Source organism: Cololabis saira, chromosome 16 (assembly GCF_033807715.1).
Source record: "Cololabis saira isolate AMF1-May2022 chromosome 16, fColSai1.1, whole genome shotgun sequence".
NCBI lineage: Eukaryota > Metazoa > Chordata > Actinopteri > Beloniformes > Belonidae > Cololabis > Cololabis saira.
This window is the reverse complement of record NC_084602.1, coordinates 13,092,315-13,669,030: the sequence shown is the minus strand read 5'-3', so window position 1 is coordinate 13,669,030 and position 576,716 is coordinate 13,092,315. Positions and strand designations below refer to the sequence as shown.

The following is a 576,716-nucleotide window of genomic DNA, read 5'->3' as shown; positions in this document are numbered from 1 at the left end:
TGGCACACCACAACTGAGCTAAGCCACTGAGGAGTTTCATTCGAGAGATACAGTATAAACAAAGGATTCTAGGCAGAAGTCTTAATCCCAACCCGGGACTCAAAAGAATGGAGAAAGATGTTGTGATCAACAGCATCAAAAGCAGGACTAAAGAGAATCAAAATCCGACATTCTCCTCTATCTGCACTTGGTGATTAGGCACCTCAACAAGGGAAGCCTCTGTGTTATAGGGTCCTCTAATAGCAGACGAAAGCAGTTGAAAATACACCTTTCCTTCATAAACAATATCAGCTGTGCAGAAATCACTTTCTCCAAAACCTTTGATGAAAATGAAAGTTCTCGTCTGTAGGTAATTAAAATTGTGAGGTCCAAATTTTTTTTTGTTTTTTTGCACAACTGCATGCTTAAAACTGTCTGGAAAAGATCCAGAGGGTGGAGAAAAGTTAAATATCTTTTTGATAATTAGGCTTTCTGTAGAAAATTCTTCTTTAAACAGCAGAGTGGGAACAATATTTATTTCATGCGATAACACTAATTCTGAAACGGAGATTTGTTGAATTTCTGAAAATGGCAGAAATAACATGGAGATAAGTCTTTTTACAAGAATCAGCCTGGATTTGATGGTACAATGGCTTACAACATATGGCATGTTTCATCTTAGCTATGGTACTGGGTCCATGCAGAAACATAAACTGCTCACACAGCTCTAGTGTGGCAATGCTTTAGTGGTGGATTTTTCTGATGTTCTTTTTTGATATCAATCAACTCTAAATTTTCTTTCTGCTTACACAAATAAAAAACAAGTACTTTGGTATAATCACAGACTAAAATGCCAGTGGCGAGCAACAGCTGTGTAGCTGCACTTTGATTGGCTAATGATTGTATTGTCACCTGAAAAGTTAAACAAAGCAACATCACTCCATTCAAAGTCCGTGGAGAGTAGTGCTATTGACGCTTGGGACTCACATGTGAATGGGATTCTGAAAGCTTTACTTTGGCATTGATGAAGAAATCAGCTCATCAATCGATGTATGGTGCGTTTAAGTGGATCCAAAGGTCCATGTGTTGATGTGTGACATTTAGTAATCTTTGTCCCTCTCTCTGGTGTTTTTGTGTACCTTTTGCTTCTTGTTCATTTGCATCTCTATTTCTAGCTGGTTCTGTCTTTGTGAAATCATGATTTGTCTCCTTGCTCTCTTTTGTGTTTTCACAGCTTTGTGTATCTCATCACAACTGGTCCCTTTGCTCCTTTATTTGTGAAATGTCTGCATCTGCTATTTTTCTTGTATTCTTTATATCAAACCGAAACAACCATATAAAGATCAGATCAGAAAATGGGGACAAAAATGCCTCAAATTACCTCAACGGCAAAATTAAAGCAACAATCGTCTAAGTTACGTAAAGGTAACAACCTGCTTCTCTTTTTTCCACTTCTTCCTTTCACCAAACCCACTCTATGTTTTCATGGTGTGGCCATATGAATCTTAATCTAAAATTATATGACCTTAAAACCAAAAATAAATTGGGTGTTAAATTGTAACCTTAAATACTTAATGTATTTTTAATTATGTTTTAAAAAAAAATCATGAAAGACGAGGTTTTATATTGATAAAGGGAGGATGAATTGTGACGTGACTTCACTTTTTTGTGTGTGTGTGTGGTCACTTCATAATTACAAAAGGTGTCCTTCCTGTTCCTTCTCATCATCTTCATTGGCTAATGACCTTTATCTCTGACAGACAGACAGATGACTGCATTTTACCCCCTCTGTGCAGATGTCAGGGGGATGATAAAAGAGAAAAAGGAAGGACGCAGTGAAGAGATGAGGAGCTTAAACAGAAAGTGACGCAACACTGCCAGGGAGGCAAGAGGAGGAAAGATGGATGAAAGAGCAAAAAATTGTGAGGAAGGACAGAAATGTTTGACTAAATGAGATGCCCTGTCATATTCCATCTTTAAAGGAGACATCATTCTTTATTCAAAAGATAGTACAATTTCCTGAAATCTTAATGAAACGTCTGTGATTTGCTTTGGTCAAAATACCACAAGGATTCAGTACAAGAGTGCCCGCGTCAACTACGGTTTTGCAGCTATGTTAGCAGCTGGTTTAATGGGCGGAGTCAGACCCCTCCCACCCCTTTCATAAGAAGCATTTACAACAGTTTGGTTTTGGTAATAATCTTACCCAACCTATGTTCTTCTACAGGTGTAAAGGTGTGAAAATTCAACAACGTAATTACAGGGTGTGGCAGGGTGGAGAGGTTGATGGGACACGCGCACCTGTGTCCCATCAACCTGAGTGGCTGCCGCGCCTCCACCCTGCCTGCCTTATAAGGCAGAGCTGGACAGCAGAAGAGGGATGTCGGAGGAGCTGAGAGGCCGGGAGGCAGAAGATGCGGGCCGCCAAGCGACGGCTCCCAAGGCGGCGGGACCCGCGGAGCCACACACCCCCAACGCCCGACTCAGGCCGGGGACCGTCCGGCCTAGCCCCTCCCCTCGGAGCGGGAGAGGAAGTCAGGGACCGCCATCTGAGCCCCCGGCCTGTGAACCAATTAAAGGGCTGTAAAGCCAAATACCAACGTGTGATCCGCCCATTGGTATCTTTCATGCGATGGAGCCACTGGAGGGGAGCATGATCCGACCAGAGGGTGAATGGGCGCCCCAGCAGGTAGTAGCGCAGGGACCCGACCGCCCACCGAATGGCGAGGCACTCCTTCTCCACCGTGCTATACCGCCCCTCCCTCTCCGACAGCTTGCGGCTGATGCCCGCCCTGGTCAGGTCCGCCATGACCTGGGCGAGCGCGTCCAGGGCCCGCTCCATGCCTCTCTCCTCCATCCTTCGCGCCCCACGTTGGGCGCCAGATGTAGCAGGGCGAGTGCTACCAGGGCCGACCGAAGGATGGAGAGACACTGAGTTTCGTGCAGACCCGTTTATTTCAGTTTCACCAACACCAGAAACCCTCACACAGTGCAGAAGCACAGCATTAGACAGGTCCTCCGACATTCCCTTCTGCTGTCCAGCTCTGCCTTATAAGGCAGGCAGGGTGGAGGCGCGGCAGCCACTCAGGTTGATGGGACACAGGTGCGCGTGTCCCATCAACCTCTCCACCCTGCCACACAGGGAAAGAATATACAGGTATCAGAAATATCTGAATAATCAAGTTGTTTTTATAAAGTTGTTTAAAAAAATTCATTGATGCAGGAATCAAACTGTTTTTACCTAGTTTTTTACACTCAGCGAAACAAGCGAAGGCAGATGTTTGTTTCGTTTCACCTTCATAATTTATAGCTCCCAGCTCTGAAACTGGGTGAGCAAAGTTTTTCCTGTTTTTCCGAACAGCATTGTATTCTGAAAAGCGCACACACAAACGGGGCTCACCCACAGCCCTCCGTATCTACTTTTACATCTGAATATATGGAACGACCCCGAGCACGACTTGAATAAATGAAACTGACTCGTGAGGAGACTGTGATTTTAATAAAAGATAAACAGGTGGCATAAATCAGGAGGAGACAGCTGCTCAATTTAAAATGTGTTGATTGGATGACTTTATGGTGTAATGTGTAATTAGATGTTAAAGTGTGGGATTTGTAAAGATCTACATGGGTGCACATCAACTCAGTGTGTGACGAAATTACTTTATTTTCCAAAGCTTTTATTTCTAAGGGGGGGAAAAGGATTAGACCTATGACAGAAATCATTAGACAAATATAAACTTCAACAAGATCAAACCCATGCTGAGCTGACTGCAACGCTGATAATGTCTCTTGTGGATCAGTATCATCCATAACAACGGTTAGGCTTCCACTAAAAATAGAGAAAATATAATGCACAAACCCATATTTTGAAATATTAATTAAAGGGAATTAGTTTTGCATTCAGCAGCTCTGATATTCGGCTCAAACCACGGCTGGCTAGTTTGAGAGTTTCTGAAATATCTCTGGCACGTTTTGTCGCAAGCTGCTCATTACTGCTCGGACACACTAACGCTTCAAGGGCTCATGTTGCGTCTCAGTTGTCCAGCCAGCGTAGTGAAGCTGGGGTGTCCGGAGCGCGGCAGGATACTGTAAGATGGATGCAAGCAGAAAGGACTTTGAATCCGACGATAAGGGATGGGCTCTCATTCATCACAGCAGTTGCGTAACTGAGGAGGAATCTGCTGGAGCTGGATGACTCTTGATGGCACTGAAAAATGAATGTGCCAGACGGCCGCGCCCCACTGGGTGCAACGAGGGAAAAAATATATAGAGATGTAATTTCCCTTTGGGGATTAATAAAGTATTATTGAACTGAAGTCCGCAAACAAGTAATGCATCCAGCAGAGTAAGCTTTTTTTTTCTTTTTTCACAAGCAGATCAGGGTTTACAAGCTGTGAGCAAGTTAGACTAATTCTGACTCTTCACATCATTCAGATACCCCCACCTGAGCTAAAATGTGCTGCAGTTTTCAATTTAGAGTAAAACATTGGTTTATTGTAAGCTTCAGCTCTAAATTAATTAAATTTGGATCAAGAGTAAGCTACAATAACGGGGCATCTTCATCTTCATAATGCTCACCTTTCCCTTGATCAATAGTTGCTCCCAGTAGTTTCACTAAAAAGCAGCTTTAGCTAATCGACATCAAGGAATCCACTCGTTATAACCTGAAGCCCCCGGTCCAGCGGGCAAATGTCGTATAAGACCTTAAACCTGAGTTTAGTCAGGGCATAAGAGGAGTATCACCATCCAAGCACTTCAAACTGTATATGATGGTGACAGAAGGAAACATTAACCGGATTGTGTAAAATGTTCATGTAATAACATAAAATCATAAAGGTAGACATCATTTTAACAGATCTGGGATCTCAAGGTTGAAGAAAATCATGAAAAGTCAGTTGAATAAACGGAATGGAAATCATTGAGTAATACTTTATTGATCCCCATATTGTTGCAGTGTAAAAATGACTTAGGAAAAGACGGTAGTGGCTGAAATCCCCTCAGGTCACAAAAGTGACACGTGAGGTCTCTCTGTGGAAACTAACAGCCAGTAGTTCAATATCTGCGGCGCAGAGGTGCTCCTATAGATTGACGTGTCCAGGATTACCCTATCATGTTATCAACGAGCACTGCAAGCACTTTTGCCCCACATCTGTCAGTCTATCTGTCAGTCTATCTGAAGTCTGTTGTCCTCTTGTATTATCTGAAATCCATGCAGAGAGATGCTGGCTCCTCTATCAAACTCCTCATGATGATCCTCATGAGGATCAAGGAGAAAACATTGTATTTTTGTTCTATCTACTTCTTCTTATAAAACAGCTTCCGTTGTCATGGATACTTTTCATAACAAATGTTAAAAAGTGCATTTACTAATAGAAATCCTCCAAGCAGAACAGGATAAAAAAAAGACTAGTTTGAACTGAAAGGACACAAAAAAAATATTCAAAATATAATGATTATTCCCAATAGAATATGAAGAAAGACGCAAGCCAACAGAACAAGGACAGCAAGCTGCTGTATAGTCAATTCAAAATTACTTTTTAAAATGTTTTTTAAAAACCACTTTTGAGAACTGTTGACCTTTGATTTACAAAGAAATCTGATTGTAGTTGCGTAAACATCGGCCGTGCAATATCCCCAACCTCTGCATAGTCTTTCATCTGCAACTAAAATCTCTGGCTTATAGTCTTTATGTGTGAGAGGATGTCAGTTATCCTTTTAAAAACCTTGAGGTTTTGCAGAGGTGAGCATCACAAAAATAAATGCTGAAAAATGTCCTGACATTTCCTTCTGATTGGATCAAACAATGTACCTGAATAGATGAGAGCAATGAATCTTGATATTTCACCGTTGTGAGAATTTATGCTTCTGCATCAGAGCTACGCCGTAGCTACAGCATAGGTATGAACCCGACAGCGAAGGCTATGGCGTAGCCCGATGGCACCTCTACAAATGTAACTACGCATCATATCAATCCACAAGATAATGTGATTGGTAGCATGTGTTTCCCGTTACTTTCTCATTGCTGCTATTTTCAAAAAGGACGGCAAGAAAGATGGAGTAGATTGATGAGCTACTTATTAAAGAAGTCTGAACATTCATATTCATTTGTACCATACATCCTCTCGTACATCCTACAGTTATCCAGATCTCAATTCAACTCTCTGTTGCTGTCATTAAAATTAACTTCCCCACTGTAGCTATTTTTGACGAATGGAAAAAATGCAGGTACTTTAAATAACTAAACAAAACAAAAGGCTTTTACTCCACAAAAGAATCTGCGCTGCCCACAAGTGGTTGGTGGCATAACTACAGAGCGACGCAGGCGGCAACACTGAAATATAGACTCCAATGACGGCATAGGGGGTGGCGCGTAACATACATGCGTAGCTGCTACGCAGGAGCATAAATCAGGCACTTTGGATGTGTTTGCTAACAGAAATGCAATAGTATTTCTCTGTAGCAACTCATACGGCCAGTCGTTTGCCTGTTACAGATTAACTGCAATATACAGAAACATTTTCAGTTATCAGGATAGAAGAATGCTCATTCAGTCTGCTTATGACGAGCAATCCCATCAAATGGCTGTTTGCCGGTCATGTCCCACCATAAATATATAGCCAACATTTTTTTAAATCTCCTGATCATCTACTGGACTTCTGATATCGCTCAAATATTTCTTAATTGTAAAGTTACTGTAAACAAATACAACTTTTTTTTAATGTCTAACGACTGGTGATGATGATTACCAGAAATATGTACCGAGTCCCACAATTTTCTGTTCAGATCTCTTTCTTTGGGGGGCTAAATGAGAACATCATCCAGGTTATTTGCAGTCTAAAACGTGACGCAGTAGTTTCTACACAGACCGCTGGTTCTTCCAAATTTCCTCCAGTAGCTTTGCAACATCTGTTTTCAGCTTACTTACCAAGGGGTTTTGTAAGTTCGGAGGCCCTTTCAGCACGAACTTCTCTATGAATTACGAATGCAGTCGATCATAGTTAAATCATGATGACTGCTATGTGGATCAGTGTTAATGCTTCCTGGTTTCAGGAGGGTTCAGGTGTGACTGTGGACGGGAGCAACACCATGGTAAATGTTGCTTTAAGAATGAGGTTTACTGTTTCCATATAAAAGACAAGCATTTGCAGGTGACATCACTGGTCTGGCTCCGTTTGGGCATTCAGGTACGATCCCACTGTAAAATTTCCATAATATTCACACCGGAGTTAGCAGATGTAAACAGGGTTATTGTACGGGTGTCACTTCGGTTAATGTAAAATGAAAGGTGCCCTCTATTCGTGATTGTGGAATCGATATCAACATCTCATTTTCAGGTTTTCCCATTTCCCAAGATCCCCAGACCTTATAGGAGCGAGAATAACTTAATCAGCAGTTTAAGGAAAACACTTTTGCTCCTCTGGCTGACAATGAAGGACAATGAAGACGGCGGTTGTCTGTTTTAAGTGTGCGACCGCAGCCCAGTGTGAGTCCGTATTTACATTTCAGTCAATAGAGTATTCACTCATCTGTTTGAATGACCTTGTAAAGTCAGTAATCCCTGCTTCACAATGAATAAATACATAAACAATGAAATTTCAGTTGCTCACAGTCACTCATTTTTGAAAGAAAGTGAGACAAGGAAGGCAGATGGGGGAGGGGGGTCGAGGGGGGGGGCGACCGAGATTCACATAATTCACACACTGTTGAGTAAATGCACTCGCACACAGAGTGCAGAGACTGCTGCTTAAGCACGTTGACTGCAGTAATGGCCCGATCCATATTTTACCTGTGCCACAAATAGCATGGCAATCAATGTGTCTGACCAATTATTGTGCAGCCTTTTGTTGGAAGTGGTATCTGTTACATCTTAACTGAGAAGATAATGCAATTTGTGTGTATTTTTTTCCCAAATTAGTATTAGTTTCAACACAAGCGTGCAAATTATTTCAAAGCAAAATATGAAGTTTTTAAAATAAATTAAAAAAAGCCATATAAGTGCTTGCAGTCTGGTTTGTCTGCCACCTGATGTTTTATTCAGAGATGAGTTCAGTTTACTTCACTATAGTGATTTATATAGGGCCTGCTTGAACAAATGAGTATTTTTTTCCCCTTTCTTTTTTTTTTGGCTCAAGACAAAGACAGAAGTAGGAGAAAGCTATTTGCAATTTGGCACACCAATAAAAATGCAAATAGTGGGAAATCATTTCTCAGCTTTGACAATCGAGGTTCAGTCATTGCAGCGTGAGACTCAGAAGACCCACCACAACCCACAACCCCGTTTTCTTCATCTTTAAACTGAAGCCCCTCAGACATGGAGAGGAAAGAGGAGAGTATTTTTTGTGTAAGTGATTTCTTTTATATATGCACTCAGTGTCAGCCACTAGTGTTGAACGAGAAAAGATCTTTAGCTGACCTTATTAAGGGATGCATCAGTGCTGACCATCCACAGGACGCACTGATATCCTTGAACAAAAAATAATCATTCTTGACTCACATTTCAAACTGAAAAGAAAATCAAATAATTTATCCATTTTGCAAGAGCAAAACATCAACGCTACAGTATGTGTAGAGTTCTCATTTGCACAATAGCATCCTTTTTACATTATAAACAACTGGAAACATTTCCTTGAAGTTCATGAAAACTACAGGAGCTCAAGGAGACAACACGATGCAGTTGACAGTGTCCAACCGGGCTACGAGGGCCCCCCTTTGTTGTTTAATCAAGGACTCATTGTTTAAGTAATGTCTTGAAATGCAAATTGTGCGTCTGCAAAGCTGCAAATATACATGCATAGTGGAGAACAGTGTGCCTGTAGCATTTGCAGTTCAGATCATGGCCTCACCATATGTTGAGGGCTCTTCAAAAAAAGGGAGTGAAGCCCAAGTTGTCCCCAGAGGCAGCAGCATGGTTAGCTACACCGTGCATGGCAGCTGTGTGAATGAAAAGCACACTGAAACGCAGTTTATGGACCCGGCAAAGGTTCAGAAGTGCAACATAAGTTTAGACTCATTAGCATAATTAGCAACTTAGAAATATGTTAGGCCTGCCTTAAAGCATACACATTTTATCTATGTTTATTGGGGCCATTGGTTTTACAAAATCAAAATTATGTTGTATTGATAAACACTTCCAGGAGCAATGTGTAATGGGAAGCCAAAAACTAAGTTCATATTCCACGCTCCAGTCAAAATGGGGCAGTGTAGCTGTGCGAAGGGTGTTGGTCTACCCACGCGTAAGAAACGAGTAAAACACCTCCTCGTCAATTCTATGGCGTCAATTCAACAATCAATAAAAACCCAAGATTTGATGGTCAAAACCCCAATTCTGAGACTCAAAACATAGAATCTGTGAACAAGAAATCAAAATGTCTAACTGGGAGTGAAATAATTTTTCGCAGTTACACTTTTTTTGTCTCACCATCTTTTCTAAAACCATCTCCGTTACAAGGCCGCGTTTCTCAGTTGGGATTTATCTTTTTGTGGTTGCAATTCTGAACCAAGTGTCAATTCAGCGCCGTGCCAAACTACTGTGGGCAGGCAGGACATAGTCGAGATTGAATTAACTTGATTTACTCTACCATCAAAACATTTGTAAAACAAAAATCAGAGCCGTTGCAAGTTCTACATCAAGCTTGATGTCTTTGCTCCCCAGGAGCCTCTCTGGTTTTAGCCCGGTTTCTATCTGCCCTTTTTTTCAGTTCTGAACAAAGCTTTTCCCGGTACCGGTCGGCTGTTTCGGTGGCAAAGTTCTCTTCCAAGAGCTTCAGCTATCCTTGCTGTTTCTGTTCACTTATCCTAAAAAGGTAACTTGGGGGCAGTACCTACATGACTGACAACAAGTTCAAGTCATACACTGTATAAAACACTAGGTTACGTGACCCCAGCTTTGGCTCCCAGCTCCTTCAGCCATTGATTGGTTAATACAAACGGCTATTTGCTTCCATAAGCGCGTTAGCAAGACAATTATGGATGAGGAAGTGATAACAGCTAGCCATTGGCTGAGCCAGCTGTAAATCAATCATATTATAAATAAAGTTGTAAAGGACCATATTGAGTCATAATTTACTTCATTGATATTTTTTTTCTTTATGATGAGGTGGGATTTGTTGTGAGTATAATGTCGGCTGGTTGTTCTTTAGATGTATCTTAAAATTATGATTTCTTTTGTACATGTTGTATTTTGTATGCATTTAATGGGATTTGTGGGTAAATTGACCGGAAATCCGCCCACATTATTGAAAAGGTCCAGTGGGTGGCCCCGGCGGTTTTGATGATCAGCTGGCTTCATGGCAGCCGGGTAAACCTTAGAACTTCCCTGGGCCTTTCATACATGATTGGGTCTTTTTGTCATCTGTGGCTCTGTCCCGGTCAGTCCATAAATTTTTTGTGGTGTTGATGGTGACGAACGGACATTCACCTTTTGATGGTCTGCTCTGTTTGTGTGAGAGGAAGGGAGTTCCTTTGTTTTGCATTCCTTGGAGAGTGCAGCGAGGTATGATGTTTGTTTGTTTTCTTGTTGTTTTCTTGACTATTCGATATAATTGTGTATGTTTTTAGCATTGTATAATTAAACTAAGATCTGTTTCATTCATGAGTTGTTCGTACGCGCTCTGGAAACTAGTTTTACGAATTGTTTGTGTCCTTTTTTATATAGTTTTCACGGTGTCGTAAGGACTCAATGAAAGAATGTCGGCATGATTCCGGATGCAACCTCAATAAAGAAACCTTACGCATCAGTCGAGACTCTCTACTTTTCTTCAATCCAAGGTCTGCAACAAAAGTTAATGCTTTATATAAACCCTTCTGGTGTGGTACAAAAAGATCCACCCCCTCAGAGTTGTCATGAATGTGAACTCAAATGATTGAGATCAAAACTGTTTTTTGATCCAGGCTGTAAATATGTTTATTTCTGTTCTAAAGTTGAACTTTTTAACATGGGGGTCATCAGAAACTCGCCTTTAGAGCCAGCCTCTGGCAACCAGTCATAGAACTACAACAAATCTTTGTTCCTCATGAGTCTGAACCTGGAAGTTAGATGGTTGGCGCTGGGTTCAAGTACCCCCACGAACCATGCGATTTCTTCGTGTCCTTTTGTTGTACTGAGCTATGTTGCTCGTTACCGCCACACATGGCAAAAATGGCACGAGACCGGATGGACCAAAGCTAGTTATTTAGCACACTAACTCAGTCAATATCTCAGCAGCCAAGTCATCATTTTTGTGACATGACTGCAGTTATTTCGTCTTGATTTTCGAAGTTATCTTGGGATATTTTAACCTTCAGACTTAAACAATTTCCCCCTGCTGTCCATTCAAGAGAATGCAGCATAAAGGCGCTTACGTAAAAAAACCTTTTCTTCTCTGATCTAGTAGTTACATCCATCTTTGATGTACAGTTTTTATACAGTTTTGGCTGTTTTAGCAAACAACCAGCCTCACCACTGTGCGGGGGAGCGATGGGATTTGTGGTAAATTCAATCAATATCATGAAAAAACACAACTGACCAGTTGCCATGAAAATTTTAATGTGTTTGTATTTATTCTGCAGTATGTCATAAATGAAACATTCAAACACAGCACTGTTCTGATGAGTGTTTGGCAATATTATAATAATATAACATACGCATTCAGAATTACCTATCGAAAACAATCTCATAGTGATCTACAAAATGAAAAAGTTATTTGAGAAAGGCCACCAAAATCCCAACAATTCGGTTCAGAAAAATACGTAACTTTGGAAATGAAAATGCGTGGTATCCCTGCAGGCCAGAGTGAGAGCTCAGATGAACAATTGTGGCTCCTATGGTGAAATAGAAAGCTATAAATTGTCAATGCGGACACCACACCAGCAGCTTGAGTGCAGCAGGACCTTGAGGTGGAGGCATTAAAGGCATGTGAAGTTAAAAGGAGCTTTTCTTCCCCCTGACCTGGTGTGTTTCAGTGCTCGCCCATTCTCCCTCAGAGTGGAGTAAGTGCACAGGTAAGCTTCCTGCTTATTGGCCGGGACTGAGATGGAAGAAATTCTTGATCGGCTGTGACGCAAAGCCCAATGATTTTTTTTTTTCTTCACTACTAGCAGAGCGACTTTGCAAACAGAAAAGCAAAAACAGTTGTTTGGTTGGTGGAACGTGCGCGCTGACACACAATCAGACGTTTAATGACAAATAGTATTCCCCCAGGAGGTGCACAAGTTCTCCGCTTATCTTGGTTTTATAAACCCTCGTCACGAAGTTTTAAATACTTCTCTGAAAATAATATTCCTAAGCAGCTTACCGGATATTAACAACAAACAAAATCAGGGCGGAAAGTTCATGACGTTCCATGCATGTATTCCTACGTGTATTGGCTCACTGTTGACCCCCAAGGGAGTTGAAGGATTTAATAATCTCTTTCATTTCCCGCCACCTCTGTGTCATTTTACTAAAATTCCCATGAATTCCTTCCTCCTCTCTTCACTCTTGGTTCTGTCATCTCCGTAAACACACTTGTTTATGGACATGTATGTACAGTACAAACGTGTGTGTGTGTGTGTTCTCACTGCACGGCACTAATGCAGGAGGGTTTAGGCAGAGTGAATGATCACTCTGTTTATAAGGTTTTGATTGCAACTCAGAAACCAGGCCACATTCTCCGTCTGTCAGCTGCCAGCGAGTTGCCTGGCGTCAACATTTTATTCCCTAAAACTCCCTCTCCTTTCTCACTCCTGCCCCCCCTCTTCTTCCCTGGTTTCTCTTCCCACCACCCATCGCCTCTGTTGCTGTTGCTCGTTACTGTATACGCACTGATTTCCCAGGGAACTCAGCAGCGGTTAACTTCTGCCTCCTTCCCTTCAAAATTAGGCTCCATCACAGTCGCTTGAACGCACATCTGTTGTATATATACTCACAAACACGTGCACATTTACGTGTTAATTCTGCGTGGACTGCCAGGGAATGACAGCTTTTGGATATCATAATTTAAATATTTGTTTACTCTGAATCTAAACCCTCCAATTTGAGGGAAACATAATTGTATGAAACCAAATTAATTATATGTACAGATCCCACAGGACTCTAAAAAACACACAACACATCACAAATTTGTAGAGAAGATTAAAACGCTTGTCCCGTATGACTTGAAGCTATGTTTTCTTCTTTGTAGCTGCAAGTGTGCATCAGTGGCATGGCATGTGTGTGTATCAGATTGAGTTTTATTTTTCTTCCTTTCTCTCTCTCTTGAAGAAAATCCGCACTTTTGCTGTGTTTTTGTCTCCAGGCATGATTTTTTTCTCACTTTCTCACTTTTTTTAAGCTTAGTTTATTCACAAAAAAACTACAGTTCATTGATAATAAAATCCAAAGATACTCAAATGTAATCAGCAGCAAGGCGTGTGAGGCTTGACGGGGTTATAGAGCACCGATTGTATAATCTTGTGCTGCTTCATTTCCAGTTTGAGAACGTTTGTCACAATTCATTCCCCATCTCTCTAGCCCCTTGTCTCCTAATTTCTCTCCAGACTGACTCCTTGGAGACAAAAGGCCGTATAAAGTAGGGCTGAAAATCATAAAAGGAACATCTGTTAAAAAATTAATCACCTCGTATACAGATAATACTGTAAATTGAATTTACTCGCAATTTCCAGTTTCCTCTGAAGGATATTGGGGCACTCACCGGACAAGCAGGACCATAGCAATCTTCTGCTACATAAAAGATTCATTTGGAGGACATTGCAAAGTGTAATACATACATACATACATATACATATACATATATATATATATATATATATATATATATATATATATATATATATATATATATATATATATATATATATATATACACCGTATTTTCTGGACTATAAGCCGCACCTGCATATAAGCCGCACCCGCTCTATTTTTTAAAAAATTATTAAAAAAAGATATACAAGCCACAGCCGCTCTATTTAAAAAAAAAAAAAGATATGCAAGCCGCAGATATTTCTGTAGTTAGATTAGATATTTACTACATGTACATAAGGAATTTGAACTGTAAATGATGTACATGTTTGTACCTAAATAGATCCTTTCCTAACAGTGTCTTTTAACACGGCAGCAACTTTGCTGATTAAAACGGGACAGAACCAAGAGAAAATAACGGTATTTATTATCTATGTATCTGTTTGAAATCTGCTTCTACCTACTTCCATCTGCTAAAGAAGAAGTAGCGTATTCTTCTTTGCATTTATTTTGTCTTAGTTTTGATTCTAATTCCAGTTAGAGCGCCTTGAGCGGTGGAAGAAAAATCCACAGAATAGCCGCACCTTTGTATAAGCCGCATGGTTCAAAACCTATGAAAAAAGTAGCGGCTTATAGTCCAGAAAATACGGTATACAACCTGTTGTTGGGTTGCTTAACTTGTCTCTTCTTTAATATAAGTCAGAATGAACCGAACTAACAAACTGCCAGCGAAGGGGATTGAATTGTAAAATAATTTAATTGAAGTGTAATGTCTTTTATTGGACTGTATTGGCCTTGTCTCCCGTGACTTTTATTAACTTATCCACGGTTCCAAATGAATTGAACATTTTACAGTCTGTAACAGAGAGTAGTAGTGTTTCACCCACAAGTAGGTGTAGCATCTCCCCACCTCACAGTCCTGGGGAAGAGATGTCCTCTTGATTGTTTAAGCGGGTTAAAGAGGGATTTACATTGATGTTACTCCGATAGTCTCCAGCTCTTTATTTTGGTATTTATTTCAATGAACATCATCAACTACATCAACTCATCTTATCCCCTTAAGCCTCTTAATCTACCATCCTTTTTTCCTGCTTCCTCGCTGATTCCTGCAGTACCTCTTCCATCCAGTTAGTTCTGTGGAATGGGCTCGGTGGGTTTCCCACCCTTTTGTTTTGTATGTTTGTATGTTCTCTCTCCTTTGTGATCGTAGCACTGCATGAGCATTTTTAAAACCCTAATATGTCTACATTTCGTAGACCTAACCAACTAAATTAGGGCCTAATCCTAAACAGGCTCAAATTAAGGAAACCAGTAAAGAAAAGATAATCAATACTGATGGTCTGTCCAGCCAAGCCTCTTGGATTTGCTGTTTAGTATCAGGGCAGGTCTTAAATCAGGGCTGCATGATGCTGTGAGTAGATATTTACAGCGAGTTAAAGTCAACTCTGCATCTAACCCTGTAATGTTATAAATAGACCTACTTCAAAGCTTTAGCCTCAAACCAACTGGGCCACGTAGCTGTAGTCTGACAACCTGCTAGCTTACTGTTCTGTCTCTGAATGTGAACAACTTGTGCAGTTTAGATACATTTCGACGGGATGATGGAATGAGTAAGAACTCTGCTTTTAGTGAAGAACAAAGTTGAAACAAAGCAGCAGAAATGCTGCAGGACCAATCAGGTTGGTGCTTGATGCGGTCACAGAAGACAAAGTTCTGTGACGGGGCTATTAATGCAGAAAACATGCCTTTGGTGGCATTGTAACTCAGTCAAAGTAAATGTAAGAATCACTGTATTTCCTTTCTCTTATCATTTCCCATATGGTTCCAATATTTGCTTTTCTGATTGTATTTGCTCGGTTTGTTGTCGTTTCTTCGTCTTCGTCTCTGCTCAAGATCCGTCATGTGATTAAATACAAGAGATGTAAATCTGAAGACAGCAGTTCCCGCAGAGTTGGCGAAACAAACACCTCCACCAGGTCCATCTCCCAGCAGCGATCCTCCACTCCTACTGAGCCAGAAATAGACGTGCATCCCGTCTCCACCGTCTCAACACAGCATTGATATACGAGTTAGCTGTGATATGTGAGGTTAAGTAGAAAGACGGTTGATGCCGTGGGCGGCTCATGGTGGGCGAGGGGGTGCCCAGCGGACGGGTAGGTAAAGAAGGAGAGGTTAGAGGAGTGGGTGTCCTGAATGATTCATAGAGGCTATTCCCAGAACTGCTTCCACCTCAGCAGTGGGACAAGATAGCGCATATATATTGATGGAAAGAGTCTTTCACTGCTCCCAAGCTGGAAAGTTCAAAGTTATCGATTTGGCCAAAGAGCTCCTTCGGAGTAGGTGTTCCACACACCTGACCAACCAGCTGATTTTATTTTTATGCAACGGAGCAGGACCGTCAGTCTGTCCGTACCGCGGGATATCACAAGAGAAAACCTTTGTTTTTTATATAGCAGCACTTCCAACCTCAGGTGTCCTTTTCTTGGGTTTGTTCACCCACTCCCTGCTGCCGAAGCCAAGTACAGTGTGAGATAACGAATAGCAGAGTGGGGTACAAGGGGTGGGGGGGGATAAGCTGGCAGCATCACTGTTTATGGATGTTTGAGCCCAGTCACTGAGAAAGGTAATTTCACGCTTGGCAGTGCTGATTCCAGGTCCTACGTTGTCACTGTGATTAATTAGGCTTTTTAAACAACCAAACCAGGAGCCAGGTGAAGATGTTAATTATCCCACCGTTGCGTAGATAGAATATAGTCACCGGCCTGCTGTAATAGTTAGCATGTACATACCAATAATCACGCACAAAGGTGGATTTCACAATTGCATGCTCACGCACAAATCCTCTTGTAAAACAGAAAATGTGATGTTGAGGCGAACAAAGAGAGAAATAACCTTGGCTTCAATACCAGCATCAGTGCTTTAGCATCTAAACAAACTGGTTTCACCTTTTCACTCCTCACAAGCATTATGTTGGATCATTAGGGGAGAGAAAACAGAAACATCGCTCCGTCTTCAACATCAGTCATGATCCAAACACACACGAGCATCTCTGAGCCATCCAGAGGCACAAACAAGTGCATAAGCATCCTGTTGTAAGAGACACATAAACCTGAATCATCCTCTCACAGCCATACTTGTTATATAAGAACCATAAGAGGTACTTTGCATCTACACCTGGAACACATGGACCTTTCATGTGCTGTGTTAATCTGTTAGCTTCTTTATACTTGTTTGTTGAACTTCTTCAGCTTTTGTCTGGGACTGACATACAACATACACGTACTGCAGTAGTGCAATACAGTACAGAACATTTCCAGCTCCATTGCCTGACTGTTTTGACGGGAGATTTGAGCCACAAATGTACAGTAACAGTATTAGAAACCAAACTAAAACACAACGGTTATTTCCTGTAACATGTTAGCTGTGGCTTTGGGTTTTGAACACCGGACCCCAGTGGTAAATAAAAAAATACGTTTAAAAACCGAGGTGCACAAGGTGGTGTTTTCTTTTTTTTTTTTTTTTTAATTTATATGTGGTGGTACTTCATGACTTCAACTATCATTAGGCGGGCGTGGCCCGCAGGTTCCACCACAAATGGGCTGTAAGTCCCTGAGAAGGAGCACTTTTTTGTTGTTTTTTTTTAATATATTTTGTGGCTCATGTGATCTTTATTGAAAATGGTTAACCAGGAAACGGACGACAGGACCACAACAAAGGGCCAGGAATCGAAGCTGGGCCTCTACACTGGCTCCCTGTTAAACAAAGAGTAGATTTTAAAGTACTTCTTATTGTCTTTAAATCTATGAATGGCTTAACTCCCTCCTACATGGTTAACATGCTGACTGAATACATACCGGACAGATCGCTTAGATCATCAAATAAGAGTCTCCTCATCATACCTAGAATTCACACTAGATCTGCTCACGGTGGTTTCAGTCACTACGGTCCCTCTCTGCAGGAACTAAGGTCTGCTCCAACAGCCCTCTTTCAAAAGCAGACTAAAAACTTACCTTTTTGCACAGGCGTTTGACTAAACTCTACATGGTTGGCTGAGTGATAGCATTTTTATTATAATGGAATTATTGTTGTTATTGTTGTTTTTCTCTTGACATACTTTTTTCTGTTTCTGTTATTGTAACCCTGTAATTTTGTTTGTTTGTTTGTCTATGTATTTGAGCACATTGAGTCCATGCTCGTCGTGTGCAATGTGCTTTATAAATACATTTGCCTCTACATAGAGCAACAAGGGTGCTCAGCAGTATGAGCTATGCAGTACCTCTGTGTCTTGGAAGAAATACTGTATGTATTTGGGTTCACATGTGCTCTTTCATGTCATGTAATTAATGTTTATTTTGTATTCCTGTCCGTGCAGTGACGCTCAGGATTAGCGGTTGCGGTTCCTCCATCTGTCAACTACTCTGGATCCAATTCTGGTGCTTTAGCACGTGAGTGATCTTTCAAAGTTTTGATTATGGTAGCATCGTGTGTAACTCCGTGGTCCTGACCAGTGTTATGCTAAGACTATTTCCACCAGCAATGGGAGTTTGGGAGTGGGACATGAGGCCCCTCGACCAATTACAGAAAGGCTGCTGAAATTTGACCAATCAGAAGACATTTAAGAGGGAAATTCTCATTTTCAAGGAAGTATTGTTACTTTTGATTTTTATCTTGATTATGATGTCGAACCTAACGCAATGTAGTGATGTAAAATTTAATAACTTACTTATCTGCATTTTTGAAAATTGCTACAAGCTCATAAAAGACTAATTTATCGGAAAAAAAATAAAATTCATATTTGTTGTTGGGAATGTATCTATTTAGTCGATATCATCACATGAGAACAAAAAGTAAATCAATTAAGCAACACATATGTAGGAAAAAGGCATGTGAACATCTATTATTCACTTATTTTTAGCAGCCTAAAGTTTTCTAAGCCATGTTGTGCTGATGAAGAAAGAAGGAAACTCCTTTTTAAGTCTGCATAATCAACAAACAACACATTAATGCAGTCATGAACGTGACCTTTCCAGGAGAGTCCAGCTGGCAGCGGTGTGCTGTTAAACTATGACTCTGTATTTCTCGGCGTGAACTACCAGCAGGCGGACATCACACAGCCTATTAAAGACTCAATTAGATGTTCTGCATATTGGATTCCTGTGGTTATCCGTCCTATTGAAATACCATAAAGGAGAGGCAGAGGAAAGGGAAAAGAGATAAAGACCAGAAGATACGGAAAAACACATATATGCAAAGAGAGAAGGAGACGGGAAGAGAGATGAATAAATAGAGGAGGATGACTGAAAAGCCTCTGGGATCAAAGAATGACAAGGACTCGGCCGACATAATGTGATCTCTCACACACACACGAGTTATGGCCTCGGCTTTCCTCATGTCATGGTACAAAAGCTGACTTTACAGATAGTCACCGTAGCCACCGATCCACTAATGTTCCTTATGACTAATACCGCAGTTCAGTGCAGTCACTGCCGCGCCAGTATGTTATGTTGACTAATAACTGAAAACTGTATGAAACAACAAGAGCAGCACAAAGAACCGAAGCTAAAAAAATCCTCTTTTTGATATTAGAAATATTCATTTTGGAAGATGCCATTTTAAAAATTCAATTGTCTGCCTCTCTCTCATCACCTTTCTCCCACTCACTTTGTTTCTATTTAATACTCTATTTTTGTTTCTTTCAAATTCTGTCTGTGAACTTCAACTAACACTCCCCTAAGGGTTATTTTTATTCTTTTTTTTAGCGAAACAGAAGAGCTGCAGATGCTATTAAGGGCTTATTTTTTTATCTCTGTAGCTACAAGGCCGCTGGAAAATATTTGTTTTGGATTACATTATTTAAAATGTTTTAAATAAGAGAATTAATGAATAATGAAGAGATCAGTCAATCATTAAATCGATTAAGGAACAAATGCCTGTGCTGTATTGTATTTGCAGTAAATTCTGTCAGGGGGGTGTTTGGATGGCCGAATTTGAGGATATAAGAATAAAAGTCGCAAAAAAGTAACCATTAAATCAGTTAGTTCAATACCAACATGAAGACAGAACAGTCATAAGCACATGTATAAGGTCACAGTCGTGGGAGAATAATATGACAAATTGGAAATGTTTAAAGCGGTCAGCATTTTAATAAGCAGCAACTACAGGTGGACTGGACACACTGAAGGCCCCGGCACAGTCACCTGTCTGTCTCTGGTTTGAGATGCATTTCCATATCCAAACATTCAGTAGCATTAAAGCATTAATTTCACTAAAGCTTACAGAAGAAGAAGGAAGGTCAGGGTAAAGCATCGACTTGACCCCGTCGTATGTTTGACTAATGTTGCAAGGAATAACAGGTTAATGGCGGTCAAGGTTTTGGGGAGTTTGTTGGTGTCATCCATGCGTGAAAGAATAATTACTGCTGTAGCTCAAATCTAACAGACAGCACATTGATAGCAGGTAGCTATTAACGCTAACCTATTTGTGTTTACTGTATGTATTAACATTTCAATGTCAGGACTTCCTCACGTTCTGCATGCATTTGAAAGCACTTTGTCTATGCACAAAACAAAAAAGAACGTCCTTAGTGATGAAGGCCAGGGAGAGGGTCATAAAAAAAACACAGAACCCCAGATATGGTAACGAAGGCAGAGGAGTGGAAGATGAAAAAACATTCTGGAACGAACCAACTCATCCGCCAGACTCCTGTTATATTAGCAGATTTCTCCTCTGCATTCAACACACTGCAGCATCACGTCCCGGGCACCAAACTTTCCTCCCACTTTCATCCAGTTGTTCCTTTGGATCTTGGACTTTCTGACCAAAAGAAAGTACTGGTCGGCAACACCTTTCCAGGCCTCCGCTACACCTCAACTGGCTCCCCCCAAGCCTGTGTGCTGTCTCCTCTGCTCGTCATCCTCTACACAGACGACTGCAGATCTGCACAGCCCAGCTGTCAACCGGTGAAGTACGCTGATGGCACCGTTCTCCCGGCTCTGATGTCTGGATGCACACACAGCCGCAGACAAGCTTTGAAGGAGTGTGTGGACGGGTATGACAGCTCACATCTAGAACTGAACATCAGCAACACTAAGGAGATGGTTGTGATCTTCTCCTGCTACAGTCACCACCGTCGTACACAGGGAGCCAGTGGAGCGTGTCCAGGAGTACGCATACCTGCGCATTATCTGACCACCTGCTAAGGAGATTCTGAGAAAGTGTCAACGGCGGCAATATCTCCTCAGGAAGCTCAATTCCTTTGGAGTCAGGAATGACATTTGACTGACTTTTTATTATGCATTCACTGAGAGCGTGATCTCATTCTCACCGGCTGGCTCCACTCAATCACCCTGCGGCACAAGAACCGCCCTCAGAATGTTGTCAAGGTGTGCTCTAAAATCAATGGACTGCCCATTAGGACTATATCACTTGTGTATGACCAGTAGGCACGCAGGTTGAACCTTAAAATGACTAAAGAGTCCTCACACCCACTCCATCCCCTCCAAACGCTGGCTCAGACGCCCTGGCTGCAGGACTTTTGATTACAAAGGTGTCCTACTTTTAAACTCTTAAAGTCCAGTCCACACACACAAACACGAACATTCTCACATTCTCACATTCTCACTTCATGTAAATAATAGTAATTTAAGTGCTCTGTTTTTATCTACTGCCTCTATCGTTATTATTAATGATTTTATATTATCATTATTCTTTTGTCATGACTGTAATATTTCCTTGCTGCTTTGCTGCTCCGCTGCTGCTTCACTGTGTTTATAAATTGCCCCTTGTGGACAAATAAAAGTTTCTTAATTTAAACTGAATTGAATTGAGTAGAAAATAAATGTAAAGTTGGTAAGGAATTTTAATTACTGTACATGTATTGTTTGAACACAGTGTGACTGATGGAATATAAACACACCTTTCGAAAAAAGAGAGTGGGTGCAAGGATGTTGGACAAATATAAATACATATTCTACTAAATGTGGCCTGTTGAAAGTGCCTCTCCTCCTAGATCTGCCTCTGCAACACACCGAATGCATTAACAGGCTCCCCTCATGCTGCCTCCTTGCTTTAAATGATTGCAGTTCACTCATGACGTTGACAGATCGTTAATTCAAGAATCTTTTTTAAAACACCTGCTCCTTCCAGATGGTTCTGTGCAATAAACAATGTTGAGCATCAGGTAAGCAACTACAGCTCCAGCACCAACCGCTGCGGTAGCACTTCGCACCAAGCAGGGGACCAAGTGCAGCAGCAGAAAATATCTTTCCTTTCTCGTTGCACAGTGGGGCGTGGCTCAGTAGATCATTTTAGGGCAACTTGCATTTTCTATGGAAAGTAAAGCAAATGTGTTGGCTTCGATGGCAAAAAAAAGGAACCTGAGAGCAAGGATGTACTCTAAGAACCTCTGAAACGCCTCTTTCTCATCTGTCTATTGTCAGATAATCTTCTTTAATTGCTCTCAGTAGTGGTTAATTTGTAACCTGCTGCTCCAAATCAGAAAATTAAAACTTTTGCTTGCCGTCGAGGTCTAAGAGACATGATATCATCATGCTGCATACATTAATAATTAGCAAATAGCAAAAAAAAACATAAAATAGCAAATAACCAAAACAATATGCTTGCATAGAGTTAGATAAGACACTTCCAAGGCTTTCCAGTCAAATGTGTTAAATCCACACAAATGCAAAAGATTATTCATCTCATCAGGGTTAAATGCAGACTGAATTCTTGGCAGACAGCGATGATTTCCTGGAGTATTTTCATACCCAGGAGGTTGAAACGATAAACACTCCGGTATCCAAATATGTGGTTAAACAAACATTAATTATAAGTTAATCCAGTGCAGCAGCAGTCTTGCAACCTTAAAAAAAACACAAAAACGGGACACCTCTGCCGGGGTCAGATCCCGAGTGATTGCTCAGTCTGTGTTTGTTGACATTTAGTGATTTGTCTGTAAGAGCATGCACGCTGGGTTTTATGAATCCTAGCGAAGTTGTGGAGCATGTGCAAAAAAGAGATGCCTGAAACTTTGGAGCGGTTCCAGAAAATTGTTAATTTGAGTGTCAGATGTGCTGGAAAATGTGCCCTGGAACTACTTAGAAACTGTTCTTTGGTCATCAACGCGGATGCACCGGTACGGCAACACATTCAGACAAATAACGGGGCTGCTTCAAGCTTTCAGGTCAACTTAAAATACCAACTATACATAAAACGTTGAGAGGATTTGGAAAATTAATTTTAAAAAATGGCAGGAAAAGAGATTATTTACTTCACAGTGAACCAAGTAAACCAGTGGCATCCTTCAGTGGTGGAGAAGCTAAACCTTTGTTTGCATGAACACGTGCAGCCCACCCAAATCATGAACACGAAGAACTTTACACGAGCAAATACAAGAACTGCAGGTGGAGAGGCTGCACACTCTCGTTAAAACATTATAACTCTTCTTCACATGAACTTCTTAGACCTTTGCAATACCCACAGAATCAAAAATTGGGGGGAAAAATGTTTTATGCAATACGAAACAATGAATAAATACATATATACATACATACATATCCAATGTATTTATAAGGATACAAAAAAGATGTAGCTGTTGCTCAAAAAAAGATTCTTGACTTTATAGAAAAAATTCTTGACTATAATTTTTTCAAAATTATAAAGTCTAAAAAGAATTATAGTCTTAAAGTACAAGACTAGAATTTAAACTAGAATTTTCTGCGTATTATTATGTTGCAGTTGGCCGCCCTCCCTGAGCCTGGTTCTCCCAGAGGTTTCTTCCTGTTAAACGGGTGTTGTTCTTTCCCACCATCGCCTGGTGCTTGCTCAGGGTGGGGGGTAGTGTCAAAGAAAAGTTTTTATGACATCTGTTGGCTTTTCTTAGCTAGGCAATTATGATTATTATCATTAGGGCCCGAGCACTTACAGTGCGAAGGCCCTATTGTATCTGTAGGAGTTCTCGTTTTTATTTTTCTTCCGACGAAATAAGGGCTTTTTTTGCCCCCCTAAACGTGCCCCAAAAGTCACCAAATTTTGCACGCAAGCCAGGCCTGGCTAAAATTGGATATTTGATGGTTTGCATAAATGGGCGTGGCCTAATGGCTCAACAGCGCCCCCTAGAAAACTTTGTGCCTCATGCCCCACAATACGGTTTGACGTACATGCACGGAAATCGGTACACACCTGTATAGAGTCTCCATGGCCGAAACCGAACAAGAAGTCGGCCATTTTGAATTAATCGTGTAATTTTGGCGCAATTTATGCCATTTCTTCGGCCATTAATGCGGCCCGAACCGTAACGTGCACCCAGGTGTGTTATACATCAAAATGTGCGTCTCGATCCTGCGATTATGGGCATTATGGGCATTACTCAAAATTCTCAGTCAAAAGCGTTACCGTGGTGATGATAGACGCCAAAAAGCACACCCCCCTTCATCTGATTGGTCCATATTTGATAGTTCCTACTTTCTGCCATAACTTTTGAATGGTTTGATATAGAGAGTCGTGGGTGGTGTCATCCGCTAAATGTCCAGGCCTGAAGAATCTACATGCAAGTCATACAAGCGCTTCCACTGCAGCCCGTTCATCGCTGCTTGCAGCTTTAATTATTATTGGCTTTATAGTAATTAGACTAGTATAGTAATTTAGTGATTCATTCTATTATTTAAGTGTCTTTAAAGCTGAATTGAATAGAATAGAGGGGGTTTGCAGACCTTGGCATTTCTGGTCTCGGTCTTGAAGTGAAGAAGAGGTGAAGAGCAGTTTATCAATCGACACGGCTTTCAGACAGTCAAGGAGAGAGTCAGAGGACATTATACGGAACATCAACCCGTGGCATCTGACTGAGATTTTTTGTGAACCGTACATCCTTTCCCTTGAGATCTCTTGTCTTCCTGCAGACTTTCCTCGTGACTCAGTGGTCAGATTGACTTGAAGTGAATTCTAATCTGTTGTGTCAAGACCTTTATAACACGGTTTAGAAAAGTGCTGTATAAATGTAGATAATTATTATAATCATTATTATTAAAGAACAGCAGCTGTTTCTGTACTGTGATGTAATTGTATAAAGAACTAAACGGTTGGAGGTTACCTGACTCAGGTGTCCTCATCTTAAACTTATGTATAACAATTTTAGTCAATGTTTCGCTACAGATTTATTTTTAAAGGTTTTTGTGGCACAGAGACAGAAAATGGGGGGAGACATTGCAGTATAGAGCGACAGGCCGGGACTCAAACCTGGGCTGCCCGCACGAGGACTATAGCCTCTACAAATAGCGGCCGCTCAACCCACTGAGCTATCCAGGGCTGCTGTGCTTCACATTTCTAATAAATACAATATAACGTTTGTCAAACGAGAGGCAGACAATGCATCTTTAGACATTTATGTCCTGTTTAAATAATAGGACCCTATTTGGTGTATGCAGCATATCTTTGTTTTCACTTTGACATTCAATTTTGTTTTCTGTTATCAGTTTGAATTTACATTTGCAGCAACTCACCGCCGTGGAGCGATGGAGTGCAGAAGAGGGAAGGCATGCAAAACTTCTCTGCTTCACAGTCCTTCAAGTCTTTTAACCTTCCCACATTCTAGCGTCGCTCCGCTCCCCTCCTGCCCCCTGCTTCAACACATTAGGGCTCCCTTGTTCCTATAGCAACCCGTCCTCATCTCTCTATTTGGGTGTGTATACATAGCCACTCTCCAGGGTATTCTTTCTCCAGCTCAGCAGAGATATTAGCAATTATGTGCTTGTTAGAAGCGGCCAGGAGATAAGAAAGATGTGTCTCGTGTCTGATTACTTTTGCTCGGTGTTCCTGGGAGAGGCCCGGGAGTCCTCAGGGGAGAGTGTCAAACCCCCTTTGCTAAACTAGTCAGAGCCCTGGTGGAAATATTGCACTTTTGCCTGTATTGGATTATTCATGCATGAAGCTTTGAGTAAATTGGGACGTGGGAGAGCTTTTATGAGGGGTAATAGTTTTGAACATTAGGCAAGCCCATCCCTCTTAGTGTTTTTCTTCTTTTTTTCCTCTCCCCCACCTTGGACAGGCGTTGATACATCACCTGCTTTATTGTGTTGCAATGACACGGATCTGTTTGGTGTAAATCATTACATGATATCGCTAATGGGTTTTGGAAAAGGGTAAAATAAATAAATAATAGCTTGATTGAGTGAGTGCACCTGTTCATGGACACACACGTTCACGTAAACCACCTCAGCTTCCGTTGTGAGTTGAAGCAACAGCATCATGAGGGCTGCATGTGCATCACAAATGTAATTCCAGCTCACCAGATGGCCTGTTTTTTTTGTGTTGTTTTTTTTTCCCCCCTGTCTTCTGTCACCTTCTCCCTCATTCTTCCACCTCCTGCTCTTCACCTTTTTTCCTTTTTATTGCTCTGCCCGTTCCTCCAAGCGCGCACCCATCCTTTCACTTCCCCTGCCTTGTGATCTTAAGCAGGAACTCATTATCATCAATCAGCGGCCGGAGTTCTTTACGCAGCAGCTCCGCGCTGCTGCTCCGCTCGCTCACACACTCACACACTCACACACACACTGTTGTCTCCGTGACCGTTTGATAAGTCTGATAGAGTATGCGTCAGGCATCAGATTTACATGTTCCCCTTTATGTCCTGGGCTCCTCTCCAGAGGAACGGCGTTCAGAAAAGCCCATTTGATTGAAGGGATGGTGCAGGCTGTGAGTGATGGCCGGGCTGATTATAATGCTGTGGGATACAGTGCAGCCTCCCTGCCCTTGTGCAGCAGCAGCAGCATCACTGCCCATCATGGGACAGCCAGTCAGGAGAATTAACTGTTTTCTTTTCCGCGAGCTCGTCATCAAGAAGGACTATTAGGGTTGTTGCGTGAAGGGTACATTGAAGGAGGGTTTTTTCTTTTCTTTTTGTTTCTTTTTGGACCGCAGCCATGCAGCAGAGTATTCGGGGGAGCTGGGGATTTGAATTGCATTTCATTAAAAAGCACAGCAAGGCAGGCAATAAACCCAGGTTTCGCCTCTTTCTGTTGTGCCTCATTTTCTGTGTTTGAACATTACGGCTTCACAATGTGTTTTGGCATCATTAAACTAAAGAAGAGTTACCAAAAAAAAAAAAAAAAGAAAAGAAGAGAAAAAAGGAGATTCCATTTTTTTTAATTAGCTCCAAACTGACTGCGGCGCTGTCACATTTTGTTTTGAACTCAAGCTTTTTTTCATTTTTTTACTGAACTATCACCAAACAATATAATTAATAAATGTGTTATCCATCTAAAAAAAATACCTTCAGTATAAAAGTAAGAATTCAGATGTCAAATCTTTTTCTTTCTATTTTTTATCTCTTCTGAAATACTTCAGCACCGTCAGATGGAGCTAGAAGGATTTTTCTCTAACTGGCCAATCATCAGTCAGACTTAGCTCTTGTTGTTTTTACTTTATCATCTCCCTTGACTGCTTCATTATCTGCTTTCTTTAGAAACACAAAACCCTTAAAAACCCATTCAGTTTATAAATTAAAATCCTTTGGATCATGATACTTCTTCCTCGCCTCCTCTCATTCTCATTTGTTGCTTTTGTTCATCTCCAATTTCTTCTGATCTGAGCTAATTTCATACACTGTGCTCAACTGTTAAGCACTCAATACACATTATTGACAAAGTTTTCACTGCGGTGTATCTCGGTCTACTACAAAGTATGTTTATGTACTAATGATTTCCTTTGAGATGCAGCTAGAAGGGGGAGAAAAGCACAAAAAAAAAAAAAAACTCAAGCCTGCCTGGGTTGGAACAACGTCTTGGCAGGAAACTGATTTCCTGGAAACTTTTCATACCCATGAGGTTGAGAGAACAAAGACTCCACAATGCACGAATTTGGTTGAACAAACACAGATTATTACATAAAATATAACATAACAGCACTCTTTCAACATTATAAACCACATAAACTGGAAGGCTCATGTAGCGTTTTATTAACCTAATTCATCTGCCAGGGGCATGGGCAAAAGAAAAACCCATTACATTTTATAGTGGATATAGAAAATAGTTAATTAGTTTATGGGCCTTGGTGGAAAATGTGCTCCCCGAGTGTCCTACTGGTTAGAAATATACTTTGATCATCAAGGTAACATCAGTGCTGTAAAAGAAAAAAAAAACATTACAAACCCAATATAATTCTTGTATTTTCTTCAGCATGTATGTCTGCACAGGCAATAAGAGCACACGTTATGTTTTTTTCAGCTGAATTTTATTTATCAACATACATTCATTTGTATATGAACATTCCTGTAAAAGGTTGGAATGATTGGGATGAAGTTATTCTGCGATATGATCTGATCGTCATCTTAGGCATCAACAAACAAATGCAGTGTGCTTAAGATGATAACGAGTAAACAACTATGACTTCTGGTGTTTTCGAACACACATATGGAGGAAACATGTAAGTAAACCCTTGAAGTTAATAGTCTGTTGAATCCTTTTTGGCAGCAATGACTTCAATCAAGGGCTCCCTGTAGCTCTGGGTCAGAACTGCAGCGATTCTGGGGGATTGTGGACTCAGTCGCACTTGTAGGAAGCCGGGGAGGTCCTTCCCCAGCAACTCTCTGGCAGTCAGTCTGTGATGGAGCTCTTGCTGGTTAGGTTAGGTTGCCTGTTGCCAGAGGTGTCAAGTAACAAAGTACAAATACTTCGTTATCTTACTTAAGTAGAAATTTTGGTTATCTATACTTCACTGGAGTAATTCTTTTTCAGACGACTTTTTACTTTTACTCCTTACATTTTCACGCAATTATCTGTATTTTTTACTCCTTACATTTTAAAAACAGCCTCGTTACTCTATTTCATTTCGGCCTTAAAAAAAAACTATCCAGTTAAATTGCTCCATCCGGATAGAGTGAATTTGGTTGTGGTTGTTTCAGATGTTCTTGTCCAGTTTTGTTCTTACATCCGTTGCCTCAGATTCCTGCAACTAAACTTGGATGTAAATTCCAATAAAGGTTAGGATAAATTATAACATGCCTCTGAAGTTTGACTTTTTGCACCATTACAATACTTATAGGCAACTAGTCATCATATCTCCTGCTCTCTGAAACACATGTTAATGCTCAATAGTACACATATATGGTTCTTTAATATATTTGCATTATACTAAGATGCATTCATTTTCAATGGCTTTTGTCCTTAATGGCTTTTTTCCCCCATACATTACTTTTACTTTTATACTTTAAGTAGTTTTGAAACCAGTACTTTTATACTTTTACTTGAGTAAAAAACTTGAGTTGATACTTTAACTTCTACAGGAGTATTTTTAAACTCTAGTATTTATACTTCTACCTGAGTAATGAATGTGAATACTTTTGACACCTCTGCCTGTTGCATCATCCACTATTTATTAAGCTTCATTAAAAGCCATTTCTAAAGTATTTTGAGAAATATTTCAGCAAGGGGAAGTCCAGGCCATGAGGCAATCAAGGAAGCCCAAATCACGATGCTCCCGCCTCCATATGTTGCATCTTACACATTGTTCACTCTGAACTGTTCAACTTTTCTTTCTTCAGTCCACAAAATGCTTCCTTGTACCGTTGCCCCGTGCCCCCGTGCACGTATTTTGGGATAATAGCGGCTTCCTCAGTAGAGTCCTGCTGTGGACACGTATCCTGTTGAATGATTTATGTATTGTGGATGAGGATGTTGATGATGTTTTCCAGTTCCTAGCTGTTACTCAGGGGTTCTTCTTAACCCCATTGAGGATTCTGCATTGTGCCTTTGGAGTTATCTTGGCTGAGTCTCCACTAATAAGAGTTGACTCATTACTCACCTGGTTCTGCTTCACCAACACAGTTTTTCTAACCTACATACATTAAGGTGACTGTGTCGCTTTCCAGCCTCATCGAAACCAGCCACTGTTGATCGTATGTCCTCAGAAATCTTCTTTTTGGAAGCCACGATGCTTCTCATGAACAGCACATTTAAAATGTTTGAGTGTCTTTTATAATTCAATGTAGCTACAAATAAAATTGCCTGAATTCATTTTATTAACTGGACTCCAGGTGTGCAAACATCTGATTCTAATAAGCTTTCGCTGAAGTAATGAGACTTTGGGATTAGCTATCATTTCCTCTGGCACTGCAATTGTTAATGGGTGTGTAAATGAAAAGATGAGATATTATAATTGTTGTCAGATTAAGAACATTATGTTTGTCTATAAATGTGACTTGTACGAAGATAAGATAACATTTTACCAAATTTCCCAGGGTTCTCATAGGTTTTCTTGCGACTCCACTCACCCTGCCATGAGTGGAAATTATTGAGCTGCAGGCAGCCCTGCGTATCCTGCAAATACGTTTGGATATTTGCATGTTTCAGAAGACAACAGCTCTGTCCTAAAAGACGTAGAAGAAGCATAAATCAAGGCGAGATCTGCGCACATGCATCAACATATGCATCACCTGTGAACAGACATACCCAGTGGAGCCTGTCATAGCTGACAGTGAAGTAGAGAGTCAGCCACGGCTCTCCTTGAGGCCAGATGAAAATATATGAGATGAACACTGAGCTCACTCTGAAATCCTCTTCTCTCACTGTCACTCCGTATGACTCATCTCATCTCTCTTTTTCTCAGACGCCTTTCTATGGAAAGGATATTCACACACACACACAAATACACACACTTTTACCTGGGTTTTTATGAGCAGCCACAGAGCAATCCATCGTATATTTGTACGTCTTTCCTACTGTACCCGGAGACGCTCCAGGATGCCCTAAATTATCTAAGAAAGCCCTCGGTAACACTGAGGGTTTCCATGACACCATAATGCTTTTCACAAAATTAGCAGCAACCACATAAAACCCATTTGAGACGTTAAATCTACTGCTTTTCCTGTAAATTACAGACTTTCCCCTTGTATTTAACAAAAAATAAAGGAAGTAGCTAATTTGTCTTCAGGATGTAAAAGTGACGTGTGCGTGGCTCCCACCAGGTCAAAGCAGGTTGTTATGTCTCTTGCACGTGTCGCCTCTGCTACTGCCGTTGTTCATCTCATATAAAGGGATAATTGTGTCAGTGACCCTGACTGCACAGAGCCCTCAGGTGATAATGAAGATGAAACACAGCGATTAACATAATTCTGTTGACGTGTCATCTTGTGTGTGTGAGAAAGTGAATGCCGCGTGTGCCGTGGCATACCCGTATTTGCTTCTCAGCCATGTGTGACCTTGCGCTAAGGAGTTATCACCATTTTCCTGCGTAAATCAACTTACCTGGAAGAAAAATAACAGGTCTTTTGGAGCTGGGAATGCAAGCAGCAGAGAGTAACCTCTTTCCCCCTTAACTTTTGCTCTCTTCCCCCCTTTGTTTCCGTTTGTGGGTCTTGTCCCTCGTGGAGCGTGTGAGAATTAGCGAGGCTGTTTTTCAGAGCAGCATAGTTTCAGGCTATTATAGAAGCAATACCACCCAGGGGACGGAGGCATTATGAGTGTTGGAACAGCAAAGAGCCAAGGAACAGATGAGTTCTCTCCTGGCAGTGTCTCTATCCCGGCTACAGGCTGCTCCTGTGGGCATTCAGCCTCCATAAATATACATGCTGCGTAAGGCTATTCTGAGATTGGCTCCAACCGTCCCTCCGCCCCACCCTGCACCTCCAAGAATAATGCTGTTTAATAAATTCAGTAGCGAGACAGTACATGTGTGTGGACTTTTAATGGAGACTGGGACTGAAAGTGTTTACACCTTGTTTCAGTTAAATGCATTTTTCAGCCGGCTCAATCTGGGAAGTCCACAAGTCCCATCGTGAAGGTGCAACATAATCTTTTCAGGCCAAATTCCACCATCCTGTTTTAGTGCATCTTCCTTTTCTTTCTACTGGTAATTTAAAGAGACATGCTACACAGGTGTATCTTGAGGCAAGGTGAGTTTTTTTGTTTGTTTGGGGTTTTTTTCTTTCTTTTTTTTCCCAAACAAATCCTGGATGATAACTGGTTTGAAAGCAACTAGTCATTGAATCAACTGACCCTTTTGTAAGAGCCCACAATTCAAAATGCAGGAAATGTTTCTCAGATGTTCTGTAAATGATAAGTCTTGCTGAAGCCTTGACTTCTTAAAACGGTACATAAAGCCAGATAAATAAAGCAAATTCTTTTCTTTTTTCCTTTTTTCTTCTTGTCCATTTGTGTGATGAAGTTCTCAGAAGGCATGCAGATATTTGTCCTCAAAGCTGCGTCATCTAAGAAACATCTCTAAGGCAAAAGTCCAAAGAAGAGAGTCTCAACAAACACTTTATTTTACATGTGTGTTGTTGAAAATATTAGGTTTTAGCAGCAGGAGTGACATTTGTCAGGTATAACCAATCAGAGCATCCGTTTTAAGAGAATCCACTGTGTTTTCCTAACCCTAAACAACATAACCCTAACCCTAACACATACGCTCTAAAGCAGGGGTGTCAAATGTGCGGCCCGCGGGCCGCATGCGGCCCGAGAGAGATTTTCATGCGGCCCGCGAGAAGTTTCCAACGCAAAAAACGAAATGTTAATTTACTAAAAAGGAAGGCATAAATAATTGCCATGATTCGCAGCATATCCCATAATATATTTTCTTCTATATTTTCTTCTTCTAGTCTTCTTCTTCTTCTTCTTCTTCTATGATAGAAGATATTTATTCAGAGAATTTCAGTTTTGAATACGAGGATAGTGACAAAGTAAAACAGTTAAAAAATAAGTGCTGACTTTTTTGGCACACTGGCGTAAATATCTGCGCCAATTTTTAAAAATAAATACACTTAATTGTACTGGAAAAATCTCTAAATCACAAAGAAACACTCGGATGTAATAAGAAAGATTTTGCTTTTAATTAAATTTCCTATAAAAAAGCGAAATATAAAAAAAACATACTTGTTTCTGTTTATCTTTGTAAAATGATATTAAAAGTATCTTACATAATTTGAAAAAAAAGAGAAATTTCAAGAAAAGATCCTGAAGAAATATATTTTACATAATTAGAGTGTAAACAAAGTGCATATTTCCTTTAAAATTAACTAAACTGATATTGGATTAGATAACAATAGTAAAAAAAAAAAAAAAGAATTGGAAAAAAAAAATTTTGCACCGTTTTTGTTATTTTGAGCGTGCGGCCCGCGAGAAAAAAATTGATCAAATCCGGCCCGCCAAGCAAAATGAGTTTGACACCCCTGCTCTAAAGCTTAACCCTCACTAGTAAAATAATGACTCCCAAACCTAATCATGCAGTCGCTGATGCCTAAACGGACTGATTTTTAAAAGCTAAACTTAACCAAATATCAAAATAAAGCACAAACAAAGTCAGTTCAGAAAGTAGCGGCTTGAGTTTGTTATAGTTAAGTGTCTAGCTTCTCAACAAACCCGCTGTTGCAGACGTTTTAACCTCTTAGATTAGCCTTTATAGTAGAAGTTAGCAGACTGCCGTGCAACAGCATTCCCCTAAGGAACTATTTCCATGCCCACATGCACACAACACAACAAAACCCAGGACATGTTTCAGTGGGTAAAGATGTGTGACATAATGAACTGTTGTCTTGAGGAGACAGTGTGTCATTATGTAATTATTGTGTGCTCACCCTTTTAACTAGACTGCAATTGTTGGCATTTTTTTATTCAGTGTTTGATTCACTGAAAAACTGCAGGAACAAATCCAACTGTCAGATCAACCAGCCGACGAAATTATCCAGTTTACCACCCACAGCTGCAAATACCATGCAAAAGTAAACACATAATGCACAAACGCCCCCTCATCTCACCATTTTTTGTCATGTTTCATTTGGTAGTTCTGAGCACCAAATACAAATGACAGCAGCTGTAAACAACTGGCCTTTCCTCTCTTTCCCACCTACTCTCCGTCTTCCTCTCTCGCCCTCCAATCTCTGCAGGCTATGAACTGGAGAGGCTATAATTTATCATGAACATGACAAATTACTCTTGGTGGTGTTGAGGAGTGGATTGGTCGGCCGTGTGTGTAGGGCGATGTGTGTGTTTGTATAGAGTGCGAAGTGGCACCGGGCCAATAAAACGATATGCATAATCGCCGTTCGGCAAGGTGGAAGGTGGGAAGAGAGAAGATTAGCTGCTTTGTTTTTTAAGTGCAGTGCGTTAAAAGCATCTCCGTCCACATGTTGCTTCCACAAATCACAAGTAAAGCCACGATGAATTCATACTGGCATTTATAGTCTGTGGTATACATCTTGTGTGTGTCATGGCTGCATGCGTCTGTGTGGGATAAAAATACGAGCCCGGTCTCGCCTACGACGTGAGTGACAACAGCGTGACAAAGGAGTCAAACTCTAAAAGTGAAGTTCCACTTCTAATCATCCCGCCGCCCCTTTTTCTTTCCCTTTTTGCAGAAATTTCCACTTATGAAAAATGAATTTTCTTCCCCCTGACTTCAAATATTATTACTGCTGATATACAATGGCACTGATTCCCTTGTGCATTTATCACAACTTACTTTCACACATGAACACCTGGGATTTTCTGAAAAATGTGCACACAATTTGTTCCAGATTTCCTCTGCTGTCACTGTTTACACACGGACTTCCCAGTAGGAGCTGTCTGCTGGAGAAGCACTCTCGCTGCTGGAAACACCACCAAAGGCCGCCTGGTTGGAGGTTCACAGGAAATGATGGAAGAAGTAAATCTGCACTGTGGAAATCACCGTGTTTTGTTTACAGCACAAAGCGGATGGTGATTTTCTGAGAAACACATTTCACATGCACGTGGGCACAGCCACACCGTTGGGTCACGCAGAGCGCTGGTTTGATCCCAGCTGCAGCAGCTGCATCCCAGTGTGCTTTGTCGCAATGGCGTACTCAGTGTTGCTCACTTATTCGTCCTTTTGGGTCCAAAATAATTTGTTAAAGGAAGATTTGTAACATAATCTCATAATCTACAACAGATATGTCAGTAAACGGATTAAAGACCACGGACTCTTAAAGGCAAGTTCATTCTTTGTAAATGTTCTGGAGAATTTCCCCACGAGATGATCTTACGCATTTCTTACTAGGCAGCGGGGCGGCTAATTGGTGCCAGGAGTGCCAAGCCGAGCCAAGGCTGCAGACGTTTACGTTCTCACACGCCACCCATCCAGAACATCTACTGTATGAACATGTTCAGAGCTGCAGTGGATGTAAAAGTACCTGCTGCTACACTGCAAAAAATCTGTTTCAAAAAAACCTTGTTTCGAGAAAATTAGAAGACTATTTTGGACTATTTTGCTAGTTATGAATTCTAGCCAATAATTTTTTCTTACACCACGTTGGCAAAGATATTTTGCTTTAATTAAACAACTTTTGACTTGATTTATAGAATACTGGCCTTTTTTTTGCAGTGTACGAACTCTTTTGTAATTTTTATACTGCCTCTCCAGCGGGAGAATTTTTAAAAACAGATCAGATATGTTCGGAATGTAAAAAGGATGATCATAATATAATTTCCAACCATCAAACTGATTCAGCAAAATCTGTGAAACAATCGTTATTTTGCCTGTCCAAAGCTGTTTGCACTACAAACAACTTACTCACAGTTTTTGGCATGAGTCTTGCTCGAGTAAAATCCCCGTAGAATTCAAAATGTATAACGGAAAAATCCGTTTTAGGGCTAAATAATCCAGCTACAACATAGCTGTTCTCGCTTACTCAAACTGTGGCATTTGGGAGAGACGCCATTTCAAAGGACAATTACAAACTGTGCGCGTGATCAAATGTGCCCAGTGTTGTTTTCCTTTTCACACCTGTTCTTATCACCCTTCCCACTTATCATCTGTTAGACTTCCTCCTCATCTGTGTGTTTTGTTTTGCAGAGGTTTCTTTCCATGCGGGGGCTTTTATCCCAGAACAATCGGGAGTTCATCAGAGACAAGCCACAGGAGTGCCAAAGTAAGCAGTTCTGACCAGATATGAACGTCACACCGGCCGATAATGAAGCCGTTGTAATCATAAAAACACAAAACAGACCGGCCACAAAATCGGAGTGATGAATGTATAGAGGCAGCTTTCTTTTAAGATAACAGACATGTGCACATTAAACAAATAAAATGGATGTGGTTGAGAAGTTAAAGAAGTGCGAGTGAGCCGGGTGGTTCTCTCTTCTACTCCTGTAGACCTCGGAGGACGTTATCCAGCGGAAGAAGAATGAATCATAGAAAAATGATTTTCCAACAAATTATAGGTGAGGTATCCTTGGTTCACTAACCCAAAGAGTTAAAAAGCATATACCTAAAAAAAAAAAAAAAGACACAGCTAACTGCTGTTCTCACTTTCTTCTTCTATTCTCCTCAGGATGAACCAGGCCCCTTAAACGAGCTGTAGTCTATCCTCAGCTAAAATGATCCCAGCCAGCCTACACTGGCGCAAAAAACTACAAGAGATGTAAGCAAACACAACAGATTCATGCAATTACCAAATATATTGTAAACACAAATAATAACTGAATGAAACAACCCTTTGTGACACAGCCAACACTTAATATATGCAACTCCTCACACTCCTCACATAACCGTGCTGTCAACCGATTGAAAAAATTGAGCAATTCATTAATTATGATCTGTAATTAATTAATCGAATTAATCGCTTTTTGAATCTCACCTAAAAACTGCGGAGAAAAGCCCTCAACTTGAAGTGTTTTCCTTTAAGTTCATTACATTATAGTAGCAGATCCAAAGATTGATATATAACAACAACAAAAAGAGGCTTTATAAAGTCTGTTTTTTTCATACTTGAACAGATGCTGTCCTAGCCATTTACAGTATATATAGGCGTAATTACATATACAAACACCCCCCCCCCGAGGATCATTCCCAGCACCGTACCATGAGGGATATTTTGAAATAATGCTTGTCAGTGCTTCTGCATGAAGCGTCTAAATGAGGGGTGAGACCAAGGACATGGAAACGCTGCAGGTTTGAATAAAGCCGGAGTAAATGAGACTTGGCACCTCACTACATGTCTTGGATATGTTATATGTTTCATCTAAACACAATTGAGATATAGAGAGAATGATATTTATGAAAGTGTCAACACCCCTAAAGTAGATTTCTTTTTCTTTTTTTACTCATCTGTTAGGCACTGTTAGTGTCCAAATGTCCAAATGTCTGCCCCTGGCCCGATGGGCTCATGAATTGGATAGACGAATATTCACCGTCTCACAAGGAGTATTGGTTAATGATGGAGGAGCTGCTCTTTTGTCCGGTTCATTTATGGCTTGTTTGGCACTGATTCTGCAGACAGATGTGAGATTTGAATAGACGATGGACCATAAAAGAAAAAGAGTGACCAGAGAGGAAAGATATTTCCTACTCCGTATTAACTTTTATTTTCCTGCATTTTCTGTAAAAAGGTTATTGAAATATATAAAATATATATAGCTATACTGTTTCTCGTCCAAAATAAAAGCTGAAGTAATAAAAATACTCCGCCCTTTTCTGTTACAACCCTTTTGATGTTGACAGACGTTGCTTTACAAATCTCTTAAAATGTAAAAGATGTCCAGTATTTTACACTGAACCAGCCTCATAAATAATTGTGGTTACTGAGGAAGAGTTGGGAATGCTGGCGCAGCATCTGAGTTGTGATACACCACAAGCTGGCTGAAGCTCTCTCGCTCCCTTGTTCTCTCTTAATAATAATAACAACAATAATAATAATGATTTTTTAAGGAGCATGAGGCTCCTTTTAAGAAATGAGACTCATTAGCGCCACCCTTCGCCACGACGGCCGTCGGGGGTACTGCAGCCAACAGTGAAGCCGGCACGGGAGAACGGGGGGAGAACGTGCATGCAGCGTCATTTGACGTCACATCCGCAGGACAGCGCGGGAAATTCGGCCCCAGCACTGCAGCACATTTTGCAGCACACAGCCTGTTCAAGGCAACGGAGAGATACACTAGAGGACTCATTCTTTTTGGTTTGGAACGCTTCATCTGACATTATTACTAGAAAACTTAAAACGTTTACGAATTTTTTTCATAAATCCTGCCTCAATCCTGCCTCAAGCTCCTTTAAAATATGGAAAAAAGGCACATGTTGGAGAAACAGATTAATCCTTCACCAAAAAAACAGGTAACGATCTGAACACACCCAAATGGAGACAAGTCCAAGAGGAAAGACTAAGGATGTGAAGCAGGAGGAGAACAGAGAACAAGGAGGAAGCGGTGTGGACCGTTCTTTCATCTCGATCATCATGGGCAGCATCACATCCCCAGTGCTGACAGGGAGAGAGCAGGAATACTTTCCACAGGCTCTTCACGTGGACTTGGGATGATGCAAGACTTTAAAAAGAGCAACAGAAGTGGGGCAGAAGATGGTGTAATCCTGGACATGATGCCACTGTGAAGGTTCACCTCAGGATGAGAGATGTTGAACTGCTGGCCGTGAGTTTCCATCCATGCTGTTCGCTGAGAGTTCTGCCGCGGTACGACAGGTACTGCGGCTGATGTTGCCAGGCAGCAAACACAACACCGCGGTGCCCTGATGATGATCTCTGGAGGGCTCAACCAAGCCTCTCTCGGCCTCGTATCCCTCTCTTTAATAGTTTGTCTAATGATGTTTATCTAATTCAGACTTTCTTGGACGTATTTTGGACATCATTTACACTGCAGTAACATATGTTCCCTTAGAGGATTAATGAGCTATAATTCAATTCAAATCAAAAGTTTAGAAAAGGAGCATTTAACTGGAAAAAAAGCACAAAACAAATGTGGGAAATAACTGCCTGCAGATTGCAGATAAACAGGAAATGCCACGTTACTGTTGAAGCATATTGAACATCCTCACCTCAATCAAAGCAGGATGTTATTTCCTCTCACTGAGTCCAATTCTCATCTATTTTCTTAACATTATCTGTAATTCATGGATGAAAATAAATTATTATTTTCTTAGTCGCCCACTGGTCTTATCACGCGCAACATGAAGACTCAGCTTTAGTTTCTCTTCTTGCAAAGGCGTCATTATTCTCGGAAAGTGTTGAAGTTACATCCCTCTCTTTAATTTATATTTTTTTCTTCAATAGCCTTGATGCCCTTTTGAAACAATCCGAAAGAGCCAGAAAGTTGACATCCGCATGTATGAGACTTTGCTCCATTATGTCATTTTGATTTATACCACTGTGTTCCCAAACTTTTTTCCTCCTCGCCTTCCTTTGAAGGAAGGAAATTCTTCAGGCACCCCACCCCAACAAAACTGTACTGGACATGTTAAGTCTAACGAAAAACGGGAAGTGGGAGTGATACAAAATAAATATAATTTAAGTAAAGGATTGGATCGGTCCTTTCCAGTTTTCTCTGAATGATTTGTTTGCATCACTGAAATAATTTACTTTACAGTTTTCATGACGTTGTCGCTTGATTATTCCACTAGACTACTTTTTCAAACAAATACATTTGCACCTGCATTCAATTCGTTTGCAAAGACAGTTCACAAGGTTAAAAGTTCGTAATCTGGGAACTAATTTCCTGTTAAAAAATAAAGGAAACATGAATATTTTGGTCCTGCCTTGACAAAAGTCATTATTTCTTGCAGCGTAAGTAAAGGTTTGTAGTTTGCATAGACTTTATACACAATATATCAAACAGAAACATAACAATTGAGAATAAAATATGATTATAAAGTTGAAAAAAACCCCAATAAAAACAACTTCAGTTTGTCGGCAGGTCTTGGCATGCAGGGGACTGGGGTTACTGTCACACTACACTTTCACTATCCCTGCTAAAGCAATAAAACACTAAAAACACACCCAAAATCAAAAGAAAAGCACCCAAAAGCAAAGTCTGCGAAATATCTCTAGGTTGGTGTTATCTGGTTCCTATACCGAGTGTGCAACTGAGCTAGGAAGCAGATGAGAGCGACGGCCGGTGGGCATACAGGCCCATTCGTATCCCGGGACGAGGATCGTATGCTGAAGCTTATCTTTGCTCGGACAGCGGGTCGTAACTGAGAACATAGAAACTGCAATAACTTCATTTGTCCATGAGTCTGTGCTTTTGTTCAAAACAGATCAAATTAACATAAAATGTTGAATCATTTCTTTCAATCTGTGCAAAAACAAGTCTTCTTGTCTTCTTGTATGGCGGACCACTTGAGGGAAGCCGAAATCTTATTATTGTATTAATGCTAAAACTGCTTCGCATTGTTTCCAAATCAGCACTGACTTTTTTTCTTTTACCTATACATGTGAATGATTTGCAGGGGTGTCAAGTAACGAAGTACAAATACTTCGTTACCTTACTTAAGTAGAAATGTTGGTTATCTATACTTCACTGGAGTAATTCTTTTTCAGATGACTTTTTACTTTTACTCCTTACATTTTCACGCAATTATCTGTACTTTTTACTCCTTACATTTTAAAAACAGCCTTGTTACTCTATTGCATTTCGGCCTTTAAAAAAAGAACTATCCAGTTAAATCACTCTATCCGGATGGATAGAGTGATAGAATTTGGTTGTGGTTGTTTCAGATGTTCTTGTCCAGTTTTGTTCTTACATCCGTTCCCTCAGATTCCTGCAACTAAACTTGGATGTACATTCCAATAAAGGTTAGGATAAATGATAACATGCCTCTGAAGTTTGACTTTTTGCACCATTACAATACTTATAGGCAACTAGTCATCATATCTTCTGCTCTCTGAAACACATGTTAATGCTCAATAGTACACATATATGGTTCTTTAATATATTTGCATTATACTAAGATGCATTCATTTTCAATGGCTTTTGTCCTTAATGCCTTTTTTCCCCCTTACATTACTTTTACTTTTATACTTTAAGTAGTTTTGAAACCAGTACTTTTATACTTTTACTTGAGTAAAAAACTTGAGTTGATACTTCAACTTCTACAGGAGTATTTTTAAACTCTAGTATCTATACTTCTACCTGAGTAATGAATGTGAATACCTTTGACACCTCTAATGATTTGATTTGTGCTTTTTTTGTCTTTTCCTCTTAGTCTTGTATGTTTTACATCGCCCAAGGCATGCACAAGTTAGCATGCAACAAGAGAGTACCCCTATGAGAAAAATGCGGGTCTGGTACTGTAAGTAAGGCACTTTTCACTTTGGCTCTGTAATATTACCGGTCCGGGCCACAGTGGAGATATAGTACCGCGTCAGGTGGGGGTTGGAAAAGTCCCAACCTGCACATTAATACACAGGACTGCCACGTTTCTCACATTTCAGAGCGAGATTATGGATCCTGGGTGCAGAGTTATAGCACCAGCAGCCCTGCCCAAGTAGAAGTACTTTTCCAACTTAATAAAAAAGAAAGTTAAACTGATCCTAGGTTCGTTTTGTCTACACAGTTCGCTGCATCACTGCTGTCACACAGATAAAACGCATTTATTTGGTTGTACTCTGCTCTTTTCAGAAGTTGGGATTCATTGGGGGAAGCGCATCCTACGCAGCACCGGATTTAGCAACTTGATGCTACATTAAAGGGGACCTATTATGGCATCTAATTCCTATTTTAAACAGGCCTTGAATGTCTTAAAAACAAGCTTTTGATTTTTTTTGCTAAATAATTTAGAAATTCAGCCTCTAAACCATGTCTTTATCGTCCTATTCTCTAACCTCATTATCTATGCAGGATTCTGAGTGGGCGGGGAGGCTATGATAATGAGGCTCTGTGCTGATTGGCTGCCTGAATGGCGCGTAGAAAATGACGGAAGCTCCGGCCGGCGGAGTTGTTCCGGCCAGAGTTAGTTGTGGGCGTGGTTTCACGGATCGCTTCAGAATCTGAAGCAGAATCTGAACGGCTCATAGAAGCCACATCACACTGGACGGCTCATCCGGGCGGCTGTACAGACACTGCAGAATTTGGTTGCTTTCCTCCTTCTCTGAGTTGGCAGGCTGAGGGGAGACCACTTTATATATGTTAAAGCAAGAGAAAACCTGTTTTTCATAATAGGTCCCCTGTAATTCTCGGTAGAGATAATAAGGAGGGTGATGCCATACTCTTGAAATGTTCTTTTTGCCAACAATAGTTGTCAACTAAATTAGTTGGCGACTATTTTTTTTTTACCAATTGTTGCACCCCTAGTTCCACACAGATAAAAATTGGCCTATTCCGATTACCAGCTGATTATTTGATATACCTTTTCAATTTTAAAATGTATATTTTATTGAACTATTTTAGTTTATGGGATTAGTTTAACTGTAATATTGTATTCATTTCCATATCTTGCAGTTATAAAGAATTATAATGTTTGTACTTTTTTGTTTAAAGAGATGGTGTGCATTTGAAAAAAACAAAAAACATTTGATCAAAAAGACAACCAAGCTATTTCTCAATACTGTCAATGATCACGTGATGAACGTGTTTTTCATAATAGGTGCCCTTTAAGTTTACGGTTGGCGATACCCACTGTCGTGAGACCGTGGGAACAGAGTGGACTGCATGATTCGAACAGGGAATGTGTGGGACTTGGCCGCTCTGGATGCATTTCTCACATCGTTTCAAGTCAGGACTGCAGGCTCGTCATCATCACTCTCAATTCACGCTCAGTATTCAGTTCAGATTTTTGTTTTAGTTTTCAGAGAAGGATGCAAAAAGCTGATTTCACAAAAGGTTGAAAGTACGTTGCAGAAGTAAAAACCTCATATTCCATCATAGTCCAGGTCCAGCTCTGCCTGTCTCTCCCTGTCTAATCACGGCAGGAGAACCATTTGTTTTATGTAACCTGAAAACGAATCTGTGTTGCACAATGAGCAGGCATTAGTTCTGCATGCTGCATTTTAACAAAGAAAATGAAAAAAAACCAGAGCAGCAGCTTTCTGATTTATACCATGTACACCTACGAATGTTGTTTGTTGTTCTGAATGCACAACATGAGTGGAGAATGCAGGAGGAGTGGAGGCCGCGAGAGCAGCGTTAACTGGAACGTTAGCGCACATACAACTTGCACTCACACAATAAACCGTACAAAGAGGTACGTATGGAGCAGAAATCTCCCAGCACCAGTTCACCAGTTCCTTTATCACACAGGCAGGAGGGGGTGGGGGGGGATCCTGCAGGAAGACGGGGAGAGAGGAAAGGATCGATATTCCAATACTCTCCTGTCTGCTTCGCTGGCCCCCAGCGTTATCCCACATCATTGCAGTGGACACAAAGAAGACAAATGACTCCTGTGTAGGGAACATGGGACTGGCGGAGGGGTGGGTGGCGGAGACGGTGTGCTGAGAGGTAGGTTGGGGTTCGGATGGGACACAAGATGTACTGTAACCTCCCTCACATCCGCACTGACAGTGACAAAGTCTTTGGACACTTGACAGCGGAGGAGTGCCACGAAAATCAAAGTGACAGAAAGCACCTGAGTCTGCTGGAATAACGCTGCGCTGTCAGCTGTAACTACAGCAAATAGGAAATATAAAACACGCTGAACATTTTTATGAGCACCAACATACATGGCTGCACAAATAGCGACACGAGTTCTCAGGGCGCACAAATATGATTCTGGTATTAAAACACGCGGCAGTGTATTTGTGTCCTGTTTCAAACCTTAGAAAGAGGCTGTACCTTACTTTAATTTTCATATATATATGTAGTGTAAAGAATGAGGCAGTTGGCAGCAGGCCGGGGACCTGTTTGTGACATGTCCCGGCTCACAGTGACAGCCAGGTTGCAAAGAAAAGGTGCAGAAACAAGCAAAGATGGATGAAGGGGAGACCGTTCCCTTTGTACCACAAAGAGTCCTGTGCTGTTTTTGATCTGCTCTGACTTCAAAGTGCAAAAATCTGTTTTTATTCCCGGCAGAGCTCCCTCTGTTGCCTTATCACACATCTCATGCGTGGGGCTCCAGACAAACAGGCAGCAGCGCAGGGTTGAGGGCCCTGCTACGTCGAGGTTTGACAAATTAGATTTTTCAGTGATTGATGCTGAATCAACAGCCGAAACAAAGTTGAAACAGAGGTGTAGGTTGAAGCAGAGAAGGATGAGTAGACATATAAAAAAAGTACGGGAGGAAAGCAGGGAGTGCAGAAATAGGAACAAGAAAGCCCAAAAGACTGACAAAAACTGGATCAAAGAAAATGTCTCACAGTGTTAATTTGCATCTTTCATTTCTCAGAAATTCAGTCAAGCACCCGCATTTATTGGTATTGCCAGATTGCTGTTGTAATTTGTGAGCGAGGAGTCAGGGACGTTGTAAGTGGGGCTTGCAATTAGACCTATTATAGAGGTTTGCATGAGCGTTTATGTGCATATAATTAGAAGTTATTGAAATGCAGGATCCCTGTAGCTCTATCTGTATGCCTCAAAAATACAGAGAAGGAGTGATGCATAAAAACGCCAAGAAATAGAGAAATGAAAAGAAATAAAGGAAGAAATAGACAACATTATGTACAGGAGAAGACAGAATCCCCAACAAAGTTATCAATTTCAGAGGATTTTTACATGATTTGGACCATTTGCTGAAAGCAAACCCTTAAAAACTGAGAACAAAAAATAGCACATTCAGGTCAGTCTATTCCATCCAAGTCTGCGAATCTCCAAGGGTCCTGTCTGAAGAACAACCACATTTAAAACTTTTACATTTACATTTCTTGCTCACCTTCCATAAGACCTGGGGGTTTTATGCCGTTGTAATCTGGAGGAGTTGCAGACCTCGATGCAGGAGTCCGTGAAGTAAAAAAAAGGAAAAATATACAAAACCTTTTCATTTTTTAAGCAAACCTCTCCTGCACCACAGAATATAAAAATATAATATAACATGAAACAAGTTAGACAGATAAATTACACATTGGAGACCAGTTTGGGGGGGGGGACTGAGATATTTTTACAGGACTTCTTGTGCATGTGTCTCCATTATCTAGGAACGGCTCGTCATGGGCCTGAAACATGTCCACCTGAAGCACTAGCCCCTTTTACAATGTCATGTTCCCCTTTTACACCGAGCAACACAGGGTGGTGTGTGTCGAGCTGCCCCGCAAATAACTAGAACAGAACTAATGCAGGGCGGCGGGTCGTGGGAGGGGTACGTAGATCACGTAATCTGAGTACAATCCGCCTGGGAAGTTTTTATTTATTTATTATTATTTGATCAAATAAGGAAACAGCTGATGAGAGTAACAAAAGCAGCAGGGCGTCACAGGTAGGGCCTTGATTTGCAAGATGAGTAATTGGGCAGACGAGGAGATCCGCGAGCTGCTCAGCCTCGGAGCCGAGGACGCCATAAACAGCCGTATGTCCAGAACCACAAAGGATGGTCTGTTGTTTGAACGACTGGACACAAAGATGAGTAACCGGAGGTTTGCAAGAAGCAGAACCCGGCCAAAAACATTCATCTCGATGTTCATTTATCCTCGTTTTTGAAAACTACACCTTATAAATCCTGCTGATGTGGGGACATACGTCATTCTACATGCTCACACAGATTATGTTTTGTTTCGGCCTCCCGACTCGCCTTCAGGCCCGGGGTGACAAATAACACGCCTTGCGTTTATATTGCCAACGCGCGTTAAACACGTGTTCATCATCCAGCGATAATAGCAGGATCTGATCTAAAAAACGCATGGTGACGGGGGGGTGGGGGGGTGAGGTGAGCTGTGGGTAACTGACGGGTATGCTGTCGAGAGCAGATGATGATGCTCAGCTGTTTCAGGGTCCTCTCTGTGTTGTCGCTCCTCATTCATCACTATTATTGCAGCGAAGGCAAAGAGAAATGCAGGAACCTCTTCCCCTCCTTCAAAGCTGATGTCATCCTTCCAGTTTGTTTTTCTTCTTCTTTTATTTATTGGTGGCTGGCTAACTGAGACACAACTGCTGAAAAGGCCGAGCAGGTGGTCGGCCCTATTACAACTCCTATGTCTCACCCATGGATGTATTATTTAACCTGGATACCGGACCGGAAAATGGCTGCCGTTCATTTCAATGGAAGTTGCTCGCCTGTCGCATACGCCGAAAAAAGATCCTGACTTCCGGGTTTACTTCCGCGTTATGGGGCCCCATAGAGCATGCGCAGTTGAGTCACCTCCCATGATGCTCTGGGGCCTCCCATCATGCCGCGGGGCAATGAGAACGAGTATTAATATAATATGTATTAATATAATATATTAATTAATGTATATTATTACATAGATTATTAATGTATTAATATAATTATATAATATGTATTAATATAATACATCCGTGGAGTGCACGGACACAGCCGTGACGTCACGCCCAGAAAGAGACTTTTCTTTGACTTTTCTGGCCGTTAGAAAACATTTTTGACGGATATAAAGTCCATGACTTAAAAATATAGAATACAAAGATTAGTAATTGCCGGGGATTACAGCTGGAGGTGTCCTGTGAACAGTTTTAGAGGCTTCTCTTTTACTATTGCGGTCTATGGGAAAAAAGCTTTTTGAGCCTTTTTTGTTGCAGTACTGCGGCTGGCCACTGGGAAAAATTGGCGTGCCTTCTGAGTGCGAGACCGGGGGCCTGGTCTCACCATCCATGGTCTCACCCCAGATCCGTGCTCATGCTAACCTGGTCACCTGATCAGGACCGTTTACACTCAGGGGTTCAACAAAACAGGCCTCTGCTGCTTTTGCATCGATCCTTCTGACTTTTGCTGCTACAATTCCTGACTGCAACTACCATGTTGTGCAGATGCAGGTTATTACCTGACAGCTGGACTGAATTGCCCCCATCATGATCAGGAACGGGTTAAACACTCATTTTGGGTATTAGCAGCAGTTCACTTGTGCTGCACTTCGGCGTTCTGTCTCTCCTTATGTTAGTGACTTCTTCTTACTTCCAGTTTTTCTCCAGGGGGCATGTCTGTGACAGCCTGTGGTGTTAATTTCATAGACAAGCATCTCCAGGATCACTGCTGCTGTGGTCTGCACCGGCTTATTGCTCTCTCTTTTGGTTCCAGTAGATATAATATGCACACCTTTCATCAGACTTTTTGAAGGCACTTTGTCATTTCTGAAGGAGGTAACAGTGGTTCAGGGTATCCAGCTGCATTATGATCAGTACTCGAGGTGAGGGGGTATGAGGGGGGATGGCATCCCCCCCTGAAATAAAAACGGTCAAAATCATCCCCCCTGTAAAACTGCCATCCCCTTTTCCTTGCCATTTCATCAATGAATGTGGTTTTACTGCTATTTCAACATTTAGAGTCATCACCAGAAAAATAACTTATTTGACAATTTTCACCTGTTTCAAGTAAATTTTCACTTGAAATAAGTAGAAAAATCTGCCAGTGGGACAAGATTTATCTTCTCATTACAAGCAAAATAATCTTGTTCCACTGGCAGATTTTTCTACTTATTTCAAGTGAAAATCTACTTGAAACAGGTGAAAATTGTTGTTTTTTCCAGTGATGAGTCTTGTTTTAAGTGTAATAAGATTGTTTTACTAAAATGAGACATTTTAACTAGAAATGAGACAAATATTCTTGTTAAGATTTTGAGTTTTTGCAGTGATCTATTTTACTTATCCTGTGAAGGACAGAGTCATATTGATAAGTTCAGAAAACTGTTTTTTATTTTTGTGTTTTGATGTATTTGATGTAAGCCCAGTGGATATTTAAAGCTTACAGAAGGCTGCATTTAACTGCTGCTATGTCATTCCTGCAGTATTTCTGCAGGTGTTTTGGTCAGTGCTATTTGTAATATATTATATTATTTGTAATCAGCACAAATTATCTGTCCCCATATGATAAAATCCACCATCCCCCCTGATTTCTTTTTACAACTCGAGTACTGATTATGATCCACAATCTGAGGTCAGCTGCATACTTGAAGCCATTGGGGCTTGTTATTAGGGCTTGGGACTCATGGGATGATTATGTATCACCACCTCCTGACCTGTCATACAGAGTTGCATTTTTTTGTACCTCAAAGTTGGAATAAACTCCACCTGAGGATATTCCAACACTGAATTAGCAGGCATTTCTGTGTTTCTATGGGCTCCACATTTTCTGCACATGGCCCCTGCTAATGGGGTTGCTAATAGAGTGGCGGTCCAGCACTCGGACATTCACCTCTTCATTCAGTAGCCCACTTCTCATCAGAACAATCTGGCCTCCCAACATCTGTCATGGACTTCGCTAATCTGGGCAACATCTGAGTCGGCATGGCTTCATTTATATGTCCCTCACTCATGTTTTTAGAAGGTGAGGCTTGCTCTGGCCTGGGGCCAGGCCTCTGGTGTAACACGGCGGGAGGGCTTGTTCATATTTCAGCATGTGTCCACATCTTCAAGGTTCCACCTCTGTACCTTTTTCTGCATGCAGCCCAGAACTTGTCTCCATGCTGAATGACTGCATGAGTCACCTGTTGTGAGACCCCTTTAGTGGTCATAGAGGGAAAATATACATTATTATTTGAATTATTTTGCATGCTCATTTAAATTATTGCATTCAAATGTTATTGGTCATTAGCTTTCACATTTCCTTCCATTTGTGTGGACAAAAAAAACCTATAAGTGAAGTAAAGTTTTAGTTTTAACATGGATGATGTGCATTCAAAGACTTCATGTTTGCCCCGACCCACCAGAACAAAACCCTCTCTGTGTTTCAGGACCTCATGGTCTGCATGTTAAGTCAACCAGAATGGAAATACAGACAGCCGATCAAAGCAGTGCACGAATACGAATAGTAAAGTAACCAAGATGTAAAAGGAAAAAAAGAGTGCATGTTGCTGCTCTGCAATGCTGCACCCTCATCTCATTATACGACCAGAGCTCCCCTAGCAACACTTTTGACATGAATTCATGCTGAGTATAGGACATATAACTTCCTGATACTCAGAAAAATCCACTAATCATGCTTTCAGGAGCGCTCATGTCTCAATGAGAAGGTCCCGAGCCTCGAGTGTACAACTGTGAGGTCTGGGTGAAATGCCAGTATGATGTGCTGACTCTGTCTTCACTTTAATTAATTCTATTTGATGAGGAAAATTAAATGGGTTAAGCATTTTTTGGTCTTACACATCTACTCTTGCACCTGCCTCCCTTTCTCCCCGTCCCCTCTTCTTCTCTGCTTTTCTATCAGCAAATACCCCATCATTTGTTTACTCGTGTGTGTTGCATCGGTGACAGGCCAAGCATTGCAGCCTGCTTTACAGGACAGCAGACGGAGTATTTGCCAAGGTCATGCTGACAGAATGCATTACAGCAAAGTAATTCATGAGTTTACAATGGAGTGCATTCACACACTCACTGAATTCCGCAGGACGAGAATGACTCAGACATATCGACACGATGGCTTTACGTCACTGCTGCTTTTTCGTCAAAGTATTAGAACGCCTACTGTGGTGTCTGCGTGGCGTATGCACGCACACTTGAGGATGCTTTGACATTCGCAGCAGTGTCTGATTAATTATCCTATTTAGCCGGCAAACACTGCGACAGGTGTTTGCGATTTCTTTGGGATTAAGAAGGTGAGAGGAAAAACGGGAAAGGCGAAAGAGAGAAAGACTGGAGAGGCGGTATGAGACACAAGGATTCAGAAGAACATGTTGAAGAATGTGACATGAAAAATGAACTTGACATGTATGAATATTTGCGTGTGGTGGTGAGACTTCACCCCCCTCCCATGTTGGGATTAATTATCTCTCTATTACAATTACTGTTAACGTCGGAGTATCGTCTGTAAACACCCGCATAGAGGTTTTATTAATGAGAGCATCACACAAACACAGATGAACACACACAAACGAGGTTCATGTCTGCTGACAGTTTGGAGCATTTCTGGCTTTTCATCCTTAAGCTACGTTGCGTTTGGCAGCAGAGGAAGACGAGTTAATGAGAATTAAAGCAACCTCTTAGATTCTTTCTACTTTTAACAGCATGACAGTTTTATGAGTCGGTGGTGTCATTACCGTGTTGAGTTATATGAACTGAAATCTTGGTTTCACTGTTTTCTGCATTAGTAGTGCCGACCAACAACATTTAACAGTGTTAAACCAAGGTTGTTTTATTTCCTGAAAATGTGTTTTTATAATTGATTAATCAGCCAAATGTTTATATGTACGTCACTGGATAAGAAATAGTTGGGATTAAGTAGAAAAAAGGCAAGTCATGACAACTAAAATAGAATTCAGTCTCACGTTTGTGTGTTTTAAAAGTTGGTATAATACAATTATAACCAATTACTTCTTATGTGGAGATGCACAAATTGCTTTTTTGTGCCAATTCTAATTCCAGATTTACTTAAAGGCCTGTTTTGGCCAATTTCGACCTTCTTAAAGCTATAATCAAATGTATATATTAACTTAATCAGAAAAGAAGGATAGCTGAGACTCCACTGGCTTTGTTTTAAGCCACTTAACCTATTGTTGGCTCCGTGACACTGAGCATGCTCAGTAGCAGGATGCTGTTTATAGTGTTGGATTATGACTGTCGGTCATTGTTACTCAGAGGGTTTTCATTTACTTTACAAGGTGTACAAATTACGTTCTTTGCTATTATGTAGTCAGAGTGAAAAACTTTCACAACATGATGCATGATGAGGTGTTTACCAATGCAAAAGTAAAAAAATCTAATTAACGTAATATATTTGCAACCCATTCTTTTCACCAAAATAAGTAAAAAAAATCTAAACATAAATTGTCAAAATTGAGCATTTACTGAATGAAAAAATGCCAGCTACTACTTTTTATCATTAAAATTGACCAATTCTGATCACCAGTCAATCACCACTAGACTATTGATTACTCGATAGGGGTGATTTTCAAATAAGTGTAATTCTCATAACTCTACAGTCTTACGCTTCGGAACAACTGCAAAATATTTTCCTTTTCTTTTTGCTTTTTCCAGTCAAAACCTTTTTCTGATTGTGAGTTGTAGTTGCATCTGGTAGAGTAAGTAATTATGGGAACAATATTTGCCAAATAAAAGTTGGTTTACCAGTGTAAAACAAATAAATAAAACATAACACAAGTGCTTGGCCTTCATTTTCCAAACCGTACAAAAGTCTGGTCATGCCTGACTCTTTATTTCCTGATAGAATCCAAAGTTTACCCAAACGTGCCCAAACACCTGCCTAAAGTCAGTGTTTCCTGCCAAAGGTGAAACCATTTAAATACCAGTTTCAGAAACACTTTCTGAACAGTTTGGCAAACTTTAGCATCAACTAACAAACCTCATGGTGCTTAGGATACCATAATAATGGAATCCCAAAGGGATCAAAGGGATGAAAAATGGGAAACAAGTTATTTAAATAAGTGTAACTTCTAGGAAGTTCTTATTGATAACGGAAGGCATTCCATTATTTTCAATAACTGACCTCTCAAATCACGTTTCCTAAGGTTCCATAACTGAATTAAATTAAATTGCTATCGTTGTGGCTGGTTCGCGGACATCATTAGGTAAGGCCAAATGACGTAAATGTCAAAACCTTCTGCATTTCCCTGACTCGTCAAACTTTGTTCCTGACACAGGCATCCACTCGTTCTGTAAGAAGCAACACAGAACTTTGACATTTTAAAATATTTAATGCTCAAATAAGAGGATAAATTAACTGTATAAGAAGACAGTAAAGCTTTTCGGCTGCCTTAGACTGTTCCTGACAACATAGTTAAGAACTGTCAATTGACAGAAGTATTGGATCTCAAGGTGAAAAGAGGAGCATTGATAAAATGTATCCATTAAATTGCTTGTAGGATTGCCAGAAAGCTAATTCAAAACTATGTTTGACTGCAAGAGACCTTCAGAAAAATGTTCACAGCTCTACTGGACTATTTATACAAATATCTTTGTGAGACTAAACTAGCACCATGCTTGTTGGAAGGAGGTTCTGTGGACAGATGGGGGTAACATTTTGGGGGTTTTGGGAGCCTTGAACTGCAGTCGATGGTATGGAGCAGGGAAAAATTAGCTGGAGACAAAAATAAGACTGGCTGTAAACTCGATGTAGATGAAGGATGTGTGAGTCCTAAAGTGGTTGAATTAAGGCTTTCACATGGCCGCAGTTCCCCAATATTAGAAACATATAGATATATTTTACACATATCAAAAATGTGTGTAAAAACATCACAAGAGCAATGTCATCTAGAAAACTCAAGGATGTCACCAATATAAAAGTCTTTTGCTAGAGTTGTAATTGAAATGTTCTTATAAAAGACAGGTATAGAAGATGGATGGATGGATGGATGGATGGATGGATGGATGGATGGATGGATGGATGGATGGATGGATGGATGGATGGATGGATGGATGGATGGATGGATGGATGGATGGATGGATGGATGGATGGATGGATGGATGGATGGATGGATGGATGGATGGATGGATGGAAGTAATATTACCTAAAAAAAAAAACTTGGTAAATGTTGAATTCTTTATCAGTGTTTCCCAACTCCAATCAAGGGGCTACATCTGGCTTGCTAATCTGTCACCGTCGCCAAACTGTTGCCAAAATGTGCAATTCCTCAAATGACACTAGAGTCTGGTTTTAACTATGGAAGCATATGAGGACCTATATTCAAATTAAAATGCATTTGCGGAAATGCTTTTTCATTTTTAGAATGTGGCTGCATTATTTGAGTCAAAAATCAAATTAATATTATATAATCTGATTTTGTATTTTAATTTCCTTTTTCAAGACTGCTCATTCTTGTACTTAATTCAAATTAAAAAGAAAAAGACGTTTAAGATTTAATTTTCAGATCATGCCTCAGATTCTCTGATTTGAAAATTAAATCTCAAACGTCTTTTTCTTTTTAATTTGAATTAAGTACAAGAATGAGCAGTCTTGAAAAAGGAAATTAAAATACAAATCGGAATATATATTATTAATTTGATTTTTGACTCAAATAATGCAGCCACATTCTTAAAATGAACAAGCATTTCTGCAAATTAATTTTAATTTTCAAATTTTAGATTTAAAATTGAATATTGGGAACTATTTGCTGAGGCATGATTTGAAAATTAAATCTTAAACGTCTTTTTCTTTTTAATTTGAATTAAGTACAAGAATGAGCAGTCTTGAAAAAGGAAATTAAAATACAAATCGGATTATATAATATTAATTTGATTTTTGACTCAAATAATGCAGCCACATTCTTAAAATGAAAAAGCATTTCCGCAAATGCATTTTACGGTAATTTGAATATAGGCCCTCATATGCTTCCATATTTAACAGGAAGTTGAAGCAACCGGCCAGGTAGCTCGGCTGCAGTTATGGGATCACTGTGGGAGTGAGGTTTTCACTAACCCCCCCATGTTAAAATGTTCATCTTTACAGCAGAATTGAATATATTTACAACCTAATACAAAAGAAAATAAACAGTTCTTCACATCCATGACACATCGCTGTTAAAATATGCAGCGTGTTTCGAGGGACCCAGTATTCATACTAGAGTGAGTCAACACAGCTATGGGCTCACCTGGGAGGTGTTGTGTAAAGGGCGGCGATCTGATGCAACAAGTCATCAAACGTGGTAGAGATCATACAGATATACCGTTTGTGGTTTTTGTCTTTAATCTCCTTCATGGGAAAAACAAAGTCTCACTATCCTGACAGCACTGATTAAGAATCTGATGGCCTAACATACCGTCTCTGATGACGCCAGCGCTTTTATGTTCTGCTGGGACCACAACAAAAGGAAAACAATAACTTCGAAGTGTCGTATGTGGGTTTTTTTTCCCCTCAACAAGCATACAGTTAGCTTGTGATAATTGTGGTGGGATAGATGTTTTTCCAACTAAAGATCAGGCTTGTGAGTTCTGCCCATTTGCCCATTTTTGCTTTAACTGCGGTCAGGAACTCCAGCTAAGATGGCGTCCGCCGTTGGTTGGAAAATGTCCAACCAAGCGGCTCAAATTAACGGGTCGTTAAAAGACATGTGTAGCTATAGGCGTTACTTCCACTTTTTAAAATCCTGATCCTTCAAGTTGGTTAATATATTTGTAACCACAGGTTATAGACTAATCGCAGGCAAGATACAGGACAGAGCAGGACAGACTACCTGCGTGGACGGCATTGTGCGCATTCGTTCTAATAAATCAGTTGTAATGTCTGCCGCCACTCTCTCAGTCTCTGTAAATACTGCTGTGAAGTTAGTTTTATGTTGGATATTGGACAGACATTCACTACTTATCAGCCACAGTTTCATTTAGGGGTCGTTAATAAGCTACCAACTGCTGAGACGCAGCAGATTTTTCTTTTCAACGGCCTCCAAACCACCTGACCAAGTCTGAAACAAAGCCGAACTGCTGCACTAAAGAAGTCAAATAAAAAACATTTACTGTATTGTATTTGAGGACTGTTTTCCTTTTTTTTAATAAATAACTTTATAAGGAGGAATTATTGATTTTTCCCTCTTTTCGTATCAAATTTATGCTGAATTGCAGGACTCAAATAAGACACATCTCTCTGTATGTGTCTTATATTCATTTCCACATTGAAAAATAAGTGTTGCGTTGATTATCCGGGGCTTTTCTGTCCTGGTAGGTGGAAACGAAGGTGAGGCAGCAGCAGATCTGCAGTAGCGAGATGATGTGGTTTGTTGACAGTGAAAGTAAGAAGTTTGCATTGAAAAGTGAACACAGGATTGATGAAAATATAAAGGTTGAATCAAAGAAAAAAAATAGGCCTAGTGAGGTTGTAGTGATATTGTAGATTTTGTGTGACTTTAGTCCCCACCCCCCCCTCTTCAAACCAAAGTTACGGCCATGTGTGGAGCCCTTGATGTCAAGTGGACGAGATGATTCATTCATTTCAATCAGGTGTGTTGGAGCAGGGAGGCGTTTCAAACATGCAGGCCAGTGGTTTCTGAGGATTTTAAATTACGTTGCACATGCCAACATGAAGGTCAGAGAATCTGTTTATCTTCGCCTTATGAGTTGGTGTCTTTGACTTTTGAGGTTTGCGCTCTTATAAATAACATACACTGGGTTTTTTTTCAATCTTTTTGATATTGATCTGTGGCAGCCTAACAGAATAATCAGCCTAATCTTCACAGGATGCTGTGATAGCTACATTGGACCACCGCCAAAGGTTTAAGTCTTAATATATAGATTAAAAGATCATACAATTGCTGTATTCTAATTACTCAGTACCACAGTGAGAACCCATATACACTATGTGATGATGGAGCCGTTTCCCATAATGTTTGGTAATATCCATCATAAAGTGGACATTCATCCTCTCCCTACATGATGATGTACACGTTCCACACCGGTGATCTGACTGCAAATGCTTTGAAAGAGGGAGAAGGGGTTCCCGGAGGTCTGAGCCTCCCAACTCCCCAAGTTTGACAAATATATGTGGCTGTGATTTACATATTTGGCTGTCTAGGGTTTACATTTCCCCATTTATAAGTTGACCTTTGATGTTCATATTGATAGACTCCTAAAAAAGCTCAGACCAAAGTTAGGTTTTTATTTTCGTGCAAAAAAATGTTTTCCTTTTGCTGCTAGAAAAAGATTGGTACAAAGTACCTTTTTGTCACTAATAGACTATGGTGATGTAATTTACATGCATGCATCTTCATTTCTTTTGAAAAAACTGGATGTAGTCTATCATGCTGCCTTGCGGTTTGTCACTGGTTCAAGTGCACGTACACATCATTGTAATTTGTATCAAATGGTTGAATGGACTTCACTGAGTCTAAGGAGAAAATCACATATGTTAATATTTATTGCAAAAGCATTACTGGGTAAACTACCTCTGTACATATCCAATTTATTAAAATATTACTCTAGTAGCTATAACACTAGGTCATCAGAGAAAATTCTCCTCATGGTCCCAAGCACTGGAACAGAGTTGGGTAAATCGGCCTTTTCCTTTTATGCACCGCAAGCTTGGAATGAGCTACAACACATACTCAACTTGAAATATTTACCTTCTCTTAACATGTTCAAACATATGTTAAAATTAGTTTTCACAGAACAATGTCATTGTTTTTAATCAAGTGTCATTATTTGTCATGAATTCTTTTTAGCTTTCTGATCCTTGTATGTTTTATGTTTGTTTGTTTCTTGTTTTTATATGTTTTTATTTTTTTGTAAAGTTACTTGTCCTTGTATGTATTTTCTTTTATATGAAACTGAATTTATTTTTCTGCTGCCATCTTGACCTGGACTCCCTGGCAGAAGAGATATTGTATCTTGTATCTGGGACTTTCCTGGATAAATAAAGGATAAATAAACTGTATGTTGCATGGATACCTTGATCCCACAATTTCTGACCATAGATTGTGTCACTATTCCTTTTGGACGTGTTGATGAATGTACCGTGTTAGGCATGTTTACAGTAACGACAACGTCTGATTGGCACGCATACAAATTCATGCCGTAGAAGCAGAAGCAGAAGCAGGATGGTGCTCTGCAGTAAATTGGATTCCTGCATCAGCGGCTGATGATGGGAAGCCATCATCACTTTGGACAAGGATCAGTTTGATGACGCATGTTTCACCTGTTTAGAATTCAGTGTTATCGGCTGGTGAACCGCCCACCACCAACCTTCTCCTCTTCTCCTTCCATCCTTCTCTGCTCCCTCCTCTCTATCTTTAGTCATGCCTACTGTTTCATGCTCTGTCTCTCCAGTGACGCCTCAGAAAACCTTTCTCTCTCTTTCTCTCTTTCTCTCCGTCTCCTCTCCTGCAGACAGATATGCCTGGCTCTACCCATCACGTTTTTCCGGATAGAAACCTGTTTTTGTCACATTTTCCCTCAAAATATACATCCACAGTAAATCCATGCCTTCCAATCCGTCATCTCTCTAAAAGCCTAACACTTTTATTTTAGGTGTTTAGAGTGTTTTAGCACATTCGCAGGTGTCGCAGGTTAAATTGTAAGTGAGTTTGGGATGAAAACTTTATGCTGTTTTTGCTCTTGCTGGCATGTATTCCATCAATTTGATGACAGTGAAGTCTTTTCATTTTGATGTAACTGAGGCTGAGTGCAAATACGTTTGTGGGACTGACTTTGCATCGTGATGAGCGGGAAAAGCCTCAGCCAGAGTGTTGATTGCAAACGGCTCCGTAGGCATAAGGGTCCCCACATTAAAATAGGACTCGTTTTTCACTCTTTCAACGGAGAACTTTCCTGACTAATTATCTAATTTCTCTCTGCAGGTGGCCAAGCAAGAGTGCGTAAGGGTGAGAGCAAGTGCAGATTAGTATGTGTGCAGTTTTTCTGCCTGTGTGTGCATGTGTTTGGGCAGATCAAGAGCGTGTAATACTATTTGATACTGCGGAGCTGAGAGAAACTCATTTGGGCTGCAGTGTCAGTTCAGAGGAGGCCCGAGGCGGCGGCTCCACCAGGCTGGCGCCCAGGAAGGCTCACATTTGTAGCCCGTTATCAGAGCCCCTCTCTGGGCTGCGGCTGGCTGCAGCGCTGGCTGCGTAGCCGTTCCTCCGGGCAAGACAGATAGCAACCAATCACTGGCGCCAAAGATAGGGTTTGTGTGTGCTCATCAAAATGCAATAGAGCTGCTTAGTGTGCAGTGTGTGGGCTTAGCTGGAGCTTAATTCCTGGTCAAACTGTAGTGTTTGATCATATTTTGTTTACTTTTGTATCCCTTTATCATCTTAAAACTCCCCACACACGCACACACTGCCTTTACACACACACCAACTGACAACGCTTAATCACAGTAGCTCATGTCGACTGTATTCACTCCAGCTTCTATTCTATCTCATAGCACATGATTTATGTGGAAATAATTTGCTGCCACAAACACTCACACCACAATATACACAGACTAACTCACACAGTCCCTCATCTCATTTATGACAGGAGGACCGCGCTTTGCCAAGGGGATATTGGACTTTCTCTTCAGTTATCAATGTTTCGGTTTTGATTGATGACCTTTATTGTAATTATTTATTGAAAAGCAGGAACGGGATAATTAGAAAAGGTCTGGAGGGGAGGAAAGTGCTGATCCAGTGGGAATTCGGAGGAGGAAACCAGAACGCTGAAGGTGATAAAGTTCACGGATCTCCTCAGAATTCCGTGTCAGCGAGCGGGGAAGGAAGGGAGGGGACCTGCAGGAGGGATCAATGATCAGAGCTAATGGCATACTAATGATGTAACTACTCATCTATAAACAGAAAGAAGGAAAGAAAGAAAGACAGATGGAATAGTCAGAAAGATGCTGAGATAAACAGTCGGGGGAAAGGGTCATAAACTGGCCACTAATCAAAACAAAGTCGCCCACACAGTGAACCAAAGATCATGCTGAGCGCAGAAAAACTGAAGAAATTATAAATTTGCTCCCTTCATTCTTTTCCCAAGAAAAAAAAAAGGTTCTGATACAAATATGTGTTAATGTTGTTTGGCTGTACCAGTGGTGCATTTCGTCTTTTATGCTGGGCATTCAGAGGAAACGTAAAATCAAAGTAAAGTAGAAAGCAGTCGCTTCTTCCCTCTGAGAAGTCAGTGGTAGAAGCTATATTTACGTTGTGTGTTTTCTTTCTCCCCTCTTTTTTCTGTGGTGAATCATAAACGCCCCCTGCAAAAGGCTGTACAAGTAGGGCTCCCGCGCCACATCCTGCCTCTGTGTGACTGGCCTTTCTACTGTTCAGTCTCTGAAGAAGAAAAGGTAAAGATCTAACCTTAATGTTGAGAACAAACTAAGAGCGCCAATTATCGGACTGCATCGCATTTTGAAAAGATGTGCAGTGAAAAAATAGGTTAATCGCAGCGACAAATAATGACAAGACTCACGTTAAATAGTCACGTTTCTAGTTCAAATACATGCATTGTTTCGTTGCACCGATTAAATTGTATCTGTTATTCTTTTGAGGTATGCTGCTTGTTTTTCTGAGCCCCACAGGTTGAGTGTGTTGCTACTGTTTTGAAACAATGTGCAGTGGGAAATTGGCTCATTGCAGCCTCCAACGCTGGGATCCAGTCAGCTGAGCTGCAAAAACTGAAGATGCTTGAACTCTTGCACTTTTTCCTTGAAACAGTTTCACCTTTGCCGTCATTATTTTATTAAGATGTGTGGTGAGAAACAGACTCATTGTTTCCATTGATTGTTTCTGCAGGAAGTCTAGAATGATGAAGCAGCCTCATTTACTGTTATTGTTCTTGCAAAGTGCAAGTCTGTTTGGTTATTCTTTATTTTTGAAAAAGTCATCTAGTGGAAAAAACAAATGAAAACAGGTTAGAAAGTTGATTTTTTTCCCACTTTCTTTTTGTCTTCTTTTTGAACCTCACATATTTTGTTAGTTTTGTTGGATAGGGGGATCCTGGACATTTGTCTTCCTCCAAAAACCTTCACGGCTGGAAAAGTTTAACAAGCTACTAGACTCAAGGGCATAATTTGCTTTCGTCATTGTTGGGGACATGTATGTGTCCCCGGCAACAGGGGAGTCCAAAGTCAGTCCGCGAGGGCTCCTGTTCTGCATGATTCAGATGATTCTGATTAATGGATCATCATCACTTGTCATCAAAGTCTGCACAAGTCTGTTAATGACACAGTCATTAGTATCAGGATGTGTTGAAGTAATGTTCAATAAAAATGATGACTGACGAATTAGTAAGACATTAACACGTCAATGCCAACAGAATGAAACTTTCCTGTTGGTCACCAAAATTCTTTGCATATCAATATAACAGGCTCTTGCACAAGATGGCAGTTTTAACATAATTTACTCTCTGAGGGACTTTAGAAGAACGTACAGGGATCATAGTTACACTTTTACAGTGGGCTCTCTTTCTACAGTGAGTTTAAAGACCACGTTCTTCAAAGCCACAACCTATTTTAGACTGCGCCAAAGCAGCTTGAAAACTAGCATTATGGACTCAGTCACATTGGCCATATATGGTTGGGATGGGGGGATTGAAGAATCAAGCAGAGAATGTGATTTTACATTTCTGCGTACCTCTAGATCAGGGGTCGGTAACCCACGGCTCTAGAGCCGCATGCGGCTCTTTAGCGCCGCCCTAGTGGCTCCTTGGAGCTTTTTCAAAGATTTTTGGCCCTTTTTTCCTTTTTTTCTCCTTTTTTTCCCTTTTATTCCTTTTTTCTTCTTTTTTCTTTTTTTCTTCCTTTTTCCTTTCCTTTTTAATCTCGATATTTCGACTTTTTTCTCAACATTTCGACTTTTTTCACGAAATTTTGACTATTTCCTCGACATTTCGACTTTTTCTCAACATTTTGACTTTTTTCTCGAAATTTAGATTTTTTTCTCGTCATTTCGACTTTTTCTAACATTTCGACTTTTTTCTCGAAAATTTGACTTTTTTCTCGGCATTTCGAATTTTTTCTCGACGTTTCGACTTTTTCTTGAGATTGTACTTCAACATTAATCTCGACATTTCGACTTTTTTCCTCGACATTTCGACTTTTTTCTCAACATTTCGACTTTTTTCTTGAAGTGCATAATGAAAAAAAGAATCTTCCCCCAGTTATAACTACACATACATGCAGCATGTGTTGTCTTCATTCTGAGGCTTATACAAGACTTTTCATTTTCTGCGGCTCCAGACATATTTGTTTTTTGCGTTTTTGGTCCAATATGGCTCTTTCAACGTTTTGGGTTGCCGACCCCTGGTATAGATTGACTGGAAGTTGTCACAAGCACTTTTTTTTGTTTTGGTTTGTTTGTGTTGGGCGTGTCCCCATTGTCCATGCTAATTCTACACCCTTGACTGGAGTGACCTAACGCAGATGTTTTTGCTGCTAAGATGTAAATCAGCTCATATGAATTTTCTTTTCCGTATACCGGTACATCAGGACACCAGTGTTTTTCAGCTGCTGTGGATCTTCCAGCTGAAGTTCCCGAGCTGAAATGACTGAATCAGTATTCTCCACACAGAACTCACGCAGGGCAACAGAAGCAGCAAAACGTTCAATGATGACTTTCACTCTTTGTTCAGCCTTACCTAAGTGGGTATTTCAAGGCCGAACTGACCTCGGGGCACTAATTTTATCTTGAGAAGCAATGTCACTGTAAATAACATCTGGCTTTACGTGGAGCTCACCCGGTGTCAGACTTAGAGTTCACCACTGTTTCTTACCCCCCAAGCCTTTTGAACTGGTAGCAGAGTAAGACGACTTAAAGTTCAGCTTCTGTTGATTTATTATTAGAAGTCAATTTTTGCTTCTATTATTTTGGATACAGCTACAAGAAAAAGCATTTCCTTTCATCTGTCTTCATAGCCGCCAGTGTGATACCTCACCCTGTTTATCCTTGTTTTGGCTCACACCTGCATTTGAATAAAAAGCTTATTAAAAACCCAGTGAGATATTTCTTTTCACCACGCTCATGTCTACTATTTTAATGAAGTTTAATTTTCTCTGACAGGTTTGTAATATAAACATTGTTGACCAGCTTGAATTTTCTCTCTGGCACCACAGCAACAACCTGGAGGTAATTAGTACTTTTAACTTGCAGCGAAACCCAAAAGTATGATATTTATTTCAATGCTGGTAAAAGTGTCTTTGGCACAACTGGATGTACAGAGCAAACTCTCGCTGCAGAGCCCGCCCAGATATCCTCTCACTGCATCCACCCATCCATATTCTCTACCTGCCAATCCATCATCGGGCTGCATAGAGACACACATGACCGGCAACCGTACACGCTCACCTGACACGGGCTCTGCTGGACCGTGTGAGGAGGTCAGAGTATACCTGGACAACACCCACGGTAGCACAGTGAAAGCATCCAACCCCCACACAGAAATGCCCCACCGGAGATTTGAACCAGAGAATATAATCTCCGAAACCGTCCAAATTAACTGGGATCAGCCTCACAGAATGATCGAATGTGCTTGTTTTCATCTCGTTATTCAGCGTTACGCTGCTGTTTGATTTGCATTGACAGGGAAAGAGTTAATTATGTTTCTTTAGTAAACAATGAACAATGAGGAGCGTGATCCATCTATAACGGTGAGATTTGTCAGGGTTTTTCTCTCTTAAATCTCTTCCAGAGTATAAAAGTGAAGAAAGAGCTCATGCATGATTCATGACATGCCATGAGGATACGGTTTACGGATGACTTTAAGTGGCTAGCAGTGGACTCGTGCAGCCAGAAACGTCACCGGTGCAGTTATTGAGACCAAAACTGCACATGTGTGAAGAAGATAAAGAATGGGTTTTTAATTTAAAACTAGACACCAAAAGAACATCTGCAGGCTGCCAGGTGAACCATCCTGGCCCGTGGAGGGGGGGTGGCAGAAATGGATGAGTGAACTCGGTGTGATGTGTCTTCCTGTGGTTTCTGTGGAGTGTGGGGCCAGAGCTGGGACTCTAGAAATCTTGTGATTACCATGAAAATCAATAATTAAACTGCACTGATTTTTGTTTTGTTTTTTTTTCTTCAGATGTACAACCAAGCCTGTGAAGGATCATGCAATATATTTTTAATGTTGACAGAATCGAGCGCACGTTTTATCAACTTGTTCGCGCGATTTAATAAAACGTGAGCAGATTTAATTAACTCGTGTGCACGTTTTATCAACTTGTGTGCATGTTCTCTTAACTCGTGTGCACGTTTAATTAAATTGTGCGCACAAGTTAATATAACGTGCTCACGAGTTTAAATCATGAACACGATTTAATCAATTTAATGTGTGGGTAGAGAGCAGGTAGGGGCGGGGTAAGCACGGGAGTTATGAGTGTGCGCATGCGTGTGGCGGTTGGTCGGAGCTCGTTGGGAGGAGCGTCAGTTGAGTGGCTTCCTGGGCCTTGGAGTTGGCCCAAAATAAAATCAATGATGAGACGTAGATCATCATAATTCCGACGGCGGAGATTACTTGCTCTAAGCATTCTTTTTAAAGTGGCTAGACTGATCACTATACCATGTTGTGTGGCTAGAGTTGCCAGGATTTCTTTTTGCGCCATGCCTAACCCATGGTAAATTCTTAGGAGATCCATGTTTAAAGGATCTTAATGCCCTTATGGCTGATAAGGGACGCATTACAGCACGATTGAATATAACGTGCGCACGTTTATTAAATTTTGATCAAGGGTAAGTAAATCGTACTCATGATTTTATGATATATTGTGCGTACAATTTTCCAAAATGTGCGCACGCTTTGTTAATCATACCCACGCTTTGATAAATTGTGCTCACGATGACACATAACGTGCTCTCGATTAACTTTAACGTGGCCACGAAGTTACTTTTTTTTCTTCACTTGAGCTCTTACAGGCTCCGTAAGATGTGGATGTACTGTATGTGCAAATATAGAAATAAGTTACCATGCACTGTATATCGGTTGGTTGCACAACTCTATATAAAATATGTAGGAAACAAGTAATTCATTTTGTGTTTTTCATCCTGAGCCTAATCTAGTCTAAACAAAGTTGCACCGAAGAGGTCCATTACTCCATCGACTGGGACACCATCATGTAATGGTTTCTGTATTACTTTCAGGATGAAAAAGTTAAGATTCTTGCTGTGCTACAAACTAGGAGGCATCATTGCCGCATGTAATATGATGATTGCATACAATCTTGGCACTAAACTGTTAGAAAACACCAAATTAATGCAACATTTGATCACCATCCTTTAATGTTAGTCATTCAAATTAAGCATGGATAAATAATTGGACACTAATCTCCTTGTGAAGTGGGAAGTGACAAAAGAAACCCACAGTGAAGATGTCCTGTACACACGCCGCATAGACACAACCCCGCAGCAGACTTTCCTCAAAGACTCCCTGTGAATCCTCACACCTTTGCATTTATATTTTTCTCATCTGTTTTACTTTTTCCCAGCTTTTATCTGGCTGGCTGTTTGGGGAGGGAGCATGTGGCTGCCTCAGTAAGTGACATTTTGACAAATTCACTTGATGCACCAGCAGGACTCTGCCCCCACTGTGCGTGAATCGTCTGCAAATGTCTGAGAGTACAGCTCTGTGGGTGTGTTTGAGCTGCTTTTTTTTTCTCTCTTTCTAATATATGCATATGCATTTGCTTGAAATTGGGTTGACAGTGTGGCTGACTGTGAGAGGTACAGAGTCTGCTTTAGGTGCGTACACCTGCTGTTTTGGCATTTGGCTGACAGGCTGCAGCCCTTTTGATGTTTGTGTTCTTTGTGATGGTGTTGAAACGGAGCGTTTTCTCTTTCAGAATCTACGGGACCTAACTATGCTCCCGCATCCATTATCTCTTTGCAGTAACATCATTGTGTTGTTGTTTTTTTTGCTTGCTTTATGTCTGCATGTCTTTCATCTCACTCCTTTCTGCCATCCCACAGCTCCAGCAGCAAATACATCAGACGCTGGACCTTTTCGCAGTTATAAAATAAAAGTCAATTTGACTTTAGTTTCTGGATTGCTTTTTTTTTTTTTTATGATCAGAATCTGTAAGCAGATGAAGAAATGCACCGAATGAATATGAACATGAATAAAAATCCACAATGTACTGTTTAAGAGAGAGTAAATGAGATCAAATAGAAAATGTATTCATGTATATTGAATCTTGAAGGAAATGATGCAATGAAATTAGGATAGAAATATCTAAAAAGGGCATATCAAGCTCACTTATAGGTGAGATGGAAACTTGAGGGAAACCAGCACAAAAAAAAGGGGCGTGTAAAAAGGCAAGAGTGTGAGAGGCAGTCAAATGTGCAAAATCAGAGTGCTCGCACCTCAATCAGTGAGAGTTCATCTGGAGGGTGATAGAGTGTCGCAGAGGGGATGAGGAGGAAAGAGGTTTAGAAAAAAAAAACGGGGAAGAAAATGAATCAATGGAGGCGACTCTGAGGTGATTTTTTTATCTTTTAGGGTCAGTTGTCTTTCATTTCCAGTGGATTGTTTGTCCTTAATTGCATAGTTTTCGAATCATAGCAAATCAGACAAAGAAGGGGGGGGACAAAAAAAAAAAATCCCGGAGGAGAATTCAATTCCTCAATCTCTAATTTGATTTAGTGTGGCCTACTCGAGGCCAGAAACAGACCTCTGAATCCGGCTTGAATATGGCTCCTGCTGTGTGCTGTCAAACAGACGGGATTTCAGATCAGCGCAGAGTTATGACCTGACCACGCTAAGATGATAAGATGATTAAATATCTAATTCACTTTAGATCATTAACTTTAATCTGCTTATACTTGGGAGGCAGAGGAGGCAGCAGGGGAGACGGGGAGGGAGGACAGGGAAGGGGGGAGGAGCTCTGCACTCTGGCTTCCATAGTTCTAAAATCCATCATGGGATCAGTTTTATCTCCCTTTCCAACTGATACAATAGAGTTTTTTAAAAAAATCACAAAAAAATACGTCAGGGGTAAATGAGTGCAGTTCAAGAGACATCTGCTGCAGCATTTTGTGTGCGATTGGGGTCGATGTTGAGAGAAGGCTTCGTCATTGTAGACTTGTCTCAAAGGAGCAAACAGTTTCTGTATGTTTTAAACTGCTCCCAAACATTTCCTCAGTCATCCAGGTGTGTTATATATGTTATATATATATATATATATATATATATATATATATATATATATATATATATATATATATATATATATATATATATGATAAGATAAGATAATCCTTTAATAGTCCCACAGAGGGGAAATTTGCAGTTTACAGCAGCAAAGGGGATAGTGCAAAAACAAGACGCATCAATAGAAAAGTAATAACACAGTAATATTAAGACACTATAAACAGTAAACTGGTATATACAATAATAATAATAACTAGAAAATTTCTGGAAATTTTGATATGGGCATGCCCTACCGCCCATTCGAGCCCTCTCGCTGCTCTGGTTTGGGGCTGCAGTGTTTGTGTTCGGGGCGGTTTTATGTCAGTTTGAGGTGTTTACGGTTGTATTTCATTCATTCCTGTGCTCCCAATAGCTATTAATGGGGCGCGCTTTTTGCCGTCTAGCGTCCCCACGGTAACGCTTTTGACTGAGAAAAGCAATGCCCATCGAGGCACGATGGAGACGCATCCAACGATGTATGCCATGCATGGGTGCACGTTCCGGTTCAGGCTACGTTAACGGATAGGGTTTTTTTCCACCATGGTTTTAAAAAACCCATCCGAATGAATGGGGCCATTTGGCATGGATTTTACATTAAACTTTCCTTAAATCACAGCTTCATGAAATTTTAATACGTTGAAGGTCACAGCGTGCCGAGTCAGGGAACATTTGTATGATGTCTCTACGATAATCTGTTGCCTAGCAACAAGCGTCCAAAGTCAAACGGAAATTAAAAAAAAAATGAAAGGTCAATATCACAAAAACTTAAAAAAATGGCATAATGAGGTTCTAGGCTCCGTTAGTGCCAATCGGGCCGAGTGTTTGAAAGTTTGAACTATGTCTCTACGATAAAGTCCGGACGAGCAATAAAGGTGCGGGTATGGTTCTGCGTCACACACACGCAGAGCACACGGCGCACCCGTGAGGCCGTCACGAATCGTTCAGAGTTCTCCGTCTCTCCATTTGGTCGCGGTGCAGTACCCCCCGCGGCCACTAGTTAGCGATCTTTTTCTGAATGGTTTATCCGACTTTTTCCGGTCACAGTAAATCAAAGAAATAAGGACAACTATTGTGCAAAAAACAAAAACAAAAAAAATCCCATATAAACGAAGAAAAAAGCCCTGGAAGTTCACTACTGATTCAAACCGGAAACCGGAAATGCTTCGCTTTCAAACGAACCAATCACAGCCCTCTCTGTCTGCGTGTGGTCTGCGTCTCCTCGACGCGTAGTTACAATTTTCGGGAGGTGCACGTCACTGACGGCGCATGTGACGGCGTGTCCTCTGCGTGTACAAAAACCACACGCCGTAGACACGGCGTCGTTTTGACGCAGAAGCATAATTCAGGCTTAAGCGTCTGAATTTTCGCCTTTTTTTTGGCTTTTTGGCATCTAGCGTTGCCACGGTAGCACTTTTGACTGAAAAAAGTAATGCCCATCGAGGCACGATGGAGACGCATCCAACGATATATGCCATGCATGGGTGTACATTGCGGTCCGAGCAGCATTAACTGATTGTTTATTCACATGCTCCCCCATACAAATGCATAGGTTTTTGTTGCCATGGTAACAAGCCCCATAGGATAGAATGGGACAATTTGGCTTTAATATCTCAAAAGCTGTAAACGACAGCGTAATGAGACCTCAGTATGTTGTCCACATCAACCTGAGTCTTTTAACGTTGGAACAAAGTCTCTGCGATACCGCGTTGCCGCGCAACAAGCATCCGAAGTTCCGTTAGCATCAAAATGAACAATGTGGAATATCTCAAAAACCGTAATAGCAAGCATGACGAGACTAAAATATGTTGCAGTACAAAGCGTCCCGGGTTTGTCAATGTTGTAATGATGTCTGTACGATAAACCGTTGCCTAGCAACAAGCGTCCAAAATAAAATAGATTTTTTTTTTAAATTGAAAGTTAAATATCGCAAAAACCGTAATAAGTAGCATGATGAAGTTTTATGGTCCGTTAGTGACTATCGGGCCGAGTGTTTGAAAGTTTGAACGATGTCTCTACGATAAAGTTCGGCCGAGCAATAAGCGTGGGAATTTTCGCCTTTTATTTTGCTTTTTGGCGTCTAGCGTTGCCACGGTAACACTTTTTACTGAGAAAAGTAATGCCCATCGAGGAACGATGGAGACGCATCCAACGATGTATGCCATGTATGGGTGCATGTTCCGGTTCAGGCTACGTTAACGGATAGGTTTTTTTTTTCACCATAGTACAAAACCCCATCCGAATGAATGGGGCCATGTGGCCTGGATTTTGACATAAAATTTCCTTAAATCCCAGCTTCATGAAATTTGAATATGTTGAAGTCCACAGCGTGCCGAGTCGGGAATCATTTGTACGATGTCTCTACGATAACCTGTTGCCTAGAAACAAGCGTCCAAATTCAAACGGAAAAAAAAAAAAAAAAGAAAGGTCAATATCACAAAAACTGTAATACTTGGCATAATAAGGTTGTACGGTCGGTTAGGGACAATCGGGCTGAGTGTTTGAAAGTTTGAACGATGTCTCTACGATAAAGTTCGGCCGAGCAATAAGCGTCTGAATTTTCGCCTTTTTTTTTGCTTTTTGGCAACTAGCGTTGCCACGGTAACCCCTATTACGGAGAAAAGTAATGCCCATCGAGGCATGATGGAGACGCATCCAACGATGTATGCCATGTATGGGTGCACGTTCCGGTTCGGGCCGCATTAACGGACGAAAAAAAGTGCGGAATAATAAGAAAAGGGAAACCTTTTCTAGATACTAATATATCGCCTTCATTTTCATGTTTTTCCTCGTTTTTCCGGCCGTGTTTTAGTTTTTGGGGATTTTTTTTTTCCACATCCGAGCGGGGTCATGCTGTACACCCGCTGGTGCGCAGTGGGACTTTTGCGACTTTAGCTTGTTAGCAAAATGCTAGCAACATTGCCCTTTGGGCCATTCTGGACGATTGCAATATGGTCATGCCACTACTTGGCATGCCCATAATAAGAAAAATAAATAATAAGAAATACTAGTATATAAAAAAATAACATACGGATATTTACATAATTGCACATTGCAGTGAATGAAAGATATTGCACATTATTTCCCTTTATGTACATTTATTGTAGGTTTTTATGTGTATATATATATATATATATATATATATATATATATATATATATATATGTGTGTGTGTGTGTGTGTGTGCAGATCTGATTTTATTAGTGATACAACACAGACAATATTCAGGGAGCCTCCACACAAACACAGATCAACATGAAAAGTTGCCTCCCCACAGACAATCGTGTATGCAGAAAATATTTTATGGAAGAAAAAAAAACATACCACCACAACAAAGGTGAAGTTTAAAAGATAGTTCATGAGCCACAGTGGGACATTTTGCCTCTCTTTCTCTCTATTATAGTCTTTAAAATTCTTCCAGACTTCCCCTTACATTCACTGAGTTCTGAAAGTGAACCCGACTGGAGAAGATTATTGGTGGAAATATAACAAAGGTTGTGCTTTTCTAAAATGTCATATACTTTTTATTTCTTTGCAAACAGATTTTTTTATTTTTTTTGCACATAACACATCTGAAAAGTGTGGCATTGCATATACGCAGCATGCTTTTTTAGGGCATACTTTAGTTGTCATTTACATGTATTTTAGGCTTTAAACGACACTGCATATGATCAGAGTGAGGTTACTTGGGAAGGTGTTATTCTTCACAGTGCATGACACGCTGTGACATACAAAAACTAAAAATGGCCAGTAATGAGATGCATAATGGTTGTCGCGCACTAAAGGACGGAGGCAAAATCACAAAGCCTCAAGTCCACACGTAAGAACATTCTCTCCCAGCGTAAAGACTTCTCTTGTCTTTAACAGCAGGTTCCTTGCTATTTTTGACCAATCAGCTGAACAATCAGAGTGGACTGATTTTTCCCAGCAAGGCTGGGGGAGTGATGGGGTTTAAAGACATGAGCAAAAATAAAGTGTTCACGAGAAGGCCTGTACCAGCACAATGCCTGTGATTTTTGAACTACTGCGTCTAGAATCACATGTAGAAGTCACTCTGTAAAAATGTAACAAAAATCATCTGATTAAAGTTCATCTTTGTTCAAGGCAAATAGAACTTCAGGCAAACAACAACATATAAGGTCAGGCCAGAGATAAATAATAATGATAATGATAAATATCTGTGGGTAATACTAAGTATCCCTTTCTTGTTAAGACGGGAAGTTGTAGCTACACGTTGCTAATCATCAGCCCTTGATGAACTGTTAATTGGCAGGTCTCTATAAAGCCAGATGTTTTGGCAGTCTGCTGGTCTCGTAGAGTCAGATGAGATTTAACACAATGCCAAGAGGGAAAGAGAAAAAAGGGAAAGAAAAAATCTCGTGCTTCTCATGCCATCATGCACTCATGTTGCATGATAATTGGTTCTAAAGCACCACCTTGCAAGTAGTGCAGATTGAAGAGCAGTTCCTTTATTTATGTATCCTTGACCTTTCTGAGATGGTAGGTGATACTTTGCATGTTCAAAATAATAATCCTGCTAATTCTAGTCATGGCATGTCTTCCAATGCTTAATAAAAATACTCTACATACCAAAAGCTGGAAACTTATTGGGGGGGAACTTCAACTCCAACTTCAAGAACGAATATTTGAATCGCCTCTTCCTCTAAACCCAGCTTGAATATATCTGGAACCCCCTCAAAATAAGGCGCTCCATCTCGTCAGTAGTCACAAATGACCCTAATCAACTGTAACTGCACCGAAATGGCAGTGCCGCTCGTATTTGTTTTCGTACCTTGGCAAGTTCACCGCACGATTGAAAATAAGCTTCAGTTACTATCTCCAATCTGCTCGTGGCAGAGAGACGATAAACTGAAGCCAGACTCTGCTGCTATCTTTGGAGCAATACTTGCTTCTGCCAATTAGTCATGCCAATAACGTCTAACTGAAGGGAAGCGGAAGTGGAGTTACGGGGTGGGAGATGGGGTGAAATTCAGACTAAACACACGAGAAGGGGAAACTTTGGTGAAGTTGAAACCTCCTCCAGCACCTCTGCACTGGTTTTGATTTTCTTCTTTGTGAGAACCTGATCCCAGGTGGTTCACAGTGACTGGAAGGATGGACGCGGTGACAGGACAAATGGTGAAAGAGAATTTTTAAAAAAAGGTAGCAGAAGAAAAAAGACTGAAAGAATGAGGTGAGTGGGGACAAAAGTGAGTGAGACCGTGTGGGGTTACGCTGCGTCCATTAGCCGTCTGTTGTCTTCCAAGAATTGGCGCAGCGGCTGGATCAAATTGCACCCCCACTCAAACAAAGAGCTTTAGTTATTTGAGTCCTTTTGCCATTTTACCAGCTAAATTTCTCAAGGCAAATGTTGACAGAGAAAATGGATATTGATTTCAATATTATTCTTTACCAATCACAGGACAATTCCCTCACAAAGGAAGTGTCCTTAATGTCTGCACTTTCTGCCCTGGGATGGAAGATTGGAAACCTTTTTCATGCAAAAGTGCAAACTTACGCATCGCTGTTAATTCATATTAGTTTTTGCATTGATTTCTCTGATAGATTTGTGTTTTAGTATCGCCTGTAAGCCATAGGTTATCATGCCAAAGTTATCTCCATAAATCAATACAGTGGCCATTAAGCAGAGGACGGTGGTTATGCTGACTGTGGTAAATAACCCCCTAATGAATAACAACTATCTTGTCTCACAAAAACATAAGACTATTCTTTTCTCTATGGACACATGTGGACTTCAATCCCTCGTGTCTGTGAGAGAGAATGAAGCTTTCAACCTGCCACACCCACTGGAAACATATATCCTCTGGAGGAGTTCAGGGGTCAACCTGTCACTGGAAAATAACAACTCTGGCGAGGGAAAAGTACACTCGGCGCGAGCACAGGCATTCAAAAATGTAAACACAGTGGAATGCTTGAGCACAGTCAGACGAAAGACACGGGGGGAGATTAAGGCCTGGGCATGTTTAAACGGCAAAAGTTTTCAAAACTTTTCAAAGGAAGATCAAAAATCTTTACAACTCCTACTGCCACACCTACTCACATCAGCATTAGCTTTCTTTGTCGGACTGACAGGTTAAGGCGGGTTAAGACGGTTTTTGGTGACTAATAGAAACTTTTGGGTCTTTGGGTGCAGTCGAGTAGTCTTTCTGAATTAGGATGGCTCCAAACTAAGGGAAATGATCCATAAATATTATAATGACGGGGATTATGAGATACAAGGAAACTTTAAATAGTCTAGAGTCTATAGTCTTTATTCATCTCCTTGATCCTAGGAAGGACTCCATCATCCTTTTAGAAAGAAAAGAAGATAATCCTGACTCCTAGCTATGCTCACAGAGTAAACTACAGTAGTCAACATTTGAAGTTAATCAAAACATTTCATCAAAGTTTTTTGTAAATGACTAGCAACTTCTTTGACCTTTATTAGAAGTAGATGGACAGGGAATGGATGGGGAGAGAGGGGAAGGACATGCAGCAAAGAGCAACAGCTCTCGACTGGAACCTGCGCTGCCTGCGCGAGGGCAATAACCTCTGGAGGTGGTGCCTGCTCAGCCCAGTGAGTTATTGAAGGCCCAGAGTGTCTATCGTTCTCAGTCGTCTCAGTGAGCAGCTGGTGCTGCTGTGGGCCCCTCCCCCGGACCAAGAGCTCTCAGGCGACCCAGGCAGGCACAGCAGGAGAGAGTTACTTGTTCCCATCATTCACACCACAAATGAATTTGCACATCTGCAAAGCCCCCTCTGGATGATCCTGCTCTGGCCCAGAGTCGTTGAATAATACTTGATGATTATTAATATCTACTTTGAAGTATCTGGCCTCATTCGAACACAATATGCATTTCCTTATAAGTATATAGAATGTACCACAACTTGTAACCTACACCTTTCAGTCCTGCTCTTGTGCTTATATGGTACTGTATAATTGCCGGGTTTAGCCTGGCCTCTGTAGAAGCATGCTGAAGACTAAGTTCAAGGATTTTTTTCCACCACTGGCTTAGGAAGAGCCCAGATGCTGCAGATCTTTATTATGCTTGCGTTTATCGTAATAAACCTTTTTATGCATTTAAAAGTTGGTGACCGAGCAATTCTTTAATCCTAATCCCAATCTAGGCATATCAACTTCTTATTAATTTATTTATAATAATAATTATTCAGTTTACAGGCCATTCAGGATAACGGAGGAGGGTTGGAATTAAAAAGAATTGACAAAAGAAAGTCATTTCTCCTATTACTTTGTTCCTCTCACCTACAACATCCATTAGAAGTACACACAAATGGTAAATTATGCAAGTTAGTAACTTCTGACAACTTTTAGGAGAGCCATAAGCTGCTTGTTTTACCATGATACCGACAGTGATACTGGGTAAAATGCTGTTTCCCTGAAGAATCCACTCCACCTGATCAACAAGAGAATATTTATGCTATGAAAAGCCGACTGGATTTTCCTGTTTCCTGTTTAGATGTGTTGCCGGGGGGAGTGCAGATGGGTGTTGGGCAGTTATGAATGAAATGTGATGCGCATTGTCTCCCAAGAGTATTAAGCTTCCTTCTAGGCAGATAATATTTACTTTGAGTGCTTAGTCGTCAGTATACTGAATTAATGATAGTAATTTAGAGCATGTGTCGGCTAAACTTGATTTTATTTTACATAAATTGTGTCAAATTAGTATCTTAGTCACAGCAGAGGGTTTAACAACAGTTGGATGCATAAAGGGACAAGAGATAGAATCTGTCTCTGTAATTGTCTTTGAAAACAAATGTTGACTTACAGGTAAAAGTTAAAGTAAAATGCACCAAATTGCAGGAAATGGTTTCTACTTCATTCAAAATTGTCTGGGGGGGCCAGGACCACACCAGTTGTTCACTACTGTAGTTAGAGTTCATACTTCAGTCATTCAGTCACACTTTCTTGGCTTTCCTACGTTCACTCACTAACAATAATGAAATAATGGTTTAATAATAGGGGAACACTAGGAAAAATACTGTGTGTGTATTGTATTTGTACTGGCAAATCAACTTCTCGCGCTCGCACCTCGTTTGTACTTGCCCTCATTTAATCCGGATGAAATGTAGAGCGTGAGATTACGGAGGTTCCCATAGGAATTAAATGGATTAATGGACACGAGTGCACAGAAACAAGGTGTTAGCGTATGTGAAATTGGATACTTTTTTGCAGCATAGTCATCTTTTCCCATGTTTCCCATCATGGGTCAGAGAAAGTGTTGAAATGAGAAAAAAAAAATAAGAGTTATTTTTTTCTCCCTTTTTCTTCTTTTTTCATTTAGTGAATTAATACAAGCCTGAAGGTGAACACCTTCAAGCTAACTCTGCAGCCCTGTTAGATTAGGGTAATACACAATTAATTTGCAAAAGGAAATGGCTCGTGATAGACTGTAATGGAGGCTAAATTTACGGCTTTAGCCATGCCACTGAATCAGCTGCATGAATTACCAGATCTGTGTGTGGTCCAGAAGATGGGTAAAACAACAAATGAAGGTGTTGCATAAAATTGACATCTCTCACAAGAACCTGTCATGCTGCCCAAGGAGAGTATATCCATCCATCCCTCCGCCCGTCCGCCCATCCGTCTGTCCATCCGTCCGTCTTTCTTCCATAGCCTGTATCCTCGCTGCCATCCCAGTCCATCCCACGGCCTTTGTGTATTTCAAACAATTAAATATTAAAAGTTCATGAGCAGAGTTATTAAGTCACTCAGGCACATTTCTAATTCAAAATTTAACTTGGTTAATAATACATTTGTGTTTTAAAAAAAATCATTATGGGGAGGTGTTGAGATGAAAGCGAGGTCATTGAAAAGAGCTAATCTCACAGGAGGGTCATGCTGTATATCTTGATTAATCATAGTACGGCCAAGACTGAGCTTCACACAGATTTATAATCACAACTGAAAATGCTTTTTCAAATTATCTTTCTTGCGACCTTTAACATCTTTAAATTCTATAACATACGTGTTGATAATGTAAACTCATCAACCAACACAACCTTGGGCAGATTACTGAACGGGAAGACAAAGTGACATACAACTGATATCACATTGTAATTCCAAGGAAACTGTCATGAAAAATGGAGAGAACTAAACCACGAAAAATGATATAGCACAATTATAAAAAAGAGAAGACTGAACACACACAAAGAACCAACCAATAGGTCTGAATGACCTGGCTGAAATAAATATATTTTCATTCATTCATTCATTCAATAGCAAAGTAACTGTTGCCTCACAGCAAGAGGGTTGCTGGTTTGAAATCTGGCAGATGTCTTTCTGTGCACAGTTCGCATGTTCTTGCTGTGATTGCATGGGGTTTTTCTGTGTACTTTTTCACCACCATCAAATGGTTAAGTGATGATTCCATGTAAACTGCCCACAGGAATGAGCGTGAGGTTGTGCGGTTGTCCATCTATAAGTGGACTGGCGACCTGTCCAGGGTTTACACCCTGTCTTTTTTTGCCTGCAGAGAGCTGCAACAGGCTCCGGTAGATCTCCATGACCTGGAGTAGGAATAACAAGTATAGATAACGGATAGATGGATGGGAGAAAGAAAACAACCAGAACTGACACAAAAGAAGCAACGAAATGAGTGTGATGCAACAGACGACTGTTGTGATACATTACATCAACACAGTTTTATATCAAGCCTGGTACACGTTCCAAAAGAGGCTTTGATCACCTTGTAATGTTGCTACTCTTCTCACACTTTAAAAAATGCTTTTGACATTGAGTTAGAGAAGCTTTTTTGGGCATTATTTCAACCCGTTCTTTCCAGACACAGATCCAAGGTGTGCAATGGCGTAGGGTTGTTTTTGTTACCTGAGCCATTTTCCTCTTCCTCATGCATGCCTTCGTAATGTGCACAGAATGTGGCTTTGCATATGTTTTCTTGTTGAAAAATGCATGTTTGTCCTCAGAAAAAGGTTTGTTTTCAACACGGCATTTGTTGTTCTAAAAGACTTTTCTCCTTAGTTAACCATCACGAGGACGGTTATAGAACCACCGTCGCAGATCCTTAGACTCGTTGCTGATGACAGTGAAGAGAGTGATCTGGAATACCGATTCACGTGACCACAGTACACGTGTGCTAATGAACCCCAAATGTCTGAGAGTCCATAGATAAAGCCTCCTCTGGAAAAGGTTTACAAAGGGCTTCTGTTTTGAATAGTCAGGTATCCGTCATTTAGCTGCTATTCCTGAGTATGTCCCTGCCTTTTAGTGCTTGACAGATGTTTCCCAAGTTGACCTACCGCCCGTGTGTTTATGCCAACTATGGTGAGCAATTTAGGTGTCAAGTAAAATGATTTTCAAAAATGAACCCCAAGTTTCCATTTTCCAGCCTTGTTAGCCAAACACGTTCAATATTCCGAAATGCAGTCATTCGAAATGGGTCTGGAGCCGCTCCCATGTCCACCAGCAGTGATCGTACACAAGTAATGACATCAGTGTAAGGCCTGGTTGTAAGCGGTAAATTTTACTGGAGCGTCCAAAAAACCCCTATTTAAAACAACCAAGATGGCTTCTGTCACATGTTTTTTTCTTCTCTCTCTCTGATTGGTCGACCCAGTGTCATCTCTCTGGAAATCAAAGTCGAATCCAGCACAACCAGATGAATTCTTTGCATCGGAGAGGAAAACAGTTAAAACGGCTGGCCAGGCTTTCCATTTCAGGGTTACATTTCTGTATTTTCTTACTGGGATGCATGATTTACAAACACTTTGCTATTTTATGCACCATACTCATACTCAGCAGCTGCCACCGGTGTGTGCATACTCGCTGTCACAAATGCATACTCTCTTGTGTGCACAGGCAAAATAGGTAATGTAAAAAAACAAACAAAAAATGCACACCTGTACATATGTGACTACACACCCGGAGAAATACAAACCAAAGCAGATGTGGAATGACTCACACGACAGCACCCTTTAAACTTCCTCTGGATTTCCGTAAAGAAAAGAAAAGCCTCAGAGACTGGAATGTTGGAAGTGCTCGCCGCCTAGTTTTGCTTTCTTTCTACAGCATGCACTTCCCCTAAGGCACTTCCAAAGAAAATATTTGTGTCTAAAGGATCAGAGAATAATTCATTTCGGGGCCTTGTGATGAATAAAGATGCCTCATTTTTCCCACTTAATTTCTGCCTGTTGTCTTCATAAGGAAAAAAGAACAAATCCGTAGTCAGATTCATGAAGAAAATGTGAGTGGCGCATGTATATGTGAGCGTTTTGGATCTGGGGGGGTCCAATACCGCCCTACTCTTGTTTTTGCATTTTTTGCACTCAGTGGTGTTTTGTCCTGGTTGCTGGCTGAATGCAAAATAAAGTACAAACAGAAGGAGCATGTCTGAACACGATCTCTATATATGTGTGTGTGTGTGAGTGTGTGTGTGTGTGTGTTTGTGTGTGTGTGTGCGTGTGTTTGTGGGGCAGATGTTGGTGCCTCTGAGTGGATTCCTACAAATCAAGGCAATGTTGGAAGAAAAAAAAGAAAAACTTATGCACTACAACTGACCCCAGTTTCAGCTGTGTCAACATTCGAGCCAGGTTCAATCCATTCACAAACTGTCTATTCATGAATACACCAAAACAAAATAATTGGGAGCATTTAAAGCCTCTCCTAGATGTATAAAATGTAATCGCGCGTGGGCGGGTCCATTTACTTGTCTCCCATGACACTTCAACACTTGTTCAATTGTCACAACGCAAACATCAGAGCTGGAATTTGCTCAACATTTTACATCTCAAGCTAAATAGAAACAGAAATGCAATGTTAACCTGAGAAACACAGAGGCAAGACTACCCAACTGAAAGCCTCTGGAAACACGAGGAAAACATCCGTCTAAAGAGGATCATTATACAAAAGCAACAATAAACTGGCTCTGATGATAAACAGACTGTCATATCTCTACACTGGAGCCAGAGGCTATCACTCTCTCTGACATCCATCTTCTTTAAGTAACGCTGCTCATAAATGCACCACGCATGGTGTGAGGAAAACACACACAGGACGGCATACAATCACACACAGACAAATGTAAACACGCGCATCACACACACACACACACAAACACACAGACATGGCATTAATATTCCAAGTTGCAAACACTCACATAACCACCAAAAATCTCCCAGTATTTAGTACAACAGGGTAAAGCCAGAGGCAAGGCACAAGTCATAATCGTGAGAGTGTTTAACAGCAGCGTGACAGGCGGATGCAGCTTCAGTGTAAGTAAAGCACATGTAAATAAGGAGGCTGAATTATTCAAGAGGTTGGCTCGCACATGCCGGCTGCCCTCCCTCGCTCACTGCCGATCACGCTGGGATAATCGCAGGAAAAACTGCTTTCTGTCAAGGTGCAATTGGTCCAAGCCACGACTGAGCCAGGCGTGCGTTTTATTGTGAGGGAAATGTTTAACCTGCATGACACAATTCAGAAAATTTGTTAAATTGGAGAAATTGAGCCACACGTTGTGCTCGGGAATGCAGCTTTTGTGCTGGGTGTGCCTGGGCTCTCACAGGATGTATTTTGTCAGTATGATCAAATCTCAGGGTGAATCATGTTAAAAGCAAGTAGTGAATAGTATTTCAATCAAACAAGAACTGCAGCATGACACTGAATTAAAAAATATAGTGTTCAGTAGGAGCTTTCTTTAGATTGAGCCTTATTTTCCTAAACCTAACCAACCGATGTTAAGGTTGTGGAAGCTTGGGTTTTGTTTCTCACCACAGAACCATACCTACCGTATTTTCCATACTATAGGGCGCACCTAAAAGCCTTTAATTTTCTCAAAAAGCGGCAGTGCGCCTTATAATGCAGTGCGTCTTATATATGATCTTTACGGTAATTTCTGTTACTGTAGTCAGGGGGATTGTAGTAGTTGGTGTCGCCAAAGTATTGGCGCTAAAAACGTCAGGAATCGTCACAAACGTTCAAGACGACAGCAGTGACGCTGACTTGCATAATGGCAACTTTGACGAGATGGTTTTTATTTTGTTAATAAAGTTTGACATACGGTACTTTTCTTCTTGTTTTTTTTTTTGCATTTGCTGTAGCATTTTGTAGCATTTCCTGTAGCGCAGCTCCATCAGGTAGATATGTAACTCAACCCCAGCCACTATAGTACAGTATTTTACCATATATTTAGTGCGCCTTATAATGTGGTGCGCCCTATATATGGAAAATTTTTAAAATATGTCATTCATTGAATGTGCGTCATATTTCTTACATATCTTAACATAACTAAGTACTGAAACTGAAAGCGTAGTACCAGCATTTAAAAATTGTTGGTCCAAGTGAGAAATGAATTGAGATCTCCTGGAGAGCATATTTAGTTGTCAGACCAGTTTCCCCTATCTGCTTCTCCTTCTGTTTTGAAAACAAAATAGTCCCGCAAAGAATGTCCCTGTACAGTACTCCGTGGTTTGACATTTGCAATGGATGCTCCCGTGTACGCACACGGATGAAAAATGCCTGACGTTATTTGACAAACTGAAAATAAAACGAGGTGAGACGTCGCTCTGGTCGCCAAGCTCCCTCCGGATACGATTAACGGCATTAGGAACGGGGAAAAACAACACTAAACATTCTGAAGTTTGAGTTTCTGTGCGTCTGAGATCGTTTTTAAAAGAGATATGAACACAGAGGCTTTAATTAGTTATGTTCAGCTTGAGTAAATCTACACTTCACAATATCACAAATTACACGAGCTGCACAACATTTAAAAATGACCCATAAAAATTCCATTAAATTTTAATCACAATTTCCCCTTAAAAAGATGAACAAATGGCAAACGATGCAAAGTGTATGTTTTAGAAGGAATCTGTAATTCGTTTTGCTTCGGTCCCTTTGACATGCAGCACTGAACCTTTGGAGTTTTGAGAAATTACACGTCTAAAGCATATATTTAGGCAATATTTAGAGTATAAAAAAGTTGAGGGTGTATAAAATCAAGCACCTCGCCATGCAGTCTCCATTTGCAAACATTTCTGATGCAAAATGGAATGCGACCTTTCATCCCGGCCGGATTTTCCACAGTAAGCTGTAAGTGAAGTAAAGAGTGTGTTTAAAATCACGGGTCGGGTCGGTGAGTGCTGTGGTGCACACAAGCGGCTACGGTTCTGCTGATCATATACCAGAAGGGTTTCTAACGTCCACTGGTGTCAGTGTAAAAGACAACAGCTGTGCGGTAGAGGCTTCGTGGCCGAGCGGCTATGTGCAAGCCTCGCATCACCAAGTCCAGCGAGAGCAATGCTCCAAGCAGTATGACAGACAGGGAGCGACTGATCAACACAACTTTCTAGTAAAAGTTTCTTCGTAAGAGTGGTGGGCGCGGTGAGGGGAAGAAGAAGCTGCTCTGAAATAATGAAACAAAAATTTGAAGGTCTGAATTCAGAAATAATGTCCTTTTGGTGCTTTGAAGTATTGGCTATGATTAAAAGGCGTGTAAACCATGCATGCTCAACCCAGTCTCACTAGAGAAAGTGTTGCAGCTACATTGGTCCACAGTGCAAAACAATGCACTCATAGTTTCTAACCCATGGTTAAATGCAGAGGTGGACAGAGTACTCGACCCCAGTACTTGAGTAAGAGTACAAATACTACTGGTCAAAATTTACTCCGTTACAAGTAAAAGTAGCTCAGTCAAAATATTACTCGAGTAACAGTAGAAAAGTACTTGCTTTTAAAGGTACTTAAGTATCCAAAAGTAAATGCTTTTAAATTTACTTTAAGTAAAAGTAAGAGTAAGAATAAGAGTAAATTTCTTATTTTCCACATCAGTAAATTACTATATTTTTTCTAAATTAATTTAAGGATCTTTTAACTCTTGTTTCTGAGAATTCGATGTTAAGTTGTTGAAAGCAGAGAGGTAGTTCTGCTTCGGCAGACACAATAAACAATTAGAAAATAAATGTCTGTGGTTTGTCTGTGCCCTCGTTTTTTACTCGGTCGAACTCAAACATTGAGTTAAGATACGGCCAAGGATTTTGTGAAAGTCCCTGCTCCGAGTCCGGCTCATGATCAGACTCAGACGACTCAGCGGATTGTCTTTCTTCTCCTGACGCAGGCGTAGCCATTGTTGTGGCTCTGTCTTGACTTGTTGCGGCTTTGTCTTGACAAACGCAGGCTACTTTGGCGGTATCGTTTTGAGGAGGCTTGACGTATTTCCGCTTTACGTACATCCCAGTGGAGAGCGTGCACTGTGTTAGGTCTCCTCCTTTGACAAAAACAGCTTGTGTCCAATAGGATTTTAGGGAAGAAGAAAAAAGAGCAGACCTGAAAGTAACAAGTACTTTTCAGCCTTCCTAGAAATTTACTCGAGTAAAAGTAAAAATATTTGTCTTGGAAATGTATTCAAGTAAGAGTAATAAGTACCAAAGAAATCTAATACTCAAGTAAAGTACAAATCCTCTGGATATGTACTTAAGTACAGTACTCAAGTAAATTTACTCCGTTACTGTCCACCACTGGTTAAATGTTACGCTTGTTGAATGCTGTGGAATAGCTGCGTGGTGGTTTGTTTTAATAACCCATCTTTATTGTGGATCGAACATAAACCAGCAACACAGGGTTTCTAATTACCTTGCTAAAAGGGTGGCCCACATCCCAAGCACCAACCATCTAACTTCCGGGTTGAAGCTCATGTGTTGCAGTTCCTCAAGTGACCACTAGAGGCTGGCTGCAAAAGCGAGTCAATCTCCACTGACTCGTGTTAAAATGTCCAACCTTAGAGCAGAAATAAAGATATTTATAACTATTTTGGTCTCAGTAGTTGGATTTCACACCCATGAAAACTCTGAAAGGAGAATGTATTTGACACAATAAATATATTTCTAATATGATTGATTGACAGTCAGCTCAGCCAATGGCTAGGCGTTATGACTTCCTCATCCGTAATTGTCATGCTGCCACGCTTAGTGAAGCAACTACCCGTTTGTATCAAACCAATGTCGGCTAAACGTGACTGTCATTTTTTATTTCGCCGCCGACAACATGTTAAACGGCACATCGTGGCAGGGATCCGCAGAAGCAGCTGGTAGCCAAAGCTAACTTTGATTGACACACGGTGGGGATGTTCCCATCAGCGAGCAACATGGCTGCACCCTGTACGAAAAAAAATAGGCTTCAAAGCCGCCCTTCAGAAACCAATGACCTAATGATCTACAGTCCACGCGTTATCCTTCTGTCCACGCTCACGTAAGCCCATGTATGACAAATGGTACGTGTGTACGAATAGAAACCAGGCCAAGTTGAGTCGAGCCGAGCTGAGATGAGTAGAGCCGAGTAGGTACTAGTGGAAACGTGCCATTTTTATTGCCTGACGTTGGGAAATATAAAGATTTAAGTTTTGAAACGGCCTAGTCAAATAACATAGCATTCAAAGGGGAGGTACGATTGCATGACCATAGAGGAAGATGTTTGAAGTTAATCATGCCGTGATTACAAAACACATGTGGCCGGGGATGGAGCTTCATCCCTGGAGAACCACATTCAGGAAATTCAGTATCATGTGTTCTGCTGTTATGCAAGCCTTGGACCAAACTACTGAGCAAGTTGTGAAATTTGATAGAGTGGTGGAAGGGCAAAAAGAGGAATTCAATCCATTTTGGTGCAAATCTGAGTCATGTTGTTTGAAAAGGCTAAACGGGCCACTCCCCTATTCAGAGTTGGTGCAACTAACCCCTCTCTCACGGTGGCTCTGGAGAATACCCAGACAAATCTCCGCTGGCTGTTTATCGTCCAACTGCAGACTTGCGTTTACAAACCTTTGATTGATAAGGAAGGAGCTTTACGAGACCAATTGCCTTCTTCAATCACCTACAGAGAGAATGTGGATCAAAATATGTGCAATAATTAAACTACATACCAGCTTATTACTAACGATGAAAGCTATGAGTTTTTAATAGTTAATTAGCAATGTTTGAAACAGTTAATTGTACATTAATGGTGCAATCACATGGATAGAGATCTAAATAGTAAATTAATAAAGCTGTGGATTAAAAGTTAGTTATGCTGCAGAGGAGGTAACCTATAGGAGTACTATTCACAAATACTTTTCTGCATTGTTTAATGTTTTTTTGTCAAAATTTGCCTTTTTGGAGGGCTGGAAAGGAGAGAAAATAATTAGTTATTTATATGTTATACCTGACCAAACTGAAATCTGCCTTTCATAAATTATACAATGACGGGCTTTCAAAGATCAACATCCAACAGGGAAATCATGGAAGCGAGAACTGTGAACAAGCACACAGGCAACTGCAGCCTGAATAAACACACATATCACATGATCCTCCACACAGAGACCACACAAAGTGGAAATATACCCTCATCTCTTTAATAATCTGCCCTGAGCCTCAACTAACTGAAGTTTGTTTTGGCTTTTTTACACGTTCAAGAGTGCTGATTGAGTTGATTTACTGATTTGACCCTTATGTGTGAAACATGGGAATCAAGTCTTGTAGCCAAGCAATATTGGATGCAAAGAGCCTTTTATCACAGGAAGAAATCTCCAAAAACAAATGCAGTAAGAGTAATCCTCTGAGATCACAAAATCACCTTTGGTGGTTCCAGCCTCATCTGAACTGCAGACGGCAGATTAACCATGTTTCTCTCTACTGTTCATAAGCATTTATCAGGCGGAACAACTTTAACAGGAACCTCCCTGGAATACCTATTCAAATGCAAGAGGGGTTGGTCTGCAGATAGCAGAAAGAGAAGAGGAGCAGTCCAACTCTTTCCTGCCCACCAGCGGGAGCAGCACCAGAAGCAAGTGAGCACAGGGCGAGGTTGATCTCATGGTTGTCGGGCGACACAACTTTCTTTTTCAACCAATTGATCTGAACCTGCTTGCTTACAAAGCAGTGGAAACTTTCTGTTTATCTGAGTAGCATGTGTTGGGAAACCGAAGCTGATCTGAAACAAGGAAGCATAAATTAGAAAAAAAGTCAGTGATTTCACAACTACGACAATGAATCACCATTTACTTTTTCTATTCTTCTTTTCTAAACCAACAAGAGTGAATATCCACTCATTTTGTTTAGAGAAAGAAAACCTCTGTGTACTTTAAAGTAATTAACTATTTCACAATTTGAAAACATTTCATGATGATAATATACTTTTGCGGTTGTATGATTTATGGCAATTGAATAAAATGAGAGCGCTCCCTGTAGACCTGGAGGTTTAAAGTTGTGATTGCTATATGAGCATTTGTTGTCACGTTTGGGTCAGTTTTAATGGTTATGTTGTGCTGAATCATGTTACTTTGATGGCATTATCTGGTTGCTGAACAAATACACCCACAGTTATAAATAAAGGGAGCTGAAAATGAACCTAATTTGTAGCCTCTCCTTGTTCACATGGAAAGTAAAGCGACAACTGCACAGAATAAACTGATGCATTTTTAAGTTTTAAACTCATCGCATGCACTTTCAAGAGATTTCATGATCTTCCTTTTGACTGTTGATGCAGGAAGCTCTAATGTTTTAGTGCGTTTAGATTTGACTTGACACAGTCAACCATTTAATTCTTTGTTGAAGTCCTATTTAACTGCTCAGTTAATTTTCTTCTCTCTGACGGGTTTCTCAACTGTCCATTTTGGGCCCATCATGTTTTCTGTATGCTACCATTGGGGTACTTTTTTTTTTTTTTAAGAAATACAATATGTCAAAAAAGAAAGAACATTGTTGTGTTTGGTCACTTAGATCAGATGGATCCCTCCGCTCTTGGCCCTTTGGGGGTCGTTTACTCATTCATTCGTTTCAAGCGTGGGTGTGATTTTGTCAAAACTAGCTTACTCCAGTTACAGCTGTTGGCCAAAGTGAAGCCACACTTATCTTATAATGATTTTGAAAAAGCCATACATGCTTTTATAGACACGCCACTGAGTTATTCTAATTCCTTGTATATTTAGAGAAGTCACCTCTTTGTCAACTTCAGTTAGTGCAGAATGCCGTCGTTCAGCTCTTAACGGGGACAAAAACGAAAAATACAAGCTTTCTGTCCATATTAGAATAGATTTCAAGATTTTTTTGTTTGCTTTAAAGGTTTTAAATAGTTGTGCTGTGTGCTTTTTTACCAAAACTCTACCCTAAAGTCATTTAGTTTTACTTGAAAGGGAACTATGATTTACCAAATGAGCATTGTGCAATGTCAAGGAAGACTTGACGCTACTGCTAAAAAAAGAAATCTGATCAAATGCTTGCAAAGAAATGCAGACTTTTTCAGTAGTTTTTCATTGATTACAGCCATCTGCAACGCATGCATGAGACACAAACCTTTCCGAACGTTGGACTAGCCCTTGGTATTTAGCACATGCAGACTACATGGCAACACATCTACTGATTTAAAGTAAAAAAGTACACTGTGGATGTTTGACTTATTGAGAAATAAACAGAACTGTTAAAAACAGAATTTCCTGGATCTCGGAAATTCTGAAAACCAAGAATAAATAAGTGCATCTTACCAACAAGTCCTCCAGACGTTTCAGCTTTTCAGAGGCAACAAATCTGAGACTAAGTTCATGAGTTTAGAAAAATGGGCTTTCCTTATTTCCATTTATTATCTATATTCACTTATCCCTGTTCAGGGTCACAAGGATCAGCTGGAGCCTATCCCGGGGCTGTGTGAGTGAAAGGTAGAACGACACCCTGGAGAGGTTGCTACATATAGGCAAAACAGCCATACATGCTCGCACTCATTCCTAAGAGCAATTCAGAATCATCAATTAACCAAACACACATGTTTTGGGACTGCAGGAGGAAGCCAGAGTACCTGGAGAAAACCCACACAGGCCCAGGGAGAACATACAAACTCCACACAGAAAGAAGCCTGCCAGGAGTTGAACAAGGGACCCTCTTTCTGTGAAGCAACGCGTTTTCCTAATTAACACAGCAACAACAAAAATTCACTTTTCCATTTAAAATACAGTTTCTGGTTCAATAAATGGCCCATACCAGTATATTTCTCCAGCAAAAATCCTGTTTTGTGCATTTTAGACTAGATGACGGCTTGTAAATGAGTAATATTATTATTATTCCTAGGTAAAGCAAAACCTGAGTTTGACATGACAAGCAAGTAAACAGAAATAACATGAGACAATCCTGACTCCCTAAATTTCCTTTGGGGATTAATAAAGTATCCATCTATCTATCTATCTTATCACCGTGTAGGTAGACTCAGATTCACATTCAGATTCAATTCAATTCAATTTTAATTCAATTTTATTTATATAGTGTCTAATACAACAAAAGTTGTCTCTAGACGTTTTCCAGAGACCCAGAACATGAACCCCCGAGCAATTATTACATAAACAATGGCAGGTAAAAACTCCCCTAGTGGGAGAAAAACCTTAAGCCAAACAGATGGTTATTCAGACGACTTTATTAATCCCTTTGGGGGATTCCCTCGGGGAAATTGACATCTCCATCTCACACACACAACACTGTCATTTACAAATCAAACACCCCAAAAGCCAAACACCCATATAAAGATAAAAAGATAAGAAAATTAAAAATAAAAGTAAAAGGTAAAAACAAAAATAAAAATAGAAAGTGCAGTGCCATAAAAAGAATTATAAGGATAGAAAAAGTGTTGTGTACCAAGTTATTGCACTGTCCTGGTTATTGCACAGTCCGGTTTGTTGTTGGTCACTGACCCGCCACAGTCCCTGTTCTTCAGGTCTTCTTTGCCCCTTCTTTTGGTTGTTGTTTTTTTTTAAGATAAATAAATGATAGACAAAATGAGGCATTTAAAGCAAAAATAAATGAAAAAAATGTATTGAGCTGGGTGCATCTTTTCATTTGTAGACAGCAAAAAAAAAAAAATACACAGAGCAATACTTCTACTAACGCGAGTAGGGTTGCCAACTCCCTGTAAAATAAATAAGGGACACCTCGTCGGCAGGGCCGGTCAATCCGATTGCCTTCACCCTTCCTGCCCTTTTTTTTGTGGGTGAAACGATTTTTTAAATATTTGACTCGAACCTGAATTGAATTAGATGCATGTTTTTGAATGCCATGAACACATAACAAACTAATTATTATCCCACTTTAATAAAAAAACTTGAATAAAATAAGTATCTTTCTTAAACAGAAACCTGTCCGGCTTAACTTAAAATTATATGAATTAATATAATAGAATAGAAATAAAGCAGAACATCCATTCTGTAATAAAAGTGCACATTTTTAGTGCAATAACAAAAGAGCAAACAGAAAGCCTGTAAAAAAAAATATGGCCTTTGAGGCACATATTTGAGCCTCAAAGGCCATGACTGTAGGCTACAGTTGTAGTAAAACAGAAAAAAAATAACTTATGAACTCAACAGCTCAATGCCATTTTCCATTGGCATTTTATGACTATTTTTGGACTCTCACAGTAATACGGGACAAAGTGCGTCCCTTTTCAGCTCAATACGGGACGACTCTGTTTTCAAGGGACGGTTGGCAACCCTAAATGTGAGCGTACTTTTTTTTAACTTTATGTAAAAGAATATACAGGAACAGTATACACATAGAACACATGTGCCAGGGGTGATGTTCGTTATTCAAGAAGATTATACATATTATACAAGTCTACGGTTTTAATAGCCTTTTCATTTGTTGATTTAGTGATTAGTTTTAAGTAAAGTTCCATTTCTTTCTGGAAAACATAAAAGCAAGGGGTTTTCTTTGAAAATGTACTCTTATGAATATGAAATTTGGCAAGAAATAAAAACAGATTTATCAAAAATTAACATTTTCCTTCTTTCTTAGAGAAACAATGGAAACAAAAAATAACATTTTCCCAATGTAAATTAAAATCTATAGCGAAAGGGTCAATAATAAATTTGCTAATATCTGCCCATAGTTTTTTCGAATGAGAGCAAAGCCAGAATAAATGAACAACTGTTTCTGGATGTAAATTACAGAAGGAACAGTTCGTATTAATGTCCTTTTTAAATTTCTGCATGTAATGGCTAGCAGGATAATATTTATGTATGATTTTGTAAGAGACATCCTTAACCTTATTTGTGATTAAAAACTTGTTAGGAAGCATCCAAGTTTTTTTCCAATCAATATGATCTGTGAAACGATTCCAATAAACAGTAATATTAGGGGTAGCAACAATATCTTTTTGAAATAAGGCACGTACCCTTTTATTATTATTCTTTTGGGTCAGTGAAAAACATATTTTACCTCAGAGTCAGTTGAGAATGGGACAGACACATTTCTAGACGAGAAAGTACAACTGTTTTTAAAAAGCATTAAGGTGCCTGATGGAATAGCATTAGCGACAACTGAAAATTCTTCAGGAGTTACACGAAGTTACAAATCAGTAACATCAGCACAAGCAGTTTCCTATTATCTAAAGTCTGATTTATGGTTCCGCGTTACACCAACGCAGAGCCTACGGCGTAGGGTACGCTGTAACCCCACGGCGTAGGCTCTGCGTCGATTTAACACAGAACCATAATCCAGCCTTTAACCCTTGTGTTGTCTTTGGGTCAAGGGAGGGTGAAGGGAGAAAAGATGGAATGAAGGAAAGAAGGAAGTAAGGAAGAAAGGAGAAAAGAAGGAAATAAGGAAGGAAGTAGGAAAGGGAGTAAGGAAGGGAGAAAAGATGGAAGGAAGGGAGAAAGGAGAAAAGTAGGAAAGAAGGAAGTAAGGAGAAAAGTAGGAAAGAAGGAAGAAAGGAAGAAAGGAGAAAAGAAGGAAATAAGGAAGGAAGTAGGAAAGGGAGTAAGGAAGGGAGAAAAGATGGAAGGAAGGGAGAAAGGAGAAAAGTAGGAAAGAAGGAAGTAAGGAGAAAAGTAGGAAAGAAGGAAGAAAGGAAAAAAAGAAGGAAGGAAGTAGGAAAGGGAGTAAGGAAGGGAGAATAGATGGAAGGGAGAAAAAAAAGGAGAAAAGGTGGAAGGAAGGAAGTAAGGAGAAAAGTAGGAAAGAAGGAGGTAAGGAAGAACGGAGAAAAGAAGGAAATAAGGAAGGAAGTAGGGAAGGGAGTAAGGAAGGGAGAAAAGATGGAAGGGGGGAAAGAAAGGAGAAAAGATGGAAGGAAGGGAGAAAGGAGAAAAGTAGGAAAGAAGGAAGTAAGGAAGAAAGGAGAAAAGAAGGAAATGAAGGAAGTAGGAAAGGGATTAAGGAAGGGAGGAAAGAAAGGAGAAAAGATGGAAGGAAGGGAGAAAGGAGAAAAGTAGGAAAGAAGAAAGTAAGGAGAAAAGTAGGAAAGAAGGAAGTAAGGAAGATAGGAGAAAAGAAGGAAATAAGGAAGGAAGTAGGAAAGGGATTAAGGAAGGGAGGAAAGAAAGGAGAAAAGATGGAAGAAAGGGAGAAAGGAGAAAAGTAGGAAAGAAGGAAAGAAGGAAGTAAGGAGAAAAGTTGGAAAGAAGGAAGTAAGGAAGAAAGGAGAAAAGAAGGAAGGAAGTAGGAAAGGGAGTAAGGAAGGGGGAAAAGATGGAAGGGAGGAATGAAGGAAGTAAGGAAGAAAGGAGAAAAGAAGGAAGGGACCCTATTGGTCAAACCGGCGGTGACGCGTCCGTGACGTGTCGACCAATAAATTAAAGTGAGTTTCCCTTTACTCGGGCTTTCAGACGGGGAGCGAGCTGAGCCGTAATGAGCGCTGCTGCGGTGTGTTGACTGGGGGAACCAGCGGAAAGTAAACCGGGGGAGGGTCTGCTGCAGCAGGGCTGGGGTAGGAGGAAGAGACCCCCCTTTTCAACGGTGTCGGAGAGCCATGGTCCCCGCTGGCCGCGGGAGGAGCCGCCGCTGAGCCCCGGGCAGCAGCAGCGGGAGCAGCGGGAGGAGCGGCAGCAGCACCGCCGGCATGCAGCTCCCCGCCGCCGGCCCGAGCGGGGCATGGTAGCGCGCTGCGGCCGCCGCTGCAGCCGGACACGACCATGGTCGAGAGGAGCAGCAAGTTCTTGTTGATCGTCGTGGGCTCCGTGTGTTTCATGCTGATCCTGTACCAGTACGTGGCCCCCGGGGTGATCAGTTTCGGCTCCCCGCACGGGTACTTGTTCGCGGAGGAGGACGAGGGGGACATCTTCCCCACGCCGGACCCGCACTACGTGAAGAAGTACTACTTCCCCGTGCGGGACCTGGAGAGGACGGTCGACTTCCAGATCAAGGGGGAGGACGTGATCGTGTTTCTGCACATCCAGAAGACGGGGGGGACCACCTTCGGCCGACACCTGGTGCAGAACGTCCGCCTGGAGGTGCCGTGCGACTGCAGACCGGGCCAGAAGAAGTGTACCTGCTACCGGCCCAACCGCAAGGAGACCTGGCTCTTCTCGCGCTTCTCCACCGGCTGGAGCTGCGGCTTGCACGCCGACTGGACCGAGCTCACCAACTGCGTGCCGGGGGTCCTCAACAAGAAGGAGAGCAAGCAGAAAACACAGCGGTAAAGGCGCCTTAATTCTCCCTGCAGAGCCGTGACAAATGCATGTGTACTGAGCCCCAAAAACTCGTGCATGCACTGCAACTTTGGGTTAAAGGCTGGATTATTTATGGTTCTGCGTTAAATCGACGCAGAGCCTACGCCGTAGTGTTACGGCGTCGCCGCGTTCTCTACGCCGTAGCTTCTGCGTCCGTGTAACGCGGAACCATAAATCAGCCTTTTTTTGCAGCAGTGAAACCTTTAAACCAGGTGATGAAGCGATAAAGTTAGTGTAAACTCAATCAGATTAATAATTTTTTTTAAAAAGCCACAATTTTTAACCCAATCCCACTTCTGAAAGATCTTGACCTGACAGAGCCTTTCCATCTGCTTGAGGCCAGTAAAAAAAATTATCCTGATTTGTCCCCAAAAGATATCATCTGGTGTGTTATTTCATGGTGTAATAGCCCTTTAATTTGTCCCTCTTCTCATGGATGCAGCTGGTCTCTTATCTTGAAACAAAAGGTCTTCTCTTCTCCGGTCGGGATGGAGGTCTCGGATAAATGCATCCTCCTGAAATAGACGGTTGATAATGGAGACAAGCAGACAAATGCTGATTGACATTTCTACACTGCGCTGTCACAAATCCCACGGGAGCTCAACAGTGCCCCTGACATTTGTTGATGGGTGCCGGTATCAGGGTGCCCACCCTCCCGAATCGCACACTGAGATCTGGCTAAATTAACTTGGAAGAGTGTGTGGTACGCCCAGGCAACATTCCCACTCCATAATAATCCTTTGTTTTGACTGAAAGGCACCCAGACATGAGATTTCCATTAAGGTGTAACCCATTTTTTCCCCCCCCCTACGCCTCCCCATTGTTGCAGCCCACGTATTGCATCCCTCACACCGAAATATTGACGGCCGTGTCAACTTCCATTTCACTGCACCCCTTGCGGTTGAAGGGTACGCTTGTAGAATGGGATATGTGCCTTTTGTGTTGCCCGAGCTTGGTCAATACTTTTATTTTTGCTACAAATGATCAATAGGACAAAGAGGGTTAAAAAAAAAAAACAACAACAACAAAAAAAACCTGGGAATATGTCTGTCTGTCTGTCTGGGAGCCAGACTCGACGGGGATGTGAGGCCGGCTGCTCTGCTTCCCAGGGCAGCTCAAACTGGGGGGATCAGCGCTGCAGGCTGGGCAGGGCAGGGCTGGGCCGGGGTGGAGGGGGAGAGACAGAGGGAGGGAGAGAGGAGGAAGAGGAGGGGGGGGGCCCTGCAGGGGTTTGGCTCCGCTCTAATCCGGGTGATTATTACCGCTGGGACACACACACATACACACACACTGGCTGTGGTATTTGCTGCTGGCGTCAGTCCTGACTCCTGTGGTTTCTCCCGGTCAGAGGTGATAACGCGTTCGTCCATTCTGCGTGGCCAGCCGAGATATCACAGTGGATGCAGGATAAACGGCCTTTCATCACTTTTGTGAGCACTGTTTCAAAGCCCAAACTTGTTTGGGGTGTGGGGTTGTGTGCGGCGTCCTGTGATTTGTTTGCACCTGAAGAGGCCGAGCCAACGGAAAGACGGGGCTCGGGGTAGAAAGGCCTGTGTGGTTTTTTTTTTTACGGGAGTGTGAGCCCAGCAGAGGAACAATCCCCTCTCTTAAGTTTAATCAACTATCCGATCAGTCCTGACAAGACGGTGGGGGGGAAGGAACTAAAATCTTAATAACACCCTGGGGACAAACAGTTCACACTCATACATACAACAGATGCTGGAAACGCATTCTCGCATGCGTTCCTCTTGCTGTCACGTCCATGTTGGTTTCTTTTTTCTGTCTCATTGCCTCTTTTTCTCTTAATATGCTTTTGTCTGCCGCACTCTTTGTTCTGTCGTGTCATTGAGTTAATGAAAGGAGCATTTGTCTGCAGGGCAGCGGCATGCGCGTCAAAAGAGGGACACAAAAGTGCAGAAAAGATTATCTCAGTTTCCAGGATGGACTTTAGGTGGAGCAGTGCGCACGAGCTTTCAGAGCCGACGTGCACGTTGTGAATGTGTTGGAAATGTATGGCGCGTGACTGCAGTTCACGCGAACGCGTCTGCTCGATTTTTGGGAGGAAGTGGTTCAGAGATAAATATGTTCTTATGAGAAGAGAAAGGCGCTCATCCAGAAGTGTTCGACCACATAGCGGCGGCGGCGGCGGCGGTCCTTGAGCTCAGATCCATCATCTCTCTCTGCAGCTTGTGTTCTCAGCCAGCTGTCAAGTGAATTTTACACAAACGTTCAAATGCTGCTGGGAAAAAAATAATATTCAAGTGTGAACGGGAAGAGCTCCATGGAGTGGATCGAGGCACATAAACATGCCTCCTGACTGTCAAAAAGATGCCACAGACAAAACCAGCAGAAAACATTTCAATTTTAGTCATTTGCTTTGACATGTATTGTCTTTTTTCTTTTTTTCTTTTTGTTACTTGATGGTTAGGATAAAGAAATATGGCAATGGTCAGGTTGTTTCAATTAAGAATTGGAAAAACAACTAAAGATAATAAGTTCATTATGTAACAAAATCACATTTGATCACTTTTATAGTAAAAAACAAATGTTAACACAACAAAATTATCAAAATTTATCGTCACATTTGATAATCAACCAATCAGAGGGGAATTATGACAGTTGTGATTATGTTTTTAATCTAAAATATGGTTTAATTCTTGTGTTAACCAACCAGCTGCACAATAAATGCAGAAGAAACTTTTCTTTTTTTTTTTTTTTTGGATGCAGAATAAAAAGCAGCTTTCTCCAAGCTCAGCTGTTATGGCTGGATTATTATTGATTCCACGGATGCATCTGTTGCTCAGTTTCTTCAAAATGCTTTTCTTTCAACGGAGCGGAACAACATTGATCGAGAGGCTGAGGAAATCAGGCTGAATGAGGAGCTTTTGGAAATTCGGTACATCCTAAATTGCAAGGGAGAATCCTGCTAGGACGGATCAGCCCTGGGCACGGTGATGAATGTGTCAGCTTTAGGGGAAGGTGCAGTAAGAGGGAGCCGGCGAGCGGCGAGATGAGGACTGCGTAATAGGAGAGACAGGTCTGCCTTTGATCGGTGATTAGATGAGATTGAGATGAACGGTGGCGTTGTGGGAGAAAGGAACTCACGCACTCAGCCGAGCGCCGCTCGGAGTGAATTTGTCATCTTCAACATCCTATATTAGATTTAATGTTCTTCGCCGGTCCCGTGGGACGCACTAATTCAACCACGCACACACTAATGAGTGTGTGACACAAACAGACCCTAATGCAAGCTCTAAGATATGCGACTTGTAATTGGTTAAGGAGGTTCCTATCACTTTACTCAAATTAGAGCTCCACTTTCTGATGGTGGATGCCATCTGTCCTGTGTAAGTGCATACATTTCATAACTATGTGTGTGTGTGTGTGTGATTAATCCATGTGTGTCATAGGGGTCTTAGTAAGCAAAGTGATGGAGCTAATTTTACAGCCTCTATCTCAGTCCTCACTCCCTGATATATATTTTTTTTCTCCCTTCATCTCGTCCTCTCCCGCCTCCTCTTCATCCCCTCTGTTTGCCTCCAAAACACTCTCCCTCCCTCTCCTTCCCTCCGTCCTTCCATCCAACGATGGTGTCACTCTATAATCAAACAGCAGGCTTGCTTTCCGCTTGGTGGCTTTATGGCTGGGGGCTCTCGCTCCGTCTCCCTGCTTCACTTTTCCCACTCTCCTCCTCTTCTCTCTTGTCCTCCCTCCACTTCTGCCCCTCTCGCCTTTTTTTTTTTCTCTTCTTCTTCCCCTCCTCTGCCATCTTTCTCTCCCTCTCCCTCCAAGCGTGACTACAGCATTAGAGGAAATGTCTTTTCATGGAAGATTTGCTGCAATTTCCAAAATGGCTGCTTTGCCTAATGGACAACTGCCTTGGTTCTAATGAATGATTACATGTATGAGTATTTGAGGGGGGGTGGGTGAAGAGCAATACGAGGAAGAGGATGGGATGACTGTGGGACAAGAGGGTGACTGTCAGGGAGTGATGGAAAACATAAAAGATGCAGCAGTGAAAACATTTAGTTTCATTAGTGGGGAGGGGGCCAGTCAATTAGCACGGTTGTCAGGAACGGGGCATTCCTCCTCTTTCAGCGGGTCTGTTTCAGATTCACAGCACAAATCAGTGCACTCTCAGATGTCTGTGCATGAATGCGTGTGCGTGCGCGTCCGGGAGAGGCTGCGTGTGTTAGCGGCCGGCCGGCGGGATGCCTTCAGCCGACCAGCACAAGCCCGAAATCCCGATGCCACTTCAGGAAGCCGCAGAGGCAGCTCCGGCTGATTGGCACGTAGCACGAATGTGAAGTGCGCGTACGTTCACACTCGTGCGTTGCCGTGCAGGTCGTTGCTAATCCAATCAGATTAACCAAGTTTAAGCGCTGGCGGCCATGCACTCCAAAGCGGGTTACGTGCGCTCATCCTGCAGCTACGCTCCAGCGTTTCCAGCAGAACAGTCGCACAACTCACCAGCCAATTGTCCCTTTCATGTCCACCGAGCTCCCAGCAGCCTCTGTGAAGGGACCAGGCTGCTGTTATGATGAAAACCAGGCTCCAACAGCGTTTCAACATCGTGTCCGTGCCGATTTATAGGAATTCTTTAGGAAAATCTTGCAACATATGGGTTATACCAATCTCATGACACAATGTATTATGGGTAAAATGGTCCACAGCATTACAGTTTCACAAAAAATGTTCAAAAACTGTTCCATGACAACTAATTTTCTCTTGTAAATATAGGAACTAGGCATATGTTTTGGTGACTACGTCAGCTTGGTGAAATGTCTGCTCAGCATTTCTCCATACGACATGGTACATGTCGGACACTGATGTGGACACTTGTAGGGAGGAAGAGGGTAGGGGGTGCCATTCTTTACAGACTTTCATGCTCAAGGCCATGGGATTGACACCCATCCAACAAGTTTTCCATTTTTCATGCTCCTTTCACTTTTCCACCTCACTCCCACTGTGCACTTGCATGTCTAAATATTGGTGGATCTAGAAATTAGTAGATTATAGGATACTGTAATCTTGGATGCTGCCGAACACACAACCTACTCAACCAAATTTCCACCAAGGTCGCATTGGGCGTGCCCCCCCCCGAGTATTTTGTGACCTGATGCATTGCTGAATTTTGTTTTGTTTGCTGAAAACATCGTCAGTCTAATGGATCTTTCACCAGACGCAGTATCATATTTGTCAGCCCATTCTGTCATCGGTTCGGTTTGTATATATTTGAAAGCTCGAATGAACATAAACAGGAAATAAAGTGAGAGAGAGACACAGAGAGAGAGCGAAGCAACAACACGCAATAAAAGTCCAATCTGAAAGCATGTGTGCTGATGTGCCGTGAACCCTGACCCCCGAGCTATATCAGCGTTAATAAGTAATGGGAGTCTTTCATCTCGGCTTTTGTCGCGTCTGATGATAATCACCTGCGTGCGTCTGTTAGTCCACCCACCGACAGTCGTTCCATCGGTAGAATTGGTGGCAATTCCCCGAGCACCGAAATATAAAGGCATAACATAAATCAACATCCGCACAATATATTCTTTTTTTAAAAATATTTAATACATTATAGATTTAAAATCTAAGATTAAGTATAGTTGTTGGGGGAAGCCACACGTTTTATACAAAGTTCCTTTAGGAACTGGTGGAATTGGCCCTTTTTTGCGACCAATGGAAGATCAGTGAAATCCTTTTATGTGCAATTTAGCGGATAACAAGTGTTGATTCCAAGTTTTAACCAATCACAAGCCCATTAAGCTGTTACTTTTACACTCGAACGATACCTCAAATTTAACTGAGTCTCAAATTCAACTTGATCGTCTTGTTGATGATACCGCACAGCAAGCGGCCCGTCAAGTTTTACGCCCTGCCAATCACGGTGTAGTGAAAGGACGGTTGACTCGCACGCATCGTCACACATAAAAGGGGTGAGCTATGTCCCCGACATGTTTTCTTCTTTTCAGTAGCTAGAGCTGAGTGTTGACAGGTCTTTTTCAGCAACGCCACTGCTGCCTCTTAACTACGGGAGTTCAGCACGAGTTCATTCCCAGGTCAGCCCAACATATACCCCAGCGCCACAATGCAAAGTTTGGACTTTAGCTCCAGAAAGTATGTGGTTACCTCTGTTGGGCCCCTCGCTTCGCATGCGAGGCTTCGGTTTGCCTCTGCAGACATTCTGCAGCAGACAACGGTTTGGTTCTGTTTGATTAAGGATGCTAAATGGCCTGATTAAAGCTAAACTGTTGATGTTGGGTTTTGTAAATAGGAGCATTGCAGTCACCGTAGAAGGAGCATTAATCTGAAACTCGCCAGAGCACAAGCCAGTACGGTCAAGTTGAGTTAAGGCTATTGTAGACATTGATTTGCGCCAGCTGTTTTCCCCTCAGTGAATTTTAAAGAGAGAGGAAGACGACTGTCTCCGTTGGTGGTCTGCGAACGGTCAGCTCTGTCTGTCAGGGATTTATCATTAATTGATAAAACTTGACTGACACTGACATAGAACAGTGCCCCCCCCACTGATCTGGGTGTAGGCTCGTCATAGTGGACGGATCGAGAGACGGAAAAGAAAGAGAGTGATGTGTTTCTTAATCGCTGCACAGTCTTTGTGACTCTCTGTGCCGCTCTTTCTGTTCCCATCCTCTACAACTGACTGTCAAATGTCAACCCGCCACCGCCACCACTGAGTCGACTCAGCGGCCCTGTGGACAAATAACCGTGCGCTGAATGATTAGCAGACATTTCTATGGTTGGTAATTAGGGCCGCTACGCAGCAGCAGTTCCGCCAACAGGATTACAGCCTATTGATTATCCTAACCTAGCGTTAGCTGTGCTAGCTAAAAGGGGCTGAGTGATTAGTGGGCATTTCTACAGCAGTTAATGAGTGGTGCTGAAGAATGCTATGGTATGCTATCCATGAGAATGGGATTACAGTCTATTAATCAGACAAGAGGGCTCACAGAAGTAATTATCCGGCCTTGCAGGAAAGTCGCTGCGTCCGTGGCAGATTCTCCTGCCCGATTTCTAAATTTGGTTCAGCCTCGTCTCAGTTGTCTGGTCCCTTCGCTGCACATCGACCCCTGGTGTCTGTCATACTTTGAGAACCCTCACCCTTACGATGCCTTATTCCTTGACTGCCCTCCTCATCTTTCCTCCCTTTCATGTACTCCTCCCGTCTGCAGAGACGGAGAAGGATGGAGAGAGAGACATCCTCAGGGACTGCTCTGTGCATCCATTAACGGGGCAGCGTCTTTTCATCTCCCTGGATATGACAAGCCCAGACAGGATGTAGTCCCCCCCCACCCTGAGCCTTTCCTCTTCTCTCAATCTGAACTTGTCTCATTTATTTGTAAAGCAGAAAAGAAATGCATTAAAAACATTTTTTTTTTACCTTTTTTGAATAAAAGCTCATGAAGTTAATTTGCGAGTGAGTGATGGCCGAAGGAGGTGTGCGAATGGTGAGAAGACGCTGACAAGCATGTTAATTGAATTGTGGGAAAAATGCAAAGCCTGTTCTGCCTCTTTGAATAAAGGGGAGGAGTTTCAACTCATGGGGACAGTCGCCTTTTCTTTTTTTTGGACACACACACAAACACAGTGGGCTAACTTTTACCAAATCCCAGGAAGAAACAACGTCAGCGTTGTCCCTGTCCATTCCTTCACAATGTCTTTTTTCCATAATGCGACCCCAGGATTGTGGTGTCTATTGTCCACGTGCATGTGTGTGCATCTGTGCATGGAGTCTCATAACGAGATCTGGAGTGCTGATGGCGTTAATGGCTTTAATCAAAAGGCAGAATTCCCCGTTGGGCTATACTTGGTTTGTATATTATGTGTTTTGAATGTGTGGCCAGTGTGATCTGTGTTCACAAGACTGTACGTTTATTAGATTTGTGTGACACTTATGTGTGTGCTTGGTAGTCAGCAGATAAGATGTACTTTTTTTTTTTTAACAACATAGCATCCTGCAGTCATGAAAGCAAGATATCTGAGATTAAATGATTACTGTGCTGCGTTCTCTTTCACAATGATGCTTTCCCTTTTGCCTTGTGTGATAGATTTAATGCATTAAAGTCCAGACCTATCCACAATTCAGTTCATTTTGAGACAAGATAATGGAAGGATGGGATGTAAAAGTTGTAACAAAGGCCTCTGTGAATGAAGCTCTTGTTGAGGAGCATCAGTGCCCTCCACTTTGCCTCCAGGTTGCAGCGGGCCTGTCAACCAAACCTCTTTAGATGTCTTGTAGTGAAGGTGTGATTTCTGGTGGCTGGCCGTCTGATGATTTTGCTATGCAAGTGGATTCTGAGTTGGCCAGAGGCCCATAAGTCTCCTACTAGCAGGAAACACACCCTTGGTGAGGACTTTGGTCGGCAGGGACTAGGAATGGGCGATATTTTACCGTTCACGATATACTGTCAAAAAAATCCTCACGATAAGAATTTGTCATGTCGCGGTAAAAACGATAAATTCCCGTTGATGATGTTTTTGTGTAAAGCTGATTTTTGGAAGGAAGGAAGGAAGGAAGGAAGGAAGGAAGGAAGGAAGGAAGGAAGGAAGGAAGGAAGGAAGGAAGGAAGGAAGGAAGGAAGGAAGGAAGGAAGGAAGGAAGGAAGGAAGGAAGGAAGGAAGGAAGGAAGGAAGGAAGGAAGGAAGGAAGGAAGGAAGGAAGGAAGGAAGGAAGGAAGGAAGGAAGGAAGGAAGGATTCATTCCCGTTGATGACTAACATGGTGGATCTGAGAGCGAGATAGATTCATAGTTAAAAAGGTGGAGTTGAATTGGTATTTTTTTTATCGTCATTTTTATCGTTATCGGGATAAATGCCAGAAATAATCGTGATACATTTTTTAGTCCATACCGCCCATCCCTAGCAGGGACTCATAGTTGCCCCTGCGGTTCAGGTTACAGTCTAAAATAATGTCTACCCTGAGCTTTGTTCTCAGTGAAGACCCTTGCTGCTACCATTAGTCCTTTTTTTTATTGTTATTATTTTTCTTGCTGATTTGATAGGATTGTGACCTGAGTATTCACCCAAACAATTGTTAGAATTATTTCTGTCATTAATTTGCCTTTTTTAAGAGTTACAAATGAGGACAAACCTCTCCTGTAACAGCAGTAAGAGAACAATCGAGACAGTGAGTGAGCGCCGCCCTGCTGAATAAAGGTCAGCGTTAAAGCTAATCCAGTTATACTATTCTTAGTGTCTCTTCACCTCCTTGCCTCTTCTTCCTCCTCCTCCTCACTCTGCTTGTTTCTCTGGACCTGTGCCACGGATATAAAGGCTTCACCTTTCTCACAGCCCATGTGCTGTGTTTTCGCCCCTGTTTACCCTTCCTCTTCCTTTCTCTCAGTTCAGTCCTCTCTTCTGCTCTGTCAAAAGTGTTACTTCTTCATTTTCCTCTCCCTGCACACTGTCATTTTTTTTCTGTCCCCAGTGCATGTCAGCTTCCTCCAAAGAGAGGAAGCCATGTGTCAGGATGTGCCTTTATCTGCCAGTGATCTGATTTGATGTGAGATTGAGATAAACATGTGGAGAGGACAGCTCTTTCTCTGGGGAGCTGTATGATGGAGAAACCTTTATTTATTTCTGTTTTTGGTTATTTTTTTTCCACTTTGTGTGAATGCATTTTGATATCTGGTGTGAGAAATGTAGCATTTCTGCTGTCTGTCAAAAATGTCCATGAGAAACAACCCTAACTTCAACTCCCCTCAGCTTTAGACTTTTTATCTGACTGTTAAATCAGTGCAGAAAAATACATTAAAGCTCATAAAAGGAAGGCTAATGCATGCAGAGTGCATTATTTTGCGGCACTCACAAGGCTAATACATGAAAAAGATACAAAATATATCGATATTTCGGATTTTGCCTGGGGTTGTCCTAACAAGCACATTGATTGGCTGCTTAGAGTTTAATAGAAAGGGAAAACCCCGGCCCACTGAGGCGAGGCAATTTTCAGAGGTCGGTGTAGTGTCTCAAATTTAAAAAACCCTCTGAGTGTGCAGATACATGGAGCAGCAAGCTAATTCACATTAATCAGCCACTTATCATTTCAAGGCGAATAGTTTTTAGACGGTTCACCTACTTTGTCTAAACATCTATGTTGAAGCTTATTCTCGAGCGATATAAAAGAGGCCACCGCTGAAATCCTCTAAAGGAAACCCCACCAGCCTCAGTCTGAGCCCTGAATATGAGCCGCTATCATGGCTATCCTCTGTATTTGTAAAGTTGTAATGCCCACTGTAAAGAAAAACATAAAAGACAAACTACAAACAAGAGCATTTACATGATGTTGGCACTATATTTGAACTCAGGGGATCACCAAAGCTTCCTAAGAGAATGCTTCGGATAACATTATAAGCCCTTCAACAGACATGTCATTTTGAGGCGCTAATCTCCATAGTGATGTCAATCTGTTTAATAATCCACTAATCCATTAACAGAAACATGCAGGCAGATTTAGGGTGGCCTCCGCGTCCATGCATGTGCCAGGTAAAGGAAACGTACCACCGGCCTCAAACCTCATGACTCAACAGTATCCGTGCCGTATATGGAACTGGACACCATCAAACCAAGCCAAACAACAGGTTTTCCTCAAACGTTGAAATCGCGATCTTAGAATTCACCACAAAGGCTGATATAAGACATGTTAACATTAAAACCACCTTCGTTTCCACAGTCACGTTGTGGTCTCACAGATATTTTATTTTTTTGATATCTTGGATTGTTTTTTTGCATGTTCAAAACCAAAACCACAGTGAATAACTAGTGTATAAGCAGAGCCGCCTGGGATTTGCGAGGCCCTGTGCGAAATGGCTGGGGGGCCCTCGCGCGTGAGTGTAGCGAGCGTGCACGAAATTTTTTGGGTTTTTCGGGTCAGATCGGGTGTCTATATGTGCAATTTTAACTCTCCAATTAGCAAAATACTGGATACCTTCCCCTGCCTCATCATTTGGCTTGCCTCGACGCGGGGCCCCACGGCTGCTTGAGACCCGGTCGGATCGGTGATTTTTGTAACAAATTTATCAAACGAGCCTTTCAGAGAGGCATTAAACTATTCCATTTAGTTTTTTTCTTTTTTCGTCCCCTGATGGAAATTTCCTGAATCTGTCTCGTTCTCTCGACATTGTGTGACAGTTTGTTCCAACTCCACCCGTCTGGATCAGAGCAGCTTGTGTCTGCGCTTGGTCTGATCAGTTGTATTGAACAACAGACACGCGCATCATTGCACATATATTTATTGATATGTACAGACTAGTACACATTTAGGTCTATAATGGAACGTGACTGTTGATATTTATAAGGGAAAAAACGAGAAAAAAAACGAAAAAAAAAAACGGCCCATAGCGCGAGGCCCCGTGCGGTCGCACGGTTCGCACACCCCTTGCGGCGGCCCTGTGTACAAGGTAGTAACTGTGCAATGTCCCAATTAGCACCCTGTGGATCCAGCTGACCCTCAGACCCCAGTGGACACAGTAAGTTTGATGGGAAACCTAAAAAGACAGGCAGTAGTGGTAAACACTCACCTAATTTATGTAAATAACTCCTGACACTGAGCAAAGCAACAGCATTATTTATAGTGAGCAAAGATGAACACGTTCTCCTGGCCGCATACTCACACAGGAGCACTTGGCCTGGCTGGATAGTGGTTGTTTCTGAGGTGTCTTTGTCATACTAATAAACAACCAAATTTCTTCCTGTTGGCTTCACAAGCATGCCTCGTGGTTTGACACGCGCCCACCCCTATGTGCGATTTAATTGGCTTGTATAGATTAAATTTAATTGGATGTCGGTTGCTTGAAAACTTTCTTGTTTCTGACTCGAGCAATACTGCCACAGTGACTCTAAATTCAGTTTGATAACGCTTGATGTCACCCCAATCAAAAGGATTTGATCAGGGTTAAGAGGCTGATTTATAGACTTGTTTGACCATCTGACCACAAGTCTATTTTTGTTTTATCCTGAATTAAACGGATGAACATTTTGGTCATTTTCACATCTAATTGTTGGGTGGACTCTGGACTGGGACTCGATTGCGGTTGCAACATTTAGTTGATCCAAGTTTGTTTCCACACCGGTTTTGTCAAACGAACCAAACCCTTTGAATAACGTGTTCCCCTCCTCACCTGTGGTGGCGCTGCAACAAGAATTATTGAAGGAGATGACGAGACAAAGAGGGAAGAAGAAAATGTGCTCATGTATTGGTTAATGCAGTGGTACTTTCCTGCTAGTTAGTTTGCCAATTTCATTATTCTGAGCCCTTTCCAGCAATTGGGATACATTTTCATCTGGCCATACTTCTTTTATAGGTTTTACGTGGTCTTCACTTCCCACTCCATGTACATTTGTTTATGTTTTAGTCCACTTCCTGCATTTGGTTTGCTCAAAGCAGAGCGAGAGCTACATTTCTACGTGGACCGGAGTGAGATTCTTTGACCTGTATCAGAGTTCGATTGTGCATTCACACTTGCCCAAGCAAACGAGACTTTCCATGCAAACGAAGTCTGGTCCGTTTAAAGCAGACCAAGCGGGGCTGGTGTGAATGCACCCCGGGTGCTTCACGCTCACATCATAAAGGATCCTCTCCATCCATATTACACCACCAAAAAGTCATACACCACAGCCATCCATGCTCAGTGTACATGTGCGCACGAGTGAAAACAGGCTGAAAATTGCACTGGAAATAACTTCTGTTGCAGGTGGCACTAATGGTATTCCCCTTGAACATGTAGGCGGTTGCAGTTTTATTAAATGTGGACTGGTTGTATAACAGCTGATGCCAGAGACAATAAAGTCGGCACACTTGTTGCTCTGTGTCTTTGTTGTTCACACGTCGCTAAGGTGCAACCGTGAGTTATCCTTGGATGATGGTAATTATTAGCCAATTAGTGCAACTCCATTGTTGTCTATATACGTGTGTGGTTTTTGCTCATCCTCTTTAGATTGCAACAGTTGTGTTGAGGCATTGAAATGATTCATAGTTTTTTGCCAAAATGGCATGGATGCCAGACATGACTGCATCAAGATGTTTGTTTTGAATTGTAAAAGCATTATTGTAAATGTAGAGAGGTCTGGAGCGTGCCATAATACGTTAATGGGACGGTGACGTTATCCAGTAACATGCAGTAACTTTTTTAGGCTTAAGTTACATTCATTGAAAATAGTTGGAAACGCAGCGCAAGACTAACATTTTTCTTTTTTCTCTTTTTTTTTAAGTTTCATTAGTGCCAAGTGAAGTTGTTCAAGAGTATTGTTCTAAAATCTCGCCTGTAAGCAGTTTTTCAGCAAGTGTCCATAGCAGTGAAGGAAAGAGAGCAGAGATTCTGAATTTGAGGCTGACGACCCAAACAGCCCTGAGAAAGATGTCACTGTATCATGACATGACTTCGTTATAACTAACTTGCGTGATGCTGGCCTTTTGCGTTTCAAGCGAGACAATGCAAACACTCAGGCGCACTCATGCGAAAAGACCCCGCTCTTTCGCACACTTTCCCCGCTGTACACATTCTCAGTTCATCCTTTACAGACTTTTATGGATTTTCACTGTTTGACATTTTTGTCTCGTTGAATATACCCCCAACCTGCATGATTTTTGTTGGGGTTTTTTTCTTCTTTTTCCCTCTCTCCCTCCCCTCCTCCTTTTTCTGCCTTCGCTCTTGGCCATCTTTTGTCCTCCATCTCTTCATGCTTGACCAGCCTTGCTGTGACTCTTGACTTCAAAGAGCTACTTCATTCATCAGTCACTCATCAGAGAGGGGGCCATTCAGCACTGCCCTAAAAGAGAGGGAGGGGACCAAGAGTGAGTGTATAAAAAAGAAGAGGGAAAACGAGTGCATGAAAAGGGAGCATGAGAGAGAAAAAGGATCCGCTCTTGACCGCGGGGGACCTTAGGAGTCACAAAAGCAAGAAGGAAAAAAAAAGGGGGCCACATTCGCACATCTACACACCCATATTGAGTCACTGTTGAGACTTAGCGCACACTATCTCAGACTCTTTTTGTTTTAGGGGCCTATTGGGAGTGTGCACATGCCTTACACATGATCCACTTCACCCATTTTCAGCCCATCTGTTGATTTTTTTGTCTTGTCTTTCCCTCCTTGTTTTCACTGCTGATATACAGTGGTGTGTTGGGGCCTGTTCCTTCCTGCAGTCCCTCTTTCAATACTGTGGTTTACTGTATCAACACACAGGGGAGAGGGGGGGGGGGGCATCTGGTCTTTATCCAGCTCTAAAAATTAAGTAAATTCAACCTCAGATGAGCAACAATGCATGATATGCATTTCATGTGTTTCAAGATTCCTCGTGTATTTAAATGTCACCCACAATTTTCGCTTTTGCTTTGTGACATTCTCCACATGACCCCCCCCCCCTTTCCCATGTATTTGGAGGTGACTGGCTGGCCTGTTTTCAGGTCAGTGGGAATTGCCATGGCCTACCCTTTCAGCTGGAGTCTGGCTCACACTCAACTGCACACAAACACACTCTGACACACAGATATGCACACTCATTGTTCATCCCGCTCTCTTTGTGGGAGCAGTTTATCTGCTCATGTAGTTGTGTGGTCTTGTATGCACGCTTATTTAACTCGGTAAAGATGCTTTCCTCACAGATGTGCCAGCTTTATTTTCATCCCTCTTTTGTTTCGCTCCATCTTTTAATTTGTACTTGTACTACCCCCAAGTAACATGTCATAACCGAAAGCCTGTCACGCTCCGTGTGCTGCTTGCCTCAACCTGTTTTATTTTTTTTTGTTATTTTTATTCTTTTGTGGTTGCTCACGTTCAGTATTAAACTTGCTTTTTATTGCTTAACTTAATTATGTGAGGGAACATATGCAACTACCCTCTTAGCCAAGAAACAGCTCTGATTTCTGTTGCATGAAGCGATGCAGCAGGTGAGTGTCGTCTGTGCGTTCTGTGCACCTACAGTCACGTAATACTTAGCCACCGGTGGTGTCATAGCCACGGACTTAATCATGCACATCGCAATTGCCACATATTTCTTTGGCTTTTTACAACCTATGGGCTCATGCATGTAATTAAAAAAAACAAAGCCCCAAGGAAAGGACTGGAAAATTCCTACCATGGCCTTCTAATGCTGAAAAGTGCTTCACTGTTTCTGCAAACGGCAAACTCCCACCGATAACAGACAACCTGTTGAGGGTGCACCCCTGCCTTTCACCCAGAGAAAGCTCGGAAAGGTTCCAGCAGCTCCATGTGACCCTGAACAGGAAGAAGTGGGAAAAGATGTGGATGGTTGACGATAGATTTCATTATCGAGTTGCCTTCTGTGCACATAAATTAAACGAGAAGTAAAAAGACAGCTAATACAGTTGCTAGACATACACCACAACAACCTAAAGTAATTATGGCATCTGTATGGACCTTTTCTTGGTAGATTTGTGTTCACCAAGGAAGTACTAATGGAGTTGTCAAGATATTTGAGTTGTATTGACACGTTAGACTACAGAAACTCCTGAAAATAAGCAATAGCCTGAAATAAATTTCCTAGATGAGACCAGTGGTCTTCAATTCTCGTCCTCGTGGACCAGTGTCCTGCACGTTTTAGATGTTTCCCTGCCTCAGCTGTGTCATAATCAGACTCGTACAGACTTTGATAATATGCTGATGCTCACTAATAATTAGAATCAGGTGTGTTTTAAAGCAGAGAAACATCTAAAACGTGCAGCACACCGGCCCTCGAGGACCAGAATTGAAGACCACTGGTCACAAGGATTTTTTTTAGGAGGGCATTTGGATCTCCATGTCCATGTGCTTAATCATTAGAGGACGGAGCTTCACTGTCACAGGCACATGCGACACGAGGTGTGGATGAACCCAAGTCACAGGTCTTAATAAAGCCGCGGAGGTGCGGAAGAGTTAATGAAACACCTAGTTAATTTCTCATTTGTGTTATTCCGATCGCGAGGAAGAGGAACCGTGTGCAGCTGTTTTTAGTCGCTGAGCATGGAAATAAATAAATAAATTAGTCTAATAAATATTCATCATTACAAACCAAGCCCTGCAATTTTGCGAAGCAAGTTGTTGGAAGCCTGCATGCAGCGTAACCGACCCGTCCTGTCAAAACAAATGCACGCACACGGGCACGCACGCCCGTGTTAACACAGCTGGGTACAAAATAAAATGCAAAGGCAGACAGGTTTGGAAAGAGTGCTCAGAAAAGTGCTGCAGTGGAAGAAGCTGGAAGGATGCCGCAGTCGCCTTCAGCTGGGCGCGCAGAGAGCAAAGACAGACGGAGGGGGGAAGTCGTAAAAGAGGGGCGGGGGGGACAACGGACAAGGTGCAGAAGAGTATCTCTGTCTCTCCCTTCTCCTCTAATGGAATGTTAATTGCCACAGAAAGGTCTGCCCTTTCGGCATTTCAGAGTGTGCGTGTCTGCGTATGCGTGTGTGCGATGGGGTGAAAAGGTCAGTCGTGGTGTTCTGGCCTCTCCGAGCCTTTTTGAAGCGGCCAACTGCACACAGAGGTCCATTATAATGTCCGCTGCAGCTGTTTTTACAAGACGCTCCAAGCCACAAAGTGTAGATTAACAGTTCCTCGATTCATCACGTTATCATGAAAATGCAAAACTGCATGACATTTATTATCAAGACATCAAACTGTTTGAGTTTTACAGAGAAATTTATTATTAATTTCCTTTTTTTTTCTTTCTTTTTTTTTTTTTTTTTTACAACAAAAAAGCTCTGTTCCTTCTGTCACCCTTTTTATAAGTGCAGCTGTCAGACTTAACAAGTGTGGATTTTATGAATTCATACCCAAACTCTCATCAGTCATACCTGTCTGCTCTCTTTCTTTCTTCTTCTCCGCTCGTCTCTGAGAGGGAGATGTTGCCGGTTGTTGGCTTTGGCAGTTGGACAGAAGGTTGTCTCAGCGAGCAGCGAAAACATTTAAACGTGTCTTCCATGGCGAAAATGTAAAACATGCAGTGCATTTCATATTTTCATTGAACAAGTCAGCTTGGGATGATCTCAGGGCAGCATTGGCCTCGGGGTGAAAGAGAAGACTCCAGCAGTGCTGACTCCTCTGAACTGCACTCTATTTCTGTGTAGGTTTTGGGTTTTTTTTTACACTAAATGAAAACTTGAGCATTTTGAAGTGCTGAATGACTGTGTGTATAATTATAAGTGAAGCTGTCAATCAATCAAGATTTTCTTGGCATAGATTTTCTCCGGGATGCGTCTCTGTTGGTCGGAGTGTTTGGCATCATAGAAACAAGTTTCAGAAAGCATTTGTCTTCGTCTTTGAAAGCATCTGCACCAAACTGCCTTTCCTTGTAAGTTGTATGCACCCTCTTGTAAAAAAGACTTCAAGGTTTCCAACACTGAAAAAACTGAATCTGTCTTGGTCAGGTTGTGTTGCTTTTGCAGGACATCGCTTGCAGATCTAATCTCCTATTTAAAATCTATAATCAACCACATGCAGTAAGTTGGCAGCCATGTGCTGTCACTTTACCTTTAAACGGTTAGGGTAAGTCAGAGTTCAGGATCATCTTTGTTGTCCCAAATGTGTTGCTGGTAGTTCTTCTCTTATATATTTGGGTATTCTGTACTCCAGAGGAGAAAGCTTCCACATCAGGACAGCCACCTTTTTGGAGAGGGTTGGGGTGTAAACTTCCCAGAAGTCCCCGCTGACACTTTTTACTGATTCCTACCAGCCCCCACCTATCTGATTAGAGTCGTTCATCATCGCTTGATCAAACAGTGTGAATGTGAGGTCTTAATGGGTTAAAGCAACAATAATCAATGATGCCGATCAACCTCAGGGAAACAACACTGATACCATGCATTCGGCAAATAGAAGCAAAGTAGTTGCACAACTATCTTACATTCCTGCAATAATGGAGAGGTGGTAGCGAACTGAAGTGCTAATCTTTGTTTCATCAGGTGAATCACCAGCTTCTTTTGTATATTTCACACCAGAATCTGTATTTGTGGGACCACTTGTCTGCGGTAGAAAGTCTGTTTCTTTATAGTCAAATCAAAACAAAGGAGTATTTTTCATCATATTGGGCCGTATAAGGTGTGTAGTTCCACTTGGGGCCGAAACAATCGAACCTTGTTGAAGGAACATGAAGTGAGAGTTGTTTGTAGAACGGTCCAGATCTCTCTATGCCTCTAAACTGTCTTTCACAGACTATTTATGATGGTTCATTGCTTGACCAATCTATTCTGTAAACCAGAGGGATTCTTTGGTCTCGTGTCATAAATAGCATTATGGCGATCCATTAGTGTACATTAGTCTCACACCGTGTTACATTTTGAAAGGAAACTGTTGAGAAGCGTCTGGATCCACAACAAATGCTGACATTTCATGTTTGTTTATCTGTTCAGGAAGTCTTTCCCAGCTATATCACTAACAAACAAGGGCGAGACATGTCAAAGCGGTGACTTCAATGATCCTCTTGAGCTATCAGAAGGTTGATTTATTGTTACCTTTATCTTTACACGTTGAAACAGAAATAGCATATTATCAGTTTTACAATAAGACTGATTCATTGTTCTCTAATGTGCTGCATAAGAATTCTGAGTTTTTGCTGCACTTTTGCTTTTGTTTATCACTGCTGTATTAAGGAGTTCTTGTTGTGCTATAATATATAGCTTATTTTTATTTGGCTGCAAACTACTTTACAAAGGGAATTATTTTCTCTGAAAAATCTGCCCCTGAAATATTTAAAACGCCATCTTTGCAGTTCAAAGTCTGTTTCTTTTTAAATGATGCAAGTATGAAACAAATGTACATAAAGATCGTGCCTTGTGACTAGTTTAGTATGCCACAAACAATAAAAGTATTTTTTTTTTTTTTTTTTTTTTGTAGATTTAAAAAAAAGGTTTTGTAGGATTTTGGACCAGTTTTCAGGCCAATCGTAACCACAGATAACGTTATGATGTCACCCACATGTTTGTGATAAGTGGATTTGAAGTCTGTTTGTTTTATTTATTGTGTGTGTTGTTTTGGAGACGGGAACTACAGGGGATACCATCTTGACAGGAGCTACGCCTACCCAACACTACCCAAGCCTGGTTGCAGTCAGTCAGAGCTTCCCCATCCTTACCTCAGTCACCCCGAGTTACCTCACAGTTCACGTGTACAATTCACCAACTATGCTGAGCACCAAGCAGCTAAACACCACAGATATAACTGTCACTCCAAACACCATGCCCCTCATTATGCATAAATGTGTGGCTTTATATATTTTTACCCTAATGAGATACATAGATCCCTCCCTGTAATAGTCTAATAGATGTGAAATCCATCGGTGGATACCAAGGCAGTCAGACTGTAACATGACATCCCAGAAGGGGATGCTAACCGGCCTCTGGTGCTCATTCAAGGAGCCGCCGGCCATATCCACTCTTGTTAGGTGGCAGTTTATCAAATCAGATGTAGCCCCTTTGGACTGTTGTTTTTCAATCATACAGAGTCGTCTCATTGAGACTTATTTTTAAGAGAGACGTACAAAGGCAGAAATTAAACTCTTTTTTTAAAATGTTCTAAATTATATAATTTAATAGATGAAATTACTTTTTTTTTTTTACGAAAAAGTGCGTCCCTCCCAATATAATGCCCCTGGCAAAGATGGAAACGTAATATTTTTAGCACCTTTTTCTAATCAGTTTAAGGAAGGTCATGCCGTCTTAAATATGTTGTTGCATTTGATTAAACAATCGTCAGTGACGTAATTATTCTAACTTATCCTCTCATTATCCTGGGTCAGTTTGATTAATTCAGAACCTATTTCCATCCACTAAGTGCTTTTAAGTGTGTTTATGCATGTATGTCACAAGAAAAGCAGAAAAAAGTTTTTATCCAGTTAAATTAAGATGTTTTTTTTATTTAATACAGTGCAGTAAGTGCATAGTAAATGCTTGTCAAATTAGAAATTAGTTTTTCTTGTTGTTTTGTTGGGTTTTTTTTTTTTTAGCATTTTTGTGTGACAGGAAGTAGAATGAACTTCCTGGCACATGAGTCTTTCTCTGAAAGAGACGGAAAAGGTTAAAATCTTCCAAGTCCAGAAGGTTTAAAATAAATACAGGATGGTCTTACATCACTTGGATCCAATGGAAATTCCCACAGGAACAGTTTTTAGGAAAAAAACAGTTGTGTTCCTCTACAGAAATACACCATTACTGGTAAAAGTTTGCACCACGAGCATGAAGGACATAAAACTGCTCAGGGTGCATCATAACGGTTTAAAATCAAAAAGTGTTTTGCATTGAGTCCATATAAAATCTTGCTTGTTTTAAACTGTAGCAGTTGATGAGCCAATACTGAAATGAGAGATAACGTTTTTTTTTTTAGTCAACAAAAAATCAGAGCAAAAATATGTTGAGGAGAAGAGATTTCTATCTCGCTGCTTCAAACCCAACTCAAGTCGTCTTTAACTCCTGCTGTTACAACATGTCGCTTGCGTCCGACTCGTGCTCCCATCGATCTTGGTGCATGAGTCTGATAGTAACTTTGCATTTTAATGCGTCGATGCATATGTATGACCATGCGTGCATGAGGTGTCAGGTTCGCCTTTCCCTCCTTTTTGATTTATTTCACTTTAAGGTGAGAGCGACTCTGAGAACACAAGCGTTCACACACGCGCACGCCGGCATATGGTGTTTGACAGCGTTGCTGTGAACGCGTGCGACGGGATGTGGTACCTGTGGTATAAACGCTGCCATCTCACCTCTAACTGTCTCTTACCTGCGGTGGTTCTCGCCGTCCTTTTCGTACTCCATTTCTTACCTGTGCTCACTCTGTCATCTCTGCATTGCTCCCGCTCTTCTCTGACTTTCCATCAGATAGAAGCTGACAGCTGCCAACGGGTTTATTTCAGGCACTGACAGACACACACACACACGCACACACACACACACATACCCACGAGCACTATCTTCCCATTTCACACCTTCACTCCCTTTTGCCACCATCCCTCATAATTTCCCCGTTCCTTCTGTCTGAGTCTTTTTGAGCGTATACCTGCCTGGCTGTGAATCCGCGTCCAAGTTGGATCTCCATCTGAAAGCTTTGGCCCTCGCCAGCACAAGACCTGGAGGAGGACCAAAAGCAAGCTGAGATTCACTTCTTTTCTCGTTCTTCTTCTCCTCCACCTGTCCATCTGGTTTCCAGCTCCAGGGAGGCGTGTCTCTGTGCTCCAGTCGCTCCCCTGGGCGCCGGCTTCTTTGAGCGTGTGTGGCTCATTCATTTATAATGAGGTGTCAAGCCTCCTCTGTCCCTGTGGCCGCGCAAATTTCCTGCTTCTGGCGCGCCGTTTCTGTCACTTCCAACACGTCTCTTTGTCTCCTTGTCCATCTTTTCCCTTTTTTTTTCCAATCTGAAACATCTTTCTTCCCATCTTCTTGCTGTCCTGCTTGTCACTCCTTGGTAAAAATAGACTGTCCACTTAACAGTTTACCTCTCTGACAGGCCCTCGTTTCTGCCCGTCTGTGTAAGCCCACCTGTCTCATTTAATAGTCTTGTCAAATTAATGCTCCTGTGTCCCTTAACTAAGCCATGAAATGCCATTTTTGAGCTATTGATCTTGGATCATGTGACTGCTTTGAGATTTTACGTGGCGGTATCATGTTTGCACAGCCCAAAGTCCCCGTAAATCCTTATTTATCTTCTCTGTTTTCTCTCTCTGTTGTCTTTTTCATGGCATCCCCTTCGTCCTCTCCATCGTGGCCTCCCGCGGAGCAGGTAAGACCTTTTGTACCTTTTTTTTTATACCCGACCTCTCCCGCGTGTTTGTATGAAATCAGTGCGGCTGTTACAGAATCAGAAGTTGTGTCGCGCGGGTTTGTTCATCAAACACTTTACAGTGCTCTTGTGGCGTTCAGCACACAAGGACAGTCTCATGTCCCAGAGAGACGTGCACACACACTCGGTCTGTTTGTCTCACGTGCACTTAACAATCAAAGGTCTCACACACACACTCCATGTGTGTTGATTTACTAAACTAGTTAAATGTTAACTTGACTTTGAAGTCCTGAAGGTCTTTGTGTTTGTGTTTGTTCTCCTTCGCAGTGTGGATGTGTGTGTGTGTGAGTGAGTCTTTTCTCTATTGGGACTCTTTAGTTCTCACATGGGATCGGCCTCTTCCTTCCTCTCATCCGAGCAGCCTGTGGGAGCAGCTCGTATTTATGTGATTTCTTCATAAGTGTGAATGCTGCGTATAGTCCGTGAGCGAGTCCCGTCACCTGCAGGATGTTGTTTTCTCTAAGCTGTCTCTTTAGATCCCTCCCGCCGCTGAAACACTGCTCTAATTTCCCATCAATTCTGCATTCTCTCCATCCCCTCTTGTTTCCGCTTTCGCGGGGGCATCCTCTTTCTCCGGTCCTTTATCTCGTCTTTGCAGCAGAGCCAAGAACTGAAGCGGCACCTGTGCAGGAAGGGATGCGTGTTCACGTGCATCGTTTTGTGGAAAGGAAAGGTGTTCCTCCACGTTCCACTGCGCACTCATCTGCTTAGTCCAATTCAGTTTGGTTTTTTTCCTCTACATGCTTCTCTGCTTCAGCTCACCTCCCATCTGTCCCTTGGTCTTCAGTTTTACAATCTGTTGAGAAATCTGCGTTTCCAGTCGAGCACCCTGCGCCCTGCTGCACATCTAACTGGGTGTATATCTTTACCTGCACATCCCTCCCCGGGTCATCGGTGCATCTGGCGTGACTGCAGCGTATTTTAGTTCAGTCCACTAATGTTGACTTGATTCCACCAGGCTGAGCCTTTCCACTTCTCCTTTACTGTTTTTCTGGCTCGGCTGGAACCGCTGGCAGCGTGTTTTTTATGGCTCTGTGACCCCCGTCTCATGAACGCAACATCTTGGGGATTCATAGAAGAAATTTCTTTATTCAAGTCCAAACACAAACTTTAACAGGCGGGGGGTGTCCGGGGTTTTTATCGCACCTCGGGATAGTTGCATGTCAATTATCTGTCATGGTTACAGCTTTTTTTATTTGAATAAGCTGTATTTACTGAGGGAGGAAGTGAGGGAACACAGACAAGGCACTTCAATCTTTTTTTCTGTTTCTCATGCAAGTTAATAAAGGATAGATGTGGGATGTATCATAGTTGATGCATGACTTTCTGTACCACTCCCATAACCGATAAGAAAAAGAAAAAGGGTTTAAACAATTGGGGGAGAAAATAAAACAACAAAAAAACGCATACAATTACCCAAGTATTCTTAAGGATTCAAAAAATGTATAGTTGAGGATCTCTTAAATACGAGTATTAGGGCCAAACAAAAAAAAAAAAAAATGGAAATTACGAGAATAAAGTCATAATAATATGAGAATAAAGTCGTAAAATTACGAGAATAAAGACACAATATAAAGTCATAATAAAGTCATAATAATATGAGAATAAAGTCGTAATATTTTGAGAATAAAGTCGTAATATTTTGAGAATAAAGTCGTAACATTACGAGAATAAAGTCGTAACATTACGAGAATAAAGTCGTAATATTAAATATATTCTAAATATATAAATATAACTTCACAAGATGCTCAATATTCCTCATTTTAACATAGGGAGAAGACTGCTCTTCCTGTTAGAGGTCTCATAAATTACGACTTTATTCTCGTAATGGTACGACATTATTCTCATAATATTACGACTTTATTCTCGCAACATTATGACTTTATTCTCGTAATTTTACTACTTTATTCTCATTATATTATGACTTTATTCTCGTAATTTCCTATATATATTTTTTTGTCTTAGTTTGGCCCTAATACTCCGTCGTACTTAAAGACAAAATTGGGGGTGTTTTTAATTTCAATATATGATCAAAACTTGAGAAATTAGTTTTAATTGTTAACACCAGACAGTGTTTGGTATTCAGTCATGAGATTTGAATGGATTTGTATATCTCTGGATCAAAGGTCTTCTGTATAGACTTTCAGCTCAAATATAACAATCGATGTCAGAATCTGCTTTTTCATGTCCATTTTCTAAATGACCAACTTCCATCATGAGAGCATTTGGTTAAAAGCTTGACTTCCCCCTCCCTCGCTGTCGTATTATTTTTCCCTGTTTTCCCTGTTCAGTACCTACTGTATACCGGCAGGGAAATAGAAGAAAGGATGACCCAGATAGAGGGAAAGAGGATGATTGAGGAGGCAAAGAGGAGGTGTCAAAGCAATAAAGAAGGAAAAAAAGTGAGATAGAGAGAAAGGAAGAACGAGGAGTAGGAAGGGGGGGGTGGCAGTTGAGAAATTTACTGGTGACACCTGCTTGATGTCAGCGACCCAAAACACATTCTTTCCTCTCCCCTGTTCCTCTTCTCAATCTGTTTTTTCCTTCCACATTCTCTTTCTTTCCCACCGACCGTATGGACGAGGGAATTGGAGGGCACGCAGAAAAGAAAGAGAGTGTGTGTGTGTGTGTGTGTGTGTGTGCGCGTGCGTGTGTGTGTGTGTGTGTGTGTGTGTGTGTGTGTGTGTGTGTTTGCAAGCAGCCACTTGTCTATCTGAGAGCATGTGTAAGTGTTTGAAGAGGTATTCTCAAACAGCATTATTAACTCTTCTGGGTTTTAGATGGGTCGCCTCCCTTTCTCTGAGGGTACACACACACACACACACACACACACACACACGCAGTCACAAAATGTAGTTCTGTACGTCTTGACAGCTCCCCAGGCTCCTATCCTGGAAAGGCGAGACAGGAGAGCAGTGGAGCATGCTGGGATAGTAGAGGACCCAGACGTTCATCTCTGAGCCCCCCAGCTCAGTTAATACTTAATGTTGTCCCGGTGTGCGCGCGCATACACACACACACACACACACACATTGCAGTAGTACAGCGTGCTGCAGAGTCATAAACACACGTGTGTGTGCACCTCCACACAAAGCGATGCGGACATGCTCCAACACAAAGTCACGCTGAATAAAATATTCATGCAACCATGAAATAATGATGAACATTGATGGAATGAGACTTGCTAATTTAACCGGGACCCTCTCCTTTCCTATTGTGAGGGAGTGACGACACAACGTCGCTCGAGACTCGGATGCACTCGCACAACACTGTTACAAAATTTACCGCAGCACAGAAACTGAATTGACGGCTTACGAGCGCCGGTGGAGCGGTTTCCGAACTGAGGCGTGCAGGTTTTTCAGTCTATTCTTTCCTCCGTGTCTGTTCCATCAGACTCAAAAGCATCGCCGTGCCTTCTTATCACACTGAGAGCATTTTGAATTGTACATTTTGATAGTAAGCACTCACAAATGCAGTATATGGAGTGTGTAAGTAGGGCAGCTGTCCCGTGTCATTCAGTGCAACAGCTTCAGCACTAAGTGGGAAGTGCAGCGCTATTGCCATAAATATTAATAATGCTGGCTGCCATTTGTAACATTGAGATAGAAGTTTGGTAATCAGTTAATTAAATCAGCTAATTAAATCAGTGTTTGGAGGCGTACGTGTTTTCCACATTTTGCTTTTCTGAATGGGTGCAAACAGTGAGAAGGAAAGGGGGGGGGGCATAAGGAGCTAACAGAGACGTAGAGAGGGAAATATGAGGGCCTGTTGAAAGATGGGTGTCTTAGATGATAAGGGCACGGGGCACAACGAGACTCTGTTCGCACACGTGCGTCTGCACACGTGTCTTTTTTCCAAGTCTGTGTGTGGCCACGGGTGTTGGGGTTCTGCTCATGTGCATCATTTCAACCAGCGTTATTATCTCATCTGGATTTTGGTCCACGTTGGGTGTTTAAGTTAAGAGTTTCCAACAATAACAACCTCACGTCCCCCAAAAGGCACATTTCGAATGTGTGCATTGCACATTTTCCACTGATGTCAGCATCTAGACGCGGTATCGCCTCATAGTGAAAAGTTGCTGCAGCGAAATGCCTTCCCCTGTAACGACCAGCATAAACGCGGGCTTATTGCATATTAATTGCACTCTTTGGCGTGTTAAGCTGTCAAATAGCAGCAGAGGTGAAATAAAATATTTTTCCTTGTTTTCACGATTGCAGGTTTAGAAACTTAAATTACATCAGACTTCAGATTTGTTGCGAGCTTTCACTTCTTTTAACGGCTTCACAAAACAGCTGGACGTAAAGAAAGATATTAAAGACTAATAGATGAAACTGCTCGACGTGAATTAAAAGCTTGACTGCAGTAAATTAATATGCAAGAACACAGCTGGAATCAAACCAAAACTGCAAGCTTGCCTGTGAAAGTAGGTTTTAACAAGTGAATCCAGAACTAATTTTCTCAGCTTAAGCTCCTCGGGCACTGTGCTGAAAAGCCTCTGAGCCCAGACACCACGTATTGGCCCCAAGGCTTATTACTCAGCGCTGCGCCTTCGAACTACAGCACATTAAAGCTAAGAGAGCAGAGTCTGTGTGAGCATTACTAGATGATTCTGTTTGTCCTGACTTGGGGCTGTTTGGAGAGGTAACAGGCTTGGAAGTTGCACAGAGGAACAGTTGGAATTAAAGGCAACAGTGAGGCTTTTGTGCGAGCTTGTGCATGTTTTGTGAATACAGGACTTTTTCTGTGTGTGTGAACTCGGCGCTCGTGATAGCAATCACGCCTCATCCGTCAGTGCTCTAAAAAAAGTGGAAACCCCTACTACTTGCCAGATTTTTGCACTCTAGATCTCTGTTTGTATCACCCTTTAATCCCCCCCCCCCCACATCTCGTTATAAGCCCTCCCCGTGCCGACCTGCGCTGACAGGTGGAGGTTGGACTGGGCTGCCCTTGACCTGCGCTGCACGGTGGGTTTGCGTAGGACTGGATCAGACCAGCTCAGACCTGACTCACTGTGCCTGCGTGAGAGCTGAAGTAGCTACAGGTATCCAAAAAAAACAACCCTGAAAAGTCTTTTTATTTTTCAAACACTGAGTGAAATAACTCGTCCACTAGAGATGGGCGGTATGGACTAAAAAATGTATCACGATGATTTCTGGCATTTATCCCGATAACGATAAAAATGACGATAAAAAAAATACCAATTCAACTCCACCTTTGTAACTATAAATCTATTTCTTTCTTTCTTTCTTTCTTTCTTTCTTTCTTTCTTTCTTTCTTTCTTTCTTTCTTTCTTTCTTTCTTTCTTTCTTTCTTTCTTTCTTTCTTTCTTTCTTTCTTTCTTTCTTTCTTTCTTTCTTTCTTTCTTTCTTTCTTTCTTTCTTTCTTTCTTTCTTTCTTTCTTTCTTTCTTTCTTTCTTTCTTTCTTTCTTTCTTTCTTTTTTTCTTTTTCTTTCCTTCTTTCTTTTTTTCTTTTTCTTTCTTTCTTTTTTTCCTTCTTTCTTTCCTTCCTTCTTTTTTTCCTTTCTTTCTTTTTTTCCTTCTTTCTTTCTTTCTTTCTTTCGTTTTTTCCTTCTTTCTTTCTTTTTTCCTTTTTTCCTTCTTTCTTTCTTTCCTTCTTTTTTTCCTTCTTTTTTTCTTTCTTTCTTTTTTTCCTTCTTTCTTCCTTCCTTTCTTCTTTCCTCCTGCTCTCTCCTTCCTTCTTCCCTTCCTCTTTTCTCCCTTCCTCCTTTCCTTGTTTTCTTCCTTCCTTCCTTCCTTCCTTCACGTACGTTTGCGTAGCTTTACACAAAAACATCCTCCACAGAAATGTATCGTTTTTACCGCGAGATGACAAATTCTTATCGTGAGAAATTTTTTTGACGGTATATCGTGAACGGTAAAATATCGCCCATTCCTATCGTCCACCCACCTTTTTTTGGTGTCTAAACATTTTGAGACACACAGAACTAAATTTCTCACTCTTTCTGACATCCTGCAGTTGTCTTTGTTTTCTCTCTGGCTAACATGCAGTCCTAATAACAAAAGACAGATTTGATGGCCTTAGAGATCTCTATCGTGTTTTTTTTTTTTTTATGTGCCAGACTCCTCTGTCCTTGCAGAGACGTCCGTCTTCCGGTTTTTTATCAGCCAGTAGATGGTAAGCGGAGTAACATAATGCAGCAGTCGTCTGGATAAAACCGAGCCCAGGCGCAGTGAAATGACAATAACGCAGCAGCGGCCGCTAAATCAAATTAACTTATATGTAGTCTCACAGACCGTATCGCTGAGACAAGTCCGTGGGAACTGTTTCTCATACTTTTGGAAAATGAATGGCAGCTAATGGCTTCTCCTGAAGGTAGGGAAATGAGCCCAGACCTTTTTAATTTACACTGACTGTGTTTAGATGCCTGCAGAGTCATTTAAAGAGAGGGGGGGGGGGGGGATTATGATTGTGATTGGTTAAACATCAGCATATCCTTTTGTTTAGTCCCCTTCAGGTTAGAACAGATAAATCATTTAGTCTGTTTTTATTCACGAAGCAAGAGTTTTATTTAGTGGATCTTTTTCGTTGATGAAGAGCAGACCGTAGAGAACAATAGTTTCTACAGACTCTGACAAGACCAATGTTTTTCTGATGTCTTATCCAACATGAAATCTGACTAACTTTTCCTGCCTTGGAAAGGAAGCCCTGGATTTGTTTTATACACAAGGGGCACTGTTGCTTCAGGGTGGGACACAGCAGAAATAATAAACACCACAGGATTACACAATCGCGGGTTTATCTGTCAGTTAAATCAAACAAAAGTTGGCCACCCCATCACCCCCTCGGCCCTCCGCTGATTATTTACTTAAGCTGCAAGTTCAGCGTAAAAAATAGGGTGAAAGGGACACAACAGTGTCCATGGGAACAAAATACACGACCGTCCAAGAAGCGTGGATGCAGGATGGTACAGACGGAGTGAAGCTGCTACTGGAATGTGACGTGAGACACATGCCACTGTCAAGCTGATGCCTTTCCCCAGGACGTCTGCCCTTATCTCTGCAGGACAATGCCGGGCCTCCTCCTGCACAGCGGCACGGCTTTATAGACGCCGGGTGTGCGCTTGATCTGCCCGACTCTATTAAAAATGTATGGTGCATCCAGAAGAGGAGAATTAGACAATAACTATGGTCTGTTGGGCACCTGAAATATTGGATGCAGCAAGAATGGACGCAGATGCCTCTTGTAAAACTGCAGCATTTGTTATCCTTAGCCGCCAAACTGTTAAACAGTATAGTTTTTAAATGATGCAATACGATGGTAAATGTGCCTGTCCCCAGACTTTTTGTGTTTTTTTTAAGTGCGTCGTTGCCATCAAATGCTTGACTGATTCTCATTTTCTAAATAGAGCAAAGTTAAGTCGAGGAAAGTTTGTATCACATTTCAGAAACCCTCAAAATGTTTGTGGAAACTGGTTTTTGTAGCGACTGTCTGTTGACAATCACGAGGAGTGTCCACATCTTTTGAAACGCTTTTCGACCAATTTTTTTCCCCCTAACACAGACGGGATGAACGTCTTTAACAGCTGCGTGCTTGGAGTGAGACATGCAGAGTGTGTAATCCAGGGACCACATAAGAGGGGTGCTTTGTATTGGACGGACAAGTAATGATAAGATGAACAGTTTCAACTTTAGCGTGTCGGGTCGTACTGTAGATGATTTGCTTTTAGCAACAAATCTGCATGTTTCTCACTTCCTTTCGTTTCCATGCACTAAAAGTAAATGATCACAAAATAAGAGGATTAATCAATCCAGCTGTGTCAAATACAAAAAGGGTAGCTAGTAAATTATAAAAAAAAAAAAAAAAACTGTTACCCAAAGCAAGCAATTAAATGTGACTGCGTTTGTCCTTGTTTGGAGCGCTTTCAGACCCTCCAGATAGCAGCAGGTGCTGAACACATCACAGATTTCCGTCTCAAGGCCTTGGGCTACACCTGGCAGCCTTGGAGACAGGTCCGTTGTTACCCCTGAGACTCCTGAAGACCCTGATAATCACATAATGGCCAGCGGTGGCTCAAAGACTTCAGTCTGCATGATGCTTTAGAGCTTTTTAAATGTGTCCTGCAGGGAGGATTAGTAATGTGGTCATCCAGCATAGACAAGTGGGTCTGAATTCTTAGACTAAATGTCTGCTGCTATAGCCGAGGTGTCCTTGCAGCTTAGTGATCGATCGAGACTTAAATTATGTTGCCCTCCTCCATCACCTAACTAAGGCCTTCCTCATCTCATCAGCTGTGAGCACTAACGATGCAAGAATTTCTTATAAATCTTCAAGCATCTTAAAGTCCTCTTCGGAAGAAGTCTTCCTTGAGGAGTTTATTTAGTTTTTACTCCAATTAGGCAGGTTTTATTTCATTTCTAATGTTCGTTCTTGAGCATGCGTTGTTTTTATTTGGGCTGGGGTGAAGAATCTGGGCTTCAGTCGCCTGACATAAACTGGGGCACTCTTATCTGTTATGGCCTGCGTGTCTTAGTCTTGTTGTTTATTATGTCTCGCCTGTGAATTTCGTAGTCTCAGTACTTTGCACGTGTCCACATTTTTCACATTTATCCCACTTTTAATTTCTTTTCCCCTCAACATTGTGAAAACAATAGTCTGAACTTTGCCATGAAGCTGAATTTAGGACTTCTGTCTGCGTTGCCACAGTATGCAGGAATGGCTGTGAAATCCATTATGGTCATCATCACTGAAGGCCCCCAAGAGCCTAAAAGATGCTTTCCATTCCAGTCTTTTTTCTTTTTTTTTTCCAGCTGGCCCTTTTCCCCACAGACTCGTTCCAGTCTGACGACTATGGATCTGTACTCAATAGCATCCTGCAGTTTTGTATCTGTGGTCACTTCTTTTCCAGCCCTGCGGTGAAAACGTCCACCATGTAGACCTCTTTGCTATTACACAAAATGTTTGGAAGACTAATCAGTTCCCTCACTGGGAGATTTTTCTCTGGATGTGTAGAAAAGTGGACGCAAGAACCACAATTATGAACTATAATCTGAATTCTGAAGCTCCGTCTGCATTTCAGTGTCTTTTATTTTTAAAGCCCAAGATTGATATTTAGCTGAATTACAGTTTGACAGATGGGTATTATAATGATGGCTTAGCCAGCTCTGAACCATTATTGCCCAGATACTCATTCACTTAAGCCTTTCATTAAGTATAATATTTCTTTTCCAGGTATACTGCTGGATGATATCTTAGATTTGGTATGTGACAACAGCTCTCGGTTAAGGCAGCTCTGTGTCAGAGTATAAATTTGGTCGCTGTTCTGCAGTTTTTAATCAAATCACTTAATGCATTTTATGTCCTGTTTATTTTTTGCAACATTAAATGAATTTCCACCTTTTACGTTATGAAGATAAATTTGACTCTATTTGAACTGCATCACATGAACTTCATATGCAGGCAGAGTGGGTTTTTTCTCTCCATCTCTGGAGTTTATCAGCTTGAAAATGTACCGTTTTTTTCTGCACTATAAGGCAGATTTTTAATTTTTTCTCAAAAATTGGCAGTGCTCCTTATAATCCAGGGCGTCTTATGTATGAATTTTGTTGTGCTTACTGACCTCGAACCAGTTTAATGTGGTACACTCCGCTCAAAAATCTGTCAAAATGTTTTAGTACGACTTTGGTAGCGACGAAGCCGCTCCGCTTGATCGATGGTCAGCTGACACAATAAAGTCGGTCCTTGGTTGGATACGGGTTGCAACGTCAGACAACAGTAACTAATTATGTGGCGCTGGCAAGCAACCATCATCCAACTACTAGTCCATGTTATTTTACTATGGTTAGCTTTTTAGCGTAAACCTAATTTTAAAATCTATGTCATAATCCAATCATAGTCAAATGTTGGAATACAATGTTGTTCCAACCTCACACTGACTTCAGGTGTCCGCTATGGCAACGATGAACCAATCAGAACAGGACATAGTACGACACTTAACTCCTCCACTTTTTATTTGTGGAAGACGAATAATTTAAAATGTGAGTATTTTTCTTTATTTGTTACAACTGACTGATATTCTGAGTTATTGTGAAAGAGAGAATAAATAAAAAAAATAAAAGAGAATAAAGTCCAACTTACCAGACCGTTTGTTTTCCTTCATATATGTTTTATCATGCGCCTTATATCCCAGTTATATATTATATACCCCCTTATGTATGATAATACACCCGTTCATTGATATTGTGCCTTATAATGCGGTGCGCCTATTGGTCCGCAAAATATGGTAGGTGATGTCCGTCTTGGAGAAAAGTAAAAAGCAACACTGTACATCAGTCAAAACACGAGAAAAAAAAGATTACACTAGAAAACAATCCACAGTGCACCTTTGGGCGACCTTGTTTTGCCAGCAGCTGTTTTCTCAATCTAAAATGTCAGCTACAGAAACTTAATACAGCTTTCCTGAAAGTGTCATTCAGACCTGAATGAGAAAACACACACACACACCCACACACACGCTTTGTGCTACGATGTTGAATGGTTAGATATTTGATCCAACTTGCTTTGTGTGAACACCAATGTAGTTCTGATATGTCTGTCTTTAACTTCTTCGGTGAACCCCTTTTCTTTTTTCTTTCTTTACTCTGATGCCAAGTGCTGATCGAAGATGGGAGGAGACTTCTGCAGTAGAATTGTACTTGTCTTCATCAGCCGTACAGTACAGTCAGAGTAATGTGAAAAAGATTAAAGTAAGAATGAATGCACAAGAGGAGGCAGAGGCCTGGAGATTACAATGAGAGTTTTGTTTTGTCAACCACCGAGCTGATGTTTCTGCAAAGACCCATTATTCTTGCTTTGAAGCTGCCGTCTCAGTCTCAATGAAACGCAGTTGGCGGCGATGCATTGTTTCCACAGCAAAAAGGAGATATCACTGCAGTGCTATTCAGCATAATTTAGCCACCTACCCCCCTTCCATCCAGCCCACACCCCTAACTCACTCCCTGCCTGCTTGGTAGTGGCGCTGTGCAATTACCTGCAGTGCTAAATCAGAGTTTGACAGCACTGGCTAAATATGGAGCTTGGTGCCTCCCGTCACCTTATCAAACTTTCAGTGGTTTGCCAAGCAGAAGCCACTCCAGAAGGGATGGAAATCCCTGATAAATGCTCTGGTTACCCGGGACGACGGATGTCGAGGGCACCGTTTGTCAGTTATATGGGCCGATTGTCGACAAGCAGACTGCCAGAGACCAAAGAAGTCGGGAACAATAAGAAGACGGGGGATTTACGGCGCGCAAATGAAAATGAATAACACAAACTAAAATTACCACGGCCCTCAGCTGTGTGTGCTTCACACGCAGTCTGACGCATTGAGATGCTAAAGTTTGACAGATATTCCAGGATCTGCGTTTCCAACATAATTCCCCGTTGCGTCTCTCAGCACAGATGTTCGCCTGTGTACGCCCCAATTGTTCACCCCGCCACACACATAATGTGCAGCACTCTGCATGCATCCAACCTCCAGCTGCTCCAGCAGTTACTGCGACATGGTGGATACCTCTATTAGAGAGCTGCAAATCCCTTCAGAGGCAGAGAGGAGAGATGAAGTAAGCGATGGATAAGGAATGAACAATGACCCCGGCGCTCCGGGGAGGGCAGGAGGGATCGTGCTCCGTCTCTGGAAAGACTCACTGCATACATTCTGGCCATTTCTGGATCCAGCCTCAGAGGTTTTAGTGGAAGCCGAGGAGGAGAGGTGCACGCAGTAAGGGCACATGGGAGGGTGGGGGTTTGACGAGAGGTCTCGGACCTGGTGATGAATGTCCCTGGAATTCTCCTGGAATGCTGGACGGGGATTTTTAGAGGCGGCCTGTTCAGTGAGGGCAGATGTGGCCTCTGGGGAAATCACAGGATCATCATTCCACCACTGCTTACCTTTTTTTTTTTTTCTTTCCCCCTCCTCTTTAAAACACTAAGTCGACATCCGTGAGAGAGTTCCAGAGGAACATTTTTCAGCATTGCGACCATCAAGAGAGGAAGTTTAAAAGGGGGAGGGGGGATCTGTTGAGGGTAGTTACCCCCGACCTTTACAGATGGTTTTATTTACGTTTTTATGAGGATTAATGTTTCTAAGTTCAAAACTCCTTCCAGCTGTTGGTAGCGTGCACGCTGGAGGTTAAGCGCTACCAAATAAAGCACATCGCTGGTATAAATCCCCAGGTTCCTGCAGCATCTTTGTTGCGTGTCCTTGCTGACAAACTGTCTTCTGCAGAAGTCTAGATTTCACTCGCTGTTTCTTCTCTTGCTCCTTTTATGATGTCATCACTCCGTTGGGGTCTGGTTAAAAAAATCACAACTTCACCGTCCAAGGCGTGGCGTAGGTAGACGGGTATGGAGCCAAATCAAGGCCAAAAGTTTTGCTAATTTGAAAATAAAATTCGAACCTGAAAATTGTTTTTTACAGTTTCAATTTTATTTTTTTCAGTATCAGATCTTTTTTTCAGTTTCAAATCTTTTTTTCAGTTTCACGTCTTTTTTTTTCAGTTTCACATCTTTTTTTTTTCAGTTTCACATCTTTTTTTTTCAGTTTCAAACCGTATTTGGCACCAATCGCAGTATAAAAGCAATAAACTATGCCAGACTGTACAGTTCAACAGCCACACTTTAAAGTTTGACATTTCCCACTTCCACATACTACCAAGTACGGTCTAAAACAGCTTTTTAAACAGAAATGTGTCACTAATATCAGTTTTTTCCACTGCCAATCACGTGAATATGGTGTATATACATATGGAGCCAAATCAGGGCCAAAAGTTTTGCTAATTTGAAAATAAAATTTGAACCTGAAATTTTTTTTTTACAGTTTCAGTTTTATTTTTTTCAGTATCAGATCTTTTTTTCAGTTTCAAATCTTTTTATTTCAGTTTCAAATCTTTTTTTCAGTTTCAAATCTTTTTTTTTCAGTTTCACTTCTTTTTTTTTCAGTTTCACTTCTTTTTTTTCAGTTACAAATTTTTTTTTCAGGTTCAGACTTTCGTTCCTCACTCATGTTGCCTTCAGGAAACGTAGGTTGCAGAAGTTATCAGTAGAAGAATGAATCAACACTGTATATACACCGTATTCACGTGATTTGCAGTGGAAAAAACGGATACTAGTGACACATTTCTGTTTAAAAAGCTGTTTTAGACCGTACTTGGTAGTATGTAGAAGTGGGAAATGTCAAACTTTAAAGTGTGGCTGTTGAACTGTACAGTCTGGCATAGTTTATTGCTTTTATACTGCGATTGGTGCCAAGTACGGTCTAAACAGCCTTTCAAACAGAAATGTGTCACTAATATCAGTTTTTTCCACTGCCAATCACGTGAATACGGTGTATATACAGTGTTGATTCATACTTCTACTGATAACTTCTGCAACCTACGTTTCCTGAAGGCAACATGAGTGAGGAACGTCCCCAACCTTCTCTGTTCTGCTGTCACTCATGATGCCACGCCCCTCTCAGTTGATGCCACGCCCCCCACGCCAGATCCGGGCCAAAAGTCTGAACCTGAAAAAAAAATTTGTAACTGAAAAAAAAAGATGTGAAACTGAAAAAAAAAGATGTGAAACTGAAAAAAAAAGACGTGAAACTGAAAAAAAAAGATTTGAAACTGAAAAAAAGATTTGAAACTGAAATAAAAAGATTTGAAACTGAAAAAAAGATCTGATACTGAAAAAAATAAAACTGAAACTGTAAAAAAAAAATTTCAGGTTCAAATTTTATTTTCAAATTAGCAAAACTTTTGGCCCTGATTTGGCTCCATATATACAGTGTTGAATCATACTTCTACTGATAACTTCGGCAACCTACGTTTCCTGAAGGCAACATGACTGAGGAACGTCCCCCGCCTTCTCTGTTCTGCTGTCACTCATGATGCCACGCCCCTCTCAGTTGATGCCACGCCCCCCACGCCAGATCGGGGCCAAAAGTCTGAACCTGAAAAAAAAATTTGAAACTGAAAAAAAAAGATTTGAAACTGAAAAAAAGATTTGAAACTGAAAAAAAAAAGATTTGAAACTGAAAAAAAGATCTGATACTGAAAAAAATAAAATTAAAACTGTAAAAAAGAATTTTCAGGTTCAAATTTTATTTTCAAATTAGCAAAACTCTGGCCTTGATTTGGCTCCATAGACTGGCCCTGCTGTCGGGCGAGACGGCATGAGAGGGAGCGGGAGAGAGAGATTTGTCCTGCAGGCCTTTGGAGCAACCATTTTTCCCTTTGGTTGATCTTTTTTCAGCACTTAGTAATGTTTCTTGTTACACAGAGATGAACCAGTGTGGGTGGACTTACAGATAATAGACAGTGTAAATGCATTGGGAGAAGGCACAGTGAGCTTTCAGCACGGTGACCCAGTGTGGGAGGTGTGCAGGCATACTCTGATAAGAGCCGGGCCGCTAACTGCTTCCTCCAGATTCCTCTGAATTCTAATCAAAAGTAGCAGAAGACAAGATTGGCCGGTCTCTCTTATTTTCTGCACCGAGCGTCTGCCGCTTCTCCCCCTCTATCCATCTCGTCCTTTTTCTCTCTGATTCGGTTCTCCTTTCTTCTCTTCCCCTTTTTCTTCCTTGCAGGCCGAACTAGAGGTAGCTGTTACAAGGCTTTAGCGCTTTAGCATGAAAATGAGGGAAAGCACTTGGCTTCTCGCTGTAGACATGTTTCTGTGTGTGCTGAGCACTCTGACTCACCATATGGAGGAGCCTCATTTGCATGGTACATTGTTCCCTTGGCACATGGTCTCTTGTGCATTTATCCCTAACAAACTCTCAGAACCAGCAAACGAACATATGACCTCTTAACTGTGAATCCGGTGTACAGGCTTGCTTCCTCCTAGTCGCACCACCTTCCTCACCTCTGATCCAAGGATTTGTTTTTAGGTTATCCTCGGATTCACCGATTCACCCCTTTTTATCATCGCGCTTGTGCGCTCGCCCGTGCGCGGCTCTTCTGGCTCTGCACATGAATATAATTACATATCCCCTTCCACCCACGCAGTCTTTGATATCTTCCAAGGAGACTAAATCTTGTGTTTTTTACTTTTTGGAGACAGTAGAATGGGCTCCCACACATTCACACTCTCTGATACTACCGTTACTCTCGTGGAGATATTCCTATTGACAAAAATCCATGGTAAATCAAGAGATTCCCTCGCTACGGTGTAATTCCCAAACCTAAGTGATATACAGTCTGGGGAATGACGTGTTGTTGTGAGTGGGAATCACAGCCACACTCTCCGTACCAGAAATGTGTCAGTTTTGGATGAAGTTTCCAACAATATTTTGTCATCTTTGTGGTTTGTTTCAGACCTTACTTTTTTCTCTCGCTCTATTATTCACAGTCCTGAATCTCACACTGTACAATGATGACTAAGATGTTGTTGACATTACCAGAACGAATGAGGACTTGATGAAAACTGGAACCAGGGCCCCTGTTTTTAAACTATAATCACCCTTTTTGTAATTTTTCAATTGCCGAAGTGTTTTTGCGGCTTCGTTGTATCAAACTAATCCTCTATTCGATCTTTCATCTGCCTCAAAAACAAATTGCTTTGCTGATGACTTGGCTGCTACAGCCATTAACGTGAGTGTTCATCTACTTTCTTGCTTTGACCCGTTGGTTTATGTTTACTCTGGTCTTAATCGGCCGAGTAAACCAGTCGGAGTGACGTATACATCTCTCAACCAGCCTCTCGCTCGGTGTTTTTCCATTTCATCCATCTTCCCCTGCAAGAAAATCCCACCGTTTAGTCCAAGTTTATATTGGAAGGAAAAGCCTCCGCATGGCATTTTAGGTTTTTAAGGCAAATGAGAAGAGCGCTCGCCAAATCCAACCAGGTGGTGCAAATTGTGAAAGACTCTGGAGATACCGGAACGAGCTGCCAGGCTCCAGATTGAATTAGCAGTGCCTTATTGGTGCAAAAGGGTTCATGTTATGTTCCCCAGAATGACTATCAGATGAGGGAAGTAAAATAAATCACCAAGCATTAAGGAGTGGAGGAAATGGACTATAAGCACAATTAAAATGAATTGGTGAAGCAAAGTCCAGAACCGAGACGACCGCTCGATAAACAAAATTCCATTTTTAGTCAAATTAAAAGGAATGAAGTCGTAGTTGTTTCCAGCAGAAAGGAGCAGAACACCAACCCACGCCCCCCTGGTCTTTAACGCCCTGTTCAATGTCAGGGTGCTGTTGGTAAATTTCTACCCCGCTCGCTAGGAATGGGCGATATTTTACCGTTCACGATAAACCGTCAAAAAAATTCCCCACGGTAAGAATTTGTCATCTCACGGTAAAAACGATAAATTCCCGTTGATGACGTTTTTGTGTAAAGCTGATTTATGGTTCTGCGTTAAATCCATGGAAGGAAGGAAGGAAGGAAGGAAGGAAGGAAGGAAGGAAGGAAGGAAGGAAGGAAGGAAGGAAGGAAGGAAGGAAGGAAGGAAGGAAGGAAGGAAGGAAGGAAGGAAGGAAGGAAGGAAGGAAGGAAGGAAGGAAGGAAGGAAGGAAGGAAGGAAGGAAGGAAGGAAGGAAGGAAGGAAGGAAGGAAGGAAGGAAGGAAGGAAGGAAGGAAGGAAGGAAGGAAGGAAGGAAGGAAGGAAGGAAGGAAGGAAGGAAGGAAGGAAGGAAGGAAGGAAGGAAGGAAGGAAGGAAGGAAGGAGATAAATTCCCGTTGATACGTGTTTGTGTAACAAACATGGCGGATCTGAGTCATTCCAGTTTTGCAGTACAGGTGGACTCATTTAATTGGTGTAGTTTAGTAGTATTTAGTATCTTTTAGAGCAGTGTTTTGGGGGCTCCAAAGACTGAATGTGGTGATAGATTTATAGTTACAAAGGTGGAGTTGAATTGGTATTTTTTTTATCGCCATTTTTATCGTTATCGGGATAAATGCCAGAAATTATCGTGATACATTTTTTTTAGTCCATATCGCCCATCCCTACCGCTCGCCTGGCGAGAAGCGTTGCCAGGCCGACAGCTGCTCCAGCTCCACATTCCCCCACATGTGATCCGGGGTTTGGACACTCGGGGGACCATCTGCCCGGGACGAGAAAAGCGCGTACTTTATCCCCACATGCAGCAGCTTTCAATCACACATACAGGCGGCAGAAGAGTTGGAGAGGCTAGATGTCACGGGCCGTATAATAGAAGGATGCCCTCTTAAGCCGCTTCTTACCACAGCCCAGAAAATCAAACTGTCATATCAATGAGCAGCTCAGTCTTCCCCAAAAATCCCCCTGTCCTCCTCACTTTTCTTCCTCGGTCTCTTCTCCGCCGCCTTGCCTCCGTTTCTTTCCCATGCCTTTTCTTTGAAAGGCAGGTTCGGAGTTTTGAAGCAGACTTGAGCAGCCTTTTCAATTACTTTCGTTGTCATTCCTAATAGCGTAAGACGGAGGGGAAGAAAGATGAGAGAAGAAGAGGGGAGACGGGACTGAGTGGAGGAGAACATGTGCGGCTGCGGCGCACAGCCGTTTGTGCCAGGCTAAATGGAGATCTAATTCAATTTTAGCTCTGACCAAAGGCTAGGTTCCTTCACTAAAGACGCGCTCGTACCGAATGCAAACACATCTGTGTTGTTTTTTTTTTTTTAATCCTTTTCTTCTTTTCATCTCAAAACCGGAACTTAAAAATGCAAGACTTTCCCTCCTTCCCACTCTCGTGTTTTCTTCTGCTTTTTCTGATTTCTCTTAAAAGATTACTTGACAGCAGCATCCAGGTCTTTTCTTTCCGCCCTTTTATGTTAGTTTTCTTCTCTTTTTTCTCCCCAGAATTAACAGCCTTTTGAATCTCTGAATGCACAGTCAATATGCACCCAACAGATGGTGCGTGGCTCGGCTGCTGTTTCCCCCTTCCTGTCTTTTTTTTTTTTCTTCTTCTTCTTTTTTCCACTACTTGCTTTTTCTTTTTTTCCTCCACTAGTCAGTAACAATTTGCTTCTCAGTGTATATGCAAGCTGCATGTTGCTCTCAGTTTGTTTGTTCTGCTCTCTTTCTCTCTTTGTCACAGATGTAGCCTGAAATCACGTCTGTCACACTGGCCTTAATCTCGGGGTGAGCAGCTGCCAGTTGATTGCGCGAATGTTTTTGTGTGCGTGCGTGTTTTTGTGTGCGTGCGTGTGTGTGAGAACAGTAATCTTATGTGCATTTGTTTGATCTTGTGTGAAGAATCCAATAGACAATTGGTCAGTTAATGATTTAGACGAGTAGCTGGACGGTATTTGTAACTGAGTTAGGAGAGATAAAGAGTAAATCTACATGGCTGCATCTGGGTTTTCACAGTTTTCTTCTGGTTCCAGCTGACAGATCCACCCGCCAGCAAATATTCTGATTTTATAATTGCTACCAAAACCATAGTTTTAAAAAAAGGAGGAGTTGAAGATGTGTGCTGGTCAGTTTCCTGAATATTTTATGACCCTGATGAGTAGTATTTTGTAATATTTCTTACTTTGAAACATCAGTCACCACAAGATATAATTGCCATAAAATTAAAACTTTCTGCTTTTATTTTCACCAGACAGGGTTGAGATCTACTTATCGGTACGGATATGTGATTTAGATAATGTAGTCCTAAATAGGGAGACTTCACATAAGGTAAAACGTGTTAATGAGATCATTTTAGTGGCAGACTGGACTTGGACACAGTTTTTAGACTTTATGAAAAGTTTTGGATGCAAGTTCATAATATAATTTCAATTATTTTAGATAATCGTAAGCATTTCTGCACATTGCCCGGTTCCCAGCACATCCAGAATGGGCAATAACTGTTTGGTAAACCAAAAAGGAAGACATTAGTGTATCTTATGCTCCGGTTAGGGATAATTATTATTTGGCGTATGCTTCAATTCTGGCATGAAATAGAAAAGAGGGGACAATTAAGTGACTGATCTCAAGTTCTTTTGGGGGCAATTAGGAATTCAAATGTTCTAATTGTGCCAGGGTTGTGTAAATGAGGTGGTATCAATTCCTCATTTTGATTTTGCTCAGGAAAGAAAATTGCTACATTTCCCAAAAGTCTGGTGAAGGAAGAAAAAAAAGCAGTGAGATTGAGAAACACAGAAGAAGTGAAATGAGGAAGGATGCCACAGTCTCACAGCTCAGTCGAAGCAAATCTGGAGCTGTGAGCTTGAGTTACACTGCTAGACAATGGGCTTCTTTCACCCGCACTGCCTCACACGGGCACACACACACACACACACACACACACACACACACACACACACACACACACACACACACACACACACACACACACACACACACACACACACACACACACACACACACACACACACACACCAACTCAACACAGAAGCTTTCTATCTCGAACACTGTTGTTGCTCCTGTTGCACAATATTTGGCTCTTATCATTTCATTATGCCCCGCTGCTTCCTGCTCTCCCGACTCTCCAGCCATTTGTTGTTTTCTTTTTTTTTTTGTCAGCTGCTTCTCTGTTTTTTTGTTGTTTTTTTTTGCTGTCTGATTAGAGGCTCTTTGTTTATATGTGTGTGTGTCTGTACATTTTCCCTGTCACTTACATCTACCTTGTATATATGATTGCAGTCCCTACCCAAGAATAATATCAACCGTGAACTCCTTGTGACGTTGCTGCGTCTGCCCCAGTTGTGTGGGATTAATGGGAGAAAGGGAGATGGAAGGGGGAAAACTATGGAATGTCATAATTATTCTCTAATTCCCTGGAATTTTCTTTGCCATGTCCCTCTTTGCCTCGCTTGTCCTACTCCTCCCCCCTCCAGCAGGGCTCATTAGCCCCTTGGCCCGCTCTAAACAGGTGGGGTATGGTTGCCACAGACCTCCGACATCCAGTCAAGCTTAATTGGGCTTGGAGGACCCCTAAAACACACACACACATACACACACACACACACCTCGTATGCACCCCTCCCTTCACACTTTCCCTCCATTCTTAAAGAGCCAATTGTCCCCATCCTATTCCCCGGGTTTAGGTCTTGGCTCCCGAGCCGGACAGAAGAAATCCTGCCTCAAGCCCATCTCCAGGTCTGTCTGACTCCTGGCTGCCCTTCCTTTCCCCTCTCTGTCAAAAGATAATTACAACAGCTACCCAATACAAGTAGTATTGATATGCATTAGTGTCCTCCAAATGTCACCGGGCTGTTTTAATGGTCGGCTCGTCCATCTCCCGGCCTGCTTTTTTGCTTTTTTCCCCTCCCTCCGGCTCTGCAGCTCATTTTTCACCTCTCCTCCGGCTCTTTATCTTTATATCTCTGCTCGCCACGTCTGGCCTTTTTCCCCAACTATGCTCTGTGGTTGCTGGAGGTTGTTTTTTTGTTGTTTGTTTTTTTTCCCTTTCTTGTTTCTTTTCTTTTTAGTTTTCAAGGATGCAGTGAAGTGGAGAGGTATTCTCATGTGACTCTGCTGTTTTATGTTTGTTTGTGCTCCGTGCGTGTATCTGCAGAGCTCTCTGGGTAAATTTAAACCATCACCAATGCCTAGTTATGTCTGTGTAATTTCAGGCACTTATTTTTCTTTCCCAAGAAAATAAACATTTGACACTGTCTTGAAAGAGTGTTTTCTTCAAAGGAAAGTGAACATCCTTGTGCTGCTGTATTTTTGAAAAAAAAAAAAAAAAAAAAAAAAAAAATCCTCCCCCCTCTCTGGTTCACACATGCTATATCCACCACCGTTACCGGCTCGGTAAGATTCATTATCCTGTTTATTCGTACAAGCGAGGACCCGCTCGCTCGCGCGCAGATGCAGCTACGCCGGAGCGGAGAGGGGGACACGCGGGTGGCGCACTGGGCGGGAGAAGAGGTTTCAGTGTTAACTGCCTCATCTCTCCGATTTCACACTCTCACCTCCAGTCGCACACACACACACACAGACTCACCCTGTTGCCTCCAGACCCGTATGTGACGACTGATTAAGGGAAAGATGGAGGGGTGGGGGGGTCACACACACACACACACTAATCCCAGCCAGAGGGGAGGTTTTGTGTGTTTGAGTGTGTTAATGAGTGTGCTCGGCTGCTTCTGTAATGGGGCCACCTGTCTACTCATTAGCCTCGTTACCCAGCTTTTTAAATGCCCCCCAAACTCAGCATCATGTCTCCTCCTTCTTATTTTGTTCTGTAACCCCCCCCCCCAAACAAACCCCTGCCACACCTTTCCTCCTGGTGATTCCTGCTCATGGCGGTAAGTGAACCATTGGGACATATCAATAATCTGACATCACCTCATACAGCGAGGATTGAGTCATAAAACGCAGGTGTGAGTGTGTGTGTGTGTGTGTGTGTGTGTCTGTGTGTGTGTGTGTGTGTGTGTGTGTGTGTGTGTGTGTGAGTGTGAGGTGGGATTGGGTGTGGCTCTGAGTGCTGCATATCCATACGTCAGTGTGTGAGCATTGGGGTCGCTTTGACCTCAGCGTAGGAACACGACGCTGGGCGGAGGGGATTTCTGCACACGAGCACACACGTGCACATTCACAGGAGTTTAAGTTTAAACAGCCTGCAGCTCAGTCTTTCTTCCTTCTGCCTCACTCTTCTAAAAAGCTGATTTTAATGCAGAACTTTGGTTGCTTTTATTTGTATAACCATGTGCTCAGCTCACACATACAGTGCACTACATTTGTGATTATTTGTCTCAGCCTTTTTTTTTTCGGAATGGGGGCGTTCAAGCTTTGCAGATTTTTCTCAGAGTTGCTGAGGGTTCGCTTTTCCACACTCGACCTAAGACGTTTATCGTGGTCTCTTTTTGCACCACATTCTGGTTTTTTTGGGGTTTTTTTTGTTTTTTTTTACTATTTGCTTTGGGGTGCAACTATACAAAATGAAGGTAAACTTTTCACACGCAAAATATGAAGTCATTTATCACCTTGTGTCCTGAAAACAAAGCTGGAGTGGATCTTTTCTGAGGAAGCACAGATTCACTCTGCTCTTTAAATGTGAACTCCTGCTTGGTTCCTATAATGAGCATGAAGTCATGACATAAAATGTTTCTTAATATGCAAATTATGAGCAGACGTCAACAGAGATTGATTTTATAGGAGCTGTCATTGCTAGAAATACTGTGGATTAGACCGAATGGTCCAGAAAATTGAGAAAAGTCTAAAGTGAAGAGTATTGAGAAGTCAGCTGAAGCCGCCTCCTGATCTGACCAATGAGCCGTTGAAGAGAAATAAAAAGACCAGTCTCATTTGACTGAGGTGGTAACTCCTGGGATCGTCCCCGGCATCTGTTGGGCTTTAGCTTGTGAAGGTGATAATTGGATAACCGGGGGTACGCCACTCACAGGATCTGCCTCTGGCGTCTCCCACATGCCAGTCCAGCTAACTCGAACAAAGCTCCAGTGCTCCAGCCGGTTCAGAGCTTCTATATCTTTAAAACATTTTAAGAACTGCTTTGTTTTTCCATATACACGGAGACGTGACAGGGCCCCGCTATTACAGCGTCTCTAGTGTGGTTTGAACTTCCCGTTAGTTAATGCTGTAATTCTGTGGAGGACCACAGCTCACAAAAGACACTGACCGCAGTGTTTTCTCCTCAAAACCAGTGTCTCAATATTGCCATTGTGCATTTATTAAGGTTGTCATAAACAACATCTGGTGTTTGTGAATGCTCTTTGCTTTGCTGAGCAGCATTTCCAAACGCTGACCAGTATTTATGAACGGCACTAAAACCACCAGGGATAAATCCTGCTTGGAGTGGGACCCATAAAAGCCTCTTGGTGATGGTGAAACACACAAGAATTTTCATTAGTGAAGATACGAACACTTTGTAAAAGCAGTTTAAACTGACAACCGCAATGCCCTCCAAGCCGACGTACAAGCCCGCCCCGTTAAACCTCTACAAAAGGTCCAGAACGCAGCAACGCGTCTCATCTTTAATCAACCCAGAAGGGCACATGTCGCACCTCTCCTCTTCGACCTTCACCGGCTACCGCCGGCTGCTTGAATCACACACACGGCTCTCGCCTACAGAAACACTTTAGGGTCCACACCTGCTTATTTGAACACAGTTGTGGATAGGGGTGGGTATTGGGAAGGACCTCACGATACGATACGCATCACGATACTTGAGCCACGATACGATACAAATTGCGATATCCCGATTATGCGATATCCCGATTATTATATTCTACATAGTTCACCGAAAAATTTAAAAATGAATTACACATCTTAAAATCCAAGTTGTATATATGTACATCAGATAATAGTGATGGATCTTAAAATCCGAGTTGCACGTTCATCAGATTATAGTGACAATTCATGGGACAAACTGAGTCAAAACAATGTTTTATTATAACTATACAAGCTAAAGTTACAACATATTTGTATATGTTTTTCATATTATTTACATCATATGAAATTAACATTAAATTTAGTATGAGGTTGCTTTAATTATGTGGCAAATGATAATAAACACAAGAAAGATGGAACTAAAACCAAGGACAGGCACAGTAATCAGTCAGTATAGATATAAATCCATAAATAAATAAACCTCTGTCCATTATTTTTCATTTTTTAAGGACAGGCAATTGTGTTAAATAAAAAATAAATTATAAAATGAAATAAAACGTGAAATAAAACCTGAGCTCAGTGCAGGGCCCTCCCAGGGTTGGTAGAGAGTGGCAATGCCCAGGACTGTCACTTAGGTAGGAGTACTGGGTGATAAAATGGGAAAAAAATCGGGGATAAAAAATATATAAAAAAAAAAAAAAATCGATATTCAAATTTTGAATATCGATATTGAATAAGCTGGAAAAGTATTGCGATATATTGCCATATCGATATTTTTGCCCACCCCTAGTTGTGGAGGCTTATGCCCCTTCCCAGGTGTTTGTGCTCATCATAAAAGCAGAAAAAGTCTGTATTTTAACCACCTTTATTCCTCAACTGCAACCATCTATACAGATTACGATGCCGCTTAGCTGTTATGGTTGTCATGGCACCCAGAAACACTCTCTACATGGATAGACTGATTTGATTTCCTCCCTGTGACTTTTGGTCATAGTTTATAAGCTCCAACTGATGGTAGATGCACCAACAAAACCAATTTGAATTTGCTATCAGTAGGTTTAGATTTCGCAATCTGTAGATTGTTCAGAGCAGAAACTACAGTGAGACGATTTCTTTAATATACTAGTAGTCAAAATGTTTTAGGCCACTGACTCTGAACCGGCGATGGAACTACTTTTGTGCAAAAGGCCTATAAATGACCCAAACTGGCTTATAAACGGTCAGATAGGGAACCGGGCTCTTTAGGAGGATATCTTCTGCTGACATTACTGTTGTCTTCATTTGTCCCCCATGCTGGGCTTTATGGGAAAGGGATGCACTCTTACTGGAAAAGGGATTTGTAATATTTCCCCAAAAAATTGGAAAACACGAGATGCGGAATGTACTGATATCATTTTAAAGATTTTATCCGCCAACACAAATAACATTCTGATGTCATTATGTATATCTGACAGTACACCACAGAAGTATTACGGAACAGAGAAATATCTCATCTCTTTTCTCAAAGCAGTAAGTAGTCGCTCATTTTCAGTGTAAATGATTTGGCAAAATCCGTGACAGCTGACAAATGTTTATCAGCTGGTGATATATCTCATGTCATCATGTTCTCCAGCCTTTTCTGGGGGAAACTGAATTTGAGACTGTAAAAAAACATAAAAAATGATCTGAGATGACTTGCGCAACCCGTCCTGTCCTCGGCCGATCCGCCTCTCAGCGAATCCATCTTATTTCCTCCCACCCTGCGCACTTTCTGTCTCCTTGTCAGACAGTTGTCTGGGCTGTTGCCAGTGGAGTTACATGAGAGAACAGGCGGCCATACATTCCTGATGAACATAGCTTTGCACTCAGGGGATCCCCTCCTCTGTTCGCCTGTCTCTTCCCTACTCTCCCTTTTGTTTTTGCACATTCCTCAACCGCAGCATCCAGCCCCGCCAGCTCTGGGCTGCATTTCCATGCAGAGGGTTTCTCCTCCATACTCGTCTTTAACTTGAAATATTTTTTGTGCTAAAATACAGTGAACCGCAGCAAATTTGGCGCTAATGACACAGTTTAAGTTTCAACGCGCTCCTCGAGGTATGGTCACATGGCAGCTCCCATTTCCACCACCAACGTGACAATTTTTGCCGTTACAAATACCTTCCATGCCGAGTGGTATTTTGTTTGTTACGATGGGACATTCTTGGCCTTGGATCTAAATTGATTTGCTTCAGTTTGCCTGGAATTCCTTCTCGGAATCAGGAAACGCTAGACTGGCTGCTGATTAAAGTCTTACATGATAAGATTTGCTTCATTCCCTTAGTCTGTACACCGGATTTTCCTGGATTATCACTGTCACGTAATTTTGCTGAAAAGACAAATTCCTCATAATCTAATAATCCAAGCAACCAAATTTGAATGAACAGAAAAACACAAATGACCATTAAAGATAATGTTTCCGTTATAGTTCTCTTATTAAAGGCAGTAATCCCGTGTTTTCTAGACGATGGAGGCTTGATTGTGGCAAAGTCTTAAGTCGTGTCTATGATAAACACTGAACCTACTCAGCTATAATTGATTGTTTTTTTTCTCTATAATATACTGTAGGCTGAGCTGCTACGACAATAAAGCCGCTGACATAGATTGTTATTCCATTGGCATCTGTCACAGGGGAGTACACTGTATTTGGCAGTCATTGAATAGTCAATTAATACGTTGATGTGTGGGAAGTGGGAGAATGATGCATGCACGATGACCCGTTTGGCAAAATTGTGACGGCTTGACGACGGGGTCAGCACATCTCTGAAACCACAGCTCTTGCGGTGTGTTCCCAGTGGTAATCGCCCCTGAAGGGGATGGACGTACATGCCGTCCGGCCCTGGAGGAGAGACGGCGTTGCCCACACTGCTGTAAACCTGCACGTGGGATGGGGTTTCAGTGCAGGCTGCTGTGACCACAGAGAAGGTAGATCACATCTGCTGGCTTCGTGGTCTGCTGCAGGAGGCGCTTAGAGGGACACAACAGCTCAGCAGCGGGCAAAGCTGGCCTGGTCTGAAGGGTCAGGCGTCGTTTTATCTCATGCCTGCTTGTATGTGCCATGCGTGTTTGTATGTGCCGTGCGTGTATGTGATCATGGGGCACGTACCTAAAAGCTGCAGAGACTGTTTAGTGGAAGATTGAGGAGCGTGACTTGTTCTGTAAAGCCCCCAGGTCTCATTTTCATCTCGCCATATCAGCACTCAAAACTTGTTTCACACGCAGAAAATGTGGACAACTTGGATGATGAATGTAGCTCATTGGTACAAATCGATTTTTTTTTTCTTTTGTCATAGAAGAAACTGAAAGAAATAACTGCAATTGTTTTCAGATTTAACCACAGCTCCCGATATGTGTCCTTCACTCCAACACTGGCCTTGGTTTTCTTTTGTTACGCCCCTTCCTTCTTCCTCGGTTCCTCATACATCTTCTGTGTTTAAAGTCTAAATTACCGAGGCCGCCTGTCTGAGTCCTGAGGCAGTTATTGATCAACTAAGAACAAGAGCAGTACAGGGAGAAGGAGTGAGGGCAGCCAGAGAAGACGCCCGCAGAGCTTTTCTGAGCTCCAGGTTCTATTTCGGTCTCTCTCGGTGCATCATTATTTGCCAGAGCACCCTGGATACATGGGATGAAATGATGGATGTTGCAGAGGAGCAGAGGGCAGGAGCAGGAGCGAGGCCAGAGGCTGAAGTTTAGACCTGATGGGTCATCTTCTCAGAGACACACAAAAAAAAACGTAAATGGGACATTTTCAGTCTGGTCCGGTCGTCCGTAAACCCAGCGACTCTCAGTTCCCTGATGAATCTGTTTCTCGTCACATCCAAACCGACAGTCGGTTATTTTCAGTCGTGTGTTTGTCTGAAGGCGGATTTATGAAATGGGAATGGAAAAAAGGGAACAGGAAGGACTCTGGAGTCTTAACAAGGTTCAGGTCCTGACTTGTTGCTTCCTTCTCTTAATACAAACAGGGAGGACAAACACATGCTGACGGTTGATATTGTCTGCTTCTACAGCCAGCACATTCCATGGATCCGTTCCCGTCTCAGCGTACGGGGCTGAGACGAATGCCAGCCGCGCCAGGGCTTACCCCGAACCTGCAAACGCACACAAAGAAACTTTCCTCCCAAAATACGGCATTACTCACAACCTGACTGTAATTCTCCTCATTTGTACAGGGATCTGAATGAGAGAGGCCGTAAACTAAAACATTATAATAAGGCACAGCTGGTAATAAAAACATAGTCCAATTCGAGGTGAGTACCAGCATTTAGTGAAAATTTAAACAACATAATCACCCGCTAAAATGTTAACAATTCAGGTCAGGCGTACCGAGTTAAAATTACTAACAGCTCTATATTGAAACGCAGGTTTGTTATTGTGTAACTTAGTGTGCAAATTAGATATGTAAGACGTTTCTGTTTTGGTTTTCTACAGAGATTTTTAGATTTTTCTGTCTTTTGCAGCGATCCAAGTTGCAGTATTTGTTTAAATGTTGACTCTTTGCCTTTTGTGCTGTGTCTGTACGCAGCAGGAAAATTATCCCCTTAGGGACATCTGGCCTTCCTGTAAGAGGATCCGATATAATAAATTTGATTTCCGATCATTTTTCCTTTTTTTTTTCTTTCAGTAACCCTCCCCTCTAACTCAGACCACATGATGGATTGTTGCCACTTGGTGTTATCCAACAGTCATGTAAAGAGCACAAAATGTGCAATGGCATCCTACCGATGTCTTGAATTGGGCCCGATCGATCACCGGTTGTTATTTTCACATATGATTTTGGCTTCTGACGAGGAATGTTCAGTTGTTTTCTCTCTGTGTGTGTGAATTCCTCATATGTACTTGATACCTGCAGTAGACGACTATCCCTGTTTGGACTTTGGATGCTAAGAGGATTTATGGGGGCGAGCCAAGCTAACCACGGCTCACAATTGGGACACAAGAACTAGGTTTTTTTTTGTTGTTTTGTTTTTTTTTTTGCCATCTGAAACAAGTCGAACCACAAGAATTTCACAGTGGTTTGACACCCTAGCATAGTGGACTCTTACACCGCAACAGTCTGTGTTAGACAGTTATTTACCACACCACTCGGTCTGAGACTGGCTGGCATTCGGGTCACGGCCCGGCCCGTCTGACGCTCGTCCAGAGGTGAAGCCGGGGCAGGAAATGGCTTCACAAACGCCACTAGTTTGGACCATAGACGGTGTAAACCTGACTGGACAAACCCCTGTGTGACGTCGCCCACCGCTTCCTGAATAGGGCTGGGGATCGATTCAAATGTCAAGAATTGATTCGATTCCGATTCTTAAGATTCAGAATCGATTATCACGCTTTGATTCGATCCGATTCCGATATTGATTTGGGTTAGTGTTATTAAAACTGTTTTTTGAGTTGTTGCATGAATTATATGACTAGTCAAGTTATGCAAAATATGAATACTAGTATTATATTGAGATTCAACAGCAAGTATTGGCAGCTAATGATGCTGTAAGGACCAATCAGCTCCCAGAATGCTGATAGAACTGCTTTCAGAAACATCCTGTGGGTCAGAATTACCAAACAGATCCAGGGCAGCAAACGTATGAGCAAACGTAAAGCAAGACGTAAGAAATCGGTTTTATTTTTTCCCACATTCCGTTTTTATTTGTTCCATTTTATTGGAATGAAAATATTTTGGTTTTTATTTTTTGAGAATTTGGTTTTTAGCATTTTTTGCAAATGTAACCCCAAGACAGTGTATAAAGTAATGAAATATAGACAATTTATGCAATTATAACCTAACACTTTAATGTTTTCATACCTTTAAACATTTAAAGGCAAAAACATGGCACCAGTTATTCTCGTGTCCAACAAAACATTACTGTTTTGGGGATAAACAAAAAAAATAACAAAGTTGTAATGTAATGAAAAAAAAAAACGATCTTTAGACATGTGAATCGATTTTTAGGAATTAATATGAGAATCGATTTAGAATTGGGAAATCGATTTTTTCAACACAGGCCTAGTTATGAAGGGTCGTTCTGAAGCTGGTGTTTGAAGCATCCATTCTGATTGAATCTGTCCACGTTCTGGATGTTCTCACCACGTCTGGAGCGACAGCAGCCATCTGTCGCTGGCAGCTCAGGCAGAAGAACCGACATCAGCAACGGTTGGATTGCAGCTGTGACTGGGAGCCTTTCAGGTTGGCATTCATTGGCGCGTGGGCGAGGGAGCTACGCCCGGAGCAAGCAGCCCAAGCCATGACCAGTTCCACCCGAGGGTGCTGACTTAGCTCCTAGCCACAAACTGGCTAGTCGCTGGCCTTTTTAAATTCTTTCTAGCGCATTCTGGACGTCTACACAGCGCCGCAGTGCAAGGACCGTCGTTCCATCACCACTCTTGATTAGAAACGCCGTTGTAAACAACTTTCTATGAATGCCCCTCACAATGACGGCTGGCATTTCCAAATGCTGACTGGGGCTTGTGTGAGTGAAGCTGCGAACAAGCTGTTTTGAGCTGGATTAATAATTATGTTATTAAAACACCCTACTAGACTTATAAACAAAGTTAGAACCATATTTTATAAATATGCTTACACCGATTGTGAATGCTGCTCTATACGGCACATACTGGTATTAAAATATTGTTTGGCAGGAAATGGAGGGTGAGAATGAGCTGCAGCGATTACAGGACTGTCTCAGAAAACTAGAATATTGTGATTTTCTGTAATGCAATTACAGAAAAAAACAAAAATTTCATACATTCTGGATTCATTACAAATCAACTGAAATATTGCAAGCATTTTATTATTTTAATATTGCTGATCATGGCTTACAGTTTAAGAAAACTCAAATATCCTATCTCAAAAAATTAGAATATTCTGAGAATCTTAATCTTAAACTGCAAGCTATAATCAGCAATATTAAAATAATAAAAGGCTTGCAATATTTCAGTTGATTTGTAATGAATCCAGAATGTATGACATTTTTGTTTTTTTAATTGCATTACAGAAAATAAAGAACTTTATCACAATATTCTAATTTTCTGAGACAGTCCTGTAGACCGCTGCTGCTGCAACTTCTTGTTCATGATGAAGATCAGGTTTTAATTGGTATCTCTTTTGTTGGGCAAGTTGGATGTTGCACCTGAACTTGGCAGTCAGATCCCTCCCATCAGCCTCTGGTGTACCAGTTTTCTACACCTAAACCGCATCCGGGCTTTGGCAGTCAGGGAAGAAAGAAGTTCCCAGTCAGCAACCACCTCTGAAGCAGGACTGGAGACACCTCTTTTCATTTTCTTTTAGTTATTACATTCATCCATCCATCAACTTCCACTTATCTGGGTTTGGGTCATGGGAGCAGCAGCCTTTATGGAGAGGCCCATAACTCTTTCTCTCCAGCCGTATTCTCCAGCTCATCTAGAGGAACAAAAGGACTGTCTGAGGAAAGCAAAAAAAAAAACAAAACAATCTCCCCGGCGCGTCCTGGGTCTGCCTCGGGGCCTTCTCCCAGTTGGACATGCCCAAAACACCTCCCCAGGCAGAAGCCTAACCAGATACCAAGCCACTTCAAATAGCTCTGCTGGCTGTGGACGAGCAGTAACTCTACCCCAAGTCCCTCTTGGCTGACTGAACTTCTCACCCTGTCTCGGGGGGCGGGGGGGACTGCTGCTGCTGCTGCAGCTTCCTCCAGATGAAACTCATTTATTTTCCTTCTATTCACAATCTTATTCTTTCCGTCACCATTCGCCAGCGTAGGTAAGGGTGGGAGGGGTTGGGGTAAGGATTTCAGATTTGATGACACCGACACTCATCCCCTCTGCTTCACACTGGGCTGCGAGCCGCTCCAGTGGGAGGTGAAGGTCCTCGCTCGCCGACGCCAACACGACCACATCGTCCACAAAAGGCAGAGTTGAAACCTTTGCTCCTCCGAGCTGGAACCCCTCCCGGTTATTACATTTCCAGCCAAAACATATTTAAAGGAGCTTGAGGCCGGATTGTGGCAGGATTTATGAAAAAAATCTGTATACATTTTAAATTTTCTAGTAATAATGTCAGATGAAGCGTTCCAAACCCAAAAGAATGAGCCCTCTAGTGTATCTCTCCTTTGCCTTGAACAGGCTGTGTGCTGCAAAATGTGCTGCAATTCGGTCCCGAATTTCCCGCGCTGGGCTGCGGATGTGACGTCACATGACGCTGCATGTGCGTTCTCCCCGTTCTCCCGTGCCGGCTTCACTGTTGGCTGCAGTACCCCCAGCGGCCGTCGTGGTGAAGGGTGGCGCTAGAGAGTCTCATTTCTTAAAAGGAGCCTCAAGCTCCTTTAAAGTTGAGGGAAATGTACTTCCACCAATAGATTCAAAAACAAAATTTAAATCAATAAATATATAATGTTTCACATTCCAGTGAGTAAAAATAGCACCCTTCTTTTAAATATTAATAACTGTGTGTTTCATTGAGTTTGATCTGCTTTCCCCAAATGTTGTTCAGTTTTGGCCTCTGAACTCTCACCGCCTCCGTGTTTGAGCATTTCTCAGGTGACAAACCTGTTTCCCTGTTGCTGTTATCATTCTTTTTCTTTATTTTTCTATATATATATATATATATATATATATAATATCTAAAAATAAATAATATGTGTGTGTGTGTTTAACTCCTATGCTGATTGAGTCCAGATACCATTTTTAGAGGTGGGAAAAAGTCGAGTGGTTCTGGTTTCAACAAACATCCGTGACTATTAATAAATCATAGCTGCTTTGCACATCAGGGTGCAGTCGGTCTCGGTGTGTGTGTGTGTGTGTGTGTGCGGTTATTTGAGTTTGTGCATGTGCAAATCACAGTGCGAGCCATAACCTTATATTTAAATAAGCCTTTGAAACTTTTCTACTCTCTCTAGAGGGCAAAAAAATATATATCTGTGTATTTTGGTGTCTCTCGTGTATTGCAGCTTCAAACTCTCTCTCCCTTATTTCTGGCTCTCCTGCTGTTTTTGTTGTTGCTTCATGAAAAAAAAAAGCTCCTTTTATTTAAAACATGGCAACAAAAAAAAAACATGCAGTTGTAAACATCACCCTAATTTATTATTCCTCAGTAATATTTTACCTAATAAAAGTGATTTGTGCTGCATCCCTAAGGACATTACTCAAAGTTTCTGGTTTGAATTTTGTTTTTTTTAACAAAACCTACTCCTAGAAGGCTGAGCCACTTTTAAATTTGGATGTGGCTTTACACGAGATGAAGAGAAGAGCTGAAAGTGAAGGGTTTAAACAGAAAGGAAGTGAGGTTAAAGAGAGATGGTAAAGGTGGTGATTTGTGACCCACAGAAAAGCCAGGCTCCTTCTCTGCAGGCTCTCGGAGGCCGTAACAGGAGCAGCAGCGGCGTGTTTCCTCCTGATAAGGTTCAGAAAACCTTGCATGAACGTTCCCCATGCACGGCCAGAGTTGCAGTGCTGTTACAACTTATCCTGGCAAGATTTTGTGTCAAAGCCTCTTAACATTTACTCGATTACCTAAAACAGGCTGGATATTATCGAGTATTCATTGTTCCTATTTAGTTGCAAAATATTTGCGGGACTGAAAAGGCAGAGATGGACAGAGTACTCGACCCCAGTACTTGAGTAAGAGTACAAATACTACTGGTCAAAATTTACTCCGTTACAAGTAAAAGTAGCTCAGTCAAAATATTACTGGAGTAAGAGTAGAAAAGTACTTGCTTTTAAAGGTACTTAAGTATCCAAAAGTAAATGCTTTTAAATTTACTTTAAGTAAACGTAAGAGTAAGAGTAAGAGTAAATGTCTTATTTTCTACATCAGTAAATTACTATATTTTTTCTAAATTAATTGTTGCGGCTCTGTCTTGACAAACGCAGGCTACTTTGGCGGTATCGTTTTGATGAGGCTTGACGTATTTCTGCTTTACGTACATCCTAGTGGAGAGCGTGCACTGTGATAGGTCTCCTCCTTTGACAAAAACAGCTTGTGTCCAATAGGATTTTAGGGAAGAAGAAAAAAGAGCAGACCTGAAAGTAACGAGTACTTTTCAGCCTTCCTAGAAATTTACTCAAGTAAAAGTAAAAATATTTGTCTTGGAAATGTATTCAAGTAAGAGTAATAAGTACCAAAGAAATCTAATACTCAAGTAAAGTGCAAATCCTCTGGATATGTACTTAAGTACAGTACTCAAGTAAATTTACTCCGTTACTGTCCACCACTGTGCAAAGGTGGTAAAAGTCTACGAGCACCTTATCACATCTCTGCAGCACGTGGAGATCCGGGCTCTGCATGCAAGATGTGAGAGAATGATGAGAACAGGGTGGTATAAAGTATTCAAGATGAGAGATGGAAGGAAAAATGTGTTTTTTATTTTATTTTTGACATGTCTCGTTTCCTTTGTTTTAGTCAGGCAGACAGCGCGTCGGCTCACAGCATCAGTTTTCAGTTTGGTTACATGGATCAGGATGAAAAGGAAATTGAGACAAAAGACAAAGTTGTTTTGTTGCCGTCTCAAGCGGTACCCTTCCTTCCAACGCGGCCCTGGTTACGCCCCTTCCTCCTCACTCCGTTCCTCATACGTCTTATTGGTTCAAAGCCCTAAATAAGTGAGGCCCGTCTCAGTCCAGGATGCATTTTTTTTGGTTTTATGAGCAAATGAGTGAGTACAATTTAAAGTGTTTGTTTGTTTTTTTTTATAGTCATTATAAAAGTGATCTTGCTTTTCTTGGAGAAATTGTGAAAAATGCAGTCTGCGAGAGAGGGCCCTTCGGGGTTCTGCGCCCAGACTCCAAATTCCTGCGCTCAGCCAGAGGTTGATGATCTTAAATCTGAACAGTGAGAGACTGAATGGTTTGTATTACCCGTTTGAAGTTAATTTTACAAGTGCTGCAACTGTAAGCAATATCACCTGCCTGTGTGTGGTTGTGTGTGTGTGTGTGTGTGTGTGTGTGTGTGTGTGTGTGTGTGTGTGTGTGTGTGTGTGTGTGTGTGTGTGTGTGTGTGTGTGTGTGTGTGTGTGTGTGTGTGTGTGTGTGTGTTGTGTGTGTGGTTGTGTGTGTGTGTGTGTGTATCTGGGGTTGGGCGGGGGGTGTCTGCTGTAAAAGCTCTGTCGCCTCGGAGGCAGGGAGTGTGTGTGAAAGAGTGCGTAAAGAGGAGTGGGCTCGCTGGTGAGAGTGAATGCGTGCGGGTTGAGACATCATTACCTAGGGATCCCAATTCACAGCCAGACATTTAGGCTTTAAATCGAGGAAGTCTCCACGGCACCGGCTTTACAGTCGGCACGACCCAGCAGACACCACGGGCAGACATGCCATTTAAGATCATTTATTTGGGTTGCATGCATGCTCATTCTAATGTGTGCTGCATCCTATATGTGTGTGTGTGTGTGTGAGTGCGTGTGTTATTTATTTATTTTTGCCCGGTAATATGCCTGAGCCTTCATTATAGCAAAAGCTATAACTTTGATAAATCACTTGGGCTTGGGGCCCTCACTGCTTTCACAGTATTAGAAAACTAATTGAAATTCTCTTCCGCCTTCTCCTCCCTCTCCTCCTCCCTCCTTCTCCCCCCCCCGGTCCTTACTTTTTCTTACTCCGTCTTGGTTTTTCACCCTTTCCCTCATTCTCCCTTCCACTCTTGTGTTGCAACGGCCCAAACAGTACATGTTGTTTTTTTTTTTGTTTTTTTTTTTTTACGTAGGATGTAAGCCAAGAGGAGGAAAATGTCATCACTGATTTAATAGGCGTATTCGTCCTCAGAAATACACAGCGGGTGTGCACAAACACACACTGCACTCTGGGGAGAGTTAGGAATCCTGATAATGTCATCATAGGAATCTCCATAATGTAGCCGCTCTCCTGCAGGCTCTGCCTCGCCTGCACCGCTCCTGTTTTTGATTAGATGGGTTGGGTGGGACAAGGGGGGGGGGCTCAGATTTAGGTTGATGGGATTTTGACTATAGAAACTTGTCTCTATGTCTGTTATCCTCCCCTGCTGTACCCTCGGAGCGAGGGTCTGTTTGATTCGTTGCCTGGGCTCTCCCAGCTGCCACTGGATTGAAGGTTTAGTCATTTTATTGTCCATGATCCTCCCGCCGCTGCTTGATTTGTTTCATTTGTTGGGATCAGTCTGCGCTGCGGCTAAATCAGGGTGGGGTTGGGTTTTTTGTTTTGCGCTTGAGCTGGCAGATGAAATTTGTTTTGCAGAAAAGTAGTCTCTCAGTCCAAGCATCTCCTCACTGTTCCTAGATTAAGGGTTTAGTTTGTCCGGTCGTCCAGGATCTCCCCACTGCTGCTGGATTTTTTTGGCTACACTTTTATTATGCAGACAGAGCTACTGTTTGTGTGACACTTGGGGCTTTGCGTCCGCCCCAGCAACCCCTCTCCCCGGGTGAGCTCTGTAGTGCGAAGCCAAAGATGTAGCGATGAAAGCAGAAAGGCCCAGTGTGTGTATGTGAGGCGGCCTGTGTGAACCAGGGCGACTTTGTGAAGTCCTGTCAGCACACAAAATTCCCTGTGCAAACATTCCTCCGACTGGCTGCAAGCGGGAGAGGAGGCCAGCGTTTGTCCTTGTGTGTGCTTTCCACGGTCGACGTGTGTCTGTTGCCCCGGACACATCCATACCGCCGCCCTCAGGTACGCCGCTGGCACATAGTCACACATAAGCACACGCATGTAGGCTGTTTTAATGAGGATGTGTTGATTGATCTGACTGCAGTAATTAGCCGGAGTGTGAAGGCCCGGGAAAGGTCTCCGCTCAGGTGGGAGTGTCCCCTCCAGAGAGACATGGGACTGTGCTATGCACCATTACTTTGCACACATGCACACCTCAGGAAAAGAAAACAAAAAAACCTTAAAAAAGTCCCAACCAAATCTCGGATGCGCGATGACTCATGTCTGAGAGGCAAATCTAATACTTGGTGCCAGTGTGAATTAAAAGAAAGGATGTTTCCTGCACGTGTGTCTGTGTGTGTGTGTGTGTCAGAGTTTCAGATGCAAGGATGTTATTTTTCCAAGTGCGGAGATGTGTGTCGGGGAAGGAGATGTGCTTGTGCCAGCAGTTTCTTTTCCTGCACAGTGTGGTCTCGACACTGACTTTATCCTCAGCCTTACAAATCAGCTCTGCCGCTCGCCGCCTCCTGCTCTGCCTCATTTTTCTCTTTATTCTTTTACCCAGTTTGCTTTTTGTGCATCACAGAGCTGCTTCCAGTAAATTCAAATAATAATGTACTCATTATGACAACCCAGGTCCCTCGGTCTGAGTCGCGGAGGACGTAAACGTTGTAGACAGTGTCACCACATGGTCACCTGGAGAATTACATCTGATTAAATTACTGTGTGTTAAGAGCAAGCTTATTTTTCTTATCTTTGGGCTGCCACTTTGATCCTAACAGACTCATTTATTTTATTTAATTTGAAAAAGTGGAAAATGTTCTGACTTGAATACATAAGTGTACATCACGTTCAATATTCTGTGCAAATATCAGCTTGAACTGAGATGTTTTCTTCTTTTTTCCACCTCCCCTCCTCTTTCCCCTTGCAGGAAGTTTTACTACATCACTCTGCTGAGGGACCCGGTGTCGCGCTACCTGAGTGAGTGGAGGCATGTGCAGCGAGGGGCCACATGGAAAACTTCCCTGCACATGTGTGATGGGCGAACGCCAACACCGGAGGAGCTGCCTTCCTGCTACGAGGGCTCCGATTGGTCGGGATGCACCTTACAGCAGTTCATGGACTGTCCATACAACCTGGCCAACAACAGACAGGTACGTAACACGCACATTCTGGATATTTATCACCACTTAAGCAGCGTCTGACCAACACTAGGAAGTCATCTCTGCAGAAAAGTTGTATAATATCTTGAAAGAAGAAGTGCTTTTTGGGATTTTTTATTTTATTTTTTTTTTAATTAGTTTTTGTCGGATCTCTGAGTGCTGATGAAATGAATTGCACATGTGTCAGAATACATTCGCTATCGCAGAGGCGTGCGCCTCCACTTGAAGCCGGGACTTTGCCTCCTGGCCACAAAAGCAGAAAATTTGCACCTTCCTCTCTCGTGCTATCTCAGTCTCCCACCTCAGTGTGTTATCTCGTCTGAGCCTCAGGGTCTCATTACCAAGGGTCCTGTGACTTGCACGCGACACACACACCCACCTAAAGCATCCTGACGGACCAGCGGGCCGAGGTGTGCTGTGTGAACCGTCTCATGAATCGCAATCAGCTGATGGCCCGTGATTCTTCCATCCCGTGTAACAGGTCCTCAATAAAAGGATCCCTTGTTGCAGAGACAAATAAATATATCTGGGTTGAATCTGCTCTGTTTTAGCGTATACAGCTAGTGTTCAAGGAAGGCTGGTAGAAGTAGTTTAAATATTGGGATGTTAAGTTGGATGAAGGATAATTTAGACCATTAAGAGGAGATTAGAGATTTAGAGATCAAGGCTGCAACACTTTTCTCCTTTTTCATTCTTCATTTTTTTTTACTTCAGAATTGAACCAATGTATTTAAAGTCGTCTAAAAGACTTTGGACTGCATTTCTACCAGAAAGCTGTGATTTTGGGATATTTTGATTAGGGCTGGGGATCGATTCAAATGTCAAGAATTGATTCGATTCCGATTCTTAAGATTCAGAATCGATTATCAAGATTTCATTCGATCCGATTCGATCCGATATTGATTTGGGTTAGTGTTATTAAAACTGTTTTTTGAGCTGTTGCATGAATTATATGACTGTAGTTATGCAAAATATTACTACTAGTATTATATTGCGATTAAACGGCAAGTATTGGCAGCAAATGATGCTGTAAGGACCAATCAGCTCCCAGAATGCTGATAGAACTGCTTTAAGAAACATCATGTGGGTCAGAATTACCAAAAAGACCCAGGGAGGAAACAGAGACGGATGAAATCGGTTTTAATTTTTCCCACATTCCGTTTTTATTTGTTCCATTTTCGGTCTATTTTGGTTTTACATTTTTGAGCATTTGGTTTTTAGCATTTTTGCAAATGTAACCCCAAGACAGTATATAAAGTAATGAAATATAGACAATTTATGCAATTATAACCTAACACTTTAATGTTTTTATACCTTTAAACATATTTAAAGGCAAAAACATGGCACCAGTTATTCTCGTGTCCAACAAAACATTCCTTTTTTGGGGATAAACAAAAAAATAACCAAAAGTTGTAATGTAATGATGAAAAAAAAAAATACATAAATAAATAAAAGAGGAAGAAAAAAAATCGTTCTTTAGACATATGAATCTATTTTTAGGAATTAATATGAGAATCGATTTAGAATTGGGAAATCGATTTTTTTAACACAGGCCTAATTTTGATGCATAGACTAGGACTAAATGCCTGTCTTCCTTCTCCCTCGTCAGGATTTCTGGAAGTTTCTACATTTATTAAACCGAGTAATTAATCCACTAATAAAGAAGATGGCTCGATAATGAAAACGTCTGGTCGGTGTTTGTTAATATTTGGTTCCTTGTCCGCAGGTGCGTATGCTGGCAGACCTGAGCCTCGTCGGCTGCTACAACATGTCCACGGTGCCAGAGAAGAAGAGGTCCCAGCTCCTGCTGGAGTCGGCCAAGAAGAACCTGCGAGACATGGCCTTCTTCGGTCTGACCGAGTACCAGAGGAAAACCCAATTCCTCTTTGAGAGAACCTTCAGGCTGCGCTTCATCAGGCCCTTCATGCAGTACAACAACACCCGCGCCGCAGGGGTGGACCTGGACAACACTACGGTCCGTGCACAAATACACACACAAACGGTGCAGACGTAAGAGGCAGGCAGCAGCAGATATATCCTCTGCTTGATATGAGGAGGCTTGTACTGACTATTACCGTTACAGGTCAGGGAGGAACACATTTGTACTCATTTATTTGCCAGCTTTAATAACAGGTGTCCATAAAATGATCAGGGAGCCTGCACTGTAAGATTATTCTGGGCTTTTGCAGACGGGCAGTGGAGCGAACAGAGCTGCTCATGTACCTGTGCAGAGAGACTGACAGTGTTTCCGTCCTCCTCCCAGTACACTGACTTTGTGGAAAAGGAAGCCACGGCACCAAAAAACAACTAAATCAGAGGCTTCAAAGTCAGGAAGGACATTTTATCAACTGTGTACAATTTACTCATCGAATCAGCACTCGCCTTCAGTCGTGGTTCAGCTTCACCTCTGCTGGGAATAAATCAAAACCTCCCCGGATCATTAATCAAGCAAGTGAAATAACTGGGGAAACCTAGAGTCAATTATCAGCAGTCCATACTGGGGCGGTGAAAAGGAAAGCCAGTTATATCGCAGCGGATCACCTGCACAGACCTTTGCTGCTGTTACTGACCGGAACGCCTAAAACTGCTCACGAAACAAAAATGATCTCAAATTCTGTACTCCCACTTGAGTGGGAGAGGCCAGTCAGTTTTATTCTGTTCATATTTCACTTTCTTTTTTTCCTCAAAAATGCCTCTTTCTCTTTTAGTGGCGTGGGTCCGGTTGTTGGTGCTGCACGCTCAGCCACGGCCAAAACGCTTTTCTGTCACGGCAGACAAAGTTCTCTGAACCCAAATCTGAATTTTAAGAGACGCTCAACACCTTTTTGAAAGGAAAAATTTCAAAAAAAGAATCCTAGCTCGTGGGATAAAACAGTCAAATGAGAGCAGGAAGACGCGGAGAGTAAACACTCTGGTCTTTTATTGCTGTGAAATGACTTGGGATGACTGTATCGGTTTAAAAGACAGCAGCTTCAAAAATGTTCTTCACACTTTGATTGGTCCAGTGTGGGAGTTCTTAAGCTCAATTTCCTACACACACACACACGCATGCACGCACACACACACACACACCAAACCTCCAGGGCACAGCAGACTGGTGATTTATACATCAAACCCAGTCAGTCGCTTGGAGAGAAAAATAAAATGCTCTGTTGCCAGACATTTTAAAACATGGACCAATGGTTTTTATCCCAGAAAGAGAGAATTTCCACACTGTGAAGGGTGCGAGGCGTGTGGGGAGTCCGCGAGTGTTGAGATATATACTTTACTCTCCTGTCTGCGGTCCTGCTCTGCGTGGCTTAAAGATCCCTGTGTTTTCTGTCACGTCGGCTGCTCTCCGGTAGACGAAGAAGTGCTGATGGCCCGAGCTGAGCGCTGCACTCCTGGCTGATCAAAATCCTTTCTTAACATCGATGCAACCTGCTGCTTCCCTCCGTCGTCACACACATTGTTTAGAATCGACATCCAGCACACCACTTAGAGATTTCAAAGGGATTCTTCTTAATTAAACACACACACACACACACACACGCACCCCTCTTCTTCATATTGGATCCACAAGCAGCCGCTGATGCGTCGCACTAAAGCCCATCACACTAGCTGATATGAAACGTCTTCCTTTGTCTCTGCGTTGCTCATGCAGGCTCTTTCAGTTTCATCTCTCTGTGACCTCGGCGATATGTTTTTGTTTTTGCCTTCCACTAGGGCTGGGCGATATGGCCTTTTATTAATATCTCAATATTTTTAGACCATGTCACGATATATATCTCGATATTTTGCCTTAGCCTTGAATTAACACTTTGATGCATACAATCACACCACTATGATGATTTTATATGTCTACATTAAAACATTCTTGTTCATACTGCATTAATATATGCTAATTTTAAACTTTCATGCAAAAAGGGGGAAATCAGAACTTAGTCAAACGCACGTGACTGACTATGTAAGTAGGTGTGCTTGTTTTATGTCTCTGAGAAGGAGAGACGAGACGAGAAAGAGTGAGAAAAGTCTGTAATTTAATGCCCACGGCTAAAAGCAAACGCATGACAATGTATACTCGAATATTCACGATATAGTCATTTTGTACATCGTGCAGAGTAGAAGCCGCGATACATTGAGTATATTCGATATATTGCCAAGCCCTACCTTCCAGTCCTCCTGGACAAGCAGTTTTATTTTTTTTAGTTCCATGAGCAGGATTTCCTCACAAACTTAATGTTCAACCTTAAAACAGCAGTGAACAAAATGTACTTTTTTAAAAAAAGATACACTAGCGTCTTGGTGGTGTTTCCCTGAAAGCCTGATCAGGCCGTCTTGTCTTCTGATCTGTGCTCGTCGAGCATTTGAGCCTCTGTTGTGCAATAAAAAGCGTACAGGCTTACAGATGCGGTTCACTGATAAAACTGCGTTCGTCGGTCCACATGGCTCTGGTTTTCCTGAGCGACAGAGATCTGAAGCTGATTGAAGGGTTTGGAGTTATTTTGGTTTTTTACTCTAGTCGTTACATGCTTGTGTTATCTGGACCAGTCACAGAGAGTTCCCTCGGCGGTAGTAGAACGTTACCCCGGCCAGCCATCATGACTCTTTTTTTATTCTCTGAATCGCTCTGGATGGAGGGAGGGGTAGTGCTAATGTGGAGAAGCTCCGGTCGCTGTTGGATAGGCATGCAGCCAATAAAAGAAACAAAAGATAAGACACAGAAACAATGATCAGCAGTGGTTTATTGTAGGGCTGGGTATCGATTCAAATGTCAAGAATCGATTCGATTCCGATTCTTAATATTCAGAATCGATTATCATGATTCGATCCGATTCGATATTGGTTTGGCTTAGTGTTATTTGAAATGTTTTTTGAGCTGTTGCATGAATTATATGACTGTAAAATAACTAGTGAAATAATAATTTCACAATAATTATTGTGAAATAACTAAGAAATAAGTAACTCAAACAGGCCTTTCAATATCCATTTAAAATGCAAAAAAGAAATAAATTGCAACAGTTCATGCAGTAAACAAATCATTTTAGCTTATCTAATTTATTCTGTCACCACGCACACATATTGCCATGAAGCACCTGGCATTTTTCAGAAGTGTCATGACAAACTGTGTGTCCGACTACTGGGATTAAAGTTCACCTGGCGAAAATGATGGAGAAAAAAAAAGAAAAGAAAAAATCGATCTTTAGACGTAAGAATCGATTTTTAGGAATTAATATGAGAATCGATTTAGAATCGGAAAATCGATTTATTCAACACAGGCCTGGTTTATTGCTTTTGGTCCTCTTCTCGTCCTCAGTCAGCTCTTGCTGTAATTCCCGTTCAGTTCAAACTAACACCCCCTTTTTCTCCGTCCACGACAGGTCCAGCGCATAGAGGAGCTGAACGAGCTGGACATGGAGCTGTACGACTACGCCAAGGACCTGTTCCAGCAGCGCTACCAGTACACCCGGCAGCAGGAGAGGCGGCAGCAGCGCATCAAGAACCACATGCAGCAGAACCACCAGAGCCTGGGGATCAGCCTGTGGCCCTCCGGCAGCCGGCAGAGCTCGGCACCGACACTGGAGGACAGCGAGGGGGAGCGGGAAGAGCGGGAAGAAGGTGAAGAGGGAGGCAGAACGGAAGAGACGGGCAGCAGACTCCCCACTGAGGACTACATGAACCAGATCATTAATCGCTGGTAGCAACAGAATGAGAACAAACAGACATGCATATGTAATGTGAAGTAAATACACATATAAATATATATATATAAACACACACACACACACACTTACACCCATAGAGTTGCAACTACTTCAGAGACCTAAACGACTGAAAAACTGGTTTGTCCAGTGAGTTTTTGCAGCGGGACTTTGGAATGTCAGTGGGTTGCTATGGCAACGTGAGCCTGGTCAACTGCATCAGCTCTCGTGATTAACCGTTTGCCCTGTTGGTACTGGCACCTGCTTGCCCTTTCCCCTCCGCATTTCTGTGTCTCTCCCATCATCATTACTTCATAAGCAGAGGAGAGATCATTTTTAAGAGTTGCTGACGTCCAACTCTCCCAACCAACTGTCCCTCCTCCTCCTCCGTCTCCTCCTCCTCCTGCAGCAGTCCTCACCTCCTCTGCAGCCTGATGTGGAGCATGGCAAAATGAAATTAAGTCTGTGAATTCCCCTTTTACCGTTGCAAAAAGACACAGTGTGCATCCAGGATGCTCCGATTTCAAAGAAACTGGGAAAAAGCTACTGACAGCTGCACTGAACAAAGAAGTACGTACGAGACCTGGGAAAGGACAGGGAGAAGAGTTGGACTCTGTCGCAAAAGGAAAAGCTTACATAAATCAGCCATTTCACCCACGAACGTGCTTTGGTCCTGAAATGGTCTCATTTTAATTGTTGACGATGATTTCATTTGTATGTTCCTTTTTTTATGTTTATGCTTTGTTCAAAGCAGAATTGTAATAACACTGAGACCAACATTGCTGCCTAAAAAAAAAAAGTGATTCCTTTTATTTCTTTATTTTTAATTGTTTTATAAGTCAAAAGCTAAAGGATTAGATTGACGAACAATGGACCATAGCCATTATTGAAGCCTTGCTTCTTGGGGAAGGGGGGTGGGGGTGGGGGGGGCTTGTTGCCTGTTTTTTCTGTTAAAAGGTTCCCAAAGCTCCTGTCACTTAAGTCCATTATTTCTCCTGTTTTTTTGGGGGGGGGGTCAGTCGTACAGAGAATGGAGCCCAGTTACAGAGTCTCACATAGGTGCGTAGAAAGCACAAGCGGGGAGGCGGGCAGAAAGCGAGTCTGCAGTAGGTTGTTGCCAGGAACCATGCAGCATGAGCGGCGAGCGCTCTGGAAGCCTTAACTCAGACAAATGCTTGGGATGGGAGCCGTGCAACTACCGGTCACCATGGCAATGTGAGCTCTTAATGCAGTGGGTGGCATTTTTAGCTTCTCTCTCTTTCTTTTTTTTTTTTTTTTGTGACTGTGTTGTAAAAGCGGCGATCATATACACTTCCTGGCTTTTTAAAGGGCATGCCGGTGACCGGTAGTTTGTTAAATGTCATTTTGGAAACTTTTTTTTTTTTTTTTCCACCCTTTGTTCCACCCAGATGAATGGACGGGCGCGGAAGCTGTGCCTCTTTGTACCGGGATCATACTCAACATAAATATCGTCAGATATTCAGTCTGCATTATACTACAGTGATTTCTCTGACTACTTGTGAGTGTGTGTTGGGGAGCGTGTGTCCGCGTGAGTGAGTGTGTAAATAGTACGTACGGTGTGGCTTTGACTGGTGTGTGTGCGTGTGTGTATGCTTTTGTAAATAGTGTGTGACTGACGGAGGATGTCTGAGTTTGAGTGGCTGGTTTCATGACCAATTATTTTGCCTTTTTTGTTTTTTATTGATGGAGGGCGGCACGACAAAGTTCCTCCGACAACTTGGCACAGCAGTATGACCATCACAGTGATGCAAGCCAATAATATATACCAATGTCCGACTCTTAACCCTTTTTTTATCTCCATTTTCTCGTCTCCTTCCCATGACACGACTAAATACCCAAACTATATCACTACATTTAAAATCATGATTTACATTCTTAAAAGTCTAGTGGGCTCCATTTATGACCTGGTCTTGCAGCTTTTTGATTAGGTCATGTATCCCTCCAAATGCAAAGCTTACACGAGAGTAAAACAAACATGGTGTTTTTAATCCAGCCGCCGGTCACGTCTTCAAAGGTATTTTTTATTATCCCGCAGGGGTCGGCTTATTTACCTGGATGGATAAATGTTTGTGCAGGGCAAAGCTAATCTCTGCATGCTGCGCCAGCTGTCGACAAAGCAAAGGGCAGATGGTCTCCCCCTAAGTGAACCTTTTTATTGTTTTATAGAGGAAGTCTGATGGCAAAATGAGTCTCAAAAAAAAAAAAAAAAGGTACAAATTTGACTTTTACCACAAGATTTGCATTGGAAACAAACCATAGTAGTGCTGAGAATGATAATGTCACAGATGTGGTTTAACCACATAACAGCTGTTTGTCTACTCGAGGTAACAATTGTTTTTATTTCATTTTTGTCCCTATTCGGCCTAATGATTGTCAGATTGCAACATGACCCTTGTTAGCTGAATGCGTTGTACAAATTATATAAGTAATCAATATATTGCCAAATGCTTTTAATGAATATTGCAGATGTTGCAGTGTTTATTCTGTTTTTAGACTGTATTCACAGACTGAGAATAATAACAATTATATGTTTCTAAAGCAAAAGTTGGGTTTTCTTTTTCCACTCTTGTTTCATGCGTTCCTCGCAGATGTCATAATCTAAATAAAATGGGATGCAATAAGGGATTTGAGAGGATTCGAGCTCAACACGGGAGTTGATTTGGATTAAAATCCATGACTCCTTCACCAAACAGAGCAATAAGAAGAGTGAAACGGCAACAAAGCGGAGAAGAGAAAGTGAAAGTGGGACGGGAAGGGGACGCGCCACACAAGTCTAATTTAAAGTGAATGTAGCCCGGGTTCAATGTCATCAGATGATGCATGCAGGCAACCTACTTTCTCAGAAAACATATTGCATCCTGTTGTTAATATCCTTTTGAAGTCTTAGCAATGTGGGAGCCCAACTTTTTTTTCTCTTTTTTTTTTTTCGCTGTTAAATTTCAGCTAATCACACTGGATCTTTCAGTTGTGATCACCTCCTTTAAATCAGGAGTGATTCATGATGGGAAGGAAAGGAAAAACAAGGGTGGAGATGAAAGATGCTGAGACTCATTCAGTGTAGCAGCAAAGCAATAGGAGCAAAGAAATGGATGTCAGAAGAGAAATCTTCATTTCTCATTTTGCATCAGCTTCTCCATCATTTGTATTTATTTTATTTTATTTTTAAACTGAGGACTTAACAGCTTCACTTTGAGAGTCAGACTTAATGTCATCTGTGTTTAGCGCGTGGCTCTGCATCTCTGGTTGCAGATCGAAAAGGAAAACCATCTTCTCTCCATCCCTGGAGCATTTCAGTTTTCAACATTCCAGTTTCAGGTGATAATCGGACTTAAAGCGGACCTCAAAAATACTCACGGTACCGTTTACTGATGTGATTCCAGAAGCTGAAGCTGTGGTATATGCTCATATTTTATTTCATGGCTATGTATATCCAATGTCTTAACAGCATTTCCTTTTGTGACCGTGAAGAAACCCAGGCGTCGCTAGCATCGCCCCTTTTTCAAAGATGTTAACGGGTGTGGTAGAGAGACGTGTTTTTGTTTTTTTTTGTTGAATCTGTGTGCATTCTGTCTCGGCTTTCTCCTGTATGCATCTTTCTGGGTTTGTTTCCTATGATTGCAAAAATGAATCATCAAACCAACAATTAAAATATTTCATTTTTACGAACCCAACTGTGTCATGGTTGTTGATGCCTCTCGTCTGTAATGATTACTTCTCTCGAAGACGGAGATTAAATGTGACGTGCTGAACTTGTAAACCAGACACGTATTCATTAAAGACACACTCGCTGATTGTTTTGACAACTGGTGTGGAGGCTTTGCCCCCTCAGGTTTCTGCACTTCCGTTTTGCAGGCCAATCTGTAACTCGAGGACATTTTTTCCGCCGCTCGCCCACACGGACCGCAGCACCATGACCCCATAAAGCAGCCCGTTCCCCTTCTAATGACAACTACAGTCCTGTCAACAGTGATGTACCGCCTAATTCAATCTGCAGGCAATCTTGGGCCTGCAGAACACACTGATGTTCGCACAAATTTGCTTCCTCCTCGACATCAGTGAGCTGATGTGAACATAATTCCCCGTCCTTGGATGCAAAAGGAACCCTGTCTCATCAAGGCGCCGGCCCCTTCAACTCTGACCTCCTCAGGGCAGGGCAAGAAATAATTTGCCTGGACAGCGATATCTAGAGGCAAGATGAAGACGGGCAGAGGAGTGTAACGAGATAAGAAATCAGAGAGTCTTTGTGCAGGGCAGAAAGAAGGAGAGGAGAGTGGTTTTGTGTCTGACACACGAACAGGGAGCGAGAGGAGAAAAGAGGGTTGCAGGCGAGAAAAAAGAGAGAGCTGTTCAGCTTCTCTGGCAGCTGGTAAACGGCGTATTAGACTGAACGCACTCTTTAATCCTCCTCATGGCTCGGGGTTGCTGTCATTTCAAGAGCAACTGAACTTCACCAACAATAATGGCTGAGCTACTGCAGAGGGCTCGACAGCTTTTGTCGCGCTGCGCATGTGAGCGTTTGAGAGAGAAAATCCTGCGTTTTGCTCTTGCAGTGGGAATCCGGGGTCTGGGCACGGGGCTCTGGCTGTCGTTCATTATTAACGGGTCATGTTGGCCGCAGCTCCTCATTTCTGGTCCCCTGCTGGTTTCATGCAAACAAAGGAAGCCCCTGGCATCATTATTGCTTATTTTCAGCTCGGAGCTCTGCAGATAAGGTCATACTCTGTGTCTCTGCGACATGCATCAGAGACCGGCTTTTGTAGTTCTGCAGGATTGCCTTGTTGGCGCAGGCATCAATCGGCCCTTTGTCTCCGGGTTGAGTCGCGTCCAGCGGACGGCATGGCTTAGAACTTCATCGTCAAATACACAAAAGAGAATACATTTTCATCCACAAACCATTTGCAGAGTCTCAATGCTCAGTTTTGTCATTTGATAAACGCAGAGGGCAACGTGAGAGTGTATCCCAGTGCAGGAGAGCACATTTTTTACTTCTGCAAAACAATAAATAGGATTATAATGGACATCTGGGGCTGTTATCTGACCTTCCACTCGGGGGTTCGGCTAATCTCCCAGGTCAACAGCAAATCATATCGAGTGATAAGACAGAAAGGAACGCAGGAATGCAGCCTCCCAGGCTGTAGTTGGCCAACTAACACCAGTGGGAGTGCAATTCGAGGAATCCCCCAATCCTATTACGGTCTGAAATGTGTGTTTATTATGTCTGTGTGTGTGTGTGTGTGAGCATGTGAAGCCATGAGCCAGGATTTCATAAGAGCCTCGATCTGCTGCTAACTTATTAACTTAAACATAAATGCTGATGGTGGGAAAATATGCAGAGGGATGCAAACCAAACAGGAATCTACAGATGTCAAAGGGCTTGTTTACTGTCTTTTAACAATAACTCAACATACTGCAGGGCACAAAGACAAGACTCATTTTAATTTTTATAAAAGCATGTGTTTATTTGTGCGTGTGGACGTGCTTAGCAAAAACCGCCGGCCTCACCAGCTGTGTTTGGACTCGAGTTCAGACCATGCAGCTGTTTGGTTGCTGTATGTAGTGAATTAGCTTCATGCAAGAGACCCCGGCTGACCCCCATTACACAGCCAGGGACACATTTAATTAGCAGCAACTCACGTGAAACGACAAAATGTATTAATATTAATGGAGGTTTAATTGAGGTCGTTTCGGTCCCCCGTCGAGGCTTTCAACCTCTAAAACGGCTGATGTGTGATAGCGTGAGGGGAAGGGACCCGCAGACCGGGTTTGCCATTTCATGTGCGACCCGGGAGAAGATGAAAACCACCTCTCATAATTCATCTGAAGATGTCACCTTCTTGACAGATGAAAAGGCGCTGTGGGCAGCACGCGCGTGAGTGTCGCAGGTTTGGTTATACGTGTGAGGACCCTTTCATCAGGGCGCTTTGGCCTGGCTTCACAGAAATACAACTGCTTTTCACTTTAGATTATGTGTGGGAGATATCCACACTAACACGTCAAAAGTGAAGGTCAACTCCGGCAGCTTAATTAATATTGCCGCTTTTTATACAATGTTAAATCAAACCTTGGAAGTGCTCCCTTTGGAGGATCAGCTGTCCGTTTTAATTTAGGCTGCAGGGGTAGTAAATGAAAAATCAAGAGCTGTGTCTCTGCACCCTTGGACACTGCCTCCATACCTTTCATCTTCTTTTTTTTATCAAGACCACACAACAGCGAGACGGAGAACGTGTCACGTGTCAGAAGTTTTCTTCAAAGGAAGAAGGATTTTCAGAAAATAACATAAAACTCAGGACAAACATGAAGAAAATGGTCCTGGGTTGTCCTTGGTACGATACGATTACTGCATTACAAATACATTTAACAAAAGGGAGTTTTCTGGTTTTGAATGAAGGAGTTATTTCCCATGGATATTACACTTTGCAGACAGAAAACTTTTTTTTTATTTTTGTGTAGCTGCTTCACAGATGAGTGCAAATTCAACCCATATGGATCCTTGCTGCACCCAGGCACTGCAGTCCCGCATTTACCGACTCCTCTCTGTCACTAAGATACAATTTTCATGATCAAAGTTTAAAGCTTTGTTCTGTGTGGATCAAAGACAATACATACATCACTGTATGCTCTGTGCTTCTTTTTGACATTATTACTTTCTAACCATGCACATGTATTTCCGTGGTCCTTGGTCTATTAGAAGTGATGACATGCAACAGTTTTTATTTCTTTCAGTTCTCAGTGTTAGTTTGAGTCATAACAGCCTGAAAGAAAAATAGGTCAAACGTAAAAACTAGATTCAAAATTGCTATTTGCTCTTTCCCAAATATGCAAAATAAAAAAAATGTGGGACCTTTTGAAATGATTGGAAGTTTAACTGCATTTCATTCTTCTTCTTGTGGATTTTTCCTCTTTTTCTTTGTCCTTGAAGACATTTGAACTCTCATCCAAAATGCGTCTTCACTTCCAACTGATTGACTGGTGAGGAGTTGTGACTGATCAAACTATGCGGCTGGTTGTCTGTCTGTTGCAGTGGGACTTTCCCAGTTGCCTGCTGTTTTATTTAATTTTAGTTAAACCACTACCTCTCTGAGTCTGGGTATCAACGTGAAGTGCAAAGTAGTACATTTCTACCTCAAGAACAGTTCAGTTTTCATGCTTTTTCACATGGGCACTAATTTTCAGGAACTAAAACATTCCTCTAGACAATGTTTGTTTCTGTGTCCTCTGCGGTCTTACGGCCCATAAGGACATCGTAAACAAGTCCTCTGCAGTTCAGTACTCCTATGACGGCAACGCCAGGATACGGTGCTGACGGAGAGCAGTGAGGCCGCATTGGATGAATTACAGCTGAGCTTGTAAAGTGTTTACTCAAAATCTGACTGGGAACACAGGTTTTTCACCACAAGATTTGCAGACGTTTATTTATGCTTCACAGTGTTACACTGTTGAGAATGTTTTTTTTACTCTATTTTCTTTCCCATTATAAGTGACAAAAGCTGTACAGTCATCAGCCCCATAGGCCACTCTTTCCTCCTTTATCCTAATATTTAGGATTTTTAAACATCCATCCATCCCTTAACTTCCTCTTATCTGAGTTGGGGTGACGGAGCAGCAGCCAAAGAGGCCCAGATCTCCCTCTCCACAGCCACCTCCTCCAGCTCCTTCGAGTAGAGGCGAGGCATTTCCTAGCCAGGCAAAAAATACATTCTTCTCACCAGTAAGTTTTGGTCTGCCCCAGGGCCTCCACCCTGCTGGACATGCCTAAAACACCTAGCTAGGAAGGAGTCCAGGAGGCATCCTAACCAGATGCTCTCAATGTGGAGGATCAGTGACTGAAATCCCTTAATTCTCACCTCACCTCTCCTGACCATAGGTGAGGGTTTGAACATACAGGACTGTCTCAGAAAATTAGAATATCGTGATAAAGTCCTTTATTTTCTGTAATCCAAAAATGTCATACATTCTGGATTCATTAAGAATCAACTGAAATATTGCAAGCCTTTTATTATTTTAATATTGCTGATCATGGCATACAGTTTAAGAAAACTCAAATATCCTGTCTCAAAAAATTAGAATATTCTGGGAATCTTAATCTTAAACTGTAAGCCATAATCAGCAATATTAAAATAATAAAAAGGCTTGCAATATTTCAGTTGAGTTGTAATGAATCCAGAATGTATGACATTTTTGTTTTTTTAATTGCATTACAGAAAATAAAGAACTTTATCACAATATTCTAATTTTCTGAGACAGTCCTGTAGATTGGCAGGTGAACAGAGCCTTTTCTTTTTGCATTGCTGCAAATGTCACGTGGATCCACCACCTGTCAATCTCCCGCTCCATTCTTCCCTCACTCGTGAACAAGATAACAGGATACTTGAACTCCTCCATTTGAGACAGCTCGTCATCCTTAACCCGAAGAGGATATTCCACCTGTTTCCAACTAAGAGCCATAGTTCCATATTAGGAAGTGCTGACCCTCATCCCTGCGGTTTCACACTTCCAAGGTTCCAAGGAACTGTTCCAAGGAAAGCTGAAGATTTCAACTTAATGAAGCCAACAGGATCCCAAATGAACGCAAAACTCAACACATGCACTCAACCACTGCACTCACACATTGCAGTTCTGTTTTTATTGGCTCCTCGCTTTCATTACAATAAAATGTGTTCTGTGTGGATCAGAGACTATACATACATCAATATATGCTGTCTACTTCTTTTTGACATGATAAAAGGCATCAATTTGTCTTTTAAACCATGCACGTGTATTTTCATATTCTCAGTAGTTCCAGATCTGTTAGAACTGATAATATGCAACAGCTTTTATTTCGTTCAATTCTCAGTGTTAAGTTATGATTAAACCATCACAACCTGAAAGAAAAATAATAAAAAAGGGTTGCTGCTTTTGACTTGAACTGATTAAACTGTACAGCTGGCCATCCATCAGCTGCAGGGGAAGTTTTCCAGTTGTTTCCAGCTGTTTTATGTGTTTATTTTAATTTCACCATCACCTCTAACTAACTCCTCCATTTGAGACAGCGCCTCAGCCCAAACCCGAGGGTGCCGTTCCGCCCTCTTCCATCTCAGAACCATAGTCTGAGATTTTGAGGTGCTGATTCTCGCCCCTGCTGTTTCACAGTTGGTTGTGAACTGCGCCAAGGACAGCTGAAGCTTGCAACCTAATGAAGCCAAAGTGACCACTGCATGAGCAAAACGCAGGGCCAATCCTGGGGCTACTCTGCTACTCGGGTGTGCCTAAAAATACTTTCCATAATAGTTGGACAGTACCAGGGCCAGGGGGCACTCTGTACCACCCGAGCAACATCTGCTTCAGGGATTTCAGCAAAACAATACAAAACCCATACCACGGTTCGGTCTGGACAAAAAAAAAGAGAAAAAAGTCACACATATTGGCCCGGTTTCCCAGATCAGTTAAGTAGTTCTTAACAGCGAAAGACTTCTTTCAAACCATCTTCAGGAGCCTGTGAAAGAACTACTTAACTGTTAAGAACTACTTAACTGATCTGGGAAACCGGGCCATTATATCCTAAAGGCAGTACTCGAGTTGAGGGGGGATGAGGGGGGATGGGTCCCCCCTGAAATAAAAACGGTCAAAATCATCCCTCCTGTAAAACTGCCATCCCCCCTTTCCATCCCTTATGTCATTTAATCAATGAATGTGGTTTTACTGCTATTTCAACATTTAGAGTCAACACCAGAAAAATAACACCAGAAAAATAACTTATTTGACAATTTTCACCTGTTTCAAATAAATTTTCACTTGAAATAAGTAGGAAAATCTGCCAGTGGGACAAGATTTATCTTCTCATTACAAGCAAAAACATCTTGTTCCACTGGCAGATTTTTCTACTTATTTTAAGTGAAAATCTACTTGAAACAGGTGAAAATTGTTGTTTTTGTAGTGTATTGAGATGTATTTACTAAAATGAGACATTTTAACTAGAAATGAGACAAATATTCTTGTTAAGATTTTGAGTTTTTGCAGTGATCCATTTTACTTATCGTGTGAAGGACAGAGTCATATTGATAAGTTCAGAAAACTGTTTTTATTTCTGTGTTATTTCTGTGTTTCTGTTTTATTTCTGTGTTTTGATGTAAGAACAGTGGATATTTAAAGCTTACAGAAGGCTGCATTTAACTGCTGCTATGTCATTCCTGTAGTATTTCTGCAGGTGTTTTGGTCACTGCTATTATTTTATTTATAAGGTAATTCAGAATCACCAGTTAACCTGGTACCATTGTTTTTAGACTGAGGGAGGAGGCCATGTAGAAAGTGTTCAGTACACAGGCAGAACATGGAAGCTCCACACAGAAAGACCCCTGCTGGGATTTGAACCAGGAACTTTCTTACCGTGACGTTACAGGGCCAACCAACCACCATGTTACCTATTTGTATTATGCCAACAAAAATGAAAATAAAATAAAAAGTATATTACACTGTAGGTTTATTTCATTTTTCATTTTCATTTTATTCTTTATTTCATTCAAAAAATATAACAAACAATTCAATACAAATACAAATACAAATGTTCATAAATTGTGAATGAAAAGGGAGCAGAAAGAAGAAGAATCTCATCTAATCTGCCCCTTTTTCCAAGAAATAAATTCACAAATGACATAAATTACAAATTAAAAAAAAAACAACAACTAAGTAAATAAAAAAATAAAATAAAATTACTGCCGTCTATGGGTATGTTAATCAAACTTAACTAACATATTTCATTATATTTACTCAACATACAGGCTTTAATTGTTCTTTTGAATGTAATGTTTGATTTGGATTTTTTGTTTTCTTTATTCAGATTGTTCCATAAACTGATTCCTTTCACAGAAACACAACGTTCCATCAATTTTGTCCTGCATCTTGGTTTTTAAAAAATCTCTGTTCCTTTTAAGTTATACTTGATTTCTCTTTTTTCAAATCTTTTCTGAATGTTGATTGGTACAGTTTTTTTATGAGCTTTAAACATAATTTGCAGAATACTATAATCTACTAATTCATGAAATTTCAACAATTTTAACTGAAGGAATAATGGATTTGTTGGATCTCTATATCGTTTTCTACTGATTATTCTTTTATGAAAGCTGCACTTGTTTATGGGTAATTTGATATGACTCCTCCTTCAATCGCCACTTCATCATGGTGGTATGAAGTCATTTGGGTTTGCACGCCAACATGATTCCAGGAGCTTTATTCTCTGGGGAAAATGCCCTTAGAAAAGTCTCCTAAGGCAAATTTGTCCTGGGGAATGGGCCAGTTAAAGAACAACCCAGAGTTATATGAACATGGTAGATCAAGTTTAGCAGGGTCCCAGGCCTGTGGGAGGGACTTGTTTGTGGTCATCTGGTAGCCAGGGAAACGGGCTTTCACCCATGGGGGTCATGGATGAGGCATTGTGGACTAGGCGTGTTCTCGGCGGGGTGCTCTGGGAGTGTGGGGTACTAGGTCTGTTGTTACAAGCTATTCAGTAATTGTACAAACTGAGCAACAGATTTTGTCCAGATGCTCTAAAACTTCTATGTCCTTTTCAGCATTGATGGTGTCCTTCAAGTTATGTAAGCCGCCCACAGTACCAGAGAGGCAGACTTCTGAACTAGGCCCTGATAAAAACCTGGATGGCCAAACCGAGCCGCTCAATGGAAACGGGGCTCCTGTGGCTCACCCAGCTCACCGGGCCTGCCTCCACCTGTCAGTGCATCACCAGCTTCCTGAGCGACAGGAGGCAGCAGGTGAGGCTGGGGAGCATCACATCCAGCACCCGGACCATCAGCACTGGCGCCCCCCAGGGGTGCGTCCTCTCACCACTGCTCTTCTCCCTCTACTCCAACGACTGCACCTCAGGGGACTCTTCTGTGAAGCTCCTGAAGTAGCGGACGACACCACCGCCATCGGCCTGATCCGGGAGGGTGACGAGTCCGTGTACAGACAGGAGGTGGATCAGCTGGTCCACTGGTGCAGTCGGAACCACCTGGAGCTGAACCCGCTCAAGACGGTGGAGATGACAGTGGACTTCAGGAAAAACCCACCGCCACTCCCCCCCCTCACCATCCTCAACAGCACTGTCTCCACCACAGACTCCTTCAGGTTCCTGGGATCCACCATCTCCCGGGACCTGAAGTGGTCCACCCACATTAACTCTGTCAGGAAGAAGCTCAGCAGAGGTTGTACTTCCTGCGTCAACTCAGGAAGTTTAACCTCCACAGCAGCTGCTGATCACGTTCTACTCTTACTTACTCTTATTACTTTAATTAATCTTTTTGAGGGTAGGCAAATAATAAGCTTTGCTTCAGCCTACACCTTTTTCGGTCTAGATGGTATTTGTATATTGGAAATTTGTTGTAATGTTTTCTTTGAACAGTGTATTAGTTTTCTTGTTGTCATTTTTATTCTTTTTTTTTAGTGATGTCATGACCGAAATAAACTAAACTAAACTAAACTAAACTAAACTCTGCCATCATCCAGTCTGTTCTCTGCACGTCCATCACTCTCTGGTTCAGATCGGCCACCAAACTAGACAGGCACAGACTGCAACGGACAATCAGGTCTGCAGAGAGGATAACTGGGACTAACCTCCCATCTATCCAGGACCTGTACCGGTCCAGGACCAGGAAACTCCTGTCCTCTGGACGGCGCTACAGAGCACTGTACGCTAAAACCTCCAGACTCAAGGATAGTTTTTTCCCCCAAGCTGTTGCTCTGATGAACTCTCACAAATTAATTAATAGAGTCTCTGAGAAATCCATCAGCGTGCAATGACAACAACAATAATAACAGTAATTTAATGGCACTATCACGTGCTGTAACAATGCACCTTCCAACAATAATCATGTCTGCCTCATTCTGTTGCACCTGCTGCACCTTTCACTTTAAAAAAATTGTACATATGTTATTTTATCTAGAGCCATCATTACCATGTCTACCTCATACTGCTGCACGTTTCAGTTTTTTAAATTGTATATATGTTAATAAGTGCCACATTTGTTTATTTTACTGTTGCTATTTTTAAATCTGGGTACAGTGAGCGAAATAACCAGAGTCAAATTCCTTGTCGGGCAATGTTCAAACTTGGCCAATAAAGCTGATTCTGATTCTGTGATGGTCTGGTGGACCCCTGACCTCTGCCCAGAGACAGCTGGAATAGGCTAAAGCGGATCTCTCTGACCTTTAATAAGAATAAGTTGATAAGGCATGTATGGATTTATATTGAAAATATGTTGAAATATGTGTTATACTCTCGGGTTGGATGGTCTTCTCTGGCCACCCGAAGGCTCAGTCATTGGTATACTTTTATATAAGGCAATGCTTGGTCTGCTGCCTTCTTACATCTGCTCCTTGATTGTACAGAGAAGTCCTGGTTCTTACTTGCTACGTTCACAAGACTATACCTGTTGCTCTCTGTTCCTTGTGCCCGTACTGAACTGGGCAAAAGAGCCTTTGTTTATTCTGCTCCTTCAGCCTGGAACACATTACAATATGACTGGAGGCTAACAGAGTTAATTTCTCTGAGAAATTTTAAGTCTAAATTGAAAATACTTGAGGCCGACTCCATTACATGTACCTGTTTTTTTGTGATTTGCTTGCTTTTATTTTAATTGTATTTTACCTGTTGGTGTTTTCTGTCATTTATAACTGTGTGTTGTAATTGCTGCTGCCTATCTTGGCCAGGTCTCCCTTGGAAAAGAGGTTTTTAATCTCAATGGGATTTTCCTGGTAAAATAAAGGTTAAAAAAAAAATGTAAAAAGTAACTTTTGAAAAGTTTTTATTTTTTATTTTTTAGATGTAGTCTTGGCTGACTACAGTTGCTCCGTCTTTCCGTCTCTCTCCCTTTCTCTTTCGGTTATTTGATCACGTAATACTAGTTATATAACCGCAGTAATTTATTTAAACTGATGGGATTGTTTAAAACAGAATAAAAACCTAATAAAATGAATGAACTATTTAAAAACTGATATTTTTGAGCAGGCAGCGCCGCGGGCATGTATCCGGCTGCCAGGACCCCCACTCCGCGGATGATGGGGACAGGAAGCTACAGAGCCGGCTCCGGTGAGACAAACACATGCATTTAACACACAACACTCACACAACTGTAGTCCATGCTGTCTGAAATTATTTAATAAAGACTTCTATATCCACTGCCGTCTAGTAAAGGGAAACACATTAAAGCAGTTGGTTGTTTGTGTCGTGTGGGAGTGGTGAGCTAGGCTCGGAGCTTGTTAAACTGCCGGGATCTTCCCCTGTAATCAGCACATGTGTGGATGTGGTTAGTATTTAAACTACACAGATCAATACAGCGCTGCAGAGTTAGGACGAGCGTGTTTCAGCCATGGTTTCAGCGCTAACGGGAACAGCTGCGGAGCTCGTCATTGAATCAGCCGGAGGTAAAAGCTGCGTCCTGATTGGCCGGAGCAGCCACGCTCTCGCTGCTGATTGGCTGGTTTACTGAGACTGTGTTTACTAAGGAAGATCCTGCACATGTACAACATCTTTATGTGGAGACAGACTCCTGCTGGGTAAAATGTAAATTAAAAACATAATGCACTGATTAGTAGGTCGCATAAACCCATATTGTATTCCTAAAAGCACATTAATAAGGTATCTATCTATCTATCTATCTATCTATCTATCTATCTATCTATCTATCTATCTATCTATCTATCTATCTATCTATCTATCTATCTATCTATCTATTAGTGGTGGCCCACCACTGGTGGGGAAAAAAATCGATATTGCAATATATTTTTGCGCTCTCTGTCGCAATAAATAATCGATAAACTCACAGCAAATATTGATATTTTATTACAACACATAATGGATTTACGGGGTTGTCACCAAATTATTGTTCATGCACTTCAATTTGTCCAGCTGTACAATGTTTACATTTACAAGACTAGGAGGCAGTTAGGTTCTATACAAAATTAAGTTGCTTACTGACTTTTCAGTATTAGAAAAAAGCAGTGCACTGTCCTGGTTTATATAAAACATGTTATTAATGTTCATGCACTTTGATTTGTCCAGCTGTACAGTGTTTACATTTAGCCCAGGAGGCAGTGAGGCTCTATATAAATGCACTTTTTTGTACATTGTATGAAATTTTGACATTGGATAAATGCATAACTACAGATGTTTTCCTTTTTATGGGTATTTTTTCTTTTTCAGTCACATATATTGTGATATATCATTGATGAAATTTCTTACAATATATCAAATATCGTAGGTATCGTGATATTATCGTTATCGTGGGCCACATATCTATCTATCTATCTATCTATCTATCTATCTATCTATCTATCTATCTATCTATCTATCTATCTATCTATCTATCTATCTATCTATCTATCACAATCAGGTTTTATTGGCCAAGTTTGAACATGCCAGACATGGAATTTGACTCCGGTTATTATCGCTCATTGTACAGTAAATAGAAGAAAAAGTGAAAGGTGCAGCAGTATGAGGTAGACATGGTTAATGAAAGGTGCATTGTTACAGCATGTGATTGTGGTTATTATTCTATCTATCTATATCCATCCATCTATCATTAACAAGTACTTTTTTCGAGGGACTTTTGACTCACTTTGAATTTGTTTCCAAAAAGGTTGGAACAGGGTGATGTTTACCAGTATAGCATCCCTTCTTCTTGTAACTGCGACCTATAATCATCTGGGAAGTTGGACCAGTGAGACCAGTTGCTGCATTTTTTGGAGAGGAATGTTGTTCCATTCTTGTCTGATGCAGGATTTCAGCTGCTCAGCAGTCTTGGTCCTTTTCTGACATATTTTTTCCTTTAATGATACATCCAATGTTTTCTATTAGTGAGATGTCTGGACTTGATGCAGGCCAGTTAAGCACCTGAACTCGTGTCCTACGAAGCAATGCTGTTGTGATGGATGTAGTATGTGGTTTTATATTGTTTTGCTGAAATCCCTGAAGCAGATGTTGTCTGGATGGGCTAGATGATGTTGCCCTAAAACCTTGTACTTTTGAGCATTGATGCTGCCTTTCCACTTGTGCAAGCTGCCTACGGACATTAATGCAACCCCATAGCATCAGAGACACTAACTAATACAACCATATACCATCAGAGGCAGAGTTTTGCACTTAGCACTGATAACAACCTTGATGGTCGTTCTCGTCTGTACTCTGCAGGACACATGGTTTAAAAAAAACTATTTCAAATTCGGATTAATCTGACCACAGAACACTTTTCCATTTTTCCTCAGACCATTTTGAATGAGCTTTTGTTCAGAGAAAACGGCAACGTATCTGGATTGTGTTTACATATAGCTTCCATGACAGAGCTGTAAGTTGCATTTGTGTATTACACAGTGGCCTGCATTCAGAGACAGTGATCTGTGGAGGTGGATGCCTCTTGTCAATCCAGTGTCACAAGGACTCAAAGATCACGACCATCCAGTTTTGACTTGACTCTGCCTTGTCCATGGTGCACAGAGATTCCTCCTAATTCTCTCAATCTTTTGATGATATTATACACCAGATGGTGTGATCTTCAAAGTCTTTACAGTTTTACAATGAAGAACATTTTCCTAAAATTGGTCCACAATTTTTGTTGTTGCAGTTTGATGAGCCTCTACCCATCTCTGAAATGCTCCTTTTATATCCAGTCATGTTACTCACCTGCTGTCAATTGAGCTAATTAGTTGTCAAATGTTCCTCCAGTTGTTTTGGATTCGGGCCTGTTGCTTTTCTGGTGTTTCGTTCTCTTGTTCCAACTTTCTTGAGTTGTAATGCTTCAAAAGTTCAAAATTAGCGAATATTTTCTGTGAAATGGCAAAATGTCTCTCTTTCCACATCTGAGATTTTGTTTATGTTCTGTTGGGAATACAGTATGGGTTTATGAGATTTGCACATCATTGCATTCTGTTTTTTTTTTTTTACATTTGACAGTGTCCCAGTTTCATCAGCATTGGGGTTGAAGATTATATTGTATACTGGCACATGTTCAGTATTAATGTGTTAATTTGTCAATAAGCATTACTTTGTGAGCAAGTATCTGCAAAAGGCATAAACAAATTCAGTTTTGACAGAGCCATGCAGTGCATAGACAAAATTTACTGTTCAATTCCAGCAGCATAAGCACCCACCTTAACTATACTTTGGGGGTAATTATCCAGGTCAATGGGTAAACTAGGTCGTTCTCCAACTGGGATGTTCGCAGTCTGATCCCCCGCACGCCGATCTATTGAAGTGTCCTTGGACAAGGCAAGGACATCGCCACTGAGGTGTAATATACAGTATGTTATAGAAAGTATTTGTTCGTTACAATAAAGCAGCTATGTTTTACCTAATAGATAATGCACCAAACTATTGTAGTTCCTCTTATTTTTTTCTTTTAGGATTAAAATTGCTTCTTTTGATAGAATTGGTCAAACATCTAAAATCACTTCGAGACCGGGAGCTGGAATCAAAGCCTCAGCTTGCAGTTTCTTATGGGTCTTTTCTATCACATGTTATGGCAGGACTTTGCTCTAAAGCCCCGTGCACCACTTTGAAATGTGTCTGCATTGTGTCTTAATGAGCACCCTAGTGCAACATTTTGTGACAGGGTCCTTGCTACATTGGATGCAGAAAACCTTACCCATTATTTTCAATGTGTCAAAATTGTGCTGCAGGAGCAGATATACACACACAGTAGTGGTGAGTCTTAGTCAGGTTTGTGGTCAATTTTAAAGATTAATCCAGCAGATTCCATTATTATATTAATAAACTTATTGCTCCTCCTTATTTGCAGGTTAGCTGATGATTTACTAAAAGTTTTCCATGCCTGGCTCTCCCTGTAGTGTACTGTACTTGAGTACACCATCTGTGTTTTGTCTTAAAATACTTCTGCTTAACTTAAATTAAATCACTCCTATGTTTGCATCTTTTCACTTACGCCCTTAGTTTTCATATCAACAATTGAATAATCTGCTGGTTATTAATGTCTGACATTAGTTGATTAATCACAGATATATCGTATAATCTGCATGTATTTTGTCCATTATGGACCTGTATTAAACATAATGCAGACAGAGATGCTTGTTGTGATTTAAGAAATATCCTTTGTTTGCATTGTAAATTGAGATCTAGTTTATGAGATGATTACATTTTAATGAATAAACAATTATCTTGCAGCGTTCTCCTGTATTTATATACAAAGCATATTAGTCAGAATTTCATATTTTCTTTAAAAAAAAAACCTTCCAGCATTTTCTGCTAAATTCCAATATGGCTCAAATGCTATTTTGTGTTTGTTTTTAAGATTTCACTGCCCACCCACATACAGAAACACAGAAATGAAAGAAAACTACATCATACAATAGCTTCCTTTAGATCCCCTGTAAAAAAAAAAGCTACTCCCTCTCATTTTTCCTCCTTTGTTTGGGTTTTCTTTCTTCAAAACACTAGAAGATATTAAATCCTTGATTTTTAACAACTAATCTGTCTCTAATCATTTTAGTTATATTTTCCACACTCTTTTACTGCTGCTGCTGCTTTTTCTTATAATTATACCGATTTGAAACAAAACATTTAAATAAAACAATCCCCTTTTTATTTTTTGTTAACATTATTAATATAATGGCATCAGAGGAAAATATAATGGCTTTAACTTAGTACAGTAGGAAAAGATAAAGCAATTGTGTTTTGTTTACCGGTTTCCGTTCTGATTATTGACCGTTGCTTCACATTTGCTGTCTCCTTCCTCAGGCGTGGGATTGAGCATGTGGCTCGTGTGTGTCCCGCTGCTCTGGCAACTGTCGTCTGTGTCAGGGGCAGCAGACTCGAAGGCCGTCACCACCACTCTTACCACCAAGTGGGCCGATACTCCTCTACTGCTGGAGGCCAGGTATGACACTTCTCTGTCCAACGTAACACCATTTTGGCAATATTATTATGACTATGAATTGCAGAAGCACACATAGTAAAGATATCCATATATTGTGACTGATATCAAACCAGAGCAGCCCCTTTTGAGGATTAGATTAGATTAGATTCAACTTTATTGTCATTGTGCAGAGTACGAGTACAGAGACAACGAAATGCAGTTTGTGTCTAACCAGAAGTGCAAAAAGCAGAAAAGTGCAATTTGATATATAAAGTATAGACAGGTGGTGCATAGACAGGACAAGAATTATAATTCAGTGTAGGTAGTAGTGTACAGTTGAATAAATATATGAACAACATGTACAGATATGTGCAATGTAATGGCAATACTATTATAGTAGTGGTAATAACAATATATATATATATATATATATATATATATATATATATATATATGCAGTGTATTGAGAGGATATGTTACAGAAAAACTGAATAAATGTGGATATTTAGTATGAGCCATATAGACGGATATGTAGCATATGTACAGCTATGGATGTCAGCGGGGTGCAGAGCTAGAGTTCAGTAGGGTGACAGCCGCAGGAAGGAGGCTTCCTCTGAACCTGCTGGTTCAGGTGATGCTGCGTGCTTTACGCAAGCATCGCTTGCACTGCATCGCCTCAATGGAGGGGATTGAGGAACTGATGATGTGTTGGGCAGTTTTCACCAGCCTCTGCAGTGCTTTCCAGTCGTGGGCAGAGCAATTGCAATACCAAACTCTAACACAGTTGGTGAGGATGCTCTCGATGGTGCAGTGGTAGAAGATCACCAGCATCTGAGGAGACAGATGGACCTTCTGTAGTGTCCTCAGAAAGAAGAGACACTGGGGAGCCTTTTTGATCAGGGTAGAGGCGTTGAGGGTCCTAGAGCGGTCCTCAGAGTCGTGGACACCCAGAAACTAGAAACTAGTGACACGCTCCACCTCAGTCCCGTTGATGAGAATGGGTGTGTTTGTGTGTCAGCTTTAGACTTCCTGAAGTCCACAATGAGCTAGGTTGTTATCAGTGCACCACGATGTTAGTGCACCACGTGTCATCGTTGTTGCTGATGAGACCAATCACTGTAGCGTCATTTGCAAACTTGACAATGATGTTGTGCACATGTGCAGTCGTGGGTGAAGAGGGTGTAAACGAGAGGGCTCGGCACACATCCCTGTGGTACGCCGGTGTTCAGGGCGATGGTTGTGGATATGTGATCATCTAATCTTACAGACTGAGGTCTTTTGGTTAGGCAGTCCAGAATCTAGTAACAGAGTTTGGTGACCAGTTTAGAGGGGATGATGGTGTTGAATGCTGAACTAAAGTCACTGAACAGCATTGTGCCATAGGGGTTGCTATGGTGTAATGAAAATATAACTATATCATTGTGACTTGCACAGACAGCTTCTGGTTTTTTTTCTCTCTTTTGTGTTTTTTTGGGCAAATATCATGAAAGTTACTATGAAGGAGTGAGATTTTGTGTGTGTTTAAATGTGTAAGTAGGAAAAGGACGCAAAAAGTAAGCAAAAAAAATGAAGCTTTGTTTCTTTAAATTGTTCCTAAATATTTATTCTCCAGTGATGCACCAAACAAGAGAAAAAGAAAACTCTTCTGTTAGGGACACAGAGGTTCCTTGTGGAAAAAGTTATTCCTGAGTCCTACTGTTCCCTGCCGTCTCGCTGACGTGTGAACAAAACGCTGGCTGTTTAACAGCTTTAGATTTGGCACTCTTTCCATTTCGTGCTCAGACTTTAACAAAGAAAAGGAAAACTGTGTTATCCATTGTAAGCTCATTAAAAATTCCTCTTTTATGTTTTGGGTTTTTTGTTGTTTTTTTTCTTCCTCAGCGAGTTCCTGGCAGAGGAGAGCCAGGAGAAGTTCTGGGACTTCGTGGAGGCCAGTGAAAACATAGAGGGAGAGCATGACGGTAATGTAAAACTTCTTCAGACGCCAAACACCAGATTTCAGTTTCAGTCTCGTTGCTGGGTGCAGCTGAATTTATGATGCCTAATTGCAGTGTCAGTGTACTTGTTGACGCCAATAACGCAATAAAGTACAGCTGCAAACTGTAGATATTGCATAACAAAGAAGAAGAAGTGATCTGAATTTTTTAAGGGAGACAAGTACTTCAAACTGTCAAACATCACATGCCTGACTTGCCCTGTGTCCCTTGTTCTCCCACAGACACAGATCAGGCTTATTATGAGCTCATTGTGAAGAAAGCCAGCGCCTTGCTCAGCTCCGTCCAGTTGAACATGCTGAAATTTTCACTTTCGTTGAGAGCCTACTCTGCCACAGTACACTCCTTCCAGCAGGTAACCAGCTGACGGCTCTGGAAACTCTACATGCATGTTAGGAGGATCACGCTAATGAAACTGCTGTTTTTTAATATTTATAGATAGCTACCACTGAGCCTCCTCCTTCTGGCTGCTCAGCTTTTATCAGCGTCCATGGAGAGAAGACATGTGATGTAGAAACCCTTGGAACTCTGTTGAAAACCGCTGCAGAAAGGTGAAGGCAGGCGCATAACAAGTGAACCAGGTGGATGAATCAGTGAATTGATGACTGATTGTGTGAGTAACGTCACTGTCTCTCCTCCAGGCCGAAGCCGTACCTTTTCAAGGGCGATCACAGATACCCGGGATCAAATCCAGAGGCGCCTGTCGTCATCCTTTATGCCGAGTTTGGAAAACCAGAGTTCCAGAAATTTCACCGGGTCATATCCTCCAAAGTCTATGAAGGCCTGGCGACTTACGTGCTCCGTCATTACGTTGCTGTAGGTGTTTCACACTTTGGTTCAGTATAAATGAGAAGATTATAGCAGCTCAGTTAAGACGAGAGATGAGCGGACTGATTCACGCTCTTTTTTTTTTTTGTCGTTTCAACTCGTTGACATTGACCCATCCTTTTTGTACCCAGATTCAGAATTTAAACATGAACATCTAATTCTGTGTCAAGCCCTGATAGATTGTTACTGACACCCTGTATCAAATTCTTGTTAATATCACTGCTGATATTTTAGTCCCTTTTTTTATTGGAACGCATTTGTCTGCAAAGCAAAGTTTTCCTGTCAAAAGTTGCTGCGAGTGGGTGGAAAAGGCTGTTTTGTGGCACCCTCCAGCCCTGCGCAGGGCACAAAGACTCAACCAGAGAAACCCCGCTCTCTGAGATAATTGTAATAATGGCTTAAAAGTGTAATTTACCCTCCCCTGCAGCTCGTACTTCTGGACATTTTTGCCACAAGTGCTAAATCTTTTGTAATCTAGATGCCACATACAGAGTTGACAAATCATTTGAGCATGAGCTAATGATAATGAAGTAGCTCATTGATTTGCTACAGGGGTTTTTCAGGCCAGTCTGAAACGGTCAGACACTCAGGAAAGATATATCACTGCACTTAAATATTTGTTTTCAAAAGTCAAATGTGCATTTGTTTTAACTTCACTATATATATATATATATATATATATATATATATATATATATAACTGATTAGACGAGAATTCAAGTACCAGAGTGATCACCAGTATTGTTGTTCATTCGTAATGTGACAAGTGGCCGTACTCGTCCATAGTTGTGAACATAAAAATTGATTCAAGTTGGCTTGTGTTCTTCTGTTATGTTTATCTGAACAAACTTGCGATTTAAGTGATTGTTTTCATTTACGTCTGGGATGTAAAGTGTTTCTTGAGTTTCTTTTGAGAAGTTGGATAGCTTCTCCACTCGCATGCAAACACAGCTGATCCATATTTCTCTCTCGTGATTATGCAAAATTATTCCTACCGTCTGTCAGTTGGGCATCGAATTTTTTAGCACAAAAAAAAAAAAAGAAAGAAACTCTGACACTTCAGTGCTTTGGAGCCAGTTGTATCTACAGTGCTTTCCAAGCAACAGTTGGTTGTCTGCATTCGACAAATGCCACTGACGTCAGCCACCACATGTGCTTGTAGTGCAGGTGAGATGAACACAAGGCAGTGTATGGAGCGTTTTGCAAAAACTTAAGCGATGTGAAATTCATCATTGGTGCAGATAAAGCATAATTAGATTAATTACTTGATTGCTACTAGTGTCTTCTGAATGCATTTACACATTTAAGTATAAATGTCCAATTGCATCAACTTGTGTGGCACATGCATTAGCGATTAGGTAAAACAGCTCCCTCCTATCTCTCTTTTTGTTTTAACAATGTCTCCTCGTTTCCCTCCAGAACTCGAGTGAAAAGAGAGTGTATTTGTCAGGGTACGGGGTGGAGCTGGCCATTAAAAACCAGGAGTACAAGGCAAAGGATGACACACAAGTCCAAGGTATGCAGCCTCGCAGGAGAGCGCTGGACGAATGCACACATGCCCACGCTGGTGTAATCCCAGCAGAGTCCTGTCATGCATATCAAGTTAATTGATTGTGGTTTCAGGGGCGGAGGTGAATGCTACAGTGATTGGGGAGAATGATCCAGTGGACGAGGTCCAGGGATTCCTTTTTGGCAGACTCAAGTGAGTGACTCTGTGCTAGCCGTGATAAAAAATTCAACACTTGGGTTTGTTCCAGGAACTGCATAACCACCGCTTTATTTGTCCCAGTTATTTGATTCTCTTGAATGACTGGGATCAATAACTGAATCAGTTTGTGAATTTGACCACTTTCTCTAATTTAGCACATGCATTCACTCAATCTGTCTGTCTGTCACCAGGACGCTTTATCCAGAGCTGAAAGAACAGTTAAAGGAGTTGAGGAAGCATTTAGTGGAAAGCACTAATGAAATGGCGCCTCTGAAAGTCTGGCAGATGCAAGGTGGGTCTGCGTCCAAATCATGTCGTCCTCTTTCATTCATCTGCAGGTTTTCTGTTTGCTTTTTCTTTTTTTTTTCTGTTTCCCATTGAATGATTAGATTTGTCTGCACAAATAGCGCGTTCGAGAAATCTTTGTTTGTTTTATTATAAATAAATATGCGACAGATTGAAACAAACATCAGAATGGACAGAACCAGCACGTTGACGGGGACAGCAAACACAAACTCCAAGGCTGTTTAATCTTACAGTTAATACTTGCAGGCATTATTCCTGTCACTTGTCCAGAAATCAGTTTTATATATTCCCCGCCCACGGGACTCGAAGCGAGTTCCATGTCTGTTTAATGTCACAGCTGTGGATGATAAAACACAATATTGTAATGGAAAACATCCTGTGTTCCAATCACCATTAAAATCTGATCATTTGTTCCATGACCCAAATGGATCTTCATGTCCTTACGAGTTTGAAGACATCTGATCAAACTGTGAGTTTTAGTTTGCTCTCTTCATAGATTAAAAAAATAAAAAAAATAATAATAAGAGTTGGATGATTCATCTTTAATACCAGCAAAGCCTGTTTGCGTTTTTGTACGCTTTTGAAGTCTTGATCCCCCACGAGCGCTCCAGTCTAGACCGAAGGCCACGTTCAACCAGTCACACATTCACACAGGTTTCTTTTTCATCTCTCTCGCACTTTTCTTTGACGTTGACGCCCTTTCACATCCATAAACACATCTGGAGCGACGTGGGCTTGAGTACCATGCCCAGAGGCAGGACAACACATCACACTTAGAACATTTAAAGTCTCTGAAGTTTCATTCCTTCCAGATGTAAATTAAATGAATACAATTGTATTCATTTAATTAAAAATGGTGACATTGATTAAATAAGTTACGCTTTATTTCTTAAGCTCTTGAATCAGTCAGTGCAGTTAAATGCACATCTAAATCAAGCTATTGGCAACAATCTAGCTAAGGATTAAACTGGAGTTTCCAGGAAATACATGCATGAGAAGACGATTGATTATTGAGTGAGGTTGTCAACTCCGAGATGCTAGGAGGCGCCACACACACTTTTGCATTGGTGTTCTTCCGGTCAATCCTTTGTTGTTCGTCTTCTTCTTCTCCTGTGTTTATTCTGGCTTTCGTGGTGTCGTCACTTCCGGAAAGGGGAGTCCCAGGGCAGTCAGTAGCTCGGCTATATGTGGGTTGTGTATACATGCTGGAATAACTCGAATTAGGACGCAATATCTGGCACTAATAGCTCAATCTCAAAAGCTTCAGTTCGGGGTGACTAAAGCCTGACTAAGGAGTTAGGCATTAGATGGTTTTACATGGTTTATAAAACTTTGATATCGGTCGGATTAAGGCAACAGTTGGACTTTCTGTTAGTGCATGTAAACATACTGAGTTAGTCGTAGAAGACATCATGGGCAGATCTACAATTATTTATCACCAATGCTTTTAAGGAATGTAATTAGCATCTGCTGCATCCGAAAACAAATGGATTAGCATTGCTTTTTCTGATCCCACATTCAAACCCAATTTCACTGTTGTGATTCTAGGACCACATGCTTATTGATATCTTTATTATCTATATTTCAACCATAACCCCTTTGGGGATTAATTGAGTAATATTCCATACAATAGTAATAGTGTGGGAGTATTTCAGGAAGGCTCATGTGCATAAAAAGTGTTTCCTGCCATCAGGTGTAGTGAGAAAGTGAGCATTGAGCTGCTTTGATTGTGACGAATAAACGATGTGAGGTGATGAGGGGGCTGAGCTCCGCTGTCAGGCTGACATGCGTGCGCTTGTCTTTATCTTCGACCCCACTGAGGCTCATTAGCTCAGCCTGTTTACAAAGAAAGAAGATCCTCAGGGGGGCTAGTAATCACACGCACTGCAACACGTCACAGAGAAGCTCACTGCATTGGAATAATCCTCAGTATGTTCTTTTTTCTTTCCTTGGAACCCAGTTTCCATATCCTCATGTCTTTTCTTCGCTTTGTTCATGATAACAGCTCTATACCATATCTACAAACCGGAATCAGAAACAAGCAGGAAAATTGCATATAATGGTTAAGAAATAAATCTAGTCTTGTTTCTATTTTACTTAATTGCACATTGTATGAACCCAAGTTACCTCATGCTTTGTCTGGTCGGTTCAATATCTTTTCATTTTGTTCATTTATGTCCATCTCTGCATTTTAGTCCTGCAAAACATTCCAAATAAGTAGAGGTTATAAAGCTTTTACAGCTTTATAATGTGTTTTTTCCTTCTCATAAAACTTAAAAGGTGTTCTAGCGCTAAGGATTATAAATGCTGATGCATTTCTGGTGTGATTTTTGTCTCATTCTTCCTGGAAATGCATCTGAACATGTGCAGGACAGGATATCATGGTTGCAATTTTCATTTCACAATTCTCCACATGTTCTCTGTTCTCTCCAGGGTCCAGACCTTCTTATGTCATTGCAACATGTGCAATCAGTGGTTTTACGTGGTCTTGAATTAAAAACAGGACATTCCAGGAAGGGATGTGGTGTGGAAGGCAGCATGTGTTGCTCTGAAATCTCAACATACTTTACCTTCTAACAGTATCTAGAATACAGATCTAACTAGAACACATGTTTTCACCATCCTTCATGAGCAAAGACCTTTTATAAATACCACTTGTAGTGAATCGTGGCTATTAGCCTGTTGCTGCTTTGCTGTTGTCACACCATCCCAACGTTTTTCCTTTTTGGGGTTGTATAGTCTACTCCGCTATTTTCAATCGTGCCTTGTTTTAATAAACACGTTAAGACAAGCATGATAACGTTAAATAATTATCTTATTAATATGCTAATTATCATGATTGTTTAAGTAATTCTGGGACTCTGTAAGGACATCCAGACTAAAGGATTTTAACAGCAGTTAGATGGATTGCAGTGACATTCCCGGTCCACTAAAAGTTGGCAAACATAGAAGGTCACATGTCACTGCAGTTACCTTTCATCATTCATTATATGTATTCAAGAATAGATTTGGACAAGTTCTGATACTACTTTTGATTTTTATAGAAGCTTTCTCCCTTTTATATCCTCTCATGGTTGCTGTTCTTCTTTCTACTTTCGTCCACTCATCTCTCTCTCATTTTTGCCCTATCTGCCTACCGGCTCCGTCCACCCACTCCCTCTTCTTTTGTAGATCTGAGTTTCCAGACAGCAGCTCGGATTCTTGCGGCTCCTGCCGTTGATGCCCTCACCGTTATGAAAGACCTCAGTCAGAACTTCCCCACTAAAGCCAGGTACACACGCAAGCAGCAGTTAACGCTGCAGAGACACAGTATATTGACGGGTCTGGGGTTTTACAGCTCCATCTGCTCTTCTCCTCCACAGGTCTATCACAAGAACCGTGGTAACCGCTGAGATCCGGAAAGAGATCAGCGAGAACCAAAAGGTATATTTTTTTACATGCCTTCTTCTGCTCTTATTTCCTGACTTAATGGAAACAGCAAACTGGCATTGATTAATAATTAATAGAAGTTTTCTTCATAAAAGAAAGTTTGTTTTTTTTTTCCTTTCCTTAAAACAACACCCATCTTTGGTGTTGCATATTTAGATGTTTTTTTTACCATTAAACTGCGTTTCATAGACCCACACAGTAATTGTAAGGGGTTTTTAAATAGCAAGCGTTTGTGGTGGCGTTGTTAAACAGTGCCACGCAGAGACCTCCAGTTCCAAATGATTATTGATTTGACTCTTAATTGCCTGGTCTGCCCACGGGTCATGTGATAAACAAGCCGTCAAGCCGTCATCATAAGGAATAACAGACATATTATAACTGCAGCTAGTTAGAAGCATCACTTTGTTGGTTTTGGAGAATTTACTGAGCTTTGACATCACGAAAAGTGCAAATTCAGAGGAAAAAATCTCATTAACGCTGTTATAGATTTTCGTTAGAAAGAAAACATTATAATTAGCCTGATCGGATCTTTTTCAAATTAACGGCTTTCAGTTGATTCCTGTACTTAAAAAGAGACACGATTAATCATGCTTATTTTGAAAGATGGCCCTTTTATTATTTCATCACGACTTGGTTCACTTGTTCTTGTCTTTTTGTGACTTGCTCGTACTTCGGCCTTCTTGCAGACCAGATGGTTTAGTCGGGAGTGATTCAGGTTTGACTGTTTACTCGTGTGATCCAATAAAGAGAGCCAGAAAACGTTATTGCACGCAGCCACAACCAAAGCTCCTCAGCCTCCTTGCTTCAGCCTGTAGGGAAATATCTCAAAATGAGAACTGCCCCCCACCCCCCCCCCCCTTCCCCGTTATTGTTTGCTCCCTTCACCTTTTATTATGTGATAAAATGTAAACAGCGTTTGACTCCAAAGGCATTCAGTTTTTAACAATGGGCTTGCCTTCGTCTTGCTAATAATGGAACAGGTAATCAACCCGTTTTCCTTGTCGGCGCGTTCCTTCAGTCCTCCTCCTGACGCTGGGCTCACATTATCTTGGTATGCAGCAGGCAGGTGTTTTAGTTGTTGGTGTGGGTGTGCAGGCAGACGTCCTAATTACGGAATCAGTGATTCATTCAGCAGGTGCACCGATTCCTGCAGCGAGGAATGATTATTGATTGAAGTAGTTTGGACATCAGCACTCGCATGCAGGCACTCGTTTCCCTCACGCACCCCGTACACACAGTTTAAGTGGGGATGAACAATATTTGTGTTAATCATGTCTTGTTGTAATTGCAGTGTCTGGAGTATGATTAATCTGATGTCTTTGTCTTCCTGTAATGAGATTTGACTGCGCCAGAACGACTTCAAGCTTTCCCATCGCCTTTGCTGTCAAACACACGCAGCTTCTCATAGCCACGCACACATTCACACGCTCCTTCTCTCATAATTAGATTTGTTTAGTGTGCTGTTTGATTGCTCTAAACAGACTGACTTCGAACCGAGCCGTCAGGGCTTGTTTGGCGCCGTCAACCTGCCTCCCCACAGCCTTTTGTTGACCGCCGCCTTTACAATATAATTGACTGAGCGTTGGGAGGCTTTGACGTTTTTGTGTGACGATCTGCTCAGATGGCGTCGTACAAGGAGACTGTAGTCTTTGATGTAAACAGGACGTTAAGTCATTTTGACGCTTCTGTCTCTGTAGTTCTTCAAAGGAACTCTGGGGTTGCAGCCAGGGGACTCGGCCTTGTTCATCAACGGGCTGCACATAGATCTGGAGACGCAGGACATCTTCAGGTATGAGCGCAGACGTTTAGGAATGTGCATTTCACTATGAGTGACGTACCAATATTTACATCCATCGCAGACATCAGTCGCGCTGCTCTAACCATGTAAAACATACAGCTCAGGATCACTCATTGGAGAACTACAGGAATCTGTTAGTATTTGATTACAGAAACGTGATTAATGACCAAGTGCTTCTCTAAATAGCTGAAAGTGATTGTTTTTATGTTAAATGTTTTAAAACTCAAAAGATGGCATTTTAAGATATAACAATGGGCTCTAATAAACTATTTTTTTTATATATATATATATATATATATATATATATATATATATATATATATATTTAATTCAAAACATTGCTTAAATCACTAAACTGAAAATGACATACTTTGAGGGGTCGTTAAATGCATTTGTTTAGAGTAATGAGAAATCCAATTATTGTTCTTGTCTGTAAATGCACCGTGATGATGAAGTCACTGTTCTGAAGAAAGAAAATCAGATTCCCGGGGTGAGACTGATTAATACTAGAAATCAGCGCTCTTCTAACTTTAATTGAATGGTTTCAATTTCAAATTTCAGTGAGTAATCAGACGTTACCAGTCACGCCGGACCCTCCGTGGTCACGTTCAGACCAGTTGTAGCAGGCTCCCTGGCTCCCTGTCTCAACCCTGATTGAATACAAAGTCCTACTCCTCACCCATAAAAGCATAAATGGACATGCACCTCCATACCTAAAAGAACTCTTTACTCCCCAAACCTCTACCCGCACCCTCAGATCTACAAACTGCTCGCTCCTCCGGGTTCCCACCACCAAGCTCCCACCATGGGGGCCTTTTGCTCAGTAGCGCCCGCTTATGGAACAGTCTCCCTGACTGAGTTTTATGACTTATTATTGTTAGTTTTAACTATGTACTGGCTCTGAGGCACTGTGAGATTCTTGGATGAAGAGTGCCTTACAGATAAAATGCATTGTTGTTATTATTATTAGTTGTAGATGCATGCACACTGACTTTGCTCTGTCTTGTCGTTACCTGCAGTGTTTTTGAGGTGCTGCGCAGCGAGACGAGGGTAATGGAGGGCCTGCGCTCGCTGCTCATCGAGACGCCCTACATCCACGACATCCTGAAGCTCAACGTCCAGCCCTCCGACTCCGACTACGCCGTTGACATCCGCAACCCAGCCGTCTGTGTGAGTGGCAGCTCTCTCAGACATTTATCACAGACGAATAGCGAACTGTTGAGATGTGAAACTGGTGCAGAAAATGAGCGACTTACCCAAAAGGCACTTGTTCATGCACGACAAATGCAGTCTTGTTTCTGTCTTTAAAAAAGAACTTCAATTTAAATCATAGTCTTGGATTTCAGCTGCCTGCAGTCAAAAGTCTTCATTTATTGACCGTCTCTGTGCAGTCTACTTTTTCTTTTTTTCTCAAGCATCTTCTTCTTGTTTTTAGTGGATTAACAACTTGGAGACAGACCACAGGTACAGCTCGTGGCCCTACAACGTCCAGGAGCTACTCAGACCAACCTTTCCCGGAGTCATCAGGCAGATACGGAAAAACTTTCACAATCTGGTGAGACCAGGGCATTTCTAGTCAGATGAATTCATACAAATCTTTTTTTTTCTTTTTTTTTACAAAAAATGCTGACAAATGTCTGTTACAGGTGATCATTCTGGACCCGACCCAGGCGAACACTGCTGAGCTGCTCAGCGTGGCAGAGATGTTCTACACCAACAACATCCCCCTCAGGTGTGTCAAGGGAGTGCAAGACTTTAAACTTCACTTTTTTAATCTGTTAAACCTCAGTCACTCTGTGCATCATAACCTGCATCAGGTTTTAATGGGTTAAACTGATTCTACAGTGGGGCAAAAAAGTATTTAGTCAGACATCAATTGTGCAAGTTCTCCCACTTAAAAAGATGAGAGAGGCCTGTAATTTTCATCATAGGTTCATTTCAACTATACTATAAAAGACACCTGTCCACAACCTCAAACAGTCATACTCCAAACTCCACTATGGTAAAGACCAAAGAGCTGTCAAAGGACGTGAGAAACTAAATTGTAGACCTGCAACAGGCTGGAAGACTGAATCTGCAATAGGTAAGCAGCTTGGTGTGAAGAAATCAACTGCGGGAGCAATTATTAAAAAATGGGAGACATACAAGACACTGATAATCTTCCTTTATCTGAAATTATCACAAGAACGTTGAGTAAAGATCCCAGAACCACACGGGGACCTAGTGAATGACCTGCATAGAGCTGGGACCAGAGTAACAAAGGAACCATCAGTAACACACTACGCCGCCAGGGTCCTCCTGCTTAAGCCAGTACATGTCCAGGCCTATGTAATGAAAATGACAGGCCTCTCTCATCTTCTTAAGTGGGAGAACTTGCAGAACTGGTGTCTGACTAAATACTTTTTTGCCCCGCTGTATATATACTGGATATGACTTCTATTTTATGTCTCCACCTTTGCTGCATCAATAAGTTGCTTCACATAGGAATCAGCTAAGATATGTAGTTTAAACCAGTTTTTAATTTAGGAGTTTTGTCAGGCAGGTTTTGAAGACTTTTAATACCGCTGTGGGACAGGTTTGTTTGAATACCAATGAAGCCGGCAGCACACCGTCTGACTTGTAACTGATCTTCAGAAACTTCTGTTTTATGGTTTAGGATCGGGCTGGTGTTTGTGGTGTCAGACGAAGATGACGTAGACGGCATGCAGGATGTAGGTGTGGCGCTCGTCCGAGCCTACAACTACATCACTGACGAGGTGGACAGTCAGACGGCGTTTGATGCCGTCGTCTCGGTGAGTCCATTTCAACAATCTGCCCAGAGGAACCGACCCGTTGCTGTTCTTATCATCCCTGCGACGTCATAAGCGCCTCCAGCAGCTAATCCTTTCCCTCCCTTCCATCACTAGATGTTTAACCGTGTGCCAATTGGTGGTCAGTTGAGTGTGGGGGATGTTGTCAAAGTGCTGGAGAAGAGGTTTCCCTTCGTGGAGGTCAGCAGCATTCTTGGAGCAGACTCCAGCTACGACAACAACAGGAAGGTGAGTCACGCTGAAAAATAAGAATAAATTATATTTGGATAGGACTTTTCTAGACAGTATTAGAAAGTGCTTGACAAAGTGGAGAATTCGATTTAACTAATCTTTAAAGGCACCCAAAAGATAGAATTAAACTCCTAATTAGTCCAAATAATATAAAGCCAACAATAATAATTGCCAAGCTAAGAAATCAAACAGATTTCCTCAAAGTGTGGCGTGTTTTTGCTCGACTCTAATCTCATCGGTTCTCTACAACAACAACAAAGTATTGAACTAAATGGTTTTAGATGTGATACATGTTGGAATAACATTTTATTCCTAATGTGTGTTGACAGGTGGAAATGTGAACTAATGATGGATCTTTAGAGCCTTTTTTTTTTTTTAATTGATATGATTTTTTTTTTTTCATTCTGTTTTCTGCAGCAAGCAAATACCTACCTTTTTTTTTTTTTTAAATCCTCACATTTATCCTTTCCTTGCTGTATCTCTGACAAAGAGTAAAACTTTAAATGGCGTTCCCTTTTCTGTCCTTTCCCTAGGAAGGGCGGGCGTACTACAAGCAGACGGGAGTGGGGCCGCTGCCGGTGGTCATGTATAACGGCATCCCCTACCGGCGGGAACAGCTGGACCCTGACGAACTGGAAACCGTCACCATGCAGAAAATCCTGGAGACCACCTCCTTCTACCAGAGAGCTGTCTACCTGGTCAGCTATGACACACGTTTATATACTTTATCAGAGCTGTTCATAACTAACTCCTACATAGTAACTAATCAGTTACCAAACATGCATAACTGGTAGCTTACGTTATGTTATTTGTCTTCACACCAAACATGTCTTTGCAAATGATTCAAAGTAAAATGAGTGCTTGCTTCGTGAATGTAGGAAATGCTGCGTGAATGCATGAAATGCTGCGTGAATGCATGAAATGCCGTGTGAATGCATGAAATGCTGCGTGAAGAAGATGCAGGTAAAATAATATTTGATTGAATGAAATAACTAGTTTTCTCTCAGTTCAAACAACAATAATGAAGAATGTCATTAGTCCTTATTGAGGTTAATTTGTGACTTTACAGATGCAGTTTTAATTCAGCCATAATTATCATTCCTACTTTTTTTTTTCTGGATCTACCAAGCAATTTAGCACATTTTTTATGAGCAATTATAATAAGATGGAGTGCAAAGTTTTTGAGCATTTATTTGTTTTAAACTGTTGAACAAAAAAGGTTCACTGAGAGGATTAGTGATCATAATATAAATGAGTGAGCCATCAGTCTTATTTGCTCTCTTGCTGTTATCTCAGCATTCCCATCGGGGCCTCCATTAACGTTTGAAAGGAGGTTCCTGTAAACTAGAGCAGCTTAAATACGTTTGCTCATGTGTCTCACAGGGGGAGCTGGGTACTGATCACGACGTCGTCGACTACATCATGAACCAGCCCAATGTTGTTCCTCGCATCAATCCCAGGGTCCTGTCCACGAGCAGAGCATACCTGGACCTGTCCGACACCAGTGAGTTTTTATTAAGTATATGGTGGGAACACAAAGATGGTGAATTTTGGCATCTTAAATGGTCTAAATGTGGGTTTTCAAGCATCAGACACATCCACTTTTTTCTTTTTTTTTCCCATTAGCTCAACTGATGCAAATATAGTCACATTTCTGGTTGATAATTGTTCTTTTTTTAAAGCCCGTTATGCTCTTTCAGAGCAGATGATTGTAGGCCCGATTTATGAATTGCAGAGCTCATAGTGCACCAGGAGGGCAAGTGGTTGGCGGTCAGGAGTTGGGACTAGATCATTATGTGTGAACAACTCAACCCATAAAATTTGCCAGCGTGTCACAAAGGCAAATTGTTGTGGAACAAGGCAAATATCTGGAGCCGTCTTGGCTACAGTCAATGAGAGCGAGGCATCGTGTGACGTCACCGTGAGGAAGGGAGTCCTGAAGGGGAAACATAACGCAATACAGCAGGCAGTTAGTTTTTCATTCAAAACTTTATTTTTTATTGGCTTTGAACACAGACGATCTCTGCTACTCCTTGTGAAATAATCTATTCCTTTACACATCGTTCTGTCTTTTCCTTTTTTCATTTATTTCTGAACAAATGGTATCAACAAACATTTGTTTCCTCCCTCGTTCCTTTTTTGAAGAATCAGCTGTGGGTTTTTTTGTGTGGTTATGTGTAATTTCTCCCGTGTGTCTTTATAAAATCTGATTTTAAGGATCATGTTATATGTGACCCCCAATCTGTGATCAGTCACATAATGTGAATGACTTTAAGACTCCCGAGTATGAAACAGTGAGTCCTGTAATCTGAACAGACCAAATATCAGCCAACTCTGAAGATCCCTGAGTCTGAAAGCATCTTTACTACAACCTTTATTAACTCTCAGTTGGAAGTTTCCTTTTTTTAAGTGTGCACTTTTTTTGTGAAGCGAATTCGATGGATTTTATGATGGATGGATTTATTGCATAAATTTAAAGATAGTTGTTGTACATGGTCTTAAAATTCCTATTTGACCATCTTGAGATACATTTCTGCTCTTTTTTTTTCTTGACTTTTTGCAGACAACTACTTTGTAGATGATTACGCCCGTTTCTCAACCTTGGACACAAAGGAGAAGAGCACCGCTGTGGCCAACAGCATGAACTACATGACTAAGAAAGGTAAGGTCATAGAAAACAAACAAACACCAATTAAATGTCATGTCTGTGGAGTTTCTTTTGTCTTTCGAATGAAGATGATTCAGCTATCTTCCAGCCTAAATCTTCCTGGTGTATTCTCCTCCTGTCCTCTCGTCCTCCTCTTCTGATTCATGTGATCCCTAACATTTCCCTCCATCAGGGATGACCACCACCAACAGGCATGGTAATGTCCACTTTACTCCTCTCCTCCTCACTTTTGCTGTTGTTTTCCTTCATTCGTGAATCTACCATCGTTCCTGCATCTGCGTTGCCTTTCACATAAGACAAGAGTCACCATTTATGCATGTGATTATTGTTTTTCTGGGGATTGAAACGTGTTACTCAGCTGCTGTTATTCTGAAAGCATGCATGAGAGGTCATTCAATATCTGCATGGAAAACAGCTAAAAACTACAAAATGAGGACTAAGTGTGAGAGGAAAAAAAAAAAAAGCAAAATCTTTCATTTCAGTTGTGTTTCAGTTGAGTTTCACATCTCGTTTAGATGTATACTTGATATACCAAACATGTTTCCTTTAAAATCACTCGTGTCCTATAAATGGGTATCAGAAAGGTGTGTGTGCGACCCGGGGGCAGAAAGTCTGGTGAAGTTGAACCGATCCGCTCAGACGGGGGCGATGACAGTTAACTGTACCAGCTGTTTAAAAAAGAAGAGATGGATAGAAATGCTGGATTTTTAGAGAGGACCTGACAGGACCGCCTTCAGCAGAAGAAGAAAACGTGAAGATCCATCAGCAGGATCCATCTGTAAAACAGATGGACTCTGTCGTCTTGCAGCTGCGTGATCGCTGTGACATAATTATATGCATCTAAAGATTCAGATTTTTCTTAATATAAATACTTCTTGAAGACATTCATGTAGATACGGTCAGTTTTAGAGAACGCTTAGATGAGTTGTGGTTTCTGTCTGATTGTGGTTTCTGTCCGATTGCTGAGTAGACAAAAGGAAACCAAACATCTGCCATCATTCAGAAATGTCTCCACTTCCAATTTCACAATTATAATATATATAAAACTTTAATCTTTGAACTGGCATTAAATGATTCATATTTTATTATGACGTCAACAAGAATTTACTAATAATTCATAACACTTCATTACAACTTTTGCTCAGCAGCTGTGCTTATTTATTTTTATTTTTTTACCCCACTGGAAGAAGGAAAACCCTGCCTCTGTTCCTTTCTCTAACATCTTCTCTCTCCTCTTCTGTGCCTGTCAGATGACGGATACATCCGTCCTGTGACTTTCTGGGTGGTCGGAGACTTTGACAAGCCGTCGGGACGTCAGCTGCTTTACGATGCTGTCAGACACATGGTGCGAATCCTTTAACAATCACTCTTAAATCATTTTTACTACGCTTCCAAGCAAACTGAAAGGGAGAATGTCATTTAAGAGGACAGTTCGACATGTTGACTAGTTTGACATGTTTATAAACATGAAAAGGATATCAGTTGTCATGAAGGAGGGAAAGTAAGAAAATGTCAAGCTGTTACTTGCTTGCTTTTTTCTGTCAGAAAAAGTGAAAAAGTATCATTAAGACAGCAAAGTCAACTTGGATCAATGTCTCAAATGTGCTGAGGGTGATTTATTGTAGCTGTGCGGCGGCTGCCATCCCATCTCAAAGCGGAGAAGCCTAACGCGTTACTTTCACCCGCTACGCAACAGAAAACCAGCAACAATGTGCGACTGGGGATGATCAGCAACCCGTCAGCTGATCCGTCCGCTGAGACCAACCGCGTGGCCAGAGCAATCTGGGCCGCCATGCAGACGCAGTCGGCCAATAACGCCAAGAACTTCATCACCAAGATGGCTAAGGAGGAGACCGCCGCGGCCCTGGACAGGGGGGTCGATGTCGGGGAGTTTGCTGTCGGGGTGAGGAGTTTACGTACATGTTATCCTAACGGAGTGATTTACAGGGTTTTTATTGTCAGGAAAGCTTGCGACATGTCGCCATCTTCATTCTCGGGCCTCATTTGTCCTTTCATCAATTACTATTTTTCCCCTCCAGGGTATGGATTTGTCAATGTTCAAAAGTGCATTTGAAGGCCCCAAATTTGACTTCCTGCTCTCCCACGCCGCCTACTGCCGCGACGTGCTCAAGCTGAAAAAAGGGCAGAGAGCCGTCATCAGCAACGGAAGAGTGAGTCACGAGTCGCACGAAAATATTGCTTACAATCACGAAAGAACGCAAGTGTAAAGTTGTTTATTTTACATTTGGAAACTGTGGTCTGGTCTTCGTAGATCATCGGTCCACTGGAGGAGGACGAGGTGTTTAACCAGGACGACTTCCTGCTTCTGGAGAACATCATCCTGAAAACATCTGGAGAGCGTATCAAAAGCAAAGTGCAGCATTTCGGGATCGAGGAGGACAGGTATCGTGCTAGTGCTCTTGATTTCTATGTGCAAAGCTGGAGCTCTTCAGGCTCCTCTAGGACCTTCACAGATGAGCGTTTTCAGAGCGAGCTGCTGAGTTCTTGGTGCTGAAGCTGCGCTTCTCTGTCAGGGCGAGTGACCTTGTGATGAAGGTGGACGCGCTGCTCTCCGCTCAGCCTAAAGGAGAAGCTCGGATGGAGTACGGCTTTGCAGACGACCGCTACAGGTACACCTGAAAACCTACTCATGCTGTTATCCCCCCCAGAGGATTTTACTTGAATTTCTTTCCATCCTTTTTAAACTTCATTTGAACTATTGGGCTACATTTAGCAGATTAAGGATTGTGTAGCTGCTATTATTACTTAGAAAGTAATACATACCTACAAAAATGATCAGATAAGCCAGTAGTATTAGTGTGTTGTCTGCAGAAATCTGGAAAATGTTTTTATTGTAATTAATTTCTCGCTTGACTTGATGGTTGACAGCGCTGTTAAAATCCGGCCCACGGAGGGAGACGTGTACTTTGACGTGGTGGCCGTTGTGGATCCAGTAACGAGGGACGCGCAGAAGCTGGCTCCACTTCTACTGGTAGGCTTGTCTGCCAGCTCCCATTTGATCTGATCATCCATCTTTTTGTGCCTCCTCTTTGTCTGTCGAGTTGATGTATTTCATCTGCTTCGTTCTGGTCCCCGTCCCTCCGCCTGTCTCTTCTCTTTTGTTCTCTCTCACATCTCTTTTTCTTCACTCTGTGTAGGTTCTGAAGAAGCTGGTCAACGTCAACCTTCGGGTCTTCATGAACTGCCAGTCCAAACTGTCAGATATGCCTCTGAAGAGGTAACTGAACTCTATTCCCCTCATTACTCCACCACTGTACAACTGTTATTTCTTTTTTTCACTGTATTTTTTTTAAAGTAAAGAATCAATCAAAGATCATGAGGCTGTGTAAGGATTTATATTAGAAAAGAGCCCAATTTGGAACTTTACCAGTGCAGAAATGGAAGATTTATGTAGATTTAGGTTGAATATAGAAAATCTTATTTTGTTGCTTTAACATACTTTTAATTAACAGATCAGGAAAAACCTGCACTATTTCATATCTAAAGTTTAACCTATAACAACATAATGAAAAATAAATCTGGCACTTAAAATGAAGGGTCTTAAATGTGATGATGGAGAACATTCAGCCAGGATATCTGCATGTCCAGGCTCAACCTCGGGGTCCAAACCCCGCAGACTCTTCTGGTAGTTATCACACACGCTGAGGGTCAGCAATAAAAAGATGGGATTCATTTGATGAAACTCTGGTCAGACTGTCATTTTACAGTTTTGTAGACTAGTTATGGCGGCGAGGCTGCAAACTCTGCTAACTGGTCTCTGTCGTCTTCCAGTTTCTACCGCTACGTGTTGGAGCCGGAGGTCGTGTTTCAGTCGGACGGCAGCTTCTCTCGTGGCCCCCTGGCCAAGTTCCTGGACATGCCTCAGTCTCCGCTCTTCACCCTGAACCTCAACACCCCCGAGAGCTGGATGGTGGAGTCCGTGCGCACCCGCTACGATCTGGATAACATTTACCTGGAGGAGGTAGGGCAGGATGAGTCGTCATTTATAAGATTCCTGCAGTAAACTCTGAGTTTAATCAGAGGACTCTGTCCTGCTGCCAGAGGAAATTATTGAATCGCTGCATAATTGTGGAACTCTTCCTAAATTCAAAACTGCATCAGACTTCCTTTGAAAGGAAATAGATTATTCCATGAAGACTAATTTCACTCTGTGTGCTACAAGAAGTAGCTGTAGCTTTGTTTTTGGGGGGAAACATCGGGTCAAGGGGTTTCTTCAGTGTTGTATCGGAACGATTCTCTACTCGTTTGTTGCTCAGCGTTTCCCAGACGGATGATCTGAAATAGGCTTTTCGCGCTGAACTTTTCTTTATTTCTACGTATGATGTTACACAAAGTAAACAGCTCTCGACTGCGCTCCCGCGTCCGCAGGTGGAGAACATTGTAGCGGCGGAGTACGAGCTGGAGCATCTTCTGCTGGAGGGCCACTGTTTTGACGTGAGTTCGGGTCAGCCTCCGCGCGGCCTCCAGTTCACCCTGGGAACCGCCTCCGATCCGGTCATCGTGGACACTATCGTTATGGCAAACTTGGTGAGTTATCTCCTCAAAGAATTAGCTTCTCTCATTTTTTTTATTTTTTTTTTATATCTTGTTTAGAAAATCGACTGAGTTATCTTTTAGCCGCAAACTGTAAATCCCCCTTGGCTTTGCTCTGCAGGGTTACTTTCAGCTCAAAGCCAACCCCGGCGCCTGGATGCTGAAGCTGAGGAAAGGACGCTCTGATGAAATCTACAAGATTTACAGGTGAGAAGAGCGTAGAGAGTTTGTCCTATTATACCACCGAGATGAAATGTTTTATTCATTTTAAATCCAGACGGTGCTCTCTAGTACTAGAAGCGCCAACTAGTCATAAACCCTCTGTACTGATGCTTTTATTACCTTTTTTTTTTTTTTTTTCTTCTTGTTCCTGTGCAGTCATGATGGCACAGACTCCCCTGCAGACTCGGATGACATCATAGTGGTGCTGAACAATTTCAAGAGCAGAATTATTAAAGTCAAGGTCAGTTCACCACGGTTGCTGACCGCGCGGTGGGAGTTGCTCTCAGCGCTGTCAGCTGGCGTTATCCTCTTTACTCCACATGAATCCAGGGAGCCCAGAGAGGAAAGCATCCAGACTGGACACTTTCTCCACATTCCCATCAATGTTAAAGAGGGGAAGAGACTTAGTTCAGTGTTGGATCAAGGAATAAACTGAATATATTATTCATGGTTAAAGAAGCCTTGCATATATCGTTAATGCTGCATAGTAAAACCCCAGCTGAAGTTGAAATTTTACTTTGTAAAATGCTAATTAAATGAGAATGCAAAGATTTTCCGATCTCATAAGACCATATTTTATCCCCAACAGAACTTGAACAAGTGTGGAAACTGAGGCATTTTATCATTTCATTGGAAATATTAGCTCGTTTTGAATTTGATGGCAGCAACACATCTAATTTGGAGCAAGGTGATGTTTACGAGTTTTGCATCTCTTCTTTTTACAACCATCTGTAAACATCTGGGAAGGGAAACCGGTAGCTGGATTTTTAGGAGGCGACTGTCCCATTCTTTCCTGCTGCAGGATTCCAGCCGCTCAACAGTCCTGGTCCCCCGCTCTCATCTTTAAGTTTAATGATACTCCCTATTGATGAAGGACCTGGACCTCTAGCAGGCCAGTTAAGCACCTGAACTCATGTCCTACGAAGCCATGCCGTTGAGATGGATGTAGTATGGGGTTTTTGCATTGTCTTGTTGAAATATGCAAGAAACCGCTATGTACTTTTCAGCATTGATGGTGTTTCCAGATGTTTAAGCCACAGACACTGATACAGAGCAGCAGAGATACAGCTTTGCAAACAGAGATTCCTCCTGATTCTCTGAATCTTTTGATGATATTATACACCGTAGATGGTGTGATCTTCAAAATCTCTACAGTTTTACAAGGAAGAATATTTTCCTAAAGTTGGTCCACAATTTTTGTTGTTGCAGTTTGATGAGCCTCTACCCATCTCTACACCTGAGAGTCTCTGAAATGCTCCTTTTATACCCGGTCATGTTACTCACCTGCTGCCAATTAAGCTAATTAGTTGTCAAATGTTCCTTCTGTGTTTTTGGATTCGTGCTGATTGCTTTTCCAACATTTTATTCCCTCGGTTCCAAATCTGTTTTTAGACTTGTTGCTGCCAAAAAATTCAAAATGAGCAAATATTTTCCAATGAAATTGGAAAATGATATTTTCTTCTGATATTTTATTAATGTTGTTATGGAAATAAAATCTGGTTCTTTTTTATGAGATTTTCAAATCATTGCATTCTGTTTGTATTTACATTTTACACAGTGTCCCAGCTTCATCGGTATGGGGATTATACGTCACGTGAATTGATTTTTTTCTTTTCTTTTTTTCCTCCATGCAAGATGTTCAAATAACTGGGTTGACACTGTTTATTGATCAGGTCCAGAAGAAGCCAGACAAGTTCAACGAGGAGCTGCTGAGTGACGGGAACGAGGAGAATGACACCGGCTTCTGGACATCCCTGACCAGGTACGGCTCAAAACATTCAGCCTTCATAATAACTGCAGCTGCAACCACGAGTGAGTGTTGACTGAAGGCTTGAGCTGGTAAACAAACGGAAAGTCACTCTTAAATTCAGGCTTTTCTCTGTTCTACGCGTAAGTTATTTACTCTATTGACAGTGCTGAGCATTATTGATTTTGCGTTAAGTGGCTTTTGTATCCTAAAAAAAGAAGTTTGTTTTTTCTTGTTTTTCAGGGGTTTCACAGGTGGGAAGGCAGAGGAACCAAAGCCGGAGAAAGACAATGTGATCAATATCTTCTCAGTGGCCTCGGGGCATCTGTATGAGAGATTCCTCAGGTGGGGATTTTCATGCACTAAAACTCTCAAACTGACTCCGTACTTCTTCTGTGTACAAAGACTCATAGTCTTGTCTTCACCTCTGTCTTTACTCTCGTCTCTTCCCAGGATTATGATGCTGTCAGTTCTTAAGAACACCAAAACCCCCGTCAAGTTCTGGTTCCTGAAGAACTACTTGTCCCCAACTTTTAAGGTAGGGTTATTTATTTTTCCTTTCCTGATAGTTTTACTTTTCAAATGTGTTTTTTTGTTTTGTTTTTATTTAATTCTTCATCAGCTGCTGCACTTCATCTCACGTTTAGTGATTGCTTGTTTTCATAATCTTTTCTGACTGATTTGACCTCGTCCCTGTCCGTCTTGCAGGATTTCATCCCCCACATGGCGAAGCAGTACGGCTTCCAGTACGAGCTGGTCCAGTACAATTGGCCCCGCTGGTTGCACCAGCAGACCGAGAAGCAGAGGATTATCTGGGGCTACAAGATCCTCTTCCTGGACGTGCTGTTCCCACTCGCTGTCGACAAGATCCTGTTCGTGGATGCTGACCAGGTCAGCCGTGCAGACACTTCTGTTCATCCTGCTCCTGTGCTACTGTTGGCTCTTTTTTGCTGATGAGTCAAAGAAACTTAACTTTCTGTTGAAACAGCTGAAGTTTCCTGCAGAAGGAGGAACGTCAGCGGTATCAGCTGTTTACACTGGGGTATTAGCAGAGGTGTCAAAAGTATTCACATTCATTACTCAGGTAGAAGTATAGATACTAGAGTTTAAAAATACTCCTGTAGAAGTTGAAGTATCAACTCAAGTTTTTTACTCAAGTAAAAGTATAAAAGTACTGGTTTCAAAACTACTTAAAGTATAAAAGTAAAAGTAATGTAAGGGGGAAAAAAGCCGTTAAGGACAAAAGCCATTGAAAATGAATGCATCTTAGTATAATGCAAATATATTAAAGAACCATATATGTGTACTATTGAGCATTAACATGTGTTTCAGAGAGCAGGAGATGATGACTTTGTCTATAAGTATTGTAATGGTGCAAAAAGTCAAACTTAAGAGGCATGTTATCATTTATCCTAACCTTTATTGGAATGTACATCCAAGTTTAGTTGCAGGAATCTGAGGGAACGGATGTAAGAACAAAACTGGACAAGAACATCTGAAACAACCACAACCAAATTCACTCTATCCGGATGGAGCAATTTAACTGGATAGTTTTTTTTTAAAGGCTGAAATTAAATAAAGTAACGAGGCTGTTTTTAAAATGTAAGGAGTAAAAAGTACAGATAATTGCGTGAAAATGTAAGGAGTAAAAGTAAAAAGTCGTCTGAAAAATAATTACTCCAGTGAAGTATAGATAACCAAAATTTCTACTTAAGTAAGGTAACAAAGTATTTGTACTTCGTTACTTGACACCTCTGGATATTAGTTACTGCTAACCCACCGTTATCTCACAAATCAGTGAACTTTTGTTTCACTTCAGTCGGAAATGATCAGCGTTTTAATAATTCATCAGTGTTTTGATGATTGTAATAAAAAGGAGTGTTCCTCCGGTGCTCTCGTCAGATTGTGCGCACAGACCTGAAGGAGCTGCGCGACTTCGACCTGGAGGGAGCGCCGTACGGCTACACTCCTTTCTGCGAGAGCCGCAGGGAGATGGACGGCTACCGCTTCTGGAAGTCCGGCTACTGGGCGAGCCACCTCGCCGGACGCAAGTACCACATCAGGTACGAGCCGCTCCGTCAGCCGCAGCGATCCAAGCTCATCCCCCACGGCCCTCCGTCTGTTTCACATTCGCTTGCATGTTTAATTCTCCCACCACTCCGCAGCGCCCTGTACGTGGTGGATCTGAAGAAGTTCAGGAAGATCGCGGCTGGAGACCGGCTCCGGGGACAGTACCAGGGACTCAGTCAGGACCCCAACAGCCTGTCCAACCTGGACCAGGTAGGGACTCACCGCTCCCCGGTGCCATTCAAATTCCTTTTTAGGGTTATTCTCTTATCTGATGAAGGTTACAGTCCTTACCTTTGCCGTCAGTCATTAAAAACAAAAGTTTTTTGAGCCAGCCTATTAGTCCGTCTGTAAAGTGAAAAGTTTGTTGGCGTCTTCTCACATCTTCAGTGTTTACTTGTTGATTTTTATTACGAATGTTAATTACAACACTTTAACATCACTGAGGATAAAGACCTGTCACAAAACAAGCTTTAAAAAGCTGTTTGTGACTCCATCACTTCACAACTGAAACATAAAGGCATCGCTTAGCGTGCAGCTGCATAAACAATCCCCTTTAGTTGCTATATTCTCAATACTCAGAAGCCTTTATATAATTCTCTGGTGTTGTACCTTAAATGCCATGTGTTTATACCCTGTTTTTCTATTTAATTAATTTATTTATTTTCTTTTGTCCAGGATCTTCCCAACAACATGATCCACCAGGTTCCCATTAAATCTCTGCCTCAGGAGTGGCTGTGGTGCGAGACCTGGTGTGACGACAGCTCAAAGAGGAGCGCCAAGACGATAGATCTGGTAACAGACCTGTGTGTGTGTTTGTGTGTGCGGCGGGGATACTGATGCAATCAAGATGAAACAAAACAATTTATACTGCGCATTTAACAACAGTGTTTTTTTTAAGTTGCAGCAGGGATTAAAGGGATTGCAATACACAGCACTGGCCGCTAGAGGGAGATAAAATTAATTTTAAGGATTCACATAAAAAAAAATGTTTGGTTAAAAAAAGTACGTTTGCGTAAGTGCAAATAGTTTTTAAAATGTGCAAATGAAATAGACAATTTAAAAGGTGGAAAAAAAGAGAGATAAATTAATTATTCGTTAAAAGAACAAACTAATTTTTCAACAATCTTTATGTGATCCAAAAGATTTCAAGGTACATCTTTTCTGCTGCCTTTAAGATTAAATATGCTCATGCTGTGATCAACCCAAAGAACCAAAGAATAAACCCCTTTTTACATTTGGGATCTGTGAACAGAATAGCAAGAGCGTGAATGACCAGTACTACGAAAAACCTCCACATCCTAAACCCAGAATCCTTTTATTGACTTCATTCATCTGATTTTTATAGAGTTGCATAACCAGTAAAGCGTGGAAATTATATCTAGCACTGACAATCTGTCAATATTTGACCAACTCTTCATTTTGAATTCATTCCACACGAGGTTTTGAGTTAATATTTTCCAAAGACCAGTAAAATGTTAACTCTGCTCAACTTCCCAACATTAATTTTTAATCAAACATCTCCAAGGAGAGCAAAATAATTCAGTTACCACCTAACTGTTCAACGACTACAGAGGAAAGAAAACAAATTAATTCACAGCTGTACTCATAGGTTAACTTACTTTGGCCTCATTTGTCATTTTTAATCATCAAATAATTTTGTTTGATCTTTTTAAATCACACTGACAACAGAAACTACCTAAACGTCACCTGTTTGCTTGTAAGTAGTATGTGTTTCAAAAAAAGTCTGAGTTTCTGGGATGTTTCAGCTGGGGCTGCACTGACGTCGCTGGACTCGACGAAAGCAAAAGAATCATATCAAGGGATCTGCGGGAGATTGTAGTTGAACTGTCAAAAAAATGGGAAAGGGTCTAAAACAATATCCAAGGAACTGAGAACGCCAGTCAAGCAGTGTTCAAAATCTTAATAAAGAAGCGGAAAATGAGGGATTTTGTTGAAACAGAGCCACGGTCAGTTGGACCAAGAAGATTTTAACCACGACTTTCAGGAAATGTGTTCGGGATTAGGCTCAAAACCCTGAAGTCCCCAGATTTGGGGACGTTGATCATCACCCCAGAAGAAGCGCACTGGCCGTTGCTTAGACATCCCAACATGTAAATGATCAAGACACAAATCTACTTGCAGTTGGCAGGAAAGAGAGCAGGCCCGGTTCTACGAGGGTGCATCAGCATTGCACCCTCAGTTTATGTGTTTGCATGCTCCGTTGAAAAGACGAAAAGAAAACTGACAAATGCGCGCTCGTTAAGCCTGATTTATGGTTCCGCGTTAAATCGACGGCGTAGCCTACGGCATAGGGTACGCGGTGACGCGCACCGTACGTTCGCATCCCCGCGTACCCTAAGCCGTAAGCTCTGCGTTGGTGTAACGCGAAACCATAAATCAGCCAGTGTTCGTCACTCATCTGCTTCCAGCAGTTTCCTGCACCAGCAAGACGCTGCTCTCTGCTGCTCCGTTAACACAAAGTAACGATGGATATTCGGAAGTGGTTCAAGCACAACCACGCAAGCAAGTTTATATTTATGGTTATATTTATTTCTGTTATTTATTTTTCTGTTGCTAGATTGTCTGATGGGTGAGGTAGCCCAGACTAAATGTAGCATTTTCTTTGTTCTGCAGCGATATTGCTGCAATAAAGCATTTGAAATACACTTTAAATATTCTTGTTTTGCTAGTATCATTCCGCTTGAAATTATGGGAAAATGCATAATTTAGTGTTGAATAACGTGCCAGGCATGTGCACCCCCTCTGATCTGAGATGCACCGTATTCATCATCTTCTAGAACCGGCCCTGAAAGAGAGGTTGTGGAGTCACCTCAGTCTCCTGACCTCAGGATCATTGAGCCACTTTGGGGGGATTTTAAAGCAGTTCAAGCCATCATTGATAAGCACTATGTCATATAAACTATTGATCAGGGTTGTGTGGGTACTTTCTGTTGTCATAATGTAAAAGCAGCAAACACATACGTGGTTTCCCCCCAACCATTTACCGTGATAGTGTTTTTTTATTATCATTCATGTCTTCATGTCCAGAAATGACTAATTCTGACAAACTTATGAGCACAACTATGAGTCCTGCAGCAGAAGGGACGCTTGGGCCTTTAAACCCCAAAAGATGAAAATGTGAGATGAATCTTTGTCAGATGCATCATTAAGTTTTAGATTCATGACATATTTTTCCTTCTGACAGTGCAACAACCCCAGGACTAAGGAACCCAAACTGCAGGCTGCGGTGAGAATCGTGGCCGAGTGGACCGACTACGACCAGGAGATAAAACGCATCCAGTTGAGAGTCCAGGAGGGAGCGGGCCACACAGACGAGCAGCGGAGCGCAGGTACGCGGCCACCGCCCACTCAGGACCAGTACTGGAGTTGAGGGGGGATGGCCTCCCCCCTGAAATAAAAACGGTCAAAATCATCCCCCTGTAAAACTGCCATCCCTCCTTTCCATCCCTTATGTCATTTCATCAATGAATGTGGTTTTACTGATATTTCAACATTTAGAGTCATCACCAGAAAAATAACACCAGAAAAATAACTTATTTGACAATTTTCACCTGTTTCAAGTAAATTTTCACTTGAAATAAGTTGGAAAATCTGCCAGTGGGACAAGGTTTATCTTCTTATTACAAGCAAAAAAAATCTTGTTCCACAGGCAGATTTTTCTACTTATTTCAAGTGAAAATCTACTTGAAACAGGTGATAATTGTTGTTTTTTCCAGCGATGACTCGTTTTCAGTGTTATGAGATTTTTTTTTTTACTAAAATGAGACATTTTAAATAGAAATAAGACAAATATTCTTGTAAAGATTTTGAGTTTTTGCAGTGATCCATTTTACTTATCCTGTGAAGGACAGAGTCATATTGATAAGTTCAGAAAACTGTTTTTTATTGTTGTGTTTTGATGTATTTGATGTAAGCCCAGTGGATATTTAAAACTTACAGAAGGCTGCATTTAACTGCTGCTATGTCATTCCTGCAGTATTTCTGCAGGTGTTTTGGTCACTGCTATTATTTGTAATCAGCACAAATTATCTGTCTCCATATGATAAAATCCACCATCCCCCTGATTCTTTTTTTTTACAACTCGAGTACTGCTCGGGACGCTGCAGCGTCTCCGTTCAACCACACTCATGTCTCTTTCTCTCTCCTTGTCAGATGTTCACGGAGGAGAGTTATGAGGATCCACCGGTCGTCCACTGAGCCTCAGAACCAGACTCTGTTTAAAGAGTCTGCTTCATAAAGGGGTTCCCCCCATGGAACCACTAACAGACTGACCGACCATAAACCAGTGCAAACTGGTTCAAACAATGCTGGGTTTTTTCTTTAGGTTTTTCTGTATATGTGGGTACAAGCAATGAGAATGTACTTTTGTGTTGGAAAATATACGTATTTGGTTTTCTTTACTCCTCTGTGATTGATGTCAGGCTGTTAGTTTGCACTGATTCTGGTTCCAGATGTGTCCGAGCCGCGGGTTAGACTTCTGGTGTTGGGAGGAACTTCGTTTACTGGAACAAAACTACCTGACAGCTCATCGGTGAAGGTTTTACAGCATGTCTATGTAAAAGGGATGGAAAATTATGAATATTTTTTTTTTTTTAAACAGCCGAATCAAGTCTTTATGGAAATATTTGAATTTACTGAAGAGTGACAACTCAAAACGTTCATAAAATAATCAACAGACTTTGTCTTTGTCACTTAATGGTCTGATGAGCCTAAAAAAAGTGTAACTCTTCGTGCTTTCACCCTCTGGAAGGTTTCAAGACTTTTATTGTGATCCATTTGAAAAAAGGTTTTACAAAAAGGTAACATTCAATTTTTACATCAATTCTTAAAAAAAAAAAAAAGAAAATCACTTAAAATAAAAGGTTTCGATACAACAAATTCAGATAACTAAGTAATGGCTTCTATAAACAATGTGAAAATAAGATAATATACATGTAAATGAATGCTACAAACATGACATACCAAGGAAAAGGGTTACATTAATTAAAACAAAACAAACGACAAAAAACAATGGCATGATTGTTTTCCTTTTGAGTGACATCATCAGAGCCGTTATTGCAAAACCAGTCCCACATAGTTTGCTGTCCAACTGGAATGTTGGATGACGCCTTCAGCTGCCGGCTCGCTGCATCCATTTCCGCCGCGCGGCTCCTGCAGCCGACGGGACGACGGTTCTGCAGGATCTCAGGAACGATCGCTGAAAACTTCAAAACTGAAAGAGCCACCATCAGCGTGGCTCTGGTTTACATGACACCCAGATTGGTAGCAAGACATCAAAAAGAAAAACAGATACAAGGTGAATTCCCAAAAAAAACATGTAAAAACAAGGTGAATTCCCAACAAAAACATGTAAAAGAGTTTTTTTTTTGTTTCATTTTTTTTTTTTTTTTTTTTAAATATGTGAAGAAGCACAGCGGACGGTGCTCGTGAGGATAGATGGGACAATCTGTGCAGCCTGACCAGATGCTGGAAGAAGTTGCCCTTCGTCAGAGCGGCTTGCATCTGTATTTTTTTTCTTTCTCATCTCCGTCCTCACTGAGGTGGAAACCGTTAACAGCAGCACTGTCGCCCTCCTCTGACCACCAGCTTGACCTGCGCTCTGCTTGCAGCGGTGCAGCATGGATTCAATGGCCCATCAAAGTGTCAACAATGACGTGAAACTACCGTGTATTAAAAAGGGAAAAGTGTAAAATATATTTACCTTCTTGTCTCAAGTTATGTCTCTACGTGAGGTCACTGTTTACTACTTATAGCAGGAGGGACCGAGCTTGACTCTCTCGGCTTTTAGGTTTTGAGCTCTAAGAAGCGGTTTCTGTCTCGAACCTGTGTACAAAGACGGGACACGTCGACTAATATACCCTTGAGGTGTCGACAGATCTTGATCTCAGTCTTTATCCCCCGTGTTTTGGGTAAACTTAAGCCAAGAAGCTGCTTTGTCAACTGAAATGTTGACGGATTCCTTTAAAAACGATTACGTCCGTTCATTTAAAACAGCGTTTGCAACGGGTTGATGGCGGCTTGGTGCTGCGCGGCTTCAAACAGAGCTCGGTTTAGTCAGAACCTGCATGTGATTAAAACACAGTCCCCGTAAGGTTCTTCTCTCTGTCGCAAAACACATTTATCTCCATTACAGTTACATCTGCAAAGCTTAAAAAAAGAACCAAAAAAAACAAAAAAAAACACATGCACCTCCAGCATCTTATACAAGAGTATCATACAAAATAAGGCATTTCATCGTTTCGAGTATTCATGTCGTGTTTTTTGAGTGTTAATTTTTTTTCTTTGTGTTTACGCTTGTTTACATAGCAACCACAATTTAATGTTATTTCTTTGCCCCCCTATAAAAAGACTGCAAAAAACAAAGTCAAGATAACTCTCACTTAAAATATATATATATATATTTGTCATATATATTTACGTATATATCCATATTAAAAAAAAAAAGAAGACGGTAAGAGGGGAAGAAAAAGCCCAAGAGGTCCCTGTGATTGGCCACTTCTCAGAAAAGCCACCTCACCCATTCACCCCACATCCCCCCCTCCGCCTCCCTCATTCCAACACCTCACCGGGCGCCACGGTGACCAGTTGCAGAGGGATCTCCTGATTGGCTACGAGGTCATGGGCAGTGGCGGCGGTGGTCTGGAGGATGAGCGTGGTTCCGTCTGTAGTGATGACGGTGTCCGTGGTGGGCGGAGACGTGGATGAGGGAACCCCACCCTTTTTGTTCTGGTGAGTCTTTATGTGCTTGGCCAGGTGGTCGCTCCGCATGAACCTCTTGGAGCACTCCATGCACACAAACTTCTTCTCTCCTGCCGGGTCAAAGCGCAGACGTGAGACGGGATTCGGGGACAAACAAGAACGCCACGTCACTCAGTGACTGCGTTTACATGGAGTCAATAACCCTTTTAAAACCCGAATATTGGTAATAACCCGAATTTGCACGGCATGTAAACACCAATTACCCCTTTGAATAACCCGAATTTGCTCATATTCCGGTTTTTAAAAACCCGAATATGACCCCTGGGTTACTCCTTTTAAAACCCGGGATACCCCGATCAAACGGAACAGGAATTTGTTTTCTGCGCATGCTCTGTTCGCAAGGAATCCTGGTCTTTTGAGTCCAGGAAGTTCTTATAAACACGGAGAAACGCAAGACCACGCCACACTTTTGGAGTGAGGAGGAGACTAATCATTTTATAAATGTAATGAAGGATATGAACATTTTGGCATTTGTAGACGGTAGAAAGTACCGGGATAGCGAGATTTACAAGAAGGTGAGAGAAAAGTTACGCGAAGCAGCATTTGTTTTGAATTTGGATACAGGAAGAAGAAGCGGAAATGACGGTAATTGCGTCATGATGTTCTCCGTGCGTCGCTGGTTTGATCCAGATATCACAAATGATTAATTACCATGTATACAGGGATAACCCTGTTTGCTCACGCATGTAAACGGAATATTCCGAATGTTTCAGTAACCGGAATATTAGCAATAACCCGAATTTTGACTGCATGTAAACGTAGTTATATACCATGGTCATTCATTCAGTCACATCCCACATGAGAACGTGGATTAGTCCTGTAGTTCTAACCAGACGCCCAGACCTCCCTCTCCCCAGTTACCCCCTCAAATTCATCCAGGACTCCAGGGGTTTTCAGGCCAGCTAAAGTAAGACCTCTCCAGGTGTCCCGAGTCGCCTCAGGGCCTTCACCGGGTCAGACAAGCCCCACAACACCTCGACTCAACGTGGAGGAGCTACACCTCTACCAGAATCCCTCCAGGATGACTGAACTTACTTCACCTGCTTGTATAAAATAGTATTCTACCTTTTTTCTGGCTGAGAACCAACACACACACAGTACCTACCATATCTTATGTAATCAAAGTCATATACAGGACTGTCTCAGAAAATTTGAATATTGTGATAAAGTTCTTTATTTTCTGTAATGCAATTAAAATTTTAATATTGCCGATTATGGTTTACAGTTTAAGATTAAGATTCCCAGAATATTCTAATTTTTTGAGATAGGATATTTGAGTTTTCTTAAGCTGTAAGTCATGATCAGCAATATTAAAATAATAAAAAGCTTGCAATATTTCAGTTGATTTGTAATGAATCCAGAATGTATGACGTTTTTGTAATTGCATTACAGAAAATCACAATATTCAAATTTTCTGAGACAGTCCTGTATGCAAGGAGCCTGCACATCTCCACTATAAATAAATAACATGAGGAAGACTACTACTCCCAGAATCCCCCCACCCTGCAAAGCTCCTTGGTGCCCAGGTGCTCCCAGAACCGTAGTTTCCTCCGTAACTTCAGCTGGTCCTGACTGCCAGCGGCCGCAAACACAGATGATGATTCATGCCGGCATTGTCACGAGAGCTCCCACACACAAGCGGCAGACTGGGCGTTGCCGGCACAGACCCACAAACCACATTAAAATAAAGTACAACCTTCTAAACATGCAAGGAAACGCCCTTTCAGCCATTATAGTAAATACATTGAAATGCATATATTAGATCTATTTATTTGTTTTTTCTCCACTGGTTATATATCTAAATAAAGGGCAGTCACAATTTTTGAGGTAGATGAAGGAGCAGCACGGGTTAAACTTCACCAACTTCAACGCTGGGTCATTTGTCCTAAAGGTCACCAAATCAATCAGTCCAACAACAAAACAGAGAAGGCAGCAAGCAACGGTGTGGTTGGGTGGATTATAACACACGAGTAAACGGTTACTACGACTAACGAGAGTCGTTCATGAAGTATTTCTCTAACATGGAGGGCGTGTTCCTGTTATAGTTTTTCCTGAAGGTTAACAAAACAAATACACATGGACGTGTAGCTTGCAATAACATGCTTAAAGACACTGTAAAAATATGCTACATTATGGAAATTAAGAGATGTGGAATTACAAGAATAAAAGTCCTCAGAAATGTTAAAAGTGTTAAAAAAATTAATAAAGGGAGATAATTAACATTTATCCAATGAAAAGTTGTTTTTTTATTTACTATATTTAATACTATATTATCTGTTCACATTTTTAAAATATAATTTCATTGACATGTTTTTTTCTAAGGATGTATTTATCTCATTGAACAGCATCCATAAGGCCAAAATGTTGCTGCACAGATGTGAGCTGGTCTCCGCCCGTAGAGGGAAAGCTGCACCTAGACGACATCTGTTTGCTGTTTCTCCCTTCTGAGGCACAAATAATTCCTCTGAGCACTGGAGAGTCTGTAATGATGGGATACAGCACCAGACTGGGTTTCCCCTCAGCCTGCTTGGCCGTTGTAACCCAAAAGAAATCAAGTCTCTTTTAATGCAAGTTCCAGAACGCGTTCAAAAAAAGCATCCGATCAAGACCGGCCGTACTAAAAGACGGACTCACGTCCCATGAGTCAGGCATAAATGTCACATAAACCATATAAAAGGCAGAGGGAGCCCTGTTGGCTTTTAAAAGTCACTGAAGGAACCTCAGTCTGTCTTCCAACGTACAGAAGAGTAAAACCAACCACTTCTCTGCATCAAAGGGGAAAACAACCCAATATGGAGGGTGGCCCATCATTCTTAACAAATAAGGTCTGACACCTCGTGTCCAGTTCAAAAACCACCAGCAAAAGTCAGACAGAAACTTGAGGACAGACTTTGAATGATGCCAGACCTCCCAAAGCTGGATGAGTATCTACTTTCATCATTCAACTGGATTTTAGCCGGGCCTCCTGAGGACGGAGGAGTTCACTACAAGCTGCACAAAATGCCACGTCAGGGAAGATCTGCAGTGTCTTATTCAATGATTGTCAACCAACTGACCAATTCAACTGATGTCAAGTCAAAAATCTACCTTTAAGAAGAGGGAAGTACAGGTTTTTCATAATAAAACAACCATTCATGGGTTTTTCTCCCAGTGTGGTGAGTGATTGGACTCCGTTAAGTGTTTCTAAGCGTGAGCTCATACTTTCCTACACTAATAACATGCTTTAAGGGTTATCCAAGGATAATTTATGTCCAGTTGCATGGTTGCATGGTCGCTTAAAGCTACAGGACAGATATCAAACTCAGAAACTCCCCTCAATAGAGGTGGGGGCTGAGTTTCTATGTAAATAGCTGTTCATTGATGTTGAAAAGTGCACAGTCACAAACTCTCTCTGGAAACATTTGATTCAAGTACAGGACTGTCTCAGAAAATTAGAATATTGTGATAAAGATCTTTATTTTCTGTAATGCAATTAAAAAAACAAAAATGTCATACATTCTGGATTCATTACAAATCAACTGAAATATTGCAAGCCTTTTATTATTTTAATATAGCTGATTATGGCTTACAGTTTAAGATTAAGATTCCCAGAATATTCAAATTTTTTGAGATAGGATATTTGAGTTTTCTTAAGCTGTAAGCCATGATCAGCAATATTAAAATAATAAAAGGCTTGCAATATTTCAGTTGATTTGTAATGAATCCAGAATGTATGACATTTTTGTTTTTGTAATTGCATTACAGAAAATCACAATATTCTAATTTTCTGAGACAGTCCTGTAAGTCTTGTGGAATAAAAAACGTGTTTGCATTGTGATAAACTTTCATATAGAGCCTCAAGAAAGAACGTGAGGACGATGAACTCACCTGTATGCGTCCGCCGGTGCCGCTGCAGCTCGTCACTCCTGGTGAACCTCTTCCCGCAGTACATCCAGTTACAGACGAAGGGTCTCTCCCCACTGTGCCAGCGCAGGTGAGCTCGCAGATGAGACGTCTTCCCGTAGACCTTCCCACAGCCGACGATGTGGCAGATATGCTGCTTCTTCTTCCCCATGCCCGAGCCTCTGTAAGACAGAGAGAAAAGCCCGGAGTGAGTGGATGCAAAGCAGCTGATCTTCTGTTGACGTATTCTCGTGCAGGACACTGAACCCCCACACTGCCCTTGGTGTGCTCATGAATGAGACTCAGACTGGAAAGCTCTTTCTAAGAGGAGGTTTAAACGGTGCCATACAAGTGTGGACTATTAAACATTTAGATGAGCTTACGGTCTGCAGGGGTAAAGTGTTTTGAACCACCCACCTTCCTCCGGACTCTTTGCAGTTGGGGCAGGTGCAAGCTACTCTGCGGAGCCTCTTGCCCTCCCCGCCCTGCGTCTCCATGTCTTCGTCAACCATCTGAACGCGCAGGTTGTTCAGGTCGCTGGGGTTCAGCGTGGAGTCTCCACCCAGCTGCCATTCCTCCGAATCTGGTTCCTCCTTTATCTGGATACCTGGACCAGGAGAGAAGCAACCAGACAGGGAGAAGACTGAGGAAGTCTGTTATTGAGGAAATAATGAGCGGACTAAGAGATGGACATTAATGGCGCTTTTCCACTAGTACCTACTCAGCTCGCTTCTACCCGCCACGCCCCCGTCTTGCGCTTTTCCACTACGGGCCAAGACGGGTAGAGCCGCGCCAAGCAGATACTTTTTCTGTACCCATTCTGCCGAGGTTCTAACCGGGCTGAGCCGGGACTATTTCTGACGTCACCACCCTCCACGCCACCGATTGGTCGGGGGGCGGGGCCGTCAGACCAACCCGCCCACTTCTCACCTGGCTGTGGAAAAACAAACGGGGACGAAACGGGTGGAGCCGCGACGACGAGTCGGGCTGAATAGGTACTAAGCCTGTGTTGAAAAAAAATCGATTTCCCAATTCTAAATCGATTCTCATATTAATTCCTAAAAATTGATTCATATGTCTAAAGATCAATTTCTTTTTAATTTTTGGAGGGTTTTTTTTTTCCCCCTTCTTCTTCTTTTATTTATTTATGTATTTATTTTTTTTTCATCATTACATTATAACTTTTGGTTATTTTTTTGTTTATCCCCAAAAAAGGAATGTTTTGTTGGACACGAGAATAACTGGTGCCATGTTTTTGCCTTTAAATATGTTTAAAGGTATGAAAACATTAAAGTGTTAGGTTATAATTGCATAAATTGTCTATATTTCATTACTTTATATACTGTCTTGGGGTTACATTTGCAAAAAATGCTAAAAATCAAATGCTCAAAAATTAAAAACCAAAATAGACAGAAAATGGAACAAATAAAAACGGAATGTGGGAAAAAATAAAACTGATTTCATCCGACTCTGTTTCCTCCCTGGATCTGTTTGATAATTCTGACCCACATGTTTCTGAAAGCAGTTCTATCAGCATTCTGGGAGCTGATTGGTCCTTACAGCATCATTAGCTGCAATACTTGCTGATGATCCTCAATATAATACTAGTATTCATATGTTGCATAACTACAGTCATATAATTCATGCAACAGCTCAAAAAACAGTTTTAATAACACTAACCCAAATCAATATCGGAATCGAATCAAATCTTGATAATCGATTCTGAATCGAATCGATTCTTGACATTTGAATCGATCCCCAGCCCTAATAGGTACTAGTGGAAAAGCGCTATAAGGAAGGTTATATCCATACCAGCTGGACTGCTTGCATCATCTCCATGTACGTAGTGAATTCCAGACTGCGTCGTGGAGTTGACCGTCACCGTCTGAAGGTTGGGTAGGCTGACCTGGCCCGTTTGGGTTAACGGAAGCGTCTGGACCGGAGCGAGAGTCAACTGCTGGGCTTGACCTTGTCCCTGGGGCAACTGGAGCCCCTGGAGTGACTGGACCCCCTGAACCTGAAAGAAGTATTTATTTCAGCATTCCCAAAATTTTTTTCTCACTGTACAGTAATTTTAGCACCAAAACACAGCAAGCCCTACCTGGAAGGTCTGCCACTGGATCTGTCCAGTAGCTGTGACAGTCTGGGCCTGGATCAGGAACGTCCCTGGGTTCACTAGCTGCACGCTCTGCATGGTCTGACCTCCTGCAGTCAGATCCTGGACCTGGGCCTGAGTGTCTCCAGACAGCTGCAGGATGGGCTGGGAGATAGTGGTAGCATTGGCAGAGGATACCTACACCATGAGGAGCCACAGAGTTGTTTCATTTACTGTGTATAAAAATGTTTAACAAAACACTTCAGACCACGTAAAAGAAATATGAAATATGGATCTCTGGAAAGCGTCTAGAGACAACATCTGTTGTATTAGACGCTATATAAATAATATTGAATTGAAATATCCAATTAGAACCCTTCACCAATACAGGACTGTCTCAGAAAATTAGAATATTGTGATAAAGTCCTTTATTTCTGTAATGCAAAAATGTCATACATTCTGGATTCATTATTGCACTGTTTATCTGTATATACTGTTCATATCCTGTTTATACATATTTTATACATATTTTATACATATCTTTTGTATTTTTTATATATTTTTTATTTCTGACTTTTCAGTCCTTTTACCCCTCCCCTATATGTGTGTATATGTGTGCTGCAACAAAATAAGTTTCCCCACTGAGGGAGAAAATAAAGGATATTCTATTCTATTCTATTCTATTACAAATCAACTGAAATATTGCAAGCCTTTTATTATTTTAATATTGCTGATCATGGCTTACAGCTATATTAAAATAATAAAAGGCTTGCAATTTTTCAGTTGATTTGTAATGAATCCAGAATGTATGACATTTTTGCATTACAGAAAATAAAGGACTTTATCACAATATTCTAATTTTCTGAGACAGTCCTGTATGTTTGGCAATCATTTGAAATCTATACACTAGTGTTTATGCCATAATAACTCAGTTTAGGATGGCAAATAAAAGAAGATAATTTACTCTGAGACGTATTAATGTATGATTAACGTCTAAAATTTTGAGCTGTTGTATACAAACTTCTACAAAATGATTAAACTTTTAAACTAAATCAGAGCACAAGAGTAAAATAAGACAATAGTCGACACAGTCAGATGAGCACCTAGGAAGTCAAATCAAATCTGATCATCACCTGGACCAAAGACAGATTTGTAGGAATTTCATAACTTTGAGAAAAAACTATCCCTATAAACTCAACAAATGTTGTTATTTCACTTAAAATCTTGCAAAATACCAAACTGATCTAAGGACTTATCCTTACTAAAGTAAACAAGTTTGTCACATGTATATATTATGAGAAAAACCCAATCTGACCTGGATTTGCTGCAGGTGGTTATGGGAGTTGTAGTTCTCTGACGAGTGATCGGTCACGCCTGCAGACACGGCCGTGGCCTGGGTGAGAACCCCAGTGCCATCGATCGTCTCGGGGAGCTGAGAGGAGCCGGAGGAGGAAGTGGTTGTGGTTGGCACGTAGAGCTCGTGGTTGGCACTGGGGTCACTCACCGTCACCATCGACTGTTTGGCGCCGTCCTGGCCCTGACTCTCCAGCGTCTGGCCGCTCATGATCAACTGGCCCTCGGGCGTTACCCCCGTCGCGATGGGGACAGTCTGAGCCCCCGTGAGCCCTAGCGACTCCAGATCCACACTGTTAATAGGGACGAATGTTATGTTGCCGGGAAGCCCTACGTTGCCGGTGTAGGCTGTGCCCCCAGCCAATTGGATTGACTGAACTTGACCCGCCTGTGTCAGGAGGTCTGTAGTTGCTGATGTGGCACAGCTAATTCCTATGCTGCCTTGACTTCCATCCTGGAGGAGCTGAATTTGCCCTGTACCATCATCCAATCCTTGTGTTGGGAATCCTGCAATTGTACCATCTGCATTTTGTATTTGGGGGATAACCTAGAAGAAGGGTGGCAGGTGTGAGTATAATAATGGATTGAAAAGCGCTCTAAATGCATCTTAAATGCGTTTACATCACTCTTCACCTGATATTGAATGCCTGACACTCCGTTCGCTGCACCCTCGCTCCCAGATGCTGTAACATAAATGGGCTGATTGGGAAGACCCCCAATTGGAAGCACGTACTGCCCGTTGGACGTGACGATCCCAGAGTTTGGAATGTGGACGGCTCCGTGGTCTTCCTTTGAAGCCGAGACGGGAGTCAACACTTCCCATCGGTCTGAACCCGTCAACTGAATGGCTGACATGTCTGTCGTCTGGGAATACAGCGAATACTTATGTTAGAAAAAAGAAAAAGAAGAAGAAACAAATACATTAAGGTAATTCAACTTAACTCCAGATAAGCTCAAAGAAAAGGTGGAACAATCCTGTAAACCAGTTATAAATTCGGAGACATTGTTGTGTTGTTATATATTCATACACACACACACACACCATATTTTTTGGACTATAAGCCGTTACCTTTTTCCTAGGTTTTGAACAAAGGGGCTTATACAAAGGTGCAGCTATTCTGTGGATTTTTCTTCCACCACTCGGGGCGCTGTAACCAGAATTAGAATCAAAACTAAGACAAAATAAATGCGAAGAAGAATACACTACTACTTCTTTAGCAGATAGAAATAGGTAAAAGCAGATTTCAAAACAGATAAATAAACCAGTTCTTTTCTCTTGGTTCTGTCCTGTTTTAATCAGCAAAGTTGTTGCTGTTTTAAAGGCACTGTTAGGAAAGGATCTATTTAGGTACAAACATATACATCATTTACAGTTCAAAATCCTTCTGTACATGTAGTAAATATCTAATCTAACAACATAAATATCTGCGGCTTGCATATCTTTTTTTTATTATTTTTTAAAAAATAGAGCGGACGTGGCTTATGTGCAGGTGAGGCTTATAGTCCAGAAAATATCTTTAAAAAAAAGGACAAAGTGAAGCAGTTAGGAGATCGTGCAGTTTGCTATGATGCAAAAGGACAGTCACGTGACAAAAGCAGTCAACAAAACAGTCGGTAAACCAGTTATAAATTGGGAGACAGTGTTATTTATATATAAATAAATAAAAGTGTTATATAAGGACAAAGTGAAGCAGTTATTAATATAAAAGGCCAAAGTGAAGCAGTTAGGAGATCGTGCAGTTTGCTATGATGCGAAAGGACAGTGACGTGACAAAAGCAGTCAACAAAACAGTCTGTAAACCAGTTATAAATTGGGAGACAGTGTTATATATCGAGGGCCGAAGAACAAAACCTCCTATCTGAAAATTTCACTTTTTTGGGAAAACACAAAAAACTGTTGTTTTCTTGTAGAATGCTATTTTTACAGGATACCCCTATCCTAACCTAACCCTACCCCTACATGCTGAATAGGTGCAGCCCACCTTGTGATGTCATCCAAAGTGAAAAACACCAATAGACAATTTTGCAGATAGGAGGTTGTTATTCAGCCCTCGAGTTCATATATATATATATATATATATATATATATATATATATATATATATATATCAATGACATGACATGCATATTTTTGTGTCCGGGTGCATTATTTCTATCAAATATTCATTTAAACCAATAAATAATAGGTTAAAGTGAACAAATTGTTGATAACTATGATGTTAATAGCTATTTTATTAAATGCATTCATTTGTATAATTATTTTTCTGTCTTTAAAATGTAAAATTGGACGCTAAAGATACAAAATACCTGGCCACTGGAATGCAATAATCTTAAAATATTGTAGATACAAAACACAACCCCAAAATAATAATGTGTTGGGCATTTAAGGGAAGCTTGCCAAAGATTTCACTTAGAATAAATAGTAGGAAAATACATATATTTTTACAAATATTTGGTTGAATTTAAACACTTTGAAATGTTATTTAAGAAATTAGACTGTTTAAATATTGTTCCAGACTAAAAAATATACATTACATCCATTTTGAACAGACTTTTTAGCCGAAGAACATAACCTATCTGAAAATTTGGGAAAACACAAAAAACTGTGTTGTTTTCTTGTAGAATGCTATTTTTTTAAGGATACCCCTATCCTACCCCTTCAGGCTGAATAGGTGCAGCCCACCTTGTGATGTCATCCAAAGTGAAAAACACCAATCAGACAATTTTGCAGATAGGAGGTTGTTATTCGGCCCTCGATATATAAATATACGGTATATAAAAATAAAAGGCCAAAGTGAAGCAGTTAGGAGATCGTGCAGTTTGCTGTGATGCAAAAAAGGACAGTCACGTGACCGGAGCAGTGAACAAAACAGTGTGTAAACCAGTTATAAATTGGGAGACAGTATTGTTACATATAAAAAGCCACAGTGAAGCAGATCGTGCAGTTTGCTGTGATGCACAGGGCCGTCACGTGACGGCAGCAGTCCACACACCAGTGAGATAACCACCAGTGAGCGGCAGCAGCGTGGGGGATGGGAGAGCTATTAAAACACAAGTGAGCTTCTCTGTTATGATTATGGACGGCACCAGCCGTCCCCATCCGTCCCCCTCACCTCCCTCACTAACCCCCCACCACCGGGCCAGACCCACTACCTCCAGTGACTGGTCCAGCGTCCCTACCCACTATGGGCGGGTTTTCCAGGGGTGAAGTGGGTGGCCGTTATCGAGGGGGAACACAGGAAGTGTATACGAGCTTCACCCCATGCCATCAAAACTGATAAACGTGTGAAGTCCATGCTCTCTCTCTCTCACAAACACACCCAGACAGTAATGACATCTGTAGCGGGATACCTGCGTGTCCGCCCCGGCCTGCAGGAACTCGCTCTGGCTGCTGTCCACGTCCGCCGACGCCATTTCTCCTTGTTAGCGGGGAGAGGGGGGGAAACTCGGCCAAACTCTGCTGTAGTCTACTCCTGCCGCCCAGAAAAGCCCGCAAAACATCCCACTCTCTCCGGCCGGGAGGAGCGGGGGCTGCGGGGCTGGTGGTGACCGGACCCCGGGGTCGGACCGGGCTCTGGGGGGGTGGGGGTGGCTGGAGCAGCGGGGTTTGAGCCCAGAAACACTGTTTACTTTGTGAACTCCGAGGCTAGCGCGGTTAGCTCCCCATGTCGAGCTGGTTAGCAGCAGAGCTACCGACAAAGAGACGAAACACTCACCACGACGATGCTCGACCGACGCTCAGCCGCGCAGAGCGGGCTCGGCGGGACCGGGGGGGACGGGGGCAGGGCCGGCTAGGCTCCGAACATCATTATTTTTATCAAAGGCTAAGGGGCTAGCGTTGATCGCCGAAAATCGGGTCGATTTTTTTTTCTATTTTGATTGACGGTGCGGGAAACACGAAAAGGCGGGACGAGCGAGGCTCGGCAGGAGAATTTGCATCGCATTTCAGGAAGTCCCGCCCTTCGTCTCTGCTCCCATTGGTCGAGCCGGAGTTCCGGCGACACGTGATTGGTCGAGGGAGACGTCAGTCTGTTTTTTTTGTAGACGTGTGTTTCCTGTTTATTGAGCGAGTCCAGAACAGGAATGCAGTTGTTGAAACCGTGAAGCCTTTGGACGACACTAGTGTTGTTCTGAAATCATCATGCGTCAATAAAGTTGCCATTTCCACATTAGTCCACAACATTCCACATTTCCACAATATATTCAACCTTTACCAACAAAGCCTCTTAGCTCTCTGATTTAAATAATCAAACATAACACCACCAATGAGGCTTGTTTGATGTTCATCAAAAATCCAAATGAAAAGGCATGTTCGCACTTTGTATGTGTGTCATGCACTTTTCACTTGTTTTATTTTTTTTTATCGACATGTTAAATACTAAAACAGTTTATCCCAACAAACAAAAAATTAAATTGAAAAAACTTTAAATCTGGATGTGTTAAATTGTAGTCATTCTAACCGCGGTTGAATTGGTTTGATATTGGATATTCGACATTCAACACCCATAAAACTTGTGATACATACGACTGATTTTGGTCAAACCACTTGTAATGTGTTCATGGTCATCTAGATTATATATCACAAAACAGTAATTATTAAAAAATCATATATATGGGCTGATTTAATGTGGTTTAATGAATTCAACACCCATAAAACTTGTGATACATACCACTGATTTTGGTCATATTGCTTGTGATGTGTTCATGGTCATCTAGACTATATATCACAAGAGAGTAATTATTATAAAATCATATTATGGGCTGATTTAATGAATTCAACACCCATAAAACAATCAGTGTTATGTATCACAAGTTTTATGGGTGTTGAATTCATTAAACCTCATTAAATCAGCCCATAGTATGATTTTATAATAATTACTCTCTTGTGATATATAGTCTAGATAACCATGAACACATCACAAGCAATATGACCAAAATCAGTGGTATGTATCACAAGTTTTATGGGTGTTGAATTCATTAAACGTTCATTAAATCAGCCCATATATATGATTTTTAAATCAGCCCATATATATGATTTTTTATATGATTTTTTAATAATTACTGTTTTGTGATATATAGTCTAGATGACATGAACACATCACAAGCAATATGACCAAAATCAGTGGTATGTATCACAAGTTTTATGGGTGTTGAATTCATTAAACGTTCATTAAATCAGCCCATATATATGATTTTTAAATCAGCCCATATATATGATTTTTTATATGATTTTTTAATAATTACTGTTTTGTGATATATAGTCTAGATGACATGAACACATCACAAGTGGTTTGACCAAAATCAGTGGTATGTATCACAAGTTTTATGGGTGTTGAATGTGGAATATCCAATATCCAATATCAAACCAATTCAACCGCGGTGTCATTCTAAGAGATTGTTGTCCGGGGTCACTTAGACTTCATGTTTATCCTTTGAATTCAGAAGGCAAGAATGAAAACCAACACCCAGCACAGCAGTTTGGGGTTAGACTAAACTGCATTCTGAATCACTCCTCTGGTGGCTGCTTGGTCCCATCATTTCTTCTTTGGTGCTTGGGTGCAATTTCCACATTAGTGGTGTGATATAAATGCAATAGATTTCATCGAGGATCCAAAACAACAAAGGACAAGCGATGCAAGTCGGTTTTGAAACTGTTTATTAGGCTTCATTTAAACAGTCTGGTTTCATTAGAAAAATATATCAAAAACAGAACCCCATGTATACCAGCTGAACATTTGTTTGTTTCTAACCTAATAATAAATTAACAATTTCATTGAGGCATAAATTGCTCATTCATTCTTTGATTCATCTTTAAAGTTATTAAAGTGGTGACATGAAAATAATTTCAAAGAACAGTAGATCAGCCTGCTTCAAGAGTGGCAGTTTTCATTTATCATCTTTGTTTACTGAGACAGTAAAACAGTGTCCAGATATATGTACTCTGATATGAGCATTTCAGTTCTGACTATTTGAACTGTACCTCATTGTACAATGTTCTAAGGGGTCCTGGCAAGAACAAATGGCCTTTTCCACAAGGATGCACCGAAGCTCAGGGCAGCAACACCTCCTTGCATTATTTGCTTGTACACCTTTGTGCTGACACGTCGTTACAGAAGAAATATACACTTCTCTCCTTAATATCTAAAGTAGACAAAAGAATGGTACTTTCAATTTAGACAGGTATGATATCAATATAAAATCGCCCCCTTTAACCATCTTACGAACCATGGGCACTGGAACCTTTAGTGTTGTGACTGGTGATGAAGTCTCTGGATCATGTTGATTCGCAGATCCGTACATAAAACTGGGAGGTGTATCTGGTAATGCCACCAAATCTTTGGCTCCTACAGATGTTACAGAACACAGCAATGCAATGGTGTTTTTGAAAACAAAAATAAATAAATCAATCACATTACTAGTTGGTGAACTTCACTGGCTGCAGGAATCATATCCAAAGGTCAGGTAATTTCCTACAGCAGGATTGTGGGGTTTTACACTCAATTAGTTAAGTCTGTATGTATTTACTGCATTTCCTTTCTTGTATGTCATCTCTACAATTAATAAATGAATATATTTAAATGTGAGGCTTCTTGAGAAGATAAAATGTCCTGTCCAAACCTTTTTTTTATACCAGATTTATTCAGATTCGGGTTGTGGGGAATATAATGTAATGTAATTTTTCCCAACTTAAGTTTTCTTGTGTCCCGTCATCAACTCATAATTAAAACAAATTATAATGAAACTCTAAAAGCTCTTGCAGAAGCATATATCATGGTTTCACACCCTACCCCTTACCCATTTACTGTAAAAAACAAAACACATCAAGCAGCAACAGTCTTTTTCCCCCTTTTATTGACACATGCATATTGATGGTGGCATTATTTACCGTTTTGCTCCCTTCAGCTAACACGATTTTTCATTTTTGTCTACAATGTGACAAGACGGTGCGTAATCAAAAGATGTTCACACTGTGGGTGCGATGAGAAGATGAAAATGTGTGTTCAATCCAACAACCCAGATGATCCACAGCAAAGCATTGTTTTGTTATGCAGGATAAAGTTTACAACAAAGTTTTGTCATAACCAAACCAAAGGAGGTCAATAAAAGCAGCTTATTTAACACGATTTCAGTTCAGATGTTTTTACAAGGCGTTGTTAGCGACATCTGCCTTGATCTTTCTAGAACAATATCCCTCGAGCTCCCAGCAAAGCATTTCCCTAAGTGAGACGGAGCGATGGTTTTCATTCTCTTTAATATAAACACATCAGTGAGAAGTTCCTGAACGTTGAACATTTTAAAGCATCTTTCTAGGGTAAAGATTTGAAGTAGAAGAGAGAGAAAAAAAAAAAAAAAAAATCACATGGGAGAATGTTGCTTTATACTCAATTTTAGCACTTTCATAACACATCTGCCTTTAATAAGAGGCCTGTTAGGATTGAAGAACTTGTCAGTTAATGAAAGCAACATGTATTTATAAATACTTAAGAAACAAACCGAGGGGGAAACCTTTACCAACAAAGCCTCTTAGCTCTGTGATTTAAATAATCAAACATAACGTCACCAATGAGGCTTGTTTGATGTTCATCAAAAATCTAAATGAAAAGGCATGTTGGCACTTTGTTTGTGTGTCATGCACTTTTCACTTGTTTTTTTTTTTTTTTTTTTCCATCGACATGTTAAATACTAAAACAGTTTGTCCCAACAAACAAAAAATTAAATTGAAAAAACTTTAAATCTGGATGTGTTAAATTGTATGTTGTCCACAGAACCGGGGTCACTTCGACTTCATGTTTATCCTTTGAATTCAGAAGGGAAGAATGAAAACCAACACCCAGCACAGCAGCTTGGGGTTAGACTAAACTGTATTCTGAATCACTCCCCTGGTGGCTGCTTGGTCCCATCATTTCTTCTTGGGTGCATTGGGTGTGTTGAATTTGAAAAAGATTATGTCACCGTCCTCCACAACATGGTTCCTGCCCTGTTGTCTGTACTTCCCGGCAGACTGAGAAAAAGAGAGAAAACTATGACTGCACAAAGTTTTTTTTTTTTTTTAAAGGATCACAACATTTATACATAGAATGTTAGTTGTTCAGAAAAAAAGATTTTGTTCAAGCACAAACCTTGGCTGCATTTTCACTGCCCTCCTCTTTGAAGTCGACGAACTTCATCACCTCAGCCATGATGAAACCCTTCTCGAAGTCTGTGTGGATCTTTCCTGCAGCTTGAGGAGCCTTGGTACCTTTCTGTTGGAGCACAGCACAGCAGAAAAGCTCAAATCACATCTATAATATCTCAGCGTGACGAGACTTAAGCATTTCAGCATAAACAAACACTTTCACTTCACATACAACCACATAGCTCCACTCACACAGCCACTCTGTGTGAAAGACGCAGAGGTGGAATGGATTTATAACATTTCCATTCACAGCTGTTAAACACCTGTACTGTCTTGGGAGGTGGGAATTGGGTGCATGACGGGGACCAAAATGAGTGTTTTAGTCTTAGTTTTTACTAACAATAATCGTTCTGTGAAAAAGCAAGTAGAAAATTTCACTTGGTTTTATTGGCATTTATTCGGTGTTGACTGATGGAAATGCTCCAATGCTTTGTGATGTCACACACTGGGAGGGAAAACTGTGTCTTCACAGGATCACTGTGAATGCATCGCTGGAGAATGGAGGGAGAATGAAGAGCAGATCTCCAGTTGGTCTTTATACTGTGATCATTGTGTCAAAGTATGATGAAAAAAATAAACTGTTTAAATCTAGTGCTCAAAGTAAAATAGTGATTCAAGATAGGACTGTGTGTTAGTTTTACACGAATATGAAAGAAAACTCAAAATCCACAATCTTTATGGGGATCTAAAAAAAAAAAAAAGAAAGAAACTAAATCGGACACTTAAAAAAACCTCAGTGTAAATGTATAAAACATTGACATAAGTACTGAAAGATTCCAGCCTGGTTCAAGATGTGCAAGTCCCCTACCGTAATCTGTTTTTAGTAATTCAAGAGAAAATTTAAATGACAATTTTTATTGTATCCTAATCAACTATTCGGTGTTGCCCTCAAATGTTACATTTGTCTTTTTTTCCCTCGTCAAATAAATAACAAATATTACATCTCACAGAAAACCTTTTAAATGTATTATTACAAATGAACATTAAAACAGACCCCACAATACATGCTAATTTAATCTAAGCCTTTTACACACACTATATACACATATATATATATATATATATATATATATATATATATATATATATACATACATACATACATACATACACACACACACACATACATCACAACGACCTAAAAATGTGCAGTTCTATCTACAAGTTCAAGAAAATGTTTAAAGAAAATATTGTAAATAAATATAAAACACTATAACTATAAAGTATATTATCAAAAACATTCTAGAATGTGAAACGTCAATTTTATATCTTGTCTTATTTATTTTTTTGTCTTCTTTATGCATTGTTTGTTTTCATGGAATAATGCTAATGTTTCAGATTTAAGTTGATCACAAGATAAAAAGGGTAGGCACTATAAGCTACGGCTTCAGCCTACTCCTTTTCGGCAAAATCAATGTTTGTTTTACCTTTTTTATTTTTTGTCTTGTAAAAATGGCTTAACTTGTACAAGGCTTAAGACTGAAATAAAGACTATTCATATATATATATACATAGTTTTAGCTTTATATACATAGTTACAGTTTTTACATAGTATATAAAAATGTACCAGTTGATTACAAAATATTACAAATGTCCATTAATCAAAGCTCTCACCCTGATGGTCCAGGCTCGCACCTCGTCCGGTCCAGCTGTGAAAAAGTATTCCAGCTGTAGTGCTGCATAACCTGTCTTTATTATTTTGGTCAGAACACTAGAAAATAGACAAACAAATAAATACATTCTTTACCATGATGCAGAAATTCAAGCAAAAAAAGCATCTTTGAAAGTGCATTTAATGACTAAAGCCCCAAACCTTCTCGTGAGATGTGACAATCAACAATATTTCAAATCCGGGGTTTTGCATCGCAGACATTTGACTTGTCTCATACAACATTAAAACATAATTTGCATGCTGAAGTAGTATTCTCCTGTACAATATATCTGCCAAAACGTAATCACATTTAACTGATAAACTGTTTATTTTCAGTTCACTGCAGTTTCATCAAGTAAATCTATTGTCTTGGCTGAGAAATATGAGGACTGTCTGCTCTTATTCTGTTTACAAAGGCATTTAGGATGGTTGATTGAAACACCACTGGACTCTGACAGTCTGTCAAGTGGATTTTTAAGCATCCGAGTACATTTATTAGACATAACTATCCTAGGAAACAATATAAAACTATAACCAGATTAAATAAATTCTTAAAGCAGGCGTTTGTCTGACCTCTGCGTCTTCTGCTCCTCGCAGTATTTATTCCTCTCGTCATCCTCCATGTCCTGTAGTTTAGACTCCACAGCTCCACTCACGGGAATTACCATGGCACCGGGATCATGAGCATCTACCCACTCTTTGATCTTAGCCAACCTGAAAAATATAATAAAAAAGAAACAGGCCACAATGAAGGTTATTGTGGAAGAAAAAAAATCTTCTGAATACGTAGAAACATGGTGAGAGAGAAAAATCTGACAAACCATTTGTTCTTTTTTCTGATATAATCCTTCTCTGACAGATTAACCAGGTAGATCATGGGCTTGGATGTCAGAAACAGGTATTTGTTCAGCACCTCTATCTGTGGAGACATTTAACGATGACGGTTTCTGAACAATTTCACCAGTCATGCATGTTATTTGAGTGTAAGAGTTATACCAAACTGATAATATACATCTGATCTCAGAGCGTCTAAAATATCCAAAAAGAAGCACATGTGCAATATTTTTCTGCAGCAACGACACAATTATGGGTCTTGTAAGAATCCCAACAACATAGTGACTACTTGGACACAATATTTTGGTAAGAGTAAACAAAACATGTCATTACCTCTTTGTCGTTCCAGTCAGGGTAAAATCTGACATGTTTCTTCTCCTCCTCAACCCAGCTCTTTATCTTGATCATAGTATCCTAAAATCACCATAAAGTATGTTATCTGATGTCTAAAGTCTCCAAAGGGGCTCAAATGTAAAATGGGACAACAGACACATTAATGCTCTCTACTTACATATTCAGGTTTGAGTTTTTTGTCCCCTCCTCTGACAGCCGTTTTCTCCAGTTTGTCCATGATTGGACCGATCATTTCTTCATCTTTTAGCCGCAGCTCCTCATGGATGATCTCAATGTCCCTCACTGGGTCAACGTTGCCCTCAACGTGGATAATATCCTCATCATCAAATGCACCTTAACAATAAAAAAAAGCAGTGACATCCTGATAAGAAAACAGAAACACGATGAATCCTGAAACAGGGGAAGAACAAACCAGAAATGGACTGAATTCATTAACAAACATTAATGGCTCCATCGTGGCCTCCCAAATCTTTTGCACACTTGGATCATGTTTCTACTCACGCGTCATATGGAAGATGGCGTCACAAGCACTGATGTGAGAAAGGAAAGCATTTCCCAGTCCCTGCCCTGAATGAGCTCCCTTCACCAGACCAGCGATATCCACGACATTGAGAAAAGCAGGAACCTTGCTGTCGGGACAAGACACCGGAAAACAGTGAGAGCACCAGTGAGTGCATAGGTGCTAGGGAAACGACAACCAGCTGTCAAGAAACACTGTCATGAGACAAACCTGGCTGGCTTGTGGTACTGGCACAGGAAGTCATAGCGTTCATCTGGGACAGGCACCCTGCTCTCATTAGGGTCGATCGTGCAGAATGGGAAGTTTTCTGCAGCCGCTTGGCTTTTGGTCAGCACATTGAAAAAGGTGGATTTCCTGCAACAGTCACAACAGAATCAGTGGTAATCAAATAACCAAGTACCAATAACCATCACACAAATTACTTGTTAATAGCAACATTGCTAATAGTATTTTATTTACCCAACATTAGGCAATCCCACAATCCCGATCTTTAGAGATGTCCCAAAACGTCCAATTAATGGAGCCTGTTTGGGAGCTTCTGTCTTTTTTGGGGGCATCTGCAAGTATTTAAACAGCACGGTTACACGATGACAGCTATATTTCCATATTCCTATTTCATACGTATAATCTTCCAAGTCTGAACTTTAATGAAGAGCCAAATATGTCTGAGTCAGCTCCAGTGAAACGTGCAGGAGCAGCTGCAGTCATTCAAACAGCATGTAGCACTCTCAGCTAAAGGCTAACCACAGCCACCTTTCTGTCTCTCAGTGATACACACTGAACTAACAGTCGTATTTGTTGTCTTTCCTTCGTTAAAAACAGTGCTGACATTAGTAAGTTGAGAAAGCTGTTTGTGGGGGCTACCTTTAGGCGTGTTTTGAGTCTGTGAGCTACGTGGAGTTGCTCGCTCGCAGCAGCCGCTCGGCGGAAAGGCAGCGCCAGCGCAGAGCGGAAGTGTTGTGACGTATCACGGCGCTGATTGGTCAGGCGGTTAGCCGAGACCACGCCCCTACAGGCGCTACTCACCGCTGTATTCTTTAACCTGAATTATGGTCCTGCGTTAAATCGACGCAGAACCTACGCCGTAGACTACAGCGTACGGCGTCACGGTGACGGCGTGTGCTCTGCGTTGGTTGTGACGCAGAACCATAATTAAGGCTTAACGCGGAACCATAAATCAGCCTTTAGGATTTATTCCTGCACTTGTTTTATTGTTAATACTGTTAAACCAGATCTTATTTTATTGTAGTCGACACCATGCTTGAAATAGTTCGGCTAATGTTGATCGTTTCATGTTAGTTTCGGGGTTTTTCGTGAAGCATCGCCAGAGGGCGACATTTCACATGTTGTTTTCCCGAACATGTCAAAACTAATGACATGAACCGTTTGGTTTACTGTACTACTGGGGCTAAATACCTTAGAACCTTTAAAAGCGTAAGTCCTGTAGAAATAATGGCTTATATTTATACTACTTCCCACCAGTTTGTTTGTTTACTGTTATGTTATTTGTATTGTTGCTTTTACGGATGTTTTATTGTATTTTTAATTGTATTTCTTGTTTTTATTCTGTAAGGTGACCTTGGGTGACGTGAAAGGCGCCTCCAAATAAAATGAATTATTATTATTATTATTATTATATTATCCAAGTGGCATAACTGGATAGTTTGTTTGTTTTTGTTTTGTTTTTACAATCAGATGACAGAAGTGAAGGTTTTAGTCCTGCAGACAGAAAAGCAATGTTGAATAATTCCCATAACTGCTTTGGATGGTGTAATAATACATTTATTCACTGCCTGCCTATCTATCTATCTATCTATCTATCTATCTATCTATCTATCTATCTATCTATCTATCTATCTATCTATCTATCTATCTATCTATCTATCTATCTATCTATCTACTTTTCTACTGTACAGGGTCAGGAGGGGTTGGTGGATATATACATATAGATATATATAAGATAAGATAAGATAATGTAGCAGTAGGTCAGCAGCTGGGACCAATCAAGAGGAACACAGGAACTCATTAAAAGCAGGTGTGATGAAGGGTGTCACTCTCTCTGTGTCCTTCGTGTGAGTTGGTTGTGTTCCTGCCTCTCTGCCCCCCGGTAAGGAACATTTAGTGTTTTTTAGCATTGTTTTATTGTAGTGTAGGGGCGCATGTATATGCACCCTGAGGTATTTGTATTTTAATGATTTTAATTGTGGGTCTCTGTTTGTAGGACTGATACTTTCACCGTTTTAAAATGTAGAGGTATGTAAAAGATGTTTTTTTTTTTTTTTTTTTTAAACCTCAAAACAGGTCCTACAAACATTTTAACAGTGCTTTCTTTTACTTTTAGGCATAGCACTGACTGCCGTTTATTTTATTTTAGTATTTTATGTTTTTAGTTGTATTGGTTTTAACATTCTATCTTCTCCTGTTTTCTAGTGTTGCGGCTGGTGGTGTCCTCCATTCACCGTGTGGCGAGGCGCTGGGAGTTCACTTATAGTGTGGTTTTCATTTGATGTGTGTTAGGTTTATACTTTTCTTTTAATATTTCTGATATTACTTTACTCCCAGCGTCCTAGGCAGTGAGTGGTTGGCTCCCCAGCCGTGATGTGTCTGTCTAGCTTATTTTCCTTCATTGACTGTGGTATTTTAGAGTTTTATTCATTGTCAAATAAATGGCAGATTGACCCACGCTGACCGTCTTGGCCTCTTAATTGAAGCCCCTGTTATATCGGCTCATCCTCATCAAGGTTACAATAAGATATTCCTTTATTAGTCCCACAGCGGGGAAATTCAGTGTACAGCAGCAAAGGGGATAGTGCAAAACAAAAGGCATCAATAGAAATAATAATACAATAATAATATCACGCTATAAACATTATAGATAGATAGAGAGAGAGAGAGAATTGTTTTAGAATTTTATATACAAAAGAATTGTGTTTGGTAGATTATTCTTTTGTTGTAACAATGCTGCTTGGCATTAAATCTTGTTCCTCTATTTCCTTTTTATTTATACTCTTTATTTACATATACAAAGAACATGGTCATCATGGGTGATACAGGTAAAATCTAAATGTTTTACACATGCATTCTAGCCTAATCAGTCACACTATTCAAGGTACACACACCATCCATTTTTCCCAGCATTCCATACATTTTTCCAACTGCTGTTAATTTAGAAGTTATGAAAAATCTCACCACGTTTTTCCAGCCAAACTCCCTTAAAGACCTTGAGTTTGTGGTTGTCACTTGTGTCTTACATATTTCTATCCAGGTCCTTTTCTGATATTTGTGTGTCTGACTCATTCTCCCATTTGTTTTTAATGGATAATGTAGAGTTTTTTTTTTTTTTTTTTAGAGGCTTGTATACTTGCATAAATTCTAGAGACTGTTTTATTGTCTTTCTTTTTACTGGTATATGCCTCATGAAATACAGAAATTAAATTGTATTCCTCCCCCACCTTTGTTTTTTTTTTTAATTATGTCTGACTTGCAGGTATCTATGGAAGTCCTGCTTCTCCAGTCCAAATGTGTCTATTAGCTCATAACTCTGAAATTTACTGTTTGATATGACGGAAGATGTGAAACCTTTCCTAGCCCACGGTTTAAGTCCCCGTCCAACCTAGCGGGTTCAAATTCAGGATCATATGCCATCCAATTCTAACCTGTTTTTCTATTCACAGCTTCTTCAAAATCTCTTCTCAATCTCAAGAGGTCTTCTATAACCAAATGAACCTTGAGATCCAGGTATTCCACTTATCAAATTGTTTTTGCGGTACCTCTAGAGCAGTGTCTCCCAACCTGGGGTCCGGGCCCCCCCTGGGGGGGTGCGAACCTTTGTCTGCTTTGAAATTTGCAGTTGTAAAAATTATATTTGCGAATGACTCATTCATAAGACATTGTTAGGAATAATTTATGAATGTCTTTGAATGTCTTTTGTTTTTTATACACTGGTGACAAACAGGAAATTATTTCATTACTTATTATATCATTACTTATTTAATATACTCCGACAGGTAGTTAAAGGATAAATGTTAAAATATTTTGCTCTCATATTAAAAGAGACTTTTCAGAAATATTTTTATGACCATTAATACCACTTTTGTGCGTATTTTATACATTGGTGACACAAAATGAAGGTGATAAAAACAGTCATATATATATATATATACAGGGTAAACCAAAGAGAAATGTATAAAAAAAAAACATGTTAATTTTTTCAATTAAAGACTCTTTTGGTGCTAGTACGTACGGATCGGGGGGCCCGGCTGGTCTTAGACACAAGTAGGGGGGGCCCCAAGGAAAAAAGGTTGGGAACTGCTGCTCTAGAGGTATAGACTGGGAGGTAAAAGAGGCGTGGCAACACATTCATTTTAATTTTTTTTTTTTTTTTTTTTTAAATACACCTTGTCTGCACACAATGATTGATACCATGTAGGTAAAAACCAAAGGCATATATATGTGCATTATTGCTATATTTAATATATATACATATATACGCCTACATACGCATACACATACATAAATATATACATACAAACCCAGTGAGTTTCTTTTTTTTTGTGGGGGTGGGGGGAGTGACATCCACTGCCAATCCAGGAAGCAGGAACACACGGAGGCACACGTCAAGCACTGAAAATCTGCAACAAAAACCACAAACAAAACACAAAACCAACAAAACCACTACGGAGCCGACCAAAACACAAGCAGCAATCAACCCAAATCACAGTCTGAGCTAAGCTACCGCTAACTAACCCCAAAAACTACAGAGCGAGCATGCAGGTGAACAAGCCAGTATGTATGTCTATGTGTGCGTGTGTTTTGTGTGTATGTGTATGTATATGTGTGTGACTGAGTGGCTATATATGTGTGAATGTATGAGTGTGTATATGTATGTGTGGCTAAATGTAACTGTGTGTGTGTGTGTGTGTGTGTGTGTGTGTGTGTGTGTGTATGTATGTGTATGTATGCATGAATGTATGAATATACGTGTACGTGAGTGTGTATATGTCTATGTGGCTGTGTGTGCGTGTGTGCGTGCGTGTGTAATAAACCAAACAAAGCTCGACCTGAAGTGTATCTATAGTGGGGGGGGGGCAACCCCGCCAACCCCGCCACCCGCGAGACCAGGGGCCGACCAGGAAGACCCCGGAACACAGGCCACCAGCAACCCCACAGAGGGGAGAAGTAGGAGGGAGGCAACCCACCGCCAGCGAGGCCCCCCCGAGGGGGCGGGACCCCCACGACACGGGAAGAAGCAGCCAGGGATCCCGCGGCGGCGGACCGCGACCCAGACAATCCCCGCCCACCCGGTCCGGGCCGGACACGCGGCCAGGAGGCCCTCACCCTCCAGGCCAACGACCCCCACCCGGCGAGGGGCCAGCCTGCCCAGAGAGACATTTTAATGATTTCTATTCTATTACTCATAAGGCTATTCCTAAATATTTTATTTTAGGCAAGTCCCATTTAAAATGATATTTCCCTTCAGTATCTGGGTGGGGGATATGTGAGGATTTGAGTTTTCTGGATATTAAGCTTATATTCAGAATATACATTATATTTTTTTAGCAGGGACATCAATCTAGGGACACTCGAGTTGGGCTTGTAAGAAAAAGCAGGACATCATCCGCAAACATACAAGTCTTATGTTCTTCTCCCCTAATCATAGTCCCCTTTATCAGAGTCCTCTCTTATGGCCTGAGCTTGGGGTTCAATAAATAATGCAAATAGGGTTGGACTCAGGGGACAGCCTTGGCGTCTCCCTCTTTCCAAATGGATGGTTTGCGAGAGCATTAATCCTGATCCTAGCTGTTGGAGGAAAGTAAAGCGCTCTAACAGATTTAATAAAACCATCTTTTAATAACAAAAAATGTCTCATTTTTAAATGGTGCCACATTGGTAAGGGACATGCATTTGGGTGATGAGCAGAAGAGCTGAGTATGTGGGTTGTGCCCATGAAAAATGTACAAAACCTATCAATTTGGCCAATTGTCTTGTTTGATCACAGTGTATTGAATGATTGAAGTCTGAAAAAACAGCATATTGGCAATTTAACAATTTATCCACTCAACAAACAGGAGCCTCAGTAGTGTGTGGAAGAACCATACACTGCTAGCCAACGTGGTTGTGTTGGTCCCTCTGGCATGAGTGACTAAGCTGATCCCACAAGTGTTCGATGGGGTTGAGGTCAGGACTGCTGGCAGGCCATTCCATCCTCTGCGCTCCCATATTCTGTGGGGGTGAGCATTGTCATCTTGTAGAAACTGTTCCAAGACTATGGAGATATGCGATTACCACTGGTTGCTGAAGCTCATCTCACTATCTCTCTCCATTGAGATTTCCTCCAATGATCATTGCTCTTGTTTGAACTGATCTCTGTTTTTCTTCCTCTTTTTGAATGTCATGAGCTGTTTAGCAACTGATTTTCCCCAGAGGGGACAATAAAGGTTTCAATCAATCAATCAATCATTTGTACCTGACTGGCAGCAACTGGTGGTGCCAGAAGCCCACAACAAGAGTCAACAACAACACTAACAGCCAAAAAAAAAAAAAAAAAAAGTTTGAAATTAGCATAGAAAGTTGGGTAAACTTTCATGGGCAGAACCCACATGATCTGCTGCTCATCCCATAAATGCATGTTCCATATTGTGGCATATTTTAGGAAGGAAATAAACAGGCTTTCCTCACGTTATCAGATTTATTGACAAGAACAATTGTTACAAGAAGGAAATAATCTACCAAACACAAATTTCCTTACTTTTTGTGTGAGATATATACAGTACATTTAACTATGTTTTTAGTAATTGAAACAAGAGTTCAAGATATGTACCTTTTTCTATTACTATTACATTTTTAGGTAATTTCTAAGACCAGTGAGGGAGGAAGCAAGCCTTTAACTGATGTAGTGCAACTTAGGAATTTGAGCACCATCTCTATATACAGTACATTGTGGCTTCAACCAACTTCACTTTCTGTCTGATCAAGGGTGTTGATTTCAGACCAACTGTCCCTGAAGAACTTCCATGGCTGTTTTATATACTTGCTCTTTTTTGTGTCCATTTTTGTTTTCATGTTTATATTTGATGTTTTTGCGTTATACATCTCGCTGCAGAAACCAATCGTCCCTTTGGGAAGAACGCGTCATGAAGTTTGTTTAGGACACAAGAATTCTTAAACATATTTTCCCCACTAAATAGTTAGTTTATCAAAAATGTTAACTTATATGCTGGTAAATATATATATATATGTACTGTGGTTATTAAAAAAAGTGAACTACATCACTAAATAGATTATGGCAATTTTACAATTATTTAATTCCATTTACACATAATTTTGATTAGAAACTTCACTGCAAGACAAAGTTTCTATTGTTCCGTGTGAAAAAGATGTTTGCCGATGCTTCATAAGAGATCAAAACCCTGGTTATGTGTAACCACTGTGGTATACAAAACACACAATTAACACCAAACATTTTGTGAGGTTCTTTTTATTGTTTATATACAACAGAAAAGTTACTTCCAAGAAACAAAACCAAAACAATTAAGATATGACATTTAAAATCTATCAGAGGATAAAGTAGGACAGTGAGAATTTTAAAAAAAAACGTCCACCTACATGAAAAATTGTACTGTAAAAAATGACAGACAATCCCAAGGAGATAATACAGTCAAGCATAACCTTATAACAAACCATACAAAACATTTATCAGTTTGAAATAAGCTGACAAGTTGCATTTCCCATTCCTGTTGGTCTGCCACTTAAGGGAGAAAAAAATAATAAAATATCACAGAAATAAAGAACATACTGACATTTGTTGCACTCATGTCCACTGAAACCAATTTTTTATTTTTGAAACGGTACATTGTTGGCCAGTTTCGCTTTCCTCCACAATTGTTTGATTTTGAAGTGTTTTAACATACAATTTTTTTTAAATATTTGTTTTGAACATATTCAGAATTTCTACAGACATATATAATCTGGTCAACACAAAAGAAAATGAAGCACTTAAAATTAACACTGATGACTTTGTCTTCCACTCAGTAGTGACCTGGGGGAAAAAAAAGAAGTAGAGGTAAGAAATCAATTGTTTGTGTTCAACTTTTAACATAAATCCAAATTTCAGTGAGTCAATTGTGTAACTTGGAGTATGAATGGCAGAAATATTCCCCAAAAAAAAAAAAAAAAAAATTCAAACATACGTGGCGAGTAGGAACGAGATCGAGAGCGGTAACCTCTGCTGTAGTACGGAGATGGAGATCGGCGCCTGAATGTAAAAAAAACAAAACACTCGATCACACAGGTCAGAAGCCTTTAATTGAAAAAAGATTATTACAATTGAAATATTCAACGTTTGATCTGAAATCTCAATCACAGTTGCATTACTAGAGCACAACGAGCTAACCTGTACGATCGGTATTCCCGGTCGTCATAGCGATCATAGTCCCGATCGTAACCCCTGTCGTAGCCTCTGTCGTAACCTCTGTCATAGTCCCTGGAGACTCGGCGTGAACCACCACCACCACCGCCTCCACCTCCTCCCCCACCACCACCGCCACCACTGCCTCCTCCTCCTCCACCGCCACCACCACCGCCGCCTCCACCACCACCTCCGCTATAAAAACAGAGGATCGATCAGTTATAACACTATTTGGCAATAAAGAAGGTAGGGGTGCTGTAAAAACTAACCAGACTGATTTTCAAACACTCACTATGTGGGACGTCCCATGTAGATTCCTGGAGTGGGAGTATGGGGTCGCTTAGTAATGGAAAAATCCACCCGAATTCGGCGGCCATCGAGCTCCATTCCGTTAGCACGCTCCTTTGCCTGAACACGTCACATCATCAGCACCACAGCCAATATTACAATTCTAGCCCCCAAAATCTCACTTTCAGCTTCTTACCTCCTTGGCATCCTCAGAAGCTTCAAAATAGACAAAGGCAAAACCTCTAGAGCGACGCGACTGCTGGTCATACACTATGTTGACATCTGCAAGTGGTCCGTATTTAGAGAAAACCTCCCTCAGGTCCCTCTCAGTTGTGTACAGACTCAGACCAAACACACCTAGGCAGCAGCTGGGGTCTGGGTTGCCCTGTGAGGGTGAATACCAAAGTAAGTTTGAGCACAAAATGTAAAATGATGTTTATAAATGCATTATTCCTACGCAGCTTGAGTACATTTTTTTTGTAACTTATTCAAATTAAAGTAAGGGTGCTTTCACACCTGTACCGTTTCAAGCAGTTGTTCCGATACAGGGAACGTTTCCCCCTAAAGATCGGAACGTTTTGGTATATGTGAACACAGCAATCGCGCTCTGAAACGGTACAAAACAAGCGTTCCGAGATCACCTAGGAGAGGTGGTCTCGGAACGATTCCAATCGAGATCTGAAACGGTTCATTTTTTTATTTGTAGTGATACAACTCCATTCATTGTGTATATGCGACCGCAGCGCAATGAGAGGAGTCGGTGCAGCCTCCACCACCGTCTCTCCTATTGGACATGCCGAGATGTCCCAGCACGGCACAAATTAAACATTGTATGAAATTAAACAATGTTCAATTCGGGCAGGGTTTGCGCATCATTTGCGAATTGAACAGCAGCGCAAACCCGGCCGCGGCAGGCGGCCTCTCGTCCGCTGCCGGGCTCCGCTCTGCGCCGAGCGCATAAGCCTGATTTATGGTTCCGCGTTAAAACGACGCAGTGCTTATGCCGTACCCTACGCCGTAGGCTCTGCGTTGGTGTAACGCGGAACCATAAATCAGCCAAAGCAAACGGCTGCTGTCTGAAGAGGAAACTCCTTCCGCGTTCATTTGACCAATCAGAGAGCAGCTGGTTCGCGCATGGCATTTGTTATCAGCTTTGAAACGGTACAGACGTTTGCCTTGTGAACACAAATTCCACAAACGAGAAACTGGAACAACTGTATCGATTCAGCCCCTGAAACGGAACAAAACAAACGGGCCACAGGTGTGAAAGTACCCTAAGAAACATATCCAAAAGCAGAGGACACAAAGTGGATTTTTCTAGATTGTCTGACATCACTTAAGGAGGAAAAAAAAAAAAAAAAAAAAAAAAGGGGACTTGCCGTTACCACCCTCCCTTTGCATTATCAACAGCTAAAAGTGTCCAGGTTTTCCACTGATAACATTTAAAATGAACCAGCAGAAACCCTGACGGATACAAAATGAGCAGCATACCCGGTTGCCAATGTGACGGCGTCGATTTGACATGGGAGAACGACTATGGCTCCTACGCCGGCGGTAATCTGAACTACGAGATCGACTCCTGGAGCGGCGGCGACGGGAGCGGGATCGAGAGCGAGAGTAGTGCCTGCGAGAACTTCGGTGGGAGCGAGACCTGTGGAGAAAAAAAAGGCACTCAATTCTCAGTTTGAACATCAACATGTCGATATGGAACTTAAAAAAAAAAAACAACAAAAAAGCTATTTTACCTTGACTTGGATCTCGACCGAGAGCGAGATCTAGATCTGGAACGACGAGAGCCATCCTTAGAGGGGGCTGGGGAGTGGCTGGTGGATTTTGCAGAGCCCCTAGGGGATGCACTCCTTGAGCCACCCCGAGAGTCCTGAGCAAACAAGACGTCACAATCAGCAAAGATCTGCATCGAGGTGTATTAATCATAAATAAAAAAGGCACAGGAGGAGGTGGCGGTTGCCCCCTGAATGCCCCTTCCAGAAGGGGTTCACCATGGTATGGTGTTGAACAGATTTAGACCAAAAATATTTAAAAGAAATGCTTTAAATTAATTAAAAATAATATTTTGCAACAGATATTTCAAGTATAAATTAATTTAGCTGAGTTAAAAAATTTGCTTAAATAGAATGGAGGGATTGATAAGTGATGTGTCTGATACAGAGAGGGGAAAATAAATTTAAGCATGCTAAGGAGAAAGAAACAGGGTGAAACAGAATAACAACATAGCAGGTTGTTAAGAAATTACTCATACCCAGGTATACTTCTGATCATAACTTCATAACTTCATTACTTCATAACAACCCTTCATTTCTTCTTTCTTCCGTTTGAAATTCTGACTTCTTTTTTCCTCTTCCTCTTTCCCATTTTACCATCTGCCATTACAACACTAGAAGTGGGGTCACATCTGGATCGCTTCTTTTTCAGCATCCAATACATTAGCATGCATCAACACCATCAGCTTCAAATATTAATAACTTCACATCTGACACGTCTTCAGCCTTTTTCTTTCTTCCAACCTCAACCTTGACAAAAAACAAACAAGGGTGATAAGGCATGTAGGTTTGTTCTTATTTGGTTTAAAAACAAAGAAAAACAACAAATCCAAGAAAACAACAAACGGCTGCACGTTATTCACATAGCGTAATGTAATCGATATCTATCTCGATCTGATTTAATAGATATTTCAAAAAGGCAGGAGAGTTAAAGGGAAAGTTCGTTTTTTTACAACGTGGACCTTATTTCATGGTCGTATACTCACCCAGGCAAGTTTGGTGTCATTTGGAGTCCTTCGGAAGATATTAGGGTTTTTTTTTGCGAGCCGCTTCTCCATATAACGGTAGTGAATGGGGGCACCGCGGGACACAGACGATGCAGCGTCTAAATAACACATGATTGCCTCGAAACTCGTTCATTTCTTTTATGAATCAATAGATCTGCTTCCAGGACCTGTTGTCTACATCCGGGGCTGTGTGTGTAACAAATAAATCAGTTTGTAAACAAGACCTCTGAACTCATGACGTCATCTCTGTGCGCGCATCGCAGACACAGCTCCGTGTACAGCTGGAGTTCGCTACTGTTAGTTTACTGTTATTTGAAACATGTCTGAATATTTGTCAAATTCTGAGGTTGTGGACGACGACTTTGAATATGATGGACGTCCTTACCGTTTTGAGCCAGAGTATACGGCTGAAGAGCTCACTGAACGGAGGACAGAGTGCGCGCACAGAGATGACGTCATGAGTTCAGAGGTCTTGTTTACAAACTGATTTCCTTGTTACACACAAAGCCCCGGATGTAGACAACAGGTCCTGGAAGATGCACAGAAGCAGATCTAGTGATTCATAAAATAAATGAAGAGTTTCGCGGCAATCATGTGTTATTTAGACGCTGCATCGTCTGTGTCCCGCTGTGCCCCCATGCGCTACAGTTATATGGAGAAGCGGCTCGCAAAAAAAACCCCTAATATCTTCCGAAGGACTCCAAATGACACCAAACTTGCCTGGGTGAGTATACGACCATAAAAAATGCCAGAAATAAGGTCCAGGTTGTAAAAAAACGAACTTTCCCTTTAACCCTTGTGCTGTCTTTGGGTCAAGGGAGGGTGAAGGGAGAAAAGAAACAATGAAGGAAAGAAGGAAGTAAGGAAAGGGAGTAAGATGGAGGGGAGGCAGAAAGAAAGGAAAGAAGGGAGGGAGGAAGGAATGGAGAAAAGGAAAGAAAGAAGGGAGGGAAGAAGGAAGGCATGGATAAAATAAGGAAAGAAGGAAGGAAAAGCAAAGAAGGTAATAAAGGAACAAATGACGAAAGGGAGTTAGGAAGAAAAAGGAGTAAATGAGGGTAAAAAGGGAGGAAAAGAAGAAAGGAAGAAGGAAGGAGAGAGCATGGCAGGAGGAAAGAAGGATAGAAGAATCGGGTCATCTTGACCCAGAGACAGCACCAGGGTTAAAGTGAAAGTAACCCTGACCGGAGCCACATTCCCGGACTGGAGGCCGCTGCTGCAGCTTAAAGCGGTTCAAGTGCCGCCTTAAATTAACTACAATCAGTATAAAAGGTGCAGCTTATAAACGATACAAAACATTTTTTGCATGTTTTAACAGAGTACGTTTTAATGTAGCTAATAATATCAGACTTTAAGCACTTAAACTAGAAAACGCATTCCCATTCAGCGAGTTACAATAACGGGATGTAGCTAAGCTAGCACGCTGCTGCGAGCGTATCAGCATCACTACGGCTGGTTTAATCTAGTAAAAACTTACCTGCTCCCGGAAATCTTTCTCGTTGTCACTCATTTCAAAATGCCGAGATATTGATGATGCAGCTAAAAGGGTAAAACTAGGGCTGACCTAACTAGGTCGACGGCTGCGTGAGCGGGTTGAGCTGCAGCAGCGAGACCTTGGTCTGCAGCGGTGACGTGTTTCGTCTTCCGGTGGGACTTTCAAAACAAAACATCTAAACATGTTTTCTTTTTAAAACATCAGAATCATAATTCAGTTTAAAGTGGTACACAGGGCTCATATTTCCAAAGCAAAGTTATCCTCCATGTACCCAGATATTAGTCCATACTGTGTAAAATGTAAAGTAGCAGAAGCCTCTCTCATCCATATGTACTGGTCCTGCCCATGTCTAAACAAGTACTGGAGGGAAGTCTTTCATACTCTCTCTCTGGTGCTTAAAATCAGATTAGAACCAAACCCACTGACTGCCCTGTTTGGGGTCATTGAGGGAGGAAGGAAGTTAACCACTGCACAGAGGCACACTTTGTCTTTTGTCTCTCCCACCCCCTTCATGAGACTGTCAGAACCCTGGAGAGCTCCATCAGTGACCGGCTTCGTCACCCACGATGCATCACTGAGAGGCCTCGCAGGTCCTTCCTCCCCGCTGCCATCAGACTGTATAACCAGGCCTGCTCTCAGTAGCCAGTGGACAATAATATGACAATAAGATTTGCAATTAAAGCTGCAAGCAGCGATGAACGGGCCCTCGCACTCACGTCTACCGCCCCCCATAAGCATATCAGAAATGACATCACCCACGACTTCCTATGTTAAACCATTCAAAAGTTATAGCAGAAAAAAGGGACAACCAATCAGAAGAAGGGGCGGAGCTAATTCAGACCAATGAAGGTCAAGGACTCCATACAGAGTCTGATGACACCACCCACGACTCTCTATGTCAAACCATTCAAAAGTTATAGCAGAAAATCGGGACAACCTATCAGAAGAAGGGGCGGGGCTAATTAAGGCCAAAGAAGCTCAAGGACTCAATACAGAGTCAGATGACACCACCCACTACTCTCTATGTCAAAACATTCAAAAGTTATAGCAGGAAATAGGTACAACCAATAAGAGGAAAGGACGGGGCTAATTTTCACCAATTATGGTCAAGGACTCAATACCGAGTCCCATGACACCACCCACGACTCTTTATGTCAAACCTTTCAAAAGTTATGGCAGAGAAAAGTATTCTAGGGGGCGCTGTTGAGCCGTTAGGCCACGCCCATTAATGCAAACCATGAAATATCAAATTTATCGCCAGGCCTGGCTTGTATGCCAAATTTGGTGACTTTTGGAGAACTATCAAATATGGACCAATCAGATGAAGGGGGGGGCCGCGTGGTCTAGCGTCGCCACGGTAACACTTTTGAAAGAGAAAAGTAATGCGCATAGTCGCAGGATGGAGACGCACATTTTGATGTATAACACACCTGGGTGCACGTTACGGTTCGGGCCGTATTAACTGCCGAAGGAATGGCATAAATTGCGCCAAAATTATACAATTAATTCAAAATGGCCGACTTCCTGTTCGGTTTCGGGCATGACGCCAAGAGACTTTTCTTTAAGTTGCGCCATGATACAGGTGTGTGCCGATTTTCGTGCATGTACGTCAAACCGTATCGTGGGGCTTGAGGCACAAAGTTTTCTAGGGGGCGCTGTTGAGCCATTTTGCCACGCCCATTAATGCAAACCATGAAATATCAAATTTATCGCCAGGCCTGGCTTGCATGCCAAATTTGGTGCCTTTTGGGGAACTATCAAATATGGACCAATCAGATGAAGGGGGGGCACGCTTTTTGGCGTCTAGCGTCACCACGGTAACGCTTTTGAAAGAGAAAAGTAATGCCCGTAGTCGCAGGATGGAGACCAGCCCCCGGGTCTGGCAGTCAGAAGGCGCGCCGATTTTTTCCAGTGGCCAACCGCGGTACTGCAACCAAAAATCCCATGCGGCCCAGAAAGCTTTTTTCCCATAGACCGCAATAGTAAAAGAGAAGCCTCTAAAACTGTTCACAGGACACCTCCAGCTGTAATCACCGCCAATTACTAATCTTTGTATTCTATATTTTTAAGTCATGGACTTTATATCTGTCAAAAATGTTTTATAACGGCCAGAAAAGTAAAAGAAAAGTCTCTTTCTGGGCGTGACGTCACGGCTGACGTCACAGCCGTGTCCGTGCATTCCACGGATGTTTTATATTAATATATATTATATAATTATATTATATTAATACATTAATAATATATGGAATGCTATACACGTAATAATATACATTAATTTATATATTATATTAATACATATTATATTAATAATCGCGTCATTGCCCCGGGGCATGATGGGAGGCCCCAGAGCATCATGGGAGGTGACTCAACTGCGCATGCTCTATGGGCCGCTGTATGCGGAAGTAAACCCGGAAGTCAGAGATTTTTTCGGCTTATGCGCTGGCTGAGCAGAATGCATTGAAATGAATGGGCGGCCATTTTTAGTCTCCAATCCAGTTTCTATAATACATCCATGATGGAGACGCACATTTTGATGTATAACACATCTGGGTTCACGATACGGTTCTGGCCGTATTAATTCTCGAAGGCTCCAAAATTACACGATTAATTCAGAATGTTCAAAATGGCCGACTTCCTGTTCGGTTTCGGCCATGGCGCCAAGAGACTTTTCTATAAGTTGTGACATGATACAGGTGTGTACCGATTTTCGTGCATGTACGTCAAACCGTATCGTGGGGCTTGAGGCACAAAGTTTTCCGGGGGGCGCTGTTGAGCCATTTTGCCACGCCCATTAATGCAAACCATTAAATATCAAATTTTTCGCCAGGCCTGTCTTGCGTGCAAAATTTGGTGACTTTTTGGGCATGTTTAGGGGGGCAAAAAGGCCTTGCTTTTGTCAGAAAAATAACGCGAAAAATTCCTACAGATACAGTAGGGCCTTCGCACTGTAAGGCCGCGTTCAGACTGCAGGCAAATATCCGATTTTTAGCCCATCCAGATTGAAACTGGATGACTCTTTTGAAGTCTGAACAGTCCCAAACCGCATGATATCCGATTTTTGCAAACCAGATCGAAACCACCTCCAGGAGGTAGTTTCATATCCGATCCATATCTCATTTGGGCAGATGCGTGCAGTCTGAACAGCTCCAAACACTCAGATCGGATATGACTGTCCCAGACGCTCCAAACCACCCGCCCATTTCCAGTTGTGGAGCTACTCATCCTTTCGCAGAGAGCATGTACAATCTCTGATGTCACGTTAAAAACTATTATTTGTAGTTTGAGTGTTGCAAATTCACATTACAAATCATGTTTTAATAGCAGAAAAAAAGACCGCATTTCCACGTAGGTGCGGGTCGCCGCGTACCCTACGCCGTAGGCTCTGTGTCGGTGTAACGCGGAACCATAAATCAGCCTTCAGACGCGCTGTGAGCCTGAACCTGCAGCCCGTCAGCCCCTCTCCTCCTAGGAGGAGAGGTTATGGAGCGGGGCTGCCAGTTATTAATTGCTGGTTCGTTTTGTTAACTCTGAGCTTTGTTGGTTGGTTTGTTAGTTTGCTGGTGGTTTTGTTCTGAACACCTTTCTCTGTTTCTCATTTTGCTGGGACGCCGGGTCCCTCCGCCGATCACACAACTTTTGCTGTATGCGTTCATTTTTATGTCTAAATATGATGCGCAGTGCCGACCCAATCAGAAACGGTACAGATATTTTGGGATTTTTTATATATATAAAAGAAATACATGACTTCACACAATACACGCGCTGGGTGACGCCTCCGCTCCGACGTCGTTGCTACGGCAACCTGTCAGATCAGTCAGTGATGTGACACAGTCTGAACAGAGCCATATCCGATATGGACACTTGCTAAAAACAGTGTGGACAGTCAGCCCTGAAAATCGGATATGAGAAGGAATCAGATATATATCTGATTTGCCTGCAGTCTGAACGCGGCCTAAGTGCTCGGGCCCTAATAATATAAGATGTAATATCTGCCAATCTGCCAGTCTACCTCACAACACTCCACCTGCTTTTCCACCGTTTCTTCTTTCAACCTACTATACTGTTCACATTCTGTGATTATACATATTTAGGGCCCGAGCACCTTCAGTGTATCTGTAGGAATTTTTTTTTTTTCTTTTTCTTTTTTCTTCTGACGAAAGGAGGGCCTTTTTGCCCCCCTAAACGTGCCCAAAAAGTCACCACATTTTGCATGCAAGTCAGGCCTGGCGATAAATTTGATATTTCATGGTTTGTATTAATGGGCGTGGCAACATGGCTCAACAGCGCCCCCCGGAAAACTTTGTGCCTCAAGTCCCACAATATGGTTTTACGTACATGCACGAAAATCGGTACACACCTGTATCATGTCGCAACTTAAAGAAAAGTCTCTTGGCGCCATGTCCGAAACCGAACAGGAAGTCGGCCATTTTGAATTAATTGTGTAATTTTGGCGCAATTTATGCCATTCCTTCGGCAATTAATACGGCCCGAACCGTAACGTGCACCCAGGTGTGTTATACATCAAAATGTGCGTCTCCATCTTGCGACTACGTGCATTACTTTTCTCTTTCAAAAGTGTTACCATGTCGACGCTAGACGCCAAAAAGTGCGCCCCCCCTTCATCTGATTGGTCCATATTTGATAGTCACCAAATTTTGCATGCAAGCCAGGCCTGGCAATAAATTTGATATTTCATCGTTTGCATTAATGGGCGTGGCCTAACGGCTCAACAGCGCCCCCTAAAATACTTTTCTCTGCCATAACTTTTGAATGGTTTGACATAGAGAGTTGTGGGTGGTGTCATCAGACGCTGTATTGAGTCCTTGACCTTCTTTGGCCTGAAATGGCCCCGCCCCTTCTTCTGATTGGTTGTCCCTATTTTCTGCTATAACTTTTGAATGGTTTGACATAGAGAGTCGTGGGTGGTGTCATTTCTGATATGCTTATGGGGGACGGTGGCCGTGAGTGCGAGGGCCCGTTCATCGCTGCTTGCAGCTTTAATATTATTATTATAATTGCACATTGGTTGATTACTCTGAGACTCTATGAGTGATGAGAGTTCACCAGAACAACAGCTTGGAGGAAGAAACTGTCTCTGAGTCTGGAGGTTTTAGCGTACAGAGCTCTGTAGCCCCGTCCAGAGGGCAGGAGTTCAAACAGACTGTGTCCTGGGTGTGAGGGGTCTGCAGAGATGCTACCTGCCCATTTCCTGGTCCTGGACCGGTACATGTCCTGGATAGATGGGAGGTTAGTCCCAATTATCCTCTCCACAGACATAATTGTCCGTTGCAGTCTGTGCCTGTTAAAACATTTAGTTAAATTTATTTATTGTATTTTTTATTTAGGTCCGTGATTAATGATACATTTTTATTTATTTGTTAGGCGCTTTTCATGGTAATCAATGTCGCTGTGCAACAATCAAAATATAAAAAACACAATTAAAAAAACAGAAAAAAACAGCAGAGTTTGCAATCAGAACATAAAAGGCATGTATTATAATTCAAATGCTTGTCTGAATAAGTATGTGAGATCTGATGTGACTTAAAAACTGTTGGGCCGCACCCAGTGATCATCTGGACTTATAAATGTATGAATATTTTGTGATTATGAGGACCTGTAAAACCAGACTTTGCCCCTTCTTCCTGAAGTCCTGCGACCCCCTGCTGCTAACTCCTGGTTATCTCGGCCTGGGTCGAGATAGTCCGTTTACGACCCCCACTGCATGGCCGGAGATCAAAACAAGGACCCAGCAGGGTTTCTGCCAGGGAAAACAGACTTCCTTGGGGTTTTATGACACCTAAGCAGGAGCCGGATGCAGCGGAGCCCCAAAACCAGACCTCAAAATGGTACTGCTTCTTTGAACCCCCCCCTTTTCCGCTTTAATGTGCCTCATAAAATGGCGACTGTGCCATGAACTACAATTCCAGCATGCCTTGCGGGATGGGGCGGCGCCTGAGAGCGACGCGCACCCAATCCCGAGTGAGGCACCGATGACGTCACCGCAGCGCGCGTAGGATCAAAACCCCTGCCGCTGCTCCTCTTCTCTCTCTTCTCAACTTCATCTCATCGGCGCAGGCCAAAGCATCCCATCTCCTCTCTCTCCCCCCGGGCTGGGGGGAGGCAGGAGGCCCGCACCGGACCGGGCCCTGCGGGGTCCGGCCGTTGAAGCCGCGGTCCCCCGGGAGGCTCCGATTTCTCACTAAACTCTGTTCCTCTTTAAGTTTCTGCAGATCCGAGCTTCCGACGCCCACGCGCTCCCGGCAACCAGATCGGGACACAGCTGCGATTGAGTGCTCAGACTGAACCCCCCTCCCCGCTCCGAGCCCCTGTCTGCGAACCGGCGCAGGGATCGGGGACGGACGGCCGGCGTCTCGCCCGGCGTGAGCTCTCCCGGGGCCCGGACGGCCGCGCGTCGGCGACCGGCGCAGAGAGGGAAGCACGGCGGAGAGACCGGTCCCCCCGCCGCGCCTAGGAATGCGTGTGAGCCTCCGTTTTGGTCCGGAACCACGGCCCGGCACGAGGCGGCCCCGCCGCTGTCTAATCCGTTTCAGGGGAAGGGACGGGACGCGATAGCCTGACTGCGAAACCCCAGCAGGACCGCGAACCCAGTCGACAAACCCGCAGGCACCCGATTCCGGATCCCAGAGGAGACGTGAGCCCGCGTAGCAGTGATCAGTAGGATTTAAGAGTGTTCAGAACTGTGTGTGAGATTGTGAGACCTGGGTTATCAGTAACTTAAGAGTGTTACAGAGCTAAATCTGTGTTCAGAGCTGAGATTACATCATCATTGTTATCATTATCATGTTTGATTATTTGGTAGTCGTTGTTTTCTGCCGTAGGCACGTTTTAAATGCTGCGTTCGCCATCCGGTCCGATTGCACGTGGCCCAGAGGGCGCGTCCATCTTTAAAAGACCACAGGAGCCCCGTTTGAACTGTAGATGTTCTGTATCTTCGTTATTATTGCTTGATTTCTTTTTTTGTTTTCATTCCATGCATTTAACGTTTATGTTTCATTTTATTGATTGTTGTTTTTCTTGTTAGTTAATGGTTTTATAATAATGTCGTGTGCCATCAGATTTATTCGGGTACTTATTTACATCTCTTTTGATACCCGTATGTAAATAAACTCTGATTGATTTCTTTATGAGTGGTTGTTATTTCATGCAAGATTTGGTCACAAATTGATTTGTTTAAGCAGAGCCTAGTGTTCGGACATCACGCCTTCACTGTTATTCTGTAAGATTTGCTGTTCTGCAGGATAAACCATAATCATATGAGACTGATTTTCTGCTGTTTTAGTTATCGAATCCCACCGGAAGTAAGGCCCGGCGGTGGTGCCCCGAGAATTATCATTTTGATAATATGATTTGATAAATAGTCCACTTTATTAATTATTAATAATTCTTTAATAGAATTATCATTAGCCTTGATAACTGGACAGCCAAGCTACCCGAGACGCACAACAAAACTGAAAGTCAATATTCCTGATGTCAGGGGGGAGGGAGTGCCAGAGATGAGGGGCAGAGCAGCTGAAGGCTATTAAAGGATTTCTTATCTTATGGCCTTAAATGTCGAGGATTTCCGATTGAGCCCCAAATTCCAACGTATGCTTTAACAGATTTCAGAAGTTTTAAACAAAGAGCAATGGACCAAATCAAATGGCAATATAGAGAACAGAAAAGACAAGTCCTGTATTATCTAGAGACTTGTATTCATGACAAGATATTTAATTGTTTTTTTCTAGTCAACTTGAATTCAATTATCACACATCCAATTTTGCTTTTCAGGTCCACACCACACACACACACACACACACACACACACACACACACACACACACACACACACACACACACACACACACACACACACACACACACACATATACTGTATGTGTATAAGAGTTGGTTGCGACAGTAAAGCTCATCTCACCTTGTAATATTACCATTCCTTCTAATAACACCTAAATAGTGTTCTGGCATTGACGATACCACGTGATAAGGCATTAGGTACTTTTGTCCCATTCATCCTGTAAAAAATTAAGATAAAATAAAAAATCTGAAATCAAGACGTACCACTCACAAATTTCAATTTGCTTCGCCGAGTGCAAATGTACAGGGTAATGTTACTCTTTTTGTATTTTCTTCTCCATCGACACATCATCTTCTGGGTTCAGGTAAGGATTGTAGGTAGACCATTCAAGTACCTGGAGCCTCTTTAGGCATGCCGTTGTTATAAGATGCTTGAAAATTGATGGATAATCCTGGAAATTATGCCATCTTGAAGGGAGTGCGTGTTACTTGAAAATATGTGTGTCCTTTTCTGCATTGTTTTCCATGATATAAGTGTAAATGGCCAACTACAAGCTAATACAACCATTTACCACCAGAGTCTAGCTTCTGGGCTTCTTGCTGAAACTGTTGAAGATGGAATATTGTTATAATCATATATTTTATATAATCACTTAAACTAAGTAAAACATTTACCTATGGTTGATAGATATTATCAGTATGAGGAGAGGAAGAGAGAATGGAAAAACACCCGAGAAAGAGAGAGTGGAAAAACACCCTGCCATACACTGATAAGGAGGGGGGCCCCGTTGCACCAGGCAAGGAAGCAACGGCCTTGAGAGGCCCTGGCCTTGAGGAGAGGTAGAAGGCAAACCGGGAAGAATAGGGTAACTGATAGAAAGCTGTCTGAGAGGGGCCCCAGGGTGGCAGAGCTCATTAAAAATGATAAAGAGGGTGCTGGAAAACATGACTTCAAAGGGATCTCGGGCGATATGTATGGATCGGTGCATAGAGAGTACAGATAATGTCTTACTTTATCTAAAACAAGGTATATAAGGAGGGGAGAGAGAGATTTTCAGAGCCTCCGCGTCCGGACCCGTGATCGCTCTCCTGTGTAAGTCTTGCATTGTATTTTGCAATAAAGACCCTCACAGTACTGGGACGAACATCAGCCAAAACTTCGACTTGTGTTTTTTCTTAATCTTGGACCAAAGGTTTAAAAACTTAGAAAAATTGGACAAAGGTCTTATAAGAGGATTTTTAATTCTACAAAACAAACAGTCTGGTGTAGTTTTTCTTTTTGTATTTGGTTTGGGACACACTGCATCCATTCCTTGAGGTGCTCAGGTAAATTTGTTTTCGAAGATTAAAGTATAATTTCAGGCAAGTTCATCTATTTCTATTGTAGGGAACAATAAGAATTACAATAACATTTACAAAAAGAAATACTTTATTTCAGGTGGACGAAATCACATTTTTTTTTAAACATAACAGAAACATGCATGTGTGTACAGTAGTTCACTATGAAGTTTTCTATAAATCAAATCTTTGAATGAGTCTCTAACAGATTTTGCAGTATACTTACGGAAAAGATTCACAGATCTACAAAGCACTTAAAGTGCACATGAAAAGAAAAAATTGTTCTCCACTCACAAAAGAAAAACTTTTCACAGACACACACGCAGTCATAAATAATTGCACAATAAACATGACCGGTTATTGCAATAAGCACTCAATCATGCACTTCTTGTCTGATTTAAGGTCAGGGCAGGGGATATTTTAAATAACCTCAGTCTTTATTTAAATAATAATAATTAAAAAAAGCATCAACAAAATCTCACCAAATCCTAAACAATCTCATCACCTGTGAAGGAAACGGCCAAATTGCAACAAAATACCACTGACTAGCAAAAATCAAAAATACTTCAGTTAAGTTTTCTCAAAGCTGATGTTGAGTTGCAAATAACCATGTTGCTTTTTCAAGCATCCTCCAAGCCGAGTTCAGTGTGACAAGAGTAAAGGCACTTTAAGCAGAACATCAAACGATAATAAACAATCCTAAATCAAAACATTTTTTTTATTCAGTCTGTAGTGCCAAACACATAAACACATTTTACATTCCAAAATTGTCTCCAATTACAACTCAGAGATTATTAATAGTTAATATGTCCCTGAAAAGAGAAGAGACAGAACTAATTCTTAAGACTAGTTTTTGATTTCTTGACATCTGGGTTAGAATACAACCAGTAAAGTCCATGTCTTTGGCCCATTAAATCCTTGTGAGATGATGTAGTCACCGTATAATTGGCGCTCTATAGCAGCTTCTGGTGGAGGATTTCCCACATCATTAACTTCCTGAAGACAGGCATGTGGCACTAAAAAACAATGGAGAAGATGTTATTTTCAGTAAACATAATTTCAAAACATGATTAAAAAGTGCCACAACGTGACATGTTGCACCTCTTTGCAAATTATTTCTTACTTTTCATTGATCAAAAGTAATGACATGCTAGAACATGATAGACTGTTACAGCAACAGTTCTGCTTTTACAAAAGAACTCCACAGGGTGCTTTAAAATAAATAAATACCACATGTGAATACCTGTTTAAAGGTGAGAGACTTTCCTTTTGCAATATAATCAGCGTATTTACAGGCAAAAACACCGCAGTCACTCCAATTCTTCTGCTGGGGTACGTCCTGTTGGCATAAAGTCATTAACGTAACAGTGAACGATGAAAAGCTCGATTCAAAGTGTTTAACTCGTTAAGTTATGCATTATTTTAACTTACGTTAGACTTCAAGCTTCCAACAGTCCACCTGCTACCATCAAGCTCTCTGCCTTTTTTCACTTTGTGTTCCTCTTTGAGATAAAGTCTGAAAAAAGGAGCACAGTGGGACCGTTAAAAGTATGCAGCAATAAATGAACAAAAATATTGGAGATGGCCATTCTGGAGCTTAAGAGAAAAACGTGGACTCACAGTAAGAGACTGCAAATGTCGTCATGTCTGTGGCCCACTGAGTCGTATGATTTTACCGTCTTTGATTTCAAATCTATGACCTAAAAACAAAGAGAAATACGTGATCCAAACCTGCAAGGCAGCTATGCCAATTTTCATACTTAACCCTTTCTTTTTGAGTTGCTAACCTCTTTTAAAAGCACTTTATTAAGAATTATAGAAACAAATGGTAAAACTGTGTCTCCCATGTAATGAATCGGACTCACAGCCATGGCCCAGTGGACACCGAGATGCAGGGGTACAAGAATAATGTCGAAGAGGAAGAGGTCAACAGCCTTGGTCCAGCGTTTCACGGCAGCATGTCCTCCACCTTGCAACTTCGGTAAAAAGAATGTGCTGAAGGTGTAGACCTTTAATTGTCCCGCTTCTCCAGAGCTCCGCTCCATGATCAGAGAAAGGTAGAAGTTTATTACCTTGGTAGGGGAAAAAAAAAAGGCATAACACAAAATATGATATAAGAAATATTTTCTTGTGATTACATTAGCCGACAAAACTAAATAGCACATAAATATCATAGTTAGAGCAATTTCTCAAACAATCCTGCTCAGGCCTCTATCAACAGGGCATGGTTTGTTTTCTTTCCCGCCCACTGACCTGTTGTAGCACTGATGTTAGACACTAGTGGGGGGAAAGGGAAGAGGTGATGAATGATGTGTGGAGATTGTGAGAATGCAACTGACCAGTCTAATATTATACCATGATGCAATGGGTCACGACAACAGTCAAAACACTGTTTACTTCAGCTTACAAAAGCTGGAATAATGCAAACTGCATTGCTTTTATGAATGGCCAGTGGCTTCATTACCTTTGAATTACTTAATGTACAATAAAAAAAAAACATCACGAAAGAACTCTGTCCATTCTCTTCATCTCTGAAGATTTTTCTCATAAAAAAAGTATGAACGTAAAATCAAGTGAGTAAAGGATCTTAACTATATAGAAAACCATGAACACTGTATCCATATTCCCCACATCCCACTGACTTTCCTTAACCACACTTCCAAATCATTATGAACATTTCTATGATAGCAGAGTAATTGTGCCAATAGTTGTTGACCCCAGACAGGTATGAAATCAAATGATGGACTACAAACACCACATACTTTAGCTATGTGTCATGAAGCATCAGCATATGCAACCTTCTGATACGCAGCACATGGCAGTATCGCTCTTCACACGGGTGCAATAACATCATGGTCATTCGTAGCACATGCAACATATATGCTCCTTGTGCAACTCTGATAAAACAGATTCTCTAATGCCAATTTGAAAATACATAATTTGAGAAACACATTAGAACCGTTCCATTCTGGTCGTGGTAACATTTGGGCTCACCTCGTCGTTCAGCCAGCTGCCCTCCTGTAGTGTGACCAGGTCTCGGTGCGTGATGCGAAGTTTGAAGGCTGAACTTAAAACAAGGTTGGGGTCACTCTGAGCCAGAGCTCTACTGACATCTTCTGCCATTTCCTGTGAAGTGATATAAACTGTCTGCATGGCTTTTCTCAACATCATAGGTTTCCATTACACTGTAACATTCAATCTCACCTTGGTGAACCTGGGTATGTCCTCGTCACTGTGCCGTGTGTGTGTAGTGTATCCAGACAGAGTGTCATAACGGGGGACAGCAGGAGTATCCCTGTCCACTAAGCTGAGCCGGCTAGCTACCTCTGCAGAAAGATCCAACTCTACTGCCCGTCTCTGCAACAAAAAAAAAGGTTAAAAATCCTCACACAATTGCATCTTAATTAATTATCTGATTCCTGCTTTGACATGTCAGAACACAAAGAAAGCAGTAATTACCTTTGTACATCGAACAGGCTGTGTCGTGTCAAGGTCTCCTATGTATGACTTACTAAAGGTCAAGCTGCTCCACCTAAAGATTCATCAAGCAGAAGTTACTAAAAGCTTAATTTATAAATCATAAACGATGAGTGGTAAATGTAATTGAAAACCAACCTGTCCTTAGTTGCAGATGCATTTCTGTAGGTTAATAAATGTGGTGCAGCTGTAAAACAGACAATAGCATCATTTGAAATATACTGAAAACAAGTGGGAGTCATTCTAGTAAAGGGAGCAAATACATTAGGAAAAATTTGGAAACCCAAGTTTACCATTAAAAGATCAATGATAACAGAGATTCTATGCAAATATATAAACTAAAAATAAAAAATATTTTTCCACTTGTCAAACTGAAGACTCAACCTTGGGAAATCATAAATGGAGTGCATGTCTGATGCTTGTTTTTTTATATAAAAAAACATCCGTCCATTCTCTGTCTAACACCTTTTTAATCCAATACAGGATTTTTGGACTGTGGGAGGAAGCCGGAGTACAGAGAGAAAACCCACGCAAGCAAAAGGAGAACATGCAAACTCCACACAAACATTCTTGCTGTGAGACAACAGTTCTAATTACTAAGAGACCACTAATTAAAAATTATTGTTAAAATCAATTAAAAATATATAATTTTCAATTGTTAAATAATTAGCAGGATAATCAAGAGGAAAATAATTACACTGATGACTAATTATTTTTGGCAATATAGACACATCAAATCATCCATAGAGGTGTCTCACCTGTGCATCCCATTTTTCTGGAGACTGATTCAAAGGTTTTTCCAGAAGCAGCCCTTTTGTGATCAACCTGTGACAGCAACTCACTGGGAATGAAAGACCAACATAATGCAATACTGATCAGGTCATGTGGGCATGTCCACACGGTGCTACAATATATATCTTAATGACATGTTTAAAGGAGACCTATTATGGCATCTAATACCTATTTTAAACAGGCTTTGAATGTCTTAAAAACAATCTTTTGATTTTTTTTTGCTAAATAAATTAGAAATTCAACTCTCGGCAGAGTTAGTTGTGGGCGTGGTTTCACACATCGGAGGCCAACCTCTGTAAATCGCATTTTCGTTACGTAACAAAAGGGAGCAGAATCTGAACGGCTCGTAGAAGTCACATCACACTGGACGGCTCATCCAGGCGGCTGTACAGACACTGTAGAATTTGGTTGCTTTCCTCCTTCTCTGAGTTGGCAGGCTGAGGGGAGACCACTTTATATATGTTAAAGCAAGAGAAAATCTGTTTTTCATAATAGGTCCCCTTTAAGCTTCACATAAATAAAAAGTGCTACTCACTCTTGTGGTTTTGTTTGATTGAAAGGCAAGGGCTGGCTTTTGCTGTATTTCTCTGTCACCATCTCCAGTAAGCGCCTGTAATGCTCTTTATTAGTCTGCTTTATGGTCTGTTGACAGAAACCAAAGAAATGCATCCTGTTAAAACTCAAGAAGTGCTTTTACAAGTTTATAGGAAGAAATAGAAGGCGCTTTGATTTATTTTGACATGTAGTAATTGGGTTACAGCTACAATGTGTGTGCAAAGAGGGGGCATCAGATAAAATAAATGCCTCAAAAATGTAATTTTAAAGAAGTTAAAAACAGAGTATTTTACGATTTCTAGATGAATCCCACCATCCGTCCAAGTTTACCTCTTCAACAGTAAGACTGGGCTTGAAGAAGCGGTTGTGTCCAATGCCGTTGCACATTGTATCCGGATTAGAAGTTGCTGCTCTGAGAGCAGGCCTTGACGGCAGCAGCTGCAGGGAGCCTCTCCTCTCTCGGTCCTTCCCCCTGTCTGGCAGCCCTGCAGGGAGGGCTGGACCGCTGGGTTCAAAAAGGGAAAAGGGGCATGAGCAATGGAGTGCCAATAATATGTTTATCTACTGGTTCATGCATCAGCTCTGCAAATAAGAATTAAGTTAGATTTAAGTACCTGTACTTCCTCACTAAAGGTGGCAATGAACCCTGAAAGAGATTCGCCCCCCCTCTTTCATTCAGCCCGCCTACTGCTTTATCTGTCAACAAACAACAATATATTTGTAATTAATTATAGTCAATACTGAGGTCTGTTCTTCGACAGTATCAGTTCTCACTTACCCATTCTGCACTCAGCACTGTTCGGCCATGATGTATGGAGTTCATCTATGCCCATTAAAGTGACAGGCTGGATCAAGTGAGGACATGCAACATAATCAAAGTTTTAAGAAGCTAAATATAATGGACATTTAAAAGACACTTAAAGCACATAATATTGTGTACCGGTATATCATGCTGACTGTTAGCAATAAATACATTGAGCTGTAGCATCATGCAAAAGTCTTAAAAAGGTGTGAAGAAAATGTGTAAAGCAAGAATATTTTCAAAAAGATAAAATACAATTTAATAAAAATGCAAAGTAAGCAAAAATACATTTTTTTTATTTTAAAATCAACATTACAGACCACACTTTTCCTTCAAAACAGCATTAACCTGATTCAGAAGCTTTTATTGTCCCACTACGGGGAAATGCACTCGTTATATCATCTCAACAAGAAAAACATGCAAAGAAACATAAAATATATAAGATATAAACAAACACATTATGAAAAATGTCAATGCATTTGTTCTGGTTATATTTTTAAAAAGTGTTTTTGCAGGAACAAACATTCGCACACAAACACACCCACATACAAAAGGATTTTGTAGGATCATGGTAAGGAGTATGATTAACCAAACAGGAGCAAATGATCAATAACTTCATATGTGAAACACTTGTTAACTAAAACAGAAACAGCTGTGTTGGAAGCTTAAACCTGGGAAAGGAACTGCCAAACTCTTCTAACAAGTTCACAGAGGACACATAAAAAACACATTATGCTTTTTTTTTGTTAAAATCTGAAATGTTCATCAGTAACATCAGCTCAAAACAAATGACACCAGTGAATTAAAAGTACTCTCTCCTACTTGAGACCACCTCAACCAAAAGGGAAACGAGGTCAGGCGAGAAAATTATGCGCGTAAACATAGGGAACAAGGTGTAGGAACTGGCACAGATGCTCTGAACCGATGAGTCAAAATTTGAAATATCTGGCAGAGGCAGAAAGATATTTTTTGTAAGTTTGGGGCAACTTTTATGCAAATGTTGAGAAACACAGGCAGATTTCTCCATCTTGCAATACCATCAGGGAGACATCTGATGGCCCTAAATTTATTCTGCATCAGAACAACCCCAAATATACAGCCAATGTCATCGGGACCTATTGTAAGCGTAAAAAAGAAAGACCCTTAGGAGTGACAAGAGTCTCAAAGAGATCTGATCTCAACAACCTCTGGTCTGTCTTAGATTACATGTAGATACTAAAGGATATTGGGCAGCTCACATCCATGAAAAGTCTGCAGTTAACTTTCTTAGATGAAACAACTTAACCAAGTTCTTTAAAAGAAAATAAAAAAGCGTGCAAATGTAACTGATGCTGTTTTGAAGGACAAGATTTAATTCAAAACGTTCTTCTCTCAGACACTGTTTTCTAAGTAACAGAAACAATTCCATTGATGTTTTTATTGTTTGATCAGGCATACTATATATTCAAATATCATCTTGACAACAAAATGTCTTACGGTGCGTCCGAAATGCCATACTAAAAGGTGTACTTAAGTTCGGCAGACTTTTGAGTAAATGTCAATAGTGTGCATTAATTCAGACGTACTATTCAGAGCGCACACGTCACTTCCTGCCGTTGGGAGGAAGTGACATGTCACAGCAGCAGCAGCAGCAGCGCTCTTTCCCGTTTATACTGGCCAAAACAAGATGACATTATATACGAATATTATAATATTAATATTATATAATAATATTATTATACTTATGACATATACGTATCACTTAGCAACCAAACACCGCTGCATTGCATTGTGGGAAGTTTCTGCTTAGCTAGTGTCCATCAATCCACACTAAGAAATTTCTCTGGCATGAGTATGGATAGAGCAAACTATTGAGTACGTACCAATGTTTCGGACGCCCTAAAAAATCTCACATACTGTTTTTACAGACTCATTAGGGTGGAAGTATGCAATTTCGGACGCAGCCTTAGACATTTCATGTACCACACAAGTTTAGAACTTGTGGTTGGATCACAATGAATATGAACAAAATGTGAATTTATGTATCTGAATAGAACAGAAAGGCACTCACCTGCGACTCTTCATTCTGGTTTGGATTCTCCAACTTTTCTGGTTTCTGCAGCCCGAGTAGACCAGCTACCCCAGCTACAATCTTCTTAGCAAAGCTGATTACTACATCTGAAAGACAGAGTACTAGTTAACAATATCTGAATTTTATGTGAAGACATTTTTTTGTGTGGAATAAACCGAAAAATATGTTATTTCCGAACATACCTCGTCTACGTCTTTTTACTTCTACCTGGTCACTCTGGCAAAAGCCATCTGCAAAATAGACACTGTAACAGAAGAATTGCGTTTTTTTTCACCTCTTAGATTATGCATCTTACAGTCAGCTACAAAATTAATTATTGTTAAATGACCAAATCATTTTAGGTACAGATTCTTGTGAAAAGAGCTGAAGAATATGAGAGTGGCCACTACAGTGTAATGATTTCCATTATTTAGTAAACCCTAAACAATATAAAAATAGATGGCATTGTAGTGGCCACTGACGAGCAGGACACCGTTTAGTTTCAGTAGGTTAGAATTCACAAGAATCTAGCCGTTATTAATGATGACGATGAGTTTTCAGTTAGTGTTCTGTTACCGTTGGTTCGAGACTGGTATAAACAACACAAGTTTTTTCTTCGTCGACAAAAAGCGTTCCTCTGCTCTTTTGTTCCCAAACTCCTACAGCATAATATCAAGGCTAGACATTTTTCACCATCTATTAAAGTACAAATAACTGAATGGTGTTGTGCCAAAAAGTGATTGCCTGCCAGAATCAGATTTCTTCTGATTTCTGGCCGCAGGAGCGCCCACAGCAGCCCGTTGAACGACATCGCTAAAACGTCAGATTTTCAGATTATGAAGCTCAAGAATAAGATCAAGTCATACTTAATACATACAATTTTTCATTAACTGTATTTGGCCTCTTCAATCAATTTTTGGCAGGTGAAAATGCCTATTTTGTGTTGTAATGGTCCTTTAAAAGAGTTAAAAGCAATCCTGTGAGCTCTAGTGTTTATATTATGAAGCTCAAGAATGAGATCAAATCATAATTAGGCAGAAACAACCTTTCATTAACTCTATTTGGCCTTCAATCAATTTTTGGCAGGTAAAAAGACCCATTTTCAGGGGAGAAATCAGATTCTGGCAGGCAATCACTTTTTGGCACGACAATGGCATCTAACCCTTCTGTAAGAACCTCCCACAGCTCAAAATTATCACAGAATAGTTAAGTTTATTCCAAGAAGATGTATTCAAGTCCTGTAGAATACACATTGAGACACGTGTGTCTCAAAGTGCTACATCTATTTTACCTTGAGTCAAAATAGTCAAACTACTATGGTGAAAACACTAGGTGACTTGCATCCAACCTGAATGAGTGTAACTAAAGGTATAACATCAGAAGTGTGACATAGATAAGTTATTTCTGGCCCACCGTTGATAATGATATTTGAATGTTTCCTGAGCCAGACCTGACCAGCAGAGAGCAGGTATGTTACCACCAGAGATGTGTGTGTTAGTGGGCTGGTGTCTCCAGACCTGTGGTAGCTCCTCTTGGCCGCTCTGCTGCTGCTCTCCCGCCCCGGCGCTGCCGCCTCCAGCCCGGCTCCAGCGAGCTGGCTCACCGCGGGGGGCTCCGGCCCCGAGACGGGCTCGAACAACGACGATATTCCGTCAGCTATCCATCCATACATCACAGACAAATAGGAAACTAGTGTAGTTAGGGCTTCCACGCGAGCCACGGCTGTTAGTTGATGGACGCGATGCGTGAGTCCGATCTACGACACAGCGGTGCTGTAGCTTAGCTTAGCGTTAGCATCACAACGCTGAGGGACCAGCGTCATGACGCAGTGACGTCACACGTTTACTGCGTGATGACGTAACACGGAGCAGGTTGTTTTTTTATTAGCTGGAGCGCTGCGGCTGCGTCACGTGATCGCGCTGGACCAATAGCAGCGGCCCATGATGTAAACAAACCTGACGTAATCCAATGTGGATGCACCTTGTCTTCCCAAATATGTAGAAAAATACAATGAGACGAAAAGTGCACAAAAATGAATAAAAACAGTGTTATATGATGCCACAATGAAGATGAATTATAAACTAAAGTGAAATAATAAAAAGTGCCCATAAAGTGATTTCGTTTTTATCATTGTGTGTATCTTTCTCCTTAGACATCTCTATGCAACACTATCCCCTTAATGTCACGATCATGATAAGTAATATACCTAACCTCAAGTTAATATGAAACCATTATATACAACACATGTAAAGTATATTTATTTGGGGCTATTTCAGCATATCTTGATTGAAATTAAATTAATAACAATCATGGCCCTGTCAGTGAAATGGATTTGATCTACTTAACTACACCTACAGGACTATCTCAGAAAATTAGAATATTGTGATAAAGTTCTTTATTTTCTGTAATGCAATTAAAAAAACAAAAATGTCATACATTCTGAATTCATTACAAATCAACTGAAATATTGCAAGCCTTTTATTATTTTAATATTGCTGATTATGGTTTACAGTTTAAGATTAAGATTCGCAGAATATTCAAATTTTTTTAGATAGGATATTTGAGTTTTCTTAAGCTGTAAGCCTTTTTTTTAAAGTGAAAAGAATGTACACGCCAGAGGTGGGAGCGAGATGAAACGAAAAGGTGGGTGACCTGACGGCCTATGATGACACGGACGCATGTTTCTGTGCCTCCAGCTGAAATAACTTTCACAAAGCGTAACTACTGAGCATCATCCTGCTCTTCTTTAGGAAAGTAAATTTGGTTTCGAATATTTAGATATATTTAAACGAAGTCTTTGCTTTGTGTGCAGAAATGTCTCCTCTCTCATTACATCCACCCATCTCTGATTTGTTGTTCCGAGTTTACTCCCGTTGTCGCGCGAGAACTGCCACCCAGGCTACAGCAGGTGGCAGTTCTCGTGAGGCTAGTGACAATTCAGTTTGCAGTTTAAAAATTATATTATAAAACGAGAAATGTACGAGAAAAATACTAATACGGGAAGACGGTGGGAAAGAGGGGTAAAATACGGTAGTTCCCCAGCCAAAACGCGGGACTTGACAGGTATGGTTAGGCCCAGGCCCGGTTCTACGAGGGTGCATAAGCATGCATTGCACCCTCAGTTTGTGCTTGCATGCTCAGTTGAAAAGACGAAAAGAAAACTGACAAATGCGCACGCGTTAACCCTGATTTATGGTTCTGCGTTAAATCAACGGCGTAGGGCACGCGGCGACGGGCACCTTACGTTCGCATCCCCGCGTATCCTACGCCGTAGGCTCTGCGTTGGTGCAACGTGGAACCATAAATCAGCCAGTGTACGTCACTCATCTGCGTCCAGCGCGCAGTTACGTGCACCAGCAAGACGCTGCACTCTGCTGCTCCGTTAACACAAAGTAACGATGGATATTCGGAAGTGGTTCAAGCACAACCACGCAAGCAAGTTTATATTTATGGTTATATTTATTTTTCTATGTTTTATTTTCTGTTGTTAGATTGTCTGATGGGTGAGGTAGCCCAGACTAAATGTAGCATTTTCTTTGTTCTGCAGCAATATTGCTGCAAAAATGCACTTGAAAGACACTTTAAATATTATTGTTTGACTGGTATCATTCCACTTGAAATGACTGTCATGTTTAGTGATGGTTTTGAGCTGTATAGATAAAATTAGTTTGAATTTCCATGTTTTATTTTCAGGGTAAGAAACATCTGTTGCTAGATTGTCTGATGGGTGAGGTAGCCCAGACTAAATGTAGCATTTTCTTTGTTCTGCAGCGATATTGCTGCAATAAAGCATTTGAAATACACTTATATATTCTTATTTTGCTAGTATCATTCCGCTTGAAATTATGGGAAAATGCATAATTTAGTATTGAATAACGTGCAGGCATGTGCACCCCCTCTGATCTGAGATGCAGCCCTTGTCATCATTTTTTAGAACCGGCCCTGGTTAGGCCCCGGTGCAGATATTTTTGTATCCCTGCCCTAAACAGAAGCGTCCACCGTGTGCACACACATGCAGGACCTCTATAGAGAACTGCTATAGTGTCCATGTAACGGTGTGAGCAGCCACACTCACCCTGCAGAGCAGCTCTCCTCCGCCGGGTCGCCGGCGTGCGCAGCGCGGCCGTTCAGCAGGGTTATGTAAACACAACCACCCCAATGTTCATTGGCTTTGTTCAGCGCCTTTACGATAAATAAGATCACACTTCTACTACACAGAAGAAAAGCCATGCAAAGTAAGCCATAGTTTAGTTTAGGCTTCATCATATACCTTTTTTTTCTGTTTTAAAAAGTTATTTTGACTTGAAATGTCATTTTGAAAACCGGAAGTTGTATTGGAGCCGCGTTCATTCCGTTGTCGTAAAGACTGAAATAGGAGCGCACATGAAATCTGGGAGCGGCTATTTTCACCATATTAGTACGGATGAGGGCTGGCGTGACCACAGGCGAAGTTTGCAACGTTTTGTTCTTTATCGGTTTTTCTGTTTTCTTCCGACTTTCATCAGCTGAAGCTCACTACTGGCCAAACACACCTATAAAACCACGGCCCTCCTATTCAACATAAGAAAAAGCTATAAAGAGCCATGAAATAAAAGTGGCAATGTAAAATAAGTGTCACAAAATATATAAACGTGGCATTAAAAAAGTCTCACTAATAAAAAAATAAAATAAAATGCCATTATGACACAAGTGTCGTGAAATTATGAAATAATTTGTCATGACATTAATAAGTGTAACAATGGTTGATTTGACCGATTAATAATGAAGCCACCACCGGTTACATATATTAACATTTTAATTAATTTCATTGAATATTTAATGGTTCATTTAATTTTGAATGGGTTCCACACTTGACAGCCATGATTAGCAGAATCAAGTTTTATTGGTTAACCCCGTCCTGTTTGAATACCAATTTATTGTGAAATAAGGGCAGACAGTTAAATACCAAAATGTATCAGTATTGTCTCAGTTTTGTTATAGTCGGTAAATTTGAAAAGCATTGATTTTAAAATATATTAATCCCTCATATACCCCCAACTATATTTATCTACCCGATTAGCAAACAGATGTGTCAATTTTTTTAAAATAAAACACAAAACTAAATACCTCTAGAGCAGAAGAATTCCACAACAAAATTAATGATCTACTTTATGATAAAACAGGTAATTCTAGTCTGTAATCTCTAATAACTTTATAGAAAGGAAAATAGCTTATGGTTCATCTTTATTTAATAACAAACAATCAACTTATGTTGATTTATGATTTCAAGTATCAAAAGAAAATATGTGCACATTTAAACAATTGTAAAATGAACATCACTTCTATTCACATAAACACAAAATTAGAAAACAAAGAAAAAACAAACAAAAATAAAAAAATCATGAGAAACAGTTGTACTTGCAGCATTTTAAGACGGACCTTCAAAATACTGGCTGACCGAATAATACAAAAATTAAATTAGAAAATATTAACATACAGTTTATGTACATGTGATTAAAACAAAAAATGAAAACTCATATTCAAAAACAACAAGAGTGATACATTTTCAGAGTAAGGCATGAGGAAGTCTGGTATAAACACTCAGACAGGCAAACGTCGGTCTCAGTGGTCGGATTATTTTGGCTCAGGCTGGAAAACAGGAGAACCTAAGTTCACACAGAGGGAAAAAGAAAGCGAGATGTATTATTAAAAAAAATAAATAAATAAATAAAAATCACTTAAAATTCAACTATTCCCCAAAAACATATAAGGGGATCCTCCAACACACACAGACAAATAACCAAAGTAAAACATTCAATATGGAAAACATTAAAAAACTAAATTGCAAATGTGCCAAGAGAAAGGATTAATAGTCTTATCAAGGTTGCATCACTCTGGTCTTGAATGGCAAAGGTCTTACACCTTCAAAATTAATCCATCAACATTCTGTACCTTTGAAGGGATGTCGAAAAAATTAAAGCTGTCTTTATGCTATGATAAACAAGATAAACTGTCAGTTCCCTTCACTCTTATATGGGCAACCTCTGGCATTCAATCTACAAATACAGCTATTATTAACACGAGTACAGTGATCTAGTTATCCATCCATAATGTGTTACTGACATGAAAAAAAAAAACTATCTTCCAATGGTAATTAAAGTAATGGTAATCAAGTATACGACTTGGGCTCATTATTCTGATAGTAGAGCATGTGAATTATGTAATGTCAAAGCCTGGTCAAGTTTTATTTTTGGAGTTTTCTCAAAGCATTATAACAAAAGACAAAGTCTCAAACTGACAAGAGGGGAAAAAACAAAAGGTAGATCACAAACCTGCAGGACATGTGCGTTCAAGACCGGAGTGTTACCACCTACTGTTCTGCACATTGGCATCTAACGCGTCACATTTTTAAGAGGTGCACTGCGCTGCTTTGTTTGGTGGAGTGAGCATGTTACACTCACACTCACCTGGACCATTCAGGTAAATGGGCGACAAGCAGCTCAGGTACAGCCATGTCCTATTGTCCTGCAGCCAGCGCTGCCGGTAACCAATCATATCAGGGGAACAGGCTGACTGTATCCTCCTTTCCTCTTTAGGGGGCGGGGCTAAGTGAATCTTGCTTACTGGGTTGGAAGATGATAGAGCAGACAGATTTGGTAGATTTTGGGAACATGTTTTCTATTCATGTCCAAGGAAGTGTGAGGACTCCATATCACTCACAACTAAAAATACATTTGTTGGAGTTTATAGAGCAATTGAAAGCAATTTGAAGAAAAAGACTGGACGAGGAGTTGTGAATGTATGAATGCAGGTGTGATATCAGACTACACATCACTTTGGGTCCCTGTAACTGAGCTCCATCAGAGAATAAATTCATATGCATATTCTTATGCAGGTGAACTTGGAACTACTCACAATCACCTAGTTGTGAAAGTGATCCTTTACCCAGCCAATTACAAAGTGATACAGTGGAGAGAGGGCGGTGTTGCACACTTTTGTGGTTAATTTGCTGTAAATCGCCCATGACAACAGTCATTCAGAGGCAGTGGAAGTTAAATAGTTCCATGGGCTATGATTGTGCAGCTTTTTACTTTTTGCCTGGACTGTGTAGTCTGATGTCTGCATAAATACCAGAAAAACCCAGTGGCTTCCAACATTTCCCAGAGTGACATCACTTGCCTTTATTCAAATTATAATAAATTAAGTGGGAGGGGAAAAAAAAAAAAGGCAGAATGCACCACACCTATGGCAGCCTGTTGCAGTGGTTCTGGCCATACTCTATCAAATCAATATTTTTTTAGCATCACTTATTATTGCAACAATATTAAACAATGGTGATTTTAGGACTTTCACATTTGTTATGATTAACAACCATGCAAGCGAGAAAGTCAATTATATATTTGAGATTTTGAAATCCAGCTAATGCCTGAAATAAGAGCTGGAATTCATTAAAGTTGACGAGAAGAAATCAAGGATGTAGAGCAGGAGCAAAACCAACGAGGACAACATTTATACCATTCAATCCCTTGAGTGCCACAGGGAATGGCTACTGCCAAATAAAAATAAATAAACTTAAATTAGGGGGAATTTAAGTTGACATGTTCCCCCTGTGGCTCAATAGCTCCAGTGAGTTACTGTGACGACTGAAGGGGTGCACTGTCACAAGAGATCCCGTACAGTCCTCTGTGTGTGGTGCGTGTGTCCCTCAGGTAGTCCTGGGACTGTTCAATCTGAGGGATGTTCTGTGTGGTGTTTGTAATGGTTTATTAATGACAAGGACACAGCTGGAATATTAGGAATATAGCGGTATGCATGTCCCTGGGACAGGGAAACAGAAATATTTCATGAACCTCAACACCTCTCCAAGCGAATTTCATACTATTCCTGCACAAAGAGCTATATTGGTAAACGAAGATGTACCGCAGTGCTTGTTTACAGGTTGATTAATCTAAAACCTACTACTGTGAAGGAGCGTCTTTGCATCTCAAATATTTAACTGTTGGCTGTGAGCTTCCACACATATGCCAAGAGAATTCACCTGTTAACATTACATGTGATGTCATCAATTCATATTTATTAAGCTTAAATAAAAAAGGGGGCAGTAGATTTCCCTTTCACAGAATTTGTGGGAACTTAAGATCTTTAAACAATGCTCCTTAAAGAAACACTTGCAAGAGATTGTATATTTCATACCATATAGGGGTTGCATGGAAAAGTTAAGACCTCAGTAATCTGTGCCAAATATTGCCATAAAATATTTATATACATTGTCTGTTATTATTTCTGACTGGGCCTTGCATTGCTCAATCTGCCAATCAGCTGTATGAAATGAATAAAACTGACAGAGAGCCAATCCCGTGACCAGTGAATTTTGTGTCAACACCAACACCCTTTGTTTACAAAATGTGAAAATTAAAATACAATAAAATAATAAAACTCAGTAAATAGATCCTAAGTGCTCCCAGAATTTTGTCTCCAAGTATGTTAAGTAACCACTCACCTTGCCTGGCTCCCATCAACCGCTGCTGGACTTTCTCTAGATGATGGATATATTCTGTCAGAGATCGTTCGGGATCCTGAGCTACTCCCCCTGAATGCACCGAGCCCAAGGTAGTACTAGAATACGACCTGAAGAGGTAAGAAGATGATGAACAAAAGCTAAAGTTCCATTGAAATATTTACAGATCTGTCGCACAAACACACCCAGAAAATCTGAAAAAGTAGCCCAAACCTGTTGTGCAACCGGAAAGGTGATTTGGTGGGAGGAATGAGAGTTGATACAGTTTCTCTCTGGACGGCGCTGCCATTTCTGATCAGTGTCGATTCAGATTTTGATCTGGGCTGCTGCTGCTTTAAAACGTCAACTTTTGGCCCTATCACAAATATAGAAATAAAAACTCCCATATAAAAACAGTCAGTCCAATGATTTATGTAAAGAGTGTATGCAGAACTGACCTGAAGGGTGCCCAATGACAGTGCCGGACGTTGATAATCTTCTGACTGCTTTTTGCCATTTTCTGGTTAAGAACTTCATTCTTTAAATACAAAAAAGTTGAGCATTATTTTTACTTGTGCATCAGGCTTGGGTGGAATATAATTATATTCTAGTATATGTTCTACCTTGAGATTGCTATGACAACTCGAACCGCAGCCCTAAACCGGCCCAGAGGTCTGTGCTGGACGGAGAGGGGGGGTGACGGTCGAGCTCCCATACGAGCAATAAGGCACAGAGTTGCCTTCTCACAATCCTGGAAACCTCCCAACACCAGCAAGAGGTAACGCTTCTGATACACCAGAGCTTTCCTGAAGCTCTCAGCACGCAGGTAGCGCTCATAATAACGCTGCATCTGCAAACCAATGGACAGAAACTTAAAATGTAATTATTGTAGCTTATTGTAATAGTAGCTGTTTAAATTTGTTTACAGATATTGGCTAAAATCTAAATCTAAATACCATTAGTTAAGTCAGAATATAGTAGTATGGGTTTCCAAAGGAAACACCATAATGGGAAAGCAGCCTAGTGTGTGTGTTCTGTCACTGACCCTGCTGTTGCTGGCCAAGTCATTGATGGGTCTGTTTTCAGTCTCGGCTGTGACCTTGGCGAGCTCATTTTCTGAGCGTCGCAGCTGTCTCTCCAGGGAGGTGAGTTTATGTCTGTAGGTTGTTCTCTCCTGATTCAGTGATGTCAGGCGCTCTGTTAACTGGGAATTATCCTTCAGGAGCGTCTCCAACAGGTTAGATGACATCATGGATGGCATCTGTGCAAGAAAAACACGTCTTACAATGAATCTATCTTTAATAAAAAGACTGATGCATTTCATGTTGTCTGAAAAAAAAAAAAAATCTATACTTTTGCCACAACACCAATCAAAATATATTTAAATTTCCATAGACATTTAAGCACTTAAGTACCTGCTGGTGCTGTTGAGACATGCCTGACTGGGTTGCATCAGTTTGGGAGTTACTGCTGGGATGCTGTGCAGGTGCAGCTTTGAGTTGCTGCCCTGAGGTGTGTGAAGAAAGTCTCTGAGCAGCCATTTCCTTCTCCTCTCTTTCCAGGTCTGCCAGAGTTTGCTGCAGCTCCTGCATGCGCTGCTGGTCCTGCTTCCTTAGTGACTCCAACTCAGACTTAAACAAACATGTCTAAAATTATGTATTTGTCTACATTTAAAACAACCTTGAATGAATGAATTAAATATTATATATGTGTATGTATATGTATATATATATATATATATATATATATACATACATACATACATACATACATACACAAGTGTATATAAAAGTATTACATTTGCAAAGTTTACACATATGCTACAGAGATAAAAGGTAGAGGTTTATAACTTACCAGTTTGTTATTGAGCCTCTCTTGTCGCTTCTCTCTCTCCACCCGCTCTTGTCTTTCCTTTTTCCTCTCCCTTTCCCACTGCTCGTCCCTCTTTCTCTCTTTGTCCATCAGCAGTCGGAGCCTCTCCTTCAGGTCTGACAGTTCCAGTGCTTGGTGCCTGAAACGCTCTCGCTCAATCTCTAGATCGTGAACGACTTCCCGTTTCTGCTCCATCAAAGTCTCCACTGTGACTCTATACCTGGTCGTGGCCTCCTCCTCGCTCTGTATCTCTTTCCTCCTCATTCTATCCTCGTCTTCCCATTTCCTCTTGCTTTGCAGAAACTCAGACCTCAATTTGTCCCCCGCGAGAGCCAGCTCTTCCCCCTGCCTTCGCTCCTGCTCAAGCTGGGAGCGCAAGTCCGAGAGGAACTTCCTGTCTCTGGTGGCATCAGCCTCGTGTCTGCGACTGAGCTCATCCAGCTGCCTGGAGCAACGTTCCCTTTCTTCATCAAGCTTTTTGTGAGAATCTGCAAGCTTAGTGTGAACTTCACCCAGGCGGGTTTCTGCTTCATTCAGAAGGTTGCCAAGGCGAGTCTTTTCTTGCAAGTTGAGCTGTTGTTGGTTGGTAGATTGCTGGCGTTCATCTTCTAGCACCTTAAGGGTGTCCTCTAAACGTTTCTCTAGCAGCACACTGCGAGACTGTTCGATCTGAAGCTCTTGCCTGAGGTTACTGCCTGCCACCCTCTCCTGTTCCACCTGACCCCTGAGAGACATGATCTCAGATTTGTGCTTCTCTGAAGATCCTTGCACAGCCTGAACAGGAAGGAAACAGAAGGGTCATCAAGAATGTAAAGTGTAAAACTTTTTTTTAACCCTTTTTAACCAGCAAACACAGGAGCCATATTGTCAACATAATGACAGAACAAATGAAATGGTCTAGTAACCAAAAAACTAGGGATGCCCCGATACCGATACTGGTATCGGGGCCGATAATGCCCTAGTACTTGCAAAAATTCTCCGATACCACGCACCGATACTTCATTGTTGTTGTAGTTACTGGTTAGCGCCGCTAGGGGGAGATGTTGAGCCGTCCCACGGCTCCCCGGGTCAGTCTGCAGCCACAGAGCTGCTGCTGCTCAGCCAGCTGTTCCATGTTTCAGTAAATTCTACCTTCCTTAATTATACAAACTGGACGGTTGAGTATTACCCTTACTCACAGGGAACTTTATTAAACACTCCACGTAATTCACAGTACAACATAAACAATCCCATTGTTACAATCCGGGTAGCCGTGTTAGCCGGTTAGCCGCGCCGACAGCCCGCAGTCTGTCTTGCTTCTGTTGTCGTCCCTTATTTTGAAATATGTCCACCCTGCTGACGTCCCACTTGCATTAATTGTCGCTATCTTGCCTGAAACGGCACTCTATATAACTGGACTGTAAGAATGGGATTGTTTATGTTCTTCTTCTTCTTATTCTCTGTTTTATTGGCGGATCGCAACCAACTTTAAGGTGCATACTGCTACCTACTGTATAAGAGTGTGTAACATCATTTAATTTAGCCTGTTTTTTAAATTATATTTGATTGCTTATGTTGTTTCACACGGACGGCTTCAGGTGAAGCACCGCACATGCGCAGTTGATGTACCTGCGATGAGACTAAAGCGCGGAGGAAAGCCCAGCCGGCTGAGTTTTGTTTAAAATTAAATTTCTGTTGCAAATAAAACCTGTCTGCCAATTAATTGCATTTTTCATTGCATTTTTAGCCTAGTTATTTTTGTGGTAGAAGTATTGGATCGGTACTCGGTATCGGCGAGTACACAAATTAAAATACTCGTACTCGGTGTGAAAAAAATGGTATCGGGGCAACCCTACACAAAACACAAGTATATGATAAATACGGTTTACATTTTCTGAGTTCTCGTCTTACCGCTCTCCTTTCCTCCTCCTCTCTGTCTTTGCGGTGACTCAGAGCTTTCTCCTGCTCCAGGTCACGTTGAAGCTCCTGGACTCTGGTCTGTTCCCTCCTCAAAGATTCTACACTCTCCTCCGCCGTCAGTCTGGAGATAAAGACAATCAATTCAAACATTACTTGTCAACACTTACTTTAAACTCAAGAACAAAAAAAAAAAAAAAAAAGATCGTTCAACACAAATGGCTTAATATGGTTCAAATTTTACCAAAAATATAGTGCAACAAGGTGGTGCATTAGTTAATCAAGCGAGAGCAAACAAACATCGTTGTGACAGACTGCATCCCCACCATTACACTTAGGTTTATTTTCCAAAGTTGTAAAATTGTGTTTTACACTATTTCATTGCAATAAAAGCTGATCAAATTTCAGAATGAGGGATCTGAAAACTAACTCGGTAGGAATGTTTACGTTATTGTACTAAAGATCCACAAACATCTAGAATGTAGTTTCAAAATGTATGCAATCATTTGGATATAAGGTCTTCTCAAACATCTTGCTACTCACCTGTTGGCTGAAATGAGATAAGAAACTAAACAACTAGTTTTAATGAAACAAGTAAATATGGCTTTATTCATATGAAATGATTTGAATAATGTGGATAGAGTTAACTTCTTGTCAAAAGAAGAACCACTAACAAAATGACTATGCTTCTTTATGAAATGGGTAACTTATGATTTTTTTGTATTTACATACCTTAGCGACAGTACTTTGTTCTTGTGCTCTTGTAGAGTATCATGGGCACATCTTAGTTGCTTCTGGTTGTCTTCCAGTTCTGCCCTAAGTTGGATTTCTATCCGCCCATCAGTCTGTAGCTGACCACTGTGCCAGTTATCAGTGTAATCAGACTGAGAAGGAAAGCGTAACATGGTCAGCAGATACTCAGGAGTTTAAAAGAAATGTAAAAGTTTAATCTAGCATCCTTAAACCCAAATAAAACACAAGCACAATACTATATGAAATATCTTTATAAAATATCAAAATAACTTCAACTTAACAATTAAAACAAATTACCCTCTCACTGAAGTCATGAAGCTATAGAAACTCACTTGTGTGTGTCTCTGTGCCATTCGACAGAGGAGTTCTCTGAGAGCAATCACAGTCTCCTGCAGAGCCCTTTTCTCCTGCTGCCAGGTCATGGGAGGATCACCCAAAGCCAACTCGTCCCTGTGGTCCAGCGGATCATTTCCAGAAAGATGCTGTGTCCGAGTCAGTGAGGTTGAAGGAGCAGCACGACGCTGGCTCAAACTGAGAATTCTGCAGCTTTCTTGATAAACTTTTTTCAACAGACCCTGTAGGAAATCAAAATAATGAAGTAAAACTTAAGCACAATGCCATTGTAGAATTCTGTTTTATATTGCAAATACCTTACCTGAAGCTCAGGAGACAGCAAGTCATCACTGTAGCTCATACTTCCGGCAGCACTGTCTGTGTTAACAGTGGGGTTCATTCCTCTGCAGCGGAGATACTCAATGAAATGAGCATCCAGCCTTTCAGTCTGTTCAAGCTCCACTTTCAGCCGTGCACCCAGTTCTGAGCTCACATCTGAACAAGAACAGAACCAAACCAGACATTCTTGACTCACGTTGATATTCTATATCCAGACAAAAACCAATTTCATACTGTTGCACTGGGTGTGCCATGTTCCTGGTTGACAGTTTCAATTGTTTATTTTGAGCCAATTACACAAACATCATCCTCTTCTTGTAAACATTTCAGTTACTGAAAACACCTCAACAGACTCACCCTAATGTGACTTTAAAAACACTACATAAAAATGATGTACTTATTTATTTAGCAAAATACTTTAAATACATGTCCAGTTCAAAAAAGAAGAAAAAAAAAACATTTTATGTTCATCAGTGGTCATAGGGCTAAGCACGATGAGTGTTATGAAAGCCAGAAAGTAGTTTAAGACTTTTTTACATATATATACACACACATATATACATACATACATACATACATACATACATACATACATACATACATACATACATACATACATACATATATATAACTGATGTGGGATTTAAGCAAGTAATGTTGGCTTGATGCTGAACATCAAACCTACCATGAAGAAGATTAAAGACTAAAAATCCACATATTCAAAAGCATAAATACTTACTGCTGCCATAACCATCACTGGCCCATTCATGTGTAGATATGGAAGAGGTGGAGTCGAATGGAGATGAAGGTGCTGTTAGGTCAAGTAGTTCCAACTCATGCACCTAAGAGAAAAAAAAAAAAGGTGAAAAAAAAAAGATGAAATCACATCCGTCCCAAATGAAACTCTAAACATTCATTGTACAAGTGCAAAACAAAACCATGAGCCTGCATACTTTGTCAGCACCCAGTGAATCAGGCAAGGAGAAGTTGTCAGACACCGTTAAAGAGCCTGGGGAGTGGGTACTTTGTGTGGCTGGATCAGGGGTGATGGTCCTCGAGTGTGGAGACTCCATTATAATTTTGGGAGAGGCTTTGATCTTGGGGGGATCCAGGCCTGTACTGTTCAGGCCGCTGAGCTGACACAGATGAGAATCGAAAACAGAGGTGTGGAATCGTTCTCGGATTCTGTCCTCAGAGCATTCGTGTCTCCTCAAGACCTCTGGTGAGCTCAGAGAAGCTTCTTCTCGAGAGCCAGCCACAACATCCTCCAAAGATCTGTGAGAAATACCTAACGGTGATATAAATGATCAGTATGAGAGCACACATCCATTGTAGTATCAATTTCCGTGAGAGACGAGAGATGAGAGCTTCCAGTCTTTCGACTAAATGTCATAGAACTAATCTTTCTTAAATGTCCACAAATTTAACTGCTGCCGTTTTTATTTCTAGTTGTTGTGTGTATGGAAAAGGAGTGTATATAATGATAGATACCCTCAGAAAAAAATAATTAAGTGCTCACCTTTCTGAGGGTATTCCTGGTGAGAAAGCGTGTCCTGGTGATGGCACTGTTGTCTGAGAAGCTCCAATTCTTTTTGCTGATAAGCTAGTTCCTCTTCCTGTACATCCAGGTCCGCCTGAAGACGTTGTAGTTCCACTTTTAGTTGCTGGTTGTCATTCTCCAAGTCAGCAAGGGCACAGTCTTTGGTCTGGACAAAAAACAACCACCGCTTAAACAAATAAAATAAAATTGCAGTACTTACAGACTACATTCTCTGCTTAGTTCTCATATTCTCACCTGTCCTTCCTCATAAAGTCTTTCAGCTCTTTCTGTACTTGTGCTCAGTCCTTGCTTCGCTGCAGCCAGCTCTGTCCTCAGCAGCTGATGTTCTGCCTTCAGCCCGGCCAACTCCGACTCACTTTGTCTCAAAGCAGCATCAGCTTTAGCCAGGGTCACATCAGCATGGTTCTGAGAGGAGTAAAATATGCTCACTATTAAGTATTATCATAGTATAGTAGTACATGCATCTTTTCTTAAAAGCCAGTTCAGAATCGAGGCAGACGGCAAGCAAACTTGGTCAACCACTTCTTACCGCATCCTGCTGCAAAAGAAACACCTGCATATAGAAAAAAGTGCAACAGAGCTTTAAACCCCAGAGCTAACAGGATTTTTCTGCTGCTTCCTTATTTTGATGTCACTTCCTCGGTGGAAGTGAGATTCTGTGGTCTTTGCTCTGTAACACGTCATCACAGAAACGCCCCTAATTGCAACCAGATGTGCTCTCTCCTGCAGTCGCCAGAAAATCTGTGTGTAGAAAAATGCAACACCGAGATATTTCTCGTCTGGCACTGAGGCTTGTGGAAGCAGGTTTAAAGTTATCTGGAAGATGATACTTTACCGCTTTTTGAAGACTTCCTGGCCAGATTTGAAGGCCAAGTCGGACCTTTTTGACTATATACATCTAAAGAAATGTATACTGACAGGCACGTTTATTGTTTAAGACCAAAAAATAAGAAACTTGCCTTCGTACCGTGTTTAAGATACAAAGAGATTGAATTCATTTATTTTTGATGTGGGGATTTGCATAAAGTATTATAAGACTATTTAATGCAGGGGTCTCTGACTCCAGTCCTCGAGGGCCACAATCCTGCATGTTTTAGATGTCTCCTTGCATCAACACACCTGATTCAAATTAACGGTCAGCACCAGCTTGTGATCAAGGTCTGGAGAACTCCGTTGTTGACGAAGCTCCTTGTATCGCGGTGTGCTGGAGCAGGGAAACATCTAAAACATGCAGGAATGCGGCCCTCGAGGACTGGAGTCCGAGACCCCTGATCTAATGAAATCTGACTGCCATCTGCTGTAGACTGGTCACAACACTCGTAACCATGAGAGAAACAAAGAGGCTAATTTTCACCATAACAATCAAATCTCAAAATTCATATCAGTTTTGGGAAATGCTGCATTATGTACACTCATACAGCATTGTGTCAGTTATTTACTTTGTCACAAGCATGCAAAAAAATAATCTTTCACTTCGATCATGACTTATGAAATCACACAAGTGTAAAGAGAAAAAGAGGGGGGCTGTAAACATGTGCATATATAGTGACATTGACTCTCACCAAGACTTCACTTTGAGCCTCTTCCTCTTTGGCATCTTTTTCATGTAGTTTAACTGTCAGTTCCTGGATCAGTGCTTTCATTGAAGTCACCTCGTGCCTCAGCTTTTTAATTTCCTCCTGGAGCTGACCCTCTCTCCTTCTCAGAACCTCGCGTTCAGCAGAGAGTTCTCCTTTCGCTGTCTCAAGGGTTTTAATCCTTGCCCTTCCCTCAGACACCATCTCCTCCAAGTCTCCCAACTCCGTTTTCATTTCTTGGAGTTGTCTCTCAAGAGTAAGACCAGTTTCCCTGAGGACCTCCATCTCCATCTTCATGTCCTGCTCCTTCGCTTTTAGAGTTTTGTTCTCGTTCTCCCTCTCCTCTTCCTTCTTTTCCAATTCTAAAACCAGTGAGTGAAGGTGAGCTTGTTCTGCATAGAGGGCTGCCGTTCCTTCAACTTGAGCCTTCAAACTGTTTGTTTCCTCTTCCAAGAGATTCCTCTTCTCTCTCTCCTCCTCAACGTTGGCTTCAACCTCCTGCAGCTCAGTTTCCTTCACCACAAGGAGACTTTGGACTTCATTGGATTTTTCCCTTTCAGCCTGGAGCCTCTTTCCAAACTCTTCTCCTTGTCTTTGGTATTCTTCCTCTTGTGTGAGCAGTAACCTCTCCAATCCCTCTTTCTCCACCACAGCAGTCTCAAGCTGGCTCTGAAGGGTCTTGAGATGAGATCGAAGGGAATTAGAAGCAGCCGAGTGAGTGAGGCTGAGCTCATGCTTAAGGCTGCTCGGTCCTCCCCTCCTCTCTTGTTCTTGGATAGTATACTGCCGAGGTTCAGGGCTGGGAGCAGGTGAAGGGTTGATGCTGTCGCCATCCTGAGAGTCACTGACTTCATGGAGGTTGGGGCCCAAAGTGGAAAGTTCTGCTTGCAGTGTACTAATGACCTCATGAAGGCGCTCTTCTTCCTCCTGCCTGTCATGGCGGACTCTAGTGACTTCAGACTGAAGACGTTCAACCTGAGCGCGGAGATCCTCAACCTCTTCTTCCAAAGCCTTAAAAACACAAGCATAAATCACAATTACATCTTTATACGCCCTACACCTACATGTACACAAATGCTGCCTGTAAACAGCCAGTGTGTGCTTACGCTGACTTCGTTGTCCCTGGCATTCTCCAGTTCTTGTTCAAGTCTTTGAATCTCACAACTGAGGTGGTCAATCTCCTGGTTTTTCTCCTGAAGAAGAGCTGATGAAAGACTCTCTTCCTCAGCTCCTTCTACATGGCTGTGTTCTTGCTCCTCATTGACTATAGTGAGGGCAGATATCTGCTCCTGTAAACACAGTTATATTCATCAGTTCACTACAGAAAACAACAAATAAGTATTTTTTAAACCACTGCTGTTCTCCTTGGCATTTCACTCAGCACGAAGAGGCTATTCAGCCATCCATCACTCTAGTCCCTATTAGCCAAGTAACAATATGTGACATTATTACTAGTACTTTACCAGAAAATAATTAGTAAGAATATTCATTTGGATTGTGTATCTGAGCATCTTAACTAAAAAAGACACATACACAGTATATGATTTTAGACAGTTGTTTAAATTTGAGGACAAAATTCTCACCTTAAGGCCAGAAATCTGCTCTTGGAGTTCATTAACATGTTCTGTATTCTTATTTGTCAGTAGCTCCAACTGTAGAGTGAGGTGTTTTAGTTCAACTTCTTTCAGTTTCAAGTCTCTCTGTACATTCTCCACCTGGCTAAGCAAGACCTCAACCTAAGACACATGCCAGAAAGAAAAAATTATAACAGTGTTGAGTTTTTTGTGTTTTTTTTTTTTTTCCATTTCAAATATTTGTTTTTCTATATTGGGATAAAGAGAAATCAATTACTGAGCGATGATTTCAAAAATGCTAGATTTGGATGCCCATATTAATTTGTTACAGAAGGGGGCACTGCAGTCAACACGTCTTTATCCTCCCAAATCATCCATAAACCAGATTTACATAAAATCCGACAGACCTCATTCTCTTTGGCACGTAGATTCTGTTGAGCAGTGTCCAAAGCATCCCTAAGCTCCTGGGTGGGGTCACGTGTGTTGTCATGGTAACAGTGTCTTGTCTCATCCAGTTTAGATTGCAGAGCTGAGATTTGGAGCCTGCTGGACAGTTGCTGTTGCTCCAATGCGAGCTTATCCTAACAGAGAACAGGAAGATATGTTTAAAAAGAAGGGGAAGGATATAAAAAAAAGTTTTAATGGACAGAGAAGCTAAAGTGAAAGTGTGCATTTTGTTCTGACCTGTGTGAGCTCCTGCTCCCTCCGCTTCGCTCTGTGTAGTTCTTGCTCCAGTTCACCAACAGATCTAACACTCTGAGTACTGTTAAGCAGTGCTTGCTCCAACTCTCTGATTCGCCCAGCCAGCTTGTCAATTTCCTCATTTCGTTCTGCCAGGTCGCGCTGGGCTTGCTGATGGGCTGAACATAAGGAATCATGGTCCTCTATTTTATCTTTAATAATTGCTTGTAGACTCTCCACCTGCAAGAGACAGGTAACATAATTTTAAATGGCAGTTTTCCAAAGTTTCTCATAGTAAAAGGTGCATTTCAAAATGTAAATCCAAGCTATTTAAAAGGGGAAAAAAGCCATTCCAAATCTGCAGCCAATTCCACACAGATCTAAATGAGACCACTCCAGAAAGTAATGAAATGGAGATTAAAGGCATGCTATTTGTGGAAATAAAAGAATGAGTATTACCAAATGGATGAAGCAATGAGAAAGAATGATAAATACAGTATGAAGGATTAAAACTACGAATGACCAAAGTGGAAAAAAAATGAGATCCATATCATGCACAACATAGGGCCTATAAGAGATTTGCTACAGTTATATTTCATACCTGCAGCATCAAGTCCTCAAACTACAGCAATCCATTCAGCACAGGGATAAACACATGGCAACAGTCAGACTCATTGGTAAACAAACAAGACATTTATCACTTAAAACATGCGAGTAGTAGTATCGGCATACACTTCATCACAACTTGTAATCCAACCATAACAAAACAATCAAATATTAGAAACAAACAGGACACACCGTCCAAATGAAAAACAACTTATCACAATGTCTTGTAAGTATAGCTTGCAATTCTCATATGGTCTAGCTCAAACGCCCTCCTTTTTGAATGTTTACATTTACATTTAGTGCAGCCATGTGAACAAGGACATTTATAGACCATAGAGTTGCATTAGGGCAAAACAAAAACAATCTGGTCATCAAGTCTTGACATTAAGCAAATTCAATGTGGAATGAACAGCACATTTCATATTTGACTGTCTCTTTATCCAAAACTAAAGCAAAATGCAAATGTTTGAAAAACATTGTGAATTAACTTGTAGATCCACTCTTAACAGCATTAAAGAAGCAACTACACTTTGCATAACTTCAGTCTGCCATGTTCTGGATTCAGGAATACAAGTTTCCATGATTAAATAAGTCTGACTTGTTCCGAGTCTGACCCGGTTCAGGTCCTGAGCCCAATCCCTTTCATCTTTTTCAGCCATTATGTGGTAGATTTGCTGGTGTGCTTGGAATTACTGTACTATTACATGACCCAGTTTCAGGCAAGCTTTAGCCGTCAGACAGATGGTCTCGCATATGAATACTCTAATACAGTCATGTCAAGTCAGTGACTGGAAGGTGCCCAGGTCCTATGAATGTCAAATGTTATTACATATATATTATATTAACCCTCCTACAACACAATGCTTAATAGTTATGAGATGTAGGTTCTGATATATTGTCCTTGGTTTTCAAACATTGCATTGTGCAGTATGGCCAGACATCTAAACTTTGGTCTTGTCCATGTAAAAGAACACAATTCCAAGTGTTCTTGTTTGTTGAAATGCAACTTTGAAATCTTAAGCCAAATAATCACGTTGCTAAGAGAGAAGAGGGCTTCTCCTGGCAACGCTTCAAAACAACTCATACTTTGGTCTCATTTCTAATTGTATAGCCAATCATATCCAACTGAAGGCTACAGAGTCTTGAGGTTTTTTTCTCTTTCTCCGAGCATTGTTCAGTTGACCTTGGAGTGAATTTGCTGGATGACTGGCAATTTTATTGAATGCTTTTCAATTGTGAATAATTCACCCTAGGGGATAATCTCTCAGAGACACAGTTGTTCCTAAGATAACAACTGATATCTTTTCCTTCATTTGAATTACTTCAAACCAGAAAAATGCCATAACTTTACATAGGTGGTCACATTTACTAAAGATCAGTTTATTAACTGTTTGATTAGAAGGATTTAGTTGCCATTTATCTTTATTATATTTATTTCTCATGAAAAGCTTCTATTTTGGCTCAAGAATAAATAAATGATCAAACAAAGTGGTATATTACGTGTTGTTTCCAGAGGTTGTATTTACCAGATTTCAAGATCTTTCATTTTAAGAACCGTATTATTACTTCTTTTTTTTCCATGTGTAAATCTGTATACATGAAATGGTGTAGAATTTTTTTCACATCAACGTTGACACACACAAATCTTTACTCAAGTTAATTGGCCCTCACCCTGTGTCCTTTGTTTTCCACATTAGGCGTCTGTCTGAGTTGGGCCTCAAGCCTGCGGATCTCCTGCTGAAATTCGTCTCGTTCATGTTCACGCTCGACAGCCTGCTCCTATGTGCGTGAACAGAAATTAAGTGAAGAGACTGTATCCACTTTAATTAATATAGCAACATAAGCTCTGACACTCAAAAGCTTTAGAAATACAACTGAAAAACCAATGTTATCATCATTCTGATGTCAATCTCCCTCACTCGGGTCTGCAAATAACTGAAAAAATAAAATAACAGCAGATTTGTGAAGGGTGATATTTACATAATGGCTTTAAAGTTACCTCTATAAACTGCCTGTTGTGTTTCAGTTGTTTCTCGAGTGCTTGTACATGCTGGTCCAGGTCTTCAGTGTGGGTCTTGTTGTGAAGTTCTGTTTCGAGGACCTTGGTTTCCTGTTCTTCAAGCTCTCTCTCCAAGGTTCTGAGGCGCGTGGACAGGGATTTATGGTCTTTTTCTGCCTGCCGATGCAAGTCCATTCTATCTTGGGTTAAACGCTGCGTTTCTGCCAACAAAGCTTGAAAAAAATTAAAGGGAAATGTTATAAGCATTGTTTTGTTGTACATCTATATAAACAAATTAACTTTAAAAGCAAACAAGAGATTTAAATACCAAAAAATACATACTGTCATTTCATAAGTAGAACAAATCACATAACAAATTAGATTTGCTAAAAGCCACCTGCAATGGCAATATAACAATAAGCAACTTCACACGCCACTGCAAAGTCATCCCAACCCTCCCCACTCACACTCCACTCTGACCCACAAACCTGCGTCAGGATCTAAATTGAGCCAATTGCCTACGGAGAGAAGGTACATCTGAGCATAGATATTACACAACCGTAAAGCACGCTTAACGAGGTCATGTTACATTTAATGCATACTGATTTCAAACTTATTCTGCTTACCTTTTTCCCTTTCCCCAAGTCCAGCAGAGAGATGTTCTTTCTGGCGCAGGAGAATTGCGTGCTCCTCACTGAGGTCCTGATGCTTCACTCTGAGGCTGTCCAGCTCCGTGGTGAGGACTTGCATCTTTTGTAGTTTCACCTTGAGGTCCTCTAGTTCCTCCACTAGCCTTTCTTCCCGAGTCTCCTTCTGCTGCAGAGACTCCTCTAGGGCAGCTTTTTCAACCATGTAGCCCTCCACAAGTCCTGAACACATCATGCAAATACAGAGCACATGTTGGTGTTTCTCAAAAACGGTAAGTTTTAACAACAGTGCAAGTTTTGAGTTTAAAGCCCAAAGAATGTTGAGAATTAGTGTCCACATACAGCAAACTCAGAAGGAACAATGAAATGCTCACCTTCGGCCTTGTGGAGCTCCACCTGCAGCTGACTCTTCAGCTTGGCCTCCATATCAAGTTGCTCCACTAGGACCTTGTGCTGTTGAAAGAGTTGGGCGGAATCTTCTCTGCCTTTGGAGAACTTTTCCTCCAGGGAAAGGTGGACATTGCAAGTTTGTTCCAGCTGGAGAAAAGTGAAAAGCCACAATAATTTGATAGCCATGAACAACATGTAAAAGATAGAAACCCAACTTAATGTTGGTTTTTTTTTTGGTGGACTGTTGAGGTGTATTTCTCTACCTGAGTATTTGCTTGGTTGAGCAGATCCAACAGTGTGTCTACTGCATGGCGTAATCTGCAGCAAGCGTTCAGTGCTCTTTCTTCTCCTCCAGGATGGATCTGAGTATCTGACACCAGCAGACTCTCACAGAGCAGTTGAGTCAGCTCCAAGTTGTCTGTTGACAAGTCTGCCACTGAGATACCTGTGACAGAAATCCAAATACATTTCTATAAATGAATGTGTACAAAGCAACATTTGTATCAACATTTATAACTTAAGACCCAAACCTAAGCCATTTAAGTAACTTAAAAAGAAGAAAAAGGCGTCCTATATTTTGCTTTTCCTGACCCTCAAAAGGCTATAAATGAATTTTAACTAAATCATAAATCAGTTTTCATGCCGTCAAGCTATCATTTTTATTTGTGTACGATTGGTTAGCAGTAAATAAATGTTTCGAAAATGACATACCATTAATTTATGCCATTTTAATTTCTATTTTAAAACAACTGTGTTCATGTAAGCATGAATTTGCTTCTGCAGATTGGTCCTCTTAACTCCAAGGGCAGATAAACCAGCCCATGAATCTAACTCCACTGGATCAGTTCTGCCCTTGTCACTTAAAAAAAGGAAAAGCAAAAAAAAAGAAAACATCCATCTCCCAATCATTTGTCACCGTGACATGTGACTGGCAGTAACGCATGTGATTGGTTTAGGATGGCAACCAAAGCAGAGTGAGATTGAAGTGAGGGGGAGCAGAGGGAGGGGGGAGCTTAACACCTTGCTTAAAGAGCACACAAAGGAAGATTTAAAGCCTGATTTCTGCTTCTACTTAGCAGCAATGCACATAGGCTATACACAGCCCCTACGCCATTGCTGCTGTTCATACTTGTGCGTTATTGTTTGCTCTACACCAACTACACCCACTGCAAAGCTGTAGTGCATGTTTTTTTTTTCAGCAACGTAGCTCGAAGTACAAACTTTTCCTTTGTTTACAACCTATATGTAACTAAGACAAAGAATATATTTTAGTCAAGTTGGAGCTGTTAAATGTTGACCATCAGTCATTTGTACAGACACTGGAGCAATTGCAGCAACTATTGTTCTGTCGACTGTAAAACTATGTGGGAAATTCGAAAAAGATGAAAAAATAAATAAATAAAAAAATCTTTCAGTCACATTTCTTGCAGTCTGCATCAATGCATAGTCAGAGCATTTTGGATGTGCATGTTGGGTGAGGCAGAGCTCGGTGAAGGTAGGTTTGCATCAGCAGCAAGGTTGTACGTCGCCATGCCATCGATTTGATGGAGAATCGTAAATGAAGCCTTTGACTGCACAACCTAACTAACCCAGACAGTTTTTTGAGTTGTGATCAGAAAAAGACAACTATGCTGTGGTGCTTGATCAATATCGACAGGGATCAAAATTGCATAATATGGGACTTTTAAAGAAAAACACTGATTAAGAGCTACAGAGTCTGAGATGAACAGACCTGACTCTTGGGCATCTTTGTTCCTAGTTGAGCTCGTCCATTGAGTCCCCTGGTCAGACGTTTGGGTTCTGGTGCTGATCTTTTGACCAATCATTTCTTCTATTGCGATTATACTGCGAAGCATCTCAACCAGGACCTTTCCCAACTTTTCATTTGCATTATAAAGCCTGCATCTGGGGAAAAAACAAAAAAACACAATAGGACAAATGTATTTTTTTTTTTTTTTAAGGGGGAAAAAAAGATAAGAAAATAAACCATTTACATACACCCTGGTGTGTTGTGCCAGTACATTTAGGAACACACACAGCCCAGAAACATTACTTACCTTTCCTCTTTAGCAGTGTGTAAATCACCAGTGAGCATCTTCAGAAGGTTGGCTCCCTCCTGACTCTCTCGCTCCCTTCGTTGAAGAAGGGTGTCCAGGGTTTCCATCTCTGAACGCTTTCCATGCAACTCTCCCTGCAGACATCCAATCTCTGCTCGCAGCTGGGAAGGGTTGTTGAATAAATTAAGTCTTAAGCTTAACTTGTTAATTTTAGTAATACCTATGGCAAACTGAAATAAGTCCCATCCTACAGGCTGTTTCAAAACTAGCCGTGTGCTCAGGTGAAATTACCAATACATGAAAGAGAGCTGATGAGCTGAACAAAAAACTAAATGCATGGCAACACATTCAAACTGAAACAGTATAAAGACTGCTTCACTGGTAATTTACGATGTTATTCTTTTTGCTCATGTAACATTAGAAAGTCTTAGCAACAGAGAGAACAATATCACACCGTCAACAAGTTTACCTTACACTGCATGCTCTGAATTTATAAAATAAAATGCACATCTGCTGTTAATGCTTCTTGTCTTTTATAATTTATGAAAAAAAAAACATGTACTTCCTTTAAATTCTTTAAGATAACAGGCTAAAACCCCCATCGATTGTAATCATAGGTCATTCTTGGCAGAAGACTTTACTTACTTGTGTTTACCCCACCTCAGAGTTCTCATTTTGCCGTTACCAAGTCTTCCCTCTCTTTTTTCCCTCCTCTACCACCCTCCTAACGAACTCCTGTTTCGCAGCCACCTGGCTCAACAATGCCATCGTCATGACAACAGCCCCCTCCCTCCCATCCTCTCCTGAAGCTTTCAATAGTGGCTTCATGGAGACCTGAGTGCATGTTCATATCTAACCATAAAGCATCGAGCTGGACTGGTGCCATGGAAACAAAGATATACGGAGGTTAAACCAGCGAACACAGAACTATGAAACAGAATCAGCAGGACAGGACTGCATAAACTCAATTTTGAAGGGAAAATAATTATTTGATAATTAAATAATTGACAGGATCAGGATAATTATTTTTTCCCCACATGTATTACTTCTGACGATACATATTTAAGATAGAGATAAAAAGAGAAATTGTGGAAAATTATACCATTTCATTAAATCGGCTGTATCATGCAATATTTTGTTTCACTGAAGTAATAGATAAACTTAAATATTGAACAACCTAGGTGAAAGCTGGATGGAAAAAGAACATCAACAGCAAATTTCCAGATGTCATTAGTTATAATAAGTGTGATACTTGTTTTTTTTCCTTCAATAATGGAAAGTTTAATTACCCCACAAGCCTAATACACAGACAAGACAAATGCAATTCATGGAAATAGTAACGTATTTGAGAACTTGGACGCAAGGTAAAGCCTATACACATATGGCTGTACCTTCTCTTTAACCTCACAAATTAAATTCTTTGAATCATTATAAATCATAATACTTTTGTCAGGCAAGACGTCTCCAGCTTTCTAAAATGATTTTTTCATGTGCACCACTCAGTGTAAAACCCTGTGGAACAGTCCAATATTTTATCTAGCTGTATGTCAAATACCTGGGTCACAACTGCGTCCAGTTGCTGCAGTTGTGCAGTGAGTTGGCTCATTTTGTCCGTATAGCTCTGTTCTTTTTCCTGATGTTCAGAGATGAAGCTCCGCCTCAAGTCTTCAAGCTCCGCCTCCTTCTGCTCTTCAAATTCGGTCTTCAGTTAAATCAAAAATGTGGATACACGTGTTAACAGATGCTGACAACCAACATAAAAAGTTACAGTACTCTGTAGGTCTATTCTCCAGCATTTCTACAGCCAGCTAAATCTCTTGTAGCTGCCTACTGGCCTGCACGTTTCAAATGGTTAAATGTTCATAAAAAAAAAAAAAACACAATTAAAAAACAACTGCGGCATTAAAACCTTCTGCATCAGAGGATTAAAAAGCTTAGATCCATCCCATTTAGCCTCTGTTCAGATGGCAATAGGAGAAACGAATGCACAACCCAGGAGCACAGATCAAGAAAACAGAAACAGATGGATGTGCACACTACTACATATATGGCAGCTGGATTATGAGAAAAGTGAGTTCGGATAAAGCTCAAGTGGGACACAGTCCAAGTGAGGGCGCTATCCCCAGGACTGAACTGGTACAGCTGGAGCTTAAGGAGGGTATTGCCATCCCTCACTAACGTACATAGGGCTTCAAATAATCCATTGCCATTACATGATGCTGCAGCAAGCTAACCAGGTCAAATGTACAAAATTAAACCAAAAAAAATAACAGCTTTTTTTTTTTTTTTTTTTAAAGCACACATGTGGAAGATAGATATATATATAAAAAATAGTAATATATCATCATCATCAACAAGGGAAAGAAAATAAATCATTGTATAATTGATAATGAGAAAGTATGTGGCTGCTTTTTAAGCATCTTTCATTTAATTCATGATTTGAATAAAAAAAAATAAAAAAACATCTACTCTTACCTTCAGCTGATTAATCCTGTCCTGAAGCTTCTCCTCTGATTTGACTTTAAGGAGCTCCACCTCCTCTACAAAGTGCTGTCGTTGCCTCGACGACTCCTCTCCCAGCTCTCTGCGACAAGCTTCCGACTCCCGTGCAGAAGTTCCCCTCAGTTCCTACAACGGAAACAAGATTGTTTTTTTTTTTTTGGTTTTTTTTAAATATGAGCACATGCAGTTGACCAAATAATTACAATTTTAACATTTCTTAGTCAGGGGAAAAAAAATAAAAAATAAAATCGCATCAAAATACATACTTTGTCTCCACTCACAAGACCACCATTATAGAGGTGGAACAATGACTCAGTGTGATTTGCTCTCTAATGGGTTGTAAGAGCCACCAACAAGAGAAAACCATCAAAGACAACTTTCAATTCTAAGCAATGGATGCTAGAGGAATGCTAGAGATGTTTATACATTCTGTACGTAATACACACCTGAAGTTGGAGTTGGTGGTGTTCGATAAGCTGCTGCTTTTCAGCAGAGCATGTCTGAGAGAGATCCTTCAGAGCGGTGTTGTGTTGCTTTTCAAGTTCCAAAACCTGAGAAAAAGAAAACAAATTGATGAGTATTGAAGCTAGAGTCAAACATCAACCTAACATTTTCCTTTCTTTTTCGTCGATCAACTCCCTAATAATACAGCCAAACTGAGGAAGTGATTACCTGCTTCTTCAGCGTTTCCAAGGCTTTGCAGTGTTCAGCATCTAAGGCTTCTTTTTGAGCACCCAGTTCAGTCTGCAAGTACAAATCAGTCAAATCTGAACAAACCCTCTCACTTGACATGTCATTTACTATTATCAACTGATTAATTTAATTCAAGACAGGTACTGAGAAATTGTCATCATTTCTCACCTTGTGAAGATGGCTAAGCTCAGCTGCCATGGCTTTAAACTTCTCCATGTGTACCTGAGCCAGCTCTTTCCTAAGTTCTTCTCTGATGGACAGATGTTCTGCAGCATGACACTCTACAAGTTGTTTATTAGCTGAATCACGGCAAATCAGTTCTTCTCGATGCTTCTCCTCCAGCTGAATGATATCATTACGCAGTGCCTAAGGTTACGAAGTACAGAACATTATTTTACAAATGATTTACAAACTACGAAAATCGAATAAAAAGCCTCCATTTAGCTTTAAACTTGTAATTTATGACTTGACAAAGCTTTAGGGTTCATGATTATATTCCTTACTTGCACTTCCTTCAGGTAAGTGGCCTCCAAAGTGTCCATATTACCCAGCATCCTTACTTCAAGTTCATCTCTCTCTTCCTGGTGTTTGCGAACCAGCTCTGCCTCTAAAGCCTCTAACTGTGCCTGCTTGGTCTCCTGAAAAACGGCCTCCAGACTATCAAGGTCTCTTGTAGAATTGCGGGCTGTTTCCAAGGCAACAAGCTGGGCTTTATGCTTGGTTTCAAGCTCAACAGCCATAGCGGCAAGCTGTTCTCTGTGAGTGGCACTGAGGGAAGCTAGCTGTGCTCTGTGTCTGGCTTCTAGTGCAGCCATCTCTTGGGAGTTCTTGTTGAGTAGTAGGGACCTCTCACGTTCCAGCTCAGATTCATGGGTGCTCTTGAGCTCTGCCAAAGCCATTTCATATCTCTGGACCAAATGCTGCTCCATCACTGCTTTCTCTTCCTGGAACCTGAAAACACAAAGCAATTTAAAAAAAGAGTACCCAGATATACCCAAATAAAAGGAAAACTGAGGTTAACAGCAGTTAAACTCATAAGTTTCACTAGTGATTTCAGGTACTGGATTCATATCAGGTAACATCCAAACCCTCACAGCAGCACAGTAACTGACATGTCAATCTTTACGCTATGTCAACCCCAGTCTGTGGTCACCTTTAAAAAGGGCCTTAACTTTCCTGTTCAGGAAGGCTTTCCCTGGTCTTTTTTAGATGTTTTTATTATTTTTATCCTATTCTTTTTTTTTTTTTTTTTACTTCTAGTCTTTTATGTGTCTTGATTTTTTTTCCCCCCTTGTTTATGTAAGCACTTTGAGATTATTCATGAAAAGTGCTCTACAAATAAAATATATTATTATTATTACTACTTTAGATAATGTACAGGTGACGCACAATGAAGCTTTTCTTTTTTTTACTAAATAATTTTAAAAGTTAGATACATTTTGTCCAGACAAGGGAACATGAAATGATGCCTGTGATCACTTCTATAGTCATACTACTTACGCCTGCGAAATGACAATTTTCTTGACTCTACAAGGACATTTTTGCATGAAACGTATTGATGTGACAAAATGTTGCCATTTCTCTATCATTAATGCTGCCTGTCCTTTCATGCACTCACTTACTAGGCTGAACAGTCAGTCAGTGATGTCGTACTGCAAAATCTGACATACAGAATTGGATAAAAATAATGTTGACAGGGTATGATGGTTTAAAAAAATAATAAAAATCTGCAGTCTCTTGACTTGTTGGATGTTGATCTCCCGTTAGATCTCACCTCTGTTGGGCTTGGCATATCCTCTCCTGACTCTGCTCTTGAAGGTCTTTGATTTCTGCAGACAAGCAGTTCTTCACATTTTGCAGCTCTCTGTCATATTGAGCCTCCAGTCTCTGTCTCTCAATTAGAACCTGTGGGCCTTAAACACAAACAACCTTCCAGAAACTGTTTTTCAAAAGTAAATGATTATGAACCCTATGAAAATGATCTCACTGTCATTGTTGTCCAGAGCTGCCTGTAGAGATTTAAACTTCTCTTTTTCCTCGTGGAGATCTTTTTCAAGGCGGGTCCTCGTCTGCTCCAAGTCTGAAGTCAGTGACGAAGTTTCACATTCATGTTTCTGTTGAAGCTCTTTCAGCTTCTCCACGTTTTCTTGCATATTTTCTTTTTCCTTTTTCATAGCTTCCTCAAGAAGCGTAAGCTGCAACAGTTAAAAACAATACATTTAACAACTCAGTATGAAAGGTCCTATACAGCACGATTAAATATAACTGTAGTGAGTGCCACTGGGTCTTTTTCATCATTTTCCTCTGTAAGATACCCATCTAGTATGCAGAAGGGTGTATTTACCTTTTGTGAGTTCAACTGCATCTCTTCATTATGCTGTTTAGTTAGAGAAGCCAACTTATTGTCTAGGATATGGATGGTGGTCATGTAAGTCTGCGTCTCCTCAATGAGGCACCATATCCTCTGTTCCACTTCAGCCTAATTAAGAAATAATGCAATAAAAAAATTACTGAAAAGACAAGGGGGGAAAAAAAAAAAAAAAAAAAAAAAAAAAAAAAAAAAGGGGAAATGAACTTCAAATTTTCAAAGTAGTTCTCTCACCTCAACCTGCATTGCAGCTTCCAAATGAACTCTTGTAAGATCTATGACAAAAAAGTGATTTTATTAAGTCAACTTTCAAATACATTTTTTTTTTTTTCAACAAAAATGTATGCATGAAGCACCTTTTAGATGACTTTCGGAAAGTTTGGCCCTGAGATGTTCTAGGTCCAGGGCATGACGAGTCTTCAGATCTTGGAGCTCTTCATAGTAATGATCAGTGAGATCTAAGTGCACCTGATAAGAAATGATACAGAACACATGAACAGAAAGAACACATGAACAGAAAGAACACATGAACAGAAAGAACACATGAACAGAAAGAACACATGAACAGAAAGGTTCAGACTACTCTCAGTGGTCCAAGTCTATGTCTTACCTGTTGGAGTTCGTCATTAAAAGACAGAGCTAAAGAGGACTGAAGATTCGAGAGGTCCTTGGTATGTTTGTCCTCCAGGTGAAGCTTTATAGCATTAAGTGAAGGAGGAGAAAAAATACAGTAAAATAATACATTAGAGATATCCTATAACAATACAAGTAAATTAAACAGAAGAAGAAAAATTTGTTAAATATGCGTGTCCTTTTGTACCTTCTGTTTCTCCAGCTTGTCACCATCGCAAGTGACATCATTCTTCACCTCTTCTTGCATTTGAAACAAGTTACTGAAATAGAGATCAAACACATAAATATTCAAACAAATTTAAGACAGATTATACTAGACAACTTTTGAATCATATGAGGGCCAATTACACACCTTTCATCTGTGGTTTTAAGCAGAGATTCCTCCAAAGCACCTTCCACCAACCTCAGTTGGAGCAGAGTAATTTCCTCTTTGTAGCTCTCCTCTGTTGCGTGCAATCGTTTCTCAAAATACCTTAATGATGAGGAGAAAATGATGTAAACACTGAAAGAGATGGGCATCATTGCAAAACATGCTAAGCATATTTCAGACATCAGTTCATGATAAAAAAAATGTAAAAAATCCAATTCAACAGATAACAGTTATAACACACATACCAAGGTTTGGCATTGGAGCCTACTGTAAGCATGTACAGGGATTAAAGCAAAAAAAAATCCCAGGACGGAAAGTTTTCAGACCCCCCCCCCCCCCCCCCCGTTGCGATTGAAAACGTTAATTTATAATCCATTCCTGAGAGTTCATCTTTTAATCCAGTGGCAATATCCGTGCTAGTAGATACTTTTTATGTAATAATGACAGGGGGTTCTAAACGAACGTAGGCTTGTAGCTCCGCAGTGTTTACATTGCGGCACACCGACATGCGAAGAGGTCTAGCGCTGAGTTATGGTTCTGCGTCACACCAACGCAGAGGGTACGCGGCGACACGCACCGTACGGCGCGCATCGCCGCGTAACCTACGCCGAGGCGTACGGCGTAGGTTACGCGTCGATTTAACGCGGAACCATAATTCAGGCTTCACAGCGCGACTCCACTGTCCGCCGGCGCGCGCCCGGCTCGTCGCCACGCCGACTCCGCGCTCATATATTTAATACATTTATAAAGCCCATATATTTATAAAGCCCCACCTGGCCGAGCCCTAACACTGAGGCCATGGTAGATTTAGGTTACACACGGACACGCGGCACTGTTGACTTTTTTTCCCTGCCGGCTCTGCTCATTCGCAACGTGACCAGATCTTAGAGCCGTAGGCTCTGCGTCGATTTAACGCAGAACCATAATTCAGGCTTCACTCACTGCCGCAACGTGTTGCCTCCAGTCATTTCAATGAGAAGCACACGCAAACACGGCATTGCATATTCAGCGCCGCACAGAGGCTCCCAAATGGAAATTATTTTTGATTTCTGAATGAATGGATAGATACGTCGCTTATTTTTTGCATATTATGTTTTTCCTTTTTTTTTTTTCCCCGTTCCGCGGAAATTTTTTGCTGAGACCAGGATCCGCGGAAGATTCTGATGCCTGGTTATTAGGTGTCAGGTTACGTGCATCTAAAACCAGAGGAGAACTTTACTGTGTGTGCACAGCCAACAGCTGATTGACTGCAGTGGGCGCCGTTCGACAAGTCACCGCGGCGCCACAGACACCCCGGTGTTCATATTTTTTGTCGGATTTGCGCTGATCTCATAAAAAAATATCCCAAAAAAATCCCCAGGACGGAAATCCGTACCCAGTACGGAGAACTTTAATCCCTGCATGTACTTGTGCTCTCATACCTCCTCAGGTTTTCCAGTTCAGCCTCATTCTGCTCTTTGATTTCGTATTTCTGCTGATTAAACTCTTTCTTAAGTCGCTCAATGTCATCGACGTGACAGGAGCGAGCCAGCAGCTGTTCCTTGAGCTCTGAAAGACAAAGAATGGACAAAAAAACATAACTGAAAGTAAACAAAACCATTTAATGTCCAAGTATCAAATTTCATTTTCACTTTCATAGTTAATCACCAACAGCAGCAAATGTGTGGTATCTAAATCAACTGTGCAGATGGACTAACACACACACACACACACACACACACACACACATCTCACCTCCCAGCTCTTGACGACTTGCCCTCATGCTCTCGATCTGGGTCCACAGCTGACCTACTTCTTCTTTTGAGGTCTGTTTGAGCAACTCCTTCGCTTTCTCCAGTTGCAAAACCTTGTTGACAAAGAGGGAATGTCTTTTTTTAAACTTAAAATGTACCAGGAGTCTCAACTTTGACTAAAATGTCTGTATGGTGGTGTGGTATAAAAAACAACTTTAATCCAGGCATCACTTGAGTGACCTCACCTCCTGCTGCAGTTGTCGTTCTTTGTCCTCAAGGCAGAGAGCTTGCTGCTCTTTCTCCTGCAGCACCGTCTTCTGACTAGAAACCAACTTCTCCAAAGAATCTGATCAGCATTCACAAACCAGGAAGCGATAAATTTACAATTTGTATAAAGCACATAGCATAAAAAATAATTAGAGCAATGTTGAACAGAAATATCAACAAATGAATCTAGCAACACTATTATTTGTCGATCTTAAAGAGTCAGAGATGCACATTTTTTCTGAATGTGTTTAACAAGTGTCAAGTAAACAATAAATTCAGTATAATGCCCAACATTTTTTGCCCTTTATCTCCTTTTTACACATTTATGTTTCTGGATATAATACTGAAGAAAAAAAAACGCAAAGGCGACCAAATTTCAATTTGGTTTTGAAAGAATAACCAAAGAATAGGAAATCAATGATATTTCAAATAATACACAATAATGGGGACGGATTTATTAATATTAATTTAACATTTCTCTTGCTTAGATACAGCAAAACTGTAGGATGCAACTCCCAGACAGCATTACCTCTGTCAGCACAGGCTTGTTTCAGTTCTTCCTCTAGTTTCTGGACCTGCTCCTTACTGGAAGTTTGGAGTTCTGTCAGTCTTTTTTCAGTCTCTTGCAGTTCTGACTGGGTCTGGGAGAGAGCCGCTTCGGCTTCAGTCAGAGCTTTAGTGGTTGCGGTGAGGGATGCCTGGATGCTGCTCAGTTCCGTCTGGGTACCAGTGAGTGTGTTCTGGATTTCTGAGAAAGACTTTTTGAAGTTTGCCTCTGCCTCCATCTCCCACTGTGCTTTCAGAGCCTTTGAAAATGAGCAGTATATATTGGTACCCAATATCAAAGAACCACAGAAATAACATGTAACATATGTGAAATATATATGATATATAAACCCAATTTGACCTGTATTGCGTTAGACTGCTTTTCATCCTCTGAAGCTCTATCTTGACTAACATGGATTTCCCATTGTTGCTTCAAATCATCTGACCATGCACAAGAAGAGATGAAAGAATTAACCAGGAACAAAACTCAAGGTTGGTTACATCTGTCATCCTGCTCTGCTTTCACTGAGAAACATCTTTAAATAAATCTGTGATTTAACCATAATGTTGCATGTGTCAAGTGCACCAAAGGCCTAACATGAAAAAACACTCAACTGAACAGTGGGCTCATCTGCACTCACCCATCTCTTGTTGGTGCAGCTCATGCAGCCTCTCTTGCTGTTCTTCACTCTGTCTTTTGGTCTGCTCTAGTTCTGATTGATGGCGGGCCTGCATGAGTGCAGTTTCCTGGGAGAAAGTCTCCCTCATGGAAGCCTGAACCTTGCTGAGAGCAGACTCTTGCTCCTGCTGCATGTTTGTGTGCGAGTGCTGCAGCTGAGACGTATGAACTGTGGTCAGGCTCAGGCGTAAGGCTTCCAGCTCCAAGTTCTTTTGGGACTAAACATGACAAGATATAGTAGGTAGTTTGACAGCGATTGCTTGAGATATTAGTGACAAATTGCTGTTACAAAGAGTGTTTTGTCTTATAGTTACAGTGTAGACATTTTGGACATGTTATAGCAACATTAAAGCTTAATTAAAAAAAAAAGGCTGATGGAGGCTCTTAAAATACTAAGTGTGAATTTGTACATACTTGTGCCTGCTGCAGCTCGGCCTGATGAGCCGCTTCCATGCTCTCTCTCAGGTCTGGCACCTCTCGCCTCAGTTCGTCAAGTTCATTGTTGTGTTTTTCAGTCAGCTCTGACATCATTCTGTCATGCTCACGTTCAGTTACCTATGAAGAAAGCAGGGTGCAAAATAAGTTAAAAGAAATGCAGAAAAATGTTAAAAACAGAAGTACTCATATCTTGATGGGATACACTACAGTTTGGTACCTGTTTGATAAGGCTGATCTGGCGCTTTTGTTCTTCCTCCAGACTGACCTGGAACTTCAGCAGCTTTGACTCCAGGGAAGCATTCAATTCAGATACCTAGGCATTTGTATTGAAGTAAGACAATTAAAGTAAAGTCGGATGATTATCTCATTTCAATGGTAGAAAACTGTTTTAAATCAGACCTCCAGTTCATGTTTCTCCATCATATCATTTATTTCCAGCTGGTGAGAAGACTTGAGTTTTTCTGTAGCCTCGTCCACAGCCAGGACCTGCTTCTCAAGGAGAGCCTTCACCTGTTCCTCCAATCCACGAGTCACATCGAGGAGTTTTTCCTTCTCCTGCCTCTCCTCCTCCCATTTCTCTTTCTCTTCAGCCAACTGTTCAAAATATGTTAATTGTTAATCGTGTAATTCGAGTTAAAAATAATGATGTTTACGTTTATAATGAATATTGTAATATTGTATTTCTCACCTCAAGATCCTTGGCTTTAAGTAATTTCTCAAACTGTTCAAGTTCCTCCTCTAGGACTTGTTCCATCTTTTTTATTTGTTCTTCCATCCCTTGTTCTTTTCTCTTTTCCTCCTCCCTCTGCTGAGCAGACTGAGTCTGAGCTTCCTCCAAATGAACCAGGTTTTGACTCAAAGAAAAGATTTGAGATTCCAGCTCATTTTTCACTTTTTCAGCAGAGTCCAGACCGTCACGGCTCTTCAGCAGTTCGTGTTGCAATCGCTCCATTTCTGTTTGGAAATTTAGAACTTGGACACGCGTTGTTTCAAGCTCTTTCAATACAGTTTCGAGTTCCACTGTCTTTTGACTTAAAAGTGTTGATGTAGTTTTATATTGGGTTTTTGTCTCTTTCAGTTCTGATGTGAGAAGGTCACATTGATCCTTGAGAAAGAAACATAAAAAATAAAATCACACAACGTACAAACTGAATAGTACATTTGTAGCCTGTATTTGAAGTCTGCAGCATGATATTCTTTGAAGGCTGTTTACACAAACCCAGGTATTACAACGGTATACCTGTAACGTATGCATCTGGAGGTCATCACTGAGCTTTGGGTTTTCTCTAGCAGAATCATTGGTGGCTTTAATCTCATCTTGACACCATAGCTGATCATCCTGCTGATTTTGAGGAGCTTTTTTCTTCAATGGTTCATCTGACAGTTCATTCTCATCTTCTAATGGAACCGAGGCAGAGATGAGCAAGGGCGTTTCAGCTTCAGCTTCCTGTTTTTCCAATAAGGCACCAAGATGGTTTTCAAGCTTGTCTTGTTCATTGGCTTTCAAGTTCATCTCTTCCTCAATAAGTCTCCTCTTCTCCTTTTCTTCTTCAAGTTCCCAGAGAGCTTGCCTAAGATCGTCTGTTACCTGGGCCCACCTAGATAGACAGTGATTATTTAAAAAAAATGTTTAATGGATTCAGAAAAGAGAATAAATTAAAAAATAAAAATAAAATAAAAAAGGGAATCTCAAAATATCATGTTTCCCCTCTAAGACCCATCATCAGTTTATGCATTTCCCTGTACCATGACATAACCAGCCTCCTCATTTACCTGCATATTTAAAAAAAGGCAACTTAATGTTAAATATACAGCAATAATGAACAACAAAAATGCTGCTTGAGAAATATATAGTATGGTGGACATTTCTGGACCCTAAACTTTAGACATAAGTTAAGACATAAGTCAAAGATAATGCATGAATGTAAAAAACTGTGAAAATCTTCTAATCCTTTCAAATCTGACCAAAAAAAATGACCAAACTGACCACCAACAGTTAAATTACGAAGGCTTAGTGCAATATACTTTTACAATAACATAATTTTATACCATTACCTGTCCCTTGCTTCCTCCAGTTCTTCTGCACTCTTAATGACTTCCTCCCTTAACACAATCAAGTCCCGCTCCTTGAGGACCAGCTCCTCACGTAGCTCCCCGCACTGCTGATTCAGCAGATTTTTCTCCAAGTCCGTCTCGTCAAGCTGCTGCCCTGACACTTTGCTGAAGTCCATTTCCCCAGTAGTGGAGTTGTGAGGCCATTTACTGAAAGGTTGTGGACTGGAATCCCCTGCCCCTGCGATGCAGCACTCCGAGCCACCACTGTTCTGCGTAATGTCAATTTCTTCATACGGACGATTTGAAATGGACAAAAAAGGCTGATCTTCAAACATTTCGCTGTTGAGCTCAAAACTATAAAACAAGGCACAAAGATAGATGAGAGGATTTCATTTGTAAAATAAAAAAGCAAAGAAGCCATTAAGTTAAATAAATACATTCAAATTTGACTTACCTGTGATTTGCAGATATGTCCAGCTGACTGCAGTGTTCAAAGCTTTCGTGTGCTAATGAAGATTGTGAGTGTGCAAGGGGAACTGAAGACAAGTAACGCTCCATCAGAATATCCCCAGCTAGGGATGTATTCATACTGCCCCGATCAGGTCCGCTTTCAAGATTGGCCTCATCAATACTAGTCCTCTCGGAGCTGGAGCCAGCCTTTGCTTGATTCTGACGGTTCTTAGAAGCTTTGAGTCCTTTGACCTCCTCTTCTCTCTTCTTAAGTTCCCTTTCCCTCTCATCCAAGAGTTGTCTGACACGCTCAACCTCCTCTCTGTGCTCTTCCTTGAGCTTCTTCATCTCCTCCTGCTGTCTCCGTCTTTCCTCCTCAAAACTTTGGAGGTGAAGAGCAGAGCTAGCGACATCTTCATTAAATCTTCTCTCTGCATCTTCTTCCTCTTGAAGTCTCTTCCTTAGCTCCAACACTTCTCTGTTTAGGTTTTCCTTCTCCTCTTTGTACTGCTGCATTTCAAGGCACTGTGTTTGGAGTTGCTTTAACTGAGTCTGAAGGTTCTGCAGCTGTGCCACCCTTTCTTCTTGTTCCTCTTTGTTCCTTTGCCTCTCCTTCTCCAGTAAAGAAAGCACATGCTGGTTTTTCTCCATCTCCTCTGCTAGTTCTGCACATATACGTTGGCTCTTCTTCCTCTCTTGTTCAAGCTCGGTCTGTAACTTGTGCAGAACAGCATCTGGTTCGGTGTCACTGTCAGTGCTGAAGCCTTCGAGGCCTGGCTGAGAGCCAGGACTTGCATTTCCTGATTCCTCTGACAGTACTTCCTTATGATTGATATTTGGATCTTTGAAGGGTTGGCCATGGTGATGCTGTCGGTTGTTGAGGAATTCAGCCCCTGGTAGATCTTTGAGTCGTAAAAACTCTACACTGGTCTGAATGAACAAAAAGACAGCAACATATGAATGTACAGTTTCTCTGAATGCGTAATAAGAACAGTTATAATTTAGAATCTTTCTGAAATGCCATCAAACACGCTTGCCTGCTGTAGCCGTTTCTGAAGTGCCTGAATCTGTCCAGCAAGAGATTGTGCTTCTAGTTGCACCTGGTCTCTACTTGCCAGGGCATCCTGGAGATTTGAGCTGAGTTTGGCAATTATTTCATTACGCTTCTCAACAGCCTGCTGTAATAGCTGCAGATACAACGATATATATGTCAGTTCGAGATTAAATAAGACAAATTCTAATCAGTTCATATATTTTGCCACATGTTGTCAGAATAAACTGCTTCTATGCTGTGTGCTTTTAATCCACATGCCCAGAAAGCAAACCAACAAAACCTGTTCACTTATCTTATTTATCGAACAGTTTCAAAGCCCAGGTTTACCGAATATGAAAAGCTTTAATTTATGAGAGCTTAGTCATGTTGCAAAAAAATTACCGTATGCAAAACAACTAGCCCACCCATTTGTTACTTCAGATTGGACTACTGCAATTCCTTGTTAGTAGAATGTCTTAAATGACCAAACAGACTCCAGCTGATCCAAAATGCTGTGGTGAAAGTTCACTTCACTACAGCTAAGAGAAACCTTAGCGTTCCTTCAGGTTCAGTGTTTGGGGTGCAGAAACCCCTTCGCACAGTTTAGGCTAGACTTACAATTTTTATTTATAATAAATCTTATTTAATTAGGGGTAACCTAACTGATGACAAGTGGGTGACCTAATTGTATGAATATGTCTATTATTGTTTCTTTCTTGTCATCTCAGAGCTCTGACAGGTCAAGGCAGATGGCTGCCCTACCAGAATCTGGCTGTACTGGAGGGTTTTTTGGCCCGAGTAGCCTGAATTTTTCCTTTCCACTGACGCATCATACTTGCTCGGGGTGGAGGAAGAGTCAATGCAATCTGGGTTTTTTTTTTTTTTTTTTTTTAATTTTTTGTCCGGTGCATGACATTTGAATTTTGGACATGGTTGGAAATAATTGGATTATGAAATGGAATAACATGAATTATATATGAATCAAAATTAATTGGAACATAATTTGGATTCTTTTGGAATATATTTAATTTTGGAAACTGAGTGCTTTCTATGTAAAGTGGTTGGGGATGACTTTGTTATGAATTGGCACTATAGAAGTAAAGTGAAAATAAGGGATTTCCTTATTTGTGGAATATAAAGCCATTTTGATTGTCATGGAGAGACATACTTAGTGTCTAGCTGGACTTTCTGCAGCACCATTAAAATTAAGATCAATGCAACTACTTGGGAAAAACAAAATTACGGAGTTATCAATTATAAAGAAAACTCCTGCACACCTTCTTCTCACCGTACACTTGTTTATTAGGCCAGGTTAGCCTAATAAACAAGTCTACGGTGAGAAGAAGGTGTGCAGGAGTTTTCTTTTTAAATTTGGCTGCAGCTTTCCTCCTCTGACGCACCTTTCTTCAAATCCGGTGTAGAAAACATTTTCCACTTCGGAGTTATCAATTATAAAACGGCATTTTTGCCACATCATTTAGCAGACGCATAAAAATGATAAACACTTTCCTGAAGAATAAATATTTTAGCATCACACAAACGTCTTGAGTAATTAAACTGTCTACCTTGAGCTGCTCTTTGCTTGTAAGTGCAGCTAGCTCCTCTTCTCCCAAGTCCTCCACAGGGGATGGGCATTGCTCTGGGGTTGGGGGCTGATCCCTTTGTTCTTTCCTCTGAACCTCTGACTCTTCTGGCTTTTGAGGCTCCTGTAGGATCAACAAATGGCAACAATGTGAAAATGAATTGAAATAAAAAAAAATTGTAAGCAGAAAAAGAAAAACAAACAAAAGGAAACACTTCAGTTAATCCTCTCCAGGTTGCTATGACAACATGCCCTACAGGCTATGTGATGGTTAGTGACCCAGTTCTCTAATGTATGTTTATTAAAGGAGGCATGGACAACAGCGCAAAGAAAACAAGACAGTTAACAAAATTGGACAAATAGAGGCCAAGAATTGTGACCTTTGAACAAAGCTGTGTAAGGTAAAGCACTAAAACAAAATCTGTTAAACCTTTTTTTTTTTTTTTTTTTTTAAATTAAACTTATACAAATCAGAAATGAAAATTCTGTTGCTTCCTCCCTCAGTAACATATGGTTAATGATCTCCATATCAATAAGTGATATACCTCATCAGCAGTCTCCTTGTTCAGCTCGGTGGCACTGGCTGTTTCACAAACCGCTTCTACGTGACGGTTTTGCGTTGAGCTGTCATTCTTCGAGACATTCTGGCCCTTCCTCTTCTGCGTCTTTTTCGGCGCCCCCGCACTGTCGCTTTTCGCCCGCTTCTGTCTGAAGCTAGCAAGCTGCGCAGGAAGGACAGCGAGAGGTAGATGGACACATAAGTCAGGACCACTGAGCACCAAACTACCAGCATGATGAAGATTTGGCGTCAGAGGTGAAAAAGCACCATAAAAAAGTCCAGAGTTACACCATCAGGGTGCAAATCATTAAAAACAAACAGTTAATTTCTGTAGTGTCATCATGCAAATGTGCATAGGTTGAGAGGTTGACAGTCTACAGTGCAAAAGAAAAAAATTTAGCCCATTAAATTGATGAGTCAGTTACAAAGGAGGGGAAGAAAAAGCCAATGAAGGAGGGCAAAGCACCAAACCCCAACCAAAAATAGAATCCACCAGAGTCTGTTGAGATGTCCAAGTTCAAAATAAGGTGAGGATGCTAAATATTCCAAAGTACTGCAGCAGCCCCATGAGAAGCAAAGATTTTAATGACTCAGTGTGAAACCTCAGAAGACCAGAATGAGAACAGGGTTTAAAAAGGGAAAATGAATGAACAATGATTTAAAAGAAACAACTAAAAAGAAAAAAGAAAACCTGTCACTGAGCATTCAAAATCAAATCAAATCATCAAAACATCAAAATCAGGCATACACTCTGACTGAAAGTTTTAAAATCTTGTCTCTTGCCAAAACAATCTAAGAAGAAAACATCTAAAATCTAAACCTGAGTAATTACTCCACAGTCATGATCCCAATCAAGCATTGGTATTTAGCTTGAACTACAGAGACATGGTTTTCATACAACTTTGCATCAGGCTGCTTCTCTTTGCACAGTCCTCTTTTTTCCACTGCCTCCCTCTTCTGCCCCGTCACTTCTTTAAGCAGCTTAAAAAAGAAAAAAAAAAAATCATCACAGCTGTGCTCATTGTGATGAGAGACCCAGAAACAGCGCTCCATCAATATCTGACAATGACCGACTTCTTCTTTTGGTGGTGGTCAAACTTGTCCGTTCCTCATCTTCAAGGCAGCTGCTCTATGGTCCAGACGGAGCTGTTCTAGTCTGATGGGAATAGAACTGTCTACACAACCTCTCATCTTAAAATTCAACGAAGCAAACGTAAAAAGCTGAGGGATGCGCAAACTCTGTATAAAGGCATATGTCTAGACTAGGATAAAAAAGGGTGGAGACTGGGAGATGCATTCAAACGGAGAGGAGGAGACAGAGCTGCGTGTGTGGCAAGCAGCGTCAGTGAGTGCATGCTCGATTCAATTTGAGATTGCATGGTTAGAAAACCTACTTGTTGCTTAGTGTGATGTCACATCCAAGATGCATGACTTCACTGTGTGCATGTATGCCTATATTTATTCTGATTGCATGCATGCCTACTCATGAATATCTTATCATAGGTTTTCCTGTTAGCATTTAAAAAAAAAAAAAAACATGAACCACAATTCTACCTTTTTTAACCCAGAAACCAGGTTGTTTAAATACAATAAAACAATAATTCCATCAGTTCCACCACACTTGAGTTGGTCATAAAATCACTTCAACCCCCTACCATCCGCCTGACATCACAATATTCAGCGCCTCTGCCTGCCACAGAACATCACATCTCAGAAAGACATCTGCCTGATGAGCTGTATTTAGCTCAAGGCCACTTCTGCACCACTGACATATTGAATAAGCAGCTTGCTGAAGCTTACTCTTTGTGAAAATAAATGTAAATAATAATAGTATCAGCTAAAAGCATCAATAGTATTTCCAGCTATAAACAAGACATGGCATGCAGCCGAGTTTAGTCTTTTCTTTCCCTTCGTTTGACCAAATATTTTAAAAATCAGTCATGCTTGCAGGGTGGTAGTGGAAACCAAACCCTTTCAATGCAAGAAAGAAAAAAACCACACTACTACATTACCATAGCAACATCAGCAGTAGGCTTGGCACAACATATTTGAAATCATTAAATCTCATGGGCCAACTGCACCACCTGATGGCCGTCAACTAGTAATACAGTACATGCAGGGTGAAATTTAATTGCAAGCACATATATACACACACACGATATAAAATGTGAAAAGGCATTGCCTCTCAAAGCTGACAGCCATCACAAGGGGCAAGACACACAAAAATAATGATTGCCTACCAAAGTAGACCCATCACAGTCGCTGTTTTGTTCTGATAATATATTATCCTGGAAATGACAATTGTGTCATTCAAATCATTGAACTTCTGACTATGAGCATGGACAAAGAACATCTGGGTGTTCTGGGGTGACTGGTACTCTTGCTCTTTTTCTTTTTTATGGCGGTGGTGGAGGGGCTTGGAGTGAAAAACAACATTTGGGTATGTGACAAGTCCCAAAGGACATCCATTTGAATGAATGTTGGAATACATGTTTTCAGAAATTGCATTCATAAGTAACAAGATGTTCAAGCAGTGCTACTGACATTTTTGATCTGCATATACAATAGAGGTAATTTCCATGTATCATATAAACTTCATAATGGAGTTATTGTGACAGGCCCTCACCCAAGACAAACAAGGCTTAAAAATAATAAACAAATAAACCCAGGACAGGAATCACAAAGAAGTATTGTACCATCAATCCTCATTCCCAACACAATTCTGAAAGTCCCTGCCAGTCACCACTTTCAATACTTACCGCCTGGCTTCGAGGCATATCGGAAGGATTCTGTCATAAGAAATATAACCATTTCAGTAACGATGTTGTGATGCACTCCATATTATACTGATTTACTATCCTAAACTCCTACATGAGTTTCAAGACTAACAATAACAAGACCCCAGCAAAAACCATAATCTCCTCCTTCGTCTGGTCTCTCTCTCTTTCTTTTTTTCCCCCTAAATTATTTCTATGGGGCACTGCTTACATGCCTGTCCACCAGAACTTCCCATTGTTGAAAAGGACCCAATAAACAAAAAAGGGGGAACTACTTTTCAACTAACTTTATTTTTTTGAGGGCTTTGGGGTTTGTGTCATAACTTGTGTCATTAGTTACAGAGTAAATAAAGCATAGTTTTCTAAAATACTAAAATACATATCTATTGTACATTTTATAATGACAATAAATATACATTTAATTCAATATAGAGGTAAACTACACGCAAGCTAAAATAACAGGCACTAACATACAGGACTGTCTCAGAAAATTTGAATATTGTGATAAAGTCCTTTATTTTCTGTAATGCAAAAATGTCATACATTCTGGATTCATTACAAATCAACTGAAATATTGCAAGCCTTTTATTAATTTAATATTGCTGATCATGGCTTACAGCTTAAGAAAACTCAAATATCCTATCTCAAAAAATTAGAATATTCTGGGAATCTTAATCTTAACTGTAAGCCATAATCAGCAATATTAAAATAATAAAAGGGTTGCAATATTTCAGTTGATTTGTAATGAATCCAGAATGTATGACATTTTTGTTTTTTTTATTTGCATTACAGAAAATAAAGAACTTTATCAGAATATTCAAATTTTTTGATACAGTCCTGTATATGACAGACCTGCCTTATTAATTTACTTTGCATAGTGCAAATCCTAAAACTATGACCATTTAACAGAGGAGTTGGGTATACATTTCTCTGTAGTTTGTAAACACGCACATTGTTTCCATCACTGCTGGACTTCATACTGAAACTATATCCGATTCAAGTCATAACCAGACCAACTAACTCCTCTAATGTCTGCGTGCTAAGAGCTCAGTCTAGACACACTGTGCGGTTGCATTATGAAGCAGAAATGTGCTGCATACTAATGTACCACATTTGCTGCAGAGCAGCTGTGAAAGTGCGCAAAGCTACGACAAAAGAGTCTGCTAACTGTTAGCCTTGTTAGCATGCGTTGAAATGCTTAATGTTAACAGACCTTGGCTCTCCCGGCTTCTAATTTCCTTTGTCGTTCATCTTCATCCATGACTTGGTTTAAATGTAATATTCAAAAGGCAGGACATACGTCTTAAGAATGTAAAGTGATGTGAATTGTTCACTCCTAGAATAACTTAGCTGTAACAGTTTCAGAGCAACTGTCAACAGATAACATTCAATATGGCCGCCAAGTCGGTTGAACTCCGCCCTTATCGAGTTACCGAGAGGGAACCAGCCAATCACAGCGCGAGGCTCCCGGATCCTCAGCCAATGGGATTTGAGTTCAGTAAATAACTTGTAAGTCAAACACGAGTCTAGCGGGCCAATGAAACTCCATGCAATGAGCGGGCTGGCTTTGATTGACAACTCTTGTAGCCAATCAAGGAGCAACCTTGGTGTCCCCGAGAAGCAGGACTTCCATAGATACCTGCAAATCAAGGTGGAGGAGGAATACAATGTAATTTCTGTATTTCATGAGGCATATACCCGTAAAAAGAAAGACAATAAAACAGTCTCAAGAATGTATACAAGTATACAAGCCTCTAAAAAAATCACTCTACGTTATCCATTAAAGACAAATGGGAGAATGAGTCAGACACAAATATCAGAAAAGGACCTGGATGGAAATATGTAAGACACAAGTGACAACCACAAACTCAAGGTCTTTAAGGGAGTTTGGCTGGAAAAACGTGGTGAGATTTTTCATAACTCCTAAATTAACAGCATTTGGAAAAATGTATGGAATGCTGGGAAAAATGGATGGTGTGTGTACCTTGAATAGTGTGACTGATTAGGCTAGAATGCATGTGTAAAACATTATTTTGATTTTACCTGTATCACCCATGATGACCCCACTTTCTTTGTATATGTAAATAAAAAGTATAAATAAAAAAGGAAATAAAGGGCTTTCCTAACGGAACAAGATTTATTGCCAAGCAGCATTGTTACAACAAAAGAATAATCTACCAAACACAATTTTCCTTTTATTATATATCCACCAACCCCTCCTGAACCAGTACAGTAGAAAAGTAGATAGATGATAGATAGATAGATAGATAGATAGATAGATAGATAGATAGATAGATAGATAGATAGATAGATAGATAGATAGATAGATAGATAGATAGATAGATAGATAGATAGATAGATAGATAGATAGATATACTTTGGGGGGTGTTTTACTTTATATTGTCTTCTTTTTTTTATTTATAATTTTTATTTTTCAAAATGAACACAAAAAAAGGTTAACAACACCACATTTCACATAACAAAAAGAAAAATATTACAATGACAAAAAAAAAGACAAGGGGGTGGGGGGAAGGGATGGTACAGATAAACTTTGGAGATGGTGGTGCCTCTAGCGTCAGTTCAGGTCCAGCTCTAAAAGAAAAATAAATAAAATGAAATAAAAAGCATGTTCATTGTCTGGATTGAGGTTGCCTTTATTGTCCATTGACAATAAATCCAAAAAGTCCTTCAGCCAATTGTATTTATGAAAGCAGTTTGGCTTCTCTCTTCACAGACAGAAAAGCTAGAGCAATGATACGTTGCATGATTTTTACATGTATATTTTCCACTGCACTCCCCAATAAACATACAACAGGACATTGAGGAATATGAATATTCAAAATAGTTTTTAAAATGTCAATTACTTCAGACCAGAATTGTTGGACCGCTGGGCAGAACCATAGTAGATGCATAAATGTACCAAGCTCACCACAGCCATGCCAGCACAGTTCAGAGACATTTGGGTCCATTTGTTTTAACTTATGTGGCGTGATATAAGCTCTATGTATACATTTAAATTGTATAATTTTATATCTCACACAACTGCAAATGGATGTTGACTGCTTTAATATTAGATTGATCTGCAGTGAGAGATGAACCAATGTCCCAAACTTTGTATTGTCTTCTAAGTTTGCAGTTGTCAATGGTTAGCTTTGAATTGCTGATGTGAAAAGGCTCAATAAAGGTAATTCTTCAATCAAAACCTGCTTTCCAGCCGACCTAGCAGGTATGGAAGTGATTGATAAGTGATTAATAAGAGATTAATAGGAGCAATATGTAAAAAGGTATCTCCTATTGCAACCAACATATTCTGCCCAAGACTGTTATTCTTTGCATAAAGGATGGTAAACATTTAATTATATTGAGGAAAAAAATAAAGTTACATCAATGCTTTCTCTTTGTTGTGATGACAGTGTCTGCTAAGTCTAAGACCAGGACACAATTTTCTATTTTTGTATAGTACTTTAAAACAAAAAACATAATCAACTTAGCCTGCATTGAAAATGATAACGATTTATTTATGTAGCCGACACTATTAAATTGATTTTCCAATCTGACAAATGTCCAGAGTGACATATCACCAGATTTGAGAGTTGTTGAGTCACTATCAATTAAACAAAAAAAAAAGGAAGAAGAAAAACTGTTGCTGGAAAAGAGATTTGTATGGAATCTTTTAATTTAACAAGATTGTAGATTTTTAAATAATTTAATTAAAAAATTATGTTATCCAAGTTCTGGTGGAAGACATGAGTTTGGTTGAGATCATGAGTTATGAGGATTGTGATGCACACATGAATGTACTCCTGGAAGCACTGAGATGGAAGCAGGACAAGGACAGATATTTCATTACCGTACTTCTTTTGTTAGAACTGATAGAGTTCACATAAATTAGTTGGTGTCCTGGAAAGCACAGGTAAATTCATGAAATTCCTTTGAAAAACCTCAATGGTAGCTTGCTTTATTTAGTCACAGTGACTCATGTTTTGGGTAATTTTTCTTTTGGATGCAAATCTAGCCTCTATCTACCTGATAATTTGAGGTAATGCTCAAAAGTTATGTACCCAGACACGAGGGCCCCATATGGGCTACAAGTGATCTGTAAAACTACTTTCATGTGAGTTTGTCCACAGATTCCATGGTGGCCTTACCTGTGTTTGCTCATATGGACTCTGCTTGGGATCTACCTGGATGATAAGTGGGGCCCAATTGATAATCTTTCGAGTGCAGGCTACGACACTTTTTCTATCCTTATAATTCTTTTTATGGCACGCTCTTTCTATTTTTATTTTTGTTTTTACCTTTTACTTTTATTTGTATCTTTATTTTTCATTTTCTTATCTTTTTATCTTTATATGGGTTTTTGGCTTTTGGGGTGTTTGATTTCTAAATGACAGTGTTCTGTGTGTGAGATGGAGATGTCAATTTCCCCGAGGGAACCTCCCAAAGGGATTAATAAAGTCGTGTGAATCTGAATGTCATTTAAACAATTTGTTGCCCACACAATTTGCCCATTTCTGAACCCATGTTCATTTAGTTGTCTTGTATTCTTCACCTGCACAATAAACTTGGCCAACACAGGCTCTCCATTGCCCAGTCTGTATCCGCCTTCATCCAGGTGGGACCCGCATGCAGATGCTGGCAGGGAAGTCCCTCTTCTCCGTTTATCCCATTTACTTTGAGCTGCTCTCAATCCGTGCAAACTGCTCCAGAGCACAGTGTTACAACCAGGATGATATGGCAGTGCTACACGTCCAATCCTGCAATTTTACATGCCGTGAAGTTTTGAGGGACGTTATAAGAGCACAACAGACGTGGCATATTTGTTACATGTTTTCTAGTTTCAACGCTGCAGTTGTCAATCCTCTTTAACACGCGGGCGACTACTTAAACATTATGCAGCACTTCAAAACTGGTTAGATGCGTTCAATTGTTTCAAAACTGATAGAGAAAACTAGAAATATATTTGGACATTAAGTATTGAAAAGAACAAAAATACTGTCGCCCGAACAGGGACTTGAACCCTGGACCCTCAGATTAAAAGTCTGATGCTCTACCGACTGAGCTATCCGGGCTCTGGCGGCGAGGTTGTGGAGAGGTTTCATAAACACGAAAGATACACGAAAACTGTACAATACCTGACACTCCATTGAAAAATGAAGAAAAACATAATCTCGTCCTCGTTTTATGTTAGACTGACAGACAGGGAACTCAAGCAGAAAGCGAGGTCGGTATATGCTTCTGCCACTTAGTGTCATAACCAAATATGCCCCGTGACTTGCATTCTCAATGCAATTAGTAAAATCAGTCTTCACACAAAATAATTGCATTGTCTTTAATAGGTGAATTTACAACTGTACAAAAGGGTATTATACAGGATTTATAAAACAAAAATCAACAGTAATCACTTAAATGACCCCGACTGAATCACTGCATCCTCGATATTCAAGTCCTTTCAATAGGACGACAGTGTTTCTTTATCCCAATATAAGTGCACATTAATCACATACTTGAGAACTTAACAAATGTCATGTATATGAAAATATACAACCAATCCAAATCAAGTAAAACCTTCTGCATGAATAAATTCTTAAAGTGCATACTTCTTCATTTACAGAATTGGCTTTGACAAAGAAACAGAGAACAGCCATGCTGCAAGTATGAACATGGATGCGTTCAAACTCTTAACAGTGATGAGGTTATATTCATGCACTTCTTGTTGATAAACCCGACATGCTTTAAAAAGCTCATTTGTTAACCAAACCCTTTAGCAAGTCAATTCAAAATGGATGAGTGGCAAACAAGCAAAGGTTGGGTGATCGGTTTAAAATCTTCACAGATTGTTGACTTTATTGTGTTTTGTTGCTCTAGAAGAACCTGATAATAAATTGCCTACACAGTGCATGTTTGTGCAGATTGCCACTTGTCTGTAAAAGTTTTTAAACAAAAATCTATCTGTGCAAATTGAGTCTGATTTAGGGTGGAGGTTTCACAATATTTTAGAAAAGTCACTTGTATAGCAATAAATCCAGAATTAAAAATATATAATTAAAAACTATCAATATACTTTACGTCACTTGAGGCCCTCATATGTTTTGCAAAGAGGCAAAGGCAAGCCGAAATATAGAGCACAAATGATAATACACAGCCTCTGGTATTCAGCACAAGACTGGATATACACAATGAAAGTCTGTATCGCCAGCATCCCTCTAAACAACGAGACATAAAACATTCTTTTATCCCTTTAAAAGTGAGAGCAAGCTGGAAAAATTACTCTGGATTATTCTGATGACTTAATGCAAATTGTTGGGAACAACATATCAAGAACGCATCCTGCAATGCTGAATGCTCAGAGTTTTTCTTTTTGTTGCAACACCATATCAACTCTTGTAATCTTTAGGCAATATAAAAATGTTTAGTGTAGTCTGATGATGTCAGTGACTATAAGATAGAACTTGTAAGTGCTCTTCTGATGGGCAGATGAGTAGTCTGCTTGCCTATTTATCCACACAGAAAATTTGTTATAGTAATTGTGGAATTACAGTAAGATAATTGCATTTAACCTAAAACTTTGATATTATTTCACTGTCTGAGGGGATTTTGGTAAATCCCCCACTTGCACATTTCCACCTCGATCTCTGTGATGAAGAGATGAGCCCATGGAAAAGGTTTGGTGTTTGGGTAAGTGTGAAGGGTAGGCTGCAGATACTTCATGGCCTGATTATGTAACCTGAGACAGAAAGACAAAACATCCATTGAAAATCAGCACACTCAAGCAAAGCAATGTTGTTAATCTTGTCACACGAAAAGCATTCACCTTGTGTATGTGAGGAGGCATTTCATCTTCTGAACTCTCCTCTGGCAGAGTTCCATGGTGTCTTGGAGCTGTTTGGTTGTCCTCTGCCCATCCACCCATGGGTACACGGAGTGACCTTACCACCTTTCCCCCTGCGCCAAAATGATCTGGAAAACAGATGTAAAAGGTGAGAAGGTGAGACATGTCAGAATTCAACACAGGTGTCACAAATAAACTGTAAAAAACAATGAAATGGCCCAATAGATTAATTATATATATATTTTTTTTATCATTTTGTACATCCCGTAAGCCCATGCCTCTCCTTTTCTCTCAGGTACTGTATTTCTGATGGTGTAATTATTTTATAAGCAGAACCATCAGGGGTAAGAATTTGTTGCAAGTAAGGAAAAACAGACACCTGGGGCAGGTCCACTGTGCCGGCGCTGACTGCTGCTCTGTGACTTCGGCCCTTCCTGGCCCTGGGTGAAACCACTGGTGGCTGAGGCTGAGGTGGGAATGGAACCAGGACTGGAAACTACTGTAGGGAAAGTGTGTGAGCGTGGGAAATTTCTAGTGTGAGGGTTGGGTTCGCTCCTGACTTCATCTGGGATGCTGTCACTGCTTTCATCACTCTCCTGTCTGTGCCACGTGTGACGGGACAACTCCCCACGAGACTGCTGTTTATGGAGCTGCAGGAAACAAAGGCGAATAAAAGAAGAGGGAATAAAATAACAGAATGGAGTTAGGAGGTGTCCAAAGCGAAGGGAATGTGTAAAATTAGCCCCAGGAGCAGATTTACCTCATGCATGTACAGAGCATGGATGCTCATTTCAGTGGAGGCGTACTCTGACAGGACCAGACTGGTGAGCTGACCCTCCCACGCACTGCTACCTGAGCTCACAGTTCGGGCATCAGTTCTTCAACAATGCAAAAAGCGAAAAATTACGGAAAAGCAAAAGACAAATTTGAAGAGAAGGTGTTAAACAAAGAAGAGAGTATAGTGGGTATAAATTTCGCATTTTCAGTTACAATTGCCACTTTTCCACTAGTCTCGCTTCAGCCCGGCGCGGCGCGGTGCGGCGCGGCGCGGCGCGGCTCGACGCGGCTCCACCCGTGTGTTTTTGCACAGCCAGGGGAGAAGTGGGCAGGTTTCAATTCAATTCAATTCAATTTTATTTATATAGCGTCTAATACAACAGAGTTGTCTCTAGACGCTTTACAGAGACCCATACCCAGAACATGACCCCCGAGCAGTTATTACATAAACAATGGCAGGTAAAAACTCCCCTAGTGGGAGAAAAACCTTAAGCCAAACAGTGGCAAGGGAAAAACTCCCCTTTAGGAGGGAAGAAACCTTGAGCAGGACCAGGCTCATAAGGGGGGACCCTCCTGCCGAGGGCCAGACTGGTGGGTCAGGGACGGCAACAGCACAGCAGGCAGGTGGAAGCAGCAACGGGATGACCAGGGGTGGGGACCGCAGGCCAGCACGCAGCTCCCGAAGCTCCGGCCCAATCAGCAAGTCCCAGGTTGGGGTGCAGGGTCAGGGAAAGACTTGTGCTCCGTAATGCAAGCTACAAGCCACCCACGACCACCTGCAGGTTCCGGTGTCCGGCAAAGGATGCTGCAAAAGAGAGAAAAGGGAGGAGAAGGGGGGGCCAGCACAAGAAACTACAGGAGCGACTCTGACACACTAAAGTTTACACTACCTAGAGATTTACCAACACCAGCTAGAGGTTTACTAAACACTAACTATAGGCTTTACTAAACAGAAATGTTTTAAGTTTAGTTTTAAAGGTGGAGGTGGTGTCAGCCTCCTTAACCCAGATTGGAAGTTGGTTCCATAGTAGTGGTTCCTGATAGCAGAACGCCCGCCCTCCAAATCTACATTTGGATACTCTAGGGACTACGAGTAAACCTGCACTCTGAGAACGGAGAGCTCTGACAGGAACATAAGGCACTATCAGGTCTTGCAAATAATGCGGAGCTAAGCCGTTTTGGGCTTTATACGCAAGTAATAAAATTTTAAATTGGATTCTGAATTTTACGGGTAACCAATGGAGCGACGCTAACACTGGAGAGACGTGGTCTCTCCTGCTAATTCCTGTCAGTACTCGTGCTGCTGCATTTTGGATCAGCTGGAGCCTATTCAGCAAATTACTTGGACATCCTGCTAACAACACATTACAGTAATCTAGTCTAGAAGATACAAACGCATGAACTAGTTTTTCTGCATCACTCTGCGAGAGGATTTTCCTAATCTTTGCAATATTACGGAGATGGAAAAAGGCTATTTTACAAACCTGATTGACATATGGTTTAAACGACAAATCCTGATCGAAAATAACACCAAGGTTTCTCACAGTTGCACTGGAAGCCATCGCAACACCATCTAATCCCTTCCTAAGATGCTCTGGACCAAGAATGATAACCTCTGTTTTATCTGAATTTAGAAGCAGGAAATTTCTGGACATCCAGTCCTTGATGTCCCTAAGACATGCCTGAAGTTTAACTAACGGTTCTGTTTCATCCGGCTTCATAGACAAGTAGAGCTGCGTATCATCAGCATAACAATGAAAGTGTATGCCGTGATTCTGGATTATACTTCCCAAGGGCTGCATGTATAAACTAAACAAGATTGGCCCTAGCACTGAACCCTGCGGAACACCATAACAGACCCTTGACTGTTCTGAAGAAACCTCATGTACATGAACAAACTGGAACCTGTCAGATAGATATGATTTAAACCAATATAGAGCTGTCCCTTTAATCCCAACAACATGCTCTAACCTGTGCAGTAAAATGCCATGATCTATAGTGTCAAAAGCAGCACTGAGGTCCAGTAGAACCAGTATGGACACTAATCCCTTATCTGAGGTTGGGGTGAAGCTGCTGTGACGTACTCGATTGCGCAACACCTTTGTTTGTGTCGGCGCTGATCAGAAATCAGCTGGAGCCGGGAGCGGCTGAGAAGAAAACAGCCCGTCTACATCCCTTTTTTAATTTTCTCGACAGCCACCAGGTTTATGAACATCTGCACCTCAGAGTTGGATCACCAAACAGACGTTTGTGCTGTATAATAAAATCGCCATGCGCTGACTCCCGCTTCCTGATTCAAACGCTTGACAGCCCCGCCCCCCGACCAATCAGAGGCATGGAGGGTGGTGACGGCCCCGCCCCCTGACCAATCACTGGCGTGGAGGGTGGTGACGTCGGAAATAGTCCCTGCTCAGCCCTGATAAAACCTTGCGAGAATGGTTACAGAAAAATGTATCGGCTTGGAGCGGCTCTACCCGTCTCAGCCCTAGTGCAAAAGGGCAAAACGGGGCCGTGGCGGGTAGAACCGAGGTAAAGCGAGACTAGTCCAAAAGGGCCAAATTAAATCTTATTTTAATTCCACACTTCATACATACGTTGTAAACGGAAAAGAAGTCGGGGCAATCCAAAACTATCTACTTACCCAGATCCTGCCATTGTTTTGCCAGTGAGACTGCCAACTCTATGAGCGGCGCTCAAACTAGCTCTCAGATGAAGACTGCTGCTTATTGGGGAAAGGGAGCGCAAGGCAGACGCTCCATCACTTATGCCAGCTGCTGCGTGATTCATCAAGGAGCTGTCACGGCCGAAATGAACGGAGGCTAGCGTGGAGGGACCTCCCAAGAGGTTTGCAACGAGGCTTCTTGGCTGCAACGCACAAGACAGAGGGGGAAATCATGTTTTGCCTTTGAAGAGGTCAAATATGACCACTGTGACACTTGTGCATGAATCTTATTTTTTCACCGTACTTCAGACTCTGATAAGGAGAGCGGATGTGTTTCAGAAGTAGCTCCTGCGGCTTCTCTGTGAACTCTGTCTTTCAACTGGCTGATGAAGTGTGTGGTCTCTCGAGGAGGCTGCCAGTGGGGGTTGGTGATGGCAAAGTGCATCAGCGATAACTCTGTCTTCCCATCCTCTGCCTGTTGGTAGATGGATGCCTCCGTCTTCCCCGCTGACATCCACTACAGAGCAAAGATCAAACCCCAATTCATCTTTTTCATGCCATTCATAGGCAAATGTCAGAAAACATGTTTTCATCTGTGACCAAGCCCCTCACCGCAGGATGTCCATGCTGCCTAATGTCCATTTGGGCAAAAGAGCAGGTATCCCCGACTCCGATAACCTCCACAGTGAAGTTCCTAAAGAAATCAATTATCTCTAGAGACTTCCTCCTCAGGCAGAAGATGAGGATGATGGGAGTCACCACTGGACTTAGAAGTTCTTCAAGAATGAACACCTGTAAATAAACAAGAGGGAAAGCACAAGACTGAAAAAGGAAACTATTTTTGATTGAACACTTTGGAGAAATAAGCTTTTAAGTATTTGGATAAGTCTGAGAGGGGGGAGTAAATCTGGCTCCCTGGAGTGGCATTAAAATCCTCATTGCATCAGTGGAAACTGATATGAAAGCAAATACTGTGTAACAGTGAGCCTAAAGCTCAGCACTAATAAGTAAAACTGTTTCTAGTCAGTCAATAGTCTATTCAAGCATAAGCTCATTAAATCAGTGAAAACATAAGTGTAAGCCATTTTCACAGTAACAAGGGACTGCGTAATATTAATGATCACTTTTCTACATTTAAATGTTTCAATAAACCATGTCCTTTAGGGCGCAACACTTTATTGCTCTCAGATGTGCCATGTTTTACAAGTTAATTCTGAGTACTGACACACACTAGCAGATCATTATTATTATATTTTAACTCACTGCTTTGTATTGGAAGAGCTGCGAGAACTGGTCGCGGGTCTCATATCTATGAGCATTGCCCTGCCAATGGTCAGGCATGTAGTGGATATGTGCCAGGATGACCCTCAACAGCTGCTCGGGACAGAACACCATGTGCTTATCAGGGATAAATGATCTGCAAAGAGACAGAGAAGTGGAAGAAAATAACTAAGTTTGACAAGTTTACCCATAAAAACCCCCGGTGTAAGAAGGCTTCTTTTTATAAATTAAGCCTGAAGTCTGAGTTTGTTGCGATTTTGGATGTTGCAATGAAGTCAGCATTCAGATCAGTGCTGCTAAGATGACATTCAAGTGAATTTCTGGAAGTTAAAGAGAGAGTAAAGTTCACCACAGAAGTTGCTCTTGGGAGAGGAAAAGTTTTTAACAGCTTCTTGAATGTAGAGAGGGACAACTCTGCTCTTGTGGCCACTGGTGACTTGTTTCACCACGTGGGAGAACAGGCTCGACTGTCTGAAGAGAGAGGAAGGCCAGTCGGTGTTCTGGTGATGAGTGCAGTGCGATAGGGGGTCTAAGGTTTACGATCCAGTTCATATAAGCAGGTGCGGACATCGGGATCACCTTGTAGGCAAGTGTCAGAGAGTTGTGTTTTATTCGAGCAGCCACAGGTAGCCAGTGAAGCTCAATGAATGGATTAATGATGGGTGATTAAAGACCAGACTGCATTCTGGACCCATTTGAAGCATTTTGATCGCACAAGCTGGAAGGCTAGCTAGAGGGCATTGCAGAAATGAGGTAGATGTAACTGTGACCAGTATCAAGTGTTGAGATGCATATTGAGTAAGGCAAGGTCTTGTTTTTTGTATGTTGTAGAAAACAAAGCAGGCCGACCAGGACACCCACGTAACGTGGTGAGAATAAAAGAGAACTGGTCATGAAATATAGCACCTAGTTTCTTTGTCAACTATGTGGGAGCAACAGGAGTAGATGCAATATTAATGGTGATATTTAAGAATGAGGACATGGGATAACCAGGACTTCAGTAGGGTAGGGTAGGATCAGAACCAAGAATGCACTTAGCCTGAGATGCCCAAGTTTGAGAGTATAGTACTTATCCATGCTGTATCCTCCTATGTTCTTATGTGATTTCTTGCTTGTGTTGTTCTCAGATGTAAGTCGCTTTGGATAAAAGCGTCTGCTAAATGACAGTAGTAGTAGTATAGATGGCAGTATGTTGTGGTTAACTGTATCTAAGGCAGCAGATAGGGCAAGAAGCACAGAAGATTGAACTCCTGCCCTCACTGCTCTGAGGGCTTCTGTCAGACAGCAGAGCTGCTTCAGTGGAATGACCCTTTTTGAAACCAGATGGCTTATATCAAAAGGCCGACAAACAAACAAATATGTTTATATATTTTTTTGATAACTAACAAAACTAAGTCTGAAAGACAGATATCTTATTAAAGAAAATCTCTTAATTCATAATAATATCCTGGTGTCTAAGATAGCAGTATGCCACCTAAAGGATACGATGAATATTTAACTTTTCAGCTTGGAACACAATTCTTAGTTGACAATGGCAAAAGCTATGTATATAGCAGAGTACGTTGCAGCAGAGCATTAAGGAGATAGGGCTTTAAAAGCACAATAAAATTAACCTCACGGTTAATGGTTAATTTTACAGAGATGGATCACTTGTTAATATTTTACTATTTGTGCCTGATGTCTTTAAATTAGACCATCAATTTCATATAAATAAATGTAATATCCAGGATGTTGTATGGTATAAGGGTGTATAGTGTGGGCTGAGATAGATTAGTATACATATAACATACCGCACAGATCCTTACCTGCAGATAGTGATACACACTCCGAGCAGTGTGATTGATGAAAGAACATGTTCCACTGCAAGAACATCTTCGTCATAGATTGTCAAAGCGATGAGAACGGCCAGAAGAGACCCAGCAAAAAACGCTACATTTTTGGCGACCACTGTCAGCAGCGGTGAAAGGAAACAGTTCATATACTTGGATGCAGCCTGAACAATCAGAATGAGAGGAGAAAAATTGATTAATTATTAACTATTATAGCACTGGGTGAAGGTAAGTACTAAGAGCATAATAATAATAATACTAATACTACTAATAATGGTAATAATAACCTTGTAGCCTTTGCTGAGACGTGACATGAGCTCGTGGTCCAGCTCATTAAAGTGACGCAGGTAGCATCGGCCATAGAGAGACCAACATCTCGCCCCCAGAGAACCAGGTTCTCGCTTGATCACCTGCATCAACAAACAGAATGCATACTGTCAAGGACAACAAATGCAAAATGACATTATTTTCAGTTTTTGTTATGGGAATATAAAACACGTACCTCCGTGTAACTGAAGAAGGCATAAAGAATTTGCCAAACCAAAATAACTGGACACAAGAGTAGGTTGGCAATGCCAATCCACAGGATACGGGATGCCAGCCTGTCTGCAAGCTCAAGCCTGTTACCTCCTCTCTTATACTCAGGTTTTAGTTTCCACTCATTCTCAAATAGAGAACCTACAAATAAAAAAAAACAAACTTGTTTTAAGCTTGCACAGATGTAGAAAAATGCTTATGCACTTATGTAAACACATCTTTTTACCTGTACAGGTCCTAAACTGAATACAGAGTGTGGGTGTGTGAGAATTAAACAAAGCCATCAAACGTTTCAAACACACCTGGTCCCCAAAAGAAGATGAGCTCAAAGTTGTATTTGAGACCCCGGGTGTAAAACACAAGTTCCCCAAGCATGGTGGGCCGAAATCTCACAGGAAGGAGTGATTTGTTCACCATGGCAACCTAGAGAGGGACAAGAGGATAGCATAAGGTAAAATAAAAGAACTGTGTTAAATAACCAGAAACGATACAATAATATTTCTTTACAAATTTACGCACCATGTAGTTTTTAAAGCGGAGGATTCTGTGGTAAATGTCAAGCTCTGTCAGCTCTTTTTTGTGAATGCAGATCTGGTGCTCCTTCTGGATCTCGATTATCCTCGCCTGAACTTCCTGCCATGTTGCGTAGGGAAGCTCAGACTAAAAACACAAAGACAGTTCAAAGGTTAGAAGTCAGTTCTTCATTGCTTGTAGATACAATAAACATCCAAAAATGTATTTAAGGTCAACAAAGCAAACCTTCACATGCCCAATAATCCTTTTAAAGATCAACAACCTACCATAAACTTCTCTGTCTTACCATGGTCATCTTGAGGGCGTGGATATAGAAAGATCGTATCTCCCAGTAACAGCAAACATTGTAGATAAATTTAATCAACCGATGCAGCCAAAACACCCCAGAGATCAGCAGCACAAATATCACAAATGCATTGTCTCGGATACTGTAGGAGAAAAGATTTGTTTAGAAAACTAATTCTGTATGTAACAGTGTAAACCTCACTTTCTTTAAAAAAAAAAAAAAAAAAAACATACTTCAAATATATATTTCATGGGTTAAGGATGTGAGTTCTAAATTGACCAAATAAAGCGTCTGACTCACCGGGCACTGCAGACATCCATTGGGAGGAATGCATCAGGCAGGGTGACTTTAGATGAATCAGTGTGATTTACTAACTTGTTGGCAAACAGGACGTCATAATCAACACAGTTGGCAAGGAATACCGTGAAGCCAACCACAAACAGCAACTGACTGCACGGAGAGAGGAAAAATAACATGAGAGAAAGTAGGAAACAAAAAAATAGAAAACATAAGAGAATAGAGAGCATTAAAATAAACATATATCGCACATTAATCCCAACAGATATGAAGGATAAATGAATAAATACATACACCAGCTCAAAGAGCTCTCCCAGCAGCATGCAGGTGAACCCATTCTTCTGGTGCAGATTATAGACGTAATGGAAATTAAGGAAAACTGTGAATGTATCTGACATTGGAAATTACATTTTCATCGACATATTTACGTCAAAAGTAAAGCATGTGAAATTTATTGAGCAAAACAAACATTAGTTAGTTATCAGTTGACAAAAATGACTTTAAAAAAAAGGATATTCTCTGGAAAAACAAGTCCAGATTTTCTATGTGGTGCCACTGAGCTGCAAAGGATTAATTTCAAATTAGTTATAATGTTGTTGTAGGCAACGTGAGGGTGTGTTTCTGTGTGCAAGCCTGTGATTTGTTTCTGCTTTGTGTTTGCGTGCCATACATTTGGCTCCTTCCGGCACGTGCATCAGCAGGTTCTCCTCTCCAGGGGGAGAGTCGCTGTAGGACGCTTCCAGGCGCTGGTACTCCGTGTCAAAGTGCGCCATTGTGACAGCAGCTTCAGTCTTGCAGAGCAGCCAATGCTACAGACTGAAGAGGAGAGGAGAGGAGATGGAATTGGGATGAAAATATTAGGACAAGTGTTGAAAAAAGGGAAAAGAAGTACTTCTAAATCAGCGGTCAGCAATCAGAGAGTGCAGTGCAACTTCAGGCTGCACCTTGATCCATGCTGACAGTTAGGACTGAGAACTGGACATCCTGAACAAAGTAGCCTGACCAGCCAAACACATTCGCTTTGAGAAAATTCTCTCTCATGAAACGGGTCTGATAACTATCCTATTCACAGTGCAGAACGTACCAAACCAACAGCAGCAGGGCTGAGGTGGATTTGAACTGACAGAAGTCATTATTGAAAAACAATCATGATGGCTACAGAATTGCCAAGAACACTTATCTATACACATCTTTACTTCAACATCAGTCCTTCCCTGGAGTTCCTCCTCTACTAGACACCATTTTGGATCTGTTTTTTTTAATACCTGTCTGATTGTTGCTCTGCCTAAGTCAAATGCTTTGTTTCCCTGATTTGTTTCATGGCTATCCAGTGGTGTCCAGAAACAGTTTCTTCTGCATTGGGTGCTGGAACTTCCTTCCTGGAAATCAAAGATGAATCCTGAAGACTAATTATAATTCTTGGAATCAAAGAGGAAAAAAGAAGCTGGACAAGCAATGAACAAAGTGCACTCTGCTTGTTTAAGTTTAAGTTTAAGTTTAAGATGTAGTATCACATAGATATATATTATTTTGTCAAAATAAAATATTTATAAAAACAAACAAGAAAACCAAAAACAAATCTGCAACAATATTAAATGAGGATCTATTGTGGCTTACGAACTTGTGGTATAATAATAATTTTCTATTCTAAACGCCTTGTGGGTAAGAACTGTCTAATGAAGTGAAACCATATGTGAACAAGTTGAAGTTCTGTCTCATGACCTTTAGGTTTAGTTCTAGCAGTGAATTAATCATCCAAATGTATCTGGAAAAAAAGAATCACACAGTAGGATGTTCTCAAAAATACTCATCAAATTTAAATATTGCAAACTTCAGATTAAATAAAAAATAAAAGAGGCAAACCAGGATTAGAAACCATGGAATTAAATTTGAAATATGATCTGATGGCTATTTTAATAGTAGCTCCATTCCTTAAGTTTGTATTAGTTACTATGTTATTGTGAAAGACCGGGGATCTTCCTCTATTTATAGTTTACATGTGATAAAGGCCTCAACATTACACATAAAGTAGAGAAGATACTGAATAAACAAGACTTACATCGAGTCAGGTAGAGTCCGTCCCATCTGCATGGTATGACAGAGCAACATTTCCAGCTGCAAAAAAAGGAAAGAGAAAAAAAGATGAGTTTAAAAATGAAATAAAAACAAAAAGTAAACGCCGTTTTGTCCAAGACTCTTTTTCTTGTCAGACATGTCCACAAGATACTAAGAATTACACGATGTTTCTCTTCGTAAGCAGTAAACACAAGACATCCATAAATATCAGAAATATTGTGGATAAGTGACTGTTGGCAGATGTTAATTCTCTGTGACACATCCATGGCTCTGTGTTGTTGTTGTGCTGTCAAAACAGGCCTTCACTCACCAAAAACATGTCACCTCTCCAATCCTGCGGCATGAACTGCTAACCGTTTAGTTGTTCTGCCTCGGCTGGGAGGATTTGATACAGTAATTCCCCAGGAAATTTCGTCCGTTCAATAAATAATTTTCGTTTTCTTTGACATCCTTCTCAAATCAACACACTAGACCAGTTTCGTTTTCGACACGACGAGCCCTACGTTGTGTTGCACGGCCTGGAACAATAACCTCAGCCAATCAGAACAAGGAGTTGAACTACGTCATAGGAACGGGAGCCAATCAAATGTGTGGAAGGGCGGGGCGTTGAGGTGTCGACACGCCCACTTTGAGCCAGTCAAACCTCTTTACATGCTGTGGTTGTTTACTGCCCCCATCTGGACAATTTATAGTACTACAATAATTTCAGACGAATTCATACTGCTGTTTATGTCATTAACGGCTATTAGTAGTCATTATTTTACTTTCATTCAGTTGATTTCATTAGCGTTTTAAGTGTATTCACATAAAAAGTAAAATCACCCATTTTAGTTGTTTCCTTATGCAGCCTGTATTCAATCGTTACAATCATTCTGCCAAGAGTATACAAAAAACCCAACATAAATTAGGAATATGTAACAAAGCAATTAGTTAATAATCCATTGCTTTAAATGAATAATTAAACTATTCTTTTACTTCGGGTGTAGCCAACATAATCCCATCCAGATGGCCAACTGAACCCATAAAATGCAAAACAAGGAAACATACAATTACAGGAAAATTACCAGTTATGCAATAGAATTATATCAGTATTGATAATTTCATATTTATCTATAAATAGATATAATAAATAAGTATTATGTATTTTATTTAAAAAAAAGAGTCTTACGAAAATTTTATGAAGAAATTACGTCCCCCTTAGATTAATCGTCTATTCGTCTGAAATCCTTCAACTATGTGTTTTGTTACTTGCAACTGAGGGAGCAGTATTTTCTCCAAGCTGTGATTTGGCTGTGCATTGTGTTTCAGTGAGCACACAGTTGATGATTTGCAGGAGCTGACTCTACAGTACAGAGATGATGCTTTGCTGAGCCAAGTTCACCTTCTGTCGCTTCTGTCACTCTTGATGAATATTTATAAGTGGCTGTTAAGCCTTAAGAATTACAGCTGAGCTTTTGTTCACTGTACCACTGAATTAGTTATACTGGTAACACCAACTACTGTGTGTTTCTCTGTACCCTTGAGAATTAAACTTGATTATTTCATTCATTAATCTATCCATGCAGAATTAGATTAATAGGCGAGCATCTCTCAGTCAGATCACACAGACTTGTAGTAAAGTACACACTTTCAATATTTTTAAAGGTTTTTATTGCCAGTTTTAATATTTATTTCCCTCTATTATATTTGGATATTACGTTTCTTTATTTTCAGTACCACCCTTTTTTCTATCAATAGAGATTAAAACGTTTGGGGTGTGTTGAGTTCACACTGGGCCATTTAATCCAGTTATTACACACTCTGATCTGACAAATTGAGTTTACCGGTACTTAAAAGAATCTAAGAAACCGATTTCACTTAAAAAGGTTAGTACATACAACTAATAATCATAAGTCAAGTTTACATCATATTTACTGGTTAAGTTGACTTTAAACCTAATTGTATTTACTTAACTTTGTGAAGTTGTTTAACTTAAAAATAGAAAGTATAATAAACTGTATCTTTCTAAGTGTTTCCAGCTTAAATTAGCAAGTATAATGAACTTGACTTTTTTAAGTGTAGTGAGCTGGGTCATTTAATCTGTTATAATTAAAATGAATTAAATCAGGTGGAAAGGGTTACAGTACATAATTATTAATGAAGAAAAACTGAGATCCTCAATTATCATTTTTCCCAAACCAACTTAAAAGTTGGTTTGACGAAAATAAGCTTTTGTTAAATCTGAAAAAAACTAAATTTATGGTTTTTACAAATCGAAAAAAGGACGAAATTGCACTTTCATTTGCAGGAGAGAGCATTGAGAGAGTGTCTGTGTTTAGGTTTTTCGGGTATTATTTTAGACGACAAGCTGACTTGGAAAAACCATATAGCATATGTAAAAGCCAAGGTGGCGAAGAGTATATATATTTTGAATAAGGTTAAGTTTATTTTGAATACTAACACACTAAGAACTCTGTATTGTACATTTATCTTGCCATATCTAAATTATTGTGTGGAAGTGTGGGGTAATACCTATGTAAGTAACATCTCTCCTCTGTTTGTGCTAAAGAAAAGAGCAGTGACAGTCATTCATAGGGTCGGCTTCAGAGAACCATCAAACAGATTGTTTGTTTCGGCAGGTTTGTTGAAAATGGCGGATATGGTTGAACTTCAAACTTTAAAAATAATGTTCAAAGCAAAAAATAGATCGTTACGAGAACAGTTGCAAAATTTGTTAAGATTGGAGGATGAAGACAACAGACTTAAACATGATTTCAAACATACTTCTGCAAGGCTAAACATAAAACAAAGGTGTATTTCTGTTACAGGTGTAAAATTATGGCATGGACAAAGCAAGGAACTGAGAGGTTGCACAAGTTTGTATCAACTTAAGAAAATGTTTAAAAAAGAGAAGATAAGTGCCTACAAAAAAGAAGAAGGGGAAAGAGAAAAAGAATAGATAGAGTGGTATTTTTTGTTTGTTTTCATGTTATAAATATGTGATAGATAGATTGGTGTTCAGTAAGTCAACGTAACTGTATTAACGGAGAGGGGCAGGTATCATAAGTTTTCTTCTTCCTGCTCCTTTTCTTTCATGGTGATAATGTGTACTTCATGAAATTTTGTACAACATTATTGAGAATATATACCATGAATGGAATAAATGAAATGAAATGAAATTAAATGAAATCATATAGTATTTAAATGCTGCAACATGTATCACTATCTCCAATTGATTAATCGATTGTTACCATCAGAACATGTTTTCAAAATCTTAATCCTAATTTGTTTCCCTTGTTAACAGGTCTAGAATAATATTATAACACTGCAGAAATTGCATATGATGCAAATAAGTTAAGATCATTATACTGTACATCCACACTGACTTAAACCTTCTTTTTTTCTTTTCTTTTTTCCTGATCAGCATAGATGAACTTGGATATATTTTGTGTTTATGTGTGTGCTCTGCTAAAGGCGATAGCTGGGTGATTAAATTACCACGCTGCCTGTTGGGAATTACAGGGGGTTTCACTGACGGCTAATTTGGTCCAAAGACTTGCTGCTGTGCTGCTGTGCCGCCGTGCTGCTGGGCCCCCATGGGTGGTGCAGGGTGGGGGTGGGGTGTGGCAGGTGGGGGTGGGGTGTGGCAGGTGGGGGTGCTTCATGTGCATGGGGTCTGAGTAGGGGGGATAGATAAGAATCAGAATGAGGTCATCTCTCCAGAGCAGTTTAATAAGCTTCCTGTAAAGCACCCATGTAAAGCCATAACAGCAGGTAGGAAATCTCCACAGCAGAGACATACACGATTCACATGATGTGTCTCATTTCTACTGCTGCTTGTTTACCAAACACTCACTACTTTATGAGATAAACCAGGGTTTTCCTAACAAAGTGAGCGGAGAGTTTGATGTAAAAATGTAACATGTCATTACACTGAAGGGATAGCCTACTTTAAAAGTGTATCTCAACATATAACGAGAGATATTTAGGTACAGGATACATAAGTCATTTTCTTTTTTCAAGTTCAGACAAAATGAGATGAAGCAGTGTTTTGGGTGTTTTGGGTGTACCTGTGTTTTTTGCTTTGTTGGCATTGTTTTTTGTTTTGCTACTGAGGTTTTTTCTGGCTTTTTCTAGCTTAAATTTTATTTTTTTTTTAATTAATCCCATGTTTATCAGTTTAGTTTAATATTTGTCTCATATCTTCTATGTTAACTAGTTTGCTTTACTCCCTGTTTTATTTTGAAAGTGTGTCTGTTTTCAAAATAGCATACTAAGCGCCTCACTCACAGCGTATTATACAGTATGTATTGCGGTCTGGTCCAGCTGTTAGTAATAATACATTTAATTTGTAATGCAGTTTAGATTTGAAACCACTGTCAAAGTAGTCCTGGTAGTAAAAATATTTGAAAAGTAAAAAGCAGTACGTAGTATTCAACTATGTAACAGCACAAACGAAAGCTGGTCACAGTGCCTCTTCCGGTCCCGCTGTAGTGGGGCATTGCATTATGGGATATAGCAGCTATTCAGATCAGTTGCAGACCAGAATGTTTCCCAGATATATGTTCCCATCCAAGTACTTCTTGCATACTGCAGATTGTAGATTTTGCTCACATAATGCATGCTAGGTGTTCAAGCAGGCAAACTCAGTATGTAGAGCGGTGGTGGGGAACCCTGGTCTCCGAGGGCGGCTCTCCTGCACATTTTTTGGAGTACCAGGGTTCTCCACCCCTTTACTAGAGGGGTTATTGAAAATGACAATGTCATTCCTTGTCTGTCCTGTTCTCCTCTGTCCTGAATTGTTCACACCTGTGTCCCATCAGTCTTTGTGTCGAAAGATTGTTTTGCCTTTCTTTCCTTCCTTGCTGCTCTGTCATGATTCTCGTGCTGCTTTTTCTTTTTTTTGTTTGCTACTTTTTTTCTTCTTCTTTGTCTTTGGGTTTTTTGATTTTAGGATTTCCCGTCTTGGCTGCACTTTTTGTTAATCTTGATTCAGGTTTTCGGGACCCACATACCTCCATGTTTTAGATCTTTGCACCAGAACATCTGATGAATGGATAACCATCAGTCCGTCACTGAGGTTTTCACAAGTCTGAGCCAGGCATGTTGGAGCAGGAAACATCTACATCCAGGCCAGCAGGTCCTGAGGACTGGGACTGATGAAGCCTGAGAAAGAGGGGTTTATTTCCTCCCGCCTCCGAGTCTCCTGCATTTGGTTCTTTCTCCTGCAAACCCCGACGTAAAATTGGAAAACATAAATCGTCTACCCTAAACACCCCAGAAACATAGTTGAATCACACAGGTACAAACTGAACTGTGCTCCTACCTATGCGTCTGCAATACCAGCGTGCCCCCTTACGCATTTATTAAAATGATCAGCATCCTGTCTCACAATTAAACTAGTTCATGCATGTTTTATTTCTAGACTGAATTCCTGTGCTAATGGTTATTTGACAATTCTTGTGGAAGCTTGCATGGGAAATATGTTTTCTTATTTATTCTTCATTGTAAGATTCAGAAAATAATTTCAAAAGTAATTCGCTCCAATAAAATTACTAACATTTGTCAAGTTGAATCTTCTTTATGTTTTGTAATCAGCTCAGGCTCCTGATTGATCATCTCCTCTCCTTTCTGTAACTATTTCTGCATTTGCAAATGATTAATTTTGTCAGCGTGAACCTGTATGTCCAGGTTTCTGGATATTGAGGTGCTTGTTTTTAACCTGTGCTGTGTGACCGGGCTCACCTGGTCAGTGTGTTATTTGCTAATTGTTTTTTTCTGCCTTTTTTCTCAAAGCTGTTTTTTCTTTTCTTGCTCTCATCTCACCAAGCAAAGCAGACAGCTGTCCTTCCTGGCTCTGTCAGGGTTGCCTTCTTGTTAAATGGAATAATCAAGTTTTCAATCCTCAAGTGCTGACAAATGCTGCTCATGCTGCAAAAACACACTTCTGTGAAAGTAAAAAACCCTGTTTCAAGAAAATTAAAGACAATTTTTGGATTAGGTTCAGGAATATTGGCTTACTTCTAGAGGAGCTGTTTTTCCAGTGCAGAATTAATAACAAAGTTTCTTTCTACACAGTGTCCTGATTTAAACTGAATAGGAAATTTGGAAATATATAAAGTAGAAACCATCCATTTTCTATACCCACTTTATCCTTTGTAGTGTCACAGGGGTCAGACAAACAACCATGCATACTCAGTTTCACACCTACGGGCAATTTCAAAACATCAATGAATCTACTATGCATATTTTTGGACTGAGGTAGGAAGCTGGAGTACCTGGAAGGAACCCACGCAAGCACGAGGAGAACACGCAAACTCCACACAGAATGACCCCCGCTGGCCCGAGGAGTTGAACCGGGAACCTTCTTGCTGTGAGGCAACAGTGCTAACCACCAAGCCACCGTGGAAAACCTTACAAATACAAATTAATCCATATTTTTATCCTCAAAGTGGTTACAGATGCAAGGACATTGATACATCTGCTGTTATCGACTTTTTGTATGAACACGGATACAAATAATATTCTCCTTAGTGCCATAAATACATATTTATGGCAATCTTTAAAAAAGGAAGTTGTGTCATGACTGCACAAAGAAGAAGATGTTGGTTTCCACGGTTGTTTCAGCAACGCTGTAGTTTAAAAAACCATTTGTCCTGGTAATAGTAATTATAGCTCAACCACCTAATTCTTTTTCCCAAAAGTTCAGTTCCATCCAAACTGACTTGATTTCACCCCGGTGCCTTCATTTTCAGAAATCTTCACAATGGATTCGTATCATGTGTGTCGGATGAGTCATACGGATCGGGTGACTGCCTTTAAGTCACTCTCTGAGTATGCGTGCGTTTGTAAAGTCTGCACTGAACACTAAACACGATATGATGTCACAGTTCAGTGAGTGAACTATGACATCATACATGTCCTGTTTCCTCATATACCTGCAGATATTCTTTCCACTTAACCATTCTGCTCCAACAGTCACGAGTGTATTTGTGGCGTTTGTGGTGTTGCAGTTGTTTATAGCGAAGCAGAGTATTTCTGGAGAAGTGATGCCACAGAAGAAAACAAGCTTATTTTGAGTCTCTACATTTAATTTCAAATATATATATATATATATATATATATATATACGTCGATAGTATTTGAGGGATCAGCTATGAGGGAAGGTTTTATATTGCCAAGTAATTCAAAACAAATTAAGGCAAAGTGACTAAGTGGCCAGACATTTTTGAGATTGCGCTTTCTTGTGATTCTGTGAGCGCATGCTCTTTTGTAAACCACAACTATTTATGTGATCAATTTAGCTTGATTAAGAAAATGTTTTTATGTGTGTTCACTTAGAGAGATTGTTGAGAATCAAATGCAGTCCACAGTTCTTATTTTGGATTTCCTTATTTTACTAGTTCAGTCCCCAATATACAGTATATGGATGATGATCAATCGAGACATTTCTGCATCTCTTTTTTTCCTTGTGCCCTCTCACACAGCCATTAGCAGATCTGCCTGGAGTGAAAGAGGAGGAGGGTCACGGAGGAGAACAAACTGAAAGAGAAAGAGGGTAATAAATGAAGAGATTTATGGATGCTACGGTCATAAAACTGATTGATTTGGACTCTTTGAGTGATGCCTTTTTAGCACATGCAACATATGAGATGCATACACTTACAGCCGCTCCCACACCACTGAGATGTATGTGCCAAAGCTGTGCTTAGGGTTTACAGTATCTTTGTCACATTTGTTCCCGTACATTCAGCAGCATCACAGATGGGAACCTCAGGACCTACTGATGATCTGTCCTCGGAGTCCACCAACACACATGTTCAGTGCAGTCGTAAAAGGAGAAAGAGATATTCAACTGTGGCTGGATGGGTAAGCAGGTTCTGCTCTTCAAGAAACCCCAGCCCTGTCAGTTAAAGACCAGACTTTCCAATAAGTGTGTTATCTTGTGTAGATGTACACATTAAAAGACATGTTTGTTGGGCGCATGTCTATTTTCTATGTAAACTTAAACATCTGTCATATTTTGCGTTGAATGTCATTAATGCTTCATATATAGTAAATGCAAATAAATGTAATATTTCGTCAAAGAGTCCGAATAGGATAGGATTTTGTCTCATACTACAGAAAATGTATTTAAAGTTTAAAAAGAACACCTAAAAGAAACCAACTGATAGTTTGGGACTTTATTGTAATTTGTCCGTATGTGAGAAAGTGGTTTGGGGAAGCTCTTCTTCATTTGTAAAGTTGATGGATCCAAAAGTGCCTTCTGCTACCGGATACCCTTCCAAAATCCACTGAAATGATCTCTCACGGTTCCCTGCTGCTTCTTCGTCTCAGTCATTCAGTCTTAATTTGAACAGTTGCACAGTGCTTCGTGGCACAGTGGAAACACTAATTATAACAGCATTCACTACATCTGTTATAGCTCTTATCATGCAACATGGAGAAATGAAACAACTGAATTTCCACTTATCCTCCATTACTGGCTGTTTATGCAAGCCCTGCAGCGCCCTCACGGTGTCCGACGTATTTCAAACAAGTTACAGTGAATACATGTGCATGATTTGAAGGGATCCCCCTGAAGGAGACCAATTATACAATATATTTTGAAAGTTAGCACTATTTCCCGAGGTCTAAAAAAACATCTGTAATCCCAGGAATTAAAAAAAAAAAAGTATGATAATTTCCTCTCTAAAGACAATTCATTCTGATGGTGGCATGAACCAGGTCTTTTTAGTGATTTTTTTATTGGAAATAGTTTCACATTGTACAACAGTAGTAAAGCAAAATAACTGGGAATACTTCCATCCATCCATTTTTTTTTTTTTTATATCCCTCCCACATTCCCATCCCCAACCCAGCACCTACAACAGACCCAGAGACAAAAAAAACAACCAAGTACAGTATAAAGAAAAAAAAAATTAATAAAAAAAAAAAAAAAAAAAAAATAATAATAATAATAATGATGCTACTCATTTTATTTTTAATGCTAGCAGTCTGACTGCGAGCCTACAGATGATCAGGTCTGATCATATGAACCAGGTCTGATATCCTGACTATCTTTGTATTTGCACACATGTCTGTACGTACACATACAGCCGTACCATCACACATTATTCTAACAAAAGATGGGGCCCTGTTGTTGGGTCCAGTTTCTCAACTGTCCCCCTGAGGAAGGAGCACACATGCATGCAGCTAGGTAATCCCACCCCCCACTGGCCCTCATGCCATACGTCCGGGTCTCCAGACAGCAGGCTGAGCTTGACGGTACTTTACCCCCAAGGAGACCTCGGCCTGCTGGGCTTCCTGATGGCAGCACCTGGCTCCAGCAGCCCGCTGCTGTCAAGAGAAGAATCAGCTATAAACCCATTTTTCATCATTCTAACAAACAGATGTCTTTAGGGACAGAGTGTTTTATTATACATATCTGCCTTTGTGGTCTGATTTTGGAGAAGAATCATCCCTGACAACTGTGGCTACTTTTCAGATGTAGAAACTGAATAATTGCATGTAAGAGAGATTCCTTTCTTAGTTTTGTTACGTATTTATACCCACAGAAGAACTAATACCAGAATGTATCATCTTATACTCTTTTTCTTCATTAATGTTGTTATTAAATGATGATAAATGTTTCATAAATGCCTATTTGATAATCTGCATTCACAATAAGAAAAAAAGGTTTCTTGAGGGAACTACAGTTGAATGTTTAGAAATATATTAATGACTTTTGAGCCACATGGTCTTATGTCATAAGGGGGACATGTTAAGATCTTGTTTCAACAGTTGACACAATTTATTAAAAAGTTCAGTGACATGCTTTGGTCAAATGCACAAAAAGCCCTTTTACAGCGTTTCTCAATGTTGATATTAAAGTGGCGTGGTTTGCATCCCTCTTTTAGTGGGTTGTGCCTCTTTTGAAATCAGCCATCTTTGGCCACCTGCTTCTGAGATACAGAAAACGCAGCAAGGTTTGAAATTAAGGGACAAAATAGGTCATTGTAATCTAGGTCTCTGTCTTCCACTGTGTCCTTCAAATGCAAACAACTCACCGAATGATTTATTTCCAAACTAAGGTGCCCCTGAACAAAACTAAAGGTTGGGTTGTCGTAGAGTTTTTGGGTTGGTATTCACTTCACATTCAAAAATATATGCAATCAATTACAGAAGAACGTTCTTAAGATGTTGCCAGAAAGGAAACCTGCTTTACAACCCTTCAATGATTAACCCCAAAACTGGACAAATGTACAGTTCATTGCAACACACCAGTTTTACTTCACTTTACTATCACGAATCAGCTTTAGTTTAGCTTAGTTCATGCATAACAATTTAGTCAGATTTGTCCAGCTTTTTTTCAGATGCCACTACCGATCTAGCTGGAGCTGGAGCTTTGGCCGTGGCTCCGGCCAGTGTTTCAAGCTGAGCCATGTTCATCCCCGGGCTCCTTCAGCCCAACCCACAGCTGGTCACAGTGGTCTGTGTTGTGGAAAAAACCCATCAAAGGCTCTTTAACATGTTTCAGTAGATTTAATTAAACATTGCATGCAAAACTGTCAAAACATACATTAGGCATTTCTATTCAGAATAACAATGAAACAGACGAAGTATAATGATTTTAAGGCACAAAGGATGATTCATTCTTACGATTCGAGTAGACAAAATCATCTTTAAGGTCAGTGTTACTGTATTCTTTTTTGAGCAGACTACTAGTCTGTACACAAGGTCAGTGTTACTGTATTCTTTTTTGAGCAGACTACTAGTCTGTACACAAGGCTGTTATTTTGCTGCTCTCAGCAGATTGGGTTTAATCAAGTAGCCAAGGCTGAATGTTCCATCACAGTCTGTTAGTACAGTTAACACAAAAAGCCATATTATTTTTCAGGTAAGACTGATTTTCATCTGTCAGATCATTATTCTCAGCTCAGAAGTCAAGTTCACATGAGAATTTATCTAAAGTTGGGCATTTTAAAGGGGACCTATTATGAAAAACAAATTTTTTCTTGCTTTAACATATATAAACTGGTCTCCCCTCAGCCTGCCGACTCAGAGAAGGAGGAAAGCAACCAAATTCTGCAGTGTCTGTACAGCCGCCCGGATGAGCCGTCCAGTGTGATGTGGATCTACGAGCCGTTCAGATTCTGCACCCGTCGTTACGTAACGATTTACGCAATTTACATAGGTTGGCCTCCGATGTGTGAAACCACACCCACAACTAACTCCGCCGGCCGGAGCTTCTGTCATTTTTCCGTAGCGGTGTATCGCGTCATTCAGGAAGCCAATCAGCACAGAGCCTCATTATCATAGCCCCGCCCACTCAGAATCCTGCATAGATAATGAGGTTAGAGAATGGGAGGCTAAAGACATGGCTCAGAGGCTGAACTTCTCATTTATTTAGCAAAAACAATCAAAAGCTTGTTTTTTATGGAGGATTTTTTGTGCCAAATTAAATAAATAAATACATCATTAATTAATTAAAATGGGAATTAAATATGTCATTAATTAATTAAATGCTGAAATAATAAATATATATTTTTACTTAAAATGAATTGTATTTTAATTAATTAATGACATATTTCATTCTAATTTTAATTAATTAATGACACATTTAATTAATTAATGATATATTTAATTCCCATTTTAATTAATTATTGATGTATTTATTTATTTAATTTTGGCACAAAAAATCCTCCATAGTTTTTAAGACATTCAAGGACTGTTTAAAATAGGTATTAGATGCCAGGCTCATTTTTCCAGCTAGCCCCTAGTGGTCGGTCGAGGAAGTGCGTGTTCTAGTCCTTCCACATTGGCTCCAAAAATGAAAACCTGACATAGTGATGCTGCAGGTCGGTTTGATTTGACTGAATATCAACACTTGTCATTTAGTCAAGCTGAAAGACGTCTGTTTTATTAATCTGCACCGTCAATAATGTAAATGGGCGCAAGAAAAGAATTGTTACAGTCTCCTAGAGCAATACAGCTTTGGTTTGTAGAGCATGTGTGTAAGTTCCATGTGCGGGGTTTGTATTGGATGTGTGATGTGTTTGCACCGCCCTCCCCGTCGGTGTGTGCGGTGCTTCAGCATCAAGATCATCCTGCTCCCGGACTGGTCCTCCGCTCCCCACACACGACACACACACACACACACACACACACCCTCACACACATGCATTACAATATCCACACACAATCACACTAATACCCCCTCACAGCGGGTCATTATAATGAAGCAGACCTGGAAAACGGGGGCCACTTTTCATTTTTCATCCCAGGATTTGTCCTCACGTGGCTGTCTTTGCGCATACCGGCCGTGCTGCTGCTGCTGCTGCTGCTGAGGTGTGTCTGACCTGGACCGCTTCTTCGGGACTGCGAATAATTCACGCTCAGTTGAATGGGAAACACGAACACGGGGATAAACGACACCTTTCCTCCCCATCTTGACGAACGAGCGCACCTTTCCGACACCGGAGGAGCCGGCGCAGCGCTCCGCCGGGCCGGGCGCGCTGTCTGGGAGGACTAGGCAGGATGGAGTCGTTTTTTACGGAGGTAAGCCACTAAGGATATGTGTCTGGGAAATTGAAATTTAAAACATTAGTGACAGTTAAAGCCTGAATTATGGTTCCCCGTTAAATTGACGCAGAGCTTACGGCGTAGGGTACGGCGTAGAGTACGCGGCGACGCGCGCCGTACGGTGCGCGTCGCCGCGTACCCTACGCCGTAGGCTCTGCGTATGTGTAACGCGGACCAAAAATCAACGTCTGATATGGGTCTGTAGCGCGCCTGTGCTGCAGATGTGTGTGTGTTTTTTTTTCTTGCTTTATGATGTTCATTCCCATTACGGCAGGTGTTGCATTGCTACTACTCCTCACCGTTGCAAACAAAAATCACAAGAAACCACTGGACCCAAGTCGGTGCATGCACATAAACACCCGGCCAGTTTTTATTATCACTGCAGAGCATCGGGGCCTGGCCGCCGGGTTGGTGGATTATTACAGAGCCGCAGAAAAATTGGCCAAAGCAGGGATGACACGGGCTTTTGCATCTATAACGCTGGCTTTCGGATTAAAGCCAATCTGTTTAGGGAGGGCAGACTGCGTTGGCCCTCAGCTACACCCCTCACTGTTTTAGATACCCTTTCTCTTGCTTTTTATTGCACTGCAAATGGGGACCGAGATCCTGCACAGGACAGGGAAGGAGGAGGAGAAGGAACAGGAGGGTAGATATGTATGAGTAGAAGGGATATGTGAGAGGAGAGGGGGGTATACTGTACCAGTAGCTGCTATTATAACTGAATATTAATTCAGGACTGCATTAAGCGTTAATAAGATAAAATTAATGCAATTTTCTCTGATCCCAAGTGGCAGGGATGCACTCCTTTCATCATACATGTTCTCCATCCTCGGGCAAGGCAAGCCTTACCACCTCTTTGCTACATCAACCCCAACCCCACCCCCCCATTTTGTGGGCCAGAAACACACTTCCACCCAGTCTCATGAAACAGTCCGGACTTTGATGCCAGTTTCCAACCTCTCCAAGCTACTTATCCTCCCCCATCTTGAGTTAATCTGATATGGGTTTAAATGCCTCTCACACTGACAGTGATGTCATTTATCAGTGTGTGTGTGTGTGTGTGTGTGTGTGTGTGTGTGTGTGTGTGTGTATGTATTTATGTGTGGGTACCAGGACTACTCTTGTCTCTCTGTGCAAGCCCCCTCTCTCTTTGATGTTTCTGGGGAATTCAACATGACTTACTATCACAGGCCTTCGGCTCATCATACAACTTCTGCAAAATGCAACAACAATCCCTCTGGCTTCATTTCCCGTCAGTTTGTTTGAAATATATTGATCATAGCATTGATTTACAGACCACCAACCCTGCAGCCCCTGACAGGACTGAAAGCATATGTGAGATGTGAAAATGGACTGATTTATTGAGTTATAATGCTCAGGCCTGCAGCCCTGCACAAGCTGCATATTTGATACCCAGTAGCTTGATTTCATGCATCAGAGTAGCTTGTAATCAGTCCTCCTGGGAGGTTTCTGTCCAGTATCCACTTAGTTTGCTTCATCTGTTAATTTCATCTTCATCCCTCCATCCTCCAGTCTTATACTCTTGCATTCCTCCATTCAGTCTTGCTCAATCCCGTGAAAAACTGGAGAGAATACAGTTGACCCATGTCCCTGAAAACATGCTAACCTGCCAGCCAGGCAAGTATAAAAATATCAGGTGATGACCGCACATATTCAAACTGGGTTGTTGATTAGCGGAGGACAGCCCTGTGGCTTTAACATCTAAACATTCCTTAAACCTATAATGTTTGAGGGAATTGATCATTTTCATTGGGATCAAAACTGCACCTTAAACTTTCAACAAATATAATGTGTGTATAATCTACACTTAATCTGGGTTTCTAACACTAATTTCTAACTCATTATGATCGTTTTTACACTGGGGGATCAAAATCTGAGATATAGCTGTCAAAGACTCTAATGTGTTTGCAAGTTTGCTTAAAAGCTACTTTGTATGATTAACATTTAAGTAAACGTTTATGAAGAAGATTTATTTTTTTTGGCAACCGACTTCCTGATTTTACATTCAGATTGCAGCTGTGTAGCATTATGTGCAAAGTATTTCTAAAATATAGAGGATGGGCATTAAAACTTAAAACACTAAACTGTGTTTACTGCTGTTTTGTTCATTTCAGTCAGTGTAATTAAACAAACTGTTCATCTATTTATACTCATCCTAAGGTGAAGGTAGTTGTTGAGTATCAAAAGTTTTCTTACATTGAAGGTTGAGTGCTAACAACTTGTTTTTGCAGTTTAATGTTGCTTATCTGGATGAATAGTGTTTAAACTGAGACACATTCATGCAACCCTGATTCCACGTGATTTTCATACAGTTTGCTTAATATTAAGAGCTTTATAATTACAGGAAAAAAATGTCAACCCTTCCTGCCATGTGATGGAATTGGACTTTAAAGCCCTGGCACAAATTTAGCAGAATCCCCAAAAAATTTTGTTTTTTTTCTATGTTAAGTGCATTATGTGGGAAGCTGGTTCAGCGGAGGGAAGTGAGCAGTCACTGGAGATGTGTGACCTATATTCAGTAGCTCCGAACACATTTGTTCTGCTCAGGAGCTGCATCAGCTCTGCTCCTCTCCCTCTCCTCTTTTTCCTTCACTGTGATGCTCGGTCTCTCACTGCTGCCATCCTCTTGGTGCTTCTCCATCTCCTTCCACCGGATACTCTCAGCGCTGCTCTGTTGCTCTCCCTCCCCCTTCTGGCAGCGCTCTGTCTTCTGTTTCCTCTTGTATTTCCCTTTTTGCCATACACGTTTAAGTGCGAGTCTCTCCAGTTTAATTTCAGTCAAACTGCATTCAGGCTGCCCTTTAGCAGTGTTTGGCTAAATTAACATCTTCAAAAATTATGTGAATCTTTTACAGAAGGAGTGGATAATTAACATTGTTTATTCAGTTAAATGAAGACAAAACTAAAATAAAGCATTATATATAAATATAAATATACCAGTAAAGTTAAAAACCAAAAGCCAAGCCAGAAATCTGGGAGGGGTTCTGGACTCAGACCTGAATTTTAACAGCCGCATTAAGACAGAAGTGAAGTCAGCCCATCATCACCTAAAGAACACATCAAGTATTAAAGGACTGATGTCTCAGCAGTACTTAAAAAACGTCTTTGTCTATGCTTTTATCTTCAGTAGGCTGGACTACTGTAACTGTCCTAATGGGTTTCCCTAAGAAATCCATCCAACAGCTGCAGTTGGTTCAGAACGCTGCTGCGTCTTCACCAAGACCAAGAGAGTGGACCATTTAACCCCAGTTCTTAGATCTTTACACTGGCGTCCTGTCTGTCACAGAATAGATGTTAAAATCCTGCTGTTGGTTTATAAATCTCTGAATGGTCTCGGGCCAGAATACATCTCTGATCTCCTGGTCCATGATGGACCAACAAGAACCCTCAGGTCTTCAGGGTCACATCTACTTTCTTTACCCAGAGTTAGAATCAAACATGCTGCCTCACCTGTGGAACAAACTCCCAGAATGCATCAGCGCTGCTGAATCTCTTAGTTGCTTTAAGTCAAGGTTTTTTTTTTCCTCCTGCATTTCAGTCATCTCACATAATGCACTACAATGTTTATTTCTTGCATCTCTTTTGTTCAATTCTTTTTAACTTATGTCCGTCTTTAATGTCTGCTTTCAAACTCTTTTACCTTTTAATGCATTTAAAACATTTTTTTTATGTAAAGCACTTTGAATTGTCTTATACATTAAATGTCCTATACGAATAAACTTGCCTTGCCTTGTTATCAGTTGTCTATGTTAAGCTAAACTGAGTGGAGGGAAATAGGTGAGAGAGGAGAAGGACCTGGCAGAGACTTAAAAAGTAAAGAAAATGCATTGAGGGAAAGTAAAGAGAAAGTATGAGAGCAAATGAAATCAGAAAGGAAAACTTATGCGCTTTTTTTTTTCAAATGCCGTCATAATTTCTTGATGTCTTAAGGAATTGTCTTAGACTTCAGGGATAGATGACAAAGCTTTCGGTGTTTCAACTTTGCATCACCCACTTCAGAAGTACAGTGAATGCAGCAAAATGGGAAATTTCCCAGAGTTAAAGATGGGAAGCTGGATAATCGTATTTGATCTGGGCCTGTGATGTCACACTACCCTACATATGTTAGCCATACACGGACATATTGTTTTGAACCGAGTATAAAACAAGTTATTTTCCCCTTCAGATATATTGGACATAGTTGGGGTGTCCTATATATGAGTTCTAGACTTTTAAAACCAAGGCTTTGCATAAACGATAACTGGAGCTTCAGTTATAGTGTCACAAAGCCAATGTGGTCCTGAATGTAGTGTCCTAAAAGTACAGCGAGTGGGGAAACAAAGTTTTGATGCCAACTTTTACATTATGGTCATAAATGCTTGTCAAACAGTTAGAAAAAAACATATATTGCCATAAAATGTAATGCATGGCGATGGGGAACCCAAGACCTCTTCGAAAATGCCAGCAGTGTTAGGGAAAAAAATGTGATGGTGTGAAAGGTCATACATACTATAAGCAGAGTCGTCTCACATTGGGTTCAGTAAAGTATGTTCAGACACATTTAGTGACCACAGACAAAAAGGTCAAGATTGTGTTTTGATGAAATACAGTCACACATCCCCAGCAAGTGTTTCAATTCCTTGGAATTGTTTGCAAGTATTGTAAACGATTCCCTTTTCGATTCCAGTGGGCACGAATGACATCATCGCGCAATAGTAAACATGGCGCCCAAGCGAAACAAACGCTCGAAGGTGTGGTTACATTTTAGTAAAAAAAAAGACAACGGGGCAACTTTCAATACTTGCTAAGTGAATATTTCGTCAAAGAGAGGAAATACTACCAAAATGGAAAAACATGTGCGCACACAGCATAAATTTACAATCAATGAATGTCGTGTTTTGGATCAGCTCCGGACTACTGTTAGTAATTCTCATCCCAGCAGCAGCAGCAGCAACGTTAACATGTCCTTGGCTTATAATACTGCAGGTTACTAATTAACTAACAAACACTGCATATCATATTAGACCATTTGCCCCATTGTTGTACTTTTTTTCCCAAATGAAATTTGATAAGGGAATTGATAAAGAACTGAATCGTTAAGCAGAATCGAAAATGGAACTGGAATCCTAAAATCGTATCAAATCATATCCCTATTTCTCAGTAGTCTTCATTTTTTCCCCTTTCGACCTGGAAATACAATGGAAGCAGAGCCGCTGAACTGCTTTAACTGCCAGTACTCGTAAGCAGGGACCAAACTTAAGAAAAAAAAATATTATTATTGTTTGTTTTTAAGGGTAATTTGTTATGAAGAACCTTTTTTTGGCAGGTTTCAGCCAGAAAAAGAGATGGTCAAAGATCATCAATTTGATGACACATTAGGAACCTGTTACATTTTGCGTCAACACTGGCATGTTTTTCTGTTTTATAAATTAAGACAACACACTTCTGCTTGTTCAAAATCATTCTTCCACATGAAAATCACTGCTTCAGTGTGAGTGGGTTTGTTGCACCATCTCCCACTGGAAAGGTCCACTCATGTTTTTAAAGGAAGAGGGATGAGTGGAAAGTTTAATCCCCTGGTAAACAAGTAATTTTGCATTGTGTGTTGTATGTTTTCAGGTACTGAATAAGGTCAACAAATGTTCAAAGATTTAAAGTGTACTTGTAACCTGACAGAGTCTTTAGTTTGTCAAATATCATTCAGATATGTAATTTTTCATTTTTAGTAGCACAAGTAGCATATACAGTATACAATTATACGATGCATAAAAATAATTTGCCACCTAAAACAAAATTATGCAGGATAGCATGTGTTTTATACCTGAACTCCAACTCCCAGCATTCATCAGAGGAGTAAATGCTGTTTCCATGGTTTCCCTGTTTCCACACTGTTGCTGTGGAGTCTTGTTGCCATGGTGATGGTGGGGGTGGGGATGTGTGACTGTATTTTAGTCAAGGAGGGGAGAGATTGTTATAATTAACAGAATTCTCAAAGAGGATTTGCACCATGCAAACACACACACACACACACACACACACACACACACACACACACACACACACACACACACACACACACACACACACACACACACACACTGCTCGACTCTGATCTGCTTTACTTTGGATAACAATCTGCCAATTATGTTTCAAACTCTTGTACAGTAGCTTTTTGATAGAGCTTGTGTGTGTGTGTGCGTGTGTGTGTGTGTGTGTGTGTGTGTGTGTGTGTGTGTGTGTGTGTGTGTGTGTGTGTGTGTGCGGGTTGGTTTGTATGAAAAATTGGAAAAGGGATTTAACCAAAATCAGAAGATGAGCACATTTTCTTTCTCTTGAAAAGGAACCATTTATTAAAAAAAAAAAGAAAAAAAAAAAAAAAAAACTTGAAAAGGAACCATTTTCAGTAAAATGAAGTCATTACAGTAATTTAAACAGGAATTTTGTACTGTACTGTACTGTATTATTTAAATCTGGTTTTACTCCAGACACTTTTGAAGAAAAGAAAACAAGAGTGATTAAATAATAAAAAACACTTTTGCAGTTTCAGGTTAAATAAATTAGGATGCAATGTATTACATAAGTGCCATTGAAAGTGAAAGTCCTTTATTCTTATTCTATTTGTGGAAGTTATCAGGGGTTCCCCTCGTATTCCCAGCTATTTCCATCTGTAAAAGAGCTATTTGCTGCTTTCCTCTGACTGGTTGTGTGCATATCGAATAGCGTCCACAGTGGCAGCATGTTCTGTGTACGACCGCTGGAAATGAACCAAAAAGTTAAATCCAGAGGAACCAGACTAATTCTTTATATCGAAGATGATAAGATTTAAGACTCACCAACCCTCCTGCCTCTTTTGCCAAACTTTATACGACTTCAGCTAAATCAGGGAATAAAATCATGTTGCGACTTTGGTGTTTGAACATCATTTTCTGACTTTGTGAACGACTGCTAGTGAACGTGACCTGTTTGAGAAGCTGTACCATTTCACACACAGGCATTGCTGTGAGGTCGTCTTTAAAATAAACATGATAGCGTTTGCTTAACGCTTGAATGGGTGTTCAGGGATAAAGGACTGAGGTTTGAAATGGGACTAAAATGACATTTGACAGTCTGTCAGAAAAATGTTCAGTGTCAAAACAAAATATAAAAAAAGCAGCAGTGACTTCTTGTTTGGCAAAATGCTGAATTTGTTGAGTTGTAGATGGCATCGTCTTGGAAAACAGTTTGCTGCTCAGTGATGCAAATTTAAATAAAATCTGGGCTGCAGAAAGAGACTCTGCAGGAAGTTGATAAATTATGCAAAAGCAGAGGAGGCATTTTAAAAAAAAGCATCAGTATAAAATTATGGCAGATTTAAAGGAAAGTGGTCCCACTAAAAACCTACCAACTTTCCCCAGAAATGCTTATCCTGTAAATACTTTTACATGCCTGCATGCTTTTAAAGATGCTACAGCAGGTAAATCTGTGGTCCCCCTCAAAATGATAATCAGGACAACTACAAGCCAGGCAGTGAAAGTGAGCCTTGAAAAAAAGGCTATGTTTTGGTATAATATCAATTTTTTCTGTGCTGTATTTGCTTGTGACAATAAACCTATTACCATTATTTTTTTTACTGTGTCATAATCTCTTTCATGGGCAGATGTGACTTATTTATAGGCAGGTGACAACCAGCCGCCCGCGCATGCCCACACACACAAACAGATGTTGCTGTCCTTCCTGCTTCCATAATCTGCTTTAAGCCTCGCTGTCCTGATTGTATTATCACCTTTGATGGAGTATTGCTGACACAGTTTAGCTCTCTGAAACAGAACCACTACATTCCAGAATGAAAAAATTAACGCAGCAGTGATTCTGATCTGTACGCTGACCTATGCAGTACAGGTTTAAAGAGTTCCTGGCACTGACAGGTAACCAAAGTCTGAAGGAACAATCAGAAGATTAAACAACATCTCGTTGGTTTTGGGGTCAAGTGATTAGTGTGTTCACCTTGTTTTTTATTTATTTTTATTGTTATTTATGTTCTTTCTTTTAGAGTTAATCATGTTGTTTGGATTTCCATGTTCAGAATTTTCATCCACCTTATCTTTTTCCATCTTGAAATCAGATTTTCTTTTACATTTGAATAGTTTTTTTGCTTGCATTTTATTTTGAAAAGGTTGCTCTCGTATACCCCTTTTCCACCAAACCGGTTCCAGGGCTGGTTCTGGGCCAGTACTGGTGCTGCTTCACACTCGTTCAACTTGCGAATCAGCTGAGAACCGGTTTGATTTTCCATAGCTCGGGTGCTAAGGGGAGCCACGTCATTACGTTACTGCAAATGTCAGTTACGTTGCTGCATTGGCGGGGAGCAACAACTATGGACAACCTCGAAGTTGTACAGCTGCTGTTTCTGGCTTTACGCTATTTCATTGTGATCAGAAAACGGCAGATCCAATGCCGAAACACAGGTTGTCTACCCCAGAGAACACTGCTGCTTTGCTGGATCCATACTTTATGGCTTATTTAAAAAAATGGTGCCCTCTCTCAGTCTTGCTATTACCGTTGGTCTTAACTCCGCCCCCCTCCACTTACGTAAGCGGTTCTTTCTTCTGGCCCAGCAAAGAGTTGGTGCTACCTTGGAACCGCAGAGCCAGTTCTTTGTCCGTGGAAACAGAAAGACCAGTTCCGAACTCAAGGGATATTACATATTCCATGTAGTCTCTTCCTGTCCTTTTTTATTTTTTCAAGGCAGGTTTCCTGATCTCTTTTTCTGTCTGGATTTGACTCTCTTTACACACTTCCTACACAACCTTCCTTAGGTGATAATCACCAAAGTACATCAAATGAAACTAATAGAGCCAACCAGTTCATCTGGACTTTTATTTTGAAAATAACAAGCATAAACCACTTAATAGTATCATATACGATAACTCCTAAAATGCCTGGAAATATGCCTCCCCTCGATTAATCAACTCACATTACAACTGAACCAACCTCCACACTCTTATCAGGATTTTCTTTTTCTCTTAACATGTCAGGTGCTGTTGTGACACTATGACAGAAACAGATTTAGTCTTAAAAAAAGAGATAAAATGAATGACGTAAATTGAAAGTACTTTATCCATGCACTTCTGACCTTTAAAAGTAGGGTAAGCACGTTCTGTATCATGCTGCATCTGTTGATATTTGAAGCTAAACATCAACAAAAGAAGAGAGCTCTCCCAAGCACGCCCCCGTGTATAAAGATGTTTTTTTTTGTTGCTTTTTTAGTTTTTTACAGTGTACTCACGAGATGGGAAGCTAACGGACATTGAGCAGATTAGTGACAAAGTTTACTGGATTAGAAATCTAATGGAATTGCTTACCCTCCCTTTAATATTTAGATACCTCACTTTATTCCTCCTCATCTAAGCCGGTCTTTAATTTTTTTCCCCATAAGATGTTGTAACTGACCATCTACTTCAACCATAATTGATGTACTTTTCTTTTTTATTTATGCGTTTTCCTTTTCTTGACATAATGACTTTTGCACAAGTTAACACTACATTTTACAACTAGGAATTATTATTGAGTGCACAGTTTTAAGTTCATGAGTTGTTGCCTGCAAACATTGGTTGTGTTTTCCTGAAGATTCATTAGCATTTGTTGGGATGTGACGTTACAATCTTTAAAAGGGAGCGGTCCCTCGTCAGAAATGGTCTCTCCAGGGCATATCCTCAATCAAAGGGCACGGGCATCTTTGTAATCGCCTGCACAGAAACAAGGCCTTTATCACAAGCACTCACAGCTGTCTGAACATCTTGGCTGAACGCTGTCTTTTGTGGGTTGAGTAATAGAAGATTATTGAATGGTTCTCTCTCTCTGTCTGGGTTCTCCTTAATAGTGCTTTCATTTTTTTCATCATAGTTTAATCATCCCGTCTGCTTTCTATCGCACGTCGAAGCTTTGATCCGTGGAAGAATTACAGTCAGGTACAGAAGCATTTGGACAGTGACAGGGCTCCTTTGCTTTTACACAATGCAGTGGATTTGAAATATAAATACATTCTTTTGCCTTTAATTGAAAAGGTTTCACCCAAAATATGTAATTTTCCATTTAGGAATTAAAGTCATTTTAAGTAAATCTATTTTCAAGGCCTCGGAAGTATTTTGACCTCTGACTGAAGGGTAGTTAATTTGTCTAAGTGCGTTTTATCCCCTTAACATTTCATGACAAAAGGAAGCAGATAAAAGGTCTGGAGTTGATTGAGTTGCCATTTGCCAGCTAGTGAGTGGACCTACTAATATGAAGTCAAGGAAGCCTTCAAGAGCCCTTTTTACGGTGCTGGATTCCCCGTGTTTATTACCCCAATTGAGCATGTCTCCTTTCCTTTTTACACTAACTGACACAGGGTCGGATCTCAAGCTGGGCCCCTCAGTGACCTGGCTCTGAGGGAACACTTAAACACCAGTCTGCTCTCATAGGTTGAAAGGGAGTTGTCGATAGCAAGACAAGGAGGTCTGCAACCCCCTCAGCCCCAGAGCCGAGGACGCCATGCAGGGCCGCCGCAAGGGGTGTGCGAACTGTGCGACCGCACTGGGCCTCGCGCCCCAAGGGACCTCGCGCTATGGGCCGTTTTTGTTTTATCCAATTTTTTTTTTTTACGTTTTTTTTTTTCCTTTTTTCCCTTATAAATATCAACAGTCACGTTCCATTACATACATAAATGTGTACTAGTCTGTGCATATCAATAAATATATGTGCAATGATGCACGTGTCTGTTGTTCAACACAACTGATCAGACCAAGCGCAGACACAAGCTGCTCTGATCCAGACGGGTGGAGTTGGAACAAACTGTCACACAATGTCGAGACAACGAGACAGATTCAGGAAATTTCCATCAGGGGATGAAAAAAGAAAAAAACTAAAGAAAATGGAAGAGTTTAATGCCTCTCTGAAAGGCTCGTTTGATAAATTTGTTACAAAAATCACTGATCCGACCGGGTCTCAAGCAGCCGTGGGGCCCCGCATCGAGGCAAGAGATGATGATGAGGCAGGGGAAGGTATCCAGTATTTTGATCATTGGAGTAGGGTTGCACGGTATACCGGTACCAGTATAGTACCGCGGTACTAGAGTTTTGAAAACGGTACTATACCAGCATTTAAAAACAAACTGTACTTTTATATATTTTTTCTATGCAAACCAATTGGTAAATTGGAGCCTGTCTCTTTAAGCACGGCGAGCTCAGCGAGTGTGACGTAGTTGCAGAAGCAGAGCCGCCTCCCCCTCCCACTCGCATGCGGAGGAGGAGAGAGAAACGAGAAGTCGCGTGTTAGACAGACAGAGCGGCTTGAAATAAAGTTGAAATAAATAGAGATGGCAGCTGCAGAAAAGCCCGTACTTGTGGACAAAATGGGGGCCCGAAGTACGGTGTGGAAATATTTCGGGTTCAAACCGAGCGATAAGGGCGAGCCACTGAACCAGATGCACCGCAGTGCGAGCGCTGCTACAAAGTGAGTCTCGCAAAAGGAGGCAACACTTCAAACTTGTCCAAACGTTTAAAGGACAACCACGCGGACTTGTTCCACGACTTCAGTCAAGAACGACAGCTGATAACTTTGTTCACCAGTTCACTGCACTGTCATGTCATGAAAAAAGTACAGAGCCTCTCCCAGCCCGTAGTAAACCTACAGCAGCCTACATACACAGTTAAAACATGTCCATGGTTAATAAATGCAATTTTTAAAATATAAAAAAAAAACACATTCTTAAAATATTTAAATACATTCCACAGACTAGAATATAACTTAAATATATTTTTATATATTTTAATATTATTTAATGTTTAATATATATTATAAACCATTAAGGCAATTAATTATTATTATTATATTGAAACACACTTTGGTAAAACATTCCATTAGCCTACAATATCTCAGAAAATTAGAATATTGTGATAAAGTTCCTTATTTTCTGTAATGCAATTTAAAAAAAACAAAAATGTCATACATTCTGGATTCATTACAAATCAACTTAAATATTTCAAGCCTTTTATTATTTTAATATTGCTGATTATAGTTTACAGTTTAAGATTAGATTCCCAGAATATATTTGAGTTTTCTTAAGCTGTAAGCCATGATCAGCAATATCAAAATAATAAAAGGCTTGCAATATTTCAGTTGATTTGTAATGAATCCAGAATGTATGACATTTTTGTTTTTGTAATTGCATTACAGAAAATAAAGAACTTTATCACAATATTCTAATTTTCTGAGACAGTCCTGTAGATGATAGAATGAGCCTCAATTTATTTTTCTAGTTATGCCCATTTAATGTTTCATGTGGCCTATAGTTTCAAAACACAAACCTTTTGAACAATGAGAACAAGTAAAATAAAGGAATGGCATTCAAATTAAAATGACCATGTTAATTAAAATACTGTACCCCCTCCCTCCCCCAATTACAGAAGTCTAGTGCTCCTGGCAGTATCTGTGTATTCCAGCATCAAGCTGTGCATCTGAACGTGTCTTCAGCACATCTGGGAATATCTGCAGTCCAAGGCGTTCTAGACTGACCGAGGAAAATGTAGACATTCTTGTTTTCTTGGCTAGGAACCTGAAAAATGAAAAACAGTGATAGCCCGCCAGCCACCCTAGGAGGAGTTTTTGCTGCTACAGTATTTTATTTAACATGGTGACTTTAATTTGAATGGCATTGCTTTATTTAACTTGTTCTCACTGTTCTAAAGGTTTGAAATTTTTAATATACCATGCCAATTATTTATTTTATTCATTGTTGTTATTGTTCACAAAGTTTGCTTTAAAATAAAGGAAAATATTGACATTTGAGAGTGTTCCACCTTTTTACAAAAAGTATCGAAAAGTATCGAAAAGTATCGAAATAGATATTGGTATCGGTATCGAAACAGAAATTTGGTATCGTGACAACCCTACATTGGAGAGTTAAAATTGCGCATATAGACAGCCGATCTGACCCGAAAAACCCAAAAATTTTGCGCGCGCTCACTACGGTCATGCGCAAGGGCCCCCCCTAGCCATTTCGCACAGGGCCTTGCAAATCTCCCAGACGGCTCTGACGCCATGAACCAGCATATTATGGGAATTGTAAAAAATGGTCCATTGTTGAAGCATTTGGCTACTAAAACGACAGACCGCAAACATTACTGCAGGAGCCATTATTTGTCTGCTTATTTCAGTCTGTTTTGTTTATTAAACAAAACAGACTGAAATAAGCAGACAAATAATGGCTCCTACAATTACTGATTCAAAAAAATACCTTTAGAAAGACGTCCCATGCAGTCAATGACCACAACCAAAAGGAGTGGCAAAGGAAGACTGGACTTGTGCTACTCAACTTGGGGAGGAAGACACTCAGTACGTTTACATGTAGCAGTTCAATCGTATTTCTGATCGTATAAGACATCGTTCAGACTTTTAAACTGCATGTAAACACCTCAATCCAATCTATTTCGGACCTATATTGGACATTTAATAATCGGATAGCAACACCTAGATAATTCGTTCAGAGTCTGAATTTTAACACCATGTATACGGAGACACCGGATATTGCAGTCTGCACATGCTCGAGAATTTCCTCTGGGGCATTCACCCAGAAGTGAAAGGAGACGGTGCGTGTTAAATAGTTGTTTAAACACCAACATGAAGATTGCGAAAGAGATGACAGAAGCTTCATCAGGACACCGGAGCAGATCAAAATAAAGTGGAAAAATATATGGAAGGCGTACATTGCCGCCAAACAAAACAACCGTCAACCGGAAGTGGCTCTTTGTTGAAATGGTTACAATGGTTACAGCGCCACATAGAGTCACGGAGTCAGCCATGCTCTGGCCATTTATCCGATTGTCTGAACAGCATGTAAACTCAGACACGTGATTCGGTCTTCTGGATGTCTTTATCTGATACGATCAGAAATCCGATTTCTTTGCTGCATGTAAACGTACTGACTGTAGAAATCCCGTTGCTATTCAGGGAAGTATCTCTTTCAAACGTCTCTATTCAGTGTTTTGTCGGCCAGCACTTCTAATGTTGGTGTGAGGGGAGCTGTCAGGTTTCACAGCACAACTCAAAAATGTTTCCTGATTTATCTTCACTCCCCTCAAATCAGTTATTCATCCAGGGGAAAGTTTTGAAGCAGCCTGCCATTAGGCTGAAAAAACCCCAACAACATTAAGAAGCCTAGCAAAATACTAAGTGGCCATGGCAACGGTTTGGTACCTTCTTATAAAGACAACAGGCACTGGTGGGCTTAACAACATCTAAAGGCCTGGAAGACCACAGAAGACAACTGAAGTGGATGATCACACACAGAGTCCTTTCCCTGTTGATGAAAAGCATCAACAGAAGTCAAGAATACTCTGGAGAAAGTTGACACCGATGTCAAATATTGAAATTAAGAAACAGGATGTGAAGGAAAGGACATGGAGAGAGGTGAAAACCTGAATTTGGTTGCTTGTTTTCTGTCTGTTTTTTTCTTTGAGCAAGGAAACAATGGGAAACAAAGCTGTGATTAATATTTTATCTAGAGACCCTTGTAGATTTTAGCAGACCAAGATGATGGGAGCTTGTTGGCATGCATGACCATTGCTGTCTGTCTTGGTCTGCAATAGAAGGGGGGAGGGAACCAGGACAGCAAGAGGAGGAGGAGAGGGTGGGTGCAAGGGTGTGGATGGATGTGGAATGTAACAGCGGCAGGTCATTAATAACCCTCTGATTCCCCCTCACGATGTTTTATCTTGGGATAACAAATCGACCAGGGAACAAAGACCAATATAAACTGAAAATAAGACAGATTCAGAGAGACAAAAGCCAGAAGCCTGGATTAAACTGTGGTGTACAATGAACATCAGAATCCGTAAAACTCTGTGCTTGTGTCTTTACAATGAGTAAGCATCAAGCGCTTCAGGGCTGATGTTAAAAAGACCAGTGTTAGAGGTTTAATTAGGGTCAGAGGTCGGTTTTTCATTTGAAACAATGTACAATGAAGAGCTGGTGAACTGTGAGCATAGAGCCTCAGGCTGCAGAGATCATCAGGTCAATATTACCGTCCAATGTGCTGGAATCTGCCAGTGAGGGGATGAGGGGGACATATAAGGACAGCAGCTTATGGGGGATATCAGAGAGAAAGATCAGGAAAAAGAGCAAGGACAAGAAGACTTAAAGAAAACTGTAAAACTTGAAAACTATATAACTGAATTGCTTGGGGCGAGGCTGGTTTTCCTTTTATGATCAGTGTTTACGTTTACTGGGTTGTGTGGGAGGAAAGACACAAACAGCCCAGAAAACAGACATTTCAGAGGGAATGGAAAGAGATCAAGAAACAATGGAGCATCTGCTTCTTAAACATTTCATTCCTAAACCTTCTCTGTGGCACACTTCCTTTTAAGCACACATCTAGAGTACTGTAGAGGCTTTTTCTTTATGATTTAAACTTCTTCTTATGCTTCAGGCTGTAGTTTTGACAGCGTTTACGACAACATTTGTACATTATTAAAGCAGCCAGTGCACTACCATTTTTTTTAATAATCCTTTTAAATAATTCATAAAATCACTGATGCTAATCTGTAAGGAAGTAAAGTTGTTTGTACTTGACTTTTTTAAACTTTAAATTTAAAATGAACAACGTAACAATTATCTTCATAGCAAGAGTAATTGTTCTATTTCTCTCATGTTTGTCACCCATTATAATTTTACAAAAAAATAAAAAATAAATAAAAATAAAAAAAGAAGCAGCTGATATTTTGTATTGACTTGCTTAATTACTGTCAAAGTGGGAGGTTTTGGGAGTACCCAAATGCCGGACACTAAGATGCAGGAGTAACAGATTAAGTCTTTTTATTCGGACACAAAATAAGATGAAAATACAGCCAGCAGGATATTCCTAAACACCCAAACATCCAAGACAGTGCAAAACAAAAACAGAGAATAACAGGGATCAAGACGGAGAAGACGAGTGGAGTGACAACGGACCAGCAGGGGAGGAAAGGAAAGCATGAAAATATATAGTTACTGGAATGATAAGACACAGTATCTCATCCTCCCAGTTTGAACAGATCAAAACAAAAGAAAGTCCCAAACTTAAACACAAGAAATCAGACTTTTAAAACAAAGCTTGAAGTCAAGTTAAAACACAGAACAGGACTCCAACATCAGAGAGCACCAGTTCCCAACACCAGAAGAACACCAACAATCAAAAACCCTACAAAATGACAACTAACAGTATGCAACATATCTAACGTGTGCAGAGTATGAATTGAATGAAAATAAGAGTTTAGAATTTATTTTCCATGTAGAAAGCCCTTCAATTTTTTCCTGTTGATATTTTCATATTTTCAGTTATATAAATTCTCAGTTCTGCTTGCAGTCACTAGCTTATTAACTTATTAACTTATTATGCTAGGCCACACACACACACACACGCGCACGCACGCACGCACGCACGCACGCACGCACGCACGCACGCACGCACGCACGCACGCACACACACACACATATATGTATGTACGTATATATATATAGTGTATGTCCACCTAAAACCTAAATATTTGGAGGAGAGTTATTTGTGCGCAAACTGGCCAGATTAGCAGCAGATGCCCAGATCTTGCAATCAGTACATGCACTATAGAAAATAAAACATCAACACATGTAGATGATGCACTCTCTATTTTATGCTAAGATCAGACAAAAATATGCACATACTGAGCGGAAGAAAACAAAAGAGATAAAGGTTTTTTTGCACTGTAAACTTGTTAATCCCAAAGCATAGTCATATTCATATTTACTGTGGGGCAAAAACTGATTATAACCTAAATAATTAAAACTTACTCTGGAAAAAATATTTCTCAACTGTTATGAATGAAAATAGTTAGTATGCCACTTGACTTCCATCACCTGCATGTTTATTATCTTTTAGGTAGGTCAGCAGAGCCCATCACGTTCCGAAGAAGAAACATAGTCAGATTAATCAAAAGAAGCGAGGTTTGGCCAAGAAAGCCAATAATAGCTTACAATTACCAGAACCCCAACTTTCCATTGGATGAACTTATGCTGTCTGTGCTCAAAATGTGTGTGACATTAAATGTAGATGTTATGATTTCTGATGATATGAGACTTGTGAGCATCCTCAAATTTGATATTATGTCAAATCTGTTACCCACCATGCATTTCATTGTATTTTGGAATCACGTTTGTTTTGTCCTTAGATCTGGCTTTGAAACTTTCTGACAGATGTGGAGCAAGCTATTCTGCAGCATCAAAGATTCAGTGTTTGTGCAGGGCCCTAAAGTGTTAAAGTTTTCCTGCTGCACAGCGCTTTTTGCGGGACTAAAGGTGCAAATCTGGCTCTTGCACATATCTCTACCTCTTCTGCTGTGCTGTGCTACCTTTCAGGGGCTTCAAGTCTGAGTCTATTGATTTTTCTGAATGAGGGCTGTGTGGGTATTACAAAGAGAAGAGAAGAGCACACTTCACAAAAACGGTTTAGTTCAATTGAAATGGCTGCTAAGTTATTGTTATATGACAGAATATTTGCCATATATCAGTGAACCTGTCATCGTCAAACCTACAGCATTATCCAAGTCATTTTTGCTCACCTGCTACCCTTAGTGACTCTGAATGAGCTTAGAAAACCCTCGGACAAGTTTGCATTATAAAGGGAGTGATAGGCCAACCTTTGAAAGCGTCGGCATGCTGTGAGACAAGTACACGATGTTCACTGAACGCCCTCTGGTCGGTAGATGGTTCACTACATAACCAAGAATGTTTTGACATGAATTAGTTTTGTAATGGATGCACTGTTTGACTTCGGCATCTGCTTGCATTTGTATGATTCAGGGGACACGAGTTTGGGTCAGAGAGAAGGAGCAGCTGCGTCCTGCCACTGTCAACTCCTGCGGTGATGGAACCCTCGTGGTCACAACTGACTATGGAGAGGTAAGACATGCAGACAAACACTGTCACAAACCATTCATGACTTCCTTTTCAGATTGGGTTTATCTTGGGAGCTTCCATTAGGGTTTACATGGTCCACAGCTGCACACATTATCGCACATCAATGCACATGAAAGACTAGACTTGACTGAACCGAGGAATGGGTTTTTGCATGAATTAGAAGTATATGGCCTGGGATAAGAAAAACCTCTTTCCATTGCTCGGCATAGGCCATTTTTTAGCCAATCAGAGCGTTCATGTTGTTTTCCATTAGAGGGGATGAATGAGATGTTTAACAACCTGCAACAAAGGTGCCCCCATGTGAGATAATGCCGTCGGTCATATTTTAAGTCCACCTTGGTGCTCTGAAACTCAGACAGGAGAGATAGGTCAACCTTTGAAACCCTCTGCATGTTGTGAGGCATGCAGGCAATTGCTTTAAGTGCAATTTGTCTGAAGAGAACCAGCTTTAAAAACACTGTATGGATGAAACAAGAGATGAATCTAAACAATATATGTGAAGTGCATGTTGTCAGCATTACTGCTGAGTGAAAGCTGCTGTGGCTGCATGCAGTGTGTCATCTGCACGGTGCTTTTGCTCTCACAGAAAGGTCAACGTGATGGAAGCAGCTGTGCAGGTTCACCCTCGCTCATGCAGATCGATAGCGACTCCTGGTCATGATGCTCCACTTTCTTGCCCCAGTTCCTTCCTCGTCTTCATCCTCATACATATTCAGATTTCATCTCTGGTGCACATTCAGCCTTCACAGAATGATGTGAGGACAAACGCGCAGGCTTGTTCCACAATGGGGGACGCGAAGACTCGGTTGGCTGTAAATGTTCTGAATAAATGAACCCAGCAGCCGTAGGACGTCCAACTATTTAACACCACATCCCCTGCCAAAATTATTGAATTTAATGTTCAAATCTTTTTTTTTTTTTAAAAGGACATCTGCGGGCTCACATAATCTGTATCAGTGCAACGACATGCACACATTGGTCTTTGGATTTAGCGTTTTCTGATGCTGGATGCAATTGGCACACACGGCTGTGCGCTCTAGTTGGCACCATTTAAAGAACAAGCTATTTATAGGCCTGTTTCTTTTTCCCAGAATTCAAAAGTCACCGTCCACCCTTTTTACCCCCGAAGAACATCAAAACTCTTTTTGGTTGATGGGCAATTAATTCATGCGCAATGAATTTGTGTTCTTGTGGCTTTTTATACATACGAGTTGCCCAAATTCGTCTCTAAAAGAACCCGTTGTTTAGATGCAGCTGTTCCTGTTTGGTGACACAACAGGGATAGACGGGGTATTTCCCAAAATAGAGGTTACAGTAACAGGCATTCTCCTTACTCTGGATTATTAACTACCCAACCCCCACCCAGCTCTGCCAGCTTCCTTTTGGCCTCCCTCTCTGCTGTCTGTTGGTGTTCAAATGTTGCCTCTGTTGGAGATGGTGAATATTTGATGGAGAACCAGCCGGATGGAGAGCTATACCCTCTTACAATAGGACGTGACCCGTGCAGTCCCAGCTCCCAGTCCATCCCTGCTGCTCAGCTCCATGTTCCTCCTGTAGGATCATAAATATATGTTTGATTCTAGTGGCTGCTGGCCCCTGGGAATCCTAAAAGCATTTTTATTAATAACGAGTAACACGGCTAAGAATGAAATCAACTGTCAACACGATTAGTTTAATTCAAGTCTTTGGTTTTGTTTTCTCTCCTTTCCTCGTAGATCCTTCTTTCTGCTCTGGTACTCTACTAATTTATCCACACTGACCCAGTTCAACACTTTGCCTTAAATGGCCTACAAATGATTTGGCAACACTCACAAATATTTCTGCAACTATTTACTTTAATCTTAGCCATTTTTATGCTCCTTTTTCACCAGTGAAACTGGCATTTAATGCTCATTTTTGTTTCAAATGTCCTTTAAAAATATTGCTTCATACTGAGAGTAACAGGATGGTTTAGCTCCCTGCATGATTCACAAACTACAGAGTAGTAGGAGCCTATGAGATGCTACAACCGGACAAAGTGTTGTTGCTCATCTGATGGCAAACAAAGCCTATAAAGTTGCTTTGGACGTCATCCACAAGTCCAAGTGATGACTGCAAACAGGATATCAAAGCTTATTACAAATCAGAAATGTGAAGAAATAATATATAATTCAGTTTGTTTTTTAATCTGACCTGATATGGTCAACTCAAGGTTTTGGCTTAAAGGTTGACTCTAATCGAAGAAACGTTCCTGACCCAGATGTCCCTCCAGGATCAATTCCTCCAGCTTTTGAGTGATCAATCGAAGGATTTCAAGGAAAACTGTGCGGAATTTTTACTACCAATAGTGGTTTAGTGGATTTTGGGGAGGGTTTTCAGGCAATCCCAATCAGACCCAGGACCTGCTGGAGACATCGCATGTCCCAGCCAGCTTGGAAATTCCTTCAGAAGACGTTGAGGAGGGGGTCCAGGAGAGGGAGGTGTGGAGCTCGCTGCTTACGCTGCTAAAGAGGTTAATGGATGGATTTGGCCCTAAAACGTATCGCTAAAACAAAAGAAAAATTGAAGCTTTCACTCTTCTGAACAGACAGAAAGTGAAGGCAAATGAAAGTCATCATGTTGACTTCAGGAATTTGTTACCCAATTTTCAAGTATCATGTATTATTTACATGAACCTTTAAGAAAAGTTACTCACTTGAAGTATTCATACATAACAGTAAAGAATAAACACATATAACCAGTCAAAAGTCTGGACTCATTCAAATAGAACTGGCTCAGTCCTCTGGCTCAGTCATCTGAGTTCACAATGTGCAGAAAACTCAGTTCAGTAGCTTGTAGTCGCCCAAATGATCACGCCTGTCTGCATTTCAAGTTCATAACCACAAATGAGGGCTGGAAAAGAGGTTAATCAAGAACCAAGCCAGTCTTCATGGGTTGATAAAACTCCACATATAGCTCATTCATCATCCCAGGTTTTACTCGTGACTATGCAGATCACTGCATAAAGTGATACATTAGTTAAGATGACAAGAACGCTTCATGAACCTGTGGTGAAACTGGATCAGTAAAAAACTAGAGAGCAGATGAAGATAAAATATGAAAGGAAAAGATAAACGATTTGCTCATGATGCAGTAGAATATCGACATAAGTTCATGTTTTCAACTGTTTTCTTCTCTCCTAATGAAAGTCCATGTGGTTCAGTTGTTTTGGATACAGCTCCAGAGTTGAAATCTATGGAGGTAGATTTGGGTCTTAATTATTCAATCAAAAAAAAGATTGCTCCAATCAAAAAATATATTTTCAATAAAAAAAATTTCACTTCAATCAAAGAAAAAAAGTGTTTGAATGCAAAAAAATATTTGACACTCAAAAAAATGTATTTGAACACTGTTTTTATTTGATTGGAAATGTTTTCTTTGATAGAGGTGAAGTTTTTTTTGTTTGAAGCAACTTTTTTGATTGAAATAGTGTTTTTTTCACCGTGGACATCAACAAAGTCGGCGTGACGTCATCGTGTCATAATAAACCCGTGATATCTTAAAAACTAAAGCAGCACAAACGATTGAGAATATTTTCACTGAGTTTTGCGTGGGGTGGTGGGGCAGCTTCACACAGGTCTTGCTGGCGACCATAACTTGCTTGTCAGAAAGACGTCGTTGGTGTCGACACTTGTCACTCAAACATGTCTGACCAATGGGGAAGCATCCGCCCACTGTGGGATGTTTGTGTCAAAATGATTCAATCAAAAAAAGATACTTCAAATCGAAAAAAATATTTTCTTTTTTTTGGAACTTAATTTTTATTTAGTTTTCAACAACAATACACCACATACATTTTCTACTTTCTTTTTCCTTTTTTCAGCTGCATATAACATCTGTACACATTATACTTAAGTATTAAGCAAATAAAACAAGAGAAAAACAACAACATAATTATTCACTCCAAAATATACGTATATAATAACAAACCCATAAATTAAAAAAAAAAAAAGAAAAAATAGTAAAGTCAATAATAATAATTCTCCACTCCAAGGCACAACGGTGTGTATAGAAAAGCAGGCACCATATTTACTCTAGGAAAAATTGGCATGTGTAATAAATCTGTGTACAGAGGGAATACAGTAAGAATTAGGCAGGTGGGCCGAGCAACATTGGGCAATAGACCTCACTGTATTAATAAAGCCATTACAGGGCTCCACCGCTTAATGAAGGTGGATTTTTGGAGCCTTAATGAGTAGGTGATTTGCTCCATTTGATAGAGATCCCACACTTTTTGGATCCATATATTGTATGTGGGAGGGTCTGGTTTCAGCCATCTGATAGTTATGCACTTCAAGGCTGCTGTAAATAGAATACTTAAAAGGTATTTCTTGGCCCTCCCGTCCAGGCTTTTGGGTATTACTCCCAGCAGTGCCACTGTGGGGTCTTGTGGAATATCCTGTAGAAAAACCTCTTTGAGGGCATCAAATACCTCTCTCCAGAATACATTTAACTTAGGGCATAGCCAGAATATATGGGTGTGATTGGCAATGTGTGTCCCACAATTCCTCCAGCACGAGCTAGGATGTGTCGGGCCCATTTTGGATACTATTTCTGGCGTTCTGAAGAATCTAGTAATTATTTTCCATTTAAATTCCCTCCATGTATTTGAATTTGTGACCAGGTGAGCCTCAGTGCACACCTCCTTCCAGGTGTCCTGTGATATGACCATGTTCGTTTCTGCTTCCCATCTCTGCTTAATCTGTAGTGAGTTATGTAAATTCATAGACAAGAATATATGATATAATTTACTAATTATTTTCTTGTCTCCGTTTCCCATTTGTATTTCCATCAGGAACTCCTCTATGGGGGTAGGTTTTACGAGTTTGCCCCATTCCTTGTGTGTTGTCAGGAAAGTTCTCAGCTGCAAATATCTAAAGAAATCTGTCCTGGGGAGACCAAAGTCATCTTTTAGCTGTTCAAATGTCTTAAGATGGTTGCCATTGAATAATTGATGCAGATAAATCAGTCTATGATCTGACCATTTTCTAAAGCCGACATCCAAATTATTAGGCGTAAAGGTCTTCATAAATCCAATGCTCGTTAATGACGAAATTAGTTTCGGTAGTCCAAAAGCTGACCGTATTTTATTCCAAATTTTAAGAGTGGTCTTAGTCCAGTCTGCCTGTTCTTTTATGGGAACATCTAGAAAAGGTAGGATTTGAAGGGGCTCTGGGCACATATTTTCTTCAATATTAAGCCAACGTGTGTATGTGCTGTTTTGAATCCACACTATCAAAGGCTTCATTTGTGCAGCCCAAAAATAATATTTTAAATTTGGAAGTTTAAGACCACCGTCTGACTTAGATAGCTGTAAAGTTTTAAGTCTAATTCTAGGGCGCTTTTTTTGCCATATGAATGTCGAAATCAATTTGTCCAAATTATCAAAAGTAGATTTTGGAATTTCTATAGGTAACATCTGAAATAGATAAAGTAGTCTCGGCAGAACATTCATACGAATACTTTCAATACGACCCAGTAAAGAAAGAGGGAGCATAGACCACCGTTCCAGATCACTACTAATGCACCGAATTATTTTACTATAATTAGAATCATATAGATTCTGTAGAGATGGGGGAATGTGTATACCAAGGTATTTAATACCTTCTTTAGGCCATTTAAAGCCACTTTGAAGTTTCACACTTTGTGGAATTCTGCCATTTATATCCATAGCCTCTGTTTTATCCACATTTACCTTGTATCCTGAGTAATACCCATACTTAGAAATAAGCCCCTTTAAATGTGGTAGTGTCAATATAGGTTCTGTCAAATATAATATTACATCATCTGCATAGAGTGATAATTTATGCTCTTCTTTATTTATTACAATTCCTTTTATATTATCATCATCTCTAATTAGCTGAGCAAGCGGTTCGATACTAATAGCAAATAGCAAAGGTGATAGAGAGCAGCCTTGTCTGCATCCGCGTTCCAATTTAAACCTTCCTGATCTATAACCATTGACTCTGACAGCAGCCTGTGGAGATGAGTAGAGTGTTTGTATCCAATTTATGAAGTTAGGGCCAAACCCTAACCGTTTCAATGTCTGAAATAAATATTGCCATGATACACGGTCAAAAGCTTTCTGAGCATCTAGGGATATAATCATTGATTCTGACTCCTTATCTTTTTGATGAGATATTATGTTTAGTAAACGGCGTACATTATCTCCATAGTATCTTCCAGTGATAAATCCAGTCTGGTCAGGATGAATAATCTGAGTGATTATCTGACTAACTCGTCTAGCTAGGATTGCTGTTAGTATTCGCAGATCCCCGTTCAGCAGTGATATTGGTCTGTAGGACTGGCATTCAGTGGGATCTTTACCCTCTTTATGTATCACCACTATAGTTGCCTCCACCCAAGATGGTGCCACAGTTTTTGATTCAAATGCATGGTGATATGCTTTTAATAACAGGGGAGACAACAGATCTTTAAATGTTTTGTAGAATTCATTAATATATCCATCTGGGCCTGGGCTTTTATTGTTTTTGAGTGTTGATATCACCTGCTTAATCTCCCATTCCTGAATTGGTTCATCTAGCTCCTTAGCTGTTGATTCTGTCAATTCGGCTAATTTTATGCATTTTAGAAAATCTGCGAGTTGTGCATCATCGGTACAAGTGTCCGTATTCTTATATAGAGATTTGTAAAATTCTGCAAATGATTCTGCTATTTCATCTGGTTTTGTGACAAGGGTGCCTCGTGACTTTATTCTCTGTACTATATTAGATGATTGCTGTTTTCTTAACCTAAATGCCAATAATCTACTTGACCTGTTTCCATATTCATAGTATCTTTGGTTAGTGAATCTTAAGGTTCCCTCTATCTTATCTGATAGTAGACAATTAAGTTCCCTGCGAGCTGCGGTTAGATTATTTATGAGACTGGTTGACGCGGATTGTTTATGTTTATGTTCTAATTCTTTTATTTTATCTTCCAATTCTCGCTGTTTAGCATCCTTCTTCCTTTTTCTAGCACATGTAAATGAAATAATACGGCCCCTAAGGTATGCTTTAGCGCAGTCCCACAGTATAAGGGGGGAGGTTTCAGATGAGGTATTAGTATCTAAATATTTCTTAAGCTCTGCTGTGATGAAGGAGGTAAATTCTTTATCATTCAGAAGAGATGCATTTAATCTCCATTGTTTAGAAGATGGTCTATGGCCTATATCCCACTTTAATGCAACAGGTGCATGGTCAGAGATAGTTATAGGCAGTATCTCAATGTCCGCTATCCTATGTAACTCTACTTTAGGGGTGAAGAAATAATCAATCCTTGAATAGGATGAGTGTCTGCTTGAGTAGAAAGTAAAGTCCCTGCCTCTTGGAAACTTGTTTCTCCAAATATCTACGAGGCCTGATTCAGTGGATAAATGTTTGAGCATTCTACTCATTTTAGGCAGGGCAGCCTTAGAGGCAGGTTGTCGATCCATTAGCTGCGACATTACACAGTTAAAATCTCCTCCCATCAGCAGTAGTCCAGTGCTATACCGTAATATAATATTAAATAGTGTCCTGATGAAATCAGGGTCATCCTCATTAGGTGCGTATACATTTATGATAGACACTTCTGTGCCATCAATCAATCCGTTAACCAAAATATATCTCCCCTCAGTATCTTTATGTACCAATGTTTGTGTGAAATTAATTTGTCTGTGTATAAGTATGGATACTCCCTTCTTTCTCCCTGATCGGTGTGAAGAGTAATATACTTTATCCGCCCATGACTTCTTTAACTTTTCATGTTCTACATCAGGTAAATGGGTTTCCTGTAGAAACGCTATTTGACAGTTGGCTTGATTCAGCTGACGTAGAATTTTCTTTCTCTTAACGGGACTATGAAGACCTTTAACATTATAGCTTATTATTTTTAGTGTGCCCATTACTTACAATATACAATATGTGCTTTGATCTCCTGGTACTGAAAACCAGGGAAGAGAGATGGGAAGCAGAAACGAACAGCCTCCATATAGATCATGTGTGTTGCTATGTGGGTTGTGAGGAGTGGAAACAAATAATGAAACCAAGAGTGGAATAAGCGAAAGTACTTACTACAGCTGTACCAGGGTTTAACAACTTCAACAAAAACGATAGAAAACCGGGTACAGAAAAGAAGTGGTAATCTTGTTGTTCCAATGTTTAACGCAGGATCCCTGGGGAACAAAGGGATCAGAACACAAAAAACAAAACAGCAAATAAAACTACCAAAAACTAACATTAGAAATAAAACAGTGGGACCTAGTCCCTAGCCACTAAATCAAGCAGCAAAAGTGCACAGTCTAGGTTGGATGTGACTGTGCTGGAGTGTGCTAAGATAAGAAAAGAGAAATGGATTATCAAGTATTAGCCAAGTATTCAGGCTCCTGCAGATCCTGATACAAGTCAAACAGCTCTTCATGATAAAATAGCCATCTAAATTACACATCAAATTATATTCAGTAGGAATATTAATAGTCTTATTAGAGCAGCTACTAGTGAGGTAGATATAATAGAAAAACATAATAGAGATAGAAATAGCAGCAATATGGCATCAAAACTTGTGGCCACTAGGGGGAGGCAAAAACGTCCAATTAGGCATAAAGCAGAAAATACCTGTCCGTTCAGGTAAGGATACGCTCAGTCTTCAGACTCCGTGGAAGGCACAACTACCTTCTGAACATACTCCATGGCCTTTTTGGGATCAGTAAACTCCCTGTCCTCATCCTTATGAGAGATCCGGAGTCTGGCTGGGTACAGCAGGCCGTAGCGGACTCCTTTTCGTCCCCGCAGCGCCTTCCGTGCGTCCGTGAACGCGGCTCTGGCTTTGGCAACGCTGGGGGTGTAATCGGGGAATATGGCAATCCGGTTCCCGTTGTAGATCAGGGGGGCTCTGTCCCGGGCTCTCCTCAGGATCTCCGCGGCGTCTCCATCGTAGTGTAACTTGGCGATGATCACTCGTGGCTTCTCCCGCTCTCCCGGCTTCCCGGGCGCGAGGGTGCGGTGCGAGCGGTCGACTTTGATGTCCCGGTCCATCTGCAGCACTTCTCTGATAACTTTAGAGACCGCTTCAGGGGAGCTGGAGTCCGGTCGCTCAGCAATACCGACTATCCGGATATTACCCCGTCTCATTCTCCCCTCCATGTCCTCGCATCGGTCTTTTAGAGTCACCACCTGGCTTTGAAGACTGGTTACCGTGGTTTGAAGCGAAACCACTTCATCCGACCACGTTGATAATCCGCCCTTCATGTCCTCAATGTCCGCCACCATATGATCCATTTCTGATCGGACTGCGGTCATATTGTTGGCAATTTCAGACCGCATTGCTTGAAGTTCTGCTTTGAGGGCATTAAAATCCTCGGCCAGTGCGCTTTTAAGTTCCTCCCTTATAGTTTTAGAAATGTCTCCCCTCAGGGAGGACAGGATGTCCGCTTTAATTTCTTCAGCGGTCATACCTTGACTTTTGGTCGGGGATGGCGAGGATTGAGCCGAGTTACCTGGAGTCTGCGTACTCTGCCTCGTGGTTCTGGCAGGCCGTGGAGCGGTACCGCCGTATTGATATTTTTGGAGCTTTTCCGCCATTCAGACCGACGTTACTCGCATAATTCACCGTCTGGTATCTTTATGGTGTCCTCAGTGAGCTTCTACGCAGGTCTTCATATAAAAATAGCTGTTTTAAAAAGAAAATATTATCGATTCTGCAGGAGCCCTGGAAATGGCGTCTCACTCCATACCTTGCTCACTAGCCGAAAAAAATATTTTCAATCCAAAAAGTGTTCAAATGCAATTTTTTGGGTCTCAAATATTTTTTTGCATTTTTTAAACACCTTTTTTTAAACACCTTTTCTTTGATTGAAAAAGTTTTTTTTATTGAAGTGATTTTGTTTCATTGAAAATATTTTTTTCTTTTTGAAGCAACTTCTTTTTTGATTAAATGATAAAGACACAAATGTCCTACCCATAATATGGCCCTAACACAAAAAACACTACTTCAATCAAAAAAGTTGCTTCAAACAAAAAAAAATTCTATCAAAGAAAACATTTCCAATCAAAGAAAAACCATGTTCAAGTGCATTTTTTGTCTCAAATATTTTTTTGCATTATATTTCTTTGATTGAAATCATTTTTTTTTGATTGAAGTGAATTTTTTTTATTGAAAATATATTTTTTGATTGAAGCAATCTTTTTTTTGATTGAATAATTAAGACACAAATCTACCTCCATAGAAATCAGGCTCTTCTTGCAAATTGCACTAAATGTGTGTGTCTGTTTTTGCCGCTTGGGTTTTCCTGCTCTTACACAGAACAGATGCACATGTCTACATGCATGCGCTCACAAACACAGGTTGCGATGAATTATGCTTTGAGTGACCTGGTTTTCGTTAACTGGCGTAAAAGCTGGAGTGAGGGCTCACGCGAGCAAAGAAGATGCTGCAGGGATGCACACAAAAAGCTGCCACATACTTGGACCCACAAAGACGTTCTGAAGTACACTTCAATAAAAAATGCAGAAATTACTTTCATAGTTTGAACCTGCGCCGACACACACTGATGCATGCTGCGCGGTTTCCTAACCGAGATTCTTCTTCATGGCTTCACATTTCTAACCCTGGTTCGGTCTTGCTTTGTTAAATTAACTCAACTCTCTCAAACATTTCATTTTGTGTTGTCACATCCCTTTATATTTCAGGGGAGAAGGCAGTGACTCCATGACTGATAAATCTTAAGAGATGACTTATTAAATGTGTTATTTATCTCAGTAATGATCTGCTGCTGTGTGGCAGAGAGGATGTAATCACAGCTGATTCTCAATGCTTGTTTCTTAACGCCTTCTCTTAATCCAATTTATTAAGCTTGGCAATCAGGAAAACCTGCCTCTGTTCCAAAAAGACCCCCCCCTCCCGCTTCCTTTACGTAAATTATGTAACTTTAGCTTTTACACAGGACTACTTGCTACTGCTGGATGCTGCAGCTGGTACTGTACACTTTGATCTGAGGGCTCATATTACAGCAATGTGTCCTAGTCCGACACGCAGAGGTCTGCCAGAACAGACCCAAGGTCAGTGAGAAGAGGTGCAGGTGCACACAGCACTGTGTGATACTGTATCTTGCTCTGGTGAACAGAATATATAGGCCACCGTGCCCACAGCTCTCCTCTTTCCATTCTTTTTTTAACCCCTCCAGCCTGCTCTCTTTTTCGCTGCAGCTCACATGTGAAGTCAGATGAAGAGGCTTGTCTCCCCCGGCTCTGTTCCTGAATCATGCAAAGCACTCACAGACATCAGAGGGCTTTACAGGAAGACTGTACTGTATGCCCTGTATGTGTGTGTGTGTGTGTGTGTGTGTGTGTGTGTGTGTGTGTGTGTGTGTGTGTGTGTGTGTGTGTGTGTGTGTGTGTGTGTGTGTTATCATTTAAAAAGACTTCACAACAAGACTTTTCAAGCATGATTTATAAATATAACCAACGGCAACTGGGTACTCGGCTGCAAATGTAGCATGCTAATGTCTTTCCATGTTACTCTTTTTGTTACGCAAATATATGGAAGAGTATTAGGGCCAGGCAGGAGAAAAGTAAAAATAATATTTTAGAGGAGGAACATTTTTTTTTCATTATGCACTTCGAGAAAAAAGTTGAAATTTCGAGAAAAAAGTCGAAATGTTGAGATTAATGTTGAAGAACAATCTCGAGAAAAAAGTCGAAATGTTGAGAAAAAAGTCAAAATGTCGAGCAAATAGTCAAAATTCTGTGAAAAAAGTCGAAATGTCGAGAAAAAAGTCGAAATGTTGAGAAAAAAGTTGAAATGTCGAGATTAAAAAGGAAAGGAAAAAGGAAGAAAAACGGAAAAAAAAGAAAAAAAGAAGAAAAAAAGAAAAAAGAAAAAAAGAAGAAAAAAGGGAAAAAAGGGAAAAAAGGAAAAAAGAGAAAAAAAGGAAAAAAAGAAGAAAAAAAAGGTCAAACATTTTGGAAAAAGCTCCACGAAGCCACTAGGGCGGCGCTAAAGAGTTGCATGCGGCTCTAGAGCCGCGGGTTGCCGATCCCTGGTCTAGTTAGTCAACCTGGAAACATCCTGGAAGGGTCCTAGAATGGCCTGAGGGGTTGGTGGCTCCACCAGAGAAGCCGGCTGCTCTAGCTGCTATAAGAGGCAGCAACCAACCAGGTAGAGGGTGTTGAGCTGGATGTCTTGTGGTCCTCTCTTGTTACAGTAGCAGCTTTGATCATGAGTGAAGTCCGCTGCCTCTGGCTGCTAAGCTAAGCTTCGCCCACACCCCGGTATCCTCGAGGCCAACTTGAAGCTGACGCTGACGGATTTTTGGGACATTCAACAGCACAACAGGCCATATCTTTTAAACAAGAAAGATTACACTCTCTTAGCCTTTTTATCACAGCGAAAACGTCAAAAAGACCAAAAATGAATAGCTGATAGATAAAGTTAAGCTATTCTGCCCTTTATTATAACAGTTCCTTATCTGCTTGCTGTGGCTAAGTTTGACAACCAAGAGTCAAGCCTCCATTTCTGTCATTCATGTGTCATTTTTTTACCCTCAACAAATCTGCTGATCTGATGAGTTGTGTGTGTGTGTGTATAAGTGTGTGTGTGTGTGTGTGAAGCCTCTGTTCTACTTTAATCTACCCCGGATTGACTGACAGTCTCTGATTGAAAAGACTCTCACTTTGGTTTCAGTTACAAGCAGAGATCTCAGACTGAGTCTACTAGTGAGTCTACGTCCGAAATTCATGCAAATGAAATATACAGAGACATATTTCAGAAAGTATAGACACAAAACAGGCTCAACAGAGCAAAACAAATCTAATTAAATTGTGGGAGTTTGAAATGTAGGCCAGGGCAATGTGAGAGATGTTGAGGCTGAGAAAACAGAATATACTATAACAGAAGGATGACATACAAAGAGACATGAGACATAAATGTTGTGAGAAAATGAAATGTGAGACGAGCAGAGGGTGGGAAACAAAAATCATGCAGGGAGGAAGAGCAGGAGAGAGTGATGTAACAGAGTGAGAGTGAAGGGGGGGGGGGGGGTAGGGGTGCTTTGCTAATGGAATTAGATACATTGAGACACAGTTTAAGGGGATTTTAAGAGACTTTCCATCTTTCTGCCTGCACAGATACATAAATACACGTCAGTCATTAGAAGTCTGTTCAAATTAGAGGCATTGAAATATTGATCTTGTAAATTGTAACACAGAATTTCAGAATCTGCATGTATAAATAAACCTTGATTACACCGGGAAGAAAACAGTCAGACTGAGAAATTCAAGTTTGTGCATTTTGCATTTGTAAAGCAAACAAACAAATAAAATATCTAGAATAACACAAAGACACTAAGAAAATAAGGGACATTTTTTAAATGATTTTCTCTGTGAGATACAGCCCTCTGATGTACAGTTTTTATTAAACTATTCTAAAATACATTTTACAGTGAAAGTCCCACAAAAACCTGCAGAAATGTGTGAAATAAGTCACAGGACCTTCTTTTGGGGGCACTGAGTGGAAGGTTTTGATTTTTATCACCTTTAACTTGGTCCCAGTCGCTTGTATGACTTGTGTCCATAATAACCTCACATGGTGAACGTTTTTATCACAGCTTCCTTCGCATATGGTATTTGGTTAGGTTTAGACACTAAGGGCCTGATTTACTAAAGGTTTGCATGCGTAAAAACGTGTGCAAACTTGACATCACCCGCAAACCAATGTGCAAGATGATCTACTAACAGCGTGCAAAGAGGACTGCGTCTCTCAAATGAGCAAAATAGCACACGCTATTCATTTAGTACTTTTGCCCTGATGAATAATCAATATGGGGCGTACCCGCCAGAAAGCGCTAAATACTGGGAGGGGAAAATGCAAATAGGTCCATTTACCACACGCAATGAGATTTACCAAGCCTGAAAGTTTTTGCGGGGATTGTGATTGCGTCTGTATTTAATACGTTCGAAAGGAAGGTGCTAATCTCCACATGCAAAAGGAGAAATATTTTATTTGAATGTTAAATCGAGTATTATTCAGCAAAAGGTTGCCACAGGAGGCACATTCATTTTTTTATTTGTGATAATAAATAAATCACGTGTTTTCATGGAGAAAAAAGTGTTTCTTATTGTGCGCCTGTTCTGCAGTTATAGCGTGTCATACTCCGGTATCCCAGTTATCTGCTCCTCGCAGAAGGTGAGCTGCACCTGCTGCTCAATGCTGGTATCTCTTCCACAGGCCCTCCACCTGTCTTGTTTGCTGAAGTTTTATTAAAGGCCACTTTTTCTTTAGTTCTTCGCCTTATATCTTGCCACCTTCTTTTAACCTCATCTGCCGTTCTTTTTGTCTTTCCAACTGCATTTATTCTATCGCAGATTTTCTCCCATACTGCGTTTCTTTTGGTAATGTTTAAATTTCTTTGCTGTAGTTCATGAATGTGTTTATTTGCCTCTTCCACTAATACCTCTAACTCCAACTCGTCAAATTTCATTTTGCGCTTGCAACTATCCTGCTTTCCATCCAGACTCTCCATGGCGCAAACCGTAAGACACGCAACACCTCATTTAAATACTGCGGTTTGCACTTGTTATCAATTGCGCACGCAATCTTAGTTGATCACCCGCAAAACACACAACAACAGCACGTGCAAACGTTTTCAGTGCACACGCAATTTAGTACTCTTTATTTAGGATCTTAGTAAATCAGGCCCTAAATCTACTTGGTTAGGTTTAGGAAAATATATAAAATGCAGCCTTTTTAAAAAGCATCCTTGTTCTTGACAAAGCATCAGATTGAGATGAGTTGACAATCACAAGAATAGCCAGAAAGGCCTCAGAATTCTGTCGGAAATGCTGACAAAAACTCAACTGTAAGGTTATGAGAACTTAAGCAAGCTGTGACTAAAGCTAGAGGGGTTATCATTTTAATTTAAAATCAAGGTTATTTTTAATACTCTATAGACGACCAACATCAACATAACAGTCCAATGCCCAATCCTTGGATACATTTAAAATCAGCTGTTTAACAACAAGAACTGCGCCCTGATTTTCTTCCTGGCTGTAATTCTCTCATGTTTGAGTGCTACGGTTGTAGAAAAGATGAGCTGAACAGTGAGAAAAACAGGGTCAGGGAAAAGATCCTGGGCTGTTGGCTGCTCATGGAAGCCTACATGAGTTATCTCTGATGGAGGAGGAGTGTATTAAGGTCATTTTTATCACTGATGAGTGAGTAACGGTGGTGAATTCATGGGCTAAGCATGTGCTCAAAATGTCTCTGACATTCAAAAGAAGGCAAACAGGAGACTAACTGCAGCATATTGCACACTGTAAACACTCGTACACTTGCAGACAGCTGGTAAAGGATGATACTACACAGTTGGTTTTGTTTTTTGACCTGAGAGAATCGTCTGCACGCAACAGCTCTGTGCAGGAGAAGACAGTGCCGCTGGAGTGAAATAAATGTATTTAAGAACAGGAGGGCTAACTGCCTGCAGCACACCCCTTTACCACTCTCAACAGACTTCCACCACATCTGTTCAAGCAACACACACACATTTCACTGTACGGAGACTGCCTGAAATAAAAATGAGTTTCTATTCTTGGACAAGTTGGTTTTTCCGGATATTAGTGCAGGACATTCCTGCTGAAGCAGAATGTCAGTCATGTCATGTATGCGTGTGTATACATGCACACAAGGGAGCTGGAGAGTAGTGTAGCAGCATCAACATGAATGTGTCTGACCTCAATCCACACCGAGCTCCTTTCACCTGTCAGCTCCCGTGACATCAGATCTGCTACCCTCTCTGCTTTTTCTCCTCGCTACCACTTTCTTTCCTTCTTTTGATCCTGCTCCCACAACTAGGCCGCTCGCCCATCATGTCCCCGACTCTTTAGTTACCATGGCAATGGATGACATACAGTAGATGGGATGGGTGTAGATGAGCCGCAAGGCTCTGTGTTCTCACCAAGTCCACTTTTGTCCTCTTGCACACCAATTACCCTAATTGTGCTAAAAAAAGAAAGACTTACTGTACCAATGCTGGCAACTTTTTAATTTTTACTTTTAAAGTTGTGAATGCACTGACTCTTTCCTTACACCAAAGGAGATCAGTATTAGTATCATTACCATGTTGAAAACCAGAGGTGGGTAGTAACGAGTTACATTTACTCCGTTACATTTACTTGAGTAAGTTTAGGGAAAACTTGTACTTTTAGGAGTAGTTTAGAATCACTATACGTTTTACTTTTACTTGAGTAGATTTGTGAAGAAGAAACTGTTACTCTTACTCCGCTACATTAGGCTACATTGAGCTGTTACTTTTCTTTTATACCTTTTATCCGCGTACGCCGGGTGATTCTTTGGGAAAAATGTTTGTTTTTGCATGTTTTGTCACATTTACACAGACTCAAACACACACAGAGTTTCTATGAGTTCATGGGCTTGTTCTAGTTCTGCCTGGTTAAAAAAGAAAAGTACAAAGGCTTGACATTTTGTGCTACTTGTGCTTAATTTATTTTTTTATTCTGTTATTTTATTTATTTTATTATTTATTAAAGTACTTGAATTTACTTTAAGCTTATTTTAATTTAAGGTATTTTTTATTTTTGATTGATTTTAATGTATTTTTTATTATTGATTTAATTTGCCTGAAGATGATTATTTTGTACTTTTGTCTGTTTGAATGGTTGTGTTAAATAAATAAATCAGACGTTACTCAACAGTTACTCAGTACTTGAGTAGTTTTTTCACCAAGTACTTTTTTACTTTTACTCAAGTAATTATTTGGATGACTACTTTTTACTTCTACTTGAGTCATATTATTCTGAAGTAACAGTAGTTTTACTTGAGTACAATTTTTGGCTACTCTACCCACCTCTGTTGAAAACTGAAAAAGAACATATTTATTTCTTTATTCAATACTTTCCCGAAATAGAATTGTGAATAGCTGATGCAGGCTGAGTTACATTGGGGTTCATAATAGAAACAAATAAAAACATTTCATAACACTTTACTGCACTGTAGCTTATTGGTCACTTTAAAATTTAAAGTGATGGCAAGTGACTGTCTGCATGTCTGGTTGTGCCCAGGTGTTCTACCTGCAGCAGGCCGAGGTCACCAGAGAGCGGGTGTACGCCATGCACCAGTCCAGCATCGACGGGGTGGAAGACATGTCAGCACTGGCCGAACTGCACGAGGCCGCTATCATGCACAACTTGTACCGGCGCTACCAGAAGGACCACATCTACGTAAGTGCATTCAGCCCGCCAGCTCTGTCTTTGTGTTTGTAAGTATGCGTCCGAATGGGTTTGGATGTTGATGTCATGTGGGCAGAGGTGTCAAGTAACAAAGTACAAATACTTCATTCCCTTACTTAAGTAGAAATTTTGTTTATCTATACTTCACTGGGGTAATTATTTTTCAGACGACTTTTTACTTTTACTCCTTACATTTTCACACAATTATCTGTACTTTTTACTCCTTACATTTTAAAAACAGCCTCGTTACTCTATTTAATTTCGGCCTTTAAAAAAACTATCCAGTTAAATTGCTCCATCCGGATAGAGTGAATTTGGTTGTGGTTGTTTCAGATGTTCTTGTCCAGTTTTGTTCTTACATCCGTTCCCTCAGATTCCTGCAACTAAACTTGGATGTACATTCCAATAAAGGTTAGGATAAATGATAACAGGCCTCTGAAGTTTGACTTTTTGCACCATTACAATACTTATAGGCAACTAGTCATCATATCTCCTGCTCTCTGAAACACATGTTAATGCTCAATAGTACACATGTATGGTTCTTTAATATATTTGCATTATACTAAGATGCATTCATTTTAAATGGCTTTTGTCCTTAATGGCTTTTTTTCCCCTTACATTACTTTTACTTTTATACTTTAATTAGTTTTAAAAGCAATACTTTTATACTTTTACTTGAGTAAAAAACTTGAGTTGATACTTCTACAGGAGTATTTTTAAACTCTAGTATCTATACTTCTACCTGAGTAATGAATGTGAATACTTTTGACACCTCTGCATGTAGGTGCATGGGTGTGGCCAAACATCATATGGCCTACATGTGCTGTGTTAGAAAGTATCTCATCTTTTAAGGTTAACTTGATTCATCAGTCCAAAATGTTTGGAATCCATCCAATATTCAGAGAGAGCGCTGTAACTGGCAGCTGTCAAACAAATGCATGTTGATGTCCACATCAGAGTTAAAGTGCTGATCTTGTTTTCCTGTGTACTGATGCCACTGTCAACAAAATTACTTCAGCTGGTAAAATGACCTCAGTTCTATTTGTAGAATGTCTGCCCACGCTATGAACAGAAATTATCCATGGAAAAGATACAACACACATCCTATTTGACTGTCTGAAGACATCCCGATCAAAAATCTTCACTGTAAACATGATGTCCTGCAAAGTGCAGTGTGCAGACAGAGTAAGTAGCCACAAGTGCAGCCCTTGACGCTTGTTCAGAGGTAGTACTTGTAATGTTTGACAGTTATTCCACCTTCAGAAGAAAAGAGAAATCAATAATTTTTTACTATTACTACCTATCAGTTCATTACACTTTATGTGCTTTAACTCTACTACGTTACTCCCAGAGGTGTCAAAAGTATTCACATTCATTACTCAGGTAGAAGTATAGATACTAGAGTTTAAAAATACTCCTGTAGAAGTTGAAGTATCAACTCTAGTTTTTTACTCAAGTAAAAGTATAAAAGTACTGGTTTCAAAACTACTTAAAGTATAAAAGTAAAAGTAATGTAAGGGGGAAAAAAGCCATTAAGGACAAAAGCCGTTGAAAATGAATGCATATTAGTATAATGCAAATATATTAAAGAACCATATATGTGTACTATTGAGCATTAACATGTGTTTCAGAGAGCAGGAGATATGATGACTAGTTGCCTATAAGTATTGTAATGGTGCAAAAAGTCAAACTTCAGAGGCATGTTATCATTTATCCTAACCTTTATTGGAATGTACATCCAAGTTTAGTTGCAGGAATCTGAGGGAACGGATGTAAGAACAAAACTGGACAAGAACATCTGAAACAACCACAACCAAATTCACTCTATCCGGATGGAGCAATTTAACTGGATAATTTTTTTTTTTAAAGGCCCAAATGAAATAGAGTAGGCTGTTTTTAAAATGTAAGGAGTAAAAAGTACAGATAATTGTGTGAAAATGTAAGGAGTAAAAGTAAAAAGTCGTCTGAAAAATAATTACTCCAGTGAAGTATAGATAACCAAAATTTCTACTTAAGTAAGGTAACAAAGTATTTGTACTTCGTTACTTGACACCTCTGGTTACTCCGCTCTTACTCGTTCAACTCTTTTCCACCCAGATTTGGGTTCAAACTGTTGTAAAGAGCAAAAACTTGGCTGCAAAGACTTTCATACTTAATACTGGACATTTGTTGTTCCCTGCAGGGTTTCTACCCAGAACTGTTTTCACAGACTGAAGGAACGGCCTTAACATACTGTTAATGTGCTTATTTACTGCCTTTCAATAAATTCAAATACACTTTCCGCATTCTGTTAGTTCACTATCTTCCCTTGTTGGTACTGTTTTGGCCTCATTTTGTTGAATGCATGCCTAGCAGCTTGATTTCGCACACCTGTGGCTAAAAGTCCTGAATTCATCAAAAGGTGTGACAAAATATTTTTGTCCAGTAAGTTTAGCTTTCCATTTATTTATAAGCTGTTTAGAAAAGTAAAAATATCTTGAGAAACTCAACCATGTTTTAGTGAGCGGCTGAAAATATTTTCTTGATAAACTTGGCAACAGTGTTTTTTTATAGTTGTATCTGTGTTTTTTCTTCTGAAAAAAACTACAACTGCTAAGTGACTTACACAGTCCGTGGGATAAGGTAGAGGTGACAAAGCCTGAGGTTTCTTCCTGATAAAGGGAAGTTTTTCCTTTCCACAGTGGCACAGTGCTTGCTCAGGAGCTTTGTTAATTTGGATTGAGTTGAACTGTATTGTTAAAGTCCCTTGAGTTGACACTTGTCACGATTTGGTGCTATATAACTGTAAGATTAAGATCAGCAGAGCTGAACAGCAGTCACCAAAGTTATGCACACAAAGTGTTATTACATCACTCTTTCAACAACTTTTTATGCATTTTGCTGCATTAATTTCGCTTTTGATGGTGTTGGAGTTGTAATATATGTAAACATATTTTTAAGCCAAATTTAAAATGACATTGAAAATTATACTGGCAGCTGTGTCATCATTATAGTGAATGGGTTATATAAATACCTATAGCAGTTTATCCTGGACCTTAATGGCACTTCATTTCTGGAGTACTGGCATCATTTTCACACCAAATCTGGATACCCATTCTTAAAGCCAGGGATTTACAGACAACCTAAGAAAAGTATTAAGATTGTTTCTCATTCCCTCTCTATCACCGGTATCCTTAGCACATTTATGTGTAGCGTTTATAGTAAATCAATATGACATCAGCATTCTTCTAGGATCCCACACTGACTGATAACCACAACTGACTGAACTTGTGTGAGCTCCTCCAGTAATCTGTGTCTTTGTATGTGTGAATGAAGTGGAATACATTGATGGGGTACTTGTTTTTAATAACACTCTGGCACCCAGGTGTCCTTAGGGAACAAGTATCTCTCCTCGCACCTGTAAAGTTCATAAAGAGATTTATTAATTAGTGTCATAAACCCTAGCAGTTCTATGACTCCTGTTGTAAGTTTGGACTGGGAAGATTACCAGACTCTCTCCCTGAGTGTGACCTAATCTAGATGATGAAATATTGTCCAGATATGGATTTCCCCTTAAGCGGATCATTGCAATTTCCCATGTGTTGGCCAGGTCTCTGTGTCAGTGTGTGTTCATACATTATTATACATCCTTGAGTTGCTAAGGATTAAAAATAAGGTGACTGAAAATGCACTAATGGTTCATAATGGATTTCAATCTTCCATTATACAGCATTGCTCTTATTACAGGTCAACTTTCTGATAAAAAATGTGATTGTGATTTTCACTCTCATATCGCGCCCCTGTTGTTGTTCCTTATCCCCTTTATTCTGAATTTGATGCATGTACTGTTTTCTGCATGTATCAGCCTATCTGTGTATTGGTTTGTGGCGTTAACACCTATTTTAAATGCACTTCTTTGCTGCTTCCAGACCAATATCGGCAGCATCCTGGCCGCTGTCAACCCATACAAGCAGATCGCAGGGCTTTATGACCCAGAGAGAGTGGACTTGTACTCCAAGCACCATCTCGGGGAGCTCCCGCCGCACATTTATGCCGTGGCCAACGAATGCTACCGCTGCATCTGGAAACGCCACGACAGCCAGTGTGTCCTTATAAGGTGGGTTTATAATTGAAATACTATTCATTTGTGCATTTCCTACATCCTGGGACAGGCAGTTGCTGTAACCCTGGAGGATCAGCATCAGTTAGACCCCCTTCAGCAAGCTGCTAGGAACAGAAGCGGAACAGTGTGGTTGAAAAGGGAGCTGTTGTATTATCTCTCTGATAAACCGCGGGAAATTGTTTCAACTTTTGAAAAACTGGGCACGATACATTTCTTTTAAAGCGAAAATACCTTATTTAGGTCTTAGTGGAGGGTTACATGACTAAGGAAGTATTTCTCCTGCACCATAAATGTGAAGCTCCTGCCAGGAGTCAGATGGTTCACATTTGCATAAAGACTTGAGAAGGTCTAAAGCTTGATGGTTGACGTTATTGTATTGCAAACTAGCCATGCTTACAGATTATTCACATTAAAGTTATAATCACTAATCAAAAACTCAAAAGGAAATAATTTGTAACTGGTGATACTGTATGAAAGCTCAAAATATGAATATGTCAACACACGGATGTCAGAAAAAAAAGGTGTGTTTTACGCCCAAAGAGGTTGAGAGCAAAAAAAAAATCTAGGTTATAATTGAAGCCAGATTTATACAAAAGCAATCTCATTGATTTATTGATGAGAAAGATTGAGCAAAGTTCAAGTTGAAGCTGAAGGACGTTCATGGTTGTAAGTTCCTTGGTACAAAATATTAATAATCTTCCCTCAACACTGCTATAAGACGATTTACAGCTAAGTGTCCTGATCTCACTCTCGTGTCCAGTAACTCATCCTGCTTTTAATCACTCTCAGCCGTTGTGTGATTCAGTATCCTAATTGCGGGAGAGTGGGAGCTAATACAATGTTTCTGAGGCTATCAAACACCAGTATCAATTAGATTACCAGACCAGATTGAGATATTGGGATGTCAGAGAAGGTCACGGTGCTTCTAATTGAATTTGATTCTGTGTGTGTGTGTGTGTGTGTGTGTGTGTGTGTGTGTGTGTGTGTGTGTGTGTGTGTGTGTGTGTGTGTGTGTGTGTGTGTGTGTGTGTGTGTGTGTGTGTGTGTGTGTGTGTGTGTGTGTGTGTGTGTGTGTGTTGTCTAGCGGCGAATCAGGGGCAGGAAAGACGGAGAGCACCAAACTCCTGCTTCAATTTCTGTCGGTTATGAGCCAGAAGTCGGCCGGGACTTCTCCGTCAGAGAAGAGCACACGAGTGGAGCAGGCCATCGTGCAGAGCAGGTACGCAGGAACGAAGTAACGCTTTTACACTTGGAACTATTCAGCTGGTCTAAGCGAATGTCACCATCTTCAGGACCTTGATTTGTTCACATATTTGAAACTGTCTCAATTTATCAAGGGTTTTCAGTCTAGCTCAAATCAGTTTGTTTGTATACTGGTGATTCACAAGAAAAGTCATCTCAGGGCACTTAATAGAGAATATAAACAAGCTCAATAGAATTAAATGTTAAATGTAATTATACCATAAAATGATTATTTCAGTCCTTCATCCTGAGCATGCACGGTCCAAGGGACTCCCTCTTAACAGGAGGAAACCTCCAGCAGATCTAGACTTGGTGAAGTTGGTCATCTGAATCAAGAGATTCAAACACAAAAACACCAGTCCACGGATACGTGCTATGAGTTAGAGATTAAAAGAAAGAGAAACCTGAATTTAATGATCATGATAATTGCATATACACACATGCAGAGCAAAGAGAGCAGTGTGAGTAAAGTAGTGCATCATGGGAGATCCCCTAGCAGTGACCTGTAGCAGTGTAAATAAAGAAGTTTGGTTCAGGCTCACATTTATCATAAAAGTTCATTTCTAGCCTACTCTTTAAGGTAAACAGACTGTCTGCAGCCCAAGTCAAACTGGGACCTGGTTCCACTAGAGAAAAACTTGAACCTGAAATTCTCTGGTTCCCTTTTTACTACCCGAAACCCAAAACCCCAAGTAAGACCTGAGAACAAAGGACTTTGGGTTCTACTGCGAGAATGTGAAAATATGAAAGCTTCTCTTCCCCTATAAAGCTTTTTATGAAACCTTTAATATAACCTTAATAAAACCTTATAAAACGAGACAGGAAACGGCTTTTAAATTATATTCTGAATTTCACAGGGAAATGATGATAAGGACATGCAGTAGCACAATCGGGAGTTATACAGAGTTAGTTTCTGAAGCTGTTCCGGTTCAAAATACCCGCTAAGTCCTTCCCTACAGCGTCAATGTTGTTAATGCGGGATAAAATCCCCAGACGGTCAAAGGCAAGACTCAACACTTCCAATTGTTGCCAAGACCTGGGAATTCACGGGTGAACTCGTTGATCCACTACATCCACTAGTGGATTTTCTTTGCATAAAGTGAGAAATCAGCTTAGTAAGAGCTTAGTAAGCTTAGGTACAGAAAGATGGATGTCAAAAGAAGACATTTCATGACATGACACACGATGCTCTGGTTCTCCTTTTCCCTGCAGTCCCATCATGGAGGCGTTTGGAAATGCAAAAACCGTTTACAACAACAATTCCAGTCGTTTTGGGAAGTTTATCCAGCTTCACTTCTCTGAGAGCGGCAACATCCAAGGAGGCTGTGTCTTCGACTGTATCCTTATTTCTTTCATTTTCTCTTTTACTGTTTGTTGGACAACAACAAACAGTACATCTTTATAAACTTTATAAACATTTAAACTCATGACCGTCCTAAAAACAATGATTTTTTATCAGCTCGGTACAAATATATGCAGTTGTTGTTTCCTTGACCGTCTACCTGTCAGACTTACTGGAAAAGGTAAACATCTCTTATGTTATGTTTCATACGTTTTATTTGAAGTGGTTCGACAGTTGTGCATTGATAATCATAATGAAATATTAATAAAAACTCTGCTGCAATCTTTTTTTTCTATAGAACCGTGTGGTGCGACAAAACCCTGGAGAGCGAAACTACCACATCTTCTACGCTCTGCTGGCTGGAGCTACTAAAGAGCATAAAAGTAAAGAGTGATCATCTTCAAATATTCACAGTGTTCATGTGATTCTTTGATTCTTTCTTTCCATATACTTAATCTAATTGTGTCTTAAATTTAAGACATTTTCTGATGGGTTTTAATATGTTTTGAATTATTGTAACTGTTGTAGGAGGTATCAGTCCTGTATACATGTATACAAGAAGTGGGCGTAAAGTTAAGCATTTTGCCGTCACCAGATTGTGTTTTTATAGAACTAGTTGTTTTATGTTCATAATTCTTTCTGTTTAGAGCAGCTGAAGTTGAAACAATTTTGTTTTCTGAAACATTCCTCTTTTTATTTACAATCATTTTGCGAGAAGATGTAAAAAAAATTATTTTTTTTCCAACTTTATGGGCAACAATGTATTTAAATTAGGTTAGAATTCAGGGAAGAAACAACAAAGAACTGCATACCCTACCTTTTAAATATTGGCTTGATTACAAAAGGACCCCCACCATACTAAACCGACGGTGAGACTCTTACCAGTGACACCGCAGTGACTTTCTTTAAAATTCATCTCTCACAAATGTTTGTAAATTCATCCAAAAAATGTATTTTTAGAAAATAATTTAATTAAAACATTGAAAACATTTTTTTTTAACAATTTTGTTTATATTTTTAAGTGTATTTTATGTTATTTTCTTTTGTTTTCAAAATTCATTTATTGACCTCATATTCCACAAAGAAAGATAAAATGTCTTTCTTAAAGAGCCTATTGGAATCTTGGAATTTTGGACCCTGTGACCATTAGTGGTCTTCAAGGCACTTCTGCAAAAGTTTAACTGTGAACGTCATTTAAATATCGTGTGTGGTCTCACAAGACAATTATATAAGGCTGTAAAAATTGAGAATTACTGGCAGATAAGTCTTAAAACTGAACTATGTCTCCTTAGTTTACAGTTGCATCGTACAAGTGCTACATTGATATTTTATGTTTCCTCTACAAGGTCTCTACTTCCTGGAGGATCCTCCTGAATCGTTCCACTACCTCAGCCAATCGGGATGTTTGAAGGACAAGAGTCTGAATGACAAAGAACTGTATAACAGCGTTATGGTCAGTGTGAACTAACTGCATGTGGTTTTGACACTGTTCAAAATTTGTCAGCAAGAACTGTAGGAAAAATGAGAACTAAGAACAGTTTGAGCTGTGAGTTAACAATGTCATCATCAAACAAATATTTCTTATTAACCAAAGCTACCAAAACATCGGAAGCCATCAGCTAAAAAAGTGAACTTAATGAGGTTTATTTGACATACTGTAACTGATGTTCAGAGTTTGCTATCCCTAAAGTAATAAGGTCAGTTAAGTGAAAAAGTCGAAGCCAAAAGTTGAGCCTCGTACTGTTGCATAACTTAAAGGTGTTTTTTTTGCAGGAAGAATGAAACTAAAAACAACTGAAAGTCTGTATTGTTTGTTATCCTGAATGCCACAGTGGCTTTTAAGTGTCAATTAGAAGGAAATCCATCATTACAAAGTGATAAAAGTTTATTGTCACAACTTTTTTTTGTTTAGGCATGAAATATGAAATGATTGTATGTTCACCAAACAAATACACAAGATGTGAAAAAAAAACACATTAGCTTTTATTTATACTTTATAAAAATAATTAAAAGTGAAAAGTAAGTGACTGCATTTTAAGTACAATCCCTGCTTTTTCTGCCTTTTTCCCCAACTTTTCTCTTAATTCTGACCTCTTGCTTGATTCAGGCGCCTCATCCGTTTCATTATATTTATCTGTGTGCAGGGGGCGCTGAAGGTTTTAGAGTTTACACAAGAGGAGATCAGGGACATGTTTAAGCTGCTATCGGGAGTCTTACAGCTCGGCAACGTTGAGTTCATGACTGCGGGAGGAGCACAGATCACCACCAAGCAAGGTCAGAGCATCACTGGTGTAAAATGAGTGAAAAAAACAAACAAACAGACAACAACTCGACTGGATTGCAAAGTAGTAGCACATCTTTGCTTGTGTTTCCAGTGGTCACTGATGCCAGCGAACTGTTAGGTCTGGATGCCTTCCAGCTGAACGAAGTCCTGACTCAGCGCTCCATAATCCTCAGAGGAGAGGAAATCTGCTCTCCTCTCACTATTGAGCAGGTCAGAATGTGCAGACTTTCTTCTAGTGATTGATCACTGCCACTTCCCTGTACACTCACACTCCTTCCTCTGGGTTCCTTCTCTGCGTTACAGGCCATAGATTCCCGCGACTCTGTTGCCATGGCGTTGTATTCCCAGTGTTTCTCCTGGATCATCCTCAAGATTAATCAAAAGATCAAAGGGAAGGAAAACTTCAAATCCATCGGCATCCTTGATATCTTCGGCTTTGAGAACTTTAAGGTCGGAGCACTAATTCTGACTTTCTTTTCCTTATTTTTATTTTTGAGTTAGCGAGTTCTCGTCTCTCATCTCCTGCTGCTCATTCTGTGTCAGAAATCAAAGTTGTTATTCAGGTGGCTCTAAGGCTGAAGTGGCAGTCGTGATCATTGCCCTTTTGGATGAACTAACTTCATCCAACCTTTAGCTGTCAAACATGTTGGTATCTGAGTTCATAGTCGATTTAGTAACTGGACCACAGACAGATCTCTGGTGGGATGCTTTTGAGACCCCGTCCACACGTAGCCGGGTATTTTTAAAAACGAATATTTCCCCCCTCCTTTTAGAAAAAAATTTGCATCCACATTATATCGTTTTTAAAAAAAAACCCTTCCACACGTAACCGAAGATCTGCGTTTTCGACCACATTCATAAGCATTCTAACCTGTAGATCATCTGCGGCTCCCGGGGAAGCTCCGCGGGCTCCGCCGCTCCGGGGCTCGGCGGGGCTCCGCGGAGGTTCAGCCTCCGCGGCTCCGCGGAGCCCTCTGTGTCGGTGTAACGCAGTAAGCGGCCGGTCAAGAGCAGAGACCATTTATTTAATAAATAGCTTGGAGAACAGATGGTGGATCATCTGTATTTCTATAGTAAACAAAAGTCGCACGTCAGAGCAGATTTGTTGTTGTTTTGGCGCATAATGTGACGTTCGAAAACGCAAAACTCCGGTTGTGTGTGTCTACACGCGTCTACATAAACGGAGTTTTCAAAAATCTTCACTTTGCCCGGAGTTTTTTTAAACCTTCGTTTATTTGCGTTTTCGTGTGGATGACAGGTCAAAACGTAGAAAAATATCTCCGGTTTAGCAGATATCCGCAGATATCCGGCTACGTGTGGACGGGGTCTGAGTTTAAACCAAACATAGAGATGTGCATTATGGCCAAAACATCTCCACATCTCCATGTTGGTCTCATTTTTAAAAAGGAGGTCTTTCTGGAAGTCTTTTAATCATTTCTTCCAATTGTGATTTGTTCAGATCAAACCATGTGGAAACAGGCTCTTTTCAGAAAGAGACAATGCCCCCCCTAAAAAGGCCACATTGAATAATATTTCAAGGTAAAATGTCATAACTTATGTAGGCTGGGGTGCCCCTTGTCCCCCTTACTATTTATTCTAGCGATTGAACTATTCGCCATTGCAGTACGGTCTCATAAAAACATAACTGGTTTGTCAGTAGGCCAACAGGAACACAGAATTGCTTTATTTGCTGATGATGTCATTCTTTTTTTGGGAAACCTGAAAAATTCGATTCCAGCCTCGCTAGATCTAATAAACATATTTGGAAATATATCAGGATATAAAGTAAATAAAGACAAATCTTCATTAATGTTACTTAATTCAGAAGAAAGAAACAATCCCCGAAATCCTTTCCATTGTAAAAAAGTAGACTGCTTTTCATATCTGGGGATTAGGATCGTACCATGTATAAATGACATTGTGGGAGTTAACTACGCCCCCATAGTAGACTCAATTACTTCCTCTATAGATAGATGGAACTCCTTGCCCTTGTCACTTATAGCAGGAATCAATGTTCTTAAATTAAATACATTGCCCAGACTTCTGTATTTGTTTCAGAACATCCCATCGCCACCTCCTGTTGATTTATTCTCACTTCTCACAAGATTTTCATATGTTTCTTGTGGAATAATAGATGACCGAGGCTACGCTTATCACTCTTGTACCTACCATATGATAGAGGAGGCCTCAGGTGCCCCAATCCACTTTGGTTCTATTGGGCAGCTCAGTTGAAGACCATGATGTATTATTTTACAGATAAGTCTCTGCCACCTTGGAGGAAATTGAAAATTGCTCAGTCCCTCTCCCTCTCCCCCAGTATATATACTCAGCAAAAGTCCAAATGTTGGAAAAAAATTTAAAAAAATCCTATAGTCAGAAATATGATTACAATTTGGTATCAGGTTAAGAAGTATTTAGGTGAATCCTCCTCTCTGTCACGCTTCAGCCCGATATGGGGTAACCATTTCTTCCCGGCGGAGCTGACCCTGGTTTTAGGAAGTGGCCTGAAAAAGGTTTAGAGACAATAGGGGATCTCATGGGATCAGAGGGTGAGGTTTTGATGTCATTTGAAGAGCTGATTGCCAGGTACAATATTCCAAGTAAACATCAATTTAAATACCTACAGGTGAGAAACTTGATTAGATCATCTCAAAGTCAGTGTGTATCAATTCCCCTGTTGTCCATTTTGGAAAATGAAATGAAAAATTATATATATCCAAATTATATAGCTTGTTAGCAGAGGGGTCCTCTGAGTCTTCTTCATGGAAACCTACAGTAATGCCTGGAGGGAAGATTTACAGGTGGACTTGCCCTCAGAGGACTGGGAAGAAGCGTGTGCTAAAGCACAAACAAAAACTACCAATACACGTATAGAAGTACTGCAATATAACTGGCTAATGAGGACATATGTAACGCCTGAAAAGCTCAATAAGTATAGTGGTGCCATCCCTGACCTGTGTATCAGGTGCGGAGAGGAGAAGGGAACGTTCTTCCATTGTATCTGGAAATGCAATAAAGTTCAACAATTCTGGTGGGAGATTAAACAAGCTTTAGAGACTATTAGGGGTGTAACAATATATCGTGCCACGAAATTTCGCGATACAAAAACATCACGAAACGTGTCCTGGAGGTGACAAACTGTATCGCGATATTGGGTTATTAATATTAATCTATTGTGTTGACTAGTCATGACGCGCATCCGACCACGCGTGCCGACCACACCTCGACCCGCGGACCAAAATCTGACTCCGCTCAGAAGAAACTAGTACCATTTTGCGGCCCCGTTTTGAGCTCTGAACCTTTACTTATGTATGTCTGGTGTAGAGTTAAGCCTTACCTTATTAAATTAAACCTTTTTCGGGTCGTGAGTAGGATAAACACGGGGACAACTTCTGCTGAGTTCCAGTGTACTTTAATGTCCCTCAACAGTGTAGGATTTTAGAACATCAACACAGCAGCTAGTGCTGTATCACTCCGCCCAATCTAAAACATACTAATCACTACAGATAAACTGACTAGTGTCATTATAGTCCCTGATTTACATCAGAATATAAAGAATATATTTATAAAATAATGAACCCTGAATTACCAAAATAACCTTCTTAACAAAAATAAATCTCCTCTTACACTTATAAGGTGAGCATGAATCAATCTTTTTTATGATGTAAAATTGTATGTATTTATTTACTTTTATTTATTTATTTGATTTTAGTTGTTAAATTTCTGGAAAAGAAAAAAGTCAAATCATACATGAGAGAAACTATTCAGTTTGTGGCAAAATATTTTTATTTGTATGAAACTGAAGATGCATATTGCAAACCTGACATTTACTTTTAGTTCAGTTTGTGGAAAATGGTTGGCCTGGCTTTCTCTTTAAAACTTTAACAGTTATAAAGCATTACAAACTGTAACAATAGGGCAAACGCACAGCATTGCTTTGTATTTTGTGTCTTTCAAAAAAAATGACAATTTTTTCCAGTCATATGTTCCTCATTCAAGGTTGTTAAAAAAATACTGCTATAATATTGTATCGTATCGTTATCGTGACCTCAATATCGTGTATCGTATCGTGAGATTAGTGTATCGTTACACCCCTAGAGACTATACTAGGTAAAAAAAATGTTCTTCACCCTAAACTGTTTATCCTAGGTTTATATCCTGATAGACATCATATGTCTAGAAAATAATCACTGCCCTGGATTTGTGTTTACTGCTTGCAAAAAGAGTCATAGCACTCTCATGGAAGAGTACCAGTAAACCAAAATTCATTAACTGGATTAAGGAAATGTCTACAACTTTACCTATGGAAAAGATTACTTACATTATAAAGGGCAAACTATCATTATTTCAAAACATTTGGGGTCCTTTTATGGAATATATGGAGAGTGTGGATTTAAGCGGTCTGGGGTGGATGAGGCGTACTAGTGATCCTCTGCAGTGTTCTAAAATAATTTCCTTTCTTTTGATACTTAATTTCTTTATTCTGTGTGAATTGTACATTCGATTTTATATTTCTGAACTATGCACAATGGTGAAATACTTTGGGCTAACCCTTGAAAAACCAGAGGAAGCTTTGTTGTTTTGATTTTTGTTACTTTCTTGTTTTGTTTGGGGTTTTATTTATTTATTTATTTTTTCTTTCTTTCTTTTTTCTCTTTCCTTTTCTCACTTAAAACTAAATTGAGTGTTGCTTTATGATATCTCATAAATACCTGACTTGTAAGGAAATATGATTCGAATGCTGGACAATAATTCAGCTGCCCTTGCCGTGTATCATTGCAAGGATTTTCATAACATTTAACATACCAGTAGACATTTAACATACTCAGACCTGTAGAGCTTGAGTTGGAGAGCTTGTTTTGTTTTTCCAATTTTTCTGTAAATTGCGTGGCCTTACTACGGCATGAACTACTGGGATGTCACTTTCTGAGAAGATCTGTAATAGTTTTAAATGTTTTCCACATATAAATAGCTTTTTATTCATAAATTGATTTAAATAAGTTGTTTCTCTAAGATCCTTGCTGATGTCTTTTCACCTTGGCATTGTGTTAACACATACCTGGACAATCTCATCCAGTAACAGTCACTCTGTCAAAAATCCATTAAAGGGGACCTATTATGGCATTTAATGTATATTTTAAACAGGCCTTGAATGTCTTAAAAACAATCTAATCTAAACAATCTAAGCTTGTTTTTTCTACATAAAACAGAAATTCAGCCTGTGGGCCCTGTCACTAGTTTTACCGCTTCTAGCCTCATTATCTGTGAGGGATTCTGAGGGGGCTATGATAATGAGGCTCTGCGCTGATTGGCTGCTTGAATGACGTGTAGCAGGGGAGGGAACAAAGCCTCTCCGGGCAAAAGAGCCGGCTCCGTACACAAAGCGTGTCCCATGTGAGGGAGCTTCGGCGACAAAATCAATTCCATTGCTTTATTTTTTTTGTATTGGACTGTCCTAACTGGCCGCGAGTTTAACGGTTTCAGTGTGGACAGAGAGAGTCCGATGTCACGCAGCTCGACGCGATAGTCGGACGCTCTCATTCAGTTACACGGTGTAAACGACTCCCTGGGATCTTACAGTTTTTCTTGATTGCCTAAGCATGATTTTCAAAACAGGGCCCGTGGTTTCAAAACACTACACACAATTAGCACAACAACACACCAAATTAGCAAAACACTACAGATCCTTTGCAAAATTAAACACGCTTGTAAAAACTATACACTTCTTTTTAAAAACCACACTTTGTTACCATATGAAACAAACACGTTTCACATTACTATACTCTGTTTGCACGAGTTACACTCTGCTGTGATAAACCTAAAACACTTTTAGCACTTCTACGTCCCTATGATTAGAGTAGGCTACTATCAACAAAGTACAAATATACAGTTTTTCTTGATCGTTTTGGCCCATTTTTCCATTCACAGTTTACTTTTTCAAAACAGCTCACACAAAGCCCTTAACAGAAGCTGAAATAACCAAAACACTTTATGATGTTTGCAGAATGACACCACTTTATCAAAACTTGTCACACATCCATCAAAACCAAACTTTTCCATCAAAACCTAGAATTTTTTCTCAATTGAACATGTGTGTTTTCTCATTTATTTACTGTAACGATGGATAACAAAATTGAAACCACAGCTATCAATATTAACTTTTGTTCAACACCCTCATAGTATTGACTATGTTACAACTGACAACATACTACAATTTGGGTTTTGTATTGAGCACTCTAACTTAGTTATATAACTTAGAAATATACTGTCACAGAGTATTTACAGTAAAATCAGAAAATGTGTATACAGTAAAATATTGTAGATCTGTTTTTGTATAGCTGAAGTACCTGTCAACACCATTGATTTACATTTGTTCTACTGTGTACAAAATGTCAAGATTCTGACAGAAAAATATTTATTGCAGTACTTGTCACATGCACATACTGTAAGCAATCAAAATGACAGGGTTCAATATGCAGTACAACAAAGGTCAATTCTCAAAGAAAGTACTGTAAATGAAACACAATCAAATGAAACCCTGTAAATATGAAAAAAATAAAAATACAGGAAAATTACGCATTGTCGACACGGGCCTGACGATCAGGCCACATGTCCTCGTCCACGTCCTCCTCGATCTATGCTTGGTGTCAACTTCAAGCTATTGACCTCTTTGATAGGTTGAGGACTACTTGCTTTGTTTTGCAAAGAGAGTTCACACAGGTGCTGATATTTTTTAGAATTGAGAGAGCAGTTCCAATTGGCTGCTACAAAGTGTCTGCAATGTGTTGCCATGGTAAATCAGTTATGTTTTGTGTCTCTTTGTGAGAAGTGTGTTAACTGTTTTGAAAAGTGTATTACAGTAAAAGTCAAAGAAAATTGTGTGAAAGCAATGAGAAATAGTTAACCGATTCGCCAGAGAGGACTCTTGCTGTGCAAAGAAGGTGTGAGCATTAGATAAAGTTGACCCATGATGTGCAAAATGTGTCAAAGCAATCGAGAAAAACTGTAGTCTTTCTCTGACTCTTGTGCTTGGAGACCAATGAGCTCATCTGCTGCTTTCTATAGTGAAGAGACACCTGATTGGTGTGTCTACATTTAAGCAAACAAGTGTTTGCACACCCGATGACTGTGTTGAACCAACTGGTTGGACGGTGTGCTAATTTGACAGTCAGTGCTTTGGTATTGCAAAGAAGTGACTTTATGATAGATTTTTGTGTCTAATGTACGTTTAGTGTGTTTAGTGTTTTGAAAATCACTGTGTGTAGAGTTTTGCAACAAGTGTGAGGTTCACAATGTGCTTATAGTTGTGCAAATATGGGCTGATGTTTTGCTTCTTGAGTGTAAGGTTTTGCTAATAGTGTACTACTTTTAATTTTAGTGTGTAAGCAATCGAAAAAAACTGTAAAGCCTGAATTACGGTTCTGCGTTAAATTGACGCGTACCCTACGCCGTAGGCTCTGCGTTGGAGTAACACGGAACCATAAATCAGCCTTTAGTTACAGCACAGTTCTTTACTCCAATTCCTCATCATTTCATTTATGTTACAAGACAAATTAATCATGTTAACTGTAAAGAAATCACAACATTGAATTTTCACATGGCAACTTTATTGTTAAAAAAAATAAAATAACATAAGTTGTATATAAATAACATGTATGCACTATTGTTTGCTCAAGGAAGGACCGTGCATTTCTTCTGAAGGTGTCGTTGAACAGCTTCAGGTGCATGGCTTGGAAGATCTGAAACCATAAACAGAAGAAAAATGTATTACTAATAGAGCTCCGTCGTTACCTAACGAGTGAGTAGTTAGGGAACACTGGAGCCACCGGAGCTGCTCACCGGTCCGGTCCGGTCCGGGGCTCCAGTGCTCCGGAGCTAAGATAAATACTTAGCCCATGCAAAGATCATACTTGTAGACAAATATAAATAACATAAAAAAATAACGTTACTTACCGCTGACTCGTGTGCAGTTGCCGGGTCCGTACTGTGGGCACTGATCCTTTTATGACTGTCCCTCGCTGTTCAAACATTCACCGCTTCTGAACAATGGCGGAGTTAGTTGTAGGCGTGGTTTCAGCAGCGGAGGCCAAACCTCAGATTCTGAACGGCTCGTAGAATTCACATGACACTGGAAGATTCAGCCGGGCAGGGTGTACAGACCCTGCAGAATTTCGTGGCATTTCATCTTTTCTGAGTTGGCAGGCTGAGGGGAGACCACTTTATATATGTTAAAACAAGAAAAAACGTGTTTTTCATAATAGGTCCCCTTTAATTGGTGCAGATTAGCCCCGCCCTTCTTCTGACTGGTCGATATGTGATAGTTCCTATTTTCTGCAATATCTTTTGAATAGTTTGAAATAAAGACTCGTGGGTGGTGTCATCGGACATGGTTTTGAGGACTTGACCTTCATTGGCATGAATTAGCCCCGCCCCTTCGTCTGATTGGTCGATATCTGATAGTTCATACTTTCTGCCATAACTTTTGAATGGTTTGATACAGAGAGTCGTGGCTGGTGTCATCTGCTAAATGTCCAGGCCTGAAGAATCTACATGCAAGTCATACAAGCTTCCACTGCAGCACGTCTGAATGTGCACAAGGGTGCGAGGGCCCGTTCATCGCTGCTTGCAACTTTAATTATTATTTTCCCCCAATTTTAATGTCTTTTTTCTGAACTTTGCCATACTCCAAAACAAATTTTGTACACCCTTCACGTCCGGTGAAAATGTTTATATAATATCGGTGCCACAAAAGGGCATGAAGAAATGGCTCAATAGCTTGAACTTGAAAATTTAAAAACTCGAGCCCCTCATAGTTTTGCCTACATGCATGAAAATTCTCAAGGACCCATATTCTTAAATGTACAGGAAAACCACCATTTTGAATTGAATTTGGGATTTTGGGAAGATTTTTGTGATTTGCAGACCTCAATTCTGAACGAATTTCTCCAGAGATTTCTCAGAGATCCCCGAGAGCTTTTTTATTTTTTCGTTCAGAGTCTCACCTTTGACGTTGCAGCAAAATTTGACTTTTTCCCATTGAAAATTTGAATTGTTCTTATTCTGCCCTGCATTGTCCCAGAGGCCTCAGATGTCCTGTGTATGATCAGAGTGGAGCTCTGAACAGGTCCACGTGATATTTAGTCATACTCAGTATTCACTCGACATTTCGATGTGGCTGATCTGAGATTATGGTCGAACAGATGTCAAACCTGGTCCAATCCATGCTTAACAAGTTTGTTGGGCCACTGCATTGACATCTGCAATAGTCTGCTGGATCAAATAAAGCAAGACAGAGCCACGATAAACAAATTGGCACCTTTTCAGGCGAGAGGTTACTTGAGGATTCAAGTTTGTATAAAAGCAGTTTCAGGATCCATTGTATGTTGTGATTATTCCTGTTGACCAACTTGTCTTCCCCAGTTGTAACATTGAACCCCCCCAAACACCAACTTCTCAGACAGCTGGACTATGAAAATGGAGCAATTTATCAGTAAAGGATCAAATAGGCAGAACAGGATGTAGCAGAGAATGTGAAACTGAAAAGTCACAACCTGCTCCAGACACCAAGAGCTTACAGTTTTTCACAATTGTTTAAACACATTTCCTGATAGACTACCTCACTTTCTCAAAACTCTAAACACAAATTATAAAACTCACACACAAAATGCTAAATCCTACACTTCTCTTGCAAAAGCACACTCTATCCTCAAAACAGTGTTAACTCTTCACTAAATGGTATTTCCTTCTCAAATGCCAAACACATACATCATTTGAGTAGACATTTGTAAGCACCCACTGAACACTGATGTGCAGAATGGAAGACACTATAGTATGAATGGAAAACACTATATGAATGCCTCAGTAGAATCATGCATTTGTATGTTCAGTGTTACACCTTCAGCTGTTGGATGTAATATATCACCATATAGTATTATTATGTATAGGCTACTCAAATAGAAAACACAATTCTTTACTGTAACAACAAATAATATTTTACAGTATTTGGACTCAAAGTGTGTAGTCCACTGGACATCACAGCAAGCTGTGGATGAAAACTTGACAGAAAATAGAAACAGAACAAAAGTATTAGGCTGCATCCTGCCTTTCATCCCTGGCTGGCCACAGGACCTCATCCACGTCGCAGACGATGTTCTCCCTGGCCAAGCAGCGGGGGAAGAGACGCCGCATGAAGCCTTGACAGGCCTCAGCAGTGACATCGCCACATGCATCCTCCATGGCCTGCAGCAGTGGGATCCGTGTCTGAGGATTTCTCTCGTATACCTTCCATCTCCAGGCAGAGAAAAACTCCTCAATTGGGTTGAGGAAGGGAGAGTATGGAGGGAGATATAGGACATCAACTTCTGGATGGACCGTGAACCACTCACGGACCAGAGCAGCCCGGTGGAAACTGACATTGTCCCAGATAACGAACCAGACCACCTCTGTGTCCTCCATCTGGACAATGATATTGTAGAGCTGGTCCAGGAATGCTAGAAGTGCAGTGTTGTAGGGGCCAAGGGTGGCATGGGGATGGAGGACGCCGTGGTGATTGATGGCAGCACTCATTATGTTCCCTCCACGCTGGCCAGGGGCCTCTGTGATGGCACGCTGTTGATATTCCTCCCTCGGCGCCTTCTTTTTACAAGGTTGAACCCCGCTTCAATGAATATGAATTCAGGCATTGTTCTCCAAACAAACCAGGAGCTCACCTGTGACCCTTTTATGGCAAATTGCTGATTGCATATTGCACAACAGCCTGTGGAGTTTAGAAATGTGATAGACTGTGTGTTCTGTGTGAACAGCAAGAGAGGGAATTCAGGAAGAGTGTGCAGGATTTTGGGAATTGTGTGTAGTGTTGTGAGAAATGTGTGGTATGGAATGGGAATTTGAGTCTAGAGCAGTAAATGTGCTTGGAGTTCAGCAGGATTGGTTTAGCCACCTGAAACATGAATTTCAGGTTGTGCACATTGTGTCTGATGTTCCAATAAATGTGTTTAAACAATTGTGAAAAAAAAATTTAACGGGCCTCAATTTCCTCAAACACCCAGTCAGCCTTCAAGGTTTCGTCTGTCCAAGCTTCCAGAAGTCAAGACTCAAACAAAGGAAGAGGGCAAATAATGTATGAGCAAAACAATCTTTATTGATGGTTCGTGGTGACGTCAGTGGCCACCTGGGTCTGGTTCGCGGCCAAGTCCCAGGCCACCTGGGTCTGGTTCGCGGCCACGTCCCAGGCCACCTGGGTCTGGTTCGCGGCCACGTCCCAGGCCACCTGGGTCTGGTTCGCGGCCACGTCCCAGGCCACCTGGGTCTGGTTCGCGGCCACGTCCCAGGCCACCTGGGTCTGGTTCGCGGCCACGTCCCAGGCCACCTGGGTCTGGTTCGCGGCCACGTCCCAGGCCACCTGGGTCTGGTTCGCGGCCACGTCCCAGACCACAGAAGTCTGGTTCGCGCCGACGTCGGAGACCACAGAAGTCTGGTTCGCGCCGACGTCGGAGACCACAGAAGTCTGGTTCGCGCCGACGTCGGAGACCACAGAAGTCTGGTTCGCGCCGACGTCGGAGACCACAGAAGTCTGGTTCGCGCCGACGTCGGAGACCACAGAAGTCTGGTTCGCGCCGACGTCGGAGACCACAGAAGTCTGGTTCGCGCCGACGTCGGAGACCACAGAAGTCTGGTTCGCGCCGACGTCGGAGACCACAGAGGTCTGGTTCGCGCCGACGTCGGAGACCACAGAGGTCTGGTTCGCGGCGACGTCGGAGACCACAGCGGTCTGGTTCGCGGCGACGTCGGAGACCACAGCGGTCTGGTTCGCGGCGACGTCGGAGACCACAGCGGTCTGGTTCGCGGCGACGTCGGAGACCACAGCGGTCTGGTTCGCGGCGACGTCGGAGACCACAGCGGTCTGGTTCGCGGCGACGTCAGCCACATCTGACACAAGGGTAGCCATTTCTTCCACTTCGTTGGTTTCCAGTTGAACTGAAAGACACGGTCAAGTTTAGTTGTACCTTTTACCTTGGTTGAGTACACCTGACAATATATGCTGTTGTGATGCCAACGAGAGTTGTTTCTCACTGAACCTGCTCACCTTCTTTAAGACGTTTGAGCAACATGGAATCCATTGACTGGACAAGTCCCAGAGTTCTTGGATCATTATCATTTGAAGACAAGTCTAAGACAAAGAGACGAGTTTAGCTTTAGGATAGATATGACAGCACAACATCATAAACAATTTTCATACCAGTCTGTCTTCTGTGGAGCAGATCAGATCTTTGATTTGGGGCATCTATTGACATGCTCAATCCTGTGGAAATTTAAGTTTCCATAAAGATACTTTCTATTCAACATTAAAGAACAAAACTTCTTTGGAAATTCAAAAGTAACTTTAACTCCACAAACCTTTGGCAACAACCTCAGCCGCCACACAAACCACCAGAAACCAAACGCCTTCCATTGTTGAGATGAAGTGAAAGTACAATCACCAGGTGAGGTTTAAAAAGTCTCATCATGCAAGTCTTGCAGGTGATCTTCATCTGGTTTAATTGGCTTTCTCCTCTGAAGTGTCAACATTTAATTATATTCAGACTTTCCTGTTGTAAGTATTCCAGTTGTATTACCAGTCTGGTAAATACATTTAGATTTTATGTCAAAACAGGGAGATGATTTTGTGCGCTGAATAAAAGGGTGAGGGGCACCGCTGAGTGAATAATGTTGGTGTCCCCCTGCAGCGTAGGTCTATAGCAGCATATCTACGACGAAGCGATGTTTAAAATGAGCTGCTCTAGTCTTGTTGTGTAGCTGCAGCTATAACTACTGGATCTAACACACTAGAGTACGTAGAGTACAGGCGAGAGGTGAGCTCAGGTAGGTCTACAGCCGTGATTCCCAACCCCCGGTCCCCGGACCGGTACCGGTCCGTAGAGGCGTTACTACCGGGCCGTGGAATGGCTTGTGTTCCAATCATAATTAGGGCTGCAACGATTCGTTGACGTTGTCGACAAAAAGCGATAATCAAAATTGTCGGCAATTGTCACCAGACGTTTTTTTCCCAATGGAGTGAGGCATCTCACTTCACTTCACCTCATACAATCTCTGCGTACAGCCGTGCTGCAGGACAGGGTCTCTCTCAGCGCAGCTTTTTTTTTTTTTGCGTCTTAGCGCAGCTGCGGGTAACAAAACTTGGCACTGGCGGTTCTAGGATTTTTCTGAAACAGGGGCCATTATGGGGCCAAATGTAACCTTCAGGGGCCAACAGTATTAAGCCCCTTTCAGGAGGGCAAAAAGCGGCGACCGCCGCCGGCTTTCCCATTCATCGTGTATGTGCTACCGCGGCACAAGAGTGGACCGCTCTGCTGGCGAGCTTGGCGGCGCGCGAGAGGCCACCTGCCACGGGCGTTTCACCTGCCTGCGTCTGAATTGAACATTTTTTAATTTCATCGCGCTGTGAGAGCATCTCGGTGCGACCAATAGGAGAGAAGATGGTTGTCATCCTGCTGAGGACCCACTCCCCAACAGGCTGTCAAACTGCTCCCTGTTCAATCTGAGGTAGACCTGGTCATCATGGAGCTGTAGCTCCAACGAGCCTGGATTCCCCCGAATCCTGTGTTCTCATGAGGATTTCATGGAGGGTCCATGAAATCCTCATGAGAAGACAGGATTTGGGGGAATCCTTGCTGCTGCTGCTCGTCTCCTCAGAAGAAGAACTAAAGCCAGGGCTTTTCTTTGAAGCAGGGACAGATACATTTTGCAAAGGGGGGTGGCATCCCCCCTGAAATAAAAACGGTCCAAATCATCCCCCCCTGAAAGAAAAATGGTCCAAATCATCCCCCCTGAAATAAAAACAGTCCAAATCATCCCCCCCTGAAATAAAAACGGTCCAAATCATCCCCCCTGAAATAAAAATGGTCCAAATCATCCCCCCTGAAATAAAAATGGTCCAAATCATCCCCCCTGTAAAACTGCCATCCCTCCTTTCCATCTCTTATGTAATTTCATCAATGAATGTGGTTTTACTGCTATTTCAACATTTAGAGTCATCACCAGAAAAATAACACCAGAAAAATAACTTATTTGACAATTTTCACCTGTTTCAAGTAAATTTTCACTTGAAATAAGTAGAAAAATCTGCTAGTGGGACAAGATTTATCTTCTCATTACAAGCAAAAAAATCTTGTCCCACTGGCAGATTTTCCTACTTATTTCAAGTGAAAATTTACTTGAAACAGGTGAAAATTGTTGTTTTTTATTTACTTTTTGTATGAACAGCAGCAAAGTTGAATAAAATATTTATTTTTCATTGAAGTAGCCATCTTTCTCGTGTTTATTATCATTTGCCACATAATTAAAGCAACCTCATACTAAATTTAAGAAAACAATTTTTGCATTTTTTTGTCATATAATTAGGTTAGGTTCAGTCAGCTCAGAGATGAGCGGACCTCAGCAAACCTCCATGAGCCGTTTCTTTACTGGTTGTTCGAGTAAAAGAAATAGTGATGAACAAGTGGAAAATCCTACCAAAAAGAAAAGCAAAAGCTTTAATCGCAAGTACGACATTATGTATATAAAATACGGATTTGTTGCAACGGGCAATTTGGAGACGCCAAACACACTATGTATTTTATGTGGAGAAACGCTCGCCAACGAAGCAATGAAGCCATCCAAGCTCCAAAGACACTTAAATACAAAACATCCTTCTCTCAAAGACAAACCAGTGGATTTTTTCGAAAGGAAAAAACGTGAGTTAGATTTGCAGAAACAAGTTTTAAAGGCCACATCAGCTAACATCGCTGATGATAGCCTGCATTTTAAAATGCATTGTTTTTTTCTGAAATGTTTATTAAAATTGACATAAATTGTCAACCGGTCCCTGAGCTTTTTGTTTACTTCTGCTGGTCCTTGGCACAAAAAAGGTTGGGAACCCCTGGTCTACGGGAACAAAGCAGTCTAGAGTCAGGGCAGAACATAAGTAAGTCGCAGAAGCTAATACCCACAGCTGCTGCCGGCTGGGCCTGGTTGATTTCTTGATGGATTTTACTGCTAAAGAAGTTCATAAAGTCTTCATTAAGCCCCACAATACGGTTTGACGTACATGCACGAAAATCGGAACACACCTGTATCATGTCACAACTTAAAGAAAAGTCTTTTGGCGCCATGGCCGAAACCGAACAGGAAGTCGGCCATTTTGAATTAATCGTGTAATTTTGGCGCAATTTATGCCATTTCTTGTTGACCAACTTGTCTTCCCCAGTTGTAACATTGAACCACCCCCCAAACACCAACTTCTCAGACAGCTGGACTATGAAAATCAATTTATCAGTAAAGGATCAAATAGGCAGAACAGGATGTAGCAGAAAATGTGAAACTGAACAGTCACAACCTGCTCCAGACACCAAGAGGCATCCTGCCTTTCATTCCTGGCTGGCCACAGGACCTCATCCATGTCGCAGGCGATGTTCTCCCTGGCCAAGCAGCGGGGGAAGAATCTCCTACAACGCCGCATGAAGCCTTGACAGGCCTCAGCAGTGACATAGTCACATGCGTCCTCCATGGCCTGCAGCAGTGGGATCAGTGTCTGAGGATTTCTCTCGTATACCTTCCATCTCCAGGCAGAGAAAAACTCAATTGGGTTGAGGAAGGGAGAGTATGGAGGGAGATATAGGACATCAACTTCTGGACGGACCCTGAACCACTCACGGACCAGAGCAGCCCGGTGGAAACTGACATTGTCCCAGATAACAACGAACCTGACCACCTCTGTGTCCTCCATCTGGACAATGATATTGTAGAGCTGGTCCAGGAATGCTAGAAGTGCAGTGTTGTAGGGGCCAAGGGTGGCATGGTGATGGAGGACGCCGTGGTGATTGATGGCAGCACTCAGTTATGTTTCCTCCACGCTGGCCAGGGGCCTCTGTGATGGCACGCTGGCCGATGATATGCCTCCCTCGGCACTCTCTTTTTACAAGGTTGAACCCCGCTTCAATGAATATGAATTCAGGCATTGTTCTCCAAACAAACCAGGAGCTCACCTGTGACCCTTTTATGGCAAATTGCTGATTGCATATTGCACAACAGCCTGTGGAGTTTAGAAACATGATTGACTGTGTGAACAGCAAGAGAGGGAATTCAGGAAGAGTGTGCAGGATATTGGGAATTGTGTGTAGTGTTGTGAGAAATGTGTGGTATGGAATGGGAATTTGAGTCTAGAGCAGTAAATGTGCTTGGAGTTCAGCAGGATTGGTTTAGCCACCTGAAACATGAGTTTCAGGTTGTGCACATTGTGTCTGATGTCCCAATAAATGTGTTCAAACAATTGTGAAAAAAAAATTTAACGGGCCTCAATTTCCTCAAACACCCAGTCAGCCTTCAAGGTTACGTCTGTCCAAGCTTCCAGAAGTCAAGACTCAAACAAAGGAAGAGGGCAAATAATGTATGAGCAAAACAATCTTTATTGATGGTTCGTGGCGACGTCGGAGACCACTGAAGTCTGGTTCGTGGCGACGTCGGAGACCACTGAAGTCTGGTTCGTGGCGACGTCGGAGACCACTGAAGTCTGGTTCGTGGCGACGTCGGAGACCACTGAAGTCTGGTTCGTGGCGACGTCGGAGACCACGGAAGTCTGGTTCGTGGCGACGTCGGAGACCACGGAAGTCTGGTTCGTGGCGACGTCGGAGACCACGGAGGTCTGGTTCGTGGCGACGTCGGAGACCACGGAGGTCTGGTTCGTGGCGACGTCGGAGACCACTGAGGTCTGGTTCGTGGCGACGTCGGAGACCACTGAGGTCTGGTTCGTGGCGACGTCGGAGACCACTGAAGTCTGGTTCGTGGCGACGTCGGAGACCACTGAAGTCTGGTTCGTGGCGACGTCGGAGACCACTGAAGTCTGGTTCGTGGCGACGTCGGAGACCACGGAAGTCTGGTTCGTGGCGACGTCGGAGACCACGGAAGTCTGGTTCGTGGCGACGTCGGAGACCACGGAGGTCTGGTTCGTGGCGACGTCGGAGACCACGGAGGTCTGGTTCGTGGCGACGTCGGAGACCACTGAGGTCTGGTTCGTGGCGACGTCGGAGACCACTGAGGTCTGGTTCGTGGCGACGTCGGAGACCACTGAGGTCTGGTTCGTGGCGACGTCGGAGACCACTGAGGTCTGGTTCGTGGCGACGTCGGAGACCACTGAGGTCTGGTTCGTGGCGACGTCGGAGACCACTGAGGTCTGGTTCGTGGCGACGTCGGAGACCACTGAGGTCTGGTTCGTGGCGACGTCGGAGACCACTGAGGTCTGGTTCGTGGCGACGTCGGAGACCACTGAGGTCTGGTTCGTGGCGACGTCGGAGACCACTGAGGTCTGGTTCGTGGCGACGTCGGAGACCACTGAGGTCTGGTTCGTGGCGACGTCGGAGACCACTGAGGTCTGGTTCGTGGCGACGTCGGAGACCACTGAGGTCTGGTTCGTGGCGACGTCGGAGACCACTGAGGTCTGGTTCGTGGCGACGTCGGAGACCACTGAGGTCTGGTTCGTGGCGACGTCGGAGACCACTGAGGTCTGGTTCGTGGCGACGTCGGAGACCACTGAGGTCTGGTTCGTGGCGACGTCGGAGACCACTGAGGTCTGGTTCGTGGCGACGTCGGAGACCACTGAGGTCTGGTTCGTGGCGACGTCGGAGACCACTGAGGTCTGGTTCGTGGCGACGTCGGAGACCACTGAGGTCTGGTTCGTGGCGACGTCGGAGACCACTGAGGTCTGGTTCGTGGCGACGTCGGAGACCACTGAGGTCTGGTTCGTGGCGACGTCGGAGACCACTGAGGTCTGGTTCGTGGCGACGTCGGAGACCACTGAGGTCTGGTTCGTGGCGACGTCGGAGACCACTGAGGTCTGGTTCGTGGCGACGTCGGAGACCACTGAGGTCTGGTTCGTGGCGACGTCGGAGACCACTGAGGTCTGGTTCGTGGCGACGTCGGAGACCACTGAGGTCTGGTTCGTGGCGACGTCGGAGACCACTGAGGTCTGGTTCGTGGCGACGTCGGAGACCACTGAGGTCTGGTTCGTGGCGACGTCGGAGACCACTGAGGTCTGGTTCGTGGCGACGTCGGAGACCACTGAGGTCTGGTTCGTGGCGACGTCGGAGACCACTGAGGTCTGGTTCGTGGCGACGTCGGAGACCACTGAGGTCTGGTTCGTGGCGACGTCGGAGACCACTGAGGTCTGGTTCGTGGCGACGTCGGAGACCACTGAGGTCTGGTTCGTGGCGACGTCGGAGACCACTGAGGTCTGGTTCGTGGCGACGTCGGAGACCACTGAGGTCTGGTTCGTGGCGACGTCGGAGACCACTGAGGTCTGGTTCGTGGCGACGTCGGAGACCACTGAGGTCTGGTTCGTGGCGACGTCGGAGACCACTGAGGTCTGGTTCGTGGCGACGTCGGAGACCACTGAAGTCTGGTTCGTGGCGACGTCGGAGACCACTGAAGTCTGGTTCGTGGCGACGTCGGAGACCACTGAAGTCTGGTTCGTGGCGACGTCGGAGACCACTGAAGTCTGGTTCGTGGCGACGTCGGAGACCACTGAAGTCTGGTTCGTGGCGACGTCGGAGACCACTGAAGTCTGGTTCGTGGCGACGTCGGAGACCACTGAAGTCTGGTTCGTGGCGACGTCGGAGACCACTGAAGTCTGGTTCGTGGCGACGTCGGAGACCACTGAAGTCTGGTTCGTGGCGACGTCGGAGACCACTGAAGTCTGGTTCGTGGCGACGTCGGAGACCACTGAAGTCTGGTTCGTGGCGACGTCGGAGACCACTGAGGTCTGGTTCGTGGCGACGTCGGAGACCACAGAGGTCTGGTTCGTGGCGACGTCGGAGACCACAGAGGTCTGGTTCGTGGCGACGTCGGAGACCACAGAGGTCTGGTTCGTGGCGACGTCGGAGACCACAGAGGTCTGGTTCGTGGCGACGTCGGAGACCACAGAGGTCTGGTTCGTGGCGACGTCGGAGACCACAGAGGTCTGGTTCGTGGCGACGTCGGAGACCACAGAGGTCTGGTTCGTGGCGACGTCGGAGACCACAGAGGTCTGGTTCGTGGCGACGTCGGAGACCACAGAGGTCTGGTTCGTGGCGACGTCGGAGACCACAGAGGTCTGGTTCGTGGCGACGTCGGAGACCACAGAGGTCTGGTTCGTGGCGACGTCGGAGACCACAGAGGTCTGGTTCGTGGCGACGTCGGAGACCACAGAGGTCTGGTTCGTGGCGACGTCGGAGACCACAGAGGTCTGGTTCGTGGCGACGTCGGAGACCACAGAGGTCTGGTTCGTGGCGACGTCGGAGACCACAGAGGTCTGGTTCGTGGCGACGTCGGAGACCACAGAGGTCTGGTTCGTGGCGACGTCGGAGACCACAGAGGTCTGGTTCGTGGCGACGTCGGAGACCACTGAAGTCTGGTTCGTGGCGACGTCGGAGACCACTGAAGTCTGGTTCGTGGCGACGTCGGAGACCACAGAGGTCTGGTTCGTGGCGACGTCGGAGACCACAGAGGTCTGGTTCGTGGCGACGTCGGAGACCACAGAGGTCTGGTTCGTGGCGACGTCGGAGACCACAGAGGTCTGGTTCGTGGCGACGTCGGAGACCACAGAGGTCTGGTTCGTGGCGACGTCGGAGACCACAGAGGTCTGGTTCGTGGCGACGTCGGAGACCACAGAGGTCTGGTTCGTGGCGACGTCGGAGACCACAGAGGTCTGGTTCGTGGCGACGTCGGAGACCACAGAGCTCTGGTTCGTGGCGACGTCGGAGACCACAGAGGTCTGGTTCGTGGCGACGTCGGAGACCACAGAGCTCTGGTTCGTGGCGACGTCGGAGACCACAGAGCTCTGGTTCGTGGCGACGTCGGAGACCACAGAGCTCTGGTTCGTGGCGACGTCGGAGACCACAGAGCTCTGGTTCGTGGCGACGTCGGAGACCACAGAGCTCTGGTTCGTGGCGACGTCGGAGACCACAGAGCTCTGGTTCGTGGCGACGTCGGAGACCACAGAGGTGTGGTTCGTGGCGACGTCGGAGACCACAGAGGTGTGGTTCGTGGCGACGTCGGAGACCACAGCGGTCTGGTTCGTGGCGACGTCGGAGACCACAGCGGTCTGGTTCGTGGCGACGTCGGAGACCACAGCGGTCTGGTTCGTGGCGACGTCAGCCACATCTGACACAAGGGTAGCCATTTCTTCCACTTCGTTGGTTTCCAGTTGAACTGAAAGACACAGTCAAGTTTAGTTGTACCTTATACCTTGGTTGAGTACAACTGACAATATATGCTGTTGTGATGCCAACGAGAGTTGTTTCTCACCGAACCTGCTCACCTTCTTTAAGACGTTTGAGCAACATGGAATCCATTGACTGGACAAGTCCCAGAGTTCTTGGATCATTATCATTTGAAGACAAGTCTAAGACAAAAGAGATGAGTTTAGCTTTAGGATAGATATGACAGCACAACATCATAAACAATTTTCATACCAGTCTGTCTTCTGTGGAGCAGATCAGATCTTTGATTTAGGGCTTCTATTGACATGCTCAATCCTGTGGAAATTTAAGTTTCCATAAAGATACTTTCTATTCAACAGTAAAGAACAAAACTTCTTTGGAAATTCAAAAGTAACCTTAACTCCACAAACCTTTGGCAACAACCTCAGCCGCCACACAAACCACCAGAAACCAAACGCCTTCCATTGTTGAGATGAAGTGAAAGTACAATCACCAGGTGAGGTTTAAAAAGTCTCATCATGCATATGTGACAGGTGATCTTCATCTGGTTTAATTGGCTTTCTCCTCTGAAGTGTCAACACCTAATTATATTCAGACTTTCCTGTTGTAAGTATTCCAGTATTGCCAGTCTGGTAAATACATTTAGATTTTATGTCAAAACAGGGAGATGATTTTGTGCACTGAATAGAAGGGTGAGGGGCACCGCTGAGTGAATAATGTTGGTGTCTCCCTGCAGCGTAGGTCTATAGCAGCATATCTATGACGAAGCTATGTTTAAGATGAGCTGCTCTAGTCTTGTTGTGTAGCTGTAGCCATAAATACTGGCTCTAACACACTAGAGTACGTAGAGTAGAGGCGAGATGCCTTTTGTATGAAAATAGACCCGTTCACTGATATTGCGCCCTATAACCCGGCACGCCTAATGGACCGCAAAACACAGTAGATACAATTGGAAAGTTGGAAATTTGTCTATAATTGGCTAAAATGCCTGGATTAAGAGAGGGTTTTTTGAGGAAACGTTAAATTACTGCAATTTTAAAAACATGTGGTATACATCCTGATTTCAGGGATAAGTTGATCTGATCCAATATCAATCAATCAATCAATCAATCAATCAATGTTTATTTATAAAGCCCTTTACAACACACAGGGTGACCAAAGTGCTTTCCATTAAAATCCACATTAAAACAAAACAATTTAAAAACGACATAATGAAACCATTAAAATTAAATGAAGAATATTTCACATCAATACTGTGTATTAAAAGCCAGTCTAAATAACCAGGTTTTCAGTCTGGATTTAAAAACCCTAAAGTCAGTGATGGTGCGCATTTCTGGGGGCAGCTTATTCCAGAGTCTGGGTCCAGCTACCGAGAAGGCTCGATCACCCCAGAGTTTAGTCCTTGTTCTAGGGACTTCCAGCAGGAGCTGATTTGAGGACCGTAGGTCTCTAGTGGAGTTCTGAACATGCACATTTTCACATAAATAAAGAGGGGCAAGCCCATTGAGGGCTTTAAAAACAAAGATTAACATTTTAAAATCAATTCTAAAAGAAACAGGAAGCCAGTGAAGAGCAAATAAAACCGGGGTGATGTGTTTGCGACGTTGAGTATTAGTTAAAAAGCGTGCAGCAGCATTCTGAACAAGCTGAAGACGGCTAAGAGGAGACTATGGTGACGTCACCATAGGCGCGGATTCTGAACGGCTTGTAGAAGTCACATGAGAATGGAAGATTCAGCCGGGCGGGTTGTACAGACCCTGCAGAATTTCGTGGCATTTCATTTTTTCTGTGTTGGCAGGGTGAGGGGATACCACTTTATATATGTTAAAACAAGAAAAAACGTGTTTTTCCTAATAGGTCCCCTTTAATTGGTGCAGATTAGCCCCGCCCCTTCTTCTGATTGGTCGATATGTGATAGTTCCTATTTTCTGCAATATCTTTTGAATAGTCTGACATAAAGACTCGTGGGTGGTGTCATCCGCTAAATGTCCAGGCCTAAATAATCTCCATGCGAGTCATACAAGCTTCCACTGCAGCACGCCTGAACATGCACAAGGGTGCGAGGGCCCGTTCATCGCTGCTTGCAGCTTTAATTATTTTCCCCCAATTTTAATGGCTTTTTTCTGAACTTTGCCATACTCCAAAACAAATTTTGTACACCCATCACGTCTGGTGAAAATGTTTAATATCAGTGCCACAAAAGGGCATGAAGAAATGGCTCAATAGCGCTACCTTGAAAATTTTAAAACTCGAGCCCCTCATAGTTTTGCCTACATGCATGAAAATTGGTAGTTTCATGTAAATGAAACTACCAACAGCATGGAAAAGTCTCAAGGACCCATAATCTTAAATGTACAGGAAAACCACCATTTTGAATTGGGGACGATTTTTGTGATTTGCAGACCTCAATTCTGAACGAAATTCTCCCAGAGACCCCCCAGAGCTTTATTTTTTGGTTCAGTGTCACCCGTGATGTTGCAGCAAAATTTGACTTTTTCCCCATCGAAAAAGTGAATTGTTCTTATTCTGCCCTGCATTGTCCCAGAGGCCTCACATGTCCTGTGTATGATCAGAGTGGAGCTCTGAACAGGTCCACGTGATGATATTTAGTCATACTCAGTGCCTCCTCGTGGCAACAGGAAGTGACTCACTCGACGTTTTCGATGTGGCTGATCTGAGATTATGGTCGAACAGATGTCAAACCTGGTCCAATCCATGCTCAAGTTTGTTGGGCCACTGCAATAGTCTGCTGGATCAAATAAAGCCCCCCCACAGAGCCACGATAAACAAATTGGCACCATTTCAGGCGAGAGGTTACTTAAGGATTCAAGTTTCTATACAAGCAGTTTCAGGATCCATTGTATGTTGCAATTATTCCTGTTGACCAACTTGTCTTCCCCAGTTGTAACATTAACCCCCCCCCCCCCAAAACACCAACTTCACAGACAGCTGGGGCCTGTACTACGAAGCGGGATTTGGGGTTAGCGAGGTAACTTCAGGTTTAACCCTGGGTTTTCAGGACTACGACGGTGGTTCACTTCTTACCGGGGTACATCGCCATGGTAACTTATGCTGAACAGCTAACCTGCTCCGGAGCAGGTTATGTTCGAGATACAGATCGCCGGGTATAAAAGCACCGCCCACTGACCAATCAGCTCTCTTGGAAAATGGCATGCCCTTTCGAAGAGAATCCAGTGGAGCTCGGTGCGCGGATCGTGAGAGGATCCCTCCGATCTTCTTGTCATTTTTTTTTCTGTTTGCTGCAAGTAATGTCAATGCTATTTCATTGTGCTTTTGTATACTGATATCATCCTAAAACAGAGAGTGATTGAAACACTAAAGCCTTGTACTTGTTGTACTTCTAAGATATGAAAGTGAGCCTACTTACCGCTTTGAATTATGTTTTTATATTTATTTTTTATTTGCTCCCATGTGCGTTTCACTCCGCTGGGGTTGCAGCTGAAGGAATGAGGCTACAATTGTCATACACGCCATACGAATACATCTAAGCAACACATGCATTTAACAGAATAGACAACTGTAATTATAGTCAGATCTACTTATGCCCCAATGATGGGGCAGTGATGTTTATATCCCTATGAACTTACGCATTTATACAGTCAGCGATCTTTTGCCAGCTGTCTTTCCTGCATTTTGCAGCTGCAACTGTGTTGCTTTTTGCCTGTATTATATGCCTATACTCATATTTCCGTAAAATTATTGTTTGCTCTTCGCTACTGAAATAAGCGGCTCTGACAGCGGACTTCTCCATGCTTGCGATTGGTCATGCGCTGAAAACACCGCCCCTTTTATGTGCACGCGCTCATATCCAGATTGGAGAAACCTGGGTTGACATACCGAGTTGATAACCACCGTCGTGTGACCGCTTAGCGTGATTGCAACTGTCCGGGTTAGTGAATCTGGATAAGGAAAAGATATCCTGGGTATGTTGCACTTGCTTCGTAGTACAGGCCCCTGGACTATGAAAATGGAGCAATTTATCAGTAAAGGATCAAATAGGCAGAACAGGATGTAGCAGAGAATGTGAAACTGAAAAGTCACAACCTGCTCCAGACACCAAGAGCTTAATTTAACGGGCCTCAATTTCCTCAAACACCCAGTCAGCCTTCAAGGTTACGTCTGTCCAAGCTTCCAGAAGTCAAGACTCAAACAAAGGAAGAGGGCAAATAATGTATGAGCAAAACAATCTTTATTGATGGTTCGTGGCGACGTCAGAGACAACGGAAGTCTGGTTCGTGGCGACGTCAGAGACAACGGAAGTCTGGTTCGTGGCGACGTCAGAGACAACGGAAGTCTGGTTCGTGGCGACGTCAGAGACAACGGAAGTCTGGTTCGTGGCGACGTCAGAGACAACGGAAGTCTGGTTCGTGGCGACGTCAGAGACAACGGAAGTCTGGTTCGTGGCGACGTCAGAGACAACGGAAGTCTGGTTCGTGGCGACGTCAGAGACAACGGAAGTCTGGTTCGTGGCGACGTCAGAGACAACGGAAGTCTGGTTCGTGGCGACGTCAGAGACAACGGAAGTCTGGTTCGTGGCGACGTCAGAGACAACGGAAGTCTGGTTCGTGGCGACGTCAGAGACAACGGAAGTCTGGTTCGTGGCGACGTCAGAGACAACGGAAGTCTGGTTCGTGGCGACGTCAGAGACAACGGAAGTCTGGTTCGTGGCGACGTCAGAGACAACGGAAGTCTGGTTCGTGGCGACGTCAGAGACAACGGAAGTCTGGTTCGTGGCGACGTCAGAGACAACGGAAGTCTGGTTCGTGGCGACGTCAGAGACAACGGAAGTCTGGTTCGTGGCGACGTCAGAGACAACGGAAGTCTGGTTCGTGGCGACGTCAGAGACAACGGAAGTCTGGTTCGTGGCGACGTCAGAGACAACGGAAGTCTGGTTCGTGGCGACGTCAGAGACAACGGAAGTCTGGTTCGTGGCGACGTCAGAGACCACGGAAGTCTGGTTCGTGGCGACGTCAGAGACCACGGAAGTCTGGTTCGTGGCGACGTCAGAGACCACAGAGGTCTGGTTCGTGGCGACGTCAGAGACAACGCCAGTCTGGTTCGTGGCGACGTCAGCCACATCTGACACAAGGGTAGCCATTTCTTCCACTTCGTTGGTTTCCAGTTGAACTGAAAGACACGGTCAAGTTTAGTTGTACCTTTTACCTTGGTTGAGTACACCTGACAATATATGCTGTTGTGATGCCAACGAGAGTTGTTTCTCACTGAACCTGCTCACCTTCTTTAAGACGTTTGAGCAACATGGAATCCATTGACTGGACAAGTCCCAGAGTTCTTGGATCATTATCATTTGAAGACAAGTCTAAGACAAAGAGATGAGTTTAGCTTTAGGATAGATATGACAGCACAACATAAACAATTTTCATACCAGTCTGTCTTCTGTGGAGCAGATCAGATCTTTGATTTGGGGCATCTATTGACATGCTCAATCCTGTGGAAATTTAAGTTTAAGTTCAACAGTAAAGAACAAAACTTCTTTGGAAATTCAAAAGTAACCTTAACTCTACAAACCTTTGGCAACAACCTCAGCCGCCACACAAACCACCAGAAACCAAATGCCTTCCATTGTTGAGATGAAGTGAAAGTACAATCACCAGGTGAGGTTTAAATAGTCTCATCATGCATATCTTGCAGGTGATCTTCATCTGGTTTAATTGGCTTTCTCCTCTGAAGTGTCAACATTTAATCATACAGAGTAGACCCTGCAGAATTTCGTGGCATTTCATCTTTTCTGTGTTGGCAGGCTGAGGGGAGACCACTTTATATATGTTAAAACAAGAAAAAACTTGTTTTTCATAATAGGTCCCCTTTAAATCCATATTAGCAATATGGCCACATTTGGTTATGATCACTTAATCATTCATTTAAATAGCAGCACCTGGCTGCTATCGTCCCTCTAAAATCCTGAGGAGGCAGTAAGGATGTTAGGAGGTGTTATTTAGAGTTTCACATTCTGCTTCTGCATTTTGAGTCATTTTTTTTGTAACATACAGAATTACACAATGTAATGCACCATATGTTGTTGTTGGGGCGGCATAAACCTAATGTTTGAGCTCTGGAAAGAACGTTGTGATTTTTTTAAACAAAGTAAAAGTGTTCATAGTGGATTTGAACTCGTACCCACCAAACTAAATATGATGTGTTCATTAAACACCGTACGTGTTTCTGTGCCTGCAGGTGAATCGGTTTGAGCAGTTTAACATCAATTACGCTAATGAGAAGCTGCAGGAGTATTTTAACAAGCATATCTTCTCCCTGGAGCAACTGGAGTACAACAGGTGATCCTTTGACTAGTGAGCACAGTGCATTAAAAATTCATCTCTTTTTATCGCTGCCTCACCATTTGGGTCTTCCTTCACAGAGAAGGTGTTCAGTGGGATGCCATAGACTGGATGGACAACGCAGAGTGTCTTGACCTCATAGAGAAGGTATGGGATATTGCTGACAAACAAAACCAGGCTGGACGTCTGCCACAAATGCTTTCTGGAAACTCGTATTACAGATTAGTGCTGTTTGATTAATGCCGATGCAATACCATCACGTTTTGTTTTACGCTCAGAAACTGGGCTTGTTGGCACTAGTGAACGAAGAGAGCAGATTCCCCAAAGGAACAGACTTCACGCTGCTGGAGAAGTTACACAGCAGACACTCTGTGAGTTACTTAAACATTATTTCTATGCAACGTATGCAAAAATCACAAAATGCTCTGGTTCCGTGTCCCATTTTACCCACTTATTGTTTTACAACCCCCCTCCAGACAAACCCTTACTATGTTAAGCCCAGACTTGCTGATCACCAGTTTGGTATCAAACATTATGCTGGAGAGGTGAGTTATGGGCACATATTTGACGTTTATGTCAGCAAACTGTTTCAATTACTGTTTTAAATCTGGGAAACCTACATCTGCCTTGAACAGGTTCTGTACGACGTCAAGGGAATCCTGGAGAAGAACAGAGACACTTTCAGAGACGATATCCTGAACATGCTCAAGGACAGCAGGTACTTTAGTCAGATACACAATGAATGTAATGTACTTTATTTATATAGCACTTTTCAACAGTCTTTCGGTGCGCCAAAGTGCTTTACAGCAAGTAATAAAAAGGAGGATAAATAAGAACAATCAATAACAATAAAACAATAAAATACAACCAAATCTAATTAGATAAAAGTGTCATCACACTACTATTTGTTAAAGGCCAACCTAAATAACCGGGCAATGAAAAAGGCTCGGCCACCCCAGTGTTTATATTTTGACCTCAGGATTTCTAGCAAAAGTTGAGTGGTTGACTTCAGCGCTCTACTGGGATTACAGACAGTTAAAAGCTTGGATAAATACGAGCGTGCAAGACCATTTAGAGCTTTAAAACCGAACATCAAAAGTTTAAAATCAATTATTTAAAGAACAGGAAGCCAATTAAGGGAGTGAATGAATAGCAATGAATGGTTTATTGTGAGACCTGCATTAACATATATAAGATTAAATTCAGGTAATTGGGATCTGATCTGTGATGTCATAGTGTCCTTCAGACCTACTGTAAGCAGCTCAAACAAAATGACAGGGTTGTATTATGTTGGAAATTTTAGTTTTGTAGCAATTTAAAACAATCAAGAAAATATTATCAAGCACAGAGAAAGTGTTTTTTTTTTCATTATACAGTGTGTCCCCTTTAATTAATCAAGACAGCGCATAATTTTGAGTGCCTGATGAAAACCACAGTCCAAAAAAATGTAAAAATTGAAAATGTTAAATTGCTTGAAATACAGAAAAAACTGTTACTGATCATGTTTTTTCATGGGCTTTGAACAGGACAAATGAAAATTAAAAAAAAAAGTAAAAATCCACCTAAATTTGATCAATTAGCTTGTAAGATAATGAGTTACATCACAGAAAAGGTTATCGAATAAGCAGTTGGCTTTAAGAGATCATTTTAGATCATCCTCAGCAGTTTACACACCTGGAGGATCCTCGTGTCTCACCTTGGGCGGTATTGCGCCTCTTGTGTCTTTGTCGCCCCACAGACTGGATTTCATTTATGACTTGTTTGAGAAAGTTGGCAGCAGGAACAACGAGGAGAAGATGGGAACAGCTAGACGCAAACCCACAGTGAGCTCCCAGTTCAGAGTAAGTGATCTAATTCACAGTGGGTAACAGGAAGTGTAATAGTGAGTTATTGTTATGGTATGACCATGGAAATTGTGTCTTTTAATATGTAAGAAAATATACTTTTTTCTTCTTTATCTTCCTAGGACTCCCTTCATTCTCTCATGGCCACTCTCAGTGCATCCAACCCCTTTTTCATTCGCTGCATTAAGCCCAACATGGAAAAGGTAAGTTTGCTCCCATCTTTTCATTAATATAATGCCTCTCTCAGAGCTTTTCCTTTCTCTGCTTTTTCCTTAGAGGTTACCGTAGCAGATCGTTCGTTTCCAGCCTACCCTGTCTCACCAAACACCAGCATATCCTCTTTTGTCATATCCAGAAATCCTCCTTCTACCATGTCCTATTCACTGGCAGCTTCATCTTCAGCATCCTTCTACCAGATTATTCACTTCCCCTGCTCTTCATGTGCCCAAATCATCTCCGTTTAGTTTCTCGGATTATATTTCCAGGATGTGCTCTGCTGTGCCTCATTTTTTTTTTTAATCCTATCCATACTTTTCACTCCCAGAGAAAATCTTAACCTCTTCATCTCTGCCGCCTCCAGCTCTGCTTCCTGTTATTTGGTCAATACCACACCACCAAACTTTTCTATCACAGATAACACTAGACGCTCTTCTCCACCATACTTTCAATTTGTTCTGCACCTCATTTCCACAGTCACCAAGGTTTTTCTCCACCTGCTCCCAACTCTCATATTGGATTCATTAAACCGGAAGAAAAAAAAAGGATTTATAAAACCGGGACCAATCCATTATGCAGATCCATTTCCACCTGCAACCCATCTGTTATTCCTGCTGCACGCCTCACAGATTTTTCAGAAATACTTTATTAATCCCCAAACAGAAATTAATTGAAATCAAAGTCCTGTACCCCTCTAACATACTTTTCTGGCACTTCAACCTTCCCTCGGCACTGTCATGCACATGTCTATAACTACAAAGACATTGTGCAACTCCTGACCTTCCCTCTACTTCTCCATCAGCCTTCTCAAAGCAAGTACATCGCTAGTGCTCTTTAGTTCTTTTTTTGGCATGAAACCATACTGCTGCTCACAAATCATAACGATTTTTCTTAATCAAGTTTTCATTCCTCTGTCCCAGATAATCGCTCTTTGGTTCACCAACTTTACAGTTCTGTCATTGCTACACACCTGGATATATCTCTTGTTGTTGCATTAGTTTACTTTTCCTCAATGCTTCACGCATTGTTTTACTTCCCTTTGCTGATTCTTAGTGGTTCTTGGTCTACAGATGATGCACCTTGCACCTTTCTCTTCCTTTCATTTTCTTCATTCATCTGTTTCCATCTCTATCCTTAATCACTCTAAGCTGTTGCGCAATCTCTGTCTTTCTCGGAGAATGACTATATAGTATCTCTCACTTGTAAATCTGTCATTTTTTACTTGTAGAATCCACAAATCTTTGACCCAGAGATCGTCCTGAACCAGCTGAGATATTCTGGGATGTTGGAGACCGTGAAGATCCGCCGTGCCGGATTCCCAGTTCGTAGAACATTCAAAGATTTCTTCTCACGGCAAGTGTCTCTAAATCTACACTTAACTATACGAACTATACGACCTGGTTTAGATCATATCTGGCTGATAGGTCCTTCTGTGTCAAACATTTTAGGCTCAGAATCTACCTGCACCCCTCCATCATGTGGGGTGCCACAGGGCTCACTTCTAGTACCATTGTTTTTTTTTCTCTGTACTTGTTGCCTCGGGGTTCTGTCTTTAGAAGGCATGGAATTGCATTCCACTGCTATACTGATGATTGTTAGGTTTACTTGCCCTGAATGCAGAAGAACAGCTTCTCAATTAAAGCACTCTTGGATTGTTTGGAGGATGTTAAAGCTTGGTCGGCCCTGGTCTTTTAAAATTCGAATGGAAAGAGAACAGAGGGACTATGACTACGTTTACATGCAGTCAAAATTCGGGTTATTACCAATATTCCGGTTACTGAAACATTGGGAATATTCCGTTTCCATGCGTGAGCAAACAAGGTTATCCTTGTATACATGGTAATTAATCATTCGGGATATCTGGATCAAACCAGCGACGCGCGGAGAACGTCATGACGCAATTAGCGTCATTTCCGCTTCCGCTTCCTGTATCCAAATTCAAAACAAATGCTGCTTCGTGCAACTTTTCGCTCACCTTCTTGTAAATCTGCTATCCCGGTACTTTCTACCGTCTACAAATGCCAAAATGTTCATATCCTTCATTACATTTATGAAGTGATTAGTCTCTTCCTCACTCCAAAAGTGTGGCCTGGTCTTGCGTTTCCCCGTGTTTATAAGAACTTCCTGGACTCAAAAGACCAGGATTCCTTGTGAACAGAGCATGCGCAGAAAACAAATTCCTGTTCCGTTTGATGGGGATATTCCGTTTGGTGTTTACATGACCGAATATTCGGGTTTTAAAAGGAGTAACCCAGGGGTCATATTCAGGTTTTTAAAAACCGGAATATGAGCAAATTCATATTCAAAGTGGTTATTGGTGTTTACATGGCCGTGCAAATTCGGGTTATTGCCAATATTCAGGTTTTAAAAGGGTTATTGACTGCATGTAAACGCAGTCACTGTTTCAACCAAGTGGCCCCTGTGTCTCCACCTATGTTGATTTGGGACGCCTAACATATTAAACCAACCATTACCAATCTGGGTTTTAATTTGGATGCCCAAATTAGGGCTGTTGTTAAGTGCTGTTTTTATCATTTAAGGCGTTGGACCAAAGGTATGGTATGATATGATATGGGATGGGATGGTATGGGATGGGATGATTATGGGATGGTATTGTATGGTATTGCATGATATGATATGGTATGATGATATAGTATAGTATTGCAGATCTGACTTTTCACACACTTACTTCTGTTAATGTTTAGGTATAAAATCATTGCAAAAGACAAAGTAACAGCAGGAGATGATAAGAAAAGATGCACAGATCTTTTGACTAAATATGATAAGACAAAGAAAGAATGGCAACTCGGAAAGACCAAGGTAAGACTGAGAAATTCCTTTCAGACTCCAAAATCTCCATACATATATCAAAACTGTTGAATGCTGCACAAAATGTTTATTTTACTAAATTGGTTTTAACAGCTCATTTTTCTTTTGTAGGTGTTCATGAAAGAGTCTTTGGAGCACCTTTTAGAGAAGGACAGGGATGAAGTACAACGTCAAGCGGCTATGATAATCCGGGCTCACCTACTCACTTTCTCTGCAAAGTAAGACCCACCCTGATAGAAGAGTGATGTCACAATTTGTAACCCTGGGACACCTGCATTGGGTCTTTTTTTTCTGGTTCTGATTCAGTGTGCTTTGCCATTTCACCCACAGGAAACATTTCAAGCGGGTACGTGCCAGCGTCACCACCCTGCAGAAACACTTCCGAAAGCATATTTTGCGCAGGCGGTTCATGAAGCAGCGCAAGGCAGCACTGGTGTTGCAGAAACACAGACGAGGTCAGGTGGCACGTGCCCGTGTCCGGAAACTCAAAGAGGAGAAGAAGAAAGAGGAGGAGCAAAGGAAGAAAAAAGAGGAAGAGAAGCCAAAGACAGGTGGAGCGGAGCAAGTAGAAGGGAATGAAGGAGAAGAGGACGACGAAGACTCGGAGGCAAGTGGTGGATGTTGTAACAAAAACAAAAACTTTGCAGGGAACTTTGAATCCATCAGCAGGTTTCTGGCAGTTTGTTTGTTTCTTTATATATTTATTTAGATGTAATTAAATTGTAAAATTACATTTAAGGGTAACATATGGTGGTAAAGATATCCCCCTGTCTTTTAGGATCAGACAAGTCAGACTCGTCAAATGGAAGAGATCCTGCAGCTGGAGAGAGAGATTGAGCGTTTGCAGAAGAAACGAGAGGACGAGGTGTCGCAGCTCTGTGAGTCCTCCAAGCAGGAGCTGCAGCTGCGCCGGGACGCTGAGATCAAGCGGATGAAGAAGGAGGCGTCCCGCAAGGCCACCGAGCTCATTGACCTTCTGAACTTTGGAGGTGTGGATCCTTCACTGGCAGCAGTTGCGCCGAAGTCGCCTGCAGAGGCTAAAGCTCCAAAACGGGAAAGCAACGCTGCATGTGGATCAAAAGAAGAGGACGTGGACGAAGGCTTCCACGCTGAGGAGGAGTGCATCCCTCTTCCGGACTTCCCGCCTCCTGCTGAGACAGATGCTCCTCTGGATCAGGAGATATTTGCTCAGCTTCCCCCTCCACCTCCGGCTTTCGCAGAGGGGACCGTGCAACCCACACCGCCGCCTCCTCCGCCCCATACCACCGATGCAGCGACAGGTGAAATTCCTCCTCCTCCCCCTCCACCTGGCGACGGCGCTGCCGTTCCTCCAGCACCTCCACCCGCCCCGCCACCTCCCCCAGGAGAGGAGGAGAAGAACGAGGGGGCCAAGACAGAGCCCGAGAGGAAGGTGAGCATGGTGGAGAGCCTGGTGGACGGAGAGGAGCCGATCTACAGCATGCCTGCCGATACGGAGTCGGACTACGACCAGGAAGAGGAGGAGGGCTCCGTCACGGCCGGAGACGACGGCTCCGCGTCCGGAAGCAACCGCGGGAGCACCACCGTGCCGGACGAGGAGCATCCGAGGAAGTCGACGTGCACCAACGCCAGCATGGAGTCCTACAGAGGCAGCTCTGACTCTGTGAGGACACACACTTACACGCATCCTCACACGCGTGCACGCAGACATGTATGAGCAGCTATACAGTGACATCTTCAACATTTACCTCTCCCGATAAAATCCTTTGTACCCTTCGGCCCCTTTTTTTACTTGTATATTACACACAGATGATGGTGTTCTGTTCTTGTGTGATGCAGTACGCCGACAGCGATGATGAACATGATGGAATGATGGATACAGATGAAGAGGTGACGAATGGCAGAGTGACTTTACTCAATGGAAATGGGCCACCCTATTTCCATGGATACCTCTACATGAAAGGTGTGTATGTGTCACCGTACGTTCTCAAAATACAGTATTCACTTTGCATTAGCCCCTTTCTGCAATTTTGTCCCTTTTCCAATTAGGGCTGGGCGATATGGACCAAAAGTCATATCTCAATATTTTCTAGCTGAATGGCGATACTCGATATATATCGATATTTTTTCTGTGCCATAATTGGGGTTTCCCCCAAAGCATTATAGCATAGCATCTCTGTTAGCTTAATTTTTTTCTGAGGCAAACCCTTAAAAAAACAGTCAGTTTTAATACAAAGCCTCGTGCCAAATGTCACACAGGTAACTTTATTAACAGAGATCTGCACAATATCAAAATGTATAAAACAAATGAAATAAAAATAAACTGCCTGCATATATAGAATAAAAATGCTTCTTGAATAAAATAAAACAAATATCCCTTTCCTGCATAACAATTAAATTAAAATACACTGTGCAATTAATACAATTTAGACAGTAACAGGCAGACTTTTCCACTGAGGTTGACAGTTGTGCAAATAACAAAACATTTGTGCAAACCTCAAATAAAACATTCAAGTCAATTTGTCACAAAATAGGCTATATCAAAATCATTAAAAAAATATGTATATATATATTTTTTAATAATCGATATAAACGATATTGTCTCGTAACATATCGCGTTTGAAAATATATCGATATATATTAAAATCTCGATATATCGCCCAGCCCTATTTCCAATCCAAGTTTGCACAACTGTACGTACAACTTCATGTCCTCTGATGTATACACTCATGCACAAGTGAGTTTAAGTGACTTTATTACCCCAATTAATTCATCCATCCATCCATCCATTATCTTACCCGCTTTATCCCTTGCGGGGTCACGGGGGTCTGCTGGAGCCTATCCCAGCTCATTTCAGGTGAGAGGCAGGGGGTACACCCTGGACAGGTCACCAGTCCATCACAGGGCCACATATAAACACACAAACCATGCTCACAATCACACTCACGCTCACACCTACGGGCAATTTTATAATCATCAATTAACCTAACATGCATGTTTTTGGACTGTGGGAGGAAGCCGGAGTACCCGGAGAAAACCCACGCAAGCACGGGGAGAACATGCAAACTCCACACAGAAAGGCCCCTGCTGGGCCTGGGAGTCGAACCGGGGACCTTCTTGCTGTGAGGCAACAGTGCTAACCACTAAGCCACCGTGCTGCCCCAATTAATTCAATTCAATCCAATTTTATTTACATAGCGTCTATTAGAATACAAATAGTCTTTTAAGTGCTTTTCAGAGACCCAGAGCATGACCCCCGAGCAAGTGTAATTAAGGGTGATATCTAATCATCCCAAGCTGTTAAAGGCCTTTCAGATAAAATGTGGTGAGTGCTGCATTTTGCTCTGAAAGTTCTTCATTGCAAGGATCTGCATACCATGAAAATGTTTCAACTTGGGCTCACAGCTCTTTGATGACACCTCAACAGATCCAATTACATCTAATCTGACAAAGAACAAGACTGTGTATGGGAAGCTGGCGATGGCCCACTTTCCTGTGCTGTGCCGTTTTAATCATGTGACATTTTGTGACATAAAGAGGAATGTTTGGGTGTGGAAAACAAAACCTCCAGCAACTTGGGCGTAAACTGTATATTTAAAAAATCAGTAGAAAATGAATTTCTTGTACTTTCGTAGTAAAATGATCTTTTGAAGTCGTAATCTGGCACAGCAGCTCCTAAGAATACATAACTGTGTGATTCCTTTGTGATTCACTCCCCAGCAAGGCCTGACATTGCTCCCAACTTAGCCTCAGCTTCACCTAAATAACATTCAGTGTGCGGCTGCAGCTCCTGAACAGGCTTATACAACTCTTTGTTTCATGTTTTGTAGATATCATCAACTCACACGTGCTTGTCTTCTTTGCTCCAGAACGTCTCCTCGTCCTCATGATCAATACATCTGAAGCCAGAGATTTTTTTTGGGTGACAGCTCTCTAACTCAAAATACTAGTTACTATTACCTTACCATGCTTTTAGGAAAGATTTTCAGTCGCCTAGCAACTAGTGCTCTACATGGACGCGTTTGCACTGGTGCGCTCCACTCTGCTTCTCCCCAACTTTAGCAGCAAGCACATTGCATGCCACATCCAATCTTAAAGCCCTGTAGCACCCTATAATGTAATAATTTCCTGAAAATGTAATAACGCCTGAAAATGTAATAAAAGTTGCACTTAACTCAATCGAAAATGTAATAAAACCCAATAATGTAATAACTTCCCCAATAATGTAATAAATTATCCCGACTGATATTGTAATAAAATTTTGACCAATAATGTAATACCTTATTACATTATTGGGAATTTATAACATGGTACTCAAAATCTGAAATTTAAGCCAATAGTCATTCTGGTGTTTCAAATCCAGCGTATATAACATTCTTAGATACTTAAAACACAAAAATGCGTCAAGTATTACATTATCAGTTTTGGAAAAAAAAAAAAAAGACCCACCTGAAAATGTAATAAATTCCCAATAATGTAATAATGTACTACATTATTGGTAAAAATGTTAATACAATATCAGTCAGGGTATTTTATTACATTATTGGATGTTATTACATTTTCAAATGAGTTAAGTGCAAATCTTATTACATTTTCAGGCGTCATTACATTTTCAGGAAATGATTACATTATAGGGTGCTACAAGCCCTATTACTTGCTCTGTAAGGGCTTAAATATCCCAAGGTGTGCATTTACATGCCAACACCAAAACCCTGGTTTATGGAATTATGTTATTTCGGAAAATACATCCAAACTACTAGACCTGTATGGGTTAGTTGTCGGGAACAGGCAGGCGAGGCGGTGGCCGGCTTGGCCCCGGGGCTCCTGACTGTAAGCCGTGGTCAGTCGCACTAGGCAGGAGGCTGTTCTTCTCCTCTGGCCCTCTCAAGGTCTGTCTCTCGCTACAACAGCACAAAGAGCCATATTAACTTTTAGGTAAGAGTGATTATGCTGTGTTAGCTCTTAAGTGACGGCTCAGATGTCAAATTAATTGTAAATGCAGAGTGCTGAGTAGCTAAACTGATAACAGCCAGCCGTTGACATAATGCATAGACAGCAGTGCAGTGTCACTTAAAATAAATTGGAATACAATTGCAGCTTTGGGTTATATATTTTCTACTTGATTTACCTGTACAGTAGTCATGGATCTAGCTATGAACACCAACCCGTCTCCCCATTTTTTTGTACCAGGCTGCAAATATGTTTATTTCTGCTGAAAAGTAACATGGGTTCAAAACTTTTTAAGCGAGTGCCGAGTGTTACGTTGAGGAACCGCACTTTTCCATACTTTGGGATGAAGTCAGTTAAATGTTGCCTCTTGGTTTCTCTCCTGTGTAAAAAAGGCTTTAAAGAGAATGTTGACACAGTCGTACAGTCGTCAACGTTATCTTTAGTGAAATATTAGCAATTTATGACAGGTACAGTTCTACAGACCAGCTCAGTGTTCTTCAATCCTGGTCTTCAGGACCGTCTGTCCTGCGTGTTTCAGATGTTGCTCTGCACCAAAACACCAGGATCAAATGAAAGGCTCAATGACAATGTCTTCTGTAGACCTTGGTGGACAACCGATGGTGATCCAGTAATTTGAACCAGGACTAGAGCAACAAGTAGAACATGCAGTTCAGTGGGTCCTGAGCATCAGGCTTGAAGAACACTCCACTACCTCACTGGGCACAATTATTGATCAGAAATCACCAAGAAACTCTTCCAGTTAAACTGCCAGTGAGTAAAAGCTATAAATATTTCCACTTCTCCACAAAGAGTGTTGTAACTGATCCAAAGACCATAAAAAAACGTTGGCAGATGTGTTGATACCATACAGCGTTCAAATCTGACTAACACTGAAAGCATAAGCCTCTTAACAATCTAAATACATCAGCTGTTCTCTTAATTTCAAAGTAGTCACAGAAAAAATTAAACCAACAATGTAGCGGTTCCAAAACCAAAACAACTGCATAAAATAAAGCAGAACAAGCTGTAGCCTAAAATCTTAGAGGCTTCTGAAATTCACTATGTGCTGTATTTTATTTCTTTCAAAAATAGTTCTGTAAAATGTCTGTTAAAATAGTCTTTTTTTTGTCATTCTGACTATTTTCAGCTTAAAAGGAACTTAATGAGAAGTTTTGAATGAATGAATGAATGAATGAATGAATGAAGTTTATTCAGTCATGACAACACAAAACACAACACCAAAAAAAACATTGTGCACAGCATTAACATTTCATACAAAACTAAAAATGTGTTGAACAATGACTGAAAAGGCATAGGCAGAAGCAGACTACTTATAAAAGCCTATCCTATATTACCAACTTTCTTTTTGTGGCTACCAACCTCCAGAAAACCAAAGAAACAACAGAAAAGCAAAGAAACAACCAAATGCAAAGAAACAACAGAAAAGCAAAGATACATTTACAGAAAGTCAATTGCAATTATAAGCTTCAAAAATAGCTTTACAAACCATTTTCTTAAAAACCAAAAGAGAATGACGTGTTTTTAAATTTATGTTGGCATCATTCCAGAATTTAACTCCAGTAATGGAAACACATCTCCTTTTCATACCTTTTTAGCTTTTTGTACAGTGAAATTGCAGATACCTCCAAGATTATACGGAGTCTCCTGAATTGAAAAGAACCTCTGTATTGAGTCAGGGAGCCTTTTTGATTTTGCTCTGAACATAATTTGCATGATTTTATAATAAAACAAAGCATAAAATCAATAAAAATCAAAAGGTCTATATCTAAAGTAGTTTTCTTTTAAATATACGTTAACAAAAGTTAGAAGCTATCTTCTTATTCTTATTTTGAATCCCCAAATCTACTTCTGCCAAATTAAAGTAATAGAGTCATTTTAATTGAACTATAAATATTTTCCACACACCACCGTCCTCTTCCTCCGACCTTGTGCATTTTGGGAGTTGAAGTGTAAATTTGGGAGTACTTGAAACCCCCCTCCCCCCGTCTAACATCCCCCTCCGTGCTCCTGCAGCTGGTCTGATGATCCCATGGAGGAGGCGTTGGTGCGTGTTGAAGGACGAGACCTTCATGTGGTTCCGGTCCAAACAAGAGTCCCTGAAGTCTGGCTGGCTCTACAAGAAAGGAGGAGGCCTCTCCACTCTCTCACGGAGGTTGTTGTAGTTATTACTGAGTGACACTTGCATGCTAACTACAAAAAAGCCCCTCAAATGTGTGTCTGCTGGAAGAACATTTTCAAGGCTGATGAGTTGAAGGTCGTCCTGAGTGCTGTTGGAACATTTCAGAACTTCAAACATTAAACTTTCTGCAGAATGTCTCATACAAGATGCTGTTTGGTGGCTTTAATGACACTTTTCCACACTAGACATATACATTCAAGAGAGTAAAACCTTGAGGTTGTTATTATCTTTATTATTATTATTATTATTATAAGGAGCATTGTAATTTCTCTCTTTTGGAAAGATGACACTGTTGTGACTTCTTTTGAATTACAGTACAAGGCCTGAAAAATGAAGACTGAATGTAGGATGTGAGAGAAAATAAAGCTAGATTGCACTGTCAAATTTCCATCAATAATATAACAAGGTTTTTTTTTTTGTTCTAATTGTGGTTTTGGTTTTCAACTTCAGGAACTGGAAGATGCGCTGGTTTGTGTTGAGAGACAGCAAGCTCATGTACTACGACAACGACAGTGAGGAGAAGCTGAAGGGGACCATCGACATCCGAGCGGCCAAGTAAGCAGTTCTATTTTCACCACATAATTATTTTATGATGAAGGGCACGTTCCTCACACTTTTCACCCCTGTTTGTGATTCTGCAGGGAGATTGTAGATAACCATGAGAAGGAGAACGCCATGAACATCGTGACAGATGAGAGGACGTACCAAGTCTTTGCTGAATCACCGGAGGACGCTAGGTGGGAAGGAGACCTTTGCATTGATGCAGAAAATAGAAACCTGCTCCTGCTCCTGCTTTTGAAATATTGTGTGACACGTGATTGCTTTTTTTCCCTCTCTGTGTAGCGGCTGGTTTAAGGTCCTGAGTAAGGTACGAGTGTGCACGCCTGAGCAGCTGCTGGAGATGTCGCATGAGCAGGCCAACCCCAAAAATGCTGTGGTCAGTCTTTATATTTATATATAAACATAAATACATATGAGCCGATTATTTAATTTAAGCTGAAGTTATGTGTCTACACTGGATTTGTAGAAGATTGGAAGACATGTAGAAGAAGGTTTCTATTTTATAGATAGACAAGAATGCAATAAAACTACGAGTTAAAGGACTTTATAAATGCTTACGTTTAAATTAAAATGTGCTCTCTTCCTAAATCTTTTGTTTAGGGAACTCTTGATGTGGGATTGATCGACTCCGTTTGCGCATCAGACAACCCCGATAGGTAAGTTTGATTACTGATCAGAAAAAAACAGGAATCCACTAAACACAATATCACAATTTGGGGTTAGTGATGGGCCCAAACAAAGAAAAACAGGGAGGGAGGAGCAGGGAGCAGGGAGTACATTCCAAAAAACCCCAGATGATAACAAAAGATGGAGCGTTGGCAGGATAATTTTAATATCTAGAAACTTGAAACATTCATTGATTGTAATGCAGACTGACAATAAACGGATGAGCAAACAGCACAGGAGTGCAACAGATGGACTGACAAAGGGAGAAGGAGAGACAGGGCTTAATAGGCACAAACATCCTTTTAAATTAAGCTGAAAATGATATTTTTACATGAAAAATCCTTAGTGTTATTTCAATTAGTTTCAGGGAGGGAATGATACCGAATAAAGGAAGTAAAACAAACCCTTATGAATAAAATGAGTGACTCTCAACGATTGATCCTGCCAAGATGAGATTTGTTTTTACTTACAAGTCTTTCATTTTGCTTTTGCAGGCCCAATTCTTTTGTCATTATTACGGCCAACCGTGTGATCCACTGCAACAGTGACACACCGGAGGAGATGCATCACTGGATCAGCTTGCTGCAGAAACCCAAAGGAGATGCCAGGATCGATGGGCAGGAGGTCCTTGTCAGAGGTGAGATCTTTAAATGGGACTGTCAAATCCTGGGCCAAAACAAAACCAAAACAAAATGTGGAAACTGAGTGTGAAAAACAAGGTATGCTTTTGCTGCTTCCACCAGAATTAAGAGGGTAAACATCAGCAAGGTGCTGATAATCGAAGGCATGTGATTTATTGATTGATCATGAAAAAGTGGGAAAACCTGCATGAAAGCATTCAGTCTAATGGTTTGATTAGTCTGGAACTCTCACTTAACACAATGCAAAGGAAAAAAGACATCGGCAATGATCTTAGAGAAGCAATTGTTGCTCTATTCCCTACCATGAAAGAGATTAGTCAAAAGTCGACAACATAAATAACACTTGCCAATCTTTCCTGGAATGGATATTCCAGCAAGTTCAGCCCAAAGTCATTGTAATGCTCAGAAAAAGTGGAAAAAAAACACAAAATCTCAATCTGACTCCACGGGTCTCAGTTAGTATGTCACATATTAAACAGCACATTTAGAAAATGATCTACAACTATTGTGTATTTTAAAGGGATGCCATAGAAAAATCAGACAGGAGCTATAAACTACAATATATCATTTGTGCCTGCAATAATCATTCAATTGTAGTTAATCCTCTTCCCCTGTCACCTGGTCTTATTGTTCTCAGGCTGGCTTCAAAAGGAGATGAAGACAAACGCCAAGAGCACTTCGTTGAAGCTGAAGAAGCGCTGGTTTGTTCTGACCCACAACTCCCTGGATTACTACAAGAGTTCAGAGCGAAATTCGTCGAAGATGGGAACTCTGGTCCTTAACTCCCTCTGCTCCATCATTCAGCCAGATGAACGAGTCCACAGGGAGACAGGTGAGGAAGGAGATGTTAGGAAAAGATGAGGAAACGGCGCATGCAATCCAGGATTATACACAGTCAGTTTAGAATACAGATCATGGCTGGTTGGACCTTGTTTTCGCAGGCTACTGGAACATCATAGTGTATGGGAGGAAACATTCTTACCGCCTTTATACAAAGATGCTGAATGAAGCCATGAGGTGGACGGCTGCTATACAAGGAGTCATAGACAGCAAGACCCCCATAGAAACCCCAACTCTGCAGCTCATCAGAGATATCAAGGTAAGGGATGTTACAAGAGCGAGTTGAAAAGCATGAGCAGAAATGTGTGTTTAAAATGACTTCACTTTTCCTGCCCTCTCAGGAGAACAGTGTGAACCCAGACATCGTGGAGCAGATGTACAGGAGGAACCCCATTCTCAGATACACTCAGCATCCTCTGCACGCTCCTCTCTTACCGCTTCCCTATGGAGAGGTCACCAGCTGTGAGCAACACTTTTGATACTCAGTTCTCCCTTCATACACCACACCTTCCGTCTATCAATTTGCAAAGAGGAAAGCCTTGTACTTGTGTATTGCGTATCTTTCATGCATGTCATTGCCTTCTTCAGGTCAAAACCAAACTTTTTCCCAGATCTTCCATTTTAATTGTTTTCCCTCCCGTTGGTTTTGTCACTATCCCGCATGGTTGCTCTTCTGAAACGACTGTTTCTGTCTCCAATGACCTTTTTCTATCTGCTATCCAGTGCAAAGGCAGCAGGGTTACGCCAGTCTGCAGGATGAGGCGGTGCGAGTTTTCAACTCGCTGCAGGAGATGGAGACGCTGGCAGACACAGTGCCCATCATTCAGGGCATCCTGCAGACCTGCCAGGACCTGCGCCCTCTCAGGGATGAGGTACTTTTCATTCACTGCGTTTCACTTCCCACATACCAAAAAATCGAACGAGGTTGTCATGACATATTCCATTTCTGGAACATTTGACATATATAATGCACATACATTAATCGGCAATGATAGTAACAGTCTTCCAGTAGTACCGTATTGGCCCGAATATAACATGTTTTTTGCATTGAAATAAGACTGAATAAGTGGGGGTCGTCTTAAATTTGGGGTCTAGACATTATACCCTTTCACAACGCTAGATGGCGCCAGATATCTTTAAAGTGAATGCTGAACTTAACTCCCCAGGCCAAAGCGGACCCCTGTCACGAAGACGAAAAATAAAAATAGCAGTAAGAAAGAAAAGAGAAGAAAATAAGAGAAGAGAAAACAGAAAATGTAGAAACGTAGCGACAATCTGGAGAAAAGTGGGTGGAAGATCGGCAGGTTAACCGGCAGCTGAGGGGAAGTTATGATGCAAACTTCAAGATGATTTTATTTATTGTTTATTGTTGGCTTTGTCTCGAACACAACAAAACCCAATCAAATTAAAAGCATCAAAATATAAAAAAGCAAAACAATTTAACAGTCTCATTCAAAAATAAAACACACAGCAAAACAATGTGTTCGAGAGGGAACAGGAGGAAGCAGAATGCTTATTTAGTCCTGTCCCTTCCTCACAATATCATATCATTTATAACCTATAAAAAATTTTAAAAATTAAAAGAAAAGAAAGGAAAAGAAAAGAAGGAAAAGACAAAATAACAAAAAATACATTATTTGAATGAGGCAAAATAACATGCTTTTTCTCTCCAATATATTGTTATAATCATTTGTTTCATACGTACTGTAATTATTTTCTGTATAAAAATTTAATTTGGTGTTCAAAAAGTATTTTTTCAAACTTGAGCCTTGAAAAAGAGGGGGTCGTCTTATAATCAGGGTCGTCTCATATTCGGGCCAATACGGTACTAAAATGTTGCTCCTTTTTTTCTTCCCTCAGGTATATTGTCAGGCAATCAAGCAGACCAATCACGTGCCTCAGCCGAACAGCCCGGCTAATCGGGCACACTGGCACCTGCTCACCTGCATGAGCTGCACCTTCCTGCCCAGCCGAGCCATCCTCAGATACCTCCGCTTCCACCTCAAAAGGTGTCTGTCTGCAAAATGAACCATATTTCTGTGAGCAGATGTCCTTTAAAGAGAATAAAAACAAAAAAAAACTACCAAACAAATACACGCTGAATGCGTTCTCTGTGTTTATGTCTAAGGATACGAGAGCGCTTTCCCGGCTGCGATATCGAGCGTTACGCCAGTTTCATCGGTGAATCCCTAAAGAAGACCAAGACTCGTGAGTTTGTTCCCTCTCAGGAGGAGATCGCTGCCCTGCTGGTGAGACAAGAGATGAGCACCACCGTGTACTGCCACGGAGGAGGCTCCTGCAAGATCTCCATCAACTCGCACACCACAGCTGGAGAGGTGCGTACACCTGCACACAAACATGCTGACGTGCCGTCATCTTCATGTAGGAAGTTCTTCCCTGCAGCTTTTCACCTACAACATCTTAAATCTGTTGATATAATGATGATACAGTATACACTCACAAACCACTTTATGAACTATTGTACTGTTGTGCTCCGATTTATACTCTCTACTTTTTCTTTTATCAACATACAAAAGTTAAAATATACCAATAATTGTACAGATACGCTACCTCTTTGAGCCTGACATTGAAATATTTATTGTTGGTATTTATTATCAGTCGGAAGTGCTTGCCCGGAAAGTCTGCAGTAATATTTTGGCCTGGACTTCTCTCATATATATTTTAAGTATTTGTCTTGCAGAATGCAACATCTGGAGTTTAAATGAAACAATCACACATGCCTTTCATTTATTAAGTTATAACATTCTGAAATATAAAAACCTGTTTCAGACATCATTACATACCAAGGGGCTCTGTATGCATGAATAGAAAATATTCAAAAGGGAAAAGAAACAAGAAGAAATGACTGGAATTTGATGCACCATGTGCACGTTATTATTATGATCACAACTTGAATATATAAATAAACGCTAAACCCACAAAGTCCAGACTGAAATTGTCCAAAATCCGATTCTTAATAGTCCAAAACAAATGGAAACTCTGCTCTGATTCTTTAATCCCGCATTGAGGGGAAAACAATAATCCATCAAAACTTTCCCAGAAATAATCAAACGAAGTCCCGATCTCTTCTGGAAAGATCCTAGAGACAACTTGTGTTGTAATAGACGCTTTATAAATAAAATTGAATTGAACTGAATTGGGTTTAGAAAGAACCGATCTAAGTGGGAGGCTGTAGAAAAGATGCGCACCTCTGTCCACGTCAGCCTTTAAATACATTTTTCTGGCGATTGATTGATTTGTTACAAACATGTTTGGTCTTCTACTGAGGGTTTACACATGACTCATCACAATTTTTCCTCAACATTCACATTGTCAGCTCTCATTTTTGTTGCTGCCTTTAATGTGTTACTGTCACATAATTACCGGAAAAGAGAAATCTTATTTAACATAAATCCATAAAAACCTTAGTTATGACTGAAATGATCCTGGCCTTTGCTTTTATATTATTATAATTTAGAAGCTTTGTGAGTTTTTATAGACATTAAGACTGCATTTCAAGATCCTATCAATCAGAAAGGAACGCAAACTGATCTTTGCGCGTTGCTCCTGCAGGTTGTGGAGAAGCTGATCAGAGGTCTGGCCATGGAGGAAAGCAAGAACCTGTTTTCATTGTTTGAACACAACACGTTTACAGACCGAGCTCTTGAGAGCAGGGTGATTGTGGCAGATGTTCTGGCCAAGTTTGAGAGGTATATTTGTCTGTCCATACATTATACTAAGGCTTGAAAAGAGTTTACTGCATTTGATTGTGGCAGTTTTGCTGTTAACGGCTTGTTGCGGTTGTTTGGTGATAATACAACATGTATTTTGTTTTATCTGCTCAGACTGGCAGGCAGTGAAGAGGAGGAAGAGGAAGGGGAATGGAAGTTGTACTTCAAATTGTACTGCTTCCTGGATGTAGAGAGCATGCCCAAAGAGGGAGTGGAGTTTGCATTTATGTTTGAACAGGTAAGATTTGCTCCACAATGGTGTGGTTTACATGGGAAACATTTTTTATTTCCCAGAAATTACTGTTGCATTTTTTTCTTGAACTTTACAGGACTGTCTCAGAAAATTAGAATATTGTGATAAAGTTCTTTATTTTCTGTAATGCAATTAAAAAAAAACAAAAATGTCATAGGCCTATATTCTGGATTCATTACAAATCAACTGAAATATTGCAAGCCTTTTATTATTTTAATATTGCTGATTATGGTTTACAGTTTAAGATTAAGATTCCCAGAATATTCAAATTTTTTGAGATAGGATATTTGAGTTTTCTTAAGATGTAAGCCATGATCAGCAATATTAAAATAATAAAAGGCTTGCAATATTTCAGTTGATTTTTAATGAATCCAGAATGTATGATATTTTTGCATTACAGAAAATAAAGGACTTTATCACAATATTCTAATTTTCTGAGACAGTCCTGTATATAAAAAAAAATACATTTAAAAAATCACACTTTCTGAAAGCCTAAATCTGCAAATGTTGGGACAGAGTTTAATTTGCACTTCAGTGCAGACGGTATGAACTCAAGATTTTTTGTGTTTTGTCTCAACAACTTTGTTTCATTTCTTTCTTTTTAACCAGTTATTTTCACTCAAAATCTTGAAGACTAAAAGACTGTTTTTCTCTCTCTCAGGCCCATGAGTCTTTGATAAGCGGTCACTTCCCAGCCTCAGAGGAGACGTTGCAGCACCTGGCAGCTTTACGTCTCCAGTATCTCCACGGTGATGGGGCAGGTCGGGTCGGGTGGGGCCTTGGAAGCGTTTATCCTACGGGACGTCTTCGCAATCGCATCCTGCATTCCACCAAGCCCGGCGTCGGAGCAGCAGGCGGAGCCGGAGCACGAGGAAGCGGAGGAATAGGAGATGGAATCGGTGCGCTGGGAGGACAGGCTGCTATCGGGCCGGGCACCGAGAAGCGAAAGACTCCAAGCTTCCTTGATGGCACACTCAGGAGAAGCTTCAAAACGGGTTCACTGAAGAAGCAGAAGGTTGGTGGTTGGAGTAAAAAAAAAAAAAGAAAAAAAAAGAAAAGGTATATAAATATGGGGGCATGGAAATCCGGTTTGACAAAAGAGCTACTGACAATGCAGCAATGAAAAATGGGAATTGTCTTGTAAAATCACTTTGTCCCACTAGAGGTGCACTTATACCCATGAACTCCTTGTGATGTGCTGCCCCCATGTGGTCAGAAGTGGTACTGCTGCGGAATGTGCCCTAAGGGCGTAAAAGGACCTTGCTCCTATTTCTACAACGTTATCAGTATTCATTAAGCCTTGTTCTCTCTAGTCCTACCCTCTAAGTTGAATAAAATGGTTCCTTTGGTTTTGAAACTCAAACAACATAAATCTGTATTTTGGTTCACTTAAGCTTTAAGTTGCAAATGATCCACCGTGGAGAATGTTTCTTATTTAATCAAAAATGTGTTTTCTATGGTATAAGAAACGCCTTATGAGCATGTTAATAAAGTTGAAACTTTATTTTCTATCGGAGAACGGCTAATTTGATTCAAGTTTAAAACTCAACAATGCACTCCATGTCAGCTTTCAGTACAATTTAATAGTTTGAAGTGCAACTTTCAGGCCAACAAACCCAGTGACTTAAATGGTATGGTATAATGAAAGAAGAATTTGCTATATATGCACTGAAGCAACATTAAGGCCCGATTTAAGTAATATTTAACACCTCCAAAAGAAAAAGAAAACAAAAAAAGGATCCACACAGGAGGTTTGGCCCCAAAGACAAGAGAGGACGTAAAAGTACACGCATGTAAACGACCAAAGCCTTGTAATTATGAGCTTGATAAGTATCAAAGAGTCCAAGGAAGGACAAATATTTGCAGGAGTATCACCTATGAGAGAGTAATTAAAAATAATTGTTTATAATGTGTCAAGGGTGTTTGCTTTTTTTTTTCTCCCAGCGGTAGCTTTTTAACGTACTGGATGTCCCGTGGTGATGCGGTACAAGCTTTGTTTGCTCCACTGATTTGCATGAGTGTCTGCACTCTTGACTTCAGTCAAATGACTCTCCTTCTGATCACACTCCAACAAACCAGAGGTCGGCCTGTCCGATGACTCGATTACTGACTAAACGATGGTTTCACAACAATGATTTGTTTTTCAGGTGGAGGAAGAGCAGATGCTGGAGATGTGGGTGAAGGAAGAGACATCCGCCACACGCACAAGCGTACTGGAGAAGTGGACCCGTCTGCAGGGCATGCCGCAGCACCAGGCCATGCTTAAATACATGGGCATCATTAAAGAGTGGCCCGGATATGGATCCACTCTGTTTGACGTGGAGGTGAGAAAAAGAACTGAGACGATGGATTTCAGTACGATTTACTTATAAAATACCTAAAAATGAACCCCTTTCTTTCCTGATGTTTCTGTTCTTGACAGTGTAAAGAGGGCGGTTTCCCTCATGATCTGTGGCTGGGTGTGAGTGCTGACAACGTGTCTGTGTATAAACGAGGCGATCCCAAACCACTGGAGACCTTCCAGTACGAGAGCATCACCTTCTTTGGAGCTTCGCAGCCCTGCACCTATAAGGTCATCGTCGATGAGAGAGAGATATACTTTGAGACTCCACTGGTGAGAGATCATTATTCATTTCCTTTGAGGTTCTTCCTCCCTAATAACTACAAAGCTGTATTTTTATGACCCCAAAAATGAGTTGGTTGTTAGTGAGTTTGTGTAAGCTTTCAAACAAAACAAGTAAATAGGAAAACTATTTTCAGTACCTTCAATGACCAACTAAAAAATCTAGCCTCCGACGCTAATGACTTACTCATTAAACGTGTGAGAAGGCCCCAAAGAAGAGGAACTAACCAACTAACAGCGTGGTGAAGGATTGTTTAATCTGCATGTTAAATGGTAACAGAAGAGGGTGGTAATGTTGGGAATGGAAGGAGCAGCCACCAAACGCTTTGTCTTTTCAAACCAAGGACCTTGTCAAAATCCAGCACACGTCATCTATTCAAATATATATATAAAAAAAAGGAAAAATCTAATATAAAAAAGAGTTTTCTGGACGTGAACTTGTGTCAGATGGACAGAAAGACACAAATATTCTGTTTTCTGGTCTGATATTCCACAATTCAGCTATTAAAAAAAAAAAATAAGATGGCTGTCCATTTTACAAAGATGAGAAGGATACTTCAGTGTGCAATCAGCAAAAGGCACAACAGCAAGCGTCTGTGATAGTAGAAGGCAAAGCGGGACCAGCATACAGTATGTGTGTATGTACCATGAGCAATCCTGATCGTAACATGATGTGAATATCTGGCTAAATGTGGCCGAAATTAGAATTGAAATCCGAGCTCGGGGGCATTCCAGTTGAAACATCCGACTAGGAACTCAGAAATATAGAAGTTTAAGTACAAATTAATTTGAAAATTCAAGAATTTTGTGTTTCTTTTTTTGTGATGAAATGTTTTTATTTATTTTTCATGATTTTCTTATTATCAACGGTGGCATCCACAATGATGTTAAACAAGCATTAACACATATTCTCAGCCCTTTCCAAACCCACCCCTTGGACCTAAGCATTCGATGAAAAAAATTGATAATAAAGAAAAACTGAAAAACAGATACTACAAAGATAATAGAACAAAGGCAAAACAAAACAAAGGCAAAACATGAATTTTGTGTTTCTTAAGTAAATTTTGATTTTAATCCAAAATAGTTTTGGTTTTGTTTTCAAAAATGTCCTGACTTAATTTGAAATGGGGCAGGTAATATTGTATGTCTTTTACCCTGTCTTTTCTGACCAAACCTATAAATAGTTAGACTCTGCTGCCATGGTAACAGATTTGTGCGCCACGTGAACCCTTCTGTTTGGATTCCTCAAGGTTGGAGAGGTCACCAAGATCATGAGGGCTTACATTAACATGATGGTGAAGAAACGTTGCAGCATCATGTCTGTGACCAGCGTGAGCAGTTCCTGGGCCAGGTGATCACCGCCGACCCGTCACGTCCCTCGGTCCATTCATCCCGCGGCAACAGACAGCCGCATCCACCAGCCGACCCTGCAGGTTGAATCGACAGCAATGGATTAGTGTCAATAAGCAAAACTGGCCACAGAAACCAAACGCACACTCCACTGGCCAGGGAAAGGGGACACGTCTAAAAACAAGCATGATAAAGTTATCAACCGGTAATTTGAGGCGGTCACATAAAACACATAACTCTTTCAGCTGTAGTCCTGCATGTAGATGTTCAAGCACACTCCTAACTTCTCTGTATTCCTTTTTTCGGACAAAGAAAATTCAGTAATAACAAGCACAACTCAGCCGCCGAGCCCCCGTAGGCCCCAGGTGGATCCTCCACCTCCTCTGTGCACTGCCAGACAGAAGAAACACACACTCAGTTATACTTGTTTGTCTCTCACTCCTTTTCTGCTTCAAAGTCTCTCTCTTTCTCTTCATGTCTCCTCACTCCTGTCCCATCACTTTGCTGAACTCTTGTTCCTGCTTGCTTTTCCATTGTGGTTCTCTCTCTTTCTTTCATCAATAACAGTGTTACACCTGAATTTAGAAAAAAAAAAAAAAAATAGGAAAAAACTAAATAGGATTGGATGTTGATTCTTCTTCTGGGCCGCTGCCCACCAAATCTACGCGTCCACCTGCTCGCTCGTCAGTGCCACCGTGTGGCCATGAGAAGAAAACCATAGCCAGAGGGAAGTGGCTTTAAATACATCTGAACAAAGTACTCTTGCAAACAGAGAAGTAAGGTTTTACTTTGGAGGGTCACTGGTTTAGTTTGGCCTGTGTCTGGTTATAAGCCCCATTTCTCTCTCCACGACAGCTCTAACATTTCCCCATATTTCTGTATGTAACAAAAACGACATAACTCTGTATAGTCTCAAACATGTACACATTAAAATAAGCAAACGTGTATTGTTTTGTACTGTATACCGCACATTATAATAAGAGTTATTGAAATTTTTGGTGGCCACTGCACTGTAAAGCCTATAGATGCCATACTAAATGAGATGTGACACACGTCATGTAAAATACAAGTTTATGGTGTTAATAATGACCACTGTATGTCTGAATATGATGCCAATTCTGTACATCATTCACTGGCTGTGCCATTAATGCAAGTTCACTTAAAATATAGAATTAATAGATATCTGATACTGGCTGCTACCGTGGTCACGTGTTCACAGTGTTTGATGATTTTATCATTGTTGTTGACTGCTGGAAACAAACTGCAGCATTAACTGGAGCCATAACATACTCTGTATCTTTACCTTTGTCTTTTTTTATACCGAGGACATCTGGGGATTTCCTCTAAAATGTATACAAGATCCATTGTGTGTTTGTTTTCAGCCTGTTTATGAACATTAAGACTTTTATTACTATTATTATTGTATGCTCCCACTATTTAACCACCCTTAAGTGCGATGTCAGGATTGCTGGTGTGCGTGTGTGAGTCTGGTGTAATAATGTAATGGGGAAACGAGAAAAGAGAATGGATTTTACTGAATATATAGTTCTGGGAAACAAGATGTATTTAAATGACTATTATGTGCAAGGAATGGTGTTGTAACAGTGAGTTGAAGGCAAATATATAGGATTTTAAGGATGGGTTAGGGGTTATTTATTACTTATTGTGTACTGTATGTATTACAATGTCTGTTTGAAAGGATTTATATATACTGGATTATTTTGATCTCAGTGTAAGGTTAAACACTGTGACGAAATGGGCTCCTTAGTGGTTTAATTGTGCACTTGGAATGCTGAAAGTCTACACTGCTTTGTGTTCATATGTGTGTTTTTGGACTGAGAGGTGGAGAGACGGATCTGTCCGTGTCTCCTGACACTATGGACCGTAGCTGGATAGAAGCATCTCTCACGTATGAACCCATCTAGAGGACAAAAACGCAGGAAACGCAGTGTTTGTGTCATGTTAGCCTGGCCAGCCATACCCGTTCACCGTCATTTCCAGCGGTACAGAACGTACCGAACCAACGCAACACGGTTGACTTGATGTGATGACTTACAGGAGCATCGAAAAGCCACAAATCAAAAACAGCCAAGATGCCTGCAGAAGTTTTTACCGCACAACTGACGACATTTGTTCCTACTCCGCTGGCATTTTGGATGTCTTTAGTTGGTACGAGCTCAATTTCAGACTTTTTTATTTATCATTGTGAAAGCAATACAATATTTCCAGGAGTCCAGACCAATGCAAAAAAAGAAGCAGAAATAGATAAAATAAACATGTAGGATAAATAAACGTACACACACACACACACACACACACACACACACACACACACACACACACACACACACACACACACACACACACACATATATATACAGATGTATGAAAAAGTGTTTGCCCCCTTCCTGATTTCTTATGTTTTTGCATGTTTGTCGCACTTAAATGTTTCAGATCATCAAACAAAGAAAACACAAAATGCAGTTTTTAAATGAAGGTTTTTATTCCCTGTGTGAAAAAGTGATTGCCCCCTAAACCTAATAACTGGTTGGGCCTCCCTTAGCAGCAACAACTGCAATCAAGCGTTTGCGATAACTGGCAATGAGTCTTTTCCAGCGCTGTGGTTGGTTCTGTTCCCTGGAAATCAAACTTGAGGTCAAAGGAACCAGACTACTTCTTTGTGTCAAGAGGAAAATAATCAGGATGGCTGGTCAGGCTAACATCATGTCTCCATCAGGGAAACTTGGATAAAATGGAAAATGATGTATGTTTTATCATTGCCCGTTTAATGATCTTGTTTTGGTTTTGCTTACGTTTCTAAACAAGTATCTGTGGAAATAAGAGATTTGAACCCAAAGACATTAGTGGTTTGGCTTTTAACACCAGATGAAAAATGAAGATGAACCTTGTGAGTTGATGGATTTGTTTGTTTATAAATTATATAAAACACAATGTAAGGCTGTAAGTAATGATTTTAGAAATAAGGACCTTGTGAATCCAAGACTCTCAACTATCGACTCTCCCTGAAGTAGAAACTTTGCAAATTGGACTTATACACATTCAAGGAGAGTTTTGAATATAATTTTGATGCAAATAGAAAAAAAACGTCCTTGATAACTTGATTCACACGTTTATCAGGCCAAAATTTTAAAAACGTATAAAGGTGCAATTTAAAATAAGCCACATTTCTACAAATTAAAAAACAATATATCCTCAGTGTTTTAGATTATAGCCACAGCCTTGGTTGCATCTAAAAAGCCCCCTGGCATTGTAGAAACATGACGACTTACTCAAAGGTTCATCTTGAAAATGTTGGGTTGGAACTAAAGAAAAGAAACTAAAGAAAATACAAAAATGAAAAGTTTAGCTTTGAAGCCATAAACAAAGAGCGGCCTGGAGTAGTCTGTTCTCGTCAATCAACAACTATGGCTCTGTCTGTCACTGATGTTGGAAGAACTTGCCCTCTTGCTGCTGAAATGTGATCAGGTTGCTAAAGTGGAGCTCAGTTTGGAATTTGAAATATTTGATCACAATTCTGACGTCAAGGGCAACTTCATCATAGAAGGTCCTGCTATCAGCCGCAGGCGGCCAGAGTGGGGCCCGTTCTTATCTTATGTTGAGCTTATTATCACCATTACATTGTAAATCCTTGTGCTTGTTTAAAAAAAAAAAAAGAAAGAGAGAGAGATGTGTGTATGTGTGTATGTGTTTGTTTTTTTATTTGTAACTGGCTTTACAAGATTATGCTTTAATAAATTATTAAAAATTGTCCTCTGGTTGATATTTCCTTTGCACACTTTTTTGACACAGATCAGGTCCCAGCACATTTTATGATCCAGTTTAAAAAATATATCACTTATTTTTAGGAGTTTTGGTGACTAATCTGTTGAGCAGCCTACTCTTTCATTTAAAGAAGCATTTAACAACTACTCCATGTCAATTATTAGATGGAAATGCATGTAAATTTAGCTGGGGACCAAAATGAAACGAATCAAGGGGTGTTATGTCTACTTTTGCGTTAAAACAACCAACTTCCTCGTTTGCTACGTAACAGAAAATTGTAGTTCCTGAAATGGCCGCTAGGGGTCGACCTGAAAAGTAAATAAGATAGAGATTTATATTAAAGTGTTGAACTTTGCAGCAGAAACAGACGTATTTTCAGCCTGGCTCAAAAATACATTTTGGTCTCTATAACTAAATTTGACATCCATGTAACTTTATCAGAGAAAGTTACATGTAGCCACAGATTTATACATAATTAGGGGGTGTGGTCTTTTGATCCGTGAATGTGATGACAGCTGCCATAACATTCAAACTTTGTGCTTGCCTCTGTCTTGATGTCTGACCTGTGCAAAATGAGGATTTCAGCTCTGCTTTCATACTATTGAATCAGTACTACTATTAATTACTTTTTATGAGAGTAGTTTGCGCAACATTTGAGTCGTAGTCGACGCAGGCGAACTTGGCGATGAGAAACAGATGCCTGTAGAATCTTTTAACATACAGTAGTGTCACGACTGGGGGTAAGGTGTGGACCCAAACGCAGGAGAGAGAGGGAGGCCGGAGGCAGGAGTTCTCAAAAAACAAAAGGATTTATTCAACAAAGGTAAAAACAAAAAAGCACTGCTTGGCAGGATCTAAACTTAACATGAACGGCAGGAGCACATGGAGGGAAGAACAGTACGATCCGACAGGGAACAAGGGAATGACAAGACCAGATATACACAGGGGATAACGAGACATGACGAGACACAGGTGCAGACAATCAGGGCAGATGGGACACAGGTGGGGCAAAACAGAAACTGAAAGCTGGGGGGAATGTCAAACCTTGGCAAGTAGTACTTTCTGTATGCCTAGAAAGTTAAAATTACATTGGTTTGTCTGTAGGGAAGGTCTGTTTGGTGCACCATGAGAAAACCAGTGAACAGAATCAAATACAAGCTTTATTATATCATGCACAATATTTTCTGGCCGGAGGTACTTTTTCTCCAGGCACAGACGTAGGAGAGAAATGTACACGGTGATCATCGATCCAGTCATATTTATACTGAAAAGGGTGGTGTTTTGTAGGTGAACCCCATCTGTGGAGCCAGCTGCGGGGAAAGACACTCAAACATGTCACACTTTCAGCCTTATATCTCTGTTGATTGCTTCTTCCTTGAGGTGTCATCCCAACAAAGATGTAAGACAACTAAAACTTAAGTAACTTAAGTAACTAAGTAAAACAGGATGGGACCCATCAGTTTTAAAACATCTTTTTCTCTTCCTTGTCTTCACCTAAAGAAGAGAACTCAGCTAAACAATCTTAACAGTCAAGTCATAAAAACAGGAGATGCTCCTAGAGTAACCTCTAGTGTAGAATCTTATAGAAAAACCTTATAGAAAAACCCTTGAAGCAATTTCATAAAACCTTATCACAATTTCGTAAAATCCTGACAAGCTCATTTATCTTATTCTTCTTGTTTAGATAGATGGATAGGGTTCAATTTATTGTTGGTTTTAGTGATTATTGAGTAATTGTGGCTCAGCTAAACATGTTTAAAAAAAATATGTCACAGGCATTTCAGTCAACTGAGGTTGTTTCAAATCTGCTAAACAAACTTTATAAAACGCAACTCAAATGTGTTTATGTCAGGCCTTCTGTCAGGCTGGTGTGGTGAGGACCCAGATGCAGGAGAGTGAAGGCAGGAGTTCAACAAAAAGGGTTTATTCCAAAGAAAAGGCAAGGACCAAAAACCACAGCACTGCTTAGCAGGATCAAAACACAAAAACAGGAATCAGAAGACTGGCGCAAAAACAGGCAGGACACATGGAGGAAAGCACAGTACGGAACCACAAGGAGCAAGGGAATGACAAGACCAGATATACACAGGGGATAACGAGACACAGGTGCAGACAATCAGGGCAGATGGGACACAGGCGGGGGAAAACAGAAACAAACTGGGGGAAATGTCAATCACTGACAGTTTAATACTAAATATGTCCACAATTTAAAGAAAAAAAATTATGCTTCATCCCAAGAAAGCTTTGATATATTTTAAGACATTATGTGTATCTATGTGTACATCTATCTATCTATCTATCTATCTATCTATCTATCTATCTATCTATCTATCTATCTATTGAATAGAATAGAATAAACTTTATTAATCTCCTAGAGGAGAAATTCAATTGTGCAGCAGCAAAACACACACACGCTCAACGGTTTTTACAAAATACACATGAAAGTATGACAAGGTATAAAAAAGTATATCCTAAAAAAATTAAAATAACCAATAATATATATATATATATATATATATATATATATATATATATATATATATATATATATATAGGTTATGGCTATATATATATATATATATATATATATATATATATATATATATATATATATATATAGTCATCCCTCACATCCCTCACATGTGACACGTCCGTGACACGTCCGTGTCACATGTGGATATGGTAAATAATGATTAGTTTCTTAGATGAGTCTCTCTCTGAGACAACACCTTCCTGCCTTTTGTCTAATGAGCTTCCTACGTCACAGCTTAGTTTAGTTCCTTCTCGGCAGGTTGGTTTTTCCAGTTTCTGCCGTCGACCAAAACATTGCCCTCGGAGGGCTCTCTCTCGCCTCTGTCAAGACTCCTGAAACATAAAGAGTCGGATAAAAACCCGGGAATACTTAGCTCCGTGGAAGTGGAGAGAGAGATGGATGTGCGGACGCTGCTGGCCGCGGCTCTGCCCGCGGCTCTGCTGGTGCTCGGCCTGGCCACGGCGGCTGCTCAGGACTCAGGGCAAGGTGGGGCAGGAAAATGAACTCATGAAGCTGAAAGCTTTTCTCTGCTGGTTTTTTTCCAAGTTACATTTAGCTCGTAATTTTAGTTTATTTTGTGTTACTGTTTTTTTCCCCACACCTTCTTAACCCAAGTTCCTATTTAAAGTTGTCTTGCTCAATAGTCCAATGTCTTAAAATTGAGACATCCTCTGCTTAGGACAAAACAAAAAAAAAAAGCCCGTATATATTGTGGTTTGTTGTTACTTTCTGTCTTTCTTTGTTTCTTTTCTTAGAACAAAGTCACCTCGCCTGCATTTCAACCTCATTTTGTACAAGAGTTAAAAAAAAAAAAAACAGAAGTAGAAGTTGTGGTAAAAAACGAAATGAACACACAGAAGTAGATTGGTTATTTGTTTGTGTGTTTGTTTCTTTTACAGCCACACTTGAGCAACCTAACCCCAGTTATTGCCCCTTGTGTTTAGCTGAGTATAATAATAGTGACTGGTCCTGAACCTGTTTACTGTGTCTCGTCTCCATAGAAAACCTCCCAGGAGGATTACAGTAACAGCCCTGTGCTCAGTCACAGGCCTCCGTTTAATCTACCAAGATTGTTCAACTAATCTGGGTTTTTAGTAAATCACTTTTATTTTCCCAGGTCATTATGGTAATAATGGTAATAATTTAAACCCCTACACTTTCTTTGTCCTACAGAGTGCGAGAAGATAAATGCGACAAACTGTGACGAGTGTCTGAAAAATGTCTCGGTGAGTCCATGGAGGTGATCGCATACCTGGTTTTACTGTGTGTGTGTGTGTGTGTGTGTGTGTGTGTGTGTGTGTGTGTGTGTGTGTGTGTGTGTGTGTGTGTGTGTGTGTGTGTGTGTGTGTGTGTGTGTGTGTGTGTGTGTGTGTGTGTGTGTGTGTGTGTGTGTGTGTGTGCACTTTGGGGAAAGAAGTGTGCATGTGGAGAAACAAGAAACGCATGGCTCCTCCTCCCCATGTACACCTGTTGGACTGGTTTGGGGAGTAACTGATGTACTGTGTCTTTTTATGCTCCAATGGTTGACCTGAATGCACAAAAATTCATACATCGATTACAAAACCTGTGTGTTTGCGTGTATTTATTTGACAGTGCTTGTGGTGCATCACAACAAAGAAGTGTGTTACCTATCCGGTGAAGACCATCCTTCCACCACACGCACTCTGTCCCCTGAATGACGCGCGCTGGGGCCTCTGCTGGAGTAAGAAACACATCCACACACATGGATTCAATCCACGGAGGCAGGATTTGCTTGGTCTCTTTGACTAGATTTACATTTTAGAGAAGAAGTTCCCAGCTCTGTTCCTCCTATGTTAAGTTTGCCAGTCAGAAATACAGTCACCTTCATGTTATCTATTTTTTTTTATTCTACACACTCAAGATATTCTTTTAAATCTTCTGGTTTTTTTTTTCAATTAAACTGATCAGTTTGGTGTCAGTGAGATTTTTCATTCAGTAGCTAGTACCTGTCATTAACCTCAATTTATCTAGATCTTTGTCATAAACAGGACATTTTATTGCACATAAACAGAGGTTTGTTGATTTAAAAAAAAAAAAAAAAAGATTTTATTTTAAAAAATTGTTGTTTTTTTTTCAATCACTAGGTTTTTTTCTAAAGTGAGGAAAAAGTCATCTAAAAATCTGTCAGGTTCTTTAACATTATTGTTCTTGATTATCAGCTCATCAAAATTTTCCACAAACATTCAAAGAAGTTAAACTTGAACTGGCGTCTGGAGTCATGTACCGATCATCACAAAAGAGTTTCCACATGGCTTTGTGTACTTTAGTTCTTGAGTCTGTTTTAAGTGTTTGGTCACATTTATTTCACATCCCTGTCCTGTTTCAACCTCACAATGTCCCGGAGTAAAAGGAAGCAAAATCATGAGACAGGTTTTCTTTTCTGACTTTCTCTACTTTCATTAATCTTTCTTGACTTGAAGACTTAGAAATGATATACTTTGTCAGGAAATGATGACGTTGTACAATTGCATCCTTATATTTTCATGTTAAATAATTTTACATTTCAATTTTAATGCCTGTACTTTAACTTTACTGACGAGTCTGAGACATGCATTTATTTGTAACGGGGAAGGAGTTAGCTGTTGAGCAGTACTCTCAAGTGATAAGATGACTCTTTTTATCAATCTTAAAAGACTGAGTGGACCAGAAAGACTGAGTGGACCAGAAAGACTGAGTGGACCAGAAAGACTGAGTGGACCAGAAAGACTGAGTGGACCAGGGCATAAAACAAAGAAGGAAAATATAATTTCTCTGGTGTCGACACCATGGAACAGCTGCTTTAACCACAGATGAACAGAGCCGTTTGTGTACGTGTGGCAAGCCAGAATTTAGGAAATTAACTTAGATGAATAAATGCCAATCATTCCACGGCAGTACGTCTGAGCCAACGGTACAATGCATCGCATGTACAAGTACTACCTTTCTAAACTGCCAAGTTTGTCTAGTGCAGCTACCAAGCCAACTGCAAGAAGACTTAAAGTTAGCTGCTCTCATGAACAGACCTGTAGTTGAGGGAAGAAGGAAAAAAAAAAAGGGCGGAAAAAAAGGACAGCAGGTGTTTTTGTGCTTTTGTTGTCATTCAATATTTGATTTCCAAGTGTAAAGAGAAGGGAAATAAAACTTAAAACACAAATATCTAAGTGTTTTCTATTCATTATTATGTTAGAAAAACAAAGACAGAAACTATCCGGAACAACTATCTGCGACTGTGATCAATCTAATCTCTGTGATCTAACTTTGTCTTTCTTTGTGCAGTGAACTTCCAGACCTTGATAATCACCTTGGCAGTGGTTGGTGGGGTTCTCATCATCGCCTTCTTTGTCTGTCTGTTCTGCTGCTGCAAGTGTGAGAATTTTGGGTGAGTGCACATCAGGCTTTGCCTTTTACTCTGTCTGACACATCCTGGTAACATGGAGAGAAACAATCAATCACAATCTCATTAAAACTACAAAAACAGTTTAAATAATGGGGAGAAAGAACTTATTTGGCCATGTTGAATTCTGGCAGTGGCGCATCCGTTAATCTCAGCCCTCCCTGAATGTGAGATGCTAGGTGGAAGTATATGTCTTTGAGCTGGTGTGTGGTGCTATTTTTCAGATGATTCGTCTACATTATATACATAGTAGGCTGCACAAGTTGTTCATATGCTGGCATCCAGAGAGATGCATTTCTGTGATAATGGCAGATCAGCTGACTAGTTAGATATCAGGTACACTGCCGGAAGGCGTGTTTGAGCCTAATGCTTTGTAGTTGGCCTACTTATTACGTGGCAGTGTTAGAGAGAGGGTCACAGTTTGTTTTTCCTAAGTGGGAAAAATGTTTAAGCCAACAGACCCACATAACATGTTTCCATGAAAACATCTGAAATTGATTTATTCAGATTTGAACATATCTGCTCTAAAGACTTTGTTTTTAAATCTCCATAAACCATTGACTAAGAGTCATCTTTGTATTTTTTGTGTCAAGATCCAAGAGATTTGAGGCCAAGATGCAGAGGCAGGAAGACAAATTGAAAACCAAGCAGGATGAAAGGTGAGAATAAACTTTTGTTGTACGTGACACAAAGCGTGAGGAACGCAACTTCTGGAGTATTTTGAGTGCATTTTATATTTTGTGTTGGAAATCTGTTTGAAACAGAACGTTGGATGACAACACAAATAGTTTCTGAATTCAGTTTTCACCTTGATTGTTCAGTTCATTTCAGCTTTACTTATATAGAGCCAAATCATGACAGATGTCCTCTCAAGACCCATCAACAATACAGTTCAAAGTAGTCCAACTAATAGCAATCCAGTAAAATAACAGAAATTATTATTATTATTATTATTATTATTATTATTATGTATTTATTTGCTTAAATCTGCAAAAGTAGAGTACCGGTATATCTGCTTGAACAGTAGCCGAGCAAGCATAAACATGGGGCTGAAATCTGTATATTGGGAAAATTTTACAATTCCCTTGTGTTATTGCTGTTGTTGAGTTTCTTATGGTAGATATACAGTATGTGTCTTGTGTCTTTTCACCAACTGCAGCATTTCTAGTCATGATATATAAGTTACCTTTCATAGTAAAAAGTATAGATATGGAAGAAATGCGAACCTCCCAGTATAATCAGCCCAAACTGGTTGGTCGACTCATAACTTATCAAAGTGAGGAATGTCAAGTCAAGTCAGATTTCTTTATATTGCACAATTCATGCACAAAGCAACTCAAAGTTCTTTACATACAATCAGTGTGGGACAGCAGCAAGAGCAATGCATAGCACAAGTAAAATACAAAGAGATCAACAACATATCAGAACCTAATGTTCCGATAGGCTTCTTGAATTACAAAATCAAAAGGAGGTCAACATCATATCAGAACCTAGTGAGGAAAGTGAGGAATGTCATTTGACTCCGTTTGCCTCAGTTGATCATCGTCTTGTCTAATTTTTTTTTTCCTTCCTAGTTTCCTCTCTCCTCAACGGGAGTCTTAGAAAAAGTTTTTAAAAGCTGTCTCAGTTCCTAAAATAGAGAAGAGAGTACAGAGAGAAATTGCCTGTCAGCTTCCCTCCCATCTCCTTGTGAAGGTCCATGACTGCTTGAGGGAAAAAGATGGGAGCAGAGGAGTCGAGGATGTGCAGAGTGTGTTACTCACTGGAGAATGTTTTGTCTTTACAGGAGGACAGAGATGAAGCAGAGACATCAGGAAATAAGACAGAAATATGGTGAGCTATTTTACTATGTGATACGCACACATGTACACTCACTCAATGTATCAGGTACACCTAATGGCATACCTAATAAAGACATAATGCATTTAAAATAATTGTCTTTGGACTTGAGAAATGTTAGTTAGGCGGATGATGGACATAATTTGAAGGCTGTTGTCATTATGCTGAAATTGATACTGTGTTCATGTTTGCATTGTAAATACAAACATACGTATAGTAGTCGGGTACCATAGGATACTGGCTCTACCCTGCAATACCTGTCCTTTCAATTGGAAACTCCATTTAACCCATTGAGATGAAAGTGAAGAAACTAAAAAAGATCCAATCATTTTAGATGGGAACAGTCTGCCTTTTTATGCCGTATGCATTGGTTCATGCTTGAGGTAAAAGCATGTATGTTACATCTGGTCTGAATGGCTAACACAAATAGTCGTGTTGGGTGTGTTTTAGCAATTAAGTTTACGAAAGAAGGCAGAAGAGTTTGAATGTATTATGCAGTTCCTCTTGACAGCTCTCCAGACCTATTAAAATGTCATTATTGAAACCATGAGTTGAAGGGTACAGTTTCCAAAAACATTGCTTTTGCTGTAGAAAATGTTTTGCATTTCCCTGTAGCAGAAATATGGTGATTGATGCATTTTACTCTGTCCAACACGCTCTGATAACACAGAAAGAATTGACCAAACACAATGTTACTACAAAAACCGTTTGAGTAATGGGAAGAATAATCAATTTGGTTATGATAAACCCTGACAGTGGCGCATCCTTTAATCCCAACTCTTTCTGAAAGTGAGATAATCTGCCGGGTGAAAATGAGCTGGTACTGGTAGTCTTTACGGTTGGCTAAACAGATGGGTGTTGTGTTTTTAATCTAATTCTTAGCAGAAAAATAAGAGAATTTCCTGAAATTTGAAAAAATACATAAATTAATGCACTTTTTATGTTTTTTTTCTAGGTCTAGGAGGGCAAAATCCATACTCCAGATTTGCATGAGATCAACGCATGTAGATTTTACACTCAATCCACAGCCCTTAGTTTTGGAGAATGGGTAACCTTAAAACTTCTGTATAGCGAACCTCAAGCATTATTCAGCAAATGAACAGGTCTATTAAAATAATGCTGCGTTTTAGTGATCAAAGATGCTGTAATCTAGAGTTGGCACATGTAACTGCAGTGTGCTTCATCACTACAGCAGTCTCTTCTGCAGCTCCTGCACCGTCAACATACTTATTTATTAATCTTCAGCTTGATTCTGAAGGATGGATAGATGTTTAGTTCTCAACATCTTTCTTTCCCTGTTTTTGCTTAAGAAAATATCCTGCACCTGTACATTTTCAGATATTACTGATTTTAATATTTTCCTATAGATTTTATGCTTTTATTTTGTACTTTAGATTACTCTCATTTAAGATTTCTAGGCCACGTGTATTGTGCTCACGTGAAGGTTTTATCCCCTATGAATAAATTATCATGAACTTCAGCTGATGTAAGTCTAATTCTAATAAAAACTTTAAGACTGACTTCTTTGTCACTGGCTTTATGCTGTGTGTATGTTTGCTCCAAATTTTTCTCATTTGACTCAATTTTACACTTTACTTTACACTCTATACAGATGTGAAGAAACTGCATTATTCAGGATCAGTTTTGTCGGGTTCAAGTGAAAGTTGATTTTTGTCTTTCTTTGTGTCAGATAAGATAATCTTGTATTTGTAGGTATTAAAGGTTGCAGTTTTAGCTCAGAACAGACGAGATGCTGTTGTGCAGTTTGATGACGGGGAACATAAAAGAGCGTCGAGCTCTGTTTTGAACCTGGGTGCAAATAGGTGGTTGAAAGAGCTTATCTCATTTACATTTGTGACTCATCTGCCAGATGGCCAGTCTGGAGAGGATGAAAGGGGTTGTAAAGGATGGATTTGTTTTTTATTTTTCTTTCAGCCACTTTTTCCAGACTGTCCAGTTCAAGACAAACCACAGACAGACCTTCCTCAAAAGCTTAAAGGGGACCTATTATGAAAAACACGTTTTTTTTCTTGCTTTCTCAACCAAATTCTGCAGTGTCTGTACAGCCGCCCGGATCAGCCATCCAGTGTGATGTGGCTTCTACCAGCCGTTCAGATTCTGCTCCCGTCGTTACGTAACGACGGGAGCGATTTACAGAGGTTGGCCTCCGATGCGTGAAACCACGCCCACAACTAACTCTGGCCAGAACAACAACAACTCCGCCAGCCAGAGCTTCCGCCATTTTTTCTAAGCGGTGTATCGCGTCATTCAGGCAGCCAATAAAGCCTGAATTATGGTTCTGCGTCAAACCAACGCAGAGCACACACCGTCACCGTGACGCTGTCGTGAACCCTTCGGACTTCTCCATCATTCCATTTCGTCGCGGTGCAGTACCCCCCCCCCCCGTGAAAGCTAATTCACGATCTTTTCCTGAATGGTTTATCCAACTTTTTCCGGTCACAGTGAATCAAAGAGATAAGGACAACTATTGTGCAAAAAACCAAAACAAAAAAAAAATAACACATACACGAAGAAAAGAGCGCTGAAAGTTCACGACTGCTTCAAACCGGAAACCGGAAATGCGTTGCTTCCAAGCGACCCAATCACAGCCCTCTCCGTCTGCATGTGGTGTGCGTCGCCTCGACGCGTAGTTACAATTTTCGGGAGGTGCACGTCAGTGACGGCGTGTGGTCTGCGTCGACACGTACCACACGCCATAGGCACGGCGTTGTTTTGACGCAGAACCATAACTCAAGCTTAAGGCTGGAGAGTCAACCTCTTTACTGGTGTTGAGGCTTGCATGATATTTTGCTGCACCAAGAGACGAATCTCTTTGACAGTCCTTCTTGTCATTGTTGATGCATCAAATGAAATGATGGAGGAGAGTTCATCTAAGAAGTTCTCAAGGTGACAGGAATCAGTGTTGAAGTCTGTGGTGAAAAGAAGTGGGTCAAGAACAGTTTCCTGGGGTCCTCTGGCCGCCCAGTGTAACAGGCCCCAGCTGGCCAGGAGGGTGGCCTAGGATCCAGGCCATGAATCCAGGATGCCGTCAAGATTTGCTTTTGATATTGGGACAATGCAGGAGGACTTCCAAAGGCCTCCTATGGAGGTGTGAATGCTAATGAGGATGGTGGGTAAGTACCCAGTCCTACTGGAGCACACATGGGTGGGGGTTGTTACAAATCTATTGAAAAATATATTTAGCTCCAAAGCAAGGGGGTCAGATGACAAGGAACTCCTACTATTTTAGTTGTTTGCTTTATTCCAACATGTCATCTGTTTTGATCAGCAGCACATCTAAATGATCTTGACACTTTTAAAACTTGTCTTAAATCCATTTTTTATTCTTTAGATTTCAACCTCAGAGTGATATTGTTTCTTTTAATAATCTTAGGTACTTTACTTGGTGTTACTGTGTTGAATTTAGGGTTCTTATGTCATTTTTTTTATATATATGTCTGTTTTTTTCAATCACAGACATATATATAAGCACTGGTCCGAGTCACGAATGACTGCTGCTTTGTTTCAGCAGCAGTTGTTTTAAAGTGTTTTATGAACCACATTTGTATGGTAGGGTATGGTATCTGGTTTGGCAGCTCCAGAGCCTCAGACAGGAAATCACTACAGAGAGAAGGATACAGAAAAGTATTTGGCCTTCTCATCCATCCATCCATCCATCCATCCATCCATCCATCCATCCATCCATCCATCCATCCATCCATCCATCCATCCATCCATCCATCCATCCATCCATCCATCCATCCATCCATCCATCCATCCAGGTCTTGGCCAACACAGGCGGTTTCAACGGAGCCCAGAATATCCTCAAAGCCTCCCCCCACCGCCTCCATGGACAGCTCTCCCTGTTCTCATGCTTGCCTCTGGGAAGAGGCTCTGCAGCATCAGGAGCAGAGCAGCCAGATTCTGTTTCCTCCCACAGGCCATCAGACTGCTGAAGTCACAATAAACACCCTTTTCTCCCACCCACACACACGCACATAAGTACACCTATTCATTCCATTCCTTGTCTGTCTAAAAGCCCTATATTAGAGACGATATACTGGCGATACACTGGCTTTGTTTTACCTTTTATTTTGCTGTGCAATGTACATATATATTTATATCCAGTCTTGTACAGTTCTTTTACTTGCTCTGTTGTATATAGACGTGATTCATATTGGTAAATATATTTTCAGTGTCTCTTAATTTTATATTTAAGTTTTTTTACATTTCAATTATATGTTGAGTCCAATGGCATGTCAATGCACCAAACTTTCATTCTTTATGTGCACCTTTGATGTATATTGTGACTGGCAATAAACAATCTATTCTCTTCTGTTTCAGACCATAACACACTTCTTTAATGTTGTTTTGTGCCATGTTGGTTTCAGTGCTCTCCTAGGAGGCATTCTTGGCCTCTCAGTTTCCTCTGCACCTTCTTTTCAGCAACCTGGAGCTCATCTGGATCCATTCAAATCTTGTTGTTAAGAACATCTTAAATGTCCTTGTTAATCCATGGTTTGTTGTGAGGAAGGCAGTAAACCATTTTAGCTGGGGAGATTGTGCCCTCGGAAGTGGGTGTAATCTGTTATGCAACAACAGAGACCTTCAATGTCCTCACTGAAATCCTTCTTAAAAAAACAAAACAAAAAAAGCTTTACAGAGTGTGATATTGGAGCATTCCTGCAGGCCACTGTTTTAAAAAATGTTTGTGCAGAGAATTATTGAGCAACTAAATAAAAAGATTTCCTCTTATTCACTTGTTTAATGTAGATCAAACACACTAATTAAAAATCAGTCTAATAAACACAACAAATAAAAAAAATTTTTTGGCCCTTTTAAGGCCTTTCCATTGACTATGTGGTGTCAGTGTGGTGATCGGTTCAAAATCAGCTTCTGTGGAAGCAGCCATAACTTCCAAGGTGCTGTTTAAGGGTGGATCTCATTTCTGAAAAGACTCAAATGTTTTACCGTTATAAATTCATGAATCAAAACATGTCTTTATGTGACTGGGTCAGCATTTGAATGTGTGATCCAATTCAACAGGATTCTTACACAATTTCTAAAGCAACTTGACATATGTTTGGTTTTTTGCATTACTTTACCACAGCTTTCATCACACACTGCAGTCGATGAGTTTAATTAACCCAAAGAGCAATTAATTGTTGAAGTAGTCTTGATTTCAGTCTCTCCAAAGATTCATTGTAGATGGTTATTACTGTGAGCAGGAAGGATCTCGCGTAGCAGTTTGTGTTGCAGCAGATCTGAAGAAGCCTTGGACTGAAGACACTTTGTTGATGAATTAATGTGTTATGAAGATGATGCTCAGGGTTGTACATGATCTACTTCATTTTTGGAAGTATCCGGCAAAATGTGTCAGTTCTCGGTCCACAGATTTCCCCCAAACTAAACAAATTTGTTACTGGATCAGAGTTGTATTTTTTCAAGAAACACCATCCCAAAACAGGGACAAGTGTGTCACCTGACATTAGGCCTGCCACCCATCCCTTTAAAATATGGAATCTTTACGTAATTGGTAATTAAAAGTTGCGTTCTGTATTGAACCAATACGGACATATATTATGCTCTTATTTATTGATGACATAATATACAGGTGAAGGTCTGAAAATTTGGAATATATTGCAAAACTTAATTACCGTAGTAGTAAATTCAACTAAAGGTGAAACAAATATATTATTTCCCACTATATTCAAAGTGAGATATTTCAAGCCTTTATTTGTTATAATGTTGATAATTATGACTCACAGTTTATGAAAACCCCAAATAAAAAATCTCAAAAAATCACAATATTTTATGAAATCAATAAAGAATTAAATCATCAAAATTCTAACAAATAAAGGTTTAACATATCTTGCCTTGCGTGTAATGAAACTATGTAATGTATTAGTTTTGCCTTTTAAGTTCAATTATTGAATTAACTTTTACACCATATTCTAATTTTCCGACCTTCACCTGTAACTTAAGCTATATTTATATTTACCTGCATACAGAACATCTGGGCTGATGTGGACGTACGGAGCATAGGAGGCTATTTCAGTTTCTAGTATGGTCGGCTGTCTGTACAATGCTATTAAAGCACTTTAGACTTTAAATCAAAGCTTTTTATGTTTTTCATATAAAATAAATACATTTCTATGCAGTTTAGAAGTTTTGGGGATGTCCCTTTTTTGGCGCCTGCACTGCTGAAATCGGGGCATCCATTATTTCTATTTCTGAAAGGTGGCAATCTTAGCTGACATAGAGGTTGCATTTTTAATTTCTTTATTAACCCTTGTGTTGTCTTTGGGTCAAGGGAGGGTGAAGGGAGAAAAGAAGGAATGAAGGAAAGAAGGAAGTAAGGAAGAAAGGAGAAAAGAAGGAAGGAAGTAGGAAAGGGAGTAAGGAAGGGAGAAAAGATGGAAGGGAGGAAAGAAGGAAGTAAGGAAGAATGGAGAAAAGAAGGAAGGAAGTAGGAAAGGGAGTAAGGAAGGGAGAAAAGATGGAGGGAAGGGAGAAAGAAATGAAAGAAGGGAGGGAGGAAGGAAGGAATGGAGAACATAAGGAAAGAAAGAAGGAAAAGCAAAGAAGGTAATAAAGGAACAAATGACGAAAGGGAGGTAGGAAGAAAAAGGAGTAAAGGAGGGTAAAAAAGGAGGAAAAGAGGAAGGGAAGAAGGAAGGAGAGAGCATGACAGGAAGAAAGAAGGATAGAAGAATTGGGTCATTTTGACCCAAAGTCAGCACAAGGGTTAAGGACTTTTCAATTAACCTTCACTGCTTCTTCCCCAGCGCGCGTGGTCGAGTATTTTTGCATAAATGCGCGTCCCCGTGTGCGCGCTCCCGCGGCTAAACCCACGTGGTCTGCCTGGGCCAATGGTTTATTCTCACAGCGGTTCTCTGCGCGTTCACGAGAGTGGGACAGACGAGAGGACAGAAGGCGGCAGGAAGACAAATAAAGCCCGATAATAGACACTTCTCTAACTCGTAATAACAAATCCCACCGAAATGTCAGAGGAAAAGCCAAAGGTAAGACAGAGAGGCTTAAAGATATTTTTTTTTACGTGTCATTACGACTCAGAGCAGCGTTTTTGCAGAACCATTGCTCAGATGTGCAATCAAAAATGGCCTGGTTTGCACGTTTCCCGCAATCGGCGCAGTGTTTATTTCGCAAATGAATGAGGCGACGCGCTGCCCGCTGCACAAATGTTATTATTCACTAATAAAAGGGTTTCTTCAGGACGAGGGGGCTTCGGATGTCGCGATCCTTATAAGATACGAGGTACACCACGATTGTCTTTTTGCGCTATTTTTCTCCCCCCCTCCTCTCTTTGTGGGACCGTGTCCGTCCGCAGCGGCAGCCGCAGCGCGGGAAAACGGCGCAGACGCGGCTGACGCACATGGCGGGAAATGAGCACCGCTCCACGGACAACACCGGCGCAGAAAACACACACATGCACGGCCAGAGCACGATGTTAGAGTCACCCTGCGGCTCTTTATCCCTGCCAAAGGGAGAGCCGGCGTCCCGCGTTAAATCGACGCAGAGCATACGCCGTAGGGTACGGCGTAGCCTGCGGCGTAGGGCACGCGTCGGTGTAACGCGGGACCATAAATCAGCCTTACGCAGCTACCCCAGAGCTAATATGCTAACGTTAGCATCCATTCAGATTCAGATTCAGAAAAACTTTATTTATCCCCGAGGGGCAATTGCAAGAACAACTGAGCAGCAAGACGTTGAAAGTACCAAATAGAATAGTAGAATAAAATAAAAACAGATGAACATGTCTCGTATGTACAAAAAATATATACATATAAGAATGTCAAAAAAATGTAAAATAGAGTGACTGTAGTGGTATAAATAAAATATAAAGTGTCGACAGTGGATGTCCCCATGGGGGGAGAAAAGACACACATCATGTTATATGACCTGGTTTACTTCTATCAAACACGTCAAAATACATTATGTTAACATATATGATGCTGTGATAATACTACTACTACAACTAATAAGAATAGGGCAATAATTCTGGTTGCCTGGTAGGAACATTTCTAACCATATCCTCATCAAGGCAAGACAAGTTTATTTATATAGCACAATTCAACACAAGGTAATTCAAAGTGCTTTACATCAACATTAAAAGCGGCAAGACACAATTAAACGGTAAATAAATGAAATTATAAGAAAATAAGTAGAAATAATAAAAATCACAGTTGTTAAAAAGTAAGGGCAGTAGAGTTCAGCAGGTAAGTATTTAATTTAAGAGTAGCTTCAGTAAACAGTAATGTTTTTAGGCCTGATTTAAAGGATCTACAGTTGGAGCAGACCTCAGGTCTACAGGAAGTTTGTTCCACCGGTGAGGAGCAGAATAACTGAACGCTGCCTCACCTTGCTTGGTTCTGGTTCTGGAACCACAACAAACCAGATCCAGATGAACCTCAGGGGTCTGGGAGCTTCATAGGAACTAACAGATCAAACATGTATTTTGGTCCAAAATATCAATGAAATGTATTTGTTTCTTTTTTATTCCCAAGGCAGGTTTGTTTTGTGTGAATATCTTCTGTATGGTGTGTTATTTCTATTTCATCCCAGGCCATAGCTCCATCTCATCTTTATCTGTGTTCCACCCGACAGTATTTAGACCTGATACTATTTGAGACTTGAGTGTTAAGGGCTAAGTATAGCCTCTCATTTATTATGATTGACAACTTGCTGGGTTATGCGGTGTTAAACATGTTTGCCTCTGCAGGAGGGAGTAAAGACGGAGAACGATCACATCAACCTCAAGGTTGCGGGGCAGGATGGGTCAGTGGTCCAGTTCAAAATCAAAAGGCACACACCTCTCAGCAAGTTAATGAAGGCGTACTGTGAACGGCAGGTGGGCTGGAGGCAATTCCCCATCAACATACATTATATTGTAAAAAGCATTTACACCAACTCACCCTCACTTGTCTTCATCTACAGGGGCTCTCGATAAGGCAGATCAGGTTCAGGTTTGATGGCCAGCCCATCAATGAGACGGATACACCCGCACAGGTAGGACTATGTGCTCGTCATCATTGTGTTTTCTTTGAACCCGATGAGTAAACTGCTTTTCACAATAGCGCTTTTTTTTTTTTTTTTTTTTTGCAAAGAAAGCTATTCAGTTTTAACTGCCTGGAGTGTGCAAACACCCCGAACAGCATTCAATCCTGGCGTCATACAGGACTGTCTCAGAAAATTAGAATATTGTGAATGAATGAAATGAATGAATTGAATGAATGAATGAATGAATGAATGAATGAATGAATTATGAATGAATTATTTTATTTTCGTGTCCGGACATTTAAATGACCCATCCCTCATGGGATTACACAGACACATTAATTACATCAAAATATAACATTCCGGTGTGTAAACCACCTACTTCCAGCTACAAATAATAATAATGATAATAAGCAGCAACAAATAATAATAATAATAAATTAAATTAAAAATAAAATTAAAACAAAATAAAATAAAATATCCCACACTAGAAAATGAACAAAAAAATACAAAAAAAGTACAAAAAAAAATTGTGATAAAGTTCTTTATTTTCTGTAATGCAATTTATAAAAAAAAAAAAAAAAAAAATGTCATACATTCTGGATTCATTACAAATCAACTGAGATATTGCAAGCCTTTTATTATTTTAATATTGCTGATTATGGCTTACAGTTTAAGATTAAGATTCCCAGAATATTCTATTTTTTTGAGATAGGATATTTTAGTTTTCTTAAGCTGTAAGCCATGATCAGCAATATTAAAATAATAAAAGGCTTGTAATATTTCAGTTGATTTGTAATGAATCCAGAATGTATGACATTTTTGTTTTTGTAATTGCATTACAGAAAATCACAATATTCTAATTTTCTAAAACAGTCCTGTATATCATCCCTGCATAACTTTGTCTTTTTGATTACTGCTTAAATTCTCTGATTTGATCATATTTCCTTTGCTTTTCTCAGCTGGAGATGGAGGACGAAGACACTATAGATGTTTTCCAGCAGCAGACAGGCGGGACCTGCTAAGCCCGACCCACCTCGTTTATGGCCATCTACATACCACGCCCTCAAACATCCTCACTGTCACCCCTCTCCCTACTTCTCCTCAGCTTATTATTATTATTGTTATTATTATTATTGTTATTATTTCCTCCATAGTTTAAAGATGTTCATGATATTTTGCCTGATGGGGGCTCGTTAGCTGTTTATGTACTGTTTCCAGTCGGAGCTGAACTTCTGTGTGTCAGCAGTCTTCCTGTTGGGCAATCGGGGAAACCTTTCCCTTCTGGCCTTGCAGGCTGTAATTGGACCAACAGCTCCTCACAGCCCCTCCTGGTTGGCAACGCTTCAAGTTCACTGTCTAGTGAATGCTTAGAATCCACTAGTTTTTCACGGTTTTCATCCGTTGTTGTACAACGCTCTGCAAGTTTTTCGTCAGACTCTGTGGGCTGAAATTGTTTTGAAGTGGAAGCAGTGTCTGAACTTGACATACAACCTGTTTTCCATTTCACTTTGCTTATTTTGTGTGCATTCCCCCCAGCCCCTCCCAAAAAAGTGTTGTTTTTTTTAAATTATCCTTGCATTTTAGATGCATCTGCTTTTTTTTGTACTTTGCCTTTTGTTTTAAGAATTAACACTCATGGGGCTTTGTGTATTTTTTCTTCTTTCTGTACAGAAGTATCACAGTGAGTGTTAGATAAATATGAGGCTCGGAAAATGTATCCAAAGACAGAATGCCAGTTTCATATGTGACGTACATCTCAGTTGAAATCAAAGTCAAAACTGGTTAATTTAAAGGTAGAATACGCAAATGTTTTTGGTTCTTCTACTAATTCAGAGAGATTTTGGGCATCGGTGGTGCAGATTGTTATTGGCTCAGTCAGGAAAATACTTGTTCAGGGGGACAAAGTTGCTTCCTACCATTTAGGTGCGTCAGTGGTTGGAATAACACAGTGTTTAGCCATGCAAGGATAGTCTCCTGATGTGGAACTCCTATTTTTTAAAATAATTTTTTTTGGACCCCTATTTATCTTGTGATGAAGCGGGCAGCGATTAGTCCCTGTGGTAGATGGTAAACTGGAAGTAGGAGGTGTTTTGGGATCAGCTGTCTCATTTGTGTATTGTTGTGGGCTGATGGGGCTCACCCTTGACAGGCTCTGATGATGAGGGGCTTCCAGTTTAACCGGGGATATCAGACACAACCAGAGTCCGATGCTTGTCATCAGACATTTTTATTGATATATTAACTGCTGAGATTGTCATTTGCTCATGTGTGTACAAGTAAGTTTGGGGTTCTTCTCTATTTTACGGTTGGGAGAGAGAGATATCAGAAGAACAGCGAGGTGAGCCGGTGGAGTTTGGGAGATAATTGTTCTTTACCCACCGGGCCTTGTTTTTAATTGCGGCGTCACCAAGTTTGGCTTCATTTGATTCTTGAAAGTCGCAACAACAAACGTGACTTTCTTTTTTCAGTGCAGTCAGAATAAAATGTGTCTGAAGCAGAAAGATTTTCAGCTTAAATCCAGCGAGAACTGCAAGCTTATTTACAGTTTTACCGTGAAGTTAAGTTGCTTTTCGTACAAAAAGGCTACGCCTTTCTCTTTAGGCACAGATTGACCAGTGTTACAATGACTGAATGGGTTTAAATGATATCCTTAATAGACAATATGGAAAAAATTAAAACCAATCATGTTAAAAATTAAAAAATAAAAATAATTTTAAAGTCCTTTAGTTTTTCTTGGCCAATGTTTTTGTTTTGTTCAATATTTTTTGGGGGGGTTCTAAGTAATAGACAAGAGTCAATGTTGATATTCAGACAGTGTTTTTAAAAACTACTATCTATACTTGTCATCTCGAAGCATTAATTTTCCTCTCCACTTTGACCAATGAAAATACATTTTTATCTGACACTCCAACCCTCAACCTTCCTCTGTCATTAACAAGCATCTCTCAGAAATGGTGTGATACAGAGACACCGTGAAGCTTTTGTGCTACAGGTCTCTGCATGAAACAGTCACAAATGGTGAATTCAGCTTACATCAAATAAAATAAGAGCACAGTTGTAAACGCCAACAGATCAGCCTTCCCCCTCCCTGCATTGAAGGAAACAAGTTAGCTGGACAGAGGTCTTGGCATTCAGCTGAACTACATTGTAATGTATGAAGAACGGGGTCCAGGTCTCGTCATGTTATGTTTCTCTACTGATTTGTACATTATTTGTGGTCTTTTACTACTGTATACAATAAATATAGTTTGGTACTCAGATTCTAAGTTGCACTCTTATTTTATGTGTTCAAATGCAGATTAATTGAACATGCTTGTCATGAGATAATCCTGGATAATAACTTCACATGTTCATTAAATGTAGAGCTAGGACATTTATTATAGTGTTTAAAAGCATATGGAGGAGGAAACCTCTTCTTTTTTTGCTGAATGTAAATGGTATGAAATATACATCCTCAAATAATCCTAATTTATGTCTGGTTGGATTTGATTTATTTTAAATACTAGTTTTTTGGGGGGATTTTGCTGCTGAAGGGGTTTCTCGACTATTAAGGATCACTAGATGGCGCCACTGAGCTGTATTTGTCTCATTACCACAAAATTGGCGTTTGTTTCAATCCAGAAATGTATTTAAAAATGAACTTAAAAATGTTCTACTAAATCAAATAGCTGGAAGATGAAAATGTTTGCAATATAAAGTAAGATCAATGAAATGAAATACTCCAGGCCAGGACTGTAACAATAATGTTATTCACATTTGGAGGCACGAGAGATCAATAGGCTGATCAAATCTGTTAAGATCTCAAACACATTTAAAAGTCGGATCTCTCTTATACTAGTCCAAATTTAGACTCCTAGATCTCTGATATACAAACTGAATGGCTGCATTCAGTTCAGCTGAGACAGTGATAAGATTAATCTCAGCAGTTGAGTCAAACCAGGAATAAGGAAAAGGATGCATCTGTGGACAATCTGTATCAACTTTTCTGCATGTAAACAGGAATTTAACACCCACGCACTGTCATTTTTTGTCAGGAAGAGCGATTGATTAATGGATAACCAGCAGGGGAAGTAATGCAGAGTGGCTATCTTGCATCCTGATCTGTCTCTGATCTTAATGTGGGTGTAAAGAAGAGACAGGGTGCATTTGCCTGGTAAATATGCTGGTTGGTGGGCGGGAGATTTCTGAGAGGTACAAACACAAGCTTCAATGCTGCCGTTCCTATGCACATTTGTGACCAGGAAATGTAATAGTCGCTGAAAAAGCAGTCTATAAATTTGTTGAGTGACTGTACATCTATCTGTATTGTAGACATCTCTGAGTCTGTATTATCCCCATGGACTGCAGTGGTTAAAAATAAGCACCACTGTTAATATGTACAGATGATTTATTAAATAGCACATTGTCATTAATATTTCCAAGTTAATTTACAGTTTAGTTTCACTGTCTCGAGACTAGATTTTAATATCACAGTAGGGTTTATGTGCATACCTTGGTTTCTCTTTTAATAAACTAAGGGATAACATCTTAAAAAGCTCAGCTCATATCTGACAAGTGGACCAAAGGTCATTAGTTTTTTGTTTTTTTTGTTGCCTTTTAATAAAAAGAGTCATTTAAAAATGTGCACTTTGACTGACTTTTACTATTAACTTAGATATTGCGTGTACCTGCCCATCTCTCTGTGAGCTGTAAGCATGAGTGTAGAAATGTGCAGAGTTGGAGAGCTCATCCCTCTGGGAGATCGTTGTCATGAGCTCTGCGGTGGAGGGAGGATGAGTGACAGGAAGGTTAGTGATTTGCATGGCTCCGGCATTTAAAAGGAGCTGCAGGTGTAGGATTCTACTCACAGATGAGTGGATTTCTCCAAGCGTAGATGGGAGGACTTTTCTATATTTGTTATTGTGAATCCAGGAGGATACCAGTATACCTGATGATTTTCAAATAACTTTGCAGACTTGAGATCTTTTCCTTTGGAGCTGGGAGACTTGAAAACCCTTACTTCTACAAGCATGAAGGACGCTCAGTTTCTTGTATGTATCATTTCTTGAAGACAAAATCACAAAATACCTGCATCATGGAGACGCACTGGTACTAACTGGCAACTCAAGCAAATAAGCCTTTCCACAATGTCAACGCTGATGTTTGTGCTGCTGCCGCTCCTGGGTTTAAGGGTCACCGACGCAAACGCCACCACATGGAGACAGTGCACAGGTATTATATCATTTTATTCAATGTTATATCTCCCAACATTCAATCTATGCTATATTACCTCACCCCGTACCCCGTCACCACGGGTGATGTACAGTAAATGATTATCCAAAGGACTGTTGAGGGTTTCATCTAAAACCTGGGAAGGCCCTCCAGCTAAAATTCTTTTGGATAATTCCAACTGTCTGCGTCTGCTTAGCTGCAGTACTTGTGTGTGTAAGCGTGCGAGCCATATTGGCTTAAATTAACTTCCACAAACATGTACAGACACTGAATGTGGTTAGGATTCCACAGTGATCCTACACACATTGGGGTATCAGGATTTACAGCCCGAATGTTTAAGCGGAGTCCCATCAATCTGAAAGGGTGACTGTACTTTTCCATTAGTGTCACTTTGCAAATACTATCTTATGTTTAGTTAATGTCAACCCCACCCAAACGTCACTGAGCTACACCAGCTCCCGAGGCCGTTTCTCACTCATCGCAGTGACATGTGGGACTTTCATGTATTTATTACTTTACAGCTAGGGTTCAAACCGTTATGACCTGGAATCTGTTAAAGAAAGGAAGTAAATGTTTAAGATCTGTTCAGATCTTTAACTCAACTAAAAGCAGTATCAGCACACTGTGATAATAAAAAAAAATCATAAGTGAAAGTCTTACATGGAAAAGATCATTTAATGAAAGTAAAAGTATCTCAAGGCAAACATTTGTTTAAATTATGCATGTGATTCTTTAATGATCAAAATCATTTAGGCTTTAATACTAAATACTGGTGGGTAGCTCCTTCTATTACAAAACAAACATTTCATGCCTTTTCGTGCACTTTTTTTTGTTAAAAGTGCACTATACAGAAGTAAGGAGTATAAAGTAAGTAAAAGTAGAAACTATAAAGAACTAAAGGGCTTTATTCAAGTATAGTAAATGCATGTTAAAAGGGCGATAAATTGTACTGAGGGTAGCTTCTTTTTTTTATAGCTGCTGAGTGATTTATATCCTCCAGGCATTTAGTTGGATCACACTTTAGAAACTTTAAAGGAACGTTGTAGAGTTAAACCAACTCCAGGTATGTCATTAGATAGGAGTGTAAACATTTTTTATGGACCAAAATCACATCAACGGCAGCAGTTTTATTTTGAAATGGAAAACGTATTACTGCAAAATGACAATTAATGTTAGTACAGAGGGGAATGTCAAAATGTGAAAAAGTTATATATAAATATTAGAACTGTCTGCATATATATTAATGGTTAGAACCATGATTTGATCAAACTTTTTTAGTGAGATACATATTTAATGTAACCTCACAGCAGATGTTAGGTGCGTGGGTGTGTGAAAGTGAGTGCGTCCTGATTTAACATGTCGTATTAACAGGTTAATTCCTGATTCTGTCAGAGAGGACTAAAATCTCCATGTGAAACATGAAAGTACAAGACACATAGAGTAGTCAGATTAGGAAATGATGGAGTGGTGGGTGCAGTGTGTGTACAGTGGTCATCACTACAGTGTTTTTAAGAGGCTGACATTCACACATCCTACCGGTGGCTGGAAAAGGCTGGACTGAAGGACAGCACGGAGGTATTAATCATAGCAGCACAAAAGCGGTAGCGGCCACGGTCTATCACAACAGACAAGACCCCCCTCGCTGCAGACTATTCAAAGATTCTCCAGAAACAATCTAGCACAGAATAGGAGGGGCAAGATGCTGGCAGGAAAAGAGTACATGGAACAGCACGTCACGTAACGGTGACAGTGTACAGGAACATCAGCACTGAATATGGGTTGGAAGTCCCCAAGTCAAGATGGAAGATACCTCCACCTTGACTTAAAAGAGCAAAGGTCCTGTGGGACTTCCAGATCCAGACCAATAAACTGGTGATGGCTAACCAACCAGACATATGGTGGATGAACCCCAGCAGAGAGCAGTGGTGATTGACGTGGCAATGCCAAGTTGCAATATCAAGAAGAAGGAACACGAGAAACTAAAAAGTATCCAGGGTTGAGGGAAGACATGTAGAAGATCTGGAAGGGGAAGACAGCAGCGGTGCCCATAGTAGCTGAAGCCATTGTCCTCCAAGCTGGGAGAGTGGAGATATAATGTATATTTCCAGACTGACTTGTACAAATTCTTTTTCTAAAAAGTCCTTTTAGTACAGCTATCTCTTTCCGGACTTCTGTATTGTCATACAGTAGGTCGTACATGTTGACAACCACTACTGAATGTCATGCAATCTACTGTAAATTGATGCAAATGGAGAAGAATTCATTTCTGCTTCTAACGCTCGCTGTTTAGTTATAAATATCTTAAAAGTACCGGCGTGTGGAAGCAGAGGCCTGGACCTCCATAAACATTTGTGGTCGACTTGTATGGACTTAAAACAAGTTGCAGAGACCGTCATTATATTTTTGAGTCTTATCTGAGGCTTTAAGTGGTAATGTATCTCGACACAGCTCCATTGTTCCTCCCTGCTAACATTTTGCTGCAACACATTCAGTTCAGTTCATTTTGTTTTGGTTCTGAATGAATTTACATTCCTTACCATGTAATAATAGGCCTATGGTTTTTTTTTAAATTCCTGAACGTTCCTCCCAGGCTTTAAGTGATTTTATTGTTTATAAAGCGATCTCGGGGCTGCTTTAGATGCTTCGGGTGCCTCAAATAAAAAAAAAAAAAAAAAGAAAAAAAGGTCAGACGGTATGGAAAGTTGGAGACTAAAAGAAAACAAAACAATCTCTTCCACATTTCCACACAAATACATTTGTCTCAAATAATCCCATTTCATGCCTGTAGCAAAAAGAAAAAGGTAAAGTTTTTGAGGAGTGAATAAAAAGGACCAGAGATTTTGTGGTTTGTCAGAAAAAAAGGGAAAGAAAAATCATTTAAACTCTAAAAACAATATTAATCAAAGAAACACTGCATATTTCACCCTCTACATAGCTTATACATGAAAAAGTTAAAGGAATATAGAAAAGCCTTGCATGAACCATCAATAGATCTTCTGTTACGGCAGCATCAATGCAGAACATAAAATGTATATTTTGCATCAATAAATGCTGCTTCAAGATGACAACTTTTTGAGAATGTTTATTCATGTCCTTAGCTAGACAATACAGCTCAATGCCAGAATGTATTTTCAGTCTGCAATTAAGAAAAAATCAGTGTATGAATCATTGTTTTTTTCTGGTTTTAGTTTGCATTTTTCAACCTTTTCCAGTGTTTATAGGGCAAGATTTACAGTCATTTAAGGCATCTTTATTTGATAACTGTTCTCAGATTCGCTTCCCCTGGATCTTCTGTCCTTCGTTCTCGAGAGGGATACCTCCAAACTTGTACCCGGGGTGCGCTTGAAGCAGGCCCGCGGGGTGAGAGGTGTTCAGTTTTTGACCCCTGACCCCTCGATGAGCTTCCCGTCCTCTCAGCTGCTGGTGAACTGTGACCTTTTCCCACAAGAATTCTCCATTGTTCTGACGTTAAAACTCACTCGTGCGGCAACCAAGGTGAGCATCAGGCCAGAAGACCCTGCGGTGTGATGATACCTTGCTGCAAGCAGGAATATTCATTCTAAGTGAATGTAAATAATATCAGATAGAGTCAATTGCTTTATTTTAATGTACTAAAAAGCAGAGCAGATACTTCCCTCAGAAATGTTGCACACTCATCGTCAACTGTACTGTAAAACAAGTACACTAAACTACAGTATTAAAAGTGAATATAGTTTGTTACTCAAAATCTAAATGTCGCCTCCTGTCCTCTTCACAGAGAAATGAATATATCTTTTCACTGCTGGAACCTAAAAACCAAGATAAAAGTTCACTGGACGAAGAGCAGCTGATGGAGAAGAAGCAAGTCAAGAGTAAAGAGGAAGCTGGACGAATCATCCTGGGACTTAAAGTCGCTCAAAAGGGTCTGCACTTCACTTTTAAAGGCCACGGAGAGACTGTGGAGAACCGGGTGTTTCGAGACATGCGGCTGGCAGATAACCGGTGGCACACTCTCGTTTTAGCTGTCGGCCGTCATCACGCGAGGCTCACAGTCGACTGCAACTCACCTCTGGAAATGTAACTTTTTTTTTTTCCTCTCTCCTTGTCCTCGCCTCCTCCTTATCTCTGTCTGTCTCCCACCACTCTCTCTTCCTGTTTCCTCGAGGCATAGTCGATCTTTCAGCACAATAAAATGCTGCTGCTTTAAATCTGCTCACAGCCTGCAGTCACATCATAGTAGCCTGACATTAAGTGATAGATGTGTTTTAGTGGAAACTCCCTCTGGCACACAGAAAGGTGCAACATCTGTAGTATTTTATAGATGCGATATACTTCTAGTTTTATGTTACGGCGATTTATTTCATAAAAACGGAATAGAAGAAAAAGTAATTACACAGAACCTTTGGCTCATTTGCAGAAGAAAAAACAGCTTAATTCAGCTATTAGAATTAATGATCTTTTATGGAAAACAGTGTTCCCTCCAGGCCATTCCCTTCAGACCTCAACATTCAAGGATCCAGATTCCACATCGGTAGTCGGGGCAGGTGGAAAGGCTTGTTTTCAGTGAGTCCAGTGTGAATATTAAACTGTGATAAAATATTTAAGAATCACGATGTTACTATAAACCACCTGACGATTAATATTTCCTCTACGGTCTCATATTTAGGGTCTGATGCGACAGTTGGTTCTGGTGCCAGGCTCAGACGCCTCCCATCAGATCTGCCCCTCCTCTGACCCCCAGCTTGCAACCTTGTCAGTCCCGCCGCTGCTCTTAGACCTGCCGATGAAAGACAGGCAGGGACCCAGGCACAGGACTCGCTACGGTAATTTACACAATCAACTGGCAAGAGATTTGAGCGAAAAATAAGTGAGGGCTTTTATCCCCGACTCACAGAGGTGTCAAAAGTATTCACATTCATTACTCAGGTAGAAGTATAGATACTAGAGTTTAAAAATACTCCTGTAGAAGTTGAAGTATCAACTCAAGTTTTTTACTCAAGTAAAAGTATAAAAGTACTGGTTTCAAAACTACTTAAAGTATAAAAGTAAAAGTAATGTAAGGGGGAAAAAAGCCATTAAGGACAAAAGCCATTGAAAATGAATGCATCTTAGTATAATGCAAATATATTAAAGAACCATATATGTGTACTATTGAGCATTAACATGTGTTTCAGAGAGCAGGAGATATGATGACTAGTTGCCTATAAGTATTGTAATGGTGCAAAAAGTCAAACTTCAGAGGCATGTTATCATTTATCCTAACCTTTATTGGAATGTACATCCAAGTTTAGTTGCAGGAATCTGAGGGAACGGATGTAAGAACAAAACTGGACAAGAACATCTGAAACAACCACAACCAAATTCACTCTATCCGGATGGAGCAATTTAACTGGATAGTTTTTTTTAAAGGCCGAAATGAAATATTCATTTTGTGGTTTGTCAGAAAAAAAGGAAAAGAAAAATCATTTAAACTCTAAAAACAATATAAATCAAAGAAACACTGCATATTTCACCCTCTACATAGCTTTACGACATGAAAAAGTTAAAGGAATATAGAAAAACCTTGCATGAACCATCAATAGATCTTCTGTTACGGCAGCATGAATGCAGAACATAAAATGCATCAATAAATGCTGCTTCAAGATGACAACTTTTTGAGGATGTTTATTCATGTCCTTAGCTAGACAATACAGCTCAATGCCAGAATGTATTTTAAGTGTTGTGAGGGTTTGACATATGTATATGAATATGTGTCCATTCACAAGTGAAACATGAAATATCCTTTAGATTTATAAGTGTGCAATTAAGAAAAAAATCAGTGCATGAAATGAAATGAAATTAGATTAACGAGGCTGTTTTTAAAATGTAAGGAGTAAAAAGTACAGATAATTGTGTGAAAATGTAAGGAGTAAAAGTAAAAAGTCGTCTGAAAAATAATTACTCCAGTGAAGTATAGATAACCAAAATTTCTACTTAAGTAAGGTAACAAAGTATTTGTACTTCGTTACTTGACACCTCTGCCGACTCATCTGTGGTATTAATGTGATCTGGCAGAAACGGAGGCGCGAGTGTCGGTGGGTTTGGAGAGATCGTGCTCAGAGCTGCTGGAAGGCCAGCTGTGGTTTCATCCAGTCAAGAAGGGCCTGTACCTCTGTGACGGCTCCGTGTGGATCACCGTGATGGAGGGTGAGAAGGCAACAGCCATTCACAAGCACGTTTCTCATCTTGATATTTGCTGGTAAACAATAGAATATCTTTCCAATGAAACAGACAACAGAAGGCTGGATTATGTGGTGGAAGATCAGGTCCTCTCCACCAGCTCAGAGACGCATGACGTGGAGGTATTTACCGCTATGATGCATTTGCTTTGTCTAACTTTGCTATCGTTCTAACTTTACAGACAGAGTTTTTAAAGGCCAAGGATGCCAAAGTAAGAGTTGTACATATTTTAAGACATCTGAAAAAAGGAAATGAGTCTTCTAATTCTTCTGATTAACACTGCTGTGAAGTGAAAGAATGTAATCTTTGACGGTGTCAAACACAAATTTTGTTTCTGTGAAAACATTTGCCCTCTCGGGGATTTCTCCTATATTGTGGCTTTACAACCTGCAATGAAAATAGATTTTTCGAGGGTTTGGGTACTTTGATGGAGACAACATATCTAGTTATTTCACGGTGCAAAACATTTATGAAGCAGTAAAAGGTAAATGGGGTATATGCCCCTAAAAGTTTGGCAAGTTTAATCATGGCAAGAAAAGTTGGTTTATTCTTTTGTGATTACTTCTTGTATACACATCTACTGTTGATCTGCTTTGGCGTACTCTTCCTTATCCCATAAAAACTGTGTTTTATCTGATGATCTCCAGGTGTTCCAGGTACCAGGTGTGGGTCTGCTGGCTGCTATGGCTCACCGTTCCCCGCTCTCTGGTTCAGCTGTTTACCTTTGGACCCAGTCAGGCTTCCAGTTCTACCAGAATATCAGCACATCTGGAGCTCTGGCCTGTAGACATTTCAGCATGGGCAAGAGGGTGAGACGGATCATTGGAAGACCGCTTTTATTTCTCAACAGAAGCTTTAGCCGAATCCCTTTTGCATCTGTTTTATTATTTTGATATAGGAGTTTCTTGTGGTGTCTAATTCTGGGGACGGAGCAGACAAGCAAATGAACAAAGAGTCTGGCTCTGACTTTTCTGTGATCTACAAGTGGAGCAGAAGAAGAAAACGGTTTGTGCACCTTCAAACTCTGCAGACCTACTGTGCCCGAGACTGGGAGGCATTTACCATCAACGGTCATACCTATCTTGCTGTGGCCAATCATAGACAGGGTAAAAAAAATATATGAGATAACTCATAATTTACAAGATACAGGACTGTCTCAGAAAATTAGAATATTGCGATAAAGTTCTTTATTTTCTGTAATGCAAAAATGTCATACACTCTGGATTCATTACAAATCAACTGAAATATTGCAAGCCTTTTATTATTTTTATGATTATGGTTTATAGTTTAAGAAAACTCAAATATCCTATCTCAAAAAATTAGAATATTCTGGGAATCTTAATCTTAAACTGTAAACCATAATCAGCAATATTAAAATAATAAAAGGCTTGCAATATTTCAGTTGATTTGTAATGAATCCAGAATGTATGACATTTTTGTTTTTTTAATTGCATTACAGAAAATAAAGAACTTTATCACAATATTCTAATTTTCTGAGACAGTCCTGTAGATTATGTCCTCTTACCTCCCATGGTTTCTGACAAAGGACCTACTTCATTGCTTTTGTGCTGCTTTGTCTTTCAGGTAACAATAATCACACGATAGACAGTGTGATATACAAGTGGAGCAAATCAACCAAGTCTTTTGAGGTTCACCAGAAGCTGCCGACTTTAGGGGCCTACGACTGGGAATTCTTCACAGTGGGCCAGTACCATTTCCTGGTGGTTGCCAATGCTTTTGATGGAGTGACCACTTCTGTAGACTCTGTCATCTATGTTTGGGTTGATGGAACCTTCCAGATCTTTCAGACAGTTAAGGTGAGTACGGAGGACCATCAAAAAATGGTGTATTTGCCTCTAAGAACAGAGGTGTCAAAAGTATTCACATTCATTACTCAGGTAGAAGTATAGATACTAGAGTTTAAAAATACTCCTGTAGAAGTTGAAGTATCAACTCAAGTTTTTTACTCAAGTAAAAGTATAAAAGTACTGGTTTCAAAACTACTTACAGTGTAAAAGTAAAAGTAATGTAAGGGGGAAAAAAAGCCATTAAGGACAAAAGCCATTGAAAATGAATGCATCTTAGTATAATACAAATATATTAAAGAACCATATATGTGTACTATTGAGCATTAACATGTGTTTCAGAGAGCAGGAGATATGATGATAGTTGCCTATAAGTATTGTAATGGTGCAAAAAGTCAAACTTCAGAGGCATGTTATCATTTATCCTAACCTTTATTGGAATGTACATCCAAGTTTAGTTGCAGGAATCTGATGTAAGAACAAAACTGGACAAGAACATCTGAAACAACCACAACCAAATTCACTCTATCCGGATGGAGCAATTTAACTGGATCGTTTTTTTTTAAAGGCCGAAATGAAATAGATTAACGAGGCTGTTTTTAAAATGTAAGGAGTAAAAAGTACAGATAATTGCGTGAAAATGTAAGGAGTAAAAGTAAAATGTCGTCTGAAAAATAATTACTCCAGTGAAGTATAGATAACCAAAATTTCTACTTAAGTAAGGTAACAAAGTATTTGTACTTTGTTACTTGACGCCTCTGTCTAAGAACTGCTTGTGCTAAACGCACCATATATGCAGAGTGGTAGCCGTGGCAACCGAGGTGAACCACAATGGGCCCCTGAGCAAGGCCCTTAACGCCCTAACTGCTGCTAGTGATGGCTTAAAAGTAGAGGACCCATTTTTGGTGGGTTTCATGAGTTATATACTGACAAATAAAGATTATTACTATTACGTATCAGGTATGCATTCTGATTTAAAAGCTGGTGTTTGGGACCCCACTGCAGCACGTTTCAAATGTCGAGGCCGTTTGATCGTAGATATGAGTTAGTTTTAATAGCACTTGAAGGCAGCATTTTTCTAAAGATTTCCATACCATTCATCTTCTCACCTGTCGGGCTTTGATTTCCTTTGATAAGGTCCATATCTGTGTTTAAATATGATCTTATCGCCACAGATGGAATAAAGAGAATACAGAGATAAAGAAATGGGGAGCAAGGAACAAATGTGTTGATGCATTCAAGACGGAGCCAAAAATAGATTGTGTGGTTTGGTATGATTTGCTTGTGCGATGGCAGAGCTTTGTAACTGATAGGGGAACAATATTTGAATCTGGCCACATCTGATGTAAGCTGATCTGTGCTAACACATGATAGGCATGTTAGAAAACACTGGGAGATGTGTGATTAAGGGAAAGTCCACGAAGAGAGGGGAGCATTCACAAGAACACCTTGGGGCGAGTGGAAATAAATTACCCGAAATTAACAGGGAATAATGAGAATCCAGACATAATGTCATCTTTTGGGTTCATAAGCTGCGAGCTAATATGATGCAACATTTGTGGATAATGCATCAAATGATATCAAGTGATTTTTTTTAACGATTCCCTGAGGTTTCTACTGCAGTAGCAGTTTTTTTATTTGACAAAAACTGCTCATATCGTTCATGTGGAACATGTCAATTCCTAATTGCCAAATGTCCATTTAGCCTTTTTAAGCAAAGATGATAAACATTTTACCTTTTTTCCCCATTATCATGATGAGCATCTCATTTCGTCAATGTAGGTATTTATTTCTGCGTGCTGACTTACCTTAATTTTTTTACATTCAGAATATACTGAATTTGCAAGTGACACATTTTTGTTTCCAACATTGAACTTTTAAATGTGTGTTTATCTTTGTAATGAGAAAATTATTCTCTGCAGTTCAAACTATTCCTGCTGATTATCTTATGCATTATTGAGGGAAGAAGTGTTGAACTCTGCTTTTCATTAGGTGTTACATAACACTACCTAATGAAAAGGTTTATGTTTATGTGAATGCAGACGTCATTTCAGCCACTGCTCTCACTGAAACCCTCCTCACATGAGCAATGTTTTAAATTCTAGCTGCCATATGTGATAATGTACCCTCTTTTAAAGACTAAAATACAACTTTTTCCTCTTGTTTATTTGATTCAGATCCAAACTAGAGCTTTTTGGCATTTTTTATTTATACCACAGTATTTATTGAGCCCCAGCTGCACTGCGAAAGCAGACACACACTGATGTCCTCATAGCCTTGAATTCATATTTATTAATTTGAACTGTTTCTCATCTGCAGTCGTTTATAAACCTCTGCTTTCATAGCTCACACTTAATCACACATTCACCACACTAATGCCATTTTCAGGCATGACATATCAGCAGCTTTGTTGCTCTATTAAGATAATATTCAGTCATTTGCAGATTTATCACATTCGATTTTATATTTCTCCAAGCTTTATTCAAAAATGTATTTAAAATATTATACCATAGATAGAAATGTATGGTATAATATTTTCTCTTCATACAAGACTGGACAGTAGATCAAATTAAGTTGATTGTTTGAATCCTCATAGGACAGTTTCTCTTTTAGTGAAATAGCGTATTATTATTATTAATATTATTGTTATTATTATTATTAATTATTATAATTTTTTCACCTGAGGACACCATTTCCACTGTGTAAGACATGAGAAGTCACACCATCATGAAAAAAACCCTACAATATGAGGCACTGTAATAAGCAAAACACTGCTGGATGAAAGCAGTTGAAAATACCCGTTTCTAGCTGGAGAGTAGAACTGTTATGCAGCTTGGAGGATTTAATATAGTTTTCTCTATTTAATTTGGCTTTTACACCTGAGAGCTACACGTATTTACTGTAGGTCCCACTTTCATATACATTCAGAAAAGCAATCTACTGCATCTCTCTAAATAGTTAATCAAATGCAGAACCCTCTGCATGTCTGTTTGACTGTAATGCAAGGATTGTGCCATGTTGAAAAACGTGTATATGTTTCTAGGTCCGGCCTAGTTTTCTTTGGCAAAATTGCATGGAAAAAAAGAATCTGGGAGTGTAATTCAGATGTGACACCAACACAATACATCATGTCAGAAAAAGGACTTAACTACATTTTATGAATGAAGTTTATGGCTGGTTGATTAATTGTCCCACTCCTTCTGTTAAATTAGACATATTGCGCCACAGACTGGGAAATGTTCCGGATCGGCAGCAGAGTGTTTTTGGTTGTTGCCAATGGACACAGACTCCATGGTAACGGATCAAGTCAGTACACCATCAACTCAACCATCTATGAACTGGACATGGTTGGACAACTGTTCGTCCGCTTCCAGGACATTGTCACTCACAGGTATCGAGATGCAAGCACCAGATCTAAATGTCTAAACACTTACAGTCTGTTTGTAAAGATGTTTACTGCCCTTTCACTCACTCCCCATCACCACCTGCCTTCGTTTTACTCTAGTGCAGTGGACTGGGAGTTCTTTAGCCTCGGGGGACAATATTTTCTGGTTGTCGCAAACTCCTTCAACGGGGAATCCTACTCTCTCAACAGCATTCTCTACAGGTATTCAACATGTCAACAACCCTTCTCCCCACGAGATGTCTTTCCTCTATCCTTAATTACCATGTGCTACCTGTCATAAAACCATCCTAGAACCGTACTGCTGTTGTCCCAATCCACCTTTTGATTGTGAAATTGACAAGTTGTAGGTTATAGGCCTGTTTCATATGTGATAAATAACTGGTGCTTAAGTTATTGATAAGTAGATGCAAACAGTTCAATGATGCAATTTTTCTTATGTTTTTGTTTCTAGGTGGCAGGGATATGAAGGATTTGTTCCTGTTCACTGGCTCCCGACAATTGGTTGCAGTGACTGGGAGTTTTTCACCTCTCAAGGACAATCATATCTGATCTACTCCAGTGCCAAAGCACCTCTCTCCAAAGTATTTATGTTGAAAACCTACTAGAGAATAAGTCCATGTGACTTTTTATGTGAGTGATTGTGTTCCTGAGTGTATTTTTACATCTTTGTCGCTGGAAAGAGGCTTTGAAACATCAAGGGAGCTGATAATATAAAAGAAAAATCACTGCAGTTACTAAAACAGGAAACACAATCAAGTGAAGACATTTTCAAAGGGCTGTTGCTTGTATGGTATGGCACAATGACCAACAATGTATACGTATAAATCAGAGGTGTCAAACTCATTTTCATTTCGGGCCACATTGAGATCATGAATTACCTCAAAGAGCTGGTTGTGGCAGTACTTAAGGTTGCTGCATGACGGAGAGCGGCTGCTTTGATTACACTATTATGACTCTTAATCTCTAGAGGGCCACATAAATTATTATGGTAGGCTGTATTTGGCCCATGGGCCTTGAGTTTGACACGTGCTCTACACAGTGGTATGTTTAAGGATTTATCTCATTTTTCTCTCAAGTACGATGTATATCTGCTTGTGTGGGCAGTGAAAAATGAAAAATGAATTGAGCTCACACTTTTGTAAAACTTGTATTTTTCTGTAAGAGCTTTTAATTTTGAAATTATATTTAATATTGTGTTGACTGAGTGGAAAATGTGTTATGTTGTAGAAAATTAAACTCGACCATTGTATTTTGTCTTAAGTGCATACATTCTGTAGCTATACAAAAGTAAATTATTCAACTTAGATCAACAGAAAGACCGCAATTTGTATTGATCTCACAATAAAAATAGTTTTATTTCATTCTTTTTTTTGTATAGATGTCTTTATTGAGGGTATTAAAAAAAAGAAATAAGATTTGCAATAACAATATAGTTATCAATATTTTCCCCCCCCTTTTTTTTTTTTACTTTTCATAACATTAATTAAACCAAAATAAATAAATAAATAATAATAATAATAATAATAATAATAAAAAGTAAATAAAAATAATTTAATTCTTATTAATTAATTTATGACTAATAAACAAGCCCATGCTTTTATTGTTTTTCACGCAAAGTTGGCCTCAGACCTTTTTTAAGGTGTATGCTCAGAACTAACCATAATTGTAGTTTTTAAAAGACTACGAGTCCCACAATGCATTTAAAACTCGAAGAAAAGTAGTCGTATTTAGTGATTTATGCTCTAGAGAAATATAGCTTAAAACTTTATTTGATACCTAGTTCTTGGAGTAATAGCAAAAGGTGAAATTAAGAGTGATACAGTAATAAAAACGCCCTTTCTTTATTTTATTTCAGCTAACACCCTGATAAACCAAGATACTACAAGTACCACAATGCATCACTGCATTTTCCATACAGGGAAAAAACATGGCTACTTACTGCTCTGTGGTGGCACTTTTATTTACGTTTCGCGTGATTTCTGTTTTAAGGCAGTCGAAGGAAAGACGGACCGGTGTCCGAAGCCATTCGGAGTAAGATTGCCACCCACTTTTCGTTAGATATTCGTCTTTTTTCCAGCTCGTTGTGATAAAGACAGGTCCGGTGTGTCAGGTCTATTTTCATTTTCGCTGCTCATCGTTAAAATAAAAGGGCTGCCATTCATTTCAGTCAGCTCGACGACAGCACCGCGAACCAAAGCGTCTTTACATCGGGTACAGGTCGCGATGTTCAGCCCCGTGAAGTCCTCTTACTTCAGAGTTAGTCCAGCTACTGTCAACCGAGAACTCGGAAAGACCAAGATGAGATAGCAAAGAGGGCTCGTTTACTGCTGAACCGATCCCTGCACGGCGAGAGTCGGGCGAGGAAACCCCAGGCAGGTAGGAGTCATGTTTGGGAATCTTTTTGAGGAAGAGGAGGACGAAGGCTTCGCCTCGGTCTCCTCCAAGGGGAAAACTGCCAAGGGAGGAGGTGAGCCGCCTCCTCCCCGAGGAAGAAGCGGTGTGTGCGGCATCAGGAACCAGGGAGGGACCTGCTACCTCAACTCTCTGCTGCAGACGCTGCTGCTCACCCCGGAGTTCAGAGGTGAGAACACTCTCTTTCTATTCACATTCATTACTCAGGTAGAAGTATAGATACTAGAGTTTAAAAATACTCCTGTTGAAGTATCAACTCAAGTTTTTTACTCAAATAAAAGTATAAAAGTACTGGTTTCAAAACTACTTAAAGTATAAAAGTAAAAGTAATGTAAAGGGGAAAAAAGCCATTGAAAATGAATGCATCTTAGTATAATGCAAATATATTAAAGAACCATATATGTGCACTATTGAGCATTAACATGTGTTTCAGAGAGCAGGAGATATGATGACTAGTTGCCTATAAGTATTGTTATGGTGCAAAAAGTCAAACTTCAGAGGCATGTTATCATTTATCCTAACCTTTATTGGAATGTACATCCAAGTTTAGTTGCAGGAATCTGAGGGAACGGATGTAATCAATCAATCAATCAATCAATCAATCAATGACTTTATTTGTCCCCAAGGGGGCGATTAGTTTTGCGACAGGAGAAGCACACAATGGGTAAATATACATAAAATATACATAATAAATTACAATAGTAGTATAGACCTAAGCTTCCCCCACTACCTTTTCCTTCCGGCATTTAAAAGAACAATAGCGGAGGGAACAAAGGAGTGTTTATATCGGTTTGTCTTTGCAAAGAGGAGTCTAAGCAGTACCTGATGGTAGAAACTGAAACTGTTGATGTAAGGGATGTGAGCAATCAGACAATATGGAGTTTGCCTTCTTGATCAGCTGTTTGTTATAAAGTTCTTGTAATGTTTGTTGAGCCGACCCGATGATTTTACTGCTTAGTAAGAACAAAACTGGACAAGAACATCTGAAACAACCACAACCAAATTCACTCTATCCGGATGGAGCAATTTAACTGGATAGTTTTTATTAAAGGCCGAAAGGAAATAGATTAACGAGGCTGTTTTTAAAATGTAAGGAGTAAAAAGTACAGATAATTGCGTGAAAATGTAAGGAGTAAAAGTAAAAAGTCGTCTGAAAAATAATTACTCCAGTGAAGTATAGATAACCAAAATTTCTACTTAAGTAAGGTAATGAAGTATTTGTACTTCGTTACTTGATACCTCTGCTGACAACCGTCCCTGGAAAAACGGAGTTGTCCCGTATTTATAAACTAAAGAACTGTGTCCCGTATTACTGTGAGAGTTTGAAGTTTTGATTTATTCACAATACCATGATAATAGTTATAATAATACAATCGAATTAAGTGGTACTGAGTAGAGTGAATGTGTCCCCCAAGGAAGCTAGGAAAGCTTATAGGTGGGGGCCCATAGTTCATATAAGGGTAGTGGTACAGTCAATGGTATAAGCAGTTACCATCTATAAAGAGATGGTGATGGATAAATGCATACAAAGTACACAAAAAAAAACACTTAACATACATACTTAACATACACATACAGTCACACACATACATCCCAGCAGTCCATGAAGAAGCATTTTATATTATATATAGGTTAGTAAAAGATTATTTTTTAGTTGTCTTTTAAACTTGGAGATAGAAGGCAACACCTTCATCAATCCTATTCCAAATCTGCGGCCCCCTGCAAACAACACTCATACTGGCGCGCACATGTCGGCGACATTTCCCTCAAAAAATAGTCATAAAATGCCAATGGAAAATGGCATTGAGCTGTTGAGTTCATAAGTTATTTTTTTCTGTTTTACTACAACTGTAACCTACAGACAGTCATGGCCTTTGAGGCACAAATATGTTTACAAGTTTTCTACAGACTTTCTGTTTGCACTTTTGTTATTGCACTATTACAGAATGGATGTTCTGATTTCTTTCTATTTTATATTAATGTATACAACTTTAAGTTAAGCATGGCAGGTTTCTGTTTAAGAAATATACTTATTTTATTCAGTTCATTTTGTTATTTTGTATTAAAGTGAATTGCTGGATAATAATTTGTTTTCCATTCATGGCATTCAAAAATATGCATCTAATTCAATTCTGGTTCGAGTCAAATAGTTAAAAAATCGTTTCACTCACAAAAAAAGGAGCTAAAAAAATTCACCACGGCAGGAAATGCAATCGGCTGGCCGGCCCTGCCGATGAGGTGTCCTTTATTTATTTTTCAGGGAGTTGTCAACCCTACTACCAAAGTAAACCAGCGGATTAATAACTCTTAATCTGATTGACTTTTCCCCCCTTTTTTTATTTAGAGGAGCTGTTCCGCTTGGGTCCAGAAGAATTGGGATCTCTGGAAGACAAAGACAAACCAGAAGCAAAAGTCAGGACCACAGGCTCTTACAGTTGCAACCACCAATGCCAGGAGTCTTTGCGTGTTTCTTTATTGAATGAGGTGTCTCCCTTTTTCTTCTCAGGTCAGGGTGATCCCGCTGGAGCTTCAGAGACTATTTTCTCGTTTGTTGCTGGTGGATCAGCAGAGCGCCTCCACGGCTGACCTGACTGACAGCTTTGGCTGGAACAGCAGTGAGGTTTGTGACAGAGAGGCTCAAGTTACACTCGCATCATTTCCGTCATTGATTTAACCTCTAGTAATTTCAGATGCTGAAGTGGAGGCAAATTGATTTTATCCCAATGAAATAGTAGTTAGGGCAGTAAACTGACTGGAATTCCTTTTTCTTTTCTTCTGGATGCCATCCAGCTGAGTTTCAAAATGAACACAATGAAGGAGAACGAACAGAAAACGAATTTGCTTCGGGGTATTCAAACTTAATTTTCCAGTGGGGAAAAAAAACCATGAGCTTATATAATTAACTTGAAGCAGTGCTCCAAAACCATTACGGTCTTGTTAAGTGGGATAGATGCAATTGTAGACAAGATCTTGAACAAGTTGAAAATTGTTGACATGCATACTTTAGTGACATACTCAAGTGTCCCAGGTTACTACATGCCAATTTATTGAGGTTTTAATGTATGTCCCTAGAAATAAAGTGGAATCGGCATATTGTGTGGACACGTTAATTTCCTTTCACCTGTATGTTTCTAAAATGTCATTAGGGAGCTGTAAAGTTCAGAATAGGGGAGTAGTGCTTAGAATAAAAGCAAAGGAAATGATGGATTAACAGACATTAAAAAACAGAATCTGCTCAAAGCTATCGCAGATTTGATTAATGTTCGATCTTTGTAATGTTTGTGGTGCTATAACATGTTGAAACAGTGATTTGGCCTTGGCAGAACATATCCACTGCTCAGGCCATTTCTACATTATGGATTTCTTTTTTTTTTAATGAAAAGTGAACCATATCTGCTCAAACATTTATCTTTTCAAGCATGCCTTCAAAGATGCCGCCAAGTTTGATTAAAATTTGGCCTAATAGTTTTGAGTTATGTTGATAAGGAACAATAAAAAAATAAAATAAAATTACAGTGGTCATATTCCTTTCATTGGTACAGGAAATAAATTATATAAGGTGTGTTGTGTAAAATGGAACTGAGATGCAGCAGATTGTTGCATTCACTGCAATTTAAACATTAGGTTTGTTTTTGAAAATGTGGCCTGCTTTTAAACACAATGACAAACCCACATAGAGTATATCCACCCAGAGAAAGAGTGGATTGTTTCATCTTCTGCAAAGAACTGAATAACAAATACTTAGCATTTAATATGTGAGCTGAATGTGACATCTACCTCTATGTTTTTTCTTAATTTAAGGGTACAAATCAGCATGATGTGCAGGAGCTGAACAGGATTCTGTTCAGTGCATTGGAGCACTCTCTTGTGGGCACCAGTGGCAGCACATTTATCCACCGCCTCTACCATGGGACCATCGTCAACAGCATTGTGTGTAAGGAGTGCGGAAATGTCAGTCAGAGACAGGTGTGTCCCTTTTCTGGGTCCCTGCACAGGACTTTCTAACCTGCAACCATGTTTGAAACTGTATTTTTGTAAAGATGTTCTATATCTGTTACCTAGATTATTTAACTATCAAATACTTTCTTCTAAAAGTGTGTTGCTGTCATTCGTAGGAGGACTTTCTGGACCTGACGGTGTGTGTTTGTGGCGTTTCTAGCTTGGAGGAGGCTTTGTGGAACATGTTTGTGGAGGAAGAGTTGTTTGAAGGGAATAACTTGTACCGCTGTGCACGGTGTGACAGATTAGTCACTGCTGCAAAGGTCAGTGAGAACTTTTTAATCTATTTTATTGCATTATTGCATTAATTAGGAGGAAAGAAATTCACCCTTTTTTTTCTTTTTTATGGTTTTTGTGCTTTAACCAGTTAACATAAAATACTTCAAAGGTGTTTTGTTTTTTTCTTTTCCTGGTTTAAACGTGATCTTCATCTTTTGTCATTGTTTAGTCTGCCAAGCTGAAGAAGCTTCCTCCATTCATGACGATGTCTCTGCTGAGATTCAGCTTTGACTTTGTCAAATGTGAGCGATACAAGGAGACGGGCCGCTACTGCTTCCCCCTCACCATCAACCTGCGACCCTTTTGTGAACAGGTACAAGAGAGATTTTAACAACATTTTACTGTTGGAAAGGCCTCAGATGATTTGCTGCCTTAAAAACTTCTTCAAAATTCTTATGTTTACAGACTGATGGAGAGGACTGGGATTTCACCTATGAGCTCTTCTCTGTTATTATCCATAAGGGAGGCTGTTATGGTGGCCATTACCATGCTTACATCAGGGACATTGATGAACTTGGCAAATGGGAGCCACCGGTAAGAAGGAGAGTTTATTAAGTGATTAAAATAGCTGCAGTTTAATTAAAAAAAAAGTGTGTGTGTGTGTGTGTGTATATATATATATACATGTGTGTATATATAATAAATAAACAGACAATGGCAGTTTTCATATGCCTTTCCAGTCCGTCCAAAATCTGCAAGCTTTTGAATATGTGCATCGGGATCTCTGTGTCTTGTCAGGAGGAAGAGAGCAAACCCAAAACTCAGAGGAAATCTAAAGAAGAGGTCAAGGATGCATGTGAGCCAAAACTACAGGAAGATGACCCTTTGTCTGTCCTCACTGCTGTAATTGCTCAGGTATAAAATCAGCTTCTCTGGTTTGGACTGTCCTGTGCCTGGATTTTGTTCAGTTTCAAAAAATTTCTTTCTCTTTTCACACAGTACACCTATGATTATACATTTATAAACTGCAGTTTCCCTACTGTCTAATAGGAGTCATCAAAGAGTGTTCTGTTGGATCAACTGGGCCAGAAACTTATGAATAAAATTGGATCTTCTTGGAGCAAAAAGTTCAGGAAGCAGTATGGTCCCATTGGAAAGGTATCACTGGTTTCTGCCTCTTTTTTGTTTTTCTTGGGTGATGCAGTGAATGTTTATAATTTGTCATACACATACATTTGAATGTCTTGTAGCCATCCAATTTGAATGCCCTAGTTTATTTAGTTATTTCTTTTCTTGCGCAGTTCTTGCAGTCCCACAGTGATGTTTTCATGTTGGTGTCTAACGGCACTCGAGCTGCACTGAAGGCAAACCCACCGAGCCCGGCGACTCAGCCCGCTGGTCCAGAGGAGCCAACCACAAACTCTGATCCTTCCACAGTTCCAGATGCTTTAGAACAGCAGCAAGACGCAAACCAAAGGCCTAAATCAGAACCAGAGGTATTACAGCGACTGCACCACTCACAAATCTAACTATCTATCTATCTATCTTGGTTAATATATGTGACATCCTCCTGTTTGACAGCAGGGTAGCCACTGGTTTGACCTGAATGACTCCACTGTGACTCCCATCAGGGAGTCTGACATAGAGAAGCAGTTCCAGGGAAAAGAGAGCGCCTACATGCTGTTCTACAGAAAAACACAGCTGCTCCGGCCCAGCGAAGGTACTGAGAGGACCGGATTTTGTAATTGTTATGGAAAGAATTTGTCAGCCTTGTTGAACTGGAGAGAAACCTGGAGTAGAAGTGAATACAGTTATTAAAGGTTACAAAACAAGAGTTTAGTTGTTGTTTTTTTCTTACATTTTCTTAAATAAGTCATCTATACAAGTTGCTGTAGTCATGTATGTATGTTTTTTCCAGCTCTGAATAATCCCCAATATAAGGTTCCTTCTCACCTCATCCAGATGGCTCAAGAGGAGAACTTCAAACTGCAGGAGATGCGGTACGGAAAGACTCACATTTAGCATGTTATAGCCTACGGTTTTATGGATTTAAGGCTGTTTAGTCAAACCCGTTTCATAGTAATGACAGATCATTTTTGTCTGAAATTATATAGCAGGAAAAATAAGAAATGTGAATTGATGCGAGTCCACTTTGGTTCTGTTCCAGCGAGGAGTTTGAAGCAGCCAATAACACGTTGGAGCTGCACCTTCACCTGGCTCCCGGCTATAGGCTGAAAAATGGAGCCCTGCAGGCAGTCGGTCAAGATTCAGACGGCTTCACTGCCCTCACTTTTGATCGTAGGAAAACAGTGGGAGAGTTGCGCATCACTATCTATCAGGTATTTGCAGAAACCACTATTGCGTTTGGAAATCCTGAAAGTGACAGTTAAAATAATCCTCTTCTTTTTTCTTTTTGCTTGACTTTAGAAGCAGGAATTGTGGGAAGGGGACATGGCTCTGACTATAGCCAAGAGTCTCCCGGCAGGCTTACACCTCTACAATACTCTTACAGGTTAGACCCCTGAGAGAAAATTAAGTGACAAAAGTAGGAGTATTTAGGTAGTTTTGTAACTACGCCCTGTTGCTTCACATCCCACAGATGATGACGTGTCCCTGTACGGCGCAGGAATCTGCACCAACACCGACCTGTTTGTGTGGAACGGCAGAGAGGTGAGGGATAAGTGTAGGTTAGGGCTGGGCGATATGGACCAAAAGTCATATCTGGATATTTTCTAGCTGAATGGCGATACTCGATATATATCGATATTTTTTCTGTGCCATAATTGGGGTTTCCCCCAAAGCATTATAGCATAGCATCTCTGTTAGCTTCATTTTTTCTGAGGCAAACCCTTAAAAAAACAGTCAGTTTTAATACAAATCCTCGTGCCAAATGTCACACAGGTACCTTTATTAACAGAGGTCTGCACAATATCAAAATGTATAAAACAAATGAAATAAAAATAAACTGCCTGCATATATAGAATAAAAATGCTTCTTGAATAAAATAAAACAAATATCCCTTTCCTGCATAACAATTACGTTAAAATACACTGTACAATTAATACAATGTAGACAGTAACAGGCAGACTTTTCCACTGAGGTTGACAGTTGTGCAAATAACAAAACATTTGTGCAAATCTCAAATAAAACATTCAAGTCAATTTGTCACAAAATATGCTATATCAAAATCATAAAAAAAAAAATATATATGATATGTGATATAAACGATATTGTCTCGACCCATATCGCGTTTGAAAATATATCGATATATATTAAAATCTCGATATATCGCCCAGCCCTAGGTGAGGGATAAACATAGGTTTTAGTTTTCAGTATTGTCTCTGGCTGAATGCAAACTTGCTCATATTGCTGACACTTTCTACTTTCGTTTCTAAGGTGTGTGGTGCGACTGTCCAAGCAGGGGCCGAATGGGAGCCCGTCTTGCTGACTGTTGTCCGACCCTTTTTGGGTGAAGACGCAGAGCAAGAGACGGAAACTGGGGAAGACTGTGGAAAGAGTAGAGAAGGTCTTGAAAATGGGAGCGCAGGACTCTTGAGGGAAAAAAGAGGGTTTGCAGGTGCTTCAACCCTTAGGGAGGTGAAGGAGGCGCTGGGAGAGCCTACGGGGAGCCTGCTGTGTCAGGAGAGCAAGGGAGGAGTGGGGAGAGAGCGGGGGGCCGGGGAGGGAGAGGGAGGGGGCTCCAGTGGATGGAGGGTGTTCCCGCCTGGTGACATGCAGCGCACTCTCAAGGAGCTCTCGCTGAAAGATGGAGATGCCGTCTTGGTGCTGGAGCCACAGTCGTTTGACAGCAGGTACGTTCTCTGATCTTTGTGTGTTTTGAGGGATTACTGTGAACGTCTGACCACTGGCTTGTTCACTGGTTTAGCTTGTTCAGCCTGAACGGAGATGTGGTCACCGTGACCACGCCGTCCGACTGCCGCTGGCTCCTGGTGGAGTTTCAGCCACAGGTGAAAGGAGAAACAGAGGAAGAAGATGAGCAGAAGAGGAGGGTCAAGGTTCCAGCCTCAGGAAATATGGTTGGTCATTTGTTGTTGTTTCTCACTTCAAACATCACAGTTACATTTTCTTTTCTCCTAATTAAAAAAGGCCAGTCTGACACTTTTTGCCAAAGTGGTGGTTGCATAAATTATTGTAGACAAAAATCATTCTACAAGAGCTTACATCAACACATGACAACTATATTTATTTAGCATTGTTCATTATGGATTCATATTTAAATGTCTTTATACAGCGTATAACAATCTAAATATTGCTATCAACTGGGCAATGCGCCATCCAGACCTGTTTTTATATTTTTATAGAGTTATTATCTTCGAGGTTTGATGCCAGAGGAATAACTTCATTTCTTTTGTCAAGTTGCAGACTCTCTTCCTCACCTGTTTAACTACATAAGGAAAAATGATAGAGAAAAAAACATACAAAAGGAGTTTAATTGAACCAGCACCTTTCCCCAAGTGAAATAATTTGATTATCTATATTACATTGGGCTGTTGACACCCGCATCAAGACACTGCGCTTATGTGACTTATTTGGTTTTTCTATCAAATCTAAGTACATAGCTATTTTACCTTTGATCCCTTGCTCTTCTATTCATTTCAGATTTACTCTAATGGATCAGAATAGTCAGCACATGATGAGAAATTTCAGAAAAAGAAAAAAACAAAGTTTGATGAAGAATTGATCAAACTTTTCCTGATTTTTTTTTTTTTTTTTTTTTTTTTTTTTTTTTTTTTTTTTAAATGGGAAAAAACCCACTCAAACTGCATTCTGATCACGTGTTGGTAACTAAATATACTCAAAATGTTCAGGAAAATATGTTTGTCTTTTCACAATAAAATAAATTGTTGAGGAAAAGAACAATTATTTAAATTATCTTACTTCCATTTTTGTGTTTTTAATTCTGCAATAATCCTTTCCCACAATTCTTTAGGAAAGTACTAACCATCAGCTGGTGTTTGGGACAACGACATATGCGTGCATTTGTTCAGATTCATTCTGAGAATTAAAAAAATTCCAATCGAAATCCACCAGCTTGATATCTTATTTTTGCAGAGGAAAAACTCATGATCATTTGACCATAATGCTTTGGGGAAAACAAAAAAAAAGCAGGGTGCGTTTGTGATTTGCGCACCTCCCCCCCCGTCCGACAGTCGTGTAAAATAACTTCTTCATGTAATTTGTCCCGACTGCAGCTGCTGTGTGAAGTGAAACAGAGGGCCATCGAGGAGCTGCAACTGCAAGAGGAGCTGTCAGGTACAAAGCTCAGTGATAAGTCCTGCCATAATACTCCAATCAACCTATTGTTGAGGCCAGAACAGTTTTGAAAGTTGACTTGGTGGGAAAACAAATGAAATATCCCATTTGTCCAAGGATTCATAGACTTATATGTTCTTGAATTAGCTCTTGCAGCTTTCGTAGCTCCAGGTGTTGTTGGGAATGATCCTCCAAACAGTCAAGCGCTGCTTTTAAGTCTCTTCATAGATTCTCTGCTGGGTTCAGGTCCAGACTCTCTGACATAAGGGTCTGACATTTATATGAGCAGGTTTCTCTACAGAATGTCACAGAACTGAAAACTATTAGATTAGTTTATGTGTTACTTTGACTTAGTTGTTTGATCTTTCAGTTGACTTTAGTTAAGTTTAAACTTTTAAACTCACTGTCTCTGTGTTGCTGACCAGGTGCACAGTCCTGTCTGAGGCAGGTAGACTGCACAGGGAAACTCCTTCCTCCAGGTACTGTATCATTTGTTAGCTGGGGGTGATTTCAGTGGTGCAGATTACCTAAGACACGGAAATCCCCCTCATTTTAACAAAATATCAAGAAACACTCACCTTCTCCCCTTGAGATGTTTAATAGGCACCCCCCCCCCCTTGTAATGTTCCTTCTCATCATGTGTCTTTGAAGTTTTGGAGGATGTTTTAATTATTTTTCCCCTTTAAATAATAAGTCCGGGTTTTCTTTCCAGTGTGTGAGGAGCTGAGTGTTCGAGATGCAGGAGTGCGACTCATGACCACACTGACTCTCTGTCCGGGAAGTAGCCCTAAGGCATCACAGGTGTGTCTTTTTATTTCCTCCATAAAATCCTTTTTTAGTTGCAGCTGCCACTGATGAAAGCTGGGAAACTTTAAAAGGGTTGGCATTGGAAAACAAATCAACTTGTCACAAGTGTATAGCATGCCTGATTGAAGTCTGGAGTTCCTCTCTGTGCTTCTTTGCAGCTCTTCTTGCACTTTAGTGTGGGTGCAGCTCCCTCTGCTGGGATGGAGATGGACATCATTGTGGAGAGGACCAGCACGGTGAAAGATGTAAGGAGATTTAAACATTCACGCCATCCTTACATTAGAAGATTATACACTTTTTTTTTTTTTGGATTAACCTTTTTTACTTAATGAATGTATTTTTGCAGTGTCTTAAGGCGATGCTGGATGCTGTTGGACTTGATGGTAAAACTACTGTGTTATTTAAAAAAAATATATATATATAGGTATACTGGATTTTTTAAATACTTTTAAAATATCTGTAACTATATAAATACCTACATTTTTAGGCACTTGTTGGCACTTGAGGAGGCTAGATTGGTGTGAGGAGGTTGGAGAGCCACTTATGGATGAGGTGAGTTGGTGACTATTTTAAACACTCTCGTGGCTTCTTGTGCCTTTTTTATTTAATTATTTATTTTTAAACATGCAAATTCCTGTCTTGATGATGGCTGACTCTTTTAGGATGACATGGCGCTCGTCCTTTTATCCTGATTGATCTCTGAATGATTTGATCAAACTAAAATTAAAATCCCTTTCAAATGACATTAACTGTATAAGTATAATCCTATGTGACCACATGTTAAGAACAGCTTTTTATTCCCAGGAAGCAACACTGTTGGAGCTGAAGATCAACAACGGAGAGACACTAGTTGTTACCGAGGGCCTTTTGCCTCCAAAGGTACTTAAAATGTTTTTTCAGTTTGGTTGTAAATTCATAATAATGTATCACAGCCTCTCCGTCTTCTCTTTTGAGCCTCTTCTGTCTTTGTTTTTTCCTCTCAGGGTTTTCTCAACCTGTCTGTGTGGCTTTACGTGGATTCGAAAAGCATTGAAACAGATTTCAATCACAAAGACAGCAACCACGCTGACGAGCAAATGCTTGGTGTTTCGACCACAGATGGAGCAGACGTTCAGTCACTGTCTCTCTGCAGTGGGGACGTGACAAAGCTGCCGAGTTTGGGGCAGGTTGAGATATCAGATGAGGCTTCTCTGGAAGATCTCAAGACTCAGGTAGACTTATAAGTTCTGTTTGGTCCCGTGAACAAGACGGTGTAGAAGGTGACCTTCTTTTCCCTCCCTTTTTAGTTGTTGACGCTGCCAGCTCTTCAGAATGTGTGCGTGCCAACCATTGGGTTCCTGCGTTTGTGGCAGCTGGAAGGACGGAGGTTGACGCGTATCCTCAGAGGACAGCAAGTCACACTCAGGTCTGAAAACTGAAATCTTAACTCAGTTATGTAACTGTATGGGCAGAAATATGTGCCACTAGAAACTGAATTTGAATCATTAGGGCCCGAGCACCTTCAGTGCGAAGGCCCTATTGTATCTGTAGGAATTGTTTTTCTTTATTCTTCTGACGAAAGGAGGGCCTTTTTGCCCCCCTAAACGTGCCCAAAAAGTCACCAAATTTTGCATGCAAGTCAGGCCTGGCGAAAAATTTGATATTTAATGGTTTACATTAATGGCTGTGGCAAAATGGCTCAACAGCGCCCCCTTGAAAACTTTGTGCCTCAAGCCCCACAATACGGTTTGACGTACATGCACGAAAATCGCTACACACCTGTATCAGTACACAACTTAAAGAAAAGTCTCTTGGCGACATGGCCGAAACCGAACAGGAAGTCGGCCATTTTGAATTAGTTGTGTCATTTTGGCGAAATTTATGCCATTCCTTCGAAAGTTAATTCAGCCCGAACCGTAACGTGCACCCAAGTGTGTTATACATCAAAATGTGCGTCTCCATCCTGCGACTACACGCATTACTTTTCTCTTTCAAAAGCGTTACCGTGGCGACGCTAGACGCCAAAAAGCGCGGCCACCCTTCATCTGGTTGGTTCAGACAGAAAAAACTTTGCGCCTCAAGCCCCATAATACGGTTTGACGTACATGAACGAAAATTGGTACACTCCTGTATCATGTCGCAACTAAAAGAAAAGTCTCTTGGCGCCATGGCCGAAACCGAACAGGAAGTCGGCCATTTTGAACATTCTGAATTAATTGCGTAATTTTGGAGCAATATATGCCATTCCTTCGAGAGTTAATTCAGCCCGAACCGTATCGTGAACCCAGATGTGTTATACATCAAAATGTGCGTCTCCATCCTGCGACTACACGCATTACTTTTCTCTTTCAAAAGTGTTACCGTGGCGACGCTAGACGCCAACAAGCGGACCCCCCCTTCATCTGATTGGTCCATATTTGATAGTTCCCCAAAAGGCACCAAATTTGGCATGCAAGCCAGGCCTGGCGATAAATTTGATATTTCATGGTTTGCATTAATGGGCGTGGCAAAATGGCTCAACAGCGCCCCCCGGAAAACTTTGTGCCTCAAGCCCCACAATACAGTTTGACGTACATGCACGAAAATCGCTACACACCTGTATCATTTCACAACTAAAAGAAAAGTCTCTTGGCGCCATGGCCGAAACCGAACAGGAAGTCGGCCATTTTGAATAAATTGTGTAATTTTGGCGAAATTTATGCCATTCCTTCGGCAGTTAATTCAGCCCGAACCGTAACGTGCACCCAGGTGTGTTATACATCAAAATGTGCGTCTTCATCTTGCGACTACGCGCATTACTTTTCTTTTTCAAAAATGTTACCGTGGCGACGCTAGACGCCAAAAAGCGTGCCCCCCTTCATCTGATTGGTCCATATTTGATAGTTCTCCAAAAGTCACCAAATTTTGCATGCAAGCCAGGCCTGGCTATAAATTTGATATTTCATGGTTTGCATTAATGGGTGTGGCCTAACGGCTCAACAGCGCCCCCTAGAATACTTTTCTCTGCCATAACTTTTGAAAGGTTTGACATAAAGAGTCGTGGGTGGTGTCATGGGACTCGGTATTGAGTCCTTGACCTTCATTGGCCTCAATTAGCCCCGCCCCTTCTTCTGATTGGTTGTCCCTTTTTTCTGCTATAACTTTTGAATGGTTTGACATAGGAAGTCGTGGGTGGTGTCATTTCTGATATGCTTATGGGGGCGGTGGCCGTGAGTGCGAGGGCCCGTTCATCGCTGCTTGCAGCTTTAATTTATATTTGAATTTGAATTGCTCAACTTGAATAATTGCATTAAAAAACTGAATCTGAATCACATAATTTGTATTGTTTAATTTGAATCATTGCATTGAAAAACTGAATCTACATTCAGTTCTCACAATTCAAATTCAGTTCTTGCAATTCAATTTCAATTTTACTGTGCCAGACATCCGGGTCTTCCGGAGGAAGAGCAATCGAGTAGCAGAAATTTTTCTACAAAACGGCAAGATATAAATCTACACTTTTTACACAGAATGGAGAAAACACAATAGGTTTCGAAATATCTAGCTCCCATTGGTCGTTTATATCGTTGAAAGAAAATAAAGGTTATAGTAGGCTACATGAAAAGGAGTTCTTTGTATCTGCACTCGATTGCATTTCCTCCGGAAGACCCGGATGTCTGGCACAGTAACTTCAGTAAATTGAAATTGAATTGCGAGAACTGAATGTAGATTCAGTTTTTCAATGCAATTATTCAAGTTGAGCAATTCAAATATAAATTATTCAAATTCAGTTTCTAGTGGCACATATTTCTGCCCATATAACTGTCTTATACTGAACATTTGAGGTTGTTACTTCTCCACAAAGCCTGTTTACATTTGTTTTGCACAGGAAGTTGAAGCTGTCCACTGGTACAGACCTTTGTGTGCAGCATCTACTGAGAGAAGAGGATCTTGGGTAAGTGTTGGTGCCCTGTTGTTTTCTCACAGACCATCTGTTTGTTAACCACCTTCCAACTTGCCTTTTGTGTAAGTCCTGATTGTCTCTTGACATTTTAAATTGAAATGTGTCCCTCCATACCAGACCTAAACAAGTGCTGCTGAACATTAAGATGGGAGTACCAGGGGAGAGGTGTTACTACCCTCCAGAGGAGCTGGTTTGGGATGCATCCCGGGATTCTTCTCCTCGCTCTCTGTGCACCTGCCTGGCTGCGCACTATGGCCTTCCTCCTGAGTCACTGTTGTTGGCCAAACACCAGCCAGAAAAGCACATCTGGGAAGAAATCTCCATCTGGGTAATATGAAGACTAATTTCCCGGGGTTGAGAGGGGGGGTGCATGTGCATGTTTGCACAGCACAGAAAATGGTTTATTAAAGTCATTAGATATAAATCTTTGTTTTAGACTTGTCTCTAAATTTCTACATTCTCGTATTTTTCTTTTCTTTTATTAACAGATGATGCAAGTTTCCAAAAAGAAGAAGAAGAAAAAGTCAGAATCACTTCTTGGAGCACCATTTCACCTCAAAGATGGTGACACAGTCGGCATCAAGGTATTAATAAAACCCTTTTTTGAATTATAAAAAAAAAAAAAAAAAAAAAATACCTGACAGATGTTGACTGTGTCTTGACGGGTTTCTTCTTTTCTTCCTCCAGAACGTTCTGATTGACAACAACAGGGACTTCAGTACGGCGGAGGATGAGCAGGGCCTGCAGAGGCTCAGGGAGCAGGCAGAGCAACGCAGGAAAGGGTGGGATACCTCCGCTTCGACACGCTGAGCAGCTGTGAAATGCTTGTTGTTTTTTTTTTGGTAAACTTGTGACTTCACAGATGTTTCTGCAGGGGAAAGCGGAAGAAAAAGGCTCAGCGTGGAGCCGCACAGATTGTGTTTGCTTGTTCTAGTTACAACTCCCTTTTCATTTCTGATCCCTTCGTTGATTTTTTGTACTCTTGCTTATTTTCAGAGGCCAGGCTGCAGCCTCTGATGGTGCAGGAACAACCAAGCCCAGGAAGCCAGAGGTGTCGCTTTCCATCAGCGTTGGACAATTCAGATAGCATCCCATAGCATTGGTGAATGGACAAATAAGGGACTTCCCTTAACAATACCTGTACACACACAGTGAGTTGCCTCAATGCAATTACAAACGTACAACCATCCAGCTGAGTCAGTCTTGTGCCATTTGTTTTCCTCCACCTGTCCTGCATACGATCCGGTACATCCAAGTTAAATTCTCAAACAATTTCCCAAATGTGATTAAAGAAGAGCCCTAAATTTCTGTCTGCTTCTCGTCTTGGTGTGGGATGAAGAGGAGAAATTTTCATTTGCTGTTTGGTAACGACTGGCTGTAATTCCTAATTTCTCTGTGAACCTGAGTTTTTGGAAGATCCATGCTTGGCATTCCTGTCAACATAAACTTGACCCCCCCCCCCATCCCTTATCTAAATTGTGACTTGAAGCCTTTTTATACTATAGGTTACTCAGAGAAAACGGTCTTATTTTTCTTTTCTTTTTATATTTTAGACGAGCTGTTATCTGCAGAAGGACGCTCTCGCTAAAGTTTTGTTAATGGGTGGAAGTTTCTATGGTAGCCACTAACTCGTGGCTTTTAAATTCTTGTTTTCTATAATTAATCATCCTTTCATAGAGCAAGTCACTTTCGTCAGGAAATTGCCTTCACAAAGCCCTAATTATCTTAATAAGGTTAAGTAATTAACTCTCGTTTTAACAATAAGCCTGCCACTGTGGAGTTTGAATAAAAAGGAAAAAAAAGAAAAGAAGTTTCTCTGGCTCGGCTGATAGGTTTGTTTTTGGGGAGAGGAGAGATGGGCCTTAATGTGGAGAAGCTTCACTGCTGCTCTGCCCTCCCTACCTCACTCTCAACCTCCCCCACTCCTCTGGCTCTACCTCTTCTCTCTGATCATCATAGGTTGTCATAATCCTAACAGTTGCTCTATTGCTCTTTTTAATCTGGTTATAGATTTCAAACAAGGACCCACTGTTGTATGTTTTAGCTCTGCACACTTGATACTAAGTGTGTCATGATGCTTCAGCTTGCAGTAAATAAACTGTTTATTCAATCATTTTAGAGCTGAAAAATGAAAACCACTACATAGAAGTACCTCCTCTGACCACATGGGGGGTATATCTCTGCTGTGTTGACAAAAGAGCCACTGTGTTGATGGGTGAGGATGGTCCCACATAAGTGGGATTACACACCTCTTTGTCCCACTCGATGTGCACTTTGTTGCATCTTAGTCCAGGTGACCACATTCACTTTCTTGTGTTATGTCGCCCCCATGTGGTCAGAAGTGTATTTGCTTTGTAGAGTGACTTTAAAGCTGGCTTTCATTACGGTTCATTTTCCATTCAGAAAGTGTTTCATTGTGCTGAAAATGTTATGACTGGTTCAGATGCCACACGAATTTTGACCCCTAAACAAGCAGAAAAACAACATTTAATAATAAATGTGACGATGCTTGAGATTTAATTGAAGAGTATATATTGTTTTAGTTGCATGCATCATTTGATCTTCAGGGAATTAAAACTGTTATTTTTGGGGGAGAATTTATATGAAGAAAACTGATGAAATTGCTGTGTGATTTTTGTTAATGGAGGGAGTTTTGAGTTTTATTGGGGAATATTTTTGAAGCTGCTTTATATTAATCTGGTCTTGACCAGTGCCAAAAAAAATGCATGTAATTCTGTAATCTATAGGTGAATAAAAACTTTGAAAATCTGCTCAGAAATGGTTGGAATGCATTTTGTATCATCATATTATACAATAGTATTACTGACGACATATTTGCTATTATGAATGCCGACTGATCTGCTGTATTGTTACAGTGGAAATCTGTTTGTATCCGTGTCAGATTGTATTTGCAGAAAGTATTTTGTGAACAATAAAAGAATACAATAGTAACTGTGTCATTCTCCAGTCATTCTGCTCAAACAGAAACGGCTTTCTCTAGAAAAGGAGTTTTTTTTCCCCTCTCTGTTTGCTCAGTGAGTTACTATGACATTTGGCACTAACGGAGATGATGACTCCAAATAACCATTAGAAAGTTGTTCTGCAGCTCAGCCCAAGGATCGTATATAAAATAAAATATCAATGTATGCTTCCTAATGAATCTAGGATATACTAACTTATCCTTTATTGGGCATTTCTACTTAAAGAGAAATACCGTAATAACCTTTGGACTGATTTAGGAGTAACAGTTCTGCTCCTGGAGATGAGCTTTATTTCATTTTATCCACAACTTAATCTTATTCAGTCACTTTCTGTGGAACTAAAACGCCAGTGTCTGAAAATGTCATGTTACTAACATTGTCATAGCAGCAAATTGGACATGACAACTTAAAAATAATGGCTTTACTCTTTTACTATAATATAAACTCTTCATTTAGTTTTCTTTGTTGTAAAATGTTTCCGTTTAAAACAAAACAATAGTGGTTTAATGTGGGGTTTTTTTCTACTCCCATACACGACAGAGTGGGGTGAGGGTCCCACCCTAGTGTGATCATTCACCCACTATTAATTACGACGCTGTTGGGGTAACGGCACATTTTACGTCGACCAATCACAGCCCAGAGCGCTCTGCAGCATCCAATCAGATCCTGCATCCCAGCCCCGGCCCCCGCCCCCCGGTGGAGTATTATAATGTGACAGACGCGCTGCAAGAATGCACTTTGCAGCTCCCAGAGCGGGAATAAGTTTAACTTGAGTCCTTGAACTTGATCAAAAACTCCTGCAAAAATGGTTGATGCCTTCTGCGCTACATGGAAGCTGGTGGACAGCCAGAACTTTGATGATTACATGAAGGAACTTGGTGAGTAATGAGTACAAGAAATGGGATTTGATTTTCTGGAGTAGTCTTTTGCATTTTTGTCCATCATAATGCATCCCTAAACTTTTTCTGTTGTTGCTTTTTTTTTTTTTGGCAGGTGTTGGTTTTGCCACAAGACAAGTGGGTAATGTCACTAAACCAACAGTTGTGATCTGCCAAGATGGAGACAAAGTGGTGGTGAAAACGCAGAGCACCTTTAGGAACACTGAGATTTCCTCCAAACTGGGAGAGGAGTTTGATGAGACCACTCCCGATGACCGGCATGTCAAAGTAAGCATGGCTGGAAACTGGCAAGAACTTGTCTGGTGGAGTCTTATTGCATTTATGTGCTGGTTTTAATTTTGAGTATTGTTTTCTCTCTTTCAGTCTACTTTCACCTTGGAGGGGGACAAACTTATCCATGTGCAGAAGTGGGATGACAAAGAGACAAAGTTTGTCAGAGAAATCAAGGATGGAAAGATGGTGATGGTACGTTTGAATAATAATACTTCTGTCTCCACTCCACTTATGTCAGTATGATCCACACGTCAAAATCTGACCCTTGGATCTTGACTTCGCCTTATTGCAGTTGTGCAATAACTAAAATGACATGACATTATGGGACAGATAAAAACTTCCCATATATGCACAAAGCTCCCACAGCTATCAGTAAATGTGTATCATGTAACTCACGGTTGACTCTCACGTTTTCTCTTCTCTGTTTTCAGACATTATCCTATGGGGGAGTCACGGCGGTCCGCACATATGAGAAAGCATAAAAGCTGCTCACTTCAATCCCTGCACTGTGAATTTTCAACAAGGTGTTCCACTTCATACTAAAAAAAAAAAAAAAAAAATCTAAGTAAAATCTGTTTTTACTCTCTGGAGTGGGTTTTCACTTGACCTTTTGTTGTAACGATAAATATCTTTTGTAAGATCTTTTGTAAGAATGGTGGGCCTAAAATGTTCTGATCTCTGTGTTGAAAAAGGGAAATAAATGACTTGATTAAACATTTGCAATGACTCCTGCCTTTCATTTGGTCTTGGAAGAACCATCAAAGCAACATGAGTCCAGTCCTTTTTTTTGCAACTGTGTGTGCGGCTGTGCATCTGTGCATCTGTGCGCAGATCTGTCCGGCTCAGAGCCGTGGGAACAGGGCCGTCCCTGTGATGGGGTCCGGCCCAGGTGGCAGCTGCAGGGGGACGGTCCGGGCCAGAGCTGACCGTGCAGCAGCAGCACTGTGACCAGTGAACTCGTTGACAGCGAGCGTCCTCTAGTAACCCCCAGATGGTCTGAGACGATGAGGAGGTTGTTGTCGGGGGGGGAGGTGGGGGAGGAGGTGATGTCACCCGCCTTGGGATAATCCGGTTTAAGTTGTGGTGTGATTACGTAGGAGCATCATTCGATGGTGTCTGGACCAACCGTGACTCGACGCCGCCTCTGGCACGATGGGCAGATGATGATAAGGATGGACACAATGAGGAATGTTGGGCAGTTTGTATCAATCCAATTTTCAGCTCTTACCGGTTCAAAGTCTATAAATAGCCTGTCACTAAACCTTTGTCCAAATGCAAGATTTAGGCTTTTTCACACAGTCTCAATGCTCACAGCCCCGTTTTTAGCCGTTCCCACATTTTCAGATGCTGCAACCTCGCTGCCCCATGTGTGCTGTGTCAAGCCTGCTGAACACTGTGGCAACAAATGGCCTTTTATTCTCATCCGAGTACTTTAGCTGCCAAGATTTTGGCTACCTCTGTATAGTCGGGCGACACAAAGGAAACTGTGGTAACTGGAGTAGAACTCATTTAGCCGTTGCCAAATGAATTCAAAGCGAAATCTGTTTTTATGCTCCAGTTGTAGTTCACTCGAATGCTGCCCAGACTCACACAACATCATTTGCATAAATATTCAGGCTACATATAATTAAAAGGCAAGTGGTGTCACAATTTTCACAGCGCTGTGATTGCACTGGAAACATAAAACTAAAGCATCTTCTGTGCAGAGACAATGAGAGATAGCAGTAGTGTTCTCAGCAGTGTGGTACGAGGTTCCTCTTTGTGAGGAATCTGTGTCAGAGGTGTAAGCTGACCTGTATTAACCCTCTGGCTCAGCGGGAGTATGATGACCTGATGATCATTAGTTGGAAAGGGCTTTCGAAACTCAGCTTGCAAAGTCAAAATCAATCAGAATGATATGTTTCTAGGTGGTAACTACTACACACAAATCTTACTTGTATAGAACAAACTTCAACATTTAAAAGGTCAACAATAATTACACTCACTGAGTACAACATAGGACCATAGTTTGTGGATTGTGACGACAGCGTAAAAGACATTTAATTTGGAGTATGATAAACTCTTTTAAAAAATCAGTCACGGACCCATTTTCCTAGGCGGGACAGAGTTTAGTTGGAGATAATCCAATTTTCAAAACGCACATAGCGTTGTCTGGGAAGCAAGAGCCGTAGGAGGACTTAAAGGGCGGGATGTCATTAGCACACAGCAGTGAAAAGGAGCAACCAGCCCCAACGATATGTCTAAATACACATTAAAAAAAAAGAAAAAGACAGAGCTGACTTCTCACACTAAACTGAAAAAAGAGGTGGAAACCTGTTCATACTTCTCTTGACAAAGCTTGGCCTGCCATCCTAATTCTTTTCCTCTTTGTGAGAAATAATTAGTCTGGCTTTCAGGGGGGCGGCGTGAATGGATGCAGGGGAAGCCAACACTGGCTCTAGACACCATTAGATAGACATACAGGCGGGAAACAAAGCATGTGACATACTGTATATAGAGTGACCACCAGGCCGGTAACATCCAAATGGCACGCAGAGGACAAGGAAAGACAATCAATGCTTTTGAATCGATAAAAAATGTATTAATCCTTATTTATTTATTTTTGTCAATAGTTCTGCAGCCAGCCATATTGATTGCTTTGAATAGTGACTCTTGGACACCCTTATGAGTCATTGTTTAAATCCCACTCCCAGCCTGTTGCATCAGTTCGGTACGTTCTGTACTGGTGGAAATGTGGTGAATGGGAAGCGCACTGGACGCATTTCCTGCATTGACCAGTTTCTACGATAAAATCACCGACACCTGGGAAGAAAAACATTTTCCTCAGTGACTACGTTTACATGCAGTCAAAATTCGGGTTATTGCTAATATTCCGGTTACTGAAACATTTGTAATATTCAGTTTACATGTGTGAACAAACAGGGTTATCCCTGTATACATGGTAATTAATCATTTGGGATATCTGGATCAAACCAGCGACGCTCGGAAAACATCATGACGCAATTCCCGTCATTTCTGCTTCTTCTTTCTGTATCCAAATTCAAAACAAATGCTGCTTCGCGCAACTTTTCGCTCACCTTCTTTTAAATCTCGCTATCCCCGTACTTTCTACCGTCTACAAATGCCAAAATGTTCATATCCTTTATTAAATCTATGAAGTGATTTGTCTCCTCCCCACTCCAAAAGTGTGGCGTGGTCTTGCGTTTCGCCGTGTTTATAAGAACTTCCTGGACTCAAAAGACCAGGATTCCTTGTGAACAGAGCATGCGCAGAAAACAAATTCATGTTCTGTTTGATCGGGATATTCCGTTTGGCGTTTACATGACCCAATATTCGGGTTTTAAAAGGAGTAACCCAGGGGTCATATTCGGGTTTTCACTTATTCAAAGGGGTTATTGGTGTTTACATGGCCGTGCAAATTCGGGTTATTGCCAATATTTGGGTTTTAAAAGGGTTATTGACTGCATGTAAACGCAGTCAGTGATGTTGTGGTTGGAGGCTTTAAAGAAGAGACAGACAGTTGCAGTGCTATGTTTTAATGACTATTCACTTCTATCCACAAGCATATTGAGAGTATAACAGATAAATTGATATACATAATGAAATCTTACTGCATAAACAGAGCAGTTTCAGTAGTAATGGTTCCACATTAAACAATATATATTTTTTTAAATAATCAAACTATTTACATCAAAATCTTTTGTCATTTGTGCTTAAATAATAATAATCATACACGTGTGTCTCAAAATCAATGAGAAAAAAAGTTGTCGGTATCAAATACCTGATTCAAAGGTTCAAGTGTGTCTTCCAGTCATGAAATTATGATCAGGAGGAACATTTAAGAGCATAAAACACACACACACTCATCATGCACTGTTTCTTCAAATACTATCAGACAGTGCTATCACCACTGACATCAAAAATTAAGTATTGCACATGTTCATGTGGTGAAAGTGAGTCTCATTGAAATCATTATCTATCCTTTCTTAACACAAGCAATGTCTCCAATAAATCATATTCGAACGCAAGCCAGCGCGGTTTCGTGTGGGAACGAAGTACCTGCAAGTTCATCAGTCACATGGGAACATCACTGTAAATCTGCAGCTGCAACTATTCAGTCACTGGAGCCACGGCGTGTGTGCATAACTCCTGGACCGATAAAGTAGTGTGTTCCTGTTCCTTCAATTAAAAGGATACATGGATTTGCATTGGACTCAGGATTAGAGTCACAATCTGCAGCAACCGTCTCCCATGCAAGTTATGAGAAATGATGTTCCAACATTATCTTCCCACTCCTGTGTGTGTGTGTGTGTGTGTGTGTGTGAGAGAGATCACATGCTGTGCTGATATAATCAAAGATTTTAATGTTTCAACATTAGACTCCACCACGCTGTCAGCAACATGGCTTTTAGAGGTCTTGAATACAAGATTTGGCTTTTAATGCACAACCAGTACAAGTATTCAACATCATTTTTCGCCCTCACTTCAGATCTCAAGAGCAGGATGTTCAGATTAAAGAAATCCTGTCTTTATTATGATCCACTCTGGCACAGATCATCTGAGATGCCATTAAAAAAATATGAAATAATCCCATGAATGCCTATAAAAATAGACAATGGTACTTGGATTCTTGTACATAAGAACCTGCTCATAAGGTTCATAAAAACATGTCAAGTCTCTACTCTGTGTACACGGATAAACAGCCAGTGACAAAAGTCAGTGACCGTACGCGTTTGGTCTGTCAAGGAATTACAACAACGGTAGAAACAATTAAAACGTTGAATTGAATTCAATCAATGCTGGCTGTGAGCTCCACTTTAAAACAAGGAGCTGCTGCAGCCAATCAAACGGTTTGATCAAATAAGACTTTCAACATTTCAGGTAGTGCTCTGTCAGGAAGTTTGGGAGCTCTCGTATACAATGCACGGTCATTCCATATGTTTAATGGATAAAACAGAATAATAATAATAATAAAAAAAAGACTGCTGCATTATCTTAAACAGTTGAAGATCTTAAAACATAAGCAGAGAGTCATAAGCTTTAGTTTCTAACATAATAAAGGTTTATATCAGCTCTCATTTACTATACAAGCCGTTTATTTCATAAAAATGTAAACTTAGAGGAAAATAATCCACATCCACCTTAAATTAGTACATTTATCTGTATGTACCCAGCTTACAGCATAGTTTAACATATAAAAATGCACCGAAGAGCAGTGAAAACGTTTGGTGTTTAGGAACTACAGTACGTGACTGATCCAGAGGTGAAACACCTGATTGTTCCATTTATTATACTCTTAAAATGTGACCTTTCAAAAGGACTGAATACATAAAATAAAAATAAACAACAATAAAAGGAAGAAAAAAAAAAGGAATGACCCTGACTGCATGTATTTGGTACGAGAGCTCAACCAATTCTGGAAGTTAAAATATCGGTCCATCGTGTAAAATCACCCATCATGCCCTGCTGTCCAGCACATCCTGCTGGAGGAGAGCGGTGAAGTGCTGCAGCGGTGTTTCTGCAGCACAGGGTGCAACGGGACCTTGTCATTATCATTAAATTGACAAAACAGTGAACCTCAGACTTGATTCAGATGGATGTGTCAAATCTTCAGAGGTGAGAAAGAATAAAACGGGAACTGGATCTCCTCCTCTTCCACAAAGAAACACTGGAAGAAGGGCTCGTCTGTGGAGGAAGGGGGACATCGTAACTGTAACTTTAACTACAGCAAAAAAGGTTGAATGCACATTTATGTACGTTTCAAAAGGAATATTCAACTTACCATCCAAAAACAAGTTGTCAGCATGCTCTTCTGTTAAAAAAGAAAACATAATGTTGATCACAGAACATTCAAATGTTTTATCATTTGAAATAACAATAACTGCTCAGTACCTTTAACCTTCTTCTCCTTGTCAGCTTTCTTCTCAGCTTGTTTTTCTAGAAGAACAGTTTTGTGAGTAGATATTGAACAATGAAACTACAATACTGATCATCAAACTACTTCACAAACCTTTCTTTGGAGGCTCCTGTATCTCTTTGAGAACTCTTCTGTCTTCTATAAATGACAAGAAATCATACAAAGCTATTTGAAATAAATAATTTAAATGGTTTCTCTGCAATATTTGACTGGGGAAGCATTTTTTTTTTTTTTTTTTTTTTCGTTTATTTCGGCATGTTTATATAGACACATTTCATCTCCAGAACATTATACATTGCATACTCAGCACATGACGAAAAGGGTACGGGAGAAGCTGACGCTTATCAAAGTCCCGCCCCGTTCTATGTAAGATTCATGATCACATCAACAACAGAATTCAGTAAGATACATAGTTTACCACATAGCAATTTGTCTAATTTCATCCTTCACAGTCCAGATAGCATGTATGTTTGTACACGTGTCCAGTCCACTCATCCTGATCACCGTTCCTGTGATTTACTACTGTGTCCACTGTTCAGTTATTTTTATGTCCAAGCCTCTTTTTGCATGCAATCCACTTTGCAATGGAGGTGCGTGTGTCAATGCAGATTTTGATTAGTCGCCGTCCTCTGGCTCTCTAGCCGCCTTTGCCCCCTCCGCTCGTACTGACTTCATCTCTTCCCGAGCTTTGGACACCTCCGACCATACATAGAGCTCAATGTCACACACACACATTTTATAGTGACTTTGTTTTGTTTCCATGTTTTGTTTCCATGCCAGGTGTTCCAGCGCATTTTAAAGTCATTCTATGTAGTAATAATACTCCGGGCCACATGGGGGCAGCACACAGGACACAGCAAAGTGCGCCTCTAGTGGTACAAAATAATATTACAAGATGTGACCATCCCCACTGATTAACACAGTACAGTCCGTGGCCTTTTCTAATCATAGCAGATCGAAATGCCCCAATGTGGCCAGAAATTGTATTACTACATAAAGTAGCTTTAAAATATGTCCATAGCTTTATTTATTTTAGTTTAGGTATCAGAGGACATTGGGCACTTTACCTCTGGTCTCCACTTTAGCTGCCTTCTTCACAACAGTTTTGTCTAAAAAAAAGAAAAACAAAACTTAGTCTAGTGGGGTATAATGAATGCTGTTTACTTTGACTTATTACCATAACTGAGAATGTTTCAGTTTATGCCAATTTGAAACCTTTGATAGTCAGGAAGGGCAAAATATAGGACCTTTATGGTTGTTTTGATAATCCCTCCTTCTGTTCCTTGTTCCAGAATTCTTAATTCAATGATAGATAATAATAATTAACCAAATAAAGTGAATAATAATGACTATATAGGCATTACCTTTTCTGGCATGGACTGGCTTGAGCACAGTTTCTGAAGAGAATAAGGGGAAATAGTTGGTTTAATTGAGGTATCATTATGATCAGAAACTTGTAATTGTCTTTGTAACGAAACATTTTAATTTGTAAAACAGAAGTGGAATCCAAGAAATAGAAAGTTCAAATGTTGTGTAATTCTGAGTGAGGTTTTTTTTTTCTGTCTTTCTCTTTAACAATAACAGATATTTTCCCCTTTTTAGATGAGTCTGATACTTTACAGTTCGGGTTAACAAGGACCTACACAGGTACAAGCTACTGTTGCCATGGGCGACATCAAACACTCAGAAGTGAACTACTTCACAAACCTTTCTTTGGAGGCTCCTGTATCTCTTTGAGAACTCTTCTCTCTTCTGTGAATGACAATAAATCACACAAAGCTATTTGAAATCAATTATTTAAATGATTTCTCTGCATTTATTTTACTGGGAAAGCATTTTAAAGCCATTCTATATAGTAATACTACTCCTGACCACATGGGGGCAGCACACAGCAAAGTGCGCCTCTAGTGGTACAAAGTGGTATTATAAGATGTGCTGGACCATCCCCACTGATTAACACAGTACTGTCAGTGGCCCTTTTCGCATCAGCAGAAGAAGCTGGTTACCTAAATACACACTGTCTATAACACTGACATTAGACCAAATTATATCTTTATAAAACCTACATTATTCACTTTTTGACAGACATGTCACAACCTCAGAAGTCAGATGTCGGCCAAGTCGCTTCATTCATCATTATGAGATGATTATTCGTAATGTTCAAAATGTTCACAATTTAGTTTAAAACATGTGTTAATGTCATGTGAAATTTTGGGTGCTTATATAGGGTACAATGTCTTCTTAAAGTAGAAATCTGGCAGAAAGAGAGAGAGAAAGGTGTGACGCAGCAAAGCACAGTGTTCCTCTAAACAGCTGGACTCAGATCAGCAGTGTTACGAAGGAAGTGTGAAACTGATTTTCATTCTTTAATAAAATGTCGATGTGTTTTCTCTGGGACATTTTCAAATGGAATAACTAAAAAGTAATCACATAGCACGGTGAAATCTTGAAATAAAGTCAAAGTGAAAAGTGAATCTCGTTGTGGAGGAGCAATCCCCCAAAGCTACAGCTGATAGAATGCTGGAGAGCTGAGCAGTCCTTAAATCAGTCTGAATTACCACAGTTACATTTGAGGAAGGTCCTTCTTTAAGTTATACGTTTGCACACTTGCTCAAGTTAGAAAATAGCCCTTGGAAATATCCAAAGTACCACAAACAGACATCACGCTGCTCTTACCTTTCTTCTTTTCAACAGGTTTTGACTTTGGCTTGGCAGGACTCACTGGAATACATTAAATTATTAACGCTGTGTTCACAAAACAGCAAAGTAAAAAGATGTGGATGCAAATTCTAGTGCAATGAAGCCACAAACAAGAAACTTGTAACAACAACAACAAGGAACATATTGAATACTGTACAATTCACATACAACAATAAGTTAAACGATGTAAAAGAAGTGTGAAGGAGTTAGAGACCCCAAACCTTTTTTGAGAGTCGCTGGCTCAACTTTCCTCTCCTTGACGACTGCAGGAAAGCAAATAATGACAACAAATCAGGCCAGTTTTCTGTCGAATGTTGTAAGTGGTAGGAACGTGTATGACGCCATCATAGTTACAACTAATGGAGTTGATTCTGTCAACATCAAGCTTTTTCCAACAGTGGAGACTTGACAGCAGAAACACTTGCACTGAAACACTAACGCTGGCCTTTTTTTGCCTTTCCTTGAATCTTCTTGTGATGTTTATTGAGCTTTCTAGGTTATTTATGCTAATTTCAAGATTTCTGCTGGTAAGTACGGGTCTTTTTAAGCTCTAATAAGATTAGTAACCATTACAAGAATGTTGTTTTCATGTGGCAGCTATTGACCGAGTTATCCGAAGCCTAACGAATGCCTGGATTAAACTCCAAATCCAAATAAGCTGAAAAGGAGATAAGAAGCATGTGAATAAAATGGATAATCTAGAGCTGATGAGAACATGAAAGGAGCATATTCCAGACTCTAATGTGTCAATATGGACCGACTTTGAATTGTGGTGCATAATAAAAATAGTATATCTAAAGGAAAGAGGTTAACTGCATCAAGCAAAAGAGTTACCCTTTGTCAGCGGTGCAGCCTTCACTCGCTCCTTTGTTGAAGAGACATTTTTGCCTGGCACTTGATGTACTGTAACAAATAAATTAGTAAGGAAATCAATGTAGGACTCCATTTACTGTACATGTGAGGTGTTTAAACGTAAAACTGTCAAAGTTATATCATCTTACCTTTAACGGATGGTGCGGGTTTTGTCTTAACTGGTGCGGCTTTGAAAGAAATAAAGACATTTTACCTTTAGCAGCATTAAAAGCAACATAACGGAAGATGTAATAGACATTGTGATAGTTGCACATGTAGAATACAATTGGTCAAACTTGTCTTTGCAGACACGGATTGAGGCCTTTTAGTCAACTGCAGGGTGTACAGTAGTCATGAGGCTTAAAAAATAACAGGTTTACCTTTCTTGAGAGGCATTATTTTGACCCTCTCTTTTGCCAGAGAGGCATTTTTAGGCGTGCCTTCTTGTACTGTTAAAATACATTTGAGAGGTAAATACATATATCTATTTACAGTTTAAAATTACTTAAATTTTTATAAATAATATCAATAATTTAATACCTTTTGCCAAGATGACAGGTTTGGCCTTTTGTTTAGGAGCAGCTTCTGTTTGTTAAAAGTACATGTGCATGAGTTATAGTATATATATATATATATATATATATATATATATATATATATATATATATATATATATATATATATATATATATATATATATATATATATATATATATAATTGTTGAAATATTCAATTTCAACAATTTCAACATTTGCATTTATGCTTACAAGACATAAGACAAAGGACTATAGTGATGTTCTAATACAATAATTGACGTACCTTTCTTGGCAGGAGCTGCTTTGGCCTTTTCCTTCTGTACTTCTGAGTAACAACATAATACGTATAAGTTGCTTTTTTAAAAGGTTACATTGGGGACATTTGGCTTTCAAACTGCTACTCTGATCACATCACTTGTATCGCTTTGATTCAAACAAAAATAACAATCACATTCTGACTAAGACCATAATTCATCCCAGCCGTATTTATTTGTTATTATGAATGAATGAATGGTTTATTTAGGTTACATTACATTATATGCAACTTTACTTGTGTGCATGTAACTGAAAAACATTATCATACATATTTACACTAATCAGTTTCACACAATAAACAATAACACACAAACTCTGTGTAACTGAAAAAGGAATAGGCTGAAGCCAAAGCTTATTTTTGCCTATCCTGTACCTTCCAAAAGATAACCCAGTTTATCTGTAATACAAAAGAAAATAAAGAAAATTTACTCTAAATCGCTCTGCATAATTAAATAATATTCAACTCATTTTGCATTGTAATCCTTAATTATTTTGCCTTTCAATATTTTTTTTAAAAACTCAACAGAGATCTACATAATTTCAGTTTATCTAAGTCCATTCCATAATTTGACTCCCAAAAATGAAACACATCTGTATTTAACATTAGTCCTCACATAACATGTTTCAAAGAGCCATAGCCTATAGCATAGCATTATACATTTGTGTGAACTGTAAAGAGTCGTTGATTACAGCCAGTATCTGCTCTGTTATGTATACTTCTAACAGAATTATTCTGCCATAGGGTCTACTTTTGTGATGCTTTTTAATGTTCAGTTTTTGTTGACACTATAGAGAAAATGTTCAATTGACTGTTTCAGCACTGAGTTTATATGAAGTGTCAGTTTTGTGCTGGACTGCATGATATTTGTGATACTCTGCCCCCTTGTGTATTTATGTTGGTAGTATTCATAATTAACAGCTTATTGTAACAGAACAAATCAATGAAACATTAAAAAAGTATTTGTGCATCAGATTCCATTATATATTACATGACGTTTTGGTGAGGGAGTTTGCTTAGGTTTTTTGTTTAAAAACATCAGTATTTAAATTGAAAAACTACATAAAGAACGTCATAATATATTGGAGTCATGACTCAATCCTATTACTACTCCTTACTGTTCATTTACCCTTTTCTATCATGTCTACCCTTTTTTTTCTTTTTTCTCATGATTACCTTTAACAACACACCTTGAAACAGACGCCCAGGAGGCAGGACTAAAACCCCATACGCACAACCCCACAACGTTGTTGCTTTTAGGCATTTGTCAATGTTTGTCACTGGCAATATGTGGAAATCAAAGGAGAAGATTTTTTTGGGGGGAGCTGAGATCAGTTTATGGTAAGTAGAACTGGCTGTCATAAGGATACTAGTTTATAAACTCATTATAGGCTCATGTGTAAATCACCAGTAATAATGAAATGTTAACCTTACCAAACTCTGTGATATAAAAAAAGAAAAAATTAGAGCAAGTCCAAAGATATCTTAATATGAGACTGAAACTGTCTGTTTGGGGGGCGTCGTAGCCCTTTTTTGCCTTTCATTCAAAAGGGTTTGAGCTAAGAAGCGGGGCTATAAAATAGGTTCAAGTGTTAAGAAGATAGTAATAACAAAACAGAACATACAGATATAATGTCACAGTAAAGTAAGTAAGAGAATCCTGAATGTCTTTATCTCTCTCAGCAGTTAGTTTAAGTTAAGAAACGTCATCTTTTACAATGAAAACAGTGTGTGGTATGAATATTATTGTGGTTACTGTGCACATACAGTATGATAAAGCCTTTTGAGAGATCAATAAAACTTACCTTTCTTCTCAGAGATTTGTTTTTCTTTTCCCTTTACTTCAGCTACGGCTGTGGAATTACAGCAAAGTTAATGTTCATGATCTTTATGATCTTGATATTTAACTCAGTAAATTACAGTTGGTCCTTTTACAGCATATTCTAATAATATTACACTTGTAAATGATGAACATTAATCCTGTGTTATAAATTCATCTTTAAAGTATGAGCAGGTGCATTATTTTCACAGTTATTGTAGTTTGTGTACCTGGTTTAAGAGGTTTAGGTCTGATCTTTTTCCCTGGTTCCTTTTCAGGCTCCTTGGGAACTGTCAGTGGAGGAGAATTTCATTAAAGCTTTATTTTTACACAAATATCAGTGCTTGACTTATCAAAATATCACTTTCCGTTCGCTTTGTACATGAAAACGTATCAAAATATTACTTTCCAATGGTTTTATATAAAAAGTAACTACATGTACCAGCAAACATTTGCATATACAATGTAGAAATAAACTACTGTTTGTTTTTAGTATAAAGAAATGTTGTTGTGAAGCTTCCAAACACCTAAACATGCTTTTACACAATAATCAACAATTATCCCAACAAGCTCTTTTTGTTTAGCTCTGGTTTTGCAGATATCACCTGGGAAACTGGGGAGCATTTAAAGCCATTAAATTAATCTATTCCCAATCCAACATTATATCACAACATGTAATAACTGTATGAGAAAACAACAGAAATTGATTGAAGGGTTCCTGTTTTGGATGATTTACATTTTTTAATCATTGTGTCTGAACCAGTTTGAATGCAAAGATTCAATAAACCTTCTAATGTTCTTAATAAATACTTTTGCATATTGCCTCACCTGCTTTGGTGACGTTAAGATGTTCCTTCTTGAGGATGGATGAAACCTTATGCTTGGCCACTTTGATTTCCTTTTTAGGTTTGGCCGCTGGAAAAGAAAGGGGGATTATTTTTCCAATCAAACTGTAGTTGAAACATTATCATTAACTTGAATATCAGTTGCACTTTAAAGTGTCTATGTAGAGTTTTCCAGTTCACTTCCTTATCCACAACACGTTTTGTTCAGACATCGAAATATTACTTTCAGTTTGCTTTGTACCAAAAGTAACTACCAGAAAACATTTGCACATAAAATGTAGAAATAAACTACTGTTTGTTTTAAGTATAAAGAATGTTGTGAAGCTTCCAAACACCTAAACATGCTTTTACACAATAATCAACAATTATCACAACAAGCTCTCTCTTTGTTTAGCTCTGGTTTTGCAGATATCACCTGGGAAACTGGGGAGCATTTAAAGTAATTAAATTAATCTATTCCCAAACCAACATTATATCACAACATGTGACAACTGTGTGGGAAAAAAATAAATGTTATATAAGGGTTCCTGTTTTGGATGATTTAAATGTTTTCATTGTGTCTGAACCAGTGTGAATGCAAAGATTCAATAAACCTTCTAATGTTCTCAATAAATGCTTTTGCATATTGCCTCACCTGCTTTAGTGACGTTAAGATGTTCCTTCTTGAGGATGGATGAAACCTTGTGCTTGGCTACTTTGATTTCCTTTTTAGGTTTTGCCGCTGGAAAAGAAAGGGGGATTATTTTTTCAATCAAACTGTATTTGAAACATTATCATTAACTTGAATATCAGTTGCACTTTAAAGTGTCTATTGCTGTAGAGTTTTCCAGTTCACTTCCTTATCCACAACACGTTTTGTTCAGACATCCTTCCATGAGAGGGTTAGTCCTTTGATGATGTGACATCTCATCAAAGTCAGTCATTAGGTCATGATTTCATTCTAGCTGGTTTCATTGTGGACCAATAATAACAAAACAGAACAACATGCAAATATAATGTCACAGTAACGTAAGTAAGAGAATCCTGAATGTCTTTACCTCTCTCAGCAGTTGTGGGTTTATATTCAGAAACGTCATCTTTTACAGTAAATATGTGGTATGAATTTATTGTGGTTACCGTGCACTAGGGCTGGGCGATATGGACCAAAAGTCATATCTCGATATTTTCTAGCTGAATGGCGATACTCGATATATATTGATATTTTTTCCGTGACGTAATTGGGGTTTCCCCCAAAGCATTATAGCATAGCATCTCTGTTAGCTTCATTTTTTTCTGAGGCAAACCCTTAAAAAAACTGTTTTAATACAAAGCCTCGAGCCAAATGTCACACAGGTACCTTTATTAACAGAGGTCTGCACAATATCAAAATGTATAAAACAAATGAAATAAAAATAAACTGCCTGCATATATAGAATAAAAATGCTTCTTGAATAAAATAAAACAAATATCCCTTTCCTGCATAACAATTACATTAAAATACACTGTGCAATTAATACAATGTAGACAGTAACAGGCAGACTTTTCCACTGAGGTTGACAGTTGTGCAAATGACAAAACATTTGTGCAAATATCAAATAAAACATTCAAGTCAATTTGTCACAAAATAAGCTATATCAAAATCGTATTTTTTTTTTATTTATTTTTTTAATAATCGATATAAATGATATTGTCTCGTACCATATCGCGTTTGAAAATATATCGATATATATTAAAATCTCGATATATCGCCCAGCCCTACCGTGCACATATGACAAAGTCCTTTAGGAGATCAATAAAACTTACCTTTCTTCTCAGGGGTCGGTTTTTCTTTTCCCTTTACTTCAGCTACGGCTGTGGAATTACAGCAAAGTTAATGTTCATGATCTTTATGATCTTTATATTTAACTCAGTAAATTACAGTTGGTCCTTTTACAGCATATTCTAATATTATTAAACTTCTAAATGATGAACATTAATCCTGTGCTTCAAATTCATCTTTAAAGTATGAGCAGGTGCATTCTTTTCATAGTTATTGTAGTTTGTGTACCTGGTTTAAGAGGTTTAGGTCTGATCTTTTTCCCTGGTTCCTTCTCAGGCTCCTTGGGAACTGTCAGTGGAGGAGAATTTCATTAAAGCTTTATGTTTATACAAATATCAGTGCTTGACTTATCAAAATATTACTTTCCAATGGTTTTATACATAAAAAGTAACTACCAGCTAACATTTGAACATAAAATGTAGAAATATACTACTGTTTGTTTTTAGTATAAAGAAATGTTGTGAAGCTTCCAAACACCTAAACATGCTTTTACACAATAATCAACAATTATCTCAACATGCTCTCTCTTTGTTTAGCTCTGGTTTTGCAGATATCACCAGGAAACTGGGGAGCATTCAAAGTCATTAAATTAATCTATTCCCAAACCAAAATTATATCACAACATGTGACAACTGTGTGGGAAAAAACTAAATTTTATTGAAGGGTTCCTGTTTGGGTTGATTTAAAGGTTTTAACCAATGTGCCTGAACCAGTTTGAATGCAAAGATTCAATAAACCTTTTAATACTCTCAACAAATGCGTTTGCATATTGCCTCACCTGCTTTAGTGACGTTAAGATGTTCCTTCTTGAGGATGGATGAAACCTTATGCTTGGCTACTTTTATTTCCTTTTTAGGTTTGGCCGCTGGAAAAGAAAGGGGGATTTATTTTTCCAATCAAACTGTATTTGAAACATTATCATTAACTTGAATATCAGTTGCACTTTAAAGTGTCTATTGCTGTAGAGTTTTCCAGTTCACTTCCTTATCCACAACACGTTTTGTTCAGACATCAAAATACTACTTTCAGTTTGCTTTGTACGAAAAGTAACTACCAGCAAACATTTGCATATAAAATGTAGAAATAAACTACGGTTTGTTTTTAGTATAAAGAAATGTCGTTGTGAAGCTTCCAAACACCTAAACATGCTATTACACAATAATCAACAATTATCACAACAAACTCTTTTTGTTTATCTCTGGTTTTGCAGATATCACCTGGGAAACTGGGGAGCATTTAAAGTCATTAAATTAATCTATTCCCAAACCAACATTAAATCACAACATGCAATAAATGTATGAGAAAACAACAGAAATTGATTGAAAGGTTCCTGTTTGGGTTGATTTAAATGTTTTAATCATTGTGTCTGAACCAGTTTGAATGCAAAGATTCAATAAACCTTCTAATGTTCTTAATAAATGCTTTTGCATATTGCCTCACCTGCTTTAGTGACGTTAAGATGTTCCTTCTTGAGGATGGATGAAACCTTATGCTTGGCTACTTTGATTTCCTTTTTAGGTTTGGCCACTGGAAAAGAAAGGGGGATTATTTTTCCAATCAAACTGTATTTGAAACATTATCATTAACTTGAATAACAGTTGCACTCTTCTTAACAGGTTCTTCATCTTCTCTGGGAGGAACTACAAATTCTTCCTCTACTTTAGGGTGGTTTATTTTTTCCTTATCCTCTTTGGTAATTCTTCTTCTCATTTCTTTTAAAGGTCTCTCTTGGTCATCTGCTTTACATAATTTATTGGCTTTGGGTCTTATTTTTGTTTGGATGGGATTTCTTCTTTTTCTAATCACATCTTTGTTTCTTTTTTTTTTTTTTTTTTTACCAAACTCAGTGATTAAAAAAACAAAGGTTAGAGCAAGTCCATAGATATTTTGGTATTAGGCTGAAACTGTCTGTTTGGGGGACTTTGTAGCCCTTCGTCTTTGCCTTTTATTCAAAAGGGTTTTAGTTAAGAAGCGGCGCTATAAAATAAGTTCTAGTATTAAGAAGATAGTAATAACAAAACAGAACAACATACAAATATAATGTCACACTTACTAAAGTAAGAAAGAGAATCCTGAATGTCTTTATCTCTCTCAGCAGTTGTGGGTTTATTCTAAGAAACGTCATCTTTTACAGTAAATATGTGGTATGAATTTATTGTGGTTACCGTGCACATATGACAAAGTCCTTTAGGAGATCAATAAAACTTACCTTTTTTCTCAGGGGTTGGTTTTTCTTTTCCCTTTACTTCAGCCACGACTGTGGAATTACAGAAAAGTTAATGTTTATGATCTTTATGATCTTGATATTTAACTCAGTAAATTACAGTTGGTCCTTTTACAGCATATTCTAATATTACAGTTTTTCACAATTGTTTAAACACATTTATTGGAACATCAGACACAATGTGCACAACCTGAAACCCATTTTTCGGGTGGCTGAACCAATCCTGCTGAACTCCAAGCACATTTACTGCTCTAGACTCAAATTCCCATTCCATACCACACATTTCTCACAACACTACACACAATTCCCAATACCCTGCACACTCTTCCTGAATTCCCTCTCTCGCTATTCAAACAGAACACACAGTCAATCACATTTCTAAACTCCAAAGGCTGTTGTGCAATATGCAATCAGCAATTTGCCATTGAATTCATATTCATTGATGAAGCGGGGTTCAACCTTGTAAAAAGAAGGTGCCGAGGGAGGAATATCATTGGCCAGCGTGCCATCACAGAGGTCCCTGGCCAACGTGGAGGGAACATAACAATGTGTGCTGCCATCAATCACCACGGCGTCCTCCATCACCATGCCACCGTTGGCCCCTCCAACACTGCACTTCTTCTAGCATTCCTGGACCAGCTCTACAATATCATTGTCCAGCCAGACCAGATGGAGGACACAGAGGTGGTCAGGTTCGTTGTTATCTGGGACAATGTCAGTTTCCACCGGGCTGCTCTGGTCCGTGACTGGTTCACGGTCCATCCAGAAGTTGATGTCCTATATCTCCCTCCATACTCTCCCTTCCTCAACCCAATTGAGGAGTTTTTCTCTGCCTGGAGATGGAAGGTATACGAGAGAAACCCTCAGACACGGATCCCACTTCTGCAGGCAATAGAGGACGCATGTGGCGATGTCTCTGCTGAGGCCTGTCAAGGCTTCATGCGGCATTGTAGGAGATTCTTCCCCCGTTGCTTGGCCAGGGAGAACATCACTGCTCAGCCAGGGAGAACATCACCTGCGACGTGGATGAGGTCCTGTGGCCAGCCAGGGATGAAAGGCAGGATGCAGCCTAATACTTTTGTTCTGTTTCTATTTTCTGTCAAGTTTTCATCCACAGCTTGCTGTGATGTCCAGTGGACTGCACATTTTGAGTCCAAATACTGTAAAATATTATTTGTTGTTACAGTAAAGAATTGTGTGTTGTTTTCTATTTGAGTAGCCTATACATAAGAATACTATATGGTGATACATTACATCCAACAGCTGAAGGTGTACACTGAACATACAAATGCTTGATTCTACTGAGGCATTCATTCATTCATTCATTCATTCATTCATTCATTCATTCATTCATTCATTCATTCATTCATTCATATAGTGTTTTCCATTCATACTATAGTGTCTTCCATTCTGCACATCAGTGTTCAGTGGGTGCTTAGAAATGTCTACTCAAATGATGTTTGTGTTTGGCATTTGAGAAGGAAATACCATTTAGTGAAGAGTTAACACTGTTTTGAGGATAGAGTGTGCTTTTGCAAGAGAAGTGTAGGATTTTGCATTTTGTGTGTGAGTTTTGTAATTTGTGTTTAGAGTTTTGAGAAAGTGAGGTAGTCAATCAGGAAATGTGTTTAAACAATTGTGAAAAACTGTATTAAACTTTTAAATGATGAACATTAATCCTGTGCTTCAAATTCATCCTTAAAGTATGGGCAGGTGCATTCTTTTCATAGTTATTGTAGTTTGTGTACCTGGTTTAAGAGGTTTAGGTCTGATCTTTTTCCCTGGTTCCTTTTCAGGCTCCTTGGGAACTGTCAGTGGAGGAGAATTTCATTAAAGCTTTATGTTTATACAAATATCAGGGTTTGACTTATCAAAATATTACTTTCCAATGGTTTTATACATAAAAAGTAACCACCAGCAAACATTTGCATATAAATTGTAGAAATAAACTACTGTTTGTTTTTAGTATAAAGAAATGTTGTGAAGCTTCCAAACACCTAAAAGTGCTTTTACACAATAATCAACAATTATCACAACAAGCTCTCTCTTTGTTTAGCTCTGGTTTTGCAGATATCACCTGGGAAACTGGGGAGCATTTAAAGTAATTAAATTAATCTATTCCCAAACCAACATTATATCACAACATGTGACAACCGTGTGGGAAAAAAACAAAATTTTATTGAAGGGTTCCTGTTTGTGTTGATTTAAAGGTTTTAACCATTGTGTCTGAACCAGTGTGAATGCAAAGATTCAATAAACCTTCTAATGTTCTCAATAAATGCGTTTGCATATTGCCTCACCTGCTTTAGTGACGTTAAGATGTTCCTTCTTGAGGATGGATGAAACCTTATGCTTGGCTACTTTGATTTCCTTTTTAGGTTTGGCAGCTGGAAAAGAAAGGGGGATTTATTTTTCCAATCAAACTGTATTTGAAACATTATCATTAACTTGAATATCAGTTGCACTTTAAAGTGTCTATTGCTGTAGAGTTTTCCAGTTCACTTCCTTATCCACAACACGTTTTGTTCAGACATCGAAATATTACTTTCAGTTTGCTTTGTACGAAAAGTAACTACCAGCAAACATTTGCATATAAAATGTAGAAATAAACTACTGTTTGTTTTTAGTATAAAGAAATGTTGTGAAGCTTCCAAACACCTAAACATGCGTTTACACAATAATCAACAATTATCCCAACAAGCTCTCTCTTTGTTTAGCTCTGGTTTTGCAGATATCACCTGGGAAACTGGGGAGCATTTAAAGTAATTAAATTAATCTATTCCCAAACCAACATTATATCACAACATGTAATAACTGTGTGGGAAAACAACAGAAATTGATTGAAGGGTTCCTGTTTGGGATGATTTAAATGTTTTAATCATTGTGCCTGAACCAGTTTGAATGCAAAGATTCAATAAACCTTCTAATGTTCTCAACAAATGCTTTTGCATATTGCCTCACCTGCTTTAGTGACGTTAAGATGTTCCTTCTTGAGGATGGATGAAACCTTATGCTTGGCTACTTTGATTTCCTTTTTAGGTTTGGCAGCTGGAAAAGAAAGGGGGATTATTTTTCCAATCAAACTGTATTTGAAACATTATCATTAACTTGAATAACATTTGCACTCTTCTTAACAGGTTCTTCATCTTCTCTGGGAGGAACTACAAATTCTTCCTCTACTTTAGGGTGGTTTATTTTTTCCTTATCCTGTTTGGTAATTCTTCTTCTCATTTCTTTTAAAGGTCTCTCTTGGTCATCTGCTTTACATAATTTATTGGCTTTGGGTCTTATTTTTGTTTGGATGCTATTTCCTGTTTTTCTAATAACCTCTTTGTTTCTTTTTTTACCAAACTCAGTGATTAAAATAAAAAAAGGTTAGAGCAAGTCCATAGATATTTTGGTATAAGAATGACAATGTCTGTTTGGGGGGCTTTGTAGCCCTTCGTCTTTGCCTTTTATTCCAAAGGGTTTTAGTTAAGAAGCGGGGCTATAAAATAAGTTCTAGTATTAAGAAGATAGTAATAACAAAACAGAACAACATACAAATATAATGTCACAATAAAGTAACTAAGAGAATCCTGAATGTCTTTATTTCTCTCAGCAGTTGTGGGTTTATTCTAAGAAACGTCATCTTTTACAGTAAATACTGTATGTGGTATGAATTTATTGTGGTTACCGTGCACATATGACAAAGTCCTTTAGGAGATCAATAAAACTTACCTTTCTTCTCAGGGGTTGGTTTTTCTTTTCCCTTTACTTCAGCTACGGCTGTGGAATTACAGCAAAATTAATGTTAATGATCTTTATGATCTTGATACTTAACTCAGTAAATTACAGTTGGTCCTTTTACAGCATATTCTAATAATATTAAACTTCTAAATGATGAGCATTAATCCTGTGTTTTAAATCCATCTTTAAAGTATATGCAGATTTATTTTTTTCATAGTTATTGTAGTTTGTGTACCTGGTTTAAGAGGTTTAGGTCTGATCTTTTTCCCTGGTTCCTTCTCAGGCTCCTTGGGAACTGTCAGTGGAGGAGAATTTCATTAAAGCTTTATTTTTTATACAAATAGGGTTTGACTTATCAAAATATTACTTTCTGTTTGCTTTGTACATGAAAACTTATCAAAATATTACTTTCCAATGGTTTAATATATAAAAAGTAACTACATGTACCAGCAAACATTTGCATATAAAAAGTAGAAATAAACTACTGTTTGTTTTTAGTATAAAGAAATGTTCTTGTGAAGCTTCCAAACACCTAAACATGCTTTTACACAATAATCAACAATTATCACAACAAGCTCTCTCTTTGTTTAGCTCTGGTTTTGCAGATATCACCTGGGAAACTGGGGAGCATTTAAAGTCATTAAATTAATCTATTCCCAAACCAACATTATATCACAACATGTAATAACTGTGTGGGAAAACAACAGAAATTGATTGAAGGGTTCCTGTTTTGGATGATTTAAATGTTTTAACCATTGTGTCTGAACCAGTTTGAATGCAAAGATTCAATAAACCTTCTAATGTTCTCAATAAATGCGTTTGCATATTGCCTCACCTGCTTTAGTGACGTTAAGATGTTCCTTCTTGAGGATGGATGAAACCTTATGCTTGGCTACTTTGATTTCCTTTTTAGGTTTGGCAGCTGGAAAAGAAAGGGGGATTTATTTTTCCAATCAAACTGTATTTGAAACATTATCATTAACTTGAATATCAGTTGCACTTTAAAGTGTCTATTGCTGTAGAGTTTTCCAGTTCACTTCCTTATCCACAACACGTTTTGTTCAGGCATCAAAATATTACTTTCAGTTTGCTTTGTACGAAAAGTAACTACATGTACCAGAAAACATTTGCACATAAAATGTAGAAATAAACTACTGTTTGTTTTAAGTATAAAGAATGTTGTGAAGCTTCCAAACACCTAAACATGCTTTTACACAATAATCAACAATTATCCCAACAAGCTCTCTCTTTGTTTATCTCTGGTTTTGCAGATATCACCTGGGAAACCGGGGAGCATTTAAAGTCATTAAATTAATCTATTCCCAAACCAACATTATATCACAACATGTAATAACTGTATGAGAAAACAACAGAAATTGATTGAAAGGTTCCTGTTTTGGATGATTTAAATGTTTTCATTGTGTCTGAACCAGTGTGAATGCAAAGATTCAATAAACCTTCTAATGTTCTTAATAAATACTTTTGCATATTGCCTCACCTGCTTTAGTGACGTTAAGATGTTCCTTCTTGAGGATGGATGAAACCTTATGCTTGGCTACTTTGAATTCCTTTTTAGGTTTGGCCGCTGGAAAAGAAAGGGGGATTATTTTTCCAATCAAACTGTATTTGAAACATTATCATTAACTTGAATATCAGTTGCACTTTAAGGTGTGTATTGCTGTAGAGTTTTCCAGTTCACTTCCTTATCCACAACAAGTTTTTGTCAGGGTTTGACATTCCCCCCAGCCTTTCAGTTTCTGTTTTTTTCTCCCGCCTGTGTCCCATCTGCCCTGATTGTCTGCACCTGTGTCTCGTTGTGTCTCGTTATCCCCTGTGTATATCTGGTCTTGTCATTCCCTTGTTCCCTGTCGGTCCGTACTGTGTTATCCTCCATGTCTCCTGCCTGTTTTGCTCCAGTCTTTTTTGATCCCTGTTTTGATCCTGCCAAGCAGCGCTTTGTTTTTGCCTTTTATGGAATAAATCCTTGGTTTTTGCAACACCTGCCTCCTGCTCTCCTGCGTTTGGGTCCACATCAAACACCAGTCGTGACAGTTTTGTTCAGACATCTTAATATTACTCAGTTTGCTTTGTACGAAAAGTAACTACCAGCAAACATTTGCATACAAAATGTAGAAATAAACTACTGTGTGTTTTAAGTATAAAGAAATATTGTTGTGAAGCTTCCAAACACCTAAACATGCTTTTACACAATAATCAACAATTATCACAACAAGCTCTTTTTGTTTATCTCTGGTTTGCAGATATCACCTGGGAAACTGAGGAGCATTTAAAGTCATTAAATTAATCTATTCCCAAACCAACATTATATCACAACATGTAATAACTGTATGAGAAAACAACAGAAATTGATTGAAGGGTTCCTGTTTTGGATGATTTAAATGTTTTAATCATTGTGTCTGAACCAGTTTGAATGGAAAGATTCAATAAACCTTCTAATACTCTCAATAAATGCTTTTGCATATTGCCTCACCTGCTTTAGTGACGTTGAGATGTTCCTTCTTGAGGATGGATGAAACCTTATGCTTGGCTACTTTGATTTCCTTTTTAGGTTTGGCCGCTGGAAAAGAAAGGGGGATTATTTTTCAAACTGTAGTTGAAACTTTATCATTAACTTGAATATCAGTTGCACTTTAAAGTGTCTATTGCTGTAGAGTTTTCCAGTTCACTTCCTTCTCCACAACACGTTTTGTTCAGACATCCTTCCATGAGAGGGTTAGTCCTTTGATGATGTGACGTCTCATCAAAGTCAGTCATTAGGTCATGATTTCATTCTAGCTGGTTTCATCGTGGACCTGCATGTACCTGTCTTGGTGACCCTCTTCTTAACAGGTTCTTCATCTTCTCTGGGAGCAACTACAACTTCTTCCTCTACTTTTCTTTCATCTTTCTTCTCTTTGGGATATTCCTCTACCTCCTTTATTTGTTTGAAATGTTTTTCTCCCACTTTCTCCATCTTGGGAGATTTCCCTTCTTTTTTCTCTTCTTTGGAAGATTTCTCATCTTTCTTGTCCTTTTTGTTAGTTTTTTCTTCCTCTTTTTCTTCCTTGGTTGGTTTTTCAACTATTTTCTCCTTTTTGGTGTTTTTTTCTGATTCCTTTTTATCTTTGAGGGGTTTCTTTTCTTCTTTCTCTACTTCAGGAGCTTTCTCAACTTTCTTCTTTTCACGTGTTTCCTCTACGTCCTTTTCTTTGGAAGCTTTTTCTACCACTTTCTCTGTGGGAGGTTTAACTGCTTCTAGTTTTGCTTTGGGATGCTTCTTTTCTTCTTTCTCTTCTTTGGGATGCTTCTTTTCTTCTTTCTCTTCTTTGGGAGGCTTCTCAACTTTCTTCTCTTCTTTGGGATGCTTCTTTTCTTCTTTCTCTTCTTTCAGAGGCTTCTCAACTTTATTCTCTTCTTTGGGAGGCTTCTCAACTTTCTTCTCTTCTTTGGGAGGTGTGCCTACTTTTTTGTCTTCTTTGGTTGGTTTTTCAGTTATTTTCTCCTCTTTTATAGATTTTGCTGCTTCTTTTTCTTCTTTTGGTGGTGTCTTTTCTGCTTTCTCCTCCTTAAGAGGTTTCTCAACCTTCTTCTCTTTGGGTGTTTTCTCTACTACCTTCTTTCCATTGGGATGTTTTTCTACTACCTTCTCCTTTTGGGGAGGTTGAACTGCTACTACTTTTTCTTTGGAAGGTTCCTCTACTTTTTTATCGTCTTTGGTATGTTTTTCAGTCATTTTCCCCTTTTTGGGAGGTTTCACCGCTTCTTTTTCCTCTTTAGGGGGTTTCTTTTCTTCTTTTTCCTCTTTATGAGCTGTTTTGACTTTCGTCTCCTCTACTTTTTTCTTTTTGGGAGGTTCCTCAGCTACTTTATCCATTTTGGGAGCTTTATCGGCTTCTTTTTCTTCTTTGAAAGGTTCACCAACTTTCTTTTCCTCTTTGGGGAGTTTTGCTGATTCTTTTTCTTCTTTGGGGAGTTTCTTTTCGGCTTTCTCTTCCTTAGGAGTTTTCTCAATTTTCTTATCCTCTTTGGGTGTTTTCTCTACTTCTTTCTTTTCTTTGGCATGTTTTTCTACTATTTTCTCTCTTATGAGAGGTTTAAGTGCTTCTATTTTTTCTTTTGGCTGTTTCTTTTCTTCTTCTTTCTCTTCTTTGGAGGTTTTCTCTACTTTCTTCTCTTTGGAAGGCGCCTCAACTATTAAGTCTTCTTTGACAGTTTTTTCAACTATTTTGTCTTTTTTATGAGGTTTCGCAGTTTCTTTTTGTTCTTTGGGAGGTGTCTTTTCTTCCTTGTTTTCCTTGGGGCGTTTCTCAATTTTATTGCCCTCTTTGGGAGGTTTTTCTACTTCTTTCTCTTTGGGATGTTTGTTTGTGACGTTGGTTGGTTTTTCAAATATTTCTTCCTTTTTGGAAAGTTTAGCTGCCTCCTCTCCCTTTTGGGGAGGTTTCTTTTCTTCTTTCTCATGCCTAGCAAGTTTTTCTACTTCCTTCTTTTCTATGGTTGGTTTATCTACTACTTTCTGCTTCTCAGGAGGCTTACCTTCTTTTTGAGCTTTCTTTTCTTCTTTGGGGGTTTTCTCAACGTCCTTCTTTGTGGGAGTTTTTCCAACTTCTTTCTTTTCTTTGTGGGGTTTCTTATCTTTTTTCTCTTCTTTAAGGGCTTTCTCAATTTGTATCTCATCTTTGGGAGATTTCTCTACTTTCTTCTCTTTGGGAGTTTCCTTTTCTTTCAGAGGTTTTACAACTACTTTATCTGTTTTGGGAAGCTTAACTGAATCTCTTTTTTCTTTGGCAGGTTTCCTTTCTTCTTTCTCATCTTTAGATGGTTTTTCAACTATTTTCTCCTTTTTGGGATGTTTTTCTGATTCTCTTTCTTTGGGGGATTTCTTTTCTCCTTTCTCCTGTTTGAGATGTTCCTCATGTATCCTCTCATTTATGGCAGTTTTAACAGCTTTGATTTCTTCTTTGGAAGGTTTCTTTTCTTCTTTCTCTTCTTTGAGATGTTTCTCAGTTACTTCCTCCTTTTTATGAGGTTTCTTTTCTTCTTTCTCTTCTTTGGGGGATTTGTCCAGTTTCTTCTCCTCTTTTAGATGTTTCCTTTCTCCCATCTTTTCTGTTGGTGCTTTCTTTTCTTCTTCTTGTTCCTTGGGAGTTTTATCTACCCTTTTCTCTTCCTTGGTTAATTCTACTTCTTTCTCCTTTTTCAGATATTTTTCTGATTCTTTCTCTATTTTGTGAGGTTTCTTTTGTTCTATCCTTTCTTTGAGATGTTTCTCTGCTTCCTTTTCTTCTTTGGTGGCTCTTTCTTCTTTCTTCTCCTCTTTAGAGGGTTTATCTACGTCTTTCTTTCTTGTGAGATGTTTTTCTACATCCTTCTTTTCTATGGAAGGTTTCTCAACGTCTCTCTTTTCTTTGAGAGGTTTCTCTGCTTCCTTCTTCTCTACCAGAGGTTTTCCCACCGGTTTATCCTTCTGCTGATGTTTTTCTGCATCTTCTTTTGGGCATTTCTTTTCTTCTTTCTCTACTTTGGGATATTCTTTTGTCTCTTTCTTTTCTTCGAGATGTTTCTCTACTTTTTTCTTCTCTGTGGGATGTTTCTCTATATCTTTCTTTTCTTTGGATGGTTTCTCAACTTTCTTTTCTTTGGGAAGTTTCTCTACTTTTTCTGGAGTTTTCTTGATTTCTTCTTTAGGAAGTTTCACTACTATTTCTTCTTTGGCAGGTTTCTCTAGTTTTTCCTCTTTAGCAGACTTCTTGGCTTCCTTTTCTTCTTTGGGAGGTTTCTTTTCTTCTTTTTCTACTTTAGGATGCTTTTCAACTCTTAACTCTTTAGGGGGTTTATCTTCCTTTATGGGAGGTTTCTTTGCGTCTTCTTTAGGAGGTTCCTGTATGACCTTTTCTTCTTTGGGGGGGATTTTTACTTTTCTTTCTTCTTTGGTTGGTTCCTTTACATCTTTGGTTTCTTTGGGAGGTTTCTCAATTTCTTTCTCTTTCTTGGAAGGTTTTTCTACTTCTTTCTCTTCTTTAAAATGCCTCTTTTCTGCTCTCTTTGCCGTGGAAGGTTCCTCTTCTTTAGGTTCTTTGGGGGGTTTCTTTACTTCCTTTTGTTCTTTCAGAGGTTTCTCCTCTTCTTTTTCTTTGGATGGCTTCTCTACTATCTCCTGTTTTGTAGGCTTTTCTAACTCTTTCTTCTCTTTGGAGGGCTTCCTTTCTGTTTTCTTTTCCTGCTCCACTTTTTCTCTTTTAGGAAGTTCTCTTAATTTTTCATCTGTGAAATTCTTCTTAACTTCTTTTTCTTCTATGAATGGTTTCTTTACTTTTTCTTCTTTGGAAGGCTTAATCTCTGCTTTCTTTTCTTTAGGAACTTTGTCCACTTTCTCATCTTTGGGAGTTTTCACTAATTTCTCTGCAATGGAAGTCTTCTTAAGTTCCTTCTCTTCTTTGAGTGTTTCAACATCTTTATCTTTGGAAGACTTTTTTTCTTCTTTCTTCTCTTTCCGATGTTTATCTGCTTCTTTCTCTTCTTTGACTTGCTCTCTTTTGCTCTCTCTTGCTCTCTTTTCTTTTATTGCCTCTGCCTGGGGTTTCTCTTCTTTCTCTTTGTTGGGAGTTTTTCTCTCTTCTTTTTTCTCCTTTTCTTTTTCTGGGGCTTTCTTTACTTCTTTGGGTTGTATTTGTACTTCTTTTTCTTTCCCCGGAAGTTCTTCTTTTTTCTTGGTCACTTTAGGTTTTTCCTTCACCTCTTTGTCTTCTTTAAGTGGTTTGGCTTTGGTTTCCTTTTCTTTGAGGGACTGTTTAACCCTTTTTTCAGCTTTAGATGGTTCCTTTACCTCTTCCTCATCTTTGAGAGGAAACACATACGACATACAAGTCAACACTAATGTTAAATAAATATACTTGCAAATACTCATATGACTGCTTTGACGTTGCTACATGGGAGGTCTTAATATCAGTATTATACTGTTACCTTTAGGTCTTTTCCGTTTCTTCTCGGCAAGTCTTTCCTCTGTTTTGTTCCCTTGTTTTTGTGACTTCACTTTTGTTACTTTGACAACAACAGTTTCTTCAACTTTGACTTTCTTCTCTTTTTTCTCCTTCTTTTCAGCTCCATGATCTGCAAGCAGGAATAAGTCAAAGCAAAAGGCAAGGCTGCCACAGGCAAAGATCTAATCATTGACTTTATACAAAGTCAGTTCCTGTGAGTTGAATGCCAATGAACCTCTTTCATCAGTTCTTTTTCATATAGCTTATTGATAACCACAGCACTGTGCAAGGAGCCATGAAGCCAAACACAAAAAAAAACAAGACAAGAAAGCAAAACAAAAAGCATTCGAAGCACTATAAGCTCTACAGCTCAAGAAAAGCGTTTAAACACACACTACAAGCGTGTGTTGTTGGTTTTTATTAATTATACAGATCCTATGTTTCCCCCAGAAATGTACAGCGTTGATATGTTCAAGCAGAAATCTATCAGTCATTTTCAGACCCATAGCGCCATCTGGCTGTGGGAAATACCAATACCTGATTTTAAGGCTATCAATTAACTGTTATAATAACACAATATTTGTTTGATGTGTCATCTAGAGGAAACATGGAAGTTGGTTTTAGTGGCCACTGTTTCTGACATATATATATATATATATATATATTTGATTTTATTTGATTTGATTTTATTAGGGATCCCCATTAGCTGGCGCCGTAGCGACCAGCTAGTCTTCCTGGGGTCCACATAAAAGACATACAAAATAGATTTACAAATACAACATTAATTAATATCAGTATTCAGTACTAAAAAACCTTACAATTTAAAAACAAGTTACATGATGGGAGTTGTTAAAAAAGCATGGTAAACAAAAAAACAAAAACAAAATACTAAAAAAAAAAAAAAAACCTTACAGTGACAAATACAATTTTAACTTCTTTTTAAAAGTAAGTTTACTGAAAAGGGTATTGCAGAGGTTTTGGGGCAGGTTATTCCAAAGAGCCAATGATCGATATATGAAAGTTCTCTTTAAAGCATTTGTCTTTGGACCTGGTAGTACAAGATGTCCATTACTGGAACCTCTAGTGTTGTGATCATGCACAGTATTGCTATAAACTATTTGACTATAAATAAAAACAGGACTTTTACAGATTATGACTGACCTGAACAGTACAAGCTTATTAAAATACAACCTTTAATCTACTGTAAGCCAAGAAAGGCTGGCATGCATGTGGCTATATATATATATATATATATATATATATATATATATATATATATATATATATATGTGTGTGTGTGTGTGTGTGTGTGTGTGTGTGTGTGTGTGTGTGTGTGTGTGTGTGTGTGTGTGTGTGTGTGTGTTTACAAAACTGGTGGGGTTCATGTTTCCTGTACTCAGAGAAGACACATCCTAAAAAGTTTGACTATAACAAAGTGCATGCAAAGGGAAAATTCACAAACAATCCATGTGACATTTGCCATTAATTAGTATGATAAACAGAAAAAATTTAGTGATTTAATAAAGGAATCAGGGTGATTAATATGCAATGATAGTTGTAGGATTTTTGTACCTTTCTCATATTTATTGATGTTTTCTTCTGTGAGTGACACTTTTCCAAGCCTCTCTAAAGACGTCTGAACGTCGTCCTCTTCAGGTTCAGCTCTAGTGCTCTCACTGTTGTTGTTGTTTTCATCAACATCTGTGAATTTGTCTTGGTCGTAATTAGATGATGATGTTTCTTCCTCAGAGTCGGGTACTGCACCATCGCTTTCAACCATTTCAGATAACAATATTTTAAGGTCACGTTTTTTCTCTTCTGCATCACTGGTTCGATCTTTATCTTCAAGTTGATCTTTGACATCACTGTCACTTATTTTAGGGCTTTGTTCATGTCTGTCTTCATCAGCATGAAATCCAGGATTTTCTGTTTCCTTGACTTCTGTTTTTATATCCTCCTCCTGCTCTTCGTCCTCCTCATCCACCAAATCTTCTTCAGGTTCTTTGTCCTTCCTTGCCTTCTTATTTTCTACAGCCTTCCTGATTTTAGTCTCTTCCTTGTCCAGTTTATGTTCTGGTAAAATGGTTTTAGTTTTGCGTTGCTTCTTCTCTTTTTTATCTACTACCACTCTTCTTCTTGCATGTCTCTCATCACCATCATCTTTTAGGACGACTCCTCTTTGTTCTTGACCTATTTTGAATTTATCATCTGCGTGTTCACCCTTTTCTTGCTCCAGTTTTTCTGCATCTTCTCCTATTTCAATGTTTTCTTCCCGCTGATGTGCTGCTTCTTCCTCTTCCTCCTCCTCCTCCTTGCAGTCATGAGCTATGATTTCCTCCTCCGTCAGTGAAGACTCGGGCTGTGTTTTGTCAGCATGTTTCACTGGTGATGTGATAGCAGTGAATTTAGTGCCTGTCATCATGACTGTTAAAGAAGAAAATAAATATCAAGCAAGCATCTGAATACCCTCATCCTCCTCTTCCTCGGTCACGTTGGCTTCACTGGCGGCTCCAGTGGGTTCATCCGCCTCTGCCTCCTCTGTTTTTGAGTCTGGACTTATCTCTGGAGCTTCATCTCTGGCTGCAGCCATCATCTCTGCAACTGTATCGTGAACCTTTGTCATCACTTTAAAACGGTCTTCACATCTTGTGGAATTTTACGACGAAATGTCGCTCAATATGTGTTTAACAGAAGGAATGGGATGAAATGGCAAAAATGACGATACGTCTCACCTTATAAAGAATAGTCTACACCACATGTTGCAATCAGTGACCTCCGTGATACATTTATATTAGTAAAAATAGCTAAAATATTTGAACTTTAAAAGGATAATGTAGGTATAAAACATGGATGAATGGAAATGTATATATATATATATATATATATATATATATATATATATACATACATATATATACTGTCATGTGATTTGCTGCAAGCTAATATTCTTTTTGTCTTCTATGTATTCTTGTAGATGCCTCACAAACTACTTTATTATTTAAGCACAAAATTTACGGCAATAAATGACGATGGGTAGACAAGGTATTTACTTATATCGGAAGTTTATGAAAGAAAAAAATTGTAAATAGTAACTAAACACACATACACTTATAAGTAGGTTTTTGTATCCGAATTAATATACAGAGACAATTTTGGGATTAATTAATTTTTAGTTTTAGGATGTGTAGCAAAACTCTGGTTGTCCTGTTTGCCCAGTTTACTTGAACATGACTGTATCCTGCCACCTGAACCAGGTGTGCACACCAAACAAGCAGCCTCAGATACTTGAAACGCTGCGTCTTGATCCACTTCCAAACAGACCAAACCAAAATAAATGTAAACAATGTCATAGCCACGTTGCAACGGCAGTGAAAATATGTCATTTCTAAAGAAAATGAATAATCTTGCAGTAATGGAGTAATAAAATGTCTAAAAAAGTGTAATTACTGTTTCCTCAATCAGATTTGGGTCTTTTCTAGATTTCTCCTGTTATATATCAAGCATTGAAATGCCAACGTGAACGTAAACAACCAAAGACTTTCTTCAAGTGAAAACTAAATGTCTCATAGTTTGCTTTGGTCCAAGCCAAGTTTACAAAAGTGCAAGATTGAACATATTCTTTGTATTTTCAAGGCAATTTATAAGAACAGAATTTTCTTCAGTATATTACAAACTAAAGAAATGAATATTTAATAAAACAATTTTCAGAACACTGATGTATTTAACATGTGGTGTAGATTTTTCTGATCTCCTGTGCAGATTAAATAAAATAATCCAAATTAAAATACACAAACTCTTGTTAAAACCATCAAAATGTATTCATGACAGGTATGAAAATATCTTGACACTGATCCAAGGTTTTGTTAACTCGCTAAAAGATTTAAAGCCACTCTATGTAACAATCCCACCTCTGACCACATGGGGGAGTATAACGCTGCTGCGTTGACAGAAGCGAGCTGAGCCAGTCATGTACATTGTTGCACTAGTGGTGCACTTAAATGTGTTTTACACTGTTATTAAATGGCCCCAGCTGATTCCCAGCTGATCAGAAGAGGCATTAGTACAATAAGTGGCTTTGAAATTCATTTAAAACAAGAATCCACTCTTTAATCTCATATTTATTACATACAAGTAACTTTTTATGTTAAAAAATTAGTGTCAGTGTTCAAATATTTCCAACCCAACTGTACGCATGACATCTTCAGTCAGTTGCACAAAAAGTCCAAGAGGAATGGGGTTCAGAAGCACACATTCATTCATTTATGAGTTCCATATACAGTGTTACACAAACTTTATTTTTTTCCCAACATAAACAAAACATATCTGGATAAAAGCCATGGCAAAATATATTAATGTGCAATTTTGTAAAACAGACAGAATGAAACAGTCAGTGTGTGATAAAGAAAGAGAAGAATTCAGTCACCAAACCCATAACAAAGGGGTTGATTAAGATCATAAACATACATTTAAATAGTGGTTGTGATGCACATTTCTTCATGCCACAATGTACAAAAAAAACCTCATCAAAATAAGAGACTGATACACAATTTTATTATAAGTATTACGCTGAACTGTAAAGCATTCAATATTAATGGAACATTATGAAAATGCAGAATGTGGCAATAAAACCAAAAGTTAGAGCAAACATGCAGGGGAAGCATAAAACAAATGTTAAAACTATGCACTGTATTAGCTTCGGCAGCAAATGCGTCTCTTACTTATTGTATGTGCAAAACAAAATATGGAGGAATTATCTTACCTTTCTCAATCGAGGGAAGAAATTCACCTACATTTCAAAGATTTAAATTAAGACCTTCAATGCAAAATTTGCTTTTAAAAAGATTGCGTATTTGCAAATTTTTACATATATTATTGTAAAGAAATGTTGAAGAAAAAAAAAGACGGACCTTTCCTTCTAACCAAAGTCATATCAGATGGAGAAGCATCTAAAAAAAAAAACAAGCAAAGACGCTTATTTTTTTTTCAAGAAAAACCATCACAAGTGTCATGATAAATTGCTTATGTTTCAAGATGCAATAAAACAGGGATTAAAAACCTTTTTCTGTAACTACATTTCCAGCCGGAGTGACAACAGGTTCACCTAAAACAGGAGACATTTAATTGAGATGGCAGAGCATTTCTACAGCTTCATTTGATCTTATTTATTCAAACAGTCGCTCCCTGACCTCCACCAAGCATGCCTGCCATGAAGCCCAAGAACACGTCCTTCTTGTCAGTGAATTCCAACAATGCGTCCTCTACAACTTTCATTGGATCTACAGACACTTCAGGCACAATTCCTGAAAAATAAAGGCCATAAAACTCATCTTAGAATATTACTATTCACATGTTTTGTCTCCCTGCATTGATAAAAAGAAAAAAGCATGATTGTAAAGAGGGAGCGTTATAACAGACCTTGTGCACCAATCAACGTGGAGATGTAGCTCACGAGCAGGCCGATCTGCTCTTTGGTGATTTCTACAGTCGTCTTAAGAACCGACATGGGACTAAATCCCACAGCCTGTTGGATACCTGAATAACAGAGAAAGGGAAATAAAATATTGAGAAGTTTAGGAGATTTGCAGCTAGAAAACTCCGATAGAGTGTGCATTATAAAATATAGGGAAATATAGATGGGTCAATGACGTGACGCCTATATTTTCTGAAAAACTGATTTTTTTTTCAATTCAAAAAAGGTTTAAATGGATAAATAAAATACCATATATATGACCTACCTGTCCCACATATGGACTCACTTGAATTTTACAAAAAATACTAGTTATTTGGGATTTTGTTGTTGTTTTAAGCGTCAAAATGTCATGTGGTGCGACCGTCCGACCATGACTCTTGTTTTGAAAACCTTTTTTGAATTCACTCTAAATGTTTTTAAATCAATCTTCTGCCCGATCTGGCATGATTTCTGAAGTATCTTGTAGTGTGTAAGATTGCAAAACATTTGTATTTATATTTCCATCATAATATACGAACAAAGTTTGACTGATTATGTCCATTTATGAAATATCATGTGGCGCGACCATTAAAAAAACAACCATTTTTGTATAATACTGAAAACTTGTTAAAAAAAAAAGATGTCAAGATGTTAAGGAAATTAATTTATTTTAATATGAATCATGGTTGCACCACAAGTTTTTTTAAGGCTAGTGCCAATTCATCTTGACAAAAAACTCAAAAAATTGACCTGTTGAAAATCCTTATTCGTCATTGACCCAGATATGATTTAGCTGGAAAAACCTGTTACCTTTTAATGTATCCAGTGTCACATCGATGATTGCACAGAGCACACCCTGGATGTATCCTGCTACTCCACTCACAAAGTCATTAGTAACACTGAAGACATTTCTGCCAATGACCACGGGGTCAAGAAAATGTACGTCAGTTGTTCCTGAGAAGAACGGCACACATTCAGGACACATTTGTAACATGGACCTTATAAAAACATCAGGATAAACAGTTAAAGGGAAATGCTGATATGCCAAATGAAAACTTTTTTCATGTTAAAAACAAGCGTACAGGGTTATAGTTAACTGATCATCACTTGATGTGCAGGTAAGTAGAACGTTTAGTCCACGTCACACAAACACAAGCTTTTGATACATAAGATTAACCGTTCATGTATTAATCAGTTTGTAACAGAGATTTAGAGATGATGAGAGAATTATACATTTGAAATAATATAGACATCAAAACATGCTTGGAAGGTATATAAAAATGCATAAAATCATCTTCTCATCCTTGAAAACTGTGTTGCTGAAATCAGTGCACATGTTCAGGAAAACCCCTGCAAAGCATTTTCTTGCTGGATCGCTAAATGCGCGTTAAAATTTTTCCATCAAAGACGATTCAGAAGCCCTGCTGCTTAAGTTTGAAATCTTATTTTGGCCATAATCGTTGTTTTTGGATTAAACTCTTAAATACTTTGTATTAATAGTATGGCATACTATTAATAGCATTTTTACACAACAGCTGAACTTTTCTTGAAACAGGGTTTCATGTTTTTATGAAACCAGAAATCAAAACAAAGGACATAAGGGGATGTACCTTTGCCGATATCGAATATGGCATCTAATATGGTGCAGAGCCCATCCTGGATGTAGCTCACAACTCCACAAACACTGTCATTTGTAACATTGAAGACCTTTCTGCCGATTACCACCGGGTCAATAAAGCTTAGGTCACTGGTTCCTGAGCAAACAGGAAACAAAGGACATGAAACACGCTTTGCAAAGAAAAAAAAAAAATCAACCCTCGTAAACTTTGTTAAATTGTTATTTTTAGGTGTTAAGAGGCTGCTGGTTAAACAAGAGAGTAAATACCTTTCACTACATCCATTATAGTGTCCAGCATTAAGCAGAGAACATTCTGGGTGTAGCCTGCCACTCCACACATGAGCTCATTAGTAAAAGTGAAGACACTCCTGCCTATAATCACAGGGTCAATGAGGCTAAGATCAACTTTTCCTACAGAAAAAAATTAGATAAAACCAGGGACAGGTTTGAAGAGTAAATATATTAATCAAAACAGACAGTTAGAAGTCACCAAAGTTTAGTCATTGAAAAGATTAGTCGTTCAGAGGAAAGATTTGTGGTGATTTCATACAGGACTGTCTCAGAAAATTAGAATATTGTGATAAAGTTCTTTATTTTCTGCAATGCAATTAAAAAAACAAAAATGTCATACATTCTGGATTCATTACAAATCAACTGAAATATTGCAAGCCTTTTATTATTTTAATATTGCTGATTATGGTTTACAGTTTAAGATTAAGATTCCCAGAATATTCTAATTTTTTGAGATAGGATATTTGAGTTTTCTTAAGCTGTAAGCCATGATCAGCAATATTAAAATAATAAAAGGCTTGCAATATTTCAGTTGATTTGTAATGAATCCAGAATGTATGACATTTTTGCATTACAGAAAATAAAGGACTTTATCACAATATTCTAATTTTCTGAGACAGTCCTGTAGAAACCAACAAAACAAGGGTCAGAAAATGGGTATTAAAAAGAAAAAAATCCAGTACACACCTTTACTTATATCCTGAATTGTATCCAGTATAATATCCAGGACAGCACACACTGTGTCCCGGAGTGAGCCCACCACTCCACTTATAAAGTCATTAGTTAAATGGAAAGCTTGTCTACCGATGACCGCAGGGTCAACGTAGCTGAGGTAGAAGTTTCCTGCCATGTGGAGACATACATACCGCCTGTTATTACTAAATTCTTCTCTTGATGTGATCTGTTTTCTAGTGCGAGTGTGCTGTCATACCTTCTTCGTCTGAAAAATAGCGAACAAATCCATCTTTTGCTGCTGTAATTTCTTCAGCTGCATAATTAGCAGCAGACACGGGGTCACTTAAATCAGGTGCACACTCTGCAAGAGATGGAAATCATTCAATGTAGGGTTTACACTAATAAAAGTTAGAAAAAAGGAATGATAAATGCTTTATTCATGTACCTTGAAATTTATTTAGTAGACTGGTCACTTCATCAACAGCATCATTTACAGCTTGGACAGGGTCCGTTATAATTTGCTGAACATCTGAGAACAATGGAAAGCAGCAGTGAGAATCCATCAACTGAAGTGACAAAAGTACATTTGAGATATTTGGGCCTTACCAGGTACTGCTTTGTACTCGACAAAGTTAAACATCACCACGCCCACGACCACCCAGGCCAGGAGAGCAGCCAGGGCGATCAGCAGCTCCACAGACATCTTCACCTTCCTGAGGAACTCCAGACCTTTGGACCTGAGAGAGCTGGTCTGTGGTTCTGCTGCTGCAGCACCGGGCCCACCGGCTGCTGGCCCACCGGCTGCTGCCCCACCGGCCCCACCGGGCCTTCCGGCTACTGCCACACCGGGCCCACCGGGCCCTCCGGCTTCAGCCACAGCCGGGGCCTTGGCTCCTGGATATTAAAGAACATGTTGATAGACAGGAAAGAGGTAATATTTCTTGTTCTTGGTGGGTTTTGTTTTCACAAATATGTCTCAATACTTTGATATACAAGTTTATTGAATAGATTTAAATCTAAACAGCTATTTTATTAATATTACGGAGTAATTTTTGATCAATGTCAGCCTTTAGGACATATACAGGACTGTCTCAGAAAATTAGAATATTGTGATAAAGTTCTTTATTTTCTGTAATGCAATTAAAAAAACTAAAATGTCATACATTCTGGATTCATTACAAATCAACTGAAATATTGCAAGCCTTTTATTATTTTAATATTGCTGATTATGGTTTACAGTTTAAGATTAAGATTCCCAGAATATTCTAATTTTTTGAGATAGGATATTTGAGTTTTCTTAAGCTGTAAGCTATGATCAGCAATATTAAAATAATAAAAGGCTTGCAATATTTCAGTTGATTTGTAATGAATCCAGAATGTATGACATTTTTGCATTACAGAAAATAAAGGAATTTATCACAATATTGACATTTTCTGAGACAGTCCTGTATGTTGTCATACATGACTGCTGACGAGCAGCAGACAAATGCGCAACATATAAAATCGGAATTATATAATTTTTCCACCAGGGGGCAGTGTTTTCACGCCACTGTATAGCTCACTTAAATTAAAAATCCATCTTAATGTATGATTATTATGCAATCAGTAGAAAAATATCACGACAGAAAAAAAAGTTTTTAAAGCTCCTTTAGGAGTATCATCTTTCTTGCTGTTCATTATTGCAACATGTTCTGTCAGCATCTGTCAACGGCAGTGAAAAGGAATTCTGTTCCTGCAATCATCACGTCAAAGCCCTAGAATAACATCTTCATCTGGACCAGAGGTGTCAAAAGTATTCACATTCATTACTCAGGTAGAAGTATAGATACTAGAGTTTAAAAATACTCCTGTAGAAGTTGAAGTATCAACTCAACTTTTTTACTCAAGTAAAAGTATAAAAGTACTGGTTTCTAAACTACTTAAAGTATAAAAGTAAAAGTAATGTAAGGGGGAAAAGCCATTATGGACAAAAGCCATTGAAAATGAATGCATCTTAGTATAATGCAAATATATTAAAGAACCATATATGTGTACTATTGAGCATTAACATGTGTTTCAGAGAGCAGGAGATATGATGACTAGTTGCCTATAAGTATTGTAATGGTGCAAAAAGTCAAACTTCAGAGGCATGTTATCATTTATCCTAACCTTTATTGGAATGTACATCCAAGTTTAGTTGCAGGAATCTGAGGGAACGGATGTAAGAACAAAACTGGACAAGAACATCTGAAACAACCACAACCAAATTCACTCTATCTGGATGGAGCAATTTAACTGGATAGTTTTTATTTAAAGGCTGAAATAAAATAGAGTAACAAGGCTGTTTTTAAAATGTAAGGAGTAAAAAGTAAAGATAATTGCGTGAAAATGTAAGGAGTAAAAGTAAAAAGTCGTCTGAAAAATAATTACTCCAGTGAAGTATAGATAACCAGGTAATGAAGTATTTGTACTTCGTTACTTGACACCTGATCTGGACTGTGTGGTGAGGTTTTATCACATCTGGCTGACTGCACAGCTTCCATCATATGTTTGTGAACTCTCGATGGGTACACTTGCAAAGAAAAGCACAAAATGCTCAAGTAAAATCACCAGTTAGAAGCCAACCACGAAAATAGCAGAAGATGTAACTCAGTAACTCATTAGAAGTCCCTGATATATTTAGTCTGTCCTTGAATATTAGATTAAATGGTGTGTTATGTTGTCTTGATGTTGAAAAGTTACAAGCTTAAAGACTAATACAAGTGTTCCAATAGTTGTATAATGGGAAAATGTGCAGTAAGTCAACTCAGGTAAAAATTTGACAAGGAAGTTTATGTGGAAACTTAACATCCTTCTCTGGCCTAATTATCTCCAGAGTGGAGCCAAACCATGACAGGTGGTTGAAAGCTCCTGCATGATCATAGTATTAACACATTTCACCTTGGAGACGATGTGTCCACCATGTGTATTTGTAAGGACTTTCAATCGTGTTTTTTTAACTTTTTTCCAGCTGTAATGAACATGTTATGTGCCATTTCTGTCTAAAGCATCCGAAAAGCAACAATCTCCTGTCTCCCCAGCTTCAGCAGTAAAGCTATCACACATTTTCCACCCGTTCAGCACAGCAAGGATAAAATTTGCGACGGTATTTAGCGACATCTGCACGCTCATTGGTGAACAGAACACAGCATTTTTATTGCTGTGATTTGAACGTGTTAGAGACACCTTCAAAGTGTAAATGAATTGCAAGGAGTCCTTCATGCATGTCGTTTGACAGGAAACTACATGTTAGTGCCCTTTTCCTCTACTGAGGCCCTGAAGCTTATAGACAAAAGATTTGGGAGAAAAAGGCAATAAATTGCAACTTGTCTGGACAAAGTGACTGAAACGGGAGAGAGTGGTTTTAACACTCTAGGCCAGGGGTGTCAAACTCATTTTTCTTGGCGGGCCGGATTTGACAAATTTTTTTCTCGTGGGCCGCACGCTGAAAATAACAAAAACGGTGCGGAAAATTCTTTTTTTTTTTTACTATTGTTATCTAATCCAATATCAGTTTAGTTAATTTTAAAGGAAATATGCACTTTGTTTACACTCTAATTATGTAAAATATATTTCTTCAGGATCTTTTCTTAAATTTCTCGGTTTTTTTCAAATTATGTAAGATACTTTTAGTATCATTTTACAAAGATAAACAAAAACAAGTATGTTTTTTTTTTATATTTCGCTTTTTTATAGGAAATTTAATTAAAAGCAAAATCTTTCTTATTACATCCGAGAGTGTTTCTTTGTGATTTAGATTTTAGATTTTTCCAGTACAATTAAGTGTATTTATTTTTAAAAATTGGCGCGGATATTTACGCCAGTGTGCCGAAAAAGTCAGCACTTCTTTTTTAACTGTTTTACTTTGTCACTATCCTCGTATTCAAAACTGAAATTGTCCGAATAAATATCTTCTATCATCTTTTTTAGCAGTGATATTTTTCCTGCGAAAATATAAAATAGTAGTCAGTTAATAAAAATAAACGACCGTCTACAAAGAAATAAAATCAGCAAATGCATTCTAGAAAACAAAAAAAATTTCGAAAACTGCTCTCTTTGTGGAAGAACGATGGATTTGTAGAAGAAATATATTAATCGGATATGCTGCGATTCATGGCAATTATTTATGCCTTCCTTTTTAGTAAATTAACATTTCGTTTTTTTGCGTTGGAAACTTCTCGCGGGCCGCATAAAAACCTCTCTCGGGCTGCATGCGGCCCACGGGCCGCACATTTGACACCCCTGCTCTAGGCTCATCGATTTACTGACTTCAAGAAATATAGTACTTAAAATGGCTTAACTATGACCGTAAAATACCTCTTACAGTATACACCTACAAAAAGGAATCAAGCAAAACTTTATTTTTTCACATTTCCAGTGTCCTGATATTGTCTCTGGTTCACATATAAATATGGTTTTGAATGCAGGACTTTAGTTGTAATACACTATTTTTCCAAGAGTGGCTTTATAGTTTAATTTGAGCGCAGAGTCCAAACTCTTCCTCCAGCACAGAGGTCAGCAGAAGCAGTGGCCGTGTCTGTCACAGGAGAGCAACGCTAATACTTGACACATGATGCCTTGTATTTATAGCAACCAACTTTCAACTCATATTCTGTAGACTACATAGCTCATCAAAACATCACAGATGATTTCTCAGGTGGCATGTGTTATTGAGGATTTTTCCACACATGCACAAAAAGTATGTTGGGGTTTTTCCTTTTCTAAATATTTAATAATCCTACCTTCAGCCATGGTGATGTGAAGACTATCTCAGGTAGGGTGCTTTGCGCTGAGGCCAAAGCCTCCTCATGCAGGTGCTGGTGGGAGCTGCAGTATGTCCAATCAGCAGAAACCTAGCAATCAAAAATGTTCCATTCCCTCTTGATCATTTTTCCCGATTCCACTTGGAGATCAGAGTCTTGTTTCCTTCCCCATGTCATCCAATCGGGAGGAAAAAAAGAAGAAATGGAAACTAAAACATAAATTGCAGGCTCACAGGGGCTTGGAAATTTGGAGCTGCCACTGCGGCAGCATTGAAAAGGCTGGACTGGGGACGCTGGGGCAAAGCGGAGCAGGCGAGGAAAGAGCCAAGCTAAGCACAGGGCTGGGTAGGGTGAGGGGGGCAAGCAGGGTATCCCCCCCAGTATTATTGGAGCCTCAGATGGGTATAGGTCCGTGCAGAGAGCAGAGGATCATAGGGTAACTTTATCCCTCCACAAAGTCAGAGTTATTCTTAGCTGGAGCTCTGCACACCAGCTGCTCCGACAGGCCTTTTTTGGTGCTCAAAGGGGGGTGAGAGCGGATCAGCTGGCTGGGTCGGGCACCCCCACTGGTTGGCATTAAAATCTGTCTTCCTGACAACAAACTCAGTGCTCCTAATCAGTAATGGAAAATAAGGCATAGGGAAATTATCTTTACTTAAATTTGCTGCCTACAGTGAACAATCTTCTCACATTATGAGGCCACACACACACACACACACACACGAACACACACATGGCATGGGAAATACTAATAAACTGTTTACTTGTGCACAGGATGTTTTTTTCATTCTTTTACAGGTGATTTTCTTCTGTCATGATGTTACTTCAAAACAAAAGTTTCCAAAGCTATTGGGTAGTTAAACGGACTAAAAAGTGAGGTCCATCTTGTGGGTGAGCACAGCGCCATCTAGTGGCAATCTTTCACAACGTGCATCCGCTCAAACGTTGGCAACATGCGTAAAGGCTTGTTAAGGCCACTGAAATGTGAAAATAAGCAACCAACACAAGGCAGGTTTCAGGTCATTGTCAGTTTTATTGAACATTATGCAAATCTGACAATGCCAGGCGGCAAACATGGGTAAGCCTGAAAAGGTTGAACTGAGTTAATTCATGTTTCCATGGCAACAATCACAGACTCCTGATGATCAGGACAAATAAAAGGCTAATATTTTTTTTCATTTACATCTGTTGGCAATAATAGTGACTGAAAGGTTATCATAAATATAAAAGCGGTGATATAGCAAGTATTGAGCACCTGACACTACAAAAGGGAATTATTATTGTAATATCTTATAATAAATCACATTAGATAAAATGCAATTTAGAAAAATAGCTGTTGACTGGAAGGAATATTGTATTATAAAAAGTTGATGGCTGACGTGTCATCTCAGCGTGGTGGCAGCACTCATGGTCACAGGCCGGATGATGAGAGAGAGCTCCACGGGGACGGGAGGAGGCACGTACCTCTCCTCCCTGAGCAGCCGCAGCACCAGATCCTCAGTGTCCTGCGGCCAGCGGTAAACACGTGTGTTCTGAAGCCAGCTTGGAACGTGCTTCTGTATGAAGTAGATTCAAATGAAAAATAGCTTCAGAATGAAGGAGCATCATTTTGGGTTAAAATGCTTTGGTTTTGAACACGGTGTCTGACCTGGGATGCACCGAAGAAGAGAACTGGTATGAATCTGAAATTCAGGCAGCCTTGCTGGATAAATTGACTCTGTATCTGAAAAAATCAGGTCGACAGTTTAAACGGGCTGCATTTCAGCTGTTTTTTTTTGTCATCTTTCTTAAAAGCAACACCAAAATTACAGTATGTTCCAGTGAGGGAAAGCCATACACACCAAACAATACATGGACTGAGAAAGCAATCTGCAAACATATGTGCAAAAAACCCAATTAAAAAAAAAAATCCCCAGTTGTCTGCATATATATTAATACTTAATACCCAATTTGGCAAAACGTTAAAGTCACATACGTATGCATGAATGAATGAATGAATGAATTGTTTATTTATTTATGTGTCATACACCTTTAAGGTGCCCAGCCTATAAGGGCTTGCAAGACACAGATACCCTACGCCAGCAAACAAACATCAACTGCGTACAAACAAAAACACAAACACAAAATTAGAATATCCACTTATACATTAAAGATCAGATCCTTTCTTAATTTTCATATAATTTGTCCTTTCTCTGTTTCCAGGCTCTCTTTATAAAAGTAGCTATAGAGAAAACCTCCTCTTTAAAAAACAATTCCAATTTAAGATCATCCTCAGTCCAAAACAACTCAGGTTTACATTTTCTGAAATAAAAACTTCCTGGCTTCATCATATAATGGACAATAAAACAAAAAATGAAGTTCATCCTCAACAACATTTAGGTCACAAACACTACATAATCTTTCCTCTTCAGGAACAGAGTTATACCTACCTGTTTCTATGGCCAGAGGGAGAATCCCAGTTCGCAATTGAGCACATAATGATCTTTTTGATCTATCCAGGGGTAAGGTCACATAAGGTTCAGGACAATAAATACTCTTCATCAACCGGTAAGTTCTAAGTTTCGTTTTATGCCAGATGTCATTGGCCCATTTTTCTTTATACTCAGAGAATAACATACGCTTAACATACTGAATATTACACCGCTGACCATTTATAAAAATATGTTGTAGATCAGTTTCACCAAAGATAGCATTTATTCCCTGACACTATGCATTTTGATCTTGCAACAGAGGGCTCTTGTGTGTGTGTATGTGTGTATTTCCCTCAACAGCCCTCTTGCCAGTCTATAGTCTACCATATTTTATCAACCGCTAGAAAAGAAAAAAAGAAAGAAGACCAACCTGATTCTGTCAAAGATGACTGATATTATGAACAGTGGGACAAGAAAGAGCAGGAAAGGGAAGACGAGACAGTGATGAGTGCAGCTTGGTGAATGTGCGGTGTGTAATAGTGTATGAGAGTGAGGCGTGCACAAAACAACCCAGTAACCCAAGTACAAATAACAGGCAGGCTTTTGAAAGAAAAAGACTCATTAGTTTGACCACAAAACGAAACTGCTCAAGTGCAGGCAGCCTCTTTTTCTTTGTACAGGGAGCAGTCATGTCGCTCGCCAAGCCAACGCAAACACACCTCCCATGTGTCAGTCAAAGTTAGTTTTGGCTATCAGCTCTTTCAGCGGATCTCCATCAAAATATCTTCGGAGCTGCTGCCAAATGTTTACAGCAGAATATACCGTTTCACATGTTCTCCACGGTGAAATCAAACGATTACGGATGAGGAAGTGATAATGGCTAGCCATTGGTTGAGCCGACTGTCAGTCAATCCTATTAGAAACACATTCATTGCTTTATATACATTATTCTAGCATAGTTGTCACGGATGTCATAGATTTGATTTGCATGTTTGGAGATAAAGTCAGGGAGGCCAGACTGAGATGGTTGGGACATGTCCAGAGGAGAGATGGTGAATATTTAGGTAGAAGGATGCTGAGTTATGAACTGCCAGGCAGGAGGCCCAGAGGAAGACCAAAGAGGAGGTTTATAGATGTAGTGAAAGAGGACATGAAGGTAGTTGGGGTAAGAGAAGAGAATGCAGAAGACAGGCTCAGATGGAAGAAACGGATTCACTGTAGCGACCCCTGAAGGAAAAAAGCCGAAAGGAGAAGAAGAAGAAGTTGTCATGGATGTGAAATCGAATGATTGAAACCAAAAAGGGTTTTTGAACCAGACTATCAATATGCGTATTTCTCCACTAGTAGGGCCCTTTAACATGTCTGACTCACTTTTGGAGCAGGAACGGCAATTAATGATGAAGTTCGAGGATTGGTGTTTGATTTTTTTTTTTTTTTTTGATTGGTGTTTGATTTGAAAATCATGGGATATGTTCAATCTGTGACATCACTTAAGAAAAACGTCGAAAACGGCGAAATTTTTTGGGTTTTTCGGGTCGGATCGGGTGTCTATATGCACAATTTTAACTCTCCAATTAGCAAAATACTGGATACCTTCCCCTGCCTCATCATCATCTGGCTTACCTCGACGCGGGGCCCCACGGCTGCTTGAGACCCGGTCGGATCGGTGATTTTTGTAACAAATTTATCAAACAAGCCTTTCCGAGAGGCATTAAACTCTTCCATTTTCTTTAGTTTTTTATCTTTTTTCATCCCCTGATGGAAATTTCCTGATCCTGTCTCGTTCTCTCGACATTGTGTGACAGTTTGTTCCAACTCCACCGTCTGGATCAGAGCAGCTTGTGTCTGCGCTTGGTCTGATCAGTTGTATTGAACAACAGACACGCGCATCATTGCACATATATTTATTGATATGCACAGACTAGTACACATTTAGGTCTGTAATGGAACGTGACTGTTGATATTTATAAGGGAAAAAACGATAAAAATTGGAAAAAAAAAAAAATTGGAAAAAAAAAAAAAAAAAAAAAAATGGCCCATAGCGCGAGGACCCTTGGGGCGCGAGGCCCCGTGTGGTCGCACGGTACGCGCACCCCTTGCGGCGGCCCTGTATTGATACATCTACTTTGGTAAATAATGAATATGAGAATTATGAGAAAAAAACTCTCTCACCATTGAATTAATATATTTGGTCTGTAGGCCATGGCTGTCCACTGCAGACCCTTCAGTGTCTGCCTTGTACTTGGGACTGATGGCGATGATAATCGGGGTTGACAGCTGTTAAAAACATATAACAAGGATTTTACTAACAAAGTGGAAATTCACAAGTTAGTTACGGCCTGAACAGGCTTCGACGGCTGGATTCTTCTTGGACGTCACAGGCTTTGACAGTGGAAAACCCTGTGACGCCACATTGTAAAAATTAACCTATTCCACTCCAGGGTCCCCCACTGCAGAGAAGCAGATAGGCATTGAAAAATAGGCTGAAGCTTAACAGGTTAAATGAATCAAAAACCAACAATGTCAACGCAGCCGAGTGATCATGCTTCTACACTGTCATGAAAGTTGTGTTTGCTGGCAAACTGCCCTCTACTGATATCATATGTTGCAGTCATTACATTTGTGTCAGTGAAGCAGAAATAAATACTTGTCTTACTGCCCAGAGTTTGCACTAAAACCTGGATTATATAGTAATGAGATGCATTAGTCAGTGGTCTCACACCGCATATACAGTATCTTATTTATTTAAGTCCTACCTGGTGTTTTCTGGTTGCCTTCACAGCTAGCAAAGAGGGTCCTGCATGCATGTGGGATGCTTAACTTTACAATTAATTGTACTGTATTCAATTCAATTTTATTTATATAGCGTCTATTACAACACAAGTAGGAGAAAAGCCCACTAGGCCCACTAGGGTAAAATCTCACGTAGCATCATAATGGAACTTAAAAAGCTTTGAGATAACAGGAAATAAAAAGTATCTATTGCTTTCACTCACATCTTTTAGATAAGTGTCCGTCCATTTACTGATGTCCAGTCGCCTAATGGGGTTATCAAATAAGTCGATCTGTGAAATTAAAGTTGGGCATGTTAGGAGAATGATTAATGTTTACATTCTTTTGAGAGGAACAGAAAAAACATCTGGGTTAGGACACAATTGCTTACAGCTGGTCGGAAGCCTTGCTTTGTGAGAAAGTCTACGAAAGTGACCATCTCTGAGGACACGTCTGAAGAGTAAGTTATGAAGACATTTTCTGAGAAAAGAGGAGATCAAGTCTAAATAGTTTGAATTAAAGAACTTCACCAGGGTAAATGATGCTGATCAATACTATTTCAACTGTGCTCTTTGTGATTTAAATTTGAGCTTGAAAGAATATTTGAGTGCCGGTGTTGTGCCAAAAAGTGATTGCCTGCCAGAATCTGATTTCTGATTTAGGCAGAAACAACTTTTCATTAACTGTATTTGGCCTTCAATCAATTTTTGCCACGTGAAAATGCCTATTTTGTGTTGTAATGGTCCTTTAAAAGAGTTAAAAGCAATCCCGTGAGCTCTAGTGTTTATATTATGAAGCTCAAGAATGAGATCAAATCATATTTAGGCAGAAATCAACCTTTCATTAACTGTATTTGGCCTTCAATCAATTTTTGTCAGGTAAAAAGACCTATTTTCAGGGGAGAAATCAGATTCTGGCAGGCAATCACTTTTTGGCACGACACCGGAACTGACTCCCAAATCAAAAAGCACTCAAGAGCCTCACTCAAATTACCCTATCATTTAAATTGTGGCCAACTAAAACTTAAAACATGTGATTTAATAAATGTGATTTAGATGGTACTGTGACATCACAGACTCAGATTAAAGAATTATGTAGCTTTACAATGTTTATCCCCTATTTAACATCTTGTTTCATCTGTAGACTGTGGATACAAAGATGACATATCTCAAAAGGGCTTCACAAATTTAAACAGACACAATGAAATCGCAATATCAACACAATGAGAAAATCAGTTAAGAGTACATGTTTAGGTCAAAACTTTTCCTCCCGAGTAATTGATGGGAAGTATTGAAATGACTCACGGCACTCTTGGGGAAGACTGATGGTTCTTCTTTTCTGGTGAAGTTCTGGGACAGACTCCTCTGCCGGTGAACTCAGATTCATCACGCTAACCTGTGAAACGCATTCCACGGGGGGGACGGAGACCTGAGGCACGTTAACTGTCACACTGTCACAGGTCACACCGCCGCAGAAACAGCTGCCGTCGTTCTGGGGCCTAATGCAGCTGGAAAGATAAATTAAATGTTAAACTTCCTCAGCACGTGGCTCAAAGTGGGTGACCATGACATGTCATTACCAGTTTTCAGGGTCATTCCAGTTTGGAGGGGAGAAATGTGAGAAGTGAGGCGCCTGGGGAGGGTATCTGTCGGCTGGATGGAGGTTGTAGCATCCTCCCTCTGCGCAGTCAAACCTAACGTCCATCGGGTGATGATCTGTGGATGTAGTTTCAACGTTTAAATGTGTTCAGGAGACCTGCAGAACTGATGGACTGATAAGGTTGAAATGTCTTTGTAATAGCTGAACCTTTAAAAGAAATGGCCCACTGCCCATACTTGTAATCTTTTGTTGAATTACCTACAGTATGTAAACATCACATATAAGGATACCCAGTCAAATCATGAAACAACTTTTGAATCTGATTTAATATTGTTTGTGCAGTCCCTTTTTGATTTACAATCAATTACAATCAATAATGCTCTTGCCTGATTATTAAAGTATTCATCATTTTTTTTTAAAAAGGGTCTTCACATCTTTGCTTGAAGACAGAAACAACTCCATATGGATATTTTTCTGTCCAGTTGAAAAAAGTCAATATAATGAAATTTGTACAAAACAGTAGGACATATATTGCATAAAATGTAATTTGCAAAATAGATAAATAAAAACAATTTACAGAGTATTTCATTTAAAAAAAGTGATGTCATATTTGTATCCTATTTAGTTTAATTCAGTATCAGCCGTACATGTCTTGGTATGTGTTGTATTTTTTTTCCTCAAGGATCTGACCAAAAGAAAGGTTTGTGGCTCAACTTTGGGTAGGAAGAATGGGGGGAAGAGGGGGTTTTCTTGCCACTGTTTCTTTAATATTTTTTATGATCTGGGTAACTAAAAAAAGTATTTAGATAAAATTAGAAATATAATAAAATTTGAATAAATTTGGATTTAATGAATGTTGTCCACTCAGCTTGTTGCCCCGTCTCTATGTTTTGCGTTTCTGCATTTTCTTTCAGTTTAAATCTGTGGGAGAGTAAAAACAGTCATAACATTTCCCATTGCAAAGGTGTTCGCAGAGCCTTCTGCTTGTTTAAAAGCCAGAGTAAGTGGCTTATTTTGGGGTAATGTTTTATTCAGTTGATATTTGAAACATCCGCAAAACACAATGAGCTCGCTAAGAAAACATGCCTCATCATGAATGTGCTTTTTCACAACCAAACACTTTGCATGAGCATGACCTACACTTTACCCTGGTTGGTGATTCAATTCAATGTTCATTATGCTTTGGGAGGCAGTCAGTCAACTTTTTAAATCGTCCCATACGACTGGGAAAATGAATTACAAACAAGACTCACTGAAGTTGTGCATGTAGTGAAGAGGAGGCAGAAAAGGACTGTGCTGATACCAGTCATTGTCATCTCTGAGCGGTAACGGAGGTTCAAGTTCCTCCTCTATGTCGCTCTCAGCACGAGAACTGCATTCATCCTCACCCCTGATTATCACAAAATGACAATGCTCAATTTGAAATCTGTTATTGGGATGTTTCCCCCTCCTCCCACACTAACAGTTTTCTCACGTACCTGCTTGGACCTCTTTCATACTGATGTGGTCCCCAGCTCCAGCTGTGTTCTCCTCTTGCTCCCATCTCATGGACTTCTGCCGGGGCCACTGCAGAACCGACTCCTCTTCTCTCTGGTGTCCATGTGATCTCTTGACGCTGAGTTGACTCCCTCTTCCACTCTTGGTTCACTTTTCCATGTCTGCACGGGCTCTGAAAGGACATTTCTGCATCCAGGCAACAGGTTGGTGCAACTTTATCGTGATGTTTAGCACGAGCACAAACTATGTGGTTACGTGGTACTGAAACTTCTGGTGTTCTAAGTTGAAGAAATCTTTCCGGTTCATCCGCTTCCAGGTTCTCCATTTCATTTCCCTGCAAACCACGGAGAAGAATCAGATGTTATACATGTAGTTAGTGTAGCAATGATCTTGACAAACTCTTTCACACACAAGTATCAATACAAGCCAGATAAGCGCTTATAAAATAGTGCTGTACGGTAGGAACAGGCGACGAGGACTCAAGGCAAGTCGACAATGAAATGATGACCTTCCAGATTCTTCACTCCTGTGGTTGCAGGGGCTTGTGTGTGTTGCTGCCTGTTATATGCAAATCCTTGCTTTAGTGGCATCCAATAGGAACCAAGGACGGGGACTGACTTGTAAAATTGTAAGATTTATGTTTCATACAGAGACATTTTAAGACATTTTTAAGAAAAAGTTTTATTCTGAATTCTGAAAAGGTCAGTATTCTGAATCAAGGGGCTATTTTTACTGATTTAGTTAATTTCTCTTTAGTTTTCAATTTCTTTTATGACAAAACATACCCAAACAAAAAGAAGAAAAAAAATGACCTGCATACTTTCAGCTCTGTGTTTTTCTGCTAAATTCACCCCAAGGGTAAAGTCTCACATTTCAGCTGCTTTCACACCACTGTGATGGATTTCTGCTGTCAAGTACAACAAACAATTAAACAAAACATACGTGTCTTGTTCGGAACGGTCTTGCAAGTCTTCAAACCTGCATTAAACACTGCAACAAAATCATTTCAAGATTGTTTATTTCAAAACCAGCTGTGTACAAGGAATAGACAGATAATAAATAATGACGAGACCAAAAACCTTCTGTATGTCTAATAAATTAGGGTAAAAGAAGTGATACAAAATAAAAATAAAAAAAAAGTTCTTGTTCACTTAAGGACTTGAAAACCAACATAAATGTTATCCTTCAGGGTCAAGTTTGGTACTTAAAGGATGGTAAAAGTGTTTCCAAAGCCTCAGACTTCCCTGGAAATAAAAACAATGATAGTAATAATTATAATAAAAAGAGTGACATATAACACGGGTAGAATATATTTTAAAAAAAAGGTCCTTTAAAGAACATCTTATTTAAAAACACACACAATGGAGAGACAAATACGAGTACACATCCTTCATTCTCATCATGTCAGCTGCAGTTTGTTATTTGGCCACTTCTGTAAGCAAAAGGACACGTTTTTACACAGCCTGCTGCCACACATTAATGCAACATACACTTTAAAAATATCATCAGCATACTAAGCCGTCAGCTAAACAATGGTTGCAGCTGCAGAGGAAAATCAGCCCCTTGTCAACTACGTAAAGCTCAACTAAAAGTAACTTTTTAAGCCGATCTATTAGTCGCTGGCTGAAGCCGAAATGCAATGAATGCACTCACGAGTGCATGTATGCCACACGGTTCGGGGTTTGACGGATGACGCAATACGTTAGTGTGCATAACGCATGAAGGCATTCCCTTGCATTATAAGAATATTACTAAATATGAGAAGGCAAGAACAGGTGTTATAGTACATCTAAAGTCCTTGAGAAAAAGAGAAAGTACGGTACCCTCACCCTCCCGTAAAAAAAGGTCAGTGAACGTCCCAAAAACTAAATCTCAAGAGATACTATGTAACTTAAACTATACCAGTAATGGTTATTATATGTGAAGATTGGTGACCAGCTGCAAGTGTCACACATCTATGAGCCATGTTTCGGAAACGCCTTTGACCCTGGATTAAAAAAAAAAAGAAAAAAAAAAAAAGAAAAGAAAAATCCACGTCCCCAAACTATCAAAAGTAATATAAAGTGAATAAAGTCAAAGAAAAAGTAAACAAGCAATTTATATTTACAATACGTACATATTACACAACAAAACGTATGTTGTTCATTCACGGCAGTCCCTTTTAATTCTGAGCTACTTCCAAAACATCCTTTTGATTTGATCGTCGGTTTGCTGCTGTCCGCCTTATGTCCTTGTTTGCATGAAGTTTGGAAGTCAAGAAGGAAGTTGATGAGCCTTTGTAACATGAGAGGTAAAAAAAAAAAGAAAAAAAAGAAGTGGTGTGTGTCTCCCTCTGGTGGAAGAGCCTGTGAGATAACATGAGAGCAGAGCGGCTGCGCTCAGAGATTATCTCCGGGCTGGTACTGAGGCTCAGTGGCAGTGAAGTAGTCCTCCAAAAAGGCTTGCAGGTACTCGAAAGTGGGCCTCTCCTCGGGGTCCTTCTTCCAGCACTGCACCATCAGCTCGTGCAGGGATATGGGGCAGTCCTGTGGGCACGGCATCCGGTAGCCCCGCTCCACCTGCTCCAGGACCTCACGGTTGTTCATGCCTGGGGACGAGGAAAGCGGACAAATTCTCATTCTCGCTCTCACTGACCTCATTCTCTGCTGCCAAGAATCAGCCGCTCATTAGATTTATGAGCTCACAGTATGTCGCCTGCTCTACTACATCGTTTTTCTCCCTTCTAACACAATTAAAGCTGGGTATCGATTCAAATGTCAAGAATCGATTCGATTCAGATTCTTAAGATTCAGAATCGATTATCACCATTTGATTCGATCCGATTCGATATTGATTTGGGTTAGTGTTGCCTGGATTATATGACTATAAAATAACTAGTGAAATAATAATTTCACAATAATTATTGTGAAAAAACTAAGAAATATTAACTCAAATAGGCATTTCAATATCCATTTAAAGTGCAAAAAAAGAAATTGCAACAGCTCAAGCAGTAAACAAGTTATTTTAGCTTGTCTGATTTATTGTCACCAGACACACAGCTTGCCATTAAGCACCCAGCATTTTTCAGGTATTTCATGACAAACCGTGTCCGATAACAGAGAAACCAAACAAGCTATAGTAAATATAGATAATATGAACTTCATTGAACTAATATAACATTTAGAAATTTAAGCTGAAATGTCCAGCATTTTCTCTAAAGAAAAGTTAATTTAGTTGAGGAGTTTTCAAAACTACTGGGACTACTGGGATTAAAGTTCACCAGGCAAAAATGTAATGATGGGAAAAAAAAATAATTAAAAAAAAAATAAAAAAAATAAATCGATCTTTAGACATACAAATCGATTTTTAGGAATTAATATGAGAATCGATTTAGAATCAGAAAATCGATTTTTTTCAACATAGGCCTAAACACAATGTTTATTGTATTATTGTTATGCTAGCAGAGCATATTTTCTTACAGCTATCAGATTTCATTTCACACAAAATTCAAAAAAACTAAAGAAAATCATTATAAACTAAACATTTTATCTGTGTAAAAACACTGGAGACTGCATAGCCCAGTCCTTCATACATCATATCGTATAGCAGATAAATGGAACATTTTAAAAGTATGCACAGCCAGGTGGGAACTTTCATCTGCATGATGCGCTGTTTAATGTAAATTATGCAAAATGCTGCTAATCAGAGTCCAGTGTCTCATCAGAGATTAAAGCTCCCCCCGGCAGCATTAATCAAAGACAAGCATGATGTTTCAGTGATTGCACAGCCCACACAGCGGAGTGGTCTCACCTGGATAGGGCACTCTGCCCTTGGTCACCAGCTCTGTGAGCAGGATGCCAAATGACCACACGTCTGACTTGATGGTGAATTTGCCGTAGAGCGCAGCTTCAGGAGCCGTCCACTTTATGGGAAACTTTGCACCTGAAACAAATAAGATAGGCGACTTAATGCGTCAGTCGGCCGGTCTGACTTTGGATTATATTAATTATAAGTTAGTCCACACCGCAAAATAACTCCCGTCACTGATTGCTATGAAGCGAGCTTCTCATTAATACCTCAGGAGATTGAGGAACATTTATTTCTCCTTTAAAAATCACAATCCTCTTGCATGACCAAATAGTTATTATATTAATACACTCACAAGGATCAAAAGAATGTTGCATGAAACTTTCCCTTTTATAGCTGAAAAGCGTCTATGTGACACTGTCATAAAAAAGTGATACTGTTTTGCGTTACATTGAGAACTTCCCTCAAAAATACATTATTTTTATTGAAACCATCTTGTTTTCACATTTGAATATTTTTCTGCTCTTCTTCCAAATCGCAACCCACGCATTCAAAAGTCCCTGCTTGCAGACAAAACTACTTCAAAACTGTCTCAGATTCATTGTTGCAGACAGTCCTTGTCCAGTCCAGGGTCCCTCCGTGTGTTTGAATTCATGCTTTTCACTTTGGATTGTCTCCTAAAAATCTCAACAAACAGACTTCCACATGTGACGCAGACTTCACACCACATGACACAACCAAGTTTCATCACCTGATTCAATATTGTTTGAGAGATTTTCACCATTCAATGCCCTCAATTCCCAAAAGAATATGGGATGCTGTGAAAATTGTAAGCAAAACAAAATGCAATTGTTTGCACAACATAGAAAACATAGCTAATGCTTACACAGATGAAATGTACCACTGTTAAAAAAAAGATAGGCATTTAAAAAAAGTTGGGGCAGAGTGATTTTTAGTCTTGTGTATCATTCTGTCTTCTTTTAACAACAACTTGTATACAGTATCTGGGAGTTGAAGAGACCAGTTGTTGGAGTTTTGGGACACGAATATTGTTTCATTCTTGACTGATAGAGGAGACAAAATGCTCGACAGTCCTGGGTCTTCTTTGTTGTATTTTTCGCTCTGAACTGCAGCTTCAGTAACCAGATTCTTCTACTACGGAGCCATGCTTTTGTAATGGATGCAGTGTCCAGTTTAGCATCGTCTTGCTGAAAGACGCGAGGCCTTTCCTGAAAAAGACACGGTCAGGACAGGAGCATGTTGCTCTAACACAGTGGTTCCCAACCTTTTTTCCATGGAGCCCCCCCTACTTGTGTCTAAGACCAGCCGGGCCCCCCGACCCGTACGTACTAGCAGCAAAAGAGTAAAGTGATTCGTTACAAACCTTTAATTGAAAAAATGAACATTAATTATGTTTTTTTGATACATTTCTCTTTGGTTTACCCTGTACTTTGTTTTTCTCGCCTTCCTTTTGTGTCACCAATGTATAAAATACGCACAAAAAATAATTGCAAGGACATCAAAATATTTCTGAAAAATGTCTCTTAATATGAGAGCAACATTTTTGAACATTTTTTCTTTAACAACCTGTCAGAGTAGTAGTATATTAAATGTTGATAATGGTATAATAATATATTTTTAAGTTTTTATCCTGATAAATAACTTACGTATTTTAAAATGACCAAAATATATTTCTAAGTGGGTTTATACAGACTTGGATTACTGTATTCCATTAGGTGTTTTATTATGATTTTTTATTTATTTAACATGTGTAATATAATTTTTACTGCATATCCTCAAAGCAGATAAAGTTTTGCGCCCCACCAGAGATCTCTGGCGCCCCCCCAGGGGGGGCCCGGACCCCAGGTTGGGAGACACTGCTCTAACACATGAACATTTACATCTTACCAGTTCCATTGGCACTAATGTTCCCCTGTACAGAGACGGATGAATTTGAGTGCTGTTATCAAGCTGGATGGTCCTTCTCCTCTTTAATCCAGAGGATACAGCATCCATGGTTTACAAAAATCCTTCTTTCACATGTCCCAGTTTTTTGAGACATACTGCTGCCATGGAATTCAAAGCAAGCTCATATTTCTCAAGAAAATGTTTAACTTTTTAATATTCCGCTGTGAACACTACATGGACTTTACTAATATTTATTTTCTTCCCCTTTGTGCGCTTTTGCTTTGAAACTTCCACATTCTCAACATGTGGAGAGGGAAAAAAAAAAATGTATAACACATTTTCTTGTGAAACTGAAGTGCGCAATTTCTGCAGAAATGTTTCATAAGTAGGTCAGCCTTCAGTGTAATGACGTTTCCCTTCATCTGTGGTTTCATTAGCACAGACAGATACGGACATCGTAACATCCCACTGGGGAAATAAAAGGAACTATTCCATTTTCCAGCTCCGTCTCATTTTGCACTTGAGCCGGGTTAAACAAGTAAACATTTAAACTCCTGCCAAATGACTAATTGAACATGTTGACACAGTGACTAAGCTGGAAGTCAAGCCGGTTTAGCTCATGTCTGACTCGGGGGAGGACAACTCCTCAATGTGATTAAGGGTTTGACCGCATTCCTCAACCTTCACACACACATTTTTGTGTCTAAAAAGTGCTGATGAGGAGATTTTCTCTCTTGAACATTGCATCACGGCTTTGTGCGTAGACCCCCTCCAGTGGTTTAATTAAAAGAAATTCACGCTCGTTTACTACTTATTTTCTGTTCTCAGACCAACAGCTGGCTCCTGATTAAAACAGTTTAAAAAAAACAACCCAAAAGCTGTTAACATTTTGTAAACTAGTATCCCCTCGTGTCCCAGAAGCATATGCAGCTATTTACTGCAGACAGTTGATGCACAGATAACTAAGAGTGCATTAATTTGATCCTGTGATCGACCTCAGAATGAGTTCTGAAGCATAAAACAGTATGTGTTTCTGTGTTTTTTTTAATGAATTCAAGGTACAATTGAAGCATTTAATCCCTATTATAATTTAATCATGTTCGGAGATGGTTGTATTGTTGCATTGAGAATGATTTCAACAAGGGCTGACATTTTAATATAAAATTAACCTTCTGCTAATGTTTTTCCAGGAAGTTATGATGCATCTTCTGATACTGCAATGACTTCCCGTGTACTATACTTGGAGCACACTGCCAATGTTTCCAAGACATTTGCATTACTTTTGCACTCTAAAAAAAGACAAAAAAAAAAACAAAAAAACCCCACCACCACCTTATCTTTAAACTGGCAGTCCAGAACACGCTAATGAATAAATGAGGAGCTGTCACAGCCCGGTCCAGGCCTACCTTGTCTTGCTGTGTATTCATTGTCCTCAATAAGCCTGGCCAGACCGAAGTCAGCAATCTTGCACACAAGGCCATCTCCAACCAGGATGTTGGCAGAGCGCAGGTCTCTGTGGATGTAGTTCATCCTCTCGATGTACGCCATTCCTGCTGCCACCTGGGAAATTGATTTATTTTCTCCATTAAACATCAAACCGCTGAACAGTTTCAAGGTCAACGCTGAAGTGAGCATTATGTTTTGTAGTTGTACGGAAAGCAGGGACAGTGAAGGGCCCCTGTCAAGCATGAGATTAACATCAACTCAATAGGGTGTTTGGTTCTGGTATTCCTGTAGATGTACCAGTACTGTAAAGCCTGCGAGACCCCCGTCCGTGCTCCGATGGGCTCATACGGGAGCACAAAGGGGCCTGGCATCATCATCAGGTATAAACAGGACTGTCTCAGAAAATTAGAATATTGTGATTTTCTGTAATGCAATTACAAAAAATTCATTCAAGGATTCAAGGATTCATTACAAATCAACTGGAATATTGCCTTTTATTATTTAATATTGCTGATCATGGCTTACAGCTTAAGAAAACTCAAATATCCTATCTTAAAAAATTTGAATATTCTGGGAATCTTAATCTTAAACTGTAAACCGTAATCAGCAATATTAAAATAATAAAAGGCTTGCAATATTTCAGTGGATTTGTAATGAATCCAGAATGTATGACATTTTTTTTGTTTTTTTTTTTTAATTGCATTACAGAAAATAAAGAACTTTATCACAATATTCTAATTTTCTGAGACAGTCCTGTAAATTCAAAGTTATGGCCAAATCTCTCGTGTGAGAACTCATAGATTTATCAAATTTGCAAAAAATAAACTCCAGTCCCAGGTATAATAATTTGTCAACTTATTAGAAGCTTCAAAATAACATTTAAACACCTGTGAAGTCAAATCACTAACTTTAGATGACTTTAACCCAAACTGGCTGGTTAACCCATGTGAACAAAAGTGCACATTTAGTTTGTAAACTTAATGCGTAACTTTTAAGACACCTACTTTAAGCTGCAAAAGTAGGAATTAATCTTCTGCTACACTGATTTAACTGCAGGATGGAAACGGTTGTAAGGGAGCAAAACTCTTCAATGAATAAACTTGTAAAAGGTTAGAAAAAAGATTATCAGCAACCCACCTGAGCCGCCATGTCCACTAGGTTTGGCAGTTTCAGGCTCCGCCCTTCTCCATCTTTAAGGAAATCGAGTAGACTTCCTGAGAAAAACAAAAACAAACAGAAAGATTTGTTATGATCTACTGTCAAGCATCGTCTGCAGCTGCCGGGGGAATCGTGTTATGTATCACGCTCCACCTTTGCTCATGTACTCCGTGACGATGTAGATGGGTTCTTCAGACACCACGGCGTAGAGCTGCACCAGCTTATCGTGCCGGAGCTTCTTCATGATCTGGGCTTCCTCCAGGAAGGACTCGGGGGACATGGTGCCGGGCTTCAGCGTCTTCACCGCCACCTTGGTGGTGCCGTTCCACGTTCCTGACAAAATCAATAAAATCAAATTCACCAGTCTGGCCAGGTTAATGTTAGGGTCAGTCCCAATCCCCCCCCTAGTCCTAGTTTTCAGCCCTACCCCTAAATTTTGCGCGTTCCCGTGAGGGTAGTGGTGTCCCAATTCCTCTTTGCATGTAGGGGTAGTGGACATAACGAGGGCTAGTGTGTATGAATCTAACCCTTCACAGCGCGGGATTTCAGATGCTGACTTTGCGACCGAGGGCCAGAAAAATCTCCCAGAATGCTTTAGGTCATCATTTGCAGACTGAATCAAACAAAAAAAACATGGCGGACATTTGTCATTTTTAGTGAATAAAATCAATATTTTGAGTTAGTTTCTGCATAAAAATGCGTTTTGATTACATTTCTAGCGAGAAATATATATTTTACTTCATAATATTCACTCAGTGAATGTACATAATCACTCGCTTGGTCGTTGTTGCGTTGTATCTTCAGATCTCGCCAGAATAAAGGCTGATTTATGGTTCCGCGTTACACCAACGCAGAGCCTACGGTGTAGGTTACACGGCGACACGCGCCGTACTGTCCGCGTCGCCGCACATCGGAGCAAATTTCTTAACAGGCGTTATTTGGATAAACTGAGCCCAGGTTGGAGATCTTAACGGTTACTTTTACGTCTGAAAAAATATTAAAACTTAATAAAGTGGCATATTAACAGCGCTACAGCGGAAATTAAAACAGCTTTTAGCTCTGGGCTTCCTGATATGGTGTGACGTATGTGCAAACGTAACTATGCAGTCGCTTATGTACCCGAACGTAAACCACGCAGTGAAGTAGCAAGTGGTGTCCCAATCGCTAGGGAAGATTACAAGGGCCCTACCCAAGTGGCTTCATTTTGAGGGTGAAGTGGTAGTGAGTGAGGGCTAGTGGTAGAAAGTAGGGTGAACATTGGGATTGGCCCTTACTATAGGATTTCATCAAATCTGTTCAATTTAATTACCAAATGAAATTAGATATAGGACGACATTATTGCGTATTACTATTTAATCGATATTAAAACCTTTCTTCAGATCAGGACGATCTGGAATATTACAAGCTGTCTCACAAAAACGTTTCATGGTATCTTTTCATGAAATTAAAAGGCCTCAAAAATCTTGGTCCAGTAAAAAAAAGGTGGAACTTTTGTCCCTGCAGGATCTCTCACACAGCTGTTGAGCAACATCACACCACAGCTGTCCAAGTCTCTCAGGAGATACACACCCATCCAGACCTCTCCGAACTGGCCGTTGCCGAGGCGTTTAATGAGCTGCAGCGACTCCCTGGGGATCTCCCACACGTCTTTGGTTTTGACCGACAGGTCAGTCAGACGGGGCATGCCTTTGTGGCACGGCGCCACCAGTCGGCAGCACAGCCCAGCTGCTCTGGCTGCAGAAACGTATGGAAACACTCCTTGTAAGCATAAGAGATTTGACACAAATGAATCAAAGTGAACCAAGATGTTATTGTGTGGCTCTCTCACCAGAGTAGTGGTGAACGAGCTGCTGCAGGGTCTCAAACTGGGCCCTGGTGGTGATGTAGTAGCCTCCGCTGTCCAGTTTGCGTATCTTATAGTGTTTGACATGGTCTCCCTTGATGTCATCCCAGTCCTGAATGGAGAGAGAGTACGCCCCTGGAACCCAAACAGCACATACTGTCAACGAGTAGTTATTACTGAGAGATTATGGCACACGTGTGAGTAAGATGGAACATTTTTAATGAGCATATTGTGCTTTGTTCATACAATGCAGGACCAGATGACTGGAATATGGGGCCAGGCCATTTCTTTAGGTTTAACTGATAAGTTATTTATACATTTATGTGTTCCTTTTAGATCTCTAAACGCATCTGTCTGCTTGTCTAAAGTTTAAAAGCATTCAACATGTTAGTGATGTTTAGTCTGAGTACCTTTGGTTGTTTCACTCTCACGGATAAGGAAAGTGCCCCTGGCGTTGCCGTTGGAAAGCAGCTGCCTTTCTGCGTCCTTTCTTCCTAATTTACCAAAATACCAACTGTAGGAAAATAAAAAAAAAATTAAAAAAAAGAATCAAAATATGAGGTTTAGTATTTATTTTAAATGTAGTTCACATTTTCTGTTTGTAGTAGGCGTGCCAGTACGTCACAGTTGACAAAAAAGCCTTGGGATGAGTTCTCAAATATTTATGCCATGCTCTTTGAGGCATGGTGAAGTTGCCGAGCCTCCCAGAGCGAGTGTGATGGGGCATACGCTTAGGAAAAAAAAGAAGAAAAAAAAAAAAAACTTCACTCACTCTTCGGCTTGGATGGAGTCCACGGGGGCGACGTAATTACTGGGAATGTATCCAGTTCCACCTGTAGTAAGGGAACGCGCCTCCCACCAGTCTCCCTCGCTGAAAGGAAGGTGGCAGTGGGTGGATGGAGGACGCACGGCGGCATAAACACAGAGACAGATGAACACTTTCATCACTCAGGAACAAACACTTTCATCATTAAGATCTTGTACATTTGCAGGTTTTAAAAAAAAGGCCTCATATCTAAGAAGGGCAGATGTTTAAACAACAACTGATGCAGTTGTTTTCCTGTTAATTAATAGCCTGCTGCATCTGTGAATGGAGATGCCGAGCTGAACGCCACATCATAAAACCTACTTTTGTTAGTTTATGGATTCATTTGGGAATCTGATCCCCTCCTTTCACTGGGACGCCATGCATGTTTGTTTACCGAGACAATACTTCACTTCAATTAAAACATCCACAGAGACAGAGAACCAATCTGGTCCTTCCTCGCCACATCTGAACCACGACAGATGACGATGAAGCCTCTCCACCTTTTATATTATTTATTTTATATAGCGAAAATTATGTTTTCTGAATTGAGCCCCTCTCCTATTGTAGATTAAGGCTTAGGTTTGGACCTGCTTAGATGTGGTACAGATTTAGTTCAATGCAGTGTTTAGCAGAACATCAACTCAGATGTCAGTCACCCGTTACCATGGTAACTAAACACCTACACTGAGTTCTGTGTTCCCAGCTATGTTTAAAAACGCCTTATAAACAATAGTAAAATACTCAGTGTGGTGTGTTCTTTCCAAGAGGGAAAGTAACAGTTCAAATTTCAGTTCCACTTCTAGTTAAACTATCCTGTTTCTATTTGAAAATCAAAAATGATCATATTGGACCAGCAAAGTGTTTGGGCTAAATTTCTTTTTTTTTTTAAATGGCATCTAAAAAAGAGCTCATTAACAACAACATGCAACTTTATTCAGACAAAACAAGCCTTTAAAACACAGAGCAGATGACTCTCTTTAAGCTTGTGTGACAACATTTCATCCCGTCCATGAGCGAGACGAGAAGCAGCGGCTGCAACGCGACCACCACCCTCTTGGATGTTGTCATGCAGATGTTTTCACACTTACGTGCTGTTGAGGATCTGGAACCTCTCCCCCTTCCTAAAGCTGAGGTCATCCTCGGTCCTGGCTTCATAGTCATACAGAGCCACAAACAGAGTCACCCCTGTGGGAAAAGCAACACATCACGTGTGGGTCGGAGTTAGTATGGGAAGAATAAAAGAATGAAGTCTTTGCTGGCTGTTTCGCTGTGTTTACCGTTTGGTTTATTCGTCTGGTAAACACACGGGCGGCTGCTTATGTAACTGTAATAAAAACCATTGCCATCTTCCACCCCATTGCTACTTTAGTTTAGAAATGTGTGTCTTAACAGGGAAATATAGATAAAAGATAAACACAGGTAACAGCTGAGTAACTGCTGGGAGTTTTAGGGGGTAGAGTTTATCTCTCCACTCAGTTCCCTCTGTGCCTGTTTGGAAATCAGCATTAGGGCTTTGCGTGACCCACTCCTATGAAATGTAAAATGATGTAAAGTTGGGTTGAACGAAAAAGTGGAGAGTGTAGATAATTGTGCTGTGATCTATTTCTGCAAATATGAATGACTCACCGACTTGAGGGCCGAAGTCACGCAAAACCAAGTCTCAGTGTTGCGGCGTGCCAAAGTTTTTGAATCAGCTGTGACTTCAACCCCACCAAATAAATTCTCTCAGGCATAGATTAAAGTTCTGCAAGAATACACTACACTGTTTTCCTTCAGCTTTTACTAATTTGAGTATATTCTAGTAGCTGTATGCAATTTAGACTTAGATAAATTGACATTAGTTTCATTTTTTCTCCACTTAAAACCACTTAAAGTAGCAATACCACTACTGACCACATGGGGGGCATGCTGCAACCATTTGGTCAGAAGTGGCATTGCTACACAAAATGGCTTTAATAAAGCATTCATGTCAAGGATGAACGAGATTAACACGAATAAAGAGCAACAAAAGTTGCCTTTAGAAGAAAACTTAATGCATCAAACTAGTTTAGCTTTTTTCAGCACATTGTTTTACCCACATTGTTTTATTACATAGCATTTCCAGTCAACACAATTTGTTCACATCCATAAAAAAAACACTTTGCATAAACAATGTGTACACAACAAATCCATGCATGTGCCATTTTTACATCACACAAACAGGTTCAAAAGAAAGAGGATTTTTCTAGGATTTAGTGCCTTTTCTTTAGTTTTCTAACATGGCCTTATGTCGGCTAACGGTTGTCCAGGTTCTCCGGACTCCAACAACAATCAAAAACCAACCGTGACAGGCTGCCTGGTGGCAGTCTTGAAAGAAGCAGACGGGTTTGGGCATCATTCTGATTTTTCCAGCACCAGAAGATAGTTGGCTTATAAACCACTTGGGTCTGTTTGTGATTTCAGAACTGAAACGTCAAATAAAACAGACTTTTTTTATATTCCCCACTTCAATAATGAGGGTTTCAGTGTCACATTTGATAAATCTGCTACTCTTTGCTGTTTCTTTAACTGTCATGTTTTATTTAGTTGTGCACTGAACAAGATTTTCATATATGCAAATGATTAAACAGCCGAGTGTCAGGATCCATTCATGGTGGAAGATGGGAGTGGACGTCAGGCTCGTGAACTGAGCTTTTCAGCCATATTCACACGTAGCTCTATAAATACGGTTTAAAGTATGTTTATGCACATTCCTGCCTTTGTGGATACATATGAAACCACAGAGTTTTTGAGCCGCTAAACAGACAAAACATCTCCCACAGGAGTCGATGGAGACAAAGGCAAAACGAGACACAATATGTGGCTTAAATGTGCTGGGCTGGATATTTGTTAGTAGTAATAACTTTACAATTCAAAAGAAACTATGTGCGTGGAGGTTTAACATGCAAATCAACAAAACTCCTTGTTCTGCATCCTCTCAGAAAGGCTTAGTGAACTGTGTCACAATCCTTTGACAACATAAACATTTCTCCTGAATCATCGTATATTCTAGTAAACCTGAAACTAAAACAATGTCATTTTTCTGATTTTATCTTCCTCTTTCTCCAGAGACGACAGTGCTGCTGAAGGGCCTGAGCCTTTTATCAGCCAGTAATGCACCTCTGATGAACTTCTGACCATTTTGACTTTTATTTGTGGGCTTTTTGGTAAACGATCTATTAGGGGTGGGCGGTACACCGGTGTCATAGTCATCACCGGTGTGAAACTGCGCCACGACATGGATTTTGCAATACCGTCAATACCGTAATAAATCAATTATAAAATAATAAGCCTAAATAAGGCATTAAAAACGTCGGTGATATGAAAGGTTTGCTGCCGTGTTGTGACAGCAAGAGGTGGAAACACAAGCAACCTGTTTCATCACTTAAAAAACACGCACGCCCGTGAATATGAAGAGGCAACCCGGGCCAAAACGAGCGCAAGTGGGACCAGCAGCTGCTGCTGGGACCGCTGCTCCGCTGGTGCTGCTGAGCAGCACCAGCGGAGCACGTCCCAAGACTACACGGCTTTCACTGCAGGCATCGTTTATGCTGCTACACCTTACGACAAGAGTAGTAAGAAATGCAGGGCTTAAAGTATTCCGGCACCGTGCCGGATCTCCGGCGTACGGAGTTTTTTTTCTCGGCATGCGAGTTTGACTGCTTTTTTAAAAAAAAAAAAGGTTTGAGAGAAAAAAAAGTCTGAGTCAACCGAGTTCGTCTACCAATGGAATGAGAGGAAAGCAGCTCTGGCTCAACCAAACTAACACTAGCCAATCAGAAGTGGAGCTGGGCGGGTCTTTGACGGCAGCGGAGCGCAGAGTGCTGTTTCAACCAGAATCACCGACTTCAAGATGGAGAAAAAATTAATGAATGTCGGTTTAAAAGAATCTTTTTGCCCAGAAGAAAAAAAGAGTGACAAAAAATACCCATAACCATGTTCTTCTCTCGAAAAAACACACCTGTACCGCGGGCTTTAGAAGAAAAAGGCGCTGCAGCGCGAGTCGGGATGAAGCGGCTCAGAAGAGCATGAAATACGTGCAAGGCGGTGCTGATCTCCGCAATTTGAAGCTTTGTATAATAATTGTAAAAAAAAGGGTTGCTACTATGTGAATATCACTTATCACGGGTTCTTTTTGGAACGTAACCCTCTCGAAAAACAAGGGATTACTGTATATGAATACTCATGGCATAAACCTGTCAAGTTTTGGATTTAAAATGAAGGGAAATTTTCCACCACCCGCTGTCCAACCAGCCCAACCGAGGTTCAGTATTAGATTTTAAGACAAGTTTACTAAATATTTAAAATATAATATAATAAAAATAAATATAATATAAAGGATACTACCATTTACTTATTATATTATAAAAATATTAACCTTATTCACATAAAGGGACAGGACAGGCTACTCCTCCCAAAACGTACCAAAAAATACCGTGATATTATACCGTCACCGTTCAAAAGATGAAAAATACCGTGATATTAATTTTAGGTCATATCGCCCACCCCTACGATCTATACAACCTTGGACGTATTATAGCGTCACGCTGCCCTCTTGGAGTCATTTCCTGTTCACACCAGTACTTAGTGCTGACTCCACACATTTAACATCACTGGGATGTACCTTCAGTCCAACGTAGTTACCATCAAAGCGGGAGCTGCTGTTCGTGTATGCATCACACATCATATGCATCTTTTAAATGTAGCGCTAGAGTCTTCACACTGGAGGCTTTTTTTGTACAGTTCAGCACAACGTTTTCTCTTTCTGCACGTCAGATGTGCCTCATAGATTCCTGAATGATCATTTAGGTAATTTATTTTTCTATGAACTTGCAGGGAATGGACATAAATCTTTTGAACACACGTTTTGGGAAATGTGTATAGTAAACAAAAGCAATAAAAACTACAATCTAAACCTTTAAAGACTTTTTATTGAAATATATATACGGTAAAAACACTCGATAGCTTTCAGAGATGTTGTAGATCCTTCTCATTATCAAGCTGACATTTTATTTCTCTTTTAAATATTTAATTAGTAGTTTGACCCATTTTATTATAACGATACACTTCTGGATTTCCCCCTTGCAACATCATATTGTCTTACATGACATGTTAGTCATTTCTTGTGAATAAAGCCTTTTTTTTTTTATACCTTTATGATAAAAATGAGTGCGAAGCTTCATTCGACAGCCACTCTGCTCAGCATCAACAGTGGAAATAGCTGTTCTCTCTCTGTCCAAAGGTTTTTTTTTCCCCCTTTGGCAGGAGCCCTAACGCTTTCAAGTTTCCACTGATTGTTGCCTCTAAGCAAAATGCCTGCTATGTAGGCTTTTTTTTTTAATTTACCGCACAAGTATGAGAATGGTAGCAAACTCTCAAAACCGTTGCTATATTGTTAAATCTATTAGGTAACTTTACTTATTGTTTGTTGTAATATAAGTTTTTCCAAGAATCTTAAGATTTTTTTTATTGGAAGTAGTTTCACAACATAGAACAGTAGTACAGCAATATAACAGGAAATACTTCCCTTCTTCCTTTTTTCCCCACTTTTCTTTATCCCTCCCACATTCCCATCCCAAAAAACCGCACTCACAACAAACCCATAGACAAGAAAAACAACCAAGTATAAATAGGAAAACAAAACAAACAACAAATAAAAAAATAAATAAATAAATAAAAAATAATAATAATAATAATAATAATAATAATAATAATAATAATAATAATAATAATAATAATAATAAATAAATGAATAAATAAAATAATAATAATAATAATGAGGGGAAGGGGGGCTCAGTCAGCACATCAACCTAGAGATGTCAAAGACTCAATATAACCTAGCAGAGGTTTCCAGGTCCTTTCAAATGAATCTAAGGAACCTTTAAGGGCAAAGCTTTCCAAGAATCTCTTTAAAGATGTGCAACAGCTGCACAAAAAAGTATTTGCCAAAAACAGCTGCAGCTAACAAAAATCAGGTTAAGCTGAAAACCCCTTTTTTTTTTTTTTTTCCAAAGACAGGCACACGTGCGGTGCAGAGAGCTCACCTGTTCCTCCCCGAGAGCGAAGCGTCCCGGACTGCGAGGACGTGTGCACCCCTCCGAACACCGTCACTCCCTGCGTGGGCGCAGCAGGGAAGTTGTTGTAGTTGGGAATGGTGGTGACCCCGAAGCGGCAGTCCTGCGGCGTGGGGTCCGACCGATAGCGGTAGCCCGAGTTGTGCGAAAGGCTGGTCTCCCGGTCATCAGTGAGTTTTGCTGCCTCTTTATCCTTACATTGGACACAGCCCATTCTCTACTGTCTGAGAGCGGAGAGAGAAAGAGATGGAATTAGCATCTATGGTGAATTAATAGCTCAAAAGCCATCTCCGTTGGGGCAAATTATGATTCAATGCTCCATTATTTCTGAGTTTCCTCCGAGAGTTACTGAGAGCCTTCTGAAAAATCTTTCAATTAGGCTGAAATTAAACACGAGACTTTCAGCTCCATTACTAATTAAACGGAGGCCCATAATGTGACAGGCCTGTATGTAGATGAAAACTAACACTCATGCACATCCAAGCTGAGAAGAATCCACTTGAACCTGGCACGAAAGCATTTAACAGCTCTACTTATTATGGTTTGCTTTTCCACTGAATTCCATGACCGCACTTGTGAAAAGATTTTACACCCATCTATTGCATTTACAAGACGGCGTGTGCGCTTTATTTTGGTTTACTTTCTAAGGAGCCAGACAAAAACACTTGTGTTGACTCACAGCGCCTGGTATAATTGTGCAAACGGCTCCCCGGCACTACGCTGCCATTGGCCTCACCAAAGCAAACGCTAAACCAGTTTCTATAATGAGCACGGCAGTCTGCTCCATCAATTCAAAATAGCCTGAACAATTTTATAGCCCCAGTTTAAATCATCTACATCAAGGCTCAAGGTGTCCCCCCTTTTTAGCTCCTGAAAGCTGGACGTAAAGCCCGTAAAACCGGGCCGGAAGGACGCGGCTCACAGCGGCGCTGCCCTTCATCCACATCAGCATCCAGCTGACTCCAAACGCAGCTAATTGGAAACATTCTTGTTTACAGTGTCTGCGAAAGGAGACGGAGGAGGACCGGGGGAACTATCGCATGCCTCTTTATCCCCACTAAAAACTATGTTAACCAACATAACAACAAAAGACTGTCAACCCAGAAGTTATGTCTTCTATATTAGGAAGTATTTTTCTTCACAATGAGACAAAGAGAGGAGAAAATACCACTATTACTTAGGATTTGAATAACAGACTGCCATTTAACAGAACGTTTTATTTCATAATAATAACACAGACAAACCAGTGAGCAAACCAAGAAAACATCTGAAAAAGATCTTGTCTTTTTAAAAGAAAAAAAAAAAAATCAAAGGAAACTATTTGTGTGCCCCAAGATGAGCTGGAACCAGAGCCGCGCTTTGAAGGGCTGGAGCTTAAATGGTTACAAGCGAAGCTACAGAGTACGACTGAAGCCCCTCAGGCCTGTTTTCATTTATGTGCCAATGTCCACAGAGGGGGGAAAAAAAGTGTGAACAGATGTGTCGCTTGCTATATAGTGTGAGCAACAGGCGCACCGGCAAAGTTAGATACTGGATGCAGCTGAGGAGAACATTTATGAATGTTAGTTATTACAAAGCTGTTGATGGTTAAGACAAGTGGAAACTAAAAAGGTTTCTATTTATTTCATTGCCTCAGAAATCAAATGATGCGTTGAAAAGACCAAATTATCCTGTTGGGATGTGGAAACATTGATAGTAGGAAAATGAAAAACACACACAAATCATCACTAAAGATTTCAGGTTTGGTGAGGGTGCTTTTGCTTAAAGGGGACAACATAATTGTATATAAATGAAAGGGTATCTTTCAGTCTCATGTTATGTATCAAATCAAAAAACTCCAAAATAATCAATCCTGTCAATTTGTTTGGAGCCACCTCCATCTGAAAAACCTGTCATTCAGTGAGCCGTGAAGATTTGCATAGTTTTGTGACATCACAGATCAGAGCAGAGTCATCCAGCTTCTCCGTCTTTAGTAGGGCTGGGCGATATGGACCAAAAGTCAAATCTCAATATTTTCTAGCTGAATGGCGATACTCGATATATATCGATATTTTTTCTGTGCCATAATTGGAGTTTCCCCCAAAGCATTATAGCATAGCATCTCTGTTAGCTTCATTTTTTTCTCAGGCAAACCCTTAAAAAAACAGTCAGTTTTAATACAAAGCCTCGTGCCAAATGTCACACAGGTTCCTTTATTAACAGAGGTCTGCACAATATCAAAATGTATAAAACAAATGAAATAAAAATAAACTGGCTGCATATATAGAATAAAAATGCTTCTTGAATAAAATAAAACAAATATCCCTTTCCTGCATAACAATTAAATTAAAATACACTGTGCAATTAATACAATGTAGACAGTAACAGGCAGACTTTTTCACTGAGGTTGATAGTTGTGCAAATAACAAAACATTTGTGCAAATTCAAATAAAACATTCAAGTATATTTGTCACAAAATAAGCTATATCAAAATCATAAAAAAAAAAAAAAATGTAAATCGATATAAACGATATTGTCTTGTACCATATCGCGTTTGAAAATATATCGATATATATTAAAATCTCGATATATATATTGCGATATATTTTTTCTGTGCCCCTGATTGATTGAGCTGTTGCCAAACAGCTCATGACATCCAAAAGAGAAAGACAAACAGAAAATAGAGTCTACAATGCAACAATACATATAAACACCCTGCTAGTCCAACAAACACAAAGTGCTGGTAGTTGTTTGCCAAAGTGCAACATGTGCAGATAAGAGTACACCAAAGTTAAACAAATACAGTATAGTAAGTAAATACAGTAAGTACAGTAAATAGGAACAGTTCTTGGAAAAGAGGAGGTGGAGGTGAGTGTCTGACTCCAGCCCCTACAACCAGTTTCTACAAGCAAAAATGTTGTACGTCTACTCTAAATCGTAATGAAAATGGATTAATGTGTCACAATTAAGCAAGATTATCGTGGGAGAAAACTCAGTATAAACGTAAGCGTTCTCAAACGCTACTATCATAATTGCAGAACTTTTCTTTACAACACTTTTATGTCTACTCCTGCCTGTATCCCCAATAAATTGATTGCTCAAATACAAAACATAAAAAGCATTATATTGTAGTTGCTTATCAACACTAGTATGATCACAGTCATTTGCAAAACTTGGTGCTCCCTCTTTGAAATCCTGTGTTTTTTGTGTAAAACCATAAAACTCGTGCTCGGCTCTCTTTAAGGACCAGCCACAGCATTTCAGCTGGGTTGGCATTTGGACTCGACTATGCCATTGCAAAACCTTGATCCTTCTATTTTTTTTCAGATATTCTTATTTTGGCTCAGTTTCAATCATCTCATGGATTGCCCACACATTTGCTCCCAGAATACTCTGGAGCACAGAGGAGTCCACGCTTGACTCGGTGACTGAAAAGTACAGGTCCTGTGGCTGTAAAGCTCCAAATGATCATTCTGCCATCATTTGAACTCCAAACCACACTTGTTCAGTCTTTTTAAATCGTGTTGTCATGGACTTTATCATGTACGATGTTCAATTGTGCCAGTAGGGTCTGCGATGGAGCTCTAATTATTTAGTTTTTGTATTCCCTGGATTGCATGATCTTATCTTGGGCACATTTTCTTGGATGTCCACCCCTGGCAATTGTCTTGAATACGACCACTTGTGAAGCAACTTTCTCATAGTAAAACTTTAAAACTCCAAATTGGATATTGTTAATAGCTCTTTCCAGGTTGACGTACATTAAAAAAGTACTTCTTTAAATGGCCACATTTCCACCACATGCTTCAATTGACCCAATTCCAATTTTCTTCCTCCCCTGTGGCACATATTGAGTATAACCAGTGGACTGTGTGGATTCAGATATTGTCAGACTGGTTTCAGGCTTTATTCTGGAAATAAACCTGATAAGAACTGGGTGCCTGCATTTGCAGCTTCCATCTTAGCAGACAGATCATATTTTCCCTGTTAATGCAAATCATACGACCTTGAAAATGCCACAGTGACAAATGACGTAAGCACGGGCGAACACCACGCATCCGTTTCATCCTCATTTCTCTTAAAATGTGTTTAATCTTTTACTGGCCTCCAAGAATGCTTTAGAAAGTAAGGGCTTGAATAAAATCTTATACTTCAATTGTGGTTATTGAAAAAAAAGAGCGGTTTTTCTTTTTCTTTTTTTCCCTTTGCGCTCATCTTTTACTGGATCAAAGCCATCTACGTGAACATTGTTTCTCCAGGTGTTAACCAGTCTAAATGTAGGTTTTAGATATGGGTTTCCTTTAAAGGCTTATTTAAACAGCTGAATATGATATCGGCACAAAATCTGGATTGGTCATCAGTCGTACTGGATTAAAACTTCTGGGGACCTGAGGTGATTGGTAATAATTACAGAGGATGTCTGTGATTTTAATCCAGTGCAAATGCACCATGTATGCAATTTGTAAAGGAAAAATTCCACCCAAAATTATCTACCGTATATCAGTGAATATGTTAGTGATTTGCCGGAATTGACATTTTAGTCCAGTTTTAATAGTAAAAAATAGGGCTGGGGATCGATTCAAATGTCAAGAATCGATTCAATTCCGATTCTTAAGATTCAGAATCGATTATCAAGATTCGATCCGATTCAATTCCGATATTGATTTGGGTTAGTGTTATTAAAACTGTTTTTTCAGCTGTTGCATGAATGATATGACTGTAGTTCTGCAAAATATTACTACTAGTATTATATTAAGATTCAACAGCAAGTATTGGCAGCTAATGATGCTGTAAGGACCAATCAGCTCCCAGAATGCTGATAGAACTGCTTTCAGAAACATTGTGTGGGTCAGAATTATCAAACAGATCCAGGGCAGCAAACAGAGACGTATGAAATCGGTTTTAATTTTAACACATTCCGTTTTTTTATTTTTTCCATTTTCGGTCTATTTTGGTTTTTAATTTTTGAGCATTTGGTTTTTAGCATTTTATGCAAATGTAACCCCAAAACAGTATATAAAGTAGGGCTGCACGATTCTGGACAAAATGAGAATCACAATTTTTTTGCTTAGAATTGAGATCACGATTCTCTCACGATTTTTTTCCAATATAAAATTTATTGCACTTATTACTTTAACTTTGCAACAGCTGAACAAAAATATAATAACAATAAACATCTCTTGTCTTCTTTACACAAACCTTTGAATAATTTAAACAATAATAACAATTTTGAACAATATTTGTTCCTCCCTGAGTTGAACACCCTTTCAGAAAGGGAACTTGTAACAGATCCTGTAGTTCTGAGGCAACAAATTATTCCTCTGGCTGCTTTTTGCTGTAACAGCTGACATTGAACATAAAAACAATAAACATCTCTCTTGTCTTTAAATAATTTTAACAATAACAATTTTAACAATATTTATGTGCAATATGTGTCAGGTGATGAGAAAGGTAGATGTTTCTCCAAATGTAATCCACAATCATTAACAAAATATAACAAACATGACAACATGATAGTTGACCATGACAGGACTACAACAACCTAGAACATAGGCCTAGTCCTTTTTTATGCAGCCATCTTTAAAAAAAAAAACAATTTTTTTTTTTTTTTTTTTTTGTTTTTTTTTTAAATCGTCGTCATTTGGAAATGAGAGTTCAAGCATGAATCGAGATCGCGATTTTTTAACGATTAATCGTGCAGCCCTAATATAAAGTAATGAAATATAGACAATTTATGCAATTATAACTGAACACTTTAATGTTTTCATACCTTTAAACATATTTAAAGGAAAAAACATGGCACCAGTTATTCTCGTGTCCAACAAAACATTCCTTGTTTGGGCATAAACAAAAAAATAACCAAAAGTTGTAATGTAATGATGAAAAAAATACATAAATAAAAGAAAAAGAATAAATACAAAAAAAAAAAAAATCAAAAAAAAAAAATCGATCTTTAGACATATTAATCGATTTTTAGGAATTAATATGAGAATCAATTTAGAATTGGGAAATCGATTTTTTCAACACAAGCCTAGTAAAAAAGACCATTGCTTATGCCATTCTCTTTTGGCATTTTGTTAACACATACACCTAAATGTTCCAAATCCCCACACAGCTTAAATCCCTGCTTTTATAGAAGTCTACACACGTACTGACAACCAGTTCCATCAAGGTCTGATGTTTGGCACTGGTTGGCTGAAACTTGCCCTCTTAAGTCCAACTGAAGCAGCAAAAGCTACTTAGTATTCCCCCCCATGATTAGGTTTTTGGCTTCTTTTTTGTTAAATAAATCATGATAACGTTAAAAAAGAAATAAATTGCATTTTGTTGTTCTTCTGAGGTTGTTTTCGCCACAGAGTAACGCACACTCTAGATGAGCAGATTTTAGTCTTAGTAAAAACTAAACTGGAGATTAAGGCTTGGCTTAGGGGTCCCATGATAAGACCAAGGAGTTGGGTGGCTCTCTTTAAGATTAAAAGCATTTTTTTTAAACCATCTTATTTAATCCTGTGGCTGGATTAAAGTCAAGTGCATTTACCCCAAAATGATTGCGTAAATTAACTTAACCTTGAAAAACTCTGTTGTCTTTCATCTCTGTCAACAAGCTGAAAAGATGGCTTTGACCAAGCAGATGACCGGTCAGAATCACAGCAGCTGTGCTACCTGCACCCCCACAACACTCGTACCCAGAGATATTCTGGGAATCTGAAAAAGAAAAACACATTCCTACCAATTACAGACTCACACCCTGTGTGCAAAAATTTCATTTTCTCCATGCATGGCAATATGTGCTCCACTCTGCTTAACCAAGAGCCACGGGAGAAGGGGGGGAGAAGGAGATGGTTGTGATTCATGACTGCCAATAAACCCCCATAAAATACCCAGAAGAAGAAACCAGTCTATAGGGGCAGCTTTATGGTGCGATCCCTGGCCAAAGCTGAGGCCACAGAGCGAAATACAAGAGAGAGAACTGCAGATTCTCCAGTAATCCTCAAGATACCAAATAATCTTCTTTGACATTTATATTTACATCTCCAACCTTTTGGTGTTTACGGAATCCCTCTCTATACAGTGCAGCACACGTACTTCAACTAAATCCATCATCTTTAAGCTATGATTTCCAAATGCACAAGCTATCAGCGTCTATTCTGATTTAATGTGTGTGGGAAATGAGTTCCAGGACATTTGTGAGGATTGTGAGGATACAGTCTCTTAATGTGAGCTTTGATATGGCATTTGAAGTGATTTACTTTTCTTATTGACATTTTTGTTAACAGTTAATGGGGGGAAGGGGGGGGTGTTTTGATAAACCAATAAGGCAAATAATCATTATCAATCATGAGCCTTACAACACACAGATGACGACATATGCTTGCACAGACCAGTACAGTCTTTTAGTTTGACTGCTTTTGCAGATAAATACACCTGCGTGAAAATACTAACTGAACTGACAGCGTAAAACTGGTTACATCTTGAAATAGAACTACCTCCACTTCTGGAGGGATCAGAGTAAATGAGGCGAGATCTCATGTCGCCGTGCTGCCTGTGGGGATTATGAAAATCTTGTGGTTCTACAAGTAAAAAGGCCTGGGACTTCTGCTGCTCTAACGTATATGTAATCACCCTGCCACACAGAATATAAGCTACTGCCACAACAGCAACAGGGAGGCCAAACATATTCCCAGCAGCATAGTACGGATTTGTCTCCAGATTCAGATCCAACTATTCTATTACTACATTTTACAGTAAAAAGTAAAGTAAAAAAATAAATAAATAATCAAAATGTCAACACAAACCCTCTACAATATGAAGCTTTTGGGTCACAGCTTTCCCTGCATTTCAGGGACACAAGCCTGACCTGCGGCGGTTTTACCCCCAAAGAAAGCAGGGGAGGGCACTGCAGCCTCGGGACTTGTTCCTTGGGTATCGCATAACCACCTTGGCCTCTGTCAGAACAATCACCATGCTATTTTCAGACCCAAAATGAACAGCTTGCCTCAAAAAAGGCCAGAGCAGCATGATAAGGATGAAGGTCCTATACAGTTACAGGACTGCTGCCGCAAAATGTGTTGGAAGAGCTAACCGGCGAGAAAAGTCGCAAAATACAAGGTAATCAAGGGCTGAAAAATCAAAACTTCCCATGAGCTTTGGAATGAAGTATAGCATAAATGATAATGGTGTTGTGACCATCACGACCACAGGGCTCCAATGGAAATGTATTTATCAAAATGACAGCTTTATTCTGGCGTTGTGACGGCATAAGCCTCTTTATTAGCACTCACAGTGCTGGAAGCCATAATGAGAGAACGGGTCATTTATACCAAACCTGATCAATACAGTAAACAGTCATCAGTCAGACATGGGCTGAGAAACAGACATCTGTCCAGTCGGAGTTTAATTGGAGTAGAAAAAAATAAACAAAAATCAGAGGAACTGCTTTTAACCTGCAACTCAGATTAAACGTCTTTATTAACAGCTATTTGATGAATAGATAGAAAATGAGTAAACAGCTGAAACAATGTCTGATAATGATTGATATTGTAAAAACTGTTTTTGTAATTGGTTCAGTTTCTATAAATGCGAAGCAGTAATTTCAGGATATATCTTCTAATATTTCCACCCTTTATGGCGTATTTAACCATTTGATATCTATTGCATGGTAACTGATTACGTCTCTTGGGTTTTCTTTAATGCGATTCATTTTATTCTAATGAATCTGTAATTTTAACGATAGTTCTTTATTGATGGGTTGACTCAGCTGTAACTACATGGCAACTACTATAAAATGACAGTTTACCATAGGAACGCAGAACTGACTGTTGCGTTTAGGCGATACTGGGTTAATACAAACTGGTGGTTGTGTTGCAAAGCCCAGTTATTGGATAGCGATTGGCTGAGCCAACTGCCAATCAATGATGTTGAAAGAAATGTATATAAAGTCTCCTGGCATGGTACAACTGTCAAAAGTTGAAAATTCCTAAATATTGACGGAACACGTCCTCTGTGACACTTTTTCCCGTACACGTGAGCGCACTGGGACAGACGTATCACTAGTGCGGAAATGGGAACAAGGGCTAAATATCTTCCTTACCCCAATTTTTTTTTAAACTCTTTTTTGATTCATCTACTTTCACAATTTTGTCCAATATTTGTTAGCAAAATGTAGCGCAACTATTGAAAATAATAATAAAGATATTCCAAATAAACCTAAGAAGTTAAAACCAGCCAGTGTTTAAAACTGCTGATATTGGTTTCCGATTGCCGATGATGATGCTTTTGATGCTTACAGGATGCTAATGATGGAAAACAATATATATATATATACACACAGGACTGTCTCAGAAAATTAGAATATTGTGATAAAGTTATTTATTTTCTGTAATTTAATTACAAAAACAAAAATGTCATACATTCTGAATTCATTACAAATCAACTGAAATATTGCAAGCCTTTTATTATTTTAATATTGCTGATTATGGTTTACAGTTTAAGATTAAGATTCCCAGAATATTCTAATTTTTTTAGATAGGATATTTGAGTTTTCTTAAGCTGTAAGCCATGATCAGCAATATTAAAATAATAAAAGGCTTGCAATATTTCAGTTGATTTGTAATGAATCCAGAATGTAAGATATTTTTGCATTACAGAAAATAAAAGGACTTTATCACAATATTCTTATTTTCTGAGACAGTCCTGTATATATATTATTTTATTTTTTTTGGTTTTTGAAACTAGAGTGATAAACTAAGAAACTATACTTAAATACTCATTGAAAGTGGACTGTCCCCAAGAATAAGATAATGTCAGTGCTGAACCTCCTACACTCATCCCACTCACATCATACATTAACCTTATTCACATCCAAAATTCTACTTTTTTGTTCATTTGACAAAGAGCAAAAGAGCAACATTTTAACTTGTGCGTCATTTAAATGCAGGCGAAGCACACTGCCCCGTTCACTGGCTTTGGTACAACACTGACAGCCTCCTCCTTATGGCTGCCATTCTCTGAATAGTTACAACATTTGCTTGTCTCGGACAACCGAGTTCATTCAGTGAATCAACAACAAGACAATGGTCACTTTTCTCTTCGCCTCAAGATTATGACCACAATGAAATGTCGTGTTAGAGCATTCAAAGCATTCTTCATGCTCTGAATGAACAGAGCCAGTTAGAAAACCCACAGCTGAGCTTCATACAGTATGTGGCTTTAAGCCTAACAGCGTTTTAGTGTCACAATGTTCTTAGTTGAGTGTGTTGAGTCATGTTGTTAAATCACTGAGCCCATTGTAAATATCCATTCAGTCAGTGAGACTTGTGCCTAGTAGATGAACGCTTTCCAAATGGGAGGAAAGACAAATTAGACAGAGAAAAAAAGATTCCAGGAAGCAGGAGCAGGCTTTTTCTTTGACAGTCAGGCATGTGCTTGAGTTTTAAGGTTTCTTTCCAAATCTTGTGCCAGTGGAAGGCAATGGCCAGTGTAAAAGTCTGCTGGAAATAATAATGGCTCTGCAGCGACGGATGGAAGAGCTTTCCTTGAACTGTATCACAGCTGAGTTGATGAAAAGTACAAACCAAAGCATGAGCCACAAATCGTACAAATGCTCAAACGAGAAAAAGAAAAGCAATTTACTGAGCACTTTTTTTTGTTGACTATGTTGTATTGAAATTTTCTGTCGATCTCTGCTTTCCATCACCTGAAATAAAATATGTTTGGGTAAAAAAATAAAGATTTGAACGTGTTAGATGGGAGCCTTTACACCGTCCCATTGTCATAAGTAGGACTCAAACTCCTATTTATATTTGTTACAAAAATACTCTTGAAACAGTCATAGATTCATAATTTTTTTGTATTTTTGGGGGAGGAGAGTCAAAGTGGAAATTTTTGATTCATCTGGCAGTTTGTAAAGACAAAAGTCGTGTTGCTCTATTGAGTAAATGCTGTAGTTTTTACTTAAAATATGTAATTAAGCGATAGGTTATGTTCCTGATTAATATACTCATAAGACATAAAAAAGATAGATAATTGTATCTATCCATCCATCCATCCATCCATCCATCCATCCATCCATCCATCTCAAGAGCAACATCTTTATTACAGAGTAGAAAAAAAAAGAAGAAAACAATTAAATGCAACATTTGATGGGCATCTTCAAAAATTGATTGATGATGAATTGCTTATGGAAAAAAAAAGTTCAAGAACTTAATAAACTGTTCAAAATCCCAAGCAATCAAAGCAATCAACACTTACCCTGTCAAATATCAATACTTTAATCTAAAGGCAAACCAGCCCATGGGCAGTATGTGTGATATATAGGTTTAATTGTATGGACAGAGGGGGGCCTGGAGGGAAATGTGCATGCTCCATGGACCACAATATGCAACTCCTTTCATTGAAATGTGACATATCACGCACAACAATTGTGCATTCACTCGTGGACAGGCTGAACACGCACAGCTTCGGGGTGCTGAGTGAACATTTTTCAGCCAACACACCAACTATTCCCCAACTTATCGCACATGGGTAACACTAGGCTCCCAGCTACACACACACAGAGCATCATCTGTCTTTGCCTGTAAGATGGATGGCTGCACCTCCAGACGCACGAGGATAACCAGATGAAAAGGCAGTTTTAATGGTCTTTTTTGTGTGTTTGTTTGCTTTTTGACAACGTGGCAATTTAATGATCTCAAAGAATGTGATCATTAATTTAGTGGGTGATCAATAGGAGGGTGTCTGCGGGTCGTTGTGGCTGTTGTATGCACGGCCTCAGTGGTCAGCTCTGCTCTGCAACCCCATCCATCCATCCCTGCTGCTGCTGCTGCTGCTGCTGCTGCAGCACTAAAGCCCCCTAAAGGATGATTTATGGTTCCGCGTTACACCGACGCAGAGCCTACGGCGTAGGGTACGCGGCGACGCGCACCCTACGGCGTAGGCTCTGCGTCGATTTAACGCAGAGCCATTATTCAGGCTTAAACATCACCCACTATCACCGATCCTTTTCTACGATGTTTTCATTCCCTGGGAGAAAGTTATCTATTAATAATAATAATTCACACCTGCAGGGGGAAAAAAAAACTAGGATGAAAAAAATGACTTGATGATAGCGACTGAAACGCGTTATTTATCTCCTCTGCTCCCTCCCGAGATGGATTCAGCCCACAGTGCGAAATAGGGGACACGGAGGGTGCACTGATTTGATTTCACCACATGAAGAAAAAAAGAGAAAAATCAAGCTTACCGCAGAAAATCAAGATTAATCCATCGGAGTTTTCAGGGGGACCTTTGTGGAGGAATTCGCTGGTGCTTTCTCCTCCCTGCCTGTGTCTTTTCTTCGCTCAGAGGGAGCAGCGGGGGGAGAGCGTCCCTGCTGATGCCGGAGCGCCTGTCGCCGCCGTGTGTACAGATGACGGCGATGGCGGACCGCGTCAACGCCAGGGTCTCAGCGACGCCCGCTTCCGGGGAAGCTTTTCAAAATAAACCAAAACTTTTGCTGCTATATATTTTTGTCAATTTAGAATATGCTAGTACAAACATGAATTTGATTTGATTTTCTGAATGAATCAAAATCTATGTATCCTTACTAAAACCCACCAAAACTTTTTTTTTTTTACTTTTTTTTGTTGGTAGTTGGTAAAAGTTGGTAAAAACCTAAAGCATATATATGCATTTTAATATATGTATTTTTTTTTAAATATATAAGTACATGAGTACAAATCTTAATCTTAAACTGTAAACCATAATCAGCAATATTAAAATAATAAAAGGCTTGCAATATTTCAGTTGATTTGTAATGAATCCAGAATGTAATTGCATTACAGAAAATAAAGAACTTTATCACAATATTCAAATTTACAGTCCTGTATATAGTCCTGTATATACACTGAATCAATTTAAGATATATCATATATAATTTTAATTTGTTTTAAAAAAAAAAATATATATATATATATATATATATATACACACACATATACACCCATATACATTTTTTTATAATTAATACATCAGCAAAACTTTTAAATACTTTTATGATAAACACTTCAACTAATCATAAGAAAAATCTCCCAATTGCATTTATTTTGGTGAGTAAGGGTTGTCCGTGCGGAGCGGTTGTTCCTTGCGGGTAACGTTTCCACATTGACGCAAGAGATTTGATTGACATCGGCTTCCTCCAATTGAAAATTACAATATAGAAATGGGGCGGGGTGTCTCTTGGTCTTAGGGTGCTGAAGTGAAAAACAGGGAGGCTGGTTGTTTTTGTTAGGACATCCTGAGTGCTCTGGGCAGTGTCAAAATTCATTTTTTATTTTTAATCCAGACATTTTCACCCAGAGTCTAAACAAACATGAGCTTGGGCCTTGTATTTTTTTCTTCTTCTAAATAACCCTTTAATTTCTTTTGAATCTATTTTCCTGTTTTCATTAAGAAGTGAAATCACCTGTTTCTTGTTTGTTCCTTTTCAAAACTGTATGACAGATCACAAACATCAAAGAAGGACTGTTGCAGCAATTTAACCCCAAAGGAATTCTGATTCTAAACAGGTTTTTCTTGCGTGATACAGAAAACTTGACAAAGGAGAGCCTTTGTGGAAAACTTAGGGTTGAAATGAAACATTTATCAGTACACTGACGGACAAGCCTTCCTCTCTTGTCTAACAGTGTTACTTTGTTCAACTTAATGAGCATGGAAGTTAATTCAAACATTTCCAAGCATGAAATCATGAATAACTGTGTCTATCTGACCCTTATTTACTTAATCATCCATAATTTATTTATGTAAGTTGTGAGTTTTTACAGTAAAGAAACATTCTGAATCCCTGCCAATAGAATACAATACAGCTACCAGCTGTCTTGCATTCACGCCCAAATAGTGTAACATTTACAGAATTATAATCTTCTTCCACTCAATGGTTTGTAAGGATACTCTCACACTGCAGACACTGGGAACAAGATTACCAAACCTGCTATTCAGGTCATCACTCAGCATGTGTACTTGGGGCCAAAGTCAAATATAAATATCCTTAAAAAATAGGGACCAAATATGCGATCATGCATGGGTTCCATCTTGGTTGGCCCCATGCTTGCCGTGGTCGTACTCGGTTGATAGATGAGTCTGGGCCCAGACTGTGTTTTATCTGAGTCTCACTTGGGCCACATAAGCAGACCCAAGTGGGCAGTTGACATAGGGAATCAGTGTGGGCAAATCCATGTACCATTTTCCCACCTATTTCCTTCTACGGTAATTGTTTTTTTTTTTTTTTTTTATCTCAAATGGGCCCCACTCACAAATGTTGCCTGGGGATCTACCAGATCACTAAGGCCACAACACAGAATATTTCCTTTGGATTCAAATTAATTACCACAAGATTTTCCCTATATGTGCAATGTGATGTCTTTAAAGACTTTCAGATAATAGTGACCTGCTTAGCTCTCTCATATTTTCCTACAACGTTTCACCTAGTCATCTAGTCTTTGAGCTAATTTTCAAATTGTGGATTTGTGAAAAACAATACACAGTTGTTAGAAGACTTCCAGTAACTATGAACTCCTGTTTTTTCCTGATAGCAGGGAAAAGGAAACTGTGAGACCCAGACGACACCTAAACAAATTTTCCTGAGAAGGAAAATTATCCAATATTTAAACATGGAACAAAATCATGTGTCCTGCTTAAATCCACTTATGATTGTAGTTTTCTGTTATTTCACTAATCATTACTAATTGTTACAGCTTCATCCAGAGAATTTTGGTTTGATGTGAATGTGTAGCCCACTTGGATGCCCTCTGCAGACCTTTTCAACTCTATATATTTGTGCTTGTCTGAATATTATATGTTTAAATGATGCATGTTTTACTTAGCTAATGAAAAAAAGGGTATGTTTTCCTTTAAACCAGCCCATGCTCTTCCTCCTTTGTACCAGGTTTACATGTTTACTGCAGCCTGCTATGATAATAACAGCTTTGTTTTGAATCAGAATATTACAACAATGAACTTGGCCTGGTTAACATGCAAAGAGGGGCGCCTGTGAAAGAAGTCACCCTAATCCTCAGTCTGCCGTGTGTGTAGTGGCGGTGTCATTTGGAGCTCACCCTCACCCGGCTTCTCCACAACCACGGCTCGCGATCATTAAAGCTCTCACCAAACTAATGTGAAGCTTTTTTCCTCGCAGCCATTTTGAACTGGTAACCATGGAGATGTGGGTCATGCAGTGATGGAAGAGAAGGGCGACTTGTGGCTGGTGGTGGAGTGAGAGCACTGCAGGCTGGCGGAGCAGACAGCACAAGCAGCAGAGAGCCATAAACTCTCATTATATCTGGGTCACTGGGATGCTCCAGCTGCAGGACGCAGACAAGACACTATTATGCAAGAAGACATATGAGGGAGTTTATGGATGCAGGGGCTTATAGTTACAGGGGAGGTCTGTTTACACAGAAGAGCATATGTCAGGAGGATGCCCTGATAATATAACACAAGCCCAGATGAGCTGTGTGTGCTTAGTCCATTCACCCGTCTGACAACATAATGTGGTTTTGCCAGCAGCACCTATGAACTCAAAATGTTTAAAGTACAAGCTACAGGTTTCACTGTTGTAGACAAAAAAATACAGTTAAAACACTAGATTTAGTAGACAGATAACTCATTCGGCCAATTAACGACTCTTAAGGTCTTCTGCAAAGGTTAAAATTGAACCATTTCAATTGACATAAACTGTTTTTCAGCACACTATCCCATCAATGTGTGCAATTGATGTTTTATTTAGCTTAGAGACAGACATATTCCTTTATTTTTTGTTCGTATGGTAAAAAGGCTGGAAAATAAATATGAATGCCATTAAAATGTTGATTAAACAAGAAGACTTATAGTGCTTACCATTGCACAGTTTTTGATTGATTGAAATCTTTATTTCGAGCATATTAAATAAAAAAGAAAAACAATTACACAAAACATCAGAAAAGAATACAGAGAAACATTAATTAAATAAAATCAAAGGGAAATAAACCTTCATGCCCGAAAAGGAGTAGGAGGAGGAAGTAAAAAACTTATGAGGTCCTACCCCTTGTTTCTTTTTCAATTTTGCTTGAATACAAAATAAAAATAAATATAAATAAATATAACAGCAAGCTTTACTTTCTCAAAAAATATTTTTATTTTATTACTTTACAAAATTATTACAGCACTTCATTGCAATATTATACCTGAGCATTCTAAATATTATACCTGAGCATTCTAAATATAAATATACTTGAGCATTATAAATAAATGATATAAATAAATGATATACCAGAGCACTTATAAATAATATACCTATACAACATCAGTTCTTTGTGTGTGTGTTATTTTTATAACTACAAACGAGACTATTGAACTTAGATAAAGGATTAATGGCAAAAAGATTCCAGTACAGAGAATAACTCTCATTCTCATTACAAAAAGTGGTTCAAGCTGGTGGATGACTGCTCATACAAAAACAAGTATGTATAAAGAAGCAAATCCATTTCCACATCTCATGTACATTTGCTCAGTTCTGATTCAGGGACTAACTTGAGGCCCCTGTAGGCGGTGCGGATGAGAATATTGATGGAGCTTTAAAACTGTGAGAGAGACAACGCAGTTCTCAAACATTAAAAATCAAGTTAGTCCAGTGAGCCGTGTGTGTAGAAAGTTGCAGGCCATATTGCTGGTGTCTGCTATTGTCCTGCTCCTGCTCCGCGACCTCCCCGCTCCGCCGATCCCGGCCTTCCCATTGGCTGAGACGCTGCCGCTGTGACGTCACAGGCCCAGCACCCACTCATCAGCGGGCTGGGGCGTTGTACTCCGCATCTCATTTGCGGCTGGGGCCAATTTCTCCATCTACAAACTCCGGTCGAAGGGAAAAAAAAAAAATATTGGAAGCGTTTTCTTTCGCACCTTTCCTTGCATTTCCAACCGCTCATTAGTTTCTTTGCGGTCGTTTTGATCTCGAGTCGGTTCCCGGGCTTCGGTCGCACCCGGAGGCGTCGGCGTTCCTTGAATATTTTGTGCAGGAAGCTTTGCGGTCTTTGTTCATTCATTTGATCGGTTGGGCTCCCCTTTGTTGGAACACACAAAAAAAAGCATGGGAGCACAAATCTCCAAAAGCGCTGCAAAAGGCGAGGCTACGGTCGAAAATGCAGCAGAAGGTGCAGCTGTTGCAGCGAAGACAAATGGGCAGGTAAAGTGTGCTTTTAATAATTTAGCTCCTAATTGCTCACATGGAATTTCGTCTCAATTTAGCAATGTGTTGCGTCAATGGCGTGCTCCGTGCTCCCTGTAGCGCATCCCCACGCTCACCGGCTTTCAGGGAAAGTGGCCACATGTAGCCCCATTTTCCACAGAGTTCATTGATAGTATTAGTTTTGCATAACATTGCTGAACACCAAATTTATCCCTGAACTCTTTTATTACATTTCTTCCCCGAAAGGGTTTCTATTGATGCAAATGGTTTACTTCACCCCCTTTTTTTTTTTTTTTTTTTAAACATGCATGGCTGCAGCTGCATATCTAAATCTGTGGTTGACTTATATTAAATAATTAACCAGTTGATATTTAATTCTTTTTTTTTTTTTTAAGGTTTACTGGAAAGATGAGGTGTTTTTGTGTATGTTTTCTCTTTGGCTCATTGGGGTGAATTGTTTGCAGTACATGGTTGTGGTGGCCCTCGCCGTGGCATGGCCATTTTAAAAAAACGGCACCACGCCTTTGTTGTCAGGGTTCAAGAGAAGAGCCACGTTTTTGGACACTCACCACACGACTAAACGAGACAATTATAGAGAAAAATAATACAATAAGAAAAAAAATGCATCCAAATTAATATTATTAATCTTGTTTGTCTTCATATTTCTACAAAGGAGAGAGGAAAAAATATAAATTCCTATGTTGTTTCCAGCGACTTCACTCGGGACTCCCTCTAGTGGATCTCGGTGGTACTGCAGTCTGAAGTGGCCTACCACTGAATGACAGGGATTTGTCGTCACTCTCCTAGTAACAGATGTTGCTGCAGTTTTGGGGCTTTTTTCTTGCTTTCTTAGTGGGTATTACTATGATGTGAGGTCTTATTAAATATCCCAGTACTGCCGTTGAAAGCCATGAATGCATATTCAGTTATAGGGAAATGTTCAGCTTCAGTTGCATCACAAAACGGCTATATGCATGCTTAAAGATAACTCCTTTTTTTATTTTGTGTTTTGTTACAGGAGAACGGTCATGCCAAGAGCAATGGCGATGCCTCTCCTGCTGCAGAAGAAGCCAACAAAGCTGACGTGCAGGCCAATGGAAGCACCCCTACTGAGGAGGCGCCTAAAGAAGAGGCTGAGAAGGTAGAGGGTGCAGAGGCCAACGGAGAGAAAGAGTCAGCCGTTGCAAATGGAGAGGGTTCTGCTAAGCCGGAGGAAGGCACCCCATCCACCAGCGAAGATGGCAAGCAGAAGAAAAAGCGCTTCTCTTTCAAGAAGCCCTCCTTCAAGCTTGGTGGCTTCTCCTTCAAGAAAACCAAGAAGGAGTCTGAAGAGGCGGCTGAGGATGCAGCAGCAGCAGCGGGAGAGACAGCTGAAGGAGAGAAGCCGGCAGAGGAGGCAGCTACTGAAGAGGCCAAACCAGCCGAGGGTGGCGAGGAGAATGAGGAGAAGAAGGAGGCGGCAGTGGCGACCAAGGAGCCCGCAGCTGAGGAGCCCAAGGCCGAAGAGGTGAAGGCAGAGGAAGCTGCTGCTGCGGCGGGAGAGGAGAAACCGGCTGAAGCCTCACCCACCGAGCCAGAGGCCGCAGCCAGTCCAGAGGCCACAGCGGCCGCTGAGTAATCCTGCTTAAAAAAGATGCCGAAATGAAGGAGAAGATGTAGCCTGTCTGAAGAAATGCGAGGACTTGTCTAAAACCAGGGATTTTGTTTTGTTTTGTTTTTTTGTTAACTACTCTGCAACCATCTCATCCATAATGACTGCAATGTCCCTGGCGGTGATGGACAGGAGGTGCAGTTAGAGAGTGTGCTGCTTCCTCACTGCTAAATGGTGCTTGCATTTTTGTCATGGGTGAGTGTGAAAGTGCGACTGTGAGTGGGATATCTTTTTTTTATATATAATTTTTTTTTTTCGTATATGATTTTCATGACATGTTGCTGAATTTGACATATATTTAATCACAGTATTTGGTGCTGAGCAACTGGATGTAGCAGCTAAAGCTGTGTCTGCAAGATCTGACACTTTGTGATATTTAAAGGGAAATTCCTTATCCAAGTCTTACATGTTGTCTTTGCAGTGCACAGTTGTTTACAACTCTTAAGCTCGACGCTCCTGTGGACACAAACCATTCCTGAACTAGTTTTAGTTAACTGTCAAAAAAAAAAAATAGGTGCTCATCACTTAGATTTCCACCATTTCAATAATTCTGTAGTAATGCACGTTGTATAGACTTTGATATTTCTGGTTTTATGACTGAGATGTACCTAATGATTGAAGTTTTTAACTGATTACCCATTGTAAATGAAGTTTTCTTGTTTTTTCACCATTTGTAAGATTGAATAAAATTGGGAGATGTTTTAAGCAGATCTCGCATCAAGCTGTGATAACTACAACACCACCTTAAATCTACACAAGAAAGCACACAATGTCAGCGTTGGGAATGCGGTCTTCAAACTGCATTTCTGTCTGTATATAATGAGGCTCAACTTACTCAATATGGAATGTAACATTGCCTACAAACTGGTTACAAGGTGTTTTAGTCTTTTCTGTGAGTTCTCTTGAATAAAGCAGTCAAGTGTGAATTGGCACTGTGAGCTTATTTATTCATCTAAGCTGTGACTTCTGTTTGCTGAAGAAAATGGGAGGCGAGTCCGGTGTTGAGTCTGAGATCAGCAGTTGGATGTTTTTTTTCCTTCACAGCACCCTCCTGTGGATCACTGGAGAAAAGGCAGTATTCCCACTTGTTCATGTGTGCACAAACAGTTTTACACTAATCCGAAATGAAACGCAGCCTTCATCTACTTACAGGTTGTGTAATTAAAACCATAAAACAATTAGACAGCTGTTTATTTTCTGCGCCGTCAAAATTGGAAACAAAAATGAAACTGCTGCATTTCTTAACTGCAGACTGGCACATCCAAATCCCAGTTTTACAATCTGAATCTGAAGACTTTATTAATCCCTGGGGGGGAAATTGAGTTGTAGCAGCAACAAGAAGTGAAAACACAAGCAATAATGAAAATGCATTCACATTTCTTTAGCTGAATTAGATGAAAATAGATTGAAATATGCTTGTTACCCAATGGTGTTTTTTTAATTTGAGAAATTATGGACTAGGTCTGACCCACAGCATATTTCCATGAGGACAAGTTTTTTTTTGTCTCAGCTTGGTTTGGTTCTATAAATAGGTATTATGAAATGGGATTTTTTTCAGATACCTCATGATCTGGTGTGTATGGCAAACGGCTTCAGCGCAGACCTAACGGATGCTTGGGCTCACCATTGACATGTTGGGATTCGTTCTACGAAACCTCAAAACCCCATAAAAACAGAATCTTTTTAAGAATTGAGGTTGCTGCAGACTACTCCAGGGTGTTTTTAGCGGTCTGCAGCTGTGTTCATGTTCATTTCAAACCCATCTATTTCCTTTTGCACCCAGTTTAACCCTGTGTACATCAGCTCTGGACACCGCAAGAAGGGTGTGCTTTACACATAATATTTCTATTTCTGCTTCCTGGTTTCCTCGTCCAGCTTTGTCAGGTTGTTGAGGTATTTCCTGCCCGGTTTTGGCCCCCACTGTGCCTCTTATGCGGAAATAACTCATCATGCCTCGCGTCAATCCATCCTTAAAACTGTCGACTGCCTTTTTGCTTTGCTTATTTCTTTGTAAGTGCAAAAATGTACAGACAAGATGCCAGGTGAGGCTGCAAACTAAAATATATAAAGTGTCAGCATGTAATTTTGGGGCAGAGTTTATAGATTCAACCAGAGGTAGCTCTCCATCTGCACTCCTGGCCATCCCACCTCGTGCACAAGCCACAGCTCTTCCCTGAGTGGCAGCGGCTTCAGATGGCAATCCCAGCGGTTTCCTTCAACCAGCTTCCTTTCTCCTCTGTGCCTGGGGCCTCTCACCTAACCACCGTCTCGCCCTCACTCCCAAAGAAGATGAAACATCTGCTGCCTCGCCAAACAACCCTGTCTCTCATCCCACACCCAAGTTATTTTCTGCGCAGCCACACTCAGACTTGCATGGTAGAGTAACCTTTGTAAACGTTGTCTCCAGGGCAGGCAAACATTTGCCATCTTGTTGGGATGGATGAATATTTTTCAATCTCATCCTCGTCAGTGGCATGAAAAAAGTATGTGAACCACTTACTTAATCATTCAAAAAGATCCACAGAGTGATTATTTTAGTAAAAGATAACTGAAACCAGAATTTTCCACACCTGGAGTCCAATTAATTAAACTAGTGTGGAGGCGTGGTTTAAAGCCCTGATTAATAAAATCATTTTGGAAACATCTGCTGATTTGAAGCATGTCTTGCACAAAAAGATATCTCTGAAGGCATAACAATCAAAATAAGTTGATATACATGCGGCTGAAAAGAGATGTCAGGTCAATAGGTGTTTAGGATTTCGTCATTCCAAAGTTAGACACATTTCTATAGAAGGAGAAATATTTGGTACAGTGGCTACTCGTCCTAGAAGTGGGGGTTCAAGAGGGTTCAGAAAGTACAATAAAAGTGCTCAATGAAGTAAAGAAGAACCTGCAGGGACTGGTCAAGATCTCTGTATATGGATCAGTTCAATTCAATTCAATTTTATTTATATAGCATCTATTACAACAGAAGTTGTCTCTAGGCGCTTTCCAGAGACCCAGACATGACCCAGATCGACCATAAGTCCTGGTAAGGTCAGGAAGTTCTGCTCTCAAAGGGAGAAACAAACTGCATGGATTGAGTTTGCTGAAGAGCTCATTGGGAATCTAAAATATTACTAGGAAAATGTTTTGTGGATAAATGAACCAAAGCTTGAGTTGTTAGGGGACTCCCCAGGGAACACCAAACATGGTATGGTAGAGGGAGCATCATGATATGGGTTTTATTTGTTAGATCAAGGGTGTGGAACATTTGCCATCATGGTCATAAATAATAAAATACATTTCCCAATTGACCAAAACTATCCTGCATCATGAAGTCAGGGTGGCTGTTCCTTTTGGAGTAAACAAATCAGAACCATTAGCAGGGACTATGGAGATGCAGTGGAGTGACCTCAAGATCTGTTCAGACATCTACAAATGTAGTTGAGCTGAAACAGTTCTGGAAGGAGGAAAGGTGGAAATATTCCTGCTGAATGTGTACAGGTCTGATCCAGAGCTGCTGAAAGTATATGCTCAAAGAAACCAGTGGTGCCAAGGGAGGTTTAACCATGGAATCACTTTGTCATTGTCTAACAGATGTGCCCAATAAAGACATGAAAAATTAAAAAAAAAATTTGTACATCTATTATTATCTGTGAAGATCAAATTCCATGTTATGGCTTCAATCAATGCAGAAAACAATTGTGCAGAAAAACAATTGTGACCAGGTGTTAATACACAAGACCCAGAATAAACTGGAGCCAGAGACTGCTATACCAAAAAATATAGATTTTATTTACAATAAATATATGGGATCAAGGCTGCATCATCAGCGTTATCGTTATACATAAGGAGAAACTGTCCCAAAATACGTAGGCAAACACCACTACACACAATCCAAGTCAGCTCAAATCAAAACTGTATGCCACACTCAAGTAAACCTACTCACAGCAAGCTAAGGTGACTCAAACCACACAACAAAGTGCATCTACCAAATGGCTACTCGACCACTCAGTCCCTCCTTTACGCAGCCAAAAGCCCAACATGAAAAATAAATAAACAAAAGATGGCCCCGTTCATTGACTAGTTAAAAGCACAATAAAATATGTTAAGTCTGGGAAAAACAGTGGTTGGCTCCTCCAGTCATTTCCTTGTTTGAAAACTAAAAGAAACAAAAGCACATTAATATACAAAAACAAACTTAAGAGAAACATTCTACAAAACATGTGCAATTTGTATACAAGTAAATATACCTTGCTAGACTGGAACACCGTCCCTTCCCCCAATCAGACATACAGGTGACTGGAATCTGGTTTCTTGGCTGATGTGCAGAAACAATCAGTTTTAGTCCCTCACCAAACATGAAAAATCAAATGAAGCACCAAACAAACGCTACCTTCAGCTGCTCTCCCTCAGGTGTGTCTCAGTGCAGAGAGCTTCACATACTGCTAACCATTTTATACACATTTGCTTATATACTCTACTGAATTATATGCATAATTTACTATATGTGGGCTGCAGAATCCCCATGTATTTAGTGTGCCAGTTGCTGATGTTAAATTATTATTTTCATCTCGAGAAGAGTTCCGCCTCAAATTATTTGAACTGATACATGTAAAGTATCACTATTATTACACTATTATCTTGCAAAATCTCTGCAAAAGGAAACTTGCAAAAGTGCATGTTGAGAAATATTGGATGCATATAGGCCTTATGAGCTATTTAAGTGTTTATCTTCCTCCTTTTTGGGGTTTAGTAATTCACTAGGGAGGGGAGACTCTCATGTAAATGAAGCGATCTTTGATTTAAAGATGTCCCCTGCAGGTCGGGGACAACCTGGCCCCCTGCTCGACCTCCACACAATGTGTCAAGTAACAATATGAGATTCATGAAAATCAAAGCACTTATTATTTTAATCAAAAGCAGTCCAAATTTCAAACTGCACTGTTTCCCATTACAATTGTATTTGACTTCATTTCAATCCTGCTCCAGATTAATCTGCTCACCTGAAACATGCAGCTACAAAGCTGGTGAAAAAAAACTAACAAAAACACAAAAAAAACATTACAACTAAAATATCTCTGTTAAAACCCCATATAAAAAACTGGCACCTCACACAAATTTTTGCATAATGAATAGTTATTACCTGCTTTGGATGAAAATAACCGTTGAAGTGCTTCTGGGAAGTCTGCAGGTAAAAGCAAATATATAATTGTGCTACTTACACAGCCTAATAATAGTTGGTATGACTTGTTTTTTGCTGCATATTAGAGGGGGCTTAAAAGCCTATTTATTCTACATGATTAAATCTTCTCTACAATTTCTTATAATTGTGATTATTATTTCTATTATTAATACCTTTGTGTGGGTTTGAATGTTATTCGTGCAAAATAGAAAAAAGACTCAGGCTTTCCAGAGGACCTGAGATGAGCTAAACGCATTTATCATTTTTTAACATAAAACTGATTGATTCACTCTTGCTTCTGTATTGTCTTTTATTAGTTTGGTTTTTGAATATTTTTGTTAATTATCTTTTGGTGATGTTAAACAAGTACCGACTAACTTGTATTTCCTTGCTTTTGTAGTGTTTTTATTGTGAAAATGGTCGGGGTATTGTTTCTCATACTTAGTGCTTTTCAGTGTGATTTACCATCACACGGTTCACTGCAATGAGAATTTTTTTGTTTCCTTTTAATGGTTTGCTTTTGTTTATTACACAGAAGTAGAAGGCTTGCAGTTGTGGAGGTGGTGGAGTAGCTTTCATCTCCATCTGTTCTCTCTCTGTTTGTTTGTTTCTCTCTCTTCTCTGCGTTGCACCTCTGGTTGTGGTTTCGTCATTTACGTGGGTGTGATGCGCTTGTGATCCGTGGTGACTCATGAGTAGCTGAGTTACCGTCCTCCCCACTTGGTAAGGCTCAGCTGAGATTTGAGTGGATAAATAAGAAATGTTGAATGGAACTACGTTTTCTGTTTTTATAGAAATGAAAGACTGTCTTCATAGGTTATTGTGTGGAACAATACAAATATTAAATCACATTTCTTGGGTGCTTTTGTTTTTCCTCTTCGAGCACGTGTGCCTGCCAGATTAAGCAGATTAAACTTGCTTCTGTTTTCGTGCTTTTGTAAATCTCTGCTTCTGTGTTTTGTTAGTATTTGCCTCATTTCAGTTTTTGTACTCCTGTGACAGCCCTATTTGTGTTTAATTTTCATGACATGGTTTTCTATTGCTACTTGATTAGCTCTTCTTCCTAAAAAGACAGAAATCCCTCAGCTCTTACACGACAGCTGTTGAACCATGCCAAGCAGTTTTCAGAGAGACCAATATCTTTAAGCCTGTCAAGCAGGATGCTGTGATCCACAGAGTCAAACGCTTTTGCCAGGTCAACAAACACAACCACGCAGTATTCCTTCTTGTAGATGGCCCATATGATGTCATTTAACACCTTAAGTGTTGCCGTGACACATCCATGGCCGGATATAAAGCCAGACTGCATGGGGGTGAGAATATTGTTGGACTCCAGGTGGTGGGTGAGCTGTTTGTTGATTAACTTCTCAAAAACTTTTGATAGGCAAGGTAAGATGGAGATTGGTCTGTAACAGTTTAGGTCTAAGTTGTTTCTCCCTTTGAAAATAGAGGTGACAGCAGCAGATTTCCAGTCCAGAGGATATTTACATGTCTGTAGGGAGAGGTCAAACAAACAAGTGACAGGGGCTGAGAGGATATGAGCTGCTATCTTGAGAAAGAGAGGGTCTAAGCAGATTTATGAGGGTCCAGGTTAAGCACCTCCCTGCGTACTTCAGTCTCCTGTACTGGCTGGAAGGAGAATTAAAAATACTATCAGGGGTAAGGTGAGGGCTATAGGATGAGGTTGTCGGGATATAAGTAGACGTTGTAGCTACATAGGTATGACTAGCCTTAACAAAATGTCTGTTGAAGTAATCTACCAGTCTGCCTTTACCAGTAACCACAATGCCATCAGATTTGATAGCAGTAGAGGATGTGTTTTTATTTTCCATGCTATTAACAGTTTTGGAAGCCTTTACTTTGCGCCAAAGCAGATGTTTTTGGTGTATCAACTTGGACAACTCCGAACCAAGGGCTAAAGCGGTCTTTAAGTCAGATTTTTTTTTTGCTTCACATCCTTGTGTCCTGCTTTGGTTCACCTGTCAATACCTTCACTGTAAACACAGTACCAGGTTTCTTAAGTCCATTATCTGTTGGTTTGTACTATTTTCTTGTTCAGTCAGGCCTTTGTTTGGTATTTATGTTGTATTATTATTATTTTTAAGTCTTTAGCTGCTTTGCTGGGCTTTTGTTTTGTAGGAGACATGTATGTACTTGTGCTTCAAGTCTGCATTTTAACTATTTTTTTACAGCCTCATGGCATATTGTTTGTATTATCAGTTTAATGTTTTATGGCTTTAACTACCAATTTCTTGTGTCAATTCACACAATTAACTTCGCTAATACATATTTGTTTCAAGTCCATATTTCCCACATCAAGATTTTCTGATGTGCTATGTGAATTAAATTGCAGTTTGATGATATAATGCTTGTTGAATTGGTCAAATACTCTCTTTTCAGAAGAAATGCATCAAACACAAGATATTCATTTAGACATCTTTTATTTAGGTCATTATGCTTTACATGACACCATTTGTGTCCAGGGATATAACAATGTTGTGGTTGAAGTGTGTGCTTGTTTAACAGTATTCAGGTGACTTATTTCATTACAATGGTTGGTTTGACCATCATCATTTCACAATATATTCAAGTCACATTTAGTTGCATAATGTTGCATAGAAAAGAACTGGTGTACTTTTAGTAAGAATATTGGTCACCCAAATAAAAATGAGGTTGTACAAAAACAAAAACTAAACAAAAAAAACAAAAAACAAACATTGAGTGAGTCACCAGTTTAAATCAGTATAAAAGGAACAATGTGGAAAAGGAAGAAAGTCAGGACACAACAAAGTTATAACACCTCAATTTCACATGCTGTCTCCAATACAAAAACCTCACTGGAACATTATTGATTGCTTCCCCCATCCCTGATCACCTGTTTTTATAAATTAGTTTTCCTTCTTCTAAGCACCTATTTCTTGCCATTTTCAAGTCGAGATGCTACTACTCCTCAAAGAAGATTGAACTGCCTGTCTGTTGGGTTGTGGACAATGAACAGGGAGTTTACTTTGAGAAATAGATTGCAAAATTAGTTGGTTGGCTTTTGGGAATTTACTGGATCAACGTATCACGTTGAAGCAATGAGGAACCCAGAGAAAGAGCAGTGGACATTCTCGGCAGCGAAGACGCCATTGGCCTCCTCATCGGGGATCTGGACGTAGACTGTGTCCTGCTCGTCGAGCAAGAGGACAGCGCTACCAGACATCTGGTCCAGGAAGCCCTTGTTGTACTCATCATAAGTGAACATAACAGGCTGGCCATTCTTGTACAGAGCCACCAGGGCATTAGCTCCATTGACATGGATGCTGTAGGAGAAGTAGTAAACGCCGGGAACCTGGCAGGTGAAGATGCCGGACTCAGGGTCGTAGTGGCTCTCAGCGTTGTACACAATCTGGTCAAACCTGATGGGGCTGCCAGAAGCGGGGTAGGGAGTGGCCAGAGCTGCAGTGAAAGCAGACATGGGGGCCTTGACCATGATCTCACCCATTCCCATGCCCATGCCCTTCTCATAGACCATCTCACCGGGAGGTCCAGGGGGGCCGGGGGGACCAACTGGGCCAGATGCTCCATCAGAACCAGGCTCACCAGGCTGACCAGTGGGACCCTGGGGTCCAGGCATACCCTTAGCAGACAAACCGGCAGGGCCAGCAGGTCCAGGGAGACCTGGGTGTCCCTTAAGGCCAGGAGCACCAGAGGGACCTTGTGGCCCAGTGGGTCCTCTGGAACCGGAAGCACCATCGGATCCAGGGGTGCCTGATTCACCGGGACGGCCAGGGTGACCTTTGGGTCCAGCAGGGCCGGGAATACCTGGGGAACCTGGGGTACCTGGGGCACCTACATTACCCTTGTCACCTCCAGGTCCAGTGGCTCCTCTGGGTCCAGGAGGACCAGCGGCGCCGGGATAACCCTGTTTGCCTTGGAAACCCTGTGCTCCCTGATCTCCCTTGTGTCCCTTAGGCCCTTGAGGCCCAGATGGACCTGAGTCACCTTTCTGACCAGCGGCACCAGATTCACCTGGGAAGCCTCTTGCGCCCTGGGGTCCAGCAGAGCCAGTGGCGCCAGTGGCACCGGTAGCACCAGTGTATCCTGTGGGACCTTGCTCACCCTTTGCACCTGTGGCACCTGTGCTACCTGTGGCTCCCCTCTCTCCCTTCTCTCCATTTGCACCTGGTTTGCCATATCCTGGGACACCGGGGGCACCGGGGGCACCAGATGGTCCCTGGTGGCCTTTAGGACCCATGGAACCGGGCAGACCTGGGGCACCATTCTCGCCTGATTTTCCTGGAAGACCAACACCGGGGGCACCAGTGTGTCCCTTAGGTCCCATTGGTCCCATGGGACCAGAGGCACCATCGCTACCTGGCATACCTGACTTTCCTGACTCACCGGGGGACCCTGGTCTTCCTGGCTTTCCTACTCCAGATGCACCTGGGCTACCAGGGGCGCCCATGGGGCCCTGAGCTCCTGTTGCACCCTGAGGTCCTTGCATTCCTACCCCTCTATCACCTTTCTGACCTGGCAGACCGGGCACACCAGGATGTCCCTTCAGACCAGACTCTCCTCTGGGTCCCATTGCTCCTGGAAGCCCAGAAGGTCCAGGCTTGCCAGTAGCAGACAGACCAGCAGGTCCTGGGCTTCCAGAAGATCCAGGGGATCCACGGGGTCCCATAGGGCCAGTTGCTCCAGTTTCTCCCTTCTCACCAGGTGCTCCAGCATATCCGGGTTTGCCGGGTCCACCGGGGGATCCGGGCTTTCCAGCAACAGATCTGCCAGCAGGTCCGGGAGGTCCGGGGGGTCCTTGAGGTCCAGAGTAACCGACGCCATCCTGACCAGGAGCACCAGGGGGGCCAGCGGGTCCCTCAGGACCGGGCTCACCTGGAGGACCAGGCTCACCTCCCACTGAGGAGTGAAAGAGGGATAACCATCAATATAAGAGAAAGAAACAAGCAAAAATGGACACAAATATAGAATATGTGTTTTTGCCAAATTGTCTTTGCTAATTTAGTATTCAAGTCTCTATCTATGATGTACCATCAACACCTCTATCTTAATATTTTCTAAGAAAGTGCAAAAACACGGTTGCACTTGTGAGCTTTCAGATGTCAAACGTTTCAGAACGAGTTAGCTTTGGTGGTATCTTGCTAACAGCTAACAAGCACAGCTAATAATGGGGAGATGAATACAACTTTAAAGACTCACTGATAAATGTTGATCTTATTCACTATTTATTCAAAAAGTTGAAAATTAATAATAATTATTAATCAGTATCTCTTCATCAGTTCATTAATGTTGTGAGCCAATGACAATTAATTTGTGTGTTGTGAAATCCATGAATGCATGAACAAAATCACTAATTCCATCTGAATCTGTGTTAGGAAAAAAAAAAACATTGGGCCTTATTGGATTTAAATATTGTAAATCTATACCCAAATTATTTTTTATAATTATTTTAGTATCCATTTGTTGATACAAGTGCACTTTTTAAAAGGCATGATATGGTTTGTTGGTTCAGTATTAGATGAAAATGAGAGGGAGTTCCCTCTCTTTTAGCTGCCTTAATGTGGTCACATGTGGCTCACTTCTTGGGTTAAGTCTGGCTGAGTTTAGATTCAGCAAAACAGATGTTTCTACTTCTGGTGTGAGGCAGGCACACCCAAGCAAACCACACTACTGGGTGACTGGACTCTAATTGTCAGTGTCAAACTAAAAATAATCCACTAACAACTACTTTCTAAATAAAAAAAAACAACAAAAAACAGCGTGTTGACACATGACAACACAAAGTTTGATATGTTGGCTTGGACCTTGAGGAAAGCGGAACCACATAATAATTCATATTTTTATAGTGTAAGAAATGACTTTCTGCAGGACTGATTGTACTTGAAGTTGATTTTCTGCTAATATTTCCTTTTTCTTTTTTAACATGCAGCTAACTTAAAAGAGCAGAACTGTGCCCTGTTTTCAGAAAACATATGAGCAAGCAACATTTGAGCTCAAATAACTAAAATATGAGTAAATAGATCTGTGAGATTTAGTTCAGCAGTTGCACAGAATAAAACAGAACTCAAAATGTTCCTAGAGGTAAAACATTCAATAAGTGTAGTATTGCAGAAAAAAGCAGAAATAACATACAAATAACAGTGTAAAGACTTTTTTGTATCTCTTATTTCCAGAAACCGAACATAGTCCCACTCTGCACTGACTAAGTCAGCTTACTATTCAGTATCTGATCTAACTGATTCTGTGATTGGACCGGCAGGCAAACTGCTGCAGCCAATCAGATCGCAGGACTGCTCCAAAGCAAAGTGCAGCTCAGTTTTTGAAGTACACAGCTGTTGCTCACATCTGTCTGAATGACTGCTTTTCTTGCTACTTACAAGCATAGCAAAATAAAATCTGCTTATTTTCTCATTTTGGTCTCAAATGACTATAAAAAACATTTGTTTCAGTAAAGTTAGAGAAGAAAATCAAGTTTTTCAGTCTAAGAAAGTGAAGACAAACATATTAAGAAAAAGCTGTTGGAGATTGTGTATAAGGAAGAAGGCTGCGCTTTCTTACTCTGGCTCTTCACAGGGAAGGACATCACTTTCTTCACCACATATCCCTTTCCATGGGCAGCTGCAGAAGCCACGAGGAACAGGAGCAGGCTTGCCACTCGTACGTCCATCTTGCAAGGTAAAACCTGCAAGGTGAAGAAGACACTACTCAGTATAACCATCTTTAAGTTAAAACTGTAAGCTTGCCTAAAACATTGTCTTTATATTAACATGTTGAAAACTTTGTAATCTAAGTACTCAGACTTGATCTTGTTACAAAACTTTAGTTTAAATCAAGTAAAAGAGGATACATTAGAGTAGCAAAATGTAAATTTGGATTTTTTTTTGCCTCCAGTGAGAGCATCCATCCTGGATTCTCCAGGACTCTCTGAGTTTGATAAATGCACCAACACACTAATGTGTTCCCCCTGTTTCTCTAACCTATAGGGACAAGTGCAGGCCTTCCCAAAGCCCCAGATCTTGCCTACATTTCACCCAAGAAACAACAACTTTGCAAAGGAAAAGAAAGCGGACGTACCGGCATCCACCGAGAGGAAACCCAAGTCTTCAGCACCACTCAGATCCTGATGTTGCTGTAAATCCGAACGGTAGGAGCACAAGTGAGGATATGCTGCCTTCTGTGAAATGATGAGGGTATTTATACCATATCTAACCCTCGCATCATTAGAAAAAAAACAAAAAAAAAGCCCCTACCACACATGCAAGTACCTCCCTCTTCAGAGCTAGGGTGTAATTAGCAGACAGATCTGCCCAAAGTGGGCATGTCACATCAGGGTGTCTCCAGATCTTCAATATGCAGACACATGATTATAACCTATTTCATTCTGCTTCTGAATAAGGAATTATCACATTTTAAAGCAATAAATGAATAAATAAACAGGTTAAAACTTTTTATTTTGCTTTTAGCCTCACACCCTTCCCTTCTCTGTACCTCAGAAGCAATTCAAAAATGCTTGAGACCATTTTTTTTTGAAAGGAAATAATATTGAAAGAAAGTTAGAATCATAAATAGTGAATTCAGATTCCCTCCTGTCTGATTTACAATTTCCAGCATGAACTTAAACTAACACGTTTTGTTGAACTGCAAGTTTGCACTGAGAACGAGGACTCTTTGTTCAGTCGGCTGGAGGGCACTCACATTTACTTTATTGATTGTCTGGACACTTCATGGTAGCGTAAAAAGGGAAAGGGGTAGAAAAGGCTCTAAATTGCTATGAATAACAGAGATGTAATTAAATATTTGTATTCTTATCTACGTCAATTCATTATTAAAGGGACAATAATGCTTATATTTCAGATCCTGTGTTGAGAATCCATTGCCTGGGTATTTAGATTGTTATTGTGGCTCATGGTGGCCATTGTCACATTTACTTTATCACATTACTAAGTAAACACTATTGCTCAACTTATGTGTTTTCATAAGTGTTTGGTCCACAAATCAGCTAAAAAGACTATTTAAGAATCGACTGGAAAATACATTTGTGCTTGTAACTGCCTTGTGACTGCCGCCCAGTCTCAAATGCAGTACTCACATTTCACCACCAGAGGGCAGGTTTTTACTAAGGTTTTTACCTTCTCATGGCCTGAAGATCTGCTGCTGCTGCAGAGAAGTTGCCCTATGGTCATGTGTTATTCTTGGCCCCCCGTCAGTGTATACACATCATCAGAGGTTTCGGGCTTATTAGAAAACGGCTTTAAGCTGCCTGCTTGTCACAATGTTTCATTTTCTCAATCAGCCCTATCCTCCTGTGCTATCCACCCTCACCCTCACACGCCATCTCCACTTGCTTACTTTGAGATCTTCCAACTATAATTTCTCAAATTCACTCTAGCCACATAGGAAATGCATACACCCAAATAATCACATGTTCTCAAACACGCAAGTAGCCATAAATGATGTGTAGGGTAGGCAAAGTCCCATCCCAAAATCCCTTTGCACCCATTTCTGGTACATGTTCTTCCTGTGTTCTCATGATGTACATGTATTGCACAGGCAACATGTGTATATTTGCATATTGCATGATTGAGGGCTTCACCAGGGGCCTTTAAGAAACTACATACTCCATACTACAGACTGCGGTAGACGTCTTTCACCACAAGGTTAATTAAAGATTCCCCAACATGGCTCATTTGATCCCCCTCCTTTTTTTTTTTTTTTTTTTTTTTTATTAGACCAAATTATCTGCAATTTTCCAAAATATTACCTTCTCTGACTTAAAGCACTTAATCACGTTTGCTAAGCATTGTTTAAGTGCACTCTTCCTGTCAAATAAAACGTAACACAGCGTGTGATCTTAATTTTTTCAAAAGTTGAAATATGGCCCATCGCCCAGGTGGAAGAGACAGCACGCTGCAAAGGTGCAGACTGATTACCTGAGCCTTTGTGATGATAGAAGTAAGTCACCTTACATGCATCACATGCAACTCAAGCAGGAGTATCATAACATTCACACCAGTATTACTACCGCAAGCCACATTTTTGCTGTCTCCATTGCACATGTTTGGTCTTGCTTTATCATCTGTGGAAAGGTTTTTTCTCTGTCAAGTGCAGCTTTACTATTTTGGCTAAATTGCTGTTGAACGCTCCACCCGTGTTCCAGCAATCTTGATATTTTCTAGTTTGTGCTGTTTTATTTCAAAACCTCTTTATGCTCATGTCCTTAGGAGAGGTCCAGTCTTTTTACAGCTTTAATCGGACTTTAGATGAAATGACAGAGCAACAGCGGGTGGAGTTTTATGTGTTTATAGGTCCAGATAATTCTAGTTTATTTATGTTTTTCAAAACACCGCAAAAGAGGTCCTCTGGGTTTAGTTCAATGTACCGAGTGCAACAATTCATCCCTTTGTGCAGAGAAAAAACAGCAACCTGCATCTGCATGCAAGCCTGGTAGGAGACAGAAACGCTCATGATGAGCCTTGGACGCGGAGAAGCTTTGGCTCGATGAACACGTGAATTACCAACATAATTTGGATGTTGTTTATAACCTTGCAGCATTTATCTTTTATTTTTATTTTCTAAACACGCTGCTGGAGTCATTTGAGAAAGCACTCTGTCCCTGTGCGTATAACACTCAATTGAAGACTGTGAAAGCACATGGCAGAGCTCTCTCTCTGCTCTGCCCGATCCTGCACAACCGCAGCTTGATGTGGTGGGCGCACTTCATCGTAATAACCATTAAGAATTAGGTTAACGGCCTTAAAAATGAAAGGCGGTGACGTCATTTTGCTCTCATATTGTAAAACTGTAAAAAACACACATGCTTGCAGTTTCTTGACATTTCATATACTTGATAAATTAGATAAAATCCTCTAATTGAATTTTGGTAAAGTAAGTAAATGGCTAATTATGGACACACCCAAAGTCAATGAGTGCAAAAAAGGTTGAGGAGCCTCCTGCTTTGGAATCACACAGTTGATGTTAAATGTTGACTTTGTGGCAATCTCTCGAAAATAATCTTTGTGATAACTGTTGTGTCTTAACAGCTTTCCTCCACTTTCATCGTGATTTCTTTCCTAAATATAGAGCACTTTAATGTACTTACCCACTCTTTCATGTCAAGCCTGCAAGAGATTCTGTAAAAAGTTGGGAAGCTCAACCTTTAACCACTTTGTGATGCTG

At 40.4% G+C, this 576,716-nt stretch overlaps 19 protein-coding genes and 1 non-coding gene across 43 annotated transcripts; 9 read left to right on the top strand and 11 right to left on the bottom strand.

Moving 5' to 3' along the window:
• Positions 1-88,554: 88,554 nt before the first annotated feature.
• On the top strand, positions 88,555-157,263 carry hs6st1a (heparan sulfate 6-O-sulfotransferase 1a). The gene is made up of 4 exons (XM_061742863.1): positions 88,555-89,359; positions 147,664-147,886; positions 149,622-149,870; positions 153,256-157,263. The coding sequence occupies exons 1-4, from the start codon at positions 88,857-88,859 to the stop codon at positions 153,574-153,576; spliced, it is 1,296 nt and encodes a 431-aa protein (XP_061598847.1). The 5' UTR covers positions 88,555-88,856; the 3' UTR covers positions 153,577-157,263.
• A 10,334-nt stretch (positions 157,264-167,597) lies between these two features.
• Positions 167,598-201,494, top strand: uggt1 (UDP-glucose glycoprotein glucosyltransferase 1). Of its 2 annotated transcripts, XM_061744062.1 has the most exons (41): positions 167,598-167,653; positions 172,313-172,451; positions 174,312-174,391; positions 174,649-174,779; positions 174,863-174,975; positions 175,066-175,240; positions 176,672-176,768; positions 176,876-176,954; positions 177,152-177,252; positions 180,438-180,537; positions 180,629-180,689; positions 182,393-182,484; positions 183,513-183,663; positions 183,929-184,048; positions 184,140-184,225; positions 185,150-185,285; positions 185,400-185,531; positions 186,068-186,232; positions 186,918-187,038; positions 188,098-188,196; positions 188,375-188,398; positions 189,453-189,547; positions 189,899-190,105; positions 190,242-190,373; positions 190,475-190,605; positions 190,737-190,832; positions 191,092-191,194; positions 191,361-191,440; positions 191,995-192,184; positions 192,592-192,750; positions 192,878-192,963; positions 193,135-193,219; positions 194,652-194,740; positions 194,969-195,070; positions 195,179-195,263; positions 195,434-195,616; positions 196,628-196,788; positions 196,891-197,005; positions 197,471-197,587; positions 200,001-200,145; positions 200,969-201,494. In XM_061744062.1, the coding sequence occupies exons 1-41, from the start codon at positions 167,620-167,622 to the stop codon at positions 200,989-200,991; spliced, it is 4,620 nt and encodes a 1,539-aa protein (XP_061600046.1). In that variant the 5' UTR covers positions 167,598-167,619; the 3' UTR covers positions 200,992-201,494. The 2 variants fall into 2 exon arrangements, with proteins under 2 accessions (XP_061600046.1, XP_061600047.1); XM_061744063.1 differs by lacking the exon at positions 188,375-188,398.
• A 49-nt stretch (positions 201,495-201,543) lies between these two features.
• On the bottom strand, positions 201,544-214,819 carry LOC133462691 (transcription factor Sp3-like). Of its 5 annotated transcripts, none has more exons than XM_061744065.1 (8): positions 214,257-214,819; positions 211,539-211,787; positions 210,868-211,452; positions 209,559-209,750; positions 209,270-209,474; positions 207,875-208,100; positions 207,443-207,639; positions 201,544-203,625 (listed from the first exon to the last, which is right to left on the bottom strand). In XM_061744065.1, exons 1-8 carry the CDS (start codon positions 214,317-214,319, stop codon positions 203,366-203,368), a joined length of 1,977 nt encoding a protein of 658 aa, XP_061600049.1. In that variant the 5' UTR covers positions 214,320-214,819; the 3' UTR covers positions 201,544-203,365. The 5 variants fall into 5 exon arrangements, with proteins under 5 accessions (XP_061600049.1, XP_061600051.1, XP_061600050.1 ...); XM_061744067.1 differs by having other exon boundaries at positions 207,875-208,064; XM_061744066.1 differs by having other exon boundaries at positions 211,539-211,769.
• A 2,920-nt stretch (positions 214,820-217,739) lies between these two features.
• LOC133462350 (obg-like ATPase 1) lies at positions 217,740-223,377 on the bottom strand. The gene is made up of 11 exons (XM_061743561.1): positions 223,305-223,377; positions 222,900-222,997; positions 222,651-222,794; positions 222,422-222,549; positions 222,078-222,253; positions 221,900-221,980; positions 221,554-221,651; positions 221,306-221,446; positions 220,696-220,792; positions 219,026-219,148; positions 217,740-218,907 (listed from the first exon to the last, which is right to left on the bottom strand). The coding sequence occupies exons 2-11, from the start codon at positions 222,995-222,997 to the stop codon at positions 218,806-218,808; spliced, it is 1,188 nt and encodes a 395-aa protein (XP_061599545.1). The 5' UTR covers positions 223,305-223,377; the 3' UTR covers positions 217,740-218,805.
• Positions 223,378-229,825: 6,448 nt separating this feature from the next.
• LOC133462578 (transformer-2 protein homolog beta-like) lies at positions 229,826-235,571 on the bottom strand. Its single transcript, XM_061743885.1, has 9 exons — positions 235,401-235,571; positions 232,881-233,014; positions 232,627-232,786; positions 231,332-231,520; positions 231,140-231,255; positions 231,026-231,042; positions 230,833-230,929; positions 230,630-230,694; positions 229,826-230,478 (listed from the first exon to the last, which is right to left on the bottom strand). Exons 1-9 carry the CDS (start codon positions 235,431-235,433, stop codon positions 230,468-230,470), a joined length of 822 nt encoding a protein of 273 aa, XP_061599869.1. The 5' UTR covers positions 235,434-235,571; the 3' UTR covers positions 229,826-230,467.
• Positions 235,572-245,267: 9,696 nt separating this feature from the next.
• On the bottom strand, positions 245,268-254,063 carry senp2 (SUMO specific peptidase 2). The gene is made up of 17 exons (XM_061743754.1): positions 253,762-254,063; positions 252,448-252,509; positions 252,245-252,351; positions 250,171-250,237; positions 250,007-250,088; positions 249,723-249,897; positions 249,373-249,479; positions 248,804-248,886; positions 248,184-248,232; positions 248,028-248,100; positions 247,773-247,925; positions 247,563-247,694; positions 246,434-246,640; positions 246,189-246,268; positions 246,000-246,084; positions 245,812-245,907; positions 245,268-245,584 (listed from the first exon to the last, which is right to left on the bottom strand). Exons 1-17 carry the CDS (start codon positions 253,914-253,916, stop codon positions 245,522-245,524), a joined length of 1,776 nt encoding a protein of 591 aa, XP_061599738.1. The 5' UTR covers positions 253,917-254,063; the 3' UTR covers positions 245,268-245,521.
• A 3,006-nt stretch (positions 254,064-257,069) lies between these two features.
• On the bottom strand, positions 257,070-297,057 carry pcnt (pericentrin). Of its 3 annotated transcripts, XM_061743197.1 has the most exons (62): positions 296,904-297,057; positions 295,673-295,702; positions 292,900-293,076; positions 292,338-292,478; positions 290,777-290,926; positions 289,744-290,669; positions 289,290-289,643; positions 288,475-288,832; positions 287,923-288,339; positions 287,634-287,828; positions 287,452-287,547; positions 287,211-287,351; positions 286,759-287,014; positions 286,479-286,558; positions 286,101-286,377; positions 285,550-285,650; positions 285,306-285,417; positions 284,993-285,119; positions 283,554-283,673; positions 283,389-283,461; positions 283,179-283,262; positions 282,925-283,036; positions 282,803-282,843; positions 282,545-282,679; positions 282,188-282,395; positions 281,975-282,113; positions 280,704-281,151; positions 280,369-280,566; positions 280,180-280,251; positions 279,954-280,058; positions 279,481-279,633; positions 278,561-278,707; positions 277,006-277,166; positions 276,681-276,853; positions 275,212-275,393; positions 274,933-275,095; positions 274,538-274,780; positions 274,400-274,429; positions 273,912-274,144; positions 273,584-273,691; positions 271,908-271,928; positions 271,310-271,546; positions 271,033-271,206; positions 270,635-270,787; positions 270,158-270,340; positions 269,037-270,062; positions 267,709-267,879; positions 267,433-267,619; positions 266,867-267,201; positions 266,653-266,755; positions 265,897-266,069; positions 265,574-265,816; positions 265,221-265,372; positions 264,483-264,612; positions 262,575-263,366; positions 262,136-262,351; positions 261,766-261,981; positions 261,344-261,570; positions 261,179-261,258; positions 260,955-261,096; positions 260,724-260,851; positions 257,070-257,889 (listed from the first exon to the last, which is right to left on the bottom strand). In XM_061743197.1, exons 1-62 carry the CDS (start codon positions 296,949-296,951, stop codon positions 257,858-257,860), a joined length of 12,435 nt encoding a protein of 4,144 aa, XP_061599181.1. In that variant the 5' UTR covers positions 296,952-297,057; the 3' UTR covers positions 257,070-257,857. The 3 variants fall into 3 exon arrangements, with proteins under 3 accessions (XP_061599181.1, XP_061599182.1, XP_061599183.1); XM_061743198.1 differs by lacking the exon at positions 295,673-295,702; XM_061743199.1 differs by lacking the exons at positions 271,908-271,928; positions 274,400-274,429; positions 295,673-295,702.
• A 3,632-nt stretch (positions 297,058-300,689) lies between these two features.
• trnak-uuu (transfer RNA lysine (anticodon UUU)) lies at positions 300,690-300,762 on the bottom strand. The gene has a single exon. It is a non-coding gene; the product is annotated as a tRNA-Lys (tRNA).
• Positions 300,763-301,008: 246 nt separating this feature from the next.
• On the bottom strand, positions 301,009-313,292 carry atg9a (ATG9 autophagy related 9 homolog A (S. cerevisiae)). Of its 2 annotated transcripts, XM_061743514.1 has the most exons (21): positions 313,112-313,292; positions 312,785-312,840; positions 311,991-312,104; positions 311,396-311,541; positions 311,242-311,285; positions 311,020-311,084; positions 310,729-310,878; positions 310,429-310,570; positions 310,128-310,268; positions 309,911-310,031; positions 309,574-309,749; positions 309,359-309,481; positions 309,048-309,235; positions 307,225-307,378; positions 306,574-306,753; positions 306,266-306,478; positions 305,941-306,164; positions 303,283-303,400; positions 302,902-303,172; positions 302,505-302,650; positions 301,009-302,417 (listed from the first exon to the last, which is right to left on the bottom strand). In XM_061743514.1, the coding sequence occupies exons 4-21, from the start codon at positions 311,496-311,498 to the stop codon at positions 302,409-302,411; spliced, it is 2,568 nt and encodes an 855-aa protein (XP_061599498.1). In that variant the 5' UTR covers positions 311,499-311,541; positions 311,991-312,104; positions 312,785-312,840; positions 313,112-313,292; the 3' UTR covers positions 301,009-302,408. The 2 variants fall into 2 exon arrangements, with proteins under 2 accessions (XP_061599498.1, XP_061599497.1); XM_061743513.1 differs by lacking the exon at positions 311,991-312,104.
• Positions 313,293-324,914: 11,622 nt separating this feature from the next.
• myo10l1 (myosin X, like 1) lies at positions 324,915-419,618 on the top strand. Its single transcript, XM_061743200.1, has 43 exons — positions 324,915-325,320; positions 343,171-343,269; positions 360,357-360,515; positions 364,433-364,620; positions 365,711-365,845; positions 367,081-367,205; positions 367,378-367,391; positions 367,509-367,593; positions 368,557-368,663; positions 369,355-369,484; positions 369,586-369,704; positions 369,798-369,944; positions 395,939-396,039; positions 396,123-396,189; positions 396,321-396,413; positions 396,519-396,587; positions 396,678-396,760; positions 397,781-397,883; positions 398,009-398,089; positions 399,331-399,455; positions 400,808-400,922; positions 401,043-401,149; positions 401,262-401,538; positions 401,710-402,573; positions 402,750-402,873; positions 407,895-408,033; positions 408,511-408,615; positions 408,702-408,797; positions 408,904-408,997; positions 409,222-409,277; positions 409,782-409,924; positions 410,566-410,760; positions 410,870-411,027; positions 411,110-411,230; positions 411,492-411,640; positions 412,629-412,777; positions 412,897-413,104; positions 414,342-414,478; positions 414,614-414,737; positions 415,414-415,767; positions 416,900-417,076; positions 417,175-417,366; positions 418,626-419,618. Exons 1-43 carry the CDS (start codon positions 325,300-325,302, stop codon positions 418,728-418,730), a joined length of 6,240 nt encoding a protein of 2,079 aa, XP_061599184.1. The 5' UTR covers positions 324,915-325,299; the 3' UTR covers positions 418,731-419,618.
• A 5,657-nt stretch (positions 419,619-425,275) lies between these two features.
• On the top strand, positions 425,276-431,794 carry pttg1ipa (PTTG1 interacting protein a). The gene is made up of 7 exons (XM_061743195.1): positions 425,276-425,527; positions 426,215-426,267; positions 426,635-426,743; positions 428,318-428,420; positions 429,029-429,094; positions 430,222-430,268; positions 431,230-431,794. The coding sequence occupies exons 1-7, from the start codon at positions 425,437-425,439 to the stop codon at positions 431,265-431,267; spliced, it is 507 nt and encodes a 168-aa protein (XP_061599179.1). The 5' UTR covers positions 425,276-425,436; the 3' UTR covers positions 431,268-431,794.
• A 5,369-nt stretch (positions 431,795-437,163) lies between these two features.
• Positions 437,164-442,555, top strand: sumo3a (small ubiquitin like modifier 3a). Its single transcript, XM_061743046.1, has 4 exons — positions 437,164-437,299; positions 439,018-439,146; positions 439,233-439,304; positions 440,255-442,555. The coding sequence occupies exons 1-4, from the start codon at positions 437,279-437,281 to the stop codon at positions 440,315-440,317; spliced, it is 285 nt and encodes a 94-aa protein (XP_061599030.1). The 5' UTR covers positions 437,164-437,278; the 3' UTR covers positions 440,318-442,555.
• Positions 442,556-444,067: 1,512 nt separating this feature from the next.
• LOC133462295 (thrombospondin-type laminin G domain and EAR repeat-containing protein-like) lies at positions 444,068-457,197 on the top strand. The gene is made up of 13 exons (XM_061743465.1): positions 444,068-444,506; positions 447,778-448,001; positions 448,264-448,562; positions 448,958-449,048; positions 449,152-449,308; positions 450,540-450,671; positions 450,756-450,826; positions 451,352-451,513; positions 451,603-451,810; positions 452,289-452,521; positions 455,722-455,900; positions 456,015-456,116; positions 456,367-457,197. The coding sequence occupies exons 1-13, from the start codon at positions 444,422-444,424 to the stop codon at positions 456,518-456,520; spliced, it is 2,097 nt and encodes a 698-aa protein (XP_061599449.1). The 5' UTR covers positions 444,068-444,421; the 3' UTR covers positions 456,521-457,197.
• A 639-nt stretch (positions 457,198-457,836) lies between these two features.
• Positions 457,837-475,500, top strand: usp40 (ubiquitin specific peptidase 40). 2 transcript variants are annotated; one of them, XM_061743090.1, is made up of 31 exons: positions 457,837-458,496; positions 460,672-460,739; positions 460,834-460,947; positions 462,129-462,293; positions 462,443-462,589; positions 462,775-462,918; positions 463,011-463,139; positions 463,344-463,460; positions 463,596-463,703; positions 463,847-464,041; positions 464,130-464,265; positions 464,464-464,545; positions 464,713-464,884; positions 464,973-465,057; positions 465,145-465,215; positions 465,942-466,357; positions 466,432-466,582; positions 467,759-467,819; positions 468,245-468,298; positions 468,532-468,620; positions 468,785-468,871; positions 468,973-469,009; positions 469,114-469,178; positions 469,431-469,505; positions 469,610-469,837; positions 469,913-470,031; positions 472,474-472,539; positions 472,666-472,876; positions 473,037-473,132; positions 473,236-473,330; positions 473,545-475,500. In XM_061743090.1, exons 1-31 carry the CDS (start codon positions 458,301-458,303, stop codon positions 473,633-473,635), a joined length of 3,870 nt encoding a protein of 1,289 aa, XP_061599074.1. In that variant the 5' UTR covers positions 457,837-458,300; the 3' UTR covers positions 473,636-475,500. The 2 variants fall into 2 exon arrangements, with proteins under 2 accessions (XP_061599074.1, XP_061599073.1); XM_061743089.1 differs by having other exon boundaries at positions 464,127-464,265.
• A 749-nt stretch (positions 475,501-476,249) lies between these two features.
• Positions 476,250-477,420, top strand: fabp7a (fatty acid binding protein 7, brain, a). Its single transcript, XM_061744453.1, has 4 exons — positions 476,250-476,407; positions 476,523-476,695; positions 476,792-476,893; positions 477,133-477,420. The coding sequence occupies exons 1-4, from the start codon at positions 476,335-476,337 to the stop codon at positions 477,181-477,183; spliced, it is 399 nt and encodes a 132-aa protein (XP_061600437.1). The 5' UTR covers positions 476,250-476,334; the 3' UTR covers positions 477,184-477,420.
• Positions 477,421-480,221: 2,801 nt separating this feature from the next.
• On the bottom strand, positions 480,222-517,647 carry si:ch211-266g18.10 (trichohyalin). Of its 14 annotated transcripts, none has more exons than XM_061744013.1 (49): positions 517,209-517,645; positions 513,055-513,342; positions 512,894-512,977; positions 512,705-512,809; positions 512,461-512,616; positions 511,750-511,893; positions 511,475-511,618; positions 510,675-510,818; positions 509,831-509,947; positions 509,602-509,715; positions 509,472-509,516; positions 509,323-509,361; positions 509,175-509,201; positions 506,882-507,016; positions 505,988-506,797; positions 504,399-504,545; positions 500,259-504,272; positions 499,927-500,013; positions 498,934-499,020; positions 498,271-498,357; positions 497,671-497,730; positions 497,427-497,474; positions 496,668-496,754; positions 496,007-496,093; positions 495,455-495,514; positions 493,692-493,739; positions 492,923-493,009; positions 492,261-492,347; positions 491,711-491,770; positions 491,467-491,514; positions 490,319-490,405; positions 489,668-489,754; positions 489,070-489,129; positions 488,826-488,873; positions 487,396-487,419; positions 486,991-487,032; positions 486,711-486,755; positions 486,551-486,619; positions 486,320-486,358; positions 486,153-486,221; positions 485,540-485,581; positions 485,295-485,339; positions 484,326-484,370; positions 483,983-484,015; positions 483,686-483,727; positions 482,712-482,756; positions 482,594-482,638; positions 482,484-482,513; positions 480,222-482,386 (listed from the first exon to the last, which is right to left on the bottom strand). In XM_061744013.1, the coding sequence occupies exons 1-49, from the start codon at positions 517,216-517,218 to the stop codon at positions 482,304-482,306; spliced, it is 8,436 nt and encodes a 2,811-aa protein (XP_061599997.1). In that variant the 5' UTR covers positions 517,219-517,645; the 3' UTR covers positions 480,222-482,303. The 14 variants fall into 14 exon arrangements, 13 of the variants coding, with proteins under 13 accessions (XP_061599997.1, XP_061600011.1, XP_061599999.1 ...); XM_061744027.1 differs by having other exon boundaries at positions 501,972-504,272; positions 517,209-517,643; XM_061744015.1 differs by lacking the exon at positions 487,396-487,419.
• A 663-nt stretch (positions 517,648-518,310) lies between these two features.
• Positions 518,311-526,022, bottom strand: LOC133462580 (E3 ubiquitin ligase TRAF3IP2-like). Of its 2 annotated transcripts, XM_061743887.1 has the most exons (10): positions 525,966-526,022; positions 525,490-525,842; positions 525,265-525,401; positions 523,992-524,127; positions 523,717-523,919; positions 522,804-522,892; positions 522,637-522,705; positions 521,813-521,917; positions 518,878-518,952; positions 518,311-518,785 (listed from the first exon to the last, which is right to left on the bottom strand). In XM_061743887.1, the coding sequence occupies exons 2-10, from the start codon at positions 525,831-525,833 to the stop codon at positions 518,612-518,614; spliced, it is 1,332 nt and encodes a 443-aa protein (XP_061599871.1). In that variant the 5' UTR covers positions 525,834-525,842; positions 525,966-526,022; the 3' UTR covers positions 518,311-518,611. The 2 variants fall into 2 exon arrangements, with proteins under 2 accessions (XP_061599871.1, XP_061599872.1); XM_061743888.1 differs by lacking the exons at positions 525,265-525,401; positions 525,966-526,022 and having other exon boundaries at positions 525,490-525,680.
• A 507-nt stretch (positions 526,023-526,529) lies between these two features.
• On the bottom strand, positions 526,530-554,929 carry fyna (FYN proto-oncogene, Src family tyrosine kinase a). Its single transcript, XM_061742862.1, has 12 exons — positions 554,770-554,929; positions 542,520-542,773; positions 537,546-537,642; positions 536,422-536,520; positions 536,060-536,163; positions 535,635-535,784; positions 535,376-535,540; positions 533,960-534,139; positions 533,786-533,862; positions 532,609-532,762; positions 529,298-529,429; positions 526,530-528,095 (listed from the first exon to the last, which is right to left on the bottom strand). Exons 2-12 carry the CDS (start codon positions 542,761-542,763, stop codon positions 527,887-527,889), a joined length of 1,611 nt encoding a protein of 536 aa, XP_061598846.1. The 5' UTR covers positions 542,764-542,773; positions 554,770-554,929; the 3' UTR covers positions 526,530-527,886.
• A 4,417-nt stretch (positions 554,930-559,346) lies between these two features.
• Positions 559,347-562,299, top strand: marcksb (myristoylated alanine-rich protein kinase C substrate b). The gene is made up of 2 exons (XM_061743990.1): positions 559,347-559,719; positions 560,741-562,299. The coding sequence occupies exons 1-2, from the start codon at positions 559,624-559,626 to the stop codon at positions 561,338-561,340; spliced, it is 696 nt and encodes a 231-aa protein (XP_061599974.1). The 5' UTR covers positions 559,347-559,623; the 3' UTR covers positions 561,341-562,299.
• A 6,665-nt stretch (positions 562,300-568,964) lies between these two features.
• col10a1a (collagen, type X, alpha 1a) lies at positions 568,965-573,712 on the bottom strand. Its single transcript, XM_061743160.1, has 3 exons — positions 573,615-573,712; positions 573,099-573,222; positions 568,965-571,439 (listed from the first exon to the last, which is right to left on the bottom strand). The coding sequence occupies exons 1-3, from the start codon at positions 573,618-573,620 to the stop codon at positions 569,608-569,610; spliced, it is 1,962 nt and encodes a 653-aa protein (XP_061599144.1). The 5' UTR covers positions 573,621-573,712; the 3' UTR covers positions 568,965-569,607.
• Between the last annotated feature and the right edge of the window lie 3,004 nt (positions 573,713-576,716).

Coding starts and splice junctions, on each gene's coding strand:
- marcksb (XM_061743990.1), top strand. CDS start 559,624: ATGGGAGCACAAATCTCCAAAAGCGCTGCAAAAGGCGAGGCTACGGTC. Junction 559,720..560,740: donor CAGCGAAGACAAATGGGCAG/GTAAAGTGTGCT, acceptor GTTTTGTTACAG/GAGAACGGTCATGCCAAGAG.
- pttg1ipa (XM_061743195.1), top strand. CDS start 425,437: ATGGATGTGCGGACGCTGCTGGCCGCGGCTCTGCCCGCGGCTCTGCTG. Junction 426,744..428,317: donor GCGCTGGGGCCTCTGCTGGA/GTAAGAAACACA, acceptor TTCTTTGTGCAG/TGAACTTCCAGACCTTGATA. Junction 430,269..431,229: donor GGAAATAAGACAGAAATATG/GTGAGCTATTTT, acceptor TTTTTTTTCTAG/GTCTAGGAGGGCAAAATCCA.
- LOC133462580 (XM_061743887.1), bottom strand. CDS start 525,833: ATGGAGAACCTGGAAGCGGATGAACCGGAAAGATTTCTTCAACTTAGA. Junction 523,920..523,991: donor TGGAATGACCCTGAAAACTG/GTAATGACATGT, acceptor TTATCTTTCCAG/CTGCATTAGGCCCCAGAACG. Junction 522,706..522,803: donor AGCAAGGCTTCCGACCAGCT/GTAAGCAATTGT, acceptor TTAATTTCACAG/ATCGACTTATTTGATAACCC.
- LOC133462295 (XM_061743465.1), top strand. CDS start 444,422: ATGTCAACGCTGATGTTTGTGCTGCTGCCGCTCCTGGGTTTAAGGGTC. Junction 449,309..450,539: donor CAGGCACAGGACTCGCTACG/GTAATTTACACA, acceptor GTGATCTGGCAG/AAACGGAGGCGCGAGTGTCG. Junction 451,811..452,288: donor TGTGGCCAATCATAGACAGG/GTAAAAAAAATA, acceptor TTTGTCTTTCAG/GTAACAATAATCACACGATA.
- usp40 (XM_061743089.1), top strand. CDS start 458,301: ATGTTTGGGAATCTTTTTGAGGAAGAGGAGGACGAAGGCTTCGCCTCG. Junction 466,583..467,758: donor TTCCAGCCTCAGGAAATATG/GTTGGTCATTTG, acceptor TCCCGACTGCAG/CTGCTGTGTGAAGTGAAACA. Junction 470,032..472,473: donor GGACAGCAAGTCACACTCAG/GTCTGAAAACTG, acceptor TGTTTTGCACAG/GAAGTTGAAGCTGTCCACTG.
- senp2 (XM_061743754.1), bottom strand. CDS start 253,916: ATGTATGGATGGATAGCTGACGGAATATCGTCGTTGTTCGAGCCCGTC. Junction 246,641..247,562: donor GCAGCTGGCTGAACGACGAG/GTGAGCCCAAAT, acceptor TCCCCTACCAAG/GTAATAAACTTCTACCTTTC. Junction 245,908..245,999: donor TTGGAAGCTTGAAGTCTAAC/GTAAGTTAAAAT, acceptor TTATGCCAACAG/GACGTACCCCAGCAGAAGAA.
- LOC133462578 (XM_061743885.1), bottom strand. CDS start 235,433: ATGAGTGACAACGAGAAAGATTTCCGGGAGCAG. Junction 231,256..231,331: donor CTTCTGAGGATGCCAAGGAG/GTAAGAAGCTGA, acceptor TGACGTGTTCAG/GCAAAGGAGCGTGCTAACGG. Junction 230,695..230,832: donor CGGGAATACCGATCGTACAG/GTTAGCTCGTTG, acceptor TTTTACATTCAG/GCGCCGATCTCCATCTCCGT.
- sumo3a (XM_061743046.1), top strand. CDS start 437,279: ATGTCAGAGGAAAAGCCAAAG. Junction 439,147..439,232: donor AGGCGTACTGTGAACGGCAG/GTGGGCTGGAGG, acceptor CTTCATCTACAG/GGGCTCTCGATAAGGCAGAT. Junction 439,305..440,254: donor AGACGGATACACCCGCACAG/GTAGGACTATGT, acceptor TGCTTTTCTCAG/CTGGAGATGGAGGACGAAGA.
- LOC133462691 (XM_061744065.1), bottom strand. CDS start 214,319: ATGGCGTCGGCGGACGTGGACAGCAGCCAGAGCGAGTTCCTGCAGGCC. Junction 209,751..210,867: donor ACCACCTGCAGCAAATCCAG/GTCAGATTGGGT, acceptor CTCATGGTGTAG/GTATCCTCTGCCAATGCTAC. Junction 207,640..207,874: donor TGCAAAGAGTCCGGAGGAAG/GTGGGTGGTTCA, acceptor TCTGTCTTACAG/AGGCTCGGGCATGGGGAAGA.
- atg9a (XM_061743514.1), bottom strand. CDS start 311,498: ATGGCGCACTTTGACACGGAGTACCAGCGCCTGGAAGCGTCCTACAGC. Junction 311,085..311,241: donor TGGACTTGTTTTTCCAGAGA/ATATCCTTTTTT, acceptor AATTTCCATTAC/GTCTATAATCTGCACCAGAA. Junction 310,269..310,428: donor ACGCCCTCAAGATGACCATG/GTAAGACAGAGA, acceptor TTGTGTTTTTAG/TCTGAGCTTCCCTACGCAAC.
- fyna (XM_061742862.1), bottom strand. CDS start 542,763: ATGGGCTGTGTCCAATGTAAGGATAAAGAGGCAGCAAAACTCACTGAT. Junction 536,521..537,545: donor TTCCAGATCCTCAACAGCAC/GTAAGTGTGAAA, acceptor CCTTCCTTTCAG/CGAGGGAGACTGGTGGGAGG. Junction 528,096..529,297: donor GGGCAGAGTGCCCTATCCAG/GTGAGACCACTC, acceptor CCTCGTCCCCAG/GCATGAACAACCGTGAGGTC.
- myo10l1 (XM_061743200.1), top strand. CDS start 325,300: ATGGAGTCGTTTTTTACGGAG. Junction 369,705..369,797: donor CTCCTCTCACTATTGAGCAG/GTCAGAATGTGC, acceptor TCTGCGTTACAG/GCCATAGATTCCCGCGACTC. Junction 415,768..416,899: donor GTTCACTGAAGAAGCAGAAG/GTTGGTGGTTGG, acceptor TTTGTTTTTCAG/GTGGAGGAAGAGCAGATGCT.
- hs6st1a (XM_061742863.1), top strand. CDS start 88,857: ATGGTCGAGAGGAGCAGCAAGTTCTTGTTGATCGTCGTGGGCTCCGTG. Junction 89,360..147,663: donor AGCAAGCAGAAAACACAGCG/GTAAAGGCGCCT, acceptor TTCCCCTTGCAG/GAAGTTTTACTACATCACTC. Junction 147,887..149,621: donor ACCTGGCCAACAACAGACAG/GTACGTAACACG, acceptor CCTTGTCCGCAG/GTGCGTATGCTGGCAGACCT.
- si:ch211-266g18.10 (XM_061744013.1), bottom strand. Junction 509,948..510,674: donor GACACTGGATACATTAAAAG/GTAACAGGTTTT, acceptor TCTGTTATTCAG/GTATCCAACAGGCTGTGGGA. Junction 482,639..482,711: donor ACAGGAGCCTCCAAAGAAAG/GTTTGTGAAGTA, acceptor CTGTTCTTCTAG/AAAAACAAGCTGAGAAGAAA.
- LOC133462350 (XM_061743561.1), bottom strand. CDS start 222,997: ATGCCCCCAAAAAAGACAGAAGCTCCCAAACAGGCTCCATTAATTGGA. Junction 222,254..222,421: donor CGCCATCTTCCATATGACGC/GTGAGTAGAAAC, acceptor TTTATTGTTAAG/GTGCATTTGATGATGAGGAT. Junction 219,149..220,695: donor TGCGAGCCTGGACCATCAGG/GTGAGAGCTTTG, acceptor GTGCTCCAACAG/AAAGGTACCAAGGCTCCTCA.
- uggt1 (XM_061744062.1), top strand. CDS start 167,620: ATGATGGGGACAGGAAGCTACAGAGCCGGCTCCG. Junction 172,452..174,311: donor CCTCTACTGCTGGAGGCCAG/GTATGACACTTC, acceptor TTTCTTCCTCAG/CGAGTTCCTGGCAGAGGAGA. Junction 189,548..189,898: donor ACGATGCTGTCAGACACATG/GTGCGAATCCTT, acceptor GCTACGCAACAG/AAAACCAGCAACAATGTGCG.
- fabp7a (XM_061744453.1), top strand. CDS start 476,335: ATGGTTGATGCCTTCTGCGCTACATGGAAGCTGGTGGACAGCCAGAAC. Junction 476,408..476,522: donor TGATTACATGAAGGAACTTG/GTGAGTAATGAG, acceptor TTTTTTTGGCAG/GTGTTGGTTTTGCCACAAGA. Junction 476,696..476,791: donor CCGATGACCGGCATGTCAAA/GTAAGCATGGCT, acceptor TCTCTCTTTCAG/TCTACTTTCACCTTGGAGGG.
- pcnt (XM_061743197.1), bottom strand. CDS start 296,951: ATGGATGAAGATGAACGACAAAGGAAATTAGAAGCCGGGAGAGCCAAG. Junction 266,756..266,866: donor ATTCACTGGGTGCTGACAAA/GTATGCAGGCTC, acceptor TTTTTCTCTTAG/GTGCATGAGTTGGAACTACT. Junction 265,817..265,896: donor TGCTGTCTCCTGAGCTTCAG/GTAAGGTATTTG, acceptor GATTTCCTACAG/GGTCTGTTGAAAAAAGTTTA.
- col10a1a (XM_061743160.1), bottom strand. Junction 571,440..573,098: donor CTTCCCTGTGAAGAGCCAGA/GTAAGAAAGCGC, acceptor TTCACTCCTCAG/TGGGAGGTGAGCCTGGTCCT.